This window comes from Triturus cristatus, chromosome 11 (assembly GCF_964204655.1).
Source record: "Triturus cristatus chromosome 11, aTriCri1.1, whole genome shotgun sequence".
Lineage (NCBI taxonomy): Eukaryota > Metazoa > Chordata > Amphibia > Caudata > Salamandridae > Triturus > Triturus cristatus.
The window spans coordinates 185053735-185630450 of NC_140594.1; the positions used below are offsets into that span (position 1 = coordinate 185053735).

General features: G+C 46.3%; 2 protein-coding genes across 6 annotated transcripts in view; one reads left to right on the plus strand and one right to left on the minus strand.

Annotated features, from left to right (window-relative positions):
* NAA25 (N-alpha-acetyltransferase 25, NatB auxiliary subunit) overlaps window positions 1-113473 on the minus strand; it is a 792299-nt gene extending 678826 nt beyond the window's left edge. Inside the window, exons 1-4 of the mRNA XM_085636118.1 lie at window positions 113340-113473; window positions 73008-73093; window positions 14685-14823; window positions 4141-4259 (exon numbers count right to left, since the gene is read on the minus strand). Coding sequence (XP_085492244.1) covers window positions 4141-4259; window positions 14685-14823; window positions 73008-73093; window positions 113340-113397 — 402 coding nt within the window. The 5' untranslated portion in view covers window positions 113398-113473. The remainder of the gene's footprint in view (window positions 1-4140; window positions 4260-14684; window positions 14824-73007; window positions 73094-113339) is intronic.
* An 83693-nt stretch (window positions 113474-197166) lies between these two features.
* On the plus strand, window positions 197167-479500 carry TRAFD1 (TRAF-type zinc finger domain containing 1). Of its 5 annotated transcripts, none has more exons than XM_085633468.1 (12): window positions 197167-197648; window positions 251221-251276; window positions 257704-257839; window positions 257930-257983; window positions 277852-278263; window positions 294960-295226; window positions 352524-352594; window positions 356597-356833; window positions 360457-360583; window positions 373631-373919; window positions 434538-434607; window positions 478953-479500. In XM_085633468.1, exons 2-12 carry the CDS (start codon window positions 251230-251232, stop codon window positions 478998-479000), a joined length of 1758 nt encoding a protein of 585 aa, XP_085489594.1. In that variant the 5' UTR covers window positions 197167-197648; window positions 251221-251229; the 3' UTR covers window positions 479001-479500. The 5 variants fall into 5 exon arrangements, 3 of the variants coding, with proteins under 3 accessions (XP_085489594.1, XP_085489596.1, XP_085489595.1); XR_014970449.1 differs by lacking the exon at window positions 478953-479500 and adding an exon at window positions 442022-442055 and having other exon boundaries at window positions 197511-197648; window positions 434538-434884; XM_085633469.1 differs by having other exon boundaries at window positions 197587-197661.
* The last annotated feature ends 97216 nt before the right edge of the window (window positions 479501-576716 follow it).

The following is a 576716-nucleotide window of genomic DNA, read 5'->3' on the forward strand; positions in this document are numbered from 1 at the left end:
GTGTTCAAGGAGCCACTGATTCACCCCTCATGTATACGTGTATTTAGCGAGTATATGTCTGCTTCTAGGGGCTGCACCAGCACAGCATAAAACAAGCATTTGCAATGCAATAGGTATCGCATTAGGAAAGTTTGAGCTTTTTGTATTGTAAATTGACTAATTTTTATTTATGTGTTGGTATTGAAAATATTGAAATTACTAGCTTTCTCATGTACAATGTCAATAGTTTTAACTGTTGCAAATGTGACACCTATAGCATTTGTAATGCAATATGTGTTGTATTTACGTGACTTAGATGTACTGATATTACAAATAACAATGGCTTCTAATTTTTGCAAATAATTAATACTTAAATAAAAGTTAATGTAAATTATAATGGCAATCGTTAAGTTTGTATGCGCAGAAAGCGTGCAGGGTAAACTTATTATTTTGGTTGTTTGAGACTCAGATCTGGGCAAAGCTGCAAGAAAACACGGCGGGGGGAGGGCGGTTGAGAGATAGCCGAGAGGCAGGTGTGTGTGGAAAACACTGTTGGGGCGCGTGACATATAGATCTGGGCAAAGCTGCAAAAAAACATATGGTAACTTAAATCCTTAGACGCAGAATGAATGGAGCTCATGTTATCGACCTTAGAAGGTTGAAAAGGGAATGAGCGCGGCCTATGTTAAGTTTGTAAACGCAGAAAGCGTGTAGGGTAAACTATTTTTTGGGGTTGTTTGAGACGCAGGGGTGCGTGTGATCAGTGCCTGTGTGTGAGCAGTGGGGCTGTGTGTGTGTGTGAAGTGCCTAAAGTTGCAAGAAAACATATGGTTATTTAAATCCTTAGACGCAGAATTAATGGAGCTAATGTTATCGACCTTAGAAGGATGAAAACGGAATGAGCGCGGCATATGTTAACTTTGTAAGCGCAGAAAGCGTGCAGGGCAAACTTATTATTTTGGTTGTTTGAGACTCAGATCTGGGCAAAGCTGCAAGAAAACACGGAGAGGGGAGGGCGGGCTGTGTGCTGAAAGGCAAAGAGAACACGGGCATGAAAGTGAAATCGATGGATGGCAATGCGTCCATGAGACTAGCCCTGTGGTGGGGGAGGGACAGTTGTGAGAGGCGCCATGAGGAAACAATCTCTCAGCATGCTGTGGTGGGGAAGCGCATTCCAGGAGGGGGAGCGGACCCTTTGAAGTAGGATGCCGAGGCTGTGGCTACACGTGCACGCGCCAGTGGGCTGAAGCGCTTCCCCAAACGGATTGCATGGTGGCACGATGCACGCGATTGTGCGCATGCTCGCTATGCAATCCACTTTTGGGAGCACTTTGAAATGCCCCTCTTACTAGAGTCTTGCATAGCGATTGCGTAAACGCAATAGCTAGGCGAGACCTAAAAACGTTAAACGTTTAGCGGTTGTTTGTGAACTCAGTCTCTTGAGAGGGTTGGCTGGGCGGGGCTATCACTGGTGAAACAACAACAGATACTGCCAGAGGAGGTTTGTCATCTGGGGGGTCATGAATGTACCTTTATGGGGGCACCACATAAAGCAAGACCCTCAACTGTAATCCAACAATGCTCAGAAATTGATATTTTGTTGTTAACAGACAAATTTAGAATATGTCAGTAAACGCCCCATGACAAACCAACTTCTGCACAGCAAAAACTAAATCAGCTTCATGTGTGAACCGACCGCACTCGTGACAACAGAAAAGTGAAGGTTAGAGGTGCTTATCACACATTTTAGTTATACTAATGCCGGCCAGACAACCATGGGTGTTAGTTGCCTAAGCTGTTAGAGAGGGCTGCAGGCTACATGGCCTCTTTCGCTTCTCATGCATGGACACTGGAGACCCAGAACTTGCTAGCTCTGCTCACAACACGTTTTCATCCCAGCCAAACTTTGTATAACTTGGTTAGTGAAATGTTATTAATGAAAGTGGAAGAAAGGTATGCTATATTTTAGGACTTCCCTCTTCTGGACATGAATATAGGAGGACTTCGAGGTGCGATAGGTGAGTAGTAGCTCTTAATTGCCTGGTTTCAAACATGTTAACACATTGCTATTGAAGAATAATAGAGTGAATAAGTGTTCCCCAGTGTGGGCATATGGAGCGGGGTTCTTTCTTGTTAGGTGTCATGTGGCTACTGTCTCCACTTCAATGACCGGTAACCCTCGCTGTCCACGGGGCAGAGGTGGGAGGGGCCAACTGGGCCCTTGCTTGTCAGAACTGACATTTATAGAGATTTGTACCTTCAGCAGATGATCAAAGGCTGTGCAGACAAATGAACCGTGCCTGCATGCCCCTTTCTAGAAATAGTCATATGATGTATTTTCTAGCAAACTGCGACCAGAAAAAAAGATAGCAACATGGAAACCTCCACCACAACGAAGTAGAAATACTTTGCACAATAAAAAGGGCATTGAAGGAGGTGATTAAATCCCTGCTAGTGCCAGGTTCTGGCTGGGTCGTTCATCGAAACGTCCAAGCACCTCTGACCCAGCTTACGATATGCAGCTCTTGTTACACACATTATTATGGAGTAGGACCGCAAATCTTTAAATCCAGATGTCCTTCTGTAGTTATTACAAATTAAAGTTCTGAGAGTAATGACGTATTAAATACCTGCGACTCGTAGAATGTAAAGTGACGTCAGAGGAAGCTGCTTATCACAATATTGCATTTTCGATAAGGATAAATACATATACTTTTGGGCGGCTGCAGAGGTAAAAACACAGCTACGGCATCACAGGCCTTTGCCACCATCCTACCTTCTGCAACCCCCAAAAAACTACTTTTGTAACAAATGTTCGTACTTAGTCTAAGTTTGAATAACAGTGACATCACATTGCAAAAGAGTTAGAACGTGTAGCAACCATGTAGCCAACTTTCTTTATTCGTTTAAAAAATACCAGATTCAGTGGATTGAACATATCCCACTTTGCATTTCAAGACTGGGTGTTAAAATGTTCCTGTGTTTGGCATTTGTGTACTCCGATGGGGTCCCACGATAATGAGATGCAGAATGTTGAGGTCTTGAGGCGCGTCCACGCACACGCACCTAGCCTCTGTGGACAAGCTATTTGATACCATATTACATTGAAAATGTAAATATGGTAAACGCGTGTTACAGCCTTTAAATAACCACACAATGCATTACATCAACAGATATCGCGAGGATTAAGGATTAGTCTAGAATTCTAAATATGTGCACAATGTATTAAGAAATGCGTTTTACATTGTTATTGGTAAATTGTTTGCAGCATCTGAAACATCTTGGCTGGTTTTTACGTTATTTTCATGGTTTGTTTTCTTCCCACCTAAGATAAATACTTGTGATTCTTCTGAGGCTCAAAAAGAGCTCCGGCGTACACTTTAGCATGAAGTGGGACAGCAACTTTGCCCACGGACATGCACTGAATGCTTCTTCGGCGGTTTCCCCGTACAATAAATGTACACGAAGCAGGTGTAGATATATATGTGCCTACCAATGGACGGTGTGTTTTCTCCTTCAATTAGTTCTACCAACTTAAACAAGCACTGATTTGCGGTGGTGAGACATGACGCAAGCCTCTCAGAGGCTCGAGCGTGAGGCAAAGACATAACGTGCCAACCTCAAGTGCCAACACGCCCACCGAGGGGAGAAGTGAAGAGATGCTGCGCGCATGACGAGCGATCATTGTCCCGGTGGGCGGGGCCTAAGGGAGACAGGGCGGTCACCAACCCCACTTCCAAAAGAAGAGCGACAACAATAGATCAAGCAAGCAGCGCATTCGCTGCGTCGCAAGGCGAGACCTAAAAATGACTTAAATGTTGCATATTAAGTTAGTGGACACTTATTTAAATATTTCATGTAACTGAAGGGCGTGTAATGCGTATGATGGTGTACCATACACTAAATGAGCTACAATCACAGCTAAACCACTGGAGAGAACAGTTTTCTTTGTAATTCTCCCAATTTCACAAAATCGGTGGCATTATATAGTATTAAAGTTCCAAAAGGATTTTTAAAAAAAACACAGAAAAGCGTAATTGCATATCTCAGGTGAGGAATGTAAATCTTTTAAACTCTGCCTGATGTGCTATACCGTCAACATTTTCTATGTAAGATCCACATTGCCTCAGCAGAGTTAGAAATACAAAACATACATCATACCTGTTGCATTTTCTTGTATTCTCCCACCCTGGCATAGGCCATGAAAAGGTGTGAATGATAATCTTCACTGCTTGGCACCTTCTTGACAGCTGCCTCGTACAACTTGGTGACCAATTCCGCTAAAGGCAAAATAAAGAAATAAATAAGGCAACATTTAAAAAAACAAAAAAAAAAAAAAAACAATCACTAACAATTTGTTGTTACGGATCTACAAATCAACTATGAAATATCTAAATGGGAGCTATCAATTGATTAAACTGCTACAAGTAAACATTGCACAGTAAAGATTCCTTAAGATTGCACTTGTATGGTCTAGTGAAACAATTTTTTCTATAAAGTGAGCAAGTCCTGCAGAGTTTCTATTATCTAATATAAAGGGTATTGTGTCAACTTGGCCACTTTGAGAAAGTGTCCAAGCATTAATAGTGTGAAGATTTCCTTTCGCTTCACTCCTGTCCAGCAGACAGCCTTCTGCAGGATTGTTCACCAGTAGATCGTGACACCACCCTTCTCCCAGATGGCTGCCCTCAAGTCTGTATCGGGATGTCAAGTCTTTGCTTCAACACTCCTCTCTGATGCTACTCCCAATGGCACCAAAAGGGTCCAGCGCAAAGGAAGAGTATCCAGTAACTTAGAAATTAAGAAGGGGAACCAGTGATCTCTAGAGGTCTGCACTGGTATATGGTGGAGATTTTTAACTGTGTTGCCAACACTGTCTGGGATGGTTCCTTTCCTCTTCTCCCAGTGATGTTGTCAATTGTTTTAAATGGCTAGGGAGTTCAGAGCTTTGGGAATCTCTGTAGGAGAAGATTACCAGACTGGGAGGGATTATTCACAGTTTTTGCCCTACACAACCTTCATATAAAGTTAGATTTAAGTTATGACTTCACGTAAGTCAAGGTTGCCCGACACGATTGAAAGTGTTGTCTAATCAATCCCATTTACTGTACACAATGACTTGGGGAAAGCCTTGGCATGCATACCTACCTCGAAACTGCAATACCCACTCCCTAGTCAAACCCAAGTTAAGAGTATGATTTAGGGATGTCATTGGGTTCAACAAGAGATTGCAGATGCTGGGGCCCTTAGTGGTAGTAGGCCCTATGAACAATACAAAGGACCTTAAACTGCACCCACTGTTCAATCAGGAGCCAGTAAAGGTCTACCAGCGAGCGCCCTTTTTACTGACTGATAGCTGGGGATGTTTAAAAGGAGGAAGGCTGCCACATTTCGTATGACCTATAATCTTTTTACTATGTAGCAAGTTGAGCCAGAATACAATCTAGACGATAGATTACTAGTACATGCATAATAAGCCTTCTGGAAAGGAGAGGAAGACGATCTAGCACTTTACTGAGCATTCCAAGTATGCCATAGCAACTCACTGCGAGATTCTTGGCTTGGAATTCCATAGGGAGAGTGTCTCCTAGCCAGACACCCAAGCTCTTTATAGGACTACTGGGGCTAGGTGTACTCCCTAAACAGTCCAGCCATGGAATCAGCGACTGGATATTAAGGTTGTTACCCAGTAGCATGATCTCAGTCTTGTACCCGTCGAGTCGGAGGCTACAACTAACCATCCAGTTAGTTACCTCCTTTAAACAGGGTGCAAGTAGTTGAGAGTTTCAACAATGTTCTGGCAAGATGCACATGACTATTTGGGCGTACTTTGTGTACAAGACTATTGACAACCCAAAAGCTCGTACGATCTCAGCGAGGGGACAAATATAGATATTGGACAGGGTAGGGCTTAGAGCCGAGCCCTGAGGGTACTCCACATTTCAAGGAAAAAGTATTTGAATAGCACCTTTGATCAAGCACTTGAAAATTCCTACCCTCGAGAAAATAAGTTAGCCATTTTAACGCGCGGTCTTTTATGCCCACATGTGCAATTCTCTGGGTGAGAACTGCATGGTCTACAGCAGGCTTCTCCCACGAGTAGCTTGTGAGCTACTGGCAGCTCTCCAGCTACCTGCAAGTAGCTATCCTAAGTGCAGCCCAGACAGCCAAGTGATAAGCTTTTGCTGCGTTAAATGAATACATTTAGTGTATTGGTGATGAAAATGTGCATTGTTTCAGAATTCATAAGCTGATGTTTTGAGCAAAATCACTGACTTTGTAAAATATATTTGAAGACTATTTACGAGTGAAATCATGCAACATCAGGGAGACTTATTACTCGTATTACTTGTGCACCAGGGGTATTACAGCTATGGCTATTATGTATTAACCATGTAGACACATTTTAAAATCGATAAAGCCTTTTTAAGTCGAGCTTCGATCGACGGGTTATATCTGTTCTGTGGGGTTTAGCAAATCCACTGATTGCCAATTGTTAAGATCTGTGGCATTCAGAAATGATGGCTTCTTATTGGTGCATTTCTGTCAAAGTCCCTCCTTTGTGTGTTTAGTTCTCTTTCCTGCGATTTCACTCTGAGAACATTTTAGTTGGCATTACACAGTACAGCGTTTGATGGCCTCTCTTCCCTCCTCCCATCTGGCTATTGCAGGTCAGGCATTTTTTTGTAGTTTTATATAGCGTGAACTGAGTTAATCACTGCTGATAATCTTGCATTGGTGGTAGCTAATGTAATCTTGTCTGATATCTCCATTGTACTATTGATAGTAACAGTAGCTCTGGATTATATTCATTGAACAGAAGTAGCTTTTATTACAGAAAAGGTTGGAGATCCCTGGTCTACAGTGTCAAATATGACACAGATTCAAAAGGATAACTGCATCAGAGCCACGTTGAACTAGGAGCAGTCTGAGTTCTTCCACCACAGCTAAATGTGTTGTTTCAGTACTATGTTGCAGTCTAACCCCAATTTGGGTGAGATGCTTGAACTCACTATGAGGAAACGAGAAAAATCCATTCTCTTTGCAAGAATGGTGTCACCCTGTGGGTTGTCTACTAGAAACAAAAAACATGCAGAGACACTAGAAAGGTTTCAGTGGTTCACTATAGAAAATACAAAGAAAATGTGCATGCTTAGGGGGGAAGAGACCAGCAAACCGGTACTAGAAATAATTAGAAACGAAGCAGACAGGTCTCTGGCGTGACAATAAGCAGTAAAATTGGGGCTATTTGTTCTACGCAAACTGCAGTTAATTATGTCGGTAGGGACAATTTTAAGCAGTTACATGCTGCGAACCCACACAATCGATGCAGGAAACAGGGGACTTCATCACAGAGGCCCAGCTACCATATCTTCATCCTGAGGATATAGACTAGCTGGATGCCTCGCTCATTGGGCGGACATATTTTCCTGGAAGTTTTCTGCAATGGCTCAAATTGCTGTACACTGACCCCCACAGTAAGAGTGTGGACAGGTGTGATAATTTCAAACAGCTGATAATTTTGTAGGAGCACCAAACAGGGCTTTCCTTTATAACCCTTGATCTTTGCGCTAGCAAATAAACATCTGGCATGGCAGGTTCTGAGGGACTGGAGATGCAGATGGTGGCCGGTGTATGGGGAGATGCAAAAACTATACCTGTATGCCAACGACATACTTTTATAGCTCTTGGAACCACAAGATGGAATGGAAGAAATATTATTGCTGTCTGGCCACTTTAGCCACTTGAGTCCACAGAAGTGGTGCAGTGGCCAAAGAATGATGGATTGGAATGTTACCCAGAGTGATTGCTAGACGTTTAGGCTATTTACATTCCGCCCATCACCTTTTGAGGGCTTCACATGATGCTGCACAATGCCATAGTTGGGGGGATGTTAAATATACCCCAGACAGCTTCAAATACCTTGGTGTTAAAATCTACAGAGACTTCCAAAATATAATGGACAGTAATTGCACGCTATCGGCAGTGTCAATGTTCTTGTGGTCTCCCAATTTGAATGCATACACTTTAATAACCAAAATCAACCATACTTACTCCATTATACTGAATCGCAACACCACCAACACAAGGAGACCACATAATTTGTCCATGTGGTGTGGAGGGGACCCAAACTAGTTTATTATTGAGTAGATATTACAACACCGTTATTGGATTTGATTGACAGGTATAAGTTATATGGCCCGATGATCTGATTGCTAGGAGATATGCAGAGACTCAAAAAATAATTTGAAAGCAAATCTTTTTATCCATCACCATTGTTGGCTGAACAGGTTTTGGAAGTTGCCTATGCCTCCAAATGTAGCAGCATGGCCACTGAAACAATGGGTGAAGCTGCCCACATTTGAAATTTCAGTAGAAGAACTGGTGTTTCAGACACAGCAAAGGCGTGGGGTGCTCTACGGTTTCAATTTTCCAGGGAGGACTTCCTAATTCCATGAAGTGTCATTGGGGACTGGGAATCACACAATGTTACCGAGCACCACAATACTATGTTGAGCTACAGGTATGAAGTCTATTTGGCAACAGTTTGGGACCTCATGTTGGGAGGGGTGGCCTTCAAGCTCTGCCGGTTTGAACAACACATCTGGTACAAGGAGTGTCCAGGGACATTTGTTGCTCAATATTTCCATTTATTGTAGGAAATTATATCTTTATTGTAGGTGTCAGAGAAGTTAACATCACTCTATGCTGAACATTTGTAGCAATCATGGGCCTACAAGCTGGTTTCTAAATGTCAATTAAGATCATTTAAAAAAATATTAGAACTAAAAAGCCCTGTTAAGTATGTACCAAGATGGTAGTTAGTACATCAACAGTGCAGGCAATTGTTTAATGCACTGCAGACCCAATGCATACAGCTCTGCGTGATGTACATATATTTTTTCATACTAGTATGCCAAAAACTATAATAATTAAAATGGAACACTCAGAGGTGAAACATTGACAATATTGTCATGGTTATTGCTTGCTTTCAAGTGCGCTTGAGAAATTTGCATTGGTTATAATGACGTAGGTGCCTGCACACAACATAAGTGTTACTATCCACTCAATGCACCCGATATGCCGCTCTACACCCTTTGCGCCCCGGCTCAATTTCTCAACTTCTGGCTTTACCCCATGTGCCTTAGGCCCCACACGGCTGTGGAGGTGTAGATGGACGCACAAGACCCATGTCCGCTTTCCACAGCGCATTACCAGCCTTTCAGGTCCACGTGAACAGAAATAAACAGTGGAGTGGGTCTGATGGGCCTATGATGGACTGCAAGCTCGTGCTCAACTGCCATGCCTCTACGCCCCCCCCCCCCCCATTCCCATTATGCAGAACCCTCAGCTGCTGGCGCTTCAAGACGATGGTGCTAGAACGGGTGCACACAGACGAAGCCTCCTCAAATTCGCTGACCCCTACCTAGATGGGCAATTCATACCCCATTTGGGGCTACAGACATCGCCCAACATACAGCATTAGACGTCTTGCTTTATCACCCGATACATGCTACTTGCAGTGTGATGCACACTACGTTCCCTCTGTACCCACCCACGCTTTATGCACTTTAACACTTGTTAACAAACGTGTCATCTCAAACTAATTACCCACTAATCCACGCCCATGCAGGACAAAGCGCCAGTGTGTACCTCGGCTGCTTACGCAGCCTGGGACCTAGATATCAAGCCCCCTATCACAGATGGTCAATGGACATACTGCTGTGGATAGACTGGGGCGCTAGCACCTAATTACAGGCTGAGCCTTACTCACTTCAAATTCTTGCATAAGCTATAGCGCACCGACTACAATTATTACGGATGGGGCTGGTGGACGAGGCAGGTTGCCTGCGCTGCTCGATTCCATAGGTCTGTCTCCATCTCGCATGGGAATGCCCGTGGGTGGAGAGTTACTGGTATGAGGTGTACTCCACTTTATCCCAGATAACAGGCCATCCGCTCCCACAGACCCCACTCGTTAACTCCTGGATTATGTCAAAGATGTCCCCCTCTGGGCTCCAACGCCTCACAGCTAAGCTCCTACTATTGGCCAAACGACGAGTTGCTATCCACTAGAGCAGAGGTCCTGCATCTATGGCCGACGCCTGGCTGCCAGACGCGTCCTATTACACAGTACAGTTTCACACATTCTGGGCTCCGATGCCTCCCAAATCACTCCCAAAAGGAATCTGGGAGTCATTGCTGGCTTACCTCAGACAAAAAGACAGGCAACCTCCAACTTGCGTCAACTAGTAGCTCACCCGCTGTGAACCCCCATACTGACACTGCTAATAAGCCAGGCGACCCAGTTGGCCCATTCCCCGGTCCTCAGAATGTCTGAATATCCAGACACAAGTACACCCTGCATATGGTGCAATCCCTCCATCTTAGCCACCTACTAGATGGAACGTCCCTGTATACTTTCCCTATATGCTTTGCTTCAATACTTGTAGTCCTGGTCCAGCAGCGATGTAACAAAATAATGTCATGATGATGTTATAATGTATTGCCTTTACCATTCTGTCTCTTCCCCCTGACCTTGTCCCTCCCCCCCCCCCCCCCGCAAATATCCTTCTGTTTCCTTGTTACTTTGAGGCTTTTGCCTCACTGTTGTACCTATTAAGAAATGCCAATAAAAATATTTTATGGAAAAAAGCGTTACTAGCCACTAAGTCTATAGAGCAATAGAAATACAAATAAATAATAAAAGCATGATCTGTGCAAATTTCACATAAAATACAAGTCTGGGAGCAGAAAGTATATGGATACTAAATGGACTGTTTGCTCTGAAAAAGACTTGGCAGTTACACTGTTTTTTTTTTTTTTTAAATGACCCTTACACAGGCATGTACAGGTGAATTCCCTGGAAGCATCCAGATATACTTGAAGCAATGCAGCTTTGCAAACATATTCCTTGACGTTCAGCAAGTCACATCATCTTAACAGTCCCATAGCACTGTGCAAAGAATAAGGTCAGATCTGAATTAATGAGCTACAAGTGACATCATCCAAACTGGTCAACTATGTTCACCACATCCAACACACATAGAATAACTAACATGTACAAGGCGCTGCATGCAGGCACTGTGCCAGCACCACCTACCCTCCGGCTCTGCTGAAGCCAGGACTAGCAAATCGAACTGATCAATCAGGACTGGTTTCAACATTCTGAGCAGCAAAGCTTTCAGCATTGCAAGACTGAAACTACTCCAATTCAACTATGTACATACCACACTGCAACCCTATTGCACAGACTGTTCCCTACTGTTTGGAACAAATGACTTAAGTGTGGCCCTTCCATTTGACCTGCCAGTGCCACATGCTGAGGCCTTATTGGGCACAGATTTGCACATTCCTCACCCACCTCACGGGTAGACAGCACAAACTTTCTGAAGACATGCCTGCTGGGCTGAAATCCATGTCCAAGAATGGGTAAGGAGGAGTATAAGTTAATCAATTGGGTGTTCGAGAGACTGCAATGAACTGGCAGGCAGCAGAGCCCCATCCATCCAGTCATCGAAACTTGAACTGACTGAATATTATGTAACCAGGCACCTAGAACTCAGGGCAGGCATGCCCCACCAATCACAGGGTGGGGCACCATATTGCTGGCTCTGGAACAGAGCCGTCCATACTTCTGCTGCCTCTAGAACACAATACTTCAGACATGGTAACATGGACAGCATTATTACATAAACCTCCTTCTGGCTGCATTTATTTGCGCATGGCTGTCCACAGTCACACTGTCAATCCTAAGCAAAAGTCTAATCTCCACTTTCATGACACTCTCTGTGGAGGAGATTCCAATACGGAGTGAAACTATTTTGCCACATCTTATCCAATTGCTCAGGGCATAATTGGAACCAACATCAATATTCATTTTCCATTAGCACTTCCAAGAAGGGTATCAACAGGTTAAATAAAATACAGACTTCTGCCACAGCAGGGCAACCAGTTCACCTCAGTTCTATGGACGCCAGTGCAAGCCGGTTGCCCATTCAATCCTCTAGTACCAAAGAGTAGGTAATAAGGCCCCAAAATATTTTTCCAATAAACTATGCAAGCATATTCCCTTCAAGATTGTCCCCTGCTATAAGCAGACAACAGATGACAAAAATAGTATACAAATGAGGCAAATCTTTTTAACTTTTTGGGCACAACCCAACACTATATCATCCAAGCAACTTCTGGGTCAAGCCAACTCCAAGATGTTCAAGTAAAAACAAAGCAAACCGGAACCTCGCATTATATGTTTCAACTAAACCGGTATCACCCCCTTGTAAACAACCAACAAAGCATTATGTAAAGAGATTAGAAGCCTTGTTTGGCCCAAGTAAGGATATTGGAGCCACCTAAAGACTGGGTATGCTTTTTCGGGACATGAATTTTAGATTCCCATCCTTCGACTTGGCCAGCTGCACGAAAGAGGCATCCTATGCAGATTGTGTTAAATACCTTGAGAAGAAATACACTTTCCAAGGTTAACACTGCTCTTTGCTAGGGCCTCCTATGGAGAATACATATTCCTGCTTTCAATTGTCCTGTGACCTGTATAGTTTGGCACTGTAGAGCTCATTTATACCGCCCTTCTGTCCAATAACAGTGTTATAATTTTTTTTATTAAAAACTTGTTTGTGAAGAAGGATGTGTAGTGTTAAAACACTTTGTCCTTTTACTAATTTCACTGCAGGCTCATGCCAGTTAGTCTGCAATGTTATGTAATGGATTTACGCTTGTTATGGGTCCACGGTTCTGTGCTCCTTCTCCATGGTTTCCAGCTCCAGATACTTCAGTTGGAGTTGGGAACTGCTGGAGGGAGGAACTACAGGATGTGGACTCCATTGCTTGAATAAAAAAGAATCAACATTTTATAAGAGTAAGCTGTACCAGACTCATCCTTTCATCGGCACCACTTCATTTAGCAACAAGTTATTCTAATAAAATTCTACTGCATGTAAAAACCTACTTTCAAAATGTTTTGTAATACAAGAAATGAAAAAAGAAACGTACATTCTTTTGTGATAACAAGCGGTCACAAAGTTCATATTACTCCTGGCACGAAACAACCCCTACGATATAGTGCTAATAGAGAGAGTACGCCTCACATCCCAACACACAACAGACTGCCTTGCATGAATGCGGATACTGCCTCACCACTCGCTCCTTAAAAATATCACCAATTCAGGGACTGTACGGGAGGCTATAGACCACGATGTTGTTCGGCCTCATGTCAAGGTGTAAAATGAATGTGATATATCCTTTTATGTCAATGCCACCAATACTGATGTGATGTACTTTATTAAAGACACTGCCAATAAAAATGATTTCATAATGGAAAAAAAAAAGAAAAAAAAAACAGTCACAAAGACAAAATAATTTATAAGCCAAAGCAGATTTTGAGATCATGTGTGTCACATAACATGGTTGAGATTACATTTGAGCACACCATGAAACTTCAGAGTTGGATGAACTTAAAGTAAAGGATTACAGTTACTCTACAGGTCTCACCTTTTGAAACCTTACAGGTGCAGTGGTAAAGCAACTTCCCAAAGCAACGCACACGTAAAAAATGCTTTACAAAAACCAACAACATTTCAGCAGTGCATTAAACATTAGATGGATTACATAAAAAGTCATGAGTGAAGCTGGTGTGGGACAGCAGCACCACTGAATGCTGGCAACAGTAAGACAAAGATAAACATAATAAACTACAATGTATAGCACATACATCAGTTACTACTGCATCCTTTAAATAAACATATGTGCAAGATATTGCAAGTAAATCAGGAGGCCCTCAAGAAATCTATCATATCAAATTGTCAAACAATAAAGTGTAGTTTGATTATTTAAATTTTCTTTATTCAACTCATTTCTTTAAAAAGCAAAAAACACCCACAACCACAGTGTTCCATTGCAAGAACATCTTCAGGCAGTGCAATTGATTAGCCTGAACTAGCTTAACATATTGCAAGAACTTCTTTAGATCATCTATACATATGCTAGCCTCAAATACAATCCACTAAAGGCCAAGTTTGCAAAAGAAATTAAATTTCTCCAGGTACTTGCTGAAGTGATTATTTGATTAACTGTAATAAGGCAGATGTGGACACCAGGATCAGTAACCCACACTGCAACTGAAAAGTTGGTGCTTTCTGTAACCAACATTTCAATTGGTCGTGGCTGTATTGCTTTTCAAATAAATGAATTGAATAAAGACTTAAGGAATGAAACTACAAGTGTCATTGTGAGACAATTTCACATGATAGAAATATTGAGTGCCTCCTGATTTATTTTCATTATACTTCAGCAGCAGCACCTTTAGATGCTTGTGCAGCTCAGGTTGTGTACCTATTCACTAATATACGACAGATTTGGATGTGCTAGATTTTGCCTTAGCTGCAATGTAAATTGTTTGGTATATATACACACACACACACTGCATGATTAATGCCACGAGACGGTTATCCTTTTATAGTCTATCATCAGAAGGTTATTTTATTTTTAGAGAAGGTTTGAAATCCTATGGGTAAAGGCTTGCCCTAAAGGCGAAGGGATGTGGGCCCTGTGTAGGTGCACTAGTAGGAGCAGGGACCAGAGGTGTGCCTTACTTGCTGCAAATTTATGCCATGCTGAACAGAACCTTATTTGGAGGGTAAAGTCGATATACAACCACATATAATTGATGAAACATAACTGAAACTTACGCCTGTGCATCTCACGATAAAGAATCGTTAATGCCTGCAGTGAGTTGTCATCCGTGGGTTCCATCGTAGCAACTTCCTGTGCCAAAACAAAAGCCTCATCCTGCTTCCCAGTTCTCTGCAAACCAATTGCCTTCAAAACCTATTAAATATAAAACATAACTATACTCAAATATACAGAAAGATATTTTTTCAAATAAAGCTAAAATCAGGGTAGTCTGACAAATTACTTAAAATGAACTTAATGCAGGACAGTGCTTTAAAGCAAAGTGGCAAACAAATAAAATGCCAAGTTTGAAAAAACTAGAACTTGCAGTTCTAAACTGTACATTCAACCCCTATCATCAGTGTAAAGTCTTGTCAGGGTGCACCAGGACATTCAGATATTACTGGCTAATAACCGAGGGTTTCCTTTGTGTGTGTGTGTGTATATATATATATATATATATATATATATATATATTATATATATATATATATCTATCTCATCTTTATTCGGCAGGGAGGACATCTATCTATCTATCTATATCATCTTTATTCGGCAGGGAGGACCAACCATAAAAAGTAGTTCAAAATACTTACAGAAAAAAAAAAAATGATCAGAGGCGACCAGCATGTATCACATGGAATAGGAGTACAAGAATGGCATACATAGACATTGAAGAGCAAAAAAAAGTACATTAAGTTAGTCAAAGTGCATAGTATTTACTGAACATATATATGGGTGCCTTGAGAAACAAACTTAAACAACAACAGATGTGAGTGTCAGTTAATTCTTGCAAACACTTAAATGCTTGTTGGCATTTACGAGCCGTAAAAAAAAAGGTGTCAATACATTCTCATAAATAATTGGCAATACCCACAGTAAAGTGAATCATAATTTGCTTGGATATATTACACCAGCAAACTCGTGAGCTCAAGTTGTGCTGGAAACCTCACGAGAAGCAAAAGGAAGTATTTCACAGACCCTGCTTCAAATCGGAAAAGAAGCAAGCGCACCCAACGCTCAGATGTGTTCATCAGGTAATCAGTTGGCAGAACATAAAAATGTGTAAGTAAGTAATCCCCGATACTGGGTTTCTGTTATTCTTCATGCAACCTGATAAAGTGCAGTTTTTCTAACAGGGCATGTGCTTGCTTTCTACTGGGTAGCACAACCGACAGATGATTTAGAAACAGCAAACCTTACACCGATCCCTTGCAGTGACCTTTTTTCTGCAAGGCTTCTTGTGTCTACTCCGTGTGGGTCTGACTCCTCCCACACACTGGATTGGCTTTTGCGTGTGTCTTTCAATAATGAAACCACGCAAATGGCTAAAGGCGGGTGCATGTCCCATCTCTTTTGTATTGTTCACTCCCACAGCGTTTTGTTCTCGGGGGCGAGCATCGGCACCCAGGGTGGCAACAGCATTCCTCATGGGTCAGGTTACTATTTACAGACAACACGCTGTGCTTTCGCTTGTTTTGTTTGTTTACTAAATGGCCCACATTCCATTATTTTTGATTTTTAGTTGGCTAAGTTGCAGTATTCTACACCTTTTGTAAACCCACTTGTTTATGTGCCGTGATATTCTATCCGTCCACAATTCTGGCTCTGCTCTGAAAACTGTCGTTACACATTGCCCCCATCTTGAGATTTTGTAGCGTTGCCTCATCACGCTACTTCTATAAACTGAACACCATTATGACCCATGAGGTTTTTTTCACACATTAAATATGACCCCTTTATTGTCAGTTCTTTGATGCGAGTGCTACACGGGCCAACTACTTTAATAACATTCTATGTAGGAATGTAGCATAAGCTGTAAAATACTTGTTTTCTTGATTCTGGAGTTGGTGGTTAACTTGGCAGAGTTCTCAGATAAATTAAATAACTCCTGGTGCTAGAAATATTTCCGTGCTAGTTCACAAAAATAAAGTTTCTATAATTTATGGCCGACTGGGGTTTGTCTTGTGTGAAAGACGTGCTCCGTTGGCTCAGTTGCTGGCGTGTGGCATGTCCATCGATGTACCTGACTTTCTAACTGCATTGTGGTACCTCATCCATATTTTACAAAGTTCTGCAGATTGCATTCTTGTGACGAGTGAATGGAATCGGGGTGTAACCCGAGTTGCATCAACCTGTGTATACGAGTATACGTTTTTTTTGAGGAAATTGAATAAACTACTTGTTCGCCCTCCGAGTCAACCTCTTAATGCCTTTAATTGATTTCTTTGAGCTCATTAGCTGCACCCGTTTTTAATGCTACTCCCCGGCAGCAGTTCATTTAAGGTTCGAGTCGGATGGAACAATAAGCACTGTACTAGAGTGCTTGTGTTTTCCAGATGTGTCCCTCGTTTACTGCTGTTGGTCTCGCCCGTGTGCTTGTCTCCCCCACTCATTCGTTATTGTGTTCGCCCACGTGTGCTTCTCATAAAAGCTCCTCATTCCTCTTCATCGCCCATGTTGCTTCTTACCTGCCCTCCATATTGCTTCCCCCACCTGTGCCTTCTGCGTTGCTTCTACCCCGCGTCCTCCATGTTACTCCCACCCGTTATGCTTCATTCCCCACCTGCAGCCTTCGTGTTGGTTCCCCCCACGAGTCCTCTGTTTTACTACCTCCTAAAAATGCTGTTGTGTTACATTTTTTAATTCACCAATCCAACTCGGATTTGTAAATAAAAAGGAAAAACATCAAACCCATTGCGAGACCTATTGGCTTTGCCAATGCTGGTTTTACTTAGGACAGCAAAGGAATAGAGAGCCATTTGTCACAGGCCAGGCAGTCAAAAAGTATCTTCGTAGTGAGTGAGGCATCCACATAACAGAGAGCAACACCAGCACAGAATGGATACGTATTTGGTCACATAAATAACTTAATGCGAACTCATTATGGCAAATAAAATGTGAGATTGATTCAGGCACCATTAAAAGCTGGCTGCAGAAACAATCTCCATCCACTTGCAGGGGCTGCTGGTCACTAATGCCCCATATTCCTGCCCCATAGGTAGCAACAGGTACACACTGAGTTGAATATATTTGTAGCAGAGGGACAAGGGCACTCCCTCCTGGTGGTTACAGTAAGCTAAGGAGGGAGCCCACTGCTTTCAACTTCTTCATGCTATTTTAGACGCCCATGAACTACAGTCGCTAATTAAAATCCCTAGATATGTAAAAGTGCTGGTGCGCAATAACTTATTTGGCCCTACCATGATGGATGAAGATCATATACACTTCGGCCACAGGACATTGTAAATGATTTTTGGAAAAATTGGTCCTTACATCCAATTTCTCCTTAAAATCCACAAAAGAATGCATTACAAATACACATACCAAGGCAGATAAATGTATATCTTCACATCGCAATTGCAAATCAAGTAGAAATTGCTACAAGAACACATACTGGTGAATTACAGCACTACTGCTGTCCCGCTAAGCATTACAGTGTGCATAGCTCTGTAACACAGCCGATGTAAAGATATAAATGTAGCTACCTTGGTATGTGTATTTGTAATGCGCACAATCACCCGCGAGGGTTACCTGGCACCTGGTTATGGTAAAAGGCAGAGCTGGCTTGCTGGTCAGACACAGTTGAACAAGTAATGGCTTAAACCACTGAGCATTCTTACTTGTTCCAATGTAAACTTGTAATGAGACCAGAAAGAAAACATTCTCATTGAGAAATTCTCTAAAATCACTTGTATTTTGCTATGCAAAAGGTAAGAATTCTTCCCAAGAGTGACTGGAACGTGTTAATCTCACAAGTTTAATGAGCGGGACATACATGTAACTATCCAGAAGTTACCCCAGAAAGTGGACTACGCACACTGAGTAAAAGGAAACTTTTCACCTTTCAATTGAATACATAACTAGAATTGTGACAGTTATCGGTGAACTTTCTCTTTCAGATTGTTTGAGATAGTACAACGGTAAAAGTTACCTTTTTGCTGTGGGTGTTTACCCCGGTAAGCAGGCATTTGAATAGAGGTACACTGGACCGTTTCATGATGCCATGAAATTAGCTATTCGACTTCTGATATTTCAGGCGATTTGAATAAGTATGGAGGAACTTGTGAGAGAAGTGTAACTAAAGATACGGTATAGTTTGTGCAGGAGTCCAAAAGCCCAGGAGCGACTGAAAGTAATTATAGGCGGAAAATTGTCATACATACCAACATTTTAGAAACCGGGAGATGTTAAAAATAACCTAGAGAAAGTATTTCTCCAATTGACATATTGAAGCAGAGGAGATTACAGGCTGGAGATAGCCAAAATACTGCATTTATTTGCTTTATAAACCGAGTCTTCCCTTGAATCGGGTCTATTGGCACGTATGTATTCTTAAATCCACCTCATCTACCCTGCTGCATTTTTTCCCCAACTAACCTGCTGGTCCCTTGTTTATTTATTTGTGATGCTGGTCTGGAAATAGCCCGGCTTGGGTTAAAATGGCGTCCTGGTCGCGCATGAATCTTTGGGACTTCTAGTATTTTCGTTCTCTGTTAGCCATTGGCTTACTAGAAGGGGAGGGGTTTGTATACTACAAGTCCCAGGGGGCACGACAGGTTCCCTGCTTGAATGTACCGGCGGGAAGCCTCTGGAGGATGATGAAGCAGGGAGGTTAGGAGCGGAGAGATTCAGATCCCCGAAAAATTGTTGGTTTCTGTTCCGTATTAAGTAAACCACAACGGCCCTGAGGCCCCGTCCCGAGCCTCCCTGTACCCCGCTCACTACTTCCGATGCCTCGCCTAGGGCTGCAACTGCAGCTGGAGGACAACTGGAGAGCCACAGTGAGTAAAGTCTATAACCGGAGGTGCATCTCTGTTGCCTGGCACGGGGTGGCCAACTCTGCATCCCTGCCTCGCTCAATACGTGTACCTCTGTTTCTGCATCCTGGTTCTCGACACCGAACTTATCCACCACCCTTCATGTGGTACTTTAAGTGCTTCGGTGAACTGGAGTGAAGCCCGGCCGCCTGCTTCCTTGATACAGCCGTTCTCCTGCTGCTAGGGTCTGTTTAATGGATCCGTGGCAGTGTCATCATGCTTATTTTCCCATTAATGTACCGGGCCAATGCCTCAATGCTAGTTTTCTTTTTACAAAGGGGTGGAGATAGGTTACTTGTGGAACAGTAGATTCTCAGTAGTGATAGTGAAGGGTCCAAAATAACGGGTTTCAGGCTTTCTACGTACCGGTTAGCCCCGTCCTCCTGTTTAATCGAGATATTTGTATGATTAAAGGTACATAACGTTGATAACACAGCTTGGACGCAATATTTCAGTGGTATTACAGTGTTTGCGTACTCTAAGGGAGAAAGTTGCCGCGTAGCCGATGCTTCACAGTCCTTTTAATTATGCAGTTCAGTGGTATAAGTGACATTGGCACTGTACTTGGCATCCGGTAAATGTCTCGGGTGTTTGCGGTGGGCAGAGTTAGAACTCACAGTACAAATGTTGGGTATTTCCTGCCTTTGGAAGAAAGTCCCTCCTTGGTAGTTAAATGCTTGGGAATAGAGGGTGTAAATCCAGGGTACTTACGTCGGTGTTTCCGTCAAATATTTTCAATTTTTTGTATGTGTGCTTAGTGCTCATCTGGAGGTTTATCCCAATTTTCTGCCATTTCTTTGGGCCGCAGTTCTCGGTCGTCGACGTGGTCACCAGAAGCGCCTTTAGCTGCCTCTCCCCCAACACAAGCTGGAGGTGGGTCGGAGATGGCTGGGATCCTGCCACCCCCACCAGGAGAATAAGGAACGCTCACGTACATTACTCCGCCCTTCGTCTCAGGCGAAGGGTGGAAAAATGCAGAACCTCCGTTGTGATACTAATCGTATTAAGCGTTGTGACACTTTATACAGCAATTGCCAAATTGCATATTTTTAATATTGCTTAATGATTAGGTTTGGGCCTCGTCGATGCATGTCTATACAGACAGCAGCAGAAGAAATTTGCTTTATGCAAAACTAGACATTACGTTAAACAGGCGCTCCTCAGGCACCCGCTGTTTATTTTTGCATCGCGCTTTCACTTTAAAGTGAAAGCGCGATGCAAAAATAAACAAGCGGCGCTCGGTCTGCTTTTTTGTCCGGCCCAATAAAAGAGCCGGACTGGCGCGTGCAAGGCAGCGTGACGAAGCTTCTGATAAGAAACTTCGTCACCACAGCGGTAATGAAGGCGAGCCAGTCCGGGTGGGCAGGTCAAAAAAGGGAAAAGGAGGCACCCTGCAAAGCTTATTCCCAATGGCGGCGCACCGTTTAACATAAATGGTGACGCAAGCCAATGGGAATAAGGGGCGGGGCTTCAAGCCCTTTTCAGAAAGTACTCCTATGCATTAAATCTCGAAGAGCGAGCTGCGCATGTGCGCAGCAACACTAGGCGAGACCTAAAAATAGGCACTATAATTGAAAAAGCCCAGGATTTAGGAATCGTGTGATGGCTCATGGAATTAAAGACGTTTGTCAATAAAGGAGTTTGAGGTGAGAGGGGGTCCTGGGCGTACTCATACATGCTATTTTATTTCATTGTAAGACAGCAAGCATCAGGGGTATTATACATCCGTGTCTTCAGAGCCTTCCTGAATTGAATTTCTGTTGTTTGTAGTCTTAATTTGACTGGGAGGGCATTCCAGGCCTTAGTCCCTAGCGCGGCAACAGTTTTCCCACCTTTTGTTATCAGTTTAAAGGTGGGAGGTTTAAGGAGGTTAGCTGTCGAAGATCTAAGAGTCCTAGTAGTAATATAAGGGGAGAAACGTGCTGAGATACACTTAGGTCCTGATTTAATCGTGGCTCTATATGTGATTAGGAGGATTTTGAAAAGGATTCTCTTGTGAATCGGAAGCCAGTGTAAGGCTTTGAGAGCAGCAGATGCTGAAGCTCTACGTGGGAGCCTCAGGACAAGCCGTGCCGCTGCGTTTTGGACCACCGGCAATTTTATTTACTGTGGCTTTGTTGGCTCCTGCGAAGAGGCTATTGCAGTAGTCTAGACGCGATAGAATCAGGGCCACTGCAATCGTTTTCTTTGCGTGGAGTGGAATCAGATCAAAGATTTTTTTTAGTGATCGGATAAGGCAGGACCTAGCGATTGCCGAAGCGTGCGGGAGGAAGGAGCGTGCAGTGTCGAACTGTACCCCTAAATTCTTAGCTACCTTAACCATATCTGGAGGGGAAGTAGTTCCCTCTGGCCACCACATATCTGGCTGGAATGTTACATCTTTCCCAATGGGAAGGATTTCAGTCTTATCTGTGTCACATCTAAGGTGATTATCCCTCATCCACTGGACGACTTTAGAAAGGCAGCATTTGAAGTTCCATTCGGCGTCCGTATTGTTGTTATCGAGAGATTCTATCATTTGAGTATCATCTGCATAGGACGCTACTTCAATTCCGAAGGAGCTTATGAGGGAGATGAGCGGGGTCATGTAAATGTTGAACAACAGTGGGCTCAATGAAGAACCTTGTGGAACTCCTGTTATACTTTTCTCCGTTGAAAGGAAGGTGCCAAGAGTCACTGCTTGTCTGCGGTTAGTAAGAAATGACTTAATCCATTCCAGCGCAGTCCCGAAGATTCCGGCACTTTTGAGCCTCTTTAGAAGAATGTCATGCGAAATGGTATCGAACGCGGCCGACAAATCGAGTAAAATAAGGACTGCTTTCTTGCCTTTGTCTGCCAGCATTTTTAAAGCGTCCGTGACTTCCAGAAGGGCTGATTCTGTTGAGTGCTTTGGGCGTAAACCTGATTGTTGTGGGTGCAGGATATTAGCAGTTTAAATTAACTTAGTAAGTTCCCTATGTACAAATTTTTCTGTAATTTTACCTAATAAAGGGAGCAATTAAATGGGCCGGAGACTAGAGAGCACGGAGGGCTCAATGTTTTGTTTCTTTTAAAGAGGTTTTACCAGTTTCCACTCGTCTGGTTCTATTACCGTGCTTAATGAAGAATGAACTATTTGATTGATACCCGGGTTGACTATATCAATGATTTTATGAAAAATTATGGGTGGGGCAGGCATCCAATGGAGAAACAGATTTGCAGGATATGATAGCCTCATAGGTCAGTTCTAAAGGTACCAGCTCGAAGGTTTTAATGCAGTGAGCAGTGTCAAAGGCAGCTGATTAGGTGATATCATCCCAGTCTTGACTGGGAATGGTCAAAAAGTTCTTTCGGATATTAAGAATCTTTTCTTCAAAATAAGTTGAGATGTCATCGCACAAGGTTTGTGATGGGAGCAAATTATTGTGCAGCGCTTCCGGGTTGGTAAAAGATTTTATGATTGAGAAAATAACTTTTTGATCTGAATTGGCCTCCATTATTCTCTTTGAGTAATACTCTTGTTTGGCAGTTCTGATCTGGAGGTGGTAGAGTTTTCTGCTCTTCTTATAGGCTGTTCAATCTGCACGGTTATAGGATCTTCTCCATTTCCGCTCCTGTTTCTTACAATTGAGATGATTTAATGCTAATTCGGGCGTGAACCAGGGGGCCTTCTGAGTTTTTGATTTCTTAATCTTATCGTGTTTCTCTGGTGTCATTAGATCATTACAAACCATTGTAAGCCAGGAGTGTAGGAGGCAAGAGTCGCCCCCCCCCCCCCTGCTCACCCCCCCCCCCCCCCCCCGGATTTCCTATCAGTGCGGGCGCAAGTGCTTGTGCGTGGGCTGCCAGGAAAGTGGAGTCATCAATTTCGACAACGTCAGTGCTGGTTTAATTACTCGCAGCATAGATTGCTTTAAAATGTGTCTCTCAAACAGAATGGCCAAAATCAAGTACTCCCTTTAGACCTCAACTCCGAGTAGCGAGGTTGAGCAGCCAAGGCTCACTTCAGGAGACAGTGTGAGATTAGAAACTCAGGAACTGCATACGAATACAGACAATTTAATATCTGGAGTGTCCAGATGGTTCTTAAAGCAAAAAAAAAAAAAGTATTTTTACAGGTTAGTAAAATAAAGCATAAACTAAAAACACAGACCTGCCTAGCACCTTCAGAGCCAGAGACAAACCAAGAATTCTGTCTCGCACTAGATGCGGAAAATTATTAAACATTGAGGCTTACAACCAGTATTACTCTAGGGGTGATGCTTCCTTACCTTTCAGAAGCACCCAAGTCTCATCTAAAGAAATAGAGGCCTGAGTGGATCACTGGTATCAAAGATTTACCTTGATGTAGTTGCCTGTGGCATCCAAGATGTTCTATATTTAAAAAGAGGTAATCCTCCCCAAAAGAGGGTAATCCTAGATTATAGCTTTTAAAAATGCCATTTCGGAAACATCACTACTTCATCAAAAGGGGGACCAGCCTTGAGAATTTTTGATACTTACTGGCCCTGGGAATCTCAGAAGGCCAGTCTTTAGTGACCACTGACATCATAGTTCCCAACCACAGGAGTCTGAAGTCAAAGTAAACTTAGCTGGGGACAGTTGGCAAACCAGTAGGCCAGGTCACACTATTTTCTAAAAACATTGTTAAATACAAGCTCTTGCAAAATAAAAATCTACTGGTCTCATTACAGTTTCAGTGGATATGCCCTCGCTGGGACCAGGTGCCAAAGTGGTAACGATAACCATCAGTCACCAGCCTAGTTGGTTGTGGGTGGGAGAGTCTTTAACCAACAATATCTACAACAAAATAATGGCTGGGAAGATGTTTCAAACTGTTGTCGATTCATGGTGATGAATATGTGGGTTCTGGAATTTACAAAAGGATATAAACCAACACTGCTCAATTGGGACTATCATCTTGTGCAGCACCCACAAAGTTTCAGAGCACAGCTCTGCTGTGCAACTCAAGTAAATGATAGAATCCTAAGTAAGGGCACATGACTGTCTAGCACAATGGGGGAGAAAAAGCAGGGATATCCAGACATTTATAAGGGGATGGCAGCACACCTTTACAAAAGCTGTACAAAATGTATTTCACTCCAACAATATGCAGAACAAATGCAGTGTTATAAACGGTTTTTCTATGCAAATTACTGTGGCAAAACAAGTAAATATAAGAATACAGAAATGGACCATCCTCACACAGAGTATGCGAGTGGAGAAGACAGCATGGGTAATGACCTACTCATCCCCCTTCCCTATAATTTCATCTGAAGTAGTGTCAGGTGTAGGTTAGGTCAATTTCGCCCTCCAGGAGCACTTCAACACCTTGTGCAGGCATGTAGTGTTTTCAGTCTCTGGAGAAGGCAAGCAAGTAGACTCCTCAGGCAAGTCCAGTTCCCACGGAATGTGGAGACGGGGCAGCTGTCCCATTACTGGTTTTGTGTATTGTTCTGTCCTACTCTGGTGCACAGTATCTCCTTGGTGGAAAGACGAAATTTGAAAAAAAGTTACTGTGTGACACTTCTAGTTTTCTGGTGATTAAGACAGCATGCCTTCAGCCAACTAGGGAGCATGCATCTTTTGGAATTTGCATGCTACTTCAGCTTTGGGGAACATCTTCCTGCTGTTGCTAGCCAAAATTAGATGGGGGTGCTGGTGGACAATTCTACTTCGGTCTTCACTCCAGTAGGGTATACAGGTTTTGGCAAAGTAAACAGATCTCGGCCATGAGACTATTGGCTCTGCCATTGACATTTGCTCATGTTGTACAGCATGGGCATTGCTGAACTTAGCAGTGATTTGTAGGCATGCTGTATAGCACTGTGGCTGCACTGCAGCACCGCTACAAATAATTAAAAAAGGACTATGATGCATCCAGTGCTAAAGCACTTTTAAAGAAAGCGCATGATCTCTGGCTGCCTCACGGTGCTTTTTAGTTCAAGCCTAGCGTTACAGCGCATGAGCTGCTCGCTGTCAGAGGCATGCTGTAGTAGGGTATGTTGTGCAAGTTGCTTGAAAGCCCCGCCCATATTTTTCATTGGCTGGTGTCATTGTCTTTGGTAAACGCTGGCTTTGTTAGACGGGAAAAATGTATCATGTTAACTTAGCCTATGCTGCTATCCATTTTATCCACAAACATCTATTTTGTGTTTCTTGTGGGGGACATTGCGAGGATGGGGAGTTACGTGTTTCCCTGAGAGCTGGGTGCACTGATAAGATAATACTTGCGTGCAAACAATAAAGGCTTGGCCCTGTTGATATGTCATGAGCACGCAGATGTTCCTATCTACATATCCTCCTGCGCCTGGAACCACCCTTATCTTTCTACGAAAACAGCAGGGGGGAGGAGGAGGGGGGGGGGGGGGGGGAGGGTTTATCAAGGATCAACAGTTGGCGTTTCAGTGGGTGTCGTGCTGAACCAAGACTTGAAGAATTTGTATAAAATGCTGTACTGAGACTTATGCTGTTAGTTCCCTCTCAGACACTAGCAAGGTCTGTAAGACTGAGCCTGCTCATGAGCGTAATAAACTTGTATTTTTTTCTACTCCAGTGTCGATCCTCATTATTGAACCCGTAGACTGAGGGTGTCCCTGCACCAGGGGGATACATAAAATTCCTGGACCAGAGGGAGGTCATTTCGAAAGGACAGAAACACCAAGGGGCGCCCCGCAAGAGGAGACTTGTTCTTGCGGCAGAGGTGATTTTTCAGCTAATCGACCCGACCTTTGTGGCGGCTGCGGGTCTCAACTGGGGCTCTTCGGTTGGCATCTGATGGTGATCTATTTATCAGAGAATCGGCAGGTGGGAGTTAATGAATTACGATCAGGTAGGATCGGAATGGTTGTCTTTTTGACTTGGTCTTGATAAAACATTTGCAAATGTTTTAGGCAGGTAATGTGAGGAATTTTTCCTCGCTCTTAGTTTAGGTTTACATTTTCTTGACAACATTGTTAAGAAAGGATTGACAAAAATGCCTGCCTTTAGTAAAATTCGTACATTATGTTGTTGTTGTGGTGACAAAAATAGAATATTGGAGGAAAGACAGCCGGCGCCTATAGAGGGTACTCCAAATGATGAAATGTACATTAAACAGGTTATTTCTTCCATATTGTTCAGTACATTATGGAATAATTACATGAAGGCAGATACCAATTTGCAATTGCCACTTAACGGTACCTTTTGACTTGAATAAATTACAATATGTAGAGGAACAACTCTGAAAGAAAACGTAGACAGAGTATGTTTGACGCCCTAGGATTGTGGAAAAAACTAATTAAACAAACAAATTAAGGAAGAAAAGGATAGGAAGAATTCTGAAGAACAAACAATTTTGCAGAAAAATAGAGAATTGAAACTAAAAGAGCAAGAAGAAAATATAGAGTGAGGATAGACAATTTAAACTTCAAATTCAAAAGGTATATGTGGCAAGAAATGGAAAGTTCAATCAGGGCCTAGATGAAGATTCGGAATTTGAAGAATTACTCGGTCAACCGTCTCCACCCCCTTATGCGCCGAATCACACCAGGAAAATTGCGGCCCCAACAGCACCTTTTCCTCCGAATATAATACAACCAATGTATCCCCCATTACCTGCTACTTCTGCCGCGGCTCCTATGTCAGACAGTAAGATTACCAACCCCCGTACTTAACCCCACCAATCACAGACTAAGTCATAGGTCTGCCCTTACAGAGAACCAAAAAATGGAAACCGGCGACTCGGGGCCTATGACTGGGACCGAGATGATGATATAGTCTGGACGAGGTCCTCACTTCCTTGACACAACACCCAAAAATGACTCAGCAATATATTGTAGGAGAAATTGCCAAAGCGATAATAGGAGACTGGTGGGCCACTACCGGTGAAGAGGCCCCTAAAGTTTTGAGTAAAATATGGAGAATGTCAAATGAGGGCACATTGACTGCCGTTCCGTTAAACCAAGCAGTGGAGAAAATTTTTACCCATAAAAAGAGACTAAAGAATATAATGTCGGGTACAACCAGAGTCCTCCCTATGCGGGAAGTGTCCCCTGTGTTTCAGCCAGACAGAGGAGATGGCCAGGGTGTTAATGGGGCCCAGTTTCTGTTCCAATTGATATACTCCCCTTGGAAAAACATCTGACATATTAACACTAAAAGCTTCTCTGCCATACCCTAGGAAAACCGGAGCGCATTCTATGAAGAAATGAGTGCTGCATTGACCTCGTGCCATGACCCTGGCAGACAGTGATATGTTTTTCAGACTGACATTGCCCCCCTGACCGCTTGTGAATGGTCCGTAGACACGCCCACGCAGATTTTGGAGTTATCTGGACACAATTAGAAGCCGCTGATGACCAGGATAGGAAACCAGGGGAGAAACCACCCCAGGTTATATTAGATCTACCAGATAACAATTACCAATATGAAAACAGTGGTACCACCGAATAAGATATCATGAGCAAAATTAGCGGCTTGTATGCAAAGGAGAGATGAGTCGGTCCCACAGCTTCTGACACAGGCAGACACCTATTTGTAAACAAATTTGTAGCTAATCTATTACCCGATATTTCGCAAAAATTACGAGTGGCTGAGAGTAGATGGGCAACTTCCACACCAACTAGAATTCTGGACATGTCCCAGTATTACGAAAACCAAATAAATGTGTGAGACGAAAAAGATGGTAAAAATAAGGAATTAACAACTAAAATATTGTTCCAGCAAGTATATGGTTCACAGAGAGGTAGGGGCCGAGGGGCTTTTAAGGCTGATCTAAGGAGGTTCCTGCAAGATTCCCTGCCATCTGACCCACTAGGGCCTAATTAATGCGCATACTGTAAAAAAGAAGGACACTGGCGATCTGAATGTCCCTTACTCCGCCGACAAGGTAGGGGATTGGGAAGAGGAATGACGAGAAGCTCATTACAACCACCTTTTGTTAGTGATAGACTGAATCACTTCAATAATACTGGCCCAACAAAGACTTATTACACAGATGATTTAAGCGAATCAGACGCCACAGGCATGTATTTTAATTAGGACAGCGTAGGATATGAGAAGGGATCAGTTTCTTTACCGGTAGATCAGATAGGCCCATATGTACTGCTGAAATATTGGGGACCCTGCCACAACTTCTGGTAGATACTGGGGCTACACGAAGTGCGATTTCCCAACAACTGATCCATGGGACTCCCTTGTCTAGCTAGAATAACTTGTCTGTAGGTTTTGCTGGAAAACCAATTTTCAGTCCAGTGTCCAAGCCCTTAGATCTTACTATTGGTCCTTTCACTACCAATACACCATTCCTCCTTGCACCAAATTGCCCTGACAATCTGTTGGGATTAGACTTACTCAAGCATTTCCATGCACGTATTTATTGTTCTCCGGATGGTGTCTATATCACGTTTGGTAAACCTGGCTGCGATAAGCAGTACGTTAACTATGAGTTACCCCATGAACTGGCCACCCAGCAGCAGTCTGTGTGGGCGGATAGTGATACAGATGTTGGCCTATTATCCATTGACCCAGTACATTTACAAGTTAAACAAAATGCCATTTTGCCTCAAATACCGCAAACAAGATATCACAGGAAGGGGAGTGCATTAGTACAAATAATAGAGGAGCTCATTGACGGAGGGGTGATAGAAGAAACAGACGACAATATTTGTAATAGTGCTATTTTATCGGTTTTAAAGCGTTCCACTTCCGATACCATGAAGGATAAGATTAATAGATTTGTTATTGACCTGCAAGAGATTAATAAAATAGTAGTGCCACAGTTCCTGTAGTCCCAGACATTACTACATAATTAACTATGATCCCACCAACAGCGTGCGTTTTTTCTGTTGTGGGCCTCAAAAACACATTTTTCTCCATCGCACCTTCCAGCAGGTATTTGTTTGGGTTCTCCCTACAAGGACGGTCCTTTCGCTTCTATCGCGCTCCCCAAGGCTACACAGAGAGCCCAAGCATCTACAGTCAAGCCCTAAAATGGCAATTGGATACCTTGCAGTTACCACCAGGAGCTGCCTTGCTGCAATACATTGATGATTTACTCTTAGCAGCTGACAACACTGAAATTTGTACCAAGGATACGGTGATGTTATTACATCACATTGCCAAATTGGGCCACAAAGTATCAAATAACAAGTTACAGTTTAGTCGACCAGAGGTCGCCTATTTAGATCACCTCTTGTCGAAGGAGGGGAGAACAGTGACCAAAGATAGAATCAAAGCTATTATACACACACCCAATCCTCAAACACAAAAAGAAGTTAGGGCAATGATTGGCATAACATCTTATTGTCGGCAATGGATTCCAAATTTTTGCCTCATTATCAAACCTCTTCTTGCCCTCACGACTAAGAATAACCCATCCCCTTTGCCTTGGTCCCCAAAGTGTCAAAGTGCATACCAACAACTTCGAGCAGCACTATATTCTGCCCCTGTACTAGGAACACCTGATTATACGAAACCATTTTTTCTCTATGTACACAAACGCAAAGGCTGAGCATTGTCTGTCCTAACACAGCCACATGGGGATAAACAATGCCCATGCGCATACTTTTCTGCACTTTTGGACACCGTGGCCAAGGCGCTCCCTGGTTGCCTGAAGGCTGTAGCAGCAACTGCCATTTCAATCCGGCAATGAGCAGGACTTGTACTGGACCACAAACTGACAGTTCTGGTCCCCCACTCGGTTGATGTGTTGCTGAATCAGACTAAGACACAACATTTGACAAGTGCTCGTCTAACTGGGTACGAACTCACATTGCTAGCACCACATATCACACTTAAACGCTTCCTGACTTTGAATCCACCTACCCTGTTGCCATTACCCTTCAAACAACCTAGTGATGTACATGATTGCATTTTTACCACTGAGGAACAAAGAAAGGGTCGAGTGGACCTTACTGATACCCCTCTGCCTAATGCCCAAGGCGAATTATAGGTAGACGGATCTTGCTTTAAGCTACCTCATGGCACCACTACAGCGGTCTATGCTATTACTACATTGCAAACAATTGTGGAAACAGCTCGTATACCCTACAAATCTGCGCAAGCAGCAGAACTCACTGCAATCTTGAGGGCTTGTGAGCTAAGTCAAGGTTTAATTGTCAACATCTACACGGATAGCCAGTGTGCTTTTGGGGTAGCACACAATTTCGGACGCCTATGGAAGGAGAGGGGGTTTTTGACTTCACATGGCAACAAGATACAACATGGGGAATTAGTTAAAAATGTTAATTGCATTAACAATGCCACAACAAGTTGCCGTTATTAAGTGTAGTACACATCAGAAAATAGTAAATGATGTGGGCCAAGGCAATGCCTTTGCAGACAGTACAGCAAAAGAAACAGCATGTAGCCAACAGGGCAAAATGTATGTGATGCACTCTGTTGCAGATAAAATTACAAATGTAAATCAAGAAGTCAGGAGATGCAACAGATGGCAAAAAAAGAAATGGAACAGTGGAAGACGACAGGAATATTGGATAGTGAAAATTGCTGGAAAAAAGGATCACGTGAGGACAGGTGGAAAATACCTAGCTCCTATGTATTGCCATTTGTAACTATGGCGTTCGTGCCAAAATCATAGCCACACAATTGGAGCGAGTATGTGAACACTCAGACATCAAAAAGACAGCTGAACATAATGTTAAACATTTTATGATCTGTTTGCAACTCAATCCGGGAAAAGGAGTAGCCACCCCAAAAGGTGGATTCTCCCCACCCAGTGCACCATTTGAGGTCCTACGAATGGATTTCATTGAACTTGAAAGATGTAATAATTTGAAATACGTTTTAGTAATAGTATGCGCTTTTAGTAAATGGGTCGAGGCTTATCCTACAAAAGATAAACGCTGCACTTACCACTGGCAAAATACTCTTGAAAGAATACTTCCCACGATTTGAAATCTGTAGAATTTTATGGAGTGATAATGGACCTCATTTCATTGGACAGGTTATCAAATTGATTACTGAGAGCTTAGGCGTACGTCAGACGTTTCACGCTGCTAATATCCACAATTTGCAGGACTGGTGGAGAGACATACCAAAACATTGACACTCAAACTGGCCAATGTGCAGGCATCAACGGGACTCAAATGGCCTGATGCCCTGCCATTAGCGCTTATGTCTACTGGTGCAGTTGCACACAGCAGAACGGGCCTTACGCCCTATGAAATAGTTTTTGGGAGACCAATGAATGTATGGGGTCTTTCACGTCACAAGAAAATAAGAGCTTGAGTATCCTATTTTTGCTAGATTACATGAAGGAACTGACAGACAATCTTTCTCTGATTCACCAACAGGTACATGATTCACTGCCTGACAATTCTGAAGGTCCTGGGCACCCGTTGCAGCCCGGTGACCGGGTTTCGACCAAGAACTTTTAGCGCCCAAAGAACCTGCAACCTCGTTGGAAGGGGCCTGAACAGGTCCTATTGGCCACACACAGACGGCAGTTCGGGTCACTAACCGAAGGAATTGGATCCACGCTTCGCACTGCAAAAAGGTGCCAACAGATCTGGCTCAGACAACGGAAACTGAGAACACAGGAGTCGCACAGAACATTCTCAGCAACGAAGAAAAGACGGACCACTATTTTGCTACACCGGAAGAACTTCTCTTTGCGGATCCAACAACAGCTGGAAGAGACCGGTATGTCCTGAGAACTCGTAACACCACCTGATCAGAGACATTGGGAACAAGCATTGGCATAGCCAATATGTCTCGCTTTTGGGACCTTAAGTATTAAGTTATGCAGCACAATATCATTGGTGCAACAACATTAACTGTTGCATGGTTAAACACTTAGAAGGTCCCAAAGGCGAGACCTATTGGCTATGCCAATGCTGGTTAAAACTATGAAGAATACATAATATCTTTTGAAGTAAGCAGCTCGTTTCGATCATGGCCAGTGGTGCTGAAAAACCAGGTACAGTGTGCTGTTTTAAAGTCCGGTGGGAAGTGCGGGCCCGAAAATGCATTAAAAAATTATCTGTACAAAGTTCGAGAATGTTGAGCCAGCGCCGCAACCTGTACCTGCGCTTTAAATGCTTATTTTGAGGCACTGATCAATGCCATTTGCTGAAGTAAAGTAAAAGGTTGACATAAGAAGAAAAGGAGTAGAGCGGTGGAGGAAGGAGAGATGGTGGAGAGGGGTCAAATGAAGGGCGGGTGGAAGAGGAAGGAAGGCAGGGCTAGAAACTAGAGAAAAATGAACACGGGGTGGGTACAGGAAGAAGGCGGTATGGACAGCTGAATAAGAGGCAGTGAGAGAAAAGAGGAGACACAAAAAGGAGAGAGAAGCAAAAGGGGGAAGTAGAGAGGGAGTGAGCGGCGGATAGGGGAGGGGTGGAAAGCAGGGTTGTGGCGAAGAAGACAAGATGAAGAGGGGTGTGGATACAGTAAATGTGAGAGTCAAGATGAGAGGAAGGTGGACAGTCGGGAGAGGTGGCATGATCGCGGAAGGGAGAGGGCAAAGCAGACGAGAGTAGATAGGTGTAGAAGAGAGGGGGGGCTAGTCGGAACAAGCTAACATCCGGGAAGATTTAAATAACCTCATAACCGACGTGCACCCTAAGGAATGTGTGGTGATGTCAGAATAGGCATTCCTGAAACTGATGCGCTGGTGGCAACCTCAAACACGGAAACACGATTTCAAAAAGGCTGGGTGTAAGGCAACCCTGGGAGATTCTAGGATAGTGGCTCACTAGCTATATGGCCATAGGAGGGGAAATTCCCAGTACCTTAAAAGTACTCTCCACAGCAAAGAGCATTCCTCGAAATCATGCATTTCTATGTGTGTAAAAAAAGCACCATTTGCGTTCCAAAACACCACATGTGGGGAATTGCCATAAGATGACATGTCACAGATTTGGAGTAACACCCTTAACCAGAGTGCGGCTCAGAGCCCGCCCCTATTACCCAGCCACCGGCTCCTGACAAGCAAACATCCGGGAAGATTTAAATAACCTCGTAACCGACGTGCACGCTAAGGAATGCGTGGTGATGTCAGAAAAGGCATTCCGGAAACTGACGCGCTGGTGGCAACCTCAAACACGGAAACACGATTTCAACAAGCATTGGCCGCGCTGCAGTAAAAGTAACACTGCGCGGCCGTAAAAGCGAACGTCATCGCGATCGCGATCACTATGAAAGCGAAAGTGATCGCGATGATGCGCTAAAAGCATGCTAGGGATGTGCGCGCAGTAGCGGGGGGAGGGGCGGAGATGGTGCAGAAGGCTGGCGCAGGAAAGGCAGATGGCTGGGCGAGAAGGGAAGGGGGGAATGCGGGGAACAGCTGTGCGCGTGCACGCCATCGTGCACTCAAGCTTGTAGCCAGCACAAAAATGTGGGTAGCACTTTCAAAACCCACCTACTAAATGTCTTGCCAGACCAGCGCATGCGCTGGGTCAGGCGAGACCTAAAAAGGGGTCCGGCGAGTCCTGGCTCAGTTAGAGGGCCTACTTGGTGGGAGAATCTACGTCACGGAAGCAACTGAACTAGGTTCGGTTTGTGGCCTGAGCATTCTGAATCCGAGAAATACCCAGATTCTTAACATCATTACTCATAGATTTGTGGAATAAGTCTTGCAGTACCAGAGTGGAAAAAATAAAAGGATTTACAGTGCAGAAAATTACACCATCCGTGTTTTCATGTTTAATGCTCTGTCCTGGACTAGAAATAAAATCTATGATTTCCACTGTTAGGCCACGAAATACAGTCCAGTGAAAGGTAAAATAGCCTTGGACCGCAGCTTCGGTTCCCCGACTGGTACGGGGCCCGAACTGCATCCTCTGAAGAGTGCAATATACTTTGCTGTCCTTTAGACTGTTGGAGATGAACTTGTGGACGGCCTTTCTTGAATAACTGCTAAGTGGACATTGGATACCCATCTACCTTACCAAGGTTACCCTTGGGTCGCAAGTTCGACGACTTTGTTTAGCTCCTGGCCTTGAAGACTGCTACAAAACAAAAGTGCGTCTGTCAGTTTCCATGTTTATTTTTCTTTTCCTCATCTATTCTCACTGTGTAGTATATGTATTGGGCATGGGCTGAAAAAGGCTGAGGCAGGACATTTACTGAATTGATTTTACAAAAAGTGGGTAATGAACTGGTTAGAGACTGTTTCAACCTCAATATTGTGATTGCCACCATGGATGAAGATCACTCAATTATCCGACGCCCTGCCTCTACATGGTCCAAGCATAAACAAAATTATTTGTTTAATAACATCTCTCCTTTGTGTTATGTCTTTTTGTAATAGCCTGGTTTTTACAGGCAAAATTTCCTATGCATCTACTTGTACCGCCGACACCAACACCCCAAGATCACTACTTCACCCTTTCGCCACTAGAGAAAGGCATAGGCCCTCTTATAAGAACTCATTCATTCGAACGTTGCACTATACCCACAGCATTGCTATAATTTCCAATTGTTGGGTATGTGGATTGCTACCTGCACACCAGGAGGAAGGGGGAACGCCTCTTATACCACTCCCATGCTCCAACAATTGTTCTTGCACGGCTTGGTACGGAGTAATTTGGGCAGCGTATGTCAACAATATTCTTAGTTTTGATATAGGGAGCCTTAATAAACTGTTACATTCGCATTGTTACCCAGATGACTATGGCAACCCACAGGCTAAAGGATCGGACTTAGAGGTCGATGAATACACTGGCTATGATTCTGCCACTAAGTAGGTTTTCACACCACGGAAAATACTAACAAAATTGGAAAAAGGGTCCCCCTCTGTGTAAGAAGTGTTGGTATCATTACCGTAGGAAACAGCAACTGTAGCACTATCCTGATGTTGACGAGTCCCAATCATAGTAGTTTAGCGTCCCATAATACATATTTTATCTGTGGGAATAAGCGTTATTTTTATTTATCACAAGGTTGGTCGGGGACGTGTTACATGTCCTTCCTCCTCCCTCTAATCTATCTGGTCCCTACTTCCTATCACAAGACCAAATTACTGGCTCAGGCCTTCCCTAGCCAGGTCCAATATGTTGATAGATGTCGTTGCAGTAGACCAGACCGACACCTCATTGCAAGAGTATGTGGATGTGAATTTAGGTATCTTTTTCTTTGTTGGCCCGCCTCTTAAGTAGGAACATCCGGAGACTCACTAGGGTAGTGGAAGCAGTAGTGAATCAGACTACAATAGCTCTCGGCAACATTACTGAGGAGCTTCAAGCTACTAGACTTGTGGCTTTGAAGAACTGTATTGTTTTAGATGTTATCCTTGCGGAGCGGGGAGGTGTATGTCGCATTATAGGCGCCAGTTGTTACATTTATATGCCCGATAATGCACCTTCCGTTTATCAGGCTATCTCCACATTACATAAAATAGAAGTCGAAATACACCAAGATACCGGAACCTGGACATGGTCTGGTTGGCTATTGAGTATCATTACGCCGTGGGAGTGGAAATTACTCATTATGGCAGCCTGCGTTATTGGTAGTATTTTGGGCTGTTGCCTTTGTATTCAGTGCATGACTATCATATGCTCCCTTTGCATCATTTTGCACGACCAGCATCCCTAAAAAATAAACGACGCAAACAAACTGCTCATGTTTCAACAACAAGTAGATGATTTCATGAATATAGATATAGGAAATAAGAATAATGACACGGTCAGTGAAACGTCCCACACTAATGGCAGTACAACCACACACTCCGACCTTGCTCGCCAACCCTATTGACATTGGGCACATGAAAACACATAAGCATAGACAATGTGATCATCCTACTACCTCGCCGCCTGATCAGACAAAATGTGTTTAGCATAGGCTAAATGGAGGGACTGTTAGACGGTAAAAATGTATCATGTTAACTTAGCCTATGTTACCATCCGTTTTGTCCACAAACATCCATTTTGTGTTTCTTGTGGGGGACATTGCGAGGATGGGGAGTTACAGGTTTCCCCGAGAGCTGGGTGCACCGTTAAGATAATACTTGCATGCAAAAAATAAAGGCTTGGCTCTGTTGATATGTCCTGAGCACGCAGATGTTCCTATCTACATATCCTCCTGAGCCTTGAACCACCCATATCTTTCTATGAAAACAGCATGGGGGAGGGGTTTATCAAGGATCAACAGTTGGAGTTTAAAGTGGGTGTCGTGCTGTACCTAGACTTGAAGAATTTGTATAAAATGCTGTACTGAGACTTATGCGGTTAGTTCCCTTTCAGACACTTGCAGTGTCTGTAAGACAGAGCCCGCTCATGAGCATAATAAACTTGTATTTTGTTTCCACTCCAGTGTCGATCCTCATTATTGAACCCATAGACGGAGGGTGTCCCTGCACCAGTGGGATACATAAAATTCCCATTTCTTCAGCTTCCGATTCAAAGAGGCTTCTTAGTCCGGCCTTGTTACCGCCCTGTCTCCTTTTGTGGTCACCCATCAGGACTGGATCTTTTACTTGCGACGTTACACTGTCTCCATTAGTCGGTAAGCACTATTTTGGCAATGGCAGTTCGTGTTTATTTTTGCATCGCGCTTTCACCGTGCTGTGTGGGGCGGCAGCTATTGTAAAGTGAAAGCGCGATGCAAATCTAAACAAGCAACTGCCTTTGCGCAACAGCGACAAGACTGCGCACGGTTTATTTTATTATTGTATTTTGTTATTTGTTGTGTAGATTCGTCAATTATATAGGCTGTGCTTTTTTGTACTTCGGTGCAGATAGCCACAGAAGCTTTGAAACATGAGCCCTCCCTCCCTTCCTACCTCCCTGTCACAGGGAGGGGCTGGCCCGCCTTCTGACCCGAGGAAAGGGAAGTAACTTTGTTCGGTGAGCGATCAGTATGTGTGAAACCATCCCAGACACTAGCCATGTGGAGGGAGGCGACACCCTTCGAGCAGCTCCCGGTGATGGCTGCCTTGTGGAAACACATTAAATCACTGTTGAGTGGCCAGAAACGAGGCTGTGTTTGAGCGCCGGGACACCGTCAGGGGCGGGTCCACTTGGATCCGGACCTGCTTTTACGGCTCTCTCCTGCCTCACCGGTTCTGCTTCAGAGCAGACAATAGTAGGGCCGGCGGGACAGGCAGGGCTTGTTCCCAGCACTGCAGAAATTTCTTGACACTTTATTTTACTTCGCCGGGGTGTTCATGGATGTGGAGTTTCCGGTTATTCTTAGATTTCTGTAATTATTCTGGCAGCGTTTCTCGCCTCCACGAGGCCATTCTAGTCTGCAAACACCCACTTCTGTTCTGTGGCCTGGGATGCCTAGTTGGGTGGGTGGGTGTTGCTGTATGGTACAATATTGTTTGTGGCTGACAACGCAGCACACCCAATCTGGTGTGTCCTCTTCTCGGCAGCTGTGAAATCTCTGCGCAGAAAGAAGCGCTAAAACGAAACCTGCAGCAAGCGGGGAACCCGAGCGGGATCTTTGGTATTGGAAGGTGTTGAACAGACAGCTCTCTATCTGTTGATTTTTGGAAGAACAACATACCAATGCATCTTCACTCACGATGTAAAGAATTAGGGTTTCTTTGCAGGCAAGCGCAAAGGGTGCAATTATTTTTACGAACGACTGTGTGACTAGTTTCTACCTCTAAATATTGGATTATTTGACAGGTTACTCAAGTGATGTAAATGATGAAAATATGTCACTTGCTTGATCGCCCTAATTTCCTGTGCCTTCTTAACCCATTTACGTGGGCCCCATCTCGGATATGATGGGGTAGGCAGATCAGAATTCCCAAGGCAGGGACAGATTGACAAGTCTGACTCCTCTCCTCGTCATCCTTAGTCTCCAGTAGTGGCATTTTATACAGGGACCTCTTTATATGGCAAGCGGAGGCTTCGTAGATTTTCATACTAATCTTTGCTCTCCCACGTTTGAAACCTTCGCTCAGGGGTTATTGGTGGTGTTGAGAAATGAAAGGGTGCTGGGTAAATATTATAATTTGCAACCTAATAGTATATTTAATACTACAGCTGTGTGAAAATCCTCTTAAGCCTTGGCTGTATCTTATCTGCTTAGCAGCTATTTTACCCAGCAACAGTTAAAAGTAAATGTAATGGATTGTTTTTTTTGTGTTTTTTTTTTTCTCCAAAAGGTTTTAGTTGGGTGGGTTGAAGCCACTACAAGCCACTATGGTTAATGGGACATGCAAAACAAACCACTGTCAAGGAGATGACAGTTATAAATGAATCAGAAAATGATTACTTTCTTGTATAATCTTTGTAGTCAAACTGTTTTTGGATTTGAAAAAATTAGTTTTAACTGTAACAAGATAAAACTTAGGAAGAAGCCATTCTGTGGTAAACACACTTTTGGGAACCATGTCGCTTTCTGTAATATTTCTTGAACAGTGAGACAATTTTTAGGTCTCACGCCTAGCGTTGCACTGCGTAGCAGTGCTCGCGCAGCGCAAGACATTTAGTAGGTGAAAAACAGGGATTTGAAGCTGACCTAGGAATGGCACACGCACGGGCGTGTGCCTTTCCTTCTGTGGCACGTTATTGGCCTTTGCGTGCGTGTTTTTTTTTTTTTTAAGCCAGCACGCAATAGGCCTAAGGCGGGCGCATTGCTCCGCCCATGGCCTATTGGGGTCTATTACACGCTTGGTGCGCGTAATAGACACCAATAAGCCATGTGCTTTCAATTATCGTGCCCAGACACGGGCGCGATAATTGAAAGCACATGCTTCGCTGTGGCGCGTGCACCACTCGTTTGGATAAGTACTGGTTTGCCAGATTACGAATGTCGGAAAAAAATGGGAGCACTTGGTGCTAGAACTACAGCTTTAATGGAGTAAAAAGCTGTTTCAGGAACGAATTCCAAGTTTCTTCATTACCTCAGCAAGTCCTTTTGTCTGAAAACCATTCAGCAGAGATTCCGATGTATAGGCTACATACATTTTGGCCGTCATAGCCGAGTTAAAACCAGACTTTATATTTAAGAGGCCGGTCCATCCTTTTGCCAGCAGTGCTGGAAGGTAAACCTGCTGACTAAAAACCACGGGGGCTCAGGAACAAAGAACCCACCTATAGAAAAGTGAGATTATGGCTCCGGCGCCCATCGGTTCAAGACTTTACAGGAGGCCCCGCCCAGGGCAGATTATCAGACTGGCACCCAAAGTATCCTCTGGCCCCAACAGCTGCTGGTGCTGCAGGGGCAGTGGGGTGGACGAGCCTGCAGGACAGCCAGGGTCTCGCGCAGCTCAGTCGTCATTCAGTGCCTTGGACATCCGTGCCATGTCCTGCTCGTCCTCAGCTAGCGTCGCTACTCAGGCGTGTCTTGCAGGTCAGGGAATCAGACAGTCTCCACAGTGACCCTGGCACACGAGGAGGGGAGAGGTGACCCCTTTGAGGACCACCCACTCTGATGTCCTACCGCCTTCTGCACTTGCTGGGCGGGAAGGTGCACTGCAGGATAGGGAGATGAACCTTTTTTATGGCCTGAATATTGTGAACTATGAGTCTAACATGGCATGCAGCTGGAGACACCAGTGTGACCAGCGCGCGGACACACGGGCCGCGGCCACCTCACCTCAGCCCTGTCAGCCAGTGTCTCTAGATGAAGCAACCCCGCAGAGGAGTCCTTCTGGGGACCTCAGCTCACTTTGTCTCTAAGTGACCGAACCCCACAGAGGAGCCCTTCTGAGGACAAGGGTTTTTATAAAGGGGGGATTTTTGCGAAAAGAAGAATGCCAATCCCGGCGGTACCACGGAAGAAAGGACGAGAACGTTTCTATGGAGTGATTGCAAATATGTGGTGTTTGCAGATTTGTGATTCCCGGTTTCACTCTGAGAAGCGGGCACACTTGTAGTGGCGGCCAAGCACACTCAGGCACATTTGGAGGCGTTGTCAGACAGCTTCCTTTCGTGCCAAGTACCAGTTCCCACTTCCCAACGGTCCACGCACTGACGTCACCTGGCGCATTCCAGCTGCAGTGAGTCACCTGCCTGCTCGGGGCGGGGGTAGGGTGTGAGAGCATTCATATCTGCCAGTTCAAGGGTGTGCTAGAGCTTCATTTGTAAAAAATAAATGTCAGGGCTCTCATCTGCAGCTTGCACCTCACATTGCCCTGCCCAGCGCTGCAGATATAATAGTAACACAACTACTAACCATAACATTCCTAGAAGTGACACAATTCAGACTATTTCAGGGCCCCAAAGCTATAAGAATGGCTTAGGTGGCAGGCCATAGTCATTTTTTATGTGTATATTGAATTTAAAAATGAACTGTTGTGGTCATCTCTAAATTAACTAGACAGCGCCACCTTGTGGCAGACTGTCGCAAGCCCTGGTGTTGAAAATTTAGTTTGAAGCACATGGAACCACCTGCTCGATTTAAGCACTACTCCCCACACGTTTCCACAAGATCTTTGAAGCTCCTGTGGCACACCTGTAGATCTAGCTCTTTGAGACTGGAAGAGGCTAAGGATGTGCAGGCTTAGACGTACACTCATTTGACAGTCCCCTCTCTCACCCAGCTGCACCTTTTGCTCACCTGGCAGAGTTAAGAGCACAGGGACACGCCGTGTGAGTAGCTGAAGAGCTTGTGTAAAGAGGGAAGCATCGGGGATGTACACAGACTTGAGGATGCGTTGGGCACTTGTACAGAACACATGAGGAGCTTAGATTAAGACCGTGTGAAGAGCTTATGGTGTATGGGTTGAATGTTGGAAGATCTTGGTTCCAAAGAAGAAGATGTTTCAAGTCCTTGTGTTTTACTGAGCAGCGGGTATGAAGAGCTTGGAGCACAAACAGACCACCATTGGGTGCCTTTAGCCTCCAACACCTTCAATTCATAACCTTTTACTAGCACAGCGCCTTGACGCAGTCAGCTCAGTTTACACTAAAGCATATCTCTACCCGTTTATATTGGGTAGTGTGGCTATGCTAGATTGACATCAGTTCATCCAGGTGACTTCTGGTCTTCTCTGTAGGCCTGAACTGCACAGTCCATCTCACTCAGCATGTCCTCACTCTTAACAGCCCTTGGTCTAATTCAGCGAGTCAGGCTGAATTATGAGGGACGAGACCCTGGAACAAGTAACACCACCGGAACCAGCCCGGTTGGGCCCCAGCCCTATCTCTTCAGTTCAGGCTGGAGTTGTTGTTCAAGCTTTTAAAGGCATTTCAGAACAACGACAAAGCTGGACCATATCCTCACTCGCCTCCCCAATAACTCCATGGATAAACAGCCCTTAGCCTTTTATAAACATATTTATTTATATAAACCTGTACTAGCTTTCTGTTACACCCTGCCCTCCTTACCCCCCCCACCCACCCCAAGCAATGCTCACCCCTCGAACTACAACCAATATGCAGAGTTAACGAAGGCCACCGTACATTTTTGCTAGACTACAAGCTCCGCCTTACCGCAGACTCTTGAGCCCTGTGGCCCTGTCATGGAGATATCATAGAGAACTGGTATGTCAGGTTTCTTTGTTGGTGCTGTGTTTACTACCAGATCCAGTTACTGTCCCCTTTCTGGAACAATAAGGCCCTCCCTCCATTGCAGGCCATTTAAGGTCCTATTTACCTGAAACTCGCCTGTAGACACAGGACTCGCCACTCGCCTGTAGGTACAGGACTCACCACTCGCCTGTAGGTACAGGACTCACCACTCGCCTGTAGGTACAGGACTCACCACTCGCCTGTAGGTACAGGACTCACCACTCGCCTGTAGACACAGGGCCCAAAACTCGCCTGTATAGGACCCACCCACCACTCGCCTGTAGGCACAGAGCCCACCATCGCCTGCTCCGAGGACCCCGCACTTCGGCCCTTTCAAGCGGTCCTCGCCAGCAGTGGGAGACCTAATCGGATCCGTGATCCAGGAACAAGCGCCCACCTGGATCCGAGGGGCCCGCCCGCCGCACAGGTATGGAAAACTTGGCTTTTTATGGGGGGAGCTGGAAGCGCTATAGGGGTGGGTGGGGGGGTCGTGGATTGCTACAGGGGTCTCATGAACCTATATTTGGAATATCTGTCTCCTGGGAGTCGTGTAATATGACGGGGAAGGGGAGAGAATGTTCTGTGCTTGTGGGTTTGGTGACAGAGCTGGCTGGTGTGCTGGAGCAGAGTTTTCTGTTGAAAATTTATCGGGTTTTGAAGCTCCAGTTTGTTTATATGTTGTGAATTAAAAATATTAATTTGTAACTATTAATTATTTGTTTTGTGTGAAATTCTGATTAACCAATATGAACTAACAGGAGAAAACTACACGTGGGAATGCATTCATGTTGCTTAATAATAATGTGCAGGTTTTATTAAATGGATGTTGCTAAGTGTTGTTTGTTTTAAAGTACAAAACGCTTTTGAAATAATGTGTACTAATGCTTTACTGTGTTGCAAAGGCTAGATAATTTATTTTATTTATTTTATTTTAGCGATTTATATAGCGCCTGGTGACCCAAGGGCATCCCCGCGCTGTGACAAGGTTGTTATCCATTGAGGGAAGGGAGGAAGTAAGGACAATTATTTCGGGAAAAGGTGCGTTTTCAGTTTTTTGCGAAAAGCCAGGTAACTGGATTCCAGTCTCAGGGTGCGTGGGAGGGAGTTCCATCCCGTGGCCGCTTGAACCAAGAATCGTCGTCCTCCTGTACGTGTCCTTTTGAATTTGGGGATGTTGGCTAAGTGCTCATTCTCCGATCGGAGGGATCTGGATGCTTTATAGGGGGTAACCAAGCTGCTGAGGATCGCAGGGCCAGATCCGTTGATCAGTTTGTGTGTCGTGCACATGGCTTTGAATTCCACCCTTTGGCGCACAGGGAGCCAGTGCAGGGCCTTGAGGGCTGGTTTAGCTGACACCCTCGAAGGAAGGTTCATGAGCAGACGTGCCGCAGCGTTCTGTGTCCGCTGCAGTCTCGTCAAGGTGGCCTCTGGGGCTCCCAGGTAGACCATATTGCTATAGTCCAGACGGGACAATACTAGTCCCTGGATAAGGAGTTTCCTGGAGGCGGGTGGTAGTAAGGGGAGAATCTTACGGGTAGTGCGCATGAGCCCAAAACAGATGCCCGCAGTTTTGGCCGCTTGCGTCTTCATGGTGAGTTCAGGTTCGAGCCATACTCCAAGAGTCTTGATTTCACGCTTCGGGGAGGGGATTTCTCCGAACACGTCAGGCCAGACTGATGGGGGGATGGTCGCCCATTGTTTTCCCAGGAGCATCACTTCAGTCTTAGACCCATTTAATTTTAATGATGAATCACTCATCCAGCTGTGGATTTGTGTGAGACAATTAGCCAGGTTCTCTGGGTGGTCGACTAGTTGGGATAAAGAGACGACCAGTTGAGTGTCATCAGCGTAGCTTACCATTTTTATGTCAAATGGTGTCACCACGTCTTCAAGAGGGGCCATGTATGCATTAAAGAGCGTCGGGCTCAGGGAAGATCCCTGAGGGACCCCGCTTGTAAGGGGGGGGGGTGGATGAGTGGTAATTGCCGTCCCATACCTGGAACGTGCGTCCGGTGAGGAAGGATTCTATCCAGCTAAGTGCCGTCCCGGTGATCCCTGCTGCCGCGAGTCGATGGAGAAGGACACGATGGTTAACTGTGTCGAAGGCTGCGCTGAGATCCAGGAGGATCACTGCCACTGATCCTCCTGAATCCAGTATGCGCCTTGCCTCCTCGATAACGGCGAGGAGGGCAGTATCTGTGCCATGACCCGGGCGAAATCCAGTTTGGGATTCCTGTAGGACGTTGTTTGTTTCAAAGAACTGGGACAATTGTCCGTTGACCAGTTTCTCAGCTACCTTGCTGATTGCCGGGAGGAGTGATATTGGTCGGTAATTTGCCATATCTGCTGGATCGAGCTGGGGTTTTTTAAGGAGTGCTTTTACCACCACGCTCTTCCAGCTGGAAGGAACAGATCCCTGGGCAAGTGAGCTGTTAATGAGCTCCATGACCGTGGGGACGATGACAGGGGCCACGGTTTTGAGAAATCTAATGGGGGCCGGATCCAGAGGTGATCCGCTTCTCATTTTGGTCATGGTTCGTTCTACCTCTACGCATGTAACTGGCCTGAATGTCGCAAGTTGAGGGCGGGGATTACTTTCGGACCGGCTGGGAGATGGAGGATTGTCCCATTGGCTGGCGGGACCAGTGTGGTAAATAATTTAATTACCGGGACTTAATTTGGTACAGAAACATAATAAAACAGCTCAGTAAATAAGAGGCAGAATCCGTGGTATTAGAGGTTCGGAATGGGCTTTATTCCAATGATCGATTATAATCGGTTGCTCCAAGTTCCGTCACCACGAAGGTTCAGGAAGTGAAGTACATACTTTATTGACACGAAGTGATTTTTATAGAACATACATTAAAATGAAACGAATGCAGTAGGCGTAACAATTGATAAGGAAAATGACGATTCATATGCGTAACCGAAAATGGGTGTAATAAGGAGTAAAAAGGAACATAATTGGTTATGATGTCATATATAGGTGGATCTATAAGATAATACTTGGCATAGATGCGCGCGCAGCAGCATGACGTGTGATTGACGTGCAACTAGGGGGTGAAGGGGACTTGACGTTTAGCTCTACATGTGGAGACGAAAAGTCTGGGGGGTCAAGTCAACCTAATCCCAAATCATATCTAACATCCTATGTTTAAAGAACTATGTTATCCACAAAAGAAGGACTCTCGGACAGAATCTATTCTATACTGACTGTGCGTGCGTGTACAAGCGTCTAAGTGTCTACACTAAATGCGAGGGGGTAGGAATATTCCATGGTAACAGGACTATGAATTACTTGCATAAAGACAGAGAAGCCGGGCCTTTTGCTCGGTAGCTGGAAGAATGTTTACTTAAACTACTAGACAGGAATGCATCGGCTGAGGGGCGAAGCAGATAACTCGAAGGTGAAATACAGTTCTTGGCAGAGAATAGGCTGATGTCAGGCTTCGTGAGCCGCGCAGAGAATGAGACAAAGTTCATGGTCACGGATGCAGGCTCAGACTGGAGCTTTCAGAGGCAGAAGGCAAGAAGAGTTTGACGACAGAATCAGGGCCTACTTGCCTGGACTGTAAAATGTCATAAGTGAACCATATAAAGCCGGTGGCCTTTCATACTTAAGAATGGAATATCCGGCCTATTCATGGCGGATCTGACAGAGGACATGTTGATGGTGGACGCACATGTGTTTGCGTCTTCATAACTGGAACTGGAGGGAACATACATGTACTTGTAACATGCACATGGAACCGTTGGGGTCCAAGATAGGGGACATAACTGACCAGAAAAATCCATATTTCCACACCAGGAGAGGGGAGGGAAGCTAGAATACGGGCGATTTTGTCGTTGAAATAGGTGGCTAGTTCGTGACTTCGGTCCACAGGGGGGGAACTGGAGGAAGAAGAGTTAGGTACTTTAAGCAGCTCCTTTACAATTAGGAAGGATTCCCTGGCCGAATTGGAGGATTCTGTTATCCGCGTGTCATAATGGGAAGCTTTGGCGTGCCTGATGGCATCTTTGTAGCGTCGGACTGTATTATGGTATGCTTCCTTGCTGGTGTGCTGCCAGTCTTTCCTCCAAAGCCGTTCGGCTATTTTACATTGTTTACTGAGTAGACGGAGGTCCGAGGTATACCACGGGGCAGACCCGGGTTTTCCGTTTTTGTCCTCCCTAGTTCTTAGTGGGAGTACGGAGTCCAGGGTGTTGGTGATCCACTCTCTGAAGTCGCTGTCGGCGACAGCCGGTTCTTCTGCATATACAGGGATGGTGTTTTTGAGATTCCTGGCCCATTCTTCGGTGGGAAGTCTGGACCAGGTCCTGTCCCTGATGTAAGTAGGCGGTTTATGAGGTTTCCTGAAAGATCCTAGTAATAGGAAGGAGACTAAGAAATGGTCTGTCCAGGGTAGGGGAGAGGCCTCCTTCATTTGCATCGAAGGGGTGCTAGTAAACACCGGGTCCAGCAGGTGACCCTTAGTATGAGTGGCTCCAGAATTAAGGAGGTGGATGTCAAGTGCTGCCAGATCGGAGATCAGGTCAGCTGCTGCCGGGTCGGTGGGGTCATCAAGATGGATGTTTAGATCCCCTATGATCAGTAAATTTGATATGGAGTGGGCCTGGGTTGCTACAGTGTCCAGGAGAGAGCTGGCGAAAGGTCCTGGATGCCCGGGAGGGCGGTAAACAAGGACTCCCGTCAGTGTGTTGGTCGGGTCTAGCTTGATTGTGAATTGCAGGCTTTCGGAGTCAGGGATCTGCGCATCACCGGATTTGCAGTGAAGGTAGTCTCGGTGAATGATGGCAACACCACCACCTCGGCCTACGGGGCGGGGTAGGGACTGAATGAGGAAGCCCGGTGGGGTAGCTAGCACCATGTCTGACTCTGAATGTGGGGCGAGCCAGGTTTCCGTGAGGAAGAGGATGTCAATCTCCTGATCTTCTATAAGGTGGTTAATCTGCGTCGCGTGTTTAGGGAGAGATCGGCAGTTTAACAATGCCAGTTTAAGGGCAACAGGCTTGTGAGGTTTTGTAGGTAGTTTGAGCTGGACTGGCTTGCAGAGAGAACAGCAAATGAAAGGTCCATTAAGGTCATGAATGTATTCACACGGGGGGGTGGGGGGTCTAAGGCTTAGTAGGTCCCGACGGGAGTAGCTTACCTTAGAGGCAGCTGTATCCGGCAGGGATTGTGGCCCACGGCCCGGTCGTGCGCGGACGGGCGCAGACGGGCTTGGCTTTGGCGCGGCTTCGGCGCGCATAAGGCGCTCCCGCTGCGCTCGTCCGCTGCGCTGGTATGACCGGCACATTTGTAATTTGTGATGAGGGCGTGGCCTCGCAGTGGGCGTGGCTTCCGCGTTCTGACTGCGCTGGCGGTGTGGGCGTTTCCCAGCAACAGCGCTGGGGTCGCTGTGTCAGGGGAGGGCTAGGAGGGCTGTGAGAGCGCTCGTCACTCAGCGCTTCAGTGCAGGTGAGCTCCGTGATATTTTAAGAACAACACACGAAAGAAATACAATTTTTAAAATCAGATGTGGGCACAGTCCTCCGGCTTCCGCCTCAGAGGATATCAAGCAAACAATAGTGCGACGCGCTTGGTTTCAGCGTTTTGTAGTCAGGGGGGCGTGGCCTCGCAGTGGGCGTGGCTTCCGCGTTCTGACCGCGCTGGCGGTGTGGGCGTTTCCCAGCAACAGCGCTGGGGTCGCTGTGTCAGGGGAGGGCTAGGGGGGCTGTGAGAGCGCTCGTCACTCAGCGCTTCAGTGCAGGTGAGCTCCGTGATATTTTAAGAACACACGAAAGAAATACAATTTTTAAAATTACATACACATAAGGGTATTAGTGGGGTTAACATTGTTTTAATCACTATGCTGTGGTAACGTTGTTTTTGTCTCTTTTAATTAAGATGGTCTGTTTTGGCCTATTGAAAAATGGCTGCCGTTTAAAGCCTACATTCGAGTGATGAAATTTTGATGAGAAGGCCTTGCTGAACCTGGTCGAGAGTCATCTGACCACAGTCATCGCCTGGTTTAAAAGTTTTCCGTGAGGACAGCAGCTCTGGGCGAGAGTCCAAGTGTCCTTGGAGGACAAGGGAGCCACAATGAACTTTGTGATTATAGTGGTGGCTTCATGATGATTCCGAGGAAGAACATTTTAAAAGATACATTTGCAAATTCGAGTTTCCTTCTTCCGTTTTTTTATTTTTGTGTTTTTTCTGAGCGGAGATTTTTCCAAATGTAGCGATGCTACATCCTTTCCTACTCGCTCTGCTCAGCGGTTCAGCGGATATCTATAACATTTTATGTTGCTATTATTTTGTAGTTTTTGCTATAAGTATTGTTAGCCTAGAGAGGGTCATTGCATTCGGGATTTTTGTGGCCACTTCTTCCCAAACTTGCGTTGGTGAGGATCGATGCTGTGAGGACGGCGACTTGGGAGACTTTTACTGAGAGACCTGTCCTGACCCATTTATGACATTTAGCTAGAATGGGTAATTATGAGAATAATGATTTTGCTTTTGAATTGATTTTTCTTTGAACTAATTTTAGATAAATAACCATAATTTTAAATACAGTGTTGGTGGTTATTTCTTGTCAATTATTGAGTACTCCATTTTGATTATTGTTGTTTAAATCATGACTCAAGACAGTGTCAATTTGGTCTTATCGACCTTAGTGCAGATGCAGGGTGTTTAGAAGGTTTTCTGCCCACAGGTACAGTGACAATAGGGTAATCGAGTGTATGTTAGTGAAATGGGCCCAAGTGTATGGTGAGTATATGTGCGTGTAACTGTGAATTTACTCTATTCGTGGAAGTAGGGAGAATTTATATACTCTGATCTGGAGCAATTTCCTGGTAGCAGAGTTTGATGGTTTTGATGATTGTCTTGATCTGATTAGATTGCTTGTATATTGGCTTTTGAATTATTGATTATTGATTGATGTTGGTATATGTACTAATACTATATGTTGGAGTCGTCGTGTTGAGTTTTATGTAGTGCTTCTGGAACTTGGGAGCTGGTAGCAGTTCCGTAGTAGGGCAGAGGGAAGTATATACTGCTCTCGGGAAAAACGGGATTGTTGGTCCTGTATGTATGCAGGAAAAACGTGTGACAATTGAAGTTGCGCGTCACATTGTCTGGGTTCGGAATCAGTGACATCGTTGTGTGTTACTATTAGGGATATATTTCTGGTATAAAAGGCGTGTGTATGGTAGCGAAGGTTATCTATGAAACTCTGGTCTTAAGTCCCAGGGATCCGTAAGGTTCACCGTTAAAGCTTATTGCGGGAGAAGTAATAGGTATTCTCTGAGCTTGTCTGAAGGACTGGGCAGAGGTAAACGCCGCTTGGTTAATGTGTGTTATAATTCTGTAGTGGGACAGACTGTTCGCTGTTCTCGGGAAAAGCAGGATTCTGTGTGTATGTACTATATTTTCTTGTATGAAAGTGCGTGAATGTATGAGCATTTAGTTGATTGTAAGACTCTTTGGAGCAGTCCTAGAGGAAACAGTTAATGGATGCATGTTAGAAGGGCAGAGTAGAGGGATGTCCTACTGTGTCAACGAGAGTATTAATTCCGTAGTGGAGCAGGAGTAAGTGCTGTTACAGGGAAAAGACGGGATTCTTGTGAAAAAGATTTTCTTTACTATTCTTTGGTTAGCGAAGCAGACAATGGAGATGTTTATATGTTGTAACTAATAGATTTTGTAGAATTGACACGAAGTCTACTGAGAAGTTTTGTAAAGGAGGGGTAGACGAGTGACAGGAGACAGGAGCAGAAGTGACTGCAGCGACTGCCGACGTCATTGAGACCGCGCTCTGATTGGATATTGGATCAGAACAGTGCTCGCGCTGAGATTGGTGCGTTGGTGTGAGCCGCGCAAGGATTGGAAGGAGTCACCCTATACTCTTGTGACGTAGACGCTCCAGGATTGGTGCGTTGGTGTGAGTCGCGCTGTTATTGGATGAAATATCGTATTGTACAGGTTGTATTACGGAAGGGATTAGAAAGTTTGGTAAAAGCTAAAATGTATTACCAAGAAGAGAAAAAGAAAAAATCTTTGTTCGGAAAGATTAAAAATTGGTTTGACAAGGATAAAGATGTTAAAACAAGAGAAGGTGAATTGTTACCTCCATCGAAAACGCCTGCATCCTTCATGGCTGCGAGATATGGGTATCATACCTGTATATGGTTGGAGAATTGGGTTAGGTATACTAAGGAAGATGGTGTCCTAGCATTCCCAGAACATGGTTCATTTAATTTGGCCGTGTTGAGAAATTTACGGGAAAAGATGTTGTGTCTTGACCCAAGACCAAGGCCGACACAGTTTGAGGCTTTAGTGGAATGGGAAGAGGAAGTACATGAGAGAGAAAAGCAGAGGTCTGGAGGTAATTACAGATACATGTTTGGGAGAAAACATGATCGTGAAACTCATCATGATCGAATGAAGAGATGGCGAGATGCTAGTAAGTCAGAGGGATTATATCCTATGAGAACAGTTGACGAAAGGGAAGAAAGGAAAGGTACAGAAAGGGTTCCTGAGGCAGAAGTGAAAAGATATGGAGTTAATGAGTATGAGGATGAGGTCTTGAATGACATGATTTACAAAAGACCACCTCCATATAGACCAGAACCAGAAGAGAGCACACCAGTTGTTTCTCCGATAAGAGATACATTGCGTATCATTGAGACAGAAATTGTGACACCTGAGTTAAGAAGTAGTAATCCTTTCAGAGAAAGAGAGAGAGAGAGAGAGAATAGAAGTGGTGACGAGAATACGAGAGAATTAGCCAGAACTACATCGGAGCTGACTGAAAAGATTAGAGAGCTGACAAAGAATCTAGAAGCTGTTACGGTGCCTGTAACCATAGGTCCGTTATGCCTATTTTTGATAAGCAGAGGACGAGTGAGAATGGTTTGGTGGTTCCATATGTTGGGAATAGATTGACAAGTTTGGCTGGTCCCTCAGGAGACTCAGGGAAAAGGACAGAAAATGATGATTTGAGACAATCCAGACATGACACATGCAGTGGAGGATTAGAGGAACAGTCTAATTTGAGATTGGATGCTAGTGATGCTAGTTGTTCAGGGATGCCAATTTTAGAACCACAGAAGAAAGTGGTTCCAGTGAGAAAATCTACTGAAATAACAGCTGAAGATTTGAATGAATGGATGAGAGTTCTTCAAAAGAGGGATAAAGATTCACAGGCAATTGATGTGGCCAAGTTACGCGTAGAATTAGAGGAGCTTGTTGCAAGGACAATTCCTACAGAAATTCTCAAAAATCATCATGGAGAATGGTTATTTATGTGCAAAAACATCACCTGGAGAGCTAAAACTACACATGACAGGTTAAGAGCAATAGCGAATGAACAGGGAGTAGACATTGATAAGGTGAAAGCCTTGCAGAGGTCTTACAGGATGGATTTTACGGACAAGGATATTGAGAATCTGAATGGTGCTGGTAGAACAGGACAGATTAAAGAGATGATCGCTTTATTGCGAAAATGGGGTGATGTAGAAAAGTGGAAGGATAGGTGGTACAAGAAAAGGGAAGAATCAGTGGACAGGACTTATTCAGTATTTCCTGTGAGAGAAAAAGAGAAAACAGTGGATGCTTATCCTATGAGAGAAATACCTGGAGGAGGATATGTACATGTTCCATGGACCAGACAAGATATTTTGTCATTTACGAATGATTTCCCTCAACTGAGAGAAAAGCCCGTCGAGTGGTATAGGCAGGTAGACAGGTTTGTGAAATTGTCAAAAGTGCTGTGGATTGACCTGAATAGTCTGTTTGATATAATTGTTCCAGCAGACTTGTGGGCTGAGTGTAAAATAGTTGTAAGTTGGCCTACTGAGGAATATCGAAGAGACCAGAGAACAGGAGCACCAGATCCAGAGGTAATGAGGAAGTATGATCAGGTGATTGTATACCTGAAAAGTAAAGTCCCTCCAAAAGAGACAGACTGGGTTAAGATAGATCGAACACACCAGGAAGCAAAAGAATCAGTTCATGCTTTTTATGAGAGGCTGATACTGGCTTTTAAACAATTCAGTGGGGATGAGCACCTGGGTGACAAGGATTTAAGTCATTTTGTATACAGATTTGTATATGGCCTGAGACCTGAGAATAGTGAGAGAATTCGTGAGCATACAGTGGACTGGCAGAGTAAGAAAATAGATGAGATTCTGAGACATGCAAAATACTTCAGTGATGAAATTGAAGCAAAACAGAGAAAGCTGAAAGAAAAGGCAATGTGGGCACAAGTGAAGGTTGCGGAGAGACAAGAAGCACAGTTGACGGAACAGGCAAATAATACAGGGAATAGGCCCAGATATGCAGGGAAAGGAAAGGGGAATCTTGAGGAAGCCAAGAAAAAGTTCCCGTGTCACAACTGTGGCCAACTGGGACATTGGAGATCTGAATGTACCAATCCACCATTAGCGAATAATGAGAGTAAAACCTTAAATCAACAGGTGCAGAACGAGGGGAATAATCAACAGCAGCAACAACAGAAGGTTGTGAGACAGCAGAGTCAAGAGCCAAAACCGCCCTTGCCGCAGAATAGAGGGTCACAAAAGTACAATCAGGATTCAGGATTCTACAATGATTAGCAGGTAAACAAACCAAGGCGTTCTAACCAGGTACAACAGTACTTGTTAAAGAATGAAGGGAGTGAGTCTGAAGGTGACTATTGACGGTGCCGAGGAGAGGAGGAAGAGTGCATACTTGGTGCAACTCTAGAAATAGACCAGGCAGGACCATTTGTAGATGGGAAAATAAATGAAGAAAGGGTTACTTTTTTAGTAGACACAGGTGCGACAAGATCAACTGTCAGGTCAGCAGATATTAGAAATCTTCCTCTCTCGGATGAAGCAATCCAAGTAGTTGGTGTAGCCAATACACAAATCAAGACACGTCTTACTGAACCAGTAAGGGTACAAATAGGGAAATTTTCGGACATGCACAGATTCGTAGTCTGTGACACTAGTCCGGTGAACTTGTTAGGCAGGGACCTGCTATGCAAAATGAACTGTACAATTTTTTGTACGCCGGATGGAATAGCTTTTGAAACACCAGATGAGGATGTTTTGTACCGAATTACTCTAGAAAATAGAGAGAGAGAGTTGGTTGGTGCATATGCTGTGTTTGATCCGGAGGATTTGCCTCAAGAGCTGAGAGAGACAGTGAAAAGGACAGTTTGGGATTTTACTGGAGAGGATGTGGGATTGATGAATAATGTAGATCCTGTGAAAATTTCAGTGAAAGAGGGAATTACTTATCCTAACATTCCTCAGTACAAAATGACACCAGAAATAATTGAAGGAATAACTCCTATTATTGAGAAAATGATCCAGCAAGGAGTTTTGAGAGAACTACTGAGTAGCCCGTGTAATTCACCGATAATGGGGCTAAAGAAACCCAATGGGAAGTTCAGGATTGTACAGGATTTGAGGAAAGTTAAAAAAATTGTGGTGGCATGTTGTCCTATTGTGCCAAATCCGTCAGTAATTTTGTATCAGATTCCACATGATGCTGAGTGGTACACAGTGATTGATTTGTGTCATGCTTTCTTTTCAATTCCATTGCATCATGACAGCCAGCCAATTTTTGCATTTAGGTTTGGCCAGCGTATTTTAGCATGGTGTCGAATCCCACAGGGAGAGTCCATATATATTCAATCAGTTATTGAAAAAGTCATTGGAGAGTTTGATCATGCCTGAAAACTCAGTACTAGTGCAGTATATTGATGACCTACTCGTGGCATCAAAGACACGTGAAGCTTGTGAAGTAGATACCATAGCTTTACTGAATCATCTGGCAGATGGAGGGTTAAAGGTATCTCCAGCCAAATTGCAATTTTGCAAGAAAGAGGTGCATTATCTTGGACACAATATTGAGAAAGGTCTGAGAAAGGTGACTGATGACAGGATCAAAATCATCAGGGAAATGAAGGCCCCAAAGACTCAGGAGGGAAGTGAGAATGTTCCTGGGGATGGTGGGTTATTGTCGTCAGTGGATTAGTAACTTTTCTCTGATAGCAAGACCACTGATTAAGCTGACAAAGAGTGAGGTAAAAGACCCATTGGAACTGGATGGAGAACAGATGGCAGCATTTGAGGAATTGAAAAGCAGAATGTGTGAAGCCCCTGCTTTGGGTATGCCAGACTATGAAAAATAGTTTGAATTGTACTGCAGTGAGAGAAATGGATGTGCACTTTCAGTGTTAATCCAGAAGCATGGACTACTGAGAAGGCCTATTGCGTACTTCTCATCGACACTTGACCCTGTAGCTGTGGGTTTACCAGGTTGTCTGAAATCTGTAGCTGCAACATGTAGAAGTCTGGAACAGAGTGAGGGAATCATAATGGGATATCCTGTAAGGGTATTCGTACCTCATAATGTGGCAATTCTTTTGACAAGAAGTAGAACTCAGTACATGTCACATAGTCGGCTGACTAAATATGAGAAAGTCATTCTGGGAGCATCAAATGTGACTCTTGAGAGATGTGTGAATGTGAATCCAGCGACATTATTGCCGGATATTGAAAATGTGGGTGTGAAGACAGAAGATGATCACAATTGTTTGGATGTGCTGGATTACTGTACAAAACCGAGACCAGACACAAGGGATCTTCCATTACTTGAGAGTGATCATGTGCTGTTTGTGGATGGATCATGTCTGAGGAATGATGAGGGTGTGCTGAGTGCAGCATATGCAGTGTGCAAGGTTTCAGAAGCGATGGAAGCTTCACCATTGAAAGGAGTGAAATCTGCACAAGTTGCTGAATTGGTGGCATTGACGAAAGCTTGTGAAATTGGGAAAGATTTGAGAGTGACTGTGATGACTGATAGTCAGTATGGATTTGGAGTTGTGCATGATTTTGGCCAACTTTGGCTACAGAGGTTTCTTGACGTCGAGTGGGACTCCAATAAAGAATGCTGAAGTGATTGGAAAATTGCTTGAGGCGATACAGCTGCCTAAAGAATTAGAAGTTGTGAAATGTGCTGCTCATGGACAAGGAGATTATTTTGTAACACTTGGAAACAGATTTGCCAATGACATTGCACAGTATTGTGCTAAAAATAATCACTCGATTAACAGGGAACGAGAAGGGGAAATGTCTTTTTGTTCTGTGATGTTTACTAATGTCCTAGAAACGTGGGATGAGGTGAAACAGTTGCAGGATGAGGCAGGAAAGGAAGAAAAGAAAGGCTGGATCAAGGCAGGTTGTGCCCCAAGAGAAACAGACCATGTTTGGGTCTATAGAGATGGTAGACCAGTCATGCCCAATTCTATGTTGTCGACAATGGCAAGGATGTATCATGGCCAGGGACATTTGGGAAGGGATGCGATGATCAGGTCTTTTAAACAGACTTGGTACAATGCAAAGTTCAGGACGATTGCAGAGAGCATTTGTCAAAGATGTTTGATTTGCCAGCAATTTAACACTGGGAAAAATACAGTGGTGAGTCTGGGAACGATAGGCAGAGAAGGTGGTCCTTTCACAAGAATGCAGATTGATTTCATTGAAATGCCTCAAGTGAACAGATTGAGGTATGTTCTAGTGGTAGTCTGTTTGTTCTCAAGATGGGTGGAGGCCTATCCGACTAGGAGAAATGATGGAATAACAGTGGCGAAGTTATTGTTAAGAGAGTTGATTCCTAGGTACGGATTTCCAGTAACGATTGAGTCTGATAGAGGTGGACACTTCTATAATGAGCTCATGAGTTTGATTTGTGAAGCATTGAGCATACAGCAGAAGCTACATTGTGCATACAGGCCAGAGGCTTCTGGCGTGGTTGAGCAGATAAATGGCACGATCAAGAACAGGATTGGTAAGATGTGTTTAGCCACTGGAATGAAATGGCCTGATGTCTTGCCTCTAGTGCTAATGACAATTAGATCTACTCCAGATAGAACTACTGGTTTGAGTCCACATGAAATCTTGATGGGACGTGCAATGCGTCATGCATTTGTACCTGTCAATAAGTTGATGACAATAACTGATGACATGATTTTGGATTACTGTAAAGGCCTGGCTGACGCAGTTCATTCTGTGTTTCACCAGGTTGGAGAAGACGCTACCACACTTGAGAAGAAGCAAGCTCATGATCTGAATCCAGGGGACTGGGTGAGGATTAAAGTGCACAGAAGAAGAAATTGCTTGGTTCCAAGGTGGGGAAGGCCAAGACAAGTCATTCTGACTACGACAACTGCAGTGAAGTGTGCTGGTGTGAAAAACTGGGTACATGCAAGTCATACTCTGAGAGTTCCAAACCCAAAAGATGGGACTGGTAAAGAGTATTTTGAAGAGTCAGATTGCAGTGATGATGAAGAAACAGAACCAGTAAGGAGAAATCAAAATTCTGGAAGAGCTGAAGGAGAAAGAGAGTCAGGTGATTCTTTCTTTCCAGGAGAAACTTCAAGAGAAACATTGAGAGTTTCAAAAGGGAGATCAGATTCTGTGAGAGAGCCTGAAGTTTTAATAAGCAGTGGAGAAGAAAGAAAAGAAAAGAGCAATTCCACAGAGACTACTCCTGAATCAGATGAGGAGGTTGAAAATCCACTTGAGATTATACCTGAAGACGTAGGGTCAGAAGAAGATAGAGAGGGACAGATTGCGGAAGACCCCCGAGGAGGTGTAGGGAACATTTCTGATAAGCTAGGTGAAGGGACAAGTAGACAGCAAGAAGATTGCGTGTCGGAGACCCGAGGAGGGACAGAAATAGGGAAGTCTCAAACAGTGGTGAAAAAGACTGTGGAGCGAAAGAAAACTGCTGAAGAACAAGAGGCATTTGAAACAGAATCGGATGAAAGTGAGAATGAAAAATCAGAGGGTCGAGTTCTGAGAAAGAGAACTTGGATTGGAGAAAGAAATAATAAAGAAACAAGACCGAAAAAGGTTATAAGAGGAGATCTTTGGCCTAACTAGACTGATAAGAGCAAATACCTCGAAAGCTGAACAAGTGAATGAGGTATCGAGTCAGAATCCAGCAAAAGGTGAAAAGCGAAAAGAGTCAAAAGAACCAGAGGAGATCAAAAGAATAAGAAAACCTAACCAGAAGTATAGGTCGCCGGAATGGACGTACGTGGCACTGTCTGAAGGTGAAGAGGCAGAAAGTCAAGGAAATCCAGAGGAGACCTTACGTGAAGTGGTTGAGGAAGATACAGGTGAAATCCTGAAAGTAATCTTGACAGACATTGGAGAAAAGTCGGATACTGAGGATGATGTTGGAGATCTAATACAATTTGATGTTGAAGAAGTTGAAGTGAAGAATGACAAGTATCCAAATTGAATGAACAGAAGAAATCACTTGGGAGAAAGTGAAAAGAAGAAAGTCTGAAAATTAATTGTTTGAAAAAATCCAGAGTTCAAGAAATTTCAGTAGTGGAGTAGTAGAGGCTAAGTCAAAAGACAAGGTCAAAGTAGTAAAATGGCTAACAGAGAATAATCAAAGTAGATGTGCCTTTTTGAGAAGATGGTGTAGAATGTGCTGCTGCTGTACTGGATTATTAATGCTACTATGGGGTGTTTTAGCTTTATTAGTTACATTTAGAGTTACAATAGGTACATTTGAACTTACTGAGAATGAGACTAATGTAGAGAAAAATTCACAAAAAGTAGTTCCAACTAGAATTAGTAATACTTACATACATAAAGATAGGTCAATTAATGATTGTTCTAGTAATGTTTTTTCAAAATTGTTGTATGAATATGTGAAGACAATGGAAGTAAGGGATTGCTACGTATGTACGCAGTTACCTGCATCCGTTTCAGAGGGTGTTACTTATCACCATTTACCAGCTACGTATGGAATTTCATGTAGTGTGTTAAGTAGTGTTTTTTATTTGTTAGGGAAAATAGATTATGTGATGTCTAACAAAGATAACATTTTTGGGCAATTGCCTATGAACAAAAAGCTGAATCCAGCTAAAGAAGCTAATATTTTTGGTGAGATTTTTATTGAAAAAGAAGAATTAACATTAGATTACATTTTTAAGAACAATTTAACTTGCAGTTTGAAAGAAGAGGAGAAGGCTTTCCTAAACATGGTAGAGGAAAGGAGAATGAGCATGCATGAAAAGGCAGGGAAATACAAAGTGAGTGAGACAATTTGGGACATTGAAATGGGGAAAGAGTTGAGAAATGGGGCTAGTCCAACTTTAGCTCTAGATGCACCACAGAAGGGTAAGCTATGCATTACAAGGAGGAAATCCCAATATGATACATATTTTGTTGGGACTAGTGAGTGTCATGATACATACTTCATTGCAACAGGATGGGGATTTAGAGGAGGAGAGGATCCAGTTTTCCCCAGGAGTGTATTATGTTTGTGGGAACAAGGCTTATCACAAGTTGCCTGACCATTGGTATGGCACGTGTTATGTGGGCCTGGTCTTTCCAAAGATCTTTCATATAGATAGAATAGAAGATGTAGAACATATTAATTTACTAACACGATTTAAGAGAGAAAGTTGGTCAGAAATAGTTGGTGATATATTTGGAGCCTTAATTCCAGCAGTGGGAATTTCTTTCAATGCTTATGGAATTCGGAAACTGTCAACAGTGGTGGATCGCTTATCGACAAATACCGCTGGAGGGTTTGTTTTGGTGAATACGGAATTGATTGCCGTACGTGCCATGTCTATGCAAAATCGACTTGCCCTTGATATTCTATTAGCCAAGGAGGGTGGGGTCTGTGGAATGCTGAAAGTTCAACATTGTTGCACTTACATTCCAGATGAAAGCAAAGACCTGAAGGTCTATATCAAAAATATTACTGATTTGCATGAAGAATTAGTACCACTGGAAGCTGAGAGTATCTGGACTAAAATAGCTAATAAAATAGTTGCTGTTAAGAGTTTTATTGCAAAAATAGGTAGTACTATTATAGGTAAGATATTGTTTCCTTTGACCTGTGTAATTGTTGCTTTATTGATACTAAGATTGGGGTGTTTGTGTTGTAAAAACAGGGGAGGGAAAAAGAAATTAATTAAAAGAAATATTGAAAAGAGAAATAAAAGGTCAAAAAGAGATCCACAAGAAATAGAATTAGAAGAATTGAGGGAGAGTGTTTATTTGGAAACAAAGAGGGATGATGAAAGGGAGTCTGGTGTCTAGTGTTGTGAAAAAGAAAAAGACATTTCCAATTTCTCCTAAAATGGGACTACATTTTTACTAAATTTTTTTTTGTTGGGTTGTTTATTTGGTGATAATATCACCAAAGGGGGGATTGCTGGAGCAGAGTTTTCTGTTGAAAATTTATCGGGTTTTGAAGCTCCAGTTTGTTTATATGTTGTGAATTAAAAATATTAATTTGTAACTATTAATTATTTGTTTTGTGTGAAATTCTGATTAACCAATATGAACTAACAGGAGAAAACTACACGTGGGAATGCATTCATGTTGCTTAATAATAATGTGCAGGTTTTATTAAATGGATGTTGCTAAGTGTTGTTTGTTTTAAAGTACAAAACGCTTTTGAAATAATGTGTACTAATGCTTTACTGTGTTGCAAAGGCTAGATAATTACATACACATAAGGGTATTAGTGGGGTTAACATTGTTTTAATCACTATGCTGTGGTAACGTTGTTTTTGTCTCTTTTAATTAAGATGGTCTGTTTTGGCCTATTGAAAAATGGCTGCCGTTTGAAGCCTACATTCGAGTGATGAAATTTTGATGAGAAGGCCTTGCTGAACCTGGTCGAGAGTCATCTGACCACAGTCATCGCCTGGTTTAAAAGTTTTCCGTGAGGACAGCAGCTCTGGGCGAGAGTCCAAGTGTCCTTGGAGAACAAGGGAGCCACAATGAACTTTGTGATTATAGTGGTAGCTTCGTGATGATTCCGAGGAAGAACATTTTAAAAGATACATTTGCAAATTAGAGTTTCCTTCTTCCATTTTTTTATTTTTGTGTTTTTTCTGAGCGGAGATTTTTCCAAATGTAGCGATGCTACATCCTTTCCTACTCGATCTGCTCAGCGGTTCAGCGGATATCTAAAACATTTTATGTTGCTATTATTTTGTAATTTTTGCTATAAGTATTGTTAGCCTAGAGAGGGTCATTGCATTCGGGATTTTTGTGGCCACTTCTTCCCAAACTTGCGTTGGTGAGGATCGATGCTGTGAGGACGGCGACTTGGGAGACTTCTACTGAGAGACCTGTCCTGACCCATTTATGACATTTAGCTAGAATGGGTAATTATGAGAATAATGATTTTGCTTTTGAATTGATTTTTCTTTGAACTAATTTTAGATAAATTACCATTATTTTTAAATACAGTGTTGGTGGTTATTTCTTGTCAATTATTGAGTACTCCATTTTGATTATTGTTGATTATTGTTGTTTAAATCATGACTCAAGACAGTGTCAATTTGGTCTTATCGACCTTAGTGCAGATGCAGGGTGTTTAGAAGGTTTTCTTCCCACAGGTACAGTGACAATAGGGTAATCGAGTGTATGTTAGTGAAATGGGCCCAAGTGTATGGTGAGTATATGTGCGTGTAACTGTGAATTTACTCTATTCGTGGAAGTAGGGAGAATTTATATACTCTGATCTGGAGCAGGTGCACACAGCACAGTAATGAGCGGCTTATTGCACCCCCTCCCCCACCAGTGTTCATTGTATCAACAGTTCCAGAATCGCTTCTGGTCTTGAGACTTTGATTTCATGTGCTTTCTCCCAGTGTTGTTCTTCCATCATTCTCCTGTAAGAGAATCTTGCTTTCCTATAGTTCCGGTGTATTGATGAAACCTTTGCTTGTACTGATCTATATCCAAAAGAATTGTTGGTGTTTTTACGCATGATGCGGTTTAATTTCAGTTACGTTAGCGCCATTAATTCTTTTTGTTTGGTTAGGCGATTGTCTTTTAGGGATAATTAGTTTGATCTTGGCTTTATCCCAGTGGTAAGTTTCTCTTATTTCTTCCAATAGGGATTCCCAAGATTTTGTGTTGGACAGTTCGCCATTTTCCTGGTTCACGTATTTTTAGAGAGATTCCACTTCTTTGTAAAATTTTCCTTGATGTTCTGTCGATCATCTTTTTTTTTTGTTAGTTCCAAATTTTTCTCCTCACCAATCAAGTTTAGCTTTTGGCCGGAAAAATTGTGGGAATAGAATTTCGCAGGTGATCATTGCGTGGCCGCTTACCACTGATGAGGTTACAACAAATTCTTGTATTTGTGTGAAAGTGGGCAATCGAGACCCAGATGTAGTCCAGTGTGGCCAGTCTGGAGTATGAGAAGTGGGAGTAGGCTGCTGGCGAGTCAGTGGTTAATCTTTCATTTAGGATTCGAAGCCCCAGTTGGTTAAAGTAGGCGATGGTTGTTTTTGCGTTGGTACTGACTGCTAATGTCTGGGATGGACCAGGTGAAGTCGTCCAGTGCAACCAGAGAGGAGTTTAGGTCTGGTTCTATTAGATTAGCATTGAAATCTGCCATTATTATCCATAGTTCGGCTGGGTGGCGAGAGTAGAGGTCGCTTATTGCTAGTAGCATTTTACTTAACGCTGCTTCTCATTTGGACCTAGACGGATGAAGGTAGATACAACCTAAGGTCATAAAACGCTGATCCTGGTTGGATATATCTGCTTTTAAAAACCTTGCCCTGAGGAATATATAGTCTCTGTTTCCCTCACAAAGCATTGATGTCTGTACTGTCAGCTTATTTTTAAAATAAATTGCCACCCCTCCCGAGGCATGGCCTTCAGCTTGGGAGTCAGTTGCATGTGATTCAAAGGCGCCATAGTCCTGCCATGGTGCTGAAAGCAGGGCCCAAGTTTCTTGCACTGTAATGATATCGTAACTCGTCAAGAGTTGTATTGTGTCTCTTTTGTCTTCGTCGTCAGTAAGGCCTCGAATATTCCAAGAGCAGATTTTTAACTTTGAGGTTGTTCTCGTCAGGAGTGTGCCCCAGGATGCTAGGGACAAGAGTTTAGGGTCCACGGTAACCATGATCAGTCGTTGGGGTTCTTACCCTTTGCCCAGCATTGGCATTTACCCCCTTTTATGTCTATTGTGATCTGTATTGAGCCTTCACTCCCCTGCCTTGTGCACAGTCCTTCTCTAGTACCATGCAGAATAGAGCTGCCTTCGCAGAAGTATGTTCTCTTCTGAGCGCAGCATCTGCAGATGTTGATTGGATGGTTTTGGTGGGATATTTGGCCGGAGGCTGGTAAACCTGTGACAATACCCATTCTGTACAATTTCCAGAACCCAGGCGTCTTTCATGATGGATTGTAACTCGGTCAGGAAATGAGAGATACCTCCCATTAACAGAGTGTGTAATAGAAGAGGGGGGGAGGGGAGGGGGGGGGAGAAATTTATTGTTTGGAGCCCGTTGGAGGTTTTCCTGCTGGAGCATGCTGGTGGCTAGCTCATCCGCTGGGTAGATAGCATTGATGTTGCTGAAAAGGTCTTTGATGCTACTGTTGGTGGTGACTCAAACAATAGAAGGGTTTGAACCTTCTGCTGATGGAACCATCATTCATAAGGCCTGTAGGTGTGTTTAAGTTGTTCTTTACGTTTCTCTAGACCTACTGCCTTCAAGGTCTCGATCTCGGAATTCAGAGCCATCTCATCATCAACATGACTGCGGAATATGGGGATAGCCAAGAAGGGAAGCTTAAGATACGTTGTTGGGATACTTGTTATAGGGCTGTTAGACTAAGCCGAGAGTGCCTTCTTAGGGCTAAGCCATGACAGTATGCGCGGGCTGCCAGTAATGAAGAGCCGGCAGCAGCACTAATAACTTGATTGGAGACTAATTTACCAACTCAAGGAAGTCCTACCATCTGTCTCTCAGGAGGTCTTCTGCAAACCTTTGCAAGGAATCCCACTAGGCTGTCATATCTGCCCATCAGGGCCGAAGCACTTGCTGCTTTCATGGTAGTGGAAGCTGTACCACAAACTGTGCGCTCCACTGATCCAGCTTCTTACTCTTGGTCTGTTGGGACTGTAGACGGAGTAGTGGAATGTAGTTTCCTTACCATAGAATTAGGGGGAGGGTCAGAGCGAAAAAACAGCGGGTCTTGCTCCGGAGGTCTGTACTTTTTCTGTTGCCTGGACGGAGCTGATTTGGTTGAAGCCGGTGTAAGGAACAGCTCCATGACCGGTTCCAATAAACACAGAACCTGTGGTAGCAGGGGTCTAGACGCTGCTCGTTGGTGCTGGGTTTTACATGATTACCAAAGTTGATGAAGTGGGAGCCAGCATTGGAATGTTCAATTGTGATGCGCCTCGCACAAGCACCTCTTGAAAGGAGTTAATACCTTTCACTAGAGACCCTTGGTTGGGGGGGAGAATCAGACAGCCAATCTTGGAGAATATCTCCCAGTGCTGGAGGAAGAAGAATAGGAGTCATTAATGTGTTCTAGACCTGGAACCGGAAGCACAATGACAATGCATACATCAAGAAGATGGTCATGATGAGAACGTCGGGACCTATGGTGATGTCTCCAATGACTCGAAAGATGATGAGATTTGGAATGTGATCTTCGAGGAGGAGGTAGAGGCCTCTGGAGAGGGGCTTCCACAGGTTGTGGAAGCGGCGCTGGCAAAGTGGATGGAAGAGTTGCCAGAGGAGGAGGAAGCATAGTAGAGTCTCGAGACAGTATAGTCAACAATGGAGAATATGCCCTGAAGTATTCAGCGTCAGAAGTGAATGGTAGATGTCCTGATTTTCTGACTTTCCACAGGTCTGGATTGTCTCTACGTCAACAGACTACTCTACCTCGAACTTCTCCTGCGCCTCGAAGTAGTGCTATCCTTCGATGTCTACCTCCTGTATCGCAATGTCGAACAAAGGTTCTTCTTGATCATCGACCCAGCCCTCGACGGGGAACCTGTAGGGACTGTACGTCCACCTGGAACAATGCTGTTTATGATGTTGGATTCTATTTATGGGTCTCCCTCGCCTGTAGTCCTCAGATGTAGATGGAAGAGCCCTGGTAGATGACTGACCCTCTCCTTACTCCCTTGACTTCCCACCTTCTGTTTGCGCCTGCTTGTTGCGTCGCTCCTCTGTACCATGGAGGCAAATCTTCTCCTTTGCCCTCAGCGTGTGCCATGGAAAACTTCCTGCAGAGTGGACACCGGTCAGGAAAGTGACTCTCAGGAGGACAGATGATGCAGACATCATGAGGGTCTTCTTTCTTCCACAGGTAGGACACTTGTCAAATAAGATGGCATTTTATTTTACCAAGGAAAAAAGGAAATTGTCGGAAAAAGACAGAAAAACATTGTAAGAGTTGAAATTCCTTGAGTGACAGTTGTCAAACATTTCCTAGTGATATTTGAGGAGAAAAAAAAAAAGCCAAAAGGACCCAACTCATTGCTCCAAGATCCTGTCACCAGGAGCTGGAAAAACACAAACTAAAACAACTGCCACCTGCCGGGCATGATGGTATACGCCTTCATTAGTAGTTCTTGTCATGAACTATCATTAAATCCCTTGTGCCATAATACTTAGTATTGATGGATTCCCAAAGGTGAAAAAACCAACCATGTGAAAAGTCACTCAACCAACTTCTATGGGTAACAAACAGAAAAAGAAAAAGTGTGAAGAAATGAGAAAGTATCTCACGTGCGCAACACCAGAGGAGCTGCTGGCAGGTTCTCACCAGTTTGCTCACGATTGTATCATCATCGATATCTTTCTCATGAAAATAATTATGTGTCGCATTAAAGAAAGTGAAAAAAAGGGAGGTGATTAAAGGATTTGTAAGCAGCCCAAAACCAAAAAAAAAAAAAAGGACCCGTGAAGTCTTTAAAATAAAATTAGGTCTGGCTCACGTATATAATTCCAATTGCTTTATTCCATTCCGTGAGTCATCCCAAGGTTAAAAACACGGTCATGTCATGTAACCACATTCAGGAATGGCCAACATGTTTCATTGCCTTATCAAATTTGCGGCAAATTCATCAGGGCATCAAGGGTCTGCAATCACTTCCCTGAACCTTTTCTATTTGAGAAAAGTTGGACTGCAAATATGCAAAAGACATAAAAAACACATGGCTGGTAAGTTCATGAAAGACAACACCTGTACCCCACTTCAACCCACAGAGATACGTGTTCTAGCATAAGAACACCGAATAAAAAATCCTCGATGTCAATTACCTAATGAGAGCCACGGGCCCGCATACCAGCTCTCAATTAGTTTAGGGAATCAGTGCTAGTTACACTTCTTTATCCCAATTATAAGTACTTCCGTTGCTTGCACCTTTATCTGGAGAAACAAATACATCAAATGAGTGAATTCACACACTTCTAATAAAAATCGTCTACCTAAATCAACCATAAATCAAACGGGCTATTTAACACTTGTTCTCATAACAAGCACCCGCAAAATTAGCAGTGCTCATTGCCTACCCCTTGACAATACCACCTTATCGCTCTCTTAGTATCCGGCAGTATACAAGAGTTCCAATGAGTTTCATAGAGTCCTTTATACAAGAAACACTCGCCATTACCTTAATGCCGACAATGTTCACATTAGTCTACTCTCACCGTAGGAATTCCTAGTCTGCACTGTCACTCATTCCAGGATCAAGGCAACACGATACGCGGCCGTCATTTAAACCGGCAGCGCGTACCACAGTCTTCCGAGTTTGAATCGAAAACGAGGCTGTGCACCTGAATCAACCAAACACCACTTTCAGCGGACCACCAAGGCTGCCATCTTGGAATGGCAAAACTTGTATCGAGCATTAATAAGGTTATTCTGCACGTTGTCTAGAATGCACTCATACTGCCATATATTGAACGTTTATGAAAACGTCTCCATTCGGACATCAATACCATTCATTTCAGATCGGTCTATTCAATTTAGAGGACATATTATAAATGCGTTGTAAAAAGCATATTGTCAGACTCAAAAAAGTAATATCATTTTTATTACAATTTACTTCTTCATTTCGCAAGCAGATGAAAATAATTTCTCAGGGATGTCATACCTTAACAAAATTGCATACATATAAGGGGAAATGAAAATAGAGTAAGGACAGCCAGAAAACACTTAGCTGTCTTAATGTAAATAAAAAGATGATCAAAACATGAAAAAGAGCATTGTAACAAAATCTCATTCTTTACTTAGAGATCTTATTCCATTCAATCTGATCATTTAGACCGATTTGATCCACTTTTTCTGAGTAAATCCAACGTGCTTCTTTTAATGCGAGTGTTCTCTCAATTTGATTCGTATCGCCCAACACTTTTTCCAACACCACCCATCTCACTGCCTTACAATTATGTTGGCTATCTTTATAGTGTTGGACCAACCTCGTAGTCAGTTTCCCATTCTTGATGGTACTAAGATGCTCTTGTATCCTCACTTTAATTTTTCTTGTTGTGAGGCCGATGTAATGAAGCCCACACGGACAAGTTAATCTGTAGATAATATTGGTCGAGTTGCAGTTACTGAACTTATTCAAGTACCAAGTTCGTCCATTCTGCAACTGGACACTTGTTGTCTTCTCAGTGAGTTCACAAACTGAGCATCCACCACATGGTTAGTGCCCAGAAGGAATAGAGGTACTTGCTACCTGTAATGAGGGTCGCGTATGAACAAGCCTGTCTTTGAGGTTCTGAGCTCTTTTAAACGCAAAACGGGGTGCAGGCATCTGAAACTCATTAGTAGAAAGCAACGACCAATGCTTCCAAAAAGCCTGGCGGATTTTCGTTGCCAGAGGATCAAAAGTCAGCACTATAGGTAAACAATCATCTCCCTCTTTTGTGTTCCTTTCCAGTAATGCTTCCCGAGGGGTATTGTGAGCTCTCTTTCGAGCTCTATTGACAATTTTTCTCGGATATGCCCGCTTAACCAATTTCTCAGTGAGGCTCTCAGACTGTTGCAAAAAGTCGGCAGTCGAAGAACAGTTCCTACGATAGCGCAGAAACTGTCCTACAGGGAGATTATCCCTCAATGCTCTAGGATGAAACGATTGATAGTGTAAAAGAGAATTTTTGTTTGTAGGTTTCTGATGCACACTAGAACTTAGCCTGTTATCAGTAACACGGAAATCCAAATCCAAATAAGTCACCATTTCGGTACTCATACTCCACGTGAATTTTAAGCAGTCGTCACAGTTGTTTAACCATTCCAAGAATTCACATAGATGACTCCGAGTACCTGTCCATATACAGAGGATATCATCAATATACCGCTTCCAGAGACGGATATGCCTCTGGAAGGGATTTGATGGATGGTATAAATAATGTTCTTCAAATTGGCCCACATAAATGCAGGCCAGACTCGGTGCAAAGGTAGCACCCATTGAAGTAACGGATATTTGTAAGAACAGGTCATTCTTGTAGGAAAAATAATTGCGGGTTAATGCAATCTCAATGCACTGCATCACAAAGGATTGGGGTGTGTCATAAAACCAATCCTGTCCCCCAAGAGCGCGTGCTGCTGCCACCAGCGTAGCGTCTTGGGGGATGCTTGTGTACAGGGATTCAATATCAATAGTCACAAGTATCTGTTGTGACGCATCAAATTCCAAATCTTGAATAATATTCAAGATATCCGTGGTGTCTTGGACATAAGACTGCTGCTTAAGTACTGACTCTCTGAGAAAGAAGTCAGCAAACTGGGATAATTGTTCCAGCCCCGAGGAAATCCCCGAAACTATGGGGCGCCCAGGTGGAGGACGTTGTACCTTGTGAATTTTTGGCCAAATATAAAATGTCGGAGTCCTAGGTTTTGTATTGACTAGAAACTCAGCCTCCTTGCTTGTAATCCAGGTCTTCTCTCTGGCTTGTCCTACCATAGTTGTGATAATCCCTAAAAGCTCAATCGTGGGATCTCTGACTAAGGGTTGATAGTTCTTTTTATCATCTAGTAACCTCAAAACCTCTCTCTCTCATAGTCCCACCCTTGTCAGCCGATTTTATTGTGAGAGGTGTTTTCTTGTAAAGATATCATTGCATGCCAATCATCCTTACTCATGTTACTGAATGTTTTTCTCTGCTGTGTTTCTTCAAGCAACTTAATCTCTTCCAAGACCTTCCTTTCAAAAACAACAACCTCTGGACCAACTGCATTGTTAGGCGGACAAAAGTGAGAGGGCCGGTGAAGGTTGGTTGAAAAAACTGAAGGGGGAATCAGAGTCTATATGGGCAAAGAATTTATTTCTTGAGTTTTATTTTTCTCATAGCCTCTTGCAACTCCATTCTACATTTAAATGAGTCATGTCGAGGAGTAGGAACGTATCCCAGCCCCTTGTTAAGCACTCTCAGTTCTTCTGACGTTAACTGGTAATCTGATAAGTTGACTACAATGTTATTTACGTCAGCATCCTGCCCCTGCTCCTGGTTACACAAGGGGAGAATGATTACCATGTCTGTGGCTGATTCTGACGTGCTCGACCTCTGCCCCTCGAACCTCCCCCTCCGTTTCCTCTCTGGGTTTGGACTAAAAAAAAGAAAGCAGTAAACCTCCCAAGTCCTGATTTGACTGCACCTGAAGATTGAATCTTACCCTCCCTTGTTCAGGTGCCTGTGCCCCCTCTTCCTCCTCACTGGAAGTGTTGTCAAATGTCCAGTTTTGGGGGGGTATGTCTAGCTTGTGCTCGACCTCCCCTCTGATACCTATTCTGTGGTACCTGTTCGCTACCTTGCTGATAGTATTTATCTTCAGTATAGGGGGAACGCCCACTCGTGTGAATATCTTTCTAGATTTCTCCTTAACTCTTTGATTTTTTGATTAACCATATAGTTCTTGTATTCATTCAGATCTTCTTGAATCCTCTGGAGCTGCTCTTTTGCGTCTACAATGCTAGAGTCTGCTTTAATACTATCTTCTAATTCCAGAATCTCCTTTAGAAGTTCCTCACTCAGTCTTTTTGCTGTCTGAATGATTAAGATCAACCAATCTCTTGTGCATTTATTCGCAATAAAGCTCCAATCAATTCTAAACTGCTTATCCTCCAAAAAGATCCTAGGTTCGATCCTCACCAAAAGACTAGAAGGGGCTGCACCAGCTCGATAATATTCAGTCATTAATGCCCCATGTAATACCACTCTCACTTGCTTCTTTTTAATAAAGCTCAATTTCTCCCATTCTTCTCTTACGGAACCAGTATTGGAGAGGCCAGAATCAGGAAAAAGTGAGGGACCAGAGAGAATCGCAGCGATCTGATCATCCGTAAAAGCTAGACAGTTCCTATCCATCTCAAAAAATCAAAAAAAATTCTAAGGTTACATTAAGACAGCTAAGTGTTTTTTGGCTGTCCTTACTCCATTTTCATTTCCCCTTATGTATGCAATTTTTTTAAGGTATGACATCCCTGAGAAATTATTTTCATCTGCTTGCGAAATGAAGAAGTAAATTGTAATAAAAATGATATTACTTTTTTGAGTCTGACAATATGCTTTTTACAACGCATTTATAATATCTCCTCTAAATTGAATAGACCGATCTGAAATGAATGGTATTGTTGTCCGAATGGAGACGTTTTCATAAACGTTCAATATATGGCAGTATGAGTGCATTCTAGACAACGTGCAGAATAACCTTATTAATGCTCGATACAAGTTTTGCCATTCCAAGATGGCCGCCTTGGTGGTCCGCTGAAAGTGGTGTTTGGTTGATTCAGGTGCACAGCCTCGTTTTCGATTCAAACTCGGAAGACTGTGGTACGCGCTGCCGGTTTAAAATGACGGCCGCGTATCGTGTTGCCTTGATCCTGGAATGAGTGACAGTGCAGACTAGGAATTCCTACGGTGAGAGTAGACTAATGTGAACATTGTCGGCATTAAGGTAATGGCGAGTGTTTCTTGTATAAAGGACTCTATGAAATTCATTGGAACTCTTGTATACTGCCGGATACTAAGACAGCGATAAGGTGGTATTGTCAAGGGGTAGGCAATGAGCACTGCTAATTTTGCGGGTGCTTGTTATGAGAACAAGTGTTAAATAGCCCGTTTGCTTCATGGTTGATTTAGGTAGACGATTTTTATTAGAAGTGTGTGAATTCACTCATTTGATGTATTTGTTTCTCCAGATAAAGGTGCAAGCAACGAAAGTGCTTATAATTGGGATAAAGAAGTGTAACTAGCACTGATTCCCTAAACTAATTGAGAGCTGGTATGCGGGCCCGTGGCTCTCATTAGGTAATTGACAGAGGATTTTTTGGTCGGTGTTCTTATGCTAGAACACGTATCTCTGAGGGTTGAAGTGGGGTACAGGTGTTGTCTTTCATGAACTTACCAGCCATGTGTTAATGTCTTTTGCATATTTGCAGTCCCTCTTTTCTCAAATAGAAAAAGTTCAGGGAAGTGATTGCAGACCCTTGATGCCCTGATGAATTTGCCGCAAATTAGATAAGGCAATGAAACATGTTGGCCATTCCTGAATGTGGTTACATGACATGACCGTGTTTTTAACCTTGGGGTGACTCACGGAATGGAATAAAGCAATTGGAATTATATACGTGAGCCAGACCTAATTTTATTTTAAAGACTACACGGGTCCTTTATTTGGGGGGTTTTGGGCTGCTTACAAATCCTTTAATCACCTCCCTTTTTTTCACTTTCTTTAATGCGACACATAATTATTTTCATGAGAAAGATATCGATGATGATAAAATCGTGAGCAAACTGGTGAGAACCTGCCAGCAGCTCCTCTGGTGTTGCGCACGTGAGATACTTTCTCATTTCTTCACACTTTTTCTTTTTCTGTTTGTTACCCATAGAAGTTGGTTGAGTGACTTTTCACATGGTTGGTTGTTTTTTCACCTTTGGGAATCCATAAATACTAAGTTTTATGGCACCAGGGATTTAATGATAGTTCATGACAAGAACTACCAATGAAGGCGTAATAGTTTTTTACATTACCCTACTAGTAATCCTATGTAAGTAATTGGTCTAAAAAAGTGCCTTGATGTTACCAGGTTTGTTTTTTCGCATTATAGCCTATAGAACTACACTTTCCTCTCTTCCTTCATGTTTTTCTTTTTTTTTTTTAAAGGGTTTGTGAAAGAGTTAAACAGTCAACTCTTTTCCAATTAATTTGCCTGAAATGTTATATACACACGTATATTTTATTACACTTTTTATTTTTTTTAGTTGCAATCCGAAGAAATTGGCCAAAGTAGATTTTCTTATTGGCTGCAAAACATTCATGTTTTAAGTGTTTCTCCAGGTCTTCCTGATTAAAGGTGAACATCTACACGCAAGAAGACATGGTATAAGAAGTGCTCCGGGATCCCCGCACGTGGGCGTGACTATTCAGTACTTATGATCATCAATGGATATCCCAGACAGAGAACAACTCTACTGCATGGGTGCAGTGGAAATGGCTGGTAAAGCCTGTAATCTAGGAGAACGGCCATGAGAACGGTGATCCTGCATGGGAAGGTCATCTTTCAAATTATTCACACTTCTGCCTTCTTGTTCTGCGGTGTCATATCTCCTTCTGCTAATGCCCATTTCAGCAGAACATGGATCCACTGACATGGCACGAGCTTTCATGATCAATACTATTTGCCTCTGTGTAAATGCAATATCCAGGCACAGAAATTCAGCGATTATTGTTGCCTCACTTCATAGCTGGGACTAGGCCTAATAGGCAAACTTTAGGTGCTAGAATCTAGCCTCACAAATGAGATCATTTTGGACTGCAGTCCTCCAAAAGTTACTAGTCACTGCGCAGGGCCACTACACGTTAAAGACTAACCAAATATCAAGACTTCGTATTTATTTCTGGGTTCACTGTATAAAGTAGTTGTGGCAATAGATGCACCTTATGCATGCATTTTAAGTGCATTCATTTTAAATATTCTTTCCCGGAACTAGTCCTGCACTTTAGTGACCTTGCCAGAGCGTGTACTCTCTGCGCTTCACAATGTCACTCCTGCTTGGTTCTCAATCTTACTATGGATTAATTTGTTACAGGGATAAGACTCATATAGAGATTTAGCATTTCTAATAGCCATTTATATCCAAACAGACCACCAGTAAAACGTTTTTTTGATGTTAAATGCTGTTTAGGATTTTTTTATAGCAATGTTTGCTAAACGCATAGATCATTTCAGACTGACAAGCATAGACAGTGTGCAACCATATCTGTACAACTGAAGTTCAATAAACCGATATGTGAATGATTAACGGAATGAAAAAAGCGACTGCTCACCGTATATAGTATTAGTTATACATGAAGCCATGAATATATAACTTCACCTTTTTTCATCAACTGGGAAGCAGTGTATGATGCGACAAACAGGACCATTAGATGTTTGCTGTCAACATTAAAGTACAAAATTTGCTGCAATCAATCAATAAATTCAATGCCAAGATCACTGGTATAATGATGTATCATGTACAATAATGCGGACGTAGAAAAATCAACTGTTCTGGACTGTAGCTAATAATTTACCCTGGAGGCAAAACATGTGGCGGCAACCAATTTATTCAACGGAACGAAGTCCAGTAAGAACACACTACACAGGCAATAAAAAAAATAACATGCAGCCAGACAATAAGAAGATCCAATAAACACAGATTGTGCATGTTTGATTCCACCTTAGGATTTCTCGATTACGAATGTCGCTTTAATGTTTTCCCATTACTACTACACTGTACCACCTGACCAAGTATAAGCACACAGATTAAATGTTCTATATTCAAAGGCAATTATAAACATGAGATCATACATACATACATACATACACACAGACACGTTCAATCGAAGCGGACACATGCACTATGGAGAATTTGCAAAGTGTATTCATATATAGCTGTGCAAAAAACAGGTGCATTTTGGCTTGAAGTCTTGCTCATTTTGCGGGCCAATGTCAGCTTCCTTGGAGTATTTACAATAGATTTCATGGAATCCCACTCCCATACACAGGGACACCCACCTCACTGGAAGGTTAGTCAAAGGAGTGGGAAAGATTGACTTAATATAGAAAATACACACACACACACACACACGTATATATCATACACGTACGTTTGCAAACATTAAGAGGAGATTCTTCTCCAAAGATGCAACCCATAAATCTAGTTTTTATTGAACACACAAATAATATAAAGTATTGTTTACAGTTTGGCAGTTACAGTACTAAAAAACTAACCATTGTTGTTAAGTTGGAATACATCACAAGTCACTGAACGAAAAATGGATAATCTACCTTGGCGCAGTGAAGATCCTTGTGTTTTTTCAGGAGTTTGTCTGCCTGCTGGATTGCCATTTTATTATTCCCATTGTCAAGATAGTCTGAAAATGCAAAAGTAAAGGAGGATGAAAGACTACACATAAAATGTTATGCATGGATTCATCGTTTACCCAAGACCAAACTACAGGTTGCTGAGCTCCCCAAAACAAGACAGTTGCTTCAGGTTCATCACTGTAAAAATGCAGGATGCCTAGTAGTCAGCATTTGTTTTCACTGCAAAGATAGGAAAAAGCAAGGCAGACTATAAAAACTAAATATTTAGCATCACACTACATATACACGCCATCAGATATATGAAACCTAAACATCTTCCTAGGTAAATTGTAGGTCTTCTTCCTCCCCCTTTCAACTAAACACAAAGATAATTCGACTTCCTCAGCACTATAGACTGTTTCAAACAGGTAAAAAAAAAAAATCTGCCCCTCTGAGGTCCTATTCTCGAAATCAGTTGGTTGCATTATGGACCGAAAACTAAGAACCCCCATATCTTAATAATTGACAAAACCATCTTCTACCAACTCCTTCTGCTTTAATGTTTCGTCCCCTTACCAAACTGTTTTTTATTAAGCCCAGGTGCTACCCCATGTGGGAGATCGAGAAGCGTTATAGCCTGGCCTACATAAACTGACTAGAATTCCGCTTAAGGGCATGCTTTCCACAGCAGTTCGCCTTGCGTCAAGAAATCTAATCAAGGGGGAGGAGCCAAGATGGCGACCGGAGCAGACGCTTGAGCGCCCGGCTCCGTCGGTCCGTGGCCTCGGACTACTATCCTGATGCCCATCCTCGCCGATTTTCGAGGTGAAACGTGTGCGAAGACGCGCTGACCGTGCTGCCGCTTTCCCGGAGTCTCAGCCCGCCCGGATGCCCGAGTTCTGGGTGCTTTTGTCTTCGGCACTGAAATCCTGCGCCATTACGGCCTTTGCTGGCCCCCTGGAAGCTCCGCAGTTACCGGACCAGCGAGCGCTAACCTGAGCCCCGCGGTCCCGATCTCCCCTCGCACCACGGATCGCTGCCGGATGAGCCCGGAGAGGGACGGCCGGACACCTTCTGCACCCTGTGCCGGCCGGGCTGGAGCTGTGGGGTGGGCCCCGGTGCGGCGTGACTCCGGCCCCGCTCTGATGACCGCGCTGTGGGATGCTGCTGCCCCCTTCGCCTATTGCCTAGCCAGCGGCGAGGGGAACCTGCGAGAAGAGAAGCGATTGTCGGCCGTTCCCGTTGCGGCGTAGACCTGAGGGGAATTGACTCCTTGCCACGACTCCCCCCCCCCCCTCGGCCATTGTAACGTATAGCGGCAAAACATGGCGCTGAGTGCCTGCTCGAGGCTGGGGGGTGCTACTCTGGTCTCGCCCGCTGCCCACTTCGCCCTCCCTCTTACGGACACCAGCCCCACGGTGCCGTCCCGGATTGCTGCCGCTGTGGGGGCCCAGCCTCTGCCGACATGCGGCTCCGTTCTGGCTGCCCTGCGGGACTTCCAACTACAGATGTGCGCTGGCCTGCAAGCGCTGAGTGAGCGGCTTGACCCCATACTGTCGGCTGCGGGTCGTGAGCGCACTGTTTGTCATCTACAGGGCGTGGATCTCCCGGTGCTTTTGTCCACTTGCGGGGACGCAACGGCGGTGTATGACTGTGCTACACTGATGCCTTCACCTGGCGCTCCCGGCGCTCAGGGTACACCGCTCTACACCTCAACTGCGGACACTTTGTCCCCCTGGTCATGGCTGCCTGCCTCATTGTTGCCTGCCTCGCCGCGTCCGCTGGACTATCCTGTTGAGCGATACCTAACGGCGTCGAGGAACCGTCCGCGGTGGTCCACGGCTTACTTTTTGTGGAACCCCTGTACCTTAATTGCCAGGTTTGGATTTTATGTGGTGCAAAGAGGGACCTCAACCGATGGTTGGCGGCCATTTCGTGATCCTACTTCACCATCCTTTCACGAGCGGCCATCTTGTCTTTGTCTGCTCGGGACACGGGGCCTTCATGCAGGGGCTGGTTTAATCCCACGCCCGCGATCGGGCCAGGGCTAGACTGACTTCTATTGCCAGGGTTTATGGACGGGCTGGCCTGGGACTGGAACTGTATGTCTGTTTTGCGCGCACTCATCGCGACTTGTGTCCATTCGCTTACACTGTGGTGCCATGGTGTCTTCGCATGCCGTTTTTTGGAGTAGTGGGCTCTCAGTGTGTGGGGGCCAGGACTGGCTGATGGTTCGGGGCGCTCTGGTGTCCCGTGGGCTCCTCCCCACCTTCTTTTCTGTTTTCTTATTTTCTTTACTCTATTCCCACTTTCTCTCTTCTCTATATTTCGGGTTCATTGGGCGACAGGCACTATGTCGGGGGGGGGGTAGGCCGTAGCCTCCGCATTGGTGTAGGGTGGGGGGATAATACTCTGTTCTTAATTAGTTCTATGGGCCTTTTTTCTTCTATGTCTCTGCGCTCTACTTTCTTCGATTCGGGGTCCGGGTGTGGGGTGGATCAAGTGGGGGCGGCTCCGGAGGGGTGCGTACTTGTTCATGTGACTATCCTGTTATATTTCGGCACCGCCTCACTGTCTGAGTTTTTTACTTCCATTGTTGTTCTTACTGATGTTGCTGCTCTCCCGTGTGGTGAGGCTATCTTGCGGACTCGAATCTCCTTTGTTCTTATCCTTCATTGACTTTTTTCTTTGATAAAATAATCTAAAAACTTAAAATTAACCTTCACTTCTCCTTCCCCGGGTGTCAGAGATATCTCCAGTATGTGACTCATAACTCGTTGTTAATCCTGACCATTGACGCACGGGGGGTGTAATGTGGGTATCAGTGCTTCATTGTATCGTGGCCGGCCTGACGGTTGTAGGCCCGTATTTGTTCTTTTAAGATGCACAAATAAAGGTTTTTAAAAAAAAAAAAAAAAAAAAAAAAAAGAAATCTAATCAAATTGTGCCTTTTCTGAAATATGTCAGCAGGCTAGAAAGAGTTAGAATCCTTTCACATGGCTTACCCAATTCACAAAGCCATATTTTTCGGCCTCAACAGCTATGTTAAAGGTAAGCCACATGTCACAAGAGAATAAAGACTTTAGAAGTTGATCTTGTCTTCTGGGAATTCAGAAAACAGACACATACAAGATGATAAACTCCTCCTTTTCCTAGCAAGTACAAATGCACGGAACAGCCCAATTGTTGAACTAAGACTCAACATTAATTTGAAATTGTTCCTGAAAAAGTAAAAAAAAAACCATGTATTCAAAATATAGCTTAATGCACATTCTCAACCATCAGGTTTGATTTCCTTACTTTCTGCATATTTATTTTTAACATCGTTGTGCATGTTTATGTCCCCTTTCACCATCCCCATCCAGGTTAACGCTTGCTGCAATGCACTATTTCCAAGTGGTGCTTTGCTTGTGACTAGTTCAGCAGTACAAATGTTGCAAATAAATCACTACATCTAGCATCACAATCATACACTGTAACCCACTTGGCCTAGCTCTGCTCCATCACATTATGTGAATTCAACCTTTGCTCTTGTAACTTAATATCAATGTGTATTAGAACGTTATTTTAAACTATAACTCAGTGGATAGTTCATGCTGTCATGTATCAAGGATTAGTTTAGGAAAATAAAAAGCGAGGAATTCAGTACCCAGTCACCGAAGAAATGCAATGAGTGGGCAGAAGAGCAGCACTCAAGGCATGTAGTATGAAATATGAAAAGGATTTTGAGAGTAGTTCTCTGGAAGATGCAGAATAACTCGAACTGAATGATCAGCTTCCTGGGAGACAATGCATTTGCGCCTGGATCATGGCAAAACATGTATTGCCATACCTCATTAACAGCCTGTTTAAGCCACAAATGTTCCAGTTTTCTGTAAATAGGCTAGCAACAGAGACTGAACGTGAACACAAATTTCTTTCCAAACGCGGAGGAAAATCTGAAGGTAAGAGCAAAAGAGGCCTTTTGCTTCAGACTCAACCCCTCAGGGACCTTACATAGCGTCACCAACATCTGCTCGTGAATGGGCTACTTTTAGGCAATGTACTATTTGATTGTACAACCATTTACTTAACACCTGAAAAATGTTTTTGTAGCCCTTAAGAATTTACCCTTCAGAATGCTGCTTCATAACCCACTGGAGGCCTTTACTTAAAACATCTACCTCCCAGTAAGCCAAACTAATTTTTTTAATTGGTAACAAAGGATAGCAGTTGTCAATGAAATGGTCCTGTAAGGTATGCGTAACATGAGTGATTCCTCTTATCAGTAACCAAAGTACAGCTTTGCGGTACAATAACAAACTGAAAAAGAAGTAGCTTAAGAGATAGCTCTGCTTTTCAAAGCAGAAGACTTGCTGCCTGTATAGATTAATGTTTCTTCTGTCTGAAACTTGAACCTGCCAGATAATTCTATATTGAAGGGTTACATTTGATTACGAAGCCAGAACTTGTTCAATCTGTGCATGTTTGAGAGACTTATTGCTGAGGGCTAAGGTTGGACAATTCCTTTCCTGTCAAATGGCTTCCTGCTCATGGAATCTGTAACTTAAAGGATAGTTCTTCTTGATTAAGAATGATACTGCAAGATCTGGGCAACCTGTGGGACAACCCTTGTATAAGATACAGGGACCTTTAATAGCTCATTAACCAGATATGAGCATCTAAGATTTTTGCAGCATGGGAAAATAGCTTTGCTCTGTTCAATTCCTGCGCCTGTAAGTTCTCTGTAACCAAAATAACTTGTCAAAGCATGGAGCCTCCAAGATCTCTCTGAATTGAGGGGCATTTTTGCTGCCACATGGCTGAGCCTTTAAGCAGTTATATATGCTGAATGTGCCCTCAAATTTCATAAATCAGAGTCTGTAAGAACTGTATGCTCAGAAGAATAGCTTTCAGTTGTTTGAGCTGGAATGTACTCAACTTGAGCTACTGAGATGTGTGATCTAACAATTATCTCTTCTGTACAGGACCTTCGCATGAAACATTTATGGAATCTGAACAGTTGTGCTCTCTGGAGCAAGAGAAACGGATATTGTTAATTAGCTGCAATCTTAAATCAAAGTCTATGCCATTTTTGTAACATAAGGAACTGCTTTCAGGCCGGAGGGTACACGATCCACAAGCTGTAAAAATAGCTGTCAAAGGCTGTAAGATGTTTAGGTTAAGGGATATGGTTGCGGGCATTAGCCGGAGGATGACGACCGGTGTATTCTGAAGGGCAACAAGCCTGCCAGAATTGTTATCAGCTCTAATCAGAGGCATGAAATTGCAGTCCAAAACAAAGCCATCTGTTTCTATTATTATGGTCTGCCAACCCGGACCTCAACAATATCTCCATAAAACGAGACATTATGTCTGGAGTTCTCATGGCATGTAACTCGAAGAAAAGCTTTCCTGTATGATGTTTGGGTTGATACATTTCTTGTAACAAGTAGCATTTCATGTTTGGGAACAGATTCCAACAACAAGCACATGAGAACTTTGTAGACAAACAATAGACTGTTGCCTTTACCCATGAGTGTGGTACCGAGATTTTGTTCTTATGTTCATTGGAGACTTTTATGAGGTTACATTTTAAAAGCCATGTGCAACTATATGAACTTTTGAAACAAATACAATGGATTGCTATTGATGAAGTACCTAATGGGGAGTTGACAACGTACTTCCTGGACTGCAATTTACATATTTCCCTGGATGAGGGAACAGATGACTTCGGACTTCTTACCAGACCGCATGCTGAATTTCCCGGTTGAACTCGCTCTGCAAGGTTCTTTAAGGGCCTTCCTTTGGGCCCGGATCTCAACCAATTTTCCAATTTCCCAAAACCCTGGCAGTTTGAATGGACTTTTAGAGCCATTTCCCATGTCACGTTAATTTCCTAAGTGTGGTTTAGGCCCACACTTCCCGTCCCTTGGACGAGCTTTTGCAATACTGTGGCTAATACTTCTTGTACTCGTTTGCATAATTTCTATTGTCTTTTGTGGGGTTGTACTAGGAGCAGTCATGTGCCTTAGTCTGTCAATGAAGGGGATTTAATTGCTAATGCCTAGGAAGGATCAGGCTAGATTGCATTTCGAGTATCAAATCTTAATATTGTTGTTTAGTATTATGCCCATAGAACTGCTTGTTTGCCCAATTCTTATATGCTTACATTTCTTATGGGGGCTAGGCCTCCCAGTTGTAATACTACATCTATACAGCTTGATTTTGCGAGTGAGCTATTTAAACCTAATCTTGAATTTGTAATAAATCCTTTTGAAATTGGTCACCGATTCCTGGTCCTCATTGTATGGCCAACTGGTTGCACTGTTAATAAAACTGTTCAGACATGAAATGCAAACTCTTTCCCCTCAGTTCGATGCAAAAAGGGGCATCGGAGGACCAACTTAGCAAGTAAGTAAAGGGGAGGTAAACGAACCAGCCCAAGGAATACCTTCTCACCAAGAAGCTGGACCCAGTATTAGGAGACTGAATCGGTTGGATCAACATCCAACTTAAAAGTGACCACTCGTAAGATGTAAATGAGGATCAGCCCAATAAAGGCCACAACAAACAACCTTCACTGTTAACATCAGACTGCATGCCTACCATGAAATCACTTTACAAACTGCAAATCAATCAGTAGAATTATACATGAAGTATTTTAAATTATATTAAAACACATACAAATCAATGTAATTAGACCCAGCTGCAACATCATTGCAACCAAGATGGTTCTTGCATAATGCCAAGAAGAAAATGTGTTAGGACGTCTGGGAAAGAGCCCACATGAAGCGGTCTGCAACTTTACAGTAATAGTATGAGCTGCAGAAGTCTTGATTCACAAAACATATAAAGTTGAGGCAAGCCAACAAGGTCCACTGAGCAGAAGCAGCAGCCTTTCTAGAGTATAACCCTCTAAAGGCTAAGCTGACCATATGGGTAATAAAGGAGCTTTGAGACTTCATCTCTCCCTAGTATCCAATAACCCTGACATTTTCACTATGGTGAGGACCAATTGTGCCCACTGAAGGGGAGGGATTGAAGAGAGGCATGTACAAAACCTCGGAACTAGCCTAATCATTGAGGATGTGTCTGATCCATCTCAATCTGCTACACAGGACCTTCTTAATGGCTGACATGCTACTAAGAATGAGCAAGATCGCAACACCAGACTGCCCTAGAAATATATATCCCTCTGAAAATAAAGATCGATTAAATACAGATTGAAAATGTCCTCAGATACAAGTCCACTGGTTTGACATACTTGGGAGTGATTTCCAAGTTCCCCAGCATGGCCCTTCTAAAGTGATGCTCCTAGGGGTGATGGAGATGAGTGGCACTTGGGAAAGTGCACCTCAACAGGTATGGGTGCCCTTCTTGCCAAAAGAGATGCAGCTAAGCATTGTTGGTCAGCTCCCCCAATATTGTTGCAATAAAGGGCATGTTAGAAGAACCCATCTACCAAGTCAAAGACTGCCAACACAAACAAAAGAAAATCTGGGGCTATGGTGGTAATATTTCCTTGTCTCTGTTACACGATTGCACTTTTGTACAGAAATTCACAAAGATATCAACTGCTGTGGCTGTGTTGTACCATACAAAACAATCTTCTACTACGGAATCTAAGTTAGGTCATAAGCTATCTGACATTGAGTTACAGATTGCTTAGGATCACTGAGGAGCTCTCAAGTGAATTTCGTCAAGTAATGGCTGTCGCCCATGAAAAAGAATTTTACACCAAGCTGCTAATTTTTAACAGCAGTCCTGAAGCAGGCAAGGGGATCAGATGGCTTACTCTATTTAACAAGGAACCAGTGACCAGAATGTGGAAGGGCAGACTGATCTTACCATTTGACAAGACAAAAGTGCCTACTTTCGCCCATGCTTTTCACTCGTCACAGAGTTATATTCTAGGATTATCAGAACAGACAGAGGGAGGAGAGGGAATAAAACTATTAGATGAAACACATACCAGATCCCGGTCTATGGAAAAGACGAGTTTCTGTATTTTATGAAGCAAAATACTGAGGCTTGGGACGACTCATGAGGAATGTTTAATAAAGCTAACTGTATTGATACTTGATTGGTGGATATGCATGGCTGCAATACTATTCTGACTGCAACAGACTTCTTTGTCTACTTGTTAAAATAAAAAAAAGATTTTTTAAAATACAAAAATAATAATGAGGCTTGCCAGGCAGTACAACATTTAGTGGTGTTTGGGAGATTATCTTATCTGAAACTATAGACTCAACGATAGCTGTAGAATCACAGCAACTACAGACGTAGATTATTAAATGGAAGCAACATATGTCAAGATGTCTTGCAGAAAGTGTATCCCATCAGGAAAAGGACTTTAACAGGTGGGATATAGAGGATGTGTTTGATGAAAATATTATATATCAGTAAATAAACTAAAAAAAACACAACAACGAACTAAATACTCAGGGTGAGAAAAGACAACTGTTTTTGGTACGAACAAATGATGCACTTAAAATGCGAGTTTAATATAGATCCTTTAACAAAACAGGCATTTGCAATGCAATAGGTCTCGCATTTACGCAAGTTTAAGCTATTGGCATCGTAAATGACACTGCCTTCTATTTAGGTTTAAAAAAAAAAAAAAAAAAAAAAAACATAAATAAAAGGCATGGTCATTTACAATGCCAATAGCTCAAAGTTGCGTAAACGTGAAACCTATTGCACTGCAAATTCTGGTCTTTAAAGAGGAATTAACAGCACAGTCTAGTTTATCATTCTGGCCAACAGTAGCCACCACTGAAATGCATGATTTTCAACTGTGTGTGGCATGAAATGTTGACCTAACCATGCAGCTGTTTTTAGCTGCCATTCAAAGTACATGGGGCTTACTATACCTGCTTATATCATACATCCAACATTTTTCTTGTGGGTTATTCACAAGAAAAATACTTATTTCACGTATCGTTAAATCATTTTTTACAAGCAAAAGTATTTTGTTGCAGAGAATATAAATTTAAATCAGAATAAAGATGTACTGCGTCTATTCTAGCCTTGGTTAAATTGATCTATTTGCTTAACTCAATTTTAATAAGCACCATCTTTGCCTCAGTTGTGCTCTACTTTAGTCAGTTTTTATTACTCAGATTCCAATTTTAATTCATGTCAGGCCTCAATGTTGCACTAACAAACTTATAGCTCCTGACCCCACAGGGGCAGGTTATTCGGGACACAGTAGTATGCACCCAGTAAAGTATAATGGGTGTATGAATAGGCACGCCCTGCCTGAAAAAGGGCTGCTGAAGCCAAAGAGATAGACACAAGCTCTTATCACTCGAGCAAGGTCCACAATCTCCAAAAACAGAAAGCTATGGGAGGCTGCTTTTAAGTTAAATACTCCTATATACAAAAGGCAGGGCATCTAAAAAGAAGCAATGCCAAAGACAACCATGTTGGCGCTTTTATAGCGGTTGTTGTCTCTTTAACGAAAGCAGTATAACATCTAGTCAAGTGATAAAAACATTCAAGTGGAGGTGAGCAGTGTGATAAATCATAAAGTAGGTATCGGAATGAGATGTAAAGAAAGTAAACATGAGGCAGGGATGATCACTCATGACATGGAAAACAAGCAAGGATAGAGGCAACGTAGACTATCAGGTGGTGGAGGCGGGCTTTAGGTCTGGTTGGTGGGAGGGGGGATAAAGACACTAGGACGATGAAGCGAGAGTAAGCAGCGACTTGGTGGGTGGGGGGATTGAGATGATGCTGGGTTTTTAAAAGCAGCTGGCCATACGGAATACTGCTAGCAAAGTAGAAATAGTGGGGTGCAGGAGCATGTGAAAGCAGGCACCCGCGGTACAGTGAAAGCGGGAGCCCGCCTGCCTCTAGGCTCGACCTAGGAAGGACACACACAAATGGTATTCACTACATGCTTGGATATGCCTTCAACTAGTGGAACTCAAATACCAGTGTGGTTTCATCTCGCGCACAGAAAAATCAGTCCCTTTCACAGTAAAATACCTCTTTTTTTTGTCTTTATGAAAGTGCTTTTTTAGGTCTGGCTTGACACTGCAGCTGTCACAAACCTATTGTTACCAGTTTTTAAAATGTAAAGTATGCTTTGGCACAGTCTAGAGAATTAGTTCCTTCTAATCTCAAGCTACGCAATCAAGTTTGGTGTACGATTCCGCCTCCCGTGCAATGCAGAAGGGACTATTTGACACAAACTTATACTGAATCACGACATTGCTGAACCATTTTTTTTTTTTACTTCAGCAGGCTTAGTTAAATATTTTTAGTACAAGATAGAAAAGCAAGCCAAACTTATTGACGTTGCCATTTTTTTTTTGTATGTATTTTTGTAACTGAAATAGTTTGTAATTGTTTTCAATACTACTTTATATAGTTACATTCTGCCTTTGCAACTTCAGACTTAAATTTCTGAAAACAATTGATGAGATAAAACTTGAAATATCAGGTATTATACTTTCCATTTACAAATTGGCACACACCAGGTCCAAAATATGTTGTATACACACCTACTACTCACAAAACTGTCTTTGCACATACCCAAGTGTATCAAGTACGTGACAGCAACCTAGATGGACTCAAATATTTTGGCTTTTCTGCAGGAAAAAGATTCTACCAAGTTTCACCAACATGCAAAGCACTGGTATGGGCAGACAATTTAAGCTTCCATCAAAGTGGCAGAAAAAGTATAGCAACAGCAGTAGTACAAGCTACGACAACAGCCTAATCCTTATGTCTGTTCACAATGTTTCCATACAAAGAGACAGGAGTAGTATATGTATATGTATATATATATATATATATATATATATATATATATATATATATATATATATATATATATATATATATATATTGGGACCCCCCTTTTTTCTCAGCCCCCGCTTGACGAATCCCCCCGAGACTTTCAGGGTAGGAGCGGAGCATAGCGCCCCATTAGTTTTGAAAATTTCACGAGGATTCGTCGACTGGCGCCAAAGTTATTCAAAATAGAATGTTGCGGTTTTCCTATGGAAACAGGGTCCTAACTATAACTACCTACTGGCGACCGCCAGTAGGTAATATATATATATATATATATACACACACACACAAATATTTCCATCTGATTGCACAAGTTAGCCAAGCTGGGAGACGCAAATATTTCACTACTTCAGAGAAACATCTTCCTAAACAGACCATCAGAGCTTTTCTTTTATATGGATAATCCTGACATAAGTCACATGTGGAAACGTAAGGTAATACCACAGTCCTGATGCAATTGGTTAGTACCCGCGTCGCAGCAAAATAGAGATCATCCATTACCTGGGTCTCAGCCAAGTTACCTCACCCAAAAATAATTTGACGAAGGGAACAGTGAAGTGTTCGCCACAGAAAAGCAAAGGCCCACTTACTGACCGAGCCTCCACAGATACCAAAACGGACTACAAATGTCAGAGACATGAACAGAATTTATTATTCTTTATAATGTAGTAACCTCTCACTTGCACATGGATTATGAAAATCAGATAGTGTCTCTTCTGCCAGTTTCCCAAACTTCAACCTCTATCAAATATGTTTTAATATGCCCAAAGCTCTTCTACCTTTTGGCAAGGCTAGTGATATGAAAATACTAAATAGATTCATTTTATGTAGAATATGAGGAGACGTGACTTCCAACACCAGCTTCTGTACTTGTTTAAATCTTGAAATGTTCAGCTCTCGTCAAAAGCATTTTATGCACAAAGTTTAACTTTGGCATGGTACAGGCTCTATTTGTGCACATAAGTTTCTAATCTTGATTCACAGAACCTCATCCGGTGTCTTTAGTTTTGTGAATTTAATGTTGGGGCAGACTTATTGACATCTCATTGTCCTACCTGTAAACTGAAAAATCTGTACGTTTCTTGATTTTGTATGTTTTAACCAACCTGGAAACACGTACATATTTACTCCCGTCAAATGACAGGTGTTGCTTTATGAATACATGACAGTTGAAAATTTGATCTAAACATATGAGTAGTCTTACAGCAGAACATATTTTTGACTTTCAAAATCTTGCCCTTTCTAAATCGGTCAACTGATCTCTTGCTTCTTTTGCGTTTCTCTGCTGAAATTAGGGTCATTTGGAGCTAGGCTTTGCACCGCCAAGTATAGTGTGATGAAAGGATAAGATTACCCACTGATGAAACACAAGTGACTGTCCTACAGTGACATTTCAGCAGAAATTAAATGACAAGGTTGTGAGGCAAAGTATGATCCTCAAACTAATAACACTCCTGGATCATCTTAATGCCCCAACCTGAATGTTACTTGCTTTTCTAGCTGGTCCTAAGGCAGATTATGTGTCATTGGCACTGCACTGCATGGAAGAGGGCTAGCTTGCCTGAACCTGGGCCACGCGATGTTGATTCACATGCGAGTGCCCAGAGAACCCTCCAAGTTACCAGCACAGTACTGGCTGTCATACTTACGTGTGCCTCCACTTGGTATTCTGACCAAAAACAAATAGACTTGCACTTTACTGTTTTGGTGTCTTGCTCACCACTTTAATAAAGCCTGTTCCGGATACAGAAGGGCCAAATAGCGAGTCTCACTGGCTAGAGAGAACACACACTTTTACTAATAGATAAGTCAAAGCCATATGAAAAACGTAGTCAAGAAACATCTGTGACCAATTGGAAAAATAATGTAAAAATGTCTGATACATATGGTGGCTGATTAAGATATAAAGTTTGAATATGCCCACAAACTAACTTGCATTGTGCTTCAATATTTCCCTATGACCGCAGGGACAAATAATTGATCACCCAGTGTTCTAGTAAGGCATGTGAGAAAACTGAATGTGACAATTGGGGAATCGACCAGAACACCAACTTTCTCAAAGGGATGTATGTCTATGGTATTAGGATAGCTTGAATCTGAAAGGAACACAGTGGAGCGCTGTATAGTCTCAAAGATAATGATACAATCAATCATGGACTGAAGAGGAAGCTGGGTTCCGAGAGGGGACGCATAGGGTGTACACTGTTGTGACTATTTATTAGAAGTCATAAAATTGCCCCTTTACATACATTAACCTGATATTCCAAGTCCATTCGGAGTTCCATGGTGTTATAAAGGAACCTGGCTTTTGGCCTCATGCCTCTATTAGCTTACACAACTCATCAGGCAATATTCTTATAATAAATGAATAGATTTATTATTTTAGATTACTTAAAAATCAGAACAGTGTATGAAACACTTCATAATTTCACATCATCTAAAAATCGGGCTTCTCAAAAGCATATTAAAAAAAATCTAATATCACAAAAACCGTATTCTTCAAATGTCATCCTATGTACTCCAATTCATCTTTTTTTTTAGCTAATAAAAAACATGCAACAAAAATGTAAATGATTACTAATAATGTAGAGTAAGACGTTTCTTTATCCCAGGTGTTACACAGACACAGCTATTTCTCATTAATAAGGTTTTCCAATATCCATAAAATCCTCTCTTCTGGGGACATTGGATCATGTTCTGTATATTTGCAGTAGCACCTGCAAGGGTATTCTTGAGCTCTTATAAAAATATAAAATAAAAACAGAGAATAGAGCAATCAGCCATCTACATGACAATCTTCCATTTTGAGATGCATATTTTGTTCCTATAAATACAAATCCTGATGTAGTCACCAATGGTTACAAGTCATGCTACTGTTTGGGTTTGTTCCTGAACTCCCTACACAGCCAAGCTTGCTCACCCGAATGTAGTCCTGTTAGCATGCTCATGTTGGGAATATAGGTTGGCAACTTGTCACCAATGTTAATTCTCCTCTTCAATACTCGAGAGGGCATTAAGTCAGTAATCGGGGAAGGAGGATGGAGATAGACAGACTCACTGCTGGCGATCGCCAGTAGGTAGTTATAGTTAGAACCTAGTTTCCAAAGGAAAATAATTTTGGGACATTGTTCCGTGCAGCGGGGACCGAGGAATAGGGTTGCGAAAAAAGGGTGAGTTTGTAATGTTAATTCCCATAGAAACGCATTCTCAAACCTACAGCCCGAACCGCTGTACGGACTTACACCAAATTTGGCAGGTTAGATGTTGTTACACAGGAAACCATCCTCTCCCAGCCAGTTGCAGATCCCCAACCCCCCTCCCCCCCGTCTCCAATTTCACAGCGGGGGGAGCGAAGGCAGCAAGCGCCGCGGAACGCTGAGCCCCGGGTACGCGGAATGCAGTGAGTGCTGTGAGTGGGTGCTGCGAGCGGCTCTTCGGACAGTTTCCAACAGCCCACAGCAGCACCCAGTACTAGGTACTCGTCATCCCGGAGAAAAAAAGAAGAAAAAAAAAAAAAGGAACAGAGGCCGGTATTGTTGGAACTTTGCAGGTATTCTGCAGCTCCCACGGCTACACCGCACTCCCTACTTCTTCCCGCTGCCCCCCCCCCCCTCTGCTTGCCGAGGGGGGGGGGGGGGGCTATTCTGGGCTAAAGCTGTTACAGGTAGTCAGGAAAAGCGCCCGGGGACTTTAATCCCGTAATTCCTGCTGGCGCTACTGTTCGCTACTGTTTGCTACTGTTTGCTTCTGCTTCGGGCTCATGCTTCTTCTGACACTGAGCACACGAATCTTCATACCCTGGTGGGACTTGCTGTCCCAGGGTACATCGTGCCACAACGCCCGCATTGGTTGCAACTGCCGCTGGGGGAGCCGTGGTGAGGCGTGGTGATCGCGCTATATAGCGCTGCTTTAACCCCCGCAGCGAGTCTGTGCCCGCCGGAGGAGGCCGGGCCCCCTCTCTGTCTTGCGGGACTGGAGCTCCTAAATACTTGGTAACCAGCTTTTATTTGCTGGCATTGAACATGGTCGTGGGTAATTTCCAAGTCAAAATTTAAAGGATTACCAAGTATAATCCTGGGTCATCCATTACATGTGCCTGTTGTTTATGCAGACCACCCATTTTTTATTTTATTTATGACTAACCCGTTGTGGTGGCGTTTTCTTTGTTAATTGATAATTTGTTTTCTTAACTTCCCACTCCTTAACGGATTTTTCATTTTTTTATAATTATGGGCAGGCGTAAGGTTGCACCTGTTCCCACTAAGACAGCAAAGGGGAAGCCGGTTGCGTCCGTACCGGTTTCTACTCTGGACGCGTTTTTGCAAAGGGACGCCTCCGTGTTGGACAAGGAAAAAGAGCTGGTAAATAGGAGATTTTCGAGGTCCCCAAATAACATCCAGCGCCCATGTGTTCCAGAATCTGAACTGTTGGAGGCGACCATTGACTCTGCCACTCACTAAGACACAAGCATGGACTCCGAGTATGACGTTGGGACTTCCAAATTGTCGCCTATTGACACTGGTGAGCCCATTTTGGTGGCTCCTTTATCACCTGTCATTGTAATAAGTAACGAGGGAGGTGGGGGGGGAAGGGACCCTTTGGGAGCTGATGCCAGTTTACCTAGTATTACAGAGAAATTACCCTTTGCTCTACCGAGAGAAAAAGCAGCCCAGATAATGAAAAGGACTCTGCAGTCGGGGGGGGGGGGGGGGGGGGCACCAAAAGAAAAACTCAATCTATGAGGGGGGGGGGGGGGGGGGTCAATAATAAAAAATTTTTTTTTTAAAAATCTGCCCTGGGTGTTAAATCTCCCAGACTTAAAATAGCTCCCCCTACTAACCTCCCAACCCTGGAGCTTTCCGGGGTGCTAGCGTCACTGGAGGCTTCTCTGTCTAATATACTGGATGCAAAATTAGGCCCCATCATGGAGAGGCTGACCAGGATTGAGGATTCCATATCTCTGCTTACTAGTAAGGTTACACCATCCCTCTCAGGGGATTTAAGTGTTGACCCTGGACAGAATAACGCAAGGGTATCTGGGCTCTGGTGCTCCCAATCGATTAGCGAGCCAACCCCTGTGGTTCCCCCTCCAATTCATCCGTCAAAGCCATCTGAAGCCTCTGTGGGGTATGATGACAGGACTGCCACAGCTGGTTTTAGTAGGGACATACCAGTCTGTAGCAGTGGTAGCGGTACTGGTAGTGCCTCTGGCAAACGCCATCAAGCAAGGGACGGGAAACCTGAGAATAGTGAAGTGCAGTTAAAGAGCTTACCAGTGAGATCTTCCACCTGAATCTACCCCCTACGTAGTGGTTTTGGGGAATCTTCCATCTCTCCCCGGGGGTGGGGGGGGCAGTGAGGACTATGGTCAGCTTAAAAATAAAACAACTCACTGGCTCTCAAATAACACCGTCCTGGGGGCTAGAGTGGCTAAAAATATCATCATGGTCCGCAGGGTTAGCTGGATTGGGAGCGTTAGCAAAACAGGCACGGGTGATTGCATTATTATTAATTTTGACAATCCTCATATAGCGGATAGGATATTGTTTGGGGACGCACATCGAACCTCCAGTAAGCCAGAATCAGTAATGAGGGTACTCCCGCTAGGTTACTTCTATAAACTCGATCAATCTAGAGCAAGACCCCGTAATGTTATAACGCCAGATGCCCAAGGAGGGTGGTCACATGGTTCGATCCCTGGGCACATGCAACAATTGACATCTGCGGTCCCTCCTCCAGCTCTATTTGTTGGACAGCAAGGTGTAGGTCCTATGATAAATCTGTGTAATAGAGTTTCACCACTAATAGGGATGGAGGGCTGTGACTGACTAGGAAATAACATGAGAAATGATCTGAGAGAGGGCCACAACCTTTTTATAAATATCAAGTATTTACAAGAGGCAGAGAACGACCCCCCCTGGCGCACCTGTAGTAAAAAACAAACTTTTTATCCTGGAATATTGCAGGCTTAGCGAACAAACTCAAGGACCCGCGTTGGCTCAAATTTGTGAGGCAATTCCTTGTTATTAACCTCCAAGAAACTTCGTTGGTGGAATGCGATTTATTCCTGGAGGGCTACAGGGCTTTTTTGTGCCAGCTATCCCCTCAGCTGGGGGTAGACCCATGGGAGGATTGGTAACCTATATCTCCCTGAGAGTTGATTGTCAGATTCAGGTCATCTCATCCCCTAGCCCAGGTATATTGCCATTGATTTTAAATAGGGGAGACGAAAGTTGGGGAATAATTAATTTCTATAACTCCGCGACTTGCCCACCTGGTGTGAGTAATATAGCTACCTTGAGCACCCTTATTTATCAATCTTACGGTTCCATTCTTCACAACTTAACGGTTTCTGGAGATTTTAATATTCACCCGTGCGGAAACCCCATGCTCACTAGAGTCTCCGAGCTGGGTTGTCCACGTCTCAAGGGGTTCCACTTCGAACATTCTATACAAGGGGAGGCATTAAATAATTTGATGTGTGATCTGGACATGATGCGTACCATGACCATTTCTGACCCACTTCGCACTTTCCCTGTACCCACCTTTCACGGAAGAAAGGGGGTCATTAATCGATTATATTTTAATTTCCTCCTCTTCACATGCATTATTTAGTGGGTTTCATAATGAGGATAGTGTATTTAGTGATCACAACCCTCTATATGTGTATCTGCAGGGACCACTGTCAGTCCAGATCAGTGGAGCTGTATCAACAGGAGTGCTTAAAGCAACGGATGGCTTACGCCGACTTAAATGGTCCCAGATTACTCCAGATGATTTTTACCGGAAGGTAAGAGAATTGTGCACAGTTGAGGTAGGGCTGTGTCTGGATGAAGGCTCTACGCCAGGCGAGGTTATTAATGCCTATGCGTCTATTGTAAAAAAAGTTGGAAAGATCTTCAGTGTCCCGGGTGGCAGACGGGTGCACCATGGACCGAGTTGGTTTGATTCTTCTTGCTCTAAGGCCGCTAAAAAACGAAGGGAATCTTTGTCAGCAAATCCTCGAGATCCTGTATTGGTGCGAGTCTGCCGGAAGGTGTACAAGGATTGCTTGGCAAAAAGGAAAGGTGACCTGAAGGAAGAGGTCTGGAAGGAGTTAACTCTAGTACCCTACAGAGTAGGTCCAGGTTCTGGAGCATTGTGAATGGGCCTCTTTTTGCTCAGGAAAGGGTGACGGCCCTTGACTCCCATATAACGGAGGAGGAATGGGTGCTACATTTTAAATCAATGTTTGAGAGTCCTACAGAGCCCCTCCCACAGGTTGGTCGTGATATGAATGCCCCTGTAGTGAATTTTAAAAATTGGGTGAGGTGGTGGAAGGCATTTTAGGCTTAACAAGCAATAAAACCCAGGCCCGGACGGTATCCCCCCCCGGACTTAAGTCTGACCCTTCTTTCTGGGCACCAATACTCTTGGCAGTGTTTAACGCAGCCGCAAAAAATGAGCGACCTCGACCATTGTCCCGGTTTTCAAGAAGGAGGACAGGAATAGCACTTATTGCTATAGGCCAATCTCCCTTCTTGATTCAGTGGTCAAGGTCGTGGGACGTGTACTCTTGGACAGGTTGTCTAGCTGGGCGGAGGAGCAAAAAAATCTTATCAGATGTCCAGTTTGGCTTTCGCCCCGGGCATTCTACTGTGGCTCAATGCCTTAATCTCTCTTTGATATTGAGTAAATACACAGTAAATACACAGTTGCGCACCCAGGTACTGTATACCTTGCCTTCATGGACCTGTCCTCAGCTTTTGACTGTGTCAATAGGGTCAAGCTGTGGCAAGCCATGACGGCAATGGGGGTAGAGAACAGTTTAGTGGACTTCTTGGAAGATCTGCATAGGTCATCCAAGGCCAATGTAAGGTTCTCCCAGGACCTCAGGGTCACCAGGGATTTGGGTATTAAAAGGGGAGTAAGACAGGGGTGTATAATGGTTCCATTTTTATATAAATTATCTGGACAAAGTATTAAGCAGTTTGGAGGTAGATTTCCCATACGTAGGGCGGCGTGGACTCCCTGTCCTACTGTACGCGGACGATGCCGTCCTCCTAGTGAGGACAAAAGGGGGTGGTGATGGACGGAGTATCAGAACCAATCAAACACTCACACCCAGTCAACAGATCCAGGTTTGATCCATCACAGTTCTTTAGCCCACTCTGCCACCCCAGTTCAGTCATGGCCATATGCATATCAGTCTGACCCTGTGCCTCATGGGAACAGTCCAGCCCGAACTGCCAAGCCATGCCTTCCCTGGACCGGAAACAAGCTTCCTAGGACCGGTTTCTGGCATTTCAGCCGTCTTCAGCCAGGCTTGCTTGAATCCAGTGGCAAAGTGAGGACGGCATTAGGCCTTCAATCTCTACTTGAGGCTTTCTCCAGCTTTATGTCGGATCAGGATCTGGCCATTAATAATACGAAATCTTATGTCATGCAAGTGGGATTGCACCCCAAAAAAACCATTCCAATTTAGGGATGGCTCTTCCCCCATCCCCCGTACAAATGTTCTCATATTTAGGGGTTCTCCTGGATGATCAGTAACAATGGGGGCCCCAAATGACCAAGAACAGGGGGGCTATGTCCAGGGCAAATGCGGCAATTTTTAATTTCGCCACAAAGATAGGGAGGAGACCAATAGGTGCCATGCTAAAAGCCTGGCTATAGCCAGTTATGGGAGTGAAATTTGGGGTCACACTATAGTGAACTCGTTACAGGTGGCAGAGAACAAATTTCTTAAGCGCCTGTTGTGTGCCCCCGAAAGCCTCTCTAATTTGGCGGCCCATGAAGAATTGGGGGTCCCGTACCCGAGTGACACCTTGGCCTCGCGCCCTCTTGTATTCTGGTTAAAATGCTGGTTGAATCAGGAGTTAAACCTCACCCACACGATAATGAGAGGGTGCTTGACACTTGATAAAGCACTCCAAATTCCATGGCTTAATTATATTAAAAGAAGCCTGGAAGAGGTAGGTCGCGTAGAGCTATTCTATAAGCCTGAAACTATCACTAAGAAGGATGTGGAACTAGTTAAGGTAGCCTACCTATCATTAAAGGAACTGGATAGGGACGAGCAGGAACTCAAGAAAGTAAGTGTCCGTAGGTTTTTAATGCTCAAAACAACTCCACTTACTGAGCCTTACCTCCTAGGGTCCCTGTCTACACATAAGAAGTTTCTTTTAACCAGGTTCCGGACAAACCTCTCATCTTCTGGTGGCTAGACCCAAGGGCTGTCACAGAGGACAAGTGTTAGCATCCTGTGGCTGCGACGACCAGTCTCCACAGGATTTGCTGCACTTTATGTTCTTCTGCAAATTTTATTTAGTTCCACGGAAACATTTCCTGGTCCCTATTGTAAAGAAACTGAATTTTATACAAGCTCGCCCAGCCCTCTTGTATTTACAACTACTGAACGGGGATTGTATATTTTTTGTCGTGGGTTATTTAAAATCGATAATGAAATCAAGGGCTTGTATGGATGTATAACGTGGGAGTTGCTGTTTCTTTGGGTAGATAATAGCATGTTGGCCTAAGTCCCTTTTTCGTTCTTTTTTTTTTTGCAAAAACAATTTTTTTTGCAGTACTCTGTTACAATTGCCATCCGCAATATCCATCATAGCAGTGGTCGTCTCCCGCAGATAGAAACTATTGCATAGTACAGCGTAGACCACTTCCAGCTACCAATGCACTGATGTTGGCCTAAGTCCCCTTTAGGGAGTAAAATGAAAAGCAGCCCTAATTTATTCTTTCTACGATGTTTTATGGAACGTTTGTTCCTCATGAATTAGTAGTTTTGCATATTCCGATCTTTCTGGCCCATTTCTTTTATTAACGTGAAATATCCTGGAGTGGGTTTGTTTTTTATGTCATGTTTAAACATGCCTGATTTTATGTATATGTTGATTTGTAACTTTTATGGTTGCCCTTGAGTAACCGAATAATGTTTAATTTGATTGTTACACAGATTGTGCTTTTTGTTATATGGTGCAAATCTGTCCAGTAGCTTTTGAGAAATTTAAGCCGACAATTACAGATATATCTCTGGTCATGAAAATTGTTTTGCAATGAATCACGAATGCGCGTGCCAATGGGAATGCTCTGATTCACTGGACATAACCTGAACAGAAAGTTGCAGCTGCCATTTTATCTTCCTGGAGCGGTTCCTGGGGCTGAAATATTGTGTGAAAGCCAACATAAGGGGTCAGGGTGGAGATACTATGACCCAATGGTTGAGAAATGAGTGTTTTAGTGACACAAGTAATGTGCCCAAAATGTTTTTTCTTCATTGCATGCAATAGTTACGGCGATGCCGCGACCAACAGCAGGGCACCCCGTGTACCGCCGCGAATATCACAGCAACATTGCAAATATTGGTGCAAATTTAAAAAATATATATTTGTACAACCTCGCCAGTCACTGTCGCACACTCATTTACGCACACTCATTTACACACACTCAAACTCACTCAAACACTTATATACCTATTCGCATATCCACTTGCACACTTATACATACAGTCACATACCAACTCAGATACTGATGCACAAACTTACAATCTCAAGTGGAGATTCAAGCACCCATGTGCAGACTAGGCCTGGGCTAAAATTCCGTTCTGCTCGCAGAAATTGCGATAATTTGACATTTTCGCGTTCCGCGGAGAGCGCGAAAATGTCAAAATTTCAGCAATCTGCATTTTACCGGAAATTTTTTGCTTGCTCGCGCTGTAAAAGAATACATTCTCGCGTTCGCGCGATCGACTTACCCGAATCCCCGCATTCGCCGACAAGTTTTTCCGATCCGGTCGCGTTCTCCACGAGTTGTTGGATTGTTAGTAGCCATTTGCGCTGTCTCGCGACAGTTCGCGCCCGCAGTAACATCATTCGTCGCGCGATCACGTCTTTCTTCTCGCGATCATGCACCACGAGACAAATGAAAACAAGATGGCCGCGAGCAACCGCATGGGTAAATTGGCGAGCCGCGACCACGCAGAAAATACAGCAAACGGGCGGGGAAAAAACTTCCACATCTTCGCGATATTTCCGCGTGTTTGCAGAGATTTTTAACATTTTCGCGATAATTTGCGAAAGTGAATTTCGCAAATTCCGCCCACCCCTAGTGCAGACCCACTCAAAGACTCATACACCTACTTAGAGACTAAGACTCATGCATACAGTCTCATACCTACTTAGAGACTCTTGCACCAACTCACAGATCTATACAGTAACTCACACTCAGTCACAGACCCTCTCAGACTTATCAACTCAGTCACTCACTCATACACTCTAACTCAGACACCCACTCACAAACTCACTCAGATATACATGCACCCACTCACTCACCCAGTCAAGGCTTATGCTTCCACTCACAGACCCACCCAGACACTCGCACTCCCAGTCACAGACCCACTCAGACACTAATGCATGCATACATTCACTCACCTACTCAGAGACTTATCCTCATTCACAGACCCATTGAGACACCAAAACACCCACTCACAGATCCACTCACGCACCCATACAGCCCCTCACACAGCCACTCATAGACCCACTCAGAGAATTATGGACCCAGTTAGTTATACACTCAGACTCATGTACCTAGGCAGTCACACTCACAGATCCACCCAGACACTCATGCACCCACTCACTCACCCATTCAGAGATCCCCTTAGACACTCATGTATGCACTCACAGACCCAGACAGACAGTCATATACTTAGTTACAAATGCATTCATGCACCTACTCACAGGCTGAGTGAGAGACTTACGAAACCAATCACAAACCCATTGCGACACTGAGGCAGTCATGCATTCCATTACAGAAGTATCGATACGCTGATGCATTGTCTCACAGAACCCTCCAAATACTCATACAGTGGATGAAAGACTTCTTGTTACAGTGATGCATGCAGTCATAGATTACACGGAAAAAGTTATGCACAGTTATAGCGATATTAAGGGAGTTACACATGTTATTATATAGTCGTTTAGATAGTAATGTAATGTGTTTAGTGTGTTGGTTTTAATTCAGTTCACAGTTATAAGTTTTGAATGTGGTGATGGCTATTGAATGCCTGCATTTGTTTTGTCACTTTGTGACGTATTCGCAGCTACCGATATCATCGCGACGCCAGGGGTCACCACGAAAACGGAAAATCAGGTTAAACGGTTATTTTTATACAAGCTCCCTCCAAAAATATAACTTTAAACAATGCTGTAACAAATCCCTAGTGTTTAAAATACTGTAAAATGTGTGCATATATGTGTTTTGAACACCCTAAAACAAGGCGCAACCGTTGTGGTTAGCAGAGCCATCGCGACTTTCGGCATGCTCGCGAAAAAGAGAAGTAGGGTTCAAACTGTTTTTTTTTTTAAATTACTACAAATATTTGTGTAAAAACATGTTCAAGTTAATGTGTGTATTTTTTTTTTAACACTTTATTGGTTTTCTTGGTTTCTCAAGTCATACATTCTGTTAGGTACTTCGTAAACACGATTGTAATAGTATACTATGTATAATGTCATGTACAAACATCCGCATTGAACCATTGGCAGGCAGGCAGTTCATACCACAAGTAATGTATGTATTGCAATAGTTAGAATGAATTTTTTAAGTTCAAAATGTTGCATGTGGTGGTGGTCGTTGAATGACAGCTTTTGTTTTGCTATTTCCTGACGTGACCTACGTGCATTCGCCACAAACTCATATTGGAGTAGAAAATGAACAAATTTTGGCCTCGAGTGGTTCCGATTTAAAAAATGTCTTTAAGTGTATTTTTCAGTATGTGAAACACATTTGCTGATCTCCGATTCGCCACAGGAAATGCGACAATGTTGTGCTGACTCAAAGTTTTCAAAATAAAACGTTATTAATGTACTTTGATAAACACAACAAATCACATAAATCAAAAAATTTGTGGTATATAATATAAATATAATTGACAAGAAAATACGAAAATCTTAGAGGCTCACCTACAAAAAAAAAAAATATGGACGTTACAATTAAGAAATTGAATAAACAACTTTAGAAATTCACTGAAAAAAACAAAAGGTTAAAGGGACGTTATTGTAAGGAATTTGCATTTAAAAAAAACTATAGAAATTCACACACAAAAACACAAATTACAGGGATGTTATAGTTAGGTTGACATTTCGATCGTACAAAACCAGTGCATTGCGAAGGCGCAAGTTATAGTTAGCTCAGCTAACTATAGCTTCGGAATTTCTCTGGTTTTGTATGAGTGAAATATCAGCCCGACTAGAACGTCCCTCTAATACTATATATATATATATATATATATATACACACACACACACACACACACACACCCCCCACACATTCAAAAATACTTTATTTAGATAATGAAGTCTGTCAAAGTGCATTAATTTCAGATAAAATCGGAATACTATCTATTGTCACAATGTTTAAGTTTCAATAATTTAACAGGTAATTCATCCTCATGTTTCCTCACTCGTAAAAACTATTAAAATACAATTCATAAAAAGCTAATGACTTAAAATGAGTGCCTTTGGTTAAAAAGAAAAGCACTACTGTGTCTATGAGGCTTTTTTTATACTACTAAGGTTCAGACTTCCTCCCCTTGTTCATTTTGTGGTTCAGAGATTATTTTTAGTTGCTTTTCCACACGCCCCAAATATTTTACCAGTTTTGTGATCACTTGTGCCTGCTCATTGTTCAATAGGAAGCGGATGGCAGTGTCGGTGTACCCTCCTTAGCTCATAGAGACATATATATATATAAATAAATAAATTCACTAAAAAAAAAATGGGTTTCAGTGACGTTATAGTTAGTTGGACATTTGACTCCTATGAAACCAGAGAAATTCGCCCGTTATAGTTAGTTGAGCCAACTATAGCTCGCGCGCCCGCAATGCACTGGTGATGACGTCACATATTACATCACTCATGACATGGTCACTGACATTAGATGTCATCAGTGATGTAATATGTGACGTCCTCACCAGTGCATTGCGGGCGCGCGAGTTATAGTTAGCGCAACGAACTATAACGGGTGAATTTCTCTGGTTTTATATGAGACAAATGTCCAACTAACTATAACATCCCTGAAACCTATGGTTTTTTAGTGAATTTCAAAGGTTTTTTAAATGCTTATTCCCAACTATAACGTCTGTAAAACCTATGGTTTTTTCAGTGAATTTCGAAGGTTTTCTAAATGTTAAATTTCATATTTTAATATTTAGAAAACCAATATTTTCTCTTGTAATATTTTGGAACTCTATTATCTTTTTATTTTTTATTGTAAAGTTTAAGTAATTTTTTTTATCTTCAAAAAATAGTATGCATATCTTTATCTTTTTAGAACACTGGAGTTCCGTACCGGTAGTGTACCAAGCTCCATCAGCACGCGAATCCTATCCGCCATTTTGCTAAACTCGTAAAGGATGTGCATTTCGTATCGGACGGGTTCGTGGCACCGCGTCCCGCCTAATTTCAAATACGTATGATGTTGCGCCAGCTGCTAGTTTGGTATGCGACGGGTGCGCGGTACCAATGCGTGTGCTACGTCATATACGTATGGGGTCCACCAGCTGCGCGTTACGTATGCGACAAGTGCACACTGCCAGGCCCTGTGTTACGTCATAGACATGTGGCGTCGCGCCGGGTACGCCATTCCCTCATTTTTAGGTTTCGCCTAGACAGCGCATGCTCTGTCCAGGCGAGAGATGGTGTATACAGTATTGTGGGGGACGCTCCACCCACTTTCTGCCCATGCTTTTGATTGGCTCAAATCTGAAATGCTGCATACTCATTGGCTTCCGGCATATTAGTCCCGCCTCCTTACTGCCATGACGTTATTTTTATCCTTCCATGGCTATCAGACCCTTTACTTCAGCAACTTTTGTTCCCCTGCCTCCCCCTGTTCCCTCACAAAGTCCGTGACTTCTGACCACCACCACCCCCCCCACCCACTCCCGATCCTGCCTTCTTCAGCGCCCGCATTTTTTGTTTACAATGCAATAGGACTCGCATAAATACGAGTCCTATTGCATTTGTAAATGCTTTTTTTTCCATACGATTAGCTGCCTGCACTCGCACTTTCTTTTGCCTGACCTGTCCAGACTCTTGCATGCGCGCGATGTTTTACATCGTGCGCATGCACGTCAAAAGTGTTGCTCTGCAGTGCAGCGGCTGCCTCTGGCTCGGCACGCAGTGACTCGAACCACGCTCGGCTGGCTGGATGCAGGCGTGTTTGCCTCACTTCTTTTCAAAGCGGGTGCCTAGGCCCTGTGAACGAGCCCCTGTATAACCCGCCGTCCTTTGACCCCAGACACACGGCCTGACTGTGCAGAGGTTTAACGTCTCTCGCATGGGCGGAGGCCGCTGGTGATGGATATGAGATCTGAAAAGGTTGCTGGATGGGTTAGTTTGGGGACAGCGGCGCCCGGCTCCTGTGATAAGAGAGGTAAATAGGTCCAGTGAAAGGGGTCGCCTCTTCAAACAAATGTTAGCTGCCATCTCTTATTGGGACCCCCACCTCTGAACAGAATAACGAAGTTAACAGCCCCCTTATATTTATGTAATATCTTGTGTAGCATCGACTCCACCCAGCGGAGCTTCATAGCGCAGTATGACGTACTCTTAAGCACGGGCGGTCAACCATTTATTAATTGCTGTAAAAACGCTCCTAATGCAGTTGAAATCAGTTTTGCCTTTCTTTTAAGAAATACGTCCTAAACGCTGACAGTGTGCTAGTTTCTTTATGTCTCAAAACTGTATCTAAATAACTTTAAAGTGTATATGAGAGCAAGCGATAATCTAAAATATTTTAAACATTTATATATTTCTAACGGTAATAAAATTATATTATGGTAAATATATTTTCTCAAAATCGCGTCGTGCGGTCTCCTTGCGTGCTGGGTGCGCGATTCCCATGTGCCTTAAAAAAAGCATTTGATTAGTTCATAACATTTTCCATTGTAGCAGTTGGAGAACGCCACCCATTTTAGTCATTCTCTCTACAGCATTAGAGGAGTCACACCTCTTCTGCTTAGCCCCTTCAGTGCCACGCCCTTTCCCCCTCCTGTGTCGGGCGTTGCACTAGTGGGTGGGGTTCATGACGAGATAAGTCTCGTCATGGGCACAGCGCAACCGTGCTCCATGACGAGACTATCTCGTCATGGGCACTGAAGAGGTTAGAGAGCTTTTTTGAAAACGTTTTGCTATGTACACATATCTTACACTACACACAACATGCAACCATCATCTTCATCAATATTCATGGTCTGTAAAGTAGCCTTCCACCTGTGATAGCCATGCACCTAAAAGTTACATAACCGAAGTTTTCCCCACTGCCAGAGGTAACATTGTTGCGTACGCTGTTCACAGCACAATGTAATGTGGTACGGCCCAGGGGCAGTATCATGCATAGATAATGAACACACGGACACAGATAGACAGTGGAAGTGGGTACGGGCACGTGCCCTCGACTCCTTTTTATTACCAGGGTCACATATCCAGTGACGTCTGTGCTGAATGCGTGTGGGGTGAGTGTAAACCAGCCCTCAAGGAATGGTTACTGCTAGCATCAACTACAACAGTAATCATTGGATCACACAGAGATTCAATAATAAAAGGGTCAATAGTTTGTGCTGCAGTAAGGTAGGGACAGTAGATGTGAAATAATACACAAAAGATTCTATCGTAAAAGAACCATAACTTGTGGTATACCGAGATACAGGCAGTAGATCTGAAATAATACACAAAAAGATTGTATCATAAAAGGTCCATCAGTTCTAATGCACTCAGATAGCCACATCTAAAGCATTCAGCATGTGCACAGCCAGCGATGATCTGTGCTGCGGACGGGCCGTACTAGGAGCAATGTCTGTTGCCTACAGGACTGCATCATCTGCAATAGCAACTCAATCTGAATTGTGAACACTGTCTACAGTGTAGGCCAGAGAGAGCAGTCAGCAAGGGCCTACAGCCACGTGGCATTGACTTGAGCTGTCCTGTTTGCAGTACACGAAGCAACAAAACCTGTATGTGGAGCCTGCCTTGATGCGTATCGTAGTGTGGACAGATCGCACTGGAGCAATGTCTTTTGCCTACAGGACTGCGTCATCTACAATAGCGACTCGATCTGAATTGTGAACACTGCTGTCTGCAGTGTAAATTGAAGGCAGTAGTCAGCACAGACATCCATGAATACTTTCTCACTTCCTCTTCACAAAATACAACATAACTTACAAAAAACTCTGCAAAAAAATAAATCAAAACAATTCGAATTGCGATCTCTGCTGTCCACAGTGTAGACTGTTATTCAGTGTTCTTTTCCACTACCAAAAAGAATTTGGTCATTGTACTAAACCTATACCTAAAAAACGTTCAAGCAAGTATACTAAAAGGATACTGTGTATATTTCAATAGACGTTGTAGTTAGTTGCCTACTGGATTCCGTAATTTAACAATCACAAATCGGTCTGAATTGCGAGCCCTGCTGACCGCAGTGTAGGCCAGAGGCAGTGGTCATTAATGCCTCACAGCCACGTGCTGTTGGATTCGGAAGCACGGAGTTGGTTGCATCTGATCGGAGGGAGTACACGGAAATCATCACAGACTTTAACTTCTGACATCCTCAATCATAGAATCAAGACCCCGTTTCACTGTTCAGACCTGCTGTACCGCGGTGTACTTTAGCGACTGCAGTCAACCAAGCTCAATAATCATGTGCAGCAGTTAACTGCGAAAGCACAGAGTGTGATGCATCTCAATTGAGGGAGTTCTGTGAAAACCAAGCAGCAGGTTTTATCGTCCATTGTGGGATCAAGACACCGTTCCACTGTTGGGACCTAAAGTTGGTTGCACCTGGTCAAAGACAGTACCTTCATCTCCACTCTCAGATGCAGTTGTAACATCGTCCATTGTGGGATCAGGACACCGTTCCACTGTTGGTACCCGTTGGACTACTGTGTTAGTACTATACAGAGCACTCCACGGTGCTGGGCCTCAGGCTGGGCGCTGTGTGCATGTGTCGCGGTAGCCAGCGTTGATCTCAGAAGCCTTCCCAGCTCGCAGACCACGGCCCAGGAACTTTCGCCGGCACATGGTGGGCCCTCTTTCACATACAACGGTGTCGAAAGGTTAACTGTGGGGCATATGTGCGTCGCTGTGGCCATGACGGTTTCTGAGTACCAGCAGGCTGAGAGCATCATTCTCACACCTACTTTCGCTTACGGCGTGCCTTGTGGCAGTGTAAGCTGCGCAGACCTGGCAGACACGTTCGCCATTCCGGAAGACAACCACACCCAGAGAAACAAGCCTCTTTTATTCATACCCCTATGCTAGCCTTGCGTACGCCGAGCCAGCCCACTACGCTAAAGATTGTGGGGGGGGGGAGGGGGGGGGGAGGGGGGAACACAACACACTACTGACTGTACTATCATGGTTGCATCCACTGTCCACTTCACTCAATAGACCATCAGTGTATGTTGACATGTACATGTCTGTGCTCTGCATACTCAAATCTCACCGGCACATCCCCTCAACACTTTGCATTGTATACTTTTATACCAGAGAATCACTTGCCACCTTCGCACATACTTAGCTCCCATCTCTCCCCGCATTCTGCATTGTGTGGCAGAGGTGCCATGCCCTGTTTGGTTTGTGTACATGGCTAGCCACAGTTCCCACAGTACGTGGTGTCATTGTGTCTGCTAGGTGTACATGTTGTATGTGATTATATAAGGTAGCGCGTTTATTCACAAGCAGTGGTTTCTCCCATTTACATATCGCGGTCTTAAAGAGGATACATACGTTTTTCTCACAGGTGAAAAGTGCGACCACAATGGCAGTCATTCATTACTATGCAAGAATGTCCAACTGCACGGCGCTTCTAAGCTTACAGCCCCCAATCTTGCGTTCTTTCTTAAAAGCACGCCAACTCCCACAATCAGAACAACATTCACACAGTTTTCTAACAGCAGTTATCTGGTTCTTAATAACATGGACTGCTCCGGAATGCATGCTGGCATACCACATGTCCTTACTGTTTTCAAACCGAGTAATTTCCCGTGGCAATGTCTATTCCCACCCACACAAAGTAACTCCCACAGTTCAACTTGGCCTTCAATACCTACTCTGAAAACAGATTTCATTCAACAGAGCAAACTGAAAGCGCTTGTTTCAAACAGAAGTGTCCCTCACTTCTGCAAAATAAATTTATCGACTGCAGATACCACGGAATAACAGGAGCAGTGCCCATAATGCTCGCTCTTTTTGAGGCCATCCTACTACTATTTTTGCTTGTAAAAAATGGCTGCGCTCCCTGTGGTAACAATCATGTCCGACAATACGCCTCTACGCGAAGCTACATCAATACCGTAAAAAATGGAACAACTTTTCGGCTGCCTGCCTCCATCTATTATCGGAGCCAGCTACAACATGACATTTATTTACACATATGCAATCTGCGTGCAACCATCTTTTTATTGCAAAACTTGCCCATTCGACTGACGAATGGATCTATGCCTTGCCAACATCCCAACAATCGCTCCCAATATCCAGCAGGTAATGAGTATCTTGAAAACCATTAACTTCATTGTCAGGCAGTGGAGCAATGGCGGATGCAACGCAAAAAGGTATCCTGGCAGAATGGGATTTCTGCGCAGCCGCGAAAGATCTCCTGCAACGTGCGACCTTTGACAACATCGCAGATTGCCTGCCAATTCAAATTGCTGCGCCAACATTCGAGGAACATTACTGTCCCTTCGAGGATATGAATTGGATCGATTCGCTTTTCTCACACAATGGCAACAATTGCCTCTTGGAACATTACAAATCTCAAGCCGCTGAAGAACTTCCGGACTGCAATGTCCAAGACTTGTAAGAAATTCACGTTATTCTTGGATTGATTTTTTCAAACTTTTTTGACTTTTTCCTAGAAAATGTTTTAATACACTTCAATTGAACTACTTTCATATAATAATTTTCTAAGTATACTCAGGAATTTGAACTCTGTTTTCAATATTGCCCCTTACGTCTCCAGCCTAACCAGGGATGGGTGATATATGGTCTATGAAAATACGCTATTTACTTGCTAAATTAGCCTAAACCCGACATCCATTTTGAAACCATGTCTATTCTTTGTGCACACGTCTCTCTGCCTGCCTGTTATCCACAAAGCCCTTTCACACAAATTAGCTCATCCTCAGCCTCTGCTAACATGTAATGTGCAATTCACTGATGCAGCAGCTTAGGTTTGAACACAGCAGAAGCGGTTGGAGTTTGCCTCAGCTCGATGCCTTAGCTCTTGCACAAGAATGTTTTTTGAAAGGGCTGAAGACAATAATGTATGGTTTGACGAGAAGGGTACCGAATGTGCTTCTGAGAAGCACAACGTTTGTGTTCCTCCTCAAAGTTCCGATGTGAGTCTTCACACCGGTAGGGGTGAGTAGTTCGCTTCCCACTCTCTGTATAGTATAAACGCATACTAACACAGGTATGATACAGCAGCCAGTATGCTACAGCGCCCAGAGCACATCAGTTTACAGCAATCAGCTCACGGTTTAGACGCACGGTTTCATCCCAGAGTGTACCGGCACCTCACCTCAGCACCATCTCAAAACAGCACTTTCACACCGGTAGAGGTGAATACTTCGCTTCACACTGCCTGTATAGCACACCCTAACCACCCCACAGAGCTCACAGCGCTCCTACCCTCCTCTTTCCTACTTTTTTTGCCCTTTTTCCCCCCTTACTCGCTTCAACAGAATCACAAAATGGCTGCCAACACTGCCTAGTTGCAACCGTTCGCAGCCAATAACCAAAAAGCTCGTGCACGCAACGCCTCAGCCAATCAGATGGCAGAATCCCCAAATATCGATATCTGTAAATGTCGATATTTCTCCAAAACTACTGAACAGATTTACACCAAATAAACAAAAGCGTGCTTTCTAGACCAAGACCCTTCTCCCTGCCAAATTTGGGGTAATTCCGTTCACCCGTTCGACCTGTAGCCTTGTCTAAAGTTTCCTATGGAAATTGCATGGAGAAAACACGGTTTAGGGACACCCCTTTTTTTCTCAGCCCCCCCCTTGATGAACCACCCCCAAACTTTCAACATAGGAGCTGATGTCAACAAAGAACTCGTTTTCAAAATTTCATTAAGATTAATCAAACGACGCCAAAGTTATAAGCAAAACAAAAAATGCTCTTCCTATGGAAACTGGGACCTAACTATACCTACTGGCGACTGCCAGTAGGTAATATATATATATATATATGTGCGCGCACGGAACGAACTGCGTTAAGTGGGCGCGCACGCCACGAATGGCGTAAAGTAACTTAGCATTTAAAAAAACGTACAAATTCACTGAAAAAACCATAGGTTTCACACGTTATAGTTAGCGGAAATTTTACTGATAAAAAACCAATGAAATTCCCCCGTTATAGTTAGTGCAGGCAACTATAACTCACGCGACCGCAATCTTCTGCTGATGACATATGTGTCTTTATGAAAAAAAAATATTTGTAATATATGTATAGCTAAAAATGTATGGAAGAAGACATGGGTAAATAAGTGTCTAAATACAGTATTAGCATCAGCAGAGGATTGCGGTCGCGTGAGTTATAGTTGCCTGCACTAACTATAACGGGGGAATTTCATTGGCTTTTTATCAGTAAAATTTCCGCTAACTATAACATGTGTGAAACCTATGGTTTTTTCAGTGAATATATATATACATACATACACAAACATACATACACACAGGGTTATTCAAAAATCATATAATATAATATATATATATACATATATACACACACACACACACCACTTCAGAGCAATAAATCTATCCCTAATGTATTCAGAATTATTCTAAGGATATACAATATATTTTATTTTTTAACTGAGTCAAGCATCATAATATTTTTTTTCTGAACTTTAAATGATATACAACAGTGTTTCATGCTGGACTCTAATACAAGCAAAATCTATTGCTACACTGACACCGAGATATGACTAGTAAGGCAAGAGAGAGAAACAGGTCTTAATAGTCTTCCAAGAATGAAAGCAATCGCTAGTTAAGTTAGAGGCTACCAAAGATGTCCTTCTTCAAAGGGGGCACCCAAATAAGTAAAGCACAGAGATTTCATTCTCAGGTATTGCAGCTAGGTTTGATTGATTGCATTATGGGTAATATTCACAGACAGACTGAAAAGGTTTCCAAGTCAGTAGATGAGACATCACTAGACCTTCTCAACTTAAATGGTTTCTGGGGCATTCCACAACACTGCCTTCAGTATTGCAGTCATAGTGGCCTTTTCTATAATGCCACGCTTGTCTCTAAGACAAGGTTGCAAATGGTTCGAGTGTGGCATTCTTGTTCTTTAACCAGGAGGATGCCTGCAGTACAAACTAGTTGAGACGAGCATGAGTGCAGGAGCACAGGTGAAAATGTACACGAGTGTCTGTAAGTTAGATGTTCAAGTGTTTATGTCTGAATGAGTTATGTACCAATAGGAGTTCCACTGAGTTACTGCACTCAAGCCACACGACATCCATGGAATGAGGGCATGACACAGAGTCATTCTTGCCAGAGCGTCCTTGCCCGGGACGTATCCTGAAGGAAAGACTGACACGACTCTCGGGGATCCATGAGCTGGACGGGTCAGCATTTAGCTAGTTTTTGCCGGGGATGATGCAAAGACCCACAAATCTGTATCCAAAGAGGCATGACATGAGAAATGTGCGACAAATCACCATTTACCAATCCAGTGTTTGGAACTGGCATAGTCAAGTCCTCACTTTAACAGCTTGGGAAGGATTCGGATTATAACAGCACACTGTGGGATGGTTATGCACAATTATTCCATTCAGGGGGTTTGGGTTTGTCCTATTTATAAGTGTGCACGCAATGTATGGTTTGTCAGATGGCCAAGACATCTACCTCACTGGTATCAAAGATCCTACTGAAGAGGCCAACTTGGGAAAACAAATGTGCCAATCGCAAACAATAGCTGGAATAAAACAAGTGGTTTCTATCCCGGCCGAATCCCATATGTAACCTTAAAACAAGTTGAGGAAACAGGAACTAAGAGGATATACAGGAGCTTAGAGGACAGTATTAAGTGTCAAAGGTCACTAACAGGTTCAAAGATATCAACCCTCAACCTGAGGCCATCTAGGATGCAGAGCAAACTAAACACACTTAACAGTGCAGAATCCAGGCTAAGCTAGGTCAAATAGATCTTTATCGAAAAAGAGTCTCTCCATCACTACCAACTAACAACGTAAATATTGATCTATAAATACTGCACTGTTGTATGTCTCAGTGTAGGCCACTGGACGTACTACATAATTAATATAACCTCTAAGTGCATAGCAAATTCTGCTCAACCACACTTAGACGAGTCAAAATATCAGGTAGTAGAACACAAAATTCACAAACTGCAACTGTGTGTGTATTCTACTGAGTTTTGCTTACATACTGAGACTAATGAAGTTTCAGAACATGTTTAATTTAAAAAACACACTGAATGAAGATCAATCATGTCCATGCCGGGCCATCAAAAGTCTTGTCATATCCATTCTTCCATCTCCACCATGCCTAAGTGTCCTGTCTGATTCAGAGTCAACAGTTTCTCTCTCAAACTGTGCAGAGGGATGAGTTTATTACCTTGCACAGAGAAATTGTTGTGCTCAATCATACCGAAGAATGTCAATAGCATATCCTTGGTCTTGGGAGACTGCAACCTATTAATAGTTTAGATAAATTCCCTTATTTGGGTGCAACCACTCGGCACTAATGTCATGTCCCAAATAAACAATTTCAGTCTCACCAAATTTATACTTGTTTGCACGTAAATTTAGGCCATTCTCTTGACATCTACCCAAAAGCTCTCAGAGTCTCACATCATGCTTTTTCTAATCTTTGCCAAAAAACAAAACATCACAACGGACTCCCTCCAAACCAACCAGCAGGGACTCCACAACCCTCTGAAAAACTGAAGAGGCTGACACTAAGCCAAAAAGTATGCATAACACTTTGAACACCTCATCAAGGGTGGTGTAAAAGAGATGAGATCCTGTGATCTTTTGTGTAATCGAACCTGGTGCTACGAGGCTTTCAAATCCAGTGTGCTGTAAACCTTTGTGTCCTTAAGAGTAGATAATATTATCAGAATTATTTGGTATGAGATATCTGTCCAAAATTATTTTCCGTCGGAGGGCTCTCTGGTCTATGCAGAGATGTACCTCACCTCTGTTTTCTTTTGGCCACAACTATGGGGTCTGCTCTGTGACTCCCACCGGCATGATTATCCCTAAAGTGTTATGTTTCAGAAGTTCCTACTTCACCTGCTTCTGCACTAGCAATGGCAATCTCCATATTTAAGATACCCCAGGAGCAGCACCCTCTTTCAACCTAATGCGGTGAGAGTAGGGCATTAGACACCCTAGACCTTCACAGGAAGCAGATGGAAAATCAGTTACCACATCCAGATGACAACTGATCACCACATGTACCAGAACCAGCAGTCATGCATTCAGGTCAAAACATACACCCAAGTACTTTTATTGGGCCCATCCATTTATAATACCATCTACTACAAGACGCTCCTTAATGGGGGCTGCCGAACAGCAACATTTAATTAAATTATCTCTTTTGCCACATTTATTGCATACTGCCTTCTGAGCCAGGCAATCCTTAAAGCGCACTAGGTGACCAGTTTGCCCACACCTATAACACAACCCTTTGAACTTATTTATCAAGCCGTGTCACCCGCACCTGGTCCACCATTACCACTTGGATTCTGTTTGCCTCTTTTTTACAAATCTCTCCCACACAGGCATTCACCTACTCTGCTTGTTTGACAATGGGTAGCACTTCAACAAAAGGTGGTTTGTCCTAATGCAATAATAAAATATGAGGCATTCTGACCACTCTCTTGAACCGAAGAGATGCCTTATTTGTCCCTTATTTTAATGTACTGCTTTTGGCTGTCTAACATAATTTTCCAGGGTTCAGGATATAACAACTAAGACACTGTCACTAAAAATTTACAAAAAGCATCAAGCACGTTAGCCCTCATGGACCTAGAAAGCAAGAGGGTGATAATGTAGAACTAAGTGCAAGCTGGGCGGGGTCTAGAGCGATCTGCCTTTGGTGTTCAGAAAGCAAGTGTCACTTTAAAGTGGACAGTGGGGCATGTCCTGCTGCTCAGAATCAAGCCAACTCTACAACGCTGTCAAACGGCCAACAAGTGTACCACTATCAGGCACTCGAACTAACTCTACAAAGCTGCCAAACAGCCAAGTGTACCACTATCATGCACTTGCGCTTTTCAGACAACAGAATTTAGCAGAAAAGTAATCTAAAAGTCTCAGAATGCACGGTCAAGTATATATAACCTCAAACAACTCTGCAATAAACCAACTCACTTCAAAGGTGCAACACTGGATGCGATCATTACCAACAATGATCTGGTCTCTGAGAGCGATTTCTCCCATTGACTGGTCCGACCACCACCTCATTCTGTTCAAGATTGATGCACTTGTCTTCCACCAACCTATTCGTGATGACAAACCTAAACACCGGACCAGAAATATCAAAGCAATCCCTTTATCCGAACTTGAATCCAGGATTCATGCCCATCTTCAACTCCAACCCTCATCATCGACGGCCGATTACCTCACTACACACTTTAACTCAAAAATGACAGAGGTTCTAGACCAAGTAGCTCCTCTCAAACACAAACAATTGAGGCGAACCAAATTTAAACCCTGGTTTAACGTTGATCTGAATGAGGAAATGCGTCAACTCAGACAAACAGAAAGGTCTTGGAGACTCAAGCCCTCGACCTTACACATAGCGCAACTTAGATCTGCTCGGCAACCATACAAAAAACATATTTTCGGTGAAAAGGCGTCTTTCTTCCGCAGCCAACTAGATCTGGCGAAAAACAGACCGAGAGAACTCTTCAACATTGTCAAAAGCCGCAATTGCATTCGAAGGCCATATCCTTGACGTACAAAAAGCTATGTAACAACCTCCCTGATACGTTTGAGGCACTTCGGGAGAAGTGGCAACACGACATAGGTCCCATTGAAGAAGAAGACTGGAGGGAGGCTTTGATGTCTCCCAGGGGGGCGGCGATCACCCTCCGATATCGACTAATCCAACTAAAAGTCCTGCATAGGGCCTATATTACGGGTGTGGTTCTTGCGCGTATAGGGGCTAGGGAGGACTCACTCTGTATTCGAGGGTGTCACCAAGATGCCACTTTCTACCACACAATATGGGATTGTCCCGCGATCCGACCGATATGGGAGGGGGCTGCGACCAAACTCCAAACCACACTGGGGAAAACTCTGACCCTCACGCCTCGGGTGGGCCTACTGAACATATGGGAGGCTACAGACCTCACGGAAATAGCAACAGATGGTGACGCTAGCTCACCCTGGTTAAGCGGGAAATAGCGCGCCATTGGGGGGCTGTAGGGGTGCCATCCATACGCACATGGATACAGGAATTGGACAAATGTATGATAGCTGAAAAGGAAGTCTTCATTATTCGGGGGTGCCCTAGGAAGTGGATTTGGCAATGAGACGGAAGGAACTTAAGGAAATGTTGAACCACGTCATGTAATTTATTGTATGCTATTCAGTAAAGTGTTTTATGTTGCTGCTGCTTTAGTATAACCCTGTATGTGCAACGAATAAATCAATAAAATGTTAATTTTAAACATTGTCAAAAGCCAAACTAACTGCACTCCCTCTCAAGAAATCAAAGCCACCAATGAGCGTTGTGAAGAAATTGCCACCTTCTTCACTAATAAAGTCTCGAAAATTGATCAATCATTCACCCAAATCTCTAACCCTCCTTCCCTCTTAACCTGCCCCACTCTAACCACCACTGATCATTCAGAAAGAGTTCTTACCAAGGACATTCAGGTCTGCCTCCAGCTAAAAAACAACGCGCATTGGTCCGACTTTGAGCTAATGTCGGAAAATGAGGTTCAGTATAATTTCTAACCTAAAACCTTCCTCCCACACTATGGACCCCATCCCATCCACAATCATAAAAGAACTTAACCACACCATTTCCCCTTTCTGGACAAAAATCATCAACGCCTCTCTCACCTCAGGCTGTGTCCCAGACTCCCTTCAACTTGGACAAATTACACCCATTCTCAAAAAAACAGGGGCCGACCCTAATGATCTCAATAACCTCAGACCTATCTCCAACCTCCCATTCCTTGCAAAAACATTGGAGAAACGCGTTCTCTACCAACTCAATCACATTGATGAGTTCAACCTCCTCAACACTTTTCAATCAGGATTCAGGAAAGGCTGTAGCACGGAAACAGCCATGCTCAACGTCTGACGATATTCACAAGGCTTTAGATAAAGGTGATGCATGCCTACTCATCCTTATTGACCTATCTGCGGCATTCGACACAGTAAATCATCCAGCGCTTCTGTAGACCTTGTCGAAGCGCTCCGGCATCAATGGCACAGTACTAAAATGGTTCACCTCCTTCCTTCAACACCGCTCGCAACAAATTAAAATCAACTCCTGTCTCTCGAAGCCAACAAAAGTCACACTTGGGGTCCCGCAAGGCTCGATCCTCTCCCCGGCCCTCTTCAATCTTTTCATGGAGCCCCTCACAATTATCTTGAAAAAAGCTGGTGTGAATTACCACCTTTACGCTGATGACAAATCTATTTCAAAATCAAGTCTCCCAGCGACATCCAACACCTCAATGCCACTCTGACCGAGATCCAAACTTGGTTCAACGCTAACCACCTAAAGCTCAACCCAGATAAAACAGAACTAATCCTATTCTCTCCAAAAAGCAACCATCGTCCAATCCAAGAGTGGCTCAAGAATCTGGTCGCCCTAAACTGCCCCATCATCCTATCCTACTCAGTTAAGTCTCTAGGCATCACCCTTGACAAGAACTTATCTTTGGAGGCCCACATCAAAAACTCTGCAAAAAGTGCTCTTTTCTCTCTAAAACACCTCAAGAAATTGAAACATTTTCTTACCCATGATGACCTCAAGACAGTAGTCCAATCCCCAGTTCTCTAAAATCGACTACGGGAACGCCATCCTAACAGGGACTCCAAAAGCTCACCTAGCCCCTCTAAGGGCAGTGTTGAACATAGCCGCTAGACTCGTATCTGGAGTCAAAAGATTTGATCATATCACTCCAGCTCTCAACTGGCTTCCCATGGAAGGGAGGTGTATTTACAAACTGGTCTGCATCACACGCAAAACCCTTAGCTCTCCGGCCCTTAACTACCTGAACAACAAACTAGTAAAATCAGGTGAATCCAGAACGCTAAGAAGTTCCAACTCACTCCTTATTCCTCCGAAACTGAAAAAGAAAACCACACAAAACCGATCCTTCTCTGGCAACGCTCCCCCAGGATGTGGAACGCTCTCCCTAGAGTCCTCAGATGCAACCCCTCCTTCTCCTGTTTCAAAAGGGACCCGAAAATCCATCTCCTTAACAAATACTTTCCTGACCAATGACAACCTAGACTTCAATATCCGAGTTTACTCCTCTTGATATTCAATGATTGTTGGTGACCGGACAGTGTTATCCACCTTATCTTCCGTGCTGTGTTTTTTTATCCCTTGTTTTGCTTCCTTAATGACTGTCTACTATGTAATGCAATTTCCATCTGTTTTACTTTACAGTATGTTATGTAAAGCGCTCTGATACCTACGGGTCAAGCTAGCGCTATATAAAACTTTTAAAATAAAAAAATAAGTATGTCACACACGGCCTTTGACAGCAGTGAAATAGTATCTACACACCCTCTCCCCAAAAGCTGTACATGAAGAAACTGCAAATACGAAAGGTGCAGCCTAGGTCAGCCTTTCAATACGGGACTGTTAACCAGCTCCCCGCAGCAGCAGAGAGATAATGGAAAGGCTGACCAGCGTATGAGGTCTTACGGTAGAGGGCATGTAGCCCGTGTGCGCGGTAAGATTAGGCTCTACAGCGACGAGATCGGATCAGGCTATAAAGCCCCGTCCACAACTAAGCTAGCGAAACGAGCAACAAACCTGGTGGTAGGAGTCACGACACACCAGTAGACACCGACTCCGCTCCCGTTTCCAAACGGCCACGGAGATAAAGAAGGCAGGCGGAAATCTCACTGCAGTCAAGACCGGGTGGGTGCAGGGGATGCCCCACTGACCGGCATGGTGCGCCCCATACCCAGAAGTAGAGTTCCGAGCAGCCTCACCGCTCGTGTCAATCCTTTGGTAATGAGGGGACAGAAAAGCCCTGCTTCCCACCAACCCGCCTTCCAAACGCGAGCGCTCTGTCTACTTCCCAGACTCCAGCACTACAAGCGGCGCAGCCTTCTCCCACTCCCGGCCACTTCCTGTACTCCAACCCGAGGTCCTGCCGAGGCCTAGCACGGGCTTCTCCAATGCTCCTCTATGCAGCCGCCACGCGCCCTGCTACCCCAGTCGTTGTCCGGTCCCAGGCAAGGGTCACAACAAGTCAGGGGCCATGCCAGCGCCACGAGACCTACCGTAGATGGGACGGAGCCGCCTGTCGTTAGGGTCCTGCACATGGCCCCGCGTCGCCATGATGAGCAGCGCACCGCCGCAGTGCGCCTGCGCAGGAGGCGGGCGGCGTTAAAGCGTGTAGTGTCTGCCGGTTCAGTGCGAGCAGGTGACAGTCCCAGGGCCGAAGAGGCCCCGCCCCCTCTGTCAGGTGCAGGCCCCGCCTCCCGCATGGCTCCCCAGCACTACCGGGAGCTGGTTCTCTATGCAAAGAGGGAGGGAGGGTGAGGAAGAAGATGTGAAGTAAGCTCTGAGCCAAAGCTGTGCAATGGGGTCTGGCTGGCTTGAAGATGCAATGCCCTGATCCCAATACTTGGGGACATATAACAGAGAGGGCTTTTGGCCCGCCCCTACTGGGCGTTTGTTGTATCGTGGAAGCTGACTGATCCGAGACAGGAGACCGTAGTTATGTTTCCAAGTTTTATTGTATTAAATCTAAGTAATAGGACCCACTGCTAAGAATCCAGTTACTCAGGAGAAGGATCAGAGTAAACTGGCCGTTCTCCTGGCGACCAGAAATAGGTTCCAAGTAGAACATAGATACACTACATGACACAGTAACAATCTACGAATATTATAAAGCATACAATAAAGCACAAGCTCATACATATACATACAGTCGAAAATATATGTTAAGAAGACTACATCACCCCCCCCCCCCCATTAAAAGGAAAATATTAAGATACATCATAATCCATATAGGGCACTGGTAACTTAGAAATCCTTCTAGTACAAGAAACTACTGGATTAGAAGTGGGCTCTGAAACACCTGGGCACAGCAAGCAGGTGCAACAGATACACGTGGGGAACTTTCATTAGAAAGCAAGCTCTGTGGAGTTCCTGCACCAGCCCTGGAAGGACGTGACTCATACAGGATAGAATCCTCATCAAGAGGGGTATGAGTTTTCTGGTAAATCTCCACTTGAACATCAGAGATGGGTACTAAACTGCTTTTATTCCACCAACCTTTCACCTGCAGAAGAACAACCTGTTTACATGCACATTCAACTCTACAAGGAGAGTAAGTAAGTAGATTTATTTGTATAAGTTAATGAAAACATTTACATTATTCACTTAAACGACATGACGGACCAAAAATCCATATTTACAAGTTCAAAAGCATAATTTAAAAACAGCTGGTTCCTGATCAATGTCAAACATTAAAAATCTGGAATTTCGCTTCTGCGATCGCCTTAAAATTTTCCATTCTTTGCTAATTAAGTATGCAAAACTTCAGCGGCGTGACAGTTCATTCAGTGTGCAATACAAGGTACTTGCCTCTAAACTATTAGACTGAGGTCCTGGTGCGTTATTAGCTTAAGATTGCAAACAGAGTTCAGTTTGCATTTTGCGTGCTCTTGAATGCCTAGTGCATTGTAGATGCAAAACAAATACATTTAGGAATCTGAAATTTTCCACATAAAGACAAAAATACAGCAAGATCCATAATTACAGGATCGAAGAGCATAACTTAAAACAACTGATTCCTAGTTGATGTCAGACAATAAAAGAGCCAAAGCTTTGGATTTATGATCAAGCATCAAAAATACCACTCAAACTAAATAAGTCTGCAAAATTTCAATGACGTGGGAGTTGCAAATGTATTGCTTAGTTTCGAAGACTTGAATCCCGAATGCTTTCTTGGATTAAGTTGTTGGTTAGAATTGTTGACCTTGAGCGGGTTTTGACAGGTCAGCATATTGCGATCTCATAAAGTGCCTGGTGCATTGTGCATGAGAATAAATAACTTTAGGTCTCTTGAATTTGTAAGGCAGCCGTACCGATGAATTTTAAAAGTTTAGCTTGTGCATATGCCGTGTCATTTTTTGAACTTTCACAGGTTTTTGGCAAGTTTGCAAATTGCAGTCTCAAAAAGTGCCTGGTGCCATCAACAAGGAGAGAAAAAAACAAACTCCCCTTTCCTGACCGTAACAGGTTTCTTGAAGAGAACCCAGGAACACACCACAAATTCCCCTTCAGAGACATGTTTAGTGGTATCAAAATAGAGTTTCTGGGGGCTTGGATAAGCCAGCCAAGATGGCGGACATGTTCGCCTAGCGCTCCGCATCCTGGCCAGAACATCGGCGGCAATCCGAACGGGTGGGAACCCCAAACAACACCATTGGAGCATGCAACCTCATTAGCGTCCACACCTGACCACTGCTTCACCCGGAGAATGGGGAAAATGGCGCTGGACACCCTACCAACAGCGTTTCCTGCCAGTTGCAACATGGTAGCCGACAACGACATGGGGGAGGCCTAGCGCGCGCGCTAGTACTTGGGCAATGATTTAGGCCTAGAGAGAGGTCTGTGCCTAATAATCAGTAGTGATATTTCGGATAATAATTCCCAAAGTCCCTTTTAAAGCATAATATGCCGTTTTAACTCTCATTCCAGAAGTGCAGTAAAACACAAAAGAACAGCCGACACGTGTTTCGCCCATGTGGCTAACAGGCCAAGTGCTTTTTCAAGGATGACATTTATAGTGAAAACATAATGTTAAGTGAAACAAAAAACAAAAACCATGACCACAGCAGAGCTACAGTGTTCTCCAGGAACCGATCAAGCTGACCCCAGAGGCCAGCACCTCGTAGTGAGTGACCCCATTACCAGCAGCACACAGCGGGAAGAGAGGGCCTAACTCAGCGCAAAAGTATCCTGAAGGCAGGCAACTCCATAGACACAAAGAGTCGTCCAACACTTGCCTACTCGCCACCACAGCACCAGCAGGGAGGACCCAGCATCCAAACAACGGGAGGCAACTACAGAGTACATACTGGAACAAGACTAAAATACCATCAGGAACAGCAAGTGCCAGGCCCAAAGCAGGTGCTACCACAGAGGCTCTCTCACTGTGTGTTCCTCCCACCAGCACGGACACAGCAGTCATACCGGCTAAGGCAGATAAAGCAGTACCTAAGACACTAAAGGCATCTCAGCAACACGCTCGCTCTATTGCGCCCAGTTGCATGCACTCCAGCGACATCATGGGCCGGCTCCGATCCAACACCGGACCATCAGGCCCAGCCCAACGCAAAGTCACTCCACAGCCACCAAATCACAAGAAGAGGAGTCAGCATCGCCATCAACCCTCTCCATGTCTGACAAGTTAGATAAAGTACCAGCAGCCATTGAAAACTCTAGAATCCTCATGGAGAACAGATTTTGAACCCTAGCCACAGACCTCAACCTCCTCTGTGATGACAAACGCAAATTAGCCAAGAAAATTACGGAAGGAGAAAAGACACTTGCCACCCTACAGGCTGTAGCAAAGTCTCAGCAAGAAGCCTGCGCGAACTGCGGGAACGAGTGATGACATTGGAGGAATGGACTGACGATTTGGAAGGATGATCCTGCAGAAGTAACATCCGTGCCCTAGACCTACCTGAACAAATTGAAGGCACTAATCCCATCAGCTATGTGAAGGCATGGCTACGGTCCTTTACACCCAACACGGAACCTACTGCTTATTTATCTGTAGAATGAGCACGCAGGGTCCCGGCCCAACATTCCCCACCAGGTTCATTGCTCTTGAAACTCCTTCTCTTCTGTGACAGAGAAATAGTGTTCAGTGCAGCCCGACAACACAGCCCCATAAGAATAGAAGACAAACACGTTGTTAAGGTCACTGGAATATCCTCAGGGTCGGGCCGATGCTCAAAGGGGTCCACCTCTCGACAGCCTCAAGTCCGGATAGAATAGATCAACTCAGACTGTTGGGATGGTCAAGCAGGGGAAGGAAAGGGTAGGAACTGCAGGGAAGGAGACCTGAGAATGACAAGGAAAAGAACTTAATACTTCATCCCTTTATACATGTGACACTATCATCTATACATTGTAGAAAAGGTGTTCATGAGATACCTGTAAAGAAAAAAGATGTGGCCATACACCAGGAGAGATGAGAGGGTGAATTCAGGGTATCAGCACATTACTATCCTAGAGAAAGAACAGTGTACCGTAAGAAAAAACATATAGCCTCTAATATCAAATAATCATGAACAGCAGAAGAGTGAGGTATCTCTAAACTAGACCACCTACCCAAGAAACGAGAGGATGCTACTTGACAGTATATGACTGTTCTTTCCTGGACACCCCCTACTGACTTCTCCTGTAAGAAACGAACAAAATAGAAATGCCACTGTTAATGGTAAGGATCATACATGGGATATGTTCCTCTTTAAGAATTCGTATACCAAAAGTTCAGAGATAATACCCTTCCCCAAACTTGGAGGAATGAACAAAGGCTCCACGTTTTGAGACACCAATAATAACTTAATGCAGAGCGAGAGCACTTTCAATAGTCAAGAGAAAGAGATCCTCCCTTTCCTTTAGAGAACATACAATTGCGGTGGAAATGTAAAGTAATTCACAGGAAATATCACAGGGCAAAAAGGACAGTCTAGCCCAGCAATTGCAAAACAAATATTCCCACTCTTACTTCAAAGTGGGCGTGCACAATCCCTGATCGGTATTAGTTATGCGCGGGATACGTAATTACCCCAACAGTAATGCAAGCAGCTCAAAATACCTCCTCCGCATGAGCCTATCCAACACAACGTAGACTCGCCAACGGAGGAGGTTAGAACAGACACTATTAGCCAGATGTAGCAAGCGAAATAGCGATCGCAAACGCTGAAATTCGCTAAATATCAGCCTTTGCGATCGCAATTGAGCTCTGTGCTATGTAGGTAGGCAAATACCTACTTGCAAAATAAGGAATCGCAAAAATTGCGACTCCTTAATTTGCACAAGCATGTAGGAAATTGCAATTTGTGATTCCCTAAATGCTATGCTAGTAGGCATCACAAATTGCGATAATGCCTTAAGGTATCGCAAATTACCACCAACTTCAAGTTGGTGGTAAGTTGCGATTTCCTTTGAAAAAGCACTTTTTTGCTTTTTTTAAAGTGCCATGTGGCACACATACATGCCTTTTGGGCATGTATGTGCGCCACATGTGCACACATGCACAATTCAGGGGTGCAACAGGGTGTCCTTCTGGAACTCTTGCACCCTTGAAATTGCGCGCGCAATTTGCGAGTACCTACTGGGTATTCTCAAATTGCGCGCGCTATTCCCATTCATTCCTATGGGCCTTTTGGCCCATAGGAATGAATTAGAAGCCATTCCTTATTTGCAACTCGCAATTTGCGACTCGCAAATAAGGAATGTGTAGGAATCGCAAAAATTATTGCGATTCCTACCTACATAGCATTTTGCGAGTCCTTAATAGCGATTCCCTAAAAATCGCTATTAAGGACTCACTAAACTGCTTTTACCTACATCTGACCCTATAACCCTTAGGGTCAGGGTTCAAAGAGATCAACAGTGGTGATTTCTACCACATGAGACTGTAAAATGAAACGCCTCTCGCCAACGGGAGAAATCCAACGTACTTGCTTTGGAAGCCTCCAAAGCAAATCAGTTACAAATGAACACATGATTGGTGCGAGAAGCACTCTTACCGGACCACTTCCTCAACTGGGACAGCCAGATTCCACAAAATAATCGGCATTTTCATGAAGGTGTCTTCCGTCTATATCCTGGTTTCGCTGACGGCTCAACCCTGCGTGCGTCGTCAGGGACGTAAGGATCGAAGGGAAACTGAGTTCTTCGTCCCACTGCAGCTTTGTACTAGCTGTCAGTATATTCTATCACGATGCGCCCTGACACACATAATGCTCTTCCCTGACTACACACGGGCCGTGCAACGCTAATGCTCCACATTCCTGGAAGTCAAATGTCGCCTACGCCAACATGGCCTCCAATACTCATTGCTGATCCCAGCGCGACTCAATATAATTCACAATGGGACCACCAGGTTCTTCACCAACCCAAATGAGGCCTGCGAATAGCTGGAGCGACATCACCATGGCCCCCAGCGATCAGCCCCGAAGCACATAAACTCTCTACAAGAGCGCGGAGGCAAAGCCAACCTGGCAGGAAAAACAAACTGCACTCCAACCCCCTACACCACAGCTCTTTAATGGGATCTCCCGACTTGGAACAAATCATCGCAGAACGTAGAAAGGCTCTACAAGCAGCAGTGGACATTGGGCCAACCTCGGTGGACACAGATGATGAAAAAGGCCCGCACATTTTCACCTCAGAGGAGGAAAGCACTGACACAAACAATTCGCAAGCAGTCTCAGTGACTCCCCCCATCGTGAGCCCACAAACAGCGGACATACTCATTTCAACTTTTACAAAGTAAAAATGGATACACATACTGCATTCCACTCCCAGAGTTGACCGCTCTCTAATTTAACTGACAGCAGCTTCAATGGTAGCACAAGCATATACAGGACCCCACCTACCACACAAATCCTACACAGGCCGTTGCAACTGCAGCCCACATACCACTAGAGAATTGGTAACATACACAGTTTGGACGTACCACTTGTTGCAGCAGGTCCTTTGTATTGGGGAGTTCCTTTCCCCTACCCCAGTTTACATTCCTATACCCCCCTCTACACATACAGTGTGCACGCACCCGGAGATGGTCATGAGCTACGGGGTGACGCAACTAGGGAGCAGACAGGAAAGGATCAGTACTATTCACACCACTACCCCTCCTAATGGCACACCCAAACCGCAATATACACCATACCAATGACCTCAACATCCTTACCCTAAACATATGGGGTATACACACTGCCCGCAAAAGATATGCAGTCTACTCATACATATAAAGCCAATAAGCGCAGATAGCAGTACTACAAGAAATGCACATGACAGCAGGGGAACTAGATGTACTAAGCAAACGATGGCAAGGTACCTTCTGCACTACCACGTCCTCTGCATCTGCACAGGGGCATTGATCTGGCTCCGACCAGGAGTTCCCTTTCAAGAAATACATAGAGTAACCGATCCGGAGGGGCGATTTGCCCTGTTAGAGGGGCTCCTGGATGAACAGCCAATCCTCATAGGCAATATTTACACCCCAAACTCAGAACAAGGACAGTTCTGGGACACTCTCTCAACCGTATTAGCCTAATTGACCACAACGCCTTGAATACTAGGGGGGACTATAATTGTGTCATAGACCATTCTTTAGACAGTTCACATGCCCCACACCCAACCTCCCTGGCAGCAGCACAGGCAAAATGATTTAACATATGGACACATTATTGGTCCCTAATAGATGCCTTGTGCTGCAGACACTCGACAACAAACTCTACTCTTTTCATTCAATCCTCCATGATCTCAGGGTCCGCCTAGGACTATTCTTCTGCTCACCTGCCATTGTCCCTAAAATTCTAAATGCAGACTATCTGGGGCCCACTGTTTCCGATCACGACGCACATAAGCTCACCCTTGCGTGGCAACCTCCTCCTCCTCCTCCAATCCCTACCTGGCGACTGCCACGCGAATGATTAGAAGACCCAGTATTATTGCACAGAAAAGGTAATTCAATCAACAATTACTTTGTTGACAATACTAATAAAACAACCACGAGAATGCTCGAATGGGATGCATTTAAATTAGTCACAAGGGGAGCATGCATACGGCAAATATCAGGGACATGTGCAACGCTAGATCGACGCATACAAGAGGCAGAGCGCAAGTTAGCAATACGTACTCAAGCGGCCGACAAAAGTGAGGTACCGCTGACACACATTACAGATGCCAAAACCGCGTCCGCTACAGTCCTCACTGACCTGCGACAGTACAATTTCAGGGTGCACGCTGCCTGAGTGCACAGAGAGGGCGACAGAGCAGGAACATTGCCTGCATGGCTCATTCAACAACCCATTAGCACATGCCCGATAACTGAAATAATCACCCCCACAGGCATAATAGTCCGCCCCTTAGCAGATATTACTCAATCTTTCTTTAATTACTACAACGAAGTCTACAAAGCCCCCACACAAGTAGACCCTATACTAATACAACTATTTCTCACCACCCTCCCTTTGCCGCATAGCTCCTCACTCGATAGAACATCTCTTGATGCCACCATTACAGCCACAGACATGAAACAGGCAATACGAGACCTAGCAAAAAACAAAGCCCCAGGCCAAGATGGCCTACAGATGGAATATTATCACACCTTCTCCACACCCCTAGCACCAAGGCTCGCAGACATGTACAAAGCAGCGCTATAAGGCAAAGAACTGCCAAAGTCATTAGGCAAATCCGTAATAGTCTCCTTCCTAAAACCAGACCGGAGACCACAACTCCTAGGATACTACAGACCAATTGCACTGCTCAAAGCAATTTACAAAATCTTCGGTATTAGCTTACTGATACGCCACGGTTCTCCCAGCATTAATACACCCAGATCAGTCTGGATTTGTCCCTCGCAGGAGCCTGTCCAGAAACATTCGCCGGCTGTTCCATTTTCAGGATCAGGTACAGGATCATTCCCCCTGCTGCGTGCTTGGTCCTGGAAAAAGACTTTGAGACCTTATCTTGGTCATATCTCTATGCTGTGCTCCGATACATGAGAGTGGGCCCAACATTACTGGCATATACGCAGCTCATACACACAAACCCTACCTTGAGAGTCAGAATCGGACGCCATATCTCCCCCTCCTTTCGAATATTCAACAAAACTCAGCAGGGCTGTCCTCTCACCTTTTCGCCCTAGCCATGGAGCCACTGGTGAGTCGCTTCGCAGGGAGGGTTTAGACTGGGGTATCCCATTATCAGGTGCCACCCATAGCATATCCCTTTACGCCGACGACCCACTACTATACGTACGAGACATTACAATGGACCTCACACCCATTTTCACCACCCTCACAGATTTTGCAACAGTAGCAGGCCTTAAAGTTAGCTGGGTGAAGTCTTCTATATGCCCACTTAATGCCGACCTCCCCCCACAATCGATACGCATAGGAAACGTCAACCTTGCCTGGAATATGTGCGCACCCCGATATCTAGGCATCCGATTATATCACACCCCGCAGGATATATACCGCGGCAATCACCGTAAAACACTGGCAGGCATCCAAACATTCATAGGGTTCTGGCACACCCTCCTATTGTCCTCATTTGGGAAGATTTTACTAGCCATAATGGTTCTAGTTCCCCGTCTTCTACACTTTTTTGCGAACCTCCCAGTTATCCCCCGCTCGTTTTTTCAGGAACTGAATACCCAACTATGGACACTCATATGGGAGAAGGGGCGCCAACAGCAAAACGCAGCTACCAATAGACAAAGGACGGATTAAGGGTCCCATTGTTCAAAGCATATGTACTTTCGCCGCATTTGGCACATAGTGGACAATGAACAGGGGACACACATGGTCATACACGCTATCTTGCAAATGGGACCCGGACCTCATATCATTACATGGCTATAAAAAGCCATATGCGAGCTAACAGGTGCCCCCCTCACCCACCTACACCATTAATGGGAGAAAGAATTCCAAAGACCCCTACATGATAAGGAATGGGAACAAGCATTGGAGTTCCCAAAAAAGGCATCCCGTAACGCCTGTTTTAAAAATATGAAATTCTATGTACTACACCACGCCTACCTCATGCCTGACCGCCTCCAACACTACTACCCGAACACACAATTTGCATGCCCCAGATGTCATACCCCCAATGCGACATTCTTACACATATTCTGGAGCTGTCCAATGATACAATCATATTGGGGCACCATTCCTACCACGATACGCGACGTAACAGGACTCAGAAATATGAACACATGCGCCCTATATATAATCCGACGCCTTAAACACCATACAGTTTGGATGAGATTTGCATTCTTAATTCTCCTCGTGGCCAAACGCGGGATAGCTATGCATTGGCGGGCACGAGCAGCCCCCCCACAGTTAGCCTGGATTGGAAAAGTCACTAAATGGGGAACCTCTGAGGAAGACACCCTCCGTTATGAAGAGGCTAGGGGGATCCCCAAACAACCTAGTTCTATGCAATGGGCGATGCTACTTCATGAATTCAAACACACTACCAGTAGTACCACACCACCGCACACACCTCCAGAACCAACGGACACCTCCCTCCCTCCACTGCCACGTCCTATGCTATCCCCGCCAGACACTGGTCCTACCGTAACTCCCTGCACTCTAATGTCTCAGTGCCATACCATCGCCCAAGCCGGAAATAAAGAGCCTAGGCTTTTGGCTTGATAACGTCTTATCCTTTGAAACTCAAGCCAGAAAGACTTCTGCAGTTTGCCATGGGATACTGAAATCCCTGCGCAAAATCCTGCCTCAACTTCCAGAAAAAGCAAGGAAGACTGTAGTTCAGTCGCTGGTTCTATCACGAATTGACTACGGGAATGCTATATATCTTGGGGCCCCAACTTCCACTTTTAAAACTTTGCAAGTGGCCCAGAACTATGCTGCCAGGATTTTAACTGGCACTAGTCGTTATACGTCGGCGAAGCCAGCCTTAAGATCGCTCCATTGGCTTCCGGTGAAGGAGCGGGTGCGATTCAAATCTCTCTGCATCACACACAAGATCTTACATGGAGAAGGTCCTTCCATACTGGAAAATATGATAAGTTCTTATAGGCCCCAACGCAATCTCCGCTCGAGCGAACATAACCTGGCAATTATCCCTAGGATAAAACGAGCCCGCTCGGGCGGCCGATTCTTCTCTTTGCAAGCAGCAAGAGAATGGAATGCCCTCCCGGGTTATTTGAGGCAGGAACATACCTTCCTTCAGTTTAGGAAGAAACTTAAAACCTTTTTATTCCCCAGAATTTAGTGTGTTAAAATAATGTAATGCGAACTAGCCCTGGGCTCACTTTTTGCCAAAAGCGCTGGGATGCCTACGGGTAGCCATGCGCTATACAAGTGATTTTTACAATTACAATTACAATTACACCCAGCTCCACCATCTATGCCACTTCCATGGGTATTTCCTACACAGTGTACCCCCGGTTCATACCCGTCTACCCATGTTTGATGAAAGTTAACCCCCACACAGTTCTGCACTGACAGTGCGCCGTCATTCAGTAGTTCACTACAAGGATTCAGACGAGGGCACACAACATACGCATGATAAACCTGACACAAAGCACCCGGAGCCGCAGCACTTATAGATAATATAACACTGGGAATGCTACCATCATGATACCTACTGTATGTACTAATGTCTGATACTACTTTATATGATGATACTGTACCATTTATCTCTCCTGACTACAACCTATATGTATGTGATTAAAATCAAATAAAACGTTTTACAAGAAAAAAAAATCAAAATAGTTTCTGTTTTTGTTGCTTCAAAAGAACATTTTTCTGCAAAGAAGGCACAGTAGTGATGTTTTGCTTTTTCAAATCAGTTTGAGCATCTAACCAACCAGATAGAATCTTAGACCTGCTCTTGCAACACCTTAACAATTCAAAGTGAGTGAAACCAGTGGAGTGGTGTGATAGGCATTGACTTTACCTCTCTAAAAATATTTAACATCAAGATCTGAGGATATGGCAGATTGAATACCCTCCTTAATGAAACGGTTAGTCCTTTCCACCAAACTATTTGCTGAACGGCTATACAGAGCAACCTGAAGATATTTTACATCAAAGTCTAAAACATTTTTTTTATTAAGGATGAGAAAAAATGGGTGCCATTGTTTGTTACAAAATCTTGTTGTAGGAAGGTAGGAGGGTGAAAGGACCAGCAAAATGTGGGGCTACCTTCAACCAAGGACCATCAGGTAGGGATATAGGATGCAAAGGTTTTTGTGCAGTTTTCTAATGCTTATTGGACAGAATGAACTGGGGACGAAAGTCCACAAATGTAGATACATTCACATTCATGGTAGGCCATCAATAATTCTGCCTCAATTGGGGGGGGTGGAGCTTGCCGAAGATGGCCGCGCACTGGGCGAGCTCTGTGTGCCATCTCTACTGTCCTTCATTTATCCTGCGTCCATGCCCGATAAGTAACCTGTGAATCATGACAGGGGACGGCTTGTGGCAACGGCAACTTCTGGGGTGACTTTCATCGAGATCGAGGCACTGAGGACACCGGGACTTGCTGGGGCCTACATATGGGCTCTGCGCGCTGTTCCGACTCGCTGCCTCTCCCGCCTTCACCAATCTGGGAACCGCTGGATCTGGGCCGTGTTGCGCCCCAGACCGCGCTGTGGCACCCAGTGGGTCTTCTGCCTACGGATTTGCCTTTGCTCCCCTGGGAGGCCTGTGCTGGGATGGGGCCTTACCCAGAAGTAATTCTACCCCAGTGCAGGGCCAGGCGCGTCCGGGAGTGTGGAGCGGCGCAGAGGCCATTGAAAACCAAGCTGCGGGCCTGATCGGAGGCTGAGTACAGCGCTGCGGGACTGCGAGGCCCAGCCCTGTGGAGCACTGTACGGGCTGTGCTTCCGGCCGAAGAGTGTGTGGAATCTCCCGATCATAGCGGAGGCTTAGAGGTGAGGTGCGGTGGTGGCTTTGGGGGGCGTGCGGCGGGGCTGGCTCTTCTGCTGTTGTCCTTCGAAGCCCCGCGGCCGCCCCTCGGTGCTTGCTGTGTACTAGACCCTGCAACGCGGCGACAAGCTGAGGTAGAGCCCGCTGCACGACGTACATTAGCAATTGGAGGAGGGGCCCCATAGACTTTCTCTGGACTGTAGCGCCCCGAGCTGGTGCCCATTTGGTGGTGGGTGGACTCCTGGCACGCATGCGAGTGACACAGCCACAGTTTTGGTCACCCACTTGCCACATTTTAGACGGATTGGAGCGGAGAGTTCCCCGATAGTGTGCAGGAGACTAAATTACAAAGGAAAGGAGACACAATCCCCCTCCTAGTACCTGCAACCTTTCTTCGCTGACGCTGGTGGGGAAAGGGGCTGAGATCTTACAGCGCTCACTCCCAAACGAGAAAATAAGGAATATATTATTCCTACGTCTACCAGTTAACAAAGGCAGCTAAAATCAACTAGGACAGTTGAGATAACACCCAGGTCTGCCTGAGGGTCCACACAAAGGATTTACTGCAGGCTTAACTAAGGCCTCCATACATAGGAAAACCCCAAAAGGTTACCTGTGCCTTTACAGTAAAGCACAACACTCTCCTTGCTCACTCTACCTGCTCTGGCACTGCTGCCTGCAGTGCGTTACCATCACCCGCTGGGGCACAGAGACTCCTGACTCATTGGACCTTACCTGCCAGATGTCGCCACCAATGAAATGCTTCCTCCATCGGCTCTGGTGCGTGACCCCCGATCTGCGTCCTAACATTGATGCCCGCGCGGCCCATTCTTCACCTACTGTCAGCCCTTGTGTCTTGGGCGCCTAGTCCGCACTACCTCGAGTATACAGAGTGGGGCCCCAGTGGACCCTACACTTCAGGCACATTGAAGCCTGGTAACCCGGACACCCCACCGTGTTAGTGGCCCATAATTAGCGCTGAGGTGAAGGTTGAATTACATCCAGTCCTGGTGGCCCGTGGTGGAGTGCAGCTGATCTTCTAGAGCACAATCAACACTGACCCAACAACACACTTTGGGCAGGGTAGACAAGATGCAGACGAAGCTTCAATTTGGGTAGCGCAAGTCGAGGTCTAAGGACGCAGAGGATGCCCCTCCCACCAACGACCGGGAGGATATGTCAGAGGAGACAGCGCGTGATCCAAAACAGATCCTCGCGGCAATGCAGAAAAGTCTACAGAAAAGTCTCTCCACCATCGACGGCAAGATTGACACTCTCGCATACCGGATAGATGGAATGTCCGAACGCCTCGACAAACATGGCAAAAAAATTGATATGACTGAAAGGAGAGTCACCGAAGTCGAGGAGGCGCAGACGGAGGTCTGCACAACACAAAAACAGCTTGCTAAGACGATAGCTTCCCTGCAGGGGAAGGCAGAGGATTTAGAGGCGAGGTCCAGGAGGAGTAATTTACGCATCACGGGGCTGCTGGAAATGACTTCTACTGGCAATATGGAGGTGTTTACTGAAAAATTGCTGGTCACACTCATGGGTCGTGAGATATTCTCGGATATGTTCGTTGTAGAATGAGCACACCGATCGTTGGGCCCTAGGCCTCCCCTGGGGGCACCGCCACAACCAGTAATCGCTAAGCTCCTAAATTACAGGGACAGGGACGCTGCCCTGAAGCAAGCAAGAACGAAAGGTACCCTCCAATTCGAAGGCTCTGCGATATCCCGGACTTCACATTGAAGGTGCAGGAGGCCAGGCGTCAATTTGCTCCTCCAAAAAGGCGACTAAGTGACCAAAACATTGAGTATGCAGTGCTCTACCCTGCTAGACTGGGAGTCAACTTAAATGGACATTTCAGAATCTTACTAGATCCCAAATCACTCCAGAAGGCACTAAAAGACCTTCCCAAAAGAGCTGGACGCAGTCAGGACTCCGAGGGGCTGGGTGAGGCGTCCGGTTGTGCTGCCGTAAACGAGGATTGAGGTGTCACCTGCCGCCCTCCGCTGGAATGAGACTCATCGCGAGGCTTGGACTAGCACTGCCCTCTCTTCTCCCCCCTCGTTTGACCAGGTTGATCCGTGACTTTGTGCCTGAATCCCTGTTCCTGCTCTATATTAATCACGTATTCAGTGTACCGCAAGTATTGCTTAGCCTCTCTTGTCATTATGCGAGATTGGGATTGGTTTAACCTTTTTGTTCCTATGCACCAAGGTTATCTCTACACCCTGAATGTAAGGGTGGGGGGTGACATGCTGTCGCAGCCGAATGACCTGCTTTGTTATTGTTCCGCATGGAGGCTACGGAATTGCTTTTGTTGGCAGAATTATGATTTCTACTTTGCATTTTATTTTGTTTCATTTTCCTTTGATTTGTGCGGTAGAAGGTAATATCCGCCCCTGTGTGTTACACACCGAAATAGTCTAACCGAAGTATGGGTTTTGTTGGGGAGGGTGGCGGGTGGGAGGGTATCGTCATCGCTCAGTTGGGGTTTGCATGGCGTGGGTGGTGGGGGGCGGGTTTTGGAGAGAAATGTGGGTTTTTCTGTTGTTTCTTTGACAAGCAATGTTTGTCCATTGTTCGTTCGTTTAGTAATGCAGTAAGAGGGTTTCTGCTTAAAAGAGTGATTCGATGGTCTTCTTGTCCTACACGTGTCAGGAGGGCTTATGCCGTCACAATTTTACATGTGGTTTCTAAGGAGATGGTTTGAAACTATTAACTTGGAACATTAGGGGTCTCAATGATTTTCGGAAAACAAGGAAAGTGATTGCCTACCTCAACAGACATAACATAGATGTAGCGCTTTTGCAAGAGACCCATCTGCCTACTGACTCACAGATGCTCACCCACAGGCGTCTTCATTGTGTCTTTCACGCTGCTGTCTTTTCCACTCACGCCTGCGGGGTGCTGACATGGGTCAACACCAAAGGTGTCATTTCTCTGGAAGCTCTAGTAACCGACAGGGAAGGGCGGTTTGTTATTTCTAAAGTCAAAGGGAGGGGGTTGTAGTTTATAACTATCAATGTGTACGGTCCGAATTATGATAACCCGCAATTCTTCAGAGACTTGCTGATACACCTGTGGCGCTGGCCATCTCTTCCACTGGTTTAGGGTGGGGTTCTTAATTGTGTCCTCAATCCGGCACTGGATTGCTCTGGGGGTCCGGCGTGGACACAGTCAATATGTTTGATGCCTGGCGCTCTAGAAATAGAGGATCAGGGGGATTTACACACTACTCTGCCCCACATAACCTATATACTAGGATAGATTACTGGTTCATCTCCTTACTGCAGCTATCCGCAGTTGCGAACTTCACCACGCTCCTACTCAGACCACTCCCCGGTACAATTATGGCTTGAAACGCCGTCGAAACAACCAGCACCCTTTACCTGGCGATTCCTGCCGTACACCTTGCTCGATAACGTGTTCAAGGCAAAATTAGCAGAATCCATCGAGGTTTTCTTTGACACTAATCTAGGCTCAGTTTCGCTATTCTCCATGACATGGGAAGCCTTCAAAGTGTACATAAGGAGGATTGCTATGTCTAAGCACTCAGGAGTGCTCCGGTCTATCAGGAATCAACTGATAACCCTGGAAAAGAAACTTGCTTCCCTTGAACAAGAGGTTTAGGAGGGTGATGCTGAGCGGGCAACAGCAGAATTAAAAGACACATTAGCACAGTATCACGAAACTGTGGACAGAGAGGTCACATTTCTTGCCAAATACGCTGTTGGCAAAACGTACGGTGAGGGGGAGTGCCAGGGTGCCACACTTGCGGCAATCCTGAAGGATAAACGGAAGACAACTGGAATTACAGAAATTCATACTGACACTGGCGAACTCATACACGATCCCGAGGCCATCGCTAATAGGTTTAGGGATTATAATTCTGAGCTATACCTGTCCCGCCTATTGGGAGGAGGTGACGGAATGGTTGACTACCTGGAATATATCAAGCTCCCTTGGCTGGAAGAAGGACACAGGGAATACTTGATGAGACCACTTGAGGCCTGGGAAATCCGCAAGGCGCTTAAATCTATGAGCGCAGGGAGTGCTCCCGGGCAAGATGGCCTCACTGTAGCCTTTTATAAGGAGTTTATGGATCTCCTGGTCCCCCACTTGATATCCTTATTTGAGGAGATGGGAGAGAGTGGGATGATGTCGCCATCGATGCAGGAGGCTCTGCTGGTCACCCTTCCAAAACCAACCAAGCCTCCGGGTGAGTGCTCGTCGTATAGACCGCTCTCTTTATTGAATGTGGACACTAAACATTTTGCTAAAGTACTCGCAAATCGTTTGGCTCCGTTAATACCAACTCTGGTCAGTTCCGAACAAGCTATCTTTGTTCCGGGTCGCACACTCACCCTCAATCTGCTCACAGTTTTTGGGGCCATCCAGCATACTAAACCTGAAGTCAAAGCAGCTGCAATATTCTTAGACGCCGAGAAGGCTTTCAACTGGGTCGAGTGGGATTTTACGATGTTAGTCCTAAGGCGAATAGAAGTGGGAGACCTTTTTTCCAACTTAGCGTCCGTCCTGTATATCTCCCCTTCTGCCAGGTTCATGGTGGGTAACTTAGTCACACACCATTTAGGATATCCAGGGGCACTCGTCAGGGGTGTCCACTGTCGCCGCTCCTTTATGCGATCTTGGCTGAGCACTTGGCGTGTGCTCTACCGGAGTATCATAGCCACCGCGGGATTCGTTTTCCTGGGTACAATCTGATCATCTCCAATTATGCAGATGACACCCTGCTATACATCAGAGACCCTGAGTCTAACCTCTCCCAAGTTTTGAGAGAGGTGGTGCTTTATGGCGAGTTCTCTTGTCTCCGTGTTAACTGAGCTAAGTCCGTTATCTTCCCTCCCACACCGGCTTTGGATCCCATTGAGTTAGATTTTCCGTTACAGTGGACCACTGACTCAGGCCGTTACCTTGGTATACAGGTTCACACTGACTCCGAAGTGGTGTTCAGTGATAACTATGGTAGGGCTGTGGCCAGACTTGAGGACGACGTCTGCTGATGGATACGCTTGCCTTTTTTCCTCATGGGCCGAGTCTCTTTAATAAAAATGGTAGCCCTTCCTCAGTTTCTATTCCTGTTCTGCAACATACCGATGATACTTCCCTCCCCCTTTTTTAAGCGTATTAAGTCACTCCTGATTCAACTTGCCTGGGCCGGTAAACACCCACGGGTCCGTTGGGAGATTTTAACGATACCTTACTCTATGGTAGGTCTGGGTGCCTCGGATTTAGAACTTTATTACTATGCAGCTCAATGTATGCCTGCCTTTTATTGGCTGCATCAGCAAGCTCCCCCGCCTCATTTGCATATAGAGAGCGCTGCGGCTGCACCCTCTTCACTGGCTTCATTCCTGTTCGGCGCCCCTCACAAACGCTCGGGTATGTTGGATGCTATTAACACTACTACACATGCATGGTCTAACATCTTGAAGAAGTAGGCTGCAACCCTATTATATTCACCTTTAGCCCCTACTGAGTTGTGTGCTTGGCTGCCGGTCCTTATTGAACCGGATGTGCAACGCACACTTACAGCACTCGACATTACTCGTATTGACAACTTCTTTGTGGATGGTACTAGGCGGGAGTGAGAGGACTTTGTCTCGGATGGGTGAGAGGTCACCCCTCTGACGATATTTCACTATTAAAGGGTGAGGCATGCTCTTCGCAGTATGTTGGGTGACGAACTGTCTGAGCCTCCGGAAGTTGCGCCTTTTACTCTTTTGCTAAGAGTAGAATCCCCCTGTAAGGTGGTTTCAAACATTTATTCTCTAATTCAGGACTATTGGAGGCACCACTTCACTAAAGCCAGACTTGACCGGCAGACTGATTTAGATAGAGCACTAGATGATGCCACATGGCGCTACTGTTGCGCGGCCACACAGCGTATCTCCCTGAATGCCCGGCACCGCTTTATACATTTTACATTTATCAATAGAGTATATTACACACCGCTCCGGCTTCATGAATATGGGCTTCATGACTCTGCGAGGTATGTGAGGTGTAGTCTTGACCCTGTAGGGTTCTTTCACATGGCTTAGTTGTGCCCAGAGGTAGCTGATTACTGGTTGGTCATCTTCCGGAAACTTAGTGATATTGCGGGAGAGATCCTAGACCTGGAACCGATGCTGGCGCTGCTTGGCTATTCCAACCACATTCGCAAAAACATTAGCCATTTAGTTGATATGGGGCTACTGTTGGCCAAGCGGGTGGTGGCGATGCATTGGGCCAGAGGCCACCCCCCACTATAGTGCAATAGTCCCAAGATATATATATTGCAATACACAAACTGAATTATAAGATGTATGATGCTACATCGCAAGCGTTAAGATCGCATACCTTTTCATCGGCGTCTACATCGCATGCGCATTCACAACGCACGCTTTCACCACACAAACCATTACTTTGCTTCCGTATCCAAATGCATGCAAAACACATTCACAACGCACACAAACACCCCGCATGCTTTATAATCGCGATTTGTTTCCGAATACCCCCCTACATAACATGCACTACCCTAAAGCTTAAAAAAGTATCACAAGTTCCCTAAACCCTAAGCCCTAATACACTACGCCTAACACACTGCCCTACAGTACGACCACCAGGCACTGCGCTAAACCCTAAACCTTACACTATAAGCACAATCTCCAGACACTGCCCTAAACACTACACTCTAAGCATAATCCCCCTTACCTCTTTCTCCTCGCGTTGTCCCGGTGCTCCTCCGCTTCTCTCCCGGTGCTCGTACGTGCCGCCCGCCTCGCGTCCATTACACCACATACGATTTAAAAGCGTATGCGTTTTAAATGCGCATGCGAAGTAATGGTGTGCGGGGTAGTGGTCCGAGTCGTATCGTCGCTTGCGTTGTAACGCTTGCGACGTAAATGCATGCGACGTAACACATGCATTATAATGGATGTTTACCGAATTATATAGTGAACTGCTCCCTCCCCGGAACCGTCCTAAGAATTTCTGGAGTCTATATCAAGATTATCTGGCTAATAAGACATAATTGGTTTTCACGTAGCTCCTTCCTCTCTTTTCCCGAATGGGCCTGGTGGGGGGGGGGAGCGGTGGCGATACGCTCTTGGTTTTCCTAGTGGGCATTGCTTCTGTGCTGTGGTTCGGGGTATTGCACCAAAGAACAGTTTTCGTGGTGCCCTCTGAGGACTTGTCTATACACATTGTTTCCCTACGATGTTATCAATATATATTAATGACGATTGTGATTGTCTCCGAGTATTGGTTATTACCTCTTACTGTAAGGTCCTTTGATACTGTACATTCCACATAGAAGGTCTCTGGATCAAGCATGTATGTATACTGTGATTGTTTTATTTTCATGTTTTCTTTTCTTAAGTCAAAATTGATTTTATTTGTATTGTCTCATTCAATTGCAAAATGTAATGAAGAAATTAATACAAAAATAAAAAAATTCTCTCCCAATTTTTTACAAGTGGCTGTGATTCCCAAGTGCCCTTCAGGATCAATTTTAATCAAGCATGGTCTCAGCAAGTAAGGAGGAATACATTTGCCATTTCTAGTGCAGATTTGGTTTTCAATAGAAAGTTCAGGAGAGACTTAAGCAAAAGGTCTTACATCTCTGAATGGGAGGCCAACCCTTCCTTATGTATTCTGCAACCTTTTTTAACACCTCATCTTGAGAAGCAGCTTCCAACCAGTCCTTTTCAGAAATGCTTTTATTACAAGCAGATACAGCATCCAAAGCGGAAACCACACATTCACAGTCCTCCTTGATGTCATCATTAGTAGGCAAAGGTAAACGTGAAAGGCAATCTGCCCTCAAATTCTCCCCATCTTGTATATACTTGATGGTAAAATCGTCTTCTTGCAGTTTGGAAATCAAAAATACAAGGCGGGACAATGATTTACCTAACCATAGCCTTGTAGAATAAAAACAAGTGGCTTGTGCTCAGTATAGATTTCGAATGAACAGCCCCACATACATTTCAAATTTCTGGACAGCCCAGACACAAGCTAACACCTCCCGTTCTATGGTGCTGTAGTGTGTCTCTACTTAAAGAAAGACTCTGGACGCAATGCTATGGTGATCTATTTTCCTTTAATTCTTTGCCCAAACACCGCACCAATGCCTTTCATGCTGGCATCAACAGCAATAGAACACTGTTTCATTCACAACAAGTTGTTTGACATTGGTGAAAGCCTCACTAGTTTTGTCAGTCCATTTGAATTTGACCCCTTTCTTAAGCAAGTCCCTCAAGGGCTGAACAGCAGAGGCATATGATGCAACAAAGCGTGCATAATATTCACAGACACCTACAAATGAACTCAAAGCATCTTTGTCAACTGGAGGTGCTTTTAGAATAGCCTCGACTGATGCCATTAGGGGTTATGGTGTCTCCAGAGGACTGAACTGTAATACATCTGGAACTAAAAATTCTAAGTCATTTGTTTATAATCAAAAAATCTTCTTCTCCTGACTGGGTAAAGACACGAATGTCATTTTGGAAGGCTTGGACATTCTTGAGATGTCCATAACCTTCTGAAAAATGCTAGCCGCTGAGACAAGACCAAAAGGATGTCTCTAATACTTATAAGCCCCAAAATGTGTTGAGAATGTGGTAAGCTCTTGGGACTTAGTGCTCAAAGCTATTAGGTGATAGGCAGAGTGTAGATCTATTGTGGAAAAATACTTAGCTTGACCTATGTTAGATAACATTTATTGAATGTGAGGGAGCAGGTGACAATCAACTATTATATTGCGGTTCAAAGATCTTAAGTCCACACAGAGATGAAGGTCTCCACTTATTTTTTTTCGCTAGAACAATGGGGGATACCCATTCCAAAGAATCAGTGGGCATAATAATTCCTTCTTTTGGTCAGTTTATTCAGGTCAGCAAGCTTTCCAAATAAAGTCTGAACACTGATCGGAACAGGTCTGACTTTGTGGACAATAGGCACTTCATTTTTCTTCAATCTTATCTTGTGCTCAAAAGTATTAAGTAGTCCCATCACATCTTTGAAAATATTCAGAAATTTTCATATTAACCCAACTAGAACATCAACATTGCAACCATCAGTAAGGGAAAGTAAAGGCATTTCCCCAAGAACAATGGCGTTCTTATTACCAGGTGTCAGATGTATGCCCAACTTTGCTAGATCCATCCAGCAGGGCCGGACTGGCCGTAGTGGGCACTGGCATTTTCCCAGTGGTTCAGAAGGTTGGGGGCTAGTTTTTGACCTGTTTTGTTATTTGGGGCCGGTTTTGTAGCAGCACTGAAATATCGGCCCCTTGTAACAAAAGCAGCAGCAGTGCTTGACACTGGCACCCCCCAACCCCAGGGCTGGAGCTTCCCAGTAGCACCGTTCCTGAAAGACAAGTGGTTATTTTTCTGACGTATTTAAGGGGGAAGGGCATTCCACAGCCTAGCCGCATTATAGGAGAAAGAGTGCCCGCCGCTTCTTGCTCTCTTTGTTTTTGGAAAGTTGCGAGCAACGTGTTCGCCGAGCAGAGGCTTCTGTTAGAGTGGTATGGGGTGATCACCGGAAAGACTTATGAGTAATACAGAGTGCCTTGAATTTGATTCTTTCTAATATTGGTAGCCAGTGTAGAGTTTTCAAAGCAGGTTTGACCGATTGCCAATAAGAGAGAGCCTGAAGCAAACGGGCTGCACAATTCTGAATGATCTGTAATCTGGTCATCGTGGCTTTAGGAGCTCCCAGATAAAGTGCATTTTCGTAGTCCATAGGTGAGAGAATCAGCGCCTGGACCATTATCCTTCTTGCCAGAAACGGGAGGAGAGGAAGAACTTTCTGAAGCATCCTCTTGATGCCATAGCATGTCACAGACAGTTTGGCTGTTTGGTATCCAAATGCCAGGGAGCGATCCAGACACATTTCCAGACTTTTAATCTGATTCTTTAGTGGTGGGGCAGTTTGAAGGAAGCAGACCATAGCTAGTAGAAAGTGCTGTCTGCCAGAACTGTAATAGGGGCACCTGAGTCAGCCATGACTTGGAGGGACTTGCCCCCAATGATAACTTGACAAAAGGGACTTTCCACTTTGACAATGTTCTGAGCATTTTCAATGGTCAAGACTACATTGGACAAACTGTAGGCACAGTCACAAACCTCATTATCAGACACATCCTTACTAGATAATTATTGAACATCAACATTATGTATTTTGGTTTTGCCCATAGTATTCTGAGATCTACAAACTGATTGAAAATGTCCAAATTTCTTGCATTTGACACATTTCTTCCAGATAGCAGGACATGAGGGATTGTTGCCTATGCGACTCTTTGAGTCACAACGATAACACACAGCTTGCTTACTTCTATCTTTACCTGACCTGATGGCGTAGATGGCATTATCATCAGTTATAAGAGAAACTGAAGAACACCCTTCGTGACCATCTAAAGAATGAGTAAATACAATGGAGCGCTCAATACTCTTGGCTATGCCAATTACTCCAGACAGAGATGGATTACGACAAGTAAGTGCCCTTTCCTGCATTTACTTTGAAAAGCAGTTAGAAACAAATTGATCCCTTATATATGTGTCAAGTAAGTTTTAAAACTCAAAAGGTGCAGCTAAAACACGCAACACAGCAATGTATTCTTCAACTAATTCGTCAATAGCCCATTTGCGCATAACAAAACTGTCCCTCTAGTAACACACTAGGTTCTTGAGAAAATTGTTTTTTAAGCCTTTCTTTTGGTTATATGCACACATTCCACACAGAATCGTCTCCAGCGGAAGGTATAACAGGAAGGTTGTCAAACACATTCTGGCCTGCAATTTCTAAATGATTATAAAGAAGTGCGAGCCTTCTAGGAGGTGCATCAGCGAGCCCTTCTATTGCAACCAAATAATCTTTAGAAACTGCACATCCACTGTTTCCATTTGATCTCTGGTTTGCCAGGTTTTTTGCAAAAATGGAGGTGGACGTACAATATTCTGTGAAGTAGCCATGCTTGAAAAGCAAGTAGTTAGTGTAAAAGTAAAAACACCAAGATAAAGTAACTGTGGGAGAAAATACAAAATAAGCACAAAAATTACAGAACAGTATCCCAATTAAAAATGGCTGCCACGAAGAAAATTGCTTTCTTGAGCAGAATGATCGAGAAAATCCAAAGCAGCAGCCAATTAATCAGCAATTAGTAATAAATAGGGCCGCAGCAAAACAAGTGCAACTGATGGCCCATAAAAAGAAATGTCAAGGATCATTGATGCAAGATGGCCACCATGTGTGTGATGCGAGTATGCTGCAAATGGAATCTTTGAAGATAGCACAATGTGAGAAGCGCGCCACGCCGCAGATTCAATTCTTGATGGCAGCATAATGTCAGGAGAGCTTCACGCTGCAGTTAGAATTCTTTGGGCAGTGTAAAACACAAAGCGCATCACCACCCGTCAGGCTGGAGCGAAAATGCCATAGTGACAAGTAGACCGGAGTTCCCACAGCCTAACGGAACCAAAGCGGGAGCGCAGGGAACAGCAGTCTCAGCTCCCACAGACCACACTGAGGAGCGAAGCCAGGGAAAAAAGCTGGAGTGAGTACGCTGTTGCAGGAGACATCAGTAGAGCTCTGGCAGACTGAGGTTCCAATAAAAGAAGAGGAGAGAAGTGCATGAAGGCAAAGTCAAATAATGCAATAGGTGTGGAAGTGAGGCCTTAGGGTAAAGCACTGAAGGCAAAGATCAAAGCAGAGAAATTCAAGATAAGGCAGTGCAAGTGCAGTAATGCACCCTGAAGCACGAGTAGCAAAAAAAATCCTGAAATAGCTCCTAAGAGATTCCTTTGTTAGGTTCAGCCTGTGGGTCTAGAATTAGCCGAAATGGCCTGTAAGTCAGTGAAATGTTTTCATCCCACTCCTGGTACCAGATGTTGTAAGAGGGAAGCTGACAGATCCAAGATAGGAGACCGGAGACATGTTCCCAAGTTTTATTTTCTTAAATCCAAGTAATAGGATCCATGGCTAAGAATCCAGCTGCTCAGGAGAAGGCTCAGAGTAAACTGACTGTAGAGTAAGACACTGGATACAGGAATGAAGCAAAATCTTTTATTGCTGAGGAGTGCAATTTTTGGTAATGGAAACCTGTCCACAACGATGTAATTGGGCATTTGCTTGAATTGGTAGCAGCCAAAGGGCGTTATAAAGGAAGTGTATTTCCTTGATTAAGGTGATAAGGAAATTTGGTGGAAAGCAGATGAGAGTTCGATGGTGGAGAACCACTTTGCAACCTTCAAGCATGTGACCATTTTATTATTTTTGGTAATGGAAACCTGTCCTCAATCATGTTATTGTTTAAGTGGCGCAGGTCCACACAGAGCCTAATTTTTCCATTGCTCCGTCTAGCGATAACCACTGGTGAAATCCAGTCAGAAGCTTCAATGGTCTCAATTTCATCAGAATTAACCAATTTGTTAAGTTCTTTCTCCACTTCACCTCTTATTAGCAAAGGAACATTCCTACACTTATGGATCTTGGAAATGGCATTATCCTTAAGGCGAATTAAGTATTCGAACCCTAAAAGATTCCACAATTTCTCATTAAACACACTAGAAAACTGTTCTTGCATCCTTTTCCCCAAGATGCTACTTTCATCCACAATGAGTACCTGCTCCATACTGTTAGAATCCAGTATGATTTGCAATTCCTTTTGATCCAACCAACCTAAAACAGGTGGGCCAGTTTTTGCCACATAAAGTTTCCCTCGATTGTGCCTGTTCTTGAATTCGAAGGTGAACCACCTATAACTGAGTAAGTCTATTTTTCCCCACTGTACCCCTCAGGATGTATATCTGGCTCAATTAAGTGATGGCTAACCTTTGGTATGAATCAGGATTTCCACAAGTCCTCATTAATGATTGTGAAAGGGGAACCAGAATCTGCGTACATTTTGAGTTTAACACCACTAATTCTCATCCAGCATTCCGGCTTATTCCTACAAAGTGTATCATTAATGTTAAGCACTAAATTGCTTCTAACATTCATAACCAAGTCTTTAACAGGAATGTCTTCCTCACATCTATCCTGTAGACTAGAATCCTCGTTAGTTTCATTTACAAATTTTACCTTAGTACCTCTGCGTTTGCAAACTTTAGCATAGTGGCCGATAATGCCACAATTACTACATTTTTGTTTAGCCGCCGGGCAGAGTTTGCCATGAGCCCTATAACACCTTCTTTGCTCCCTAGGTCTAGCTCTCCCACAACCAAATCTATATGGACCTTGTCTGTCAAACTTAGCAGAATCAAACTTTTTCAGATCTTTCGTTAGCACTATAATTAACTTTACTCACTATGGAGTCTTGTGCGTCATCTTTGAGAACAAAAGCACACCTACTAGATATCTCCGCCTTGCGAACCAAGGCAAGGATTTCAAGAGGTGCATCCTCGTCGCCAGTGTATAGTAAGACACTGGATACAGGAATGAAGCAAAATGCTTTATTGCTGAAGAGCGCAGGAAGGCACCACCAGCTCCATCGGTGTCCTTCCAACTGCTACTCCACTAACACCTGTAACTTGAATACTAACATTCCAGGAATGCTTGACAGTCAAGCATTCCTGGTACCTTAGCAACACACAACACTGACTGTTCTCGTGACAACCAGAGATGGGTTCCAAATAGAACATAGATACACTACATGACATGGAAACAATCTAAGAATGTTACAGAACATACAGTAAATGCACAGATGGCATGGGCCATGCATCAATGACGGACACCATAACAGGATTCAGGTGAACCAGTGCTTGAAATGGAAGTATAAAAGAGCAGGTACTCCTTGGCCCAGAGTACCTGTTTGCTGCTGAGAAGTGCCGGTAATCTCCCATTAAAAGCATTGAAGCAGTACCGAGAAGTGCAGGTTCTATCCCTTCTAAGTAAAATAAGTGGAGGTACTAAGTACCTGATTGTACCTGCCCATTTTAAGCTCATGAGGTGAACAATTCTTTATTGGTGGCTTACATTATTTAAAAGCCCCTTACTCAATATACCAGCCTCCTATTAGACCCCAGCCAACGTCATAGGTAGGTAGCAAGTTACACAGGTCCATGTGTGTTGTGCTGCGCCAGTGTAGTTTTTTCCATTGAATTCTGGGACGTGTAATCTTGTTTTTGTAACAGAATAAACAAGACTATAAGTCCCAGAATTCAAAGAAAATAACCTGGACTGGAGCAGCACATCACACATGAACCTGGGAAATTTGGAATGGCTGGCCATACCATTCCCCTCCAGCCTCTCTTCGGGGTGAACCTCGACTTCCCCCACAGCCTAAAACCTACTGGAGTAGTAGAAAGTTTTTTAAGTTTATATTTTTTCAGCTCCAATAATAATGTGTATTTAGTTCCACACATGATCGTACATGTATAGACTGAATTACCATAATTGCAATTAAAACAAATTTCTTGAGATGAATGGAAGTAAGGTTAGTAATGCGTTTTAGTTAGGCCACATTTCGGTATAAACCTCCATTTTGAACAAGTTGGATGCTATTTCTGACACTCACTCCTGCTTCCCCACTGCATACATCCTCTCTCTAAAGGCTTCGCACAGCACAGTCAAACTGCTGACATAATGGTTTATTTCCATTACAGTAGTTGCCCTGTTAATGCTTAATCTACCATGATGCAAATGTAGAAATTATATATGTATCCATTCTTTCCGTTCCTTCACTGTTCTTATTCATTCAGAGAAAGTCTTGTTGGTAAATGTTTCATATTTGTTTGAATATCTCCGAATGCTTAACATAGAGGGCGTTGAATAATTTTCGAAGGAATTGGGATGGTGCTTTCGTGTTAAGGTAATGACGTTTATTTTTCTTGTGTTCTTATTTGCTAAGGAAATAGTACTTTTTCTCGCACCATGATAAAACAGTAAAAACTGCTCGTATTCTATGCAAGAATTGTTTATAAAATACCCTCAATATTGGGGTAAGACAGAAGATATCCCTCTTCTGTTAGAGATGCCTCCCGACTATTCACTGGTTTTGCTTCCCAATGTGGACTTACATTGTCTCTGATTCATACTCTGTATAACTGTGCTCCAGAAAGCCTTTGCAGCATTTATTCGGTATGACTTATTTTCGATTTTGTAATAAAACCCCTTTTTTATTAGGTCTTGCTGAGTCAGCGCGCATGCGCTGCTCGGAGAGACATTTTTAGGTCTCGCCTGAGACAGCGCTTTAGCGCTGCTCTGGCGAGACTTATAGTAAGCACTTTTGGAAGTGCAAACGAGTGCTTTCAGGCCGCCAACTACTGTGCATGTGTGCCGGGCGCGCGCACCATTTGGCAGCCTGAAAGCACTCGTAGTCTTTCACTTTCGCGGCCGCTCGGCCGCTTTGATGTTTTATCGCGATTGCGATCACTTTCAGTTTCGCGCCGCTTGTTCTTGTTCTGACTTTGTCTATCTCTTCCTGTATTTTTCCTTGTCTTGCTGTCTATCTCACTCGCTGTCTCTCACCATCGCTCCATGTCCCTCTTTGACTTTGTGTTTTCCTATATTTTTCCTTCTCTTGCTGTCTCTCACACGCTTTAATTTTGGTTCACACTTGGAATTCACAGCACCATATCGCCACAAAGTGGTTGGATGTGAAGCTAAACAAAAACCCTTTATAATTTGATTTAATAATGTTTGAAGTACAAAACGAACACACAACTATGGACTCCTAAATATATTACACACTCTGAGAACACATTATACTGTATTTGTTTTTTATTTTTATATTAAGTCTTTAATTCATGCATTAACGTAGTGCATTGTCAAATTGCACTGCTTGATTTATTATTTGTGGTTTATATAAAATGACAATCTCATGTCCTTTGGCATTTTAGCGTATTCAGTAGTGCGGGAACATCTTTCCAAATAGTACAGAGGTTTCCAACAGAACGGACACTGATTTAATGACTAGAGACTGCTGCTCCCTTGTGGAAAATGTTAATACTTGTTTTCTGATAGATAACCTCTATGTAGGATCTAGGTTGTCACTAATAAGGAAGAGTCCGTTAATTGTAAACATTCAAACGTTTATTTCCAGCGCGACGTGTTGACAGCGGTAAGTCCAAGACAGTAATAACAACAGCTGTCATTACCACCATATATATATATCTTACCCCCCAATACAAATGAAGCTCCACGTGCCCCACCGTTAACACCAACCTCCAATGCATTATGTGGCGGATGACGACATTCTATGAAAATGGACACGAGCCTGAAGCAAGGTTTACGCTCAAGACTACATCAAACACGAGCACGACAACAGCATGCCGTGCTTGTGTGTACAACAATCTATATCCCACCGGGCAAAATGTATGATTATCTAGTAAGCTCAATCTTCATGTTTATCCGTGACATTAGTAATTCGGAGGATTCCCCTAAGGTAATAATTGTAGGTGACCTAAATGCAAAAATGTCCAACTCTGCATGTTCGTCGTTTGTAACTTTGGAAAAGGAAAATGCCTGTGCGATCCCTGAGGTAGTGTTTCCCAGAGGCGCCTGCTTCACGAGGGCGTAAGGGGGCGTTGATAGGGAAGGAGAAGAAGGAAATTCCAGCAGCTTAGCAAACAAGCCTTTGCAATGCAATAGGTGTTGCATTTATGCAAGTTTAAGCTATTGGCATCGGAAATGGCAATGCCTTTTATTTATGTTTTAAAAAGCAAATCATAAAAAAAGGCATTGTCATTTACAGTGCCAATAGCTCAAACTTACGTAAATGCGAGACCTATTGCTTTGCAAATGCTTGTTTTACATGAGTTTTCAAAGTGCTGCTGGCTGGCCTAGCGCTTGCGTATACGCGAGCGTGCACGCGCACAGCCGGCCGCCAGCAGTCTTTCACGGGTCATTAGTCCGGCAGCCCCGTCCCCTTGGAACCGTGAGATCAAAGTGGCCGCATCACGCCTCCCTCCTTACCCTGAAGCAGAGCGATAAAGAACTCGTCACGTCTTCTGCTGTGACATCCTTCACAGGATGCCCCCTTTAACTATGCATTAGTTTAGAGCTGGGCGCATCAGCAGGAAAGGCTGCCTGCTCAAGGCGAGCTGCAGGCAGGGAAGCAGCAGGTTCTTTAGCATGCTAATGTGTTTCTTCCAACCCAGCCATCACATACGGCTCTAACAAACTATTTCTACGACAAGGGGAGCGTAATTACACTCACAAAGGCACCTCTGTGCTGGGCTGGGCGCGAGGAGCCAGCAGGTCTGGGAGACACAGGCTTAACCTTGTCTCCTGCTATCAATGCACATTGTCCCTTCTGCTCCCTCTCACACCAGTGGTTCTAAAGAGCTAATTTAACTCTACACGGGGGCATTTTTTCTGCCATTTTTTTTGCTATGTTGTTCTTTCACGTGCACTAGCTATAAAATACAAGCATTAGCATAGCCAATAGGTCTCGCCTTTGGGACCTTATAAGGGTTTAGTTATGCAGCACAATATCCTTGGTGCAACAACTTCAACTGTTGCTTGGCTAAGCACTTATAAGGTCCCAAAGGCGAGACCTATTGGCTATGCCAATGCTTGTTAATCTAGAAATCAGTTATTGAGTGGGGGTCTATTATTTTTCAAAAATATTTTACTGTGCTAATTTGATGTTCGAGGAGGTACTTGAATGCGGGGAGACATTGCCTCCTGAAATTGAGGTTTAACACCATCTCCAACCAAGTAACCTGTGGGAGAACTGAATTATGGGGTCTAAAATTTGCAGTACAGTTTTACTCCCATACAGCTCAACTGAACTCATACTCAAAATTTCTCCACACAATACCAAACAACAACAAAAAAACAAGTAACCTGCGGGCCTGTAGAGCCTTGGCCAAATACATGATGAAACTCACCTGCTTTTGTCAGCCTCGAGGCCACATACAGCTTGATTTATATATTGGCAGTAAGCATATTCCATTGGAACTGCAACAGAGTATATTTATGGCAAATATAATGATCCGCCCACTGAATTCATAAGCGGGCAGACCATACTTTGGGAACATACTCAATAAAAAATATGGTTAAAAAGGAGATTTTGAAAAAGAATCAGTTGAATTGAATTTTCCCCTCAACTTGTATTAAAATTACGGGTTTTTAAATGGGAGAAAGCTAAATTAATCAGATTTTATGCCTAGCAATAGGCAGTCGCCTGTATAAGCATGTCTTTGAGTACACGTCAGTGTACAAACTGAGATATCGAAGAACTACCATATGAGTTGTGCAACAGATGGCATGTAGAGATAGGACAAGATTCTTTAAAATTCAAAAGTAATAATGGCATAATACTGAGTGTAGCGCTTAGTGTAAAATTGGACCTAAGCCTGTTAGTGCTTTGTTTGACATTTGGCACACACAGGCCTACCACTCTTGGATGGATTGTCCTTCTGTGATCCAATAGAGCAGATGAGTAGGGGCCTTGTAGGCTTTAGGAAGGGAACAGATGGGTATTTGGGGCACCAACAGCACCTGTATAACTCCCAGATGTAAAAAATAAAGCCACCTGAGACAGCATCCCATGTCCCAGTGTGATTGCAAAACACACATTAGACTATAACAGTCCTCAGCCTCAGTATATGAACTGGAAAGCAACTGTATGTAAGAGATTCCAGTTCACCTTTGCATACACAACTACACTCTCCTTTAGAGGGGAGATTTATGATTTGTAATTGTCAATTTTTTTACTCATTTATGATTTTTATCTATGATTTATATTGTGAATTGTGCCCTAAGAAATTTTGTTTTAGCATACTTTTCCTGTAAAATCTTCTCCATCCTAATACAAGTTAACAAGAAAATTAATTTCCTCCAATGTTTTGCTCTAAATCGCTCTCTTATTAATTCCTAAATGTTGGCATGTAGGCCTATGTGCTCATTATGTCAACAAGTCTCTTCTTTGGATGGCTGTCTGAAGTGTGAAAATACCATGCAAAAGGAAACAGTATGTTAGTTGGCAACTCTGCACACATCATTTGAGCTCAGTCCCTGGGTTTTTGCGATTGTAGTTTTCTCCAGGTCCTACTTGGAGGAAATTGCACCAATAAAACAGTGAGGTTAAGGGAAATACCCTGCTCCTAAATGTTTGCACAGAGTCTTTTCACACATTATTCCACAATATTTGAAACTGGGTGCAAAACAACTAAATACACACCCTAATACTATGTAGCAAATCTAGTTTTGCATCCCTTTGTAACATGGCGTTTGGAATGAGGCATGTTTTATTTAATACATAAAATTAATGATTTGAATTCACCTCAGAATCTCATTCTGAAACAACCCGAGGCAGCTCTTTATGCTTCTGGGCTATAATAATAGCAGACTATGTGCTATACAAGTTCCTACTATATATTATACTATTTAGCCCTCCATTAGGGCGGAGGAGCGTAGCCTCCACTGCCTACAAAGCTGCAAAGTTAAAAAATAAAATGGTAATAAAATTAATGTATTACCATTTTATTTTTTACTGCTCCCAGTCCGAGCCGAGAGGTCACTGGGAGCAGTTCAGAACAAAACCTGAACTGAGAAGAGAGAAAGACTTCACTATTTGTATTGTATTGTATGCGATATTTATAAAGCGCGATTATCACCCAACGGGTACCTTCGCGCTATAGTAGATGGCTCATCATCAGACGGTAGGGGGAAAGACGGAAATAGGTCAAATCAAGTGGGACTGTTCCAGAGCTGTCAAGCTATGGGAAACAGCCATGTTTTTATCTTCTTTCTAAACTGCATAAGATCATGAGACTGTCTGAATTCTAAAGGAAGGCTGTTCCAGAGCTTGACTGTAGCAACGCTAAAGGCCCTGCCCCCAGACTTGGCACTTCGAATCTTCGGAACTTTCACCAAACAAGCAGTGGCAGAACGGAGACACCTTGTTGGTGTATACCACGTAAAGGTCTCTTGAAGGGGTATGGGTCCAAGGCCATGCAGGGCATTAAAAGCCAAGCATAAGCACTTAAACTGGACCCTCTGCATTAGAGGCAACCAATGAAGCTCTGCAAGGGCCAGCGAGCCTGATGAACGTCGTGGTTTCATCAGAGCCAGTTTAGCCACCACAGTTTGAACTCTTTGAAGACGTTCAATCAGAAATTTAGGGGCCTCCAGCAGTAAAGCATTACAGTAGTCTAATCTACTGAGGATGATACTACCAACAACCAGTGCTCTGGCCGTCTTTGGTAGTACCGGGAGAACCTTCTTCAGGGCTCTGATCAGAGAGAAACAATTCCCCACCACCTTGTTTACGTGCACTTCCAAAGTTAAGTTAGCATCAAGCATAACTCCCAGATTACGAACAGCTTTGGCCGGAGCCAGAGTAGACGTGAGTGAAGAGGACCAAAGATTTCCAGGAAAAGGGGGAGGAACCCTCCCTGTAGTACAATATAAAACTTCAGTCTTATCTGAGTTAAATTGAAGTGAGTTAGCCCTTAGCCAATGGGCAGTATCCTGCATGCAGTCATGAAAGGCTGTCAAAGGAATCAACTGATTTCCCTCTAGAGAAAAAAAGATTTGGGTGTCATCGGCGTAGTTCACCAATTTCACACCATGCGCCTTTATGATTTTAATCAAGGGTCCCATATAGACATTGAAGAGAATAGGACTTATCGCCGATCCCTGTGGGACGCCGTGGTGGATATTGGAGAACTTAGATTGATATGGCGGGAGAGAGACCGCCTGACACCTATCAGAAAGATAAGAACGAGACCACTCCAGGGCAATCCCAGAAAACCCAAGTTCTTCCAGCCTGGTCAGCAAAATATCATGGTTGACCGTGTCGAAAGCGGCAAACAGGTCAAGCAAAACAAGAATGTCCGATTGTCCCCTGTCTGCCCGCAATCGAAGATCGTCTAACACGGTCACTAGAGCAGTCTCAGTTCCATGGCCAGGTCGAAAGCCGAACTGAACATTATCTAGCCTGGAGTTAGATTCCAGGAACTGAGACAAACTTTTGCTGACCAGTCGTTCAATGATCTTGATCGGGTATGGTAGCAGAGAGATCGGTCTATAGTTAGCAGCGCAGGTCGGGTCCAAAGTCGTTTTTTTCAAAAGTGGAGTAACCACTGCCCATTTCCAACACGCTGGTTGTCAAGAATTCCTGTCATACGAGGGGAGGAAAACGGTAACCAGCGAAAACGGACTACATCTCCCAGGATGCTTAGCGGTTGAGAGGTTATGTAAACAGGAGAGCTGTTACATAACTCAAGGGAAACACGCCCTTATGTAAACAGGAGAGCTGTTACATAACTCAAGGGAAACACGCCCTTATGTAAACAGGAGAGCTGTTACATAACTCAAGGAAAACACGCCCTTATGTAAACAGGAGAGCTGTTACATAACTCAAGGAAAACACGCCCTATAAAGGGAGGAACCGGGAGGCACAACGCTGTCGGATATTGTGTTTACACCGACGTACCTGCTTCGTGAAGAGCAGTGTTCCGGAGTGGGCGTCCCGGTGCAGTCTGAGGAAGAGGTTGAGCGGCTGCTCCCTTCAGGTAGAGACCCCGGCTGGGTGTTTCCCTGACTCCTCGATTCTCCCCAACACTCTTCGTGCCCCTCACAGCCTACCGATTGGCATTGTCGGCCATTTCATTTCTGCCCTCTGTTGGCATACGCCGGGATCGGCGTATATGCAGAGGACGGTTAGGACCATCCGTGCTGTGGGCTGGTAACGTACTTAGCCTGGAGGATTCCAGTGACTATAACTTTTGTTTATTCCTTGTATTATATTTGCCTTCATTAAAATAACTAACCCTTCACAAGTGGTTGCGTCCTCATTGTCGTGTCTGTTAAACGATCCTGAGACGTTCAGGGCGTTACAAAATATCCGACCATAATAACACTAACTGTCTCCCGGTCGATAACAGACATGGCAACACTTGATGATGTGCTGGCTGCTTTAGCGGCCATGCAAGTTGAAGTGGCTGCCTCTAGGCAAGAAACAGCCGATGTAAAAGCCAGACTGGATGCTATCCAATTGGACCCGCTCACGCCCAGCACCTCCCTCACGAACCAGACCCCTGCGGTAGTAGTGGAAATGCCGGTAGCCATCCCCTTGGCGACACCAGAGAGGTACAGTGGGGATCCTAACACAGTGCAGGTATTCCTCACACAAGTGGCGCTACATTTATCGTGCAAACCAAAGGCGTTCCCCACGAGTCAGGCTCGTGTGGCTTTCCTTATATCCTATTTGGCTGGAAACGCGGCACAATGGGCCGTACCTCTGGTGAGCAGGGACGACCCCATCTTATGTGATTGGGGTGCTTTTCGCGAGGAATTCCTGAAGGTATTCGACAGAAGGGCTGACTCGTACACGGCGGACCGTGAAATGCTTGAGTTGAGACAGGGATCCAACGACCTGGTGCAGTATCTCAACGCGTTCCGAAGGCTGGTTGCGGAAACCAAGTGGCCTGTTGCTAAACAGACGGCGCTCTTCCATCATGGGCTGTGCGATGAGCTCAAGGATGCCGTGGCTCATATTGACCCTCAACCCAAGACATGTGAGGGCCTTATCAACCTGGTATTACGGCTGGAACATAGGCTAAGTGGAAGAAAGGGGGATCATGGGAGAAAAGGAAAATCCCTTCCATCCTATGTGACGGTGGGAAGTCCTGAAACTTCCACCGCATCCAAGGGAGAACCCATGGACATCGGCGCAATACGAGCGAGCCTCACAGCCACGGAGAAAGAGTCACGCCGTAAACAAGGATTGTGCCTATATTGTGGCAAAAAAGGCCACTACGTACGTGAATGCCCTGCCAAACCGAAGACGTCACGTTATCGGGCCAACCGGTCGGTAACAGCCGTGGTGGACATACCGGCGGAAAACTAGAGGGCTCCCAGACCAAAGAAGGGGCATCTCGGAGTCACTCATCCATCCCTTCACTTTCCAACTCGGTCACTAAGGGACAACGACACCTGTTTCTCACGGTGCACATGGGAGTGCATGACCAGTGGATACCCGTTGTGGCCATGGTGGATTCAGGGGCCACTCTTCTTCATCCCGAAGGCTAATGGGGAGCTGAGAGCCTGTGTGGACTTTAGGGCATTGAATGCGATAACCATAAAAAATCGGTACCCCTTGCCTCTCATCAGTGTACTTCTGGAACAGGTCAAGAAAGCTCGTATCTACACCAAGTTGGATTTGAAAGGGGCATACCATCTGGTGCGCATGAGGGACGGAGACGAGTGGAAGACCGCCTTTAAGACCAGGTTCGGCCTTTTTGAGTACCTCGTCATGCCGTTCGGTCTGTGCAACACCCCGGCAGCCTTTCAGTACTTTGAATGAGGTATTCAGAGAGGAGTTGGATATCTACGTGGTCGTATATATCGACGACATCCTCATCTATTCGTCCAGTGTGGAGGAGCACGTACACCACGTCAAAGCTGTGCTCCAAAAGCTGAGGGAAAACATGCTGTTTTGTAAACTCAGCAAGTGTGACTTCCACGTCACATCCGTGGAATTCCTCGGAGTGATGCTGAGTCCAGAGGGACAGGAGATGGCAGAACGAAAGATCAAGGCGGTGAAAGAATGGCCGGTGCCCCAAAGCGTGAAGGACGTCCAAAGTTTCATTGGCTTCGCCAACTTTTACAGGCGGTTTATAGATGGATTTTCAGGATTGGTGGCCCCAATCACACAGCTACTGAGGAAGTCCAAGGAGTTTGTCTGGTCCCCTGAAGCGAACAAAGCCTTTGAGGCCCTGAAAAGCGCCTTTGGTAAGGCGCCGGTGTTGGCTCACCCCGATCCGGATCTCCCCTACGTGGTGGAAGCGGACGCGTCGGATGTGGCGCTGGGGGCTATCTTGTCCCAACGCAACCACGACACAGGGGTGCTTCATCCCGTTGCGTACATGTCCCGCAAACTCAACGACGCCGAACGCAACTACCATATTGCGGAGAAGGAGCTTCTCGCAATCAAGGACGCCTTCACCGAATGGAGGCATTGGTTGATGGGGGCAAGACATGTGGTATCGGTGTACACGGACCATCGGAACCTACAGTTCATGACGGCCACTAGACACCTTTCTCCCAGGCAGCTGCGGTGGATGATCTTCTTTGCGGGGTTCAACTTCCGCATCACATATCGGCCGGGGACGGAAAACCGGAAGGCGGACGCCCTGTCCCGTCAATCTGCAGTTAAGGAACCATTGCCTGCGACCGAGCGTTCCATCATTTCCCCGAGGATGGTATTGGGGGTTATCCAACCGGATACTTTCCTGAGGGGAATAAAGAGAGGGATCAGGTCATTCGCATGGCGGAGGTGGCTCCTCAGTCACAGAGAATGGCAGCTGAAGGACGGGATACCCCTGAAGGGCAGGTGCCTATTGATACCCACGCCTAGGCTAAGGAAACAAGCATTCATCTGGTGCCATGACTCTCCATGCGCAGGTCATTTGGGCTTTGAAAAAACGGTGGCTAGCATGGGACGGCATTTCTGGTGGCCAACCATGAGAGTGGATGTCAGGAGGTGGGGACAGGAGTGTCCTACGTGTGCTACCATGAAGGCCGACCATGGCCGAACCCAAGGGCTCTTACATCCACTTCCGACCCCGGATAGACCATGGGATAGCATATCACTGGACTTCGTGGTGGGCCTACCGGTAGACCAGGGGATGACGGCAATACTGGTGGTGGTGGATTACTTGACGAAAATGGGGCACTTCATCCCCTGCAAGAGAGTCCCTACGGCCGGGGAATTGGCGTCACTAATCCTAAAGAATGTGGTACGACTGCATGGATTACCTGGGGTGATCGTGTCGGACCGGGGGTCGCAGTTTACGGCGCAATTCTGGAAGACTTGGTGCACTGCGCTGCATGTTAAGACCGCCCTGTCCACCAGCTACCACCCTCAAACGGACGGCCAAACCGAGCGCCTGAACCAAACGCTCAAACAGTATCTGCGATGTTTTGTGGACCAGGGCAGGGAAGAATGGGTCGACTTGCTATGGGTTGCAGAGATAGCCTATAACAACGCCACTCACAGCTCCACACAGTCATCGCCGTTCTATAGCAACTATGGCCAACATCCCAGGTTCTTGCCATTTCTACATCCGTTCAGAGAGGACAGGATTCCCGCCACAGCGGACAGGGTGGCACACATAAAAGACACGTTGATGCGCTCAAGGGCTGTCCTAATAGAGGCCAAGAGAAGATACAAGGCTGCGGCAGATAGGAAGAGAAGGCCCGGGCCACTGTACCGCACTGGAGACTACGTCTGGATATCCACAAGAAACATGAGGTTTCGAAAGAACAGTGTGTTCCATCCCAAGTACATGGGCCCCTATCGAATTACCAAGTGTATGGGTCCCGTGAACGTGAAGGTGTGCTTGCCCCAGTCATTGCGGATACACCCTGTCTTTCATGTATCATTGCTCAAACCAGCACCCTCCAAGCCGTCTGGGACACCTAGGCCGGTATGCGTGGAGTCGGAGGTGGAGTATGAAGTGTCGGGCATACGGGCGTCCAAATGGCGCAGGGGGAAGCTGTGGTACCTGGTTGCGTGGAAAGGCTATGGCCCGGAGGAGCATTCATGGGAACCGGCTGAAGGGGTTCATGCTCCGCGCTTGGTCTCCTTGTTCCATCGGCGTTTTCCTGCCAGCGCTGGACCCGTGGGGAGCCGCTGAGAGGGAGGATGTACTGTCAAGAATTCCTGTCATACGAGGGAAGGAAAACGGTAACCAGCGAAAACGGACTACATCTCCCAGGATGCTTAGCGGTTGAGAGGTTATGTAAACAGGAGAGCTGTTACATAACTCAAGGGAAACACGCCCTTATGTAAACAGGAGAGCTGTTACATAACTCAAGGGAAACACGCCCTTATGTAAACAGGAGAGCTGTTACATAACTCAAGGAAAACACGCCCTTATGTAAACAGGAGAGCTGTTACATAACTCAAGGAAAACACGCCCTATAAAGGGAGGAACCGGGAGGCACAACGCTGTCGGATATTGTGTTTACACCGACGTACCTGCTTCGTGAAGAGCAGTGTTCCGGAGTGGTGCTCCAGTAAGGCAAGAACGGAGGTAGGTCGAGTCGTTACTCCCTGGGCCGTGTCTTGCCCCATCGTCACCTGTGAAGGACCCGGAAGCTCTACCGGTCAACCATTGAGCTTCGCTTTTTGACTCGGCTGAGTCCAAGCGCAGTGGCGCTTTTGCTGGTTGGAGTCGTAACTCCCAGCCCGACCAGAGACACAGGGACTGCCAGCTGTAACGCACACCAGGAGGTGTTTGCTGCGTTACAGACTCGGAAGTCCACAGGATCGATCGAGCGGCTGCTCTCGGTTCAGTCTTCTTGCTTTTGATTGGGGTATCGGTGACGCATCACCAGGAGGTGACTCCGCGTCCCGGTGCAGTCTGAGGAAGAGGTTGAGTGGCTGCTCCCTTCAGGTAGAGACCCCGGCTGGGTGTTTCCCTGACTCCTCGATTCTCCCCAACACTCTTCGTGCCCCTCACAGCCTACCGATTGGCATTGTCGGCCATTTCATTTCTGCCCTCTGTTGGCATACGCCGGGATCGGCGTATATGCAGAGGACGGTTAGGACCATCCGTGCTGTGGGCTGGTAACGTACTTAGCCTGGAGGATTCCAGTGACTATAACTTTTGTTTATTCCTTGTATTATATTTGCCTTCATTAAAATAACTAACCCTTCACAAGTGGTTGCGTCCTCATTGTCGTGACTGTTAAACGATCCTGAGACGTTCAGGGCGTTACACTGGTACTGATCCAGAGGTTAAAGAGCTATTACAGATCTGACGCAGAATAGGAAAGAGCTCAGAGCCCAACTCCTTCCAGATTTTATGTGGAAGAGGATCCAAAGGGGATCCCGAAGACACACTTGCAGCAGTTCTATGAAAAGTCTCCTCCGAAAATGGCTCAAAGTGGTTCATAAAGGCCGTTTGGCCTATCTCTGTCCTTTTTGCCTTTCCCAGCTCTCTTACCTCATTGATTTTAACAATGAAGCTCTCTTTCCTAGGAGGATCATTCATCTTTAATCCATCAATGATATTGCTTATTTTCTCCATGAAAAAAGTTGCTAAGCCATCACACAAGGCTTGGGTTGGCATGATGTTAGACTGTGTGCACTAAGGGACAGTCATATATTTCACTATTTTAAAAATTGTTCGAGAGTTATTTTTAGAATTTGAAATAATGTTAGCAAAGTATTTGCTTCTGAGAATACTCTCAACATTTTCCTGTAAATACCAGGAGAGCTGTCCATACATTCCAGAATGAATATCTGCTATCCAAACATTGCTCAAACCGTGGGCTACGACAACCTCCTGAATTGACTTGAGATGTATTTCTGGGCCTAGGTCTCCTGGCTGCAGCCTGCTTTAGAACATAACTCATAGAGGCACAAGTGTTGAGAAGTTGAGAAATTACTGATCCATAGGTAGCTACTTATGAGTTGGAAGAATTCTATTCAGTTGGTGTGCTACTGTGGAGATGTTTAAGTCTTGTGTTAGTTGTGGAGGTGGGGGGCTCCTACAACGTATTGCTAGAGGACTGAGCTCTCTGGGACAAGTCCAGAAGAAACCAGCAACATAAACTGCTCGCATAAGCTAATTTGGATAAAAATGTAATGTGTTTGGGATTTTTGGTTGGACAAGAGAGGCATATTTGCAGGTTTTTAAAGATGGCAGTGTCTCAGGTGCATATTTCCAAAATAACCCTTCTTTGTCAAACAAGTGCATCTTCCCACTCTGAGCTTCTTTGAACTCTGCAAAATGTCTAACAGGACCAAAGACCACAGGCTGAAACTGTGTAACTTTCTTTAGAAACTGGCCTCTGGCAGGACCTACTGGAGCAGACACATTTCCAGATACTCTGCAAAACAGAATATTCAAAGTGAACTTATCATTTCCTGCCTATCATTAGGCGTGGGTCACTGTGAAGGTGCTCACCATTTTGCACATGCATCCATGGAATGCGTTAAGATATTCGCCATCTTTTTGCTGGAACTGTTACAGCTGGATTTGCTCATAGTCCATGTTGACTAGAGTATTGAAAAATGCATATGGCACCATCATCCTCCACTGCTGTGTTCAGTAGTGTCAAGATCAGCTTATAAAACCCCCATTCTAATGTATTGAGGCAACATGAACTTCTTAGTGGCATTGTCTGTGATCTACTTTGGCATTGTAGAATTAGTTGAGCAGGACAGCTTGAGCTTCCGTTTGGAACACTGGCGGATGCTGAGGGATCGAGCCAGGAAAATGAACATGTATTTACAGATAGGCTTGGCACATGCTGCATCATTCTCTTCTGGAATGCCGGCATTAATCGGGGGCAGAACCAAGGACCATGTGGCTATTTCCCATCTCCCTGTGCTGCTCTAGACAGCCAATGTGATGCACTTGCAACAGCTCTAATAAAAACCCTATCACATATTTGTGTTTGCCTTGGTAGGCCTGGCCAGGAGGAGAGAAGCAGCAATGACTGTACATTAGGACAGGATATGGCCATCTGCGATACCCTGCATCCTATCATCATGGCCCCAAAAGCTGCTGGGGACAGCCTTTGTCTCTGGTTGTACACAGAAAACACAGGGCAGAAGTTCTGTGGTGCCTTCTACTACGTCCTGCCCCCGGTGCCCATTCCTCAAGAGCCTGCTAGGTACAGCCTTTGCTCTGACTGTTCCCAGCAGATTCTTTGCCTAGTGCACAGGGGGGTGGGGGTTGTCATCCATGCCGTGAACCCAGTCGCCATGTTCCCAGAGCCCACATGGCAGGCTTCATCCTGGGCTAAATGTAGTACAGATTATTGCTCACCTCTGTTAAAGAAATGTCCTACCCATCAGCATGTTAGTGGTAGCAGTATTTCCCAAGTTGGAAATACATCTTGGCAACACATGGCATTCGATTGGAGGCCCTTCAGAGATACAGCACCAATCTGATTATCAAGCATTGCTGAGCAACCTCAATCTCACCTACAGCAAGTGGAGAGGTTTAAATACTCTGTGTCACCTTAGAAAAGAGGGCTGGAGTGCTGCGTGCTTCTTTATATTCCTGTGGGAATATCAGGCCAGCCCCCATGTGTCCACTGGTGTTCTACCTGACCTGAAGGCTCGGATCCTCCAGGGCATCACACCGGTAGCCCTCACCAGTGTACCCAAGACCCCTCTCCCGATGCTTGTCAGTCTGCTTCTGACCAGCTACACTATGAATATCCGAAGAGGGGAAACCCCCTTTGATATTCAAATGTTGGACCATGTGTTGATAGGGGCCTGACTCCTTTACTCTGAACTGCTTTTGAGAAAAAGCTTACTTGGGTATTTCGCCAAAATATCATTAAAAAAACTATTGTGAAACATAAATCTTATGTCAAAAATATCCTGATGGCAAAAATATTGTGGATCAGAATATAGAAGGCAGGAATATTATGTTTGTCTTTTATATAATTTCTTTTAAATATAGTTGTAAATAATATAGATTTAGTGGTATACTGTGCCTTGAGGGCGGCACTCTAAGCCTAAACCACTGGCGTAACGAACATTGAGGGGGCCACCCTGCAAGGTGTTTGGAGGGGCCCCCTCCGAGCTCATACAGGAGCTCTCTGGCCAGAGTGCTGTGCTGAGGAGCATGTGGGCTGCCCGCACCACGGGGGCCTGTGTTACGCCCCTGGCCTAAACTTATACTGTTTTGACTTATACTGGGTGCTACCTTGTGTCTGGACAAAGCTCAGCTTCGACAAAGAGCTATAATGATAGCAAAACACATCCGGAGTTGCTTTTATTTATTCCCTTGGCTTGGATGGTATTTTACCAATCCAAACATGTAATACTGTGCCTGGAGTGGTAAAAGACTTTAGTAATTTTACAGCTCAGCGTGGATGGCTCTGTGATTATGTTATGCTCAAAGACTTTCCTGTAGAAATGGCAAAAGACTTGTGTCTTTCTAGGTCAGCGTGGATGGCACTGTGCTACTCCTATGTTTAAAAGCTTTGTGTCAGGACCCGGAATACCCGCGCGGCGCGAGGGAGCGCGCGCAGGGTGTAAGACTACATCTCCCAGCATGCCGAGTGGAAGGCGCGATCACGGGACCTATATAGGCCCTGCCTTCCTTCGCCCCGGCGCTTGTCAACCATTGAGGAATCAGAACGAGCCCGGAACGCTGCTCACGTTCCTCGTTAACCTGCGAACCAACAGCTACCTAGTTTTGAACTAGGAACCTCCCGCTTCATCGTCTTCGTTATCGGCCGAGCACAGCCAGGGGAGAAGAGCGTGCTCCGTCGAGTCCCGCCACGGCAACGGACGCTTCAGGGCGCCCCCGAAGCCCTGCGGCTTTGATGCTTTGCCTACACCCCCCTACCTACACAGACTAGAACGCAGGGACGCCTTCTCCGGACGCCGCGTTAGCCTGTAGGAGGTGGGAAACGATTTCCATAATCCCCTGTCTTCCAGAGTTCATCCTCGTTGGGCAGCCCGCCTATTTTCCGGCTGCACCTTCACAGTGCCCCAGACTTACGGAATCCTCCTCCTTCCCGCTTGGAGCCGCATGAAAGGCTCGGAGAGCGTCCCGGACAGCAACCTCTATGCGCTTGGAGCCGCTTGAAAGGCTCGGAGAGCGGCATAGACCCCAGACTCCGCCCTGTGCTACCGCGCTGAACCCGGTCGCTAAGGAGGTGCGCAGGAGTGAGGTTACCTTCAGACGTGCTACCCCCTTCGAGAGTCCTTCCCTTACCCCTATCCAGGGATTCCATCCGTTCCCTCTCCCCCTGGGGGTGGTGTCCCTCGCTCGACGTCCTACTAAGGAGTTGGCGGCTACACCACACAGGAGGGGAGGGTTCTTAGCATCGCTCCCGCTGTATCCGGCTTATGAGGTGAGTGGCCCTCGACCTTCTATCTCACAGAACCTGACACTTTAGTAGAAAACCGAAATTTAAGGTGAGAAAATTCAGAATGTGGTAGGGTTCTCTGTTAAGGAGCTGCTCTCCACCTAAACTTGGGAACTAGCCCTAGTTCTCTGCTTATTTTTTGCATTATTAATGCAGCATTCTAAGCCTGAAAGGGTATTGTTCTAATATATATATATATATATATATATATATATATATATATATATATATATATATATATATATTCACTGAAAAAACCATAGGTTTCACACACGTTATAGTTAGGAATTAGCATTTAAAAAACCTTGCAAATTCACTGAAAAAACCATAGGTTTCACACATGTTATAGTTAGCTGGACATTTTACTGATAAAAAACCAATGAAATTCCCCCGTTATAGTTAGTGCAGGCAACTATAACTCACGCGACCGCAATCCTCTGCTGATGCTAATACTGTATTTAGACAATTATTTGCCCATGTCTTCTTCCATTAAATTTTAGCTATACATATATTACAAATATTTTTTTTTCATAAAGACACATATGTCATCAGCAGAGGATTGCGGTCGCGTGAGTTATAGTTGCCTGCACTAACTATAACGGGGGAATTTCATTGGTTTTTTATCAGCAAAATGTCCAGCTAACTATAACATGTGTGAAACCTATGGTTTTTTCAGTGAATTTGCAAGGTTTTTTAAATGCTAATTCCTAACTATAACGTGTGTGAAACCTATGGTTTTTTCAGTGAATTTGTACGGTTTTTTAAATGCTAAGTTACTTTACGCCATTCGTGGCGTGCGCGCCCAGTTAACTCAGTTCGTTCCGTGCGCGCACGGTGCGCCTCGCGCACCGTGCGCGCACAATGAGCACGCGGTGCGCTTCGCGCACCGCGCGCCCACTTTACGCAGTTAGTGCCGTGCACACACGGTGGTCACGCGGTGCGCTGCGCGCACCGCGTGCCCACGTTACGCTGGATGGGCCATGTACACACGATGCGCTTCGCGCACCGTTCGCACATGGAGGACATATTACGCACTTCATTGTGAAAGGTAGTCTTGCATATTTTAATTGAACAGGGATATGACATGCACAAATGGTGCCCTGCGGGCACCATTTGCACACGGGGTGGGGACAGTGGGGATAATTTTTTTTTTATAACTAATTTTTACCGTACGCGTACGGTAAGCGTAATCGGCGATTTTTCGAAAAAATTTAAATTTGAATTTTTGGCCTTGGGGGATGTTTGGGGACACCTTCATCAATGCTAGGTGGTTGGGAACTTAATAAACAGTCCCTTTAGGTGTTTTTTGCCTTTGTTTTGGCTGCCCCACTCAGAGTGCGAGAGAGAAAATGGCGGCCGCCGCTTCCTGGTTTCGACCGATTCGAATGTTTACTTAGATCTAACAGCCAATCAGAATCGCGCTCGCGCACGGCACCGTACGCGTACGGTAAGCTTACCGTAAGCGCACGGTAAGCGCACCGTAAGCTGCCACAGATATATATATTGATTTAAATGCTATTTTCTCAGGATCTACTGAACAGATTTACACCAAACCTACAAAAGGCACTTCCTTGACCTGAAGACTACCTCTCTGTCAAATTTCATGTAATTCTGTTCAGCCGTTCGGGCTGTAGCTATGTCTAAAGGTCCTATGGAAAAATGCATGGGAAAAACGCCTTTTGGGACCCCCCTTTTATCTCAGCCCCCGCTTGACGAATCCCCCCGAGACTTTCAGGGTCGGAGCGTAGCGCCCCACCTATTTTGAAAATTTCGCGAGGATTCGTCGACCGGCGCCAAAGTTATTCCAAATAGAATGTTGCGGATTTCCTATGGAAACAGGGTCCTAACTATAACTACCTACTTGTGACCGCCAGTAGGTAATATATATATATATATATATATATATATATATATATAGTTAACACGCACCACACAGCTATATTCAACTTAACGGAGGTTACTTCTACTCCCCACAACATGAACCCGAACAACCCACTTCTGCTTTGCGCAGGTGTGGGTTTAACTGACCTGAGTACCACCCACCTTGCGGCTGTCCGCACCACTGTTCCACCTTTACCTTGCCTTCCCTCTTATCCTCAGTCCCCTGTGTCACACACTGCTCGCTCCAATAACGGGAGTGATGGACACCCTACCAACTCCAAAAGTCATGTATGATCAGATATTCCTCCCTTAGGCCCTGGATCGTCCAATTGCAGGGCCCGGAACATAGTTGCTTTCTCCTGTCCGCTGACCAATAACAGACACTCACTCTCACTATGTGCTTCACCACCTTCTACCTCTCCTAATTCCACTCTGCCGTTCCCTATTCCCACTCTAGGCTCTGATTCCTGTCTCGAGTATGACTCTATCTCCCTCTGTAACTGGGCCATTGGTCCTGAACAAACCTCTATTACCCCTCTCACAGCTGAACCAGACCTACCTTCACTAGCTAATCCTGCGAATAAGTGCATGAACAATCCCTGCCTTAAAGAGAAGATTGCGGACCTCAGGCATGATATCTCGATTGTCAAAGAGATGAAACAAAACATTCTTCAGTTCTCCTTGAAGATGGAGAAGCGTTGGGGCTCACCCTCTGCTCAGAGGAATGATATCTACAAAGCACAGCATCTGTTCTACTCAGCTAACGTCCATTCCGTTTCCTGCTCCTATCTTAGTTCCAGCTGGAGCTCTAGGCCTTTACCTAATCATCACTCTAGGCCCCACAGACCCTTACCTCAGCTATCTGAAGAAGACATTCTTGCCCTTCTTGTGTCCTACACTGACTCAAGAACGGTCTCCTCCTCTAACTCTACTCTCAACATCCCCTCAATCATTGCGGACCCTGACAGGGAACCGAGCCTTACGCTCAGAAAGGTGAACAATGAAAACCTACTTTACACAACCACCTCTCTTCAAGAAGTGGTCTCTTCCAATCTGCACGTCAATTCGATGCTACTCAATTGTAGATCAGCTGTGAAACATGCAGCAGATATTTCAGAACTCATCATTGCGCAAAACCTGGACCTTCTGATCATCACTGAAACCTGGCTAAATGATACTTCTTCCCCAATTCTTGACATCCTAATACCCCCTGACTATTCCATTCTCAGAAGTGATCGACTTGGAAAAACAGGAGGGGGCATTGCCTGCATTTATCGCTCCAACCTCACAGTAAAACAATCTTCATGTGGTGTTTTATCTTCCTGTGAACAGCTAGTCACTGAAATCTGGAACAAAGGCAAGAAGATGTGGCTGCTGCACTCAATCTATCACCCTCCTGGTGACAATCTGGTCTTCATAGAGCAAATCAACTCTGCCACATATTCCTTGGAAACTTCAACCTTCATTGGAATGACACAAATGATCCAAGTGTCTGCTCCTTTAAGACGTTTCTCTCTGACCTTAAGCTCTCACAGCTCTGTAAAGGCCCTACACACAATAAAGGCGCCACTCTCGACCTCATCATTGCCAAAGACAACATCATACAAATAGGGGACATCTTACCCTGTGACTGGTCTGATCATTCCCTTCCTCATCTTAGATAAGGGCTTGGGTAAGCAGGGTCAACCCGTGAAAGCGAAACAACTGCCTCGCAATATGAGAGACATCAACATGCTAACTTCAATCACCAAAATAAACTACAGGCCCCCCCCTAATATGACCAACCTTGTTCATATTTCTGATCATTACATTAACACGTCTAACATTCTGGACTCTATTGCTCCGAAACAGCTCAAAAGGATACCAGCCAAACGTTCTAAACCATAGTTTAATGGTTCCCTAAATGATGATCGGCGCAATCTTAGACTCTCTGAGAGACTCTGGAGAAATACGCCTTCCATCACAAATCTCACTCAACTGAGAAAAATGAGAAGCACTGACAACAAACACATCCGCTTAGTGAAAACCGACCACTTCAGAACTCAATTGGATGGAGCCAAAAATAGACCCAAAAAACTCTTTGAAATCATTAAGGAACAATCTAACCAGTCTAACCAGAATGCTACTCCCATATCCCTTCTCCCTAATGGTGAGGACTTTACAGCTCACTTCTCTGAAAAAACAAGGAAAATAGAGTTGGCGCTATTACCTGCCACCCTAACTTTGTTACCTAAGAAACCTCCAGCAGGATCAGTGGCAGAATCCTCGACAATATACTCGCCTTTGGACTGCTCTCTCAAAAACAATGCCTCTTGGAGCTGTTTTCTTCTACCAGATTGCACTGAGTTCCTTCACATCATGCATCCCTCAAACCCTCCTTCCATTTTGGTGATCCTTTACCCCCCGAGCTCTATAAAGATTTAAACTCAGCCATTCTCCGTCTTTGATACAGGATCATTCAAGAATCCCTCTTACAGGGAAAGATTCCGGACTTTCTAAAAGGTGGGCAAGTTACTCCCATTCCTAAGAAGCCCAACGCGGAACTCTCACATCCAAACAACTTTCGACCTATTACCAGCAGTATGACTCTAGCTAAATTGCTTGAAAAATGCGTCCATTCGCAGCTCTGCAACCACATTGAGAAATATCAACTTATCGACCCTCATCAGTCAGGATTCAGATCTGGGCACAGTACTGAATCGGCACTAACGCACATTGTTGATGACGCCGTGAGAGCCCTTGAACAAAATGCCCCTCGTCTCCTGATCTTTCTGGACCTGTCTTCAGCCTTCGATATCATCAAATATGTAAACCTGATTGACCTTCTTTAACACAGGATGGGTTTCTTGGGCCCGGTCCTAAATTGGTTTGCTTCCTTCCTGTACAACTGCACGCAAAGGATAAAAGTTAATCATGCCCTCACTTCCAGTACCCCTGTCATGATTGGAGATCCCCAAGGTTCTACGCTCTCACCCACTCTTTTCAACCTATTTATAGAACCACTTGCTGTCATTCTGAACCAAGCGAACATTCAATACCACATGTAAGCGGATGACACGCAACTGTACCTGAAGATCTCCTCTCAAGAGGACATAAAAACATTAAATACTGCACTTGCACAAACTCAACAATGGTGAGCTCAGAACCATCTCCTACTAAACACTCTCAAAACAGAATTACTTTTGATCGCTCCACCCAGTCACTCGGCTCCTACGCTTGACTGGATTAAACACCTAACTGCTCTGAACTGCACACTTCATGTTGTAGACTCTGCCAAATCTTTAGGTATCACCTTGGATAAACACTTAAACATGCAAGCTCACATCAGTGCTACTACTAGGGGAGCTAATTTCCAACTTAACAAACTGAAGAAAATCAAACCTTTCCTACCCCTGAAGATCTCAGACTGGCGGTTCAATCCTTGATTATCCCTAGATTTGGGTTGGTGAACCTTGCTGGACTTCCCAAAGCTAGCTTGGCCCCACTCAGAGCTACCCTGAACACATCGGCTAGACTTATAATGGGCTCAAGAAAATATGATCACATTTCTCCGACCTTCTGCAACTAATTTGGTAACCTATTGAAGCCATAATCCGACTCATGATAGCTTGCCTGGCTCATAAAGCCATACACTACAACACCCCGTACTACCTAGCAAATAAGCTTGAGCTATCAAGATCAAGATCCGGCCGGAACCTAAGAAGTACGTCCACCCTTGTCTTGAAACCTCTAAGATTCAAAAAGAAAAGATCTTACAACCGTGCTTTCACCAGTCTTGCTCCGAAAATCTGGAACTCCTTGCCATCTGAGATCAGATCCAATTCTTCCACTACTTCCTTTAAAAAACTGGTCAAACGACTACTACTGAACAAACATTAATTCCCTCCTCTTGTGATCATGCTCTTATGTTTGTTAAATAACCTAATTCTTGTGGCATTACACTGATGCCTTTTTTTAATGTTTTTACCTTATTTTGATCTAATCCTTGATGGCTCCTTAACTGCATTAACTGATCATTTCGCTCTTGTTTTTGTTAAAATTCCTTGATTCATATTGCATTGGTGCGTTCTATTTTATGGTGTTTTACTCTGCATGTTCTAAGGCACCGTTGATACCCCATACTCTTTAACTTGAATGTTTTCCCTCATGTTATAACTTCACTTACTTTCATTATGTTTGTACCCTTGCTGGCGCCAACTTTGTATAGCGCTCTGATACCCCCGTGGGTCTTGTTCGCGCTTTATAAAACTATTCAAATAAAATAAATAAATAAATAATATATATATATATGTTATACATATAGTTAGAGAGATAGATAGATAGAAAGATAGATAGATAGATAGATAGATAGATAGATAGATAGATAGATAGATAGATAGATAGATAGATAGATAGATAGATAGATAGATAGATAGATAGATAGATAGATAGATAGTGTCAAGAATTCCTGTCATACAAGGGAAACACGCCCTTATGTAAACAGGAGAGCTGTTACATAACTCAAGGAAAACACGCCCTTATGTAAACAGGAGAGCTGTTACATAACTCAAGGGAAACACGCCCTTATGTAAACAGGAGAGCTGTTACATAACTCAAGGAAAACACGCCCTTATGTAAACAGGAGAGCTGTTACATAACTCAAGGGAAACACGCCCTTATGTAAACAGGAGAGCTGTTACATAACTCAAGGGAAACACGCCCTTATGTAAACAGGAGAGCTGTTACATAACTCAAGGAAACACGCCCTTATGTAAACAGGAGAGCTGTTACATAACTCAAGGAAAACACGCCCTATAAAGGGAGGAACCGGGAGGTACAACGCTGTCGGATATTGTGTTCACACCGACGTACCTGCTTCGTGAAGAGCAGTGTTCCGGAGTGGTGCTCCAGTAAGGCAAGAACGGAGGTAGGTCGAGTCGTTACTCCCTGGGCCGTGTCTTGCCCCATCGTCACCTGTGAAGGACCCGGAAGCTCTACCGGTCAACCATTGAGCTTCGCTTTTTGACTCGGCTGAGTCCAAGCGCAGTGGCGCTTTTGCTGGTTGGAGTCGTAACTCCCAGCCCGACCAGAGACACAGGGACTGCCAGCTGTAACGCACACCAGGAGGTGTTTGCCGCGTTACAGACTCGGAAGTCCACAGGATCGATCGAGCGGCTGCTCTCGGTTCAGTCTTCTTGCTTGTGATTGGGGTATCGGTGACGCATCACCAGGAGGTGACTCCGCGTCCCGGTGCAGTCTGAGGAAGAGGTTGAGCGGCTGCTCCCTTCAGGTAGAGACCCCGGCTGGGTGTTTCCCTGACTCCTCGATTCTCCCCAACACTCTTCGTGCCCCTCACAGCCTACCGATTGGCATTGTCGGCCATTTCATTTCTGCCCTCTGTTGGCATACGCCGGGACCGGCGTATATGCAGAGGACGGTTAGGACCATCCGTGCTGTGGGCTGGTAACGTACTTAGCCTGGAGGATTCCAGTGACTATAACTTGTTTATTCTTTGTATTATATTTGCCTTCATTAAAACAACTAACCCTTCACTAGTGGTTGCGTCCTCATTGTCGTGTCTGTTAAACGATCCTGAGACGTTCAGGGCGTTACAGATAGATAGATAGATAGATAGATAGATAGATAGATAGATAGATAGATAGATAGATAGATAGATAGATAGATAGATATATTAAAAGTTAGTTTGATGTCAATACATTTTCCAGTAAAAAAATGTTGTATAAATGATTTTGTTTTTAAATTTCTAGTGTTTTCATTTTCATTATTATTTGTATCTTTATTATTTATGCTTAAACAATAATTTATTTTTAAACTATTATGTTAATATTTTTTTTTATTATTATAATGTATATATTTTTATTTTAGGTTTGTGAATGACACAATTTGAGTATATTTTTTATATTATAATTTTTATATTTAACATATATTAATTTTAATGATGATATAAGTTGACCGTTGGCAGCACCCGCGCAACGGTATCTCACAGAGCATGGGAATACCAGCCCAAAAGGCATGTAGTGTTCACGGACTACAATGCCAGGCTGGTGGAAGAAAACATCTTCTTCCCTAAAGTGTCCAGCATCTTGGATTACCAATCCGGTTGTGCGGTAGGGAATGTGCCAGGATTTACGTGGAAAGTGGAGACTTGGACCATCAAGCTCTCCGGGGTAGGATGATGTGTGATGATATTGGGGTCCCTTAGGGTAGGGCGGTTGCGGTGAGCAATCGTCCTGTTCACAAGAGCCTCTGTGCTGGGCCCGTACCAGGTCTTAAGCAGAACGTCGGTAAGGGCCTCATTAAATGGGAGTAGCGCTTCTGAAAGTGACAATTTCGGCTGAAGCACCTCTGTCAGGATGTTTATATTGACTTCCACAGAGTGTAGTCTAAGGTCCAGGACTTCGACTGCCCTCCTCACCACCACTGCAAATGACGCTCCCTCCTCCGTAGCCATGGTAGGGGGAGAAAGCATGCCAGTATCTGGAAGAAGCCAGTCCGCTGGCTTCTGCCATCTCTTCACACTATTCCACATTGGTTTCAAAAGGCTGGTATTCTTCAGGGTCCAGTGACCCCTTTCAATTCTTTCTGAGTCCTAACACATAGTGCTTAGGCTCCAGCCTGGAAAGCATGACTCCAGTTGGCGCCAGGGTCGGCATCGGACGACACCCCTTCGGCTCCTTGCAGAGTCGGGATCAGAGTGGGAATGGTGCCACCATCTTCTTCAAGGAAGAAGAACTTGGAATGGGCGTTCCCTCTCAACCACAATATGGAGCACTGAAGAAAGGAAACTGATGCTGCTGCCTTGAAGATGACCGCACAGGCCAAACTCCCTCAAGCCTTGAAGAACTGGTGACAGGAGAGCGAGGAGAGGAGGAGGAGACCAGGGAGGACCTTGATGAATGAAGTGAGGACTTTGGAGACTTCGCCTGCTAGCCACCACAACTCAAGAGAGTTGTAGCTTCTTTGGTGAGTGACTCAAGTGAAGCCTCCTGGGGCATTACAATACCTGGGCCCTATTTTGTTCACCTATTTCTCTTTTCTAGCTATAGATTCTTTCTTCATAGTGAATATAATATATATGTTTGCCTTACTAAATTCATCTGCACTTAGTGGGTTTCTAATTCTCGTTGTGATATTCATGAGTGTCCCAATAGAGAGAAAAGAGTGATTGACACTCCACCCTTATTGCCTGCCATTTGGGTTTAAGAAAAGAGAGCCTTATAGACCTAGGAGCTTTACGTTGGTCTCCCTTTGAGCTGCGAGCCCTTTCCCTTGTTTTCTCATGGATGACTGGCGATGGGTTCTCCTTCCTGATTAGTTTAAAGAAAAGATATACAATCATTACTCATACTTACCCAAACCTTTACCCATACTGGATTTACTAACAATTTGCATTGGTTTGCATCACAAAAGTAACGCAAAATAGAGCAAAGTTTTGTTTTGGAATTTAATTTCCAGTGCAAAAGATGTTTTGCACTGTAAAGTAGCTGTAAAGTAACACTATTACGCAACTTAGCGTTATTTGCATTAAGGTGGTGTTCCATTGCCGTTCCCATGACACCACCTATAGGTTTTGATGCAAATCCCTATCCACTAATATTGGAAGGCAGGTATTTGAAATAAAAACTATATATACTGGCAGGCTTAATATTCGGGAAAATAATTATTTTCTCCAAACCTTTCCAGGTTTGTACGTGTGCTGTACCGACAGTACACATACAAACTTGGAAAAATATTTAACTATGTCTAAGCATATTAATTTGCACTGGAATGGTACAAAAATAAAACCCATGCAAGACGTCATGCACACAAACTTGCACTGTGGTGCAAGGAGCCCAAAGATTACCACTGCAGTGAGAGAAACAGCACCATATCCCAGCAGATAAGACGCTGTTCTGCTCTCTTTGATGCAACTCAGCACACCAATGCATCACTTCTTTGTGAAATTGCCCCAATTTTATGGCAACCTATATTAAACTGTATGAAATGCAATTTTAAAATAGTAACTTAAATAGCCACAGTGCTTTCTGTGACAGACAGGCATTGTAACACTATAAATAAATAAATCACTATTCTACACTGCCCCAAATAGGTTTTTTTGTGGAAGTTTTATTATAGTGCAAATTTTACCTGAAAGTATTGAAGTGCTTTACCTGAGCACAAGTTACATTACACAAGGTTACATTGATTTATTATTATTTTTACACTTTTTTGTGAGGATTCAATCCTGTAAGCTTGTCAAATTGATCCCACCTACAAATCGTATTAACCGAATAAGGTTTCATGGAGAGCTATTTACCACAGATTAGTTTACTTTGAATTTATTTTTCGTTTAAGGTGTGTGCGTTACCCGAAAGTGAACAAGCAATGGCAAAGCCAATCGGTTTCGCCAATGCAAGAACTATTGGCTTTGCCAATGTGTTTTAGCCATGTTCAGCATGGCTAAAACTTAGTGACATAGAGGAGTGTGGTGTGGAGTGTTGTAGACTAGAAATGCAAAGATTGGAGTAAAGGGTTGTAGAATAGAGATGCATAGAGCATTGTATATTGGAGTGGCATAGAGTAGAGTGGTCTAGAGTGGCATGCAGTACAGTGGTGTAGATTGTAGTGGACTGGTGTAGAGTGCATTGGCGTAGAGTGTTGCAGAGTACAGTGGCGTAGAGTGCAGCAGTATAGAAGTCAGCGGCCTACAATGCAGCATTGTTGAATGCAGTGGCGTAGAATGCAGTGGTGCAGAGTAGAGTACAGTGGCATAGAGTGCAGTGATGCAGAGTAGGTTGGTAGTGCAGTGGAGTAGAGTGGTGCAGAGTAGAATATTGTAGAGTGGTGCAGAGTAGAGTGTTGCAGAGTACAGTATAGTGAAGTGGCATAGAATGCATTGGCGTAGAATGGAGTGATGCAGGGAAGAGTGGTGTAGAGTGCATTGGCATAGAATGCAGTAGTGCAGAGGAGAGTTGGATAGAGTTCAGTGGCGCAGAATGTAGTGTTACAGAGTAGTGTTGTAGAATGCAGTGGTGTAGAGTAGCATAGAGTGCATTGGTGTAGAGTGCGGTGGCGAAGAGTGGTGCAGAGTAGAGTGGCACTGAGTACACTAGTGCATAGTAGAGTGCAGTGGCATACAGTGGCATAGATTGCAGTTGCATAGAGTAGAGTAGAGTAGTGCAGTAACACAGAGGAGAGTGGTGCACAGTAGGGTAGAGTGGAGTGGACTAGAGTAGAGTGCATTGGTGTAGAGTGTTGCAGAGTCTAGCGGCGTAAAGGGATGTTGCGGCTGGAATTGGGTTTAACAAAACAAAAGTTGGCAAAGCAAGGGGCATTTATCAAATGTTGTTTTATGCTACAAAATGCTAATACAGAGACCTTAAACCATCATTTGTGGCAGGAAATTAGCATAAGAGATCACTCTCTGGCAAAAGCCTATCTGGTATCCTCACTCACAAATCTTGGCCTAAAGTCACTATGGGACACACAGATCGGCCTTTGCCAGTCACGTCACGGTGAATAAAGTAGTCAAACAAATCTCAATGCTGGTGGATAAAGAAGCTTTTTCCTAGGTACAACACCCCTGGATGACAATAGCCAGCAACACTTCATTGAAACCCCAACGATATCTTGATCCTAGATTTAACACCTATATCAAAGGGTGGTTTTTGAATTACTGTTTGTGATGCCTCCCCTCACTCTTACATCTACCGCCATGTCAACGAACAGAGGGTAGGGAGCTTTGCCGAATATGTGGTCAAGGATCCAAAACAATGCCCCACATAATCTGTCTATGCAAAGCTACACTTGAGGCTCGTAAGACCATACTAAGAGGGATGTTCAATAGCAGGTGACCACATCACTGCAGACAGGCCGTCATAGCCTGCTTCAAACCAACGGACATGCAGCCGGATTGTAGGCTGGTGAAATACCTCACCAGAGATGAGCGAAAACTTGAAAAGATAGCTCTCGAAAATCAATCCATATGAGCACCTCCGTCTGTATCGTTGTCTGCTAATGGCGCAGCAGGTTGAAGAAATCGGTTCCCGGAATAAAATTGATTCAATCTGCTAAGGCATTCGGCTTGGACAGATTTGAAGAGACTATAACCAGTTTGAATTACTTGCTCAAGAGTAAAGAATAATCAAAAGGAAAAGTGTGCACCCATAAAAAGGCCATCTAAATAGGTTTGGTACAGCTATGTTAGTAGACGAGAATGGTCACTTTATTAAATCTTGCATAACCACGAAATAATATCTAATCAGAACATGTCAATTCTGCCCTACTGACTAATCGTTGTCAGGCAACTGACAGTGGCAACAAACTTATGGCCGAGCACTGCCACCTTGATGTCAGGTTTCCATCCTTTCATTGACAACGGAGGCTGACAGCTGTGCCGTACCTTGCATAAGCTGTATTGGCTAAACTCAGCCACTCCAACAAGATTGTACAGCCATGACTGCGGCCGATCGCTGAGTCTTTGAGACATCTTCCACAGCTAAACCTAAGTCTTATTATTTATTGAAAATATGTTAGATTTTAAACCATAGTTTATGCTTCTTCCACTTTAATGAACTAGTGAGTATATTACTATGGTTCTTTTGTATTATTTTGTATTATTTAATTTTTACAATTGTCCTATTGTTGGATGGTGCAATGTTTTTAATTAACTGTGCACTTTATAAATAAACTTAAACTAGTGGCATAGAGTGCAGAGGCATAGAGTACAGCAGTGTAGAATTCTGCGGCGCACAATGCATTGGCGTAGAATGCAGTGGTGTAGATTAGAGTGGTGTATAGTAGAGTCCAGTGACCTAGAATGCAGTGGTGCAGAGTGGGGTGGTGCAGAGTAGAGTGTCATAGAGTGCAGTGCAATATAATACAGTGGCTTAGAGTGCAGAGATGCAGAGTAGAGTGGCTTAGGGTAGAGTGGCATAGAGTGCAGTGGTGTGGAGTGGTGCAGAGTAGAGTACAGTGGTGTAGAGTGCAGTAGCGTAGAGTAGAGTGCTGCTGAGTGCACTGACGTAGAGTGCAATAGTGTAGATTAGAGTGGCGGAGAGTTCAGTGGCGGGGAGTGCATTGGTGTGGAGTGGCCCATAGAGTTCAGTGGCGGAGAGGGCAGTGCTGCAGATTAGAGTGTTGTAGAGTGCAATAGTGTTGAGTGGTGTAGAGTGCATTGGAACAGAGTGCAGTGGAGTAGAGTGGCACAGACTATAGTGATGCAGAGTAGAGTGCATTGTCATAGAGTGCACTGGTGTAGAATGCAGTGGTTTAGAGTAGAGTGGCGTAGGGTGCAGTGGCGTAAAGTAGATTGTTTCAGAGTAGAGTGAAGTGGCATAGAGTGGAGTGGTGCTGGGTAAAGTGAAGTGGCGTAGAGTGGAGCGGTGCAGAATAAAGTGCAGTGGCACATAGCATAGTGGTGTAGAGTAATGGCATAAAGCGTGGTAGAATGCTATGGCATAGAGTGCAGTGGTGCAGAGTAGATTAGAGTGGCGTACAGTGGATTGGCATAGAGTGCAGCCTGGGGCGTAGAGTGCAGTGGTAAAGAGTAGAGTACATTGGCATAGAATACATTGGCATAGAGTGCAGTGGCATAGAGTGCAGTGTTTCATAGTGGCACAGAGTGGAGTGCAGTAGAGTGGAGTGGTGTAGAGTAGAGTGGTGTAGAGTGCATTGGCATAAAGTAGAGTGGTGCAGAGTAGAATGAAGTGGCGTAGCGTTCAGAGGTGCAGAGTGGAGTAGAATGCAGTGGCACAAAGTGCAGTGGTGTGGTGTAAAGTAGAGTGCAGTAGCGTGGAGTAGTGCAGAGTAGAATGGAGTGGGATAGAGTGGAGTATGCATGGTGTGGTAGCACACTACCATTCGAGACATCACATTTTCAATTGAAATGACCATTACATTTGCACAGACATACAGTTTTACTAATAAAACTATAAAGCGCACAAACGATAATGTGTGTAAAATTGCCTCACCTAGTGTATTGATTTGTTTTGATCACATTATTATTAGAATGATCTGACCTGGCAGCCACAGAGAACATGATTCACCCATCCCAAGATCTCCAACCAGGGCACACCAGCCGAACAATTACCAACTGGTCCTCGATCACCACTCAGACCACCTCAGCCATCATGTCATCCATCGACTCCGGGGGACCCACCGACCCCTGCTCCCACCGCTTCTTCAACCTTGGATCCAACCCAATCAGCCCAAAACTAAACAGCATCATCAATACCTCCATCTCCGCAGCAGTCTGAGAGGGGGCACTTTGGGTGTCAGTACTCTCTTGGGAGGTATTTTCACTCTACCCTTGCATTTGCAGATTATCTAAACGGAGCCATACTGCACTTAAACTGTATTGTATTGAATTTGAATGCATTGACTGTTTTAAAATCGCCGTCTTCTTTTAAAAAGTTGTAGGTAGATCAAAGTACAAAGCTCTTGCCTTGCCTAATTTGTGGGTTGCTCGCTCTATGATAGAGAGGAGCGAGACACTCCAAGTGACTATAGAGAGGAACGCTCAGGTTAGCACTCCAGTTGATCGGGCTCGCCTATTAATGGCGGCAGCAGTGCGGACGCGCAGCTGAGAGGGGGCATTTTGGGAGTCAGTACTCTCTTGGGCGGTATTTTCACTCTACCCTTGCATTTGCATTTTATCTAAACAGAGCCATACTTTACTTAAACTGTATTGTATTGAATTTGAATGCATTACCTGTTTTAAAATCGCCGTTGTCTTTTTAAAAGTTGTTGGTAAATCAAAGTACAAAGCTCTTGCCTTGTCTAATTTGTGGGTTGTTCACTCTATGATAGAGGAGCAAGACACTCCAAGTCACCAAAGAGAGGAACGCTCAGGTTAGAGCTCCAGTTGATCGGGCTTGCCTATTAATGGTGGCAGCAGCGCGGATGCGTGCAGTGAGTGCACCACTGGGGCGCAGGAGGCGCGCCTATGGCAAGCTCATCTGTGCCCGTCTGCACCTGTCCACGCCAGAACGAGGCCAGGTAGCAGGAACCCTGCCCAAATATCCACAGACCCCACAAGCTATATAAAATGCACTGCTGAGGAACTTTGACTGCTCAGTCCCACCGTGTCTCCACTCTGCGCACACGCCCTAGAGCAAGCTAATTATTTAGAAAATGGAATGCTGTACCAACACTGCAATTTTACTATAGACAGGAGCCTGTATAACCATAACAGTACACGAGGTACCCAAGACAATAACACCCTTTTAAAAATGGGGTTAATAAACTGCAGATCCATACCAGGCCAAAAGATAGAAATCGCCCCCCCCCCATGGAGTTCCTCAGGGCTCTGCGCTGAGTCCGACCCTTTTCACCGTTTACCTGACCCCTTTAGCACAAATTGTACAGGAGTTCGGACTAACAATTGTTTACGCTGATGACACACAATTGGTAGTCTCTGTGTCAGAAGGGATGAACTCTAATCATCTTCAGCTGGTACCATGCTTGGAAAAGATAGCCAAATGGATGACCGATTCCAATCTAAAACTGAATGGCAACAAAACAGACCTGATGTTCCTGGGCAACTGCCCAGGGCCCTGGGCTAAAATCAGCTGGCCAGAGGACAGGGGCGCCCCTCCTACCCCAAAGCCATCCATAAGAAATCTGGGTATGTGGCTTGACCACAACTTGTCCATGGAAACTCAAGCTATAAAACTTTCAGCAGTTTGTTTCAGCATATTGCGCATGATCTGTAAGATCATGGACCTCATCCCTGAACAGGAACGGTGGTCCAGGCCCTAGTGACCTCATGATTAGACTATGGCAACTCCTTGTACTTAGGTTCTCCCAAGTACGTTGTTGATAGGCTACAAGTTGTCCAGAACGCTGCGGCCAGGATGCTCCTAAAAATTCCTTGACAGGGGTCAGTTAGATCCTTGCTAAAAAACTACACTGGCTCCCCATCCAGTCCAGGGTGATGTTCTAAACCATTTGCCTAGCTCATAGAGCCATGTATGATAGGGGTTCAGCCCTGTTAAAAACTATTGTCACCCCTACGTCCCTAATAGCTCTCTCAGGTCCTCCTCTGACTATCTAATGATCACTCAAAGGATAAAGAGATCGAGATGGGGAGGGAGATCATTCACACACCTTGCCCCAAATCTCTGGAACTCATTGACCAAGGAGCTGATACTGACCAGAGATGAAGGAAGTTTCAGGAAAACACTTAAGACGTGGCTGTTCCCTTAATGTTCTTCCCCACACTCTGCTTTCTCTCGGCAGTGCTGGGAAGTCTCTGGGCAGCCATGCACTTTATAAATCCCATAAACATAAACAGTCTTCCCAGACAGTTGGAAACATGCAGAGGTCAGATCCCTCCTAAAGAAACCCTCTGCTGATCCCAGCAAACTCAAAATGTACTCGAGAGGGGGCGCGTGGCCAAGATGGCGAGCGGGTAATATGCAGCTCGCTCGTCTCCCGGCTCCTGTCTGCCAGCCTGGGCGCTTCCCGGCACCGTTCCTGTGCTGTGGACCCCCGGCGGTGTATGGCACAGCGGCTGGAACATATGCACATGCTTTTCAGCCGACCCCAGGCGCGGAACGCATCAGAAACGGCGTCTTAAATGCTTTGCGTGCCGGGATCCAAGATGGCGGCCCGGACTCCATAACGGATCTAGAGAGATGACTAGCACACTGGGGGTGCCTCACAAGCCTGCCCGGGGGGGGGCCTGACGCTCCGCTTACTGCGGACTGACCTCCCTGGGGCAGATTTGCGGACGCTTTCCTTAGGCTTGAGGTGCGAGGCAGAAACTACGGAGGCGAAGCAGACGAGCCAGCGACCTGGAGGGCAGCCTTCCCATTGCCGTCCATGAGAAACATGGACGGCAACAATGGAGGCTCACGAACAATCCCGTGACGAGGAAGTGGAGCAACTGCAGCAAGAAGTGATCCGCCTGCAGGCACAACAAATAGACCTCCAGGCTCATGCTGAAGACTTGGAAAATCGCTCACGCAGGAACAACATACCGGTGAAGCGTGTCCCTCCCAACGAAGAAGGCACGGACATTACAGGGTTTCTCCAAGGCCTCTTTCGTCATGGGCTGCAGGAAGCTCAGGACTTTGCTATCAAAATTGATAGGGCTCACAGAGTTGGCTTGCAGCGGAGAGCCCCAGCACCTCCCCCTGACATCCTGGCCTTCTTGCTAGATTTCCAGCTTAAGGAGCTAATCCTGCGGTGACCGAGGGATGCGCACCCATTAACATACCAGGGGCACGCCATAGCCTTATATCAGGACTTAGTGGCCATCACGCGTCAGAAACTGAGAGATTTTCGGGCGGTCACGACCCACCTCCGCATCATTTTCAAATGGGATGGCAAACTACTGCAAATTCGCTCACTGAAGGAAGCGTGGCAAGTCCTGGGCATCGAGCAGCCCTCACCACCAGAGTCTCCGAGCAAAGACAGGAAAAGTCAACTAGAGAAGTGGCAACGAGTCGGAGGCAGTCAGGAACCCCATCGAAACCGAATCCAGAGACGATGGCGCAGGAGCGCCGAGCTGTGCTTGCCTGCCTGACTGCTTGATCCGGACACAGAGCTGGTGATTGAACTGAGCCGGGGGTCAGATAAGTGGACCATAGCAATCCCGGGGGGCAGCGGGCTTGCGGGTGTGGGGGGGCACCGTCGGCCACAGATGCGCCCTACAAACTGTTTCACTGAGGAGGCGCGGTCAAGCACTGCGACTTCTGGACACTTTGTGGAATATTTACTGTTGGGTTGGTTGGGGTAGGGGGGGCAGGGTCCGATATCCGTATTCCACTGTTGCAAGATCCGCTGGGGGTCCCTGGCATCTTCACCGAAGTGTTCCTTTATCAGCACACGCAGTCTCCATCTATTCATAGTCGCCCACCAGACCGGGAGCCATGCCATCATCTAGGGGCCAGCTTAGATTGTCCCGCAAACCCCTAATTTAGCTATGGAAACTGTGAAAATACTTACGATTAATGTAAAGGGGCTCAACAACACGGTGAAGAGGCGCGCAATCCTATCTACTTAGAGAGCGCGGAGGCCGATGTGTCTCCTACAAGAGACGCACCTCCTCCCCAAAGATAGCCATCGCATGCGCTCGAGGGCCTTTCCTCATCAATATTTCTCTTCACTGGGGGAAAAAAAGGCGGGGTGGCTATTCTCATATCTAGGCACTGTAAGGGGGAGGTAAAGGAGAAAGTGGCAGAACTTAAGGGGAGGTTATTGGCCTAACACTTCAATTTGGCAACCAACTCTTAGTGGTCGGCTATGTATACACCCCTAACTCGGGTCAGGAGAAATTCCTCCAAGCTGCCCTAGCGGACGTAATGGCTCCACAGAATCGCATGACACTGATAGGGGGGGACCTAAACATAGTCATGGACTCCAACATGGACAGATTGCATGCATCCTACTTCCACGGGGGAGCTCTCGAGGGATGGGAAGGAATGGCTGAGGGAGATGGGTTTGATAGACATCTGGAGGGCAGCCCACCCCACTTCGAAACAATACACATTCTACTCCCATGCGCACAAGTCTTATGCTCGCTTGGACTACTTCCTGGGAACTGGGGAGGTAAACAGCATGGTTAGGGCGACGTGCAGTGAACCTATGGCCTTGTCCGATCATGACGCATTGACGGTACAGGTACTAATGACCCCGCAAGCCCACCGACCCAGGAGCTGGAGACTTAAAGAGAATATGCTCCATAACAAGGTGGAGGAACAGCAACTTTTTAAATGCATAAAGGACTACTCCACACTTAATGACACCCCAGACATAGCAGTTACGACATTATGGGAGGCGATGAAAGCTGTGGTACGGGGGAGCTTATAGCGATTGCGGCGGCCCACAATAGAGAGCGCAAGGAGGTGAGATCCAATTTGTCGGCACAGGTGCAGGAACTTGAACGGGTGCATAGCAGGACTGGGGCTCCTAGGGTCTGGCGACAATTGAAGGTGGCCAGGGCGCAGCTTGCCGCCCTAGACTTGGATAGAGCGGAATACGCAGCAGTACGTCTAAAGCATTCTTACTATATTGGGGGGGGCCGTATGGGCTGGCTACTGGCAAACCGGTTACGTGCCCAAAGACAACGATCACTGGTTTCCTCGCTACAGAGGAATGGCTGGGGGGAAATTAGAGGGGATGAAGAGATAGCTCACACGTTCCGTGACTTCTATGAGAAGCTTTACACAACGGACACCCCGCCCGACCGCGACACTGCAGCCTACCTACAATCCGTCACTATACCCACACTGCCTCCCAACCAGGCGGCGTCATTGGACGCCCCCATTTGCATAGAGGAAGTCGTCACAGCGATCTCACACCTGAAAGTGCTTAAATCACCGGGCTCGGATGGGTTCCCTTTCCTCTTCTATAAAAAATTCTGCCCCATCATAGCACCGATTTTAACCAGGCTGTTTAACGCCTTTGGAGGTGCTAACCCGATCCCGGACACCATTCTTGCGGCGGCAATAGTGGTCTTGTACAAACCAGGGAAAGATAAGCAACAATGCGGCTCGTACCGCCCGATCTTTCTACTTAATGTAGATTTTAAGATCTTTACGGGAATCCTCGCGGAGCGTTTGAGCCCCCATATGCCAAACCTGATAGAACCCGATCAAGCAGGGTTCATCCAATCCTGACAATGCAGCGACAACACAAAGAGGATACTCCACCTCATAGATAAGGCTCACCAAACGCAAATGGACGCCCTCCTGTTGATGATAGACGCTGAAAAAGCGTTTGATCGGGTGGACTGGAGGTTCCTGAGACACACGATGGCAAAGTTTGGCCTGGGGAGAGATTCCGTGATTGGGTGGGCTGTTCTACGCCAAACCCACGGCCTGCATCAGGGTCAACGGCATTTCTTCTCTACCATTTGCTATCCAAAGGGGGACCAGGCAGAGGTGCCCGCTGTGCCCGTTACTGTTTGCTCTGTACATAGAGCCTCTGGCGCAAAGCGTTAGAGATAACCCTAGAATCAAGGGGATCCCATTTGGGGGGGAAACACACCCCATTAGCCTACATGCAGATGACGTGCTAGCGGCATTTACGGAACCCAAACTTTCCCTTTCTGCCTTTCTTGAGGAGTTAGACGCATTTAGCCCGGTCTCTGGCTTCCGGGTTAATGTGGGTAAATCATTGGCACTGAACCTAAGCCTGGTAACGCCCTCATCGGCCCTCACGGGCGACTGGCTGGCCAGCATAAAGGTTGCAGACACTATCCCCTATCTAGGGCTAGACTTAGCAGCTACGGTCCAACGAACGGCTCGGTTGAATTATGCTAGGCTGGTGCAACAAGCTGTGAAGGACTTGGACGCTTGGAGCAAGCATCATCTTTCCCTACTCGGGCGGGTAGCGGTGGTCAAAATGTCCCTACTTCCTAGGGCGCTTTACCTGTTCCAGACCCTGCCGGTTTTGCCTCCCGTGGGAGTGATCGCCTCACTGCAACGCAGCATCAATCAGTTTGTGTGGGCAGGGGCAAGACCAAGGATGAGTAAGGCCCTAGGGTACATGCTCCCCGAAAATGGAGGCCATGGAATTCCGGACCTCCTTAGCTACTATAAAGCAGCCCAGCTGAGGTATCTGGTGGAATGGGCATGGCCAGAGTCCGAAAAATGGTGGCTCTTTTAGGACAGAGCACTGTGGAAAGTCCCCTTCTTAAGGAGGACACAGCGGCTGTGGGGCCTGATGGGTTCGCCGGTCACTAAATCAGTACTGGAAGTCTGGGACGGGGTGGCGACAGCCAAGAAACTTATGACCTTTCCATCTCCGCTGATCCCCTGTTTGGTAATAACGAATTCACCCTGGGAACAAATCATTTGGGGAGTGGCGGGACACCTCGTGTCGATCGGTGTTGGGTCATTTATTTGATCTCTCAGGGGTGCTTTTGTTTCCCCAATTGAAGCTAGAGTACGGGATCCCCGAATCTGAGAGATTGAGGTATTTGCAGCTGAGACATTGGGTCCTTCAACCGGGGATGAGGGAACAAGGGGGCCGTAACTGACCAAGTATGAAAAATGGTTCATTACTAAGCTCACCGACAAAGGGTTGATATCTGAAATGTACGACATGATTAGAAATGGCCCGCACTCACAAGCAACTCCGAGTCAGAAGCGTTGGGGGAAAGAACTGGGAGGAGATCCTTTCACAGAAGGACTGGGACAGAATTTACTATAGAGCAAAGCACACTGCCCGAAACGTAGCCAGTATTGAAACCGCTATGAAAATAGCGACCTATTGGTATATAACGCCTGCGCGTCTCCACAGAGGCAACCCACATAGGAGCCCCACCTGCTGGAGGGGTTGTGACAATGAAGGAACCCTGCTACATATACTGAGGGATTGCCCAATACTGTCTTCCTATTGGTCTAAAATTCTAGACAAGATAGATGAACTCTTTGATACTAAAATTCTTAGGCTTCCGGTATATGTGATTCTGGGCCTCCCTAATCCCATTACAATTCCCCTGAAGAGCATGAGAGGGCGCCAGATGGGGCTAGCATTGGGTGCAGCTTTACAGAACATCTTGATGCATTGGGGGACAACCACTCCTCCTACATATGTGGGGTGGCTCCATAGACTATGGCATATCATTGGGATGGAACGCATTTCTGCCACCCTGAGCGGCTCGGTTGCCACCTTCCAGAAAATATGGAGCCCATTTTTAAAGCTGCTCTTAGCCGAATTCAATGAAGTTACCCAGCCCAAATATTTGAGGGTGTTGAGACTTTCGGACCTGGGGGCAGAACAGCAACCTTCCTCAACTGCGTAAAGGGCGATGCTTATGTGGCGAGACAAGGTCTGGACTGCCAGGGACTCTGGGATATCGGACGGGGTATGGGTGTTTAAGTTTCTGGTTTCTAGCAAAAGGTGGTATCTTTTACAATGCAATGCTTTAATTGCTTCAACAGTGTTTAATTTGCACAATTTTATTTAAGAGCAATACGCTCTTATTGCCATGCAAACTTGTACGTATGGTATGCTATTTTGCATTTCACCGCCTGTGCCATTGAATTTTTTTCTGATATCGAAAATGCCAATAAACACATTTAAACATAAAATGTACTCGAGAAGGTCATCAACCAACAGCTCACCGAATACCTGGAACAAAGCCACCTACTTGATGCCCCCTAATCAGGATTTTGTTCCAGCCACAGCACAAGACTGCTCTGATCACCGCCATAGACAACATCAGAACCCTCCTTGACCGCAGAGAGACTGTGGCCATGATCCTCCTTGATCCCTCAGCAGCATTGGACACAGCCTCCCACCGCACCCTCATCAACAGACTCCTTAACATTGGCATACAACAAAATGCCCTCAAGTGGATCACCTTCTTTACAAGTCGCTCATAGAGAATCTGGCTGCCTCCCTTGCCCTGAAAACCCAAGGACATCATATGCGGCGAACCCCAAGGATCATCCCACAGACCTACCCTGTTCAATACCTACATGACTCCCCTCGCAGATATCACCAGATCCCACTTTGCAGACTTTAGAGTCAAGGAAAGAATATTAAGTACAGCAATTGTCAAGAGATCCTTCTCTACTACAAAAATTCCGCAGTTTAAGATATTTTCAGATAAGTCAGCAGCCACAGTGCAGCGATGAAAAGAATTTGTCAAGATGATTGACCTGTTCAAGGAAAGGGGGGCTCAGGCCTCGATTGTACAACAATCAAAGCTTAAAGTGTTAGCTAAAGGGCAATTTCATATATTTGTACATATTCAGGAATCTCAATTGATGCTATAAAAATTGGCTGGAGAGGATAAGTGAGGCTTAGCCTGAAGGGGGACATAAATCACTCAGTTAGTCTCACACTGAAAGGTTTAGGTCTTTTCAGGGCGGGAAGAGAGATGTTTATAGCACTAGTCCTTTAGGGGGAGAGCCGGAGCGAGCAAAGGTTGCAATACAATGCCTCCAGCGACAAGGGGGGGGGAGAGGGACTAGTGGGCAATCCCACTTTCCACGGAGGGGGTGTAGAGTTTGAGGTGGTGGGGGTGAGGCAAAATATAAAAGGAGAGTTCAATTATAATTGCTTAAATATTCTTTGGGATGAAACGAAACAGGACACATAGGTCGTACTATGAGTTGACACACGGAACTGAGAATGGAAAATTCAGGGAGGGGAGTAAAAAGAAGACATATGTCACTTTATTCGAATAGAGCACTCGATACACTTTACTTTTGTTAAATGCTTGTGTCACTTTATGTATATTGGATGCACTTTAGACCAATATAGGTCATACTTAGCTGCTATTACATCTGATCAGATGACATATATCCAAATATGAAGATACGCACAAAGCACTTTCTCCGAGGCTTTGGAGGTTTTTTGTTTACAATAGCACGAGTCACTTTAGTTCAGTTACTGTTAAGCAATAGGTAAAGAGGTACTTAAAGTAATTTCCTTTAATACCAATGGTTTGAACAATAAACGTAAGACCCATGCAATAGAAAGCTGGCTTAGAATCCTTAACCAGGATGTCATACTCCAGCAGGAAACCCATTTTAAGAACACAAATAGTACGAGCAGGATTTTGCAACAGTTGGGCAAGTTTTTTTGCTTGTCCAATGCCAGCTGTGCACAAAAGGGTGTGGGGATTACGTAGGCAAGCATTACCATTCCAAGCGAGATCCATGCAGACAGACCCAGGTGGAAGATGGGCCTTTGTAAATTGGAGATTTAATCAATTACATTTTATTATAGCAACGATCTATGCACCGGTTTTAGACAATCCGCTCCCTTTGCTTCAGCTCAAACAGGCCTTAACTAACTTCCCCAGCTCTATTGTTTTGGCTGGCGATTTTAATTTCCTTCAAGATCCATTAATTGATTCTTCTACTAAAACTCGAAAACAAAATAAGCCGCAGGTGGCCATTGCTGTAGCTAATTGCAAAAAGGAGCTAGACCTGGTAGACCGATGGCACTCTCTGAACCCTGGGAAACAAGTGTTTTCATGCTTTTCGGCAAAATACAATACTGCTTCTAAAATAGACTACTTTTTGATCTCACAGGGTCTGAAAATGATTACTCATGAATATATTCAAAATGCCTTTTCAGATCATGCATTAATCAAAATGGAAGTAGCTGGGGTAGGGCTTGAAAGAGCACCGAGAAGATGGTATTTTAGGTTTAAATCTTTTTATTATTTATAGGACAAAACAAGATGCAAGTCAACATGTAGCCCAAATTGTGGGCCAAAAATATTAGCCTCATCCCGAATTCTCCATCTCCCCCCTCACCTGGTCGGCCTCAAAAGAAAAAAAAAACTCTTATGGCTTGGGATGTATCAACGTGTAGAGAGTAGGGCCTGGGCTTGTTGCAGCGCCGGGAGTCGAAGTAGTCGCAGGTATTTGGGGCAGGTTAGCTAGCGGAATTCCGAGCATAGCAGGGCTACAAAGGGATGCCACAACTCAGCAAAGGAGGCCCCGTCTCCCTGGAGCGAGAGAGAAATCGCTCCATACCAAGCACATACCACAGCCTGTGCAGCCATCCTTGTAATGTGGGAGTTCTGTTTGTACCCCAGTGGGATAATATATTATGTAGTGCCGCCCCCAGAGCTATTCCCATCTGCCTACCCTTACGAGATTTAAGGGGAAATGTAAGCCTGTCAGAAGTGCCCAGGATAACATATACCGGGAAGCGTAATATTGTAGTGTCGAAATGTTTGTCAATCTCATCTAGGATCTGTTCCCAGTACTGTGTGAGAGCAGGGCAGTCCCATAACAGGTGTAGCAATGTACCCTCCTCCCCGCAACCCCTCCAACATCCCGGGGAATGGCTAGGGTCACTCCTATGAAGTCTGGGGGGGTGAGATTCCAGTATAGGAGATGGTATTTTAACAAAATTAATTTAGAGAGAGAGGAATTGTGCACATAGGTAACAAATGAAATTAAAAGTTTTTTCCTGAACAACACAGATACTGCCAGGGTAAGCATTGTGTGGGACGCCTTTAAGGCTGTGTTACAGGGCATTATTACATCCAAAGAAATCCTTAAACAGAGGGCAAAAAGGGAAAAAAGATCTGAGCTCGAGTCTAGGCTTGAGCAAGCACGTAGAAAGCACACCAAAAATAGGAATCTAGTTACAAAACAAGAGCTTTCCCAGGCAAAGTTAGAAACGCAGGAATATTATTATCTACAAGACAATATTGCTAACACGGCCCACCTCCAGAAGGTATATGAGGAGAGCAAATACACAGGGAGATTACTTGTGTGGCAGGCAAAGGAAAGACAGGTTCAGAATAGGATTAGATTGTTGGTAAATGTGGACTCTAAAGCACAGATAACTAGTCGTTTGGAGATTGGGAAGGCCTTTTTTAACACTATGAGAGAGTTTATGAGACGGATCAACCAATAATGTCTGTTTGCATTATAAGGTTTTTGGATAAACGACTGATTCCGTCCGTAACTAAAGAGTAAAGCGATATGGTAACGGCTGAGTTTTCTTTTGACGAAATAGATACAGTTGTGAGTTCAATGGCTAATAGTAAAGCGGCGGGGGAGGATGGACTACCAGTAGAAATGTATAAGAGGTTCTCCCCAATTTTAAATACACAATTGGTAAATCTTGCTAACCACATACTAAAAGGTGGACAACCTCCGGCCTCTTTTCACACAGCTGTGGTAGTTAGGATTTTGAAGAAGGACAAAATAGGTAAAATATCAATTCCTATAGGCCAATAAACCTTCTTAATGCCGATTATAAAAAAAATTACAAAGCTTCTCACCAATAGGCTCAATAAGTTGATAGGATCAATATTACACAGGGATCAATGAGGTTTTGTAGCAGGTAGACAGCTCTCCTCGAATACAAAGTTTTTGATAGAAGATTTGGACTATTTTACCCGGAACAAAATAGCGGCACAGGTGTGGGTTTTAAACGCTGAGAAAGCTTTTGATCAAGTGTCTTGGGATTGTCTTTTTTTAATTCTCGCTAGATTTGGTTTTTCTGAAAAATGTACACGTATAGTGAATTCTCTATATAAGGACTCTACGGCACAAATAGTTAATTTTAGAAATGTCGGTAGCTATAGGATAGGTAGGGGCACACAGCAGGGGTGTCCCTAATCTCCAATTCTCTTTGCCTTATTTATTGAACCCCTGGCAATAGCGATTAGACAAAAAGCACTAGAAACTGCACCTTTGCAAGGTAGGTCCAATATAAAACTCTATGCCGATGATATTGTCCTATTTCTTAAACTGGGAGAGAGCATACAAAAGGACATTTTTATGATTTTTCCAGAATTACAAGTACTGGTTGGGTATAAAATGAATAATGCTAAGACGGAAATTTTACTCTGCAATTGTTTAGGCCACACACTAGTATCTAATCTTCAGTTACTATATAACCAGAAGCCCATGAGGTATCTACGTATGTATGTGTCGGAAAATGTGGATGAATTATATGCATTAAATTATGTCCCCCTAGAGCCAAAAGTGAATCATTTATTTGCGAAATGGAATCAACTTCCAATTTTAATAATAGGACGGGTGGCACTTATACGAATGTCAATTTTACCATTATTTAATTTCTTATTTGCAGCAATCCCATGTGCACTACAAATGCCTTTTTTAAAGAAATAAATGGTCTATTCTCAGCTTTCATATGGGGCAAAAATGTACCAAGATTAGCACTAGCCACTTTAAGTAATCCAAACGGGGAAAGAGGGTTAGCCCTTTCAAATTTGAGGGAATACTATTATGCAAATTTTGCACATAACACACATAGATTTTTTAATTATCTTATTCCGTTAGGCATGGATAATTTTTTTATGTTAAGGTTATTGAACAAATACAAAATTACAGATCCAATGAGGCTGGTGAAGAATCCCCAAAAAGTACGCTATAAGGTCTTCCAGTGGTTCTTAAAATAAAACGTCCAACTGTTCAAGTACTATGAATACCTTGGATAAATGGCTCCACATGTTTGGCCGACATGTATGCCGGGGAATATATGTTGATTCGACCCGGCATATTAAAGAAATGGGAGGAGAATGGGTATAGACACATGGGAGATTTTCTTATTTCAGACATTTGGAAAAGATGGACATAGATAGAGCACAGTCTGTGTCACTCTATAGAAATGCTTAAATGGTCTTTTATTCAAATAAGGTATGTTTTAGAAAATATTGATCCATCTGCACTAAGTGCAAAACTAGAACTTAGTGAGGCTTTGCTAGAAACTACGAGACAGAGATCAATAAGTAGCTGGGTAAAGGTTTTTAATGAACATAAGACCTCCAAGGTGTATGAAAAAAGCCTGAGACAAATGGCAAGAGAAAGAAGGCCTTCAAATCCCAAGGGTGGTGTGGATCAGAGTTAATAAATATAACTCTACATTAATAAGAGGTGCCTATTTTAGGAGAATGCAATTTTATACAAAATGGTTATTATACAGGACTCCCTCTTTTCTGCACAACATATATCCTCAGATAGAGGATAGATGTTTTCAATGCTCTGCAGAAGACGGAGGCGCTTGGACTCATATTGTATGGGATTGCCCAAAGATCTAGCAATTCTGCAATGAAATTGAGAAATACTGCAGAATGAAGATAGGACACATTAATTATCAATAGATATATTGTAAACCATGGGTGTTCCTCAAACATAATGGTGAACAAATCACTAGAGGAAGGTCTATATATGCTGGCCTTAGTGGCAAGATCACTAATTCTCCAGAATTGGCTAAGTGAAAATATCCCTACTTTCCATGGCTGTCAGGCAAAACTGCATAGAGTTAGAGAGCTGGAGAGACGCTACGCACTAAGGTCGGGTGCTGGAGCAGAGTTTTCTGTTGAAAATTTATAGGGTTTTTAAGCTCCGGTTTTGTCTATATGTGTTGACTTAAAATACTAATTCGTAATCAGTAATTATTTGTTTTGTGTGAGAATTCTAATTAACCAACATGATTAACAAGAGAAATTATACGTGGGAATGCATACATGTTGCTTAATAATAATGTGCAGGTTTTATTAAATGAATGTTGCTAGGTGCTGTTTGTTTTAAAGCACGAAACGCTTTTGAAATAACGTGTACTAATGCTTAAATATGTTGCAGATGGCTAGTTAATTACATACACATAAGGGTATTAGTGGGAATTAACACTGTTTAATCATTGCGATGATGTAGTAACGTTGTTTGTATTTCTTTCGATTAAGATGGTTCGTTTTGGCCTAAGAGAAAATGGCTGCCGTTTACAGCCTGTATTCGAGTGATCGAATTTTGATGAGAGGGCCTTGCTGAACATGGTCGAGAGTCACCTGACCACAGCCTTCGCCTGGTTTAAAAGTTTTTCGTGAGGACAGCAGCTCTGGGAGTAAGTCCAAGTGCCTTGGACAAGGATAAGGCCACAATGAACAATGACAATGCTGCGGTGGCTCTGCTAGAGATATCAAGGAAGAGCGGCTTCGAAAGAAACATTTGTAAACTCGAGTTTCCTTCTTCCGTCTTTTTATTTTTGTGATTTTTCTGAGCGGAGATTTTCCAAATGTAGCGATGCTACATCCTTTCCTGCTCGCTCTGCTCAGCGGCTCAAAGGAAATTCAGAACATTTTATGTTACTATTATTTTGTAATTTTTATTATAAATATACTAGACTAGAGAGGGTCCGTGGTCATTGCATTCGGGATTTTTTGAGGCCACTTCTTCCCAAACTTGCGTTGGTGAGGATCGATGCTGTGAGGACGGCGACTTGGAAGACTTCTACTAAGAGACCTGTCCTGACCCATTTATGACATTTAGCTAGAATAGGTAACTATGAGAATAATGATTTTATTTTGATTGCCTTTCCATTTGAACTAATTTTAGATAAGGTACCATAATTTTAAATACAGTGTTGGTGGTTATTTCTTGTCAATTATTGAGTACTCTATTGTGATTATTGTTGTTTAAATCATGACTCAAGACAGTATCAATTTGGTCTCATTGACCTCGTTGTAGATGCAGGGTGTTTAGGAGGTTTCCTCTCCCATGGTTGGTACTGATAGAGTAATCTGAGTGTATATTAGTGAAATGGGCCCAAGCGTATGGTGAGTGTATGTGCGTGTATCTGTGAAATTACTCTATCCGTGGAAGTAGGGAGAATTTATATGCCCTGATCTGCACCAATTTCCTGGTAGCAGAATTTGATGGTTTTGATTATTGTCTTGATCTGATTAGATTGCTTGTACATTGGCTTTTGATTTATTGATTATTGATTGATGTTGGTATATGTACTAATACTATATGTTGGAGTCGTCGTGTTGAGTTTTATGTAGTGCTTCTGGAATTTGGGAGCTGGTAGCAGTTCCGTAGTAGGGCAGAGGGAAGTATATACTGCTCTCGGGAAAGACGGGATTGTTGGTCCTGTACGTATGCAGGAAAAACGTGTGACAATTGAAGTTGCGCGTCACATTGTCTGGGTTCGGAATAAGTGACATCGTCGTGTGTTACTATTAGGGATATATTTCTAGTATAAAAGGAGTGTGTATGATAGCGAAGGTTATCTGTGAAACTCTGGTCTTAAGTCCCAGGGATCCGTAAGGTTCGCCGTTAAAGTTTATCGCGGGAGAAGTAATAGGTATTCTCTGAGCTTGTCTGAAAGACTGGGCAGAGGAAAACACTGCTTGGTTAATGCGTGTTATAATTTTGTAGTAGGACAGACTGTTCGCTGTTCTCGGGAAGGCAGGATTCTGTGTGTATGTATTATATTTTCTTGTATGAAAGTGCGTGAATGTATGAGCATTTAGTTGATTGTAAGACTCTTTGGAGCAGTCCTAGAGGAAACAGTTAATGGATGCATGTTAGAAGGGCAGAGTAGAGGAATGTGCTACTGTGTCAACGAGAGTAATAATTCCGTAGTGGAACAGAAGTGAGTGCTGTTTCAGGGAAAAGACGGGATTCTTGTGAAAAAGATTTTCTTTACTATTCTATGGTTAGCGAAGCAGACAATGGAGATGTTTATATGTTGTAATTAATAGATATTGTAAAATTTGACACGAAGTCTATTGAGAAGATTTTGTAAAGGAGGGGTAGACGAGTGACAGGAGCAGGAGCGACTGCAGCGACTGCTGACGTAATACAGACCGCGCTCTGATTGGATAGTAGATCAGAACAGTGCTCGCGCTGGGATTGGTGCGTTGGTGTGAGCCGCGCAAGGATTGGAAGGGGTACAAGGTGACGTAGACGCTCCAGGATTGGTGCGTTGGTGTGAGTCGCGCTGTTATTGGATAAAATATCGTACTGTACAGTTGTATTACAGAAGGGATTAGAAAGTTTTGGTAAACATAGAAATGTATTACCAAGAAGAGAAAAAGAAGAAATCATTGTTTGGAAAAATTAAAGGATGGTTTGACAAGGATAAAGATGTTAAAACAAGAGAAGGTGAATTGTTACCTCCAACGAAAACGCCTGCATCCTTTATGGTTGCGAGATATGGGTATCATACCTGTATATGGTTGGAGAATTGGGCTAGATATACTAAGGAAGATGGTGTCTTAGCATTCCCAGAACATGGTTCATTTAATCTGGCCGTGTTGAGAAATTTGCGAGAGAAAATGATGGGTCTAGAGCCTAGACCAAGGCCGACACAGTTTGAGGCTTTGGTGGAATGGGAAGAGGAAGTACATGAGCGAGAGAAACAGAGGTCTGGAGGCAACTATAGATACATGTTTGGGAGGAAACATGATCCTGAAACTCATCATGACCGAATGAGGAGATGGCGAGATGCTAGTATGTCAGAGGGATTATATCCTATGAGAACAGTTGACGAGAAGGAAGAAAGGAAGGGTATGGAGAGGGTTCCTGAGGCAGAAGTGAGAAGATATGGAGTTAGCGATTATGAGGATGAGGTCTTGAATGACATGATTTACAAGAGACCACCTCCATATAGACCAGAACCAGAAGAGAGCACACCAGTTGTTTCTCCGATAAGAGATACATTGCGTATCATTGAGACAGAAGTTGTGACACCTGAATTAAGAAGTGGTAACCCTTTCAGAAAAAAAGAGGGAGAGAAAAGATGTGGTGATGAGAATACGAGAGAATTAGCGAGAACTACATCAGAACTGACTGAAAAGATTAGAGAACTGACGAAGAATCTAGAAGCTGTTACGGTGCCTGTAACCATAGGTCCGGTTATGCCTGTTTTTGATAAACAGAGGATGGGTGAAAAAGGTTTGGTGGTTCCATATGTTGGGAATAAGATAACAAGTTTGGCTGGTCCCTCAGGAGATTCAGGAAAAAGGACAGAAAGTAATGATGATTTGAGACAATTCAGACGTGACACATGCAGTGGAGGATTAGAGGTACAGTCTAATTCGAGATTGGATACTAGTGATGCTAGTTGTTCAGGGATGCCAATGTTAGAACCACAGAGGATGCCAGAAAAGGTGGTTCCAGTGAAAAGAACTACTGAAATAACAGCTTAAGATTTGAATGATTGGATGAGAGTCCTTCAAAAGAGGGATAAAGATTCCCAGGCAATTGATGTGGCCAAGTTACGCATAGAATTAGAGGAGCTTGTTGTAGGGACAGTTCCTACAGACATTCTAAAAAATCATCATGATGGAGAATTGTTATTCATGTGTAAAAACATTACCTGGAGAGCTAAAAATACGCATGATAGGTTAAGAGCAATAGCGAGTGAGCAAGGAGTTGACATTGATAAGGTGAAAGCATTGCAGAGGTCTTACAGGATGGATTTTACAGACAAGGATATTGAAAATTTGAATGGTAATGGTAGAACAGGACAGATTAAAGAGATGATCGCCTTATTGCGAAAATGGGGTGACGTAGAAAAATGGAAGGATAGGTGGTATAAGAAAAGGGAAAAATCAGTGGACAGGACTTATTCAGCATTTCCTGTGCGAGAAAAAGAGAAAACAGTGGATGCTTATCCTATGAGAGAAATACCTGGAGGAGGATATGTACATGTTCCATGGACCAGACAGGATATTCTATCATTTACGAATGATTTCCCTCGACTGAGAGAAAAGCCCGTCGAGTGGTATAGGCAGGTAGACAGGTTTGTGAAATTGTCAAAAGTACTGTGGATTGACCTGAATAGTCTGTTTGATATAATTGTTCCAGCAGACTTGTGGGCTGAGTGTAAAATAGTTGTAAGTTGGCCTACTGAGGAATATCCAAGAGATCAGAGAACAGGAGCACCAGATCCAGAGGTAATGAGGAAGTATGATCAGGTGATTGTATACCTGAAAAGTAAAGTACCTCCAAAAGAGACAGACTGGGTTAAGATAGATCGAACACATCAGGAAGCAAAAGAATCAGTTCATGCTTTTTATGAGAGGCTGATACTGGCTTTTAAACAATTCAGTGGGGATGAGCACCTGGGTGACAAAGATTTGAGTCATTTTGTATACAGATTTGTATATGGCCTGAGACCTGAGATTAGTGAGAGAATTCGTGAGCATACAGTGGATTGGCAGAGTAAGAAAATAGATGAAATTCTGAGACATGCAAAGTACTTCAGTGATGAAATTGAAGCAAAACAGAGAAAGCTGAAAGAGAAAGCAATGTGGGCACAAGTGAAGGTTGCGGAGAGACAAGAAGCACAGTTGGTGGAACAGGCAAATAATCCAGGGAATAGGCCCAGATATGCAGGGAAAGGAAAGGGGAATCTTGAGGAAGCGAAGAAGAAGTTCCCTTGTCACAACTGTGGCCAACTGGGACATTGGAGATCTGAATGTACCAATCCACCATTAGTGAATAACGAGAGTAAACCCTTAAATCAACAGGTGCAGAACGAGGGGAATAATCAACAGCAGCAACAACAGAAGGTTGTGAGACAGCAGAGCCAAGAGCCAAAACCGCCCTTGTCGCAGAGTAGAGGGTCACAAAAGTACAATCAGGATTCGGGATTCTACAATGAGGAGCAGGTAAACAAACCAAGGCGTTCTAACCAGGTACAACAGTATTTGTTAAAGAATGAAGGGAGTGAGTCTGAAGGTGATTATTGACAGTGCCGAGGAGAGGAGGAAGAGTGCATACTTGGTGCAACTCTAGAAATAGACCAGGCAGGACCATTTGTAGATGGAAAAATAAATGAAGAAAGTGTTACTTTTTTAGTAGACACAGGTGCGACAAGATCAACTGTCAGGTCAGCAGATATTAGAAATCTTCCTCTCTCGGATGAAGCAATCCAAGTAGTTGGTGTAGCAAATACACAAATCAAGACACGTCTTACTGAACCAGTAAGGGTACAAATAGGGAAATGTTCAGAAATGCACAGATTTGTAGTCTGTGACACTAGTCCAGTGAACTTGTTGGGCAGGGATCTGCTATGTAAAATGAACTGTACAATGTTTTGTACTCCGGATGGAATAGCTTTTGAAACACAAGATGAAGATGTTTTGTACCGAATGACTCTAGATAATAGAGAAAGTGAGATGGTTGGTACATATGCTGTGTTTAATCCAGAGGATTTGCCTCAAGAGCTGAGAGACACAGTGAAAAAGACAGTTTGGGATTTTACTGGAGAGGATGTGGGATTGATGAATAATGTAGATCCTGATATCCCATTATGATTCCCTCACTCTGTTCCAGACTTTTACATGTTGCAGCTACAGATTTCAGACAACCTGGTAAACCCACAGCTACAGGGTCAAGTGTCGATGAGAAGTACGCAATAGGCCTTCTCAGTAATCCATGTTTCTGAATTAACACTGAAAGTACACATCCATTCCTCTCACTGCAGTACAACTCAAACTCTTTTTCATAGTCTGGCATACCTAAAGCAGGGGCTTCACACATTCTGCTCTTCAACTCCTCAAATGCTGCCATTTGTTCTCCATCTAGTTCCAATGGGTCTTTCATCTCACTTTTTGTCAGCTTAATCAGTGGCTTTGCTATCAAGGAGAAATTAATTATCCACTGACGACAATAACCCACCATCCCCAGAAACATCCTCACTTCTCTCTGGGTCTTTGGGGCTTTCATTTCTCTGATAATTCTGATCCTGTCATCAGTCACTTTTCTCAGACCCTTTTCAATATTGTGTCCAAGATAATGCACCTCTTTCTTGCAAAATTGCAATTTGGCTGGATATACCTTTAACCCTCCATCTGCCAGATGATTCAGTAAAGCTATGGTATCTACTTCACAAGCTTCACGTGTCTTTGATGCCACGAGTAGGTCATCAATATATTGCACTAGTACTGAGTTTTCAGGCATGATCAAACTCTCCAATGACTTTTTCAATAACTGAATGAGCTCATGAATTTGATTTGTGAAGCATTGAGCATACAGCAGAAGCTACAGTGTGCTTACAGACCAGAGGCTTCTGGTGTTGTGGAGCAGATAAATGGCACAATCAAGAACAGGATTGGTAAGATGTGTTTAGCCACTGGAATGAAATGGTCTGATGTCTTGCCTCTAGTGCTAATGACTATTAGATCTACTCCAGATAGAACTACTGGTTTGAGTCCACATGAGATTTTGATGGGACGTGCAATGCGTCATGCATTTGTGCCTGTCAATAAGTTGATGACAATAACTGATGACATGATTTTGGATTACTGTAAAGGCCTGGCTGACGCAGTTCATTCTGTGTTTCACCAGGTTGGAGAAGACGCTACTACACTTGAGAAGAAGCAAGCTCATGATCTGAGTCCAGGGGACTGGGTGAGGATTAAAGTGCACAGAAGAAGAAATTGCTTGGTTCCAAGGTGGGGAAGGCCAAGACAAGTCATTCTGACTACGACAACTGCAGTGAAGTGTGCTGGTGTGAAAAACTGGGTACATGCAAGTCATACTCTGAGAGTTCCAAACCCAAAAGATGGGACTGGTAAAGAGTATTTTGAAGAGTCAGATTGCAGTGATGATGAAGAAACAGAACCAGTAAGGAGAAATCAAAATTCTGGAAGAGCTGAAGGAGAAAGAGAGTCAGGTGATTCTTTCTTTCCAGGAGAAGCTTCAAGAGAAACATTGAGAGTTTCAAAAGGGAGATCAGATTCTGTGAGAGAGCCTGAAGTTCCAACAAGCAGTGGAGAAGAAAGAAGAGAAAAGAGCAGTTCCACAGAGACTACTCCTGAATCAGATGAGGAGGTTGAAAATCCACTTGAGATTACATCTGAAGAAGTAGGGTCAGAAGAAGATAGAGAGGGACAGATTGCGGAAGACCCCCGAGGAGGTGTAGGGAATATTCCTGATGAGCTAGGTGAAGGGACAAGTAGACAGCAAGAAGATTGCGTGTCGGAGACCCGAGGAGGGAAAGAAATAGGGAAGTCTCAAACAGTGGTGATAAAGAGTGTGGAGCAAAAGAAAACTGCTGAAGAACAAGAGGCATTTGAAACAGAATCGGATGAAAGTGAGAATGAAAAATCAGAAGGTCGAGTTCTGAGAAAGAGAACTTGGATTGGAGAAAGAAATAATAAAGAAACAAGACCAAAAAAGGTTGTAAGAGGAGATCTTTGGCCTAACAACAGAGTAAAGAAGCTGAGATACAGACTGATAAGAGCAAATACATCGAAAGCTGAACAAGTGAATGAGGTGTCGAGTCAAAATGAAGTGAAGAAAAAGGAGCAAAAGAAGTCAAAAGAACCCGAGGAGATAAAGAGAATTAGAAGACCCAACCAAAAGTACAGATCACCGGAATGGTCTTATGTGGCACTGTCTGAAGGAGAAGAAGAAGAAACAGTGAATCGAGACAATCCGGAGGGGATCTTGAGAAAAGTGGTTGAGGAAAAGGAAAAATCTGTTGGAATCTTAAAAGTTATCCTGACTGACATTGGAGAAGAGTCGGATGCACAGGATGTTGTTGATGATCTGATACAATTTGATATTGCTGAAGAAGAAGTGAAAAGTGATGAATATCCAAATTGAGTGAACTGAAGAAATCACTTGGTGAAAAGTGAAAAGGAGAAAGTCTGAAATGTAGCTGTCTGAAGTAATCCAGAAATAAAGAATAGCAGTAGTGGAGTAGTAGAGGCTAAGTCAAAAGACACGGTCAAAGTAGTAAAATGGCTAACATAGAAAATAATCAAAGTAGATGTGCCTTTTTGAAAAGATGGTGTAGAATGTGCTGTTGCTGTACTGGATTAATAATGCTACTATGGGGTGTTTTAGCTTTATTAGTTACATTTAGAGTTACAATAGGTACATTTGAGATACATACTGAGAATGAGACTAATGTAGAGAAGAATTCACAAAAAGTAGTCCCAACTAGAATTAGTAATACTTACATGCATAAAGATAGGTCAATTAATGATTTTTCTAGTAATGTTTTTTCAAAATTGCTATATGAATATGTGAAGACAATGGAAGTAAGGGGTTGCTACGTATGTATGCAATTACCTGCATCCGTTTCAGAGGGTGTTACTTATCACCATTTACCAGCTACGTATGGAATTTCATGTAGTGTGTTGAGTAGTGTTTTCTATTTGTTAGGGAAAATAGATTATGTGATGTCTAACAAAGATAATATTTTTGGGCAATTGCCTATGAACAAAAGGCTGAATCCAGCTAAAGAAGCTAACGTTTTTGATGAGATTTTTATTGAGAAAGAAGAATTAACATTAGATTACATTTTTAAGAACAATTTAACTTGCAGCTTGAAAGAAGAGGAGAAGGCTTTTCTAAACATGGTAGAGGAAAGGAGAATGAGCATGCATGAAAAGGCAGGGAAATACAAAGTGAGTGAGACAATTTGGGACATTGAGATGGGGAAAGAATTGAGAAATGGGGCTAGTCCAACGTTAGCTCTAGATGCACCACAGAAGGGTAAACTATGCATTACAAGGAAGAAATCCCAATATGATACATATTTTGTTGGGACTAGTGAGTGTCATGATACATACTTCATTGCGACAGGATGGGGTTTCAAGGGAGGAGAGGATCCAGTTTTCCCAGGAGTGTATTATGTTTGTGGGAACAAGGCTTATTACAGGTTGCCTGACCATTGGTATGGCACGTGTTATGTGGGCCTGGTCTTTCCAAAGATCTTTCATATAGATAGAATAGAAGATGTAGAACATATTAATTTACTAACACGATTTAAGAGAGAAACTTGGTCAGAAATAGTTGGTGATATCTTTGGAGCTTTAATTCCAGCAGTGGGAATTTCTTTAAATGCATATGGAATTCGGAAATTGTCAACAGTGGTGGATCGCTTATCGACAAGTACCGCTGGAGGGTTTCTTTTGGTAAATACGGAGATGATTGCCGTACGTGCCATGTCTATGCAAAATCGACTTGCCCTTGATATTTTATTGGCCAAGGAGGGTGGGGTTTGTGGAATGCTGAAAGTTCAACATTGTTGTACTTACATTCCTGATGAAAGCAAGGACCTGAAGGTCTATATCAAAAATATTACTGATTTGCATAAAGAATTAGTACCACTGGAAGCTGAAAGTATCTGGACCAAAATAGCTAATAAGATAGTTGCTGTTAAGAGTTTTATTGCAAAAATAGGTAGTACTATTATAGGTAAGATATTGTTTCCTTTGACCTGTGTAATTGTTGCTTTATTGATACTAAGATTGGGGTGTTTGTGTTGTAAAAACAGGGGAGGGAAAAAGAAATTAATCAAAAGAAATATTGAAAAGGGAAATAAGAGGTCAAAAAGAGATCCACAAGAAATAGAATTAGAAGAATTGAGGGAGAGTGTTTACTTGGAGATGAAGAGGGATGATGAAAGGGAGTCTGGTGTGTAGTGTTGTGAAAAAGAAAAAGACATTTCCAATTTCTCCTAAAATGGGACTAAATTTGACTAAAATTTTTTTTTTTGGGTTGTTTATTTGGTGATAATATCACCAAAGGGGGGATTGCTGGAGCAGAGTTTTCTGTTGAAAATTTATCGGGTTTTTAAGCTCCGGTTTTGTCTATATGTGTTGACTTAAAATACTAATTCGTAATCAGTAATTATTTGTTTTGTGTGAGAATTCTAATTAACCAACATGATTAACAAGAGAAATTATACGTGGGAATGCATACATGTTGCTTAATAATAATGTGCAGGTTTTATTAAATGAATGTTGCTAGGTGCTGTTTGTTTTAAAGCACAAAACGCTTTTGAAATAACGTGTACTAATGCTTAAATATGTTGCAGATGGCTAGTTAATTACATACACATAAGGGTATTAGTGGGAATTAACACTGTTTAATCATTGCGATGATGTAGTAACGTTGTTTGTATTTCTTTCGATTAAGATGGTTCGTTTTGGCCTAAGAGAAAATGGCTGCCGTTTACAGCCTGTATTCGAGTGATCGAATTTTGAGGAGAGGGCCTTGCTGAACATGGTCGAGAGTCACCTGACCACAGCCTTCGCCTGGTTTAAAAGTTTTCCGTGAGGACAGCAGCTCTGGGCGTAAGTCCAAGTGCCTTGGACAAGGATAAGGCCACAATGAACAATGACAATGCTGCGGTGGCTCTGCTAGAGATATCAAGGAAGAGCGGCTTCGAAAGAAACATTTGTAAACTCGAGTTTCCTTCTTCCGTCTTTTTATTTTTGTGATTTTTCTGAGCGGAGATTTTCCAAATGTAGCGATGCTACATCCTTTCCTGCTCGCTCTGCTCAGCGGCTCAACGGAAATTCAGAACATTTTATGTTACTATTATTTTGTAATTTTTATTATAAATATACTAGACTAGAGAGGGTCCGTGGTCATTGCATTCGGGATTTTTTGAGGCCACTTCTTCCCAAACTTGCGTTGGTGAGGATCGATGCTGTGAGGACGGCGACTTGGGAGACTTCTACTAAGAGACCTGTCCTGACCCATTTATGACATTTAGCTAGAATAGGTAACTATGAGAATAATGATTTTATTTTGATTGCCTTTCCATTTGAACTAATTTTAGATAAAGTACCATAATTTTAAATACAGTGTTGGTGGTTATTTCTTGTCAATTATTGAGTACTCTATTGTGATTATTGTTGTTTAAATCATGACTCAAGACAGTATCAATTTGGTCTCATTGACCTCGTTGTAGATGCAGGGTGTTTAGGAGGTTTCCTCTCCCATGGTTGGTACTGATAGAGTAATCTGAGTGTATATTAGTGAAATGGGCCCAAGCGTATGGTGAGTGTATGTGCGTGTATCTGTGAAATTACTCTATCCGTGGAAGTAGGGAGAATTTATATGCCCTGATCTGCACCACGGGCACGTACACAAAATTTGAGAAATGCTGGAAGTCCATATGAAGCTAGCCAGCGATATAGATAAGTTGAGATATAAAAGGGAAATCGTGCAATATGTGGTTTTTCTATGTGCTTCTCTCTTAGTATTACCCACAATGATATCGGTTATATGAGATGTTTTACTGATTGATTACGCAATATGTGGTTTTTCTATGTGCTTTTGTGTGCGTCTTTTTTTTAGTATTACCCACAGAAATATGTTTTATATGACACGTTTTACTGATTGATTACGTCTGGATGAAATGTGTCAACCAAAACTGAACATTGTATGCACTTTATTTTTGCTTATGAGCAATTGTGTAATAAACTCTCAATAATAATAAAAATATATATTTAAAAAAAATCCCACTGCCTCAACATAATTGCATACGCAGACAACACTCAACTTATCCTCTCATTCTCCGAAGAATTCCACCGCCAGAACCAACTTCTGCGACTCCATGACCAAAGTAGCCAACTGGATGAGGGACAACTGTCTTAAACTCAATTCCAACAAGAGAGAATTACTGATCTTTGGGAAGAACACTACCATCTGGGGGGACAGCTGGTGGCCAGCAGAACTCAGACCAACACCCACACCGAAAGACCATGAGCACAATCCTCGACAGTGAACTGACCATGAAACGGCAAGTCAACATAGTTGCTTCTTCCTGCTTCCAAACACTTCACACGCTCCGCAGAATCTTCCAATGGATTCGAACCAGCATCAGGAAAACAGTCACCCAGGCTCTCGTCACCAGCCGCCTCGACTATGGCAACGCTCGCTACGCTGGCATCTCCGCCCAGCTCCTCAACCGACTTCAGACCATACAGAATGCAGCAGCCAGACTCAACCTGGACCCAAGAGATGCCAGTTTAAGATCCTCATCCATGCCTACAAAGCTCTAGACTATCAAGGACCGGCCTACATCAACCATCGACTGAATTTCCATCAACCCGCAAGACACCTGTGCTCCTCCTTACTTACCCGTGCGCGCCCCCTCCCCGTCGCAGTGGGAGGGGGCGCTCCTTCTCCTACATTGCCGCCAAGCCCTGGAACGACCTGCCCCTCCATCTTTGAACATCACCCTCTCTGGCTCACTTCAGAAAGAATCTCAAGACTTGGCTCGTCGACTGAGACATTGCATCCTATGCGCCCAGATACCCCTATGGGTGACAGTGTTGCGCTATACAAATGCTGATTGATTGATTAAAAGTATTTTTTTCCAACACACTTCAGAATTAACAAAAAATTTGCTTCACTTAAGCTTTGTTATTTCTGATTTAGTTTGAAAAACTTTCATAGTTAATTTAAGTGCTGTTGTGTGGTAGAAAAAAAACTTTCCTCTACCCAGAGTACCCAGCAAGATTGTCACATAAATCCTCTCACTTTGAAGTACGAGAAAGAAAAGTAAGCACCAAGCTCCCTCAGAAGACAGAGCCTGATATTTGACTTCTGTCTTTGAAAGTACAGCAAATGTAACAAGATAAAAACAAGATTTACAGGCCTTTTTACAGAAAGGCGCAATCAGTGGAAGACTACAAGGGGAGGTGTTGTGAAAAGGCTTTGCTCCTTGGGAGGGAGGAACTGAACCTGGACAATCTAAAACAAATAAAGCCAGCAAATAGAAAGCCAGAACATGTGAGTTACAAATCACAAAGCCTACAGAAAGCAACTGGCAGAATGCATTCAAATGGAAGATTCGGAATGTCCCCAATACTATTTGCCAAACCAGACAGCGCAAAAACTGACAGAAAATGTTGTTCTGGTTAGCCACCTCTTTAACCCTGCCACTGCACTCACTGGCAGTTATTGTCAGAGCGCGAATACTTTTTCAAATGCACTTCCAGTGCTGATTAAGAATTACCATGCCATCATTTTTTAAGAGACCTTCCGCTTCGGCCACTCTACCCTACTAAATATTAGTTCCAAGATGGCCGCCCTGTTAAGTGAGTCTAGGCGTGGCCTACACAAATGTCCTCTCTCCATGCCCACACAACAGTGACTTGTAGGAAGCGGACCATGGGTGGGAGGTGTTAACTAAGATCCGTAAGGCGTCTCCGAGTTCCCTGCTTGATTTGCTGTGAGGTTCAGGAAGGTAGTGCTGGCAGCCACTGTTGTCGCGGAGCTCGGACAGGTACAGTTCACTGGTATTTCCGATTTTATTCTAATAGTAGGTGACGGGAGCGATAAGGTCTTCGTATCGTGAAAGGCTGAAAAGCTAGTCGCGCAATAAATTCTTGACTATACACATAAACGAAACTGAAATAGAATAGCGTTTCTAATTGTTTTTTTGGTTAACGCACCGGCCATTTTAGATTAACGCCAGCTGCGTTGAAGGAAGTGGGAACTGTTAATAAATATTCTATTATAGTGGCTTACATATGGGCAAGTACGTTGCTTTTGTTTTTATGTTGAGTACTAATATGAATGACCTGTATTCCGTAAAAAGGTATGTAATTGATATCTGTTATTATGTATTGATGCACAATTATTTTATTATACTCGCTATTATCATGAACCTTGTTTCTCTTAGCGTAGTGATATAAAGAAATTATAAATTTTTACGGGGAATGTCGACGCTGCATGTACTTCGTATTGAACTTTAAATATGGCCTGGGAGTTGGGGTAAGCACTTGCTGAGGTAGCCTTAGCCCAAGTCATCTGAGTTGCTGACTGTCTGGAGACAAACCGTCTTCCTAGCAACAGCCCGAGCTGTGAGCGCTGGAGGGCGTCTCATCCTGACGCGGCGGCAGGCAAAACAGGCCACCTTCAAAGATAGAAGACCGTGTCCTATTGGCAGGAAGCCCGCGTCTGTAATCCTAGGATTGTTTACCGGGTAGCCTGCTCATGACTTTATCATGAGTGCCAAGGTACAGATGTCAGTGTCTGTGTTTTTATCACGAGCATCCTATGACTTAATGAGAATTTTGATTTGAGTTAGTCCGGAGTCGATTCAATTCAGCTTTATTCGGAGCAAGTTAATGTCCATAAAAGCAAACACAGTCATAATCACAAATACAAACATGAACACCTATAGCAGACATAATCACAATTCATATACAATATTAATCATTAAAAACATAATACATCTTAAAATTACATATCTACATCTAAAAAACACATACTTTTCCTCAGGTTAATGCATTTGTTTAAAAAGGAAGCTGTATAAAAGCAGATATCAGCAGATTGTAAGTTAAAAATCAATTTCATAGCCTGCTCAACCGTCCGTGTACCATATTTTACAAACATGGGCTTTAACAGAATAACACGGTAGTTGGAGTACAGTTTACAAAATAATATAAAGTGCATTGTGCTCTGCTTGGAAAAACCGTCACATCTACAAGGGCCTATAGGGTATTTTCTCATTACAGGATGTGCCACCAGGTGATGCACTATTCCAAATCTCAGTCTTGTTAGTACAAATTTGTGTGTAGGTCTGGTGACTAAAGTTAGATAGACGGGGAATCCATCCATGGACAAATATCTGTTATAGAACATAACAGTGGACAGAGAACCTGCAATTACTCTTCTTTTCCTCTCGGCAAAGGCTAGAAAAGTCACTTTCATCTCAGTCTTGGGGATTAATAAGACAGCTTTTGAATCAGTTACAATATTCAGGTTAAAAATATCCGAAAAGCACATAATAATGTATTTAATCCAGGGAATTGCCTTTACTTTATCTAATCGCATACAGTCCTGGATTATAGACCTAGTGAAAGATTTTTCTTCATTCAAATATATTGATCTCCACAACATTAAAGGTCTCAGTGACAAAAGATCGGATAAATAATTGACATTTAGTTCATAGTGACATAATGCATTAGAGGTCGAGGTGGGTAAACACAACACCTTTTTTAGGAAAGAATTCTGTTCCAGTTGCACCTCGTGTGTGCTACTGTAACCCCAAATTCCAGCCCCATATAATGCAATCGAAACACATCTAGCCTGATAAATTTTTACCATGTCTCTGGTCCTACGATCCCCAATTTTCTGTGCAAATCTAAAAATTCCATGTGCATTTCTAGCCATTTTATTGCGAATATTATTGAATTCATGTGTCCACTTTTTATCTTCAGCGAAGGTTATACCCAAGTAGCAGAATTTGTCCACCTGCTGCACTTTTATTTTATCTATAAAAAACCCTTTCGCTGCATGTTTAATTTTCTTTGGGCCACAGATCATTGTATAAGTTTTGCTTTTATTGATAACTAATTTTTTATCTTTAATAAAAGATACAAAACTATCCATTAATCGTTGTAACCCTATCGGAGTTCTTGACAATAATACAGCATCATCGGCGTATAATAACACCGGAACGGGGGTACCGTTAATCACTGGAACATCTGCTGGTACTTTTTTTAAAATAGCATCAACATTATTTATAAATAAAATGAATAAAAGAGGAGCTAAAACACAACCCTGCCTTATACCGCGTTTAACGCTAAAGTTCCTAGTGCATTCACCCTTCCTACCGAAACGTACACATGTTTTTAATCTCTCGTACATTCTGGCAAGAAAATAAATTATGGCTTTTGGCGCCCCTAATTCTAACAGGGTCCTCCACAGAATAGAGTGGTCGACCATGTCGAAGGCGCTGCTTAGATCAGCAAAGCACATGTAAATATGGCCATGTTTGGCTTCGCTGTATTTCCCGATCAGTAATTCTAAATTAATGCATTGATCGAGTGTACCCCTACCTTTCCTAAAGCCATATTGGCTATCTGTCAGAATATGGTCCTGTTCTACCCATTCTTCCAGTCTAACCAACATAATCCTACTCATTACTTTTACTGAGGCGTCCAATAGTGAGACTGGTCGATAATTTTTCGCATCGGACCTAGATCCCTTCTTGTATATAGGTACAATTATAGACTCCTCCCAAGTTTGTGGAGGGCCTATACATACCGCGGCATTAAAAACAACAGCCAACAACGGGCCCCATACTTCCGGAGTCTCCTTATATACATCACTTGGGACCCCATCCGGGCCTTGGGCCTTTCCTCCCTTACTTGCTCTTATCCCATTTTCCACTTCTTCCACAGTAATATCAAGTGGTATGATAGGCCATCTTTCTGGCCCAACATTACTATTTTTATTTGAATCAAAGATACTAGAAAAATGGGTAATCCATCCTTCACAGGAGACATTTGCTGTTAACTCCGGGGTATTTGTTTCCTTGAGGAACGGAGAATTAATTGTTGACCAAAATAAAACAGAATTCGATAATTCTGCGGCCTGGTTAAGAGATTCCCACGCCTGTAGCTGCAAATCCTTCTTCCTACCTTTAATAGCCTTTTTGTATTCTAGCCTCAGAGTAGTTATTAATTTTTTATCCCTAGGTCTTATTGCTAGGGCTTGCTTAAGGTCGGTCAGGGCATCCGAACAAATTTTATCAAACCAAACGAAGCCAGGCTTCTTACTGCCCCTACTACCACTTGTGAACTTGTCGTTAATGGCGTTGTTGATATCTTTAAAACTAGACAAGACCCGCTCATGATCTAATCTATTATCTAAAATAAAGACAATGTCTGCTAAATTCTTCACGATAATAGACTTAGTTAATTCAGATGCTTTAGCACCTATCCACCTCAGCCTTACCCCATTAACCCTGTGTGCTTCAATGTTTCCAACTGTAACCCCTACCTCTACATCATTCTCCTCCCACAAAGTCATGGGGACAATAATACAGTTGTGATCACTAGTATCCATTATTTCAATTTCAAGTGGGCCAAAACAATCGGCAATACTGGACGAAACCAACACATGATCAATTACAGAATTCGCACGCCAATTCCTAAATGTGGGGATAGGTGCACCATTACTATCCCTGCAACAGTCCAAAATTTCCAGGTCAAGGCCCCCCATTAGTGCATTCACTTTTTCCCCATACATATCATGGGCAAAATGTGGAGCCTCCCATCCAGCATTATTTGTAACCCCACAAGCTGTAGTGGATAGTAATTCACATAATGAAACATTGAAATCCCCACACCAAATGATATCAAATACTTCATGAGAAATCGAACTTAAGTTCTCAATAGCATTGTTCAGATCAGTAACAATTCTGCCCCTGCTACTATCAAAAATGTTATTATAATAATTGATCAGAAGGATATTACGATTTTTACCTTCTCGGATCCAAATCATCTGTATTAAATTTCCTACCGGCACATATTTTATCACCGTCATCTGTCGATGAACCGATACAAGGGTGAGTAGACCTCCCTTGGCTCTACCTGGTCCATCTCCATATGCTGGCAGGTTATATGAAATGAATCCCTCATAATCAATATTATCTTTACACCAGGTTTCCTGAAAGCATAGGATATCAAACCTGTTAATAAAGGAGTTCCAACCCGGGTCCCTACTTTTGGGTTTCAGACCAGCTACGTTCCAGCACACCAACCTGGAACATATACCTGCTCTGACCATATTCCCTCTAGGGACACCTTGTATAACATCCTCCATAATGGCAACCTCAGCAATTTGGCCCAAATCGCCAGAATTCATACAACCATCTGGTGTGGTCTCAACTTCATCCTGCTCAGGCGTCTGTCTGGGGGTCAGTGTTGTTATACCAGAACTTACAGATATGCAGTCAACTCTGTGATCCTCCAAGTACGCTTCCTCTTCCCTTCCCGCACATATCTCCGTCTCCTTTGTACGTCAATCATTAGAGTCCAGAGTACTAAGTGCAAGAAATCTATTCTGGGTTGGGATATCAGAATAGGGTTTGCAAACAGGTGGGAAAGTAACATTTCTATTGTTGGCCCTCCCATTAGCATTGAGGTGATTATAAAAGTATCCTAGCGCTCTTGCGCATACATTGCCATCTAAGATTGGGAGAGATGCCGCTCTTAGGAGGACGGTAGAGACGTGCTGCGGATATTTAAAGTTAATAATTACACAGTCCCCTTTTAACCTTTTCTTATCACTCCCAATCCAATTGGCTCTTCTGGTTGTCAGAATACAGTCAGAAAGATTCAGTGGGAAACCACATTGCCTATTTAACCACGACAAACATTTGTTTTTTAAAGAATCGTGAGTCTCTTGGGGAGCCTTGTTATCTAGCGGTGGCACATTTGTAAGCACCACCACATAGGGAGCACACTCAGGTGGTAGGTTAACAGCACCCTTCATTTTATTTCCCTCCCAGCTGTTTGTATTATCTAAAACAGGCAAATTACTTCCTGATTGGTTTGTGCCTATTTGTGGTACTACTGGAGTAGCACTACCATTTACTTTGGTCCCTGTGGCTTCCTTAGTAGGGTCTCCCTGTCCTTGATTCTTACTTTGGGTATTAGTAGTGGTGTCGGCTACCACCTCCGTAACCGGGGTAGCAGCAGACACTTCTCCCAGTTTGCCCAATGCCTGATTTAGCAGACCGCTCAATCTGGCAACTTCTTCCGTTAGCTCCTTTATTTTGAAAACCAGCGGATCTATTGTGTCCCTAATCTTTGTACTAATAATCTCCTTGATGTTACTAGCAATATTATCCTCTTTTCCCGTATTATTCACTGATCTCAAGGCGGAATTCTCAATATCTTTATATGACTGATCTGCAGATTTCTTCCCATTATATGATGTCCCCTTTTTAGACTGGGTTTTCCTGCATGTTCTTACTGAACGTTTTTTTAGGGGAGGTGAACATTGTTCCACCCTGTCATGGCAGTCATCTGTTATTAACTCATTGGGACTATCTTGTACAGGATCAAGGTGCCCCAGCTCCATTAACTCAACCACCTCCGGGGTGGTAATATCAAAAAGATTGTTTACATCCTCCATACTGGAGGTTAATAAACCTCGTGAGGGACTGGCTCCGAGAGAGGTACCAGCTTTCCCTAATGACTGTCGTCTTTCACAATTTATCTTATTAACCTTCTGAACCAAATAATTATCCATTGTACGTGGCCCTGAAGAGGCTTTAGATCTAGACATATTATGAACAGACTCACCCTCGTTACAAGCCTGAATTGATAGTACGTTATGTCTGTTAGTAATTATTAAAATGACGATTTTTAAAACACACTAGCAATGATTGGCAAATCCTCAGTGTCACCCCCCGCTGCTTCATCCAGTTCTTGTGACCGGGACCAGCGACCCTGGCCCAGTCCAGTCTCCTCAGGCCTCTGAGGGCCACAGAGGGCCCGCCCTTTGCCCGGGCTTAGCCCGGCGCCGCCCGCGCGCGTCCCGCGACGCGGAGGGAGCCTCGCAGCTTTAAGCGCCTCCGGGCGCGCAGGGGATCGAAAACAGGAAGTGCCGCTAGGGCTTCTGGGGGCTGTAGTCCCCACGCGTCGTCCAGCAAGGTCTGTGGCGGCAAAAATGAGAAGCAGAACACCACCGGGCCCCCCGGGCTATGCAGAGAGCGCAGCGGAGCGTCCACCAGCCAGGTAAGCTCTTTGTTGTGCCCCCGCTCCACCGAGGGAGCCTCGCAGCTTTAAGCGCCTCCGGGCGCGCAGGGGATCGAAAACAGGAAGTGCCGCTAGGGCTTCTGGGGGCTGTAGTCCCCACGCGTCGTCCAGCAAGGTCTGTGGCGGCAAAAATGAGAAGCAGAACACCACCGGGCCCCCCGGGCTATGCAGAGAGCGCAGCGGAGCGTCCACCAGCCAGGTAAGCTCTTTGTTGTGCCCCCGCTCCACCGAGGGAGCCTCGCAGCTTTAAGCGCCTCCGGGCGCGCAGGGGATCGAAAACAGGAAGTGCCGCTAGGGCTTCTGGGGGCTGTAGTCCCCACGCGTCGTCCAGCAAGGTCTGTGGCGGCAAAAATGAGAAGCAGAACACCACCGGGCCCCCCGGGCTATGCAGAGAGCGCAGCGGAGCGTCCACCAGCCAGGTAAGCTCTTTGTTGTGCCCCCGCTCCACCGAGGGAGCCTCGCAGCTTTAAGCGCCTCCGGGCGCGCAGGGGATCGAAAACAGGAAGTGCCGCTAGGGCTTCTGGGGGCTGTAGTCCCCACGCGTCGTCCAGCAAGGTCTGTGGCGGCAAAAATGAGAAGCAGAACACCACCGGGCCCCCCGGCTATGCAGAGAGCGCAGCGGAGCGTCCACCAGCCAGGTAAGCTCTTTGTTGTGCCCCCGCTCCACCGAGGGAGCCTCGCAGCTTTAAGCGCCTCCGGGCGCGCAGGGGATCGAAAACAGGAAGTGCCGCTAGGGCTTCTGGGGGCTGTAGTCCCCACGCGTCGTCCAGCAAGGTCTGTGGCGGCAAAAATGAGAAGCAGAACACCACCGGGCCCCCCGGCTATGCAGAGAGCGCAGCGGAGCGTCCACCAGCCAGGTAAGCTCTTTGTTGGAGTCGTCTGCTGTTTGGGTTACTGTCTGAAATGTCTGTCAACCACATTTAAAAACCAAGTTAATTATTTTGTAGAGACATTTATACTTTTGGATTTTTTTTTTTTTGAGAGAATTCCTATTGCACTTTCTGCTAATATGCAGCACGGGGAGAGATCCACAAACGATTTTTTTTTCCTCTGGGCATAATCCCAAAGGCATGTCCTACATTAATTAGCAAGCATTACCAAAGTCAATAGTTTCAAGTTTATTTATGCTCGTCTAATAAAAGCCATTGCAAATTTATAAAACATATAGAAATGGGAAAAACCACTTAGGCTTTGTGCCCAAGCTGTAACATAGCATTCAGTTCGGTAATGAAGGGCATGTTGTAAATGGGTATCATGATATACGATTGCTTGATAGTATAAAGAAGGTGGCGGATACTGCTGTGGCATTAGTTATAAAAGCATTAACAAAAAACGATTTCATTGGGTTCGGCAGGACCAGTCTATTCGGGGACTACGGTGGACCGCGGGATGGGAAGACAAGATCTCCCTATACGCGGACGACGTCCTGTTCTATCTTGCCTCTCCGGGGGGGTCGCTGATTTGCTTGTTGGGACGTCTTGGCAATCTTTGGCAGATATTCCGGATACACGGTTAATTGGTCTAAGTCGGTCATTTACGTGCTGGCAGGTGGTCCGCCGGCGATACCGCCGGGCTGCCCAATTACGATCGCTGCGGAGGGCTTCCGTTACCTCGGGATTTATGTGTCCCTGGAGCCGGGGCGGCGTTTTGCTTCCAATCTGGACCCGCCCCTGCAGCGACTCAGGGCGGATGTCGCACGTTGGAGGTTCCTTCCTCTCTCTATGCTGGGGAGGGCAGTCCTCTTAAGGATGATGGCACTTCTGCGTTTCTTGTACGTGCTCCACAACCCGATGGACCCGGTCCCAGGGTCCTACTTTAAGGAGGTTGAGGGCCTCCAGCGGAAACTTCTTTGGGATGGTAGACCGCGGATTGCATTCACCAAACTGACCCTGAACTGGTATGACGTGGGGATTAGTCTCCCTGACATGCGGAAGTACTACTGGGCGGCCCAGCTGGCTGCGATTAATCGTGGGATGCATGGCAGCCTGGTGATCCCGGGTACGCCATGGATAGGTGGCAGATGCCGGGAGGAGACTATACTAGGGCGCTGTACGCTAGGCCGGGTAGATTTTCGTTGACGGGCCCTACTGCCCACGCAGTCCAAGTGTGGCATACGGTTAACAAGCATTTGGGATGGGACGGTAAGCTAACACAGGCCACGCCTCTGTGGAGTTCCGAAAAGCTGGGCAGTCTTTGGAAATCCAAGGGCTTTGACAAGTGGGATCTTATAGGGATCGCGCAGATCAAGGACATGTGGGGTCAGGGTGCGGTTCTATCGTTCTCAGCCCTCAAGGAGCAATATGGCATGGCGGACACCGAGCATTTCCGGTATCTGCAGATTAGGCATGCGTTATTGGCAGAGATCCCAGAGGGTGGGTCGCTACCAGAGGCGTCACCATTGGAGGCTAGAGTCCTAGACGGACACATCCCGGAGAAGACCATCTCCCTTATCTATAAGAAGCTAATCAATAACATGGAAGATCCGCTGGTGCGCCTTAGGGAAAGATGGAACGCCGAAGGCCTTGAACTAGACGACGAAGACTGGCAGGAGGCCGTCTCCTCCCCCAGGGTGGTTGCTACACAGGCCCGACTTAGGCTGGTCCAGCTCAATATTTTGCACATGACGTACATAACGGGTCCAGGGCTGGTTCGTATGGGAAGGGCGGAAAGCGGGGAGTGTAGACGGGGGTGCGGGAAATTGGGGACCTTTTTCCATACCCTTTGGGAGTGCCGGCGGATAGCGGATTATTGGAGAGGTGTGCACCGCATATTGCGGGCCATGCTAGGGGTTGACATCCACCCAGAGGCACGTAGGTGCCTGCTCAATGTCTGGGAGCCGACGGACCTCAACGTGTGCACTACGCAGTGGGCTACGCTGGCGTTCATGATCGCGAAGCGGAACATTGCGCAATTGTGGGGGGCGGCACAGTCACCCGGTCTGGGGAAATGGAAGGAGGATTTGGACTGGTGCATGTGGAGGGAGAAGGCGGTGTACGTGGCTAGAGGTTGTCCCGGAAAGTGGAGTAAAGTGTGAGGAGCTTGGAACCACTACAGAGGAGATGTGTGTCCCCCACCAAGCAGACTAGCTGCGGAAGAGGCTCATGTAACCCCTTAATTGACAGGAAATTCCGTTGGAAACATGTATTGGGATGTATAGTTTGTGCCGATTGTAACTGACTACGCCTGCCGATGAATATATGCTGTTTGACTGCCGAATTGGTTTAATAAAAAGAATATGAAAAAAAAAAAAATTTCATCATTCTTAAAAGAAATTCATTCAGGGTTCAGTCAATATGTAGCCCTAATGTTTTATAAAAAGCAGCCATTTCTCCCATTATAGTGAGACTTAAAGTGCCGGTGCATCCAGACGTGAGCTCGTTCCATGTTATGACAATTTTGCCCTGTTCTTTCTTAAGTTTTTAGCATGAAGCCCTGAAATCAAATTAATAGCCTTTAGATGGCAGAGTGCGCTTTTAGCGAGCGCTCGTCTTTGTTGCATGTGGAGCGGAACTTCGTGCATTTATACGTAATCAAAGTGCAGATGAAACTAGTGAATAGTATTTTAGGTTGCAGAAGTAACCGATGGAGTGAGGGCTCTTGGCATTTGGTCGGCTTTGTTCAGAAATTTGACCAGGCCGTAGATGGCTTGAGGGTAAGGGTCGTTGAGCAGAAAATCTACAGCTGCTTGAATTGTACTGGTCCCTTGCTTGATCCATGGTTGACGGAGGAGCTTCTGGTGATTGTCAATTAAGCTGGGCAGATGCAGAGAAGGTGAGCCAAATTCTTCCCTGGTTGACCATATAGGCTACACTCATTGGATGCTGTGACCAAAGCGGAGAAAGATCCAGGGATGAGAAATTTACCATCCTGATGTGGCAATACTTGATTTTGAAATGTGCTGCAAACGTTTGTGAGATTTTTTCATCTTGTTTTTGTTATAACTTCTCTGTATGAGACGGGTGTGCTTTCTGGCCATCCGGATCCGGCAGTCTTGCAGAAATGCTTTTTCAGTTTCTCTATTTAACGCCTTCTTAAAATTTTGGTGTGGAAGGTTTTGGATCGAGAGAGCGGTGGCTGTTTTCAGAATTAGTGCATCGTGCAGGGTTTTTGAGGGACTGGATGCCTCTTGCCAAATTAGAGTTTTCATGGTTCCTACCTTGGCAGCATGCATGGCATGTAGATATTTGAGGGTGCAGACCTTTTGTGCCAAAACTTGATCATGTAACATGAAATTCATTAGAATTTGCGTGGCTGCTGAGTGGTTTGGGAGTTTGAGTAATGCCCTAATCACCTGACTCTGAGATTTGTTCAGGAAAGAGACCACCTTGAGGGGGAAGGCTTCTGAGCACGTAGGCTAGCGTGGGAATTAGTGTAGCTTTTACTATCTTCAGCAAGGATTCTAAAGTGGGAGCCTTTGTGTGTTTCAAGATGGTTTAAAATTCGAATTGTAGTGCTGCTACCTTTTTGGTTTGAGTGAATTCTCATGGGTTAAATGCCCTTTCCTATCATCGAGCCAACAGCGAAGATACTTGTATCTGGGGGCTCTGGACAGTCTGTTTGTTTGAAGTACCATGTTCTGGGTTTTTTCCTTTACCGACCAAAGATCACAACGTTGGTCTTCTTGAAATTCACTGTCGTGCCATTCGTGGTGTTATTTACGAAAAAGACGTCGAGCAGCCTTTGTATCCCCCTCGCTGTTTGGCTCAAGAGAACAACTTCAGCGTAAAGAAGGGAGGTGATATGGCGATGTCCCAGATTTGGCGCGTAACTGAGGATCGCATCAAGGGCAGGGACCAAGTTGCTCATAAGTATGTTAAAAAGGGCTGGCGCCAAAACATCCTTGTTTTAACCACTTGTTCTATCCTTATGTTGTTGGAGACTGTTGATTCCTCGGAGCAGTGGTTCAAGGATGCCACAGTGATTTAATTTTAGCCAGAGAAGTTTGCATCGGGCGTGGTCGAAGGCCTTGCTGAAATCTACAAAACAGCTGTAGAGAAGTTGTTTTTTCCTTATCTGTTTTGACACTATCATCCTGATTGCCGCTAGATTATCAGTGGTGCCCAAAATGGGCTTGAATCCAGTTTGGTTTAGTGAGAGTAGGTGAATTGAGGTTACCCATGCTTCTAGGTCCTCCAGTAAAAAGGAAGCAAATTATTTAGCCTCGACATCTAGGAGGGTGATGAGGCGGTAGCTTTCAGGGTTCACCTCTGAGCCTTCTTTAGGTCGAGCCTAGCGCAGCGCGCATAAAGTTCGAGCCTAGCGCAGCGCGCATACGCTGCTCTAGGAAATCGGCCTCTTGGAATCACTTTTCTACAAGCTCATGCGTGTGGTGCTCACGCTATTGGCCTTTGTGTCTGGCTTTAGCACACAATTGGCCAAAGGCGTGTGGATGTCCCAGCTTTTCGGTAAACGTTTATTACTAGAGCGTTTTGCTCTCGGGTGCCAGCAGCGGCGCGCAGTTGCCATCTGTTTTGGGTCCGGTTTCCTTGCCGCTTTCATTAGAAGGCGCGTCCCCTCCACCCCGAGCAAGGGACACACCCCACCTCCACAAGAGTGCGTTTTCACGGACGTGCTTGTTTTCCTTCGCATGTCCGTTACTTCACAAGTAAGGTATTCCAGTTCCGTGATCCTGTTTGAGCCTCTTGGTATATGCAGAGAACACACAGCTGTTCACGTGCACTGACAGTCTTGAAGTCTCTGTGAGAGAGGGGTGCTGTAATTCAGCAATGAACTGGATTTCAGTGGTTCAGCATGAATTGCTTCGGGACTGAGGGAGGTGTTTGGAGGTCAGGAACACGTCCCCAACAGTACCTCTTTAGGATGCTTGGCACAGATACTCTGCTGGCCAGGAATGGTATACATTCCAAGAACTGTCTGCAGGGCTTTTAGCAGGCTGGTTCTGATCCACAGGGAAGGCTTCACATATTTTTCTTTTTTGCAAAATCAAGAGTTGCTACAGATGAGTCACTATTGGCAGAGCTGTGAAGGTTTTGGGGAGTGGCATACGAAGACTACTACGTGGGATGTCATATAGCATTTACATAGCGCAAAGGGGTAACCTGCTTGGCGAACGTGTACCACATGTACTGAATGTTCTCACGGCATGCGGTCCTCGGCCGTACTGGCCTGACCCTGCAACCCGGGTACCTCGGTCTAGCCAGTACTTGACCGCCTCGCACCCAGCAGAACCCCCAGCTGTCAGTCCTCATTACTCTAATGCTACAGAGTGCCTCACAGCAGCGGATTACGTGACTCATCTGTTCACTGCGGTCCTGGCAGCAATGTTGCCGTTGCAAGGTGAGCACTGCCGGTTCAGGCTCCCAGGAAAACCCTCTCGTCAGCAGGTACCTGGTAGCGCGTCCATTCCGAACGCGTGCAGAGATTCTGACTGGCTGTGGTAACCCGAGGCATAATCAGGAAGGACACGTGGCAGGAGTCCCTTAGTAAATTCCTATTTTTTTTTTTTCAAATTGTCATCACCAAGTTGAAAACAGTATATAAAGTACCCCCAAAATTATAATGCAAACAACCTTCCATTATGCTTTGTGTTTCCAGGTGACATACGGTATCTGTCACTGGGAACATCCCTATGACGTACATTTAAAGATGCGTCATCTCAAATGTTACTCTCACATCCGTGAGGGGCAGTCTGATTGGCCACGAAAGCACTGCCATGTGCTATGCAAGGGAACTGTTGGAATCAGTAGCTGGAGGTTTATCACCTCCCATAATACATGGTATTGAATAAGTGTCAGGAGAAACCAGGGGATAGGTGGACGTATTGTTTTCTCAAAATATAAAACATTTTCTCAAAAAAACAAGCAAAATGAGTTGCATTGTGATAAATGTACTTGGCTGGTATCTCGCAAGATATGTTAGATACTGGTAGTAGTGTGGCTCTCAAAGTAAATGTCTCTAGGCCTCAGTTTTAGTGTTCCTGTGAGGGTTTTTGCTTTTTTTACACGAACCACTCTCACTGGGATGCAAATTACGCATAACTGCAAAATTGTGAAACAACTGGCAATGTACGGTAATTCTGTGAGATTGCACTTCATAATAATTTCACCCAGGACTAGCCTCAATCCCTTGTGTTTCTTACCCATTGCCAGCTTTTCCTTCTTTTTCTGAAGAGATCCTTGGTGTTCGCCTTTATGCAGACACATTTCAGACAGCAGTGGTGAGACCATTTATATTTGAGTGCCAGAAAACACCTATTTCGTGCCAACGCTGTCCTGTGAAATATGGTAGTGCCTACTCACATCTTTGGTACTTTAGAGCTTTACAAATGTTACCTGATGGGAGTAGAAGTGCTGACCAGTGGCATCGGCTCATTCACAAAAATTTAGGGCACTTTGAAAAATCCCTGTTTCTGAATAATTGTAGCAAATAAGCTACAAATAAAAGTGTTGGAGGAAGGTATCACCTGACATTTCTGCAAAATTGCCCCCAGTGCTGCATTTTGAAGCATTTATTCCAGCCAGATTGGTCCTCCGCATCCCCCGCCGTAGCCACATCACCGAAAAACTTCGACAACTCCACTGGCTCCCTCCCAGTCAACAAGAGAATCACCTTCAAGCTCCTCATACATGCCTACAGAGCTCTCCACAACGTAGGACCAGCATATCTGAACCAACGCCTCTCATTTTATGTACCTGCCAGACAACTTTACTCCACCCATCTTGCCCTGGCCACTGTCCCACAGATCCACAAGACCAGAACAGGAGGAATATCCTTCTCCTACCTCCCCGCCAAGACCAGGAACACCCTGCCTCTCCACCTCAGGCAATACCTGTCGTTGACTGAACCTCCACGCCCAGACGGATCAGCAGCTCCCCCCCCCTCCCCCCACCTCAGCGCCTTGAGACCCCCACGGGTGAGTAGCCGTGCTATACAAACCCCATACTGATTAATGTGTAGGCAAACTATGGTATTCATGGGGTAAGACGGTGTTCGCTCATTCATGTGAAGCACATTTTGCACATGCGGAGTGTTTCAAAATGCGCATATTTATCCACGGGATGAGAAAATAATCTAGTGTGTGACAAATCACACATCACATAAGGTGCAATCATTTAATAAGAGTGACTGCCAGTTTGTCAGCCATTCACCAAGAGAGTCAAACGCAGTCTCTATAACACGCAAATTCATCTTGAAACAAAAGCATACTTTTAAACAAAACATGGACTTACAGACCAACTTTCACGTAGCGCAATCGTAGGTCCAAATGCAAGTCTGACTGAATAGCCTCAAGAAGGCAACGCTGAAAAAAAATCCTATAGTTTCACTGACAATTTGTCGCTGGACTGCAGGCAGAATGAGTGCAGGATATCGGACATGCAACAGTTGATTCCGCACTGTATAGGTCTAAGGCACCGAACTCAAAATACAACAAGCATTGGCATAGCAAATAGGTCTCGATTTTGGTACCTTATAAGGATTTAGTTATGCAGCACAATATCCTTGGAGCAACAACCTCAGTTGTTGCATGGCTAAACACTTATAAGGTCCCAAAGGCGAGACCTTTTGGCCATGTCAATGCCTGTTGTAAATAGATAGCAGGATTGAACCTTGCCCAGAAGGCGGGACGGTGTCTGTAATGAGGCAGGTTCTGAATAGCCTTTCCAGCAGTTGTGACCAGAATTCGATATCCTGTTTGTGAATCGAAGCAGGGATACCATTTGGTCCAGGGACACCATTCGCATGTACTACCGCCTTCTGGATTTTTTTTTAAACAAAGTTTTATTTGTCAAGTTGCACATATGTTGCAGGGCTCTGCACTCCAGAGGCAACTGCACAATCCAACTATACAGTTATGATGACTTTGACATTTACCCAAAAGATCCAAACACATACCAACAACAATAAGAAGGGGGGAAAAAAATAAAGGGGGGGATGCCCCATTTCCCTCCCGCCCCCCCCTGATCGCACAAGATCCGCATAGTCCTGTCCACCACATAGAAGTGTAACAGGAAGGGTAAGCCCCTTCGGGGCCCACCCTGCATTACGCCCCACCAGGCTGAAGATCTGTATATGAGTTATCCCATCGGATGGATCTCTGTCAATGGTGGTGGGTCTAACAGTCCCTGATGATCCGCCCACCGTTTCCAAATCTTGTAGTATTTGCGTGGGCACCCCTTGGCAACAAAAATAGGTTGTTCTAGCCCCATACAGAAGTCAAGCCCATTCTTCCATGCGGCCACTGATGGGGCCCTTGGCGCCTTCCACGCCTTACAAATATCTATTTTCGCCAGTGTAAAGCCCAATTGCATAAGGTGTCGCTTATAAATGTTGCCTCCATAACATAAAGTAAGGCCAGCTGCGGCATACGGGGGAGCTCCCACCCCAGAACCTCCGAAAGGCAGGCAAATACCCCTCCAAAAGCGATCAAGAGAAGGACAGCGCCAAACTGTGTGAATGAATGTACCCTCCTCTCGGCAATAGCAAAGGCACATAGGGGAGGCGATCAGCCCTGCCCTCCACAAGCGCACTCGGGTAAAATAGACCCTAAGTAAATACTTGAACTGAATCAGGCGAAGTCTCATCGCTATGGCAGCCCCTTGCGGGGCTCCTAAGGCCTCGGTCCAGCGCGACCACATCCTTCTCCCAGGACCTCTGAAGCCTCAGAAGTGTAGGGGAGCAATGAGTGACCAGGGATTGATAAATCCTGGGAAATTTTCCGGTCATTTAGATCTCCCATGAAAACCTTCGCCTCCAGCGGGCTGAATTCCGGTAGCGACTCCAGACCCTCTAAACTAGGGGATAGGGCATGCTGAAATTGAAGGTAGCTGTAAAACTGGGATCGTGGCTTAAGGAATTCTTTCTGTAGGTCTTGCAAGGATTTGAGCGTCCGGCCCCTCATAACATCAGCAAGGACCGAGATACCTTTTGCGTCCCATCCCCGGAATCCTTGTAGGGCCGCCAGCTGACGCAGGCGCCTGTTACCCCAGAGGGGGGTTTCCAGAGTCAAAGTGTTCCACCACCCCATTCGTCGCAATGCCTGCCTCCAGATCGGGAACACCACCCGCGTAACCGATGGCAGCAACCCCCGCAGCGGCGCTGAATATAGTATTGTATGTAGGGAATGGTGTCCCATGAGCTGTCGCTCAACTGCGTACGCCGGGTCTCCTCTTGTCACCGTGCCACCACTCATTAAGAACCAGCTGGTGTGAGGCTTAATAGTACGAGAGAACATCAAAGGCGCTAGCCCCCCGCAGTAGGTGGACAGGAAGCATGTGTGCAAAGCCACCCGCACCTTTCCCCCCTCCAGTGCTTAATTTGTGCCAGTGCTTTCCGGTGCTCAGCACCGGCACTTTATTGTCAGGGCCGGGGCTATAAATTCTTTTCAGGAGGCAGTGGTGGTAAACGTGATTTTTCAAACAAAATGCAAAGTGACACAGCCTTACTTTTCCCACATCGCCTGTGCTGCTCATCCGCTCACTCTCGCCCATTAATCAACACATGCACTCCTGGCAGGCTGGCGACTGAATTACAACTTCTTAAGCTTTCGGTAATAAAAAAAAAAAAAAGCAAACGGGCTCTCCAAGAGCTGTCTTTATTTCTGCCCTTATCATGCCTTGCCCTTTCCCCTCCCTCAGAGCAAGTTAGAGTGCCCCTGGAAGAGCGGAAGAAGGCTGGAATTTTCATGTCCGTTACCGCTCACGTAGGCCTTCACCAGCAGCTCCCTATTGGTTACTGAAGGTCAATGGAGTTCTTAGCAGAATGCTTCTGGAAGTAACGATTCTCTAATCGAATACGTTTTCTTTAGTTCCAAAAGTCAACACATTCAGTCTCTTTTGCGACTTTGCCTTGATTTTTATTAAGAAATACTTTCTAAGGAGCTTGAAAACCTACAAATATCAAGTCAACCATCATATTACCAAGGAAGGAATTCAGATCAGGTGTGTATTACATGTGGCTTTCAGTTGTGCCAGTTGAGGACGTGGGTGGAGCCAATAGAGTAAGTGGGTGGAGTCAGTGAGGGAAGTGGGTGGGGCCAGTTGGAGTAGGTGTGGCCTCCTTCAAAAACTTGAGCACCTGGACTTCATATTTTACAAATTAGGCACTACCCCCCTTCCACAAGAACTGCTCAAGTGCTGCATTCACCTGTCTGAACCATGTAGCTGGTAGAGGAGCCGGGGAAGCGCCACCATCTTGAATATCACCGATCTGCCGTATAATGACAGAGGCATACGGGACCAGGACTTAAGATCTTCACGAATCCGTTCCCACACAGGGACCAGGTTGCATTCCCAGGAGACTGCAGGTACATCCGATAAAAACACGCCCAGATATTTCAGTCCCCCCCCCCCTCCCCCCCCCCCACCGCCAACTAAACCGAGGGAGCCCACTCTCCTAACCCCGTCCGATTCCCCCAGAACCCGTAATGTTGACTTATGAGCGTTCATATTGAGTCCCAAAGGTTCCCCGAAAATTTGCATAATGCGCAATAGCCGCGGCGCCGTCCTGTCTATATCTGTAAGAAAGAAGAGAACATCATCCGCATATAATGCGATCCTATCAGACACGGCGCCCATTCAAAACCCCGGATCTGTGCCCGCCTTCTGGATTTTATCTTGCTTTTTGTTTTGTTTTCTTAGACATTTTCTTTTTCGTTTAGTTAGTTGATCGGAAAGGCGACTTGGGTCACAGCTGTTTGCGGGTCCCGCCCCGAATGATGATTTAAATGCTGGGATTGCTTGAAGATGTTATCTGAGATCGCATGAACATTTGATGTATCGTCGTTAATTTAGAGGATTGGGCTCTGTGTAGAGGATTAATTTCAACTTCGATATCTTTAGTGTTCTTCACAGGCCGTCTTGATTTGTGAAGTGAAGTAGGTGTCTGCGTTTGCCTCGATGGAGGTAGGCATGTTTCATTTCTTTGTGTCATGGGCAGTTTAGGGCTAGGTTGAACAGCCTTGTGCTTGTCGATCAGTTTGACTTTCTGGAGTAGATCGCAGACTATCGCTGGCAAGGAAAATAGGGGTGGAACTTCTGTGAGGGTGATAGCCGGAGCTACAGTGTTGTTGTAGGCCTTTTGTCTTGACCAGAAAGCAGTCGGATAGCGGACGGATCCCCATGCCGAGGAACAGGCTGGCAAAACGAGCTCATAGCTATAGGAGTGAACGGGGTTCTCCGAGATGCCCCCACAAGCCGCACCCAGTCCTAGCTGGGCTGCTTCTGTGGGGAAGATTTGGGGCACACACTCTGAGGTGACCAACCTACCGGTCACTGTGCTTGCTCTGTATTGTGGGGGGTAGAGTTTTGGCTGTGGAGTTTGTGGTATTAAGTTGAGCTTGTTTTCGTCAGGCTGTGCTGTTGGAGATGCTGCTTTAGGCTGTGTAAGGTGGCATGGGTGCTGCCAAAAGATCAAAAGCCCGAGAAAGCCTGATGATCCTAAATAACAGTTTCAGAGAGTTTGAAAGCAAATGAATGGGCAGACTGTAAAATATTTATGGGGCGAGCCAGGGAGCTGGAGGCATGAGATGTGTGCGAGGACAGAGGGGCGATCTTCTTGTTGGGGCAAGCCGCATCGACCTAACGGCCTCTACCTCTGTTCTGAAGCAAAACGCCGCAGGCCTTACCTTACCTCTGCGCTGGCTTTCAGGGTCCAGTAGGTCTCGTCCTCTCCCCTTGATGTTATGACCACTAATCTGTGATCCTCCCGCAGTTCTGCGATCGGAACCGGAAAGGTTGGCTTCCATCAATAGTGCACCAATCCGAGATCCATCGAGTGTATCCATTTCTTTTTTTTAGCCATGTTGTAGAGCAGCAAAAGGGAAATAACAAGCAACACTTTTTTTTTTTTTTTTGTTTTGTTACGGCCAACACAGACCGAGGGAGGGGGCAAGCAATACAAGTGACAGCAGGAGGGGCTAGGAACACGACTGACAGTGAAAGGGGGCAGCAAGATGGGGGACAGTGGGAGGTGGGCGAGTGCAAGCAAGGCGCAGGGGGGTTGCTAGCACTCCATAAGGGTGCAAACTTATGGAGTACTGCTGCTGAAAGAAAAATGTAGCTCCGAAAGCATAGCACTTGGGCCCTCCAAAGAAGGACAGACACAAGAAAATAGGAATTGAAGCTGGTACGCACTGACCAAAGTGAAGTAAAGAAATGAGTTACGATGAAGCCAACCATTGGTAAGCAGTGGGTGGACTCTAAGCCCCCTGTAAATAAATAAAATGTCCCGCTAGCAACAGCGCATGTACTGTCTCTAGCAAGACCTAAAAAAAAGTTGTTCTCAAACACTAACAAGGAAAATGTATTGTTTGTAGTTGATTTGCGAGAGGGTCCCTGAACATCTGTGAAGTGCCTGTAGCTGGGACATGTTCTTGTTTGTTGCATATATTTAGATTTTTTCATGGGGTTATGTTCAACATTTTGAGAGTGTGGCTTGTTCTCTTATACTGTCTCAATTTGGGAACATTATTATTGATACATTGACACCACTAGTCTTCAAATATTCGTCTACAGTCAAATGTAATCGTATTTCAGAGTGGCAAATTCTGCTCTGAAACCACTTTACGTTGTCCTATTCTGTGGAACTAAGGTTAAGTATATTTTTGCTGTAATATAATTAGGGCTCCCAGTTTTATGGAATTTAATTTTTCAATACTTATTTTTTGCTAATTCTTCCTGCATTTACCAATTTCTATTGTGTTTTCGTTTTCTGTATAAATTAACCTGCAATGGGTATTTTCCACATTTATTTAACTGATAAATGTACACTCGCATTTGAATGTCCAAAAGGCTTCAGCGGTAAACAGTGCAATAGTTACCTGAAAACATTTACTTTGTAGAATAGCATAAATAACTGATCTGCACTTAATTAAGCCTACTTAGGAAATCTATTGTCTTTTTACATCCCTCCTGCCTCTCTATCTGTACTCCTACTGACTTGACACTTACGATCGACTGTAGAACAAATCATCCAAAGAAGGTCTATGTTCTGTATTTTTCTACAATTAAAAATAAATAGACTGGAAAATATATAGTTTTGTCTGTATTTATCTGTAAAAACTGAAACCTGGGAGCCCTAATTATAATCTGTGGTTCACCATATATTGTGTAATGTTTATGTAGTCGATGTGAATGAATGGAACATGTACCGTACTCGTGCCAACTTGCTGCGAATGTATTTGCACGCGAATGTTTTTTTTTCACTCCAATGCATTTGTGGATGTTGGTGTGCTGTTGGCGCCTGATGTTGCTCGTTTTAAAAATCCAATTAAAACATATTTTTTAATACAGTATATTTGTACTGCATGGTTTTATGATTTTTCTTTTTTTTATGGCACTTAAACGTTATTTTATTTATTTATTTTTTCTCCAAATGCTTCCTTTTTTACTTTGATTTTTAAAGCCTTCCTGGCTTTTAATGTGTCCCGTTATCCGGATGTGACTTCTTGATACTTGCTTGCACGTTGTGCTCTCGAACATTTTGATGTATGCTGTATGTGGGCAAGCTAAAAGCCTGTGGTATATTTTCTGAAGATAGCTCAACAGCTACGTCTTTGCTATCCGTGTCTTATTTTGCTCACTTTTTTCGAAGTTAAAAGAGCAATCTTAATTATTTTTTTCCTTCAAGATAGAGTCCAAAATGTATTAGAACATTGTAAACAGTTTTTTAACATAATGACATTTTACATGGTCGTCTACGTTCTCGAGTTTTGATTGAAGAATGCTGGTTGGACTCTTATTTACCACCCAATTTAAATAGTTCTGTTTTATTTGTTCATTTAGCATTATCAAGTGGCCTAAAAGACATTTAGCACGAAAAAACTATTAGTTTAATACTTTGTTCACAATGGTTTATTACCGTTATTCTTCTGAACAAGCAGGTGTTAAGTCTAGAACTTTACTTCTGTGTTAATATCTTTTCCACTTGGTATGTTGGTGAAATGTTTGTTGTCTTTTTTTGTTATCCCTTTTGTTCATCACTGAAAGGAAAATAAGTATTGTGCTCCATCGTGAAAGTAACACTCAAAGCTGCAGACGGCTATACCCTAATAAAATATAGACTACAGGAATGTGCATCTTTCCAAGGAAATAATTATGCTAACAAATCTGCAGAACAGCTTAGTTGGAAGGCCATTCCATCACAGTAATTCGGTCTTTCTGTGGTGAAGCCAGTTGTTTTAAAGTGACTATTGAGGTAAGGCATCCAGGTCTGAAACCTATCATCTGATATAGGAAGTCACAGTAAGTTTATCACCTATGTAGTCTGTTGATGAGTCCACACATACCATGATGACTCCACCTCATGCTTGATTAAGTACAGATAAAATGTTGATGTTCAGAAAGGTTCCTTTCCACTTAGGACCTATAGGCATAAAAAATATGCATACAAAAGATGCTCACATTTCACACGGTAGACTTTCATCTCCATAATTTTAATTTGAGTCCAAGTCTGTTCTTGATATTTTCCCCAGCTTGCTAAAGAGAAAGCATGTTGGCTTTAAATATACATTACATCGAATATTGGAGAAAGATGCATCTTTGCATTAATCAATTTTCAAGTGAAATGTGTGCATTCAGAGCCCTGTTTCCAGACAAACTGAGTCCATGCATTGGAATTTAGTAAGAATGTTATTTTACTGGTTTCCAGCGGATTTAGATTTGTTCTGAAGTTGATTGGCAGCATTAGGGAGTGAGCACAGACAAAAAGGTATAAAAATGAATGTTGCAGTTAAAAGTGATGCTTTCTTTTCTGTAACATCCATTTTTGACAAGCTTTTATCAGCGTTTGCTTCCCTGTTCAGATCTACAGTAGTCCCTCATGCACTGCTGTGGCGGAACAAAGAAAAACCCAATAAAAACATTGTGAGACTAAAATACTCATCTGGGCTGACCCAAGAAGTGATTGACAGTGTTGAAAGCCAATGGCTAAATGTTTCCAAGCAATAGAAGGAAATACATGAATGTGCCTGACCAAAAGCCCATTAAAAATGATGGCCATAAAAGAGAAGGGTTCCCGGGAAGGAGCAAGGAGGACAGGAAAGTCCTCAAATAAGAAGCAAGCAAACGAAATTGACAAGAAAACCAACCAATAATGGGCCTTGAGCTGACCCAAAGCTGACTTTAAGTATTTGTATGTTACACATAAGCCTTTGGGAAAAGGAACCAAAATGGAACCCCGAGGAGAGTAAAACAGATTTAAAAGCTTTCAAATTGAAATTACACAGCAAGTCCGAAAGGCTGGATTTTCAGATGTTTCTTGAATGCAGTAAGAGTGGGGATGGCATTCAGAGATGTCTATGTGTTCCAGATGCAATGTTAATGTAATCTGGATTCTTTCTCCTGTTAATTTTAAACATTTGACACAAAACAATGTTTACGTTGTTTTCCAAGTGTAGATTGTTATAAAGGAATTGTGTTCTCCCTGCGAGTCTGATTCCATGGCTTAGTGGAAATGCAAGGAGAAATTACATTGGGAAAGAAAAGATTAGAATGAACAAACCTGCTTCTTTGCTTCTACTTGCAATGGTTTACTAATATTTTTAGCAATGAGTTTGGAATACTGAACAAATTTAAACCGTGAGAAACCAATGGTGTTGGAATGTTCAAGCAGAAACATCCAGAACTCAAGGCTAAGACACTTTCTTTGAAACCTTCTCCCTGTTTTGCCCTCCGTAAACATGGGGACTGCAATCGCACAACCCTCTGTAAAGTTTATTTTCTGCTGTCAATATGCTATCTTTAAAGAGCCATCAAAACAGATGGTCATTTATTCAATTAATTTAAGGTGTGACCAGCTTATGGGTGTAGACTTTTTAATTGTTTCACAATACAAAAGGTGAAACTGTTGGCTTTTGATATACTTGTTATGTTTGTACCCTGTTAGTGGTTGTCCGGTTTGTCCATTTTATCCTTTTGGCCATGTATTTTCATGGCAGGCCTTCACAGTTGTATTTTTGTAGTCGTGATCTACATGTACTTCATCGGAAGGTGAGGTTAACATTATAGAACTTTCAAATATTACTACTTGCTTGATCTCATATATTTTAATTTAGGACTCCCAACTAAACCAGAAAAAATGCTCTGTAAATTCTGCTTCTTCCAACGTATGTAATATTTCTATCTTAAGCAGCAGAATTATCTTCAGGCTTCAGAAAAGTATAACGGCTCTAGGAAATGCTATTCCTGTAGAGGAAAAATAAACTGGAACGTATGTACTGAACATCAGAAAATGTATTTACTTTGCTGATAATTAAAGGGCTCCCTTTGATACTCAGCATACAGACTCTACTTGCAAACAGCCTTTTAACAAGATCATTCTTGTTACCGTACAAAGATTTGCACGTCAAGTTGTGGTACTTGAACATTTACTTGAATTTCCAGCACTATGCCTGTCATTAAGTTGTGTAAGTTCAGTTTGTTCAGTTATGAAAATAGTGTAGCTCGGCAGAAAATTGCATATGTATAAATGTGTTAACTAATTTTGTTGTAGTAATTTATGTTCTACATCGAGTAACCGTAGATTAAATGTTATTACCACTGAAACTTTACATTAAAATGCTTTGGCTTGGCTAGATACACATTTAATAAGGCAGTGGTCATTTTTGTAAGTAAAAAGTGAATATACGAAGCTCTGACCCTTAATGAGCAATTACTTGAGGATTGTGAATGAGTCGCCTATCACTGCTGACTAGTTTCAGCGATTCAAGCCTCTTTGGCACAGGTGGCTTGGCACAGGCAAGGACTCTTTGATGTGCTCCCCCTGGCTACTACTGTTCCTAGCAGCCGAGTGGCACAGACAGCCAGCGACTGGTGGAAGCTGTCGGAGTAAAGTTCAGGATTAGAAGTTGCCATTAGCGTAACAGTTTTTTTTTTTTTTACTAAATCGCAGCATTTATACATTTTCGGGTGTTATGAACTAGTGGTATTCTCTAAGATCCTCATCCAGTTTATCATCTCAATGGCTTAATTTCATATAGGCCCCTTCCGCCAGTGTCCACTGATGCAGCGCAAAGGGCAAAATTTACATATTCTCCCTATGTCACTGATTCGTAATCACAACAACTCATCCATACACTCATTCATTGGTGGGGCCCATAACACCAACACGCACTCATCTCATTTGAATCCGTGCATAGGAGAAAAAGCGCTGGACATGTGGGTACCTTATTACCTATCTGGATTAATTTTCTTTACATTCTATACATTTTATACACTTACAGAATCCTGACCTTAACATCAAGGCACTCCACTACTTGGTCGATGGACCAATTAGTTGGACTGGTTGATGGTGAATTAGAACCAGCTAAAACCCAATTAAAGCCTAGGAAACATTTATTTTCTCTAATCAATTAAAGTACCGCAAACTAATTTCTTAATCAATTTTTGTTTATCTAATAATATTGTTTTCTGCATTAGCATTTATGCACTACAGTTCATGATATAAATTCAGTTTATTTTCAAAGAGAAATCGGACATTTGGCAAATAAGCATGAATTTAGAAAGCGCATTTAATTAATTACCAATTTGAAAGCGTCGGCAACTTTCTGAATAAACAGAGTTATCCGCTTTCTCTGGTACAATATCCGGGATAAGCTATCTGACCCACAGCAAAGATCAAACAGTCAGACAAAATAACTTCCCGAAAATCAAAGAAACCCAAGGCAAACCATGGAAATCTTTACCAGCTCAATGCAGACTCAACATTATGAAAGATCAGCCCGATGACCACCCCCTCTTTGGCGGATGAAGACCTTATATACCCTTTTTCCCTATTACTTCATGCTAATGTGCAACAATTTAGGGGTAGAGAAATGTTTGATTGGACAGTTCGGGGTTATCTGTAATTTTTCTAAAGTTTCCCAGGGTAAACTGGTTCTCCATGAGACTTGGCATAGGAAGGCACAATTTGTATAATTTCCTTTTTCTCCCAGGCGAAAGTTGCAAATCTAACATTTAGAAGACATTTCTCCACAGGTTCTGTATTGTCCCTTCCACTGTTCTCACAGCATTGTCAGTTGGCAGACAAACACATTCATCCTTGACAAGGAACACTGTTGGACTTGGCCCTTCTGGCAGGTTCACCCCTGAACTTTTTGCTTTTTACTGGTGACTTGGTGTGGTGATTTTTTTGGCTTCTGCGCACTTTCCCTGTGTCCCAGGGTAAAGTGCGTGCGTGCTCTGAGTGCATGTGGTGAGATAGGCCTGCCCTCCCATAGGAATGCATGGGGAATGTATGTGTCCCTAGTAGTTCCTGATGCGTGGGGTGTGCAGGCCCGAGTTTGGTATGTGCGGACTCGTGGGAGTGAATGCTGCGCGATGATGTGTGCGGCGTGCATGTACCTAGTGTGGAAGTGCCACTTCTAGAGGTGGGCACTTCTGTGTGCAGTGTGTCTGTCGCGTGATTGGCTGGTCATGTCATGTGACGGGCTAGGGATTCCCCAGAGTCAGGATGAGTCACCCAGTGGTGAATGGGGAGACCAGCAGCTAGATGGGTGGGAGGAGTACACCTGGGTCCTGAATAGGACAGGGTTTTCCACACACAATGCTGGCCCCGCCCCCTGCGGTGCGACTGACGACCCTAGCCCTGCCAATGAATAGTGAGGGGCTGAGCACATCAAGGGTGCTCCCCAACCAGCTGCGACTGGTTTTCCCCCTCACCCTGAACCCAGAACAAAGGGGTTTGCTGTATAAAAATGGGGCTGTGTCCCCACAGAAACTGTTCTCTGCCAGGATCTTACCTGAGGGGGGCTGCTGCTGCTGCTGGACCAGAGGACCGCCACTTGGACTACCTCCCTGCCTGGAGGCCCAGTGAGCTGGCTCTGGGTCCAGCCTTGCCCCCCACCCCTGCCCTGCTGCATGCAGGGAAGAACTTTGCTGGACTTGGCTTGGATCCTACTCTAGGCGCTGGGAGCGCTTTATTTTCCCCCTAGGGCGCCTGGAAGCGCCTTTCATTCACTTATAGCGCCAAAAGCGCTTTAATTGGGGCCGGCAGCGCAACGCTGCAATTATCAGCAAGGGAACCCCGACGTAGGGATTCCCTGCTATTGTGCTATATTCGAAGCGGGTGCCCACCCCGCATTGTGTGCTTGTTGGCGGGTGCCCACCCCGCTTATTGAAGTATTCCTACGGCGGGTGCCCACCCCGCCGTGTACTGCATATCGAGGGAGCCCACCCCTCTTATCCCCGGAGAAATCACCGCGGCGGCCCGGTTCTCAAACCGGAAGTCAGGCAACGGCTCGTAGGACGGGGGCGGAGCCTCGGCCTGCAACGGAAGTCCAGGCGGGAGCCCACTCCGCACTGGACGGCTTCCTGGAGGAGCGAGAGGAGGCTGCCAGGGAAGAGAGAGAGAGCCCCCGAGGAGCGGGAGCTCTCTAGTGCCGGCCGCCCTGACCCCGACGCGTCCAGTGAGCCTGGAGCCTCGGAGGCTCCACGAGAAGCGTCGCCGGAGTCCCGGTGAGTGAGGCTCCGAGGTGGGGGGGGTCCGGACCGCATTTCGCTCCCGCCCCAGCGGGGGCCTGTCTATGCTCGAGTCCCAGAGTGGGACTCCAACCTTCTGGGGGCAGTATTCTGTAGCAGGCCAGAGCGCGAGTGGCGCTCCAACTACGGGGGCATTTCTCCTGCAGTCAGAGCGGCCCCGGAAGGCAGCGGGCCGCTCCAACGAAGGGGCCCGCGTTATTTTCTCGAGCACTGGTGTGCTCCAACGGCCTGCATTGGTTTGCCCTGAGCCCCGAGAAGGCTCCAACGTTACGGGGCATTCTTGTCCTCAGAGCCCACGAGGCTCCAACCAGGCGCATTCTTCAGGAGCCTAGGAGGCTCCCAGGGGGCATTTCTATTGGTCATTTCGAGCCCCAGAGGCTCCAACGAAGGGGCATATTATTATTTAGAGCCTGCGAGGCTCAAGGGGCACAGTATTGATTCAGAGCCCAGTCAGGCTCCAACGACTCCCATAAGTGTTCTAAGGGCCCCGAGGTGCCCAGGCCCCAGTCCCTACAGCTGCCCAGCACTTAGTGGGCAGCTGCAACGTTTAGGTTGTGCAGGGTGCGCCTGGCTTGCGCAGTCGCGCCCTGACATTATTGGATTGGTCATTTCTGCACCCCTGAGAGGCCAGTTGGCCTGGGGGACAGTTTTTCTGTATGGTGCCCTCCCCTAGGGTACCTGGTGATTTTTATATATGTACTTTTGCGCCTGCGCAAGGTCTTTATGATATTCTCCTTCCTAAACTGTGTTTATGCATTGGAGATTGTTTTACTAGTAGTAATTATACTAGTGAGTTCTTGTTTCCTTTCCTGCACCTCTGAATGTTATGCATCATGTGTTTATGTGCTTAGACCCCTACAGGTATTGTGATACTTAGGTGGTTGTTTTCTCCCTAGTACAGGTGGTGCTAGTGAGGTCCTGATTCCCTGCGCAATATTTTCCTAAGGTGGTTAGGGTTGCGTAGGTGGTACTTACCTGATACCAGTAGTTACTGGTTGTGTGCTACATATGTTATTTTGTACTACAGTATTCTTCCTATGTTCTAAAAAGTGCTAATTCCTGACAGTGGTCCAGGTGGCCCTGTCCCCTGTATATATAATCCCTTGTAAATTCTGCCCGTGCCTGTTGGCACATTGTAGAGTGTGTGCTTTTATCTAATGTGTTGTGTATAATACAAAGGCTATTTTTATAGAATACCTTGTGTGGAGTTTCCTTTGTGGTGGGCCTTGGGTGTTGTTGCTGGGTGCGCGCGCAACCGCTTTACACATCGCCTCAGGGATAAGCCTGACTGCTCGTGCCAAGCTACCAAGGGGGTGAGCAGGGGTTATCTTTGGCGTGTAACTCCCCAGCCCTGACTAGAGTGGTGGTTTCTGTCTGGCTTTGGCGCAAGCCCTAGCCAACCAGAAATCCCATTTCTAACATTGGTGATCAGCGGTGGGATTTGGACTTGCGTTTGCGCTGTACCGCAGCGGCAACTGGCCGCACTACAAAACTCTGCATTTAGATAAATCACATGGTATAGGGATTATTGTTCTAAGGTTGTTTTTAATTGTCATTTCTTTTGAAATGTGGTTTTGTGCACTGTGAGTTAGGTGTCCCTAGCTCGGGAGGGTAGATCATCCCCCTTAGTGCATTGTGTTTCTGGATTCACCAGAGGGTGGGATCCAGTGGTGGCAGCGTAATAGTGTCCAGTACATTTGTCCCCCGCCCTGCGCCCAGAGTTGGTACCTGTGTCACGTGGTGGTCAGGTTGAGGAATCAGGGGTGGTAGAAACTGCCTTACCAGTCCGAGGGGAGGGTTGGGTGTGGATGAGTGGTGTGTGGCACTAGGCAAGTGAGTGTGAGTTCTCTGGGATAGAGAGCTTGCTGAATCCTTTGCGAATTGTGTGCTCCTGTGTGAAACTCAGACCCCTAGGTCCCCTGTATAATCTTTTTACCATAACGTCCGCCAGAATGGAGCCTGCTTGTGATCCCTATGAGCTAGCTTGGCGCCAGAGGCAGGAGTTAGAAAGGTCCTGTACAGGGGGAGAATCCGACACTCTGTACAAACTTCAGGACCACCTGGTCCTATGGCAAAAGGGTCCATGGGATCTTGAGCACAGTATGGAAAGGGCCCGGGCCTCACACCTGGAGGGTGGTGGGTCTGTGGGGAGCCCTGAAGATTCAGAAGAGGAGGAAGAGGATGACAATACCTGGACGCCAGTAGAGAGTGAGGACAACATAGGTAGGGAGTCCCTTGCTGGGTCCAGAGTAGGAGGCAGCGCCTCATCCCTTTCCCTGTCCCCAGAGGAGTGGGAAGATAGGAGGAAAGAAAGGGAGCACCAGCTGACGTTAGAAAAGCTCAGGTTGCAGCATGCCCAGGCTATGGCGCAGCTGGAGGTCAAAAGACAGATGGCGGAGGCTGAGAAGGCCTTTGCCAGAGAGAAACTAGCTCTGGAGGGTAGGTTATCCCCTGAGCGCAGCTGTGGTTTTCTGGACTCACCAGGGAGGGTTGAGTCCAGTGGTAGCAGCCAGATAGATTCCAGTGTAGGAAATCCCAGTCCCAGTTCCCCCAGTCTGGTACCTGTTTCCCAGGAGGAGGAGTTAAGGTTGAAATTCAGGGGCAGTAGGAAACTGTCTCACCAGTCTTGGGAGGAGTTTGTGGATAAATGTGAGGATGCACTGGCTGATTGGATAAGGATTCCCGCAGAAACTGATTTTGATAAACTGTTTGATCTGGTTCTCAAAGAACACCTGCTCAGTTGTTGTGTGCCGGGGTTGCGCCAACACCTGTTGGGGTGTGAATTGTCTGAGCCATTTGACCTTGCGGATGAAGCAGAGCGCTGGGAAAGGGCTAGAGGTTCTCTAGAGTCATTAGGGAGTGACTCCAACAATAGTGGGTCAGAGATCCTCCAGCCCAGCGTGGTGGAGGAGGCTCAGTGTAGCCCAGCTAGGTCCCAGGATAGCGAGGAGGCTGTAGGGGCTCACTGCCTGGCTCAGTGGAGCAGGAGTGAGAGGGTGACCGAGGGTCCCCGGACGTACGAAACCCTGCCTCAGGACTTGGATGGTTTCATGAGGGAACACCAAGTTGGGGGCCTAGGCTGTCCTGTTAGCCCATTTGAGGAAGATCTCCTGGTGAGCAGAGGACCTAGAGCACCTGTAACCAGGGCTCCTGTGGTTCTGGAGTCTGGCAGTACCGCTCCGGTAGGGAGGGTACAGGAGTCCAGCGTGAGTGATTGGGGGATGAGTTCCCCAGTGGAAGAGCCTGTGGGTCAGGCACTACCCAGTTGGGCTAGGATCCCGTGTAGTGGCCAGGGTGGCACCACTTCTGTTAATCCCATTTCTAACAAACACTGTATCACAGATCTGAGGTCATTTGGAGAGCTCCATAGCCATCCGATTCTGCGCAGAAACCATCGCGCTCACATGGTGGCGTTCGCAGTAGAGACTCCATCTTTGGTACTGCCACCTAGTAGGCCCGAATACCAACTTAAGCCAAAACAGACGTAACAGTAATTAAAATATAGAAATGGAGATTCTAATGTTTAGTCCCACTCTAATCCCAATATATATTAGTATTTCCCTAGCTGAAGCAACATTTCAAGCGATAATACTCACCATTTTGTAATCCTGAAAGCACAAACCATCACAAAGCAACATAAATCATACAATTTTTCTATTTCACGACAATCTGAGGTTAGGACGCGTACCATAGTTAATTATTTATTCTACCATGCAATTAGCATTTTAGTCCCACGTGTATCTTGTGTTTATCAAGGTGTAAAAGTTGATTAGTAAAGTTCACTGCAAACCAGTTAGTGCAAGTTAGATTTAGAATGGTTACGTAATTAATTTCCTGCAATTTAGAGGAGGTGTACAACATTTTGTTTTACCTGCTCCATCACCACTCAAGCACGTCCCTGTACCATGCGTCCACATCTGGGGTAAGATAAGGGAGCTGCTCGGGGCCGGACTGGCGGTAGCGGGCACGGGGTGCTTCCCTGGTAGGCCGCCAGGGTGGGGGCTGGTTTTGGGCCCGGGGTGGGGTGGGGGTCGTTTTTAGGTCTCGTCTGACCCAGCGCATGCGATGGTCTGGTGAGACTTTTTGAGAGGGCTCCAAAAAGTGCTACCAGGCCAGCCTAGAGCTACAGTGCATGTGCGCGGGCGCGCGCGCCGAGCTTGAGCGTGATTACTTTCACTTTTGCGGCCGCTTTGATGTGTGGCCGCTTGCTTGTTTTTATTTCCGCTGAAAGCCCCAAACTAGTTGGAGGTCCTTAAAGTGGCAGCACAATTATGCTGGCTATCCTTGTTCTAATGTATTCCAGTTTGCAACAACACCTTCACCCCATTATTCAAAGGGAAGGAGTAAAAAGTAGCATTATATGTGGGCTGCTGTAAATAACAAGGCCATTTGCCTCTGAGGCGCGTCGGGCGATGACGTACTTTGCAAGATGCCGCTGCGGCGGGCGTTGCCTCTACCCTTTAAAAGCCCTCTTGCTAGCACAATGTAGTCAGTTTTGGGCGCTTCTCACGCCTCCCTTGGAGTGTTTTATCATAAGCTGTATTATTCATGAGCGGGTAATGTGTTCTGATTTTCCCGGAGCACGCTTGAATTCACAGGCACCTTTTCTGCTCAGACGCCTGCAAATTCACGATCAAGAGCAGACACTTTCCCTTCTGCCAGTTATTAGCACTTGAACTCTGTGTGCTCGTCTGCGAATTACTTTGACGATGAGACGATGCCTATTTTTCCAGTGTTCCTCTATATTCGGTTGTCCATCGAACTGCCACTCTCCATCACTGCCCGGTCTATTATTTTGAGCATCTCTTAAAAACAAGTAATGCCAACAGGTCTCACTTTTAGGCCCGTGCTTAATTTGAGCGGGTGGTTGCTGGTGGTGCCCAACTGCACTCATTTTTGGGACTTTCACTTATTTTTCCTCATCAGACATTGACCAAGTGCATGAGAGAAAAAAAAAACTAACATGGGAAAGAAAAAGGAAGAGAAGGACGGAAAAAAATCCTCATAAAGGGAGAAAGCAGAGACCTACTAGAGAGAGATACATGGGTGGGGCAGTGGTGGATTAAAGAGACAAAGGGTAGAATCAAGACCACGCGTTTGCCGTGCCAACATTTAATAGCAGAGGCCATGGACTGAACAGAGCTTTGGGCACCGCCACTCATTCTGTTACAAATTAAGCACTGTTGCAAACTATTGTCTTAGCCAACGCTTTTTGACAAAGCAGTACGGCAATGACAAACAAGCATTGGCATAGCCAATAGGTCTCGCTTTTGGGACCTTATAAGTATTTAGTTATAAACACTTATAAGGTCCCAAAGGCGAGACCTATTGGCTATGCCAATGCTTGTTGTTACTGGGAGCCGGCAATATCGGCCCCCTGTAGCAAAATCGTCCAAAACCGGCCCTAGCAAACAGCTCGGCCCACCCCACTTCCCCACAGTGAGGCCCACCAAGCAGTTTGCCAGGGCCGACTTCGGTTCCCAGTCTGGCCCTGGAGGTGCTCCTAGGGCAGAGTGGCCATACGAGCCAGAGGAAAAAGCAAGGATTTATGCCGATTGAGAGAGAGACCAGAGTAGTCCCCAAAGACCTCCAGGAGTTGCAACAGCCTAGGCAACGCCACGCGGGGTGAGACTATATAGAAAAGGGCATCATCTGTGTACAGTGATATCACATACGGTGTTCCGCCTATCTGGATGCCCCATTGCTCAAGGCCTCTCTGCATTCAGACCGCCAGGGGTTCAATAACAAGGGCACAAAGCAGTGGCAAAAGCAGGCACCCCCGACTCGTTTCTCACTCAAACGACCACACTCCTGTTTGACCCGGGCCCGCGCGTTTGGTGTGGTATATAGTAGTTTGACCCAGCGAGACAACTGTGGCCCAAATCCTACTGCCCTCAGCTCTTCCAGTAGGTATCCCCAATCTACGGTGTGAGGCTTTTTCAAGGTCTATCCTCGCCAATTCCTCATCTGTGTGCCGCTTTGATTTCCTCCAGTGATAACTGGGCATCCAGTTCCTTCAGTCTCTATAGAGGGTGATGCTTCCGGGGCAGACTCTGCAGAAACGGTATGTAGCAGTCCGCCTGAACTGCTGGGTCCACTGTGTACACTTTCGTTAGGTGCTGCTGGAACACCCACAGTATTTCAGCTTTGGTGTGTACCACTTCAGCCACCGAGGTGAGCAAACTGGTCATCGAGGGTGGAGTCTGTTCCTTCTGTAAAATCCAGGACAAAAGGCGCTTGGATTTGTCCCCCTCTGTGTGGTCGTTGTCGATACTGGCGGAGTTTGTACTTATCCAACCTGTTGCATGTCGCTGATATGTTTGCGCACCGCCTGCTCACTGTCGACAGCTGCCTGAACCACCGCTAGAACATCCTCCTCTACCCTGAGGTCCTGCTGCAATTGCCGGTGGACCCTGCATGTCAGCCCCATATAGACACCCCTCAGTACTGCCTTCATTGCCTCCCATTCTGTGGCTCTAGTGGACATCCCCTCCCAATTAAATGTCATGTATTCAGTTAGATTCTGGGACAGGGTTTCTCTCCCTACCGGGTCCTCTAGAATATCCTCAGACATTCTCCACTTTCTAGGCCCCTGTGTGGGGGCATTCCATTTTACCACGCAGCTAACCAGGGCATGATCGGACTGGAAACATGCAGATGCGTCTCTTCAACCTCTGGGATGGTGGACATCCCGCCACTAATACCCTTTCCAGTCTGCTATGCATGTTGTTCATAAGCGAGTGACCTGTGAACAGCTTCTGTATCCGGTGCCCCTCCCGCCATGTGTCCTGTATGTCAGCCTGAACGGTGAACTCTGTACTGTTCATGGAGTTTTTCGCACTCCGCAGGACTCAGCTGAGTTTCAAAAAACTCCGCTCAGGGCAGCGGAGTTTTTTTCCTTGAGCACGCTCGCCAATGGCAAGTTGGCAAGCGAGGAAATTCCAATGCCAGACCACTTCTCTGTGAGGTGGCCACTACTGCTCTCGTTGATAGACCTTCTCTTCGCGTTGAGGAAGCTGCCGTTCAAGTCGAATTTCTACTTGAGCGGCAGAAAGAAGCAGCGCCCTCTTGCACTGTGGGAAATGCCGTTCGCACTGACTTTACAGCACGGCACAATCACCCGGCCCTAAAAATCATTGCGTACTGCGCCAGGTATCCCACTCTGACGCTCACGGAACTCTGCATAGCTTGCCGTCGTTTTTTTTGTCACTTCACGGAGTTCCACTTAGCGAAACTCAACCCAGGCTTTCTCGGATGCCCATGCCCCGCATCACCTCACGGAGCCTTTTAGTCATCTCTAGTTTAGTTCCCTGTCTGGGCGGGTGTCTATCCATGTTAGGGTCCAAGACACAGTTAAAATCCCCCATCCACAGAAGAGGCACGTTAAGTTCTTCGGATATCCGATCCTAAATGGACTGGTAAAACGGTAAAACGCAGGATAATCCACTATTGGGGCATACGTGTTTAGTATGGTGATGGTACGACTGTCTAGTGTCACCCTTAGCAGCACATATCGGCCGTTCACATCTGCCTCCATATACGTCTGAGTGAACGGCATCATGGTAGCCACCCATATCAGCACACCCCTAACATAAGTTGAATAGGAGTGGAATATCTGATCCAGCCACTTCTTTGCCAACCTAGTGGCACCTGTGTTATCTAGGTGTGTTTGTTGTGGGCATGCTCAGCTATATGATGCCATTGAAGGAAGCGATACCAAAGGGGATGATGTACGGAGCGTTTGAGCAAATCAAACACTCACCCCCAGTCAACTGATCTGGGTTTAATCCATCATCATTCTTTAGCTCACTCCACCACCCCAGTTAAGACATGACGATATGCAAATCAGTCATGACCCTGTGCCTCATGGGAACAGTCCAGCCCGAACTGCCAAGCCATGTCTTCCCTGGACCGGAAACATGCATCCTGGGACCGGTTTCGGGTTCATAACCCTCATCAGCCAGGCTATCTTGAATCCAGTGGCAAAGTGAGCAAGGGACCCACGTCTGGGCATACCCTGTCAACTTGGGGCGAACAAAGCGATACCAAAGGGGGTGCGACAGAGCGTTTGAGCAAATGCTTGTTTCTGGTCCAGGGAAGACATGGCTTGGCAGTTCAGGCTGGGGCCCTATGTGCAATTTCCATGACAAAGAGTCCCAGTAGTCCTCTTGGGCATAAATGAATACATATCCACTGTTCCAGGAGCTGTTCCGTCGGTCCCTCCTACACGGGTTCTGGGAACCCCAGGACCCGAATATTACTGCACCAAGCGTGACCTTCTGCATCTTCAGCCTGACTGTCTAGGGCACTTGTGGCCGTGGCCATCTGGGCCACCTCCTGTTTAAGGGCCGCCGCCTCTACTTTTAACTCTAGAATGTTGCCCTCAGCCATAGACACTTTATCTGCTACTTTCCGCAAGTACGCCCTCAGAGGTTCATGTCACTCGACACTTTATCAATTTGATTTCCCAGGGCCTTCCTTGAACCCTGTATAGCTGCCAGAGGGTTCTTCTCTTTCGCCATTCTCTTCCCCGGTCGCCTGTTCCTGTTCATCTCGTTATGCACTGTGGAGAGTGGTGTGGTGTACTGTGTGCTGCTTTATCCTTTCACGTCCTAAGGGCGCAGAGGGTCCCCCCTCACTAAGTGCGATCTTGACTGCGCTGCCCAAATCTGAGCCAGTGTGGTTCCTGGCCGAAGCCTCTCCGGGGCTCTCCCAGCACCAGTCTCACTTATACTTGTAAGGAGTGCCACTGACTAATGGGACAGTGCATACAGCGGAAGCCCCTCTATGTGTTGGCCTGACTGGTCAGTGCTTCATGTTCCTTTCAGACCTCCTGCCGCCCAACTGCAGAGAAGAGTTGAGGTCCTTGGACAGGTTGCATCAGTGTTGAGGCAGATACTTTTCCTCTGCTGCTGTAGACTAGGTATGTAATGGTCCTGTGATGTGGCCTGTTTGACACCTGCCCTGTATGTCGAGTGCAAGATCTTTCGTTCTTTCTCTTTCTTCATTTAAGAAAAGTTACTTTACGTACCCATGTTCACACTCTCTTCCCCTCTCTCTCTCGACCACAAATGACAGAATAAGAAATTGTATCTCTTTCTTGCTTCTGTTTCACTGTCAACATTTCTCCTCTTTCTGGGTATAGTTCATTCTATTCTATTGCTCTCCTCAAATACTAACATGCTGTCTTTGTTGCTTATTTATTTCTTTGCCCCTACACAGACTTACCTCACTGTTTCATTCTCGATTTCGGACGTGTGTGTGTGTATTTCATTATACTGATTTCGCACTCTATCCATCACCGTTTATAACATACCCCATTACCCCAAATGCAGTCTGGCCTCTGAATATAGCATCTCTCTTCATTCTCCCCTACATCCCGTCTCAAAGTACTATAATAATTCAAATACTATTTCCCAACGTCCACCCTCCTGTCATTAGGTCTCGCGCCTAGCGGTGCAGTGCGTAGCATTGCTCGCGCAGCGCGAGACATTTAGTAGGGGGTTTCAGAAACTGAGCTAGGAATCGCACACGCACGAGCGTGTGCTTTTCCTTTTGGGGCACGCTATTGGCCTTTGCGTGCATATGTTTTGCAAAGACCGCATGCAATAGGCCAAAGGCGGGTGCATTGCTCGGCCTATTGGTGTCTGTTACGCGCATCAGCGGCATCGGTTTTGCATTATCGTACCCGATAATGCAAAACAGATGTCTCGCTGTGACGCGCGCGTGCACCACTCGCGTGCTTGCTGCCGTCGCCACTCCCGACCCCCTTGTCTAAAGAAGGCGAGGGCAGCTCATCTGTCTTCCCCGGCCCTGCAGCCTTCCTCGCGCCTCAGAGTATCCGCCCTTGCACAGCTACGGCTTTTCTACCAGCGCCGCAGTTAGGTCAGTTGTCTCCGCAACAACCACCAATAATAGTTCGTTGTTGCTGACGTACAAACAAACCCTGGCTGAATCACGCACCACGCCTCTAATAGGCAGCTGCGCAATTTTCCTTACCTGAAGGATTCGTGAGGCGATAAGAGCGCGGCCTATCCGTGGCTCGATAAAGGTGCTAGACTCTGGCCCATCCCTCCCGCTCGGCTGCAGGAGCCCAACCCTGGGGAAGCACCGTCCTGAAAAAAGGACAGGCCCGCGGCTGGGCCTGGCTCTGCTGGGATCAGTATTACAAAGGGGCGGGCCCAACCTCGAGTGAACTGGAAGGGGAGGGTGTGAGCGTGCAGAGCGAAGTCCACATCTGAACAGCATTTTCACACTTGCCAAACCATGGTACTCAGCTGCAATGTGGTCGTCCTGGGAGTGCATGGGCTGCTTTCCCACCATCCCTCTGCGTCCGAGGGAGCCATGCTGCTGAGTTTACACTTCCCACCGGCTGCTTGAAACAACAACACGCAGCATGCCACACAATAATTGTCCATCAGGCTTATCTATTTACGCTCCAGCCGTTGGAATATTGCTTCTTTGTTGACACATAGGACCAACTGAAGGCTCCCAAAAGATGCACAGAACAAATGCATTCATATTAAAACATCACAAGCATGGCCGCTAAAAGAATATTACCCATTCAATGTCAGGATGTTTATGCATTCTTGGGTCAGAATTTTTTTTTACAAAATTCCAATACAACACACTCCTTTTTTTAATTGAATTTGGCACTAACAAATATACTCTTCTGTGTAAACGCCCGCACAAATCATATATTTAACATTTTTGACATAACTAAAGTAAATTATTGGGGAACCCTCCTGTAGACGTGTTGACATATTAAAGACACAAGTGAGAAATGAGAAACGTTGGGACGGGAATGTTCCAGCTGTGTTCCCTGACTAGAGTGCCCAATGACAGGTTTCTGATATCCTGTATTTTTGGTCTTGGCCTCATGCTAATATAGCGCGGGACGCAAAGTCCTTGAACTGTTTCTTGACGCTAGTGCTGTTCTGGACCCAGAGTGCCGCACCATGCATGCTCTCTCGACAGCACAAGAGCATCTAGAGTTACGTTTGTACTGCACGAAACAATATTTTATTGCGTCAATATCATAATTCGTGCAAAGTGGATGTAATGGCGGAAACGATGCAAATTAAATTAACCATTAACACACACTGGAATCTACCTACTCAGTGCAGTGTAGGGCTTCTTCGCACATGCATAAATACTGTGAAAGCTTTGTGCAAAACAAAAACAGGCGCAAATAAGGTGGTAACAATCAGAGCCATATACAAAGCACGTAGAAATCTCCCTGCACCTCCCCTCTCAATGAATTACAATGTAAGTTGTTATACACATACAAAGGTTGCTACAAGTGTCAAGAAATTAACCCTGGAGAAGGCTGCGTATGGATACAACATACAGAGGGCCATGCATTGTGGGTAGCAGAGGACATCATTAAGCTAAGGTGTGTCCTGAACAAAGCAATTGTAGAGATTGCCTTGAACAAATTGCACTATTCCTTGGGATAGTTTACTTTTATTTATTTTTTTTTTAAAATGTGTTTATTGACTGCATACAAGGAACAGTGATATACAGATCCGAGTGCCATCAACCCAAGGCCCGCCATTTTGTCTCATCTCGCAATCGATTACATCGGCTATCCCACATCCCGGAGGCCGGGCATCACCGTGCTAAACTGAATAAACACCTAATGCTTCCCGAGTGTCCCTCCAGCTCAGCGCTTGCATGCGGGGCAGACCCCCTGTCTGCGGTCAGGCTTTAACGCGCTCCTTTCCCCAAAGCTTAGGGGACAGTCACTCTTTTTTATGGCCATAAAACTCCAAACCCCCTCCCTCCCCTCACGCTTCCCCCAACTCCCCTAACCCACCCTCCCCAACCAAACCCCTGAGGTCCTAAGTTAGTCGCAGTATCGCTCGCATCCCGCACTCAGCCGCCACTCATCCTCATCTAGTGTCACCCGCCCGAACACCTCCTACGGGAGCTCCCTCTTCTGCAACATCCGTGTCAGGGCCCCCATCCGGGCTTCCTGCTGCAGCCCCCCGCCCGCTCAGGTATTCCTCATACAATTCCCAGAAGTTTTTAGGCCTGCTACGCGGCGGCAGCAACTCGCTGAACCTCTCCGCTTGGGTGCAGCAGTACAGCACATCGCGTTTCCACTGCTCCACTGTGGGCACGGGGCCACGCATCCAGCTCATCGCCACTCGTCGTTTCGCCACTAGCATCCCCATATCAACCAGGCGTCTGGCAGCCCTCGGCACACCTCTTGAATGCCCCAATAGCGCCACCGCCGGGTCCGGAGCCAGCTCCACCCCCGTCACCCCCACTATCTGGTGGCATACCGCCACCCAAAAGTTGTATATGCCCGGGCATTGCCACGCCAGGTGGAGGAAGTCAGCCGTCGGGTGTCTGCAACGTTCGCATACAGGGTCGTCACGCAGCCCATATCTATGCAAGCGCTCCGGCGTGTAGTAGTACCTGTTGAGGAATTTGAAATGGACCAGCCGGTGTCTGCCATGCAGAGAGATGCGTCTAATCCCCGTGCAGCAGTACGCCCACATTGCATCGTCAATGGTAATCCCTAAGTCCCTTTGCCAGTCCAGTCTGCATTTTGCGAACTCGTGCACTCTATGCGATTGCGCCATTCTGTACAACTTAGAGATCAACCCGCGGGGGCTATCATTCTTAATTATGTATGTCAGTTCCTGAACCTCCGCCGGCTCCTCCATATCTCTCCCCAACAACTGTCTCCAGGCCTGCCTGACTCTGTAATACTGAAAACGCTGCAATTGTGTGCACTCCGCGCCCGAGACTGCCACCGCCGCCCACATTTTGACATGGCCGTCAGCAAACATGTCACCCATTGTGTGCACTCCCAGCTCCTTAAGCGCTCGCCGCACTCCCTCCTCCTTGCAAGGGGTCAGCCACACCGCCCAGGCAGTGGGCATTGCCGGTGAATACAGCTGCGCCCCAGAGTCGCACTGTAGTATACAGTTCCAGGCATGCCTAGTGGAGTTCAAGGAATCAAGAAATCCCGTGCGGCGGTCCGGATGCTCAAAAATTACCGCTGGGAGCGGCAACGGCGCCGCAAACAATGTCTCCAGTCTAAGATACGGGACAGCCTCGCCCCCGTGTATCCAGCTATGCGCCTGAGCTCCCTGCGCCACTCGGTAGTACAGCTCCATGTCGGGTGCCCCCAGGCCACCCATCTGGTAAGGTAGCGTCAGTACTTTCCAGCTGGTCCGCGCCTGCTTGCCAGCCCACGCCAGCCTTAGCAATGATGCCTGTAGCCGCGCGAAGAAAGCACGCGAGAGCACCATGGGGATGTTCGTAAAAAGAAACAGGAACCGAGGGAGCACCACCATCTTCATAATGGATATGCGTCCCAATAACGAAAGGGGCAGCTTGATCCAGGTCTCCACGTCGTCTTCCAGTTTACTTATGGCCCGTCCGTAATTCTCAGATAGCACCACCTCTGAGTCCCTATGGAGCTGGATCCCCAGGTACCGAACCGGTTCCTCAGACCAGTGCAACGGGTACTCCATAGCAAAGGGGGTCGTGACTGGCGTCAGCGGGAACACAATAGATTTATCCCAGTTCACCGTCAGCCCGGAGAGCGCTCCAAAGTGGACTACCTCCCTCAACACTGGGGCTAGGTTATTTTCCGGGTCCCTGACATATAGCAGGGTGTCGTCTGCATACGTGGAGATCGTTATTCTGTAAGTAGGGAAATTGATGCCTCGAAGGCTGTGGTATTCACGCATAGCGCACGCCAGCGGTTCTGCCACCAGGGCATACAACAAAGGTGACAGGGGGCACCCCTGCCTCGTGCCCCTCGTAATTGTTATCGGGTCCGTGACTCTGTCGCCCAAGCGTATTCGCGCCGTGGGGCCATTATATAGTACTCCTATCATTTGTAGGAAGATCGGACCGAGCCCCATGCGCGTCAGGACCTGCCGCATAAATGGCCACTCGACAGAGTCAAATGCCTTTTCCATGTCGAGAAACACCGCGAGCGCGCGCGCTTCGGGGCGAACGTGTTGCATGACGCCAAACACCGTCCGCAAATTATATGTGAGGTTCCTGCCCGGCATGAATCCCGCCTGCTCTGGGGCGACCAGTTCGGGAGCGAGAAGGGCCAGCCGCGTGGCCAGGATCTTGGCATATAATTTCGTATCCACGTTGAGTAGCGACAGCGGTCGATAGGAGCTGCACTCCTCGGGCGGTTTGCCTGGCTTCGGTATAGCAACTAAGAGCGCTTCGCGCATGGACGGTGGCATATGCCCCCTCGTGCACATATCGTCAAACAGCGTCGACACGTGTGGTAAGAGCTGGTCTATGAAAGCTCGGTAGAACGCGACGGTGAGGCCGTCAGCTCCGGGGGCGCTCTGCGCCTTCATGCTCGCAAGGGCCTCTAGAATTTCATCCCTCTCAATAGGTAGGGAGAGAAACTCCCTGTGTTCGTTCGGGAGGAACGGCAACTTTATATGGTCCAGATAGTCCCCTATGCCGTCCTCCATGCCGGTTTGTTTAGAAGCATAGAGTCCAGCGTAGTACGACCGAAATCGCTCCACCACGTCCTCCTCCTCTGTGAGCAGTGAGCTATCCGCTGCCTTGACCTGCGTGACGGCGGTCCTGCGCCTGCGAGCCTTGAGCAGGTTAGCTAACACCGACCCCGGTCTGTCCCCCTCACCATACACCCTGGCCGTAGCGTACTTCCCCAGGTGTAACACCTCTGCATCAGCCGTTTCGTGATACTCTGCTAGTAGAGCCTTTATCTCCTCAGTAGTGTCATCTCCGCCCTCTTCTAGCAGTCTTGTCTCCAACGCTGCCAGATTACGCTCCTGCGCCGCAAGGCGGCGCCGGATACTCCGGAGTACCCCCGAGTGTTTAGCCATCGCCACTCCGCGAATGTGGACCTTGAAGGTCTCCCAGACAGTCTGGAAATCTTCCACAGAGCCCAAATTAGTGGCAAAGAATTGCTCGATCGCAGCCAGTAGCTCCTCCTTGAACAGAGGATCCAGCAGCGAGTAAGGGGGGAATCGCCAAAGGAACGGCGGGGGGGCCCTTCTGGGCGTCGCCAGGGAGAGCAGTATCGGCGAGTGGTCAGAAAGCGTTCGTGGGAGTACCGCACACTCGCGAATCTGCGAAGCGAGGGGCGCAGATAGTAGCCAGTAGTCTATCCGCGTATGCAGGTTATGGTATGCCGAGTAATGCGTGTAGCCTCCCTTTGCCGGGTTACGAGTGCGCCACAAATCCACCAAATCCAAACATAGCATAGCCCGAGTGATCGCCCCTGCTGCCGCAGGTCGCGCTCGGTTCGGGCCTCCTGACCTATCAAGCTCCGGGTCTAGCACCACATTGAAGTCGCCTCCCCACAGCACCTGCCGCGCGCCTGTATCCCCCACCGCTCCCGCCAGCGCTGTGAAAAACTCGGGGCAGTCCTAGTTCGGCCCATAACAATTAACCAGCAGTAAATCCATGCCCTTTCCCTGAAAGCGCGTGAGCGCATACCTGCCCGCATTGTCTGTGGCAATGCACTGCAACCTGTGCTCCACCCGCGCGCTGACCCATGTAAGCACCCCTCTAGAGTGTGTAGTGAACCCCGCTGCATGTGCCTCCCTCAGGTCCCTGGTGCGCAGGATAGGGCTGTTAGTGGGAAGGTGCGTCTCCTGCAGGAGTGCAATATCTATCTCATGCCTCTTAAGGTAGTGCAGCACTTTACGGGCTTTTCGGTAATCATTCAGTCCCCGTACATTCCAAGAGAGGATTCTTAGTGCGTCGCGCTTCTCAGGCATGGCCGCTCCGGTGTTCGCCATAGCTTTCTATTGGGTGCAAATCCCTCAATTGAGCGCGCCTCCAAGCGCAGGAGCATACTAGTAGTGCCAAACTCGCACCCCAACCTAGTGACCTCAAACCCCCAGAACTCAAACCCCCCCTTCCCCCCCGCCCACAGCAGACCCTCCCCAACTCGGCCTTGCAGATTCCCAAACTTGGGCACCCCATACCTCCCGCCTCCCCACCCTTAACTGTCGAACTCTCAACGGAGTGGAACGCACACGCGGGCGGAGGTCGCTCTGCGCTCACACGTTAGTGTGGAAGCACCTAGCACCCAACAGCCGCCGCCCGGTCCAGCGAACCACTATGGTGTCTCTCGACCCCTCCCAGCACTTTGATACAACCTCTTAACAGCGTTCCCAGGTGTTTGTCCCCAGCAGCATACTCTATAATGCTATAAAGGAGTTAAGCAACAGGGGGATAAGTCGCTGTCCACTGGCCTCCCTGTTGCGACTAGTCCGGTGGGGAGTGCATCTCACGTTGTACAGTACCCCATAACCATATCGTCTAACCGCTCCCCACCCGTGCCCCTCAAATCCTACCTCCCTGCTGCCACGCATGCCACGACAAAATACCAACTAGATGAGTCCTGCCCTCTTGGTCAGTCCTGTGCGTCCAGGGCGCCATCTCTCTCGTCCCCTCGTGGTGACGTCGCCGGGCTCCGACGCTGCTCCTTCGCCCAGTCCTTCAGCGCCTTTTGGAGTGCTTTCGGGTCCTGGAATATGTGCGACTTGCCCTGTCGGTGGACTCGTAGCTTAGCCGGGTACAGCATGGCATAGTCCACCCCGAGCTCCCGGAGCTGTTTTTTGGCTGGGGCAAACTGTCGTCTGGCCTCCTGCACCCGGGCTGTGAAGTCCGGGTAGAGCGAGATAGGCGACCCTTCGTAGGACAGCGTCTTCTTTTCCCGGGCTACTCTCAGCGCCGCATCCCGGTCTCTATAGTTCAGAAGTTTAGCTATGACCGGTCGGGGCGGTGCTCCTGGCGGGGGCCTTGGGCCCAGGGACCTGTGCGCTCTCTCCACCACGAACATCCCGGAGAACACTTCCTTCCCCAGCAATGTAACCAACAATGTCTCCACGAAGGTCTCCATGCGGCCTGTGGCGGTGGACTCCGGCAGGCCAGTGATGCGCAAGTTACAGCGCCGAGAACGGGCCTCTAAGTCCTCTGTCTTGTCCTGCAGCATCTGCATTTGGCGCTCGAGCTTCTTGTGGTCGCTGTCCAGTGCCGTCTGCGCGCCCTCCACCTCCGATATGCGGCTGTCAGCCTGGTCTAGGCGCTCCGAATGCCTGTCCAGGCGCTCTCCCATGCGGTCCATTCGGTAGGAGAGCGCGTCGATTTTGGCGCCCAGGGCAGTGATGCCGCTCTGTAGTCCCTTCTCCATGGACAACAAGAGGCCCCTCAAGTCCCGGTCGTCTTCCGCGGGGTCAGGCCCGCCTCCCGTAGCACCCTCCATGGGCGGCTGCGGCTGGGGGCGCCGCTGCTCGAACTTTAGTTTCGACTGAGTTTTATCCGCCTTGCCCATCTTGTGCCCCCACTCCGCTCAGCGCGCCGCCGTTCGGCTTGGCAAGTCCCCCGGCACCACCCAGCCGTGGCACAGTCGCAGGCAGCCCACCGCAGGCGTCTCGGCAGGTCAATTAGCTCCTTCCGTCTTCACCCGGCGCACCAGTCCGCCAACGGCCACTCCAGGCGTCCAGCAGGCCGTCCGCCCCGTCCCAGCAGCAAGGCTACCAAGCTCGTGGCGTCCTCGCTCAGCTCAGCCTCGGAGGCGTCTCACCAGTGGTGACTCCCGATCTGCTGCCTTCTACGCACCTCCGCTGCAGGGCTCACCAGCGCCCCTCTTCCCGGCTGCCGCCGTAACCATGCCCAGGAGCGCCACAAACGCGCCTCGCCCCCAGTCTCTCTGTCGTAGGGCGCGCAGGGGGTATCGCAGATCCTCCACGCTGCGGGCGCCGTGTGATGCAACCCGGGTCTCTCTTACTTGCCGTAGATCAGCGTCTGTGCTGTCCGCTGCCTCTGTGTGCACCGGCGGACCCTGCCTCTGGTCGCCGCTGTCCTCCGCCGCGCACCTCAGGTCCGCTGGCCGCACGTCTCCTTACGTCGTCGGCTGTCTCCTCCACTCAAGGCCGGGGATCCGCGGCCTAGGACGCCGCTCGAGCCGCCGGCTCCGGGGGTCGCCCGGTCGCTCGATCGGGCCGGAAATCGCGGCGTTCAGCTGCCCGGCACCCTGGGACGTTCCGCCGAGGCCGACCGTTGCGCTGGGACTCGTCGGGGTCAGGATTATTTATGGATATTGGACGTGGCTCGCCGGAGCTCCGAGCTCAAGCGGCCATCTTCTTTGCGAGCCAAGCTCCGCCCCCCTCGTTTACTTTTATTTATAGTGCAAGTCAACAGGTAAACCACAGAACTTTTTCCTGATGCAAAGGCTTCCGACTTGATATGATTGCAGGCGCAGAACGCCCACTCAGTACAAAGGGCTTCAGTCTCCCCCCCCCCCCCCCCCCCCCAGTGTCAGCCCAGGCTGAGACAGCTTCCCAGGCACACACACACCGCTTTCCTGATGCTGATGTTAATCGACCTTTGCCTTGAGAAAGATTTGGAATTTCAATATTTGTGTGACTGAAGTTAGTCTAAACATGCTATAACTTTTCACTTAATGAACTGTAAATACGTGAACATTCATAAAGCAGCTCCAACAAGAATACATAAAAAAGCTATTGGCATCGTAAATGACCATGCCTTTTGTTTGCGTTTTAAAAACCTGCACGCAGCACTGCGTAAACACGTACTTTGAGGGTTTGCTTAACACATAAATAAAAGGCATTGACATTTATATTGACAATAGCTCAAACTCTGGCAAATGCGAGACCTATTGTATTGCAAATACTTGTTTATAGCCCGCCCAAAAAATAATATATATATTACAAAGAAGCAATGCAACAGGCAGAAAAAGGTTACCAGCATTACAAACACAAAAAACAACCAAACACATTTTTTATGATTTCTTTTTTTTTTTTTAATTGATCGTTCAGTAGCACAGAATATCTTCTTGGTTACATATAAATAAGCAGGAATGCTTATTACAGTTACCTATTATAACTTTTCACAAGCTACACAGCAGCCACGCTACTCTAAAACTTAACTTTAACAATTAGCAGAGCCAAAAACTAAGCTAAACACTTACCTAGTCTCAAAGGAAGGACCTGTTGGTTATGCCAATGCTTGGCTTTCTGGAAGTGTTCTGTAGTTTAGGGTTGAGGTGAATGATGGCCCCACTTCCTGTTGCCCCCACAGCTGCCATCCCAACCTTCCTGAATCATTAGTGACCCTGACATACTCTCAGATTATTGCTGTTACAAATAGTTCTTAGGTTGCACTGCTCCTCCTTCTCTGCTTTTTTCCCAAAGCATTACCTTCATCTGGGATAAATATTAGAGTTTGACATAGTTAAAATAATTTTCGTCAATGGCGCAGATCTGTAACCCTTTAAATGTCAATGCAGTCCTAATACAAATGTTGTTCGGAATTTCTATTGCAAAACTGCAACTTGAAACACCTTTTGGTATTCCCTTTTTTTCTGAAATATGCTAGGTATTAAATAAAAATAATATTAAAATATTGATAATGTAGGTATGTGACATATATATTCCGTAGCATTTTGATTGTCGGAGCCTGTAGTTTCACTTTTCCTGTTGGGTAAAGCATCAGAACTGGCTGAAGGTGTCGCCCGATACCTCAACACACACATCCATGCCACATAGATCCAGTACACACAACACATTATAACATCTCATAATAACATGCTACACACACTTCCGCACCATATCATTCCACTCCATGCCACATAATTACAAACCAATAAAATAAACTACACATAATTTAGCTGTGCTACAGGCCCCAAAATTCCAAATCGCACAATACCACTCTGCTACATAATTCCACTCCAAACCATATAATTGCAACACAATTCAACTCCAAATAATTCCACTACACATGATTACACTCCAATCTACCTTTCACGCAACATATTTTAACTGCACGTATATCCACTCAATTCCAAAACGCATAATTACACTCCACACAAAAAATTCAATTTCGCAACATGCCCCTTGAAACGACATTGTATAATACTACTCCACACCATGCCACATACCATTACAATTCATGCAACATAATTCCACACACCACCACCGATTCTGCACCACACATTACACTCCACATAATACCACTCAACGCCACATAATTACACAACAATTAATTACACTATACTCAATACAACATAAATACACCCCACATAAATGTACCCAATGCCACATGCCAGCAATCCACATAAATGCACTCCACACCTTATCGCATAATTCCAATAAGCATTATTTCACTCAACGCCACACAGTTTGACGCCACTCATTTCAAATACACACCACATAATTCCATACCAAGAAGCCACATATTTCAAATGTGCAATGCAATTCCACAACACACCATATACCTCCAGTACAGACCACAGATTATCACATCATACCACAACTAACCATTCCAATAAAACCCACATAATTCGACACCACATACATCCACTACACTCCAAACCAAAACGCAAAGGGAAAAAACATTGTCATTTACAACGCTGATAGCTCTCTTGCAAATGCGAGACCTATTTCATTCCAAATGCTAGTTGCTGTTGATTTCTCCTATAAGCCATATCACCTACAACACCTATGCCCCCTTCAGCCTGCTCTTCAACCACTTAGACTCTATGTGGGGGGGTTAAAAATGTGGGTTGATGGGTCTGGAACAGGTTAAGTATCCTTGTTGGAAAAAGAGTAAGAACTGGAAGCTTAAATTTAAAGGACCTGACTGATGTGAGATTTCATTTGACTAATTTGTGCTGAATTTGAATCCATTTTTAGGTCTCGTCTACGCAGCGCGCATGTATTGCATAGGGGGGACCTCTTGGAATTGATCCACTTTTGTCAGCAAAAACGTGCACGCGTTGCATTGCTTTCAATGGCAACGCGTGCACGTTTGGCGTTTCCCTTGCGGGAGTGAGCTTTGGTGCCATGTGTTAGCAATTATCGCTCCCGGCGCTGCTCGTTCCCGCAAGGGAAAGGCTGTCCATGGACTTCCGGCCGAGCTCCACGTAAACCTCATGCCACTTCTATCACTGTCGCTGCCCTATTTTTATTGTGCCTATGTTTGTTTTCTTTGTCTCTTTGCCATTCGACACTCTCACGCTGTCTGCCTCAACTTTGTTTTCTCACAGAGCCCCATATTTTCTTTGTTTTCCTGCCTCTCTAAGTATCGTGTCTCCCTGAGTGATGTCTCTGAGACGTTTAACTTATTTACCTTCCTGTTGTATTTTACTTTGCTGTCGCACCCCTCCCACTGTCCGCATTCCCTTTTGCTCAAGCCCCCATCTCGTTGTCAGTGTTATCTTACTTCCTGCCCCCCCCCCCCCCGCCCTACTTTCCGTGGTACTTTTTCCGAGTTGTTGATCATAGCCCACGGAGAGCCAGTCACTAGCAGGTGGTCCACATGTGCCACAACCTGCTCGGAGCAGGCACCCGGTCTGCTGCTCTCGCCCTCTCTCTTGCTGTGGCCCGTGAGTGCCCCCCACACCCCTGCAGAACGCCTCTGTTTATATTTATCTAAGGTGGGCCGTGCGCTGCCCTCCCCCAGCCATCAGTTCCTGCGGCATGCCACTGTTCATGTTTATGGCAGCCAGTAGTGGTTTTTAATTGGACTGTACCACCACTTTTCATCAGTATATTTAGCGGAGACGCATAGAGCTCTCTCAGCTGTTGGCATTGTGGGTGGCGATAGAGGGGAAATAAACCACAGGTTGAATGAACCCACGTTGCAGGGCGGACAGTGCTGTGTTTAGTTTTCACAGGATACACAGATCTTCACTTGTCAGAGTGCCACTTTTAGAAGGAGTAATTAGGGTTGTATGTCGAAAGCAGTGGTCTCCTGTGAGACTGGCGCATCTGTGCTGCCTGGTATTAAAACTTCCAAGAGCAGTTTTAGGTTATTTGGTACCCTTGGCACTAGACCAAACTCCACCCACCTCCGACCCCCACCCAGACCCCAAATCCCCTGTTTGCGCTGACTAAAGTTAAGGCACGTTCTAATTTTCTGTCTCTTCCCCCTGGTATTTTCTTCGGCATTCATGTAGCTGAACCCTATTAAATACTTGTATCCTGCCAGAAAATGCTCCCAAACGGGCCCCTTTTGTGGATAGTTCCTAGACATTACCCTGCCAGGGAGCTGCAGAATTCTCCATCGTAAGGTCTAGGTGTCGTGTCGTGCACCGAATATACGACTTTTAATAGTTAAATGACAAAATCCTGCTCCATTCAACGTCGAGACTGCTGGTCTCTTTGGCCTTATTGTTTGTACAGGCACGTTGAAGACCTCTACGAACCAAAATGTTTTTAGGAGTAGTTGTGTTAACTTGTTAAGCCTGTTGAAAGAAGGTCAGAATTTCCACAATCCCTCAAAAAAGAGCAGCTTTCCTTTTTAGGTCGAGCCTAGAGCAGCGCATGCGCTGTGCTCTGGCGAGACTTTTAGTAAGGGCTTCAGAAAATGCTACCACTATGGCCTAGAGCTTGAGTGCATGTGGGGCACACTTACCAGCAGAGGTGCCATATGGCTTTCCTCTCTTGTCATGGGTCATAGGCCCTGGCTGTTCTCTCCGCCTTCTGCATTCCGCAGACCTTCTCCAGCCTGCTCTTTCCCCTCTCGACCCCTCCCTTTGGACAGGGAGGAGGGAAACTGCTCCTGTTTGCAAGCCTCACCACTATTCATGCCATGGAAGTTTGTCAATAGGGCATGAACAGTGCATTTCATCTCTTGAAAACAAGTGTTCTTGTCTCCCTTTCTACTCTGGGCTGCTCGCTCCTCTGGCCCCCACCTCTAGGCTTCAAGGTCTGAGTCTGCCAGCTGCTCTTCTCTCCTCCTTCCCCCCCCCCCCCCCCCCCTTTTTCAGAGGGGAGGGGAAGGGAGGCTGGGTCCATTGCAAGCTTCTCAACCAGCAGCTTTAGGTATGTCATAGAAGCAGCCACTTTACCCTTAATACGTAGTGCTTACCCCCTCTGCCCCCCCCGCTCTGTCCTAACACATATCCGGTTCAAAGCTCGCCGTGCTTACCCCCTTGCCCCCCGCTCTGTCCTAAAATGTATCATCGGGTTCAAAGCTCGCCGAGCTTACCCCCCCGCCCCCCCCCCGCTCTGTCCTAAAACAGATCATCAGGTTCAAAGCTCGCCGTGCTTACCCCCCTGCTCTGTCCTAGCACTTATCAGATTCAAAGCGCGCCGTGCTTGGCCTCCACTCTGTTGTAACACTTATCAGGTTAAAAGCTCGCCGTGCTTATCCCCCTGCCCCCCGCTCTGTCCTAAAACTTATCATCCGGTTCAAAGCTGACCGTGCTTACCTCCCTGCCCCACGCACTGTCCTAACACTTTCAGGTTCACAGCTCGCCGTTATGCAGCACAATATCCTTGGTGCAACAACATCAACTGTTGCATGGCTAAACACTTACAAGGTCCCAAAAGCGAGACCTATTGGCTATGCCAATGCTTGTTGTAACTGGCATCCAGCACTGCCTTTTTGCTCTATTGTGGGTAACCGTTTGGGCAAGCTGGGTGCTATGATGCCGCTTGAGGCGATGACTAATGCATGTCGACGACTGTCAGAATTCTTGTGCAACTGCGCCTAAAAACATGGGCAGTAAATAATGGAGAGTGTTGCTTTGGCTCCACTTCGTCTCATCTATCTGTGCTGGTTTGCTGGTCTCGGACCCATCAAAGTATATGTGATATGACATTTGGTACTGCTCTCATGTGTAAATTGTACTTTGTTTTGAAGTTATTGCGTTATAGGTAGAGCTTTCTCATTCGGTCTATAAAGATGACCATTATGGAGTGCTTGTTCTATACATGATGCTCTGAAGCTGCCTTTGGCGTCTGCATGGTCCAGTGACTAAAACTGATATGTGCAAATTGGAGTTTTCTGTATCCTTTATTTGCCCAGGAGTGGAGATGTGGTGTATTTGGCAGAGTTGGCCTTTACCGAGACAGCAGATATCTTTTATAATCTCGGCTTCAGACCTGGGTTTGCTTTGTGGTCTTGGACATATTTATCTTACTTTGCTTTCTCAAAATAGAAGGATCCTAAAAACAAGTACTCATTTTTATAGTGTTCTATTATGAGGTAGGTGGTTTTCAGACTCAAACTAATAACCATTTGGCTTCAAACTCGCAATATGAAACAATTACTTTTTCCCTGTTCTTTCAGTTATTGTTTTGCTTCAGTGTGTCCTTGCATTCTCCTGTCGTTTGAGTTTGATCAGCTTTTCTTACTACTATGGCTGACCCAAAATAAATAAATACGTTTTAGTTTTCTTGCTTCCCCCTCAGCCTCTACTGAGACTGACCAATGCAGCTGTTGCCTCATTTAAGCTGAAAATCTGTACTTGGCATATTGCGCAGCCCTTGCATTTTGCTGCTTCTATCTATACATTACACCTACAACAAGCCAGGACTATTGGTTTTGTCCATGGTTGTAAGTTGCATAGCAGAAATAAGCCACATCTATGGCTTCGTTGTATATAATATTGATAATGCTTTCTTCTTGTGGGCGAGGTTGTGGTGTAAGGCTAAAGCTGCTGACTTTTGAGCTGAGAGAGCAGGTTCGAGCCTGACATCGGCACAAGAGCCTATGAATAAAACCATTAATATATCATTGTGTATTGTAACTGGTGCTTATGTAAAGCGCACCAATATCTTCGGCCGAGTTTGCGTTACATAATGCTGAAAAAGTGTCTCTTTGACGTTACATAAAAAGCAATGAAGGGTGGTACTGCTGCAGGTAAGTTATCTATTTTTTTTCATCCTGAAGGTGAAGGCAAAAATGGAGAGCCAGATAGGGACCAGTCTCCGCACCTACTTTTAAAAACTGCCTGCCCACTTAAAACCTTGGCCAGGAGTATCAGGAACGCTGTGTTTGATCAATTAAACAGACCTGTTGTCCAACTGGTTCTTCCGCTTCCCGTTGAACGAAATTGCAAAGTAGAACAAAAACTTTTAATTATAAATTTCAAATAAACAGACGCACTCTATCCTTCGTAGTTTGAGAGAAAATCTCATGTGTATTTTCCCTTAAAACTCGGCTTGTGGCAGGTTTTCTGCTGACTCCTATGCATGGCCTCACTTGGCTGCACCATACGCGTCTCACTAATGAACTGGCTTTTTAGGTCGAGCCTAGAATCAACACAGTTCTAGGTAAACACTTATAAGGCCTAAAGCGAGACCTATTGGCTATGCCAATGCTTGTTTAATATTGATTAAACCTTCTTGAGAAAACCTATAAAAGTGCTAAAAATAGAAGTCCACAGGACATACTTAATTCATGCAGTAACTGCTAAATACCAGTGTTGCGTAGAGAGTACCCTTAAAAGAGATTCTGCTGTGTGGATATTTCCTTTTCTATTCCAAGCTGGAGAAAAAAAGTTTGTTTCTCTAGATTCACCTTTCCTGTCCCCTGCAGCTGCTTATCAGATCGGGCTGTGATGAGGAACCGAGCAGGTGAGCGAATGCCTGGCTATTGGTTCTTCTTTTTAAAATCCTAAGGGAAGACCCAGAAAGACACATACTTCCTGTATGCTTTATTTAAACAGTTTTTATCATTATCAAGGCCTCTCTGCCACAGATGTAAGACAATGAAATGCATATGAGAGTGGCTACAGAGAGATGAGGGGCACTGGAGGAGGGTGGTAGTGAGGGAGTCCATGAAGAAGCTCAATGGGTGGGGGGCTACGGAGAGGTGAGGGGCGCTGGTGCAGGGTGGCAGTGAGGGGGTCGAGGATGATGTCAGCAGGGGGAGGGTCTACGGAGGGTTGAGGGGCACTGGAGGGGGGTCGTAGTGCCGGAGTTCGAGAAGGGTGGCAGTAAGGGTATCCAAGGAGGTGGTCAATGGGGGGGGGGCTACGGAGAGATGAGGGGCGCTGGTGGAGGGTGGCAGTGAGTTAATCCGAGGAGGAGGTCATGAGGGAGAGCCAGAGAAGTGTCACTTGCCTGATACTCCCACCTCAAACTTCGTTTTCCCATCAAAGGGACATTACATGGAAAAAACACTTTTTGAGAGTGATAACATCTAGAAAGAGATTTGGAAAGAAAATGTGTTTTACTGGGCTCTTGTAAGACTAAGGAGAGATAAACGAGGGCCCTGAAGCAGGCCCGGTTAGACATATAAGGGACAAATCGGGCCTGCAGTGGCCCACCAAAATGCATCCTTGGCCCACCCAACTAAAAATTCCTGGAGCCGGGCCTGCTGTGAAGCCAGTAGGCTTCATTGTTCTGTGTGCACTCTTGGTCCATGGCCTGTGTATACCTGAAGTGGCCTACACGATTGTGCGTTGATTCTGTTGAGCAAATGCACCAATTTTCGAAGTCCCAGAGTTAAGTTTTACTGAGGGGGCCCTGTAATTGATTACTGATAGTCCCTTCTATTTAGATCTCGCCTACAGTTTGTCTGTTGTCGACAAACCCTATTTTTCTATACACTAACGGTAAGATTTGGTCCAGCCCACTACAACCATTTATTTGGGGCTGCTTTTAGGAAGCCCTGCCTGAAAAAAGTAGCCGAACAGAACTCTTCCGGTGTGCTCAGCAGCAAAGGAAGACGTTATCGGCTGCGGTGACGTCACTTGGGTGTACACTTGACTTTGGCCGTGCAGCGAGTATCCGGTTTCACGTTCGGAATGTTGCTGCTCAGCTTTGTGATAGGAACATGCGTGTAAAGATCAGTCAAAGCCTGAGCTAGTGAGGTCTGTTACAAACAGCAGTTGTGTTGATTTCTGCTTTGTCTGGGTCTTGGGCAGGGCCCGGCGTCCACAAACTGGAATAAATCCTTTGGCTAACCTGCGCCTGGTGGTTGATGTAATCGGAGTTGTTTGTTTGAGAAGCTCAGGGCGAGTCATCGCTGCATCATTTCTGCGTAATAAGTAGGCAAACAACTGCTGAGTCATGTCGAAAGACGTTTTTTATAGAACCCTGACTGAAATTCTTTTGTTGTTTTTCAGGATATCTTCATGATGGCGTCTGCAACAGAATCAGAAACCCGGTTGTGTGGAAATTGGTAAATTACTTTTCTTTTTTTCCTCTATAGGCGGGCCACTGGATGTATGTGATTGTGCAGCCGCAGCGTTTTCGCATAAGTATAGATCTGGGATATTTGCCACATAATCCCTCATTTTCTGCATAATTTGTAGATTAAAAAAAAAAAAACTTTGTCGACGTTATTGACATAAAATAAATTCGACCGATGACTCTAAATTGCAGTTCCCTTAGCTGGCTCCCTGTTAGCAGCAATAAATACTTCCTGGCATATTATGTCAATAAAGTCGACATAGAAAAATCTATGTATGTTTTTTGACCTAATTACTAAATTGTATCTCTGCCAATATGCACAGTGCCCCAGTTTGGTTACTCAATTTTTCGTTGCAAACTGCCCACTTGAATGTCTTTGTGTATTTTTCAAAATAAATCATAATATCTATCTGGATAGATGAACATAGACATCCCTGTTATGTTATGGGGAATTTGTAAAGCGCACGGCTACTCAAGAGTGTCCCGGCGCTAAGGAGGTACTCCTTGAGAAGAAAGATCCTGAAAACTTCCGGTCCTGCCCAACATAAATTATTGATGGATCAGCCAGGCGTTGGCGTCTAAAACGAAGAAGTTCTAGTTCAAGTCTGAGGGACAAAGACAGTGAATTCCATAATCTACCTACAGCCACCTGAAAGGAACGTCCTCCCTTCCTAGTTCGAAGAAATTTTGGCACCACTAACAGATGTTGGGCCAAAGATCTGTGTCCTAGCCGGACAGTAAGGTGTAATTCTCTTTCTGAGATACTGGGCCCCGCTATCATGAAAAGCCTTAAAGGCCAGCACCAGTGCCTTAAAGTCAATTCTATTTTTCACTGTTAACCAGTGTAAAGTTTTCAGATGAGTTGCCAAATGGGTCCTGGGCCCAACCATCAAGATGGCTCTAGCAGCCACATTTTGCACTATCTGAAGGCAACCTAATAAGTATTTCGGAATGCCCAAGTGCAAAACATTGGCATAATCCAGCCTTGAGGTGATCAAGGCTTGTACTACCGTCTGCCTATGAGACAGAGGCAGTAATGAGAGAAAGTTCCTCATCATTTTTAGGAACCTAAAACACATGCCAGTCACGGATTGAACCTGCGAATTCATAGAGAGATCTGAATCTAGTAGGACTCCAAGATTTTTCACAGTGGTGACAGGGCTAGGGGGGAGAGGAAGGTTGGTCCTGAGGCCACCAATTCCGCCATTCATCGCCAGGTGTATGTCCAAAAAAGATAATTTCGGTTTTGGTGGAATTGCAAGAGTTGGTTCTGTCGAAACTAATCAAAAACATTGGTCAGGCATTGATAGATTTCCTTTTCGTTAAATGGTTCGTCCTTTCCGTATGTAAACAGAAGTTGAGAATCATCGGCATAGGTTATAATCTTAGCCCCAAATTTTTCCGCCAGAGGAGCCATATAGATATTAAAAAGAGTAGGACTCAAAACTGAGCCCTGAGGCACTCCGACATTCAGCGAAGGGATGTCAGCTGAGAACGGTGGGGACCAGACAGATTGCTGACAGTCATTCAAGAAGGAGGAGAGCCAGCCAAGAACCGTACCCCAAGACCCTGTATTTCTGTGTTAATGCAGTTAGAATTCCATGTTGTGAGGAACCGCCGTTCCTTGGTGTTGGAAAACGAGGCAGCATCTGTGAGGCCTGCACAAATAACATGACTACATTTGTCCTTCACTGGGAACCAAACACCCAATTGTAGCGCCTGACTCGCAGAGGGTAGCGTTGCAGAGCAGTCTGAGGCTTACTCAAGGAAGGTGGTGTGGGCTAGTAATCACCATTTGCAGGTGCGCAGAAATAACACTCAATAATTGATTGTCCAGTCTGTACTTTGCTTTATAAAAGTAAGAGTACATTTATTAAACACACACACTACTCAATACTATGCACCAATTTACAAATATACATAAGCTGTTGGAATTACTTTGTGACATTGCATAACATCTCCACCCCTCCCGCAGGGGGGGTGGGGTCTATTACGACCACTCCCATGTATGCACATCATCTTGCCCCCAATGCAGTTAGTTGGACATAGCCTGGAGCGAGGGCCCTGCGCACTGGCACCATCCCAGTGGCGACCCACCCCCCAGTATCTCAACAAGCATTTAAATTAGGTAACACTGTCTTGGTGAGACACAACCCTGACTGCGCATTTCCTGCTGACCATGAAGTATTCCCCCTACATCTTAAGGGCTAGCAGTCTGGGTTCTTCACCTAAGCACAGCAGCAAGAATACATGTTTAAGCACCACTTTTGAATGATGCATATATAGCCAGACACCCTAGCAGGAATGTCTGGCAACATAACCCCACTTTGCTTATGACAATACCTTACACCAGCACTTCACATTACACATGTGACCTTCAGTCCCTCTAAAAGAAATAACCAAAGTAAAAGCATTTCTGATGCAATTACACCTCTTCACCTCCAGGGATGCTCTCTTCCAGACATTCCCCAACTCAGCCCTTCACTCTGTGAGGCACTTCACCACACACCCTCAGCTGTAGAACAAAAGTTCCAGCCTAGAAGGTGTTTAAATGTTGACTGAGCCCTTGAGGGGTTGGTTCTTTTAAATCCCCAAGACAGGGTGGGACTTTTCTCTTCATGCTGGGGGGAGACTGCGCTTCTCCAGCAACTCCCCCAGCACCTTTGCACAAATTTGGCGGTAACCCCGTTCTCCTGGGGCCACCACAAGCACCAAAACTATGTTTTCCCCATGCCTTGCAAGGCATTATGGGGCGCTTCAGCTCCTTTCCGTGCATATTTAATGAGCGACGCTCCTGCTGTGCTGGGGAGAGCCGCGCTGGTGGTTCTCCACTGCGTTGTCGCCTCTTTGTGGGGGGGAGGGGGTGGACGGTCCCACCCGTATCCCCAGGTGAGTTGTCCCTGCGGATCGGGGAGCCCACCCCGACCGCTCTCATTTTTGCGGGGCCCGAGCCCCCGCATTGCCAGCTCTTCTCTTCGGGGCCTTCGGTCCCATCCGGGACCCCCGCATTGCCACCACGTTGAAGGGCAGCCCGGGGAGTCAACCACGGCTGCCCCCGCCACCTCCCCGTGCGGCCAGCACCCTTGTGTGCTGACGCGGGAGCCGGCCGATCACTCCTCGTCTGCCCGCTTCTGCGGGCAGACGCGTCCTCGGTTCCAGTCCGGCTGGACCGTCTGGGAGTGCGGCCTCTTCCCATTCTTCGGGGCCTGGGAATAGGGTCCCAGGCCCCCGGACCTCTTCCTCGCGCGCCTGCGCTCCCCGTCCTTTGCGGTTTCGGTGGGCGCCAGGGTGGGCTCCTGGCGCCCTGCTTGGGGCATCTTTACAGGGAGTGCGACGGTGCTCCCCGCCTTGGCTTCAGGCCCCGGGATGGGGTCCCGGGCCCCTCCAGATCTCTTCGCGGGGGGACGTGACGGTTCTCCCCCGCCTCCATCTTCGGTGGGGGCCAGGGTGGGCTCCTGGCCCCCCTGCAGGGCACCTTCCCTTCTCCTTGGGGGCAGCCCCCAGGACCTGACCCACCCCGGGGGCCTCCCTGAGACTGGCGGCGGAGGCCCACGCACATCGTCGTCTGTCTTCTTAGGGGGTCAAAGGTCGCCTACATTCCGGGGGCCATATCTCCGCCCCAGGGGGTCCGATCTGCCCCATTTTCGTGTCTTCTTGCTCCTGGTGAGGCCCCCCCAGCCACGGAGAGCACTCTCCTTCGCCCTCCGGGTCTCCAAGAGGGTGCATTCTGCAGGGAGTGGTCTTCACTGGCTTCCTGGGTCATCCTTTCGCCTGACTCTCCTCCTGGGCCTCTCTTCTCCCTGCACAGAGGCCCCTGCTTCTGTGCAGCGGTACTGTGCTCTTCTGGCGCTGTTAGGGCCCTGGGGGGCAGTCAGGGGGTCTCTCATTCCAACTGCCCATTGCCAGGCTCCAGCACCTTCCGCCTCAGCAGACCACACCCCAGAGAGAGCTTTTCTTCCTGCGCAAGCACTTTTTAAAAGTTGAGTAGGGGGCTGGCTGGAAGTCTGTTTGTCCTATCAAACAGGGACGCATCACTTCACTGCCCATGCTCCCTCCTTCCTGCCTAGCCTCTGTTCAAAATAGTGTCGTCCAGGGTCTCTGGCCACTTGGTCTCTGAAAAAGCTTCCCCCCTCGCTGCCTTCCCTCCTTGGTACAGCCTGGTGCCTGGCACCCAGTGATAGCTGCTGATGGATGAGCCTGTAGCCCCACCCATCTACTCTTCGTGGAGAGGAGTCCTTAGCTTGTGGAAGAAAGGTTAGCAATCCATCCAGCTGAGGTCAACCCTCAGCCAGACCCTGGTTATGACTGACTCAGAGAAATGTGACATTTCTGGATGACCCAAAAGCAGTACAAATATGACTTTGGACTCTGCAGAATACTCCCTTTCACCTCTGTTACAGTGGACTTTAGTGCATGTCTGGAATCTGTAGGCCTTAGGAAAGTTACTCTAGCCAATAGGCTCCACACCCCCATAAGGGAATAATGAAGTGAAAAACAGTAAAACACACTGACTTTCCCTGGTATGTTCCTTCCCAGTGTATAAAGCCTATTCCATGTCACCACCCAATTCTGCATAAGTCCTGTCACACCATTCCCTCTGTAGCTGCTCCTGGACTACACATGCTAGGCATCTTCCCTGCGCAGCCCCTACAAGTGTGCACACGCATGTACACCTGTGACTGCATGTAACCAGCGCGGTGTCCCTTACTCCAGCTGCTGCGCAGTGGCCTGGTCAAGCCAGGGGGACACAAGTAAAATCCCCATGCAGTCTCTTTCATCCTGAGTTCACTGTGGGTGAATCTCAACTTATGAGGCTCCCCCACAGTAAAAGCTTACCAATTAGGTCCTCAAAAAGCCAAAACTCCGGGGGCTTATAGTGTCAGAACCACCTTCTAACACTTGGCAAAACAAATGGTGGCATCTTTACCCAGAGATTGATCTCTTCATTGCTCTTTAAAATTATTGTGTTACCCTGAAAGGATCTCCCCACTCAGTAGTGGGTTTCCATGCAGCAGTAGGCAGTCAACTTTCAGCTGTATCTGTGTGTCGTTGAGGCAATGTCCTCCTGGTCTATCCTTTCCATGTGCAGACATCTTAAAGCCTTTTACTGTGCTGGCAGTCTCGGTACTGAGGCCAGCATTGATGCCATCACATCAGTTCTCACCACCCGGCACTGATGGCCCCTTCAGTCTCAAGTGTTTTAAGACATGCTGTATTGTGTACAGGGAGCCTTACTTCTTGGCTAGACAGAATACATTCATTAAAAACTCCTGGAGGTCAGGGCTCAGTTTGTAGCTTCTGTGCTCCCTACCTTGGAAAGCTGTTAGCAGAAATGCTAAAACCTTCTACACTAAGGACGTGACGATTTGGAATTCTCAGCTCTTGCAGAAGTGATACGGTTTCATCAGTACTACAGTGGAGTCCTGGCATTGTGATTAGGATGAGTAGAGGCAGGGTGGTTTGTGTTCTTTCGGCTGTGTCTTTTCTACAGTTCCTAAGGAATGGAAACCACCTGTAGCCACAGATGTTGCATCTCTATCCTGCCGTCTCCGGCTTCTCATCCTTCGCACATGCTCTGGAACTTATTCTTTCTTGTATGCATTGCTCTGCTGCATCTCGGCTAAATCAGAATGTTATTATTCAAGCAAAATAATTATAGGTTGGTTTTAATCTTTAAAGTGTAGATTTTCGAATATAGGATCTTAGTGTGGATCTATGGTCCTCCCTGCAGCACTTACTTGCCACCTCATCTTTAAGTGTCTTTTTTTTTTTTTTAATTCGATGGCCAACTTTGTGCTTTTTTGCTAAATGGACTTGATTTGCGTGCTTTTATTCTCCTTATCCATTATCTTTTGAAGGAGCCTTTTGGTGCTAATTTTTAAAGGTGGTCATAAAACATTGTCCGGTTCTGTGGTCACCATTATCTTTGCCTGCCCTGAAAGGAGTTCTAAACTGTTGATTCCCTAGAATTAATTTGAGATCCTAGTTATCGATCTACTTCAAGAAAAACTGTTTTATGCCCACAAGTGACCTGAAGCGCTTTGCAAATGGGTATATCACGACTTGTTGAGGGTGCCTTGGATAAGAGTATGTTTGTCATATGGTTTATGTGTGTAGTATAGATGTTGTCCTTGATGACCGGAGTTATGCTTTTGTATCTTAATTTTGTTGCTGCACCTGTGCATGAGGTTGAAGTGCAAAGGAGCATGGACGCTTATACATAATATTTGCCTAATTACTGACTTTTGTACATGAAGTAGCAATTGCAGCCTTGTTTTGAATTCTTGCTCCCCATTTCTCTCTAAACATATACACACATATATGCGTGTGCGTGTATATATATATATGCAGCCTTACAAATTGATTTCAACGATACTGCTTATATTCCGTTAAATGTGGTTATTTATCATTTGTAGCAAAAAAGATATTCCGGAAGGCAATTTCACCATTCATGAAATACACTGCAAAAGAAATATTGATGTATGTACGTTTTGCGGAGAGACGTTCCCGAAGTCTGAAATGAAGAACCACATTGACTCAGACCATGCTCAGGTAGTACTTAGAATAATTTCTAAGCAAAATCTGAAAGTAGAGCATAATTTATGTTGTAGATTGATCTGACATGCCTTAATTTCTGCACAGGTGCTCTGTAAATGTAATATGAAGATGGAAAAACGTCATCTTGAGGCTCACAAGGTCTGTATTTGCGTTGGTACTTTTATACTTGAGTATCGTATGGAGATAGGCCATGAATTACTGTCTGTCTTTTGATCTATTTAACAGTTTGAGGAAGTTCAGTTTCACATGCAACAAGAGGTTTTTTCGTGGCAGACAATCGGTTATTAGCTTAAGATAGAGGACACTGTCTGGACATTGATGTGTGTTACTACCCCTTGAAACCAAAGGAGCACTTAAACCTCCAGAAACATTAGCTGGAGCCGAGACTCAAGCTGAGGCCTTGAAGTGGAAGTGTCTATATTACATATACTGTCACACACACTCAAGTGTTCTACTACACTTGATAGAGATCAGGGTGTGTACAATATTCCCACTACCACGGATAGAGTAATCTCACAGTTACACGCACATGCATACATCATACGCTAGGGCCCATTTCACTAACATACGCTCAAATACTCTACCAGCAATAAACCTGTGGAAGGAAAACACTCCTAAACACCCTGCATCTATATCGAGGTCGATAAGACCTGGTTTTTGTGACTGTCCCTAAGCATAGTCTATACAATATATACAACAATAATCATTAATGCAAACTTAATAATTGACAAGAGAGAATATCCAACACCATGTTTAGAATTATATTGCTTTATCTAAAATTAGTCAAGAAAATCAATCAGAGTAAATCATTTCTCATAGTTAACTATTCTAGCTAAATGTCAGAACGGGTCAGGACAAGTCTCTCGGTAAATGTCTCTCAAGACGAAGTCCCTTCAGCATTAATCCTCAGCAACGCAGGTTCGATACGCGGCAAAGGCAAAATGGCAAGTGGCAAATGGGGTGGGGGGAACCCTCTCTAAGCTAACAGTTTTTATAATAAATTGAACAAAGGAAAGATACATAAAAAAGTTGTAATGTCCGCTGGACCGCTGAGCAGAGCGAGAAGGAAAGGATGTAACATTGCTACATTTGAGAATCTCCGCTCAGGAAAAATACACATAGCGAAAACTACGGAACAGGAACCAAGAAAATAAAACATGTATCACAATTATCCTGCTTCTCCTCGGCCATCGAGCCACAGTTCAGAGCTTCTTTCTAAGGCTCCTTTGTTTCCCAAGGCTGCCAAGGACACTTTCACTTCTCTTGGAGAACTCCCAAAAACTGCTGCTGTCCTCATGGAAAGTTTTCGACAAGGACCATGGTCAGTTAGCTTCAAGACCATTTCCAGCAGGGGTCTCCCTCGTCTCAGTTTTCAAATTATAATCACAGCCAGGCTCACTATTCAGCCTTCATTCTCAGGCCGACATAGGCCTTAATAGACCATCTTAATTAAAAGAGACAAAAACAACGTTACTACAGCATAGTAATTAAACAGTGTTAACCCCACTAATACCCTTATGTGTATGCATTTATCTAGCACTTGCAACATGGAAAAGCATTAATTCGAAAAGCGTTTTGTGCTCAAAAATAAACAGCACATAGCAACGTTTAAACATGAAAACACATTTAACTCGCGTGTTATTATCAATCAGCACATTTAAGCACACTCACGTGTAACTCTCTCTTGTTTAAACAAACGGATTGATTAATATAAACGCACTTGCACAAGAAAAATAATTAATTATTAATTATTAATAAATTAATACAACGAATAGACATGCCAGAGCTTCAAAAGCCCCAGAATTTTCAAACTGAAAACTCTGCTCCAGCAATCCCCCCTTTGGTGATTTTATCACCAAATAAACCCAAAAAAAAATTAGTGAAAATTTAGTCCCATTTTAGGAGAAATCGGAAATGTCTTTTCCCCTTTACACAACATTAAACACCAGTCACTCTTTCATCATCCCTTTTTGTCTCTAAATAAACACTCTCCCTCAATTCTTCTAGTTCAATTTCTTGAGGTTCTCTCTTCAACCTCTTGTTTTTCTTTTCCTTATTCAATTTCTTCCTCCCTCCCCTGTTTTTACAACACACACACACACCAATCTTATTATTAATAAAGCCACAATTATACAAGACAAGGGAAACAATATTCTACCTATAATAGTACTACCTATCTTTGCAATAAAATCCTTAACAGCTATCATTTTATTAGCTATTTTAGTCCACAAACTCTCAGCTTCAAGTGGTACTAATTCTTCATGCAAATCAGTAATATTTTTGATATAGACCTTTAGGTCTCTGCTTTCGTCTGGAATGTAAGTGCAACAATGTTGAACTTTCAGCATTCCACAGACTCCACCCTCCTTGGCCAATAGAATATCAAGGGCAAGTCGATTTTGCATAGACATGGCACGTACGGCACTTAATTCCGTATTCACCAAAAGAAACCCTCCAGCGGTATTTGTCGATAAGCGATCAACCACTGTAGACAGCTTCCGAATTCCATAAGCATTCAAAGAAATTCCCACTGCTGGAATCAAAACCCCAAAAATATCACCCACTATTTCAGACCAAGTTTCTCTCTTAAAACGCATTAGTAAGTTAACATCTTCTACATCTGTTACTTTATCTATATGAAAAATCTTTGGAAAAACTAGGCCCACATAACACGTGCCATACCAATGGTCAGGCAACTTGTAATAAGCCTTATTCCCACAAACATAATATACTCCTGGAAAAATCGTATCTTCTCCACCTCTGAAACCCCAACCTGTTGCAATGAAGTATGTATCATGGCACTCACTAGTCCCAACAAAATATGTATCATATTGGGATTTCCTTCTTGTAATACAAAGTTTACCTTTCTGCGGTGCATCTAGAGCTAAAGTTGGACTAGCCCCATTCTTCAACTCTTTTCCCATCTCAATGTCCCAAATTGTCTCACTCACTTTATATTTCCCTGCTTTCTCATGCCTGTTCAATCTCCTTTCTTCTACCATATCCAGGAAAGCTTTCTCCTCTCCTTTCAAACTGCAAGTTAAATTATTCTTAAAAATGTAATCTAATGTTAATCCTTTTTCTTCAATAAAAATCTCACTAAAAGTGTTAGCTTCTTTAGCTGGATTCAGCTCTTTGTTCATTGGCAAGTGCCCAAAAATACTATCTCTGTTAGACATCTTATAATCTACTTTCCCTAACAAATAAAAAACACTACTTAAAATACTACAGGAAATACCATATGTAGCTGGTAAATGATGATAAGTAACACCCTCTGAGACGGATGCAGGTAATTGCATACAGACGTAGCAATCCCTTACTTCCATTGTCTTTACATATTCATATAACAGTTTCGAAAAAACATTACTAGAAAAGTTATTAATTGACCTATCTTTGTGTGTGTAAGCATTATTAATTCTAATTGGAACTACTTTTTGTGAATTTTTCTCTACATTTGTCACATTCTCTGTATGCATCTTAAACTCTACTTTAAAAGTCACTAATAAAACTAAAACACCCCATAGAAGCATTAATAATCCAGTACAGCAGCAGCACATCCTACACCACCTCTTAAAGAAGGCACATCTATTTCTATTATCCTCTGTTAGCCATTTTAGTTTAGCCTCTACTACTCCACTACTGTTTGAACTTCTCAATTTCAATCCTCCGCAATTCTTCAGCTTTCAGTTTATCCAAATGATCTCTTCGTTCACTTGATCCAAGTGAATCCTTCTTTCACTCAGTTTGGATACTTGTCATTCTTCACTTCAATTTCTTCAACATCAAATTGTATCAGATCTCCAACATCAAAATCCTCAGTACTCGACTCTTCTCCAATGTCAGTCAAGAGTACTTTCAGAATTTCATCAGTGTCTTCCTCAACCACTTCTCTCAAGATCTCTTCCGGATTATCTCGAGTCACTGCTTCTTCTTTTCCTCCTTCAGACAGTGCCACATAAGACCATTCCGGTGATCCGTACTTTTGGTTGGGTCTTCTTACTCTTTTTATTTCCACTGGTTCGTTTGACTCCTTTGATTCTTCTCCTTCAGCTTTTGAACTTTGACTCGAAACTTCATTCACTTGTTAAGCTTTCGATGTATTTGCTCTTATTATTTTGTATCTCAGCCTCTTAACTCTGTTGTTAGGCCAACGATCTCCTCTTAACACCTTTTTCGGCTTTATTTCTTTATTATTTCTTTCTCCGATCCAAGTTCTCTTTCTCAGAACTCGACCCTCTGTTTGTTCATCCTCATCATCTGTTTCAAGTGCCTCTTGTTTCCGTTTTCCAGCAGCTCTCTTATTCTCCACAGATTTTTTCACCACTGTTTGAGACTTCCCTACTCTTGTCCCTCCTCGGGTCTCCGACACGCAATCTTCTTGCTGTCTACTTGTCCCTTCACCTAGCTCATCAAGAATGTTCCCTACACCTCCTCGGGGGTCTTCCGCAATCTGTCCCTCTCTATCTTTTTCTGACCCTACTTCTTCAAGTATAATCTCAAGTGGTTCTTCAATCTCCTCCTCTTCTGATTCAGGAGTAGTCTCTGTGTGATTTCTCTTTTCTTTTCTTTTTCCTTCACTGCTGTTTGAAACTTCAGGCTCTCTTACAGAATTTGATCTCTTTTCTGATACTCGCAGTGGTTCATTCGAAGCTCTTCCTACTTCTTTCCCCACTGATTCTGTATCTTCATCATCACTGGAATCTGACTCTTCAAAATACTCTTTACCAGTCCCTTCTTTTGGGTTTGGAACTCTCAGAGTATGACTTGCATGTACCCAGTGCTTCACTCCAGCACACTTTACTGCAGTCGTCGTAGTCAGAATAACTTGTCTTGGCCTTCCCCACCTTGGAATCAAGCAATTTCTTCTTCTGTGAACTTTTATCCTCACCCAGTCTCCTGGACTCAGATCATGGGCTTGCTTCTTCTCAAGTGTGGTAGCTTCTTCTCCAACCTGGTGAAACACAGAATGAACTGCGTCAGCCAGGCCTTTACAGTAATCCAAAATCATGTCATCAGTTATTGTCACCAACTTATTGACAGGCACGAATGCATGGCGCATAGCACGTCCCATGATTATCTCGTGCGGACTCAAACCAGTAGTTTTATCTGGAGTAGATCTCATAGTCATCAGAACTAGAGGCAAAACATCTGGCCATTTCATGCCAGTGGCTAAGCACATTTTTCCAATCCTATTCTTGATCGTGCCATTAATCTGCTCAACCACACCAGAAGCCTCTGGTCGGTATGCACAATGTAGCTTCTGCTGTATTTTCAATGCTTCACAAATCAAACCCATCAGCTCATTTTGAAAATGTCCACCTCTATCAGACTCAACTGTTACTGGAAACCCGTACCTAGGAATCAACTCCCTTAACAGTAACTTTGCCACTGTTAATCCATCATTTCTTCTAGTCGGGTAAGCTTCCACCCACCTTGAAAACAAACAGACTACCACTAGAACATACCTTAGTCTGTTTACTTGGGGCATCTCAATGAAATCAATCTGCATTCTTGTAAAAGGACCTCCTTCTCTGCCTATTGTTCCCAGACTCACCACTGTCTTTTTCCCAGTGTTTTTTTTTGATAAACAATTTTTATTGGAGATTTTGAAAAACACAGTATTAAAACCTTGCGCCTGACAACCACCACTGTACATTCACACAGGTTGAAAACATGCCCCCCCTCGTCCCCACCCGAGCCCTGCCCCCCACCCCTACCCCCAAAGCGCCCAATCACAGTATATCGCCCAACCACTTCCCCCATACCCTACGGTATTTCTTAGGACAGCCCCTCGCCTGATAGAGAGTACGTTCCTGGGCCGCGCACCAGTCCACACCAGCACTCCATTTAGCCAAAGTAGGCGGCCGTGGGTGTTTCCATGCCGCTGCAATGTCTCTCTTTGCCACCATGAAGGCCGTCATAAGGAACAGTTTCTCTGCACGAGTGCCTTGTAGACCGTCCGTGATGCCCAGCAGGGTGTGCCTAGGGTTATGTGGTACCTCCCAACCCAACACCTCCGTGAGGTCGGCCTCTATGCCCCTCCAGTAATCTCTTAGGTCCGGACAGGACCACACCATATGGAGAAAGTCGGCCGGGTCAAAGCCACAGCGGGGGCAAGATGCGGTGACAGAGAGGCCCGCTCGGTGTAGACGTGCCGGTGTGAGATATGCAGTATGGAGGTAGTATATCTGAATCAGCCGCAACTTGGCAGAGGCCGTCACCAGCCGGGGGGCCATAAGGGCGTCCCTCCAGTCCACCTCGTCCAAGGGCCCCACCCAACCCTCCCATCTCTCTCTCAAGCCATCCTGAACCGCGGGGGTATTGTTAATAAGTGAGCGGTGTATACGGGAGATACCCCCCCTCCCCAGGTTACCCAGCAAGACCTGAGCTTCAGGGGGACTGTGGTCTGGCAGTCGAACATCTAAAGGAGTATAAGTGCGTATGGCATGGCGCAGCTGGAGGTACCTATAAAACTGTGACGAGTGAAGGGAGAAGCGTTCCTGTAGCTCTGCGTATGAGCACATGCGCCCCCCCCGCCAGACGTCCCCCAACTGGGAGATGCCGAGCAGGTCCCATGACCTAAAGCCCTCCAGGGCAGTAACGTCCCGCAACAGCACCCCATGCCAAAGGGGAGTGGCGCGAGTCAGCCGCCCAGTCCACCGGGTATGGCGAAGCGCCGCTCGCCAGGCCAGGAAAACCGCCCTAGTGATTCCGGGGCAAGAAGAGGGGATGGGAGCTCCGTACAGGCGATCTAAAATGCAGGGAAAACCCAAATCGGCTAGTTCCAACCTATAGGCCGGGTCGGACCATCCCCCTCCGAACCAATCGTGAATGACGAGAAGGCGAGTGGCCAAATAGTAGAGGTATAGATTGGTCATACCCAACCCTCCATCAAAGGTGGGTAGACGACACGTCGACAAGGCCAGCCGCGGCCGTCCACCGCCCCAGAGGAATCGAGTCGCCAGCCCGTCCAGCTCGCGGAACCAAGGCCGCGGAAAGGACACGGGGGTGTTTTGTAAGATGTACAGGAACCGGGGAAGGATCATCATTTTGTAGAGTGCCACCCTCCCCAGCGGATTGAGCGGGAGCGGTTGCCAGCGCGTCAGGTCAGCCTTGGCCTTTTTGACCAGGGGAGCCACATTGAGGGCCCAGCTCAGTTCCGGGAGCAGAGAGACCCAAATGCCCAGGTATTTAAAGGACAGCCGGCGAAGGGGAATCCTGTCCTGCCAGTCAAAGCATTCCCGAGAGGGGTGCAGAGGCACAAGGACCGATTTGTGCGAGTTTAAGAAGAGGCCAGACACGCGGCCAAAAAGGCCCAAGAGATGGAGGGCACGGGGACCAGATCGCGCCGGGTCGCTGAGATACAATAACACGTCGTCCGCATAAAGGGCTATTCTGTCGGGCGCAAGACCCGGCCACTCCCAGCCCCGAAGAACAGGGTCTGTGCGGACCAGGGCAGCAAGGGGTTCCATAGCGAGGGCAAAGAGGAGAGGCGACAGTGGGCATCCCTGCCGCGTCCCCCGACCGATCCGAAACGGCGTCGACAACGCCCCGTTAACTAGCACTCGAGCACGAGGGCGCGCGTAGAGGACCCGCACCATTCCGACAAATTTGGGGCCGAAACCCATATGAGTCAGGACCTCAAATAGGTAGGACCACCCAACCGAATCAAACGCCTTCTCAAAGTCGGCAAGTAGGAGGGTGAGATATGGGGATATGCGGTGGCGATGAGCCAGGGCCACGTGAAGTCGACGGAGGCAATGGCGAGTACCGCGGTCCGGCATGAAGCCACATTGGTCCGGGTGCACCAGGTGGGGCAGAAAGGGCCGAAGCCTCTGTGTTAGGACCGCCGCGTAGAGTTTGATGTCCGTGTTGATGAGAGAGATCGGTCGGTACGCTGACCTGTCGCAGGAGGGCGGCGCGGACTTGGGCAGGACCACAATCGTGGCCATATCGGCCTCTGGGCGGAAGGAACCGCGTTCAATCGCGTCAGCATAAAGGGCGCTCAACCGAGGGATCAGGAGGTCCTTGTAGGCGGCGTAAAGTTCTTGCGGGAATCCGTCCGGTCCCGGGGTCTTCCCCGCCGACGTGCGCCCAATTGCCTCCCCAATCTCCTCCAGAGAGATGGGCACCTCCAGACTCTCCCAGTCACTGGACCGAAGACATGGCAGTTTGAAATTGTGAGTTGCCAGCAGCGAAGCTAGAGACAAATCCGACGCCCGGGCCCGGTATAGCTGAGCATAGTATTGAGCGAAGGCGTTGGCCATGGCCACGGAGGTGGACTGAAGCTGGCCTTCTGAATCAGTGACCGCCGGTATGATGCGCGACGCCCCGGGGTAGGTAACCAGCCGGTGCAGCAGAGCCCCATTCTTGTCCCCCCACCCGTAGACCCTCGCCACCGAGGACCGCCAGAGAAGCTTGGCCGCATCCATGGACCGTTGGTGAATCTCGTCCCGCAGAAGCCGCAGTTGACGATCTACGGTCGGATCCCCATCCGCGGACAGAGATTGTTCCAAACGTAACGCCCGGGCCTCGCAAGCAGTAAGTTGCTGAAGCTGCGTCTGGCGGTGCCGCACCACCAACGCCTTGGCGGCCCCCCTGATGGTGGCTTTACCCGCCTCCCAGAGGGTGCCCGCCGAGGAGACAGACCCGTCGTTGTCATTAAAGTACTGCACCAGCGCGGACCCTACCTCCTTGCAGAGTCTCTTATCTCGGAGAAACCAGGCGTTGAAGCGCCACATTTGACGGGCCCCGTGGGGCGGGGACCCCAGACCCAGGAGGACAGGGGAGTGATCAGATATCCCTCTAGGAAGAATGCGGACATCTTGGATGCCCGCACACTCGGTGGACGGGACAAAGATTGCGTCAATCCGCGCATGAGTGTGGTGGGCGGCCGAGGTGTGGGTGTATTGCCGCGCGCGCGGATGCCAGATACGCCAGGCGTCGCACAAGCCCTGAGCCTCCGCCCACCCCACCAGCTGTTTAGCCCGCGCGGCGCGGGGCGTCGAGACCGGTCCAGAAGAGTCAAGCAATGGGGCAGAGACAGCGTTGAAGTCCCCACCCAGAACCACAGCACCCGGCGGTAGAGCGGCCAGCAGGGACGCGGCATGGGATAATGCTTGGGCCAACCCGGTGGGTGGCGCGTAGAGCGAAAGAAAAGTAAGCGGCCGACCTTCCAGTGTGCCACAGACTGCGATCCCCATCCCCTGGGGGTCACGGGCCACCCGGGTAAAGACAAAGGGAACAGAACGGCGCAGCAGGACGGCGACCCCCCGAGACCCGCGGGAGAACCCAGAGTGCCACACCCGATCGTACCCGTATCTGGCCAAGAAGGGACACCTCTCGCCTAGCAAATGGGTCTCCTGAAGAAGGAGCACGTCGATCTCATTACGGTGAGCATATTTAAGGACTGCAGTGCGTTTGAGTCTGTCTAATAGGCCATTCACGTTCCATGACAGGATGCGCATAAGCGCTTTGGAGGGGAGGTCATCCATGGGAGCGAGGGGAACAGAGCATGCCAGAAAGGAAGCGGCCAGAAGAAGCCAGGACCACGGGTCCTCCACCAGGGAGGGGCAACGGACCACGCGTGAAGGCAAGCGGCAGCAAGGCGCGCATGAATGAATGCAAGGTGAGGCGCAGCAGTGTGTCGAGTGTGGTGTAGTAACAGACGCCCAAAGAAAACCAAAACCAAAACCAACCCAAACAAAACAGTCCCTTAAGAAGAAACAGCCAACAAACCCCCAACCCCAGACCCCCACCCCCCACCCTACACTTCAAAAACGGAAGCATCTGTCGCCCGAACAACCCAACAGGTACGAGACCCCAAGCCTAGATGCTCGGGTGTGGAGAACGTAGTGGACCCCTCCAGAAGAACGGATTTCAATGATACGTCCCAGGTAGTTGTAAGAAAGCGTAGGAGTGGAAACCCCCTCCACCCCTCCATCAAATAAGGCAATCACCCCTCCCCGTAGAGATGTGGCTCAGTCAGCAAGTTACATGGCGGGACTACGGGAGAGGTCAGACAAGTCAGACTGTGTGGTGAGGGGGGCGGGAGATCCCCCCGGTCCGGGCGACAGGCGGCGCCGGGGACCCCCAGCCACGTGAGATGATGCGCCAGAGGAGGCCGAAGAGTCCCTCACACGCCTCTCAGAAGCATTGGCAGACCTGGTTCGGGCCACTGCCCCTCCGCGGCGCAGCCGGGACTGCGTGCGTTTCCTGCGCCGAGGTCGTCGGGTTCCAAGCACCTCCTTGCCCCGGGCCCCCGTAGCGGGCGACATCGCCGCGGCCTGGCGCAGAGGCTTCTCCTCCGTGAGCCAGGTCCAGGCTGCCCGAGGGGTATCAAAGAAGAGAGTCTTGTCCTGGAAAACAACACGGAGGCGGGCCGGGAATTGGAGCTGGTACTGAAGACCCAGGGAGCGCAGCTTTTGCTTCACCTCTGTGTAGGAGCGGCGCTGCTCCTGGACCTCCCGGGTGTAGTCCGGAAAAATCATGATGGTGTGATTGTCAAAGGTCAAGGGGCCACGCACTCGCGCCTCCCGCAAGATAGCGTCTCTGTCTCTGAAATTGAGGATTCGGAGGATAAACGGGCGCGGGGGAGCCCCCACAGGAGGTTTGGCCGCCAGAGACCGGTGCGCCCTCTCCACCACAAACCAGGTCGACAGCCCGGTCTCCGGCATCCAGGACTTGAACCATTGCTCGAGGAAATCGTCGGCGCGGCCAGATTCCACTCCTTCCGGAAAGCCCACCAGGCGAAGGTTGTTACGACGGGCACGATTTTCGGCGTCCTCTGCCCGCCGGTGTAGTTCTTTAGAGTGGGTGGTGAGTTCTCTGACCTGGTCTTGCAGCAGGTGAATGTCGTCTTCCGCTGTGGAAATCCGGGATTCTGCCTCCGTAATGCGGGCCGTGGCGTTGCGGAGGTCCTGCCGTAGGAGCGCAACGTCGACCTTCACCTCGCCAACCATCCCCTCCAGGGAGGTGCGGGAGGCGGCGATGGCCTGAAGGATGACGGCCAAGTCTTTATTCGGGGCCGAAGCCCCCCCCCCACCCGGAGGGTCCGAGCTGGCAAACTGGTCGATCCTCGTCTGGTGGGACGTACCCGGCAACTTGGATCCCCTCTCCTTGCCCATGGCGGACCGAAGAAGTAGGGGCCCGATCCGTGAGGAGGCCCAGAGGACAGCAGGCGACTCCTGCTCCACAAACGCGGCACCGCTCCACACAGGCCAGCGAGGGAGGAGGTCGGGGGCAAGGAGGAAGGGCACGGGCACCCCCCAACCGCTTCGTCAGGGTCCGACCAGGCCGCCGTCACCGCGGCGCGCGCCACGAGCCAAAGCGGTCACCCGCTATCCAACGGTGGGTTGCTGGGGGCCACCGAGGCGTCGTCCGGTCAGGGCAACAGGAGACTCCAGGGCCGAGAGTCCAGCCCCCCCTAAATCCTGGGGCAGGAGGGGGCTCGGAGGGGGGGGCCCCCCCCGCCAGCAGTGGTCCCGGGGCAGCGATTCGGGGGCGCAGGGGGTCACCACCCCATCCAGCACAGGTTGGCGCCAACAAGAAACGATTAGTCCAAGTGCTGCACCCCACCGGGAGTCCGCCAGGGGAAAGCAGCAGGAAGGGGCCCCCTCAAGCCGCCACAACGCGACAGTTCCGATCCCCCCAACCTGGGTCTCTCTCTCTGCGCGGGCCGACCTGCCCGCCGATGAGGGCTACGCCACCCCCAAGAAGCGCCCCTCCAGCTTCTCCCGTCCCGGCTCACCTCAAAGTCACCGCCAACCGGGGCCCAGATCACAGCTCCTCCGGGCGTGAGGCTGCCAACAACGAGTCTGCGCTCCTGTAGGGCTCTCCCGGATTCCAGCAGCCAGAGACCCACCAGGGGGGGCACAGCGGGGCGGCCAAGGAGATCCACCTCCCAAGAGGCATCAGCGGCAGTCCAGACCTCCAGGCGGCCCAGCGCCGCCAAGGCGAATGCGGGTCGATCTCCCCGCCGACTAGGGCCCCTTTTCCGCCAGGCGAGCGCCGGTGATCATCGGCAGGGGCAGGTCAGCCAGTGGCAAGCGTGGGGCCTGTGCCCCTCGTGGCGCGCCGGGGCCTCGCGTAGCGGGCAGCGCCGCACAGAGAACCAGAAGGACGCAGCCAGGTGCCGGCGCGGCTCGCGGGTCGTCCAGCTCCACCGCGGGGGTGTCGGATGTCTCGAAACTCGGGCCGGGGGTAGTGCGTCAGTTCCTTCACCCGCGCCGGTCTGCAGCCAGGACCTGGGACGGCATCAGTGGAGGAGGATCGGCGCTGAGGGGTCCGGCAGCCGGGAGCCTCACTCCGTTGCGGCCATCTTGGCCAGCGCCGGAACCAGTGTTAAATTGCTGACAAACTAAACGCCTCTGACAGATGCTTTCTGCAATTGTCCTGAACTTTGCATTGTACCAGGTCTGCTTGAACGACCTAACCATCGCGTCCCTTCCCAAATGTCCCTGGCCATGATACATCCTTGCCATTGACGACAAGATGGAGTTGGGCATCACTGGTCTGCCATCTCTGTAGACCCAAACATGGTCTGTTTCTCTTGGAGCACATCCTGCCTTAATCCAATCTTTTTTCTCTTCCTCTCCTGCCTCATCTTGCAACTGTTTCACTTCATCCCAGGTCTCTAGGACATTAGTAAACATCACAGAGAGAAAAGACATTTCCCCTTCTCTGTCCCTGTTGATGGACTGATTCGTCTTGGCACAGTATTGCGCAACATCGTTGGCATATCTGTTTACAACCGTTATAAAATCCTCCCCTGGACCATGGGCAGCACATTTTACAACTGCTAACTCCTTAGGCAGCTGTATCGCCTCAAGCAATTTACCAATCATTTCAGCATTCTTTATTGGAGTTCCACTCGATGTCAAGAAACCTCTTTGTAGCCAAAGTTGGCCAAAATCATGCACCACTCCAAATCCATACTGACTTATCAGTCAACACAGTCATCCTCAAATCTTTCCCAATTTCGCAAGCTTTTGTCAATGCTATCAATTCAGCAACTTGCGCAGATTTCACTCCTTTCAATGGTGATGCTTCCATGACCTCTGAAACTTTGCATACCGCATATGCTGCACATAGCACACCATCATTTCTCAGGCATGATCCATCCACAAACAACACATGATCACTCTCATTCAAGGGTAGATCTCTTATGTCTGGTCTTGGTTTTGTACAGTACTCAAGCACATCCAAACAATCATGATCATCTTCCATTTTCACACCCACATTTTCAATGTCTGGCAAAAGCGTCGCTGGATTCACATTCACACATCTCTCGAGAGTCACATTTGATGCTCCTAGAATCACTTTTTCATATTTGGTCAATCGACTATGTGACATGTACTGAGTTCTGCTTCTTGTCAAAAGAATTGCCACATTGTGAGGTACAAATACCCTTACAGGATATCCCATTATGATTCCTTCACTTTGTTCCAGACTCCTGCATGTTGCAGCCACAGATTTCAGACAACCTGGTAAACCCACAGCTACAGGGTCAAGTGTCGATGAGAAGTACGCAATAGGCCTTCTCAGTAATCCATGTTTCTTAATCAACACTGAAAGTGCACATCCATTTCTCTCACTACAGTACAGCTCAAATTCTTTCTCATAGTCAGGCATACCCAAAGCTGGAGCATCACACATTTTACTTTTGAGCTCTTCAAATGCTGCCATTTGTTCTGCATCTAGATCCAATGGATCCGTCATCTCACTTTTTGTCAGTTTAATCAGTGGCTTTGCTATCAGGGAAAAATTAATTATCCACTGACGACAATAACCCACCATACCCAGGAACATTCTCACTTCTCTCTGTGTCTTTGGAGCAGAGCGAGAAGGAAAGGATGTAACATTGCTACATTTGAGAATCTCCGCTTAGGAAAAATACACATAGCGAAAACTACGGAACAGGAACCAAGAAAATAAAACATGTATCACAATTATCCTGCTTCTCCTCGGCCATCGGGCCACAGTTCAGAGCTTCTTTCTAAGGCTCCTTTGTTTCCCAAGGCTGCCAAGGACACTTTCACTTCTCTTGGAGAACTCCCAAAAACTGCTGCTGTCCTCATGGAAAGTTTTCGACAAGGACCATGGTCAGTTAGCTTCAAGACCATTTCCAGCAGGGGTCTCCCTCGTCTCAGTTTTCAAATTATAATCACAGCCAGGCTCACTATTCAGCCTTCTTTCTCAGGCCGACATAGGCCTTAATAGACCATCTTAATTAAAAGAGACAAAAACAACGTTACTACAGCATAGTAATCTAGCACTTGCAACATGGAAAAGCATTAATTCGAAAAGCGTTTTGTGCTCAAAAATAAACCGCACATAGCAACGTTTAAACATGAAAACACATTTAACTCGCGTGTTATTATCAATCAGCACATTTAAGCACACTCACGTGTAACTCTCTCTTGTTAAAACAAACGGATTGATTAATATAAACGCACTTGCACAAGAAAAATTATTAATTATTAATAAATTAATACAACGAATAGACATGCCAGAGCTTCAAAAGCCCCAGAATTTTCAAACTGAAAACTCTGCTCCAGCACACTCACTACAGTGTAGACTTGGAGCCGCATGGAAAAGTGAAATAAGAGGGCATATTTTAATGCCTACTTGACAAAATGGGATGTCGATATCCGAAGGAAACCTGGACTGAAAGAAGATGCAAAGATTGGCAGCATCCAAAATGCAGCAGCCAGTCTTGCCCTCAGCCTCCGACACAGAGCCCACATCACACCACACTTTAGGGAACTCCACTGGCTACCGATATGCAAGTGCACACTTTAAATTCTTCCCTCACACCTTCAAAGATGCACAACACTGGAAATGCTTACCTAAACAGCTGTATTCACTTCCACCAACCTTCCAGACACCAGTGCTCTGGCGGTCTCTCATGAGTAAACACCTCTCTATACATACAGAAAAGCAGAACAGATGGTGCACCCTCTCATACCTGCCCTTAAAGCCTGGAACGACCTCCTGCAAGACATAAGAGGCGCCTCCTTCTCTTCCTGACTTTCACAGAAAACTGAAGACATGGCTTTTCGAGGAAGCTCCCCCCTGTGTTGACATCCCACATGTTCTACAGAGTGCCGAAAGGCTCTCACAGATGATTAGCGTGCTATAAAAACCTAGATAATATTTAGTGAACGCAGCTTTTAATTGGGGGGGGAAAAACACTTTGTGAAGAAAGTAATTAAGACAGTGAAGGGAGTTTACTGTCTTGCTGTGTGGATCATGTAGGACAACAGTGAATGCTGATTCTGAATAAAATGTACTGGTAGAAGGATGCCTTCAAGGGATTTTTTTTTAGAGTACTCTGTTGTATACTTATTCAATATAGGATACATGTATCCCTATAGATCAAATCTCACATGGAGTTCAAGCATTGTAAGCTGTACACTATGCTTTTGTCATATATATGTGTATCACCTCAAAGTGGTCAAATCAAATAATCAAATAATCATAAGAAGCAAAAGGTGTGTAGAAAGTCAAATTTATATCAAATGTTATTTAGGGTACCTAAAATGTGGACAGCTATACATAAATTCGGAAGGAAAGGAGTACATTCAATAGTTCCTTCACTAAAGATAGATCAAACACTTTTTCTCAACAATATTCAAAAATTATGTAGAAAACAGTGTGAAAAGTCGACTTTTCAGTCTTTTAAATTTCAATGCGTAAGACCATCTTCAGGACAAAGTGGATTTAAAAGTTGACCCCTGGAAGTATGCTCTTGTATAAATCAAGAGTAGAAGTTTACAATCTCCGCTTTCAACAGTCAATATTAGAATGATACCTTCTTGTAGTCACCCGACCTCATGCCGCTCGAACGACTGCTGAACTACTGTCAGTAACATTCGAAGGAAGATATCTATACTCTACGAAGAGATCTGTTCGGAACCTCGCTTCGAACCTTAAGCCTCCCGACTAATAAAGTAGTCGAAATGTCCGTGCACAACAAGTAATACTTCAAACTAAATTTGTGCGCTTTGAAGGCTGATTAACAAACGACTAGCATCCTGTTAATCATAAAGACACGCGTTTGTCTGCTGTGTTTCAATAAGATTGACTACACGAAGGTATCATTCTACTATTGACTGTTGAAAGCGGAGATTGTAAACTTCTACTCTTGATTTATACAAGAGCATACTTCCAGGGGTCAACTTTTAAATCCACTTTGTCCTGAAGATGGTCTTACGCATTGAAATTTAAGACTGAAAAGTCGACTTTTCACACTGTTTTCTACATAATATTTGAATATTGTTGAGAAAAAGTGTTTGATCTATCTTTAGTGAAGGAACTATTGAATGTACTCCTTTCCTTCCGAATTTATGTATAGCTGTCCACATTTTAGGTACCCTAAATAACATTTATTGATATACATTTGACTTTTTCTACACACCTTTTGCTTCTTATGATTATTTGATTATTTGATTTGACCACTTTGAGGTGATACACTGTTGGAAACCGGGCAACCGGGTTAGCAGTCACCAGGTTCCCAGCACAGTGGTAGCTTGGCTCGAGCGGTTGGGGGTCAGGCACAGTGTTAAGCGTACGTCACACCCTCACAATAACCATGCGTTCATCTGTTCCAAAAACGACACTACACCGTAAAAATTATGGAAGTCAAGATGAAAATATATATGTCTTTATCTTATTTTCTCTTAGTTGCAGGTTTCATAACATAAATACAATACAATAGGATTTTCCTTTAAAAGAGCAGGTCAAATAAACAATGCTACTTTGGGATTTCAATAAATAGGTTCAGGTCCTCATTAAGCAAAGAATAAATAGATGTGCAAGAAATACAGACGGCAAATAAATACAGTCAGACAATAAATACAGTGCAAGAATAAATTAGTGGAAGACAATAAATAAAGCACCCTCAATAAATAAAGTAAAGCAATCAATGACAGTTACAGATCCGATCACTTTCATGAGGTAACTTGGTCTTACTTTGCCCATATACAGCTTGTGGTCATTTGGATGGCATGGGGGTGTCCCACCTAGATTGGTCAAGGCTGGGGCCTAAGCTGAGGCAGAATGAGGATAACCTAATGATCTGGCCCTCCAAACTACACAGCCCCACACAGATGTCACTGCACCAGTCTTAGTTCACCCCTGGCACTCCCAGGCTGGTTCTAACACCCCTCTAGCCCCTAGTATGGTCTTTTAGGGCTCCACGGGGCCTCAGACGCCCCCTCTACCACTTACTGCCCTTTTCACGATGATCGGCTCCGCTCGGCACCGTGTCGACGCCGTGAGGCGGCTCCGGATCGATGTCGCTGGGCGGCCTCGACTCGATGTCGCTGGGCGGTCGCGACTCGATGTCGCTGGACGGTCTCGACTCGATGTCTCCTTCCGGCGTCGCAGGGACACGGTCTCCCCGCTTCCGGGTGTCTCCGGAGTGCGATCTCCACTCCCGAGCTCCGGCGCGCTTCACCTCAGTTTCCGGCGACTCCGGTGGGCGGACTTCACTCCCCCGTCGACGCCTCACCTCGACCTCAGGTGACTCCCTACTCGACCTCCGGCGCCTCTCCACGACCTCCGTCGGCGCCCTCACTCGACCTCCGGTGACTCCCTACTCGACCTCCGGTGCCTCTCCACGACCTCCGTCGGCGCCCTCACTCGACCTCTGACGGCTCCGGGTATGACGTCTGCTTTCTGTCAGCGCCGCTTCTCTACCTCAGGCCCCAGGTCTCCAGGCTTCTCGACGTCGGGACTTCAGGAGGACACTGCTGAACAGGTCAGGAGCTTGCTGTTCTTCCTCTTTAAGGCCTGTTCCAAATATTCAGGTCCTTAAGATGGTTCTTCTGGACTTGGTCCCCCACAGGGCTTTAGGCTGGGCTTGGTCAATAGGGACTAGCATCAAGGGTGGGTTTCTGGACCCCACTCCAAGCACTGGTTTCCACCCCTGCTGCCTTACTCCGACCTCCTTCTATATCTGTCCTCTCTCCTCTCCAGTCAGATGCCAACTGCCACTCTGAGATGGCCTCCCAACATTCTAAACTGCCTCCCACTATCCCAGGGTTCTAGAATGTTACAGAAGGTTCTAGAAACCTCCAGTGGGTTCTGGTGATATCACAGGTGACAATGGGTGGCCACCATTTTGTGTCTCAGGCCCTCAGACTGAAGTTCCAGGGGTAGGGAAAATGGCTCCCTGACCCTGCATCAACACTAAAAAGTCTGGTGGTTCCCAAAAAGGAAAAATTATAACCGGGTTTGAGGCAAAAGTGGGACAAAATAAATAATGATGAGGAGGGACCACCCAAAGGGCTGACAGGTCTAACATACACATATATATGACAAAAGCATAGTGTACAGCCTACAATACTTGAACTCCATGTGAGATTTGATCTATAGGGATACATTTATCCTATATTGAATACGTATACAACAGAGTACTCTAAAACAATCCCTTGAAGGCATCCTTCTACCAGTACATTTGCATTTACCCAAGCCCTCAAGGGTATATTGGGTTGTCCACTTTATATATCGATTCTGAATAAAAGCAAAACAAATCTCGACATAGACTGCAACATTTATCAAGGTAATGACGAATGAAGTTGGAGATTAGGACAAAATTGTACCTTAAAAACTGGAGTTACATGAATTCCTCACCTAGCTTGGTGATTACTTTGTGGCTAAAATTGAGAATTATAGAGATGGCTTGGAAAGCAAATGTGTGATAAAGTAGCATGATTGTTAGTTTGTCTAGAAGAGGTCAAATTAAATAGGCAAGGTGAAACATCCCAATATTCCAATACAATGTCGGTCCTTTTGGGTGACCGTCCCTCATGAACCTCTGTGGATCTTCCTGAGCTACAAGATTGTGTGTTACAGGATGAGATGGTAAGATCTCTTCTATATTGCTAATTCAAGAACTGGCTGATATCTAATTCTTTTTTGGAAATTCTGTACTCGCTGGTCTTTGTTTCATACGTTGTCTGTTGCCCTCCTGAATCGGAGGCCAGCATTGTAGAGAAAAGCGGGCAGAATTTTGGAAGGGCATTTTGAGCAATCCTAGCAGCAATGCCCCTGGAACCATAAACATTTCTTCAGAGTACATTGTAGGGGTGGGTTGTCAAGTCTCCTTTCTTATGAAAGGGAGTAGGAACTGGACCAGTGATCTATCATTCTGCTTATTGCAGGTTTTTTTTTTACCATCATTAGTCCTGCATGGACTGCTACAGTGTGCAGGTAAATAGAAATGAAGATCACAATTACGTTATCCGATTGCTTTGGATATTTTTTCCTCTATCTTTTTGTGTAACAGTCATTTGCATTCATGTTTCTTGAAGGTCTGTAATTGCAATGACAATAAATGTCCTAAGTAATACATGCTGAGTGAGTATAGTTCATATTGCAAATAACAGTATATTTTAGGATGCAAAAATGTTGCCTTTCACATAAATCAAAATAAAGTAAATTTAATTGTTTTACTGCTTTTTGGTCTATTGGAATCAAAGCAGAAATGGGAAGGAGCTTAACTTTAAAGTGACAATCCTAGATAATTACAAACTCCCACTTCATTGTCTTTGCTTACTCTCAGCTTGCTCATTTGTAGGAGGGGAGTGATCGAGTGAGTGTATGGCTTAGAATTTACTGCTCTAGGAACTTAGGTGGCATTGATAGTTTAGGCCCTATACTTACCAAACAGTAGCAAGCATATCTTTACTTCCCCGAAGAGTCCCTTCTTTTCTAAGAGAAACAGATAGGGTGCGAGAGAATTTTGACTAAACAGCACTTTCTTCATTCCAACAGTTAAAATAAACTAAGATCTATGCCAGGACAATTTATTTCAATCTGTTTAGATTTTTACACAATCCCATGTTCTCAAACGAACCTATATCAAGTACATTTGTTTATAAAATGTAAATGTAGAACTGATGCTTTTGGTTTTGTAACTGTAAATGGTGACTTGTGTGTATATTTGTGATTTATTAATTACTCTAGAGATTTGATCTGCCATTTCATCTGTGTTTTAGGTGTCAAAGTGTCCTTTGCGCCCCGCACAGTGCCAATACTGTGAACTTGAGTTGTCGCACAACAAAGTAAGTGACCATGAAAATTACTGCGGCACGCGGACAGAATGTTGCAACAGTTGTGGTCGCAATGTTATGGTGAAAGATTTACCAGCACATCCTACAGTTTGTGGAAAAGTGACCGAAGACCAGAAAATAAACAGTGAAAGACTTCTTTCCCGTTATAACCATAGGGATAATGGTGAAACCTGGTTTGATTCGCAAACAACCCGAAATTATCTGGGAGAAGATCACATAAGAACTCAGCCAAGGATACCCAGACAACTTCAAAGCCGGTTTTATAAAAATGTTTACCAGTCATTGGAAGGGGACGATGGAAGGCATGCACAAACCATGCATGTTGACCAGAATCTAGGTAAAAGTTTAAATTGTGACTTTGGTTTACTAAAGTGAGAAATGTTGAGCTCAGGTGTGCGTGGTTTTTGTTGTTGTTTTTTTGCACACGTTTTAGTCTGTTATATTTGTTATTTTGAATAGTGTTTGTACTCCCTCAATTTCAAGAGTTTCTTCTAAATATACTATATTCGTCCTTTTTTTTAAATATATCGCCAAAACTGAATGTATTTTAACATTTGTGTTGACTTTGGTTCGTATAGTTTGATCCTAATGTTTCTAAATGGCAGAACCAGTCTTGTTAAATCTTCAAAATGTTGACCGGACAAAAACATATTGAACTGTAGTTTGCAGCAATGAGAAATATCTCTTCAGATCAAAAGCATTTGAAATGTCATCCTTAACAGATGATAAAATTACTTAAATCATATTTGTGTAGGTTTGTATGCAACCAGTATATTTTGCATGAGTGAACCTGTTTATAAATTGAAGACATAATGAGCAATGGCTTAAACTCTATACCAATCACATTTAATCCTTAACTTAAAAAAGCCTGCCATTTCTGAACAGTTATGTAGCCCACATCCCCTGTTACTTTAGTCAGAAGAACCTTAAAATTCTCGATATTTCCGTGTAAATCATTTTAGCATAAGTGACATAGAAGAAAGTAAACATTTTGGTGTCTTGCATAATCATAGGTATGTAGGTTAGCATATTTAGATCGAAGATGGTGGTTAACTTTGTGCTATGTTTCAACTAGTTTCAAACTTCTTGCCCAGACCGTACCGTTTATATGAACTGCCTCTTGTTGAACTTTGAGCCCTCTTGATGCCATGCATGGAAGTGAGTTTGAATTAAGAAAACACCAGTACAAATTATTCCCGGCTTTAATTTGCAGAAGATATTAAACTGTATGTAATCCTCATTTATTATTTTTGTTGGCCCAGGTGTTTTGACATAACCCCTCCAATAAAGGAAGTAATCAAACTAATTAGTGTATGCTGGAATGTGCCCAGAGTTGTGACTGCTCATGTAGGCCTGAATGTGAGCAGTTTTCTCCTGTGTTGTCACTACACTGTGCCAAAGACCGATGAAGTCTTACTTAAAGGAACTTTGTAACTTTTCAAAGTAATACGTCTTTATCACCTTTTGATTGAGGAATGTGTCTAGGTTCCTGATCACTTGGCATCTTTCCGAAAGGACTTAGAATTGCTGGATAGAAGAAGAGGTGCAGCCTTATTTTATTAGGCTTGTTTACATTAAACTCAAGATGTTGATCCATTTCCTGACTTCGAGGTTTAGATTGTGAAGAGGAGGTTGAGGAGTAGTTTGCGCTCTCCCCCTCCCCAGTTTTCTTCATTCGTCAGCTGCTGTTATATATATATATATATATATATATGAACCTGAGTTGGGAAGGAGGTCTTGCCACTAGATCAAACTAGCCCAAGTAAGAGACTGGATTAAAGGCCAAATGAGTTAGGATGACCATGAGGGCTACAAGTAGCATATAGAATAATTGCGACACTATTTAACTCTGCTGCTTGCTATTTCTACTTGAGCTTCTACAGGATAGCTCAGACAGGGTCAAAGAGAAACCCTGTGCTTTTCTTGTAAGACATGGCCCGCGATAAAACCTACAATTCCCTTATGCTCCCACAGTCAAAGACAAACCAAGACTTCAACTACAGTTGGCTGTAAAACAGGTATCTCATAGATGCATTCAAGCAAGAGCACTGTACACCCCCACAGCATGGACACATTTGGTCTTGTGCTGCTGAGCCTATGTCTTCGGCCATGGCTACCTCGTTGTCCCTGGTTCCTCTCACTAAACTGACAGTCTCACAACATCACCTGCTTCTGGTGCATTCAGTATTCATCAGAAGAGGTGCTGAAGCAAATGAAAAGTACATAGCACAGCTGCCCTCCTGTCACTTCCTTGTCTGGCAGTGTTTAAGTGTTCACTTTTATTGTTTTGTTAATAAGACCCTCGCGTAGGCCATTCAAGTATTTTAAACATACACAGGCTTAAACCTGCCTAGAGATAATCTGGCTTTCAACTGTTTAGATTTGTATTCTAAAATGCAAAAAAATAGGTAAATATTGTAGGGTTTTATGTACAGGCTCATATGCCGCGTTACTCATGACCATGCCATAAAAGCCCTTTGGTGCATTTAAAACCTTTTCATGGCAGTTAACCACATCAGTTTCCCGTCCTTTAAACCCACTACGTAAACATCTGATGTGAAACGAGCGGTGAATACAATTATACCGGACAATCCCCAGGAGCACATTTCGGAAGGAGATGGCAAGGCTTGACATGCCTTGAGTTGTGATGCTGTTATATTATCAGATTTATTTACAGCACAATATTGGCTTAGTTTGTTTTGCATCCTGTTTCACCATATCCAAATTTGCAGAAGCATTGACAGATCACGGTCTCGTACCAGTGAACCAATCTTGCTGATCCAGGTTGTAACTAGGACTCTATTCCCTTTGGTTTTATTACAGACCTATCCGTTGTAGATTCTCGCTGCTAATTGAGCTGGAGAAATTGGATATTCTCATGTGCCACAGATTGTAATACTTTTCCTTATTCTAGATCCAGTGGCTAAATACAGACCCACACATAGCATTCCTTCACTATCCGAGGCAGGGAGTCTCTAATCCGCATGGTTTCAATGCAAGTATTAACCTCAAATGATATTGTTGTCTCTGGAAAGATGTTCATGTAATTTATTGTGGTCAAAGCTTGACATGTCTCACGGGTTTTCTGTGTTCCGTTACACTGTGAGCCATGGCAGAATAGAAGTTGGATTTAAAGAGACACAAAGTTGAATGGACGTTGTTCCACTCTTCTACTTCAGATTTAAAGTAGATCAAGCCTTTACGATAGGCTCTTGTTAATGGGATGAAGGCTGTCCATAAATGGATAAACCTTGTGACCACATGTAACCTGGTGTATGTAGTGGTGGTTCACCCTTATGGGAGTTGGAGTGCAGCCTTCATTTTCTGTTTATTATACCAACAGTGAATTATGTCTATTCTTAGTCATTATGTATGTATGTATTTTCATTTATAGAGCGCACTGTAACCCTACGGGTATCCTGGCGCTAAAGACACAGTGAAGAAACTTAACAACAGCTATCAGTGGACAAAAACCCATGAATTTATGCTCTGGGAAAGAGCCAGGTCTTAATATGCTTAAGGAACAGTGGCAAATCCTGAACCGGTCTTAACTCTAAAGGGAGACTATTCCACAGACTGGCGGCTGCAACGCTGAACGCTCGTCCCCCCCATAGTAGATCTTTGTCTTTGGGATCCTGGCTAGCCTGGCTGCCGCGGAGCGCAGGCTGCGCGCGGGGACATACCAGCTAAATCGACGTTGCAGCGGTCCAGGTCCAAGCCCATGAAGAGCTTTAAAGACTGTGCACAAAGACTTAAACAAGATTCTTTGTTGCACGGGGAGCCAATGTAGCTCTGTTAATGCCTTAGTAGTTGATGCGTTGCGCGGTCTCATTAAGGCAAGCTTTGCAGCTGCTGCCTGGATAAGCTGGAGTCGCAGAATCAAGTAGCCAGGGGACTCAAGCAACAGGGCATTACAGTAGTCCAGACGAGTAAGAATAGTACATCGGACCACTGTGCCTCTAACTTTAGAGGGAAGAAGTGGTAACACCTTGCGTAGGCCTCTGATGATCATATGGCAGTTCGAGGCCACTTTATTCACATGTGACTCCAGACTCCGCTTCTTATTGAAGCTGACCCCCAAGTTACGCACTGTCTTCACAGGGACCAGAGCTGTGTCCAGGGGAAGAAACCAAAAATTAGGAGGCAAAGCCTGCAGCACTTTACCCGCTGCACAGTGCAGAATCTCAGTTTTGGCATTATTAAATTGCAAAGCATTATTTTTCAACCAAGACACCATTTCGGTCATACATTTGTGGAAAATTGTTAAGGAGTCCGCATGATCCCCCTCCAGGGAAACAATCAGTTGCGTGTCATCAGCATAGTTGACCGCCCTGATGTTGTTGGTTTTAATAATTTCAACCAGTGGTCGCATATGTACATTGAACAAGACCGGTCTGATTGAAGATCCCTGAGGGACACCATGTTTGTTAGGCAGAAAAACTGATTGATACGGAGCCAGAAATACTGCCTGCCGTCTGTCCGACAGATAGGAACGAAGCCACTTCAAGGCCAGATTTGTAACTCCCACCTCCTCAAGCCTTTGCAAGAGAATGTCATGATTAACCGTATCGAATGCGGCGGATAGGTCTAGCAATATCAATGTTGCAGAATGACCCTTGTCCGCACGCATCCGAAGATCGTCTAAAACGGTAACCAGTGCGGTCTCCGTTCCGTGCCCGGGGCAGAAGCCAAACTGATTTTCCTCCAGCTTGTTGTTGCCCTCCAGGAAACCAGAGAGCTCCTGACTGACCAGGCGCTCCACTATCTTAACCGGGAAAGGTAACAGGGAGATGGGTGTCTAGTTCCCATAGCAAGAGGGGTCCAAAGAAGGTTTCTTCAGAAGGGGTGAGACCAACGCATCCTTCCAGCAAGATGGAACCACTCCGCTACTGAGTGATTGAATAGCAATCTGGTAGAGATGCGGAAAAGTCTCAAAACCCAGTTCCTTCCAAAATTTCTGAGGGATAGGATCCAGCGGTGAACCAGAACACACTTCTTGGCCAACCTAATGAACTCCTCCTCAGTGGGGCAGGCCCAGTGACCATGAAAAGGCCCTGCCATAGACAGTTTTTCCCCAAGGTCCGTCCAACCGGGTGGGTTAACTATCAATGGCTCCACCCCAACCCTAGTGCTTAACAAGGGGTCAGGTTGCAGACCCTCAATAATTCCTTTGATTTTATCGTGGAAGAAGGCTGCCAGCCAATCACATAACTCCTGTGAGGGAGTGATCTTGTTGCAAATACACTCTGGGTTGGTAATGTCTCTCAAAATGTTAAAAACACATTTCACACTGTTAGGTGCCTTTAGTATAAGGTCCACAAAATACGTCGCCTTAGTGGTCACTATAGCGTTTTTGTATCTGGCTAAAAGATCCATCCATATAATTTTATCATTATCCGAGTAGTGACTACGCCACTGTCTCTCTGCGTGTTTACACTGGATCTTAAAACTCCTTAATTCCTCCGAAAACCCTGGGGAAGAGGGAGAACCCCGTTTCCTGACCCGCTTCAGGGGAGCAAGCAGATTAATGGTGTCCACCAGATGCCTGCACAGCGCCCCATAGTTCTCATCGACCGACTTCCCCAGGTCAAAGGGGGGGGCCAAACCAAAAAGTGGCGCTGATTGGGCTTTCCTCAATAGGGCCTTCCAATCCCTACCCAGGACACACCTTTCCTCCCGGGCAGGGGGTCTACTTCTTAGGACCGGTAGCATTCGGAATTTGACCAAAGGATGGTCGGACCAATCCACTGGTAAAATACTGTCCATGGCCACCACGTTATCCCCAGCAAATATCAGGTCAAGCACATGGCCTGCAGTATGGGTAGCCTCCAACACCAGTTGTGGCAAATTTAAATTGGCACATGATTGAATAATATTGTTGGAGGCTGTTGTCAACTTTACATTGGGCCAGAGGTTAAAATCTCCCAATATTAACAGTCTGTGGTGAGTAAGTGCCAGATTACTGATCACATCAAGTAATTGCTGTTGTGACTGGTCACTTATGGCCCCTGGGGGTCTATAGTAGACTATACCAGTCAGAAAATGGCCGGACCTATCTTTTAACGAGAAGCCCAAAGTTTCCATATGCATAATCTCATCTATATCCAGTGGCGAGAAGTCCCACGAATCTTTATATATGATCCCGGTTCCACCCCCCCCTACCGCTGGATCTCGGTTTATGAAAGGCTTTAAATCCTGAGGGGCACACTGACCCCAATTCAAGATCCAGCCCTGGCTCTAGCCAAGTTTCAGTCATGAACAAGGCATCCAAATTGTGCTCCTCAATTAGCAATTGAATTTCAGTTTATTATAATGGAATGTCAATCTTCCGGTGAAGCAGCAACCTGAGGCAGTGGCATCTGTGTTATGGCTGGCACATCTGAGAGATTGTTTAGGACTGATGAAGTCCTAGCCCTGTATTCAGTGGTTTTGCACTCCTCCGTGACTGCCCATATATGATGTGCTGAAGCATCACTGTTGAAGTTAGGCCTGTGACCTCTAGCCTTAACCTCTGCAGTAATCACCCTGACTCCACACTGCAAAATCAGAGGTAGACTGGTTCAGCACTAATCACCCTAGTCCCACAGACCACCTCGACAAGGGCATCAACAACTTCAACCACTGGATCAAGAACTGCGCGGACTCCCTCGCACCCGTCAAACTTACCAAGCATAGTAGATCAAACAAGCAGGCCAGCTGGTAAAAGAAGCCCTCGAACACCAAACGACACTGTAAACCACTAGGGAAAAAAAGAAGAGCCATTCACAACACCACCAACAGAACTACCTACAAGGCTGCACTCAGATGCTATTACCAACAAATTAGAGACACCTAAAATAAATCACTAGTGGACCGCATCAAAGGAAGCTCCAACAGCTGCAAGGAGATCTTCTCGATCGTCAAGAATATCACCTCGTCCTCAGCCACTTTCAACAACATTACTGCCTCCAAACAACTCTGCAACAACCTATGTAACGTATTCCACAGCAAAATCATAAACCTCTACAGCAACTTTGTACACCAATCCAAACCCAGAGAACTCCTTGCCAAGCTACTCACCGCCAACCAAGACCTCTACCTGACAGAATGGACAATCCTCACCAGAAACATCACAACGGCAATTGTGCAGACCATCCACTCAGGGGGCCCAACGGACCCTTGCCCCGACCACATCTACAACCTGAAATTTATCACCAATCGGCACCACCCTGATCCACATCATCAACACGTCCGCCACTTTCTCTGGTGACTGGAAACTTGCAGAAATCAATGCCCGCCTCAAGAAGCCCACGGCCGACCCTAATCAACTGAGCAACATCCCGCCCATCTCCCTACTCCCCTATCCAGCCAAAGTGAATGAGAAGGCCATTAACGGGCAACTCACAACACACCTTGAAATTCACCATCTTCTAGACCACACACAATTGGGATTCGGAAAGAACCACAGAACCAAAACACATCGCGGCCACCGACTATATTTTAAACGTCCTGTACCGAGGATAAAAAGCAGCCCACACCCTACTCAACCTCTCCACGGTTTTCAACACGGTCTCCCACAACACCCTCATCATAATACTCAGCAAGATTGGCATACAAGGATCCGCTCTCAAATGAATTTGTTCCTTGTTCATATGAAGAACCCAAAAGGTCAGACTGCTACTCAACATCAGAGACCAAGAAAGTGATATGCAGTGTCCCACAGGGATCGTCCTAAGCCCCACTGTTTTCAACATATACATGACACTGCTCGCCTACATCCTTCAATACAAGACCTCACCGTCGACTCCTATGCCGATTACACCCAACTCATCCTCTCCCTATCGGACAAGACAAATGCCACCAGAACCAACTTTACCAACTGCATGGCCATGGTAGCAGACTGCATGCAAACAAACTGTCTGCATCTCCACTCTGACCAGTTGGAAGTACTCGTCTTCAGCAAAAAGACCTCCCCATGGTATTCCACCTGGTGGCCATCGGAGCTAAGACCTACACCCTCAGACAACACAAACTTAGGGATCATCCTAGTTGACCAGCTCAACTCCATACAGTGCGCACCTCGTGCTTCCACAACCTACGTATGCTGCAAAAGATCGTCAAATGGTTGCCTGAACACCGGACAGACCATCACGCAAGCACTCCTAACCAGCAGGCTGGACTACAGCAACACTCTACTCTGGAATCTCCACACAACTCCTACAGACGCCAGACCATCAGGAACGCAGCCGCAAGACTTTTACTCTACCTCGCATGCCACACCCACATCACAACGCACATCAGGAAGCTTCACTGGCTCCCCATTCACAAGTGTAGCTAATTCAAACTTTTCACGCATATATACAAAGCACTACACAACACAGTACCAGAATATCCGAACAGCCCACCAGACACCTACACTCTGCCCCCTCTTACACACTGCAAAACTGGAGGTCTTCTATTATCCTACATCGCACCTAAGACATGGAACAACCTCCCTCAACACATCAGAGCCTCCTCCGTTCCGCAAGACTGTGATGGCCTCGCTCTTCGAATAAGCACTTTGGGACCACACAGCTTGCCCAAACACCTGGATAAGCTCTTGAGTGATTAGTGTGCTATACAAATCAACATAACATAACACTCTTTCTAAACTGGTCACAAAGTTAGGAAAGTGTGGGGTGAAAAGGAAAGAGATTGAAACCTTGAACTTTCAACTGTGCAGGTTCTGTTTCTCAATTACTTACTCCATTGCTGATTGTGTCTGCCCTAATGGTAAATCAGCCAGCAGGAGCTCAAATAGGAAATGTGCAAGCAGCGAGCTAAGTGAGACTGATGGCAAGTAAGTGACAGTGAAGAAGTGCGAATGAGGAATATTAGTGAGTGAATATAAGTTAGAATGTGATCTCCTTGTGTGACTGCTGTTGTCCTTACCATACTGAAAGTAATTCATTAAATAAGTACAGATCCACCTATTGTTAAATACTGGTGCTGACATACTGGAGCTAATGCAGACACTGGCATACTACAGATGATTAGATGCCCATAGCAAAATGCAGGGGCAGGCATAATGGAGGAAATTCTTGGCATAACTGGAATCTGTGGCAAAATAGGGACACTAGCATAATAGAAGTAATTCTTGGCAGATTAGGCTTCCAAGGAAAGGTGTTGGCCTTGACATACTGGAGGCAGCTCTTAGTATATGGGGCACCATTGGCAAACTGCTGCCGCTGTCGCTTTGGAGGTAGTCCTTGGCATATGGGAGGACAACCATTGTATATGGGAGGGAAGCATCCTTAACAAAATGCTGGGCCTGATATACCAGAGGTGCTTTTTGACATAATGGTCATCCATGGTATGTATATGCCATTAATAGCAAAACTCTGGCACTGGCATATTGTATGTTATTTTTGGTTTTAGGAAAAACCCATTGTATAAGGGCCCACTCTGAATAAAATGTTGGCCTTGTCATAATGGAGTCAATTTTTTGACACATCTGTGCACCATATTATCTTTTGAAAAAGACAAATGGGATCGACTCCTGGGGAATGTCAGCCTTCATTGGTTTGCCACTTCATGCAAGCACTTTAAGCGAGGTCCCTTTCTGAAAGAAAGATGCAGGCAAAACCAGCTCCTTTGATATCTCTGGAAGGCTTTGTCTGTGATTACAAGCATTCCTGAAGCTGTTGGCTTTTAGCCTCTTTGCTTTGGGATGAGCATGTATTTGCGAAGAGCATTATTAATAGCCACAAACTGTTATGTTTTGCAAATGTGTGCATGTTTTTATTTAGAGCCATTGATGCAAGCTGAGCTTAAATCTCAATGTATGTCCTTAGCGTGCTTGCCCGAATAGTGAAAGCTTTGTGTTATTGAGCTGTAGATACAGTTTTGCAGCGTGAATCTTTCTGGATTCACTATGCTGTGCATTATTCCGCGATCTTGTGGTTGGGTCCAGATTCGTAGTCTTTTCTTTGTTTTTTTTTTTTTTGTAGCCCAGGTGGGCGTCGACGTCCACCATTTGGTGCACCTCCCGTGACGTCGTCGTGCTTCCTGCGGAAGTCCCACCTTTGGGGCGCCATCTTCAGATTCTTTTTTCCGCCGTTGGGTCTGGATCGTTATCGGGAAGCTCCAGAAGTTCACTCGGAGGAAGAAGGAAGAAAAGCGAGTTTCATCGATAGAATCAAGAGAAGACATCAGGAAAGAACAGATTTCGACAGGAACGCGAAGAAAGAAGACCAGCGAGCCTTTTTCTTCGACAACCTTGGAGAATGCACGCTCAGAGACCCTGAGCGAAATGGACAAGACGCCATTCAAGTTCTGCCCAAACTGCCACCACAAGTTCGCGCAGAAAGACCTGCATCCGGTCTGCAACCTCTGCCTACCGGTGGATCATCAGAGTATCGACTGCAACGCCTGCTCAGTCTTCGCGCCGAAGACACTCAGGGTGAGAGAGAGGCAGAGGAGAGCCAACGCCAACATGGAGGGCCAAGGAAAACCCCCGACACTCTACGCGCTGGGCCTCGACACGGACGACGAGGACAACGTCGCCGAGGCAGCCGAAAACTTCACGGTCGTAGAGACCGACAAGAAGAAAGAAGACGAGGTAAGAGAATCGTCGAGCGCAAATCAAAAAACACCTCGAAAACACGAGGGTGACTCGAGAAAAACTGAGTCAAGGTCCACGAAGGGAGCCCCGGCGCCGAAAACTTCGACGTCCAAAGGGGGAACTTCGGACAAAAGGCCCAGCGGATCCTTACAAAAGGACTCCCTGGCGCAGAAAGACGCCGAAAGGCAAGGGTCGTCGAAATCATCCCATGAAACGGGCCGATCGACGCAGAAAGAACGTTCGACGTCGACGCAAGTTTCATCGAAAAGGCCCGCGGTCGACGCCGAAAGCATCTCCGAAATGGAGAAAAAGAAGAGGCGGCTCGAGGCCGAAATGGAGAACATCCTTCAAAGGAAGAAGGAGTTCGACGCCAGGATGAAGGAATTCAAGATTCCAACGGTTTCATCGGCGGACGTCGTCGAAGTCGAGGAGGAGTTCGACGCCGAAGGGCTGACAAGGGACCTCGAAGAGGAAGAGGAGCCCTATTATGAGGAAGAAGCCGAGGAAGAAGACCAACAATCGTTCTTCGAATCGGCGACATCTACCGGCAACGACGTCGAATGGCAAGATCTCGACACCGAAAACCCGGAGGAGGCCGTGGACACGTACCCCTCGAGGCCTTCGCCACCAGACGACATCGGGGTGTACAATATGGTGGTGAAGAGCGCAGCAATGGCCTTCGGCGTCAAGCTCGACGAGGAGAGGCCGAAAGCAGATTTTCTCGTCGAAACACTGCTCCCCATCCAGACTAGGAGCCAGTTCCTCCCCATGCTACAAAGCGTGATGAACCAGGGGAGAGAAGCCTTCAAGGAGCCTGCCACCTGTCGGTCGATCACGCCCAGGACAGAGAAAAAGTATAAACACTCCTCCCTGGACCCACCTTACATCAAGGGTAGCGTCACCGCAGACTCCATCATTGCCTCCACGGCCAGGAGAAGGGCCAACGTGCCAGCAACCTCGGGCCCACCTCCAGATAAAGAGAGCAGGAGAATCGACCTCACAGGCAGAAAGGTCGAGAGGAACGCCGCAATGCACTGGCGCATGGCGAATTCAAATGCACTCCTAAATAGACACCAGTACCAACACTGGGATGAAATGGGGGAGCTAGTAAAGCACCTCCCCGAAGAATACCGCCAGAGAGCCTCTCACCTGGTAGATGAAGGCAAGGACATCGCCAACTCCTGTATAAAGACGGCGTTGGATGGGGCAGAGACTTCAGCAAGACTCATGGCCATAGGGGTCACAGAAAGGAGGCATGCATGGCTAAGAATCTCGGGATTCAAACCGGAAGTGCAGAACAACATCCTGGGCACTCCCTTCAACGGAGAGACACTGTTCGGAGCAACGGTGGACGAGAAGCTCACCCAGCTCAAGAAGGAGAACGAGACAGCGAGGTACATGGGGGCCCTGCAGCTGAGGGGAATGAGACGAGGAAATCCCTCGAGGAGACCCTACGGTAGGGGTGGAAGCCAACAGGGGACGTCGCACCAGGCGTTCCAACAAGGTCAGCAGGGCGAAGGTCACGGACAAAGTCAGCAGAAGCAAAGCTGGCAATATCAACCTCGGGGCCAGTCCTTTCGAGGGAGAGGGAACGGACGTGGCCAAAGGAGGAGAGGGGGCGATCAGCCCTCCTCGAAGTGACTCAGCACGCAAGAAGACGCCCACCCTCGTCAGGCCCCCAAGGGTGAGGCGCAAAAAGGTGTCATCAGGGGGAAGAGAAGATCCAAGAGCCTACGAGCATACGTCACCGGTAGGCGGAAGGCTGAGGTTCTACCTTCAGGAGTGGCGGCGCATAACCACAGACAAGTGGATACGGAACATCGTGCAGTACGGATACTGCGTAGACTTGGAGAAAAGACCTCCAAACAGAAAGCCGAAGGAAAGACAGAGATCGGCCCAAGAACTGGCAATACTCAGAGAAGAAACACGGAAACTCCTGCAAAAGGGAGCCATAGAGACAGTGCCGTTCAGGGAACGCAACAAAGGGGTCTACTCAAACTACTTCGTGGTTCCGAAGGTAGACGGAGACCTCAGACCCATACTGGACCTCCGGTACCTAAACAAGTTCGTCAAAACACAAAGGTTCAAAATGACTTCACTGCAGGAGGTACTGCCACAGATAAGAGAAGGGGACTTCATGGTCACCGTGGACCTCAAGGATGCCTACCTTCACATCCCAATAAACAGAAGGCACAAGGGCCTTCTAAGATTCAACATCGAACAGGAACACTACCAGTTCACAACCCTGGCCTTCGGATTAAAATCAGCGCCAAGGGTCTTTACAAAATGCCTGTCGGCGGTAGCGGCACACCTACGAAAGCAGGGCATACACGTATACCCCTACTTGGACGACTGGCTGGTCAAGGCAAACTCACGCGAGAAGTGCGAGAGGCACGCAAAACGCGTAACGGACACCCTCACAAATCTGGGATTTTCCATCCACTGGGGAAAATCATCGCTGGAACCGGAGCAGGTAAAGATTTTCCTGGGGGCACAGATCAACTCCCTCAACAGTACAGTAGTGCCCAGCGACAGGAGGACAGATGCCCTACTGAAGGAGACGCAGCTCTACCAGAAGGGGCGAGCTCTGACAGTGAGGGCGGTGAGCAAGATGATGGGGATGATGGCGTCCTGTATCCAGCTGGTGCCGAATGTACGCCTGCACATGAGACCATTCCAGGAATGGCTGCAACAGCAATGGTCACAAGCAAACGGAAGTTGGGAGGATCTAGTGGTTGTTACGCACGCAGTGCAGGAGGAGATAACTTGGTGGAACAGAGACAACATAACAACAGGGAGAAGCCTGACACCACCAAGCCCAACAGTGACCATTACCACGGACGCATCGCAGATGGGATGGGGAGCGCACATGGACAACCTCAGAGTGAGGGGTCTATGGGCTCCGGCAGACGCGGTCCGCCACATCAACTACCTCGAGTTGAAAACAATACTGCTAGCCCTGAAGGCATTCCAGAGACACCTGTGCGGGCAGAGGGTGTTGGTGCAGACAGACAACACCACGGCGATGTTCTACATCAACAAACAAGGGGGGGACACAGTCGTTTCCCCTCTCATCCCTAGCTCAGGAGATTTGGAGATGGGCCATACCTCTCAGGATAGATCTACTGGCAATTCACCTACCGGGGAAGGACAATGTGGAGGCAGACTGGCTGAGCAGGCAGACCTCAGCATCGCACGAGTGGGAGCTCAATGGCCAGGAAACGGAGAAACTCTTCCGGAGATGGGGGACTCCCACAATAGACCTTTTTGCAACACGCCACAATGCAAAATGCCAAAGCTTCGCGTCCAGGCTACCAGATCAGCAATCCAAGGGAAATGCCCTATGGATAAGCTGGTCGAGGACATTTGCCTACGCCTTTCCACCGATACCCCTGTTGCACAGAGTGCTCGACAAGTGCAGAACCAGCAACATGACTCTGATCCTGGTGGCCCCACAGTGGGCGAGGCAGACATGGTTCTCACAGATTCAAGAAATGGCGCAAGGCAATCCGTACAGGTTCGAGCGAAGAAAAGACCTGCTCTCAATGCAAAACGGGGAGGTCCTGCACCCAGAGCCAGAGACCCTCAACCTAGCAGCATGGCTCCTGAAGACCTAGAGTTCGCACACCTAAGGTTACCTCAGAGCACTATGCGAGTGCTACGGGAGGCAAGGAAACCTACTACAAGAAAGTGCTACAGCGCAAAGTGGAAGAGATTCACGGTGTGGTGCAGGAAGAAGGGCCTGCACAACAGAATGACAAGAGACTCAACTGTGCTGAGGTACCTCACACACCTTCTAAAGAGTAACCTCTGCTCGAGCTCCCTAAGGGTGCACCTAGCAGCGATCGTTGCCTACACCAGAGGTGAGAAGGGTGGAAGTTTCTTCAGCTCGCAGGTGGTGAAGAGATTCATGGAGGGAGCCAAAAGAATGGCACCCCCGAAAAGGTTGCCGCCGCCGGCATGGAATTTAAACGTGGTTCTGACGGAGCTCATGAAGGCGCCGTTTGAACCCATTCACAAGGCCAATCTACAAATGTTGACGATGAAGACTGCCTTTCTAGTGGCCATAACCTCACTACGCAGAGTGAGCGAGCTTCAAGCACTAACGCTACAGGAGCCCTACATTCAAATTCACAAGGACAGGGTAGTCCTGAGGACGGACCCACACTTCATGCCCAAGGTAGTGTCGGCGTTTCACATGAATCAGAGTATACAGATACCGAGTTTCTTCCAAAACCCGACTACAAATGCAGAAAAGGCCCTGCACACCCTCGATGCCAGAAGAGCGGTGATGCACTACATTGAAAGAACCAAAGAACTCAGGAAGTCGAAGCAGCTGTTTGTGTCCTTTGCTACTAGCTTCATGGGTAGACCAGTGACCAAGGGCACCATCGCTAGGTGGATTGCCCTCACTATCCAATTCTGTCACAAACAGGCTGGACAGGAGCTAACGGAGGGGCCACAAGCTCACTCCACAAGGAAGAAGGGGGCCACAGTTGCCTTCCTGGCAAACACGCCCATCCAAGACATTTGTCTCGCAGCAACTTGGGCATCTGTGCACACGTTCACAAAGCACTACTGCGTGGACATTCAAATGAATAAGGAAGCACAGGTCGGACAGAAGGTGCTACAACACATTTTCAACGACCAGCGATCATCTTCCACCCAGCCACCACAAAAATAGGAAAACCGCTACAAAATCTATGCACAGCATAGTGAATCCAGAAAGATTCACGCTGCAAAACGAAAAGTTTCTTACCTGTCGGTGTAGTTTTGCAGCTTGAAGATCTTTCTGGATTCACTAGCGAACCCACCCACCTCCGCCAGGAAGATGAGGCTGGAGGAAGAGGGGGTGAAATGGATAGGATCAAAAAAGTGGATACGTACAGAAATATGGACAAAAGGATTAATCAATCGCCTAGGGTTAAAAAAAAAAAAAAAAAAAAAAAAAAAAAAACAGGGAAAAAAGAACCCGAAGATGGCGCCCCAAAGGTGGGACTTCCGCAGGAAGCACGACGACGTCACGGGAGGTGCACCAAATGGTGGACGTCGACGCCCACCTGGGCTTCAAAAAAAAAAAAAAAAAAACAAAGAAAAGACTACGAATCCGGACCCAACCACAAGATCGCGGAATAATGCACAGCATAGTGAATCCAGAAAGATCTTCAAGCTGCAAAACTACACCGACAGGTAAGAAACTTTTCGTTTTGAACATCCTATATACTATATGGGTGCATATTCTGATTTGGCAGAAGACAGTACTCTATTCTCACAACCATACAGTAGCACTGTAAAGTGGTGTCCTTGACCCAAAACAATGTTGTGGGCCTCGGGTGATGAGAATTTCACACCCTCTCCTAATTGTTGTGTTGCACCAGTCAACAATTTCTTCGGCTTCCTGTGGCGCTCTGTCAAACATAATAAAAATTAAAATTTGCATTTGTTCTCATTTATTATTTTTTCACTTTTTTGCTTACTTTTCAGGCAGCTGGTACACCTGAGCTATAATGATGCCTATTTCAGCGTTCAGCAATTATGAGTTATGTGGATGGTGTTATTCCAACAAATGTATTCATATTTTTGTCAGTGCAGTGCCCAGATGAAATGCATACTGGTTGCAACCAGAGGCATCTGCATCAAACACAATACACTCAGATAGATAATGCATGATTTGCATGATACAAAATACCTCTATAAAGCAATAGGGCTTAAGAAAACTAAATGGTTGCCTGGAACACAATAGTTTGATTTCTGTACCCTGACAAATGAGTGTTATGGGGGAATTAATGAATGAAAGGAAGGAAGAAAAGCTCTGGCATGTCAAGTTCCATGCAGTCATGCCGGTGCAGTTGTTGCTTCTCCTGGTAATTTGTCCATGTGTGTTGCACGTGGTGGGTATTTAAGGTATTTGAAACCTTACTGTTATGGCTCACTGTTATTTAATTGCAATGCAGCTTCTACTGCTGCCTTTGGTAACGGATATTGATCCTATACTATACGTAGGCTATAGATCCTAGGAGTCGCTAGACTGTAAACTCTTGACTAAAGTCCAGCACCTACAGCTGGAGCGACATTCCCTGCTAATAACTGTCTTAGAGGAGGATGTGCTGAGTCTCGACTATTAAGCACTTGGCTACAGCAAGAGAGGCCTAGATGGAACCTCATTCCATTCTAATAGGTTTATGCCAGTTGATTGTCAATAGCCCAAGGGTTCTGACTGGGGTCTGCTCCTAGTCTGTCACCAGCGAGATGTGGGGGAGGGTGGCGGACAGAGATGGGGGGTATTTAGCAGGTTGCAAGGGAAGAAGAGGGACTGTATGCTACAGTTGCTCCTCATAGGTGTGGAGGAGGACAAACCAAGTTGGATTCCTGTTCATTCATAATTGTCCTATTCATCATAACATGTACTATCGCTATGTTCTATAAAGTGTTTGTTTTTGTCCTTTTCAAGTTGGTGAACAAGAAAATGTGCAAAGGAATCTGGTCCCGGGATTGCCTTCTCCTGGATGGGAAAGTTCAAATTCTGATTATCTGTTGGCACTTAGTCTCCAAAATGAGTTTCCGTCCAGTAATAATGTGGACCAAAAGACAGACCGCTGGAAAGAATTCTATTCTAAAGATCGAAGTCCATCCAAAAAATACCTTCACGAACACACCACCAATGACCCTTTCTCACGCAATTTTTCCATTCCAGTAAATAATATAACTGAACCGAAATGTAAGTAACTCTTTTATTCATTCATAATGGCCATTTTTAATTAATGTTTAATTTCGTACTGTTTTTTTCCTAGAGCTGATTACATGTGGATTCAAATATTCTTCTAGTGTTCAGGTAACCATGGCCGCCTGGCTGCCTTTCCTTAAAGTACCGATAGGCAAGGATTTTGAATTGAGGTTCCTATTCATTTCAGACTGACAGTAACTGCAGTGTGACCGTTTTGCATCATAAGATCTTAACCTATTCTTAACTTCGTTATAAATGTTCCCACAATTATTTGACACCAATGCTTACTTTCACCTTCCGAACATGTCAATAATTGGTTCTAAGGATAAGAAAAGACAATGTAATGTCAGTGACCAGCATGACTTATACTTTAGTGTGCTGGGTAATCTCCCCTTGGTCTCTAGCAGGTGTCGTGCTTTTTCTGTAGTGAGAGCTACTTCTGATCAGTGACTATTCTTGTGAGCTACTGAAGGCTGAGCAACTCTGCATTGTTACCGGACGTCCCTACGCCCAGCTTAATTAACTTTAAGCCTAATGTCCGTTAAGCCAGATGCTATTGTTTGAACAGAATAGTTTGACTAGGAGCACTATGACAGGGCTGCCATATGTGTCAGTGAGAGCGTGGTCTTTTGGGGATGTATAAACATGTGTGCGTATGAGTGTGATGTGTATAGGTGACTGAAAGACTGACACAGGACATACCTTTCGCCATATGTGGCCCCGTTACATGTATAACCCAAATGGGAGAAATTTAAAGTGCAGAAAATGTTCTTCAAACATGTTCAGAATATGCAGAATATGGAACATTTTAATGTACTTTAAGAATGTTAAAGTAAAGGCTGTATTTTTCACTTATAGATATGGCACTGTATTGAGAAAATTAAGCTGAAAAGTTAGCTTTGTTTATATAGAATCCATAAAATTAATCATTTACATCTTCTCTCATTTTTAAGTGTCACATTTATAAACACAAAGCATCTTGCTCTCAGTGGCCTATAGACATGGTGCCGTATTTCTAACAGAAATTTGTTTAAAAGGGATTTAAATTTTAATTAAATAAACATGCTCCATAAAACATTGACATATTTGGCTTGATTGAAAGTGGAGAAAGACATTAAAACCTTAATGTTTCATAGAAAATTTGATTTTTACTTTAAATTTCTCACATTTAAAAAAAAAAAAGGCTATTTTTAGTTATAAATCTGGTACAGTGTCAACTGGCCACAGGAAGCCATGGGCCTGCTGCTTGTAAATGCGACACTTTGAAATTGGAGAAATTTAAAAGGAAAAGTTAATCATTAAGGTAACTTTTTATCTTAGTTACCTCCTGTTAGACCTGTCAGCCCTTTGGGTGGTCCCTCCTCATCATTATTTATTTTGTCCCACTTTTGCCTCAAACCCTGTTAGTATTTTTTCCTTTTTGGGAACCACCAGACTTTTTAGTATTGATGCAGATTCAGGGAGCCATTTTATCTACCCCTGGAACTTCTGTCTGAGGGCCTGAAACACAAAATGGTGGCCACCCATTGTCACCTGTGACATCACTGGAACCTACCAGCACCTTCCAGAACATTCCAGAACCCTGTGACAGTTGGAGGCGGTTTGGAATGTTGGGAAGCTAAGCCAGAGTTGACAGTTGGAGCGGGCAGTTGGCACCTGACTGGTGAAGAGAGAGCAGCAGAAACCTGAAGGAGGAAGGAGTGAGGCAGCAGGGGTGGAAACTTGTGCCTGGAGTGGGGTCCATAAACCCACCCTTGATACTAGTCCCTACTGACTGAGCCCAGCCTGGAGCCCTGTGTGGGAGAAAGCAAGAAAAACCATCTTGAGGACCTGGACAGCAGGAACAGGCCTTAAAAATAAAGAACAGCAAGTACCTGACCTGGTTACTGGTAACTACCTGAAGTCCGACGTCGAGAAGCCTAGAGACCTGGAGCCCGAGGTGGGGAAGCGGCGCTGACTGGAAAGCAGACGTCGTACCCGGAGCCGCCAGAGGTCGAGAGAGGGCGCCGACGGAGGTTGTGGAGAGTACCAGAGGTCGAGGAGGAAGTCACCCGAGGTCGAGTGAGCGGCGTCGACGGGGGAGTGAAGTCCGCCCTCCGGAGTCGCCGGAGACCGAGGTGAAGCGTGCCGGAGGTCGGGAGTGGAGATTGCACTCCGGAGTCGCCGGAACCTGAAGAGAATCGTGCCGGAGGTCGGGAGTGGAGGTCGCACTCCGGAGTCGCCGGAACCTGAGGAAAGGAGCACCGGAGGTCGGGAGTGGAGATCGCACTCCGGAGCCGTCGGAAGTCGACATCGAGCCAAGGCCGCCCGACGTCATCGAACCGGAGCCGGCGGAAGTCGACATCGAGCCAAGACTGCCCGACGTCATCGAACCGGAGGTCGACATCGAGCCGAGGCCGCCGACATCGAACCGGAACCGCCTCACGGCGTCGACACGACTCCAGCGGCGTCGGAGCTTCTTCATAAAAAGGGCAGTAAGTGGAATAGAGGGCGCCTAAGGCCCTGTGGAGCCCTGAGAGACTATCCTAGGGGCTAGAGAGGTGCTGGAACCAGCTTGATTGTGCCAGGGGTGAGCTGAGACTAATACAGAGGGGTTGTGTAGTGTGGGAGAGCCAGATCTCTAGATTCCCCCTTGACCTACCTCAGTTTAGGCCTCAGCCTTGTCCAAGCCAGGGAGTATACCCCTCAGGCCATCCATCTAACCACAAGCTGTGACTGGGCCAAATCAGCCCATAGTATTTTAAATGTGATCTGATTTTACAAATGTCATTGTTGGCTGATATTATTTATTGAGGGTACTGTATTTATTGTATTTATCTAAGTTATTCCTGTGATGTATTTATTGTCCTGAGCTAACTTATTCCTGCACAGTATTTATTGCTTCACATTATTTATTTGACCTGATCCTATTTATCGCACCTGTAAAGTGTTACTATTTATTTGACCTGCACTTTTTAAGAAGAAGCCTTGTGTACTGTGATTGTATTATTTATTTAATCAGCAACTAAGAGAAAAGAAGATAGAGATATATTTTCAGTATAATTTTTAAGGTGTAGTGTCGTTTTTGGAACGGATGCACGCATGGTTATTGTGTGGGTATGACGTATGCTTAACACGGTGCCTGACCCCTGACCACTCGAGCCAAGCTACCACAGTGTATGTCTGGAAGACCCACCACCACCCTTCCGGTGTGGGAGTGTGGTTTTCTAACACCTCCCATTCAAAAGCATTCATTAACATCATTTTGATGTCACCCTCAGCTACTGGGTCAAAAAGGACTTTTATTTAGGAGTTAAATACTTCAGTGCTTCCGTTCTTCCCCTCTGTGACCCAGCCTGGCCTATAAATCTGACTGAGTACTGTTCATTATCAGGCTCTGCTATCTTCAGCCTGCTGATAATAATGTAAAGTAAACACAGCCTTCCCTTAACCTTAAGTCTGCTTACTTAAAAATGAACTCAAGGTTGCGAGCTACTTTGGAGGTGCCTGGGAGCTATTAGGAGCTCTTGATTGACTGGTTGTAGACGCCTGGTCTCTAGCATCGAAAAAAGTAGTTCTGAGGAGGCAGAGTTGTGGTGAGGGGAATATTTATTTATTTGGATTTGGGTGTTCTGCTTTAGGAACTGCTTTTCACCATGTGGCCTAGATATGGTGGTAAGTGTGCATTTAAAATATTTGTTTGTTTGACAAAGAGCTGGGACATTTAGAGCTTTACACATTGTAACACGGTAAAAAATGGTTTTGTGTAGTTCTTCATAATGCCCTTATGGCATTTCTAAGAATTGTATACAACAGGTATTACTATTACCCTATGGTACTGAGTTTATCAGGATGGATGAAGTCTCAATCAGCCTTGCCAGTAACCAAAATGGTGACGTGGGGATCGTAGCAGATGGTGGCACTGATCCAGTGTGCCATCCGAACGTTTCACGCTCTCAGTGCTAGGAAAATCAGGATGTTCTAATGTAGCAATTGGTAGAGGAAGGTTTGCTAGGTTTTGCAGCGTGAATCTTTCTGGATTCACTATGCTGTGCATTATTCCGCGATCTTGTGGTTGGGTCCGGATTCGTAGTCTTTTCTTTTTTTTTTTTTTTTTTTTTGTAGCCCAGGTGGGCGTCGACGTCCACCATTTGGTGCACCTCCCGTGACGTCGTCGTGCTTCCTGCGGAAGTCCCACCTTTGGGGCGCCATCTTCAGATTCTTTTTTCCGCCGTTGGGTCTGGATCGTCATCGGGAAGCTCCAGAAATTCACTCGGAGGAAGAAGGAAGAAAAGCGAGTTTCATCGATAGAATCAAGAGAAGACATCAGGAATAGAACAGATTTCATCAGGAGCGCGAAGAAAGAGGACCAGCGAACCTTTTTTCTTCGACAGCCTTGGAGAATGCACGCTCAGAGACCCTGAGCGAAATGGACAAGACGCCATTCAAGTTCTGCCCAAACTGCCACCACAAGTTCGCGCAGAAACACCAGCATCCGGTTTGCAACCTCTGCCTACCGGTGGATCACCTGAGTATCGACTGCAACGCCTGCTCAGCCTTCGCGCCGAAGACACTCGGAGTGAGAGAGAGGCAGAGAAGAGCCAACGCCAACATGGATGGCAAAGGGAAACCCCCGACACTCTACGAGCTGGGCCTCGACACGGACGACGAGGACAACGTCGCCGAGACAGCCGAAAACTTCACGGTCGTAGAGACCGACAAGAAAAAAGAAGACGAGGTAAGAGAATCGTCGAGCGCAAATCAAAAGACACCTCGAAAACACGAGGGTGACTCGAGAAAAACTGAGTCAAGGTCCACGAAGGGAGCCCCGGCGCCGAAAACTTCGACGTCCAAAGGGGGAACTTCGGACAAAAGGCCCAGCGGATCCTTACAAAAGGACTCCCTGGCGCAGAAAGACGCCGAAAGGCAAGGGTCGTCGAAATCGTCCCATGAAACTGGCCGATCGACGCAGAAAGAACGTTCGACGTCGACGCAAGTTTCATCGAAGAGACCCGCGGTCGACGCCGAAAGCATCTCCGAAATGGAGAAAAAGAAGAGGCGGCTCGAGGCCGAAATGGAGAACATCCTTCAAAGGAAGAAGGAGTTCGACGCCAGGATGAAGGAATTCAAGATTCCAACGAATTCATCGGCGGACGTCGTCGAGGTCGAAGGCGAGTTCGACGCCGAAGGGCTGACAAGGGATCTCGAGGAAGAAGAGGAGCCCTATTATGAGGAGGAAGCCGAGGAAGAAGACCAACAGTCGTTCTACGAATCGGCGGCATCTACCAGCAACGACGTCGAATGGCACGATCTCGACACCGAAAACCCGGAGGAGGCCGTGGACACGTACCCCTCGAGGCCTTCGCCACCCGACGACATCGGGGTATACAATATGGTGGTGAAGAGCGCAGCAATGGCCTTCGGCGTCAAACTCGACGAGGAGAGGCCGAAAGCCGATTTTCTCGTCGAAACACTGCTCCCCATCCAGACTAGGAGTCAGTTCCTCCCCATGCTACAAAGCGTGATGAACCAGGGGAGAGAAGCCTTCAAGGAGCCTGCCACCTGCCGGTCGATCACGCCCAGGACAGAGAAGAAATATAAGCACTCCTCCCTGGACCCACCTTACATCAAGGGTAGCGTCACCGCAGACTCCATCATAGCCTCCACGGCCAGGAGAAGGGCCAACGTTCCAGCAACTTCGGGGCCACCTCCGGATAAGGAGAGCAGGAGGATCGACCTCACAGGCAGAAAGGTCGAGAGGAACGCCGCAATGCACTGGCGCATGGCGAATTCGAATGCACTCCTCAATAGACACCAATACCAACACTGGGATGAGATGGGGGAGCTAGTAAAGCACCTCCCCGAAGAATACCGCCAGAGAGCCTCTCACCTGGTGGATGAAGGCAAGAACATCGCCAACTCCTGTATAAAGACGGCGTTGGATGGGGCAGAGACTTCAGCAAGACTCATGGCCATAGGGGTCACAGAGAGGAGGCATGCATGGCTAAGAATCTCGGGATTCAAACCGGAAGTGCAGAACAACATCCTTGGCACCCCCTTCAACGGAGAGACACTGTTCGGAGCAACGGTGGACGAAAAGCTCACCCAGCTCAAGAAGGAAAACGAGACAGCGAGGTCCATGGGGGCCCTACAGCTGAGGGGAATGAGACAAGGAAATCCCTCGAGGAGACCCTACGGTAGGGGTGGAAGCCAACAGGGGACGTCGCACCAGGCGTTCCAGCAAGGTCAGCAGGGCGAAGGTCACGGACAAAGTCAGCAGAAGCAAAACTGGCAATATCAACCTCGGGGCCAGTCCTTTCGCGGGAGAGGGAACGGACGTGGCCAAAGGAGGAGAGGGGGCGATCAGCCCTCCTCGAAGTGACTCAGCACGCAAGAAGACGCCTACCCTCGTAAGGTCCCCAAGGGTGAGGCGCAAAAAAGTGTCATCAGGGGGAAGAGAAAATTCAAGAGCCTACGAGCATACGTCACCGGTAGGCGGAAGGCTGAGGTTCTACCTTCAGGAGTGGCGGCGTATAACCACAGACAAGTGGATACGGAACATCGTGCAGTACGGATACTGCATAGACTTGGAAAAAAGACCTCCAAACAGGAAGCCGAAGGGAAGGCAGAGATCGGCCCAAGAACTGGCAATACTCAGAGAAGAAACGCGGAAACTCCTACAAAAGGGAGCCATAGAGACGGTGCCGTTCAGGGAACGCAACATAGGGGTCTACTCAAACTACTTCGTGGTGCCGAAGGTAGACGGAGACCTCAGACCCATACTGGACCTCCGTTACCTAAACAAGTTCATCAGAACGCAAAGGTTCAAAATGACTTCACTGCAGGAGGTACTGCCACAGATAAGAGAAGGGGACTTCATGGTCACCGTGGACCTCAAGGATGCCTACCTTCACATCCCAATAAACAGAAGGCACAAGGGCCTTCTAAGATTCAACATCGAACAGGAACACTACCAGTTCACAACCCTGGCCTTCGGATTAAAATCTGCGCCAAGGGTCTTTACGAAATGCCTGTCGGCGGTAGCGGCACACCTACGAAAGCAGGGAATACACGTATACCCCTACTTGGACGACTGGCTGGTCAAGGCAAGCTCACGCGAGAAGTGCGAGAGGCACGCAAAACGCGTAACGGACACCCTCACAAATCTGGGATTTTCCATCCACTGGGGAAAATCATCGCTGGAACCGGAACAGGTAAAGATTTTCCTGGGGGCAAAGATCAACTCCCTCAACAGTACAGTAGTGCCCAGCGACAGGAGGACAGATGCTCTACTGAAGGAGACGCAGCTCTACCAGAAGGGGCGAGCTCTGACAGTGAGGGCGGTGAGCAAGATGATGGGGATGATGGCGTCCTGTATCCAGCTGGTGCCGAATGTACGCCTGCACATGAGACCATTCCAGGAATGGCTGCAACAGCAATGGTCACAAGCAAACGGAAGTTGGGAGGATCTAGTGGTTGTTACGCACGCAGTGCAGGAGGAGATAACTTGGTGGAACAGAGACAACATAACAACGGGGAGAAGCCTGACACCACCAAGCCCAACAATGACCATTACCACGGACGCATCGCAAAAGGGATGGGGAGCGCACATGGACAACCTCAGAGTGAGGGGTCTATGGGCTCCAGCAGACGCGGTCCGCCACATCAACTACCTCGAGTTGAAAACGATACTGTTAGCCCTGAAGGCATTCCAGAGACACCTGTTCGGCCACAGGGTGTTGGTACAGACAGACAACACCACGGCGATGTTCTACATCAACAAACGAGGGGGGACACAGTCGTTTCCCCTCTCATCCCTAGCTCAGGAGATTTGGAGATGGGCCATACCTCTCAAGATAGATCTACTGGCAATTCACCTACCAGGGAAGGACAATGTGGAGGCAGACTGGCTGAGCAGACAGACCTCAGCATCGCACGAGTGGGAGCTCAATGGCCAGGAAACGGAGAAAATCTTCCAGAGATGGGGGACTCTCACAATAGACCTATTTGCAACACGCCACAATGCAAAATGCCAAAGCTTCGCGTCCAGGCAACCAGATCAGCAATCCAAGGGAAATGCCCTATGGATAAGCTGGTGGAGGACATTTGCCTACGCCTTTCCACCGATACCCCTGTTGCACAGAGTGCTCGACAAGTGCAGAACCAGCAACATGACTCTGATCCTGGTGGCTCCACAGTGGGCGAGGCAGACATGGTTCTCACAGATTCAAGAAATGGCGCAAGGCAATCCGTACAGGTTCGAGAGGAGAAAAGACCTGCTCTCAATGCAAAACGGGGAGGTCCTGCACCCAGAGCCAGAGACCCTCAACCTAGCAGCATGGCTCCTGAAGACCTAGAGTTCGCACACCTAAGGTTACCTCAGAGCACTATGCGAGTGCTACGGGAGGCAAGGAAACCTACTACAAGAAAGTGCTACAGCGCAAAGTGGAAGAGATTCACGGTGTGGTGCAGGAAAAAGGGCCTGCAAAACAGAATGACAAGAGACTCAACTGTGCTGAGGTACCTCACACACCTTCTAAAGAGTAACCTCTGCTCGAGCTCCCTAAGGGTACACCTAGCAGCGATCGTTGCCTACACCAGAGGTGAGAAGGGTGGAAGTTTCTTCACCTCGCAGGTGGTGAAGAGATTCATGGAGGGAGCCAAAAGAATGGCACCCCCGAAAAGGTTGCCGCCGCCGGCATGGAATTTAAACGTGGTTCTGACGGAGCTCATGAAGGCGCCGTTTGAACCCATTCACAAGGCTACTCTACAAATGTTGACGATGAAGACTGCCTTTCTAGTGGCCATAACCTCACTACGCAGGGTGAGCGAGCTTCAAGCACTAACGCTACAGGAGCCCTACATTCAAATTCACAAAGACAGGGTAGTCCTGAGGACGGACCCACACTTCATGCCCAAGGTAGTGTCGGCGTTCCACATGAATCAGAGTATCCAGATACCGAGTTTCTTCCAAAACCCGACTACAAACGCAGAAAAGGCCCTGCACACCCTCGATGCCAGAAGAGCGGTGATGCACTACATTGAAAGAACCAAGGAACTCAGGAAGTCGAAGCAGCTGTTTGTGTCCTTTGCTACTAGCTTCATGGGTAGACCAGTGACCAAGGGCACCATCGCTAGGTGGATTGCCCTCACTATTCAATTCTGTCACAAACAGGCTGGACAGGAGCTAACGGAGGGGCCCCAAGCTCACTCCACAAGGAAGAAGGGGGCCACAGTTGCCTTCCTGGCAAACACGCCCATCCAAGACATTTGTCTCGCAGCAACTTGGGCATCTGTGCACACGTTCACAAAGCACTACTGCGTGGACATTCAAATGAATAAGGAAGCACAGGTCGGACAGAAGGTGCTACAACACATTTTCAACGACCAGCGATCATCTTCCACCCAGCCACCACAAAAATAGGAAAACCGCTACAAAGTCTATGCACAGCATAGTGAATCCAGAAAGATTCACGCTGCAAAACGAAAAGTTTCTTACCTGTCGGTGTAGTTTTGCAGCTTGAAGATCTTTCTGGATTCACTAGCGAACCCACCCACCTCCGCCAGGAAGATGAGGCTGGAGGAAGAGGGGGTGAAATGGATAGGATCAAAGAAGTGGAAACGTACAGAAATATGGACAAAAGGATTAATCAATCGCCTAGGGTTAAAAAAAAAAAAAAAAAACAGGGAAAAAAGAACCCGAAGATGGCGCCCCAAAGGTGGGACTTCCGCAGGAAGCACGACGACGTCACGGGAGGTGCACCAAATGGTGGACGTCGACGCCCACCTGGGCTACAAAAAAAAAAAAAAAAACAAAGAAAAGACTACGAATCCGGACCCAACCACAAGATCGCGGAATAATGCACAGCATAGTGAATCCAGAAAGATCTTCAAGCTGCAAAACTACACCGACAGGTAAGAAACTTTTCGTTTTTGTTTGTGCAGTATTGGTAGGCCTCATCATATATCAGGCCAACTTCTCACAAGGGGTGTCTTTTGGAATCTGGTTTTTCTTACCAGCTCCGATTTGGGGGGGGATCATCCAGAAAGGGGCTGCAGGCGTCGGTTGGAGTCATGAGGCAGGTCAGAAATTACCAGATTCCAGGTCAGGATTTCCAGGGGGGAGTCCTCATGGTGTTTGACCACTCTAACTCGGGCCGTCGACGTCGGGTGCAGAGTGGGGCAGACTCACAGATTTGTCCAGAGCCAGAGTCTGTTGGTGAGCTAATCCGGTGCTCACGGGAGACCGTCTGGTTTGGGAAGGCAGGACAGGTCCTCCGGGTTCTTGGGGGCTTCTGGCTGCAGGACACATCAGGATTTTGCTGTAGTCGGTCGAGGTCAGGACAAGCCAGTCGGGCTGGGGCCATGTCAGTTGTCGTCCTCCTTCAGCACGGTTCTACGGTTCTTTTTAGGTCTCGCCTGGCGTTCGGCAGCACGCATGCGCTGCGCTCGCCATGCGAGGGCCTTTTGGAATCCATACGGATTCCAAAGCGTGCACGTGGATGGACAGACTGTATGCACGCGAGGACTGGATGCTTCACTGGCGGCGTGACACACTGGGGACTTTTTTGGGGGATCGGCATGCAGCGACGGTATTTTGAGGACGAATGTGACATTCTCGTTTTTTTGTGTTTCAAATTGTGTTTTAAAATGAATGACAGAATATGCAACATAATTCTGTGTAGCACTTCGTAACACACTTAATCAAAAATAAGCGCTCTAACTTACAGGACTGTTACTTTTACTAATGCGTTGCACGCATTTACCAGCCTCAGAAGGGTTAATCATTGAAGCCTGAATTAGTCTTAACAAACTTCAAATTTTTAATCTCCAAATCTACCATGCATCAAAGGTGAGCATTTAACTCTCCACGTCTTCCTACCAGCATTAGCCTAAGTTCTTTATGAATGGTCAGTATGTGTATCGCAAATGTTGTATGTCCTCTACATTCTCTAGCCATCCCAATTTATTTCGGCAGTATTTGCACACCACAACCTCCGCTGTGGCTAGTGTTTCGAATAATGAAAGGGTTTTTTGCAATTTTCAGATGTCTTTAGCCGGGTCGTAACACTGTTTAAATAAGTATAGCCATTCTACTGCCCCGGTGTTGTATAAATAAAAGTGGTATGCCTTGCTCCTGATTTGCAAGGCCCTCATTTTCAAACACGTGGGTTAGGCTGGGTTCCCTACACCCAGTCAGCCACGGCACCATTAGCAGCCCAGTTTGCGATGTGTGGCGTTTATTCACTGTGACAGTAGTCAAGGGAAGAGGTGTGGCGCAGCGGCCAGGGCAACGGACGCTGGGGATCAAGGTTCGATCCCCGGCACCGGCGGCAGGTCAGTCCAGCACCATGTGACTCTGGGCAATAACTCGCTTAATCTTCCCGATGGCCCCCAGCGCTGGGATGCCTACAGGTAGCTGTGCGCTTTACAAATACTGGATTTAAATGTTTTTACGTTTAGTGCACCACTAGGAACCCAGGGCTGAAATTGCACATCCCAGACAGTCTTCTATATGATCGATCCTTCGTTAACTTTATAAAGCTGCATGCACAGGCGTTACGCAAGGGTGGCGTGAGGAAAGGAAACTCCCAATAAAAGATACCTGGGGCAGGTGAAAACCAAATGGACAGCAGGGGATGTGGGAAGCAAAACAGATGGGACTTTGGGAGGGAGGGGGGTGGACGACAGTAGGGCACAAGTCTGAAAACAAGACCTCTCAAAAGATATTTGAATACACTAACATCCGTACTCCATCCCCACCGATTTGCTCTTCTCACCCTCAAAGAAGGGACTCCCTGAGTTGGAGGCTCGCTGCTCCCACTGGGCGGCTGCAGCACTTAGGGCAGTCTGGGAGAGACAGCGGCCACCATGCACTCAGAAAGAAGCCTGTTGTCGAATGCTCCTCTCGAAACTCGCAGGTTGAGACCGCTAAAATAAAGTGATCGCTAAAATAAAGCAATTTTTGGCTAAAGCCGGGTTTGCCAAAGTCTGACCGGGGGAGTCTTGATCCATGCCAGATTTAAGGTAACTACATATATGAGGATATGGTAAAAATCGCACATGGATCCAGCCTTCAGGGCCGACTTTGGTGAACCCTTGCTTAAAGTATTGGGAGTCTCCAGCCTGAATTTGGGTGTATTGGCACAGATGCGTATAAATCGTAATGTATGAACTAAATATAATCAACAATGCAATTCAGATAATCTTATTTGCAGGTATGCATGCAGTCTTCGCCAGGTGCCCTGCTTTTATTTAATATAATATCTCTTTCCCCAACACAGAATAAATCCTCCTTATTTTAGCAAAACATAATTTTTAGAAGTTAAAATGTGAATCCATTTTGTGGCACATAAAATAAGTTTCTAACCCATAAACAAATCCAATCTTTTATATCATATAAAAAAAAAAGTCAACACTATTCCTGGTTTGGCTCGAACCACCAACCTTTTGGTTAAGATCCGAATGTGCTAACCAATTGCACCACAGAAACAGTTATGTCACGTTTCTCTTGGAACGTGTACAACAATGCGGAGAGGCTTATTGTGGTCACAATTAATTGAAGGGGTATTGTGAACACAATTCATGTTAGAAATATGAAGCATGCATGTGGCCTGCTTGACTTCCTACTCAAAGGGTATATCGACCGTTCCTACTGTGGAAGATATTGCTGTTACTGTGCTTGAATAAACGTAGCACAACTGCACAAGTACGTTGGTTAGTCGTACTCATGGACCGGTTCGGTTCTTAATGCGGTCACGGTCTAGGGGTGAGGAGGGCCACAGGAGAGGAATGAAAGGATGGGTATACCTTGTGGACCGCAGACCTGTTAACTAAATTGACATGAACAAGAGTTTGTAAAAACAATCCCACAATAAGCTCAGCCCAGGACAAGAAACCCAAAAGAAGCCGATCCCCAAAACTACGTTATTATGGCATTAAACACAATCTTTCATTAAAACAAAACATGGTTACTTTTCAAGTTAGCGGTCTGAGAGGATGTGGCATAACATACAGAGCTGCTGAACTGAGGGCTGGGTAACCAGGTTCCAGTAGAGACGTGCCTACAAAAAAATGCTGAATGTAACCATAAAATTACATAATGGACTTGAAATACAGATGTAAGCCGGCAATGGTAAACTCCTTTTAAATACTAAACGAAATGATCGCATAGTGAATGCGATCGTAATAATAAAAAAAAAAAATGGCAGACTCGAAATGGGGATGGAAGCTGGCAATGGTTCAACTCCCTTATACAATTTTAAAAGCGCCACAAAGAAAAAATTATAATTGTGAATGGAGTTTATAATGCAAATGGGTAAATCATTGGACTGTGATAAATTACTAACTTTACATTCAAACTCTTAACTAATGCTTGAAATCTGTTTGTGGTGCATTCTGGTCAATTGAGGACCCTGGGACTACGATCAGCGTGAGCCCATCACTAACAGCTGCAGCGCTTCTCAATGATTAAGACATTTTGTCAAAACGCGTCAGAGAATGAAGAAATAGTTGCTGCCCTGTGACAAAGCACGTTGAAATTCTAGCTGTGCTTCATCAGATTTACCTTTGTGATTGCAAGTTGTCAGGATGCTCTGTTCCTGCTGTAGCTGCCCTGCAGGGTTGGTGGCTCCCTACACGAGGTGTTGTGTGGATTCATTTTTGGGAGCATGACCCACTCTCCCTGAAGGATCTTACCTGGAAACTAATTGAACAAGGATTGGCATAGCCAATAGGTCTCACCTTTGGGACCTTGTAAGGGTTTAGCCATGCAACAGTTGATGTGGTTGCACCAAGGATATTGTACTGCATAACTAAATACTTACAAGGTTCCGAAGGCGAGACCTATTTGGTATGCCAATGCTTGTTCTTGTCTGCGGAGGCAAGATTCGGGGTTGCCCCTAAATACTAGATTTAGGGGTGTTACAGGTAGGTCCAGGTCTGGACCAATGGGTGTCTTCCTTGGTGTGTGTACACCCCCTATTATGCCACCCTCCACTGGGAGCAGGGGTGCTGGGTCCCCCATCTGCAAGATAGCGGGGACTGAAAGTTGTGCTTCACCACGCCTCCCCCCCACCTGAGGGGTGGGGTTGGCAAAGGTGGACATGCCTCTCTTCCTCACTTGGTTTTCCCGCCGATTTTTCCCGCCCAGATTGAGGGTCAGAACTGGTGGAGTCCAGTTGCTGAGAGCAGAAAATGGCTGGGGCAGCTCACAAAGGTGGCAAGCCTTTGAAGATTCCCCTTCGTAGACCCTGCCGATCCTGGGGAAGGAGGCTTGGCACCTCGTCTCAGGATGTGTTTTGTTTCAGGACCCCGAGAGCGCCAGGCTCTCGACCCAGAAACAAGTCTGGTAGTGGCAGCTGGCGAGCAGCCGCTCAGCCAGGACACTAGAGTTTTTAATTTATTTTTTAGCAATTTATTTGCATTTTCTCAAAATATGGCACTTAAAGGATAGCTCATTTATGCATAGTGTACATAACATCTATTCGCTTACATAAACTTAACAGTTAAAAAACCTTGAGAAAGTCGAATCGATCATTCAAGAGAAACCACGATATGCATTCCATCACTATAATAGCAGGTCTAATCTTACGAACATCCATAGCATGTAGCTTACCACAATTTTAAATACATTTGTTACAGCATACATGTCAATTTATTTATACAAGTTGGGGGGCTTGTGCTGATAGTACCTGTAGCAAGTGAGACTGTATCTGGGTCGTCAGATTGGTTTATTTGTAACCACTACACTATAGGGCTCCAAATGTTTTTGGGTCTGGATGTTGTGGGCATGAGTTCGCAAAATAGCGAGAGCTGAGTTTGACAATACATAACGTCGCGTAGCCATACCTTAGCTGAGGGGGCTCTTGGTTTTCTCCGATGAATGGCTACTCTGCGTTTAGTTAATAACAATAGCATAGCATGGCATGTAATTTCCGAAGGTTTGCAGGAGTTCCCTTTACAAATCTCAAAAATCCTTTCAAGGGATTGGGTGTCGTTAGTGTATTCAGGACTTCCCCGATCATGTGAAATATGTCTGCCCAATGCTTTGCAATAGGACATTACCAAGCAACATGTAAGAAGGTTGCTGATTCCGCCCTACATCTCCGGCAGTTAACAGTTGGCCTCAGACCCTTGCAGTGCAGCTGTGAGGGGGGTACGATAAAATCTATGCAAATATTTAAAATGGCTCAAACGCAATTTGTAATTAGGGGATAACATCTTTAATTGGCCACAGCAATATTTCCAGTGCTCTACTGAGATTTGGGTATTTAATTGCGTGTTCCAGAGCAGTAGTACTTTGGGCTCTACCACTGCAGCTGAAGTTTGCATATAACTATACAGCATCGTGATCAGTCTGTGTGGTGACTGGTTAGTCAGCAATTGCTCTAAGGCATGCAGTGTAGGTGGCTGATTGTCGGAAGAAGCGTGCAGTTGGCAGCAGGTTGCCCTTACTCGGTAATACAAAAACAACCCAGAGAAAGTAAATGACACACCGTGTTCTTCGTCAGGGGGAAGGTTGGAATGTTCCTTCTGGGTAGAGGTCTGCGAATTTGTTCATACTCAACGTAGTGGCCAACATTACATTCCCTTTATCTTCCATTGGTGGCATCTGGGGGTTCTGCACCATCAAAATCGAAGGGGCGTATAGGACCGCCAAATTTGCTCTTTTTCGCAGCCCTTCCCAACTCCACCTTAGCGTCTCAACCGGGTCAATTTTGTCCCGGGGACACTTGTATGGCTGAAATAGCGCAACCTGGAGTGGAATTGGAGATGTTCTATCTGTCTCGACCGCCACATGCGGTTGAAAGGGTGTGGGATGAATACAGTGATGTAAGAATTGGGCTTGTGCACAGTATGCATATAGCAGGATGTCTGGCTCTCCCAGTCCGCCTTGAGCTAAGGGGAAGATCAGGAGTTCCTCATAATACCCTGGCTTGTTTGCCTGCCCACACCAGGAATACCATCAAATATCGCATAGTTTTATAGAAGGCTTTCATGAGTGGGAGGGGGAGATTTATGAATAAATATAGAAACTTGGAAAGGACAAGCATTTTAGCAATTGCTATACGCCCAGCCAGAGATAGTGGGAGACTGGACCAGATCTTAATTTTGTTCTCTAGCCAAGTCACTGCTCTGCAATAGTTCTCATTCCAGAGTTCCTGTGTAGTCTAGCAAAGCCAAATCCCTTAATAGCGGACCCGACCGGTAGCCCTTTGGAGAGGATAATCTAATGGATAGGGCAAGGTACTTGCAGTTAATGGAAACGTAACAGATTAAGACCAATTGATCTGAATGCCGGACAACCCCCCAAATTTTAGGATCTCACATATGACTGGATTGAGATTTTCCGCAAGGTTAATATATAGGGTCATCCGCATATAGCGAGATGATGCAGTGAGTGGTAAATCCTAGACCTCTTGCCTCATGATGTTGTCGTAGCTCCGCAGCTAGCAGTTTCATGGCAATCGCGAAAAGTAAAGGGGATAGGGGACAGCCCTGTCTCGTACCTCGGACAATGGGGGTGAGATCAGACAGTTTAACCAAAGTCTTGCAGTAGGTGAGGAATAGAATAGTTTTATCGGACTTCTGAAAGTTGGGCAGAATCCCAGTCTTGTAAGTATAGTGAATAAATACTCCCATTCGAGTGAATCGAAGGCCTTCGTGGTGTCAAGGAGCGCCGCTAATGAGGGTTTAAATAATGGTGTATTGTGAAAAATGTACGTATAAGTGATGTCGACCTGCCCGAAATAAAGCCGGATAGGTCTGGCCTAGCAATAAATGGCAACAATGGTTGTAAGCGGTTGGCCAACAGTTGAGCATACATTTTTGTGTCAATATTTAACAATGAGAGGGGACAATATGAATCTGTCATTGGTGGGTTTTCCCTGTTTTAGCAGTGACAATAGTATAGCTTCTCTCATTGTAGGCGGAAAAATCCCTAGCCCCTGTACCTCCTCGTATAATGTCAAAAGATGAGGCGCCATCAAGTCGGCGTATGTCTTATAGAATGCTGCTTTTCGACTGTCTGAACCCGGTGCCTTGCCTGAGGGAAGGCTGTTTATTACCTGGGTAATATCCTCCACCGTGAAGGGTTCTGTGGCCTCTGGCCAACCACAGCAGTCCAAGGGAATCTAAATATGACTGAAACTGCTCAGGAGTAGTCTGTGAGGAGGATTTGTAGAGTGCGGAGTAATGTTTTGTAAATTGTTCCGCTATACCCTGGGGACCTCTAACCAACTCAAGATTATCATCTAGGATATCTGTGATAAACAGTTCAGAGATGTGTGCGCGTAGGGTATTGGCTAGCATACAGCCTGGTCTATCGCCCTCACCGTATCTGCGTGCTTGAGCATATTTCCCTAGGAATTTAACTTGTCTATTGGCTTCCTCTTCGTATTCTGATATTTTGGCTCTCATGTCTCCCAAACTTTGTATATCCCCAGTGCTATAGTATTGTGACTCCAGATCTCTAATATTTGTCTCCTGCTTGCTAAGTGTTTGTCTGATGGAACTTCGCACCCCTGCCTGCCTCGAGAGGCATTTCCCATGGGATCACGGCTTTAAATGCTTCCCATAGTGGGGCTTGTGCCTGTAGTGAGCCAGCGATAATGGAAAGATATTCTATTATGTCTCCTCTGATCTCTTCTGTAAATATGGTGTCTGTGTAGGCATGTGGTAGAAGTCTCCAACAGGCTGATTTTGGCGGGTTGTCAGGTATAGTCAGTGTTAGCAGGACTGGGGCATGGTCTGATAGTGTCCTAGGTAGATGGTGTATTGTTGTGCTCCAAGGTGCACCAACACCTCCGCGCCGCACGAAAAACAGCCTACCGGAACAGACTTGACAACAACGCCCACAACAGCAAGGAACTATTTGGTATCGTCAAAGAGCTCTCCAACCCGGACTCAGAAAACCCCATCCCTCCCTCAAAAGACCTCTGCGACTCCCTCGCAACCTTCTTCCACCACAAGATCACCGATATATACAACAGCTTCACGACCACCAACGCGAACCCCCCGCCCCCCCCCCCCCCCCCGGAACCCGCCACCGACATCACCACCATCCTCACCTGGAGCCCAACCACCACAGAGGAGACCACCCGCGTCATGAACTCGATCCACTCCGGATCCCCATCGGACCCCTGCCCGCACCACATCTACAACAAGGCCGACAACATCATCGCACCGCACCTCCGAGACGTCATCCACGCCTCCCTCACCACCGCCACCTTCCCGGAGAGCTGGAAACACGCAGAGCTCAACGCCCTCTTGAAGAAACCCACAGCAGACCCCGCCGAACTTAAACTTCCGTCCCATCTCTCTCCTACCGTTCCCCGCCAAAGTGATTGAGAAAATCGTCAACGCTCAACTCACCAGTGCCCTGGACACCAACGACTCCCTCGACCCCACACGGTTCGGTTTCAGGGCCAACCACAGCACCGAAACCGCCCTCATCGCAGCCACGGACGACATCAGAGCCCTGACCGACAAGGGAGAAACCGTGGCCCTCATACTCCTGGACCTCTGCAGCCTTCGACACGGTCTGCCACCGCACCCTGATACGCCGCCTCAGCAACGCCGGCATCAGAGGCAAGGCCCTGAAATGGATCGTCTCCCTCCTCTCCGGAAGGACTCAGTCCGCCTGCCCCCCTTCAGATCCACAGCCACGGAGATCATCTGCGGCGTACCTCAAGGATCCTCCCTCAGCCCCACTCTCTTCAACGTCTACATGACCCCCCCCCCTGGCGAACATCGCACGCAAACACAGACTCGACCTCATATCCTACGCCGACGACACCCAGCTCATCTTATCCCTCACCGACAACCCCACCTCAGCAAGGACCAGACTACTTGACGGCATGAAGGAAGTAGCGAACTGGATGACAGACAGCCGGCTGAAACTGAACACAGATCAGACGGAGGTCCTCATCCTCGGCCCTACTCCCACCGCATGGGACGACTCCTGGTGGCCCCCCCGCCCTAGGCAGCACTCCCCAACCCACCGACCACGCATGCAACCTCGGCTTCATCCTGGACTCATCCCTCTCCATGACCAGACAGGTTAACTCGGGGACCTCGGCATGCTTCAACACCCTCCGCATGCTCCGCAAAATCTTCCACTGGATCCCCACCGACACCAGGAAGACCGTCACCCACGCCCTCGTCACCAGCCGCTTGGACTACGGGAACACTCTGTATGCCGGCATCACCACCAAGCTGCAGAGGAAACTTCAGCGGATCCAGAACGCTGCCGCACGACTCATCCTGGACATACCCCGCCACCACCACATCTCCGGACACCTGAAGAGACTCCATTGGCTCCCAGTCAACAAGAGGATCACCTTCAGACTCCTCACCCACGCACACAAAGCCCTTCACAACCTCGGACCCAAACTCATCAACAACCGCGTCTCCTTCTACACTCCTCCGCACACTCTACGCTCTACCGGACAGGCCCTGGCAGCCGTACCCCGCATCCGCAAAGCCACCGCCGGAGGAAGATCCTTCTCTTTCCTGGCAGCGAAGACCTGGAACTCTCTGCCCAGCCACCTTCGCGCTATACCTGATCACCTCTCCTTCAGAAGACAGCTCAAGTCCTGGCTCTTCGAGCACTGACCCCCCCCCCCCCCCCCCCCCCCCCAGCGCCTTGTGGTAAATATTTCATTACCGGTACTATTTTTTATGCGGTAAAGTCTATTAAGAATAACTCAGTAAATATAAGAGGCAGAATCCGTGGTATTAGAGGTTTTAAAAGGCTTTATTCCTATACAAAGGAATACAATTCGAATTGTAGGCATTCTATTCCATCACCACGAAAGTTCAGGAAGGAAGGGCATACATTATTGACAGATAAGCAGTTTTATAGAAAATACATTACAGTGAAACAGATGCAAGAGGCGTAACAGCTGATAGGGTAGATAAAAGGTGCATACGTAGCTAATAGAGGCGGTCATATGGGCGTAATTTAATAAACGTCATCATACATGATGTCACAAGTGGGTGGATCCATAAGAGAATCCTGCAATGTCAGCAGAAATATTTGGCAGAGATGCGCGCGCAGCCGCATGACGTGTGATTGACGTGCAACTAGAGGGTGAAGGGGACTTGACATTTAGCTCTACATGTGGAGACAGAAGTCTGGGGGTAGTGTCAACCTAATCCCAAATCATATCTAATATCCTATGTTTAAAGAACTGTGTTATCCAAAAGGAGAGGTCTCTAGGATAGAATCTATTCTATACTGACTGTTAGTGCGTGTACAAGCGTCTAAGTGTCTACACTAGATGCGAGGGGGTAGGAATATTCCATGGTAACGGGACTATGAATTACTTGCATGAGGACAGCGAGGCCTGGCCCTGTGCACGGTAGCTGGAGGAATGTTTACCTAAACTACTAGACAGGAATGCATCGGATGAGGAGCGGAGGAGATAATCTTGAAGGTGAAATACAGTTTTTGGCAGGCGACAGGCTGGATCAGGCACCGTTAGCCGCGCAGGGAGTAGGACAAAGTTCATGGATACAGATGCAGGCTCAGACTGGAGCTTTCAGAGGCAGAAGGCAGAAAGAGGCTTGATGACAGAATTCGGGCCTACTCGCCTGAATCTGTAAAATGTGGAAAGTGAACCACATAAAGTCGGTGGCCTTTCATACTTAGGAATGGAATATCTGACCCATTCATGGTGGTTCTGAAAGAGGACATGTTGACGGTGGACGCACATATATTTGCGTCTTCAAAACTGGAGCAGGAGGGAACATACATGTACTTATAGCATGCACATGGAGCCGTTGGGGTCTACGATAGGGGACATAACTGATCACAAAATTCATATTTCCTCATTCCCTCCTTGTCCCCTACGGACCCTCAGGAGATATCGATCTTCATCAATCCATCGATCTGTTCATATAGCATCATTTGTTCTTCTTTCTTCTTCCGGGATCTCGAACGAAAACTTGGATGTGGGATACACGAGGTGGCACACAGACCACAAATCGCTGGCCCACATTGTAGACATAAGCAGCAACTGAATAGTATGAGAAAGCCAATACCTAGGAAGGATAGGATTCTCCATCCCCAGGCTGACAACACGCCCCAGAACCAACCGGACCAAGTCCAGGTGCCTGGACTCTGGTGTATCTGGCTTACAATCTTATGAAGGCGAGTTATGGCTTTATATACTGACGGCGAATTTTCTGGTATGAAAATGCAGCAACTTGATCCGATGACCCTACAAGCTCCGCCCCTATCGGCCAGGATGACGTCAAGGACAAGACGATTTTGAAGCACAACAATCCGCATAGCAGACTGCTCTTCTGTTAAATTGCCTAAGGCGGAAATAGTTTCGTTCACTACTGCTTCAAGGGTTCTGGTTAATCTACGTATCAGCTTACTATTAGTGACTGTACCTATATAGGGAAAGAAACCTTTATTGAAATCTGTGTATTTTTCCCATGCTGTTTCAGTGTAATGGACAATTGGGAGATCTCTCTGCTGTCTATTGTGTACTAAATGGGTATTTCTATGATAATCAGGAGGAGCTAGGAAAACAGGTGGCAGAAGGAATGCTATGTAACAGGTACCATCCCAATCTAGAGGTAGACGTATATATGCGGTCTGGCCACATATAAAGTAGGAATGGCGAGAAGCTCTGAATGTAGACTTGCCTTGATCACTGAATTTTATTATAGTGGTGCATTTACTATGGCCCATGTGTATGGAACCATTCTTTCTTACACATAATTCCCCTTTTACTGGGAATACTGACATGGCGGGCAAGATTGGTGTAGCTTCAGATTCAACGTTCAGGATCACGAGGTTAAGTGTAAAATTACCTAATCCATATACTTCATTTTCTAGATCAGTTCCTGTTCTTTTGGGAAGTCCCTCCTTGTTAGGGTAGCAGACTTTAAGCAAAACTAAGTTCAGGTTTCCCCATACCCAGTTGTCTTGATAAACTGCGGAATTTGAATCTAGGGAATTAATCAAACTAAACCATGCTCCACAGGAGCCATTGTGTGTGAACGGATAGGGAAAGAGGGGCAAAACTCCCTTATAGTTCTGATAGGGAGGGAGTCGGCCACATATCCAACAATTTGTGGCATTGCTGGTTTGATGGGAATGATGTAACATACTAATGAATGTGTTGTTGCGCATCGCAAATCTATAGGACAACTCATGCGGAGGTAATTCACTAAAAGAATGTTCTGCAGTTATATTGTAAGCACGCTTAGGAATAGGGCAATACATGTGCAATAGTATGCTGACAATGATGATCAGAAGACTTAGAAAAACAAAATTAATAATGTTACTGTGCAGTGACTACGAAATGATTTACAATACGCATGCTTCTTGAGCTGCATCTGATGATTTCTTTCTCTATTCCGGTCTAGAGGATACATGTCAGAGACAAATTCAACCGATTCACCTTGGAGAGGACTTAAACAATCAAATTGTCTGACTTACTAGACCTCAATTTTAGTTTGTAAAGTTCTGGTTTTGTTAATTCAGCCAAGGGGAGCTTTGAGTCTGTCTGTGAGGGAATACAGGGTTGAGTATTCACACTGGATGGTAGTCCATAAAATTTCTTGATATGACTCGAGTGCAACCACCCTTTCCGTCCCTCGATTTTCACGGCTGTCCTTGTAGTGAGTAGAACCAACTTCGGTGACTTCCGCCTAGGATCCAGTTGGGTCTTCCGGTCAAAATTCCTGACCAGAACCAGGTCCCCAGGAACCACGTCATGGGGCTTCACCTCAGTATTGTCGGGAAAAGCTGCGGATACCTGTGAACGACAAGATTGTAGTGCAGACATCAAGGAAGCCAGGTAATCTGTCAGCATATTACAGTCAACATCAGTGATTTTGCGAGGTATAGGCGTCCCCCACATATTTGGTGGTCTACCGAAGATCACCTCGTACGGGGATAGCCCTGTTCGAGAATGTGCTACCATTCTCATGTAAAAGAGCGCAACTGGTAAGGCTACTATCCAATCGACTCCTTTTTCTCTACATATTTTGGACAATCTAATTTTCAGAGTTTGATTATGACGTTCCACGAGACCTGCCGCCTCGGGATGTCGGACACAGTGGAATTTCCATTGGTAGCCTAATAAAAGGGAAACGTGTTTCATTAGTTCGAATGAGAACGGCTGGCCATTATCTGAGTAGATAACACGTGGTAAACCGTACCGTGGGAAGAATTCTCGAACTAACTGTTTGGCAGTAGTCGGGGCAGTGTAATCTGAAACCGGGTATGCTTCTGTCCAACGGGAAAGAGCACAGACAACTACGAGAACATATTTGAATCCTCGACATCGTTCCATCTGGATATAATCCATCTGGAGGACTTCAAAAGCATGATCGGGAGTTTGAAATCCACCCTGCTCTACGGGGATGCTTTTACCTGGATTAAACTGACAACATATCATACAGGTACGAACTTTTTGTTTAGCTGCGGCTCGTAAATGTTTGTTGAACCAAATGTGTTGAATGCTGTCTAGCATAGCTTTTTCTCCTAGGTGCGCTGGACTATGTATAGTGTTAATGATGACTTGAACCATTGAGTCGGGAAGAAACCATATAGATTTTTCCTTCGTCATCCATCCTTGATCTGTTTGGATCCCTCCTAATTTAGTCCATTTCTTTATTTCTTCTGGTGTAGCATGTGTCTGTATGTCAATTACATCAAGGGCGGGATCCTTAACTGTCATGCAATGTGTTGGTGTCGGAACTATTGTCTTTGTCGTGTCAGTTGTGTGAGTCTGATTCTGAGCAGTCTGTTTAGCTGTTCTGTCAGCTAGGTCATTACCCTGAGAAATGATATCGGTAACTTTTGTGTGGGCTATGCATTTCATAATCGATATTGCAGTAGGTAGATGAATCGCGTCTAATAGGGCTTGAATGAGGGGTCCGTGTTGGATGTGGGCACCGTGAGAAGTTAAGTAACCTCTCTGCGCCACAGTACGCCGAAGTCATGGACGACTCCGAATGCATAACGGGAATCTGTGTATATATTGACTTTCTTATTTTTGGCTTGAATACAGGCTTGTGTTAGAGCGATGAGCTCTGCTGCTTGAGCTGACAAAGTATTAATACAATTTGTTTCAATGACTTCAGTGTCTGTTGTGACTGCGTAAGCGGCCACTAACTCTCCTGTACTTGTTCTCATACATGACCCATCTACATACAATGTCAAGTCTGGATCTGACAAAGGGATATCTGTCAAGTCTTGTCTGGGTTTCGTCGTGATAGTAATGACTTCGACACAATCATGTGCCAATGGATCTGTTCCGCCTACTGGTAACAGTGTGGCAGGATTTAACGTATTACAAAGTCTGATTTCTATGTGTGGCTGAAACAATGTCAATTCGTAACCAGTGAGTCTCGCTATAGTCAAGTGTTGTGTTTGTGTGCGGTTCAAGAGAACCTCTACTGCGTGTGGTACTTGTACTGTCAATTGATGTCCTAGCACTATGGCATCGCTTTGTCTGATTGCTAAAGCTGTTGCTGCCACCGATTTCAGGCACGCTGGAAGTGCCTGAGCTACTGGATCTAATGTACTAGAGAAATAAGCACATGGTTTATGTGATCCTGCTTGTTCCTGAGTGAGTACTGACAAGGCCGTACCTTCGCGTTCTGTAACAAAGAGTGTAAACTGTTTACTGTAACATGGTGTTGCTAGGACAGGTGCTTGGCATAAAGCTTTCTTTAAGCTTTCAAAAGCGTGTGTATGTTCTGGAGTCCAAGGGAGGACAGTCGATGTGGCTGCCTCCTGTGTTGTCAACTGGATGAGTGGTTTTGCTAGAAATGCATATTGAGGGATCCACTGCCTACAGTATGAAGTGAGGCCTATAAAAGCCCGCACCTCCTTTTGTGTCTTGGGTGGTGGCATGTTAGCAATTAACTGGATGCGGTCGGATGTAAGCTGCCTTCCCTCCTTGGACAGCGAGTGCCCAAGGTAAACAACTCGCTGGACACAGAATTGCAGCTTAGAAGGGGACACCTTGTGCCCCTTGTCAGCCAGAAATTTCAAAACCGTCTGACGCTGTCTCACATTCAGGTTCGCTTCGGGCGGTGATCAGCAGATCATCGACATATTGAAGCAAGGCAGTGTTAACTGGCATGTGGATACTGTCAAGTTCTCGTTTCAGTGCTTGGCTATAGATGCTGGGGCTTTCTGTAAATCCCTGAGGTGCGCGTGTGAATTTAAAACTTCGTCCATTCAAACTAAAACCGAACAGATATTGACTTTCCGGATCGATTGGGACACTAAAGAAAGCATTCTTGAGATCAATTACAGTGAAAAACGTTGCTTCTGAGTCAATAGCTGTGAGTAATGAAGAGATATCTGGGACCACAGGGTATTGTGGTACAATACATTTATTTAATTCGCGCAGATCAATAACTAATCGATATACTGGTGGTGCTTTTGGATCCGTTCTTTTAAGAATCGGAATTATCGGGGAATTACATACATTGGAGTCGGTTTCGACAACCACTCCTTGTGCAATGAGCTCGTCAATGATTTGCAGTAAAGCCACTACAGCATCTGGTGGTAACTTGTATTGTCGCATTCGTGGTAGTACTATTCCTGTTTTCAGTGTAACTCGATATGGTGTAATGTTCATGCAACCAACATCAGTGGGGCCTTGTGCCCATAAATGTGTAGGTAAATTCTGCAGTCGGTGATCCATGTCTCTGGACACGTAGTGACCTTTAAAGTCACGTAAAAATAGTCGTACTCCTTCCGGAGAACAACATATTATGGCTCCTAGAGCTTTCAATGTTTTTATGCCTAACAAGTTTTCTGGACATGATTTAGTAAGCAATAAATCTGTAGTACGTGTCAATGGACCGACTGTAAGTGGAAGAGGTTGTGTTACCTCATTGATTATAGGTTTTCCTGAGAATCCAAGGGAAATATTCTGTGAGCCTGAGAGGGGTGCCCCTGGAACTTCACTGCGTCTTATAGTTGTTCTGCTTGCCCCTGTATCAAGTAAAAACTTTCTGTCTTCCCCTGATAGTTCACTATGTACATAAGGTCCCTCTTGGTCTACAGGAACCTCAATAAGGGGTAAGCCAACTTCCCTCTCTAGGCTATCTCATGAGTATCGCTGATAATCGGGATAATCTGTTTGTGCATACTGATACATCTGTTGTGTTGTTGCTTGGGTTGCAGCAATAGGCTGCGCTTGTGGTGGTGCTACGATCTGTTGTGGAGCTGCCTGTTGCGGAGCTAGTTGTTGCGGAGCTAACCTAGGTTGTGCATGCTGAGGGATTTGTTGTTGATTCTGATCCTGTCTAGGTGGACGTGGTCTCTCCTGGGTTCTACCTGTGGCTATATTATGTTTCAGGACTGGACAATCGTGTATATAATGACCTGGTTGTTTACAATAGTTGCATGTCCCTTTCGCAGGACCTGCGGAATCACCCTTTTGATGACTATCGGCTGGAACTGACTGTGCAACAAGCATTTTCATTTTTGTATCTTTCATACGTCTTTGTTCGTGTTCTTGTTCTTCTCTAATTCTATTGTGGTGATATTGTAACATCTGTAGCATCTGTGATGGGGTATTAGCTTGCCAGGTACTTTCGAACTTCAATACTCTATTCTTGACTTGTAGCAGAGAATTTTCAACTAATTTTGTCACAAACAGATGTGGATATGACTCACTACTGGCTTTTATGCCACTATTTATACTAAAACATTTTTCAAATCGGGAATAGAAATCACTAGTGTCTTCATCTGGTTTTTGTTTACAGGCTGAGATTGCACCCCAGTCTTCCTTTTTCGTAGTTAATAAACGTGGCAGTACCTGTATTAGTAATCCTGCTAGTGCTGTAGTCTTTTCCCCAAGCCCTGCTCCTGCAGCTCTGGCCTTTTCTTCGTTTTCTAATGCTGTCCAATCTATCTTTTGGTCTCCCACCTCCCATTCCTTTTCTTTGAGTTTTTCGTAAACACCGGCGGGTAATAGGACTTTTAATATTTTCATAATATCGGGGTAGGTATACTCTCCCATGAGTAACATGTCTTTTATCTCACGGTGGAAACCTGCTGGGTCCTTGTCATGGCTGGGTACTACTTTCTTCATTTCTAATAATTCCAATTTAGTTATAGGCGTGTACACAAACACGCGTGTAAAATTATCACCGGCACCTCTTATTGGGTGCACTTCGCGTAACGGGTTCTGTCTATCTATGTGATACATTTTTCTTCCCATGATGGGAACTGAGACGTGTTCTGGGCATACGAAATTTAAATATTGGTTTCGGGATTCTAGAATTTCCTTAATCAAATCAGTACCTGACCCTCTCCATATGTTCGTGAGTAGTTCTGTCAATATGTCAGGTAAGGGTCCTGGATCGGAGTGTTGGCTTTTATATAATATAAGGAGGTGTTGAATCCTGTATATACTAGCTAAACGCTGTTCATATGGGTCTAGATTCAGAAACGTGTGTGCAAGTACATCATCATTGTATTCGCCGGGACCGTCAGCCCATTGTACTGCTGACCTGGCTAATTCTTGTTCGTCCATGGAATCGAGCATGTGGTACCCCCTTCGATCTCGGAGTAATTTATCAGCAGCTTGGAATAGGTGTTCAGGGGATTTCGTATTTAGCATAGGGTTTGGAAAATGTCTATTATATTCTGGACGTATTGGACGTATCGGGTCGTTAAAACCTCTGGTATTATTATGGGATCTTCCTCTACCTACATAAGCTATCGTTTCTAATTGCTCTGATTCTTGCTCCTCCTCCTCTTCTGATTCTACTCTGTCTGTTTCTCGTCTTTCTTTATGTATTCGTTCTACTTCCTTGCGGATCTTTCGACACATGGCGATTATACATGCCTGTTTGTCATGTTTCTCTTCTGATATGTTCTGACCCCATTTGGCAAGTCTTTGCATGGTTTCGTGATCTGCCCCAGGCCTGTCTTGATTCCTAATTACACAATTTATGAAAAAACGTAGTAGTTGTCTTTGGACATCCACTTTCTGGTATTCCATAGCTTCGTTAATACTTTCTGGACCTTGCCCTGTTTGGACAAAGCGATATATTTCGTCTAGGTGTTCACCCATTCCTGGTATTGTCATTAAATATAATGTAGCTCGTCTTATACGTAGTGATGATATGAGCAATTTATCCTGTCTACCTGGTACTGGGTCGTATCTACAATCCACAAGCTGTTCTTTAAACATGTCGGATGTCGCTAGCTGGGGTGTACGCTGGAGTGCTAAATCTCTAAGGGTCTGTTTATTTCGCGGCGGTGTGGCAAACATGTCTGTCGTACCTCCTGTAGCACCATCTGAGGTGCTAGGCACGAAAGGATTCGTTGGGCGTAGGATAGAGATTGTAGATGCGGGAAAAACTGTAGAAACGGACGGGCCTGTTGGAACTTGTGTAGGAGTTTGTAGTTGCGGGGATACAGACGGATGCTCTTGGTGTTGAACACCATCGGCAAGCGGTGTGGGTGGTATGGCATTAGCATACTCGGGAGCTGCGTCATCTAAATAGGAGGAAAGGAAAACGTCCTTTGCTGTTTTGGGATGTGTTTTGGGATGTGCTTTTATCGGGAGCAATGGAGGAGTTAAGTCTTTTGGTATTTCCGGAGTGGCCTTAGGTAACCCTTCGGCCAGAAGAGGATACATACCATTCATAAGAGCGTTTCTTTGTCTATCTACTTGTTCTGATTTTACTCGGGTACCTTCCTCAAGTAATAGATTTTCTCGGGTTTTATTTGAATTCTCTCTACCTTTCTCTTCCTGTCTGAGTGCTTTTTCTGTACGTCTATATGATTCTTTACGCCATAATTCAATGGCATCTTTCTGTGACTGTCTGGCTTTCTTTTTCCATAATTCTTCTTCTACTCTCATGATGCAATCTGCATCCCAGGTCCCCGCTGCGGGCCATCTCTGACTCTCTGGTAATTCTTTGGTGTAGTCCACCCATAAATCAAGAAATAATACGGCATCTAGGCCATGCTTATGATACATAAAGTACCCTGGAGTGTCCCTAGGTGGGATGGGAACAGCTTCTTCGAGTACACCTTTTCTAGTTTTGATCTGTCTTAGTTTCGAAAAGAGCGGCATTTTTAGACCTTATTACTAGAACACACTTTATACAAAAAACACAATAATGAACAGTCATTCACACCACAGTATATAGAACGTATTTTAAAACATTTAACACTTAACAGTTTTACGAACAATGATAACTAATAGAAAACTAGTTACTGACATAATACTGACACTAGATAGTACTTATTTATATGCAAGACATACTATATATACTGCTAAACAGTACAGATACACTGCTAAAACAGTGCAGACCGGATTTGTGTACCCAAACCCGTCTTGACTGGCACAGACTATGTGCACGTTAAATGCCTCCCCGGTAATGGTACTCACCGGGTAGCTCGGAACGGAAGGCCTCGGAACGGAACTGAAACTGGACCGGACTGGACTCGACTCGACTCGACTGGACTCGGAACTTCGGAACCTGGTGGGCCTCTGTATACCTCGGATCTTGCTCTCTCAGCTAGGCTCTGGTCGGGATACTTCGCACTTCTCACCGCCTCGTCTGGGTGTTGATCGCAGCCTCAGTCGTCCCCGTTTGGCCGGAGGGAGATACAGGAAATCCTGCAGGTACGCGTTTTTGTCCGTTCAGCTGTGGCAGGAGACCGGGCCTGCAACGCACCGCCGGCGCGTGAGATGAGAAAGTGTCCCTGTTCGGGCGCCAATTTATGTGGTAAATATTTCATTACCGGTACTATTTTTTATGCGGTAAAGTCTATTAAGAATAACTCAGTAAATATAAGAGGCAGAATCCGTGGTATTAGAGGTTTTAAAAGGCTTTATTCCTATACAAAGGAATACAATTCGAATTGTAGGCATTCTATTCCATCACCACGAAAGTTCAGGAAGGAAGTGCATACATTATTGACAGATAAGCAGTTTTATAGAAAATACATTACAGTGAAACAGATGCAAGAGGCGTAACAGCTGATAGGGTAGATAAAAGGTGCATACGTAGCTAATAGAGGCGGTCATATGGGCGTAATTTAATAAACGTCATCATACATGATGTCACAAGTGGGTGGATCCATAAGAGAATCCTGCAATGTCAGCAGAAATATTTGGCAGAGATGCGCGCGCAGCCGCATGACGTGTGATTGACGTGCAACTAGAGGGTGAAGGGGACTTGACATTTAGCTCTACATGTGGAGACAGAAGTCTGGGGGTCGTGTCAACCTAATCCCAAATCATATCTAATATCCTATGTTTAAAGAACTGTGTTATCCAAAAGGAGAGGTCTCTAGGATAGAATCTATTCTATACTGACTGTTAGTGCGTGTACAAGCGTCTAAGTGTCTACACTAGATGCGAGGGGGTAGGAATATTCCATGGTAACGGGACTATGAATTATTTGCATGAGGACAGCGAGGCCTGGCCCTGTGCACGGTAGCTGGAGGAATGTTTACCTAAACTACTAGACAGGAATGCATCGGATGAGGAGCGGAGGAGATAATCTTGAAGGTGAAATACAGTTTTTGGCAGGCGACAGGCTGGATCAGGCACCGTTAGCCGCGCAGGGAGTAGGACAAAGTTCATGGATACAGATGCAGGCTCAGACTGGAGCTTTCAGAGGCAGAAGGCAGAAAGAGGCTTGATGACAGAATTCGGGCCTACTCGCCTGAATCTGTAAAATGTGGAAAGTGAACCACATAAAGTCGGTGGCCTTTCATACTTAGGAATGGAATATCTGACCCATTCATGGTGGTTCTGAAAGAGGACATGTTGACGGTGGACGCACATATATTTGCGTCTTCAAAACTGGAGCAGGAGGGAACATACATGTACTTATAGCATGCACATGGAGCCGTTGGGGTCTACGATAGGGGACATAACTGATCACAAAATTCATATTTCCTCAGCCTTGAGACCCTTTATGGGTGAGTAGCGCGCTTTATAAATGCGAATGATTGATTGATTGATTGAAGGTGCTGTGACTGGGGAGATCAGCCAGAAGTCTAGTCGAGACCAACAGTTGTATTGAGCTGTGATGCAAGTTCTCTTGTGTAGTGTAGGATATAATTTCCTCCATATATCCATCAACTCCAACCCCCCCCCCCCCCCCCCCCCCCCCATCAGTGATGCAATTTATAACTGCACTGGATCTTGGATGCAGTTTGCGGGATCCTCCCTTCCTATCCATGGATTTGTCTGCTATTGCGTTAGTCACCTCCCCATATTGGGGTATTGTAGCCTACCGTTTGTATTTTGGCCCAGACTTATTGGAAAAACTCTGGCTTGTCCATATTTGGACCATATATCGCCGCCAGGGTGACATGCACCTCGCCAAGTTTCCCGTCCTAGGACCACCTATCTACCTTCCGGGTCAACATGTGGCGTAGTCTTCTTCCAGTTGACACCACGCCTAATCAGTATGGATACCCCTCTGGCATAATTTAGATTTTTCACAGCCTGCGGCCAGAAAATCTGGATTTTATTAGTGACACGGAGGCTAATATTATGTAAATCTCCTTTATTGCCACAGCTCAGCAGCAACAATTGAAGAACATAGAACTTCAGTGAACATTCTAAAGAAGTATAAAGTCCCTTGGAGACCAGCCATCTTCCTTCTTTGTTGAACTGTGAAGAAAGATCAACGAGCAGAAGAAATGGGAATAAAACTGAAGATAATTTTCCACAATGTGGTCCGGAGAAAGAGGTTCTTATTCTGAAAGAAAAAGAATAACATCTCATATCTTATTGTAATATCACATACACAATAGGGAGGGTTTAAGTTCAATAGAGGAGGGAGAATATTAGCCTCCATGTCATTAATAAAATCCAGATTTTCTGCCCAGCAGGCTGTGAAAAATCTAAATTTTATGGTACGACACGGAGGCCATATTATGCAAGTTTAAAGTGCATTAAGAACATTATCAATCGCATTAGGGATTGGTCTGAAATAACAAGCCTTAAACATACTATCATTCGACCAGTCTGCTGCCCTAAGGATATCTTGCAGTCCACCTTCCAGAAAAAAGGCCTTTGAAGCCGAGGCACCTCTGAGGGAGTGAGCACCAAAAATGTCTACACCGCTTTCATGCATGACATTCTTTACCCATCTTGCTAAGGTTGGAGAAGAGACTCCTTTATGAGGAGATCTGTAGGAAATTAGTAGTTGACATTTATTCATTCTTAAAGTTTTTTAGTTCTTTTCTCGTACTCTTTCAAACACTTAACCACGCAAAGTCTTTCATTCTGAGGAAAAACGGGGTAAAAGATAGAGGAAGACATCGTCTTGGTTCTTTTCTTAAGGTAAAAACAAACACCTTTGGGTTGGAAGGCCATGCTAGAAACATCTAAAGCCTCGACATCTGAAGTTCTTCTAAAGGATACTCGACATAACAAAACGGTAAGTTTTAATGAGATGCGTTTAAGGGAAAGAGAAGCATGTTCTCCCCAAGATGGAGTTCGAAGAATGAGGGTAACGTCCTAGAGTGCGGTATATTTAGCAAAAGGAGGGTTCAGAACTCTCATGCTTCTCATTATCTTTTTAGTTAATAGAGACTGGCCAACGGAGACTCCGTTAATTAGGGAATGGCCAGCTGAAATAGCAGATCTATAAACATTAACAGTTCTATAAGATAAACCTGATGTAAATAAATCTGAAAGGTAGTTAACAACGTGGACTAAATCAGTTGAAATGGGATCATAACATCGTTGAAAGCACCAGTGAACCCATTTTATTCCATGCTAATCGATCAGCTTTCCTGGTACCAAATGCCCATGACTCAGGAATGAGTCTGAAAGCATTTGACGAAAGCCCAGGGATTCGCCATTGTCTGCTGAAATCTTCCATGCCGTCAGTACCAGAAGACCCTGCTCTACAAGAGGATGGATGTCCCCCTCTGGACCTAGGAGTATTTCCTTGAATGAAGGGATCAGAATAGGAAAGTCTAGGCTCATTTCTAGAATGGAGATGTCAGGCTTGGTTCCCAATCAAAGAGGGGTTATTTAGACCTAGGTAACATCGAGCATGAAGTAGCAGGCGAGGAAGCATTGCAAAAGGTGGGAAAGCATAAGGTGCTAAGCCCATCCAATCTTGAAGGAAAGCATCTACCTTCTGAGCTTGAGGGTCCGGTCTCCAACTGAAGAAATTCTTCAGGTGAGTGTTCAGTCGGTCTGCAAATAGGTCTGTCTTGAAGGGACCCCATTTGGATTGGATGGTTAAGAATATCGGTCTGTTCAGTCTCCAGTTGCTGGAGTCCTTTAAACTTCTTGAGTACCAATCTGCCACCCCATTCTTCAACCCAGGAATATGTTCCAGTATAACTGAAATTCCTTTGCTCAAACAATAGTGCCATAAGCCTTTCGCTAGGTCTGTTAGGCCCTTGGAATGAGGACCCCCCTTGTTTGCTGACATAACGTACTGCGGACACATTGTCCATTCGTAACCTTACACAGCATTTCATTGATTTCTAGGTGAAACAACTAATCGCAAGTGAACCTGCTAGTAATTCTAAGCAGTTGATATGCAACGTCTTCTCTTGAGAAGTCCAACGTCCCCCTGTTGAGTTCCCACATCTGGCTCCCCATCCTCCCAAACTCGCATCTGACTGTATTACTAGGTCCGGTTCCTCCCCAAAAATGGCTCTGCCATTCCATGCTTCTACATTCTTCAACCACCAAAGGAGTTCGGTTCTCGAATCCTGATCTAGACAGATCAGTTGGGAGTATGATTGACTCTATCTCGGCCCTCAATCTCTGAAGCGCTCGGTAGTGTAATGGACCTGGGAAGATTGCCTGAATTGTGGACGAAAGGAGGCCCAGTATCCTTGTTAGTTCTCTTAAGGGAAAGGTCTCTAGGGTGAGAATCTTTCTGAGTTCTTTCCTTACTTTGTCGCTGGGTGGTCTAAGCTCTGCTTTTACGGTGTCTACCAAGAAACCTAGAAACTGAGTTTGTTGACTTGGAACTACGCAGTACTTTTTCATGTTCATGATGAAGCCTAGGTGTTCTAATAGATGTATTGTAAGCTCCGTGTGAAGTGAAACGGACTGTTTTGATTGGGCCATTATAAGGATATCGTCTAGGTAAATGATTAGCCTGACTCCCCTCTGTCTGAGCCAAACAGTTTGAGTACCTTGGTGAAGCACCAAGGTGCGGACGATAGACCGAAAGGGAGGCTGCAAAACTGGTATAGTTTTCCCTCCCAAGTGAATTGGAGAAACTTTTGATGAGGTTCCCAGATAGGGATTGTCAGATAGGCATCTTTGAGGTCCAATCTCGTTAACCAGTCCCCTTTTCTTACAATGTCTCTTAAGAGGTGAATCCCTTCCATTTTGAAGTGTTGATACACAACCCACTGATTTAAGTCTTTTAAGTTTATGACTGGCCTCTGTTCCTTGTTTTTCTTTTCTACCAGAAAGATATTGCTGAGGAAACCTAAGTGAATGCCCTCGACAATCTCACCTTTCTTTAAGTCCCGTACCTCCTGAGAGACCAAAAGTTTGTCTTTGGCAGAGAAGATAATCTCTCGAGGACGTCTTGATTGGAAGGGGATATCGATGAAGCCTATTGTACCCTTTCAGAACCCAAATGTCTCTGGTTACCAAATTCCAATTCCCAGTGAATTGATGTAGTCTCCCTCCAACTTTTGAAAGGGTATCTGAAAGGTCTCTCCAAGTTCCTACCTGATGAAAAGGAATGTTGTCTCCGTTCTCCTCTGAAGGGACGTCCGTGGTTCCTCTGCCTCTGTGGGTAGAATTGTTGAGATACGTCATAGTTATTAAATCTGCCACCACGGGCCATGAAGGGTCTTGAAGTGGAGTTTCCTCGGCCAGGGAAACGACCCCGTATTCTCCCGGCCCGGGTAAAAACCCGATCTTGAAATACTTTTTTGATTTCCTTTTGGGATTTTTGTATTGAACTGAAAGCACCAACGTACTTGGCCATGTCTTTAATAAAATCCTCACCAAAGAGAAAACCCTGTGAATTAGGGCCTCCATCATTCTTGGCTAGTTCGATTAGTTTGGGGTCGATCTTTAATAACACCCCTTTTCTCCTCTCCGTAGAGATGATAGTGTTAGCATTGCCGATAGGGCATATAGCCCTCTGGACCCACTCCCTGAGTTCTTTAGGGTCAACTGGGCAGTCTCCCAGATAGGCTGATGCATCCATTTCAAAAATTTCAGTAAGGGGGCCTATGGTGTCAGAAGGCGGTCCTGACAGGATTTTAAGCCTTTATCCATACTCTTCCTTGGATCTCTGGAGGTTTTTGATATGAAGGCTACCACCTTGGGGTCCAATTCTGGGGTTGCAGCTACTCTATTTGGAAGGGAGGGTCTCGGGCATTCAGAACGGAGTCTGGATCTAACCTCCTTTGGGATCTCTTTCCTCAACCAGAAGGAGAGATAGTCCGCCACGTGTTGGGAAGGGGTCCATTCTTGGGATAAGGGGTGCTTTATCAAACATTAGGTCAAACATTGGGTCTCCGAAAGGGTCCAAGAGTCCCATGTTAGGATCTGAGCCCTTAGAAGCCTCTTCAGAGCTTCCGGTTCCCCTTGCTTGTGTCTCTTCCACATCTGTATTAAAGCCGGAAGAGCAAGAAAGCGGAATTTCTGGGTCAAAGCTGTCATCGCTATTAATATCAATTGTGAGCTCAGGGCCTTGTTCCTGCCCATATGGGGTGCCCAAGGCACCAATCTTGTCACTACCTTGAGAGCGTGATGAGGGGATGGAAGTCTTTGCTTTTTTTGAGTCCTTTCGCACTTTGCCTCCAGAAGCCCTCTTCTTTGGAGCCTTAGTTGCTCCTGCTTGTTTGCTAGTAGAGGAGTGTGGGGACACGTTTGTGATGGACTCTAGTTTTTTATTTATTGTTTCATCAATTGAGGTGAACGCCTTTTCCTAGGGCCTTATTCACTAATTCCTCCAATTTATCTTCAATATTTAGAAGAGGTGGAGGTGCAGATGTTGTCGTGTAATTAATTAATTTTATTTTTAAGTAATAAACAATAAATTATTATTGTAGGCTCTTAATATTATGAACTTGTGTGACCCTTTTTAAATGTTTTCTTTTTAAAAAGGATTGGGCAGTGAATTCCTACCTAATAGCCTAACGAGAGGAAGCGACAATCGATGGGAGAGTCAGACAGCTAGTCGGGAGAAAAACTGGCAGTCATTTTAACTGCCGGTAGGGGAAGGAGGTCAGAACAGCTGACTGTTTTAATGCGGAGGTGGTATCGATTGTAGGAGAGAGAGGGCAGAGTCCCAAAGTCTTAAAATGGCCCCCACGCACGTAACGTGCGTGCGTGCCTCCCGAGGTACTTTCCTCGAAGTTCCTGGCCGGCGCTCCTCGGTGCGAAGGATCGCATCGAGGGTGTCGGAATGTGTTTGAAAGTCACTAATCAATGGGGGCATGAATCTCAAATGGCACACCGGTCATGCCGATTAAGGAAACCTGAGATAGCAGGAGTAGTGAAGCAGGCGTGTGATCGTGAAGAAACGCGGGGACCGGTAGGGGAAATTCAAAAGTAAATAAGTCTAAATAAAAGCCTAATCCGATTCGAAATAGAACCGGGATGAAGGGGATGAGTTGGAGAATAGGGAGAAGGGTGTCAGTCCGTCAAACAGTCCGAATGATCAAAACAAATCAGAAAGAGTGACACACAAGCAAGGCAAGAGCGCCACAGAGTGTAAATAACTATACATGATATGTTGGCCTCAGAGCACAAATCATACACGAGACACTACAATAGGTAAAAATAGCAGGCAGGCACTCAAATTAGTCATGGAATATATTAGATGATTAGAAAAAATATATAAGCTTTAGCTAAAGAAGGTGTACTTAACTTTCTAAGCAGCAGCAACAAAGCAGGAAGATGGCTGGTCTCCAAGGGATTTTATACTTCTTTACAATGTTCATTGAAGTTCTATGTTCTTCAATTGTTGCTGCTGAGCTGTGGCAATAAAGGAGATTTGTATATTATGGCTTCCGTGTCGTGCCATAAAATTGGAATAAATGGAGGAATAAATAGCTCCCCATCATCTGTTTTGTAACTTGGTGTGCGACGTGTTGTGCAAATGCGTTTCTTGCATAAAACAAATATCAATGCTGTGCCTGACTAAATATGATTGAATAAGTCGGGCTTTACGAAAGATAGTCACCCCCATGATGTTCCATGTGAGGAAATTGTAGTCCGTCATCTCAGATTGCTGTTAATTTTACCTATATTAGATAGGTGGCTTGGTTTGTGTCTTTCTCTGGACACGTGCAAATTGTGTGCGCTTGCTAACCTGACCACATATGGATGGCTTTGGCTATGTCGCAGTTTGCTACTTCTACTGTTTAGATGAAATGCAAAAGAACTGTCCTGTCTAAACTTAAATAACTTCCCATTCCCTCCCCCTGCCCACTCCAACCCCCCCCCCCCCCCCCCCAATGAGGTTGAGTATAGAAGCCCACCCTAACATGCAAACTGTAAATTGAGTCCCAGACTTGTGGCAAGGTACTAGTACTGGGAGATCTCCCTGAGGGCATGGTTTAGCCTGCATACAGCCCGGCAGGGTGGCCGCACTTAACAGGCGGGAGCGGCACAGACTCCCTTCTAAGTATTGTTTAAGAGGAGGAGTCAGTCATCAACAACAATATTACCTTAAGATCGATTCAAACGCTAGACTTTGCAACACAGTTAAGTTAAATAATACCTGGCAGTACAACTCATATCAAATCCGTGATTATCACAGAATCTAGCTTCAAGGGTATCTTTGGAGAGCGACTTAGCTGTTTTTTTTGAATTTCCAATGTGTTTGGCGAACTTCAACGCAGGTTTGGCTTCCTTGAAGTGGTGGACTGACCCCTCATGATTAACCTTTAATTTGGCCGGGTATAACAGAGCATATGGTATTTCTGCCTGACGTAACATCCTTTTAACTGGCACAAATTCACGCCTGGCTGCTTGGAATGCTGGGGTAAAATCTGGGTAGATGAAAATGTTGTTGCCCTTATGATTTCCTCTCACTCTGGCCAGCCTGAGAATAGTAATGCGGTCCCGATAATTCAGTATGCGTGCTAATATTGGTCTCTCCGTGGATCCCACCGGGGGTTTGGAACCCAGGGTACGGTGGGCTGTTTCAACTATGAAGAGTGCGGATAGGTCAGGATCGAATAATTCGTGCATCAGATAATCCACGTATGTTTCCATCTTCACGGTCGCTGTTGTTTCTGGGATGCCTGTGATTTGTAGATAACGGCGAGAGCGGGCCTCTAAATCTTCATTCTTGGCCTTGATAATATTAAGCAGTTAGTTTCTGCCTGATATTCATGGAGCTCAGTAGTACGATTATCCAGTACACCTAGGCGTTCCTCGTGTGAGTCCACTTGCCTCTTAACCTGGTCCAGCCTAGTGTTCAGCATGTCTAATTTGTGATCGATAGACTTTAGGCTGGCTTTCATATCAAGTAGTAGGGCGCGAAAGTCATCCCCACCCTACTCAGCACCGTCTTTAGTGCTAGATTCGTTATCAGTGTTCGCCTCATTATCTTTGTGCCAGGTGAGTCTTTTGTGCTCCAAAGTAAGTTTGGCTTGTTGGGCGTCGTGCTTACCCACACTGATGACTAATGCCGTGCCAGACTCAAGATATGCACCGCCGAGGAGCGCGGGTACAGCCCGGTCCCACTCTGAAGCAGCCCATGCACCAGTTTAGGAATAGCTCACAATATACCCACTGGATCTCAACCAAGGCTCAGGTTACCAGGTAGATACCCAAGCGCGTGAGTCGCTGAGATCAATAATGAATATCTGTTCTTGCAGAATATTGCCTTCAGTAGTTTCCTATTCGGCACTGCCTGCGCGGACGGGCCCTGAGCCAGATGAACCAGGTGACACTGATATATGTACCCTCAAATTGGGCAAGGCCTGAGACTGGACGGAGCGTCTTTCAGTTTATCTGCCTGTCGTAGAGTCGCAGCCTCAGGCCCGGGCCAATAAACCCAACACAGAGCTATCAGCTGCTGCCCTAAGTAAATACCTTATTGACGTTTCCGTATGTAGACACAAACCCTGGGCCTTCCCGCTAGACTTGAGGCATGACGGCAGCCCTGGCGCTCTTTGCTCGGGGCCTAAACAGCACACAGTCTATGTAGCTCCGTAAAATTACTCCTGCTCCGCTTCTCACCTCCGGCTTCGTTGGCGGTTCCCTCGACTCGAGCCATGCCGCCCTCCGATCTGCACGTCCTGTGTGGGAACGCGCAACAAACTCAGGTGGACCCCGGCACACTCGCGATGGGTACCCGGAGACCGCTGCCGCCCGCGGCCAACTGCGTTATTCCAGCAGCGTGAATACAGCTCATCTGCTCCTGACTGCCGCGCCCAGTGGTCTCGGCCGCGGACAGGGATCTTCGCTGCGTAGATCGCTACGTGAGTCCCAGCAGCCACCGCAGGCCTCGCGTCAGGGCCTGCCGCATCACCACTTTCACCTTCGAATTTTCCGGCCTTGGAAGCCGCTAGGCGTATATACTTTCCGCCGCTTTAAGTCTGCATTTAGTATTTTGATGCGTTTTGCATTCATACATTATGATAAAAGCCATGTACTATTTGTTACCACAGAGTTCCCATGAAGAAGGGATTCCCGAAATGCATTGGGAACACTGCGACGCAAGACCTCATATGGAATTTACATTGTTTTGAGTGCATGATTAAGAATTGTAAAACATAACGGACACGTGGAAAGTGTCAAATGAATCTGCATACTATTGTTTTCTTCTTTTGCTTGGAATTATGTTTGCTCACATTGAAGAAATTGGTTTATAGCTATTTGTTGGATAAATGGTTGAATCGGGATATTAATGTAAGAATTTTGAAAAATGTGTACTGCACCATACGGGCAAGAGGAGTGCACCTTGACACGTGACAGTCTGAACACATTAGATTGTTGATTATATAACCTGACAGGAGCAGGTCAGGAGTCCGGGTAGCACACAATAGATACAACTTTTCAACAGTTTATATATTGGACACAGAGTGGAAAGTAAGATGTGCAGGCTATACCAATAGTTGATTACACAGGGATGTGTGCCATGTCGACTCTTCACTTTGTTCTGCACCAAAACACACAGCCTGCAGTGTGTGGGTGTAAGGGTACAGGGCCTCTAAGGGTGGCACAATAAGTGCTGCTGTCCTTAGAGGCCTTCCCTTATCATGGTGCCATTGGTACCTATGGTACCCTTTTACAAGGGATTTACATGTGGCCAGAGTTGCCAATTGGGTTTTGCAACAGTACAGTTTAGGGAAAGAACATAGGCCTTGGGTGCAACCATGCAAAAATTGACTCTTTCCTAAATCATGCCATTAATGCAGTCAGTCAGTCAGTCACTCTCTGGTTGAAAGTATTGATGCCCAAATGAGAGTATCTATCTGACGTCCTGTAGATAGGTTTCTTCTATCCAGATCTTCATGCCCTAATTATCTTTTCTTGAGCATGTGCAGAAAACAGCTAATCCGTTTCATGTTCTTGTTACACCAGCACCTTTCATTTCTCCTTCACGCCACTGTGTATATTATTGCCCAGGGACTGGTGAGTTTTTTTTATCCTGCCTTTGAGTTCTGCTCTGTTCATTCTTTCAGATTGATCTTGTCCTCCATGCCAGAGAGGAAATGTAGTTATTATATCTAGACTCTGTGTATAAGGCTACTGGCTAACGAGCATGGATACCATGCCAGTAATTACATACGGTTTTTCATTTCATGGAGTCATGTCAGAGGTGGTGGTTGGGGTTGGTTTGGGATATAAACAATATTGATTTTGCAGGGAAGGTGGGGAGTGGTATAGTGGCCTTCACACCGCACGACTCCAATTGTCTAGCCAGTTTGGGACGATACATATGTTTAATAGTGATTCAGTTGGTGATCTAATTCAGTTATTGATACAAAATAGAATGAGGCAGCGTGGAAGGAGATGGTTGGGAAACAAAAGCTAAGATAACTCAAGTCTGTTGTTTTCCCCAGCACATATATCTGCTTTGACATTTGGTATGGCATTTAGAAAGAAGACATTGTTGAGGCTGTCTGTGTCTGTGTGAGGCCTGACGTGCAGCAGGTGGTTTTGAATCTGACATTTTTATGGTCTTTCTGCCTCACGTCTGGTATTGTGATTAAGCATAATTAAGGGTCACTGTTCTTAAAAAGGCCCTTCCCTGGCATTTTTAAGAATGCCGACAGGCTTATTGTGGGGGGTATGGTTTGACACCAACAAAGATGGCCACAGTGTAGATTGTGCCAATTTAAAAATCCCCTGAATATTAGAATAAAAATCCGACCCATACAGCTGGAAACAAGCAATCTGTCAGCCAGGAGAGAAGGTACACCTACCAGACAAGTAGTTTGAAGATTGGGTAGATTATGCCACTAAACTAGGAGCCTGTGAGAATTTGGGCCTACCAACCCGCAACCCTAATTTAGTAGTGCAGAGGTGATTTGCAATTTGAGGGCCTGAGAGTGGAATAGGACCAACTCCTGTCAGCGAGTGCCCAGTAGACAAAGGCTCACACCAGCAGAGGCAAAATCCTGGAGCCGACGGTGAGCCTCGGATAGGCCCTCAGAAGATGGGTGGAAGCGCACAGGTAGGCCACAGAACAGGGTGGGTGAGAGCGGAGCCCAAAGGGAAACTGAGCCTGGTGGCTTCTGTGAGGCGCTTAGACCGAAGATCCATAGATAGGTAAGTGAGGCCCATGGATGCTCGGTAGTCTGAGCCCAGCACAGACAAAAGAGGATGGAGACACGGGGTCTGGGCCAAAGACCGACGAGAAGGCAACAGGCGGCGGAGAAACACAAATTGACTGGAGGAAATGGAAGCAGGCAAAAGAGAAATAGTAAAATTTAGAACCCACAGGGTATCCTAGGGAACAGCACATAATAAGGCTTAAGGTGAAACAAGCATTTGCACGGAAGATCGGCTCAAAGGACCTCCCCTTAAAAAAAAAACAGTAAACAAACCAGAACTCTCCCTTTCTTTTGTGAAAAATTCAGAGGGGTAGAGAGGTTAAGACACTGAAAATCAAGCACAGGAGTCTACCCTGACAAAACCCAACCACCCTACTACCTCTTATAAAGGCACACCTAACTTGAGATCATGAAGCAAGGGAAATGCCCCATTACCGAAATAGATGCCATTCTAGAATGCAACACCACAAACAGTATGAAAGCATAAACTTTAGAGTCTTCTCGAACTTCACCTTAAAGGTCCAAAGACCGAGATGTAGCTTTGATGAAGTCAAGAAGATCCTAAGGGAAAGGGAGATGATGTTTTTGGTGGTGATCTCGGCAAGGCTGCAGATCATAGAGGGAAGAGCCTGGAACTTTCTGACGCTGGAAAGGGCCTGGGACTAGATGGAGGTTGGCAGCCATTAAGAACAAGCATTGAAAATGCAATAGGTCTCGTCTTTGTATTAAGTTAAAGCCATTTGCTTTGCTAATGGTATTTTATAGCAAAGCTAATGGCTTTTAACTTAATAAAAGGCCAGACCTATTGCATTTTTTATGCTTGTTATTAGATGACAGGGTCCCCACGAAGAACATAACAGCTCCTGTAAAGCATGGCAAAGAATCTTCCCTAGAGAGACACCCGCACCCCGTGATGTTCCAGAGCCATTTATTAGACAACTGTTAACTAGGCGTCGAAGTCCCAAATAAGCAAACTACTGGCTTTTGAGAGACTTGGCGCTACAGCGCAGCTTTTTGTCCCAGTTCAGCGCTACACAAATCAGAGAAACAAACGCATGCTTAATTAAAGAAACTGAATGTTTTCACACTGTGGTAATCTCTGACTTCCTACTTGAAATATACTTTGATTGCATATCTATTTGCTACGTCCGAATGCAGACTCTGCCAGCCTTAAACACCTCTCTCCTCACTTCTCCCAGCACAATATCAAAAAAGAGTTATTCCCCAGCAGATCACGTGCTCTAAGCGCACCTCAGGTAAGCCCTTCTCCAATTGGCTCCAAATTCCGGCCCGTACTGCGCTTTCATACCCAATTAAATGTACCTGCCATATTTTATCACCCTACTACAATAGATATCTCAATTACACATTCGGTCATCTACATTACAATGAAGTGATTGGGAGAATGACCTCTCTGAAATTCAAACCAGATTCGGCCCAGTAGGAGAACTGAATGTGTGCTAATAGCAACGAGGACATCACCCGTTGACTCTACTGAGCAACACTCGCCTCTATCTATTGTCCTTGTAATGGCCGATCATCCTGTGATACTTGAATTAATGGGCTCGAAGGCACTGTGCACTGGACCGACTCCTGCATGACTGGTAGATCTCTCATTCGACCTCTAGCAGCCTGCACTCTGACCTTTATCCCATGAACCCTGGGAGTATCACAAGGATGCACCACCAACCTGCTCCACCTTAAGGTGCATCTCAGGACACTGCTGGTGCTGAACGCCTGCTTCAAAATGAATTGCTACAACTATCTGGATGATATACAAATGAATCTAAAACTTCAAAGGTCATGAAAGCTGGACTCCTGTGAAGTCCGAGATAAAGACCAACAGATGCCCCTATCACCCATCGACCACTGGCCAAAGTAATGAAGTCCTGTACCTAAACCATCACCCCAGGTAAGGAGCACAGGTGTGAACTTGGATTCAAACCTCTGCCTGATGCTTCAAGTGAACCAAGACACTAAGCGAGCATCTTGCGTGATGAGATGCTTAGGCCAAACCTCCCTTACCTAGGATTCCCCCTCAAGGTACCACCCACCATCAGTCCGCCACTCTGCCGACGACACTATAATTTACTCCTCGGAGCATGCCATAAAGATTTATAAACTATAGAATTTAAAGTGCAATTGCAAAATTATTTTTTACCTTAATGTCAGGTCACTCGTTCCGACAATTCAGTCTATAAACGGCTGCCATTGGCTTGAAGTATCACCTTCAAAGCAATTTGCACAGGACATTGTGGCACTGAAGCCTCAGGAAGCCACGTTCTTCAGCTGTACCCCACCATACCTACCAACAAGCCAGCGCACTTTATTCCAGCACGAAAGAAGAGAAGGCAAGACCTAAAGAAAGACACGAAGAAAAAAGGAAATAAGAGAAAGAAGACAAGCTACCAGAATAAAATAGTTAGAAAAATGAGGAATGAAAGGAGAAAGATTTGAGAAAGACAGGGAAGAAACTGAAAAAAGAAAGAAAAGATAAAACAGAAGAGAATGAAAGAAAGAAACAGGAACAAGAGAACAATAGAAAGAAAGGGAAGAAGCAAAAAGGAAAGAAAAACACATGACAGAAGAAAGAAATATGAGAAGAGAAAGTAAACAAAGACAAAGTAAGAAGACGGAAAAGGCAAAGTGACCCAGCACTGAAATTTCTGGTTTATGTGGAGTGTTGCGTGTAGCCCCTTACCTGCCACGCTGTGCGCCCACAATGCCCACCCAGCAGCACTATCCAGGGTATCTTCTTGGACTGCATAGTGGAAGCTCCAGGACAGCACACTGCTGGGTCCTACAGCCAGGGCAGACCCCGGAGCACCGTCCATGGCACCCTCTGCTTCAGGGCAGTGGGGAAAGGGCACTCCGGGGCAGGCAGCATCCCAGGGCAGTTCATGGAGGATGGCACCCCTGCCACAGATCCCAGACCCCTTGGCACTGCTTCGGCTGAGGGCTGTTCACCACCTCGTGGGCAGCAGGGCACAGACACTCTCACTGGTGCTCTAAAGCTGGGACAGTCCTCGGGGCAGTGTGTCCAGCGGCTGCGCTATTCCAGTCCCTCCGGTGTCTGGACACGCTGCAGCTCCTCCGCAGCGGTTGTCTGCTCTGCTCCAAGATCGAGGGACTCCGATGCGGCTGATATGGAGGTGGCACCAAGTCCTGCCTCATGCCTGGTGCCACATGATGCAGCCCGGGGGAGGACGGTTACGGCCCTCTGATGCTGCTGTCCCGAGGGTCTCATCCTGGTGCCTTCCTGGCGTGTGGGCAGCATACCTGCAGGCTCGTATATCTCGGAGAGGGAGGGGCCGGAGAGGGAGGGAGGGAGGGGTAGAGGGAGGAAGGAAGGAACTGACCATGCAAGAAGGAAAGCAAGAAAGAGAAAAGAGAGGCAAGGGGGGGGGGGGAGGGAAAAAGAGGAAGGAAGAAAAAGTTAGTCAGACAAAGAAGGGAAGGGATGAATGTAGGAATGTCATGCGATGTTTGAGAGTCGAAGAAAAGAGGGATACATTGGGAGGGCAGTGAAAAAGAAAGATAACAAGGACTCTGTTAAGAGGCAAGAATGAATTACAAAGGAGTAGCGTAATTAATTTAGAAGTAAATAAGAAATGAAGGAATGAGACTACGGAGGGAATGTACGAGAAAGGCGAAACTGATGCACGCGTATAAAGTTGGAGACGGGAAGAAAACAAGCACGGTCCGCTTTCACTTTCGTCCGTCGTTAAAGCTTTCTTGTCTTTATGGGGCCATGTGTTTGAAACACATGGCCCCATAAAGTTAAGAAACCTTTCACGGCAGAAGGAAGTCAGATGAGCCCGTCCAAGTGGGCCGTCTGAAAAATGGAAAAGTCTACGTAACAAAGTGCTCTTTACCAATGGCTGCCAGCCAATGGGAAAGAGGGGCGGGGCTTGAAGCCCTTTACAGAATAAACACACCCATAAAGATAAGAAACCTTTCACAGCAGAAGGAAGGCAGACAAGCCCGTCCAAATGGGCAGTCTGAAAAATGGAAAAGTCTACGTCACAAAGTGCTCTTTCCCAATGGCTGGCCACCGTTTAGCATAATCGGTGACTCCAGCCAATGGGAAAGAGGGGCGGGGCTTGAAACCCTTTACAGAATTCACTCTAAATCATTAAATCTCGCCAGCGAGACTGCGCATGTGCGCCGCCCACGGCAGCCGAGACCTAAAAAAGTTGAGTAGAGACTGGACGAGAGTGGAAAAAATGCCACGTGGGGTGACAGACCAGAACGTTAGGACGCAGATAATGGAAGTCATTAGAGGGGAAATAAGAGGTGCTTATGACAAACGACAAAAAGATTCTATGGGCCAACAGAGTAAGAAGAGTCATGAACACAGGATCTGTTCTCAGCTGATCCGTTGGGGGACATGGGCAGATGGGAAGCATGAGAGCGTCAGCCATACCTGAAACTGCAAGGTTGCATACCAAAAGAGAAACGGGTAGAATGGGTACTACAGCTTAACAGTTGTACATGCACACGTACAAAATGATGTGAATGGGGGTACGTGATACTGGGAAGACTGCCTCAGAATTCAACTAATAAGTATATATATATATTTGGGTGACAGTCACTTCGCTAGTTGGGGATACAGATAGTTCAGAGCCTGAGATAGGAAATTGGAGAGTTTGAAAGGTGGGTTAGAGGGTTGAGGTACATGTTTAAGTCAAATACGTCCCCTCAGGTGCACTAGTTAAGATGCAGTATGGATGACAAAGCAGTGCATTGCAAGTAGACTGGAAACAGCCTACGCTAAGTCCAGGGCAGGTGCCACATATATACCAACCTTAATAGCACAAATGCACACACGTAGATACTATCCTGGAATATCGATGGACTGGGCAGTAAAGTAAAAAGAGGAGTTGTAATGCAGTACCTAAAGAGACACAGTCAAGATATAGTTATGATGCAGGAAACTCCTTAAAGGAAGAAATTGTAGAGCACTTGAGAGGAATGGCTATAAATCGTTGTCCCACTCTGGCTATGCATCCGACTAGAGAGAAGGAATATTGCCACGGAAGGTAATACCATATGTGCCTAGTCAGACCTGGGTAGACACACAGGGAACATATATAGCACAAGCAGGGCAGTAGGATAGAATACTGATTAACATATGCTCAGTGTACATACTGCTCAAAATGCACTCCAATACACTACAAGAACTATGAAGCCATGATACTGAAGTTGCCGTCTGGAGTGCTTATAATGGGAGGTGACCCTAACTTGGTGGTCAATGACGAAATGGACCACTCTGAGGACATCTCAGTAGCTAGTTTCCCACCGTGAACGTTGACTGTGTAATTACAACTGTTGTAACAGCTGCTTGTTTGTTTGGTTGAGGATGGAGTGGAGTTCTCTGATATTTTCCTCCTGGTGTTGCTAACATTACGACTTTTAATGAAGGCCGCAAAAGTCTGGCAAGTTTGTGAGACAAAACCAAACTTAAATGCTCGCAGAAAATGATTTTCAAGGTTGGCCGTGCCAGATTTCAACACGACAATTTGTTACGAATTTCATAATTCCAAGATTTAGGATTCAGACTTCTGAAGTATTTTTTAAATGAGAACGTTTCTTCAGCAATACTACAAATAGGTGCGTGTTTCTTTTACTTTCAGGAGCGCATTTGTTTTCTTGACCTCTCTCCCTGTCCCCCAAGTACTCCTTTGTGGGAAGTGCGAAATGTATTTACTATTGCAGTTCCCATTGGCACTCCTGCTATGGTGCAGTTTGTTGTGTGCCTCCTCCATGTCTAGTGGTGAGCATTGCTTAATGCTCTTGGTGTATGCCACGATAGCTACCTCTGTCCCTTTCCAGTGCAAGAGCTCATGGACATCTGGAGGAGCTATGAGAAGAGCTTCTGTGCCATGGACATGAGGCGCACTCCCAGAGCGCCAAGGTCTTTCTTCCCTGCTTTTTACTGCATGTTCAGATACTTCGCACGTTCGTCCCTCAGCTCTTTTAAGCATTTTCGAATTGCTAATGTCAAAATTATAAATAAAATCACTGGGTGCATTTACCAAATGCAATTCAATTTTTTATTTGTTATGGAACTCCAACGGAAGTCCATAAAAATACACCAATACAGTATAAAAGACCTATTTTAAATACAATAATTTTTTTTTTTTTAAATACACCAGTAACGTAAAGAGGAAAGAAAGAGACCTACTTAGTATACAGTGCAAAATTCTTCAATGTCCAACCATCAAACGATACAACCTACACACTAAACTTTAAAAATGTCCTAATAGCCAAAAAAGTAAAAAAAAATTGAAATATCCTATGGCAAACCATTTCATTTGGTGGTGACAGGACAAATGTTCGGGCCTCCTGAGCAGAGTGAATGTCAAATTTAATAAATGATTATCTTGAAAACGTACGCCTAGCCCCTTTTAGTTCCGGGCTTACAAATAGCACATGATTGAGATCCTGAATTTGTAAATAAAACAATTCACATATTCTCTCTTCTCTTGGAATTTGATCCCATATACCAGTAACTTCTCTTAAAGGCAAAAGGTTAGTTCTCAAAATAAGTATCCGCCTTCTAATCCCATGTGGAATATTCCATGTTAAATATGGCTGTGGTCTATTCCCCACAGCACTCCCACAGACCACCTCATTGCAGGATTTAGATTGACTTAAAGCTGTATCTCTTGCTATGCTAATCGAACTTGCGGACTTCTTTAAAAATAACTTCAGTGCAGGCTTTGGAATAGGTGAATCACTATTTAAACTCAGTCCAAATAAATCATTTGCGTAAGCAAATGTTCTAAAGAATGCTGATTGAACCTTTAATTTGTCAAAAATTTCCCTGCTCAAGGCGGCCCTAAGGGAGCCCTCGTTCTCTTTCTTCTCCCCCCCCCCCCCCCCTAAAAAGAGGGAATTTCCCCACCTCAGGACCGCTTACAGAGATTGAATATATGAAGAGACTAGACTGAATTCCAATCGTAAAATGTGTGGGGCAGCCAGAGAGTTTAAATTGCAAATTTGGCGGAAGAACCGGCCTTCAGCCTTATCAAAAGCGAGCCAATAGTTCATATCCAATACTTTTGCAGCATAAGTTAATGAATGAGGAATTTTAACCTTGAATACTGACAGAACATGAGTAAAATGGCCTCTCCCACAGGTTTTATAGAATCTGTTTAAAGCTCCAGCCTGGGATGCAGCCTTACCAACACACAGTTTAATATGCCCTGAATCTCGCCTGTTTTTTGAAAAAACCTTCCCCAAATACAAATACGAGTCAACCAATTCTATTTCTTCATGCCCCAAACACCACTTATAACCCTTTCTTTATTCTAAGACCTTTCTTGCGGAAGACTGAGATTTAGCTTTTGGAAATATTGATTTTCAAAAAATGGTCCTCCGCATATTTAGTTAGGGCATCCAGACGACGTTGCAAGCCAGTAGGAGATAAATCGAAAATTGCAACGTCCTCTGCATATAATAAGGAACCGATGGACATTGTATCTATTCTAGGGGCATCCCACCTCACGAAGTTTAACGTGCCGGGGAGATCATATATATAAAAAGAAAACCAGAGTGGCCAACCGGCAACCCTGCTTAAGCCCATTAGCAGTCTTAATCCTATGAGATAAACCCTGCAAGCCTCCCATCATCACTTGGCACCAGGTGTCAGTATGTAATTCTATTAAGAGGCCCAAGAGATGGTGTGGCATACCGAGATGGGAGAACTTTCGCCACCGCGTTTGACGATCCACTTTATCAAACGCCGTGGAGAAGTCAATGAATGCCGTATAGACTGGCATGCTTTGTGAGAAAGCATATTTCTCTACGATAGTCTGGACAGCCGCAATATTGTCCAGGGTACCATGATTCTTTCTAAAACCAGCCTGTTCTGGTGGTAAGATGTTCTGGTCATGGGCCCATTGCTGCAGGTGACAGAGTATACTTTTTGCAAATAATTTGCCCGAAGCGTGCAACAGTGCAATCTGTCTGAAACTAGTAGGTAGACTTTTTGGGCCTTTCTTATACAAAGGAACTATAATACTCCCCTTCCAAGAAGAGGGAATATTAATCGTTTGAAAGCAGAAAATAAACAATGGCGCCAAAAGGGCTCCCCATGCAGATGACTCATTTTTGATTAACACAATTGGGATTCCATCCGGCCCTTGTGCACCAGAGGTTCTAGCATTGTTTGTGACCCACTACTTCATCCTTTAACGGAGGTCCATATTCCAGAAAAGAAGACTCCTCTATGGTGGACATCAAAAAAGGTTCTGAAACGTTGTTTTCATATAATCGTGATATATAATCCACCCACTCCCTTTCTGGGATCGGAATAGGGAGAGCCCTCTGTCTTGAATCACAGTATTGTGCAATCAGGTGCCAGTACTTTAAATCTTTGGCTCTTGCAGCGTCCCTCTACCCAATCCATTTGGCATCAGACTCCCTTCTCTTTTCTCTAAGTTTATAATGTCTTCTTACTCTCTTAAGGCGATTAATTTCCTGCAGTTTACCAATAGAGAATTGTAAATATTGTTTTTGGACTAAACGGTTAACTTCTTGATTTAATACTTTCAACAAGGGCAAACCCTGGTTTGCCATGCGAGGGCTAGTGGATTCAGAACTTACAATTTTGATCTCCTTCATTTGGCTTCAAAGAACTGTATAATATTTGCATAAGCTTGGCCCTGCTGTTCTACGTATATTTTCTTCACTATCACACCTACCTCGGTGGTATTTTTTGGCGTCCAAAAAGAACGTCCATTTGCTTTATTAAAAACCACCAAGCCCTGGCCCAAGTTCCCTTGATTCAGTGTGGGTAAATTAAAGGCTATTGTCAATCCTATTAGTCTGTGGTCACTCCATACTGACAAAATGCGACTAAGTTTTCACCTGCTCCAAACATTTGATAGGAGACTACCACATAGCCCAATAGGCTTTGTGTATGATGGGAGTCAAAAATAAATTGTACTATTTTGTCGACCGGCACCCTCCCATTTAAAATGATCAATTCCATGCTTCTGGTGCTATCAAGCAGGAGAAATCCCTGTTTGTCTGTTTTTATTTTATCTGGAAGTAAAGAATCTGAAATATGCCAAATTTCCTCTTTATCTGGATTGGCATAAATCTCCAGTGCAGAATTGGAGAATTTCGCATTCAGATCTCCCTACTAATACCACTAAGTGGCATTCTTCCATGGTAGCTATCTCATGAATATATAAAAAGAGTGTGCTCAGCAAATGGTCGAAGATTCTCCCAGGAGGGATATATAGATTTGCCACCAGGAGGAAGGAAGGACTGCCAGATTCTCCCAAACGTCCGCTGTAGGCAAATGCAAAGATTTGATTGATGTCGAAAGACTTTCTGATTCCAACGAATCAAATTCTAAAGCAAAACGGAACACTAAAATCCCCCCCCACCCCTGCAAAAAGCCATCACAATTAAAGTCTTTGCCCGACCAGGTTTCTTGTAAGCATATAATCGAAGAATTCAAGGATTTTACGAAATTAAATTGTTCTTCATGACCCAAACCAGCCATATTCCTGGACCGAAGTACCCCCCCGGCCCCACCCACACCTTTGCTACCTCAAAGGTACGCATCTTTCTACTACCGGAGAGTTGGTATTCAGGGCTTTTGCAACCCATCTTCACTGAGCCAAATCGTCTGTCTGTGTCCTGACGGGCACCTACGGCATCTGACATCCGACTTATTGAGCGACCCCTTTTATTTATTGAGACCGTAATATTTTTAGCATTACTCAATGGGTACTCTTAAGTCAGGGCCCATAGCGTCTAACACCACAGAATTACCGGCCCTCTGTACTTTTGGACACTGAGTTGTAGGACATAGTGGGATATTCCTTGAATTCTAATACAGGTATTATATCTAGCCCTCGTTTTAGGAAATGCTCACAATTCTATATATATATATATATATTCCCTTAAACCATAGGTTTCACACATGTTATAGTTAGCTGGACATTTCCCTCGTAAAAAACCAATGAAATTCCCCCGTTATAGTTAGTGCAGGCAACTATAACTCACGCGACCGCAATCCTCTGCTGATGATGTCAGATATTACATCACTGTATTTAGACACCTAGTTACCCATGTCTTCTTCCACTAATCTTTAGCTATACATATATTCCAAATATTTATTTTTCAGAAAGACACATATGTAATCAGTGATGTAATATCTGACGTCATCAGCAGAGGATTGCGGTAGCGTGAGTTATAGTTGCCTGCACTAACTATAACGGGGGAATTTCATTGGTTTGAAACCTATGGTTTTTTTAAGTGAATTTGCAAGGTTTTTTATATGCTAATTCCTAACTAGAACGTGTGTGAAACCTATGTTTTTTTTAAGTGAATTTGTACGGTTTTTTAAATGCTAAGTTATGTATTATTTTTTTTTTCAGGTTCTTCACCGTGCGCGCCTATAGATATGTATGTACTTTTAACTGCAATTTTCTCAGGAACTAATGAATAGATTGACTCCAGATATGCAAAAGGCACATCCCTGACCTGAGGACTACCTCTTTGCCAAATTTAAAGTAATTCTGTTCAGCCGTTTGGGCTGTACCTTGGACTAAAGATCCCTATGGAAAATTGCATGGGAAAACGCGTTTTGGGACCCCCCTTTTTTCTCAGCCCCCGCTTGACGAATCCCCCCGAGACTTTCAGGGTAGGAGCGGAGCGGAGCGCCCCACCTATTTTCAAAATTTCGCGAGGATTCATCAATCGGCGCCAAAGTTATTCCAAATAGAATGTTGCGGATTTCCTATGGAAACACGGTCCTAACTAGAACTATCTACTGGCGACCGCCAGTAGATAGTTATAGTTAGGACCATGTTACCATAGGAAATCTGAAAATTCTATTTTGAATAACTTTGGCGCCGGTTGACGCATCCTCGTGAAATTTTCAAAACTAATGGGGCGCTCCGCTCGGCTCCTACCCTGGAAGTCTCGGGGTGAGTCGTCAAGCGGGGGCTGAGAAAAAAGGGGGGTCCCAAAACGCGTTTTCCCCATGCATTTTCCCATAGGACCTTTAGTCGAAGGTACAGCCCGAACGGCTGAACAGAATTACTTGAAATTTGGCAAAGAGGTAGTCCTCAGGTCAGGGATGTGCCTTTTGCATATATGGTGTCAATCTGTTCAGTAGTTCCTGAGAAAATTGTACAAAAGTACATAAAGATCTATAAGCTCGCACCGTGCGCGCACCTTAGCGTGCGCGAGCGTAATTGTGATTGGTGGTTACATGTCAGTCAACATTCAAATCGGTCGAAATCAGGAAGTGTTGTCCGCCATTTTGTGTGTGACAGTGAAAAAGAGAGGTGGAGAACGTGAAAAGGGGGCAGGGTACAGAGGTGAAAAAAACATTTTTTTAAACATCGCGTGGTGCGCGCACCATCGCGATGTGCGCTTACGGTGCGCGCACGGCGGAAAAAAATCATTAAAAAAATAGAATTAAAAATCTAATTTAAGTGTTTAGATGTTAGGTGGCTCTAAAAAGAGCCGTTGTGTTAATTGAGGAACAGAGGAACAAAAAAATGAAAATAATTATGGGGTGTGCTGCTGTATCTTGCTCTCTATTAGGGGAATGCTGGTGTCCCCATAAGAGAGAAGAGCATTGCACGCATTGCACCGTATCCATAGGAACAGAAGCAGGTGAAGCTGCCGCTGCCGCAGGTGAAGTGCTTGGCTGAACTGCCGATGATGTGCTCTGCTGAGCTGCTGCGGATGTGCTCGGCTGAGCTGCTGGGGGTTGTCTAGCACCTCTAGCAAAAGCCACAGGATGTACTCCTTTAACGTGCCTGATCATAGTGAAGATACTAAGAGTATTTCTTTTTAGGATCTCCTCTTGATAAGACAACACCACAAATAGTGCAGGTGACTTTTGGAGTATTCACCTTCTTCTGCCCCTCTGGAAATCTAAAAAATTGCCATATAAAAGTCTTTCTGTTTCCTCTGTCTCACAAGGGTCTCCTGCTCACTCCCAGAAGATGACTGCTGCTCTGCCATTCTCAAGTACTGGAGTACTGGAAAAGCTGCTCAGCTCCTTCTCCCAGGGACCAGAAGAAATAATGAGGGGAGTGGGTGTGGTGTTGGAAGTTTCTGGAACTGAAACTACTATAAACCAATGAAAAGTGTTTCTCAATCACATGACTTGCCGTGCGCGCACGGAGCGCACGCGCGTACGGAGCACGCGCGACGTACGCATGCGCACGAGGAGCACGTACGCATGCGCACACTGAGCACGTACGCACGGTGCGCGCACGGTCAAAAACCCGTAAAAAAAAGTGTTTATAAGTTTATAGAAGATATTAACTATGCTGTTCAACTTTATCCAAATTAAAAAAAAAAAAAAAAAAGTGCTGAGCCATTCCATATTACAGGATAAAGTCCATCTATAACTATATACATAGGTAGCTTATTGTAAAATAAATATTTAAAAAATATAATACATTCATAAATTAGCATTTAAAAAAACCTTGCAAATTCACTTAAAAAACCATAGGTTTCACACACGTTATAGTTAGGAATTAGCATTTAAAAAACCTTGCAAATTCACTGAAAAAAACCATAGGTTTCACACACGTTATAGTTGGGAATTAGCATTTAAAAAACCTTGCAAATTCACTGAAAAAACCATAGGTTTCACACATGTTACAGTTAGCTGGACATTTCACTCGTACAAAACCATTGAAATTCCCCCGTTATAGTTAGCTGAACTAACTATAACTCGCGCCACCGCAATCCACTGCTGATGATGTCACATATCACATCACTCATGACATGGTCAGTGACATCACTCATGACCTCTCAAATGACATCACTGATGACATCACTGATGACATCATCCAGTGAATGTGTCTTTCTGAAAAATATTTTTTTTTTATATATATATACCTAAAGGTTTATGGAAGAATAAATGGGTAAATAAGTGTCTAAATGGATGTTCTTTTTTGTAAAAAATAATTGTATAACTGACTTATTAACAGTATCTTAGTGAATACAAGTATTAGTGAGTAATGTTTAAATATTTAAATATCTGTATCAGTGTCTTACTTTGTGTATACGTGGCTGCATGGGTTGGTGAGTAGCTACATGAGTGTGTATATGGGTTATTAGTTCGTTTTTAGAGTATCACTATGAGTGTCTGTATGTTTCAGTGGGGGATGTTACTTAGCGTATAGATGCATGAATGAGTGACTCACTATTTGTATGTGTTTTGAAGACAGTATGTGAGCAGGACAGTATGGGTGAATGAGTGTGTGTATGGGTGAGTAAGAGAGTGAATGACTGTCTCAATAGTGTCTTTATGAGTAAGTGTATGTTTTAAACTAGTATGTGTGAGTATTGATGTATATAAGCAAGGATATATGAGAGTGAGATTGGAAGAGTTTCTGTATAAATAAGTATGTGTTTCTATAAGTGATTATTTAAGAGTAAGTAATTTTAGTGGTGTGTGTATAGCTGTATATGCAAGTAAGTTGATGATTATTTGCATGTGAGTATGTGTGTGAGTAACTATGTATGAGTGTAGGTGTGTAACAGGATGTACAGGTGTATGAGTAGATATGATGACTGAGTACATGTATGAGTGACTATATATAAGTGTTGATGAATGAGTGGATGCGTATGTAGATTTTTGAATTACTGAATAGGTTGTTCTAACTGGTATTTGTATCTCTATAGATTTCAAAACTTTAGTTTGTATTTTTCAATGTGTGTATCAAAGTTTATATTAGGATAAGAGGAGGTCTGCCACTCTCACACAAGGATGATGTCATCAGTGATGTCATTTGAGATGTCATCAGTGATGTCATGAGTGATGTAATATGTGACGTCATCAGCAGTGGATTGCGGGCGCGCGAGTTATAGTTGGCTGAACTAACTATAACGGGGGAATTTCAATGGTTTTGTACGGGTGAAATGTCCAGCTAACTATATCGTGTGAAACCTATGGATTTTTCAGTGTGTATATATATATATATATATATATATATATATATATATATATATATATATATATATATATAATATTAATATTCTGTATCCTTAGCTCATAGTGACGATGGCCACAGTAGGTCAGCAGCAGAAACATGCGTTTTGTTTTTAGCGTGAAACTACACAGAAGCATAATTTGTTTTTGGAAAAGCCCAAATGTAATTGGCTTATGTTTAAGGTAAAATGCATCATCATAAGATTATAAAATGCAGCAAATATGGTTACATAAAAACTACTCTAGCTAAGCTTCCCTATTTTTTTTAAAACTACATGGAACTAAAAGTATAGAGTGAGTAAAATAATATTGTTTGTGTTCTCAATTAATGCTGCAATGTATAACTTCAAGATCTCATTATGGGTATTTTTGTCTTAACTTATTTTAAATAAACGTTTTTACAATTAATAATGTGATTTTTCACACTCGTTTTACCTGCAAACACTAGTAGCCAAAAAAAAACAGTCTAACAAAGTATCAGTCACCCTGTTTCGAGACTTCCCACTTCTTTCTAATGTAAATGTTTTCCCTGAAGTATAACAGAATGTTTCAGAAGAACTTGCTTCAATGATACTAAATGGAGGTGAAGGCAAAAATGCATATTTAAAAAAAAAAAATGTCTACTGATTTGTAAAACTATACTAATATGCCAAAGGATCTCATGTAAATGATGAGGACAGAACCCTAGATCCAAAATGTTTGATAGTTCATAAAAGCAAGCCATAAGAAGTGAATTAAGGGCACATTCCATTCCTCTAGTCACTTTCCATTTTACTAGGAATGATGACAACATGACTACTTCACAACTGCACCTTACTCCTATTTAATTTAATCTTCTCCAAAGAAACTAGAGCAATTGCATGGAATGATTTCCCCTAGCAGCGCAAGACTAATATCAGTAACCAACAATAATCAAAACCCACTGGATTAACCAACCACTAGAAATGCATGCGTACATTTTGACACACAAATCTATATGTACAGTATAAGACAAGTACATACTGAACCACTCTATTAATATTGCATCACAAACAAACCGTGCCAAAGCCAAATCTCAGCCTTTTTAAAGGCAAGACCCATTGGCTTTGCCAATGCGTGTTGTTCCACCCATCACAGTACAGAATGGAAGCACAGGGTTAGCCCACATCATCCATTTGGCTTCGCTTGCAAATTGACAGCTTTATAAGTAAATATATTTGTTTATATACAAAGCTTATAGGTCTAAATCTGTGCAGTGACGGTCTCTTTAACTAGGCTTTGTGAATCTAGTCTCTGTATTTTTTGGGGGGTATTTATTTTGTTAATTAATTCTAGAATGTAATATTCGAGGCATCCAGAATAGTTTTATTGAGTTAGTTAAGATCTACTGTGGTAATAAAATGATTTTGACCTGTAGTATCCATGTATGAATCTTTGGTGTAGTACACATGTTCAAGATAACATATGAAGCCATATTTATTTTCAATACAGTGGCATAAATAGATTTAATTTATATTTGTATCTGTAACACGTAATGGTGCCTAATGTGTGACACAAGATACATACGTGAATTTTGATTAATACACTGAAACTGCCCATATACCTCATATCTTTACAGCCAATGATTTTCTGCTGCCTTGTGAATTCTGCGAAGAACTCATTCCAGAGGATGATCTCATTTTGCACCAGGTATATTTCAGTTTTATGTTAGCTGTATTCTAGCCTTTTCCCCCCAAGCCATGAATGAGGGGCAGGTCTCAATAGTGTATGTGAATTTGAAAAGCCCACTTCAGGGCAGGCTGATTCCTTCAGTCTTAATCTTGGCAGGTGTCTCAAGGTTGTAGAGTTTGTATGTTCTTCTTTGAGTCATTTGTCTTTATGGGGCCAATGCACAAAATGGCTTGTGGACCTAGTTGGTATTTTGGTGAATTTACAGTGGCATATTGTTTTTATGTTCACTTTACCGATTTACAGATTGAGAAGTAATGGAATTTTATTAATACAAAGTGCATATATAGCTGTGACTTGCCATTTTACTCTTCTTTATGTGGTTGCTTGTTACTGTTACTACATTTTGTTAACAATGTAATTATTTTTTTAACTTAAAAATCATTAAAAAAATTTAAGAATTCTCAGCCTCCAAATATTTTAATGAAGACTTGCTCTGGAGTGATTTCCACGGTGAAGTGTGCATTAAGAAATTAGGATAACCAGTGTTCTTAGTTGGTCATGAACAGTTAGTAACAACGCTTTGTCCATGAACATATACATAGGGCATATCACAGTACAGCAGCCCTAATTAATGTAATTTTGTTGCACCATTCATTCTGAAATGCCGATGTTGGAAAGTAGATCCCCCGAAGGCACCACAACCCTCTTTTCTTGAGATCCACAATTGAAACAAGATGCTATATGGACTAAATTGCACAGTAGATTTTGCCTTCCGGACTGCTTCATTATCACAGTGACCTGAGAGATGTCTGTTCAGAATCTTCAAGTGATACTCCATTTTTTCCAGTCTCATAAGTTTTTGTACATTTCAAAGAAACATGGAACAGGCAGACGTCTGAAGACTTTGCTACACACATTTTAGTGATAGCATTTAAATAGAAATTGCCTTTTCCCCATTTTTCCAGTAAAAATATGGTAGGAGCTTGAATTCATTTTTAAACTTCTATTTTGGTTTGATCTTTTCCAAGCATTTCACTGAAGGAAGCATTGTTAATCTTCACAAAAGCAATTCATTCAAAAGATAAACTGGTATCTTTCAGAGCGCGTGAATGTTCGAACAGGTCCAAGTCAAGTAATAATTCCACCTCTCCCAAATTGCATTTAGTCAATCATTTAATGCAACTCTACATCTGTAATCTATTGCTAGACGTTTCAACGTTTGAGTTTCTGGCCGCAGTTGTTACAAGGTTGAATATATTACTGTAAAATTGATCCCTTCTTTGTACAATGCCATCAACGTCAAATATTGGATTGTATCTCTTTATTTCAGGTCTATCTAGAACTTTATGTTCTGAAAAATAAAACACAGAGGTGGAAGGAAGACATAGCAGCTGCTTTTACATTTAGAGTGCAGTAAAGTATTATTCAAAACCACAAAGATTATTGTCAAGGAATAAATTGTAGTGTGAAGCAAGAGTTGCTGGATAACCAGAGGCCTCAAAGGTAGCAGGCATGCTTATGCGCTGATCCACAGTGAATGAGTAACAGACCTGAAGTACGCACAAGGACAAAGGACTTCGCTGAAGCTGCCAGCAGTAAATCTTTGCCTTTTTGGAAAGTCTATACAAATAAGCTCTGTCCTGGAGGGAAGGCTAAAGCACATGGATTGCAGATCCATGCAACAGTGATTTCACAAACCGAATGCAATACATGAAGTGATGAACTGATCTGAGAAATCCTAGAGAAAATGTACTTGCTGGAGAACCTTGTTGTGCAATCTGAGGACAAACACCAGGAGCAACCTAGGCTTGAAATTTTCAAAATTGAAATCTGAAGAAAAGGCACTCAATCACCAGTGCAGTTGCCAGCTGAACTTCACCTGCTCAGTTGACCCCAGGATTAGAGGTGCCACTGAGATCCGGGATGTAAAAATCTTCAGCAAAGAAGATGGGTGAAACTTAGTAAATGAAAATTCAGGAAGAGAAAGGCTGGAATCTTGGCAGCTTACTGGAAAGACTAATTAAAAGAAGGAACTGGCCACAAAATTAAAGATGAAGCCACACCTGGACCTAGGATTGGTTTATTTAAATGTGTAGTAGAGATACCTAGGCTTCTCGGTAGGGTTGGGTTTCATTCTTCATTGAAGAACCCAGAACAGATGAGCGATTGAAAATATATGTTGTCTAAGTTTGCATAAAACAACCATTTGCAGTCAAAGTAACCAAGTCCACCATGCTTTTATTTATCTGAATAAGGTAAAGATGGGAGAAAGCCATAGTATTGTTCTAGTCAATGCTAGTTATACTAATCAGTACATTCCGCTTGTCTTTTCTTTTTTCTGAAGTACCATCATTAACATTTCTACGGGCTGCTTGCTCTTTTACTATCATGAATGTACAGGGTTGTTCCCTTCCAGAACCTCATGGTGTTAATCTTTCAGGGCCCAGTTCTTCCACCTTGCCGTATTTTGGGAGTGTGTGCACCCAGACCTAGTATATCAGGGGTCTTGTTCGACAGAGGGTCCCCTGCCTCTTAAAGGTTCTCTATCACTCCAGTTCTCACCAGCACTCTCACAAAACCCACTGCAGCAATTGCTGTCAACAACACTTCTCTGAGAACCACTCCAGGATGAGCCTCACTGTTCCACCACAGAAACCTGCTGGAAAGTCAGTGGAATAGTGCAGAGGTTATAATAGTTTTACTTCTAGAATGTCCTAACCTAGATAAAGGCAGTATGAAACTTGCTCATTAATGTGTGCATCATCCTCCTTCTCAAATCACCACTGTGAGACTAGTGAACACAAAAATATTTATCTGACAGACGAAATAAATGCAGTCCTGCAGCAAGGTAATACATGTTGGTTTAGTAGGAAACCACACATTAAGTAATTCCTTTAGGGGCCACTGTTGTCTGGTCTGTAAGAGATAATAGAGAGATGAAAGGAAATTAGAAGGTGACCAGTTATAAGAAACTTGAGGGAAGTTTAGGCAGTAGAGAATATATTGGATGATATTTGGCATAAGTAAAGGTGAGTGAAAGAAGGCTCCCTGGAGAAGACTAGGTGGCAAGAGAGCAATGGAAACGGAACAGGACCGTAAGAAAGGGAAACATTGGTAGGGAGAGAGCAGAGATTGTGGACTGAAGAAAACTAGGCATAGTGAGGCATGGCAGGACACTGAGCTGAAAAGAGGCATTCGAGAATATTGCTTTTTGTGTGTGGATAGTACTTGGCGGGATTGGGCACAGAAAGATCAATAGGGTGAAGACTACTTGGGGCGGCTTAGGAAAGGTGACTGCTGAGGAGGGTTCTTGGAAGATTGGTGAAGGGTGACATGTAGAAACTACTGAAAGGGAGGCATTGGGTTATTTGGCTTGAAGAGAGAATGGGAGGATATTGGGTAGAAATGTATACTGGGTAAAAGAAGCATTGGTTGAATTGTGAATTTTGAATGGGTTTATGTCTGGTCTTGGAGGGAGTTTTATTGAAGAAGATTGTTAGATGAGAGGCAGAGAATTTACAGGGGGCAAATGGATCAGTAAGAGGAGTATGGACTTGAATATAGTAATATGGGCACTGGAGTCTGGAAGTGAGGCATGGAAATGGAAAAAGAGAACAATACTATACTGTCTTGTGATTCCTCTTCTGCTTGATACAGAAGACAGTTTGACAGTAATGAAGACTCTGAAGAGACAGGGGATGAGTATATTCTAGATGGAACTTTTCCTTGAGATAGTCTCAAACTCCTTCTGTATCTGTTAATCAAATGCATTGCTGTGGTTCACTCATTTCATGCATCCTGCTTTCCAGGGAAGGAGTCAGTATGTACAAATCTATTTACATTTTTAAAAAATTTTTTTTATCCAAGGCCACCTGCTGAAATTGGTCGAAACCATAATTTGTTTGTTTAAATTTTGTCTTGATCTATGTAAAAAAAAATGTTGGCACCGTTTAAATTACTGCGTAGCTCTGATAGTCTGAGGTTACCTTTTACAGCCATGTGTTCGCTTTGTCTTTACAGACTGGCTGTAACCCTGGAAGTGTCTTGAATTCATTCAGCAAGAGAAGCAATTCTCCAATTCACCAGCTGGAATATGATGGACGATTGAGAACATTCCTTGACCAGACATCAGACCCATTGAACAATCGATTCGCACTTCTGTCGGATCCATTACCTGATCAATCTGAAGGAAATATCATCATTCCTTGTGAATTTTGTGGAATTCAGCTAGAAAATGATGATCTTTTTTACCACCAGGTATGCATTTCTGCCACTCAAGATGGTCTGGAACGTTATCACTGCAAACTCTTTTATGCTTGGTGAGCTTGAAAATGTAGTTATGCAGAAAAACCCTCATAATCAGACTTTATGAATTATTTAGCATCGGACTCCATTCTCTCATGACCTATACAATAAATGAAGTTGAGGAATTGTGTGTGGGTGTGGGTGTGGAGGTTGGTTTGTTTCCCAGTCAGTGATGCCTATTGACCTTGAAATGTAGAAGCACGCACCCCTTTACCTTTTAGGTCTTCTGCGAAAGCCAACTAGTTGTCTGTTATAAGTCGTCCTTGTATATGCCATAACACCAATTATAATATATAAAATATTAAAAACCACCCTTCCAACATTGTGATTACAGAAAGTTAACATTTTGTTAGTCACAAACCAGATTGAGTACAAATTTCAGCATGGTTTGATTATTTTGTACATTAAACTCCAGACCTGGAGATAATATTTAAGGATTTATATTATGCGAAGCACATTCCAAGGTATTTCCCATTCATTACATTTTGGTAAGTCCCTAAAATGCAACTCTTTATGAAAGCCTTAGGAAAGATGGCACAAGGGTCAGAAATTCAGGAATGTCCGTCTTGATGCCTGTCAGACCCAATTGGGCTCTAATAACCTAGTTAGTATTCCCGTTTTAGTGCATATGTATACATCCACTTTCCTTAGTGATCACTAATGCCTGCACTTCAAGGTTATCCTAGGATGACAATAGGCACCTTTTAAACCCCCTAATTAAATCTATATTTAATTTGCTAATACATTTGTTTTCAGTATGCGTTGCATATTAATAAATATTGTTGCTATTATTGAAAAATCTGGAAGACTAGGCCATTTCTCTCCAGCTTGTCACATTCAACCACGCAGGAGTCCAGCTCACCATGTGCTCATTAGACAACATTATTCTAATAATAAAAATCCATATTTGTAAAGCGCGAACATATCACGCCTTAAGGTTTCACGGTGCTGGGGGCTGTTGAGGAGAATAAGTGAGCTATTACTGAGTCACATGATGCTGAACTGCTGCCGCCAGCGATCGAGCCATGCGCCCCATGCTCTGGAGTCAGCCGCTCTGGCCGGTGCGCCACACTTCTCCCGCTTAGCTATAATTGCTGGAGAAACAAAAAACTACAGGCACCTCGATTTTTAGATGAGATGAGATTGTTTTTTTATTTTAAATGAGCCTTTGATAAAGTTTGCAGGAACTGCTTATGGCTTAAACTCAGCCAGGGGGGTATCCGTCTTAATCTCTTATAGTTAGCTCACATGCTAAATATGGACACACTGATAAAAGTAAAAGTGAGTTTTATGAGTTCTATTTCCTCAAAAATGTTCACAAAGGATCATCCCAAGCAGGGATATGTTATCATCTCTTCTATTAAATCTGCTTATTGCAGATGCAGATAACACTATTGATAGTTTGACGTCTCACCTTCTGAAAATTTGTGGTCAGTTTATTTTGTTCCTGCATTATTCTGATGATAATAGAACTGTTACATAAAAGCGCGATCACCCTACAGAGTGATTTCTGCAGCTAAACTATTGCAAGAATATTTTTATGGAGGTGAATCTTGGCAAAATCAAAGTGGTTGCCATAGGACACACAATAAGACAGCCATGTAAGTGGTATGTAAATTGAAAAACTTGAAAAAGAAAAAAAAACGATAAGGGTAAGTATCTTTGGATTTTATTTGATGATCGAGGTAGTTTTTGTCATCACATCTAAAAGATCAGGCCTGACCTTAGTGATGGGATTTTCTTTGAATACCATGGCAATAAAACTTAATACCGTTATTAGAACCTTTGTTGCAAGTGGTTGAAAGCAAACATTAACGTTGTTAACCTTTGGGGCTGAAGCCACCTTAAAGAAATTTACTAAATCCCTAGATAAAGTCTGATGCAATGCCTATAACTATTATTTGGTTGATCACATTGACTCACAAGGCCAGATACAGTTGGAATTTGGTCCGATCAGACAAGTCCTTGAACAACAAGCAGCAGATGCTAAAACGTGCTACAATTGCAAAAAATCACTATCTGTAAAAAGAGGAGAGTTAACCCTTGGAATTATTACTTACAGTCTACCTTAAACCTCTTAAATATCAAAGAGCAATAGCATACACCAGTAAGTACCTTATTATTTAAAATTATTGTTAAAAATTTCACAAGGCCATTTCCTTTTAAGAGGACCAACTGTTTTTAATAAATGTGCTTATGTGATGACTGATAAATTCCTTTGTTTATCGCACCACACAACCCTATTTAGGAGTGGGATTCCCACTATGGTTCAACCTAAAGCTGATGAAATACAGATGCAGCTTGTTTTCAACTGATTTTTATGCTGTTGTGGATAGAGAAACATTTGGTAAAAAGCAGTAGACTGTGCTGTTGTAAGAGGGTATCATTCCTGCACGTATTATTTGTTTATATCTCTTTCCAGTGAAAGCAAGCGATTGCTTCAGGATCTCATGAGTCATCTGTGATCACACCTGCCGAAAGGCTCCGATTTATTGCCTCCTAGGTCATCATCCTCCGTTGATAGTTAGATTTATTAATTACATCAAGGGTGCAGAGAAACTATTGTCTACTGCAAAAAAAAAAAAAGTCTTAGCAACCAATTAATTTATTGAATTATTGCATTTGGAAGGCATATTTTAATGAGTTGTGCTTGGATTTGCTTCTGTTAGGGGCCAGGGTTTTTAAAGATTTCATTATTTTATTTTTAGTCTTTCGGTTATATTACGGTCATATTATATTTTTAGAAAGTTATAATTATCTGACATTTTAATCTATATTACTGGTTTTTAACTTTTGAAATGAATTAAATTACTATACAGATACAATCATTCATTCACAAACCTGTTCCAAAATGTCATTCAGAGAGAGAAATATAGTGCACAAAGCAGGGTGGAAAAAAAAAGATGGCTCTGACCTTCTCCAGCTATGCTTGGCCTGCCAAAGTTTTATTATATGAATAAACTACTTCTTTTAAATCTAGCCAAGGGTATCTTCTGATTGCATACACAGAATAGTTGCTTTGGGCTTGAATTCTAAGAAGCTGTTACTTCAGTCTTCATCTTAACTCTCCTCCTCTTGAAAATGGAATGAGTCTTCCCTTGCATAATATGTTTGAATTAAAATCAACTGTTTGCAAAAGCTTTTGCCACATGGACCAGAAAACTTCCTTGATCTTTCTGGACTTTAATACTGAAAAAAAGACTAAGGATATTTGTGGAAAATATCAGGTAAAAGTAACATTCACTGAAAAGAAAAATCTGGTTCTCTTTACCAAGTTCTGCTTCACAATGTTTTGTAGTTGGTTGGGGTTGGAAACAGTTGTGATATAATTCACTGTTTGGTCCACTTTGAATTAGAATAGCTCACCCTAAGCAAGCATATGAAGCTCGGTGTGTACCAAGCCAGAGATATTTGAGGTATTATGCCTTATATTGCTGATGTTATACAAGTAGTTCTGAAAACAATTGGGAGGTGAATAGTTCACTCAAACAAGTGAGAAATGTCAAATATTGATAACTTGCGGATGTAGAAGTATGTTTCATAAATCGCCTTTGAACTGTTTTCCTCTTTCAAAGGACCAGTGTGATTTACGCCCATGCACTACAGAGCCCACAGTGCGATCATGGGAACCTCCAGCGTTGCTGCCTAAAAAGGATAATCTGGAAAAAAACAAATCCCCTCAGCGACGGATGCGGCATCAAGGTATTGGATATCTTACTTACATGTATTGTGGTTTTACATTTTTCTGTAGTGAAATATTTTCAACGCTGTGGAGAAGCGGTTTTCCTTCAGTTGTGGCCTTCTAATATGGCCTCCAAAATTGGACAAAAAGAGCTTGGTGATGAACCAGTAATATGATACCACTTTTTATTTTTTTTAAAATTCTTTACAGTTTATCATAAGTATTTCTCTGGCCCCCATCATCTCTTTTGCTTTCTCCACAGCCTCCTGTTGTGGACCAGTCTTGTAAATTTGCTTCTGAAATAAAACCCTTAGATTGGATATTTATGAATATCCCTTCTGTCCTACTTTTGGTGTTTTGAACACAATTCCCAAAAGTGCTGTATAGCAAAAGACATTACATTTCAAACTTGCAAAGAGCAGTGAAATTTGGTAGGTATCCGTGGCAAAGGTTGGGTGGCAAATTAACCTTGATATAGTAAATTGAACTACCCAACCACTCCGATGTGGAGTGGGTGCATGTTAGTTTAGTATAGGCTTTCTCCATGGAGTTAAAAAAATAAATAAAATAAAAATAGTATATGGTGGGACTAGAGAGGGTGGCACATAGATGCGTGGCCATGGAAACTTCCATCTCTTTAGTAGAGGTGGTCAGGAGGGCCCAGGCATTGACAACTATTGGATGACCGTGAGCATGGGGTGGTAAGATGGGTTCAAAGAGGTGAAGATAGAGGAAATTTGAGCGGCAAGCCACTATTTAGGCAGAATTTGCTGCAGGGGTTGCCATTTTAGCCCATTGTGGACAAACTGGATAGTGCCAAATCCATTCCCCATAGTAAAACGTATTAGTGGTGGTTGGCAGCAGGATGTGAAAGCAAACTGGCTCACACTAGAAGACACCTTCTACTCACCAAATTACATTTTATTCCTAGTTCAGAGTCCAAGTGAAATTCAAGTGTGAGTGCCTCATCGCCACTTTAAACTAAATCCTGTCTAGAATTAATTGTTCCTCCAAGTTATTCAGTTCCCCAACAAACTGTTCCAACAATCCTTTTGTACTAGAACACACTCTGCAGTTTGTACAATGCACAAAATACCTAAATCTCCAATCCTTCATAAATGCATTAGCTAAAAGGGCTCAGTACCAGTTGAGGCTAATTTGAAGTATTGAACACCTCAATTGAGTCTACTTTGAAGTGTTAAACGCCTCATTTCGAAAAAGACTTTAGACTAGCAACTCAACTCCTTGAGCTATTGATAGTGGATATTGATCTCATGCCCTTCTCTGTGTAGCAGGCATACAGGATGGCTTAGTGATGTGAGCATTTGCTACTGAAACTTGCAGTGAACAGCAGGTTATGAATTTGTATGCAGTAAAAACCAGCTCATCCTTTCACCATGCTGAGGTCTGTAAAATCAGTACCATTATATTGGGTAATTGTAATATCTGCTATTTGCAGCACTTAAACAGGAGCAGAAATCAATGGAGCTCCTCATAGAATAGCAGACTGTAATATTGTAGATTACATGCACTCTGAGACCCAGTACCATGGCAAATTGGTAGACGAAAAAAAACTAGCATCAGTCACTCTCAAAGTTGTTGGGGTCCGAAATACCATGGGCTTCCAGGGGGCCCTGTTTCCATATGAGGATTCGGGTCTGATGTGGCACTAATGTAGTCTCCTGAATAGGGCGACCATCAGCTGGCATCTCAGAGTACGTAAGGGTGGTTGACATCCAGAAAGGGTGTTTTTTCACATACTGAATACGGAAACCCCTCGCGGAGCTTAGGCAAACACTGTGGTCCTGAGGAACTGATGCTGTAGAGGGCTATATGAGGCAAGAAACGTGTTGACCGTTGTTTCAGACCTTTGGGAACATTAATACCCCTTGAGGTTGAGAGTGTTTTTAATCTCAAAGATTCCCTATCATTAAGGAAAGGTTCTTCTATGTGTCTTTAGTTAATTTTAATTCGCTCCATCTCCCTATAACTTTTTGGCCAGTCTACTTTACATACCTTTTGAGTCGGAAAATTGGTCTCCTCAGCTACTCTGAAAAACATCTCTGCAGAGAGCCCCTTGTGGAACCAGTCGGGCAGTGCAGCACTGGCCTGACTGCTAAAGTACCCCAGAGTCCTAAAGCCAACAAAAGCGGGTCAGAAAAAATGAGAGCATGAAAAACCCTGCAAAAATGACCAGGTCCAACAGGGCACCTCACCAATCATTTAAGTTCTAACCTGCATCCTGAACAACTCCTTTACCACCGCAACAATTCCCGGATGCCTGGAAGAGTGTGATGATCAACGCACTGCTAAAGAAATCCCCGGCAGACCCCACCCAGCTAGCAAACTACTGCTGTTTTACCCTCCCCAGCGAAGGTTATCAAGAAAGCCATCCACAATAACTCTCCCACTGCCTCAACACACACCATCTCCTAGATACCACGCAGTCAGGTTTTCGGTCCAGCCACAGTACTGAGACTGCCCTTCTGGCAGCAACGAACATCAAGATGATCCTCCACTGTGGAGAAACAGTGGCCCTCATACTGCTCAACCTCTTGGCGGCTTTCAACACTGTCTCCCTCTCTACCCTAGTCAGATGACTACATGAAACAGGTATCCAAGGATCCACAGTCAATTGGATCTTCCCCTTCCTCACATGAAGAACACAAAGTTAACTTGCCACCATACATGTCAGAAGCCTTGAACCTTATCTGTGGAGTCCCCATAGGATCATCTTTCAGTCCGACCTTATTCAACATCTACCATGACCTCACTGGCAGACCTCATTCGACCACATAACATCAACATACATTTTACGCAGACTTTATCCAATTGATATGCTTCCTGTTGGACAAGACAACCATGACAGAAAGCAACTTTGCCACCTACATGAACAGGGTTGCCAACTGTATGAGAGCCAACTGCCTCAAGCTCCACACAGACAAAACAGAAGTGGTGACTTCAGAAGAAAATCCTCTGCTTGGGATTCCACCTACTGGCGGGCAGACCTCTGCTCTTCACCTTCACCCACCACCCTTGCCAGAAACTTAGGAATCATCCTGGACGACAAGTTCAACGTGACAGCCTAAGTAAACTGGGTGCGCTCCACCTGCTTCTACACCCTGAGGGTGCTGCTAAAAAATCTTCAAAAGGCTACCGAAGAACACTAGGAAAGTTGATCATACAGGCTCTGATAACCAGCAGATTTGACTACGACAACACACTCTACGCAGTAACCTCTAAACGGCTCCTGAACAGGATCCAAACCATCCGAAACCCCACAATTAGACTCTACTCTACCGCGACACACCTACATCACCCCACACTTCAAGGAACTTCACTGGCTCCCCATGCACAAATGTCATCCATGCAGCCTACTCACACACACTTACAAAGCACTGCACAACAGCTACATACACTTCTACCGACCTCCCAGGCACCTTCGTTCAATCGGACTCCCACTAGCACATATACTTCACATGCACAAAAATGTGCTGTAGGCTACGCTTACATTGTCCCAATACATTGAATGACCTACTTCATCCCATCAGAGCCTCTTCACCGCTTCTCGAGTTCTGGTAGAAGTTGAAGACTTGGCTCTTCGACTTACTGCTCTTAAGAGACAGCAGACTTGCCACCTGCAAAAGCGCCTGGATATCCGAACAGTTGATTAGTGCACTATACAAGTTATTATAACATAACACTTGAAAATGGTGAACTTACTAAGATCGTTGGGGTTCATTTCCAATGTGCCAACGCAACACCTGACTCCTTTGCAGATACTCCTGTTCATCTGAGTCATTCTGGATAAGGTGTGATTTCCTGCCTTTCCCCTGAAGGGGAGCGTTCAGGACCTCCGAGAATTGATCCCAGTGTTTTAGCCTCTGTCCTGGATCTAATCGAAAATTACTGTTCGGTTCTTGGGACTATTCAGCTACTGCATCCTGCTGGTCGAAAATGCCAGATGGCACATGCAGACTTTGCAGTGGGATTTGAAGTACCAGTGGGCACCGCACCTAGTGAACCGGTTTGATTCTCTTCAGGTTTCAGGAGAGACTGCAAAAGATCTGAGTGGTAGCTGCTTGTTCGTGATGAGGCCTGTGGCAGGCCCCTCTTCTTACCTCACCCAGGGCTCATGGAGACGACGGATATCTCACTGCTCCGTTGGGGTGGCTATCCAGGGGAAGTGGGTATTGGAGGACAATGGACTTTAGTGGAAACACTCCTCATCAGTCTGTAAGAGTTATAGGTGATTGACTTGATATTGAAAGCCTTCTTGCCAACCATCAAAACAAAGTCTAAATGCCACTGTGGTTAAATGCATCCTCCAACGTTTAGTGAATCACAAATGGCAGTTAAATCCAAAGGTGTAGCAGGGTGTCGTTAAATCAATGAAGAGAACCCTGGCTCAATCTCTTCACCTCGCTGAGAGTGCACATTGTCAACACATTTGCAAAAGAAGGCTCTGTCTCGGGGACTCATTCCACCTGGGTTGAAGCTTGGGACTCCTGTATGCCTTTTAGCCCCTGCCTTCTATACCTTGAATTCTGAAAAAGGTCAGGAATATCTGGGCACAAGTCATTAACTGGAATTCCTGGGCATGAGCATCTGTCCTCTGGTCATGCTGCTGCTTCAGGAGGATCTTCTGTTGGAGAAGCAGGGCAGGGTCTTGCACCTGGGTCTGCGCAGCCTGCACTTCCATGTGTGGAGATTACACAGTGGCGGTTGATTCCATTTGATGATCCTTCCGAGGTTGTTGATGTTAACTTGTCATCGAGGTGCTCTTCCGCAAAGTCTGTGTACGTCTGGCACTGGGACAAGTTTTTGGCTTGGTGCAGCAAACTCCAGATGGACCTATTGCAGGCAGATTAACAGAAGTTTTGTTTGTTTGATCTTTGGACCAGTTAAGACTTGCTTGGGGCACTGTTAAAGGCTACTTGTTGGATCCTCAGTTTTTTGTGGTTGCCTGGTCAGCCTCCTGTGTTCAAATAACCTCTTGTGATGAGGTTTCTTAAAGCTTTACAACCGGATTCCACCAAAGACCTTTGTGATGCCACAGCAAGACTTTAATCATGCTTTCACTTTTTTGAGATGAACCTCTTTTGAGCAAATACACAGTTACCAGCTGCACCTTTTGACCATAAAATCTGTCTTTTTGGTTGCAATAATGTCAGCTCCTCGCATAAGTGAGATATAGGCACTTTAAGTTCAGGCACCTTTTATGCAACCTTTTTCTAGACAAACTAGTGTTAAGGACTCAAGCTGCATTCCTATAGAAAGTAGTGCCACCTTTTCATGTTGGTCAGGATGTCACCTTTCTGACATTCTTTGCACCGCCAGCCCCTCTAAAGAGTAGGAGGAGAGACAGATAGTTTTGATCTCAGACCATCGAGTGAATGCACCACTCTTTGTGGTCTTTTCGAGAGCAATGAAAAAGGAAGCAGTGCAGAAAAGAAGCAACTCTAGGTGGATAGTCCTCTTTGTTAAAATCTGCTATGCATTCGTGAATAGGCGGCCACCTGAAAGATGCAGAGCCTCTGCTGGATATCGATAAACTATGGTCCCCTAGGACTAGATTTAAAAGGTAACTGTTCTGTTTGAATCATCTGTAACCTTGTTCAGTTTGGACTTTCCTAAATCGATAAATAGTTATACTTAAAACAACTGGGCCTCTCATTAATTTGAGTGTATATATTTTCTTTTAAACAACTACTTTATGTAGGTACATAATACAATTAACATTCTTTGTGACAATAGTGCATACAAGGCTGTGAGTAAACAAAACGTGACGGTGATTTATATACAGATGCAAACCACTTTTGTTCCTAAGGGACCATTGTTTCTTACAGTATGTTTACCCTGGTGGGTGTAATAGGTTGGTCTTTGTGTTAAACATATAGTCTTGGATATCTGTCCGGCTGCTACATGGGCATCAATGCACATATTCATGAAGCACTATTGCCTTGACCGTTGCGTCAGTAGAGATGGGTATTTCGCCTGATCGCTTCTGTATGTTCAAACTACATTTTCCAAGCTTTAACACATTTGCAAAACTTCTGCCTGAATCCTCAAAGCAGACAGATAGTGGGCGTATACACGTACATGATTTTAGGTTTTATGAAATGTAAGCAGTCTGATCGAACTAAACTTTATTGACGCTTGCTTGCCCTCAAAATGCTGTTCCAGAGGGTCAATTTTCTTTAAAACTCTATTGGAGGCCTTTTAACTCTGCTTCTATTGGAATGCTGTTTGTTCTCCATGGTTTTTCCTGTTAGAGGACAAGTTCGGTTTGTGTTTTTCATTCACTCAAAATGACTGCATGTTTGGCTGTTTGAAATGTATTATACGAGTTGTGTTGGTGAGTTTTCCAAGTTGCACACCAGCTTTTATATTCTTACTTATGTTGGGGATTTCGGTTGAGAAAGTACCAATTGTACTTCAGGTGAGCAAAAAAAGAAAGCAGTAGCTGTGTGGTAAAGTCCACACCAAGCATCTAGGTTGTCTTATTTTCAATGTGAAAATTAGTCCGATCTGAATACCTTGTCCAAATAAGAGTCTTTGTAGACCCTTATTGTGAAAGGGAACATAATAGGTAACTTGAGACAAACGCCTAAGTAGATAAGATTGTTCCTTTTAGTACTTTAAATGGCAGCACTGATATGAGACCGCTTTAGAAGGCAGTAGAAGAGTGATGAGGTCTGTGATGATCTGCCTTCTGATCGGTCATCATAAACATTAGTTTTGCAGCGTGAATCTTTCTGGATTCACTATGCTGTGCATTATTCCGTGATCTGGTGGTTGGGTCCGGATTCGTAGTCTTTCTTTTGTTTTTATTTTTTGTTTATTTTTTTGTAGCCCAGGTGGCCGTCGACGTCCCACCATTTGGTGCACCTCTCGTGACGTCGTCGTGCTTCCTGCGGAAGTCCCACCTTCGGGGCGCCATCTTCAGATTCTTATTTCCGCCGTTGGGTCTGGATCGTCATCGAGAAGCTCCAGAGTTTTAGACGAAGGGAGAAGGAAAATACGCGAGTTTCATTGAAGGAGAGCTTTTAGAAGACTACAGAGAAAGTTATTACAGCCGGGACGACGAAGGAGGGGATCCTCGAAATTCTTCGACGCACATAGGAAAATGCGCACTCAGAGGCTCTGAGCGCAATGGACAAGACACCATTTAAGTTCTGCCCTAACTGCCACCACAAGTACGCGCAGAAGGACCAACATCCGGTCTGCAACCTTTGCCTGCCGTTCGACCACGAGAGCAAGGACTGCAACGCCTGTTCCGCTTTCGCGCCGAAGACTCTCCGGGTGAGAGAACGTCAGAGGAGAGCCAACTTCAGCATGGAAGGCAAGGGTAAGGCCCCGTCACTGTACGATCTGGGCCTCTCCACTGACGATGAAGACATCGCCGAGGGACCTGATGTCTTCACGGTCGCAGAGACCGATAAGAAAACACCTGACTAGGTAAGAGACACGTCGAGTACAAAACCACCAAAAGGGCCCCGAAAATCGGATGGCGACTCTCGAAAAAATGAGTCAGTCCTCGAAGGAAACACCGGCGCCGAAAATTTCGACGTCCGCCAGTGGTTCAAAGGACAAAAGGCCGAGCGGATCCTTCGAGAAGGACTCCCAGGTGCCGAAGACCGCCGAGAGACAGAGTTCGTCGAAACAGACCCACGAGGTGGGACGTTTGGCAACGAAAGACAAGGCTGCGTCGACGCAAGCTCCGTCGAAGAGACCTGCAGTCGATGCCGAGCACATCTCAAGCATGGAAAAGAAAAAGAGAAGGCTCGAGGCGGAGATGGAGAGCATCCTTCAGAGGAAGAAGGAGTTCGACGAAAGAATGAAACAATTCAAAATCCCAACGGTCCCGTCGACGGATGTCATTGAGATCGAGGAACAGGGAGATTTCGACGCCGAAGAGCAGTCGAGAGGTCCTGAAGAGGAGGAAGAAGGCCCCTACTATGAGGGAGAAGATGATGAAGAGGATCAGCAGTCGTTCTACGGCTCGGCGCCGTCGACGACTCAGGAGCTGGAATGGCAGGACATCGACACCGAAAACCCTGAAGAGCCCGTGGAGTCGTATCCTTCGAGGCCTTCGCCGCCTGACGACATCGGGGCTTACAACATGGTCGTCAAGAGAGCTGCAGCAGCCTTTGGTGTGAAATTGGACGAGGAGAAGCCGAAAGCAGACTTTCTACTCGCAACTCTGCTCCCCATCCAGACGAGGAGCCATTTCCTCCCCATGCTCCAAAGCGTGATGAACCAAGGGAAGGAGGCGTTTAAGGACCCGGGAACATGCCGGTCCATCACACCCAGAACGGAAAAGAAGTACAAGCACTCCTCGCAGGATCCTCCTTACATCAAGGGATCGGTCACTGCCGATTCCATCATTGCTTCCACGGCCAGGAAAAGAGCCAATGTGCCGGCGACCTCGGACCCACCTCCTGATAAGGAGAGCAGAAGGCTGGACCTCACTGGAAGGAAGGTAGAAAGAAACGCCGCAATGCACTGGCGCATGGCAAACTCAAACGCGCTACTGAACAGACACCAGTACCAGCACTGGGATGAGATGGGGGAACTAGTCAAGCATATCCCAGAAGAGTACCGTCAAAGGGCTTCCCATCTAGTGGAGGAAGGGAAGAATATCGCCAAGTCATGCTTCAAGACAGCATTGGACGGGGCAGAATCTTCGAGCAGACTGATGGCCATAGGGATCACTGAAAGGAGACAGGCTTGGCTCAGAATTTCTGGATTCAAGCAGGAAGTCCAGAACACCCCTTTCAACGGTGAAACGCTGTTCGGGGAAACTGTGGACGAGAAGCTCACCCAACTGAAAAAGGAAAATGAGACCGCAAGATCCATGGGGGCCCTGCAATTCAGAGGGATGCGAAGAGGCACCCCAAATCGGAGACCCTACGGAAGGGGAGGAAGCCAGCAGGGTACGTCGCACCAGACATTCCAGCAATGGCAGCAGGGTGACAGTCACAGCCAGCAGGGACAGCAGAAGCAGAAATGGCAGTACCGGCCCCGAGGCCAGTCCTTTCGAGGGAGAGGAAACTGACGTGGCCAAAGGAGGAGAGGGGGAAACCAACCCTCATCTAAGTGACTACACACAGAAAAGGACGCTCACCCCAGCATACCCCGGAGGGTGAAGCGCAATTTAAGAACACCAAGGGGGTGACACAAAACAAGCGCCTGTGAACATGCAACACCGGTGGGCGGAAGACTGGGCCTCTACCTACAACAATGGCAACAAATAACCTCAGACAAATGGGTTCTCAACGTCATACAGCACGGATACTGCATAGAGTTAGAGAAAAGGCCTCCAAACAAGAAACCAAAGAGAAGACAGTGCTCGGGTCAAGAGCTCGCTCAAGTCAGGGAGGAGACACTTCAACTACTGAAAGAGGGCCATAGAACCAGTGCCATGCAGAGAAAGGAACAAGGGAGTGTACTCAAACTACTTCCTTGTACCAAAGGTGGACGAATCACTAAGACCCATCCTGGACCTAAGATTCCTAAACAAATTCATAAAGACCCAAAAATTCAAGATGACATCACTACAAGAAGTGCTACCCCAAATGCGAGGCGGAGACTTCATGTCCACCGTGGATCTCAAGAACGCCTACCTGCACATCCCAATGAACAGACGGCACAAAAACCTGTTAATGTTCAACGTCAACCAGGATCATTATCAGTTTACCACCCTGGCATTCGGTCTAAAGTCCGCCCCAAGGGTTTTCACAAAATGCCTTGCAGCAGTAGCAGCGTACCTACGAAGGGAAGGGATTCATGTGTATCCTTACCTAGACGACTGGCTAGTCAAAGCAAGCACTCGCGACAAGTGCGAGGAGCACGCAGAACGGGTGACAAGAACACCAACATACCTGGGGTTCTCGATACACTGGGGGAAGTCATCGATAGAACCAGAACAGGTGAAGGTCTTCCTGGGGGCGAAGTTCAACACCATAGACGGAACGGTGATGCCCAGCGACAGAAGAACAATAGCCCTGCTGAACGAGACGCGTGTCTAGAAGGGGCGAGTTCTGACAGTGAGAACAGTGAGCAAGATCATGGGGATGATGGCATCATGCATCCACCTAGTCCCCAATGTACGGCTTCACATGAGACCATTCCAAGAATGGCTGCAACAGCAATGGTCACAAGCAAGCGGGAGTTGGGAGGATCTAGTGGTTGTTACGCACGCAGTGCAGGAGGAGATAACCTGGTGGAACAGGGAGAACTTAACTACAGGAAAGACCTTGAAACCACCAAACCCAACTGTGACAATCACCACGGACGCATCACAAATAGGATGGGGAGCACACATGAACAAACTCAGGGTGAGGGGTCTGTGGACTCCGGCAGATGCGGTCAGACACATCAATTACCTGGAATTGAAGACTGTCCTGCTAGCCCTGAAGGCCTTCCAGAAACAGCTATACAACCAGAAAGTGTTGATACAGACGGACAATACTACTACCATGTTCTATATCAACAAGCAGGGAGGGACACAATCGTTCCCCCCTTTCCACTCTGGCACAGGAGATTTGGAGATGGGCCATCCCACTCAAGATAGACCTGCTGGCCATATACCTACCAGGGAAGGACAATGTGGAGGCAGACTGGCTCAGTAGACAGACATCGGCATCCCACGAGTGGGAGCTCAATGGACAGGAAACTCAGAGGCTATTCCAAAGGTGGGGAACACCGACAATAGACCTGTTTGCAACACGCCTGAATGCAAAATGCCAAAACTTCGCATCCAGACAACAAGAACCGCAATCGCAAGGGAATGCCCTATGGATAAGTTGGTCAAAGACATTTGCCTACGCTTTTCCACCGATACCGCTGTCACACAGGGTGCTCGACAAGTGCAGGACCAGCAACATGACACTGATCCTAGTGGTACCACAGTGGGCAAGGCAGACCTGGTTCTCTCAAATAGTGGAAATGGCACAAGGCACTCCTCACAAATTCACAAGAAGAAAGGACCTGCTCTCCATGCAGAACGGAGAGGTCCTGCACCCAGAGCCAGAGAGCCTCAGCCTGGCGGCATGGCTCCTGAAGACTTAGTTTGCGCACCTGAACCTACCTCCAAGCACTATGCGAGTGCTGCGGGAGGCAAGGAGACCTACAACACGAAAATGCTATGGGGAGAAATGGAAAAGGTTCACAATATGGTGCAGCAGAAATAAACTACTGAATAAAATGACAACGGAGTCAACGGTGCTTGTATATCTCACACACCTACTAAAAAGTAATCTATGCTCATCCTCCCTAAGGGTACACCTAGCGGCAATCGTAGCTTACACACAAGGGGAGAGAGGAGGAAGCCTCTTTACGTCACAGGTAGTTAAGAGGTTCCTGGAGGGGGCGAAAAGAATTGCGCCACCAAAGAGGATGCCGCCGCCGGCATGGAACCTCAACGTGGTCCTAACCGAGCTTATGAAGGCGCCGTTTGAGCCCATCCACAAGGCCACGCTGCAAATGCTGACAATGAAAACAGCCTTTCTGGTAGCGATAACCTCGCTGCGCAGAGTGAGCGAGCTGCAAGCACTGACACTGCAAGAGCCCTACATCGGGATACACAAGGATAGGGTGGTTCTAAGAACGGACTCACACTTCATGCCTAAGGTGGTGTCGGCATTCCATATGAACCAGACAATTCAGATACCGAGTTTCTTTCAAAACCACACGACAAGCGCAGAAAGGGCACTGCACACACTAGATGCTAGAAGGGCAATGATGCACTACATTGAGAGGTCCAAAGAGCACAGGAAGACCAAGCAGCTCTTGGTCTCCTTTGCAAATAGTTTCCTGGGTAGACCCGTGACAAAAGCCACCATTGCACGATGGATTGCACTGACAATACAATTCTGCCACAAACAGGCAGGGCAGGAGCTATCGGATGGGCCACGAGCCCACTCCACAAGGAAGAAGTGAGCAACTATTTCCTTTCTGGCAAATACGCCCATTCAAGACATATGCCTGGCGGCAACGTGGGCTTCAGTGCACACGTTCACTAAGCACTATTGCGTGGACATTCACATGAACAAGGAAGCACAAGTAGGACAGAAGGTGCTTCAACACATATTCAACAGCCAACACTCATCTACCACCCACCGCCACAAAGATAACAAACCGCTACAAAGTCTATGCACAGCATAGTGAATCCAGAAAGATTCACGCTGCAAAACGCATAGTTTCTTACCTGTTGGTGTAGTTTTGCAGCTTGAAGATCTTTCTGGATTCACTAGCGAACCCACCCACCTCCGCCACGAAGATGAGGTTGGAGAAAGAGGTGGAAGGACAAGGAAGAACAGAATAATTGGAATACTAAAGGAAATTGGAAAAGGAAAATTAAGAGAACGCCTAAAAGGGAAAAAAGAACCCAAAGATGGCACCCCAAAGGTGGGACTTCCGCAGGAAGCACGACGACGTCACGAGAGGTGCACCGAATGGTGGGACATCGACGCCCAACTGGGCTACAAAAAAAAAAAAAGAAAGACTACGAATCCGGACCCAACCACCAGATCGTGGAATAATGCACAGCATAGTGAATCCAGAAAGATCTTCAAGCTGCAAAACTACACCGACAGGTAAACTATTCGTTTCTTTTTTTTTTCTCATCTGTACTAGACAATCGCAGGTAAGAAGACACCCCATTGTTAAGTCACCACTTCTAAATGCAATGCACTTAACACCCAGAAATCCTTGAACCTTACTTTAGTCTGGTGCCTATATCAGAAAGCAGTTTGTCCTTTTAGGTGAATGTCCGCAATTGTTTGCAGTTGGATGAGGTTGAACCAAGTCAGTGTGAGCCTAACATGGTTACTCCTTGAGTAAGCACCTTTGAGGTAGTTATAGGGTTAGCTTTATATGACTTTCATATAACTTTTGTTTACAGCTTCTTGTAAGCTTTATGTATGTTTCAGCCAGCGAAAGTTCGATTTTATTGGAGTAGATTGTCTAATTAGTAATGTTTTCTAAAGGACTGAAGCACCTGTTGAATGCTAATCAACTTGTAAGTTATGTGCTGCATTTTTATGTTGCCATATCTCTAGGGGATGTCACACACAGCATTCTAAATGATCCGGGCAGCCTATTCACCCATCCAGCAGATGAGTTTCCCACCACCAGGACAAGCAGTCACAGGCCTTCCAACACTTCAGGAGTTAGAGAACAGTCCAGAGCCCATGTGTTGAACAGGATCCATGTCAATAGAGATGTACCCATAAGTAATGTACGCAAGTCATCCACAACACAGACCACAGCGACTCGTTCTTCTAAAAACAACCAGTGTGAAAACTTCATACAAGAATTTTCAGGACGATCTCCACCTAGGAGGACAAGGTTTGTTTTGAATTTTAAGTGTAATTTCCTTAAGTAAGCATCTTAACGGTTCCTGATCGATTGGCTTAGTCCAAGAGATTTCAACATAAAATGGGGCAAATCTGAAACCATGCCCATCTCATAGGAGTATCGTCTTGTTACCCCTGTACATAGCAGCTTCTATTAATAGTCTGCCAGTATTGTCCATGTTACAAGTGTTATTCTTGGGCGCTTCTGCTTTTCAGGCCTCCAGCCATTCTAATTAAAAGGGCTTCATTATAAGCCATGCCAATATTATGTAGCAACCTGGACTTGATGGAGCCTCTGATAAAGTATTAGTTGGAAGAGGAGGATTACGTGGAAGGTGAAGTAATGAAGGTGGCAGTGTGCTTTGGCAAAAGAAAGCTTTGTAAGATTCCGTCGGCTTGCAACTCTAGGAGGGTGCGGGTGGTGGGGACAAGAGTTGAGAGAGAAGTAGTGTATGGAATGATTAGTTCCAGGCAGTGGATAGAATGGCGTTTGCTCTGCTGTCCCTCATAATTCATTGTTCAGTGTTTTCTGTGCTGATCTCTTTACCACATGTCCTGTGCCTCCATGTACACTAGATCTCGGTGTAAGGATCTTTTCTCCTCATGGGAATAGAGTAAACCTCCATGTACACTAGATCAGTGTAAGTGTCTTTTCTCTTCATGGCAGAGGAGTTGGCCTAACGGCTAGGGCGGTCAACCTCGAAGCTGGTGAACCGGGTACGAGTCTCCGCAAGAACGCTAAACATCCTGTGATTCTCTGCAAATCACTTAATCTCCCCATACCTAACAAAAATGAATGTCCTCGTGTTGCGCAACTGGTGCTTGTGTAAAGAGCTCTGATGCCCAATACCCTCGGGTCAAGTTCATGCTATATAAAACTCTGTATAAAGAAAAGAAAATGGGGATAGAGTAAATGTGAATGGGCCACAGGCACCAATTTGTTATCTTCTGAAGTTTCCTTTACTAAGGTTTCATCCAGTGACAGTTGCCTGGTCCCCACCAGGTCTCTTAAACCGGTTCCACAGTCTGTCATATTGTGACATGGTGTGTCTTTTGCAACCATGCGGACTACTCCTGTGCCAGTGCCTTGTCCACTGCCATCAGCGGAGAACCCACAAACACAGGTTCCTCCTTCTCCAGGTAGAGCGCCAAGAAGAAAATTGCACTCTTCATTCAAGAATCACAGATCATTTTAGTCCTCCAATCTTAGACCTGCATCACACTTCCATCACAGGCTTCAGAGGCATCAGGCTCTAAAGTCCATCACCTCCAAGTCTTCTATTTCTTAGTCTTCCAGAAAATACTATCCATCTCTGATTGACTCGCCTTGTTCTAGGATCTGACCTGTCATGACATAAATGCATTCAATGAAGTCCAGATAGGCAGCAAAGCAGAATATTCCGGTAACCACCGCTTAAGCAACATCTTGTCATAATTGGGATCATTCGCCACCGATCCACTGCAATCATTGTTAATCATTGTTTTATTTTCAATTCAATTCAATAGATCTTTATTCGATTCACAGAATCATAAAAGCATCATACATACCAACAAGAAATATATAAGATCTATTCACAAATATAAAACTGATCCCTCGTAAAAATACACATTACAACATTTAAAACCTAATGGTAGCAATAAGTGCAACGTAGTAGTTACCCTGACACTCATGGTATGTCATACCTATACATTTTTGACAGCTTTAGCATATAAGGTACTCCTTGCTTACTTAGTCAAGGTAGTCATATATAACCAGGATTGATTTTCCATAAAGTGCAAAGTGCTTCATCTTAAAATACTATGATTTTTATATAAAAACGTGTGAACGTGACTTCCCTAAAAGTATTTACAGTCAAACATAAACTTTAAATACAGTATGATTACATATGTTGAAATTTCCCGTAATTGACAATTAAAATAGATTTAAAATTTAAGTCCCTTTTTAATCCTAATATAATTAGCTGCCAATAAGAATCTGCTGGTACCAAATACAATGAGTTTTGAAGAGTCGGTTTTTAGGATACGCAACATTTCAAGATATTTTCCAACACATAACTTCCTACCCAGAGGTTTTATCCACTTATTTCTAGGTGCTCTATAGGCAGGCCAAAAAAATAAAACATGTGCTACATCCTCTTTCGTTCCTATATTGCATTGGGAACACCTATCGTCAATTTCCCCACTCTCTCTCTGGGCAGACCCCCATTTAGATGTAAAAGACTTAATCTGGAGAGTGCCGTACCTAAATTTAAGGTACAGTACTTTGGCGAGTTGAGGCTCGATCTCGTCCAGAAATTGTTCAAAACTGGGGTATATTTTAAACGTCAGAAATTGAGAGGTAAGAGGGCCGGCGTCACAATTTAAAACAACATTGTGCATGATGAAGTTCCAATAGATAGTTTTTATTATTTCCTGTTTTGAGTCAGGAGTGAGCAGGTTCGGGTTTACCCAGAATCTGCTCAGACCCAAGTCCAGCAGCCATTTACGAATATGGGTCAACCACGGAAAACTAAGGTTAGTATCTAAGGCCAAAAGTTCACTTAGTGATTGTCTATACATATGAAGTTCCTCTGTCGTCCAGATTCTTATCCAGTAAGACAGGGACATCCATACAGCCCTGTGGCCCAAACCTTTTATGCCTAAATCCATCATGAGGGGGGTCAATGGTGTATTTTGTGGGAGTGCAACAAATCTCCTCAAGATCTTCTTTTCCCCCTTGGTTAAAATCACGAGGGAACCCCCCCTCCCCCCCCATAGCTCTGAGCCGTACAGCGCAGCAGATTGTGCCCTTGCCTTATAGACTTCCAGGGATAGGGGTGATGGCCTTTGACGTGGTTGCATGCAGTTTTTTTAAAATTGGGACTGAATTTTGCATTAAAATTGTTCTTGATTTTGTAATCTGCGGGTTTCATAAAAGTTTGGAGTCAATATTCACACCAAGGTAAATGAAATTAGGGACACACTCTAGACTCATTCCGTTCAACTTAATGTTGTGGTTAAAACATTTGTGGGGTCTAATTGACATATATTTGTTCTTTGCGGGATTGATTTCCAAACCCTTTGAATTGCAATATTCATTAAGTGCATTCAAAAGGTTTTGCAAGCCCTTTGGTGTTTGTGACAATTAGTATTGTGTCGTCGGCAAAGGTAAGAGCACAGACATGATTCCCCCCCAGCTTCGGGGAATCATGGTTAGATCTTTGCAGGAACTCAACCATGTCATTGACACATAGGAGAAAGAGGGTTGGCGCCAGGACGCATCCCTGGCGCACACCTCTGTTAACTTGTATTTCTTCGGTGAGTTCTCCCGCCTGGCCCCAACGTACTCTTGCGAAGTTCTTCTCATGTAGCCTAACCAACTGTATTAGGATATTTTTGGGTACTCCCTGTTGCAGTAAGTTTGACCACAATAGATCTCTGGGGATTGAATCAAAAGCGGCCTTTAGGTCTATAAAGGCCACATATAAATGGCCAGCTGTTAGCCAGGCTATTACTATCAGACGAAACACCTGGTCTATGGTGCTTGTCCGTTCCCTAAAACCTGCTTGGTAGGGGGAGAGTATGTTATTTACAAACATCCAATCTTTTAGCTTTTCCAGGATTTGTTTCGCGTAAACCTTTTGTAGTATGTCCAACAAGCTGATAGGTCTGTAGTTAGCGGGATCGTCCCTGCCACCCTTTTTGTATATTGGGACGATCTCCGCTCCCTTCCAGGATTCAGGGATTGGCTGCCCTCCTGCGATTGCGTTGCTCAACAGGTTAATGTATGGTACCCACACGTCTGGTGTGTGTTTAAAAAGATCGCCTGGTATTCTATCAGGACCAGGTGCTTTTGAGGGCTTAATAGTTTCCAAAGCCAATCTAGTGTCTTCAATACTAAAGGACAACGGAACAATCGTGGTTGATGACATGAGGTTTCCGATGTCGCTATTGTGGCCACTCGTCGTAGGGACTAGGGAAGCATACAAGTGGGCGAAATGCCTGTGCCAGGTACCTGGATCCAAATTATGATCGAGGGCTTGGATACCTGGTTTCTTACCATTTGCGATAATCCGCCAAAATGAGGATTGGTCGCCCACTTTTGCTGCCATTAGCAGTTCTCCCCAACTTGTGTCTTCCCAACTCCTGTGAGCTGCGTTCAGGGTTCTATTATATAGTGTCCTCGCTTCTCTAATGGCCAGAGGGTCCTTTGCATAGAGTGCCTTCATTAGGAGTTGTTTTTTTTCAACACAATCTTTACTAAACCAAGGGTTTGATTTCACAGCCTTGGCGGTGTGTTTTGTCTTAACAAGCCCAGGTTTTGTCAAGTATGGTTTAATTCTCTTTACCAGTTTTAAGTGAGTCTGTGTTATCAGTGAGGTCCCTGGAGGTTCGTCTAAATACGACGACACTAGGTCACTAAAACTGTTATATATGTGAGTAAGTGATTCAATGTTCCCCATAATAGAAGGCCATTTTACTGCCCTTCTGTTATTGCTCACTATGGGCTGGATCACTTCATTCCCAGATCCCAAATGGATCGTTGGATGTTTCTGGAACGATTCTTCTGCAAGGTATAGGCAGAGTGGGAAGTGGTCACTTTCTCTTCTAACGTCGATTTTAAAATCTTTTACGTAAGCCCAATAAGCCGAGCTTACCATAATATAATCAATCCTGGATGTCGCGGACCCCCTCGAAAAAGTGTTGGATCCCAGGGGGTCCGAAAAAGTTCTACCATTGCATGATCTCAAACCATTTGCTATGGTAAAGTTCAATAGCTGTAAAGCAGATGGAGAGCTTCTAGAGGATTTGACAATTCCTAGGGGGGGTATACCCAGGGCAGTGTCTTCATCCTCAAAAATTTCTTTCAGGCCTGACAGCGGTTCGTAACAGCAATTAAAATCTCCGCCAATTAAGATAGGCCCAGTGGGGAGTAGGGGTCTATGACTTCTTCCAACAGCTGTAATATCATTGATTCTTTGGAGTCATCTCTAGGCCTAACGTATACGTTAAATAAAAATAGCCTCACGTTATTTTTAAATTTAAAACTTAGGCCCAGGACATCCTCTGTGTCTGATGGTATTATTCCTATTGTAGCATTAATGCTATTTATAACCCAGATAAGGATTCCTCCTGCTGGTCTACCTCTGGGTGATTGCCGCGCCTCTACACTAAATGTTCTATAGCCCGCCTTGTACAACGGTTCCCTGGCCCACGTTTCTTGAAATAAACAAAGATCAAAAGTATCTATGTATTCGTGCCAGTCAGGTTCCTGGAGCTTTCTGGTAAGGCCGGCTATATTCCAACTTACCATCTTCACACAATTTGAAGTAGTATGGCTGGAGTGATTGCGACCTACTACTAGTTGTGTTGGGTGGGTGTAGCACAGGGATGTCTCATTGATCTTATCCAGTCTTCCCACTTCCTCTGGGGTAGTGCCTAATCCTCCCTCAGAATGTGGTTTATCATGATGTATGTCATTCTCGAGTGCAGGGGGAGATACGGGTACAGTTTGTGATGCCGAGACTATAGAAGATATTACTCTTTCCGATGGGCTACGAAACCACTCCTGAGTCAGTCAGTCTGGGTCTTCAAGGTTCGAAAGCCCCTCATTAGTGGGAGGTTCGATGTCCCTGCTAGCTAGGCAAGTTCTTTTCTGCCTAATGCCAATACTGGAGTTAAAAAAGGAGTGGGATCTTAAATTCATAGTTATTAAATTATCAGCGGTATTTTTAGAGTGAAACGTTAACTTAATATCATCCAGATTACCGTTGTCTTGTTGGATCCTTTCCGCAATTTTTAAATCTGATCTTATTATAGATAGACACTGCCTTTCCTTTCTGATCCAGTGAACTGCTTTAAGTAGGGAGTCCTTATCTTCCCTGCTACCCGCCTTCAATCTTGGGACGTTTGTAAGAAATACACAACATGACTCCAGGTCCTCCCTGGTTGCAGGATAATTGGCCTGGTCTAAATATCGATTGTGCTCTTGCTCAAGGCCCCTTGCCCCCCTCCAGGGGTCCTGGGTAGATCGTGTGGGTCTGTCTGTGTGAGGAGTTCTCAGGTTTGCGTGAGTGTGTCTGGCCTGTTGTTGGGAATTAGGCTTTTTGAGGTATTCATTATTATTATCCTGTACTCTACCGTGCTTGGTCGGGGGAGGTATGTGTGTGCTTTGAATTTTGCACTGCATTAAGTTCTGGTACTCAGGGTGGCTATTGGATACTCGAGACGGTAGATTGGTCATTTGGCTTCCCCTAGTCGTACCTGCTAGTTTTATTTCAGGTTCAACGGGTTCTCCCGAGGTAGGAATTAAACCCCCCTCGTAGTTCGGTAATTGAGACGTTAGGGCCTCAAGCATTTTTTTTTTTTTAATTGTCCTAACCTCCTCTTGGAGTACATAAAGTTTGGGGTTTAAGGTTGTCACTGGGCTGTAAGTGTCCAGTGTTACCAAATTGGTTTGTGACTGTGCCTGAGAATGGTCCCCTATCTCGTCAGGGTGTTTTGAAGTTGTTCCATCATTGCTACTCGCGAGGTTCATGATATCAAGCTCTAGGTTGTCACCCAGAGGTGCAAATCTATTAGAGCACTCGACATTAGTCACCTCTCTACATGTAGAACTATCTGAGTGCCTGGCTACATTTTCAGTGTTATCAATGTTATCAATGTTATCAGGGCCGGAGGAGGACCTGATAATTGGCCCCCTACTTTGCTTTGGGAGTCGAGGAATTGAGGGTTGAGATTGAGTTTGTGTTGAGGGGTAGGGTCTATGTACTGTGACGATGGGGTCAGGGGACTTTGCTCGTGTCACCTTCTCTCTTTTGCCAAAGTAGGATGAGATTTTATTTCCCTTATTGTTAACCCCCTTGTCACTAGACAACATAATCTCCACTTCTTCTATTAAGTTGTCAATCTCAGCCAGTGTGCAATTGTTTGCAGCTGTTTTTGCGTTTTAGCTAATTTCTTCTTCCCGATCATGGGTTCAGTGGCTTTCCGCTTTCCCATCACAGCCCCGAAAATAAATCAACACTATATACCCCACAACCAAAATAGCTCCTTTACCAGTTTCCAAACAGCAAGTGAAACAGAGAGTGTTAAAAAGGACCGACTGTCAATAAGTCGGAGATATCGGCCTAGAGCAATGTCCCGAGCAAATATTGGAGACACAATCAGTGTATCAGAACTAAATGCTACGCGAGCACCCTAGGAAATAATTGCTGTCTTGAATTACAAATCAGAGCACAAAGAACAATGAAGCCTCAGGCAAATGGCTAGTACAAGTGTAGAAACATGCTTAGACACATGGAAATGGCAGGATCCTACATTCGGGTTACCGGAAAAGTCTTACTTGAAAGGTAAAGAGGGTGGCCCAGTCCAGTCTTGTCCGGTCTTCGGGCAAGGACGGGCCCGCCCTTGGCCCGGGCTTCACCCTGCGGGAGGTGTGCAGCGTAGATGTAGGCAGGTGACGCCTGCCACTGACGTCACCTGCGAGCGCCGACAGGGGAACCTGGAAGTTGAAGTTTCTTGATGGAGCCGTTGCCCTCACGGCGTACCTGGGGGTCTGTTGTCAGGTATGTGCTCCCTGCTTGGAGCCCTTCTGGGATCAAATACGAAGCTGCCGTTGCCCTCACGGCGCTAGAGGTATCCGGTCTCGAGCCCCCTTCAAACGCGTTTTATTTTCTGATGTCTTACCTGTTTTTTTTTTTGATAAACTTCTTTTTATTGTGTTTTGCGGCATAAAGAACAATATCAGGAATAATATACAGCAGTGCAGTGAACAAGGCATCAGTATCTGCAATCAGGAAAGCATCAACAGGCAAGTGCAAAAACCCTCCCGCCCCCTCCCATCCCCCGTCCCCCCCCCCCCCCCCCTGCGCACCCACCCTTCAAAGCAGGCCCCCCAACCATTTCCCCCATATCTTGCGAAATTTTTTTGGGCAGCCCCGTGCAGCGTATAGCGACCGCTCCTGAGCTGCACACCAATCCACCCCTCTACTCCAGGTAGCCACTCTGGGCGGGTCTGGCTGTGACCACACCACCGCTATGTCTCTTTTAGCCACCATAAGGGCAGTGGTGAGGAAGTACTTCTCATTGCGGGACCCGTCCATCCCGTCCATGATGCCCAGCAGGGCCATTCTAGGCTCGTGGGGGGACCTCCCAACCCAGGACCTCCGCTAGATCGGCCTCGATCGCTGCCCAGTAGTCCCCCAGACGAGGGCAAGACCACACCATGTGGAAAAAATCTGCCGGAACCTCCCCGCAGCGAGTGCAAGAGGCGTCCGCGCGGAGGCCCGCACGATACAGGCGGGCCGGGGTCAAATAGGCAGTGTGGAGGTAATAAAGTTGGATAAGCCGCAGCCTCGCGGAGGTGGTAAGCGACCGAGGGCCCATAAGGGCGTCCCTCCAGTCCGCCTCATCCAGGGGTCCCACCCAAGCCTCCCATCGCTGCTTTAGCCCGCTCCAATCCACCGGTGTATTGTTAATTAGGGATTTATAAATGCGGGATATGCCCCCCCTCCCAAGATACCCCAACATCACCTGGGCCTCAGGCGGACTATGGGAAGGCAGTCTGGAATCTAGAGGGACGTGAGCCCGAACCGCGTGGCGCAATTGAAGGTAGCGGTAGAATTGAGAAGGCTGCAGCGAGAAGCGGGTCCGAAGCTCCTGGAAAGAACACATGCGGCTTCCACGCCATATATCGCCCAGACAGGAGATACCGAGAAGATCCCACTGCCGAAAGCCCGTGAGTCCCACCACCTCCTGCAGCCACGTCCCGTGCCAAAGCGGAGTGAGTTGCGTGGACGTCCCCGACCATCTGGTGTGTCGCAAGGCCGCGCGCCACGCGAGAAAGGGAGCCCGCACGACGCCGGGGAGCGACAGGGGGATCGTTGTGCCGTAGAGCATGTTTTGGATGGAGGTGAACCCGAGGCAGTTCACCTCGAGTCGATAAGCCGGGTCGCCCCAGCCCCCTGAGAACCAATCGTGGACCACCAGTAGTTGGGTGGCCAGATAGTAGAGGTAGAGGTTGGTCATGCTTAGGCCGCCGTCGTAGGAGGGGACCCTGCAGCGGTCCAAGGCCAGCCGAGGTCGACCACCGCCCCAAAGGAATTTGGTCACCATCTTATCCAGGTCCCGGAACCACGGGCGCGGAAAGGGGCAAGGAGTGTTCTGCAGCATGTAAAGAAACTTGGGGAGGATCATCATCTTATATAAGGCGACTCTCCCTAGCGGATTCAAAGGGAGGGCCTGCCACCGGAGCATATCTGATCTGGCTTTGTTTACTACTGGAGCCACATTGAGTGCCCAGCAGAGTTCCGGGAGGAGGGTGACCCAGATCCCCAGGTACTTAAAGGAGAGTCTCCGGAGGGGAATATCCGATTGCCAGTCGAAACATTCCCGCGACGGGTGTAGCGGGACTAGAACAGATTTTTTGGGGTTCAGATGGAGACCCGACGCCTGGCCAAACCGATGGAGGATCCGGCGGACCCGGGGCCCCGAGGTCGCTGGGTCGGAAAGATAGAGGAGGACATCGTCCGCGTATAGGGCAATCTTATCTGGGGCCACAGCTGGCCATTCCCATCCGCGAAGAACGGGATCCGCGCGAATCAGCATTGCCAGGGGTTCCATGGCCAACGCAAAAAGGAGGGGCGAGAGCGGACAACCCTGGCGCGTCCCCCGACCTATGGGAAACGGGCGAGAGAGAGCCCCGTTGACCAACACCCGGGCCCGCGGGTGCGCGTACAGGACCGCTACCATGGCACGGAACCGGGGGCCGAAACCCATGCGTTCCAGGACGTCGGCCAAGTACGCCCATCCCACGGAGTCGAAGGCCTTTTCAAAGTCAACCAGAAGGAGGGCCAGGTAGGGAGAAAGGCGGCCGCGGTGCGCCATCGCAAGATGCAGGCGCCGCAGGCAGTGTCTGGTCCCCCGCTCCGGCATAAAGCCGCATTGATCCGGATGGACCAAGGAGGCAAGCGACTGGCGCAACCGCTGTGCTAGGACCGTAGCATAGATTTTGAGTTCGGTGTTGATAAGGGATATCGGCCGATAGTCAGAGCAGGACCGCGAGGGAGGCTGAGTCTTGGGGAGGGCAACTATGGTTGCCGTGTCCGTCTCGGGCCGGAACGAGCCCGTGTCCACCACGGCTGCAAACAGGTCCCGAAGCCTCGGGGCTAGCATCTCCCGATAGTGAGCGTAGTACTCCTGGGGGAACCCGTCGGGTCCCGGGGTCTTCCCAGGTGCTAAGCGGCCTATGGCCTCCTCGATCTCTTGCAGCTCGATTGGTGAATCAAGGGTCTCGGAAACCTCGGGCTGCAACCGCGTAAGTGTCACCGCGGTCGTCCCCAGCAATTCCTCAAGGGAGAGCGTGGACGGCCTGCGGCGGTATAGCTGGGAGTAATAGTCAGCGAACGCCTGGGCTATCGCCACCGAGGCTGTGTGAGTACCACCCGCTGGGTCCGCGATGGCCGGAATGATCCGTCCCGCCCGGGCATAGGTCGCCAGCCGGTGGAGAAGAGTGCCGTTTTTGTCTCCCCACCCGTAGACCCGGGCCACCGAGGAGCGCCATAGAATCTTCGCCGCCTCCAGGGAATGGAGGCGAATCTCTTCCCGGAGGAAGGCCAATCGACGAGATCGGGCGGCATCGTCCAACTCCCCCAGACCGCGCTCTAATTCCACGGCTTGGGCTTCGCATTCCGCGAGCTTCTGGGATTGGGCCCGCCGTTGGCGCTGCAGATGCCCCTTAGCGGCGCCCCGGACAGTCGCCTTGCCGGCCTCCCACAAGACGGCAGGGGAGGTGACAGAGCCCTCGTTATGGGAGTAGTAGTCGGCGATCTCGCCCCCGACCGCCCTCCGGAAAGCCTTGTCGTGGAGGAACCAGGCGTTCAGACGCCACATTGGACGGGCAGAGAGGGGTGGGGGACCAAGAGCGAGGAGCACAGGCGAGTGGTCCGAAAGGCCCCTCGGAAGAATGCGTACATCTCGCACCCCCGCGCAGTCGGTGGATGGTACAAAGATGAGGTCGATCCGGGCATGGGAGTGATGGGCCGCCGATGTGTGGGTGTATTGGCGTGCCTGTGGGTGCCAGATCCGCCAGACATCGCAGAGGCCCTGCGCTTCAGCCCAGGATGAGAGCTGTTTTGCGCGGGCGACGCGGGACAGGGAGACCGGGCCCGTCGAGTCCAGGGGAGGCGAGTAGACGGCGTTGAAATCTCCGCCGAGAATGAGGGAGCCCGCCGGAAGTGTCGGGAGGAGACCCGCCGCGTGGGAGAGGGCCGACTGCAAGAGGGATGGCGCCGCATAGAGGGACATCAGGGTAAGGGGTCGCCCCTCCAGATTGCCAGAAACCACCACTACCATACCTTGGGGGTCCAAATGCACCCGGGACAGGACAAAGGGGAAGGACTTGCGGAGCAAAATGGCCACCCCTCGGGATCCCCGCACAAAACCGGAATGCCATACCCTGTCATAACCGTAGCGGCCAAGGAAGGGGCAGTTGTTACCCAACAGGTGAGTCTCCTGGAGGAGGAGTACATCGATCTCAGCGCGTTGCGCGTATTTGAGGACCGGCATACGTTTAAAACGGTCCAGAAGACCGTTGACGTTCCAGGATAGTATGCGCATGGCGGCCCTAGGGACAGGCGGGTCAGCCATGGTCTAGGACAGGAGAGGGGGCCAGTAGGGGCGCGGCTGAGCAGGCCCCCAGAGAGGAAGGACAACGGGACATCGGGCAGGAGAGCAAGCCAGACAGCACATGATGCCTTAGTACAACAATTAAGAGGGAGTCATCCCCCACCAACAAAGTCTTCCCAACGGGGAAGAAACAACCCCAAACCAACCCCAACCCCTCCCCCCCCCCCCCCCCCACCCTACACTTCGAAAACGGAAGCATCTGTCGCCCGAACCAAATGGAAGAACCACCAAGCTAAAACGCTTGGGCTTGAGCGCTAGTGGACCCCTGAGACCGATAAATTCAGACCTGAGTTACCTGCCCTGGCCAAGAGCAACACTGATAACGGGGCATCCCATCCCCGTCCAGGCATCCCCAGCCCCCCTCCCCCCAAAGGAAACAAAGAGTCAAATGTTGGGGCTGCGAGAGAGGTCCGAAGAGTCCACCAATTCGACCGGCTGAGTTGCAGGGCCCGTGGGCCGGGGCGGCACGGTCCGCCGTCCATCTGCCCCGGGACTGGCATGTGCGGCCGAGGAGGCAGAGGAGGCTCTCGACCCTCGGCGTGACCCTCTCCCAGAGCGCGTGGTGATCACCTCCTCCGCTGTGCGCTCCCGGGTTAACGTGCGGTGCCGCCGACGGGTCCTCTATGTCCGGGGTCTTCCTCGTCCCCTCCGCATACCCGCAGGCGAGCCGCGTCCAGAGCACTGCAGGGGGTGCTCCTCCGTCAACCAGGCCCAGGCCGCCCGCGGGGTATCGAAGAACAAAGTCTTGTGCTGGAAGACGACCCGGAGGCGGGCCGGGAACTGGAGCTGATACTGAAGTCCCAGAGAGCGCATCTTTTGTTTCACTTCCGTGTAGGAGCGGCGTTGCTCTTGGACTTCGCGGGTGTAGTCTGGAAATATCATGATTTTGTGGTTCTGGTAATGGAGGGCGCCCTGGCAGCGGGCCTCGCGGAGGATGGCGTCCCGGTCGCGGAAGTTCAAAAGTTTGAGGATGAACGGCCGGGGAGGCGCACCTGGGGGCCAGGGAGCGGTGGGCTCTCTCCACCACGAACGAGGGAGATAGGCTGTCCGCCGGCATCCAGGACCGGAACCATCGCTCCATGAAGTCGTCCGCTCGGCCCGATTCAACTCCCTCCGGAAATCCCACTAAGCGCAGGTTGTTGCGCCGGGCGCGATTTTCTGCATCCTCGACCCGGCGGTGTAGTTCCTTAGAGTGGGTGGTCAACTCCCGAACCTGGTCCTGTAGGTGGCGGATGTCGTCCTCGGCGGTGGAGATCCGGGATTCGGCCTCGGAAATGCGGGCGGTGGCATTCCGCAGATCCTGTCGGAGAAGAGCAACGTCCACTTTGACCTCTCCCACCATGCCCTCGAGGGAGGCGCGGGAGGAGTTGATGGCCTGCAGGATGGCAGCAAGGTCCGTGGCAGGGGCCGGGGCCGGCGCGGCCGTGGAGCCGGGCCCCTTGTCGGTAGTAGTAAATTTGTCCATCCTGGTTTGGGTGGCCCCAGGCGCTGGCTTGCTGGCCCTGTCTTTGCCCATATCTGTGGCGGCCGTCCGTGAATCAGGGCAGCGAGCGAACGTCACACCCGCAGAGCGTCAAGGGGTGCTCGAGCGGACAGGGGCCCAGCACGGGGGCGGCGGGGGGAGCCCGCGGCCGGACAGGGCCCGACACGGCCGGCCCCAGTGGTCAGCCTCCGGCGGGGTCCCCAGCAGGGCAACGAGTCCGATCCCTCGCCTCGGCCGTGGCCGCGGGCCTCTCTCAGCGAAGCAGGGTCCAGCTGCGCAGCCCACAGTCCCCGGGCGGCGGGTCGTTCCTCAAGGGCACCGCCGCCGAGAATCGCCAGGGCCAGCCCTCCGGGGCATAGCCCACCTCTCCAGGGGGGACACCTCGCCCGAGCGGTCCCTCCGCCACCCCCAGGGGGGGGGCACGGTGTCGCCTGTCGACTCGCTGGATCCGGGGCCCCAAACGACGATGAGGGGGGGGAGGGGAGAGAGGGGGGAAACAGCAGCGACACCCCCCGACCGCCGATGTGCGGCCAGAAGCAGCGAGGACCCCTCCACCCCCGGGACCGGAGGCCAGTCTCTGAGCCGCGGGGCCGGGGCGGCGCCGCAGCCAGGAGGAGAGGCTGTAGAGAGGGAGGGGGGGGAGCGGGGGTACGGGTCTCCCCGGCCGCCGACGCACGGCCCGATGAGGGGGTCTCCCCTCCGCCCCCGACCCCCGCAGCCGCCCCGGTGAAGCGATCCTCCGCCGCCGCACTCACCGCCAATTCCTGCTCTCAGGCTCCGTTCGGGGGGGGGGTCCCAGCACAGCACGCCAGGGGCCTCGGGCTGCAGCCGCGAGGTAGGACAGCACCCAGCCGGTGCACCAGCTCTCCGCCGCAGGCCTCGGGACACCAGGGCAGGTCCAGCAGCGTTGGTGGGGGAGAGTGGGGGGAGACTGGGCCCCGGCCGTCGACACCCGGCCCGAAGGGGAGGGCCCCCACCACCTCCAGCCCCACAGCAGCTCAGGTCGTCCCACCAGGGAGTGCCCCACTCACCGCCCGGCCTTCCGTCTGGCACCACAGCCCGGAATGGGCCCCACAGCACCTCGCCGCCGGCCACAGGATCCCAGGTCGGGGCCCCACCGAGGGGGGGGCCGCCACTGCTGCAGCGACGATCTCACCGGGCCGCCAGGATTCTCAGGCCCAGCACCCTCGTGGGCGCCGCGGTCTCGAGTAGCCACGCGCCCGCACCCAGCGTCAGGGATCAAAGCCGCCTCCCGCCGGGCGCCGACAGCAGGCAGCAATCACAGCTCCGGGGGGGCGGTCGCGCCCCAAACTCGCACCAGGGACAGCCAGGCGGGCCCGGGCCCCAAAACTGCTGAAATCAGCCGGCCAGGGCAGGATCAGGCGAGGAAGAAAGGATCGGCGGGGTCTTACGGCCGGAGCCTCACGGCAGAGCAGCCATGTCGGTCAGGCGCCACCTAGCGCTCTCCCAAATTACACTTGCGTTGGTCTTACCTGTTTTAATGTGCCCTAAATGCTTTTAGCTTATTCTTTGGAACCGGCGCTACTCGGTCCACCACAGCTATTGTGCTGATTGTTGTGGAAGGGGCTAGTCCGGGCTGAGAGTAGACCACGCGTATTTCCTCACTTCCTGCATCACATTTGCGAGCGGCATCTTGGGTCGGGTTACGCTCTAGTCTCTCGAGACTTCTTTACGAGCTGTCTATTTCTGGGGCTGATGGCGCTGACGCACAGCGGACGAGCCGGCGGCGCGCCAAACGCAAGCCCGTCTGGGCCGGTCCGCGCCTGGACGACGCCAGTCGCCAGAGATACTGCCGGTGGCGCTAGGGCTGTGCGCACATGTTCGTGGGAAAATCTATATTGGGGTAAGCCCTTGCCGTCAGCAGTTAACCTCTCTAGAAGGACCTTTCTGTTGTATTTGCTGTGGTTTTAATTCATCTATTAAACCGTCCCCATCCACTTCTGCGCCGTTACCCAAGAATTCCTTTAAAATCTTGTGTCTCAACTGCCGGTCCCTGGCCAAACACTATCTGAATGTATATGATCTAATGCAGGATGAGGCGCCTGATGTCTTCTTATGGACAGAAACCTGTCTCTCCGACTAAATGGTTGCGGAACCAGGCTTGGCGCTTCCACCTGGTTATAGTATTGTGACCTTAAACAGGATATCAAGAGGAGAGGGCTTTGCGGTCATTTTAAAATCTTGTTATGGCTGCACGTTTGTTAAAGAGCCTGTGGCTGGCTGTGAATGTGTACGTTTTGCGATCTCCTTTAGTGCGAATTACACCGGATCTGGGCTGCTGATTTACCGCACCCCTGAATCCTCCAAGGAGTTTAAATCTGCACTTATTGAGGTCACCAGTGCTATGGCAATGAGATCTGCTAACTTTACTATTTTTGGGGCCCTGAATCTACATTTTGATGATCCTACAGAGATTGAAATAATCAGCTTCCTTGCAGCATGTCAACTAAATCAACTAGTCTCTGGTCCCACTCACGCTGCAGGTCACTTACTAGACCCTGTTTTTTCTAACATTCCATCCCTGACTGTTAGTCCTCCTTTCCCAGTCTGTTGGTCCGATCATTTTTTGATCTCGGCGTCCCTCTTTGTTCCTATTGCCCCAACCATGTCTACCCTGAAATCCTCATATAAGCACCCATGGCGTAAATTGAACCTTGTGCAATTTCATGCTCTTCTCTCCCTAAAACTGCCCTCGCTACCTACGCATCCAGATGCGGCTTATAAAACCTTTTGTGACTGGATTCTCCAAGCAGTGGACTCCCTTATTCCAGCTAACTGGTCTAAGTGCTGTACCTCTCATGCCAATCCTTAGTTTTCCGATAGACTGGCTGCTATGCGTAAAGCATGTAAAAAGCTGGAACAGGCGTGGAGAAGGGACTATGATCTGCCATCTAAGAGATGTTATCAGACGGCCATTAAAAGGTATCATCGGGTCATTCAGGCTGAACGGGCTGCTTACTTTGCCAAGGCGATTCAATCTAGTAGTAATCCCTACAAATGCATTTTTAAAATACTTAATGATTTTAAACTCCGGAAAACTCCTGCGGCCTCTGTGATCACGTCTAACCAGCACTGTGAGGACCATGCCACCTTTTTTGTAAACCTAGTGGAGACTATATACAAGTCCTTTCCTCTGGCCCCGGTCTGTCCAAGTCTTGTATTCAGACCCCTTACCGTCCACACTCTTACGGCCTTTCCTCATGTCGACCAGGATGATCTTCGTTTGCTCTGCAGCAAAATTCAATCTGGCTCTCCTGTAGACCCTCTTAAACCGGACCAGTTTTTAAAATCTCTGCCTGTGGTCTTGGCTCCTTTGTGCCAGTTGATTAATATCTCTCACTCCACAGCAACGGTTCAGAGGCAATGGAAACAGGCTATGGTAATTCCCCTTCTTAAAAAGCCGTCATGGATCCAGCAAAACTAGAAAACCTTCGCCCAATCTCTCTTCTACCTTGGGCAGCTAAGATCACTGAGGCACACATTAACACCAGCCTTACAGCTTTTCTGAACACCAACGGCATCCTGGATCCCACGCATAACAGTTTCCGCCCAGGGCACAGTACGGAGACTGCGCTCCTTGCTGTGACAAAACATCTGCAGACTGTCCTGGATGCGGGTAAAACCGCGGCACTGATTCTGCTAGATCTCAGTGCTGCGTTCGACACTGTATCCCACCAGATCCTTTTAAATCGTCTGGAGGAGGCAGGAATCGGGGGCTCTGCCTTGGAATGGTTTAGATCCTTCCTCTCTGAAAGAACTTTTCAGGTGTCTGCTCCGCCTTTTCTTTCCCGTGTCCAGTCTGTCGGCCAGGGTGTGCCTCCGGGCTCTGCCCTGAGTCCCGTACTCTTTAACCTGTACGTACAACCTTTGGCAGGGATAACTAGGGACAGGGGCCTCCATTGTTCCTTATGCCGACGACATGCAGTTAGTGGTGGTTCTCTCTGACGATTCTACGCAGGATGCCCCTAGATTTAGGAGTGGTCTGGCTGTGGATGACCGCTAAATGCCTTCAGCTCAATGCTAATAAATCGGAGGTGGTGTTGGTGGGTAAAAACATCAAACTTTGGACTGAGAACTGGTGGCCCAACTCCCTTGGGAGCACTCCTTCACCTAAGACGGTGGTGAAAAACCTGGCGGTATGGATGGATTCAACCCTTGGTTTTCAGGATCATACTAAGAAAATAGCAGGCACATGCTTCGGTTTATTACGAGGACTGAACCCCCTTCTGGGTTATTTTGACCCGTCCACTAGGCAACTGAGTGTCCAGGAGGCCATACTGTCTAGGCTTGACTATGCCAACTCTCTGTTTTTGGGGGCGAATAAAGCTGAGGTCATGCGCCTACAAAGGGTCCAAAATGCGGCTGCCAGAGCTGTTTTAGGACTTCCGAGAAGACGCCCCATTTCGGGTGCAATCCGGCGACTACACTGGCTGCCTGTGGCCAAGCGCATAGAGTTTAACGCTCTTTGCTTGGCTTTTAAGATCTTGAAACTCTCCTCCCCATGTATCCTGACCAATGTACTGGTACCATACACACCCACGCACCATCTACGATCTATGGGGTCCTGCCTGGCTCTTGTCCCGCGGGTAAAACGCTTACGTGCTGGGGGACGATCTTTCCGCTGTCTAGCGGCCAAACTCTGGAACTCCCTCACCCTTCACATTCGCAGCCTGGAGAACTACCTGACGTTTAAGAAGGCAATAAAAACCCATCCCTTCCCTGCAGTCTAGGCCCTAGTTTTTCAGTCTGCCTGTAGTAAGCGCCGGGACGCCTCTTCGCTGAGACAGCTGTTGCGCTATACAAGTTGGACTAACATAACATAACAAACCCTTAGCTTCCTCTGGTTTCTGGGCTTTGGTGACCTTCCATGAAACGTTTTGACACCAGCTTCCACCAAGGCAGCTCCTGAAAGGCAACTGAAGAAGACCATTGCTCCAGATCAGGATCCTTTTATGTTTTGACAGCAGACCCCCTACCAGATTTGATTATCAGAAACAGAAAAATACGATTATTGCACTGACTTAATCCGCTCCTCCTGAAAAGAAAAGTTTTGTCTGGCCTTGCCAGGGAATTTTCTGTGTGCCTTTCAGTTAATACCCTTCAGTCCATTCAGTAATCATCAAACTGACCTAATACAGAGCAATAATGTTAGTCTGAGCACTGGAGTGGCTACACAAGTGTTTGTTTGCAGACCTTCATGTGCCAAAGCTACCAAACATAAAATGTCTGTACAAGATTGTATCGCCTCGAATTTCTGAGCTAGATTCTGTACCCAATCTTAACATCTTTGAATTTGGCTGCATTGCTTCAGAACTCATTCAGTACAATCATTTTAATCTTCCACGGATTGTACGGATATTTTAAAGGCAGCCAAACTATCTTCTATTAGCGATTCAAGACCTGGCTGCTTGAATTTGCCTCCAGGGCCTGCAAACGCCTGGATACGCTATCTGGTGATAAGCCGCACTTGATAAACCCAGATGGTTTGAATGCTTGATTCTCTTTTGAGTGGTAGAGATTCTGCATCTTGCGTATTGAGAAGATCAATCCTATCAAATTCAGGAATAAGTAAGTACTTTCTTACCTCCTCTATTTAGCTAGGTCAGGCTTGCAGTTCTCTTTATTAAAGGGACATGTTGCTGCTATTCCAGCATGCAGTAAATATCTTACACAAACCTTTAATCAGAGACCCTGTTACTAAAGACTTCCTGGGAGGCATTAAAAAGGTATTCATACTTGCTAGGAGACCATTTCATCTTTGGGAGCTCAATGCGGGTCTTTTTTTTTATCCTATTTATAGGGCATCTTTGCAACACATTTTATGGAAAGCAGCAATAATTACTAAAATCACATTAGATGTACAAAAAAATTATAATTAAGGGAGAATGTTCTGCTCAGTCACGTTGTCAGCAAACAGTAGTTTCAGGTTTTTCCATATTGCTACTCTGGCCTTGTGTTTACCCATCGTGGAAGGTCCTTTAAACGTTCTTGTAAATTGAATACAAGACATTTAGGAGCTTTTATGTTCATTCTTTACTCCGAATTTACTCTTACTAAAGTTCTTGAAAACGTATATTCTAGGGTTAGAGTTTTCAAAATGTGCCTAACGTACTGTGCCAAAACCTAGCCTTGAATCATTGAAACCTAGGACACTGCTTTTCAAGAATTATACTTTCAGCAATTTAAGCAATGAATGTCTTCAGCTTTGAATGGCTTTGAAAATTGTGATGTAGTCAACGGACTTGCATTGACATGGTGTCCCGTGGTGAGAGACTTTATCCTGGATACTTGTTTTACTATGTTTTTCCTTTCATGGAAGGCAGAAAATTTGGGGTGGGGGTAGACTTCGCTGCATCTTTTAGTTTGAAGAGTTGTTTGAATACATGTCTGGTCTAGGCTCCCTATATACCCTTGCAGGCCGCATTGCTATCGCGAAGATGATTGTGCTTCCTACATTTTTCTACCTTTTAAACAACAGATCTCTACAGCTTACACAATCATTCTTGAAAGCATTACGCTCCTTGATGACTTCCCTGGTCTGGGCCGGAAGCAACCCCTCATAGCGTGGGAAATTCATACATTGCCACTGACGCAGGACGGGCTTGGGGCCCCAGATCTGGAGCTTTACTCTTACTGCGCGCAGGCACAATTCCTGCATCACTGGATGTTTCCCACCCCATTTCAACCACACATAGCTGTGGAAACCAATATAGTTGCCGCAGTACCGCTAACAGTGGCCCTATATCAACCCTACAAACAAAACCATACTATTATCCACACACCAGACACGCTCCGATTGGCCTGGGATCGTATCCGAACGTGAGCACATCAGGAAACTATATGCTCCATCAATCATGCTGGCACAAAATCCACAGATTCCCATACTGGTGGATAGGGGCAGCTCGGCACATGCACGGGCCCTGGGGTGGGAGACGTTTTGAGACCTGTATCCAGGAGACTCTTTCCTGACTCCTCCTGCCTCCTTACCAGGTGAAACAACTAGCTTCTCCAGTTTACTGCTATACTACTGAATCAGAAGTACGTGCCGGAAATTGCATGTCACATTCCCAGCTCCACCCCCCTCGCTCCCAGCACTGGAACAGCTATTAACGAACACATCCCCAGACAAACTGATTACCAAACTTTACAGAAGCATACAACGTTCCTCCCCGATTGTACATCCGCAGGCCATGGCACGGTGGAACGACGTTTTACTTGACCCACTAACAGAGGCTCAATGGCAATTTTGCTGCAGTCAATTGGAGTTGCTATCTCCCAAGTCTAAACTTCGCCTCATACATTTTAAATACTTAGACCGCGTGTATCGGACACCCATGCAACTTAAGCGTATGGGTCTCCACCCGAGGCGAGCTGCTGGAGATGTACTGCGCCAGATGCCTCCTTCTTACACATGGCCTGGGGCTGTCCCGGGGTAGAGCGATACTGGGCCAAGATCCTTAAGTACATAGGCGAAATCCTCGATATGCAGCTATCCCAGACTCCCGAACTCTGCCTTCTGGGCCATGTGCAGGATGTCACGCCAGGGCGGCGTAGACTTTTGGCCATCTTGCTCCTACTGGCCCAACGCCAGATTGCCATACACTGGGGTAAAAGGAGCCCACCTACTGCCAAACTCTGGAATCTTGATGTCCCCTTCTGTCAAGAACAACTTAATGCATATTGGGAACTCCTACCTCGGGCATCTCGGCCCAAAGACATCTGGAGTCCCTTCCTGGTTTGGCTGTCCGCACGCAGCACAGACACTGCGCAAAAACTGGAAACCTCCGTCGCCACCCACTGACAGTATCCCACTACATTTCTTCCTGCCGACCACTGTTGGAAACCGGGCAACCGGGTTAGCAGTCACCAGGTTCCCAGCACAATGGTAGCTTGGCTCGAGCGGTTGGGGGTCAGGCACCGTGTAAAGCGTACGTCACACCCTCACAATAACCATGCGTTCATCCGTTCCAAAAACGACACTACACCGTAAAAATAATGCAAGTCAAATTGAAAATATATATGTCTTTATCTTATTTTCTCTTAGTTGCAGGTTTCATAAAATAAATACAATACAATAAGATTTTCCTCAAAAGAGCAGGTCAAATAAATAATACTACATTGGAATTTCAATAAATAGGTTCAGGTCATAAATAAGCAAGGAATAAATAGGGTGCAATAAATACAGATGGCAAATAAATACAGTCAGACAATAAATATAGTGCAGGAATAAATAGTGAATGACAATAAATAAAGCACCTCAATAAATAGGGTAAAACAATCAATGACAGTTACAGTTCAAATCATTTACATGAGGTCACTTGGTCTTACTTTGCCCATACACAACTTAAGGACACTTTGGATGGCATGGGGGTGGCCCACCTAGATTTGGTCAAGGCTGGGGCCTAAGCTGAGGTAGAACAAGAGTAATCTACAGATCTGACCCTCCAAACTACACCGCTCTTTATGTAGGTCACTGTATTAGTCTCAGTTCACCCCTGGCACTCTCAGGCTGGTTCTAACACCCCTTTAGCCCCTAGAATGGTCTTTTAGGGCTCCACAGGGCCTCAGATGCCCCCTCTACCACTTACTGCCCTTTTTAGGATGATCGGCTCCGCTCTGCTCCGTGTCAACGCCGTGAGGCGGTTCCGGTTCGATGTCGCTGGACGGTCTCGACTCGGTGTCGCTGGGCGGTCTCGACTCGGTGTCGCTGGGCGGCCTCGGCTCGGTGTCGCTGGGCGGCCTCGGCTCGGTGTCGCTGGGCGGTCTCGACTCGGTGTCGCTGGGCGGCCTCGGCTCGATGTCGCTGGACGGCCTCGTCTCGATGTCGCCTTCCGGTGTCACAGGGACTTGGACTCCCCACTTCCTGGTGTCTCCGGAGTGCGATCTCCACTCCCGACCTCCGGCGCGCTTCACCTCGGTTTCCGGCGACTCCGGTGGGCGGACTTCACTCCCCCGTCGACGCCTCACCTCGACCTCAGGTGACTCCCGACTCGACCTCCGGCGCCTCTCCACGACCTCCGTCGGCGCCCTCACTCGACCTCGGGTGATTCTCCACTCGACCTCCGGCGCCTCTCCACGACCTCCGTCGGCGCCCTCACCCGATCTCGGGTGACTCCTTACTCGACCTCCGGTGTCTCTCCACGACCTCCGTCGGCACCCTCACTCGACCTCTGGCGGCTCCGGGTACGACGTCTGCTTTCTGTCAGCGCCGCTTCTCGACCTCAGGCCCCAGGTCTCCAGGCTTCTCGACGTCAGGACTCCAGGAGGACACTGCTGAACAGGTCAGGAACTTGCTGTTCTTCTTCTTTAAGGCCTGTTTCAACTTTTCAGTCCTTTAAGATGGTTCTTCTGATCTTGATCCCACACAGGGCTTTAGGCTGGGCTTGGTCAGTAGAGACTAGCATCAAGGGTGGGTTTCTGGACCCCACTCCAAGCACTGGTTTCCACCTCTGCTGCCTTACTCCGACCTCCTTCTATCTCTGTCCTCTCTCTTCTCCAGTCAGTTGCCAACTGCCACTCTGAGATGGCCTCCCAACATTCTAAACTGCCTCTCACTGTCACAGGGTTCCAGATTGTTACGGAAGGTTCTAGAAATCTCCAGTGGGTTCTGATGATGTCACAGGTGACAATGGGTGGCCACCATTTTGTGTCTCAGGCCCTCAGACAGAAGTTCCAGGGGTAGGGAAAATGGCTCCCTGACCCTGCATCAACACTAAAAAGTCTGGTGGTTCCCAAAAAGGAAAAATTATAACAGGGTTTGAGGCAAAAGTGGGACAAAATAAATAATGATGAGGAGGGACCACCCAAAGGGCTGACGGGTCTAACAACCACACACCACCAACTCTTCCTATGTCACGCTACTGCACCACTGGTTGATTTTCCGCTTTCAGTACTTAGTCATGTCTACAAATATCCACTGCATAGAACCTCTTTGTAATGCCGGCTCCTAATGCTTTTTTGTGCCCGATTAGATGCCTCTGTTTTGGATTATGTTAATCCAGTGTAATTGTTGGTTATATATCTAAGCAATGCTGATCTATATGGTGTATTGCCTATTCTAAAAGGCCAATAAACAAATTACGAAAAATATATATATGTGCAAAAGAAGCCAAAGAATGAAACTATATAATAATTCAGATGTTTTTTGCATTGCTACACCCTCTCATTTGGCTTTTTTTCTTTTTTTAAAGTCTAGATGCAGACCGCTTTAGCTGTTTGATTAGGTATGGGTTGATACAATTTAGATACCTGGATAGACCAATATTTAATGTTTTAAAATGCACATCTGCTTTAGTGAAGTATTTGTCTCACCATTTGCTATTGGCTGTTTGTGGTGCCACTTTCTAATGAATGCTCTCAATGCAATGAGAAGATGTGGCCTAATGGCTAGATCTGCAGACTTTGGAACTGGGAAACCAGGTTGGACTCCAGGCGTCTGCTCCACATCCTGTGATTATGGGCACATCACTTAATCTTCTTGTACCCACATAAATGAGGGGAAAAAATGCATCGGACCTTGTGTATTGTAATCTGATGCTCATGTAAAGTGCTCGAGTGACCTGGCCTGTTTTTCACTGTATAAAACTGCAAACAAAGGCATAGGAATTGTTTCACATCTCCAAAGTACAAGGAATCCTAACACTTTTTGGGATATTCAATCCTTTGTCATGCATGGATTCTATACACAAAGCAATTCTTTATTAAAGCACATTTGCATTTGTTCTTTTAATTGTCTGGCTCCAGTACAAACCTCACCCTAACACGGCCTACTAATTTTTAGGTCTCGCCTGGCGTTAGTAGCGCGCATGCGCTGCTCTCGCCATGCAAGGGCTTCTTGGAATCAATACGATTTCAGAAGCTCGCTTTCTGCTCCGCCCGTGTTTTCCATTGGTGTGCGTCATTTTGTGTCCCCAATTATGCTAAACGGGGTGTTGTGATTGTCCAGGAGGCTTTTTAGTCCCTCCTGGTTACCACCCTGTCCACTTTTTTTTTTTCCCCGCCCACGTGGACTGCATCTTTTACTGGTGGCTTTACACGCTGTCCTTTAAAAGACAGTAAGCACTCTTTTCTTTACATTGTCCGCGCCGTCCGCTTTGGCTGCACTGGTTTGTTTACGGCACTGACATGCACCGGAGCATGGGCTCTCCACGGCGCACGAGAGAAAGGGGGTATTCTTCGGCAGCACTTCATTCTCTTTTCGTTTTTCACGGTGCGGCTTGCCCAACTTCATTTTTTTTATCGCAGCGCCCGTTTCATTTAAACTATTCAGCGCGGCGCCCATTTTATGAGCGCCGTGCTTTCATCTTCAAAACTCGATCTCCCTATTCAGCGCAGCGCCCATTTCATGAGCGCTGTGCTTTAATCTTCAAATCTCACCACAAAAAAACAGGCTGCCTGTTTAATTTTCCACCCATCACCGCTGCCTGTTAATGAGATGACCTCGGGTGGCCTCTGTAAGCACTCCGTGTATTTTCGCACTCCCCTCCGCCCGCACTCCGCTGTCCGTGCATTGCGGCGCTGCTGCTAATGATGCTGTGCCCGGTGGCGGCCGCCGCAGGGACAGCACAAGCGGCAGTCCAGGCATGCGAACCCGATATTCCTACAGCAGACGCTTGCAGCTCCGAAGAAGCTGGTCGGGAGGCGCCTTTGGAGACCCTCACTCTACCTCTTGGGTATGTCCCATGTAAATTACCTGTATTTAACATATTTCGAATTGCCCCTACCTTTGACAAGTGTATTCAAACTCTAGGTGATTACACCGTGTTCCCAGGATCACACTCTTCGGAGGAGGAGCTGGGATTAGAATTCTGGTCTCTTGGCTCTACCTCTGATGCAGTTGTTAATAACAATCTTATTGGTTCTGTCCCATTTAGAGCAAGGCCCCTGGCACGTCTGGGCTATTTAAACAGGGATAAAGATCTTTCCGTTTCTAACTTCAAGTGTGTGGGGGCGATTTGTCTGTGTGGAAGCTGTTGTCGACAGTTGTAGAAACGTGTCTGTGTATGACTAGTGTTTGTGTTTTGTGAATAGTCCCGAAAGTATTCCTCCCTCTGGTTTAATTGTGCTGCTTGGGGGTGGGGGGGTGGTACTTCTTATCTGTGTGTGCTTCAGCCCACGTACACATGCTTTCCAGCCTGATGCAGTATCTGTGTTGTGAGTTTGTGTTGACGTAGGTTCAAGCACTGGTGTTTATGGCTGCTGGAAACCCCGAGTGTGTGTTTGTGGGGCTGTGAGTGCTGCTGCATAAGGATTTGTGGTGGTCTCTAGGGTGTCTGAAGATGTATATTTGTGTAGTGGTAGGGACACGGTAGCCACCTGCGTTCATGCCTTCAAGACGTCGTGTTTTCTCTCCCGAGCTGGTAACCTACTGCATTCTGGGAGTTGCAGTCCTGGTTTCCATCCATTCCCCACACTTGATGTCCATGTTTTGTAACATGGGGGTCTTGGAATAGAAGCCTGGTCTCTGGGTGTCATGGGGCGAGGCTGGACCCCAAGTTCCTGGGTCCTGTAGGGATGGTGTAGGGTTGTGTTGAACAGAGTAGCTAGCACTCATTATGAGGTAGTATACGGTGCTGGAAGCCTGGTTTGTCTGTGATGTTAGTGTTTGCATTATGACACAAGTACTGCTTGAAGGAAGACCACAAACCAGTTGTGTATGGTTGCTTGTATTTGCACACAGTATTGTTTGCTTGTGCTGATCCGTTCAAGTCTCCATGTGACTGCAGGACTGAGTGACTGTGTAAGTCTGTGTGTGGGTTGTACACATGCCTTTCGGGTTGCCTACAGGTTGTGTTGCCCAGTTTGTGTTTTTGCCTACCAGCATGGGAGGTTTCCACGTGGATATAATTCTGTTGTAGGACTTTGTGTGGGTTACACAAGACACTCGGTTGTTGGGTAGAGGTTGTGCAGATCGTTGTGTTCTCTGTAAGCATATGGAGGTGTCCATGTGGCTGTAATGCCCTTGTAGGTCTGTGAGTTACACAAGGCACTCTTGTGTTGGGCAGAGGTTGTTTTTGTTCTTCCATACACAAATGGAGGGCTCAAGGTGACTGACATGCTGGTTTAACTGCAGGTCTGTGTGTGCATTACACAAGGCTTTAAGGGATTGTATTGAGGTTGTGTGAGGTGGTTTGTGTGTTCTTTCACAGGCCTATGAAGGGTGGCGGCCTGTGTGTCCGATATGTGGCCTCATGAGCTTCTGTAGAGTTTGTGTTTTGTATTCTGTGCGTTCTTGTTTAGCACTGTGGGGGTCTGTATGTGGCTGTGTTAGTTTTTAGCTGGTCTGAGAGAATTGTGTTGTCCTGAATGCTTTGTGTGTGTGCTGGAGTGTGGTGGGTATCTGAGACTTTGAGCTTCTGTGGTGTGTTGGGGGATCTGTGTGGCGACCTGTGTGTGGCTGCATCGATGTATGGTTCTGTGAGACGCCGAGCTTCTCTAGAGGTTGTGTGTAAGGGTGGCTTGTGTGCAGCGCATTCAATGTGTATACTTGTTGTTTTCCTATAGTGCTGCATGCCATCTGTTGGAAGCTTCTTGGCTCTCTGTTGCTGAGATAAGACACCTCTACTGGAACAGTTTATTTTAGTGTGGGGAATACCGGAGAGAAAAGCTGCAGGGAGAGAGAGCCAGGGCACGAGGAACCAAAATATCTGTAAAAATAAGCATTGGCATAGCCAATAGGTCTCGCCTTTGGGACCTTATAAGTGTTTAGTTATCCAGCACAATATCCTTGGTGCAACAACCTTAACTGTTGCATGGCTAAACACAATGTCCCAAAGGCGAGACCTATTGGCTATGCCAATGCTTGTTCTTTATTACACTTCAGGACGATGAATGATGTTGGATAGGTAACATTGCAGGTGTTTCTTTTTGTTTTTTTTCTCCTGGCGGATTCTCTTCACTACTTCAGGAGCGAAGTATTCTCCTAGCAGAACAGAGTATTTTTCCCCTCCTGATAGCTTCTCTGCATTGCAGCCAGGCAGAGTATTTTTTTTATCACCCAAAAGAAAGCAAGCTTTCATAATTGCCCTGCTTTAGTTTGTATGACACAAGAATGGAAGTAGGACTATAAGAAATTCTTCCTTTTACCCTACCTTCATTTTGTTTCTATGAGAAAAAGATTACAATTAAAGCTACTTTGCTGCCTGACTTCGCTGGGTCAGATAGAAAGAGAACATTCATTATAGACCTGTTTTTCTTTATACGCGAAACGAACATTGGACAGCAAGGAAGTCTTTGTTGGTGATGTCAGAAGCAAGGGCTACTAAAAAATAAAAATAAAGTTTTTCCATTGATTGATTTTCATTTTATAGGTAGAAGAGAAAGGGGCATGTCCTGGGTGTGTTAAATCTGGGCTTGGTACAACATTCCAGTGTAACCCAGACTTAACTATCACATATGATTTAGCTTGCTTAGTTCATGTACTGTTGCAAATACTGACTAAATTATCATGCTATTTCCATGTGGTAAAGTAGAAGACAGACTGCTGCATGGGTCAGTGAGGTGGGTTAGTCTACTCATACTTACTACTTAGCTGTACCTATTCCTTCTACTATTTATTCCTACTCTAGCAACTGAATCCTACCTGCACTTGTTGGGCTCCTAATCCTACTTGCTCTTACTCCTGTGTCTGCGGTTTCTTGTGCTTGAGCCAACTTCCTCTTCCTCTTTTTTACTCCCATTTACACTTACTCTTGCCCTACATACTTTTACTTACTTACTCCTGCTCTTAGTCCTACCTACTTCCTTTACTCCTACTTTACTTTTGCTTTGCACTATTAGTTCTACAGCTACGTTGTTCTTTTCATATATCCCTGCCTGTTTGTGTGATTTCGGTTAGTGCATCCAAACATGGAAATGGCAACATTACTGAACATATAGAATATTGGTAAACGAATGTCCCATTCAATCGTGTGTGGGGAATGCAGGAAGTGGTGGAAGTGTGTGTCCGCTCATTACTGTTTTTTTATGTATAAAATACATTGTACTAAATCGTTTTTTGAAGAATCAGTCAGTGAAGATGTGTTCCCACCACATTTTGCATCCTTTTTAAACATTGCCTTCTTGACATCATCCAAAAACGATACATACTTAAATTGAAGTAAGAACATAAACCTTAACTCTTGCCCAGCTCATCAGTGTTTGGTTCTGTATTGCATTGGGTTTCAAGGAAATGGCGCTCACCAGTGGTTGTTATTAATTTGTCCCGGTTCACTGCAATCTAATCATGGAAGAGTGTGCAATCAATCTAGTTCGTGACAACCTCCGCACAACTTATCTGACCTAGTGTTATTGTGAGATTATAGTGTCCTCAAATGATCCTGCTATTTCCTTCCAGGTATCGGTCTTTTCTCGGTCTGGAGGACAGTGCTCTAAGGTCTTTGTACATCTTTAGACTTTTTGTCCTCCAGCGACAATGGCGTAATCCCCCGGGTGATCTCCAGTGTATTGCTATGGTACGATGAGCCATGACTGGTGCTGGGTCGACAAATCTACTCTGCACTTTGAGGTGGAGAGCCCCGCCCTCCTCACCCCCAGCCCCCTCCGCCACCCCATCACCCTCTTTAGGTCTGTCACAATCTCCCACCAGAATCTAGCTATGGATGGGCACGTCCACATCATTTGTATAACGTCCACATCTGTCACACTACATCAGGGGCATTGTTTGCCTGCTGATAAGGCAATAACATTTAGTCGGTGTGGTGTGAGGTATGTGGTGTTTAAATAACTGAACTGCATGTAGCAGAATCTAGTATTACTGGACACCCTACGAGGATGACCCAATTTTACTGCTCCATGTCTTAGAATGCCCTCCCAGTATGTCCTCTGTTTCATCAGTGGGGCAGCTGTCCTCGCTGATGCAATTTATAAAGTCAGGGTGTATGTTTGTGGCCGCTCCCAAAAGTGAGTAAGATCTGTGCGACTTCATGTTTTTGGGGTTCTCTTTGGGCGACCTCCCACAATGTCTCCAATAAGCGCATCAACATCTTGTATACCAGGAAATGTGACTCTGGGAGTGCATCCTGGTCAGTCAAGGAGCGCAGATCTTTCGCCCCTCTGTATAGCAATCTCCCACAGCGGTGAATTCCGCAGCTGTCCACTCCTGCTTACATTGGGCAGTTAAGCAATCTCTCTTGCTGTGGGAAGGCCCACTAAGGGTATCGCCAGGGCATATACCGGGTGTGGTGCAGTCCGTTTCAGCACTCCCCACCAGCCTCAGAGGGCAATGGCCATCAGTTTAGCGGGCTTAGTTTCTCTCATCTTAACTCCCAGTAGCAATTGGTGTGCTCTCCAGTTGTCCATCGGTCCCAGTTGAGCCAGGTCATGCCCATCCAGCCACCTGGCTAACCACTATAGTTGGTTTGCAAGATAGTATAGCTCAAAGTCAGGTGTCCTAAGGCCACCCCTCTGTCTCGGGCGATAGTCTGTGTCTGCCTTCATTCCAAATCCGATCCCTCTGCAGTATGTCTCCCATGCTGAACCAAGTGAGCGGGATCCAAATGGAGAGATTTGGAAAATGGTAGAGCATGCGCAGAAATATTACCATTTTGGATAAGGCTATCCTCGCCATTATCTGCAACTGCAAGGACGCTAAAAGTCTACATTACTCCTGAGGCCCTCTGTGTGTTTCCCAGGTTCCCTTCTCAGGCGTCTGCCTATCTGCTGTATATTTGTACCCCAAGATATTTGAAAGTGACTGGTTCCCATTTGAGACTCGCTCAGGAACGTGCTGATGGCGAGGGGTTAGCAGGAATACACTAGACTTGACCCAGTTTGGGCATATGCCCGATACCCTGCTAAGTTCATTCAAGAGTCGCAAGCACCTAGACTTGACCACCTTTTTGCCCCGGCAGGAGAGGTAGGGGCGGTTCAGAAGGCAGAGTACCTGGCGAGGGGGCTGTCTGACCACTCGTCCCTATGACTCTCAGTAGAAGGACAACCACATGGACCGCGATCGGGATGGAGACCAAACGCGTAGGAACTGCTAGATGAGACGGTAGCACGCAAGACTAGGGTAGACTCTGAGCTATATTTTCTTAAAAACGAAGGTACAGTATCCTCCACAGTGGTTCTGTGGGAGGCATACAAAACAGTACTCCAAAACCAGGCACAAAACACCATAGCACACAAGGGGAAACTAGAGAGAAGCACTAGAATGCAAGCTTCTAGAACTGGAGGGACGTCTTAACCCGGGCAACGACCCACACATTATGTGCCAGATCACCATTACCCGTAAAGAATACTGTGCACTAGCCCAAAAAGAAGTTAAGTCCCAGCTTGTAGCAATGCACCACTGCCTCTACGAAGCAGGTGATAGAGCAGGAAGTCTACTCGCATGTCTAGGTAGGAAAGAAAGAGTAGCGAGGTGGATAGAATACAGCTGCTCGTACATTACCTAACATGCCTAAATTCAACCATATTTTCAGGGCCATTTGGAGTCTTCATTGGCTTCCGGTTAAGCAGCGCATTGAATTTAAGGCTCTTTGCTTAGTCCTCGACCTTGAATGCGGCGGTCCTATAGAGTACAGTTCATTCCAATTATACTGTCCTGGACGTTCATTACGGTCTGCCAATCAGGCCTTGGTTAAAAGACCGAAATGGAGGAAGGACAGATCGGGTGGGAGATGTCTCTCATACTTGGCTCCCAAACTCTGGAATAGCCTGCCTTTGGATATCAGATCTCAACTAGTTCTTTCGAAATTTCGTGGCCTATTAAAAACCTGGCTTTTCCAGGTATAGCAGTGGATCGTGTACCCGTGGACTTGCCTTTCCTTCTGTTTCTCCAGCGCCTAGACGCCTCGGCAATCGAGCGCTATATAAAACCCCTACTTACTTACTTATTTAGCCATACAGAGAGACTGGGTTACATATACGACTGCCCAAGACATAGCAGAGGTCTTTACACAATACTATGGGGAATTTTCCAAAGTTAGACCACTGGCAGCAGATCCCCAAATTAGAGAATATCTTCGTGCAGTTACCACACCCACTTTATCTGCAGAAGACACAGCAACCCTCAAATGAAATATCTCTGGAAGAAGTTGTCGACGCCATCACCAAACAGAAGTCGGGAAACGTTCCGGGCCACAACGTATTACCGGCAGAACTTTTTAAAACTAATGCGGCCCTGTTGGGCCCACATCTCCCAAAAATGTACCTGACAGCCCAGACAGATGATACTCTCCCACTAGATCTCTGTAGCGCCACAATGGTGGCAATCCATAAACCATAGAAACCAGTACTAGAGTGTGGGTCCTACTGGCCCATGTCACTTCTGAATTTTGAGACAAAAATACTTGTCTCAACGATTCTAGCAACAAGACTGTTACTGGTAGTTACATCCCTAATTCACTGCAATCAGACTGGAATTATGCCCTAAAGGGCCACAAGGTTTAATCTGCGCAGGCTGGCCAACTGGCTGCACACAGTGCAAACAGACCTGACCCGCACATATTCGTATCTTTAGACGCAGAAAAGGCATTTGACGCTGTCAACTGGCCATTCATGCGCCGAGTGCTACAGAAATTTGGGTTCGGCCTAACCTTCATAGTCTGGATAGACCTACAATACACAAACCCAAGGGCATGCGTGCGGATAAACGGAGTAACCAACAGATTTCCCAGTGAGCCGAGGCACTAGGCATGGGTGCCCTCACTCGCCCCTACTATTCACCATGGTGCTAGAATCACTAGCATACTTGATCAGGAACCACCCAGACATTAGGGGCTTCAGCGACAACTTGGAACAGTTGAAAGATGAGCATATTTTACTCTACGGGGATGACCTCCTCCTATATGACGCAAACCCAAATGCGTCACTTCCCATCGTACTGCAGGTATTCGAGATTTATGGGTGGCACGCTGGCTACTGCATAAACTGGGACAAATCTAACTTGTATCCGGTGGGGGGGATCCTGGATGTGCAAGGTCTCCCCAGCCAACTACAGGTAATTAAGGGTTCAGATATCTAGGACTATATATAACTACCAGCATATCCATAAGTCTTAACAACATTAAAAGGGTGGTGAAGGAATTCCATGAAGATGTGCTATGATGGAGAAATCTCCACTGACGCTACTAGGTAGGGCGACCATGTATAAGATGATTATACTTCGCAAGCTGCTCTGTCCTCCAAAATACATACAACAAAATTCCTGAGGAGATTTTTACAGACGCGCACAGTCCTCTGGAATGGGACAAACCCACAAGTAAGCCTACAGGCACTTCAATGTAGTCAATACAATGGGGGGATAGCACACCCAGACGTCTGATCATACTACTGAGCAGCACACCTGATGGCCATAAATGAATGGGGACACTTGCCGGGAGAACACCCAACATATGCCCCTTGAGAGGCTTCAATTCTACCCTCACTCACTCCTTCACTACATATACGGGGGCAAAGGAATGCAGCAGGTACTCCCAGCAACCCAAAGGGCAATAGAAGCATGAAAAACGGCAGAACACTAAATGAAATGGGATAAGAAATGCGCAAGAGACACTGTTATGGGTGGGAACACGCCTACCAGGAATAGGCATACTAAAGGGGCTCCAAACTTACGATACGATAGGGATATCTAGATTGGGAGATATAATAGAGAAGGGCGCCTTGATCCATTTTAGCTCAATCCAGCACGAATATTAGCTGAAAGACACTCAAATATACAATTACTTAAAACTACAACATGTCTGGAGAGCAGAGAAGCTGGACGCATCAGAACTCCCAGAATTCGCACCGTTAGAGGGCAGATTATTGCAGGGATAAATCGCAGACAAAGCAGTCTCATGGACATATAAATTAGTTATAAACAATCTGCCAGATAACCTAAAATCTCTCCGAAAGAAATGGGAGGGCACCACTGGCGAGCTGGAAGAATTAGATTGGGAGGCGGCGTTAATGCACCCAAGGGAAGTTGCCATAAAACTACGACTGAGGTTGATACAATTCAAGATTCTGCACAGGGCATACTTTGATAGGCTGCACCAACATAAAATCAGGATATCTGCAACACCAGAATGTCTCCGCTGTAAGTTGGAACAAGGGACGTACATACACACTATGGGAATGCAATTGCATAAAACTAAACTGGTCCCAAATAATAGAAGAACTGGGTAAGATAGTGTAGGCACAGATGCCCATAGATCCCAAATACGTTCTTCTAGGTATTCCCTCTGAGGTAGAACTCCCCTGCCACAAACTCATTATGTAATCTGGGGCAGATTGTGGCCAAAAGAGACATTTCTAGACACTGGGGTGCCCCAGTTCTCTCCACATTGACAGAATGGAGGAAGGGAATGGACCTCTACATGGGAGCAGAAAGGGTTACGTACCAGGCAAGAGGGTGCCCGAAGAAATCCACTTGGACCTGGGGCCTGTGGGTGAGATACGATAGACTGGAAACAGAGGGCGAGGGGTTAGAGGCCTGACCAAGACAGAGGACACCATAACTAAGACGAAACCGAGTAACCTATACACCTCACCTAGACGTATCGTAAGTCAATGCTACTGGGCAAACAAAGCTTAATGACACTCATGCTGTCAAAAGTTTGTATCTGTATCAATGCCCACTGTGTTCAAGGAAGTAATCTCTCGGAGTGCTTTTTGTCTACTGTTTAGAAGTTCTCTTTTTCTTATTGCTGTGTACTGTATTTACCTCTGTAAGATGCAAAATAAAAATGTTTTTTAGAGATTCCCAAACACCATGTTATGCTTGTGGCTGCCTTCCGCATGTACAGTAACTTGTCATTTCTGCAGAGGGATAGGCAATGTTTGCCATCTCACAATCTGATTTACCTGCCACACACTCTCCACTATACTAGCAAATGGTTTCAGTGCCAACGCAAATAACAAAGGATATAACAGGCCCTCCTGTCTTGTTCCCCTGTAAACTCTTAAGGAAGTTGAAATGCAGGTGTTCGTCTGTACTCTGGCTTGTGCTTCCACGTAGAGGAGCAAACCCAATTTTCCCATCCTGCACCCAGTGCCATTTTTTTTTTTTTTTTAACGTGTTTTTATTGCAGAATTAAGAATGAGAACTCCGTGACGTCAACCTAAGTACACATGATACCTCAGAGCCCACCCCTCGTCTCAGCACTATACACAGCCATGTAGCCCACATCCCGGAGGCTGGGCGGCACAATAATGCAAAGATTCTGAATGTCATGTCGATCATTGCACAGATGGACAGGTCAACAGCTCAGTATACCATCTGCTTTTTTACCCCTTCGCCTCAATCCCCTGTAAACCATCATCACCCCCCTACAACATCCCAGAAACTCCCCACCCCCCAACTACTGCTGGCATGGGCCCCGACCATGAAATGTAGCACACTGGTTTCACTGCTGTCTGCTTTGCATGTATCTCACTGGCCTCATGGAACCCCGCCCTCCGGGCCATCCCGCTCCGCACTCTCCAGCCGGTAATCCTTCACAGCCTGTACTATCAGCTCCCATGCCCTCACCCATTCCAATCCCTTCTCATTTCCTGCCCTGGTCGCCTGTCGCCTTCTAATCACGCTCTCACAGCCAGCCCACTTCAGCAGCTCAGCCAGCCATCTCCCATACGACGGACCCCCCCGGGATTTCCAGTGCCATGTGATTTCTCTCTGGGCCAGCATGAGACCTAAGTCTATAAATGTACTCGTCACTTTCGTCTTCGCCGTGTGAGGGAACCAGAGCAGTAAACAGGCCGCCATGTCAAACTCCACCTCCCGGTCGGTGACTGCATTCAAAAGCTCTCCTACCTCCGCCCAGTATGTCCCCAGTCTGGGGCACCCCCATAAGAGGTGGTCGAACTCCGCTCCAATCACTAGACATCTCGGGCATGCCGCGTCCTGCACCTTAAAATGCCTCCGAATCCTTCCCGGGGTCAAATAGGCCCTATGCATCACGAAGAAGTGTACCTGCTGAAAGCGGGCATTCCTACTCCCTTTCCACGTCCTCCGTATGATATGACTCCACACTGTGTCCGGAATGTGTTTGCCTATGCTGCCCTCCCATTTCTCCTTAAGAGCTGTAAGCGGCTCTATACCTTCTCGCAGCAGTCGGGAGTGGAGGCAGGTCACCGCCTTCACTCTTCCCGCTGCCATCACCACATACTGACAGGTCAGGGCCACGGCTGGTTCCGCCAGTCCCTTCTTCCAGTGCTTTTGTATCGCTGCGCTCACCGCCGCGTGTAGGAGGTAACTCCCTTCGGGGAGACCAAACTGTTCCTGTAATACCTCAAAGGGGGCGAGCGCCCCGTCGACAAATAGGTCTCCCACCATCTGCAGCCCCAGCTCCTCCCATCCTGCACCCAGTGCCATGCGCTGCATCACTGCTGGTAAGTAATCCCATTACTCTATATCAAACACTTTCCTCAAGTTGACCTCCAAGAAAACTGATTCAGGATAGCGCTCATGGTCTGCTGCACGCAGGAGTCTAAACAGTCTTCTGATATTGTTAGACCTGTTTCTTGTATTAATGAACCCAATTTGGTTGGAGTGGACTAAAGTCTACAAATGGGGGCCCTAATGTTGGGCTAAGAACCTGCAATTAATTTTATAGTCTAGGTTTAACATAGACCGGGATCTGTAGGAGGATACATATAGCGCCTCCCTCCTTGGCTTTAGGATAGACACTATTAGTGCCTCTCTATTGGTTGGCGGAGGGTGCCACTTGCATATACTTCCTGACACAGGTCAGCTTCATGCGACGCTAGGATAAGATCATACAGTTGATAAAATTCAGCCAGTATACTGTCGGTACCCTACAACCTATTAACTGTCAAAGCCTTCAGCACCGCCATAATTTCATTTTCAGTGATTGGGCCACATAGTCTCTCCATGGCGGGCCCAGATATCGTAGGTAATTACAAACTCTCCAGAAAGGAGATATCATAGTTCAAGGTCTGTGCCTGTGAAGCTTTTAAGGCTACATAGTAAACCAATTTCTCCTGTGCCTCGAGTTGGGCCCATACCATGGCTCCTCTCTGGGTTCTGATATTAGTAATGGGGGAGTGTTTATTCTCCTCATGGATGAGCCAGGCCAGTAACCTGCAGGCCAGTAACCCGCCCGCCATATGACCATCCACGTGGGTCAGCGCTGTGTAGTCTCAGTAGGAATAAGCATGGAGGCACTTGTGCACTGCTGCATGTAGTCCCCTCTCTGTCCGAAGATCTCTCCAGTGGATTTCCACATCTCTGTCCTTTCCTCTAGCGTGTGGACAATTCCCTCTAGTGGTAAGCTGACTCCAGTGATTTACACACACCCTTTGTCTGGCCAATATAATGGCCTCAGACCATCACATTGAAGGCCTCCCATTCCATGCCCCGCACAAACAGTAGCAGGTTATGGCCTGTCAGGTTGCAGCAGAGACATTCCTTGTCCATAATTGTATCAGTAATTTGTCTTGAACACAGTATTTATCCAGCCGAACATGCAAGTTGTGTTCAGGGGTATAGAAAGAGTAGTCACTGCGGTCCCCGTTGTGCGCACTAATGGTTTCTCACAGCCCTCAATGTGCAGTCCAGGCCTCAGTCATGTACCAGTCGATTCATAGGTGAGTCAGGAAGTGGCTGGGTGGTGCAGTCAGTGTCCACTCTCACCACAAAATTGTAGTATCCCCCAAGTATCCATGTGTGTTGAGCCATATCCGATAGAAATGGTGCCAAAGAGGTGAGGAATGGGATCTGCGCCGTGTTTGGTGCGCAGATGCTGCCTGCCTAATAATATAGAGACCCCGGCACGTTTTCTCTGAACGAACACATAATGGCCCTTGTAGTCTATATGTGTGGTGGTCTGTTAAAATGGTATCCCGGCCTACATCCAAATTAGGGAGCCCCTTGCATACAAGGAAAAACCTGTTGCATAGACCTATCCTCTCAGTTTCCTTTGTAGTTTGGCAATTTCGTGATGCACTAGGTGTGCTTCCCGCAAGAAGGCCACCCTCACCTACACCTCTTGAGGTATGCTAGGCTTTTGTGTCCTTTGGACAGTGTATTTATGCCACGCACGTTCCAAGTCAGAAACAAGTAGTTATTTGTATATTATTCAATGGTGTACTCTGTCCCTTAATATGGTCAGAAGGTGATCCTGTGCCTCCCTAGTGCCATGCATTGCATGTTAGTATCCAGTCAGACCTTGCCTAGTGAGGTGTAATGGTTATAGGGTCACAGATGCTCAGGCCAGGCAGAAACAAAACAGTGGCCTCCAGTTCCCTCTTCCCCGCATAGAAAGGCAACGGCCATAGATCTAACATCTGTAACTGGAATAAATGGTATTGTCTTTTCTACCATAGCATATACGAACATTGAAGAAATGGAGGAGAAGCTAATGCCACCCTTGATAAAGAACTCCCTTCACCTAACGGCCAGATTTATACACGTGTCACTGGGTCTTCACCCTGCCTGAGCCGAGTGCATATCATATTAGTACTTGCTCACTAGTACTGCAGGTGATCTAAGCACCCGATTCTCTGCTGGGCAACCCATCTGTAATAGGTCAGCTGATGCTCTGTGAATCAGCTGTGGGCCTCTGTGGTCCACATCCAGTTGAGGGTCAGATTCAAAGTCACTTCTAAGTCACTTTCCGAGGTCTCAGAGGAGTGCATACTCCAATCTTGTGTCTCTGATGTTCTAAAGGGATTCACGGTTTCCACTGTTGCAGCCCTTTAATGTTCTGCCTGCTGCTCTGTGAGGCACCTCGTAGTGCGCTGTCGTGACTGCCAACTCTTTGGTGGTGGTCGGGTCTCAGTTGCCCTGTTCTGTGAGTTCCTAGCCAGTCCAAGGTAGCCTCTGGGTTGTTTAAGACCAAATGTGCTGCCGTCTACCATCACTTTCAGCCTGGCCCTGGATAGTAGTAGATACTATACATCAGAATCCCAAAGCTTTTTTGACGGCCAAGAATGATGTTCTCTTGTGCTGCACCTCCAGTGTACAGTCCAGAAAGATTGCCATCAAGGAATTATGTACCTGTAAATGTTGTTGGCTATGGGCCTGCTGCTGGATCAGATGGCAGTCTCTATAATGGAGCAAACGAGCCATCACCAGACTGGCCAGTCCTTCTGACGGGGGGAAGCGAGCTGGCACTCTGTGGGCATTTTCCAGGGCAAAGAATCGAGATAGCCCTTGTGGCGCCACCTCAGGAGAAACCCATTTGTTCAAGGGTTCAATCATCTTCGTCCCCTATAGGTTTAAGATTCTGGTATTATTTCTCCTGCTGTGGCCTTCCACATCTTCGACTCTTATTTGTATCTATCATACACACTAGAGTCTCCATCTGATGTAGCAGAGTGACCACCTCAGGGTGCTTTTCTTCCGAGGCTACTTCATGTCGTTTGACCTTTTCTGACAATTTCTTATGGTCTTCTTGTAGTAGTCAGAGGTCTACTGATGTCTTGTACATTTTTGTCTCCAATGTGTTTTTAGTAGAATTGACCGCCACCAAAATTTGGTCACACTTGGAGTCCAGGAGCGTTTGTTGTGCACCCTTCTCTAATATCTAGGGTCCTGGGGTCCTCACCGTATGGAGGGGTGCTATCCGCCTCTGGTCTGTCCAGCTGGCCTTTCTTTATTGGTCGAATCCGTCCCATGTTTCTTTGCCCAAGAGGGTCCACTACTCAGCCCTTGGATCTCCTCCATGTCTGTAAGGGCCACTGACCCAGGTAGAGTCCATTCCCCTTCCCAAACGAAACAAAGGTCCCTGTAAAGAGAGGGTGGGGGAAGTTTGGCACTCTAAGGAGATACTAAAGCACAGTCTGATGACTGTGTAAATGGACCCCCACTGCAGCAGGCCTGCAGAGTGCTCTCAGAACTCCCTCTAGGGTGAGCCCGCATAGTTCTCTCAAGGAGGGAGTCTGCACAACGATGCTATCTTCACGTCAATTTTTTTTTTTTTTATTGTATTGAAAGCGGTGTTATGGCTGCCTAGCAGGCCCAGTCCCACTTCACTGGTCTGTCTAGCTTCAGGTTTCTCCACTACAGTGGGATTGGCACTTCCTGGGCGTTCTTCCACCCATCAGGCGATGTTGGGTAATTCCTCTTTGTGCCCTCCACCTCCGTGTCCCTCACTGTCCGGGTGAGACCCGGGCCAGCAGTTCCATCTGGTTCAGTGCAGGCCTGGACAAGCGGGGGGGGGGGTCCCTCTGTGCAGTTGCAGGCTTTCCTCGCTACAATCGTGGCACCTGGATCTTCAGCACACCTCTCAAGAGAGCACCTTTCACCACAGGGGCACTTCTCAGGGCTCTGACATTCCCAGAACTCTCCGTCCCACAGCAGACGAGGGCACACCAGTCCAAGTCCGACTGTGGTAGGCTTTCTGGGCAGACAAGGGCTCTCTGCTCCACCGGCAATACTGAAGTTGTAGGCAGTAAGCAAATCAATCGGGGGAGCCCCGGTAAGAAAGGATGGCAGTGGATCGCAGACATTAGCCGTCTTGCGCACTGTTGCCCATGTCCTTCAAATCTGGTTTTAGCAGTGATATGCAACAAAGACACTCAAATGTGTTGCAGCCTGAAAAAGGGTCCAGATAAATACCTTCATTTATTTGAATTGCTAACTTTCTTCATTCCCGTAAGATTATTCCCTTTAGGAATGAGATATATTTTTGCTCACTAAGAAATAATAAACGCTCAAATATAGGTAGTAAAATCTAGCTCCGGTCTTTATTTGGAGTCTTGCCTCTTAACAGATTGAAAACTCAGATTGGCAATTATTTGTTCGACAAATATTGTATGCATCAAATAAGCATTTGAGTAATTGGGTTGGGTTGTTGGTTGAGTGGGTTGTTAACCCTGCCCACGCAACAGCCACAATCCCTGTCAAAGTAAGCCACAAAAGTCACTAAATTAACCGGCGTACCACCCTCTGGTTGCTGAGCCAAAAGCAGTCAGGCTGTGCAATTATAAAGTATTTATGCAGCACACGAACAGTAATACATTGAAAAGAACAACACAAGAAAAATCCCACACCAATTTAGAAAACTTAAATAAATAATTTGACAGCAAAATGACTAAATTCCAATCATTAGAACAAGTTATGAATTTTTTAATTTTATGGTAATCTAGTGTATAAGAGATCAAACCGCCAATTGCAGGCATCCGGTTGTGCGAGGTCAGGTCAAAGACTAAAAATATGGCCAACCGTGATGTAGCCCTGGTCAAAGTTGACAAATATGGCCTACCGCATTGGAGCCCGGGTCGGATATAAAAAGTGGATTGGGTCCAGTTGGCTCTTAACTTCGGACTTAAAAGAAATTTTTAAGAAAAATGTTTGAGAAGGTAAAGTTCAGCGGGGCAAAGTTGCAGGCCGTGTCCAAGGAGGAGGTGTTGTCGTTGGGTAGCCACTGGCGAAGCCACAGTTAAGATTTCCACATTTGCAATTAGTCTTTTTTTGGAAGTCGAAAACCTCCAGCTGGATGAAGCTGCAAGCTGTAGTGGGCACGCGTTTTATGGCGAAGGACAGGATTTGCTGCTGTGGAGATGAACATAGTTGGAGCTGCCCTGAAATCAGGCCAATTGCCAATGCACCTTGGATGGATCAACAAGCCAGGTAGGTCCCGGTCCCCGCTCTGTTCTCAGAGCACTTTTTAGCCCAAAATTTTCAGAGTTCCAAGTTTGGGATTTTGGCTTTCTGGATACCTTTAGCACTGCTTCCAAGGTCCAGGACTGGAGAGCCACTACTTGGAGGGTTGGAAGTCACTTAGCCTGCGTCCAGGTGCGGGTTCAACATGGTTGGAACAGTTTCTATACCCAAGGGTCTGATCGAAGGCCAGTCAACGAGCCCTTGGAGTCACTATGGTAGTCAATAAGTGGAACAGGATTCAAGCAGCAGGGCATGTCTGAGGGTTCAAGGCAAGCTTCAGGCAGCAAAGCAGCCTTCCGAAGTATGCAGTAGGGCACAGCAGCAGGCAGTCCTCCGAGCCCTGCTATAGGCACAGAAAGGGAACTGACGAGTGTCTCAGAGTCCTATTTTTATACCTGTTGCCTTCTTTGAAATAGATGACATTTCTAGAGATTCCCTTTGAAGTGCTTGGAATTTCCTGCCTCCGCTGCCCAGACTCCAGCCAGACTACTGGTGTTGTGAGGTAGTGTGAAGTCCTTTGTGAAAAGGCAGGGCACAGCCTATTAATTTTTAAGTGGGGCTTTTCCCTGCTCCGCCCTCTGTCTTCCAGTGATAGCTCATCCAGGCACACCTAATCCCTCTATTGTGTGGCTGTCTGGGAGGTATGTACAAAGTCTAATTGCCAACTATACCCAATCATGTAACCCAGGAACATAATGCAGGCACAAAATAGCTAGATTAGGAAAACGCCAAGTTTCTAAAAGTGACCTTTTCAAAATTGTGACTTGGAAAAGGACTTTAAAATACAATTTCTTAGATGCCAAACATGAATGTCCTACTTTCTCCCAATCAATCGTTAGAGCTTATTAAATATAATAAGGCAACCCAATGTTATCCTGTGGAATAGGGAGGCTTTACAGTAGTGAAACTAATTTAGGAGTTTTTCACTACCTGGACATGTAAAACTTGAAAGTACATGTCCAAACTTTTAATTACAAATTACCCTGCCCTGTGGGCTACCTAGTGTCTACCTTAGGGTTTACGTACATGCAATAAAAGGGGAGTTTAAGGCCTGTCAAGGGGGGTTATTTTACCAAGTGAAATTTGCATTTTAAAACTAACAGGCTGCAGTGGCAGGCTTGGGACATTTTTTATAGGGCTACTTAGGTGGGCCTCACAATAGGTGCTGAAGTCCTGTAGCATTTATGGGTATATGTTATACCACTTTACTAGGAACTGTTTAAGAGACTGAACACAAACGCTTTAGCACTGGTAAGCAGTGGTAGAGTGCAGAGAGTCATAAAACCTGCAAAAACAAATTCAGAAAAACAGGAGGGTAAAGGCAAAAGGTTTGGGGTGGTCCTGCAGAGAGGGCCAACTCCAACAATATTCCTTTTGTATTTAGTCCACCCTTTCATGCTCCACCTTTAAGGCCAGTGCAGGATAGTGTTGTACTCAAACTGTAGAAGTCCATTCTGCTTATTACTGTTTGGCAATCATGACCATGTCTGCACGTAAAACCTGTTCATTTTAAAATGTTGGTTTCCCCTTTCTATTGGCACCTGACAGTTTCCTTTTTAGGTCTCGCCTAGGCAGTGCATGCACTGTCTCTTAAAAACATGCTGTATCTTTTCTGTGGGCTTCACATCGTTTCATTCGTTCTTCTCGTTTCCCTTCTAAAAACTTTGCTTTTCATTGGTGCAGTGGCTGTATTTGTCACACCTTTTGGTGTTTGGTTACCTCCCATGGCTACTGGCACAATTAGATGTACTACTCCCCTCCTGTCCATTTGGGTCAGTTTTGACATGCAATTTTTTCTTCTACCTGTTTCGTGGCATGGGTAGGCTGTCCTTAGCACGAGCACAAGTGAAAACAGGCCTGTTAATCTTGTCACGGCGCCCACATTCAAGTTTCACCATCACACGCCTTTTATTTGATCAGCCAGGTGCCCCACAGCTGCTCCTGATTGCCATGGGGCTTGGCGACCCCGGTGATTTTATTGTTTTTTGATTTCCTTTCTTCCAATCCAAACACTTTACAGTGCCCCTGGGGCACAAGCACAGACCCAGTAGAGTGCTCCTGTATCAGTACGCACTCTATGGTTCCCCTGGGGCACAAGGAGGCACACACTCCAGTGTGCCTGCTGATATCCGTGTAACGGGAGTCATAGGTTCAACTCCCAGCAGGAGGCAGGCATCCAGTAAAACATCCGAAAGGTATTCTCTGCTCCAATGCCTCATTAGCTTTTCTAGGTCAGCCCTTCTAGTGTTTCTAGAGCCTTGTCGGCGTCTAACCTGAACAGAGTGCATTGCAACTAATGTTCAAGACTTGTCTGAGCCGCATGGTAACTGTCCACAGACAGTGTCTGCAGCATCAGGTGAAGCCTTAGCATGGGAATGTGAAATGCCCTTCCATTGGTTCACAGCAGCACCTGTTTTGCGTCTCTTCCCCTGGTAGATAACTGTGAGAAAGTGGGTTTCTGTTGCAGTGACCCCCCCCCCCCCCTTTTTTTGCCTAATAGCTGATGCACTTTTCCTTGTTGTGCCCTGGGCTCCTGCCAATCAGGTGCCCAGGGCCTATGTTCCTTCCTTAAAACACACAAACTCCCAATTGGCAAACCCTGGCCACATGTCAGCCCCTGGTAAATGGTACCCTAGGTACCCAGGGCCTTGTGACCAGGGAAGGCCTCTAAGGGCTGCAGCACTCATTGTGCCACCCTTAGAGGCCCTGTACCCTTACACACACACACTGCCTTTGCAGGCTGAGTGTCTGGGTGCAGGACAAAACAAAGAGTCGACATGGCACACATCTCTGTGTGCCATGCCCATCACCTACACTGCCAAGGCATATGTCAGCCACCCCTCTGGCTGGGTGCCTTATGCCTATGGTGTGGGCACAGGAGCAGGAGCCCTGTGCCCCTACAGTACCCAGGTCCATTCCTGGGCACTGTAAGTACAGTGCTGCCTCTTACAAGTACATGGTGCTGAGAGCTCGTCAAACACGAGCTCCACAGCACCATAATGGCAACACTGAAGACTGGGAAGTTTGGTATCAAACTTCTCAGCACATTAAACCCACACTGATGCCAGTGTGGGATTTAATGTACTAAGCACCCCAGAGGGCATCTTAGAGATGCCCCCTAACAGCTAACCTACAATCCACGTCTGCTCTGAGGCTGCCCAGGCTGCCACACAGCAGACACGTTGCTGGACCCCTGGGTGGGAGAGCCCCTGCTCTCCCGGGCCTGCAACAATGCACATCCTGGGTGAGGTGAGAAATCTCCTCCCCCAGGATGAGCAAAGGGAAGCTTCAAAGGCATGCCGCCAGTTGGAGTTTCCCCAGGCCACTGCAACCCCCCACTCTGGCAGGAAGCTTGGCCGGAAACCCCATACAAGGACAGGGGATGTGCCAGCCTGCCCACCCCACCCCTCTGGTGGGGGAGGCGAGGTGAAGCACATCTCCGGGCTCCCGCCATCTTGAAGATGGGAGGCCCTACCCTATCAGGATTAGGCTACTGCCCCCCTCCCACAGGAGAGAGGCAGGATAGGGGGTGTACCCACCCCAGGACAAGGACCCATTGGTCCCTGGCCTTCACCTACCTGTAAGCCCCTAAATCTAGTATTTAGGGGCCCCCTGAACCTTCCTTCCCCAGATCCCAGATTCGAAACTACAAGAAGAGCAAGAAGAACAAAGACCTGCCCTGCAGCTGCTAAAAAGAGGAAGACACCAACTGCTTTGGCCCCAGCCCTACCGGCCTGTCGACCCTCGAACCTGCTCCTGCTCCAGCGCGGCATCTCTTGTGGCCAGCAACCTCAAATACCCCGGAGGACCTGGCTACCTTTGAACTCTAAAGCCCCTGGGACTCCCATGAGTAGAGGCTCTACTCAGAAACCTATCTCTAACCCCTGGCAGCAGCCCGGAACCGCGAACCCAGCACACTCTGCACCAGCCAAGCCTGGCCAGTGCCGGAGTGAACAAAGACCCTGAGGACGACCCCACGGCGACTGTGACCCCGAGTCCGGCACCCAAGGACCCCCCTCGACATTCCGGAAGAAGCCTGCAGCCTCAGAACAGAGTGCCACCCCAACCGCGATCAACAAGAGGGTAAGATTCCCGACCTCAAAAGGCACCCCTGCACCCGGCGCCCTGCGGCCCCCTGTGCCCAATCCCGGGGTACCCACCTAACCTACAACTACCCAACTTACCTCTCGAAGTGGTGGTGGCATCTGAAGCATCCTCGTCCCCGAGCTTGCAGCCTTTTTCCAAACCGGAACATTCCCATTGACTTCCATTGAGCGCCCGAAGGCTCAAAAGCACCCTGCACCCAGCCGCCCGAGTGGCCCTGGCAGTGCACTCTCTACACTAACCTACGTCCCCACTTGCCCTGAGTAAGTGACCAGGAGCCCAGCTCCCACAGCCGCGTGGCTTGCCAGACAGCAGCCACCAACCAAGGCCCCCCTATCCCTCATAGGATAACATTGGGCCTAACTCTCTCTCTGCACCCGGCCGTCCTGAAACCGCTGAGGGTGAACCAACTGTACCTACCTGACACTGGGGGACCCCTGAGTCTATGCCCGGAATTTTAACTCTGCCAGTCGGGTACTTACCCTTAAACCGCTAACTTCATTTTCCTCATAGGGTAACATTGACTGGCTTTTTCTTGAAAAATCTTCTAAGTGTGAACTTTTCAAAACTGCAAATATTCACTAAAAATCAGCCAAGTGACAAAAACGAATTTACTCACCTGCTCTTAGGTGAGCTCCCAGTGCTGGATCTTGGTGCCCAGCCCTGACTCTGAAAAGTGTCCACAACTGTACTTACCTCTAACTCATTTTTCTTCCATAGGAAACCATTGTCTGCTTTTCTGTGAAATTTCTTCTGTCTATTTTTGCAAAATTGAAATATTCTTTTAAAATCGTACCATTTCTGCAAACGAAATTACTTACCTGTTTCTGATAAGGACCCCAGTCCTGGGTCTAGGTACCCAGTCCTGGATTACTAAAGTAACGATAAAGTACTCTACCTGCAATTTGAATTTCTTGCCATAGAGATCCATTGAATGTTTTCTTTGAAATATTTTCTAAGTGCTAACTTTTGAAATAGCTAAATATAATTTAAAAATCATTACAGTTATTAAGTCGACTTTCATCACTTGATTCTGAGTACTGACCCAGAGCTGGATCTAGGAGCCAGACCTGGAATTTCAAAAGTAATCTGAAAAGTAATTTATTACAAGATAACCTGAACTTACCATTGAGCTCAATGCATTGTTATGTTTAGGAAATAGGATTGTTTATTGCAACCAACTGTGACTGTTTACAAAAATCCATTGCTTATTGCAAAAGTATTTATATTCAATCTCTCATTCTGAGAAAAGTATATTTTTATTACCTTTGTGGTTCTAAAAATAAAACAAGCATATATTTTATATATATAAACCATTGGCCTAGAGTTCAGTTATTGAGTGTGTGAAACCATTTGCTGACTGAGTGTGTACAATAAATGCTTTACACTGTCCTCAGGTACTGCCTTACTGCTCGACCAAGCTACCACTTTTGAGAGTAAGGTCATACCTAACTTTGACCTCTATCAGCCTCTGGGGGACTGTGGACTCTGTACACCCTGTACCCATTAGGGAACAGTATATACAGAGCCACTTTCTCACAATAACTAATGTATCTGATAGAGACGTCTAGCCGCAGATTCCTTAACTTCGAATATCCCCAGGTGTCAGACTGTATCCGGAAAATTTTCCGCAGCAGCACCTCTGCGTGCTGGGGGATCCGCCCTGACATCGTCCACGGGCATGTCAGCGGCGCCATATATGCCCCTCCTGGCACGCTGACGTCAGTTTTCTTCTTTTCCGAGTCCGAGCGCGGTTCCTGGAAAACAGCAGTTCCTTGGCCTAGTTTTTGGGCCTTCTCGACACTTTCAGGGGTCGTGGGAACAGTGTGCAATGCCTTCCGGCTTTAAGGCTTGTAAAGCATGTGCACGTCGGTTGTCTGGCACTGACCCGCGCCTCATCTGTATGTGGTGCCTCAGCGTGCACCACGACTCCAAGCACTGTGATGCCTGACAGAGGATCAAGCCGAAGTCCTTGAGGGAGTGTCGCATGAAATTGCAGGCCGCACGGATGTCCGGTCCGGCTCCCTCCCGTCGCCGCTCTTCCTCTCGGGTTCGGGCTCGTTCCTGAGGTCGCTCCCGCGACTGTTGTGCGACAACAGGTAAGTGTAAGCACAGGCGTTGCTTACGGAGATCCTCCTCTGATGTCCGTGCCGCCGCCGCCCATTCCTCTCGCGCTGTGCCAGGTAAGGCCGCACAGCAGCCTCATCCTCCGCATCCACCCTTTCCGGTGTTGGGGCAACGCGTGCCCAAATGGAGGCTTATTCAAAGGCACTACAGGCTTGTTTTGAGTCGCGTGACGCCACCAGGCTATGACCCAGAGCACAGCCCTCGCAGTCTGTCAGCGCATAGCCCTGTGTGGCTTCCTGCGCCGACGTCTGAGGCGGCGCCGGCGATGCCGGAGTCGACACCGGGTACTATCCCAGACTCAGCTCCGGCACCTCGTGCTTCCTACAGACCGGTTGCGCTAGAATCTACGTCGGTTGGCGTCCCAGTCTCCTCCTCTGTGGAGGTCATCGGCATCCAGGCGACTCCGATGCGGCATCGGTACCGACGTCTATTCCGCTTCCCTTGATGGTTGCTCCCCCTAACTCCTCGGGCGGGATAGGTCTCCAACGCGGAGTCCGTCAACGCCGGTATTAACACCACCTCATTTGGAACCTGATGCTTCCCTGGACTCCCCAGATCAAGGAGCCAGGGTGCAAGTGCCCTGTGTTGCCTGGCCTTCGGGTCAGTCTCCGACTCCTCCACTCCTAATGTCTAGTGGCAGGATTAGCCTTCAACCGTCTCCGACGGGTTGCATTCTCCTACACGGATGAAAACTGAATCTAGTGCTGCCTTTGCGCGCGCTATTAAGGTGGCGGCTGCTGTACTCTGCTTTCAGCCTCCTATGGTGCCTCTACTTTCTGATCCTTTATTGGATCTGCTCCATTTGGAGCCTATTGAAGTAGAACCTTAGCTGCCCTTTGGGAACTCTCTACTTGACATCCTGCGTGGCACATGGTCAAGACCCTCTTCTGGTGACCCAGTTGATCGGGCTATTGCTCGTAGGCACCGCGCTGCTCCAGGTGATCCTTTTTGTCTGTCTCTTCACCCAGCGGCTCAGGGCCGAGTTGTTCAGGCGGCTTTTGATTTACATTCTTCACCGTCTTTGCCATTGTTACCTCCCACCAGGGAGTCTAGGTGGCTGGATGATTGTGGTTGCCGGCTTTTCTCCTCTGCCAGCGCAAGCGTCCGGACTTTAAATACGGCCTGTGTGTTTGCGCGCACATCCTCCGCTCTTTGGGACTCAGTAGCTCGCCTTCTCCCTTCCATTCCAGAAGTGCCACGGACAGAATTGCTTCTTCTTCTGCTGCATGGCACAATTCTCCCTTAGGTCTTCACTCGATGCAACTGACTCTACAGGACGGGTCCTTGCTCGCGCTGTGACTTTACGCCGCCATGCTTGGCTACGCTCTCTTCCCTGATAATGTTCGGGATGCCTTCAGAGATCTGTCATTCAATGGGGTGGATCTTTTTTACCGCCACGCAGATTCGGCGGTCTCCAGTCTCTTGTCAGGGCTGCAGTAAACCTTGGTGTCCTTTTACGGCACCCTTCCTAATCTACTGGTTAGTTTTATTGACGGTTACTGTTCCTGGCTGGTTAGCCATTTCTGTTTGTTCAGTACAGCCGTTTCGGCTGCTTCTCTCGTTTTTCAGTCCTCTGACTGTGCTTAGCCCAAAAGGACACTCCTACCGGGGATTAGCCTTACCCTATGTGGGGAATTTGCTGGCATTAGGTTCTGCCTTTGCCTTGGTACGCTCCTATGGAGCCTCCCCATGGACATCCTGCTGGATGCCACTTGTTTGTTCCTACGGTGATCCTTGGACTGCGTTGTTGGTCTGTCTGTGGTGCATCGGAACCTGGCATAGGTTCCATACCGTGCGGTGTCTCTCTCACGCCTGGCGGGATACCTTGTTGTCTCAGTTTTTCACAACTGACACCCTTTTTGCCGCTGTGCGGCTTGCTTATTGGTGTAATTTGGATGACCAGCTCCTTCTGGGTTTGTCTTCCAAGGTAGTGGATTAGCAGATGTTCTCTGCTGTGCGTGGTCATGGCCTCCTTCTGGCCACTTATTCTGCAGCAGTTTCCATACACCCTTCTGTTTCCGTACAGGGGTTTACACGCTTTTGCTTGGGTTCATGCTGTGCACTCTGTGGGGGGGGGGGGGGGGGGGGAGAGAGTGTTCTCCTTGGGATACTCGCTTCTTGGGGTCCGGGACCTTTACATTGTCCTCACTTTTTGCAATGTTGTGACTAGTTTTTCCCCCCTACTCTGACTTGCAGGGTACTGTTCTTCTCGGGAAAGGGGCATGGGTTACTTACTGATTTCGACATTGTCCTACTCAGTTTCCACATGGCCGCGTGTCATTTCAGCATACTCTAGACTCTTGTGGGGTCACGTTTTCATGGTTTTAACGTTTTTCCTCCTGCTCTATATCTGCTCTGTGTTCTTACCAGGCGGATCCGTGCAGGCTCTTTTATTCCTGTGGTGTCCGTGGTTCTTGGCCCGGTTTGCTTGTTCCGCCGGCTCTTATGTAGTGCCCGGCTTGTTTGGTGCCCCTTTTTTGGGCAGTTGCTGTCCTGGGCTGCTCACGCTCTGCTTCCAGAGGTCCTTGCTTACTTTGTCTGGTTCCAGTATACACCCGGTATGCCTAGCTACCTTCTGGTAGGCTTAGGTGCCTTCCGGCCTTCGCTCTTGTTCGTAAAAGCTTGACTGCTTGTCATCTGCCCTTTTAACGAGTTGTGACATAACTCCTAAGTCCTGGCATGTCTGGACCTTTGTACTACCGGCACCTTATGGCCACGGATTGACATCCTACCACTGCTGTCACTTGTGTCTTGCTGGTGCAGGTTTCAACAGGGCTCCTTTTCGCAGTTGTACATATTAGACCGGTGTGCGATATCTGTCGTACCGGTGCCCGTCACAAGGTGTTGCTGACGGCGACACGTTGCTTCAGCAGCTCTCCCCCTCGGGTCAGCTCCACTTCTTGGGAAGTCATGACCTTCCTTTTTCCTCCAGCATATCTAGCATATGTTTCTTCCATGCTGGCACTGTCGGATAAGGGTCAGCCTCTTGCCACTGCTGCCCCACGTGTCTTTGCAGGTGCAGGCTCTATAGTGCCCTTTTTTCCACTGTTCTGCTTGGTCGACCGGTAATTACTTTTGCTTTTGCTTTCTGTCGCCACCTCGGGTCCTGTGGATCCCTCGAACCCTTTTTCAAAGTTATATCCATCTCACCTTGCCGCGGGCATCCTGGCTCGGTGCTTTCCTTCCTTCAACCCAGGAATACACAAAGGGGTTTGTGTGCTGTTCTTAACGGCTTCTGGTGCCTTTGCCTCTCAGTGTTTTTCGTTTTCTTTAGAGCTTTATGGTCTGGTGGTTACCTGCGCTACATTACTGTCCTCACTATGGTTCGTCCCAAAGTTTGACCGTGCTGTTTTACTCACCTTATGGACGACTAAGTTCTCTTGGGAACTTGGTGGGGTTCAGTTGCAGACCCCACTCCTCCATGGGTATGGCTTTGGTATCTATTCTAAGTTAAGGACTCAGTGGCTAGACGTCTCTATCAGATCGACGAGTTACTTACCTTCGGTAACGATGTATCTGGTAGAGACATAGTCTAGCCGCAGATTCCTCAACGACCACCCGTCCTCCCCGTTCTGCGAGGACCTTTTCAGGTTGAGGCTTTCTATACTCCTCCCTTTGGGTGGCTTGCCCTTTTGCAAAGTGATATTCTCTCACTCCAACACAGACTGCTTCGTTCTGTTTCTCTGCTCCATTTCGCACATTCTCAAGATTAGGTGGAATGTTGATGGCTTTTGTGTTCTTTCCAGCCCTCGGCCTGGATTGTACGGTGTGGCATCTATTCACGCTTTTTCCCACCGTCCCGCTCTCCCCTTCTCCATTGCCTTGTGGTCTTTGCCACCCCTGCGGCCTTTTCCTTCAGATTTATTGGCTCTATGGGTCTTGTATTGGGATTGCAACTTCTCTTTCTGGTGGAGTCTTGTGGTGACCTCTCCTTAATCTTGTGTTCCTGACTTGCTCTCCTTCAGTTTTCCTGTCTGGATGCGGACTTTCTATCCTCTGCAGGCTGTTTCTCCACATCCTTGTCTCCGTTTACCGTTGATTGAGCCTTCGCTCTTGCGGGGTGGCTCTTCAGAGCACTGCTCTATCTCACCTGTCAATTATTTCTATTTGTGTCATCATTTTTTAACACTGTTCCCATATTCTCACAGTTTTTTAGTGATGGCTCCGCGTTCTGACACGCAAAATTTTCTCTGACGAAAACTGACGTCAGGGCGCCGGTCGGGGCATATATGGCTCCGCTGATGTCATGTCCGTGGATGACGTCAGGGCGGAGCCGGTCGGCACCGACCCTGGCGCGTAGAGGTGCTGCTGCGGAAAATATTCCGGATTCAGTCTGATGCCTGGGGATATTCTAAGTTGAGGAATCTGCAGCTAGACTATGTCTCTACCAGATACATCGTTACCGAAGGTAAATAACTTGTACGATTCACCACCTCCTCCTACTGTTGTCTATCATACCTATAGAGCAATTCAGTGGAGTTTGGAACTCTAGAATAATGGATCAGAAACCAAAAACACAGTGTTTGAAAAAATAAATATAAATTTCGTCCGCTTGATTAAAAATCTTCAGTTTACTAATTTATTTTCAATGATATGGGTCCAAGCTGAATCTCTTCCCCCGGTTGTGTTGTGTGTCGTAGAAGGGCAGCTGGGCTCTGCCAGTATTTCCATTTAATCTGAGGCAGCCGGCATTCCAACAAGAGTTTATTATTGCAGCAAGGTGGGGCGTGCTGCTGCTCCGACTAGTTAACCTCGCACTTTTTGAATGCAAAAGTAATTGAGGGGTACATCGATGACGTGCAGTGGCTTTCAGCTGATTGTGCTATTTCTCTGCTTTGCTCTCCGAGCTGATGTGGGTGTTGCTCTGAAAAGATGAAGTTGGCCTAAATGTTGACAGTCGGTGTGGTCATTTTAGTTTTAACAACTGAACACATTTTTTGAAAGTTATCAGAAACACTTCAGTGCAGACTTTTGTTTGGGCTCTCTGCGTTCTGTTTATCTGCCTTGGTGCGGTCTTTTTGTGGTAAAGTAGCTCTAATTTTAGAACATGATGTTCTGGCCTTGTAAGCTTGTTACTCTCAAAGTTAATTTTATTTGCAGTACTTTCCTTTTTAGTTTTAAAAATATTTGCAAGTTACCTTTATGGTATTTTCATAGCTAGGAACTGACGCATAGTCACAGGCAACTTCCATAAAGATAATTCTGCCCCCAATCACAAGAACAGAGCCCCACAGACACACACCTTCTGCACAGCGATTGATCTGGCTTACACCATGCTGAAGCACCAGAGTGGGCCCAAGGTTTCCTTAGAGAGTTCCTAGCTTGGAGTTGTGGGTCCTGCCTTGGCGCTATACACCTTTGCGAAGCCAAAATGTTGGAGTGGAATAGTAGAGTGGGTAATATCCTCTTTAATTTTACGATTAGAGAGCAGCGACTGTTATTCTAGAAAATGAGACTTTACGGGGAGTCTCTCTTTTCAAGAATATGAACGTAAAACAATAACTGGTTGTTTTACCAGATTTCAAGGTTAACCATCCATGTTGGCAACCATACTGTTGCATCTGGACATAATCTGCACATTGAAATTGTATTTATAATTTTCAATGCTTCAGGCTTTCGTTTAACAATAGCGTCTATTAACATGTGTGCCAGATAGTTCCAAAATTAACGTTTCTTTTCGTGACACATTTATAGCCAATTCTAGAGAACGTGACCTTTCTAGGGAACATTGTGCATAGGGTAAAGTTGCCCTCTTTATTGAAATGCAGCATTATCTTTATCACATCAGTTCTCAAGCCAAAGGGTGCTCCAGAAACACAAAACACATTTTTTTTTTTTTTACATCGGGATTATCTTTACAGTGTTGCAGCATGAGGGATTTAAGGGCAGCCCTATGGGTAATGCACCTCTTGCAGAAATCTGTGCGCTAAAGGTCCGTCTCAAACGCAAGCAGCTTTTCATCTTGCAGAGATTGATAAAACCAGTGCTGTTGAATTGGGCAGTGGGGTGGGGAGGGGGGTGCACTGTTTACAGCAGTAATTTAACTCCTGATCTAGACAGTAAAGGCTGTGTGAAACAAGGTAATATTTCTCTCATGCCTCTACAGCAGGTAATGACTTTACTGCATGAGAGACCACATATCTGTGTTGAATATGTATGTGTCTGTCTTTCCATGAGCTACGCTGCTTTTCTTCATGGCTAGCTCTTTTGTTTCTTTTGACTAGTGAACACCTGTGTCCTTACCGAGTTCTCCGTTCTCACCATCACAGCGCTTATCCCAGGTTGGGAGAAAGTGAATGGAGTAGCCTGTTGATGTGCCCCACTCACAACCTCCTTTGCCTCCCACAACCTTCCTCTGTCACCCATTGCTTCTACACCATGCCTCCTCCCTCTGTGTTCCTTTCATCATACTCCCAGAAACACAGCTCTAGAACTTAGCGCCTACCTGGTTTTTTTTCCCCCATCACCAGAAAGTCAAAGCGATCCACACAATTCCACGCTACACAATTCAGCTCCACACATTTCCAATCCACACCACATAATTCAACACTAAACCACAAATTCTAACTCCACAGAATTCCACAACACTATACTTCCAATCCACTCCACAAAATTCCACATCATGCCACAAAATTCAACAGCACACCACATAATTAAATTTTTGCAGCGTGAATCTTTCTGGATTCACTATGCTGTGCATTATTCCGCGATCTTGTGGTTGGGTCCGGATTCGTAGTCTTTTCTTTGTTTTTTTTTTTTTATTTGTTTTTTTTGTAGCCCAGGTGGGCGGCGACGACCCACCATTTTGTGCACCTCCCGTGACGTCGTCTTGCTTCCTGCGGAAGTCCCACCTTTAAGGCGCCATCTTCAGATTCTTTTTTCCGCCGTTGGGTCTGGATCGTCATCGGGAAGCTCCAGGATTTCAATCGAAGGAAGAAGAAGGAAAAGCGAGTTTCGTCGATAAATAACTACGAAGAGACCACAGGAGAGGAATATATTGCATCCGGAGAGCGAAGAAGGAAGAGTTCCGCCTTTTTCTTCGCCCTTGGAGAATGCGCACTCAGAGGCCCTGAGCGCAAAGGACAAGACGCCATTCAAGTTCTGCCCAAACTGCCACCACAAGTTCGCGCAGAAGGACCAGCATCCGGTCTGCAATCTCTGCCTACCGGTCGACCACCTGAGCAAGGACTGCAACGCCTGCTCAGCCTTCGCGCCGAAGACGCTCCGGGTGAGAGAACGTCAGAAGATCCAACGCCAGCATGGAAGGCAAGGGTAAGGCCCCGTCGCTCTACGATATGGGCCTCTCCACAGACGATGAGGACAACGTCGCCGAGGGACCCGAAATCTTCACGGTCGTAGAGACCGACAAGAAAACTCAAGACAAGGTAAGAGTCGTCTAATTCAAAACACCCGAAAATGCCTCAAACCTGAGGGTGACTCGAGAAAATCTGAGTCAAAGTCCACAAAGGGAGCCCCGGTGCCGAAAACTTCGACCAAGGGTGGAGCCATGGACAAGAGGCCGAGCGGATCCTTCGAAAAGGACTCCCTGGTGCCGAAAGACGCCGAAAGGCTCGGTTCGTCGAAGACAACCCATGAAACGGGGCGCTCGACGCAGAAGGACAAGCCGGCGTCGACGCAAGTTCCGTCGAAGAGGCCCGCGGTCGACGCCGAAAGCATCTCCGAGATGGAGAAAAACAAGAGGCGGCTCGAGGCCGAAATGGAGAGCATCCTTCAGAGGAAGAAGGAGTTCGACGCCAAGATGAAGGAATTCAAAATTCCAACGGCTCCGCCGACGGACGTCATCGAAATCGAGGAGCAGAACGATTTCGACACCGAGGGGCTGCAGAGAGATCTCGAAGAGGAAGATGAGACCTATTATGAGGGCGAAGCAGAGGAAGACGACCAGCAGTCGTTCTACACCTCGGCGCCATCAACCAGCCACGAGATAGAATGGCAGCATCTCGACACCGAAAACCCCGAGGAGGCCGTGGACACGTACCCTTCAAGGCCTTCGCCGCCCGACGACATCGGGGTGTGCAATATGATGGTCAGGAGCGCAGCAACAGCCTTCGGCGTGAAACTGGACGAGGAGAGGCCGAAAGCCGATTTCCTCCTCGAGACCCTGCTCCCCATCCAGACGAGGAGCCAATTCCTTCCCATGCTACAAAGTGTGATGAATCAGGGAAGAGAGGCCTTTAAGGAACCAGCGACTTGCCGTTCGATCACGCCCAGGACGGAGAAGAAGTACAAGCACTCTTATCTGGACCCCCCTTACATCAAGGGTAGTATCACGGCCGACTCCATCATAGCTTCCACGGCCAGGAGAAGGGCCAACGTGCCAGCGACTTCGGGGCCACCACCCGATAAAGAAAGCAGGAGGATGGACCTCACAGGAAGAAAGGTCGAGAGGAACGCCGCAATGCACTGACGCATGGCGAATTCCAATGCACTTCTCAATAGACACCAGTACCAGCACTGGGACGAGATGGGGGAACTAGTAAAACACCTCCCCGAAGAATACCGCCAAAGAGCCTCCCACCTGGTGGAAGAAGGTAAAAACATCGCCAACTCTTGCATTAAGACTGCGTTGGACGGGGCCGAGACTAACGCCAGACTAATGGCCATAGGGGTCACCGAGCGAAGACATGCATGGCTAAGAATCTCGGGATTCAAACAGGAGGTGCAGAACAACATTCTTAGCACCCCCTTCAACGGGGAAACACTGTTCGGAGCAACAGTAGACGAGAAACTCACCCAGCTGAAAAAAGAAAACGAGACGGCGAGGTCCATGGGGGCCCTACAGCTCAGGGGGATGAGAGGCAATCCCTCTAGGAGACCCTACGGTCGGGGAGGAAGCCAGCAGGGAGTGTCGCACCAGACGTTCCAGCAGGGTCAGCAGGGTGATAGTCACGGACAACAAGGTCAACAGAAGCAAAACTGGCAGTACCAACCTCGGGGCCAGTCCTTTCACGGGAGAGGGAACGGACGTGGCCAGAGGAGAAGAGGGGGTGACCAACCCTCATCCAAGTGACTCAGCACGCAGGAGGACGCCTACCCACGACATACCCCCAGGGGTGAGGCGCAATGCAGTAACATCAGGGGGGAGAGGAAAAGCAAAAGCCTACGAGCATCCAACACCAGTAGGCGGAAGACTGAGTCTCTACCTTCAGGAGTGACGACGTATAACCACAGACAAGTGAATACTGAACGTCATGCAATACGGATACTGCGTGGATTTGGAGAAAAGACCTCCAAACAGAAAACCAAAAAGAAGGCAGAGATCGGGTCAAGAGCTTGCCCTACTCAGAGAAGAAACGCTGAAACTACTAGAAAAAAGAGCCATAGAGGCAGTGCCGTTCAGAGAACGGAACAAGGGGGTCTACTCTAACTACTTCGTGGTACCGAAAGTAGACAGAAACCTCAGACCCATCCTGGACCTGCGATACCTAAACAAATTAATCAGAACGCAGAAGTTCAAAATGACTTCGCTGCAGGAGGTGCTGCCCCAAATAAGGGACGGGGACTTCATGGTCACCGTGGACCTCAAGGATGCCTACCTGCACATTCCAATAAACAGAAGACACAAGGATCTTCTAAGGTTCAACATCAACCAGGAGCATTACCAGTTCACAACCCTGGCCTTCGGGCTAAAATCAGCGCCAAGGGTTTTTACGAAATGCCTGTCGGCGGTCGCAGCCCACCTACGAAGGGAGGGGATCCATGTCTACCCCTACCTAGACGACTGGCTGGTCAAGGCAGACACACGCGAGAAGTGCGAGAGACACGCAGCACACGTGACAGACACTCTGATGAACCTGGGGTTCTCGATACACTGGGGGAAGTCATCGCTGGAACCAGAGCAGGTGAAGATTTTCCTGGGAGCAAAAATCAACACCCTAAACAGCACAGTGGTGCCCAGCGACAGGAGAACAGATGCCCTACTGAAGGAGACGCGTCTCGACCAGAAGGGGCGAGCTCTGACAGTGAGGTCAGTGAGCAAGATCATGGGGATGATGGCGTCGTGTATCCAGCTGGTGCCGAATGTACGCCTGTACATGAGACCATTCCAAGAATGGCTACAACAGCAATGGTCACAAGCAAGCGGAAGTTGGGAGGATCTAGTGGTTGTTACGCACGCAGTGCAGGAGGAGATGACTTGGTGGATCAGAGACATGACAGCAGGGAAGAGCCTGACACCACCAAACCCAACAATGACCATTACCATGGCCGCATCTCAAAAGGGATGGGGAGCGCACATGGACAATCTGAGTGAGGGGTCTGTGGGCTCCAGCAGATGCGGTACGCCATATCAATTACCTCAAATTGAAAACCATCCTGCTAGCCCTGAAGGCATTCCAGAGACACCTTTACAACCAGAGGGTGTTGGTTCAAACAGACAACACCACGGCAATGTTCTATATCAACAAGCAGGGGGGGACTCAGTCGTTTCCCCTCTCCTCTCTGGCACAGGAGATTTGGAGATGGGCCATACCTCTCAGGATAGATCTACTGGCAATTCACCTTCCAGGGAAGGACAATGTGGAGGCAGACTGGCTAAGCAGGCAGACCTTTGCATCGCACGAGTGGGAGCTCAATGGCCAGGAAGCGCAGAAGCTTTTCCAGAGATGGGGAACTCACACAATAGACCTGTTTGCGACATGCCAAAATGCAAAATGCCAAAGCTTCGCGTCCAGGCAACCAGAACAGCAGTCCCTGGGGAATGCCCTATGGATAAGCTGGTCAAGGACATTTGCCTACGCCTTTCCACCGTTACCCCTGTTACACAGAGTGCTCGACAAGTGCAGAACCAGCAACATGACACTGATCCTAGTGGCTCCGCAGTGGGCAAGGCAGACATGGTTCTCCCAAATTCAGGAAATGGCGCAAGGCAATCCCCACAAGTTCACGAGAAGAAGGGACCTGCTCTCCATGCAAAACGGAGAGGTCCTACATCCGGAGCCAGAGAGCCTCAGCCTGGCGGCATGGCTCCTGAAGACCTAGAGTTCGCTCACCTTAGATTGCCTCCAAGCACTATGCGGGTGCTGCGGGAGGCAAGAAAACCAACTACACGCAAATGCTACAGCGCGAAATGGCAGAGATTTACTATGTGGTGCAGGAAGAATGGGCTGCAAAATACAATGACAAGAGACTCAACAGTACTGAGGTACCTCACACACCTTCTAAAGAGTACCTTCTGCTCGACCTCCCTAAGGGTACACCTAGCGGCGATCGTAGCCTACACCAGAGGAGAGAAGGGTGGAAGTTTCTTCACATCGCAGGTTGTAAAGAGATTCATGGAAGGAGCCAAAAGAATTGCTCCTCCTAAAAGGTTGCCGCCGCCAGCATGGAATCTCAACGTGGTTCTGACGGAGCTCACGAAGGCACCGTTTGAACCCATTCACAAGGCCTCACTGCAAATGTTGACTAAGAAAACGGCCTTTTTGGTAGCCATAACCTGGCTACGCAGGGTGAGCGAGCTTCAAGCGCTAACGCTACAGGAACCCTACATTCAGATTCACAAGGACAGGGGTGTACTGAGAACAGACCCACACTTCATGCCCAAGGTGGTGTCGGCGTTCCACATGAACCAGAGTATTCAGATACCGAGTTTCTTCCAAAACCCGACTTCAAACGCAGAAAGGGCTCTTCACACTCTTGACGCTAGAAGAGCGGTGATGCACTACATTGAGAGGACCAAGGAACTCAGAAAATCAAAGCAGTTGTTTGTGTCCTTTGCTACTAGCTTCATGGGTAGACCAGTGACTAAAGGCACCATCGCTAGATGGATTGCCCTCACTATTCAATTCTGCCACAAACAGGCTGGACAGGAACTAGCGGAGGGGCCTCAGGCTCACTCCACAAGGAAGAAGGGGGCAACCATTGCCTTCCTGGCAAACACGCCCATCCAAGACATTTGTCTGGCTGCAACTTGGGCATCTGTGCACACGTTCACAAAACACTACTGCGTGGACATTCAGATGAACAAGGAAGCACAAGTTGGACAGAAGGTGCTTCAACACATTTTCAACGACCAACGCTCATCTACCACCCAGCCGCCACAAAATTAGGAAAACCGCTACAAAGTCTATGCACAGCATAGTGAATCCAGAAAGATTCACGCTGCAAAACGAATAGTTTCTTACCTGTCGGTGTAGTTTTGCAGCTTGAAGATCTTTCTGGATTCACTAGCGAACCCACCCACCTCCGCCAGGAAGATGAGGCTGGAGGAAGAGGGGGTAAAATAAAGAAGATCAGAAGGAATGAAATAGTACAGAAAAATGGACATAAAGGATTAATCAATCGCCTAGGGTTAAAAAAAAAAACAAAAGAAAAAGAGAGAGGAAAAAAGAACCCGAAGATGGCGCCCCAAAGGTGGGACTTCCGCAGGAAGCACGACGACGTCACGGGAGGTGCACCAAATGGTGGGTCGTCGCCGCCCACCTGGGCTACAAAAAAACAAAAAAAAAAAACAAAGAAAAGACTACGAATCCGGACCCAACCACAAGATCGCGGAATAATGCACAGCATAGTGAATCCAGAAAGATCTTCAAGCTGCAAAACTACACTGACAGGTAAGAAACTATTCGTCATACCACATACATACTACTCCACAACACAAAATACAGTTCCACATAATTACTCATAAAACAATCTCACGCCACATAATTCCAGTACACTCAATATCACATAATTACTATTCACATAATTCGACTTCACACCATGCCATTTAATTCCACTACACAAATCCACGCAATTCCACTACTAACCATTCCAATCCAACCCACATAATTCCAATGTACACCACATACATTCATAACACATGGGTACGACATTGTCATTTGCAACACAAATAGCTATAAATTAAGCAAATGTGAGATCAATTTCCAATGCTTGTTTCTTTGTGCTGCAGGAATAAAGGGTTATTTTCCTTCCAGTCCCTAATCCGAACTGTTTTCGCCCCGGTTATTTCTAAATATGGTTACACCACTGACCCTGCACTCATGCAGCCGATGCTGTAAATGGTTACGGTGTAGAATAGGAAGAATACAAAAGGGGGTTTATTTCCATGGAATGTTCTCATCAAGAAAATCATGGTTCTTTTCCTCACCTGTCATTTAATGTCCTTTTAACCGCTTTCGGAGGCCACTTAAGAGCACAGCCCAGCCTCTTTCTTAATCCAGTTGGTACTTCACTGACACAACTCTGCTCCTTCAGTGATTGATCTGGTGGGACTTCCAGCTATAGCTTTCAAGCTTAGATTCTTCATTTACCAGAATGATGGCAGGGTCTTTGTTGGTGGACATACCTCGCTACCCTCCTCTTTTCTTTGAGAGAGGCACTGTGCTTTTGCCCTCAAACTCTGGGATTTTAAACGGGAATGTTGCTTCAGGGGCATATGTATATGCTACCAAACCTAAACTGTTCCTTCTGTTGACTAGCACTGATTGCCTCCATACACCTACCTAATGGGAGTTCTTCAGTCACTCCCCTTACCCCTTTGACCCTTCTAAGGTTACTTCATTCGATTAGGAGACTTCCCTGTACTGTAAACCCATAAGATAATTACAGACTTGCTTTTGTTTTTGCAGAGCGTATGAAATAGCTGTGCATCAATTTTTGTTTTTTAAATGTATTATATTTTTTTTTTATAGTTGGAAGGATGATCTATCCTCACATTCTACAACTCGAAACAATGTTGTCCATGCTGACAGGAACACCAAGGTAATTTGTGTATATAATCTTATTTGTATTTATAGTCTGCAAGTATGCCACTATAAGTAAGTAAAATGGCACTTTTAGAATGTAGCCTTAATCCTTTTTCATATCCTGATGGTTAGCAGGCTAGCATATGTGACCAGTTAAAAGGCCTCTAACAGACAAGAGTGCAGCTGCACATAAAGGGGCTGCATTATGTAAATATAACATGTTTGTTCGCTCTCTATAATAACAAAATGTTTCTTGGCGGGATTGAATGTGTCCAAGTTTCTCCAGTATTGGGGTGTCTTTCATATATTTACATGCTTGAATATTCCCCGTCGTTGAAGTGGGAGTCCCACGGTACATAACAAAGCAATGTAGTAATAACATAAGCCTATTAGGCCTACAGGAAAGAAAAAACCATAGAGTTTTCATGGCTAGACAACTTGTCACTTCTATAACATAACCCTGTCGTTTTGTTCTAGGTCAAATCCAGCCAATCAGGTGTCCGCACCCTCTAGAACCCTCTCCCCAGAGACTCAGGCTCTCAGATTTTCTACCGCACGTCGTGTGAAGGGAGTCTCCCTGAGCTTGCTCAGTTTTTTTCATCTCATATTTCACAGAAGATTGAGTCTAGGATGTCTTAAACCAAGAAATCCCTCTTCAGACCTTGTGGGAGCTGTTGTAAACTGAGACTTCATTCTGAAGATCCTCACAAAAAATGTATTTGTTTGTATCCTGAACATTTGGTAAAGGACTGTAAAATTTGTAGAACCTTCTCACAGAAAACTTTGAAGGACAGAGAAGGGCGTCTCCTTCTGTGGCTACAGAAGCTGAAGACTTCAGAAAATCCTGTTTCTGATGTGGAAAGTGTGTCTTCCATCCAAACTGCTCCCTCTTTGAAGAGGTCTTCTGACTCTCAAAAAGTTTCTCCTCGACCTAAGATGGTGAAGAAACATCATGGAGAACCTTCAACTTCAAGAGGGGTGATTTCCCCCCACAGGAGTCTGTTTCCTTGACGCCCCCGAGATCTGATTCTCAGGCGTCTAAGACTCCGTCTGCGCAGTTTTTACCTCACAAACTGCCTCTCTCGTCGACGAGTTCATCAAGCCTTCCTCCGTCGACGAGAGCTGCCGTCGTCGCACCTACATCGACGACATCGGCATCTATGTCTCTGAAGCCAGCAATGATCATGTCGTCGGCGTCCTCACCGTCGACGCTGGTATCTGTGAGAGTGAGACCCAACTCGTCGACGTTGCCTTTAACTTCGTCGTCGACGAGTATCCAGCATAAGAAGAAGCAGACGTCGTCGACGGGTGCTTCGTCGTCGACGGGTGCTTCGTCGTCGACTGGTGCTTCGTCGTCGACTGGTGCTTCGTCGTCGACGGGTGCTTCGTCGTCGACGGGTGCTTCGTCGTCGATGGCAGTTCAACGGCGAATTTCAGCACCGGCAACGACGGCTACAGCTCCAATTCTGGATTTGCTACCCTTAGACACTTCAACCTCTCTACTTCAACGCCGGCAATCGTCTCTGGAGACCCTAATGCCACTCAAACCACCTGTGCAACCTCCTGAGTTACTGTTCTCATCTGACAATGATGAATATGAGGATGACAGATTTCGGGCTGCTCGCAGTCCTTCCGAGCTCTTAATTAAATGTCAGGACACAGATGATGATGAGGAGGATTTGCAACAAGATGATTTCTCGTCTTATGACACGCATCCACTTCCGCAACCTTCTATGGTACAATTGCCTTTAAGTCTGATTTTCCAATTTGCAATATATGCTCGATGATTATAATCGCCGTTTTCACGGTCTGGGCATACCACTCCAACACCGCAGACACCTCAACAATCTGTGTTTCATAGAGAACCAGGAGTCACACCGACGCCGGTGACAGTGAACAATGTCTTGGGGTTCCTCTTATCACGCATGAAGATGTTATCGAGGAACAGGATGATGACGCGGACAAAGAGGAAGGTGAGCTAGATGATGCTTCCCTCCTTTCCGACTGGGACAACTATCAGATCCAAACTCCTTCTCCTGCTGATCCTGCTCCTTTGGATTCTACCCCAGTTGACATTGGTGGTTTCCATTTGCTCATGGAGAGAGCAGCTAAGAGATTTCACCTCCCTATGACAACTAGAGAGGAGGATTGTTTCTTATGACTTTAAGGACCAACCTCAAAAGCAGGCCCGCTGCATTCCAATCATTGATTTCATATGGCAAGAGGGCCTTAAATTAATGCAAACCCCTAATTCGATTCCAGCCATCCTTCCTAGAATCGACAAAGTACAAGGCTCCTCCAAATTCTCCTGCCTGTTTGACTTCGCAAACAAAGCCTGATTCCATCATCACTCAGGCAGCCCAACGCCGATCCAGAAATCCTTCATCTCCTTTGTCAGGACCTCCAGATCGCGAAGGTCGAAGGCTGGATGGTATAGGGAAAAAAATTTCCGCTATGGCGGCGGCAACGGTACGAGCAGCCAATTCTTTGGCGATCTTAGGCCGCTACGATCGCCAAATGTGGTCGGACATTTCATCTCTGATCAATCTTATTCCCGAATCATCCAGACAAGAGGCTTTGAAGATTCTCCAAGAGGGAGAAAGAATTTCTTCGGAAATTATAGATTGCGCCATTGATGTGTCCTCTTCTGGCTTCCGTCTTTTGGCTGGCGCTGCAGTCCTCCGGCGTCAGGGCTGGTTACGGGCTACGTCCTTTCGTCAAAAGGTGCAAACGAAGATCCTGGACATGCCTTACGACGGCGAATCCCTTTTCGGCCAGCATATAGATGATGCCCTTCAAGCAATCAAGAAGGACACTGACACAGCTTGTGCTCTAGGGTCTTTACAATTCAAAAAACAGCCATTTCGGGGCGCAAGAGGTCGTGGTTCCTCTTCTTCCTTTCGAGGCAATTCCAACCAGTACAGGCAAGGACAAGGCCGCTATTCCTCGCAAAACCAACAATCTTATCGGCAGCAAAATTCCTCCAATTAGACAATACAGAGGCAAATCTTCCTACAGAGGAAAGGATTCCTCAAAGAAACAATGACTCTCCTTACCCTCACTCACGGACTCCTCCAAAACTTCGAGGTCGAATCTCTCGCTTCTTCTTCAAATGGTCGCAAATCACCACAGATCAATGGGTTCTCGATCTTGTGCGCAGGGGAAACGCTTAGGAATTTATAAAGATTCCTCCAAATACTCCACCAAGAGGTCCCCCTCCTGCACATTTGAAAGACCTTTTGATTCAGCTAAACATATTATTGAGAAAGGGCGTGATCGAAGTGGTGCCAAAACTACAGAAAGGCAGGGGGTTCTACTCAAGGTTCTTCCTTATTCAGAAGAAGTCGGGAGAATGGCGTCCCATTTTGGATTTGAGCCCTGAACAAATATATAAAGAGACAAACTTTTCGTATGTTGTCCCTACAAGAGGTCCTTCCTTTTCTCTCTCACGGAGAATTCATGACAACGCTAGATCTCCAAGATGCTTACTTTCATCTTCCTATATTGCCAAGACACAAAGTTCCTCCGATTCAGGGTTGCCGGACGGGATTTTCAATTCAAAGTCCTGCCATTCGGCCTTCGTTCTGCTCCCCGAGTGTTCACAAAAGTCCTTGCACCGGTGGCAGCTTACCTTCGCCTTCAGGGAATTCAAATCTTTCCCTACCTAGACGACTGCCTTCTAAAGGCAAAGTCCTTCGAACTGGCGTCAACGCAAACTCTGGTCTGCAGCTCCCTTTTCCAATCTCTGGGCCTCATGCTCAACTTAGACAAATCTCAGTTGCACCCAGCTCAAAGCAGAGTGTTCTTGGGAGCCATTCTGGATACAACTCTAGGGAAAGCTTTTGTGTCGCACGAACGACGACAACGTCTTCGCAATCTAGCGGCCTCTATCCATCTAAAAGAGTTCATTTCTGTCCGACAGTTGAAGTGTTTCCTAGGGATGTTGTCGTTCTGCATTCCTCTAGTCCCTCACTGAGACCTGTCCAAGAAGAACTGGACAAGCAATGGGCTCAGGTCTCAGGCAATTTCAACGACCTAGTCAGAGTTACTCATCGCCTCAAAAAGGCTCTTTTATGGTGGACTCACGAAGAACATGTCTCCTCGGGGCGTCCTTTTCTGGCGGACTCTCCACAATTCACCCTTACCACCGACGCCTCTCTCGTAGGTTGGGGCGCTCACCTGCAGGGTCTTACTGTGAAAGGCAGGTGGTCTGTTCATAAAAAGACAAGACACATCAACCTGTTAGAATTACAGGCCATCTTTCTGGCTCTGAAAGCTTTCCGAAGCATCGTTTACGGAAGCGCGGTATTGATCAGGACGGACAACACAATGTGCATGCACTATATCAACAAGCAAGGAGGCACGAGGTCCGTTCTGTTGTCCCTTCAGGCCCAAAAGATTTGGAAGTGGGCGATTCAACACCACATCGCCCTCACTGCAGTCCATGTTCAGGGAGCGTCCAACGTCCTTGCGGATTCCCTAAGCAGATCCTCCACGACCAATCACGAATGGGAATTGCACCAACCCATTCTGGATCGTATATTCCAGCTATGGGGTCCCCCGAATCTGGATCTCTTCGCAACCTATCTGAACCGGAAATGCCAGTTCTACGCAAGTTGGCTTCCCCAACCAAAGTCATGCGGGAATGCCTTTTTGATGAACTGGTCCAAAATGTATGCTTGCGCCTTTCCACCGATACCTCTAGTCCCCAAGGTCCTACGGAAAATGAGGAGAGAACCCTGTCTGCTCATCCTAATAGCCCCCCGAATACCTCGACAAATATGGTTCACGGAGCTGCTGCTACTGTCTCAGTGCGAATCAATCATGCTTCGTCCTCTTCCGAATCTCTTGACCATGGAACACGGTCAAATTTGCCATCCCGATCCTGCGTCTCAACACTTATCAGCTTGGAACCTGAGCACTTTGAATTTATGAATATGGACATCCCTTTGGAGTGCAGAGAAGTATTGGCAAAGGCTAGAGCTTCCTCTACTGTAAAAACTTACAGACTCCAATGGAAACGCTTTTGTTCATGGTGCAGTGATGCCAAAATTCATCCTATCCATTCTAAACCTGAACAACTACTACCTTTCTTTTTGCACCTAGCAAAATCAGGCCTGTCATATACTACCCTTAAAGTCTTTCTAGCGGCAATCTCACGATTCCGCCAAGATGGCTCGAACTCCCTTTACTCGTCAAGAGTAATGAAACAATTCTTCAAAGGACTTTTTCGTATGTTTCCTCCGATACGTTGGCCTCCTCCTCCTTGGCATCTAAACATGGTATTGGCGCAGCTCATGAAATCGCCATTCGAGCTAATACATAAGGTCCGCCTCAAACATGTCACCTGGAAGACTTCTCTTCTCCTGGCGCTTACATCCTCACGCCGGGTCAGTGACTTGCAAGCATTTACCATTAACCCACCTTTTCTTCAATTTACTAAAGACTCTGTTCTGCGTCGCACCAATCCGGCCTATATCCCTAAGGTGCCATCTGATTTCCACCTCAATCAGCCGGTTGTTTTAAAAACATTTTTTCCTAATCCTCAAACTTTTGCAGAAAAGTCACTTCATTCTTTGGATGTCAAGAGATGTCTCAAATTTTATCTTCAAAGAACTGCTGCCATTCGTAAAACTGACCAACTCTTTGTCGCCTACGGGCGAATGCGGCAAGGTCATCCTGTCACCAAACAATCTATAGCACGTTGGATATCCTCTGCTATTGCCTTTTGCCATCAACAAGCAGGAAAACCTCTCGCTGCTGCTGTGAAAGCGCACTCCACGAGGAAGGTTTCTTCTTCCACTGCGCTTTTTGCTGGAGTCCCTCTTCAATCCATCTGTAGAGCGGCGACATGGTCCAGCAGACACACCTTTACGAGACACTACTGTCTGGATGCTGCAGACAACACGGATACAGCTGTAGGACAGGCAGTCCTGCGTAATCTTTTTAAATAAGGTGAGCCTCTGTTGCTTCCCTCCTCCTGCATACAAGGTACTTTTATTTCGTGTTATATTTACGTATAAGATGTGTGTGTGTGTATATATATAACATAAATCATTGGAGTTGAAATGCCTGTCCTTTTGAAATAAAAGTTTTGTTATTCACTGGCTGGAGGAGTGCGTCTCTGTATGCATGGACAATGCTTTGGAGGAGATTTGTACACGGTTGGTCCAGCCGTGAGAGTTCGCACCACCCTTTGGAAAAATCGTAAAGGGCTCATCTTACCTGAAATCATTCGGGTTGGAACAGATGGCGCAGCTGGCTTCATGATTATGGGACAGGCTGGAGACTCTGAGGCCCACTGGAGGGCTTTCTATCAGTCCGTGAAATGTATTGCAGTACATGGAAACCACTAGAGGTAAAATAATTTGAAAACGAAAACCACAAGTTCCGGCATGCAACATAATTAACTTTACTAAGAGGGGCACACCGGAGGCCTTTAAAATTGATTGAATGTGCAGGGAACTATGGGAGTTAATTATTTGCATTGTGCACGCAATACTGCCTCTGAAGAAAGAGCGTGAATGCTCTGAAACGCGTCAGGCAAACGGACATAAATCATTGGAGTTGAAATGCCTGTCCTTTTGAAATAAAAGTTTTGTTATTCACTGGCTGGAGGAGTGCGTCTCTGTATGCATGGACAATGCTTTGGAGGAGATTTGTACACGGTTGGTCCAGCCGTGAGAGTTCGCACCACCCTTTGGAAAAATCGTAAAGGGCTCATCTTACCTGAAATCATTCGGGTTGGAACAGATGGCGCAGCTGGCTTCATGATTATGGGACAGGCTGGAGACTCTGAGGCCCACTGGAGGGCTTTCTATCAGTCCGTGAAATGTATTGCAGTACATGGAAACCACTAGAGGTAAAATAATTTGAAAACGAAAACCACAAGTTCCGGCATGCAACATAATTAACTCTACTAAGAGGGGCACACCGGAGGCCTTTAAAATTGATTGAATGTGCAGGGAACTATGGGAGTTAATTATTTGCATTGTGCACGCAATACTGCCTCTGAAGAAAGAGCGTGAATGCTCTGAAACGCGTCAGGCAAACGGACATAAATCATTGGAGTTGAAATGCCTGTCCTTTTGAAATAAAAGTTTTGTTATTCACTGGCTGGAGGAGTGCGTCTCTGTATGCATGGACAATGCTTTGGAGGATATATATATATATATATATATATATATATATATATATATATATATATATATATATATATATATATATATATAATATATATTATATATAGTTAGACGTCTATTTTTTATGCATATAATCTTTGCACTGTCTATACTACTATCTGGCTTCTTATGTACCTTGTATTATTCTGCTACCACTGCTCACTACTCTTATTCAAGCATGTGAATCTATGAACGACACCCCAATACTGGAGAACAAAAGTTACTTACCTGTAAACTGTGGTTCTCCAGTATTGGTGTCTTTCATAGATTCACATGCGACCCACCCACCTCCCCTCAGAGGCTCTTCCTTGTATTTGACTTTGTCACTCTTGTGCTACGAAAATCTGAGAGCCTGAGTCTCTGGGGAGAGGGTTCTAGAGGGTGCGGACACCTGATTGGCTGGATTTGACCTAGAACAAAACGACAGGGATATGTTATAGAAGTGACAAGTTGTCTATCCATAAACTCTATGGTTTTTTCTTTCCTGTAGGCCGAATAGGCTTATGTTATTACTACATTGCTTTGTTATGTACCGTGGTACTCCCACTTCGACGACGGGGAATATTCAAGCATGTGAATCTATGAAAGACACCAATACTGGAGAACCACAGTTTACAGGTAAGTAACTTTTGTTCCTCTCTATGTAATATAGCATTATAGCGATTGCTTAGTCCAGTATCATATAAAGTCCTCTGCCCTAGTTTCCAGCTGAAGATAACCGGATAATTTCCTTCCCTAAAGGCATTTTGGTCAATGTGATCATCGTAATAGGTTGCTGATGATGCTGGTTTCAATGTGAGTGTCACATAACGACTTTCAAGTCTTTGGACTTGAGTAACTTTCCAAGAATTGAGAACAATTATGATGCTTAAAACGTGTCATTTACCTGCATTTTTATTTTCAGAAATGGCATATGAGAAATGGGGGAACAAATTTAAAATACTGAGCTAAAGATGCATTGGCAACGCCAGTAGTCCAGTTTAATTGTCATAATGCTTGCAAGGACAATAGGCATCTTGACTATATTTCCAATTATCCTTATTTTACAACACCATCTGACAGCAAACTTTCCTGAAGTCAGTTTTACAATAAAAGAAAATGTGAGTCCTGTTATGAGTCCATCAGCACTTTAGTGGTTACTGTTTTGTGCCCTTGCATAAAGCTTATAAAAAAAATAGCAATGTCAATCTCATCTTAAATGCAGCTTTTCAATCTGGTTTCCAGTAATTGGTTTGCCCATTGACAATTCAGGAGATTCTCATGGACACTGACCGTGTGAAAGACTTTTGCCAGTCACACTACCGCTGTTAACTTCTTCAAATGTAGATTACATCGGAGAATTGTCAACTTCAACTTACTTGTCAAGTGACCAAAAACCGTGACTTTGTATTCTACATAATATGCAATATACCCTTCATTATATGCACAAATTGGACCATAATCTCACATGAGGCTACTACATCGCTTATTTTTGTAAATCTGTTGATGAAATATTGCCAACAAAGCAAAGAAAAAGGCCCTCTACACTTGTCTTAAGTCTGAGGTTCAGGTGAGGGCCTATGAGGGCGAGCACATTTAGCAACTCTTATAGCTTGAAGCAGAAAGGCTGTAATGCTATTAGGACATTTTGCTTGCTGAGGGTGGAATATTGCAAATTAAACCAAGTGCAACAGAAACTAACAAGAATGTTGAAGCAAAAGGTTTAAAGCAGCCATTATTGAACCCATGCCATACATTTTTCTACACTAGAGCTCCCTGCATTCTAGTCCCAATAAGATTTTTGATGATCATTCGTTGATTTCTTATAATTTCTTATACAGTACTCCATCTGTGTTCACTTTTCGATTTATTACACAGAGTAACATCTTGTGGGATCAGATTAGACTCCCTCTTCTGACTAGTTTGAAGTGGTGACAGTGTTTTCGTATATTTCACTGCATGCAACATGTCACTAATGAGAATTAATGTATGTTTGCTGTGGAGACTGCAGGCCTGTTTGGTTATACAGGTTTCAAATCTCCACCGGCCTCTTTTTCTGGAGGTACGTATGGCACTGTTTTTACAGGACGTTCACAGCCAAGTATGAGTGATTCAGCAGTACAGCTGCATACCATGATGGGATGGATGAGTTTAGCAGTTCCCTGTGACTGTGTCTGAAGAGGTGAAAATGTGATTTAACATGTCGTCAAAGATTTTAGCTGAGTGAACAACAACCTAAGGCTGGTCCTTGTCTACTATAGAGCTCAACAAGATGTCTGATTTTTCCGATTGGTAGTTGAAGCTTCCCCTGACAAAAAATAATCTATTGGGGTCTCTTTGAAGGCGCCACCATTATCTCGTAGTCTTTTTACAATGATAGAAAATCCAGTGATTAAGTTAATAATTCAGACATTTCACTGCTTTGCTGTCAGCGGAGAGGGACAAACAAGCCAGGATCACTGTGGATGAGGGCCACCCTCCATGGCGGAACGCAAACTTTTGAGGCATTCCATCAGAACGTGTCTTCCCATTTCTCACAGACATACATTATACTTTGGGCTGAATAGGGGCCCCCTTAAAGTTTCGGAGACTCTTGAACAGTTGGGATTCCGCCTGAGTTGCAGGGGTTTACGTTACCCCCCTGGTCACCCCACATTGTCTTGCAATATTGTTTGTAATACTCAAAGTTTTGCAGCGTAAATCTTTCTGGATTCACTATGCTGTGCATTATTCCGCGATCTGGTGGTTGGGTCCGGATTCGTAGTCTTTTCTTTTTTTTTTTTTTTTTTTTTTTGTAGCCCAGGTGGGCGTCGACGTCCCACCATTTGGTGCACCTCTCGTGACGTCGTCGTGCTTGCTGCGGAAGTCCCACCTTTGGGGCGCCATCTTCAGATTCTTTTTTCCGCCGTTGGGTCTGGATCGTCATCGAGAAGCTCCAGGATTTCAATCGAAGGAAGAAGGAGAAAACGCGAGTTTCGTCGAGGAAAAAACAGCTGAGATAACAGAGAGGAATAAATTACATCCGGGACGCGAAGAAGGAAGAATTCCCAGGAATTTTCTTCGAAGCCCTTCGAGGATGCGCACTCAGAGGCTCTGAGCGCAATGGACAAGACACCATTCAAATTCTGCCCTAACTGCCACCACAAGTTCGCGCAGAAGGACCAGCATCCGGTCTGCAACCTTTGCCTACCGATCGACCACCCGAGCAAGGACTGCAACGCCTGTTCAGCTTTCGCGCCGAAGACGCTCCGAGTGAGAGAACGCCAGAGAAGAGCTAACTTCAGCATGGAAGGCAAAGGTAAGGCCCCGTCGCTTTACGATCTGGGCCTCTCCACCGACGAGGACAACCTCGCCGAAGGACCTGACGTCTTCACGGTCGCAGAGACCGATACGAAAACGCCTGATGAGGTAAGAGAATCGTCGAGTTCAAAACCCCCGAAAGGGCCTCAAACCCGAGACAGACTCTCGAAAATCTGAGTCAAAGTCCTCAAAAGGAGCACCGGCGCCGAAAATTTCAGATCCATGGACAAAAGGCCGAGCGGATCCTGCGAGAAGAACTCCCTGGTGCCGAAGGACGCCGAAAGGCTGTGTACGTCGAAAGCAGCCCACGAAGCAGGGCGTTCGACGCAGAAAGACAAGCCAGCGTCGACGCAAGCTCCGTCGAAAAGAGCCGCGGTCGACGTCGAAAGCATCTCCGAAATGGAGAAGAAGAAGAGAAGGCTCGAAGCGGAGATGGAGAGCATCCTTCAGAGGAAGAAGGAGTTCAACGCCAAATTGAAAGAATTCAGAATTCCAACGACTCCGTCGACGGACGTCGTCGAGATCGAGGAGCAGGACGAATTCTACGCCGAAGGGCTGCCGAGAGATCCTGAGGAGGAGGAAGAAGGCACCTACTATGAAGGCGAAGACGAGGAGGCCGACCAGCAGTCGTTCTACGGCTCGGCGCCATCAACCACTCACGAACTGGATTGGCAAGATATCGACGCCGAAAATCCCAAAGAGCCCGTGGACACGTATCCTTCGAGGCCTTCGCCGCCAGACGACATCGGGGTGTATAATATGGTCGTCAGGAGTGCTGCAGCAGCCTTTGGGGTAAAACTGGACGAGGAGAAGCCGAAAGCTGATTTCCTTCTCGAGACCCTGCTCCCCATTCAGACGAGGAGCCAGTTCCTTCCCATGCTCCAAAGCGTAATGAACCAGGGGAAGGAAGCCTTTAAGGAGCCAGCAACATGCCGGTCCATCACGCCCAGGACGAAGAAGAAATACAAGCACTCCTCCCTGGACCCGCCTTACATCAAGGGAGCGGTCACTGCCGACTCCATCATCGCTTCCACGGCCAGGAGAAGGGCCAACGTGCCAGCGACCTCGGGGCCACCCCCGATAAGGAAAGCAGGAGAATGGACCTCACTGGAAGGAAGGTCGAAAGGAACGCGGCGATGCACTGGCGCATGGCGAACTCCAAGGCGCTTCTCAATCGACACCAGTACCAGCACTGGGACGAGATGGGGGGAGTTAGTCAAACACCTCCCTGAAGAGTACCGCCAAAGAGCATCCCACCTGGTAGAAGAAGGTACAAACATAGCCAACTCATGCATTAAAACTGCATTGGACGGGGCGGAAACTTCCAGCAGACTAATGGCCATTGGGATCACCGAACGGAGACAGGCCTGGCTGAGAATCTCTGGATTCAAACAGGAGGTGCAGAGCAACATATTAAGCACCCCTTTCAATGGTGAAACACTGTTCGGGGCGACAGTGGACGAAAAACTCACCCAGCTGAAGAAAGAGAACGAGACAGCAAGGTCCATGGGGGCCCTACAGTTCAGGGGGATGAGAAGAGGCACTACAACTAGAAGACCCTACGGTAGAGGGGGTAACCAGCAGGGAACATCGCACCAGACGTTCCAGCAGGGACAGCAGGGTGAAAGTCACGGCCAGCAAGGTCAGCAAAAGCAAAACTGGCAGTACCAGCCAAGGGGCCAGTCCTTTCGCGGGAGAGGAAACGGACGTGGCCAAAGGAGAAGAGGGAGTGACCAACCCTCATCGAAGTGACTCGGCACGCATGGGGACGCTCACCCCCAACATACCCCCAGGGGTGAGGCGCAATGCAAAGACAACAAGGGGGAGAAGAGACCCAATCGCTTACGAACATCCAACACCCGTAGGCGGAAGGCTGGGACTCTACCTACAGGAATGGCAACGTATAACCACGGACAAGTGGATACTGAACGTCATACAACACGGTTACTGCGTGGACGCCTCCAGACAGAAAACCAAGACGAAGGCAACGCTCAGGTCAGGAGCTTGCTCAACTCAGAGAGGAAACACTGAAGCTGCTCGAAAAGAGAGCCATCGAGCCAGTGCCTTACAAGGAAAGGAACAAAGGGGTCTACTCGAACTACTTCGTGGTACCAAAAGTAGACGGAAATCTCAGGCCCATCCTGGATCTGCGATACCTAAACAAATACATCAGAACACAAAAGTTCAAAATGACTTCACTACAGGAGGTGCTGCCCCAAATAAGGGACGGAGACTTCATGTCCACCGTGGACCTCAAGGATGCCTACCTGCACATCCCAATAAACAGAAGGCACAAAAGACTTTTAAGATTCAGCATCAACCAGGACAATTACCAATTCACGACCCTGGCCTTCGGGCTAAAATCAGCACCAAGGGTATTCACGAAATGCCTGTCGGCAGTCGCAGCATACCTACGAAGGAAGGGGATTCATGTGTACCCTTACCTAGACGACTGGCTGATCAAAGCAAACGCCCACGAAAAGTGCGAGAAACGCGCAGTGCAGGCGAAAAGACACTGACGAACCTGGGGTTCTCCATACACTGGGGGAAGTCATCAATGAAGCCAGAACAGGTGAAGATTTTCCTGGGAGCAAAAATCAACACCATAGACAAGACGGTCGTGCCCAGCGACAGGAGAGCAGAAGCCCTACTGAGAGAGAAGAGCCTCTACCAGAAGGGGCGAGTTCTGACAGTGAGAACAGTGAGCAAGATCATGGGGATGATGGCGTCATGTATCCACCTGGTCCCGAATGTAAGACTTCACATGAGACCATTCCAAGAATGGCTACAACAGCAATGGTCACAGGCAAGCGGAAGTTGGGAAGATCTAGTGGTTGTTACGTACGCAGTGCAGGAAGAGATAACTTGGTGGAACAGGGACAACATAACTACAGGGAAAAGCCTGGCTCCACCAAGCCCAACTGTGACCATCACCACGGACGCATCTCAAAGGGGATGGGGAGCACACATGGACCAACTCAGAGTGAGGGGTCTGTGGGCTCCGGCAGATGCGGTCAGGCATATCAATTACCTGAAATTGAAGACTGTCCTGCTAGCCCTGAAGGCATTCCAGAAGCACCTGTACAACCAGAGAGTGTCGATTCAAACGGACAACACCACAACCATGTTTTACATCAACAAACCGGGTGGGACACAGTCGTTCCCCCTTTCCACTCTGGCACAGGAGATTTGGAGATGGGCCATACCTCTCAAGATAGACCTGCTAGCGATTCACCTACCGGGGAAGGACAATGTGGAGGCAGACTGGCTAAGCAGGCAGACCTCGGCTTCACACGAGTGGGAGCTCAATGAGCACGAAACGCAGAAGCTTTTCTGGAAATGGGGAACTCCCACAATAGACCTGTTTGCGACACGCCAGAATGCAAAATGCCGAAGCTTCGCGTCCAGGCAACCAGATCAGCAATCCCAAGGGAATGCCCTATGGGTAAGCTGGTCAAGGACATTTGCCTACGCTTTTCCGCCGATACCACTGTTACACAGGGTGCTCGAGAAATGCAGAACCAGCAACATGACACTGATCCTGGTGGCACCACAGTGGGCAAGGCAGACTTGGTTCTCCCAAATTCTGGAAATGGCTCAAGGGAATCCCCACAGATTCACAAGGAGAAAGGATCTGCTCACCATGCAGAACGGAGAGGTTCTACATCCAGAGCCAGAAAGCCTCCGCCTGGCGGCATGGCTCCTGAAGAGTTAGTTTGCGGACCTTAGATTGCCTGCAAGCACTATGCGAGTGCTGCGAGAGGCAAGGAGACCAACTACACGCAAATGCTATAGTGCAAAATGGAAAAGATTTACAATATGGTGTGGCAAAAAAGGCCTGCAGAATAAAATGACAAAGGACTCAACAGTGCTAAGATACCTCACGCACCTTCTGAAAAGTAACCTATGCTCCACCTCCCTAAGGGTACACCTAGCAGGCGATAGTAGCCTACACAAGAGGGGAGAAGGGTGGAAGTTTCTTTACGTCGCAGGTAGTAAAGAGATTCATGGAAGGAGCGAAACGAATCGCACCACCTAAAAGGTTGCCGCCGCCGGCATGGAACCTTAACGTGGTCCTGACGGAACTGATGAAAGCACCATTTGAGCCCATACACAAGGCATCAATGCAAATGTTGACTATGAAAACGGCATTTCTGGTAGCCATAACCTCGCTACGCAGGGTGAGCGAACTGCAAGCACTAATGCTACAAGAGCCCTACATACAGATACACAAGGACAGGGTTGTCCTGAGAACGGACCCACACTTCATGCCTAAGGTCGTGTTGGTATTCCATCTGAACCAGAGTATTCAGATACCGAGTTTCTTTAAAAACCCAACTACGAACGCAGAAAAGGCTCTACACACTCTAGACGCTAGGAGAGCGGTGATGCACTACATTGAGAGGACCAAGGAGCACAGAAAAACTCAGCAGCTCTTTGTGTCCTTTGCATCAAGCTTCATGGGGAGACCAGTGACAAAGGGCACCATTGCGAGATGGATTGCACTGACTATACAGTTTTGCCACAATCCGGCAGGACTGGAGCTAACGGAGGGGCCTCAAGCTCACTCCACAAGGAAGAAAGGGGCAACCATTGCCTTTCTGGCAAACACGCCCATTCAGGACATATGCCTGGCGGCAACATGGGTTTCGGTGCACACGTTCACCAAGCACTACTGCGTGGACATACAGATGAACAAGGAAGCACAAGTAGCACAGAAGGTGGTTCAACACATATTCAACGACCAACGCTCATCTACCACCCAGCCGCCACAAAGATAACAAACCGCTACAAAGTCTATGCACAGCATAGTGAATCCAGAAAGATTCACGCTGCAAAACGAATAGTTTCTTACCTGTCGGTGTAGTTTTGCAGCTTGAAGATCTTTCTGGATTCACTAGCGAACCCACCCACCTCCGCCAGGAAGATGAGGCTGGAGGAAGAGGGGGGAAAAACAGAGAAGTACAGAAGGAATGAAATACTACAGGAAATTGGACATACAAGTTAATCATTCGCCTAGGGTTAAAAAAAAAAAAGACGAGAGGAAAAAAGAACCCGAAGATGGCGCCCCAAAGGTGGGACTTACGCAGGAAGCACGACGACGTCACGAGAGGTGCACCAAATGGTGGGACCTCCAACGCCCACCTGGGCTACAAAAAACATAAAAAAAACAAAGAAAGACTACGAATCCGGACCCAACCACCAGATCGCGGAATAATGCACAGCATAGTGAATCCAGAAAGATCTTCAAGCTGCAAAACTACACCGACAGGTAAGAAACTATTTGTTCACCTTTATTATCTATTTGCGGATAACCTCTACTTGCATGGTCATCAGTTAATTTTACTGGCCTGCAGTCCTTAAGTAATGCTAGGGGGTGTTAACCTTTTATGCACATTTCTTACCTCTACGGATAGTATAGGCTGGGTGGAATTCAAATTGCATCATTTGGCAGTCTAATAAGCACACGAGTTTCACTGTGTTTTTAAAATGACTTTGCCTTTTATGGTATGGACAAGTTGCCTCTGCTACATTATCTAGTATTATCCTGGTTAGGGTTTAATAAACACCTGGTATAGAATGTAAAAGTAATGGCTTACATTTAAATATATCAGTGTTGTAGTTAAAAACCTTCAACTCTTAATGGAAACTGCCAAGTTGTTTTGCGTGAGAGGAAGGAAGAGATTATAGGGATTGGTTGGGGATGGAAATGATGCGAAGTATGGCTTGGGAGGGGATGCTTCTTGCTTGTCATATTTGGCCTCCATGTGCACAATTATGCATGTATGCTGAGTGCCTATCGTGACAAGGAATTTGGCCCTCAACTTAGCTCTGTAGTCTGGAGGGCCACACCATGTAAACTCCCATTATTAAGTAGGACTGTGGTAACATCACTGATGTATGGAAGACAAGAAGTGGTGGCAGCAACTGATTCTTCCTGAGGCGTTTTTTAACCTGTTGCTTGTACAGAGAGGGTTGCCCCCCTGGTCTCTACTGTTTTAGATTTCAAACATTTTATTAGTGTCAAGGTTTTATTCCAAACTCCCAGGATCGGTGTGTTGCTCAAATGGGTCCACCTCTTAATCGCTCCACCCTCTGATGCTATAACAGCGCAGAGGGTAGGAATGATTAAGCGAGGGAAGGAAAGGATGGGGACAGCGGGGAGGGATACCTAAAATGCAAAAACCCAATTAAAGGCCTGTTCCACTTCCTGTAGCAATGTCTTAAAATACTAAACATATACTAAGTGGTAACTAGCTGTAAAGAAAAAAACGTGCATTCTTGCGAATCACTCTTTGATGTAGGTATCGTATCAGAGGAAGGCTCTTTATATGCAAAAGGAGAAAAGACACCATTACATAAGTATCAAACACACCCTGGGCATACACAACTCACACACTACTCTCACGTCATACATTACCCACCACAATGATTGTTGGAACTTGCGTCACAGGGGGGGGTTGATACCCAGCGCACACCATATGCCCCTGCTAGGAAGACAGATCACAAGAGCCACTTAAAGTCTTCAGTAATACACATCACCATAAACTGTACCAGCATTAACCTCTCCTGCCCAGCACTCTTTGACTGTTTACTCCCAACAAATGTCGTCAGTGGAGATTCCGATAATGAATCACTTCTTCTGCTTAGTTAACATGAACTGATATTACACATACTGTAAACGTTGGAGGTATTTAGGGTCCCCCCCCCCCCCCAACCTTATTGTCATAGTCAAAAATAGTGAGCAAAGTGGTCCCAGATCACATCCACGTGAATTATTAATACATGCTCATGAGCGGTGACAACGCCACCCTTACCGCCCTAAAAGCGAGCGTCCGAATGCCAAGGATTACTTCCAGCGTGGCTCTCACTCTCTCCGGCGTCTTGCAATGTCAGAATTCGCAGCACCGCATCGCCGCCCACATTAAGAGGCTTCTGGGTAGGCGAGTCATCATTGCACGCTCGTGCCTACCCGGAAGCAGGACTCATGGTAGTTGTAGTTTGTGGGGCGTGAAACGAGACTCTTCAACCGCGCTCGCCTCACGCCCAAGGTTCAAGTGGCGGTTCGGTGTCTAGTAGGTGTGACAATTAGTTGCATCCGATGCATCGTACTATAGACAGTGCAATAGACCGACATAAATATTCAGTTGCCATCTATAGTTATGCTATTGGCTTTGTATCTCATCGGCATAAGTTTCTTCTTACATAAAGTATAACCGAGTCGACACCCTAAACAAAGCTTCCCTCCCCAGCATCCCATCGGCAAAGTTCATTTCGCATTGTTAGCTAGATTCTCTTCTTGATTTTGTTGCAGGTTTCTGCTGAAAGAGCATCATGGCTAATCGAAGTTCAAGAATCTGACGTACTTGGTTGATCATTGTTGCCTAATGTTATAAAATAGTTGGGGGATGTCAGATCTTCCGGAAGTGCTTATCTTGACTTTTCAAATGATAGAAGATCTTTCCCATTGCTAGCACACTTCATAATTAAAATACCAATTGAGTAGTATAAGGGGCTCAGAATGTTTCCAGTTGATCGTTGTTAATGTTTCCACAGCCAGTAATGGATTGCTGAATAAGGCTCTCCTGTTTTAAATTGTCTGCCAGTTCCCTACATCCGAGCCCTTCTTTGTAGTGTGTGTGTGTGTGTGTGTTCTCGTGTGTGTGTGTGTTCTCGTGTGTGTTCTCGTGTGTGTGTGTGTTCTCGTGTCTGTTCTCGTGTGTGTGTGTGTGTTCTCGTGTGTGTTCTCGTGTGTGTGTTGTGTGTGTGTGTTCTCGTGTGTGTGTGTTCTCGTGTGTGTGTGTTCTCGTGTGTGTGTGTGTGTGTGTGTGTGTGTGTGTTCTCGTTTGTGTTCGTGTGTGTGTGTGTGTGTGTGTGTGTGTGTGTTCTCGTGTTCTCCCAGGAATCCATTTCGGATCTTGTGTGAGAGTGGTACATATGATGGAGGTTGGAGAGCGCCTGCCAGGCAGTATTGTGAATTGCAGGGTTTACTCCCAAAGCACTCCTGAAATAATGTGATGGGACAAGACCCTGACTTGGGTGTCTGAAAACAAGAGATAGAGTGCCTCTGTGAATAATACTAAGAAAAAGGGGGGGGTGTCCTAGCCGTCACATTCAAATGCTGGTAAACCAATTTAACAGACTAAAGGCCATAGATGCAATTGATATGGGCTTGAAGCTTATTTGCTACTTCGTTCTGTACACTTTACTCCACATTTAATCATGGGTCAGGTAAGTGCGGATACGTTTCAGTCCAGAGTAAATTATACATATTAAGGCAACAAATAAAACAAAGACACAGACTTTGTGATAAAGTAATGTGATGTTACAAACAATACATGGTGTGATACATAACAATTATCTAAACATTATATCACTTGCGAATGTATTTCTCTATTCAATCCGATAAACCAGTCGACGCCTTGGAGAGAATCCCACAACAACCTTGGGAATCGAAACGTGTCGGCATTACACAATGCGGGGACTTTCGCTTTCAATTAGGTTTTCCCCAGTAGAAATGTTGTTTGAATTGTCTCACTACTAGGCCTAATGTCTCTTTTCCCCGTGGGTAGCAGCTTCTTGAATTTGTTAGTGTGGATGCTAAAAATTGTCCTAGTAGCTGCTCCGTTTGTGAACTAAGACTAGTGATACAACGTTTAGATAATTATGTATCGCGCTACATACATACCCCCGGCACCGCACAGCCTCCTGCGGTACAGGCTCCCAGGGCAGGGGATCTCCCCCCCCCGACTCTCCGCGCCACCCCTAGACCCGTCGGGTCCGCCCTCGCTCGCCTGACATACTAAACTGCCCCCCACACCCGCCCGCGCACCCACCCCCTCCTGCGCACCCACCCCCTCCTAAGCGAGAGGCAGCTGCACTATCGAGTAGGCATTAGCGGACTCACAGCATACGCCTGGCCCAACCACTAAGAACCCCATGGCACTTCCCAGTTTAGTTCTCCCCCCCCCCCCCCAGTTTTTCTTACTGGCGAAGACCTGCTACAACACAGGCCGCATCTACACAGAATAAGACTCAAACGTACTCTCTATATTGATGCTGGTCCACTCTGCTACTTATGTATCACAGTCATCTATACGGAATGTGATGTATGTACGCTTATATTAACAAATGCCAATAAAAAGAATTTTCAAAAAAAAAAACAATTATGTATCGTGCTTAATATATTGTTTGTTACTCCAGTATTGGAACTTGCATAGATTCCCATGCTTGTATCATTCCCCGTCGTTAGAATGGGAGTCCCCGGTATACATAAAATACCAATAGAAACAATTACCAAAACAGAAACTAGGCCTTGGCCTATTCTTGTTTTGCAACCTATCCACCTCTTTTTGTAAACGAGACCAAATAAAGTGAACAACCAATCAGATTAGCCTCACCCCTTAGAACCCTCCTGAGAGCAGCCCAGAACCTCAGATTTTCTACCGCACATTGTGCAAGGGAGTCTGCACTGAGCTCTGCTCAGTTTTTTTCCTGTTAACCTGAATTCTAGAGTTTTTTTTCATCTGTTTTTTCTTCAAAACCTGCTTGGGCTTCGTGTCAAGATGACTGATACGGAGAAGAAAGCCCTCTTTAAAGCCTGTGCCACCTGTGCTAAGAAGAGGTTATATATAGAGGACAAACACAAAGATTGTATTTACTGTCTGTACCCAGACCATAAGGCAGCAGACTGTAAAATATGCCACACTTTTTCCACGAAGACTCTGCGAGACCGTGAAGGGTGTCTGCTGACCTGGCTTCAGAAACTCAATCAAGAAAAGAGCCAGTATCCAGTGAGAGTGAGGAGGGATCTTCTGCTTCAACTTCCAGAAGGTCTTTATAAAGGGGTAGAGTGTCTCCTTCACCTTCTGAAGAACGTCCCTGGTAAGGCCTCAAAAAAGACCTCTCATAGGTCTGAAAGGTATAGTCCTGGCGAATCTCCTTACCGAGTTGTAAAGGAGAGGGAAGGACTATCGAAAGGAGTGATGTCTCAGAGGAAATCCAGCTCTGTTCCTCCATCTTCTCCTGCGGCTCCAAAGACTTTCAAAAAGCCCTCCTCACTGTCTTCTGAGGTAAAAACTGTGAAGAAAGTCCCATCGTCGACGACGACTCAGTCGACGAAATCTTCAAAGGTACAGTCTTCTCCTTCTACTTGGCTCGTCGACGGTGATTTCATTGTCTCAGACGCTGGCACTTCAGGGTTCCTAGTCTTCGACGCCGGTGGTGGCTATGTCGTCGATGAGCATGTCTACGACTGACGACGATGGCTTGCACGTCGACGGCTGTGATGACAACCGTCTCGACAACTGCGCCAACGACATCCATTTCTTCGACGATTCTCATGTCGTCGACGGCCCTGTCGATGACCTCGTCGGCGATGGGCGGGAAAAAAATTATTTTTCGGTCAAGAAGCGCCAGATTACACCTGTGATGAATTTCCCCCAAATCCTTGAAGAAGAGGGTTCTGAGGAGGATGTTGGTCTGTTTGGCTATGCGGACAGCCCTTCTCAGTTGCATGTCAAGTGTCAGGACACAGATTCTGACGTGGAATACGTGGAGGAACAGCACTATGATCCTTCCTCAGACTATCAGGAGGACTACCAACAGGAGATGGTTTCTATGCCTTCCTCCCTACTAGCGGACTTGCAGTCTATGCTTCTAGACTATAGGAAAAGATATGCAACGCAGCCTCCGTCTTCAGGTGCAGAGCCACTTCCTTCTGTTCCTCCTTCTCAGCCTGCTACTCCTTAATTGCCGCAGCCTCAGCCGATACCTATGGCCCAGGATGCACCACCTATCATGCCGCTTGTTCAGGATGACACCTCTGATGAGGACCAGGGCAACGTTGACATGCCGGATCCAGAGATAGAATGGGATGACTATGTAATTCCTGATCCGGCTTCTCCTTCGCTAGCACCTGTTGATTCCCCTCCTGCAGACATAGGGGGGTTTCCGTAATTTGATGGAGCGAGCGGCTAGGAGATTGCAACTGCCCATGTCCACGGTGTAGTCGGAGTGTTTCCTTCATGACTTTAAGGAGCCTTACAAGAAGTCGGTCCAATCAGTACCTATTGTTGGTCACGTCTGGGATGAAGGATTAAAAGTGATGCAAAATCCAGCCACGGTCATTCCGGTACTACCTCGGCTGGAGAAAAAAATATAAGGCTCCAGATGATAGCCCGGCTTGTTTGGTCAGCCAGCCTAAACCGGACTCTGTTATCTCTCAAGCTGCCCAGAGGAAGTCCAGGAATCCTTCTGCTCCCCTCACGACTCCTCCGGATAAAGAGGGCAGACGCCTTGATAATGCGGGCAAGAGATTTTCCTCCATGTCCAGCCTGTTGATCAGGGCTGCGAACGCCTTAGCTATACTTGGTCACTACGATCGCCAAATGTGGTGCGACTTTTCCCCCTATCTGGACCAGTTGCCTGAAGATGAGAAGGAGGCTTTAAAGATTCTTCAAGAGGGCGAGATAATATCTGTGGAAGTCATTGACTGTGCAATGGACATTGCAATGACTGGTTTCCGCTCCCTGGCTGACGCTGCTGTACTTCGTTGGCAAGGCTGGTTGCGGGCTACGTGGTTCTGTCCTGAGGTCCAAAACAAGATCTTGGATCTTTCCTTTGATGGGGAAGCACTCTTTGGGAAGCATGTCAATGATGCGCTCCAGGGTATTAAAAAGGACACCGAAACCGCAAAATCCTTAGGGACCCTGCAGTACCACAAGGTTCCCTTCCGAGGAGCCAGAGAAAGAGGTAACGCCACATACAGAGGAGGATACCAACAGCAGCGGTATTCCTCGTATGGTTCGCAGTCACAATCCTACCGTCCGAACTACAACCAGCGGCAAAATCTATCCTCCTCTTTCTCTCGATCGAACAACAGAGGAAGACCAGGACGCCAGGGGAGGGATAATACCGGTTTGCTGGCTCTGACTACTGTCCCTTCTACTGTGAAATCAGTGGGAGGCAGAATTTCAGATTACCTCCACAACTGGCAGCAAATAACATCGGACCGTTGGGTGCTGGAGATCATTCTATGCGGCCATAGTTTGGAATTTGTCCAAACACCACCTTCCAAGCCCCCCCGCGCCACTGCATCAAAACATCTATGTCTTCTACGGTTGGAAGTCCATCAAATGCTCCTCAAATGAGCGATCGAACCGGTCCCTATTTCTCAGCGGGGAGAAGGTTTCTACTCCCAGTTCTTCCTGGCCCGGTAGACTATAGAAAAGTGGCGCCCTATTCTAGATCTGATCTATCTCGTCAAACAATCATTTCAAATGGTTTCTCTGCAGGACATCCTTCGTCTTCTCAACTCTGGGGATTACATGGCCACATTGGATCTCGAGGATGCTTACTTTCACATACCCATTCATCCTGCCCACAGGAGGTTCCTTCGCTTCACAGTAGCCAAGAGCCACTTTCAGTTCAAGGTCCTACCTTTTGGACTCCGGTCTGCTCCGCGGATCTTTACAAAGGTATTCGCTCCGGTGGCAGCTTTTCTATGAAAACATCATCAGGTCTTCCCTTATCTGGACGACTGGTTGCTGAAAGCTTCTACAAAACAAGCAGCAGAACAATCAGTCGTGGCATGTACACGCCTTTTCGACAATCTTGGGCTGACTCAACTTGGAAAAGTCGACTGTCTGTCCAGAACTGCCAGATTTCTGGGAGCCATTCTGGACCTGTCCATCAACAAAGCTTTTCCCACCCGGGAGAGGCAGGAAAAGCTGATGGCTATGGCCTGTTTGGTGTTAAAAAGACAGTTACTTTCAGTTCGCCTCTACAAATCTCTCCTAGGGTCCATTTCCTCCTGCATTCCTCAGATTCCTCACTGCAGGTTGTGGATGCGTTCTCTCCAGGAGGAGTTGGACTTGAAGTGGCGCCAAGTCGACGCATCTTTCGAAGACAGTCTTCGTTACCGTGCCCATGAGAAATGCCGTGTCATGGTGGACAAACGAGGAAAACATTTCTCAGGGTCACTTCTTCAGGATCACTCCTGCTCCTCAGAAAATTACTACAGACGCCTCACTAGAGGGCTGGGAAGCAGTCTTGCAAGACCTTCATGTGAGCGGCAGTTGGCTGCCCCAACATAGTCTTCTACATATCAGTCTGCTGGAATTTTGAGCGATTCGCTTAGCCTTGCAGGCTTTTCTTCCGCGAATACAACAGTCTGCAGTTCTAATAAGAACAGACAACTTGACGGCTATGCATTATATAAACGAGGAAGGTGGCACCAGATCTCGTCTGTTGTCACAAGAGGCTTAGACAATTTGGGAATGGGCTATCCAGCAGGGGATATGGCTCAAAGCGGAGCACCTTCCAGGCGTTCTCAACAAGACAGCAGACACGCTGAGCAGACTGAAATCTGTCAACCACGAATGGAAACTGGACCAGTCCACGCTGGAAGAGGTTTTTCGCCTATGGGGCAGGCCTTCCATAGATCTCTTTGCAACGCCAGAGAACAAGTAATGCGGATATTGCGCAAGCAGGCTTCACCATCGGGGATCATTGGGGAATGCGCTTTCGATGACCTGGTCCCCCTGAGCCCCAGGCTTCTCAGGAAGCTCAGAGCGGAGCCGTGCAAGATGATTTTGATAGCTCCTGCGTGGTTCCGACAGTTTTGGTTCACAGAGCTGCATCTCCTTTCCCTGGACCTTCCACTTCTGCTGCAGCCGATTCCTTTGCTACTGACCATGTTTCCGGGCCAAGTCTGGCATCCGGATCTGCAATCACTGCAGTTGTCAGCATGGCTCCTGAGCAGCGGGAATTTCTTGGTTTGACCCTTTCAACAGAATGTAGAGAGGTGCTCTCTCGGGCACGAGCCCCAAGTACCAACAAGACCTACAAGTTGAAGTGGAAGCGTTTGTGAATTTGGTGCCAGCAAAAGAGTATCCATCCTTTTTCTTCTGAGCCGCATTAAGTTCTTCCTTGCATTCTTTCATTAGCAAAATCTGGGCTGGCTCACTCTTCCATCAAGGTGCATCTTACCGCAATCTCTCGCTTCAGACGCGCATCCTCAGGTTCTTCTCTCTGGTTGGCAAGAATAATTAAACAGTTTCTCCAGAGACTTTTCAGAGTCTTCCCGCCTGTCATGCCTCCGCTTCCTCTTTAGCACCTTCACTTGGTTCTTACCCAGCTTATGAAGGATCCCTTCGAACCTATTCACCGGGTGGATTTGAAATTTCTCTCCTGGAAGGTAGCTCTTCTACTGGCCTTGACTTCGGCTAGAAGAGTGGGTGAATTGCAGGCTCTCACCATTCAGGAACCTATTTCTCCAGTTTAAAAAGGGTACAGTGATACTTCGTACCAACCCAAAATTCATACCGAAAGTGCCTTCAGACTTTCATTTGAATGAGCCGGTCCTGCTTAAGACTTTTTCCCTCATCCTACTACTCCGGCAGAAAAGGCACTCCACTCACTGGACATTGAGGTGCTTTAAATTCTATCTCCAGCGTACTAAGGACTTCAGGAAGTCTCCTCAGCTGTTTGTGTCCTTTAATGGTCCTCGTAAGGGGTTTCCCCTTTCCAAGCAGGGGATTGCTCGTTTGATTACCAGCGCTATCCAGTATTGTCACAGAGCAGTGAGTAAGCCCCTGGAAGGGTGGATCCGTGCTCACTCCATGAGTGAGATTTCTTCTTCGGCAGCCCTCTTTGCTGGAATTCCTATCCGGGAGATCTGCAGGGCGGCGACCTGGAGCAGTACTCCTACTTTTACAAGGCATTACTGCCTGGATTCTGCAATGAAGAGTGACACGGCAGTGGGCCAGGCAGTCCCGAGGAACCTCTTTCAGTAGCGGTGAGCTTTCCCTTTCATCCCTCCTTCCATGTTACTGTTTTTTCCGCCTTGCACATTTTTTGTACCTCATGTCTCTATTTTCTTTGGTTTCTAAGAATGTTGATTGACCATTGAAATTGTCATTATGATGCATGTGCTCTTTGCTTTGTTCTTGATTTTATAATGGTCATGGTCCAGAAATGCCTCTGGTTCCTTCAGTGGTGGGGTTACACAACGGCTATGAAAATCTGAGGTTCTGAGCTTCTCTAAGGAGGGTCCTAAGGGGTGAGGCTAATCTGATTGGTTGTCACTTTTTTTGGTCTCTTTTACAAAAAGAGGTGGATAGATTGCAAAGCAAGAATGGGCCTAAGCCTAGTTTCTGTTTTGGCAATGGTTTCTATTGCTATTTTATGTATACCGGGGACTCCCATTCCGACAACAGGCAAGCATGGTAATCTATGACAGTTTCCAATACTGGAGAACCAAAGTTACAGGTAAGTAACTTGTTTTCTTACTTTTACCTATCAAAAGGAGCAGTTGAGCCAGTTCCATGCCAACACCAGGGCAAAGGCATCTACTCACTGTAATTCCTCAATCCCAAAAAGGACTGATTCCTCAGACCAATCCTCGACCTCGATCCTCTCAACAGAGGCCTCCTGTCATAACACTTCCACATGGTCACTATAAGAAAATAGGGTTCTGTTGCAGTATTCCCCCCCCTACTTTTCTGCCTGGCTTTTGATGCAACTTTGACTGTAGAGTACTAGGTTCCTGCTGTTCAGGTTTCCAGTACCAGTGTTCTTTCCCTCAAACTGTACCACAATTTGCTTTTCAGGCCCTCTGTATGTCCCTAGTATATGGTACCTAGGGCATGGGGACTGAAGAAGGTCCCCTAGGTACCCGAAGAAGGTCCCCTAGGGCCCCCTCGCCTAGGCCATGCACACTGACACTTAAGCATGCATGGCCTAGTGCAGACAAAACAACAAAGTTGACATGGCACACTGCGTTTGTGCAGTGCCCGCTAGCACTGGCCAAGATATAGTTGTCACCCCTCTAGCAGGCCATACCAGCCCTAAGGCAGGGTGTCCTATAATCACAGGTGTGGCCATATCTGCATTAACAGATATGCGCCTACAGAATTAGGGTATATTACTTAATATTGTAAGTGGATGGGAAGCCAAAGAGGGTACATGGCCTGTGAACTTGACAACTCTAGTGCCACAGCACTATGATAGCTTCACTGAACCCAGGAGTGCCAAATAACTCCTTGTAATAAATCCGCACTGCTGCCAGTGTGAGATTAACTAAAACCTGTACTCCAACCATGGTGTGGACGCTGACTGGTTTTAGGCAGCCTGCCACACACCGACCTGTTTCTGGACCCCTGGGCAGAGACCCTCTGCTCTCTGAGACCAGAAACAATGCACATCCCTGACAGAGGTGTCTCACCACCTTCCCCAGGATGGGCCAGTGCTGGAAGGAGAAGCTTCAAAGTGGCTGGAAAACTTGAAGGCTAGGAGGTGTGCCCACCATTGCAATTTCTACCCCTCTGGTAGAGGAGGCGAAGTTAAGCCTCAGGTAGAGGAGGCAAAGTTGAGCACACCTTTCAGTCCCCTCCCATCTTGAACAGGAGGAGACTCCTCCAATCAGGGCTAGGATTATGCCTCCCTCCCATAGGAGGGTGGCATTATAGTGGGTGTAGTCACCCCAGGGAAAGTGCCCATTGATCCTACCTACTACTAAGGCTGGGCAGAGCTGGCGGAGTGGCACTACGCGGAGGTCCACGGAGTTGGGGACCAACTCCATGGAGCTCTGCTCCACCATCCGCCTCCTCCACCCCACATATAAAATTTTTATTAAGAGTACAATAAGGAGTAAATAAAAAAGACTTACCTTCACTGAGGCGTCCCCGGGCTGCCGTCCTCCTCGTGTCTCAGGGTGATCTGTGCATACGCGCGCTCCCGTGCATACGCATTTTTCGCAAGGAATGCGCTTGCATGCGCAGATCACCCTGAGACGCAACGAAGAGGAGGACGGCAGCTCCTGGACGCCGCAGTGAAGGCAAGTCTTTTTTATTTACTCCTTAATATGCTTTTAATTAATTTTTAATAGGGGGTGGAGGCAGGCGGCGGGCCAACTCTGCTCCGCCGCAGAGTGTGCAGAGTTTTGCCTGCTCTGCGGAACACAGAGTGGCCAAAACTCCGCAAGCAGAGTTCTCCGCCCACGGTTACCTACTATGCCCCTAAAATGCCACTAAATGTAGTATTTAGAGGGCTCCCCCCCCAGACCTAGAAATCAGATCTGCGATGATCTAATAAGAGAGAAGATATCCCTGCAAAGAAGACTGAAAACGACAACTTCTTGGAGTCTGTTTCTTCTGGACAGGTCCACTGTCCTCTGGAAATTGGAGTCTTTATTGAAGGCAACAGTCCTCCCCAGGGTTTTGGGGGTCGTTGTTGCAAGACAGGTCGCAAGGTTCTCGAAGCTGGAGACAGGCCGGTAGGGCTGTGGCCAATGCCGTTGTCATCTTCGGGCTTCTGCTGCAGGGTGGCTTCTTTCTTCTTAGTTTGTTGCAGATCTGGGGTCCAGTTCTGGGGAAGCCACCTAAATATTAAATTTAGGAGCCTTTTAGGGGATAAGCAGATGGGGCCAATGGGCACCTCACCTGGGGTGACTACAACCTCTATTATGAGGGGGACATAGCCCTGATTGGAGGGTTCCCCCCATCCTCAAGATGGCTGGGATTGAAAAGTGTGCTTACCTCGCTAATTCCCCTCCTGCGGACTCTCCTCATCTTAGAGGTGGGTTTGGCAGAGTTGGATACACCTATCATTTTTAATTTGAACACTGGTTTTCATGCCCAAACTGAGGGTATAAACCATGGGCAGCCATCCACTGCTAGAAGCAGAGGCTGGGGCTCGTTTTACAAAGGTGGCAGGCCTAAGAAGCTTCCTTTCTTTGAGCACTGGCCAGTCCTGGGGGAGGAGGCATGCCACCTCTGCCCAAGATGTGCATTGTTTCTGGTCCCAGAGAGCAGGGGCTCTCTAACCAGGGGTCCAGAAACATGTATGGTGGCAGCTAGCTGCCTACAGCCAGTCTGAGACCACACCAGGGTTGGTAGGAATTCAGGGGACACCCCTGAGGAGCCCTCTGGGTACATGGCACAGTAATTCTCACACTGGCTTCAGTGTGGGTTTATTGAAAGGATTAGTTTGGTACCAATTCCTCCTGTATTCAGTGAATCATGATGCTGTTCAACTTGAGTTGTCGAGTTCTCAGCCCATGTACTATCTGTGGCTTACCTGGCACTTATAATATTAGCATATGGTACCCAATATTGTAGGGGCATATCTGCTCATGCAGGTATGCCTTAGCCTGAAGCATAGTGCAACTTGCCCTAGGGCTGCGAGGCCTAATAGAGAGCGGACTTACATATGCTGCCAGGCAGTGTTGGCTGGCATGGCACCAAGACAGGGTGCCATGTCGACTTTGTCATTTTCTCCCTCACAGGTGCATGCAGGCTTCAAGGGCAGTGGCATTGTCCTAGTGAGGGGGTTCCCAAGGGACACTTCAGCTCTCAGGCCCTAGATACCCAGTGTACCAGTTACTAGGGACTTACATGGGGGTAGAAGTACCAATAGGGAGTTTGTTTTAGGAAGGGAGCACTGGCACAGGGCACCTGGTTGCCAGGGACCCTGTACGCTACATTTTAAACCATATCAAAACCAGGCAAAAAGTGGTGGGCCAACCATGCCAAAGAGGCACTTTCTCACAAACCCAATGGGCTGAACAATGGTTTTGACCTCTAGACCCTGCCGCCCCTGATGGTGCAACTTATGTACTGGCCTGACCCTTGACTGGAATTTTAATTGTTACATACCTGTTTAACTGCGATATTGTATTCCCCATAGGATAACTGTTCTGAAAATATTTTAAGTGTCTATTTTTAAAAGTGAAAATCATTTTTTTTTTTTAAACTTACCTTATTGCGAAGAGCGCAGTTTTAAAATAAAATTCAAACAAGTATATTTTTCTAAAATTGGTGTGGATCTCCATTTTGAGTTGTGTCCATTATTGGTCAATGTTGTGCATGTCTTGCACTCCTAAGCCTACTCGCCCACACAACCACTGATGGAGCACTGTGGGTTTCACATGAAGCCCTGCATACTTTTGGGGAACCTCTGGACTCTGTGCAAGATATAAACACCTAGTGGCAATACCAAATACAGAGCCAGCTTCTTACAGTCACCCTACAGGATGTTATTCCCCTGCTGCAGCAAGGCAACTTCATGGCCACCCTCTTCCTGAATGACGCCAACTTCCACATCCTGATTCATCCAGCTCATTTACACTACCCCACTTCATGGTAAGTAGTCAACACTACTCGTTCAAAGTGCTGCCCTTCAAAGTCTCCATGTCTCCCAAGAGTTTTCACCTAGTGTCTAGCGTTGGTGACTTCCCAACTTAGAAGGAAGAAGATCCATGTTTTCTCCTACCGCAATGACTAGCTGATCAAGAGTGCAGGCAGACAAGAATGCCTGGCTTACATCCAGGCCACGGTCTTCCTCCTTCACAGCTTAGGAATCACAGTAAATGTTATAGAGTCCTATTTGGAACCACTTGAGATCTAGCCATTTATAGGGGCCGTCCTCAGTTCTGCCATGGGCAAAGCCTACTCCAGCCCTCGGAGGGTGCAGGCATTCCAGTAGCTGCCGCCACCTCTTTTTCATCCATTCACTCAGATGTCAGTCCACACTGTGATGTGCTTGCTAGGAATGAGGGCCTCATGCATTACTATAGTACCCTATGCCAGGCTTCCTAGGAGTCAGTGTAATGGGTGCCCCTCTCAGCCAATGGTCTGGTCCCATGGAAATCAAGCATTGGTAAGGACCAGTATCCATCACTTTCTGCAGTGGTGGAACAGCAACAACCTGTTGCAGGGCAGACCCAGTCCTTTGGTTGACCATCACCATGGATGCATCTCTAACCAGTTAGGAAGTCCAACTAAACATGACCGTTCAGAGTCTGTGGCCACCTCATCTACAGGGTCTCCACATAAACAGCTTGTAGCTATTAGCCATTTAACTAGCTCTCAAAGCATTTCTCCGGCAGATTCAAGGCATTGTGGTCATATTGCAGGTATGCACCAGGACTACTATGTTCCACCTACAGAAGCAGAGGGGCACCCACTCATGTTCCCTGTCAGCCCTAATGCAACAAATTTGGAGCTGGGTCATCCATCACCAGGTCCGTCTCCTGGCCGAGTATAACAAATTTGGCGCAGGGTCATCCATCACCAGGTTCGTCTCCTGGCCGAGTACCTACCTGGAGTGGACTACTACTTCGCTGTTTAGTGGGAACTCCACCAAGAAGTCCTGCTTCCTTAATTCCACAAGCTGGAAACCCTAGACCTAAACCTTTTTGCCAAAGCAGAAAACGCAAAATCCCTAAAACTTTGCCTCCAGGGTTCTGCACCCCAATTCCATGAGCAATGCCCTGTGGATGAATTGGTCATGGATCCTTGCCTACCCCTTTCCTCCTCACCCACCGATTCTGTACTTGGTCTGGAAGCTGAGGCAAACATCCCTCACCCTCATCCTGGTAGCTCCAACATGGCCCAGACAACCATGGCTCTCAACCCTGCTTGAGATGTTCATTGTCCCACATGAGAAGCTCCCAAACAGGCTGTGCCTTCTCACTCCATACCTCAGCAAGGTCGGACCCCAGGCAGCTCAGCCTAGCAATTTCACTCCTGAAGTCAGAATTTGGGTACCCGGGGCCTGCTCCAGGAGGGCATGGATATACTGTGGGAAGCCTGTAGGCCCTCCACACACACCTGCTAGGCTAAGTAGAAACGTTTGGTGCACTACTGCACTCCAAACATCATCAATCCACTTACCCCTACAGTACAGGACATTGTTGCTTCTTACACCTTCAAAGGTCAGGATTGTTTTTTGCGTCAATCAAGCTACACCTAACTGCTGTTGCTACAAACATGCAGAAGAGAGAACACTTTTCTCTTTAAAATCCACTGTTATCAAAGCCTGCATAAAGGGCCTTACATGAGTAATCCCACCTAGGGTATTTCCTGCCCAAGTCTGGAACTTAACATTGTCCTCGTCAGACTAATGGGGCCACCCTTCGAGCACCTGCATACGTACCCCTTGCAGTTCCTCTCTTGCAAAGTTGCTTTCATCACAATTATCTCACTCAGGCGCATCAGGGAATTGGAGAATTCTCAGAACAAATCTTACGTTTTTGCCCAAGGTTGTCTCTCCTTTCCACCTTAAACAATCCATTGAGCTCCCTGTCTTCTTCCCATGACATTACTCAGTAGCACTGCACATGCTTGACGTTAAGCATGCACAAACGGGGCGCTACTGTGGCTTTCACCTGGAACATACCTATAAGAGACTTATATAGAGTTGCCACTTGGTCCACTCAAAACACACTTTTACCAAATATCTTTTGGAGGTCCTATCAAGAGAACAGGCCAGAGTAGATCAAGCTGTTGTCTGGACTTTGTTTTAGACCTCTGCAGCCACCAACTGGTTAGCCACCTCTTAGGAGTGTACTGTTTTTCAGTCTGTGCACAGCATGTGTATCTACAGCCACCCGCTATAAACAGAATGTTTGTTACCCTGTTAGCATGTGTTTGTTGCATGCAAATCTGTAGATTGACATCTTTCCAACCTCCTCCCTGGAAGCCAGTGGCTGTTACTGCTATCTTTTCCTTCACGCTGATGTTTTCTCCTTTCATCATTACCATTCTTCATGTACTCACTACTCCATACTTTCTCTCACCCTCTGGGAGAAAAACAGTAACAATGGAGTCTGACCATGCACATCTACATCCAGAGGAGGAGTCCCGGAGACCTTGTGACTCAAAAGACTGCTTCGAAGGAAAATAACTTGCATCATCTAAGCCCAACACTAGAGGGTTGGAGTATACACAGCATATGAATCTACAGCACTACATGCAACAAACAGATGCTTACACTCTCACACACACTCACACTCCCTCCCCCACCTGTAATAAGCTTTGGACTGGTCGACTGTGCTACCCGAAGAGTCAAGGGGTAAAGGAGTTTACTTTGCCATCAGTTATGGGTCAAAGATGAGATCGACCACAAGAGCTAAAAGCCCAATCCTGAGTCCAGTACCACAATTGCCCTTGGTCGTAGATGCATATGCTTGGCATTATCGTGCCATCTAGTGTTGGGCTTAGACCGTTACAAGATGTTTTTCTTCAAAAGACGTTTTCAAGTCACGAGGTATAGTGACGACTCCTCCGTTGTGCATTGCACATGTTTCTTGGCTCCTTTGTTCGATTGTTTTTGACTCATCGGGTGAGCATTCGAAAAGGAGCAATAAAGTGACAGAATAAAGAAACATGTGTATGATTGTGAATGTGTAAAGTACAGTATTAAATATATCCAGAATTATTGCAACCAAAGGCTTCCGGGGTGGTGGGCTTATGAATCTAAGACACTACACTCTACAAATAGATACTTACAGGGTAAGTAGCATATTCCAATGGTAGCATGTTTGCCATATATACATATGCTTAGCATCCAATGTAAAGCAGTGCTCCCCTTTTTAGTGTCTAGTGACTGGTTGAAATACTTGTTTGAAATAGTGTTTTAAAGTACAGCTTGACCGTATCTTGTTTGTTGATGTGTGAATAAATCAACACAGTACAGTTTCGTAAATATATATGGGGGCTATTTCATGTCGCTGCTTTACAAATATCTTCTTAGAAGATATTTCCTAGAAAAGTCATAGTGGCTCCTTGTTTACGTGTGGAATGAGCTTGTGGTGGTACCACAAGTACCCTTTTGACTTTTTGCTAACCTGTGTGAACGCATCTAACTGTCCATTTTGCAATTCCTGCTTTGGATACAGATGCCACTTGGTGAGGTTTGTTAAAAGCAAAAAATATCTGTTGTGTTTTTCTAAAAGATTTTGTTTTATCAATGTAGAACCTGATGGCTCCTTTAACATCTAATGTAGGACTTTTCTCTTCTAATGTGTCTGGGTTAGGAAAGAGCACTGGTAGCTCTGAGGTCTAACTTGCATGAAAGGCTGATACAGAAATGTTGTGTTTGTCCACAGAACTAATTTGTTTGAAACTATTTTAAAGAGAGGTTCTTGGAGTTTGTGCCTGCAATTCACTTATCCTTCAGAGAGCAGCGATTGCCACTAAAAAGGCAATTTTCCATTTTAAAAGTTGGAGTTGACATGAATGAAGTGGTTTGAATAGTAGCCCCATAAGCCTGGTAAGGACAATGTTTAGGTTCCAGGCAGGGCTGGTGGAGTGGAAGGAGGGATAACGTTTTTTAGTCCTATGAATGATTTGATTACTGGTATGTTAAACAGGAACATATGTTGCCTGTTTTGCATGTAGGCAGATAGTGCTGCTAAATGTATTCTGACGGAAGTCTAAGTGAGCGTTGTTTGCTGCAGATTAAAAAGATATCCTTTAATGTGTTGTACTGAAGGTGCTAAAGGCTGAATGTGCTTACATGTACATTAATGTACAAACAGTTTCTATTTTGCAGTGTAACATGCACTAGTTGTCGGCCTACAAGTTTGTTTAAGGATGTCGGTACATTCAATTAATTTTAAATGCCCAAAGACTAGGATTTCAGGAGCCAAATCGCTAGATTTAGTTGCTTGAGATTGTGATGCATTACTGTTCCTTGATCCGGAGTTAGTAGATGTGGCCAAAGAGGTAGTTTCTCATGTGGCACTAAAGATATTTGCAGTAGGGTTGTGAACCATGCCTGCCGTGCCCATGTTGGGGCTATTAGTATTTATGTTGGAGACGTTTGTGTTAACTTCTGAACCACATATGGAATTAGTGGGAGAGGGGGAAAAGCGAAGGCAAATACTCCTGACCAATTCACCCATAGGGCATTGACCTTGGATAGAGGATGGGGGAACCTGGAGGTGAAGCTTTGGCATTTGCCATGGAGGTGAGTGGCAAACAAGTCTATGTCCGGTGTTTCCCATCTTTTGAAATAAGAGTAGAGTAGTGGTAAGTTAATCTCCCCACTCATGTACCTGCTGATGTGCCCTGCTGAGCAGATCTGCAAAGTCGTTGTCCACCCTAGGTATTCTTCTAGGGGGTGGATTTTGTGATAGACTGCCCAGATGCACTCTGGTATAAGGGTTGCTGTGAGGAATCTTCCCCCCCCCCCCCCCCACCCCCCTACCCCCTGTTTTTAAATATAATGCAGCATGGCAGTAAGTGTCTGGTGGTATTAGTATGACTTTTTGGTGTACGTGATTGTGAAAAGCTTTGAGTGCTATCTGAATTGCTAGAAGCTCTAGATGAATGATGTGTAGATGTGTCTGAGCTATTGTCCATATACTGTGAACCGTGAGATCTTACATATGTGCTCCCTAACCCTGAATGGATGCATCTTTGATAATGGTGACTTGCTGAATTGGGGCTGTGAAGAGCCGGCCTTGCAACAAGTTGTTGCTGTTCCACCACTGGAGAGCGCAATGAGTTTTTGGCCCTAATAGCACTAGATCTTGGAGATGCCCCTCCCCTTGAGACCATTGAGATTGGATAGTGTGCTGAAGGGGACGCCAATGTAGACGAGCATGTGGTACTATGGCTATGCAGGAAGACATCATGACTTAAAACCACATTACTACTTGGACTGTGAGAAAAAGAGATAATGTTTATGTAAACGTTTGCACTCTTTCTGAACTGGGATGTGCTTTGGCTGTAGCAGAACTGAGTTGCACTGTGGAAAGGGTGAATTTGCAATGGTTGCAATTGAGTTGCATTAAGTTAAATTGGCTTTGCCTTGCTGACGAGCATTAATGTGCACACTAATGCACACAAAAAAGCTGGTTAAGCTGTTGCTGGCTTTTGGGGTCTACTTTCCAGGGCAGTCTAATGTTGAGTGCTAGAGAACATAGGATGCCTATGCACACGTTATTAAATAATACTGTCTCAATACAGAAAGTAGTGGAAAGAACAACAGTGTAGACACAATTACAAAAGTCCAACAGGTTTTGTCTTTCTTGGTTTAATATGATTCCGTTGCCCAGCCAACACGTGTTTCGTCCGGGTGTAAACCCACGACCTCTTCAGGGCTACAAAAACACATAAGGATACATTGTAGACACATAAGTTACAATATATCTTACATAATAAGTAGCGTGATAGGTGTCAAACACCGTGATTGACAGCAAGCACCCAACAAAAACGTAAATTCAGAAAAATCCAGATTAAATCTCATGAAAGTGCAAATCTGTGACATGAAGGATAAAGCATAAAGGTTTCTAAATGTGCCAGTAAAGTCAAGACAGTGACAGATGAAAAGAGTGCAAAAGCAAAGTCTCAAAACTGCTAATTCTCAATGGAGACCTATAAATAGGAACACCTGAAAATTGTATTCACATAGTGCAGGGAGAAACAAATCTAAATATAGGAAGGATCATGACTTGCCAAAAAATTCTTAGGCTCTTATTAAAACATGAACACCGATAACATTCAGAAACCGTAAATTACTAACGTCTCATTAAGAGGTAAGTTCTAGACAGTGCATATGGTTCACGTGTGATCAACTAAGTAGATGAAATGAGAGAAAGGAGGACGAGGGAAAAACCATAGAGTAGGAGTAGATGGGCAAACTAAAATGTGAGCACAATTCGATCATATTGAGGGGAACTTCAAATGTGGAAAACTGAGGCTTACCATCAGGCGAAACGTGAACAAGCAAAGGATCTAGAGTCACAAAAGAAAGGTATAGACCTCAGTAAAATACATGAATACACATATTCGCAGTCTATAAAACCACAGTAATGATGTGAAAACTACCGGCTCACCTCTCCGCCGGTTGTAATTCCGTCCCGGCTGCGCGGGACAAGTGCAAGTGTCACTACTCGAAATAGGTATACGAGGGTAAGTAATCCAATGAATCGGGACCTATAAGAAGGATACCGGTGCACGTCATTACTAGGGGCAAATTATAATTACCACAAGTAATATCTGACCCGTAATCCTAGTATCAAAACCGCAAATTATACGAAAAACCTTAAAGGTTAATGTGTTTAAAGGTGCTCGTTGATAAATATATAAAGACCCACGTAAACTACGAAGGGTCAAGGTTAATGCAGCAAGTTCATATCACGTAATCAAGGAATGCGTCTGAAGTGCGCATAATCAACAAGAGAGTGGCGTCGTTAAAGCCAGCAAACCTATCATAACTACTGCTAAGAAGCAAAACAGAGTATAGCTATCATTTACACAGCCGCACATTACCTTAATGACGAGTACGTCTCGGAGTGTAGTTGGTATCAGGTTCGTCAGCAGGCCGGAAGCGATTGCCGTGCACGTTATAACGTGATAAACGAGTTGACAACTAAACCGTATATGGCAGTCAGCCGAAAAAGCACCGGAAGTGAGGAACAAGTGCAATGCTAACCCTGCTTTCACCACATACCCCCGTCACAGCGTAAAGACGGGAGGGATTTATAAATAGCGAGGTTACTAAGTATCAAAATATATGTATCATGCGTGGGAAACAATTTAAAATGATTGTGGTAAAGATTACCATCCAAACAGTTATAGACCGCATAAAGAGAAAAGTGTTTCTATGTGGTCAATACTTTAAAACAGCCAGCGTTCCCTACAGAATATGAACGGATTGATCACCCGGTGGTAAATACCAGCGGGGAAAGAGGGAAAATGGCATGTAGGCCATGGTGAGACTTGGTGGAAGAGGAGAGCATAGACTGAAAAGGGACAATAGAAAGAAGTTAGGCACAGAGGCAATTAAGGGGCCTGTTAGACTCGAAGAGAAATACAGCAGCAGTACAACATGGCTGAATAAAGAAATATGCAAAAAACGGTGTGAGAATCCGTGCATCTAAAATGTATCACAATTCACAAAATTCTGTACGTATTTAGAGATTGTTTAAGTCTGATCAAACACAGATTCCTCAAACGTGCAAGTTAGAAAAAAAAGTCACTAGTTAAGAGAAATATAGATGTCTCGAGTAATCTAGCGTGCGTAAAGAATAATTACTGCCATAGCCATGGTACACGAAACATGGATATTATGCATTAACAAATGGCATTCATTTTTTTTTTTTTGTTGAGAAAATTTTATTGTGCAGAGAAAAGGTTACAAGCACGGGCCTACAACCGCCAGGGCCGGCCGCTAGTAGTTAAAGTGGTCAAGCAGTTCAAAAACAATGACTGGCCCACAGGGGCTCCGCTATATTACAGTAGCTCAGACTGCACGTAAGGGAAGTCAGGATACACACTTTTAATATAAATAACAACAAAAATAAAGAAAAACAAAAAGCAAGGCGAAACGACTTGAAATGGGCGTCGAACCACAGCCGGGGGACTCCACACCCGACCACCCGAGGGCGGTCAATAAAAGGAGGCCTGAGAGGGAGGGGGGGGCCACGGGAGAACCAAATCTGTACTCCGAAGTACGAGATAAGCAAGGAACCCTCAAGGATCAGGGGGACGAGGCAACCCCAGACGTATCCACCAGGGGGGGAGCACAGATAGACCCGCGATACACGTTCCACTGCCCCCAAATTCTACCCCATGCCCCCGGTTTACCACGAGCCACATACAGCTTTCTCCCTGAACATGCACCAGTCCATGTTCTCCTTCCATACAGACACGGTGGGAGGCCGTTGGGAACCCCAAAGCTGCGCTATATCTCTCTTTGCGATCATGTTCCCCAAGGCCGCCCACCGAGCCTGAGCCGCATTATAGTCATTGGGCTCCCATACATTCAGAACACAGCGACGCACCTCCGGCAGCAGAGCGACCCCGGTGACTAGTCTCATAACATCATGCACCTGGCGCCAATATTCCGCCACCTCGCGGCATTCCCATAGGATGTGGAGAAAGGTGGCACTGAGCCCGCAGCCACGCTTACAGAGCCCGTCGTCAGAGAACCCCATCGAGACCAAGCGGGGGCCCGTCACATAAACACGATGGAGAATCTTAAGCTGGACCAGACGGAGACGGGCCGGGGTGGCCACCTCCTTAGGGGATGACAGTGCAGTCTGCCAGTCCTCGTCGTCCAACTCCACCCCATCTCCCGTCCATGCCTCCCGAAGACGCACCAAGAGGTCAGCCCGATTATTTATCAGTTTTTTGTAAATCAAGGAGATAGTACTGTCGGGGACGTGACCGTCGAGTATGCGGTCCTCGAGAGGCGAAGAAGCAGGGACCGTGGTCCCCTCCCCAAAGACCGAGAGCAGGGCATGCCGAACCTGTGCATAACGGAAGAACTCTCTTTCACTAAACTCGTGCTCGCTCTGGAGCGCCGCGAAGGATTTAACCGCACCTTTAACCCATAGGTCCCCCACTCTGCTGATGCCGATCGTGTCCCAGTGCTCGAAGCCTTTCGTTGTCCAGAGGCTTCCCAAGCGTTCTGAGGCGAATAAAGGAGTGGCACACGTTAAACGCTCACTCCAGCCCATCGCTACGTTCGCCGCCTTCCACACACGTACCGCAATCCTAGTAGGGCCCGTGAGGGTCCTACCAGCGGATCGAGAGTAAAGCGCTCTGTTATAGTTACCGCCGGGAAGCAGGAATTTATCCATCTCATATGCCGGGTTCAAACCAGGAGCGTACGTAGCATGGTTAATGGCAGACAGCTGGGAGGCCCAATAGTACCGTCTAATATCAGGAAGCGCGATGCCCCCATCATACCAGGGGAGAGTCAGCTTTGCCAAAGCGATACGCGCTCGCCCGTCCCAAACCAGTCTCCTCTGCAAACTCTCCACCTCCCTAAAGTAGGCCGCCGGAATGACATCGAAGGAGTTCTGGAGTGCATAAAGAAATCTGGGAAGGGACATCATTTTAAACAGCGCCGCGCGACCAAGTGGAGACAAGGGCAACTTACACCACCGAGCCGTATCCGCCCTCAAACGCCGGAGTGGAGACAGGAGATTCTGCTCATAGCGGACCGCCGGATCCAACGAAACGTACACCCCCAGGTATTTAAAGCCGGACTGAGATATTTGGAGCGGAAGCCGAGGCGGTAAGAGAGGAAGGCCACCAGAGATAGGATACACGCAAGATTTGGACCAATTAATTATCAGACCCGAATTTCTCCCGAAGGAAGTAAGGACATCAAAGAGAAACAAATGGCATTCTTACATCAAATTTAAAACAGTCGAGAATCAAGAAGAAACACTGGATGTGGCCTTACAGACACAAACCCCATAATTACAATGGAGCGCTTCAGCTAAACAGCACCATTAGTTACCCAAGAAGAATTGCAGCTCATGGTCTGTGTTAAGACCCCGTTCCACCGCATTAAGACGCATGATCCAAGTAGCCTCAGAACGCCGTAATGCTAGTTCTCTATCACCACCCCTGGGATGTGGCAGAGTATGTTCAATACCAAAAAACGTAAAGCATTTGTACTGGCCCTGGGCAGCACAGCTATTGGCATGAACCGCCAAAGGGTATCTGTTGTCATTCTGTTTAAGCGCCCTTGCATGTTCGCTAATGCGTTCTTTCAGCATCCTAATTGTGCTCCCTACATATTGTTTTTGACACACGCACGTAATTATGTATATAACAAAACGTGTGGAGCAACTGATATTCTGTCTAATTGTGTATTCCCTCCCATCTGGTCCAGAGAATGTTGTCTTGTGTTGAGCAGCCCACCTACACACCCCACAGCATCCACATTTATGAAAACAAAGTGTGCGCTTGGTGAGCCAATCACTCATCTCAGCCTTTCTAGGTATAGTCGGGCTAAGAATGGACCTCAAGGTAGTACCATTTCTGAAAGTAACTAGGGGTCTATTCGAAGTGAGTGTTTCAATGGTCTTGTCAGCTCTAAGTGTGTTCCAGTGTTTATTCATACTTTTGGTCAAACACTCAGATTTCAGATTGTAGTTAGTGATGATCCTGATAGGTTGATCTTGTTTGTTATCAGTTTTTCTAGTTGTTAGTGTATCTGTTCTAGGCAGATCCAAAATGCGTTTCTCTGCCCTCAATAAGGTGGTGTGTTGGTAACCTCGATACTTGAATCGGTTCATCATGGAGTCTAAACAGGAGTGGAATTATCTATCCTCGCTACAATTCCGTCTAGCTCTCGTAAATTCACCAAAAGGGATGGCCCTAATCTGGTGTTGTGGATGTGCACTGGTGGCATGTAATACCACATTGCATGCCGTGGGCTTACGGTGTGATTTACTATGGAGAACCCCATCTGTGATGTATAGCTCAATGTCTAAAAAGACCAGATTTGTTCTACTGTGTTGATGTGTGAATTGAACACCTAGGGTGTTGGAATCTAGGTAGCGATAGAAGTCGTGTAACATGGATTCAGTGCCAGACCAAAGTAACAGGCAATCATCAATATATCGCCCCCAGTAAACGTTATATTGGCTAAAATGACAGCCCTTGTCACCCCAGAGCCATTTGGATTCAAAGTACCCCATGAAGAGGTTAGCAAATGACGGTGAAAATTTGGAACCCATGGCAACTCCTCGTATTTGTTTATACCATTGGCCCTCAAATAAAAAACAGTTGTTGGTTAGAATGCGTTCAGTCATAGACAATAACATTGTAGTGTGTTGCCATTGTGTCGCTGGTAATTTACCAAAATGCCATTTTAAGGCTTCCATTCCTGTACTAGGGTCAATATTGGTGTAGAGGGAAACTACATCTAAAGACACTAGAATGATGTCATCTTGCCATGTTAGGTCAGCTAAGAGGCTGAGAATATGTTTGGTATCTTTTATGTAAGCAGGGAGATTCTGAACCATAGGTTGTAGAAATAGATCAACATATTCCGCAAGTTTTTCAGTCGGACCCCCTATTCTGGAGACAATTGGTCTGCCAGGGGTGGATGGTAGGTTCTTATGTATCTTAGGAAGAGTATACAGAACGGGGAATTTGGGTCTATTAACTTTCAGGTACAAATATTCTTCCTGGCTGAGAAGTCCTTCTCTAAGCCAAGCTTGAAGATGTTTATTGATTAGACAAGTGAGGGTACCCATAGGGTTGCTTGTGAGGGATTCGTAGCATGTAAAGTCAATAAGTTGGCCCTTTATTTCATTATCGTAGTCCTGTTTGTCCATGACCACGATGTTTCCTCCCTTATCAGCCTCCCTGATAATAATGGAGGTATTGGAAGAGAGGAGTGTCAGTGCCCTACGTTCCCCTGTGGTAAGATTAGTATGCGAGTAGACTCTGCCTGAATTACTCCTAGCCTCGTGTTTATCAATCTCTCGTGAAACAAGTTTGTGAAAGGTGTCAATAGTGTTGCCCCCTGGTAGGATTGGTGTCCATTTGGATTTAGATTTCAAACCACTAGCTATGGTATAGTCAGTATCCACATTGAGGTCTAATGGCAATTTGGTTAGGTCATCAGGTGACGCTTCCTGGTTAGTGATAGAAAGAAGTAACTGGGTATCATATAACTCCTGAATACTGAGAATATCAGATGCACCACAGACAGAAATGTTCTTAGTATGTTTATTAATACTAGGATTAGTAGCAAACATCTTTTTCAATTTCAAATTTCTTGTAAACTTAAAAGATCGACTTTAGTTTTGCACACATCACCCCTATCGGTGGGGCAGAAGTTTAAGCCCTTTTTAAGGAGGGAGATCATATCATCAGAGAGTGTAAGGGAAGAGAGATTGATAATATCCACCCCCCTCTCCTGTGTGTTACTTAGTTCCTCTTGTCCCCTGATCTCAGGTTCCTCCTGTACTCGTTTGTGCCCTGACCTCTTGCCTCTCCTGGTTTTCTTATATCTGTGAGGATGGGCTGTATCCTGTTGCCCCTCTTGATACGTTGTACTTCTTGTAAAAAAAGAGGAGGAGGAGGAAGCATTGCCAAGTTTGTCACTACTGGTACTGGCTGTAGGATTGTCTGATTCCCCATCACTTGAAGCGGGTACGCTCAGGGAGGGAGGTGGTACTCGAGGATACAGAACTGTTAAATTGGCCAATTGTTTTACCCTTCGTTTGGTCATTAGTAGATATGTCATCATATTTTTTGGCGAAGGTAAAGATTCTCCCTTCCCTATAGTCAATTTCATCACGTTTAAGTTTCCTAGCTTTGCGTTGTTTGATATCCTCTTGATGTTTAGCCAGGATATCAGCCAGGATGACATAATTTTTTTCGGTGGCTTCCACTAATCCTAGGTCTTTAATTTCATTTTCAAGAATGCAGATCTCCTTCTGCAGTGCTGTCACTTTCCGATCTGCATTGTCAATTAATATGCCCATTAAAGTTTTGGAGTTAGATGTCAGGGATTCTTCCCAAAGTTTCAAAAGATCTTCATCTAATTCGTCATATGTGGGGAAAATTGTGTCACGTAACCCCCTGGGTATTCGTTCCAATCTTAAATACTGTCTTAGGGTGATGCCATCCCACCACTTGCTATTCTCATTCTTTTTTAATCTTTCCAATTTCATGAATTTATCCCTTAATCCCTCCTTTTTGGTTAGATTCATGTTCTTCATACTTGCAGCCACGGTGTCTCCGTTGGCCAGATTTTGAAATAATTCTTGTGCTATTTGGTCACGGTTCATGGTTAAGTAGGTAAAATTCCTCGATAGGAATTCACCAGATACAAAATTCAGATATAAAAAACTTAGCAAACGTTGGGGCAGCCCCTACCGCTTGATTGTACAGAATTTATAATGCAGGGTTTTAAGTTTTGCGGTATGCGATGGCGCCCACAGTGTGTACGTAGAAGTATGGGGCTAAAGAGTGGAACGGTGCAGATAGGACGAGGGGAAAGCAAACCCTAAACCCCTCCAGTAGACCGGAGTCTAAACATAAGAGAACATAGGATGCCTAGGCACACGTTAGTAAATAATACTGTCTCAATACAGAAAGTAGTGGAAAGAACAGTGCAGACACAATTACAAAAGTCCAACAGGTTTTGTCTTTCTTGGTTTAATATGATTCCGTTGCCTAGCCAACACGTGCTTCGTCCGGGTGTAAACCCACGACTTCTTCAGGGCTACAAAAACACATAAGAATACATTGTAGACACATAACAGTTACAATATATCTTACATAATAAGTAGCGTGATAGGCGTCAAACACCGTGATTGACAGCAAGCACCCAACAAAAACGTAAATTCAGAAAAATCCAGATTAAATCTCATGAAAGTGCAAATCTGTGACATGAAGGATAAAGCATAAAGGTTTCTAACTGTGCCAGTAAAGTTAAGACAGTGACAGATGAAAAGAGTGCAAAAGCAAAGTCTCAAAACCGCTAATTCTCAATGGAGACCTATAAATAGGAACACCTGAAAATTGTATTCACATAGTGGAGGGAGAAACAAATCTAAATATAGGAAGGATCATGATTTGCCCAAAAATTCTTAGGCTCTTATTAAAAGATGAACACAGATAACATTCAGAAACCGTAAATTACTAACGTCTCATCATTTAAGAGGTAAGTTCTAGACAGTGCATATGGTTCACGTGTGATCAACTAAGTAGATGAAATGAGAGAAAGGAGGACGAGGGAAAAACCATAGAGTAGGAGTAGATAAGCAAACTAAAATGTGAGCACAATCCGATCATATTGAGGGGAACTTCAAATGTGGAAAACTGAGTCTTACCATCAGGCGAAACGTGAACAAGCAAAGGATCTAGAGTCACAAAAGAAAGGTATAGACCTCAGTAAAATACATGAATACACATATTCGCAGTCTATAAAACAACAGTAATGATGTGAAAACTACCGGCTCACCTCTCCGCCGGTTGTAATTCCGTCCTGGCTGTTGAGTGCTAACACCATGTCATAATTTTGCTCCTTGTAAATCTGACCACTCACTCCTAATACAGTTCAGGAACTACAACAGTAATTTGGCACAATTTTGTGGCATAGCATGGATTTACTGGCTGTCACCTAGTGGTCTAATAATTTTTATTTCCTTTCCATTCTTCTAGTCAATCCAATGCTTGTTTTATTTTTACAACTACTAAGATGATTTTTTTTCTTTTTTTTTTGTTTTTTGTTTTTTTTACTTCTGGTCGTATAATTGTGTATTGTTTTGTTTTTCAACTAGTTTGATGCATGTTTTTATGTGAAGGACATGAGCAAGATAATTGTCAATTTTTCTTCACAGATAAAAAACCAGAAAACCGGTGCTGGAGATGTCGAGAAGGAAGAATAATTCAATTTGACTTACAGGGACCTAAGAACATATCTAACACTAGATTGACATTGCAAAGTTTTTTTTTATACTGCTATGCTTGGTGCTCATTTATCACAACATGAACTTTTCGGCTGACTTTTCATTCTGAACAAAATGTACTTTCTACGTATTTAAAATCTTTTTTAAAGACAGTAGACATTTTTGTAAGTAAGTATTTTTACATGAGAATACAAGTTGGAGTACAAAATGATATTGCATTCTAATTAGTAATCCAAAAGCAATTTGTAAGTCTGCAGTAAATGTCTGGAATTGTCCTGTTGTGACACCTGTGTGTATTGATCATATGAAATTACCCTAGTGTGCCTGTGCCGTGTATTGTCCTTTTCCATGTTTGTGTTGTATTTCAAAAAAGAAAAGCCTGCATCATGGTCTCAAACTGCCCTTGATAATCTGCAGTCTCTTATTGTTTCATATTTCACTTAAAATGGCTTTTCATATTAAAATAAAATACACTTCCATATTTGACTCTTTTTTGGTTTGTTATAACATTTTTATAAATAAGCAAGTACGTAGTAAAGAATAATTGCTGAATGCAAGTGACTTACCTACAGACAATTCTGTGGCAGAAAGTAGTTGAGGTCCAGTAAGTTACATCTAAATTGAAGTTGTTTATGCAATAAATTGAACAGTGCTGCACTGAAATGTGGTGTCTTTCTCATCGCCCACAACAAATTAAGTTTTCCTCCACCCCAACCTGTTGAGCATTGTTAATTGCAAATGATCCTAAATCAGCCTGTCAACATATTCAACCAATCTATCACTTCTTGGGTGATCTAGAAATGGTCCGACCTGCTTTATTACTGTGGATTCTAAGTGCCATTTCATTTCTCTAGAAACTGTTTAATTATCTTTGACCAACTCATCTGGCTATCCTGCTCTACCAAAAACTTCCTGAAGAAGTCAGTCTTATTTTGTTTAAATTTTCTCCCACCCTAAGGACATTTGAACATATAATCAATTCTCACTATTTCAACTTTTGGAGGCTCGCCCAGCACCCCAAAGGCACCAAAAATGTTTATTGCTACCATGCTGCATTGGGCTAATGGCGCTTCCCCTGTAGCAGTAGAGTTAATGTAGTCACCCAGGTTTCGTCACTCCATATATATTCACTGCAAACTCTCACATAGCCCTCTATGGAATTATCAGCTCTCAGTCTCCAAGAATCCTTTCAAATCCTGCATTTTATGTCCCTTATGTCTATATGCCCCTCGTGCTAGTTAAGAACCGTGCGCTTTATCACTTGAAGTACTACCAACAGCCCCAATCTTAAAATCCGCCCTACACTTTATCACCTTCTTTCAGAATTGTACAAAATGCCATACTTCCTTATTTTAAAAAATTCTTTGTTTTTTAAAGAGTTTTATGTAATTCCTTATACTCTGCCACCCACTAGTATTGTGCTTTCGCATTTCCTTGGGCATAGTCCGCCTGCTTCCTTACTATTTGCATACTCCGGAAAATCTTTAAATGGCTCCCCATCAACAGACAAACTGTCATTCAAGCCTTAGTCAACAGCTGTTTGGACTACGGCAATGCACTCTATGCAGCAGTTGCCACTCACCTCCTGAAGAGATTGCAAACCACACAGAACTCCGTGGCCAGACTCCTACTGGACCTTCCCAAACAGACTCACGTCACCCCTCTCCTCAAACTTCACTGGCTCCCTATCCAGAAGAGATGTTAATTCAAGATTCTGATCCACACCTACTAAACCCTACACAACCAAGGGCCAGCATACATCAACCACCGCCTGAACTACCACCAACCCTCTAGACACATGCGCTCTGTCTCCCTGTTCCTCGCACACACAGCCAGCATCCGCCGCAGCAGCAGTGGATGCTCCTTCTCCTACCTCACTGCTAAATCCTGGAACGACCTCCAAGGGCGTGGCTTTTTGCAATGATCAGGTTACAATTGCCATTATCTCTTCTCTGCCATTGCTCCTTCTCTATGACAAAGCAGCTCCAATACCATAGTTCCTTGCAGCAGTAGAAGTAATGTTTACATGTTTTGTGTTAAAATATTTCTGATGGATACTGTACTAACTCTAAGCATGGCATCAGTTGGTCACTGTCCTGTAGAGCAGAAACATTCCTAATGGCCTCAGTTGGTTCCATCTTCGGTTCAGTTCCTTTTTGTGATGCACGGGGACACAAGTAATCCTTCAAAACAAGAGGGAACTGGGAGCAATCAAGGTCAGGCATATGTGCTCGCTGACATAGACCATTAAGAAAAGGTATGCAGTTTCTATAGAGCACCTCGTGAGAGAGCACACTTTGTGTCGTTCCACGAAAGAATAGGTCGAAGGTGTATAAATAATTGGGAGCAAGAGCCCTCGCCCACCCAAATGAGTCATGTTTCATCATCGGGCAGCTCCTTGTTAGGCCGGCACAGCAATGCCTAACTGCCCCCTCATGGGGGCGTTTTACTGAAGATCTTATCAGATCGAGTGCTGTGAAGAACTGAAAATAAAGGCGTCCTGTCCGTTTATAGGAAGAAAAGGGTAGAGGAGTTGAAAATGACTAAGGGACGTCTAAAATCAATTTATTCTGCTGGTGGACCTTGTCCTCGTTAACAGGGTGAAACAATGACGGAAGTGGTGTTCCTTCATATCTCGGAGGATTAAATTATGTGAGGGCGACTATGACAGGGCCACTATAATGATAAAGCATGCCACTCATTTGGGTGGGTGAAAGCTCTTGCTCCTGATTATTTATACTCCTTTGACCTGTTTGTAGGAGGCTGGCTTAGTATGCGGTGCACACTTATTTAAGTCAAGCACCTTACACTAATCCAGACGACCCATATGGTGATTTTAGAGGTCTTAAACAACGATTGAAAGCTCTCTAAGTGGTATCAGTGGAGAGCAGCCTTCAGGCTCAGTCCAAAATTAGTGTTAAGCAGCTTGTTTTACCGGAGCTAATCATATAGTGTAGGTTAAACAAAAAATCACTCAATGTGGTTATAAGTACATTTATTAAAAACACTAACACATTGGTGTATCTCCTACCCGGAGAGATCAACACAATACACACACTTCAATTGTAAACAGGCAAGTAATCACAAATACATAGTGGTCTCCAGGGGGGAGACCAAACCATTTACTAAAGAAGTGGAACTGTGACCGAAGTCAAGACTTGGACCAGGAGACTCAGAAGAGCTGGGGACACAAGAAACCACCTGAGGTAAGTACCCAGGAACCCCACGGAGGCAGTGTGCAGAGTGGAAACACAGCTACGTACTCAATGCAAGTCAATGGGAAAGTTGCAGTTTTAAAAAAGGACCCTTCCCAGTAGACCATGAAGAAATCCAGTGGAAGACAGAAGGATGGAGAGTCACCCCATCCATGGCTACCCCAGGAACCAGGATACCTACACCAGGGAAGCCGGGTGCATAGGTGCGAAGTGACGTCAGAAACTGCCATAGACCATAACTGAGGACTTCAGGAAAGATGCCGCTGGCGAAGGTGAAAGAGTCTGTCAACATCCAAAGGTGGATTTTTGAAGTGAAGAACCTGCAAGCAGAGAGGACAGAGTTTGCCACTCTGGGTGACCAGGAGGTACGAAAGAGCAATGACGGAAGATGCAGGAGTGATGACGGTGACCATGTTGCTGCAGCTGTGAGGTCCAGATGACGCTGTGGAAGACCAGGAGCTGTTCAAAAGCTGTCCCACTCCAGAAGTCGAGAACGCAGGGTCGGTTTCTGGCAGGAGCACCAACAAGCCTTGGCAGCAGACACAGACATGGTAAACGTTGGGACCAGCAAAGTCCAAGGGACTCACCAACTGCAAGCAAGTCAGAGCCGGCCTGAGCAAGCAGGGGAGCCCACTGAAGCCAAAGAATACCCTCAAGAGGACTCCGGCTGAAGGCACGGGAGTCGCAAGAGGACCTCTAGCAGCCCACCAAAGATGCAGGCCCACGGAGCAGTGGATGGGGTGAGGACGAAGATCTTGGCAGGAAGAGATGCTGGAGCTTCTTGTAGCCTGAAGATCCCTGTACAGAGCCAACAAGCCTTGACAAGGGCAAGTAGATGCGGTACACAGGGGTTCTGTTGCAGCAGTTCCGACTAGGCATACTGGCCTCAAACTTGCTGAGAGGACAGGTCTGGTCTCGAGAGGGTTGCAGACAACCAACTTTGTTGCTGAGCCTTTCAGAGTCCGTGGGATATCAGGAGCAGCACACAAGTCAGCGTTGTTGCGGTGCCTGCAGATGCAGGGGACTCCTTCACTTCAAGGGAGATTTCTTTGGGTGTCTTTGATGGCCACAGGCCTGGAGAGGGACCTGGAAGAAGCACAAACCACAAACATTTGCAGAACAGCGAGACTGGGAGCAGCAGGGGTCTTCCTTGGTGCAATCTCGGTTCCAGGCGAAGTCCAGTAAATCCAGGTGCCCAGATGGTTGAAGTGGTTTTGGATTTGAATCTTGTCCCACAACGAATCTGAAAAGCCACCCACAGGCTTAAGTACCCTAGGGAAAGGGTTGAAACAATTCAAGGGTCCCCCTCAGAGGAGGGGCTGCACAGAGGGGAGGATACTCCTATGTCCTTTGTCCAGTTACGCGCTAGAGCAGGAGCCAAGGGCTCTCTGAACTGGCTCAAACTGGAGTATGCAAGGAGGGCACAAAATGCCCTTCAAGGCAGTCTGGTGGCTCTGGCAAGTGCTCCTCTCCCCAGCCCAGTACACAAAGTCCTGTCTGGAAGGTGGTCACACCACCCTGTGAGAAAATATTGTTCTGCCTTCACCTGCTCGAGCTCAGCAGCAGTAGAGTGGAATCTTGCCAGGGGTCGGCAGCAGCACTAGCTTGCTGGCAGACCCTGGAAGACTGGTACCGGGAGTACTGGGGGCTTCCCGAGGAACCCCCCAGTGCATGTAATTATACATCCTACACTGGTAACCGTGTTGGAGGTATGATTCCAACATGTTTGATACCAAAGATTCCCAGGTTCGGCACAGCCAAAATATAGTTAGCCATTGCATAATATGCATGACCACTATACGTATCAAAATGGCTGATCGCACTTACAGAGCCTGGAGAATCGACTCCAGGGTTTGTAGGGGGTGCCCTGCTCATGCAAGGCACCCTCACATGTACAACGTAGCACCCTGCCTTCAGGATTGAAAGACCTGCCTTAGGGTTGATTTATAGGTTTTAAGTGCAGTGACCTCCGATATATGGAAACATAGATCTGTCGTAAGTGGTACTAGCACCAACTCACAAAGGCTCCAATGCCAGGCCTGTAGTCACAGTTTGATTGGTCTGTCATGGGTGGCATAATACATTCTGCAGTCCGTGGGACACCTATGGTGTACCTATGCCCTGGGTACCTTAGTACCATATTCTAGGAATTTACATGGCTACACCAGTAGCCACTTGGGAAGGTACCAAAGTACGTACCACTGTCAACTTTAGGGAAAGCACAGTGACTGAGGTCCTGATTAGCTGGATTATAGTCAGACTAATCATTAAACAGAATAACACAAGCAAAAAGTAGGGGTAACCATGACAGCAGATCCTACTTTCCAAAACTGTTTCATGGGACGACAGTGTGCTCTCCCACGAGGTGCTCTTTAGGAACTGCATACCCTTTCTTTAATGGACCAAGATAATTCACCTCCTCTTAAGCAAAACTGCTTGTGCCGCAAATTTTGCTATTGCGTCCACACCCTTGAACAAAATGCCCATTACTCTGAAAATCGGAGGATGCCCAAGCCAAACTACAGGGTATGTACTATATCGATCAAATCAGGTGGCATGTACAGCGCGACTACTCACATACAAGGGTCTCAGGATGCCGGTCATGAAATATGTTAGTTGTTCTGACTCTTGAGACAGCTCTGTTTGATGGTAGGCTGCCAACGTGTCCAACGAAGTGTACATTGCATCATCCTTCAAGGTGCATATCATTCCTGTTATTTGGAAGAGTTTGATGAATGACAGATATTAGTGTTCAAGTCACAAAAGTCTACACTGGCAAGAGTTTGTTTTATGGAGGCTGCTTGTGGGCCTACCCTTCAGCCTCAGTGCAGGTGCTTAGTTTTAAACCAGCCCTATGCAGAAGCCTCTGGGAGAGCCGCAGTTGCCGTCTGGTGAGGGACTATCTATGCTATAGAGACCCAGAGCAGGAGGAGGCGGTCTGTCAAGTTCGGCCTTACAAGCAATATTAAAGCGTGTTTTCAGCCCGCCAGTTCAACGGTGTAAGAAAGTGGCTCTGTATATACTGTTCACAAATAGGTACAGAGTCCACAGTCCCCAGAGGTTTGACAGAGGCTAAAGTTAGATATAACCTTACTCTCTAAAGTGGTAGCTTGGTCGCGCAGTAAGGCAGTATCAGAGAACAGTGTAAAGCATTTGTTGTACACACTCAGTCAGCAAATGGTCTCAAGAACTGAACTCTAGGCCAATTGTTTGTATATAAAAATATATGGTTGTTTTATTTTAGAACCAACAATAGGTATCAAAATGTACTTTCTCAGAATGAGATGCCTTAGTTAAATACTTTCAATAGGCAATATACTTTTGAATGCAATAGTTACAGTTGTTGCAATAGGCAACACAATTCAAACCTAATTATAACATTGAGCTCAATGGGAATTTCTTAATAAATGCAATTAATTACTTTTTGGATTACTTTTGTAACCACAGGACTGGATCCTAGATTCAGTCCTGGGACATCTCCTCTAAACAGTTTAAATAAATCGTTTTTGTTACACAGGCGATTTTTAAGGAATATTTGTAAGTTTCAAAAATCGACACTTAGAAGAATTTCTGGCAAAAACTAGGCAATGTTATCCTATGGAGGAAAATCAAGTTATTGGTAAGTACGGTTGTAATTACTCTTCAGGGTCAGTGCTGGGCACCATGATCCAGCACTGGGATCTCCTGATAATAGGTTAGTAATTTCGTTTTCGTTATGTGGCTGATTTTAGGTGAATATTTAAAAGTTTCAAAACTCGACACTTGGAAGAATTTCCAAGTGAAACTAGTCAATGTTACTGGGGTGGGGGGGCGGGGGGGTTGTCGCCCAGGGTCAGGTAGGTACAGTTGTTACACCCTCAGCGGCACAGGGGCTGCCGGGTGCAGAGATAGTTAGGCCCAATGTTAGCATATGACGGGCAGGGGGCCTTTGGTTGGTGGCTACTAGCAGGCAGGCCACGCGGCTGTGGGAGCTGGGCTCCTGGTCACTTGCTCAGGGCAAGTGGGGAAGAAAAAATAGGACAGAGGTTGCACTTCCAGGGGCACTCGGGCGGCTGGGTGCAGGGAGCTTTTGAGCCATCGGGCGCTCAATGGATTTCAATGGAGAAGCTCAGTGACGAATAAAGGCTGCAAGCTCGGGGACAAAGATTCTTCAGGTGCGACCACCACTTCGAGAGGTAAGTTGGAAAGCTGTAGGTTAGGCAGGCATCCAGGAGCTGGGCACAGGGGACCGCAGAGCGCAGGGGTGTCTTTTCGCGTCGGGAAATCTTACCCTCAGCTGGTCGCGGTTGGAGGGGTCCCTGGTTCTGAGGCTGCAGGCGTAGTCAGGAGCGTCGAGGTGGGTGCTGGATTCTGGGTCAGTCGCCAGGGGGGACGTCCTCGTGGTCTTTGTCCACTCCGGCACAGGCTAGGCTTGGTGGGTGCAGAGTGTGCAGGAGTCGCGGTTCCTGGTTGGCACCAGGGGTTTGTTACTTGCTTTGAGCACAACCACTGCTCATGGGAGTCCCAGTCTTTTTAGAGTCACAAGGCAGTCGGATCCTCTGGGGTTTTTGAGGTTGCTGACCACTGGAGACGCCGGGTTTTAGCAGGAGCAGGTTCGCAAGTCGACCAGCCTTTAGAGCTGTGGCCAAGTCATTTGGTGTCTTCCTCTTGTTAGCAGCTGCACGGCAGGTCTTCTTTCTTCTTGTTCTGGAATCGGGATCTGAGGAAGGAAGGTTCAGGGTGCCCCTAAATACTAAATTTAGGGGTGTTACAGGTAGGTAAAGGGCAGGGACCAATGGGTCCCTTCCCTGGGGTGGGTACACCCCCTATCCTGCCACTCTCCAGTGGGAGGGGGAAGTAGCCTAATCCTGATTGGGCAGGGCTCCCCTTCTTCAAGATGGCGAAAGCCCGGAGATGTGCTTCACCTCGCCTCCCCCTTCTGAGGGGTGGGGTTGGCAGAGGCTGGCACACCCCTTTCATCCCTTGTGGTTTCCTGCCAGTCTTCCCGCCAGAGTGGGGTTCAGAACCGGTGGGGGCCAGTTGCTGAGTACAGGAAGTGGCCTGGAGAAGCACACAAAGGCGGCATGCCTTTGAAGCTTCCCCTGCCCATCCTGGGGGAGGAGACCTAGCACCTCGCCCAGGATGTGCATTGTTGCGGGCCCAGGAGAGCGGATGGTTCTCTACCAGGGGTCCAGCAACATGTCTGCAGTGTGGTAGCCTAGGCAGCCTCTCAGACAGGACGTGGATTGTAGGTTAGGTTCAGGGGGCATCTCTAAGATGCCCTCTGTCGTGCATTGTACGTTAAATCCTACACTGGCATCAGTGTGGGTTTAATGTGCTGAGAAGTTTGATATCAAACTTCTCAGTCTTCAGTGTAGCCATGATGGTGCTGTGGAGTTCGTGATGACGACCTCCCAGCACCATATACTCTTAATGGCAGCACTGCACTTACAGTGCCCAGGAATGGACCTGGGTACTGTAGGGGTACAGGGCTCATGCACTTGTACCCACACCACTGGCATAGGGCACCCAGCTAGAGGGGTGACTGAGGTATGCCAGGCAGTGTGTGTTGTGGGCATGGCACACAGGGATGTGTACCATGTCTACTCTGTTTTGTTCTGCACCAAGACACTCAGCCTGCAAAGGCAGTGTGTGTGTGTCAGGGTACAGGGCCTCTAAGGGTGGCACAATAAGTGCTGCAGCCCTTAGGGGCCTTCTATGGTCACAGGGCCCTGGGTACCTAGTATACCATTTACCAGGGGCTGACATGTGGCCAGAGATGGCAATTGGGTTTAGGCTTCATTTAGTTTTAGGGAATGAACACAGGCCCTGGGTACCTGATTGGCAGGAGCCCAGGGCACACTCAGTCAAAGTACATCAGCAATTCAGCAAAAAGTGTGGGCATGCACTTTCTCACAAAGGGTGTGCCCGTATTGCGCCCATCCAGCACCTGACTGACTGGCCAGGGACTGGTCTCTAGCATCTGCCTTATTACTAATCTCATTTGTGGGCCATATGTCATGACATGGACTGTACTGCTTGGCCCCAAGTTAACCAGTCTGCTCAATGTGTCACTCAAGTCTAATCTAGGAAGGGGACACCCATTTGATTGCCCTGATAAAATCATGAAGGCAGTGCGAGGTTGGGTCAAAGATAACCTCTTAAAACTCCGACAATTAAGAGAATCTGTGGCTCTTCACAAGGTATCGGGCAGGATGTTTTTGTTATTAAAAACTCATCCCCTTACAGAACGCTACCTTACCATCATAGCCTCTGCTCATGTTGATTTTCTGCGCACTTGATTATGGTTTAATGTGTTGCCCCAACTAGTTAGCTTCCCTTGTGGTTTGCATGAGTTTTCAACCTTAGCAACCTGCGGCTGTGACCTGGTTACCTTGTTCTGCAAGTTTTATGAAATCCCTAGGAAGGCTTATTTGCGCCCCCTTTTCAAAGCCCCTGAGTTTAAGCAAGCGGGCCTGGCTCTCTTGTTTTACAAATGTTATCCGATATACATTTTATTTCATGTTTCCAGCTTTTCACAGGCTGTAGCGGGGTTTAGAAACTCAATGGGGGACTAACTGCTGTATGAAGTGATTTTATATTTTTATATCTTATTGTTTGTTCTTTAGCAGTTGCAGCAAGATTTGGAAACTTAATGAGGGACTAATTGTTGTATAAAATGTGAATTTGTGTAGTTTTACCTAATTTTTATCTTGGATGTATTTTATGTGGACTTTTATGGGTTTTATGATTACTGAATAAAGCACCTCTTGATGATGACTACTCTTGCGGAAACAAAAAAGGCAGGGAAGCGAGAAATACTGGGACGGACCTGCAGGCTTCAGGGAACAGTCACTCACTCTGTACTTGCACACCACTTATGGTGTGACACTGTAGGTATTCGATAATGTGATATGAGAAGTGTCAGAGAACTTAATATAGAGGGCTATTTCTGTAGTCGCCAGTGTAGGGTGCGGGCGAGGCGTCACCCACAGTGCGAGTAAACTCTTGTGGCAGACTTAGAAGAGAGCACGCTAAATACTAATGAGTACAAATGGTAAAGCCAGGTTGCTGATGTGTAGTTGAAGAAAGACAGGTCCTCACCAAGGGAACAATAAAACAAAGGTGCTTGTGGAGGGGAAGCTGGATGAGAACTGGTTAAAGAGTGGGGATTCTCACCAAAATGCAGTTTTCAGGCTAAGGGTTCTGGGCAGCCCATCTGAAGCTGGAAATACTACCCTCTGCCATCTTGGATTGCGAAAGAAAACTATGCCAGGTTAGCCACCAATACAATGATGGAATGGGATAGATGCTAACCCTCTGCTGGCACTTTTCATTGGCCTTTTCTATATTCTTTTGAATTTTAGTGACATGCTGTTTCTTTGATGAACACGGAGAATCCCTTATAACCCTGACATACACATAGTCTTATTAGTTGTGGATCACATACCAGATAAATTGCTGAGGCCAAACATTCAATCCCTTACAATATTCCCTCCCACACTCCACCCAATAATATGGGCAGATGGCAGGAAAGAAATGCATTTATGCTTTTTTTTTTTTTTTTTTGTCCTCATCTCACCTATAAACTGCTAGCAGGACATAACCGGTCAGTTTTAATAATGGGGCGCCCTCCGACCGCCTGCAATTGTTTAGGTTATCCAACCAATCCCCTTTTGTCGTCCGGGATTTAGGTGTTAATCATAGGACCATGGTATTTATCGACCCTTAGCAACTGCAGAATGGAATCAACAGAGTCTCAGTTCCTGGCCCAGACGAACAAAGGGTGCCCAGAGTGAAGGAAGGCTAGGGCTGGAACTCATAACTAACTGGGCCATAGCCAGTGCTGATTTTAACCAGTCTTCTACTTTCGGGGGGAGGGGATCTTTCCACCTGAAACATATCTCCCTTCGGGCCAGCAAAATCAAACATAATAACAGCCCTCTGAGTGGTTGAGCCAAACCGGCAGTGGACACCTGGTCGTTGGCAAAAAAGATCAGAGAGCCGTTCAACACGATATCTATTCCGAAGGTCATACATAAGTATCTGCACACCCCATCCCAGTATTTTCCTAATTCAGCGCATTCAAAAAAGATGTGTACATCGTTGGCTTTAGGGAGCGAGCACCTGGGGCATCTCGGCTCCGGGTCTGGGGCAAATTTCGAGATCTTCTCCGGAGTATAGTAAATTCGATTAGTAACAAAAAAGTGATTTCTCTTCAAACTGGCAGATTTTGTGTATTTATAAAGCAGGGTCATGGAGGGTTCCAGGAGGCTCCCAATATCCGGTTCAAAAGGAGAGTCATTCCAGGCTGAAACCTGATGAGGAATACCAACGTCATCTGCGTTGATCAGGAACCTGTACCAGATAGAGATTTCCTTCTTAAGATGTTGAATGTTTTTGAGAGCATCTTCCACCTCACCATTTCCCCTTAGATTCTCCTTCTCCATTTCAAACCATGATTTTAGTTGAATAAACTTGAACCTCGAGAACCCCGAGCCTATTCTTGCTTTCAATACCTCCCAAGGATGTATGCCATTTTCATCCCCCAACTCAGACCAAGTCGCGACCCCGGCTGTTTTAATTGGGAGTGCCATACTATCCTGGAGGCAGGGGGGGGGTCCCCGGAGAGTCCCAGATCGGTGCCTGATCGGAGTAGTAACCTATCCCACATCTGGAGCGGATGAAATACCAGACCTCCAAGGCATTTTTGATCACCTTCAACCTTACTCGTTTGAAGAATTTTGGGGAGCCAAACTTGTAAAGAAACCCTGCTTTATTCCCCCCGCCTTCACTGCTGACCGACTCCCCCAGCAGCTTACCCTAGGCACATGCAGTTGGTTCCCCTAAAAGCATCCTGATAGCCTTAAATTGAAAGGCAACCAGATAGCAGCGGATATCTGGAAGGGCCAATCCCCCTTTAGCTAGGCGGCGCCTCCATTTTTTCCAAGATAGCCTAACGCCCTTCTCACCCCAGATGAAACTCCCGATTTTACTTTGCGCCTTTGAGATAAAGTGTTTAGGGAAACCTAGAGGAACCGCGTTGAACAAGTACGTTAATTTCGGGAGGATAGTCATTTTAACTAAATTCACCTTCCCGAAGATGGTCAAGGGGAGGTTCCTCCACCTTGCAAACAGCTGGTCAATTTCTTTTACTATTTTTCCTATATTAATAGATGGAATTTTCCCCAGATCTTTCACTATAACTATACCAAGATATTTAAATGTATTGCTGGTGACCCCACTCCACTGATCTATGTTCCAACACATAACCTCCGTCTTCGTGGGGTTAGCCAGATATCCTGAGATTGCTCCAAAATCTTCCAACAGAGCCCCGACCTTTGGCAGTGTTATCTCGGGGTCATCTGTGTAGATGATTATGTCATCCGCATATAAAGCGATTTTAGAGCGATATTGCTGTGTCTTAAACGGAGGTATGGTCTCATTTAGCCTTATAGCCTGGGCAAGAGGCTCAATGTAGAGGTCGAACAGCAAAGGGGAAATAGGGCAACCCTGCCTGGTCCCTCTTTGGATAGTGAAACTGGGAGTAAGTACACCGTTGATAAGGATCTTAGCTGAAGCATCCTGATAGCACCCTCTCAGAGTGTGAATAAAGATTGGGCCCAATCCCATCTCCTCCAACACCTCCCAGAGGTAGACCCAGCACACCCTGTCAAAGGCCTTGGCGGCGTCTAGCGCGACCACTGCCAGGGGTTCGAGTCTAGAGATCGCCAAATCGATGTTTCCAATAAGTAGCTGTGTTTGTTCTTGGCTATGTCTCTCAGAAATGAACCCTTTTTGGTCTGTATTAACCAATCCAGGGGCTAGCTTGCCCAATCTCCCTGCCAAAATACCCATGAAGATTTTATAGTCTGCATTTAGCAGGGAGATTGGGCGGTAGGAATCCGCTTTAGCTGGGTCTTTCCCTGGCTTCAGGACCAGAACAATGATTGCCTCCCTCCACGAATTGGGAACTTGGCCTGTTGGGCTATAGATTGACTGAAAAAGGGATCCCAAAACAGGGATGACTTCCTCAGAGAGAGATTTGTACACCTCGTTTGGGAGGGCATCAATACCAGAGGCTTTGCCGTTTTTAGACTGCTTTATTTGAGTTCTTATCTCCTGCAGCGTAATTGGGGAATCGAAGTCTTTATTGGCCTGTGTCAGCGTGGAGAGGGATTTTGAGCTCAACCACCCGCGTATTTGTTGTTTAGAAGGAGATAAGTTCTCCCTGTATAGATCCGCAAATAGGGTGAGTATAGTATTTTGGATGTCGCCTATATCTGTGGATCTATCCCCTTGGTTATTTATCACCAACTCAGCTATGTCATTCTTCGAGCATTCCGATCTCGCTTTCCACGCCAAAAGAGCCCCAGCCCTCTCGCCATATTCATAGTTCTCCATCCTATTCCTATCCCATTGCTTCTTGCACTTCTCTTCTAAGATGCCTCTATAGCGTTGTCTTGCCTGTTCAAGATCAAGTTCTACACGCGACTTCCTTTGTCCATCTGGGGAGTTTGATAGCCTCAAAAACTCGGCTTCCAGCAATCTGATCTTTTCTTCGCCCAATTTCAATGCACATCCCTCGGAACGGTTTTTAAAACAAATGAGACTGTGCAGTCGGCCTCTTAGATTAGCCTTAAAGGCATCCCACACGACCTCAATGGCAGCTGAACCAATGTTGGTGTCAAACTCCGAAGATGATGTTTTAACTGCCTGAATCAAATCTGGATCGTCTAACCTTCCCCTGCTAAGTGTCCATCTCGATTGAGATTTTAAAGAATTTTTTTTGATGGAACAGAAAACGGGGGAATGGTCCGAAAGATGGCTAGGGAGAATGGATATATCGGAGTCCTTACCAAGTAGGAGCTTACTAGCTAAGAGGTAGTCCATCCTGGAGGAGTGATGGAATCTCTTGCTGTAAAATGTATATCCAGCCCTATCACCTTTCAAAAACCTCCACACGTCTACCAGGCCAAGGTCATGCATCATATTCTTCATTGCCCGTCTAACAAGAGGAGTCGGAATTGAACGAGCCTGATTTGACCTATCTAAATTGGGATCTAATAAGGCATTGAAATCTCCTCCAACAATTATTGGAGGAGCTAACAACATAAGCTTGGATTGCAGCTTAACAATGTAAGAAGGGTCGTCAATGTTAGGACCATAAAATGAAGCGCACGTTAAGACAGTGCCCCCAAAGTCCAACTGCGCTATCACCCATCTCCCTGATTTATCAGTCTGGATGGATTTAATTGTACAAGTTATCCCCCGTTTAACTAGAACAGCAACCCCACGGCTATTCATACCTTGGTCCGAGACGCCATATGCTTTTATCCAAGGGACTCCTGAAAACAATTTATCCGACTCCCCAGTGGTCAGATGGGTTTCCTGTAAGAGACAGACCCGGGCTTTCGCGAGTTCGAGATATTTCATAATCCGCCTTTGCCTCCTAATACATCGTAACCCATTTACGTTCCATGCAAGAAGGCCCAAACCGGTCTGGTCTATAGTTACATCAGCCATCGTATACATCGCCCCTCCACCTTGGTGTTGTTCCAAAGGTTAAATCGCTAAAGTAAGATGAGATTATTTTAGTTTTTTCATTTTTATTTTTATATTCTCCCCTTGCCCACCCCAGGTGACCCCCCCCCCCCCCAAAGATCCACCCCCCTCCCACATCCCCGTGCCTACCCCTACCCCTAAACCCATGAGGAACCCTCCCTTGAAGATGGGTGAACCCATTAGGTCACACTCACCTCTGGTTCAACTAAAAAAAAAATATATATATACTAGGGGAAAAGAGAAGAGGAGGGAGTAGGAGGAAAGAAGTGTAACAAGAGATATATAATGCCCAATAAAGAGACCCCTCACTAACCACTTGATGATCCTCACTTTCCCTGCTCTGCCCTCCTTAATCCTGCCATAAAAAGATCTACCTCTTCAACTGTATGTAGTAGGTGCATTTGATTATTATGCATGGCCCTCAGCTTAGCCGGAAATTTCAGTTGCACCTTTACACCCAGGGACCTCAATTCCTCCAGTCTATTGCCCATTTCCCACTGCCTTGTAGCCGTTATGTGAGAAATGTCCGATCTTATTTGAAAGGTAAATGGATCCGAACCATTGGGGGAAAAGGTCAAGGAGCCCTCCTTAAGACCGAGTGACAAAACTAGCTCTTTTACTGAGTAAGAGAGGAAATTGACCAGAATCTTCCGGGGTTTCTGTTTTTTCGGATTTATTCTGTAGGGATCTCGGTGAATTCTTTGAATCTCGGACATTAAATTAATGTCAGGCTGATCCTTCAAAACAGACCCCTTTAATATAGAAATAACAAACCCCTTTAAGTCCGAACCTTCCAAGTTCTCAGGAATATTAAGGAGTCTTAGATTGTTCTTCCTTGAGTGGTTTTCCAGCCTTTCGATATCGTCCTTCAGAGCCTTTTGTTGTAAGGTTAGCTTCCCTACTTCCTTAGTGGCCTCACTTATGTTGTCTTTAATGCCAGGTATTTCTGCTTCAAGAAGGCCCGTCCTAACCACCACCTCATCAAGCCTCTGAGATAGAATTTCACAGGAAGCCTTGATTGCTGCCTGATTGGCTTCAGAAACGGAAAACCTCCCCGCAAGTTCTGCTTGGTTAATTTCCGATACCTTAAACCCGCTTAACATCTCCTTCTTCATAGCAATCAATATGTCAGACAGGGATCGTGCTTCGGAGCCATCTCCTGTTTCCGTGCTTCCTGCCTCGGCGCGCCCAAGAGGGGCTCCCATTACGAGGTCTCTAGGGGGATCGTTGGTCGGCGCGGGCCCTTCCTCATCCCATGACCCAAGGCATTAAACCTATTTGAGAGGGTTAAACCTTGTTGCGGGGCCTTAGGTGCTGGAGAGTTAGTTGGAGGCCCAATAGGTCGCTTGGGATTTTGCTTGACCCCCCTCTGTTTGCATTGAGAAAACGGGGTCATGGGGGAGGAAGCCCCCCCATCGTTTACAGCAGGTTTCGGTTTAGACTTTGATTTCACTTTGGAAAAGAAACCCTCCGGGTCGTCAGGAGGCACTTCCGTAGATTGATTGGGCTCCGCTGTAGTGGCCATGACTCTATAGTAAGTCTTTAATGAGGGGGTGATTTTTGAATTAAATGTGGGTTTCTTTTTTACTCTGATTTTGGTTTTAGGGACACCTCTCTGTGTCAGTTCCTCCTCCTCTTCTTCACTCTCCCCAAATCTAGCTCCGGACCTTCTTAACTTTGCTTTGGTTAAATTTACAATAGATGTCTTCTTTTGGGTCACAGAGACATAAGTGGGCTCTAAATCATGCAACTAGTAGGCAGCTCTAGCTCTTAAGGTGTACCGGCCCACTCTAGGAGGAGAAACAGGAGGGGAAACAGTTCCTTTTAGAAAACCGCCTTCAGTCACCTCCATGCAGTTGCTGAGGGTGTTGAAGCAGCCACCCCACGACGCCGGGTCCAAACCAAACAAACTTAAAAATGTATTGCACCTTACCGGTGATTTAGCCCCCTCTGAGGCTTGATTGTCACCTCTGCCTCCGCCAGTGCCCTTCTCTGGGGGATGACATGCAGTTTGAGCATCTGGAGTCCCGGCTGCCTGCTCCCAATGTTCTTGATGCGGAGCCCACAACTGCTCCGGAAGGACTTGCTCAGCCGCTGCTAGTGCTGACACTGCCCCCGAGGCCCGGAACCAAAAGCAGGCAGAGACCCGGCGCCTGCGAAGCCTCGCTGCCTCCTCCCACCTCCAGCCGTGACACTCTCCACCGAAGCCCATCCAGCCCAGCAGGAGAGGCGGAGGCGAGCCCACCAGGCGCCGAGTGAGGAAAACCAGCGAAAAGAAAGAAAAGTCGGCTCAAAGGGCCCCCGAAATGAATGCATTTATGCTTATGATCCGTGAGTTGCCTCCTGGCAGGCAGTTAAGACACCTGTCCTCGCTGATGACACTCCTCTTTACCACTGTCAGGTCGTGGTATAACAGTGCTCTGATTGACAATGTTCAGATAGGATGACTATTCCACTAGCGATGGGGAGTGTAGGAAAACAGGGTTGTTGTTGCAGTACATCCACCCCTCCCCCCCCCTCCCCCTCCCAACCTTCCTCCCAACCTTCCTCCCAACTTTCTGCCTGGAATTTGATGCGCCTTGGAAGTTTACAGGACTCCTGCTAACCAGGTCCCCAGTATCGGTGTTCTTTCCCTAGAACTGTACACTTGTTTCCCCCCAATTGGCAATATCTCTAGCATGCTCTATAAGTCCTAGTAAATAATACTCTGGGCCTGAGGTACTAAAGAGGGTCCCCCAAGGGCTGCAGCATGAATTGTCACCATCGGAGACCTCTCACCAAACTCAGGCAGGGCTGTCCTCACAGGCTGCGTGTTTTGATGCAGACAAAAGTGAAAACACAATCTGACGCACATTCCTGTGTGCCATATTTCCTAAAACTGCATGCAGTATTTGTAAGTCACCCTGCCTTACAGCCCTAAAGCAGGGTGATTAATATTACATGTGAGGGCATACCTGCATGAGTAGTTTTGCAGCTTGAATCTTTCTGGATTCACTATGATGTGCATTATTCAGCCATCTAGTGGTTGGGTCCAGAATTATTATTATTTTTTTATTTTTCTTTGTGGCCCAGGTGGGTGTCGACATACCACCATTTGGTGCCTCTTGGTGACGTCGACACGCTTCCTCCCAAAGCTCCCACCTTTGGTTGCCATCTCCAGATTCTTTTTTTTCCACCGTTGGGTCTGGATCGTCGGTGAAGGAGTTCCAGAACTTTGGAGAGAAAAAACAGGAAAACGACGAAAATCACCTTTAAAACATACCGGACTACGAGTCAGGTAACTGGGATGACGAAAGAGGAGGAAAACATAACTTTGATGTTCTACGGAGAATGTGCACACAGGGGGCTCCCTGGGCGCAGTGATGGACAAAACACCCTTTAAATTCTGCACCAACTGCCACCACAGGTACGCGCAGAAGGACCAACACCCAGTTTGCAATCTCTGCCTGCCGTTCGACCATTGAGGCCAGGACTTCAACGCCTGCGCGGCATTCACACCGAAGACCCTCAGAGTTAGAGAGAGGCAAAGAAGGTCAAACTACAGCATGCAGGGGACACCTCCATCGCTCTGAGATTTGGGCCTCTCCAGTGGAAATGAGGACAACCTCACCGGTGGACACCAGTCGTCGAGGTCGAAAAGAAAACACCGAAGGAGGTAAGAGTCGTCAAAGCCCAGGCACTCCACTGATACTTGAAAGAGTGAGTCCAAGTCCTCCAAAGGAGCATTGCCGTCACAACACTTGACATCCGCAACTGCATCCAAGGACAAACAGCCCATTGGTTCCTTTGACAAGGACTCCCAGACGCCGAAAACCCAAGATAAGGCAAAGGCATCGAAGAGCGGTCGCGAAAGGGACTCTTTGACGTTGAAAAATGAAGCGTTTAAAGCTGCTACAACTTAGACGTCCATGAAGAGAAAGGCCTAAACTCTCGACGCCGACCACGCAGTCGAGATGGAGAAGAAGAAAAGGCTTGAGGCTGAAATGGTGAGCAAGAGGGACTTCGATGAGAAGATGAGGCAGTTCACTATTCCACTGAAGCCCACGGCCGAAGCCCAAAGGAGTGTCGAGGACCTTCAACCACTGACTACACCAGAACCAGTCGAGGAACAGGAGGAGAAAGACCTGAATTACGGCAATGCAATGAGGTGAGGAAGACGAGGCTCGACATCCTCTGAGGCGCAAGACTTGCAGTGGCAGGATCTCGACGCCAAATCCCTGGAAGAGGGATTGGAATCCTATCCTTCGAGGCCTTCGCTGCCGTACGACATGGGAATCTATAACCAAGTCATACAAAAGGCTGCAGACACATATGGAGTAAAGCTAGAGGAGGAGAAACCTCAATCTTGCTTCCTGTTGGAGACATTGTTACCATCCCAGACAAGAAACCAGCTCCTACCCATGCACTAAAGTGTGCTGAACCAGGGGAAGGAGGCCTTCTAGGAACCTGCTATGTGTAAAGCAGTAACTCCAAGGACTGAAAAGAAATACAAGCACTCATCTAAGGACCCTATGTATATTAGGGGATCAGTACCAGTGGATTCAATCATAACATCCATGGCTAGAAAAAGGACCAATATACCCACAAATACAGGACCACCTCCAGACAAGGAGAGCAGGAGAATGGACCTAATGGGGAGGAAAATGGAAAGGAGTACGGCGATCCAATGGCGCATCGCCAATTCTAATGCGCTCATCAACAGGCACGCATACCAGAACTGGGAGGAAGTGGGCGAATGCTTAAAACATCTGCCAGAGCAATACCAAAGAAGGGCGAGCCACCTGGTAGAGGAAGGAAAGAACATGGCTAATACATGTCTGAAGTCTGCCCTGGATGCATCGGAGACATCCAGCAGGCAGATGATGCTTGGGGTAACAAAGAGAAGGCATGCCTGGCTAAGAATGTCAGGCTTCAAGACAGCAGTGCAAAATAACATCCTTAACGCACCCTTCAACGGGGAACAGCTTTTCGGTGCTTCAGTTGACTAAAAACTCAATCAGCTCCAGAAGGACAATGAGACAGCTAGGTCCATGAGGGCACTACAGTTCAGAGGAATGAGAGGAGGAACACCTTCAAGAAGACCAGCAGGTAGGGGGAGCCACCAACCTGTGGCACCACACCAAACCGTCCAACAGGGTTATCAAGGAGGTAACCAGGGCCAACAGCAGGGACAGCAGCAGCAAAACTGGCAGTACCAGCCCCGGGGACAATCCTTTCAAAGGAGCGCACGAGGAAGAGTATCTCGACAGAGAGGGGGTCAACGACCCACATCCAAGTGACTTCGCTGTAAGACCAACGCACACCCCGTCAACATCTCTAGGGGTGCAGCAAAGGATAAGACAAAAACCAATTCAAAGCGAACAGTTCCTCCAGCATATAACACCAGTAGGAGGCAGGATAAAACGCTTCTTCCATGAGTGGAGGAAGATCACATCGGACAAATGGATACTAAACCTCATACAACATGGTTACAGTATAGAGCTAGAAATACAACCTCCAAACAAAGAGACCAAACAGCAGAGTATACTCAGAAAAGCAGCGTTCTCATTTGCTACAAGAAGCACAGGAACTTCTAAACAAAAGGGCGCAAGAAATAGTACCATACAAGGAACGGAACAAGGGTGTCTACTCCACCTACTTCCTCATACCAAAGGTGGACGAAACCTTACGACCAATTCTGGATCTAAGGTTCTTAAACAAGTTCATAAAAACTCAAAGATTCAGAATGACATCTCTTCAAGAAGTAATACCCCAGATACAGGAGGGGGATTACATGGCAACTATAGTCTTAAAAGATGCTTACTTGCACATCCCCATCAACAACAAACAGAAACATCTACTACGATTTTATGATCAACAAGACTCACTACCAGTTCACAGTGCTGGCATTCGGACTCAAATCCGCACCAAGGGTTTTCACCAAATGACTTCCAGTAGCAGCACACTTAAGGAGGCATGGGATACATGTATACCCATACCTCGAAGACTGGCTGGTTATAGCAAGCTCATACAACCAAAGCAAGCGGCACATGCAAGAGGTCATACAAACACTAGTCCAACTAGGGTTTTCAATCCACTGGGTAAAATCATCAATAGAACCAGAACAGGTGAAGATATTCTTTGGGGCGAAGATCAACACCATACAGGGAAAGGTGTTTCCGAGCACGAAAAGAACATTGGCAATATTGAAGGAGACACATCTGTACCACAAGGGGCAATCTCTGACGGTGAGGACAGTGGGCAAACTGATGGGAATGATGGAGTCATGCATACATTTGGTCCCAAATATCTGCCTCCAAATGTGACCATTCCAAGAATGGATCCAACAACAATGGTCACAGGCAACAGGGAGTTGGGAAGATTTAGTGGTGGTCACACAAGCAGTACATCAAAAAATAGCGTGGTGGAACAAGAAGAACATAACACAAGGGAAACCATTCATACAACCAACTCCTACAGTGACCATCACAACAGATGCCTCCCAGCTGGGGTGGGGAGCACACACAAACACCCGCAAGGTAAGGGGATTGTGGTCACAACAGGATGCGATAAAACACATCAACTACCTTGAGCTGAAGACAGTGTTCCTAGCCTTAAAAGCCTTTCATAAACAACTGTACGGACACGGGGTACTAATCCAAACGGACAATACAACCACCATGTTCTACATCAACAAACAAGGAGGAACACAATCGGTAACACTGTCAGTGCTAGCACAGGAAATATGGAGATGGGCAATTCCAAGGTAAATAGACTTGCTAGCAATACATCTACCAGGAAAAGACAATGTGGAAGCAGACCGGCTCAGCAGACGAACGTCAGAATCCCACAAATGGGAAATCAGTCAACAAGAAATCCAGAAGATATTCGACAAATCGGGAACTCTGCAAATAAAATCTATTTGCAACACACCAAAATGCCAAAACTTCACATCCAGACAACAGTGCAAACGGTCCCTAGGGAATGCGCTATGGATAAGCTGGTCAGGGACATTTGCCTACACTTTTCCACCGATACCACTGCTACACAGGGTACTAAACAAATGTACAACCCGCAACATGACTCTAATACGGATAACACCTCAGTGGGCCATTCAAACCTGGTTCTCACAGATGATGGAGATGGCACAAGCACCTGTACACAGGTTCCCCACAAGAAAGGACCTGTTAACAATGCAAAACGGAAGGGTGCTACATCCAGAGCCAGAGAGCCTCAGCCTAGCAGCATGGCTCCTGAAGACTTCGAGTTTGCACAGCTCACACGACCAGCAAGCATAATGGCGGTGCTAAGAGAGGCAAGGAGGCCTACCACAAGGGGGTGCTACGTAGCAAAGTGGAAAAGAATCTCCGAATGGTGCATTAAGGAGAAACTACAGAGAAGGATTACCAATGAATCAACAGTACTGAAGTACTTGACACATCTACTACAAAATAAACTAAACTACACATTACTAATAGTGCACTTAGCGGCAATAGTGGCTTACACAAGAGGAGAAACAGGGAAGAGTTTCTTTACTTCCCAAGTAGTAGAGAGGTTTCTAGAAGGGGCAAAAAGGATCGCACCGCCAAACAGAATGCCACTTCCAGCATGGAACCTCAATGTAGTGCTGACTCAATTGATGAAGACACCATTTGAACCCATTCATAAAGCAACACTGCATGTGCTCACTCTAAAGACAGCCATCCTAGTGGCTATCACATCACTACGAAGATTAAGCGGATTACAAGCGCTTACACTGCAAGAGCCCTACCTACAAATACACAACAGGATCGTAATGAGGACTGACCCACATTTCATGCCAAAGGTGGTGTCAAGGTTCCACGTAAACAAGACCATACAAATACCAAGTTTTTTTTCCAAAAACCAACCACAAGCACAGAAAAGGCGTTACACACGACGCCAGGAGGGCAGTATTGCACTATATAGAAAGAACAAAAGAAAGCAGGAAAACAAAGCAAGTCTTTGTGTCTTTTGCCAGCAGTTTGCTGGGAAGAACAGTTACCAATAATACCATTGCACGATGGATTGCACAAACCATACAATTCTGCCACAAACAGGCAGGGCAAGAATTACGAGGAGCAACATATGCTCACTCAACCAGGAAGAAAGGAGCAACAATTGTGTTTCTAGCAAATACGCCTATTCAAGACATTTGCCAAGCAGCAACATGGTCCTCAGTGCACACGTTAACTAAGCACTACTGCATAGATATTCAGATGAACAAGGAAGCACAAGTGGGACAGAAAGTCTTACCACACATATTCAGTAACCAACGCTCATCTCCCACCCAGCCACCACAAACCTAGCAAACCGCTACAAAGTCTATGCACAGCATAGTGAATCCAGAAAGATTCACGCTGCAAAACGTATAGTTTCTTACCTGTCGGTGTAGTTTTGCAGCTTGAAGACTTTCTGGATTCACTAGCGATCCCAGCCTCCTCTGCCAGAAAGATGAGACAGGAGGAAGACTATTAAAGGACCAGAACCAATAAAAAAAGAATCTGAAGATGGCAACGTCACGAAGAGGCACGAAATGGTGGTATGTCGACGCCCACCTGGGCCACGAACAAAAAAAAAAGAAATACGACAATTCCGGACCCAACCACTTGAATATTGCACAGCATAGTGAACCCAGAAAGTCTGCAAGCTGCAAAACTACACCGACAGGTAGATTATACGATATGCCCCTGTGCTGGCCAGTTCCATTACTGCCAGTGCAAGGTAACAGAGTAAAGCCCTTGTAGAACATGTGCCTGACACTGGTGCAAACGAGTTACCCAGCTTACATGATGGCCTCACTGAAAATAGGGATGTTTGATATCAAACCTCTCGTATTCACATACCCACCCTGATTCCAGTGGTGGATTTCTGAATACATGCACATAAAGGGAACCTTAGAGGTGCCCCCTGAAATCATACCATCCTCTGGTGTATTGCCTGACTGGTCTCTGCCAGCCTGCCACCGAGACAGGTTTCTGACCTCTCAGGGCAAGAGTCTTTGCTCTCAGAAGGTCAGAAACAGACTGCACAGGAAGAGTGTATTCACACACCCACCCTCAGGATTACCTACTGATTAGCTCTCCTAGGCCAGCGAGCTCCAAAGAAACTCCCATCTTTGAAATGCGAATATGGTTCCTCTCACAGGAGAGGAGGCTGACCACCCTTTTGTCCAGCGCTCTTTGGCACCTAGACAAGCGGGAAATTAGCTAGTCAGGTAGGCGTGCCCACCCCCAGGCTAGTACCACCCCTACGGTGGCCTAATCGGATGTGGGTACGACTTTTCATAAATGGCCATCTTTGTGTTGGCACACTTGAAACTGTAGGGCAGGGTTATGCCCACTTCCCACAGGAAGTGGTCATATAGAGGGCGTAGTGATCCCAAGAGTCAGTAGCCTATTGGCTACAAGCCTACACTCCCGTAATGCCCCTAAATTCAGTTTTTAGCAGAGCCCCTGGCACCAGGAAGTCCGATTCTGCCAACCTGAAAGACGAAAAACTTGAAGAGTTGCATCCTGCAAGAACTGAAGAACCAGCAATTGACCTGGTGCCGACCCTGTCCGCCTGCCTGCTGACTTCGACAATTGCAGCAAAAGTCCACTTGTCCTGCAGCTGCTCAGTCCCCAAAGACTGGGAGACCTAACAGCACTTTACCCAGGAACCAAGACCTCCAGAGAAGTAGCAGACCTGCTTCCCTGCAACCTGCAGGCATCCAAAGACCCCTGTGAGGACTTTGACCGCAGACAACTGATGCCTGAAGACACCACTGCATCCGTCACAGCCCGATTTGAAGTGGGTCAAAGGTGTCATCGCAGTTCCCCATCCCTCCAGAGACCAAGTCCATTGTGATTTCAGCCCTAGTAGCCTCTGCGCGCCGGTCTAAAGACACCGCTGTACCTGGCGCCCCTGGGCCTTGTAGAATAGGACCAAATGTGTGCTTATGTCTCTGAGCATTATGAGGCCTGAGCCCCCCCCTGTTGGTTCAATCCGGATGGCCTCCCAGTCCGACCCTGTAGCTTCTTGATGCGAAGACAGAGCCCTATAGAGTAACATTTGGCACCCAATGCTGTTTTGCGCCTCTGCACCCGGCCATCACAGTGCCGCTGATTTGTGTTCTGCTGGTCCTGCCTTGGACCTTGCCCACCACTCACCTTAACTCCTGGAGATTGGTCCTGTAAGCCACTGTACTGAACCTGAATGCTGCATTGACTTTTCCTCTTCTATGATAACATTGCAGCTTCTAAAAAATTGCACGAAGGGGCATAGTCTCAAGGAGTTGTCGCCGAGTTATCGGCACCTTAGCGCAGCCAAAGTCGGGATAACGTTATTGTCCCATTCACAAGCTGGCGCTAACATCCAATATCACCAGGTTTCCGGCGATAGCATCCTCAAAAAACATCGCCCCGGATGACCCCGGCAACTATCGCTAATGAGATGCAGAGTAGGCGTTCGTGAGCAAAAAGCCGCAACAACACCACTCTGCAACATTCTCAACAACCAGCCAGATTGGTGATAAGATCACAAAACAGGCGATAAGGCTTGTTAGCAGCAGGAAACTAACACCTGCTCTGACCTGGTGTAAAGTCAGATGACTACCGCAGCAGCCAAGGGAGCACAGCCCAGAGCCCAACATGAAGAACAAGCGATGCCTAGGAGCAACTGAACATGCAGCCCAGAGCCCCAATAGGTCAACAACACCCACTGCCACCGCCACCACCCCCCACCCCCCCTCCCCTCCCTTTGGACAAAGAGAATGCACATCAACACCACGAAACCATGAACCAAACAAATCGTCTGAAGTCGCACAATCCCAACACCTAACATACAGGTGCGGCCAGAAAAAGGGAAATCATACATTCATATCATATAATCCAAAGAAAAACTTTATTAAAGATTAAACAAAAAACAACAATCTTGAAGAGGCATGGCGGGTCTACTCTGGGCATTCTGTAAGTCACAGCCTGCAAGACCGAAATACAGATAGGAAGGTGTGTCATGCGCCCAGCGAAGTACAGAGAGAGCGAAAGAGGGAGTGAGAGGGAGATAGAAACAGAGAGAGAGGGAGAAAGAGAGGGAGAGAGAGTTCCTACACTGCAGACCAAAGCTTCACTGCTCACCTGCAGCCACCGGTGTGTCTCCAGCCATGTGCAGGTACACACTGCAGTCCCCCAGGTCCCTCATCTGAAAAAGTTGCCAGAGACATGAATGGCAGAGTCCATACAGTAGCACACGCCATCCGCGCTTGCCCTCCCCTGCGCACACATGCTGCTGCACCCCAGCCCCTCCCGCCGCTGAGGTGATTGCCCACCCCTGCGCAACCAGGCCTCACTGCTTACCTTCTGCCACCGGCGAGTCTCCAAGAGGGCCCACAAAGTGCCGGTGGGAGCTCCAAGCCTGGAGCCCGCGACCATGGCACCCTCCACATCATGCAGCCCTGCACCGCGGGCCACCAGGTCACACACTTGATTCTGGGTCTTGATTTCGCTATGGCAGAGAACATATTAGTGCACCCGGCTTCATCGCAGGCCACACATCCGCTCAGCATTAGAGGTGCCACTAACTCTGTGAACGGCGAGGCGACACCGCGTGGTGGTAGGCCCGCACCGCCCGCTGGCTCAGGCCTACACTGCGGTCCAGCAGGGCTCACACTAATGCCACCATTCCGGACCTCCTGGACGGTGCATCATCGCAGGCTGCACACCCGCTCAGCACTTTAGGTGCCCCTACCTCAGCGCACCCAAAGACACCGTCCCGTGGCGGTGTGCCTGTTCCTGCTGCAGTGTATCCGGTGCCACCAAGTCTGTGCCACGCAAGCCAGGGACCCTTTATGATTGAGTCCCGTGGTGCGGACGCCATCATGTCACCCCCGGCACCTGGCAATGTGAGGTGGCAGGGCCCTAGGCCCTCATGCATAAATGTGAACCACACGGGGACACCCAGTTGGAGAGTGGAAATGGCGTCCAACACGTGCGCCAGGCCCTTTTTATTGGCAGGGTCACATGTCCTGTGACGCCGGTGCTGAATGGGTGTGGTGTGGGTGTGAACCAGCCGTGAGGGAATGGCTGTGGCATGCTGACAACTAGACCTGTGAGCAGCAGATCCTCACAGGGAAGACCTGGGACATGTATCGTTGTTGCCCCGTCCCCCCTGTGAGCATAAGAGGAGTGGGCTGGCCTGGCGTATACCAGTCCAGGGTAAGGGTGTGAACAATAACCCCGGGGCTCTGGGCGTGCTTCCGTTCTGGGCTGGACAAGGAAGTGACTAATGTGTGTCTCCATTCTAGTGTCGGCGCCACCCAAAACGCAATCGGCAATGTGTCACCCTGTGACCCAAGTCCCACAACATGAGCAACAAGGACGTAAACGGGAATCATTGACCCTACATACATCCATACCTCCACACTTGAAAGATCATAGACATGACACATCGGTGTGACAAAGAATGTTTAAAGCACATTCAATGGAGTGTCGTAGCTGGAGCAGTACAGGGTCATGCAAACCCCACTTTACATTTATAGCCCGTGGAGGGCCAGCCAGAGTCCTTCAGGGAAGGACAAGTACATCAGAAGAGGAGGAGTTCAGTCCACAGTCTGATAGCTGTGTCATTGGTGACCAAACAGAATATGGCAGTCTATGTCGAGGTCCAAGGTGAGTGTCGCAGAATGCATCGGGGGACAGTGGAAGGTGATGATGCAGAAGGCAGAATCAAGCAGAAACAGGCCATATGGCGGAGATGAAGGATACCGCTTTCTTCTCACCACCATGGCAGATTCATCCGCATCTTCGTCCTCTGCTGTCTCATGTGCCTCACATGTGGGTGGTGGTGTTCAGTCTCTAGCACTGTGTGGCAATGACATCTCGGGGGCCGGAGGTGGAATGTGTGCAGCACTGTGTGGCACTGACAAATGAGGGGCCGGAGATGTGGATGGAGTGGTAGCAGCAGCATGCATCAGCACCAGGCCTCGTGGCAGCAATGCCATGAGGAGGGTCTTTATGCCATTGAGGGACCCAGCCACCTCTCGCTGGTGTGCAACCGTGTCAGCCGCTCTTCCTGCACGCGTCCGCTCCGTGTTCTCCATAAGCCTCCGCATAAGTCCCAACTCCCGGGTGAGCTCGCTGGAGCACTCCGACTAGACAGTCGTTCTTGTTGCACAGTCAGGACTCTGGCTATGTCAGCCATGGTTTATTGGAGGGCATGGAGCGGACTGTCTGTGTCAGTTAGGGACTGTGAGTGGTCTCTGATGGGACTTAGACACCCACATATGGCGTCCTGTTTGTCTGCCATGCGGTCGAACCCCACCTGCACCTGTTCAGCCAGCTTCTCCTGGCACCCCAACACACGGCGTTGGAAGGCCATGTGTTCGTCGTGGGGGTGCTGGGAGGCAGCTGTGGTGGTGGGTGCTGCCTGCTGTGTGTTCTGTGCAGGGGTGTGTTCTCGTAGCAGCTGGGCTGCCCTGCTCCTGAAAGTGGGCTGCGGAGGCTGTCCACGAGCTGTAGGAGGGCGTCTGAGTAGAAGGTGTGGTGGTCCTCTTCGTCATCAGAGAAGAGAGGTTGGGACTGCTCTGCAGGAGGGGTTGAATTTCCCTCTGCAATGTGAAGGGGAGATGCAGTTTAACATTGTGTTCACATGTATGTCGACGAATTGTACATTTTTACATTCTGACTGAATGACAGTGTGCATTGTGACTGCTTGTGGGGAGCTGCCTATATGATGCGGGACAGAGGACATTCCGACAACATCACGGATGTGTGTTTGTACTTGTTCATTGTCAACTCATATGTCCCTTCGATGCCGTATGTGATTAGCCATTTTCTGCACACAAGCGGCACCAGTTGTGTCCTCTGTTCTGTTGTGGATGTATTGAGGATTGTGCCACATCGTTGTCAATGTTAATGTGCTCTGCATGTGATGTGTGTTTGCGCTGCATTTTGGGTGTGTCTCCCATGCAGCTCTGATGTGGCTGCCCCTTATCCCTTACATGCAATGTGCCTATGACTTCTGTGCTTATACAGTGCTGGGATGTTGCATAGTTGGGTGCATTGGACTCTTGGTGGGAGTTGGGGGTCGGGGCTGGTTTGTCAGCAGATGTGCTATGCTTACTTGTTCATGTGTGCCATTGTGCCCATCTCCCTCCGTCCCCCAGTCCCTGGTTGTTACCCTGTTGCTGTTGTGTCCGGTCATGTTGAGCAGTGTCCGGGCCCCTGACTCCACCCACCGTCTCCCCACTAATGAATGTGGACACCATTTCCTCTATCTCGTCCAGCTCCTCCTGTGGCTCTGGACTCCCACCTCCAGTCTGCATCGCTGCCTTCCGGTTGTTTGCGAGTTTCTGCTTGGTTTTCCGCTTGACATCATTCCAGCACCTCTTGACCTCTTCCATTGTCCTCTTCAGCACTCCGACTGCATTCACCTTGTCCACGATGGTCTGCTATATTCAATTTTTGGTTCCCAGTGACACAGTGGAGGTGACAAACAGTAGTTGATGGTGTTCTATCACCTCTGTTATCAGGATCCTGTTTTCCTGCGGACTGAACCTTTTCTTCCTACTCTTCTTGTCTGTCCTTCCCTGACCCCGAGGTCCCAGGCTGGTCCTCCGGGGGGCTTGTGGGGTTCTGGTTGTCCTCTGAACTTGCTCCGACTGACATTGTATATGTTTTTTTTTCTACTTTTGTAGTGCTTTTTCCCACATGTCGCATGGGGATTGCAGGCCTATTGCTAGTTTTCGCTGATTTTTGTATCCCGATTTCCGTAATGCTGCTTTTTTCGCATTTTTGCGGTGGCGCGTTGATTTTAGCGCGTTCATTTGACATGCTGTGGTGGGTGTATCGCATGGTGCCGCCGTGTTGAGAATACCTCATTGACAGGGTGTCATTTTCCCGTGATAGACTGCGTTGTGAAGAGATGCGTTAAGCTACTTTTGCGGTAGTTATCACACGTTTTTGAGACTATCCCCCCCCCACCCAGATCCCCCCCACCCCCCCACCCCCCTTGTTGACTTTTTGAATTGAAAAGAATTGCTATTTAAAAACGTACATACCTGAACAGATTCCTTCTGGTGACTAAACCTATATAAAGATGCAGGTTATTTTTTATAAATTGATTGTTCTGGTTCTCCTTATTGAGTCTTGTGACTAGTGTGTGTATTTTCAGATGTCTTGCACTCTTCTGTAATAAGCCTATGGCTGCTCAAATACACTACCCCTTAGAAGAGCACTTTGGGATTGCCATAGCAAGCTTCCTGTCCACTCATAAGGGAACCCCTAGACTCTCTATATGATATATCAAAATGAGATCTATTGTATTAAGAGCCAGCTTGCTACAGGGAGTCATTTATTGTTGCTCATTGCCTCTGCACGATAAACTAATAAATACACGTTTTATTTATTAATATAGCACTACTAGCTCAATGCTCCAATAGAAAAGGTCTGCCCTGGAGGTTCCTCACCCTCATCACAAGGGGCCAGAGGAATAGTGCCCCCCCCCCCCACCCCCCCAACATCCCAGTGCTGATCTTAGCCCATCTGCCAGAAGCCTTTCCCCGAATCATGCTGTCGTATCTACTCAGCAGCCAGGTAGAGTGCGGCCTATGGAGGCAGAGTTTGCAAACGGCTGAGACATTCTGTATATTTATGGAGCCAATCAGGATGGCGTTCATTTAACCGGCATAACGACACTTATGTGCGTGAACAGGAAGTGCCCAGCCTCGGTAGTGGTAACTCACACAGTGGTTGGTCTATTTTCTCCACAGCCTATAAAAAAACTGTGTGTCAACACTCGGAACTACGCATCTGTCTTGAAACCCAGCTAGCTCTGCCAAGGGGAAAGGTATTCTAATCTCAATTTCTGTTTTCATTCTTTTTTTCTGCATAGTAAGAAAACAGCAAATAAAAAATAATCAACAGTAGGCATCAGGCTGTCATCGCCACATTCTTGAGTTTTCATTCTCTGTAGACTATATCTTCCCCCATTATCTGACCTATTCCTCCTTCGTTTCGAGTGTACCTCAAACATACCTACCTTCACCCAGTACTGTACTCTTGGTGTTGCTACACAAACCCATGGTACTTCATGTTCTCTTAATTTCTGAAGGCATCCTCTTCTTGAATATATACATTTTTCTGCTAATATACACCGGTCCATATTTGCACACCATTATTTCTGTGTAGGAGAGCTGCACTACTGCATCTTTCAGCGATGCCTCTGCTTGCAACCATGAGCCCAATATCATGCAAATATTGGTACATTTGTGTTGGTTCACCCCACTTACCAAATAAAGTTAGTTTCTAGATTTTCTAGAACATAAATATCTGTAGAGGGCTAGAACATTTTTCCCATAACATTTCAATGCTGGGACACTGCCATTTAATATAGTAGACACTGCCACTTTCACCCCTCCCTGTGGTAGAGATCATGGTGTACTTTCCCCAAACACATAACTTGTGTACAAATGTAAGATTTTTTTAATCCTGACATTTGTGCTGAACGGAGCAGTGAGAATGTGGGGTGAGGTTGAAAAGAACAACATCTTACTGACTAATGGAGGAGGAAAGCAAATGTGGTACTCCACTTCCTCATTGTGTAACTTTTTTTCCGGATCGAGGAAGTGGAAGCTGTTTTTTTGACCAATGAAACTGCGAGCAAAAATATGTTGATGACTTTTAAGCAATAAGCTTGCCTATAGATTTCAGAATAGTTGCTTTTCCTTGAATTGGATATTGCGTGTGTAACGGTTAGTCTTTTAACATGCTTAGAAGTAAGTGTATTTAAGTCTCCAGTTCCAGATGTGTACAATGAGGTTATTCTAGTCAGGCTGAATGTTTCCATGTGGGGTTCAGGAATGAAGAACTGGCCCATTCATAAGCTGCTACTGCAAGGCCTACCTCTCTCAGGATAATATTGAAGTTACCTTTATTACATTATAAGCTGTAACTTCCAATTGAGAACAGGCAGACAGGTCGTGTTAGGTGTATAAATAATTGTAATTAAATGCCTTCTTTAATGGTAAAGTTGGATTTTTAATCACAGTTCTGAAAATAACACTTTTTAAAAGTTGGCACATTCCTGTCCTAACCATTTGGCACCTACAGTCTGATCCTGAATCACATGACTAGGCGGTGTAGCTGGCTGTTGGTCTTTGTGTATTGCTCTCAAACAGTGAGACAAAGAGAAGACAGGAGTTGGCAGGATAGGTAACTGAGTTAACGGGGGAAGGAGCTGTCCCCTACCACATTTGCCCATTACGAAGGCTCTGTCTGAGGACTCTTACAAAGGGTTTGACACTAGTCTATAATGACCCGGGAGAAGCTGGGCCCAGGACATGAATGAAGGAGATGTAGGAGAGTAGGATCTGCACTTATGTTGCCCCCACTTTTTTTCTGATGTTAACACTGGTTCCTGACTATAGTCTGGTTGTGTTCCTGCTAATCAGGGCCCCAGTCTCTCTGTTCTCTCTAAACAACTTGGAGTGCATATTAGATGCACTAGTGATTGGATACTGTGGTACCTTATGAGCCCCTAGTATATGGTACGAAGGGCATAGGTACTTCACAGGCCTACCAGGGTCTGAAGCATGGATTATGCCACCCCCGGGCAGCAGACTAAATCTGACACCACAAGCCTGCTACTGCAGCCTGGGTGAGGTAGTGTTAGCACTCCTCACTGAGGTATAGGTTCCCTATATCTCACCATACACACACATATAAACCTATCTTTCACCCCTAAGGCAGGCCCTATCAATCCTGAGGGCAGGGTGCTTGGTTTACAATGTGAGGGGGTGCCTCTGCATGAGCAGGGCCCCTCTGCAGCTGGCAGAGTCTATTCTCTGTGGCTGTTTGTGGATGCGGTTAAACCATATACTCTTAAGTGCATTATAACCTCCCGGTAAATGCTAACTTTGGTATGACTGCATCAAAACATGTCGTGTTTGGTGTCAAACAACTTGGAATCATACCCCCACACCAGTAACTGGTGTGGCAGTATGATCCCACCCTTCTAGAGGGGACAACATGTACCCATTGTGGAAACACGGTAGAAATCTGAAAGAGCCCTGGCATCACAAAATGGATGCCACCAGCACAGACACTGGGCTGCCCTCCTGCTGCTGACTGAAACTCGCAGTGGAGGCGGCCCAACAATAGGCATCCTGTCACAGGGAGGTGTAACCACCTTCCAGACAGGATTTAGTGTATTGGGGCTGGGTGGGTGCACTCCTAGAGTGCTTTGAAGTCCTGCACTGGGGGAGCAGTAGGCATATGCCAGCTCAAACCGGTTCAGGGGCTACCTGCCCCTGCTCTGGCACGAAACTGGACAAAGGAAAATGGGTGTAACCACCCTCTCCCCTGACCCTCCCAGAGGAGTGGTCATAGAGCTAGTCCCTCCCTTTCCTTTAGTATAAGTTAGGGAACCCTTGCCATTGCAAGTTAGATATCCCTGGACGACGCTCTACAAGAAGAATCCTGGCCCTTTAATGTTCCACTGCCTTTGGAAGACTGAAGAATCTCCCTTGCAGTCAAGGAGTGACTCCCCTGCTTGGCAGGCACCAAAAACTTGAATCAACGATCACAAACTTTTCCGCTGGAGCCCGGAAGTGGATTTCCTGACTTCTCGACGGCCATTGTGAGTCCCCAGCAAAGCTGAGGCGAGTGGACCCCACGAGTGACGAGGAACAGCAATACCCGGGTACCGTGCACTATTGTCGAGTGCAACCCCTTCACGACATTCTACGAACTTGTGCATTGGACCACATGTGGTCCAAGCCTCCAGCAGCTTTTCCCTCGAACATCAGAGGCCTACCTCATCCCGAGTGAACGTGGGCTCCTGTGAAGCAAATCCTCACGAGGCGTCTTTGCGATCCCTTGCCGGCTGGCTTGTGGGTCCCCTGAAGACTTTCTCATCAAACCAAAGGGTTCCCCTGGTTGCTCCAGGCCTGCCCTGACTTACCCTTGCTGGGTGAGTCCCTCAGACCTTGCTGGTCTGCACCGCTGACTTTCTTCACTTTCCATGAGACTTGCTGTTGCCAAGGCTTGTTGGCTCCAATCCGGGTGCCGACACCTCAGTAGGCTGAAGACTTCGTGGGACACTCCGAATCCAGCTCCTGGTCGTCATCGACACCTCCTGGACCTCGTGGCTGAACAGTCAAAACACCCTTGATCACCTGAAATCACCCAACTTCTGTGGGCATCCATCTTCTTGGCCCCGGGTCACTGGCGAGTGACTGTGAACACTGTCCCTTCTGCTTTCAGGTCTTCTTCATCCTGAATCCAGCCTTGGATTCCACCGGACACTTCTCCAGTGTTCATAAGCAGCAAAACTTCTTCGGCTTCCATTGAAAACGACAACGCGATCCGACACCAAAAGACACCTATGCACCCAGCTTCCCTGGGCGAGGTAACTCGTGCACTCCGGTACTCCTGTGGGTGTTGGCCCTCGAACTACTTATCTTGTAAGTGGCTTGCTTGTAGACTCTCTAGAACAGGGGTACTCACAAACTTTCTCTTGGGGGCCAAATTTACAGTGTGGTTTGTGGCCGAGGGCCGCACCTTGGGGGTGGGGTCATTGGGGGAGGGGGCGGGGCTAAAGCAAAACAAAAAGATGTGACCATGAGGTGGAACACAGGTCCCTGCAGCGGACGCCTTCGTCCACTGAGCCACCGGACCCGGCATACACATATCTCTCTATCTCCTTCCCTCCCTCCTCCGTCTCCCTCCCTCCTCCGTCTCCCTCCGTCTCCCTCCGTCTCCCTCCTTCTCCCTCCTTCTCCCTCCCTCCTCCATCTCCCTCCCTCCTCTGTCTCCCTCCCTCTCTCCTTCTATCCGTCCCTCCCCCCTCTGTCTCCCTCCCCCCTCTGTCTCCCTCCCCCCTCTGTCTCCCTCCCCCTCTGTCTCCCTCCCTCTCTCTCTCCCTCTCTCCCTCCCTCTGTCTCCCCCCTCTCTGTCTCCCCCCTCTCTGTCTCCCCCTCTCTGTCTCCCTCCCTCTCTCCCCCTCTCTCTCTCTCCGTCTCCCTCCCTCTCCGTCTCCCTCCCTCCCTCCCCCTCTCCCCCTCTTCCCCTCTCTTCCTCCCTCTCCGTCTCCCTCCCTCTCCCTCCCTCTCAGTCATGGTTACCTTTTTCCTTTTACACTCATTATTCTGAAATTAGTGAGTGCTTTTGCATGAAAAGGTAAGGCCATGACTACAGGGCCCGGAAGGGACCCGTTTCAGTGCCCATTGCTTAAATTCTTTCAAAACATAGGCAGTATGGTATAAAAAGACCACATTCGTAAACACACAGTCACTGTACACATTTTGTTTTCCAATTCACCCATCAAGCAGGTATTTCAGTACCTCCAGGCAAAGTGCACTTTCCCACACAGGGAAAACTATGTTGTTCAAAGAGAGAGGAGTAAACAAAAGTATCACTTCACTGGCAAACACTGTAAAGTGGCACTAATGTGTTTAGGTGTAAATAAATCAATCTGGACATCTTGCAACCACTCTGTCTTGCTTTAATTAGTTATTTATTTTTCACATTGGGAATGTTTTATTTCTCTCCTCCCGGAGGCTGCACGTTTCCAGCAAAAGTGTTATTCTTTTTTGGATCCATTTCACAGGGGAGCAAATAAATAACAGGAGGAAAGAGAGGGTAATACCCGTTTCTTGAATTCTCCGTTTTCACTAACTGAGGAGCGAGACAGAATGAGAGGGAAGACTCTGAGGCTTAGATGCCGTCACCGTGGTGTGCGCGCACAGTTTAATTTATGGGGACTTGGGGAGGCTGAAGAGGATTGCTTCCAGGCGCAGCCATCTCCCTCGCTTAGAGTGTGGGGGCCCCCCGCACCGCGGGGGCTGCATTATGCCCCTGGCAGCTGAGGCAGCTTCCGTTCCAGGGCACACACACAGCCCCACCCGAGTAGTTCACAGGTCTTTAAGAGACCATTTGCATGATAACGAGGCTTTATTGTATTTCACCTCTTAGCGCCCCAGCACCTCCACGTGTTTGCTGACACTGTTAAACAAACACCGGTACGATGTTTGCAAGGTCCGCGGGCTGCCAAGAAAGGCTTGCTGGGCCGCTGGTGGCCCGCGGGCCGTACTATGAGTACCCCTGCTCTATAAGTACCCTTAAACTTTAAAAATCCAACCGCAACTTGCTCCATTGAAATCAATAGGGAACCCGCGGCTGTGTTCTCACACTGCACGCGTCTACCGTGGGTCATTTACTTACCTGCCTTGGGTGGATTAGTGAGGCCCCAGCGATTCTACAGGCCCTTGGCCTTGTCCCCTTGCAAGTCGACATTCCTAAACCTCTTTTTTAGTATATGGTCTGGTACGCCCCTAGGGCCCCAGCCATATTTGTGCTTAACTTATTGTGAAACGTTGATATTTGCATATGTTCCTGACTTCTAATCTCATAAAGACATTAGTACAGTGTGTCTAGTAATAAATACATATATATCTGATATATATACCTGTGTGGTGTCCTTTCAGTTGGTAATTCAAGAGATCAGGTAAAACAAGCTGCTTTACATTCCTCTGAGACTTAGCCTGAAGGCTGCTCTCCACAGCTACCACTAGGATAGCTTTCTTTAAAAGGTTGTCTTAAACCTATCTACCATAGGAGTCGAATTGGACTGGTGCAAGGTGGCCACTATAACTAGTGACCAGCATATGCCAGGCCAACTTCTCACACCGGACACTTGAGGGATGGAAACCTCTGAGTGTCCTCCCTTTCAAAGTGGGCACCAAGTATAAATATTGGGCCTCAGACCCCAACTCTTAAGTACATTTCTGGACCTGTGGGACTCTGCCGGGAAAAAAAACTGTTCTGGTGCTGAAAGGAGAGCCACTCTGCTGGACTGTTGCTCTGAAGGACTGTTGCCCTGCCCTTTCGTTTTGTGCTGAGCTACTGCCTGCTGTCCTCAGGCCTGGGTGAGAAGAACTGGACCTGCACCTGATGAACTCAGGACCCCAGAGTGACTCCAAGGGCTAGTTGGCTGCCCTCCTGACAAGAGCCCCAGGGACAGAAGGTTCCAACAACCTCGAACTCAGCACCTGGACTCTACCATCTGTGAGTCTACCCTATCAAGTGGTGCCACCACAGTCTAGGACCCTTGTAAGTGGGCCTGAAGGTACTCTGACTGCCCAGATGTGATCTGACATGTCTCCTCTGTGTGCGGCGCAACCCGGAACAGAACTAGAGCCTCCTCTGAACATCCGCTGCATGACATAACCTCAAGGCAGACCCTCGCAAAGCAAGCCTCTCATCAACAGTAGCCTCAACGACGCAGGACTTCATATCGCAAGCCCCTTCATCGATGATGCACCGCAGCTTTGAAGCTCCTCAGAATTGACGCAGCGCATCTCCGACCCAGCCCTGGCATCGCCTCGGCTGCGAGATGCATCCTGGACGCAGGACTCCGCAACGAGTATTTAAGTTACTTTTGTTCACCAGGCCTAACTGGGTACCAGTAGCCAACCTGTGCTCCATTGCGTTCAGCTTGAACTTGAGAATCTAGCGTGACCAAATATCCACATTCGACACTTTGGGCTTTTTGATACTACTGTCGCTGAAAGTTTTTGTTATTTTTTATCTTGATTTATTTATTAAAATGTACTCTATTTTTCTACTCTGTTTTTCTAAATTTGTGTGGAACCTTTCTTTTTTGTTTTTTAATTGTATTAGTTTGAAGTTCATCATAAATTGCACATTACTTCTAATTTAAGCCTGAATGCGCTGTGCCAAGCTACAAGAGGGTGGGGCACAGGGTAATTTAAGGTTTGCTTGTGCCTCTGCCTACCAAAGATTGTGGTTGCTGCTTGAGGTTATGATATATCTGTAAGAAACATAGGTTAGTTATAGATTACTTACCTTAGAATTACACCCAGACTGGATCCGGAAAGTTTTAAGTCAGCAGTACCCCTGTGCATCGGAAGGTGGCGTTGGTCGACTCCGCGTTCGGCGTGGTGGTTGCCGGGATGACGTCACGGTAGGTACATAGACAGCGCCCTCGTGCGCTGACGTCCGTTCTGTACACAACTTTCCACGCCAGAAGTGCAGAGCCATGCAATACACTGACTACTGGTGCACAAAACTAGGGCCCTGAAAGGATGACCTTAACCCAAGAAGTCAGTTCGCAGAACGGGGAGGATGGGTGAGGCAGTAAGGAATCTATAACTAACCTATGTTACTTACAGATATATCATTACCAAAGGTAAGTAACTTGTTCATCTGAAAGAAACAGTTAGTTATAGATTCCTTACCTTAGAATAGATACCCCATCAATACCAACTCCGGAGGTGGGTCTGCGAACCAAGTTCACATCCAGAAAGTCCTGGAGAACAGAACAGCCAAAGAAGCAATCTCTCCAGACTTGGCTGTCAATGCAGTAGTTTCGTAAACGTGTGCAGCGATGCTCACGTAGCTGCTTGACAGATGTCATTTAGGGGGACTCCTCATCCCAAAGCAGTAGTAGCTGCCGTCGCCCTGGTGGAATGGGCGTGCAGCCCCACTGGAGGCTTCTTCTTAGCCAAAGAATAGCCGGCTTTTTTGCAGAGAACGACCCACCTGGAGATGATCCGTTTGTGCACGGCCCGACCTTTCTTAGCGCCCACGTAACCAACAAAGAGCTGGTTGTCCACCCGGAATTGTTTTGTGCGATCCAAGTAGAAATAAAGCGCACATTTTGGAACCAGACGGTGGAGCCTCTCTTCCTCTTTCGAAGGAAGCGGAGGCGGAAAAAAGGTGGGCAAAGTGATGGTTTGGCCAATGTGGAAAGAAGTAACCACCTTGGGAAGAAAGGAAGGTCTAGTTCTAAGGACGACCTTGTCCGGATGGACAGCCAGAAAGGAAGGCTTGGAAGACCGAGCTTGTAGCTCACTCACCCTGCGCACAGAGGTGTTGGCCACCAGAAAAGCAGTTTTCAAAATGAGAAGTGTGGGAGCCGGCCTCGTGGTGTGGTCCTGGTTCCCCGCGCTAAGCCGCACGAGGTCCCATGCACCTCGGGGCTCCTCCATTTTGGATTATACGTCACTCCACGTGACCACCTGCGTGACCCCGCTTCACCCGGCCTCTGTCCCAGCGAGGCCCGACATCAAGGCGCCAACCCCTGGCCCGGGGGATACTACGGGAACCCTTCCCACTCCCGGCGGAGGGCAGTATCGATGGGACCCCAACCGTCCTTCCACACCTAGGTGCGATCGCCCCACAGCTCTCTGGGGCCTGGAGCCTCTCCTGCTGGGCGTCTGGCCGCTCCCTACTCGGCCTCTCCGCCCCCTCCGGGCGCTAGGGTCCGGACATCAAAGGGGCTCCAGTCCTATATCTGGGGCGACCCGACAACAGGATAGTAGTTGTATCCTGGAGTCAAGAGCCCTGCTGATCGGATCGCGGCTGACCCTACGGAAGAAGACTCACCTTGAACCCACCCTTGGGGCCCTGCTGACGACGTCGCGGCTCCACCGTGCTTAAAGACCTTCACGAACCTTTGGGGACCTGCTGACGCTGTCGCGGCCCGACCTTGTTGAACATTACCATCAGAGCCCAGCTGACCTCGTCGCGGCTCGACCGAAGCGGACCTACCACCGGAGCCCTGCTGACTGTGTCGCGGCTCAACCTAAGCGGAACTGCCACCCGAGCCCTGCAGACGCCGTCGCGGCTCCCCACGTCCGAGCCGCTCTGAGACCAGCACTCAAGGTCTGGCGCAGAGCCCTCCCGTACCTGGTTGGTACTAAGACTGTTCCGCTACCCTATCCCCTAACAGACATTGAGACTCTTATAGGATCCCTCGATCCCACTGTAAATATTGAACGTACTACTGCTGATAAAGAACCAAGTCACGCAACTGATATTGAGTCCTGTGTGGTGGTGTTACTGGGCCTAGTACGATCCTAGGAGAAAGACCTCCCCAAGGGGGCTTTTCAGCGGCGCTCGGCTATAACTTTGCGGTAGGAAGGTGCCCCGGAATAGTCCCTCCGACTACCCGGTGGTCCTCCCTCCAACAAGAAGTCTTAGAGGACAGTTATGTAGTGGCTCAAAGGGAGACACAAGATATGTCAGAACCAAGTTCAAGTCCCACTGGGGCATTATGAAGGGAACAGGAGGAAAAAGATGAGTAATGCCCTTAAGAAATCAATTTACAACAGGGGACTTGAAAAGAGAAGGCTGATCAGGGAGCCTGAGAAAGGCTGAAATGTCCAAGAGGCAGCCCTTAAGAGTGCCCTGAGCAGAGCCCTGCTAGGCCAAAGAAAGGAGGAACAAGAGAACCTCAGAAAGAGGGGCAGAAAGGGGATCCACAGCCTTTGCTGTGCACCATGCCACAAACTTATTCCATCTACAGGCGTATACCGTCTTAGTGGAGGGACGCCTGGCTGCCAAGATAATATCACAGACTTCGGGAGGCAGGTCAAAAGACGTCAACTGCCGCCGCTCAATCTCCACGCAAGGGGAGGTGGAGGCTAGACAGGTTCGGTGGAGGACTGTCCCCTGCTGCTGCGACAGAAGATCCTCCCAAAGAGGCAGTCTGATCGGAGGATCAATGGCCATGTTGAGCAGCTCGGGATACCAGTATCTTCGTGCCCAATCCGGAGGCACAAGGATGACTTGGGCCCGGTCGCGCCGAATCTTCTTCAGCACTCTGGGCAGAAGTGGTATAGGCGGAAAGGCGTACAACAGACCACAACTCAACTCGCGATGAAAAGCGGTGCCGAGCGAGTGCAGCCTTGGAAATTCCAACACGCAGAACTGATGACATTGCGCGTTCTCTTTGGTGGCGAATAGATCTAACTAAGGCTCTCCCCAATGCAGAAAGAGACCGTGCGCCATTCGTGATCCATCAAGCACTGGCGGCTGAGTTTTTCCGCCCTGGCGTTCAGAGAACCTGCCAGGTGTTGAACCACCAAGGTAATGCCTTGATGTTCTAGTCATGTCCAGAGACGCAGAACCTCCTGACATAGGGTCCAGGACCCCACCCCGCCCTGTTTGTTGCAATACCACATGGCGGTGGTGTTGTCCGTGAACACCTGCACCACACTTCCCCGGACAGAGGGAAGGATTGCCTTCAGTGCAAGTCGGATCGCCCGAAGCTCCAAAAGATTGATATGGAGCCGGAGACCAAAGGCTTCTGATCTCCGCCTCTCCCAAGTGGCCACCCCATCCCAGGAGGGACACATCCGTCACCACTGTGTGCTCCGGTTGGGGAAGGGAGAGAAATCTGCCATTTACCCAATCGCGATTCGTGAGCCACCACTGCAATTGTCGTGCCGTGACATCTGAGATCTGGACATAATCGGACAGGTTGCCCTAATGCTGTGCCCACTGGAACTTCAGGTCCCACTGCAGAGCCTGCATATGCCATCTGGCATGTTGCACGAGCAGGATGCAGGAGGACATCAGGCCCAGAAGCCAGAGAGTCATCCTGACTGAAACCTGGGATAGAGGCCGAAAGATCGTAATCATAGCCTGAATATCCCAGACTCGCTGCTCGGGAGGATAAACCCGAAACCGCGTTGAATCCAGAACCGCTCTGATGAAGGGGAGCTTCTGAGAGGGACTCAGGTGTGACTTCGGCACGTTGATGGAGAACCCCAGCAAATGCAGGAGGTAGGCCGTAGTCTGAAGGTGGGAAACGACTGCCTGGGTCAAGCCCGCCTTCAACAACCAGTCGCCGAGGTTGGGGAAGACTGACTCCCCTGACCTGCGCAGATGAGCTGCGACCACCGCCATCACTTTTGTGAATATCCGAGGGGTGCTGGTAAGGCTGAAGGGGAGCACGGCAAACTGAAAATGCTCCGGGCCTACCGTGAACCGCAGGTAACGCAGGTGGGCCGGCAGGACGGGGATGTGAAAATATACGTCCTGCAAGTCCAACGCTACCATCCAGGGTCGAGGGCAGCCAAGACCGGAGCCAGAGTCAGAATTTTGAACTTCTCCTTCCGGAGGAAGTGATTGACGTTCCGGAGGTCCAAGATGGGGCGCAGGCCCCCTTTGCCCTTCTTGGGGACCAGAAAGTAGTGGGAATAACAACCACTCCCTACTTCCGGCCCAGGAACGCACTCGATGGCCCCCTTGACCAAGAGGGCTGTGACTTCCTGCTGGAGAAGCACCAAGTGATCCCCTGACATGCGGTGGCACCGAGGTGGCATGGCTGGAGGGGAAGACAGATAGGGAAAGGAATAACCCCTGCGGATGATCTGCAACACCCACTCGTCCGAAGTGATATCGCGCCAGTGGGGGAGGTGGTGGCGGATCCTGCCACCCACCGGCGTGGGGTGGGCCACAAAGCTCGGATTAGGAAGGTTTGGAGGTCGAAGCAGCGGAGACGGAGGTGGACTGACCCCCACGCTGATTCCCAGACCCGCCCCTACGGAAGCCGAGTCCGCTCGGAGGCTGATTCTGCACAGGCTTGGTGAAGGATTGTGCCTGGGCGCCCCTGCCGTGGCCACGAAAGGAACGAAAAACAGGAGTGGCCGGGCTCTATGCAGAAAGGCCCAAGGACTTTAAAATGCTCCAGTGCACTGTCGGCCTTATCACCAAACAGGCGAGTACCATCAAAGGGCATGTCCATGAGCGAGCTCTGGACATCAGGCGAGAACTCGGTAGATCGAAACCAGGCGTGCCGACGCAGTGCCACAGTCATAGAAATCTCCCTACCCAGTGAGTCCGCGGTGTCCAAACCACACCGAATGGCGAACTTAGCCGCATCTTTACCCTCAGCAACAGCTTGGACAGCACAGCGTGGATCTCCTCAGGACACCGATGCAACACCTGCGCAAGTGTATCCCACACCGCACAGGAATAGCGGCCTAATAGGCAAGCAGTGTTCACTGACCTCAGCCCCTAGCTGGCCGAAGAGAACAACGGCTTACCGAACTGCTCCAGCTTCTTAGAGTCCTTATCCGGTGGGCTGTAGAAAAAGCACTCTGGGACGTCGATGCTTGGATGACCAGGCTCTCAGGCCTAGGATGAGTGGTCAGAAAAGCAGGGTCACCAGGCGCCGGACGGTGACCCCTGGCGACATTCTTATCCACATGGGCCCCCGTGGCTGGCCACGACCAAGTCCCCAACAAGACGTCAGTGAGGACGTCGTTAAAGGGGAGCAGGGGCTCCGATCAAGTGGGCGCCATCTGGAGCACCTAAGTGAGATTAGTTTCGAGGGCCACCGTAGGGAGATCAAGGTTGAGGACCTCCGCTGCCCGACGGAGCACCATCGTGTAGGAGGTGCCCTCCTCCATGGTAGGCGGGGGAGAGGCAAACCCCGGGTCACAAGAGATGTCGAGGTCGCCGGCGTCCTCCAAGTCGTCCACCCAGTCCTGCTTGGAGTCACACTGACGGGCAAGAGGGTCCTCGGACCCCTCCCAGTCGTCCTCCACCTCTGTTGCATGGGGAACAGGCCGCGGCGGCAGAGCCGTAGAAAGAACATACGGCGTCGGAAACGGCGCCGGGAACGAGCCGGCGCCGTGTCACAATGCGGATCCCAGGTAGGAACAAAATGGTCCTGGAACCGGGGCAAGGGTGGTACAAACTGCACCCACTGCGGCGCCAGAGGAGGAGCCATGGGTGGCGCCGGAGCCAACAGCGCAGGATCCTGTGGCGCAGAAGCTGGATCCGCCGGCGGCTCCACAGGATCGGGACACGGGACCGCGGGGCCTGAAGGCACACCTGCGGGAACCCGAGGCCTAAAGAGGCGATCCAAGGTAGCAAGAAATTCTTGCACCTGTTCGGAAGTCGCCGACGGACCCGGGTAAGGCAGGTAGGCCGCGGGACTCCCAGACTCCAAAGGAGCCGCAGGGGCAGAACCCCTGTCCCCCTCGTCTGCATCCGAGGACCAACGGGGGACGTCGAAGAGCGACTTTTTATGTCGTTGCTTACCCGAATCCGAGGGCGAAGACTTGGAGCCCGAGGAGCGATGACTGGGGCCCTGCGAGCGTTCGCTGGAACGGCCCCGGGACCTGGAACGAGTGCCGGGCCTCCAGCAACTTCCGGCGTCGCTCCCTCAAGGCCTTCGGGCCATGGCTCGACAGTCCCAGCAGGACCGGGAGTCGTGGTCGGGCTCCAGGCAGTAGAGGCAAACATCGTGGGGGTCCGCCACGGACATATTGCGACGGCAGGCCCCACAAGACTTAAATCCAGGCATCCCTACGTGCACCAAGGAGAAAAAGGAGACAAAAGTCTCAAAAAAGGGTAGTCAAAAAGTGACTAAGGTACGTGCTCTATCTAGATCTGCGCTTGCTGGCACGGAAAAAGAAAGAACTGATGTCAGCGCGCATGGGTGGAGCCCAAGTAGTCTCCGTGACGTCATCTCAGCGCTTACAACGCCAGCAACGGACACGGAGCTGTACGACGTCACCTACTGACACGCAGGGGTACTGCTACAAAACCTTTCCGGATCCAGTCTGACGCCTGGGGATATTCTAAGGTAAGAAATCTATCACTAACATGTCTCTTTCAGATACATATGATAATATACTATAATGCACTGCACAGTCACTGCAGTAGCCCATCCCTGTCCTTTTGTAAAAAAGAACCAAAGTTGAAACACAGCCAATCAGGCTCTAGCACCCTCTAGCACACTCCATGGAGAGGCAAGTCCCTCAGATTTTCGAGCACAAGTGACAAGAGTGATATATCAGTAACAAGGGAAGCCTCTTCGGGGAGGAGGGTGGGTCGCATGTGAATCTATGAAAGATACCAATACTGGATAACTGAAATTACAGGTAAGTAACTTGTTTTCTTATCCAGTATTTGATCTTTCATAGATTCACATGCTTAAATCAGAATAGCTAGCAGTTATACAATTTTAATCTTGGAGGATGGCGGTTATCATATAAATGGTAATGGATATCCCCATAAATAAATATACATATACATATCTATTTCATATGTATGACGATATAAAATAGAAGCATATATGCATAAAGATAACTTAACATAGAAATCACATGTGAAGCAAATACATTGAAATAACATAAATAGTAAATCACCTCCAAAACAAAGGCTTACCTTATTGGAAATGATTACGTAAGACTGCTTGTCGTACTGCTGCTTCTGCCTCCTTAGCCAAATCCAGGAAGTAATGCCATGTAAATGTATACACATTTTTCCATGTCGCGGCACAGCACATTTTATCCAATGGCACTCCAGCAAAAAAGCACCGCTGAGGACGACACTGCTCTTGTGGAATGAGCCTTAGGTTTGAAAGAAAGCGGTCTGCCTGCTTTAGCATGGCAAAAGTGAATAGCAGCTGCAATCCACCTTGTAATTGTTGCTTTAGTCAGTGCAGTACCTGGCTTCGCGGACTCTCCTGGCAGAAGTAAGAGCTAACAATAAAGCAACTTTCCAGGAAATGTATTTGAGCTCAGCTCTGTCTATAGGCTGAAAAGGTTGTTACATAAGTTGTGCCAGAACCAGATTAAGTCTCCATTCCGGAGGAGGCGCTCTTACAGGAGGGTACACTCTGAAAAGTCCTTTCATAAACTGTTTTACCAGTCGACATGAACAAAGAGATAAACCTCCAGAGGATTGCCTGTAAGTAGAGATGGCGGCCAGATGTAACTTAATATATGTGAACATAAGGCCGGATTTAGCCAGGGAGAGCAGATAAGGTAAAATGTTATCTGGAGACGACTCAAGAGGGTGCACACTGTTACAAAGGCACCATGAACAGAAACGTTTCCATTCTGATGGATACATCTGCCAGTGGATTCCTCACCTTGTGAATATCCCCTGCGCCAGCATTCCACGGAACTTTTCTTCCCCAGCATTCCACGTCGACGTGGGCGACGTCATAATACATCGGCTCCGCTCGCGACTCCGTATGACGTCACCGGAGCCATAAGAGGCCCACGTCGGCGTGATGACGTCAGTTCCCTTTTTTCCGCGCCGTCGACGCGCAACGGTTTTTTCCCAGTGCTCTCTAGCTACTTTGTAGTCTAGTGGTGTAACTTTGTTAAAATCGGTATGTCTTCGACGAGGAAGTCGGGCTTTAAGCCCTGCAGGGAATGCGGAGGCCTGATGTCCATGACGGATCCGCATCAGAACTGTTTATGGTGTCTTTCCTCTGATCATGACATGGAAGAGTGCGGGTGCTGTAGGAGCATGAATCCTAAAGCGCTGAAGGAGAGGAAGACCAAACTCTTCATGAAGAAGATCGGTGAGGAGAAGAGGGGGAGAAAAAAAGGAGAAATCCAGGCGAGAGTCATCGACTTCGAGGTCGTCGAAGTCGAAGAAGCACCACAAGAAGAGGAAGCATTCTTCTCGACGTCGGTCCTCGAAGTCTAGGAGGTCGAGGTCGGCTTCGCCCCGTCGACGTCGGAGCAAGGCCTTGTCCCCTTCGCCTTCTCCTGATAAGTCTCCGAAGTCTCCCTCGCTGAAGCGGGCTCCAGCTCGTTCCCCGACGCCGTCACCGTCACCGTCCAAGGCTTCGACTCCGGGTCGAGTGGAATCTGATGTTCATTTGGATGAGCAGGAGCAGGAGGAGGCTGTTCCGGTGCCTGATGACTCTGCGGCTCCGGTGGATGATTCTGAGGAGCCGACGCCGGTGACTCCACAAGGCGATACAGGGACGGTCCCTTATCCCCAATTCCCGGCTCCAGGTACGGATCCTTCGGGATTTCTGAATGCCATGTATGGTATTTTTCAGAAGGCATCCTTCCCATCCGGAGCACCAGCTGGTCCCGTGGGTCCGATGGCGTTTACACTGGGAGTGCCGCAGCAATAGGCTCAGGCTCCTTTTCTGCCCTTTATGCCGATGGCGCCTTCTTGGCAGTTTCCGGCGCCGGTTGGGGATCCAATTCGACCTCGGATGGACCGTCAATCTTCGGAGCCTTCTTCGACGCCGAGGCCGACTCCATCGGCGCCGCGTCCGGCGCCGCCGACTCCACCTATGGCGCCTCTGACGCCGGTGCCTTTGGCTCCACCGACGCCGCGTACGACGTCGACGACGCCGGCTCCCCGGATCCGGGCAGAGGTGGAAGAAGGTGAAGTCGACTCTTCTTCGGATGAGTTTGAAGGAATAGAGGAAGCAAGTGGTTTGGATACCACCCCAGAGTGGGAGCATGCTTCTGCAAGGTCTTCTCCTCCACAGGAATTGGCACCCTACCATGTCGTGATCAAGAAGGCCGCGGAGTTGTTAGATCTGCAGCTGCCCTCTGTGGAGTACAAATCCAACTTGCTTACAGAGGTGTTGCACTCTCCGACGTCGGCTTCGGAACCTTTGTTACCTTTCAATGAGGCTCTCTTGGAACCAGTGTTGGAGGTGTGGAAGAAGCCTCTATCAGCTCCAGCGGTTTGCAGGCAGGTGGCAAGGAGGTACAGGGTTGCACCAGGAGACCCGGATTTTTTATCCACGCATCCTTCTCCGGAGAGCCTAGTGGTGCAGGCTTCATGTTCTAAACATGCTTCGGGTGCTTTCCCCCAATCTCCTGCTGATAGGGAGTCAAAAAAAGTTGATCAGGCGGCCAAAAAGACTTTCTCCTCAGGAAGTATGGCGTTGAAGTCATCAAATGCCACATGCTTGCTGGGGCGTTATGTTCATGCCCTGATGGACTCTATAAAAACTTTGGCCCCTAAGTTACCTGAGGGGGATAAGTTGTCCTTCTTGGAGGTTGTTGCGGACACTCAGGCAGCTGCCAGGCAGGTGATCCAGTCTGGGCTGGATACGGCGGACTCTGTGGCGAGGATTATGGGGTCGTCCATTGCTGCAAGGAGACAGGCTTGGCTCCGTTCTTCAGGTTTTTCAGCAGATGTCCAGGCCACGCTGGTAGATCTGCCTTTTGACGGACAGAAGTTGTTTGGGGAGAAGGCAGATTCTGCCCTTCAACGTTTTAAGGACAGTATGTTGACGGCGAAGTCCTTGGGTCTGCAGGCTCCTGCTAAGGGTTCAACATTCCGAAAGGCTAGTGGATTCGGAAGATCATCTTTTCGTTCCTTCCGTCAACCCCAGCAGCAGCAGCAACAACAGCAGCAGAATCCCCTCTATCGCTCCTATAGAGGGAAGCAAAGGGGTCGGAGAGGTTCCGGTCGCAACCCTTCTTCTTCCTCCTCCTCCTCTGCTCCAAATGAGGCTTCAGGGAAGCAGCCCTAGATTCCCCCATCCCGGATCATGTAAGACCTGTGGGGGGTCGGGTGTCCTACTTTCTACGGGGTTGGAAATCTGTTACAACCGACCTTTGGGTTTTGAACCTCGTGGAGACTGGGTACGCCCTTCCCTTTTGGGAGTTTCCTCCCCCTTATCCTCCTTGCCAAGGTTATTGCTCGGAAGACCATCTGCTTCTCCTGCAGAAAGAAGTTCTAGCCTTGCTTCAAAAGGGTGCAATAGAGGTGGTTCCGGAGCAGGAAAGGGGTCAGGGATGCTACTCCCGGTATTTTCTGATCCCCAAAAAGGACGGCAGATTGCATCCGATTCTGGACCTCAGAATCTTGAACTTTTACCTGAAACAGGAGAAGTTCAAGATGCTGACCCTTGCGCAGGTTCTTCAAGCATTGCAGCAAGGAGACTGGATGGTGTCGCTCGACTTGCAGGACGCGTACTTTCATGTCCCAATCCTGAAGTCTCACATTATCAGTTTGCGGTCCTCCCGTTTGGTCTTACTACCGCACCTCGAGTCTTCACAAAGGTGATGGCAGTGGTGGCTGCTCATCTCAGGAGGTCGGGGATTCCAGTTTTCCCCTACTTGGACGACTGGCTTCTGAAGGCAGAGTCCCCAGAGATGGTGCAGCGCCATCTGCAGGTGACAACTCAGCTGTTGTTCGACTTGGGTTTTTCGATCAATGTGCCCAAATCTCACCTGGTGCCCTCTCAACGCAACCTGTTCATAGGGGCGGTACTGGACACTACTGTGTGTCGAGCATTCCCTCCTCCTCAAAGGATTCTCGACATTCAGGAAATGGTCCCTTTATTCCACAATGGAGCGGTTGTTCCAGTTCTGAAGGTTCTTCGCCTGCTCGGTCTGTTCGCCTCCTGCATTCTGTTGGTCAACCATGCACGCTGGCACATGAGGGCGCTCCAGTGGTGCCTCCGCAGGCAGTGGTATCAGCACAACGGGGATCTCGGGGAGTCGATCAGGATCTCCAGAGAAGCTGCAGCGGATCTATCTTGGTAGAGCGCGGAGGGCAATCTGTTCCAAGGAAAGCCCTTTAATCTTCCTCCATTGGTGGCCACAGTGATAACGGATGCATCCACGTTAGGGTGGGGTGCTCATCTGGGGGGTCTGGAGATCAAGGGTCTTTGGTCTCCAGAGGAAAGGTTGCTTCATATCAACCTTCTGGAATTGCGGGCGATTCGTTTGGCACTCAAGGCCTTCCTCCCTTCCCTTCGCGGTCAGTCGATTCAAGTCCTGACGGACAACACGACCGCGATGTGGTATGTCAACAAGCAGGGAGGAGTGGGGTCTCTTTGTCTGTGCAGAGAGGCCCTGCATTTATGGTCCTGGGCTCAGGACCATCGGATTTGTCTGATGGCAAATCATCTGGCCGGGGTACTGAACGTGCGTGCGGACAGTCTCAGTCGGCAGTTCTCCGCCGATCACGAGTGGAGGCTCCATCCGGAGGTGGTTCATCACGTCTTTCGGACGTGGGGAACCCCTCGAGTGGACCTGTTCGCCACCCGCGAGAACGCGCACTGCCCGTCATTCTGCAGTCTCCAGTTTCCGATGCAGGGGGCGCTGGGGGACGCGTTTCAGTTGAGTTGGGACTCACAGCTCCTTTACTCGTTTCCTCCCATACCCTTGATTCCTCGGGTTCTGAGGAAGATTCGCCAAGACCGGGCCCAAGTTATTTTGGTCGCCCCGGATTGGCCAAGAAGGGTGTGGTATACAGATCTTCTCCACCTCTCCTCGTGCTCTCCGCTCCGTCTCCCTCTGAGGGCAGACCTCCTCTCGCAGTCGGAGGGGCAGGTTCTACACCCCCACCTCCAGAGCTTACACCTTCATGCTTGGAGATTGAACGGGGCAACCTGCATTCTTTCTCTCTCCCGTCTGATGTGGTGGATGTTATTTTATCGGCCAGGCGACACTCCACCAAGTCCATTTACTCCTACAGGTGGTCCAAGATTGTTAAATGGTGTGGAGAGAGATCCATTGACCCTTTGAAAGCCCATCTTTCTGAGGTGCTCCAGTTTGCCCTTTCCTTGGCTCAGCATGGCTGTGCTGTGGCCACGGTCAAGGGCTATCTTTCGGCCTTGTCGGCTTTTCTATGCCTTCCGGATCAACCGTCGCTATTTAAATCTACGGTTGTACTGAGGTTCATTAAGGGCCTTACAAACATGTTTCCTCCCACTCCTTTTGTGATGCCACAGTGGGATCTTAATCTTGTTTTGACCTTTCTGATGGGGTCTCCTTTTGAGCCTCTACATAGCTGTCCGTTGAGGCTGTTGTCCTTTAAGGTGGTTTTTCTTGTAGCCATAACCTTGGCAAGGAGGGTGAGTGAGCTTCAAGCTCTTAGTTCCAAACCTCCTTTTCTTACCTTACATGCTGAACAGATGGTTCTCAGGACCAGGGCTGCCTTCCTGCCAAAAGTTGTTACTCCTTTCCATTTTGGGCAGTCTATTACCCTCCCTGTTTTCTATCCACCCCTCATCCTTCTAAAGAGGAGGAAAGACACCATCGTCTGGACCCAAAGAGAGCTGTCAGCTTTTACTTGGACAGGACTAAAGACTTTCGCCTTGATGATCAACTTTTCGTTGCCTACGTTGGTCATTCAAAGGGTAGAGCGGTGCACAAGCGCACTTTATCAAGGTGGATTGTCCTTACCATCAAGATCTGCTACGCCCTGGCTGGTAAGACTCCTCCTGAGGGTATTCGTGCTCACTCTACTAGAGCTAAGTCTTCAACATCTGCTCTGGCCCGGGGTGTTCCTGTGGCAGATATTTGTAAGGCCGCGACTTGGGCCTCCCTCCATACTTTCGCAAAGCATTATTGCTTGGACTCAGAGATGAGGAGGGAGGGCCACTTTGCGCGCTCTGTGTTACAAGACTTTCTGGTATAGGAAGGTGGACACCCTCCTCCGGGAGTGGGACTGCTGTGGGAATCTATTCACAAGGTGAGGAATCCACTGGCAGATGTATCCATCAGAAGAACAAGTTACTTACCTCCGGTAACGCTTTTTCTGGTGGATACAGTATCTGCCTGTGGATTCCTCACTGGCCCACCCGCCTCCCCGTTGTCCACCTTCGTATGCCATAGGATAAGTCTTGTTTGTGATGCTTGTACATTTGTTGGAAATGCTTGTTCATTTGGCATCTTTCTCCTTTATATACTGTGTATATGTGTTGGAGTGTTGTATACTGTGTATTCTTTGGGTTTGTCGTTGGTTCACCTGTTCGCCTCGAAGGCACGGAAAAAATGGGTGGAACTGACGTCATCACGCCGACGTGGGCCTCTTATGGCTCCGGTGACGTCATACGGAGTCGCGAGCGGAGCCGATGTATTATGACGTCGCCCACGTGGAATGCTGGGGAAGAAAAGTTCCGTGGAATGCTGGCGCAGGGGATATTCACAAGGTGAGGAATCCACAGGCAGATACTGTATCCACCAGAAAAAGCGTTACCGAAGGTAAGTAACTTGTTCTTTAAGAGTGCAAGTTTGAATCGTGGACGGTGCCCTTGCTTCAGAAAGGATGTCTCTACAGTCTTGTGGCAGGTCTAAGTCCTTGAACTCAGCAGGGTCAGTAACCACACATGTAGCTGCAGTGGGGCTGGATGTGGATGGAAAATTTGGACCCTGTTCTTTGTTAACAGTGTCGATGACACTGGAAGGCGATAAGAGCTGCATTCTGAGAGCAGGAGAAGCTCTGTGAACCAGTGCTGGCGTGGACAGCGTGGAGCAATGAGAATCATTTAGCACGGCTCTCTTTTCAGTTTCATCAGAAGCCTTTGAATTAACAGAAAAGGAGGAAACGCGTAGGCGCAGATCCCTGTCCACCTTATTAGAAAAGCGTTTCCCGATTAACCTTTTTCTGGCTCCCAGCTGTTAAAGAATTGACATTTCCGGTTCATTCTGGAAGCGAAGAGATCCAAGTTGGGCTTGCCCCACATCTGGTAGATGGACTTGAGAACCTTTTGATCTAGCTCTCATGCATGGCAAAGGTTGGCAGTCTTGCTCAAAGTATCCGCCAGACTGTTCTTCACTCCTGGGAAATGTTCCACCTTGATAGATACGTGGCTAGAGAGAACCCACTTCCAGATTTCCTGTGCTTCCTGCGTTAGGAAGTGGGAGCGTATGCCTGCTTGTTTGTTCAGGTAATGCATATATGTGGTATTGTCTGTCCTTATCAGAACTGAGGCCCCAGGAATCCTTGGAGGGAAAGCCTGTAAGGCTAGAGAAATGGCTTGGAGCTCCAGAGAGTTGATGTGCATTTTTGAGAGTGCTTTGGACCACTTGCCCCTTATCCGGAGGTCCTGAAGGTGGGCCCCCATCCTTCTAGAGAAGCTTCTGTAGTGAGGACGAAATCCAGCATCCGAGAAAGGAAAGTTAGCCCTATTGAAACAACCTGGAACGTTGCCACCAGAGCAGAGCTGTTTTCCTGACTGGAGTTATTCACACCAGGTCGTTGAACGATCTGGTCACCTGAAGCCATCGATTGTCTAGTTCCTCCTGTATTGATCTCATTCTGAGACAAGCACAAAGTACCATCAGAATTGCAGAGGACATCATGCCTAGTAGAGATATTATCAGCCTCACAGAAGTGATCGTTTTTCCCTTTAGCTTTGTTGCTAGAGAAATAAGGTGTGTTTGCCTTTCTTTGGACAAGAATGCCTTGTCTTGGATAATGTCTAGGACTGCTCCAAGAAAAAGCATCTTTTGAGATGGTTGCAGAACTGACTTCTGAAAATTGAGTGTTAGCCACAGGAAACAAAACATTTGTAGGCAGGTTGAAGTTGCTCTTGAGGCCTGTTGAAAAGACTGTGCTTTCACCAACCAGTCATCTAGGTAAGGAAACAACTGCAGGCCCTGAAGCCGGGGATGAGCAGCAACCGGAGCCAGACACTTGGTGAATACTCTTGGGGCTGACCGCAGACCAAAAGGGTACACTCTGAACTGAAAATGAGCACCTGCCACAGTGAAAAATAGAAACTTTCGATGTTTAGGATGAATAGGGAAGTGGAAATATGCATCCTGCAAATCTAGTGTTGTCCTAAAATCTGCATGATTGAGAAGCTGTAGTATCTCCTGGAGAGTGACCATGCGGAAGGACGACTTCTGCAGATATTTCTTTAATTTTCTGAGGTCTAGAATTGGCCTCCACTCTCCCGACTTCTTTATCAGAAAGAAACAAAAATAAAAACCTTTCCCCACCTGAGAGTGAGGCACTCTTTCTATAGATCCTTTCTGGAGCATAACCATGGCTTCTTTTCTGAGAAGTTTGAGATGAGGTGGAAGCCTCTTCAGAAGTGGATGAGACGGTGGGATCTTTACGAATTTTAGGGTATGACCATACTTTACTATGTCCAGGACCCACTTGTGTGAAGTGATTTTGCCCCATTGGTTGAAATGTAAGGAAATGCTTGCAGCATTGGGGTTGGTGCTTGGCCAAATTGTTGCAGGTGCTAGGGAGGTGTCACTGTGTTCTAGCATTGTCCCTGGCCTGGGGGGTTGCTTTCTACTATTTTGCTGTCTGGAGCAAGCGGCAGCTGGAAGGGCTCTATATGACTGCTGCTGTTGAAAGCCATATCTATATTGATAAGTCTGTGGCTGGAATTTCTGATAGTTCCCTTGAAAGGAATATGATCCTCTGCCACAGGCCCCCAAAAGGTTGTCTTCTTATACTGGAGTGTTCCTAAAGCTTTAGCTGTATCCGTGTCTTTCTTTCCTTATTTCCTGTAAAGCCTCGTCAATGTGCTTGCCAAACAGTGCGTCCCCATCAAACGGCATGTCTAAGATCTTACTTTGCACCTCAGGACGAAAGGTGGTAGACTTCAGCCATCCTTGGTGATGGAGAACTGCTGCTCCAGCTAGTTGCCTAAAACCTAGAGATGCCAAATCCATGAATATGTCTATAATTTCCGATACTGACCTTTTCCCTTCAAGCAGAATCTTTCTTGCTTCTTGCTTTTTCTGGTTTGTCAAAAATTCGAGGTATGGCGCAATATCAGACCACCTTTGGCTGTCATATCTCCCTAGAATTGATAGAGAATTTGCAGCAGGCACTGACGCACCAGCCATAGTGGTGAATCTCTTCCCAATATTGCCCAAGCGCCTTCCATCCTTATCAGGTGGCGCAGTAATGGGTACCAAAGGACACCATGATCTTCGCTGCGCAGTCGGGAAATTACTGAATCCGGCCTAGGTAGTCCTACCAGGCATGGAGGTGCATTGTCGGGGGCCTTGTATTTTTTGTAAATTCTAGGAAGGATTGCCCGCACTGAATAGGGATTTTTCATGATTTTTACACCTTCTTCTCAGGTATTATCTATGATAGGAATTGCGCAGACAGATTTTCTGTTTTGGTCCTTAAAATCATATAAGAAGCAGTCAGACTGCTTCACAGGCATGGGTAGGTGGAAACGAGTTGCCGCTTTCTTCATAATACCATGGAAGCCCCCAATATCCGCAGGAGGAGAATCAATTGCTTGAGGAGCTGGCGGAGAAGGAGTCGGAATTAGGTAGTCTTCCCACTCATCTATGGTAGTAGGCATCTTAGGAATTTCACCTTACTCAGCGACAGCATCATCCTGTGGCATCTGCTCTTGTGGCACAGGCACAGAATCCTGAGCCTCCATCATGGGTACCTAAGCTGCCGCTGAGTCTAAAGCAGGCGGAGAAGACCTTTGTTTCTTAAAAGAACCTGCTGCTGCAGGGAAGAGAGTTTGATAGTCTTGCAGCATAGATGTTAAATCCTGTACTAACGCCATAGGCATCTGAATCATAGGCTCTTCTCGAGGCATCAACACCTGTGACCTTTCCATAGATTGATGGTAGTGTGTGCCATAATATTAATCTTTATCATCCTCCTCTTTAAATTTTACGTGAAGTTGAGAGGTGGCTGTGGGCCAGACGGAACAACCCATCAACCTTAGATTCCACCTAAAATTGACTAGGAGGGACAGTAGAGATGTAACAAGGGTCCTGGTAGAAACCTCTGTCGACGGGATCGTTGACGAGAACCTGGATGACAAAACTGGAGTGAATTGCAATGAAGAGGGCCTTCTTTGTTGCGGCGTCGACAAGATGTTTGTGGACGGTTAAACGGATACTGTCGATGCTGAAATAACTGTTGTCAATGACGGTGTAGTAATCGTCGATGCAGTCGACAGCAGAACTATTGCCGCTGACATAGTCGTCGTCGATGAAGTGGTCATCGTCGACGTGGGGGGGGGGGGGGCGTCAGCGATGAAGGAATTGTGGAAAACGGGAGTGTCGTTGATGGAATAGATGTCGACAGACGCGTCAGAGGCCTCGTCGATGGTGTAGGTGCCTACGGCGCAGAGGTTATCGTCGGCGATTGCCCAGTCCTTGTTGAAGCTTCCGTCGACGATGCAAGCGCCGACAAGGAATGCTGGGGTGCCAAATGCACAGGTGGTTTCGTCGTCGGCGAAGTCTTTCGACGAGGAGGAGGTCTTAACAGACTCTGACTGATTCTTAGGCTGTTTGGAGGCAGTATTAGAGGGCGTTTTTTGAGGCAGCTTTTACCACAGATTTCTCCTCAGAAGGGAATGGTACTTCCGTTTTTTAGAGGCAGTATGAACAGACTCATGATGGGTCTTTTTTGAAGATTTGTGTCCTTCAGGGGATTCCTCAGATCTGTCCTTTTTCTTAGCCTGATGGACTGACATCTGGGAACTAATACTGCCTTCCTCAGCAGACACCATAGAGGTTTTTGATTTCAGCCTTTCCAGCCAAATGAGTAATCTGCCTTCCCTGTCTTTTAAGGTCTTGGAGGAAAAAGTCCTGCAGATCCTACAGTGCTTTACCTTATGAAGAGGGATCTTCAAAATGTAGCCTTTTCTTCCCACAAGGTGTGAATAATCATTTTTTTAGAAGAATCAGACATCATGTACTCACAAAAATCCAATTGAAGAGGAAAACTGAAAGAGCTTAGGGAGACTCCCTGTCACAACCACGTGTGGTAGAAAATCTGAGGGACTTGACTCTCTGTAGAGTGTTCTAGAGTCTGATTGGCTGTGTTTCAACTTTGGTTCTTTTTTTACAAAAGGACATGGATGGGCTACTGCAGTGACTGCACAGTGCAATATAGTATATTATTATATGTATTACTACTATTATATATATGTTTATTGTTACCGTGAGACTTCCACCTCGACGGCGGGACGATTCAAGTATGTGAATCTATGAAAGATCCAATACTAGATAACGTCTTCTGCTCAATCTCCATGCATGGTTGTGAAGATTGTGGAGATTCATAAGTGATATAGATTGTGGAAACCTATATGAAGGAACCCTGCGTTGTTGCTGAGACAGAAGGTCCTCCCGAGTTGGAAGCATAAGTGCAGATGCCCAGGCTCAAAAGCGTTGGGATCACGCTTGCATGGCCTTGACGTTTCTGGGGCAGTGAGGTGCCTTTGTAGAACTACATGGAGCTCTGCTATGAAGTTTTCTGAAAATAGTCTGACAAATACTCAAAAGGTGAGAAATGTGCAAATAGAAGTATCCATCAGAAAAAAGCCTTACAAAGTTCTGACCTACGAGTTGGGCTATTTGAAAGATACAAACCTGCATAGGAAATAGTACTCTTTGTGATAAACGTTCTCCCATCCAACAATGGCTGCTAGGGGGGATTTCATCTAAGATTAGGCAGTTACTCTTCATCTGCTATTTAAAAGTATAGCTCATTCATTGGTGTAGAAGTTTAAAATATCTCATATGTAGGTACTGTTAGGTGCCGGGGAGCAAATTGGAAAATTATCTATATGTGCCTTCTCTAGCTGAACCTGTTTTTGTTGGCTACAGGGCACTGTGAACTTTACTCCTGCTAACCAGTTGTGAAGTGGTTGAGCTCTCCTTTTTAAACATGATAACATTGGCATATACCTAGTTGGCACATCTGATTTCCTTGTAACTCCCTAGTATATGGTATAAGTGTCCGGGTCTGTAAATTAAATGCTACTGGTGGACTTCAGCACCCTGTGCCACCCACTAAAGTAGTGTTGTTCTACCAGTGTCCAGGTGTTTCCTGACCCTGTTGGCTCCTTGGAGTGAGATGTGTGTTGCTCTCATATGCTGGACATAGGGCCTGGGTTTTGGGAGGTGTGGGTCTCCCTAACAGGATGGCTGAGGAGGAGCTATACCCTTGCACGATTACACTTCAAAGAAGTACCCAACACCAGGTCTGTCCCATCCTTTGTTTCACTAGCTAGCTAGGCTGGGACTAAACCCAGAGAAGAGGGAGGAAGTGACCAGAACCAGTTTAGGAAGTAGACAAAGGATTGTCTCTCACCCAAAGTTGGCACTGGGCATAAAAAAGTGGCATCCCCAGAACCTGAAATTAGAACGCTACTAGACATGTGACGAATCAGGACTGTCCTGCTGTCTGAAAGAAGACAGAACCTGCTTGCCTTGAACCGAGGACCCCAGTAGTGACTCCAAGGGCCAGTTTTTATTCCTTTTGTGCGAACTACAGAGATATAACAAGTTTCCAGAGGCTTTTTCCTGCTTCCCAGCCCCAAATGGATCTGACCTTATCCCCTTTACTGGCCTCTTTGGAGTGAGCCCTGACCCCCAAATGCTTTGCTCAAGATCCTGGACCCTTGACGGGAGTCAGAATGCACTTCTGTCCGTCTAACTGAAAGTTTCACTGTATCTGACACAGAGCCGCACAGCTCCTAACTGAAGGCCCACTGGATTTGTCACCGAGTGACCCAGAACGCCAAAGAACTGCATTGAGTGATGCAGAGCTATGTGGACTGGTGCTGCGCAGCTGTCGTACAGAAGTCAGAAGGTAAAATCTCCAGCAGGAGTAACCAGGCCCAGTGTTCGGCCATCACAGTCATCCTGAACTTGTGACTTTGTCCAGTCCCATGTAACCAGATAACTGCGTGAGATATATGAAATGAAATGCAATTTTGTATAGCGCACTGCTGCCCCAGCGACGGGGCGTCCTGGCACTTGTACTCATACCGCTGTGGAACCCTTCCTGGCTTTCCCTGTGAAATGTCCACTCCTGGGCACACCCAAGGTGAAGCCAGGCATCCCCAGCACTGTTGGGGCCGTTGTGGAGATTAAGCAAGCTATTGCCCAGAGTTGCAGAGTGGGACCCATGATTAGAGTAGGCACCGAGGCGAGAATTGTTAGGTCCGAGGAAATTGAGCCCAAGACCCGCTGAGGTGGGAATTGAACCCTGGTCCCAGGCCAGATCTCTGCATCAGGGTCTGCCGCTCTAACCATTGAGCCACACTTCTCCATATAGAGACCGATATAAGTTTTTAATTGTTAGTCTTTGAGCCATCCCTCACTGAAATGCTACGGAGGTCATTACTGCTGCATGCCAACTGGTATGCAGGCCCATTACGAACAAGAAAATGAAGGAAACCCACAGGGGTTTATTTATGGCTTTAAAAGGTTTATCAAGTGAAGCAAGATCTTCAAAATTGATCATTGAATATTCATAGCAAATTTCAAAGCATGTCCGAGATGAATCATTCTTCATAATCATCATTAAGATACTTTATTTGGTTGTCAAAAACCATCAAAGTAGTACAAAGGTAAAACACAAATGCATAAATCACATCATTAAAACAGTGTATAAAACTTTACACAAAATTTGTGTAATAAAATCACATCATTAAAACAGTGTATAAAACATTTTCCATAAGATTATGTAATAAAATCAAATGATTAGTGCCATCAGGTAGTGCAAACGTACGAGAGAAAGATGCATGAATCACATCCTTAGATCAATTTATAAAACATCATAACGAGAAACTGTGTGATGGTATCATATCATTAGTCCCTGGGTATGAGACTTGTGCGACACACAGTGGATTAAAACAACACATTCAGAAAGGTATACAACTTAAAATTGAGCAAGAATGTAAGTAAGAACTAGAAATTTCCTGGTTATAATCCCAGAAAAACCATAAAAAAAGCTGCTTCAATCAGACCAATGTCATGTGTAGGTATCGGATATTCTAATCAGTCCGATTAATCGGGGGCATCCAGGGACACAAAACATTTGTCAGAAATCGGCGAATGGCAAACACAAATGAGAGGGAGGTATCGCTCTTCATTATCCTGAGAGCTGTTGAAAAGAGAGTTACCCCCATGTTTAAACATAACAGAGCAACCACTTCCATCAGTACCCTAAATCTTCCGAGCATATAAGCAGAACGTGTTCAAGCGTCTAAGAGACAGAGCCACAGATTGGTAGACAAATATTTGCTCCAATTGTTTGTAAAAGATCTCAATGGAAGACAAGTAAACCGGAGGCGTACATAAAGACTCTTTAAGATAGGGGCAGCTATACAGTCAAACAAGCATTTGCAATGCAATAGGTCTCGCAGTTACGAGAGTTTCACCTATTGGCATTGTAAATAACAATGCCTTTTATTTATGTTTTAAAACAAAAACAAATAATAAAAGGCATTATTTGCAATGCCAATAGCTCAAACTCGCGGAAATGCGAGACCTAGTGCATAAATGTAACGTTAATGAAATTGCAGGCATTATACAAAGCATATTTTGTTGCCATTTCAAATAAGTATATCTACGAGGTTAAACAAGATACCGACAGAGACAGGCTTGAAGAGAAAATATTCCAAGCCAGTCTCCCTCAGAGAACTTTTGCGTTGTGTCAATGGCAAAACTGTCGGACACTTGGCATAGCTTGAAATCTGGGACTAAGGCACCTCAGTTACGAATGATTTCTGACTGAGACTCGAGTTTATCTTGGGCGACCTTTCACTAAGGAATGTCAGGTTACAACCCTTTAGACTCTTACTGGAACAGATATTACATTGTAAACTAACCGATAGTCTGGTAAAACCGCACTTTCTTCCTACACGAAGCTGTCACACACATGTGCTTCTCTAAAATAAATAGCAAAGGTAAATCAAATTAGATGAAACACACTTCGCCAGTGCAGTGTCCTTGTGGACAATGGCGAGCACTTGAGGGTAAAACAGACAGTGTTTGTTAATCACTTGCTCGTGGTGAATGCTGTTGGAAGCGGCCAATAAGAACTTCACGGAAACCCCTGCAGGTGGACGGAGCTGCAAACAAACAGTGATTTTGGGGCAAAGGGGAATTACAGGCAGATTCCTTAATTTGTATTCCCGCCTTTTTGTCTCGGTAACTTTCTGCACACGAATAAGGCTGTTGTATAATCATTCTACAACCGAAATTTTCTACTTGTTTTTCTCGTCTCGAGTCCCTTCTGTATGCGGTTTGCAGAAGCACAAAGACGTGCCCTTCGAGTGGAAAAGAGAAGGGAACATCTGTCTCCCTAGTCTCTCTGATGGGTTTTGAAAGGCTGAACGAGAGAGAGTGTGTGTGTGGCACGGTAGAGTGTGTGTCACAGTGTGTATGTGTGATAGCGATGCGTATATGTTTGCGGTGCATTTGCACACGTGCTTGTGTCCATGTATGCACTCGCACGCATACACATACACAAGGGTATGTATTTGTGTGTGTGAGTAACGGGGGGTTGCAAAAGACTGGGCAATGCCAACTATTTCAGTTGGTCCAAGAAAGGGGTGGGTAGCGGCCTGAATGGGTGCCCCCTTTGGAGGTACAGCGGAAGCCAGCGCTGCCAAAGATCAAAGTCACGGGCTTGCTGAACAGCAAGCAACAGCGCCGTCTGCCTCCACGCCCAGGGGCGGCTGGTGACATTTTAAAGTGGTGGGCGTAAAATGATTGTTATACTTCACCGTTGCGAGCGAGCGTAGCGAGCGAGCCCGAACCTCTATAAGGAGGGTTCGGGGGGGTTCTCCCCCCGAGAAAATTTTGAAAAAAGAGAAGAGAAATGGTGCATTTTCAAGCAAATTTGAGAAAGCAGGAAGGTTGATAAAGCAATTGTGAAAGTGCAGTTATAACATTAATAAAGAGATGTCATATAACATAGGTAGCTGCTTATTCAGTGTATAACCACAGACCTTCATAACAGACTTCGAGATACAATGCATTTCTGAGTACCTCACTCACAGATGTTTTTTATTTAACAAACTAAACTGGTTGCAAAGTAGCAGCATTGAAAATTGTTTACTTTTTGTAAATGAAATCAGCACGTCTCTCTCTAAGAGCAGCAAACTTTTCAATAACTTTAGTGTTAAAGTCCGGGATTTTCTGAACTAGCTTGCTCTCTACAGAGAGCATTGCCAAAGCATTGAGTCTTTCCTCAAGCATGGTGTTTCTCAGGAATGTCTTAATCCTCTTTAAGGCTGAAAAACATCGTTCTGCCTCGACTGTTGTCATAGGGAGTGGTTATGACAATTTTAAGTAAAGCCACTGTCTCTCCAAGTGACTTTTCCATATTAAGTTTATGAATTAAAACCAGCAAAGACAAGGCACTTGTGGCCTTCCGGTACACAGGCATTGCGTACAGTACAGTCAACTCAGTTCTCAGCTCTTCTTTATTGAGCATAGGATAAGCTCCCACAGCCTCATTCAGAGCACGCTCCGGGAAGGATTCATCATATTTGGCAAACTGTTGACTTTGCAATAATGTGGCACTCACCAAATGTTTTGTGAAAGAAAAACGCTCTTTTGCCTGCACAATTACAATGTCACAGATCTCCTTTGCAATTCGGACCATAGTGGTGATGTTTTTCCTGCGGTTTGCGAAAATAGATTTCTCTGGCAGTTTGCTGTCTAAATTGTCAACCCCATCTCTCACTTTGCTTATGCTTTGTACAAACATAGTAGTATATACTTGCACTTTGACAGTATCTATCTCTCGTGCTTGTAACTGATTGTATAACAGGTCGACAGCTACCATTATATCATGAAATAAAAACAGTAAGAACTGAAACTCTCTGTCTTGTAGTGTTCTACCAAAGCCATGGGCTTCAATCTGACTTTTGTAATCAAACTCATCATTGGCTTCTATGGCTTCAAAACATTTCAGAAGGGGCTGCTCTTGGCTGTCTCAAAATGCCCACCGACATGAAAAAAACTTACTTTTCATAGGATGGCTTTGCTTTCCCATAAGTAAAGGCCATATTTGAAAAACATGGTAACTTTGGCAAAATAAAAAGAAAATGAAGTCATGCAACAAAAAAGATATTTTCCAAGTGCCGCAGTCTCATACTCTCAGGGAGCTTGACTATTCTAATATTTAAATAATAGGAGTGCACTGCAGCCGCCGCGGCAACTGGAGGCCCTTACCGCACACAATTTTGCAGAGTGCTGTGCAGAGTAGTAGACTAAGTAAAGTTCACACTTCGATTCGACATGAATCGCCAGAAAAGTAGTAGGCCTGTCACAAAGGTGAGCCGACTCGGCTCACCTTTTAAGTGAAATGAATCATCAGGAACACTTCTGCACGAGGCTCCCAAACTGTTGAGATATGTTGCTTTGTGTTTGATGTTAAAACCTTCGCAGGGTGTTTTTATTGTCCAGTGCGCCTTATTGTTTTTGGCACGTAATGTTTGCTTGCCTGTTTTGGGTTGGCCCTCCGCAATTCGTCCCACTACCTAGGTTGACATTAAGGTTGAACCCAGATTCTTGTTTAAAAAGTAGGGTAAACACAGAATGCTCACTAGTATCTAAACAGGCGCAGCCCCACGGTTCCAGAGCCCGAGGGGCAGAGGGTACACCCCCGAGAGGCCTACTTATAAAGGCGCGTGGTGAGGTTTCGCACGCGCGCCAGAGAGTGACCCTGCGCTCCTTACGTCACTGTGCAGAGTCCTTAAGCACAATCCCTTTGTTAACAAAAACCCACCCAAAACTCTGATTGCATTAAAAAATGTGGTTCTTGTGGTTTCGACATGGAAACAAAATACGCTTCCTAGACATAACTACTGTATAAACCCTATAGTAAAAGAAAAATACAGTACATTGCTTTATTGTGGTTCTCAGAATGTAATTAATTAAGAAATCGTTAAACGATCTACTTCATTGGCCTTAGTCTCCTTGATTAGTCATTTGACATCCTCAAAATATGTTACTCACATTCTGTGAGGGCATACCCCTGCATTCTGGGTCATTCATTGGCTGCTGAGTGCTGTTCAGTGCTTAATTTGTAAAAACAAAAAAAATACATAATTGCCAGGGCCCTCGTCCGGAGGCCACTGCAGCTTGCACTACGAACCGAAACCATGGTATACCCCCACAGGTTTATAAGCAACGCTGCGCATGAACACACCCTCTCTCGCAATCATTAAATAATTCCACCATTTAAGAATCCAAAATATATGTCTTCAATATTATGATTTTTTGCCTGATAATGGACTTGGTACAACGTTGCGCATGATTTTGAAACAGCCGTCATATAATAGGAATGTCCGTGAATGTCATTTGACAGTTTAATAGTTTTGCGGCCTTTTTCTGTGTTTTGGTTGGCTGGATTTAGTTTATTATTTTTTTTTTGCTGCAGATTTATATAGCGCGAACTCGACTCGAAGTCGGAGCACCGGTTACGTTACACAAGGCTACATATCATACATTCATTCGAAGGGCACAACAAGTCATGCAACAAAAAAATATATTTTCCAAATGCCGCAATGTCATACTCTCAGCCTCAGGGAGCTTGACTATTCTATTATAGGAGTGCACTGCAGCAACGGCGGCAACTGGAGGCCTTACCGCACACAATTTTGCAGAGTGCTGTCGACTCGGACTAAGTAGTTAAGTTAAGTTCACAATCACACACACGTCTTCGATTCGACATGAATCGCCACCCACCAGAAAAGTAGTAGGCCTGTGGCTGCGCCTGCACCGCACGAGGTCTCGTGGTCACAGCAGCAGTCAGTCTCCTCGTGGCACTGAGTAACGACGACGCGGTGACCGTGACGGAGCCTGCGCAAGCTCCGGTCACGTCACGAATGTATGCCTGCCAATCACAGTGCGGCAGGGCCACCCGACCCACGCGCGGCACCCAATGCGGCAAATGCCTGCCCTCAGGCTGCGCGGTGTCTCTGCCAATCCAGACGCTGCATTAGCAGCGCCCGGATTGGATTGGCTAGAGCACTGATGACGGCTCGCCCATTTGGAGACCGGGGGCTGCTGCATGAAGCAACCCTCGGCTCTGATTTCTCCCCCCCCCCCTCCTCAACTCGCTTCCCTGGTTGAGTGGCTACCTATGGGTAGTGCGCATGTTCGGGATGGTCAGCTCTCAAAATCGAGCATGCGCACTTACCCGCACTGGTATTAGTATTGCAGCACCTGCCAGCTACCTCTGCTGTCACTCAGCCTGGCCCTGCCCCCACCCATCAGCGCCGCGATTGAATCCGCGACCGCGAACACATAATGCGCAGCGTGCAGTCTCTCGAGGATTTCTCTTTTTTTGATTGAGTTGACTCTGTGATCATCATTGTGCTGGCTGGCAGGGTTAGTGGGGCATCGCCCCAATGGACGCACCGCCACTGTCCACGCCGCCCTCAGCGCCAGACGCCATTCACCAAGGGATCAAGAAGTGTCACAGGCTGCGTCCCACCACCAACGCCAGCAACATCACGGTTCACTTTCGTCCGTTGTTAAAGCTTTGTTGTCTTTATGGGGCCATGTGTTTGAAACACATGGCCCCATAAAGATAACAAAGCTTTCAGGCGGGGGAGCGGACCCTTTGAAGTAGTATGATGCCGAGGCTGTGGCCAGAGGGCTAGGTCTCGCTTTTGGGACCTTATAAGTGTTTAGCCATGCAACAGTTGCATAACTAAATACTTATAAGGTCCCAAAAGCGAGACCTATTGGCTATGCCAATGCTTGTTTACATTACAATTCCAAAGGAAATCACAAAAGAGGACGGCCTTACAGTGGTTAATGAGATTCGCCACCTAAAACACACTAATCTGGCCTAAAACTAAAAGAATGCTGATGAGGATATGAGCCCTCACACCGGGGAGAAGAGAGGTGCGCTGCGAAGATCAATTGTGGGTACCGGGCGGGATGTCGCCTTTAATGGCTTTTGCAAAAGACTATCTTTTAAAATGTATGTCTGAGACAAAAAACCTCTCCGAGGGCACAGGGGCTAAGAGCAGAATCAAAGAAGCGGCGCCAACCTCCTCAACTGCACCAATCACCATATATTAGCAGAAGTTTAACATCACTTTAAAAAGAAAGCGAGTGACCTACCGGGAAAGTACATGAGTAAATGTGTTGCAATACACCGATTTATACTGTCTCCCCTCAGGCAAATACCTCTCTCTTAAGCGCGTGCACTGGAACATTTGGTTTTAGGAGAGGTGTGGCTCACTGGTTAGAGGCGGCAGACCCGTAAGCAGAGAATCGGCCAGAGACCAGGGTTCAATTCCCGACGCGGCAGGGTCGTGGACCAGGGTCAAAATGGACTCGATAATTCTCGCCTCGGTACCTACTCTAACCAGGAACACACTCGGCAACTCTGGGCATTAAGCTTGCCTCATCTCTACAACGGCCCCCCACAGACGCCGGGGATGCCTGGTTTCACCTTGGAGATACCCAGAAAGGGACCATCTCACAGGGATAGCCAGGACGGGTTCCCCAGCGGTCTACAGCGCCGGGACGCCCCGTTGCTGGGGCAGCTGTGCGCTTTACAAGTCTACAACATTTACATTTACATTTATTACCTAGTGAGATAAGTGGGGAAAAAAGCCTTCGGTACCTGGGGAATTAAAATGTTCAGGCTTGTCATATCAGTGTCTGTTTTCAGTTTCATGCAGGGCGAATAATTATAACCGTGTTTAAATTGAGCGCAGAAGAAAGATGGGCTCAAGTGCAAATTAAATTCAGTAATAAGAAACGAAAGAGAAAGGTGAAGGGAAAGATAACAAGACAAGTCCGGCGGAGCGTGGCGCGCGCGCGCTTGGGGGCGGGGGGAGCGCATTCCAGGCGGGGGAGCGGACCCTTTGAAGTGCTCCCAAAAGGCGGATTGCATGGCGGCACAATGCGCATGATTGTGCGCGTGCTAGCAATGCAATCCGCTTTTTGGGATTTGATACACATGGCCTCATAAAGACTAGGTCTCGCCTTTAGGATATATAGGTATTTAGCCATTCAGCACATTATCCTAGGTTCTAAAGCATCTACTGTTACATCATGTGAAAAGCCACATGCATTGTACTATGCCTAGAAAGTTTGTATCCATGTGCCTGAGAGCTGTATATTAAAGTACCCACTCAGGCGTCAGATAAACTGTTGTGTGGCGTTTGTTTACTGCAAACAACCCTGCGCGACTGGGTGTTCTTTAGGAACGAATGTCCTGAAGTAGATGATTCTTGATGCAGAGGAAACTGGGTGAAGTTGGGGCATCTGGAAGTGCCAAGGCTGTTCTTGGTAGGATGAGTCTGTTTGTATTTCATTTGCTCTGCAGAGCAAACCTGGTAATACGTTCCACGGTGCTCAATACAAATACAGATGGATAGATTTTTTTAAACATAAATTACTGGGAAACAGACACATCATTTCTTGACACAAAACTGCACTTGTCAATTGCTAGCGTGATCGGAGCATCTGATTATCTTCAAGAATCCAGCACTTGAAATGACATGTCCTCTGTGCAAGTCCCCCCTCCGAAAGACAGAGTGCAAGACACGCCATACTGTTGAAGGTAGTGGTACCGGTAATAACAACTGCACAGTTAGAATTTACAATAATCATGTAGAGCTGCCGAAGAATCCTTAGATCAGTAACCTTTGAAAATGTTAAATATGACATACTCAATTGCACTGAAAACAAGCGGCCGCGAAAGTTAAAGTGATCGCGATCAAACATCAAAGCGGCCGTGCGGCCGCGAAAGTGAAAGCAAACGAGTGCTTTCAGGCTGCCAAATGGTGCGCGCGCCCGGCGCACATGCACTGTATTTGGAGGCCTGAAAGCACTCGTTTGCACTTCCAGATCCCCCATTTACAAAAGCTCTCGCGAGAGCAGCGCTAAAGCGCTGTCTCAGGCGAGACCTAAAAAGGGCTCAAAACAGGGACCGGACTTCATCTCAGCCAAGTTATTTAAAGACTCATTGGGGGTACTAACAACATACAGCTCGTAAACACACGCCCAGTATCGGGATTTTAGACCACTGTTTCAGCTTTGGAAAGGGATGTACACTCGCCCCAGAGTCTTAATAGCCCCAATCTTTTACACAAATCAAAAACAAATTTTAACCAAGGGGCTGATTTGGTGTTATATTCATTCCCATTAATTTGCTGAGCGAGTCTCTATAAACTTTTAACTCTGGTGTAGACCAGAGATGGACCCAATAAACTAAACGTTTCAAGGAGGCAGAGCCAGAGATCCACGGCATGCCCAAGTCAAAAACCAACTGGGACGTAGAGTAATGCTCTAGCAAAATCGCTCTCTGCAAAAGGAAGCTGGCGGGTATCGGTACAGCCCCATACTTCTGCACCATAAAAAAGTAGCATGTTGTAAAAGTCTAAGGCAGGAGTAACTGAACTGGAATGCAATCTCCTATGCAGGTGCAGGATAGCATTTGACCTAAGCTGGACTAGCAGCACGCTTTTAGTGAGTTGGCGTCCCCATTTGAATTTGTCAGAGATCCTAACCCTCAGGTAGTCAAAACTGTCAACTCTTTCCAGCAGTTTGTTCCCAACTTTGGCTATACAATTCTCTGTAGGGCAAACTCCGAGGACCATATACATAATTTTATTAGCATTTAGTTCTAGCTATCTAAAACTACAGAACCCCACAAATCTATTGATCAAAATCTGGAGCCTCACAGGGGTTTAGAAAATGAGCGAATCATCCGAAAAGAGTAGAATGGGCACCTTGCTACCACTTATTGCGGGGGAGTCGTTCCTACAGTCCAAAGATCTTAAACCACATCATTAATGTACAGGGAAAATAAAGTTGGGACAGGGGTCACCCCTGGCATACTCCTCTCAATTCTAAGATTTGCTCCGTCAGCTCTCCATTTCTGCCCCATTGTACTTGGGCATCATTTTTTATTGTGCAATCTCTTGATAAGTTGAATCAAGTTCTTAGGGGTGCCCATGTCTGCTAAGACCCTCCACATTTTCTCTAGAAGGATCAGATGAATTGCGGCTTTAAGATCTGCAAAGGCCATGTAGTTTAAGATGGCAAATCTGAGGACTGGGTCAGAAGTGCTAATCTTGGGAGGAAACCCCCGTTGGAAGGGGCACAAAATTTGCCTTTTCTCTACCCATCATACGAGTTTATCTAGAACTTGTTTGGCGAAGATTTTCTGTAAGTTATCAATGAGACTTATTGCACTGTAGTTGGATAAAATACATGCCTCACCCTTTTTGTGAATGGGGATTATTTCCACCCCCTCCATGAGTCAGGAATTTCCGCCCCAGCAGAGATTGCATTAGTTAGAAGGTTGATATACCATGCCCATACGTGGGGCTCAGTTTTATACATATCGCAAGGACTTTTATCTGGGCAGGGAGATTTTGTTGGTTTTAAGTAGCCAATATCAAGAGTAAACATTACTGGGTCGTCCGCCTCAATTTATTTCCGTCCAGCTGTGCAAGAGGGTATCTGCAAATCCGGGCACAAGAGGGGGTCAACAGGACACTCTCTAGCATACAAATTAGAAAAATAAGTGACCCAACAATCAGGCTGTTAGTGGTAGTTAAAAAATCTTGAAGTCTCAATATTGCCATCTGACATTAGGCGCCGGAAAGACCTATTGTCATTTATTCTAGCCGCATGGAGCAGTCCCTGCCATTATTTGTCTTCTCAGGTAGCTTTAGCTTGCTTTAAGGCAGCATTATAATTCCTTCTGGCCTCTATGTTCTCAGCCTATCACTTCATGATTGCTCTTCTTAATACTTGTTTGCTTGCTTGCAATCGGTGTTATCATATTTAGCCACTTTCTTGTTCACTGGTTGCCTAAAGGCAACTTCCCTATAAAAAATACCTTGCAGTTCAAGAAAAAACTGGCTGTGTATATTTAGGATATTCTCTCGCAGCAGGGGAGATTTTCATATTGTGGCAGGACACTCACAAGCAATAGATTTCAGTGTGAAGTTTCTGAAGATATAAGGCCAGGAGACTTGTCTGCGGTTGTTAGCAATATATGGTTCAAGTACTGGCAGCCTGTTGGAAATCCATTTAGGGATTCACCAAATAAGGTTGCAGACAATAAATTATGACCACTGGATGATTGGGGACCGACTCTCATATCCATTAAAAGTAGTTGAGTCTTATGTCTATAAAAAGGCAATCTATGCTACTAGAGTAGGAACCTCTTTTAAAGGTGGGCACCCTGTTCACATCTGAAAAAAGTGTGTCCATTGCAAGCTCTTAACCATGGCTTATAGAGATAGAAGCTAGTTTTAAAGCAGAGGCTGAGAAATTACGCTATTTCCCAAGTAAATGAGGGATTTCTCACTGTTCGTCTTCAGCTTCAGTCCACTAATTTATGAATGGCGAAGGCTGAAATGAGGTATTAAAATCGCCTTAGCATCATGCTGGCTGTGAGAAGTTGGCCTGATATATGATGTCACTAGTTCTAGTGTACACCTTGTATCAGTCCAAACAACCCTTATGTTGATTGGTTGTAAAGTCAACCTTATAGACCAGCTATCCTAGTGGTAGCATGGACAAGAGCAGTCTTAGGCTAAACTCTGTATGGCATGTGAAGCCAGCTGTTATACCATTATAATCCCTTGAATACCAAATGAAAGGACACCACACCAGATATATATAAAATTAGAATGTATTTATTCTAACATATACCCTCAGCACTCTTTATGAGTTCAGAGGTCTAAGCACAACAATTTCTTAGGTAGCATACGTTAAGTTACACAGGAAAAATACAGTTGGGCCCAGGGGCCACGCAAACCATATACTAAGAAAGTAGTATAAGTACCACGTCACGAACAGGGAGTAGGCCTAGGGCCTAGAGATTTGCTGGGGCTACCCTACCCTACCAATAGTTAGGAAGTGGGAGGCCCACGGGAAGCGTGTGCAGTGTGGAAACACACACGCGGGTTACATTAAAGTCAATGGGAATGTAGCAATTAGAAATAGGAAGAATAAGGACACTTCCGAAGTAACTAGGAGAAAGCAACTAGAGACTTAGACACTTGGATAGTCAATATCCACTGGAGCACCGGATTACTCGCGTTACCTCACCCAGAGGAGACGGGTGCATAGGTGTGAAGATGTGTCTGGTGTCATCGCTGGATCCTATGGATGCCTGAAGAACAGATGCTGGCAGGCGGCCAGGAGGAAGATGTCCGGTGGATCCAAGGATGGATCTTGAAGGAAGTACACGTGCAAGCAGAGGGGACAAAGTCTGGGTCACTAGCCAGTGACCGTGTGGAACCAGGAAGGAAACAGGCGATGTCGTGCAGAACACAGGTGATGTCTTGAAGCTTGTCTCTGCAACTGCGTGGACCAGGAGGTGTCGAGGATGACCAGAACCAGGGTACGAGCTGTCCCACGAAGGATCTTGCTGCTGGCGGAGTCGACGACCCGATTGGAGTCAACAAGCCTTGGCAAAGGCAACCCACGCGGAAAGGGAAATTCGCTTCAGGTGCAGACCAGGAAGGTCGGAGGTGCTTCTCTTTTACAGGGAAGCAAGGGCCAGTCTGTAGGAGCCAAACCAGCGGTGGAAAATCAAGGGTTCGTCGTCACTGAGGCTACTAGCCAACGGGCAAGCAACCGGACAGACACGTCGAGCAGGAAAATGCAGAAGGGCCCCACGCAGAACTCGTGGAGTGTGGAGGGCTGATCTTCGGTGCAGATGGTGCTCGGGGTTGGGGCTTCTCAATCCCCAGAGCACAACTTCGAGGATGCCTCAGAAGCTGCGCTGGAAGCTACTCGCCAATTTTCCCAGGTAGCTGGTCCCACGTCGCCTCCACGGATCTCAGCTTGGCTGTGGATGTGGATCAGGGTCAGAGAAGTCTGGAGGTCAAGGCGCTGGTCGGGCTCTGCAGTCGGTTTCTCGTAGAACTTGGGCAAAGCAAATGGCAGATCGCTTGTTGGTGCCTGTTTGCACAGGGTGGCCACTCCTTGGCCACAAGGGAGATTCTTCAGTCTTCTTGTCGTCGAAGGTCCAGAGTTTCGTGTCTAGTTTCAGTTCAGGATAATCCAAAGTCCTAGGGACTCAGCTCCCACTCTTATACTAATCTGGGGGGCTGGGTTACCTGCTAGGTCCCTCCTATGGGTGGGACCAGGGAGGGGGGTGGTTACACCCCCTTCCCTTTGTCTAGTTTTGCGCCAGGACTGGGGCTGGAGTGCCCCAGCACCGGTTTGAACCGGACTATGCATGGGACACCTTGTGTGCCCCAGGCAGCGTCTCGTTCCTTTCATCCCTCCCTGCCCCAATACACTAAGCCCTGTCTAGGGTGGTGCTAGCACCTCCCAAGGCAGGAAACCTGTTGTCCAAGCCTCCCTCGCTGAAAGGACTCCCAGCAGCAGGAGGTCAGACTTGTGTCTGTGGCAGGAGCATCCATTTTGTGACGCTGGGGCTCTGATTAACTTTAACCGGGTAGTAGGTCTTCAACATGTCTTCTCCCTCTAGAAGGGGGGGAACACTATCCTCATCGCCAGAAATGGGGTGGGGGTAGTATTCCAAAGTGTTAGACACCTTACACAACATGTTTTGATAAAGCCAAACCATAGTTACCATAACCGCGAGGATTATAAGGCACTTTATTTTTTTTATTTTTTTTTATTAATGTTCCACAAACCGACCATTACAATGTATCACAAACATAAAACAGATTAAATCACATATATCTCATTCTGTCATATCAACTGTATAAGTTAAACATCAAGATAATCTTTTAAAGGGCGCCAAATCGTAAGACCTAAAAGTCTTTTGCGAGGTTTTTTTAACAAATATATACTAGTTTCAATATTATACAAATTAAATAGCTTAGATCGCCATATATCAAAACTCGGGGCTTGAGGTTGCAGCCAGGCTGTTGCTATGGATAAGCGAATTGTAGCAGCAATAATGAAAAGAAAAAAACGAAACTCAAATAGAGGATGCCCCACAATAATTTCATCCCCTATACCCAGTAGGATTAGCTTTGGTGAAAATACTACAGGTTTCCTAAGCACACAGCCGAGAAAGTTTGAAGTTTGATTAAAAAAAGATGTTAAAGACAGACATGCATAAAAGACATGCACTAAGTCGGCTTCACCGGCTTTACAACGAAAACATTCACCAGAGTTAGAATATAAAGGTGAATTACCCCATTTCATCATCACAGCCGGAGTGTAATATAAATTAAAAATGGTTTTATATAATTGTGTTTTTAATGACGCGGAAAAGAAAATCATATGGGCCATCTTAATAGATTCTTGAATATTGATGGAGGCAGATGTTAGCTTGCCTAACCATTTCTCATTAGTTTTGTCAATGTCATCTGTACGATATGCTAGTAAATGTTTATAGATAGTTCCAATGGGTGGTTGTAGTCTGATAGCATCGATAACGTCATTTGAAGACAACGGCATGGTGCGTTTATATAGAAAATCCCGAATCTGTAAATATTTAAAGAATTGATTGTTATCTAAATCGAATTGTAATCTAAGTGTATTGAAAGAAAGAAGGAAACCTTCAGCAGAAACAAAGTCGCCAAGACATGTAATACCTTTGGAATACCAGTATCGTGCGACTGCGTCGCCAAAAATTGACGGCAATAAGTGTGAAGCCCTAAATGGAGTATATATTGTAAATTTAGGTATATTACACATTTTCCTGACACTTTTCCATGTGTTAAAGGCAGATATAATAGTTTTGAACCGTGTGTGTTTGTAATAGCTACTGTCAAAGTTAGAAATCAGACAGCTTTTTGCAAATGAACCAAGAGTGATATGGTAGATCGATGGGTTTTCTGCCATATTGGATATTTCCTCTCCGGTCAGGAGGGTACGCATTCTTAAAAGTAAACATGACATCTGATAGAGGGCAAAGTCCGGTACTCCCCAACCCCCGCGAACAAGGGGGAGCGTCATATAGCGTGAAGCTCTGAGGATTTTTCCTGGGGCCCATAAATATTTTTCACAAATTGATTGTAACTGGCGAATTTGGGACCTGGGGATTAATAAGGGGACAGCACGAAAAAAATAAAGTACTCTGGGTAATATAATCATTTTAAGTAAATGAACTCTGCCGACCAGAGTAAGATGTAAACTCTGCCAAGATTCCAATGCATGTTTCGATTTATCCAATATCTCAGTCCAGTTGGTATTAACGAGTTCCTCCAAGTTAGGCCTGATCTTAATACCCAAATAAACAACTTCTTCCATAATCCTATGATCAAGTGCAAGAGTTTGATCTGTAGACAAACATTGTGTTTTGGATTTGTTAAGTTTATACCCAGAATATTTCCCGAAAGATTCCGCTAACAATTCTATAGAGGGTAAAGCTGTAGGAAGGTGGATATCTGACTATGGTTACCCCCAACTTTTTGCCTAGTGTCTAGCTGGTTTTTTGACTTAGTTGGCCTGAGATCCTGCCATTCAGGGTCTCAGGCTGTCTGCTCTCTCTTTAAAATGGACTCTATGTACCCTAGGTACATTCCCAATTGGTAAGGATCACCTTATTGGACCCTGTACACTGTACCCTAGGTACCCAGGGCATAGGTGTACCCTAGGCCTCCCAGGGGCTGCAGCATGTATTATGCCACCCCTGGTCTGGCCTTCCAATCAGACACAACTGGCTGATCACTCAGCTGGGGCAAGGTCATGTAATCACCCCTTGCTTAGATATAGTATGCCTATATCTACCCTTATATATAGACACATGTGTACCTATCAGTCACTCCTATGGCAGGCCTTAACAATCCTGGAGGCAGAGTGCTTGGTAACATGTGAGATGGTGCTCTAGCATGAGCTGAGCCTGTCTGCAGCTTTCGGAACCATGTCCTTATAGCTGTTCTATGATATAGCCTACCATATACTCTTAAAGTGCCTTATAATCTTAAACGGTTATGGTAACTATGGTTTGGCTTTATCAAAACATGTCGTGTAAGGTGTCTAACACTTTGGAATAATACCCCCATACCATTTCTGGTGATGAGGATATTATTCCTCCCTTCTAGAGGGAGAGACATGTTAAAATCCTACTTTGCTGTTTAACTCTAACCAAAGCCTCAGCATCACAAAATGGATGCTGCTGCCACAGACACAAGTCTGACCTCCTGCTGCTGGGAGTGATCCCGGCAAGGGAGGCTTGGACAATAGGTTTCCTGCTTGGGGAGGTACTAGCACCTCCCCAGACAGACTTTAGTGTATTGGGGCAGGGAGGGCTGAAAGGAATGAGACATGCCTGGGGCACACAAGGTCTCCCATACATAGTCCAGTTCAAACCGGTGCTGGGGCACTCCAGCCCCAGTCCTGGCGCGAAATTGGACAAAGGGAAGGGGGTGTAACCACCCCCCTCCCAGGTCCCACCCATAAGGCGTGACCTAGCAGGTAACCCAGCCCCCCAGATTAGTATAAGAGTGGTAGCTGGGCCCCAGGAGATTAGATTATCCTGAACCTGCAACTTGAACAGAAACTCTGGACCTTCGACATTCGACGAAAGAAGAAGACTGAAGAATCTCCCTTGTGGCCAAGGAGTGGCTACCCTGTGCAAACAGGCACCATCAAGAGACTACCCTTTGCTAAAGTTCTACGAGGGACCGACTGCAGAGCCCGACCAGAGCCTTGACTTCCAGACTTCTCCGACCCTGATCCACATCCACAGCAGAGCTGAGATCCGTGGAGGCGACGAGAGACGTGGGACCGGCTACCTGGGAAAAGTGGCTAGTATCTTCAAGCGCAGCTTCTGAGGCACCCTCAAAGTTGTGCACCGGGGATTGAGAAGCCCCAACCCCAAGCACCATCTGCACCGAAGATCAGCCCCCCACACTCCACGAGTCCTGCGTGGGGCCCTTCTGCATTTTCCTGCTTGCCGCGTCTGTCCGGTTGCTTGCCCGCTGGCTAGTGGCCTTTGTGACGACGCATCCCGTAATCTTCAGCGCTGGTTTGGCTACTCCAGACTGGCTCCTGCTCCTTTGAAAAAGAGAAGCACCCCAGACCTTCCTGATCTGCACCAGAAGCAAGTCCTCCGTTCTTCGTGGGTTCCGCTTGCCAAGGCTTGGTGAGTCCTAGTCCAACTTCGACGCCGCCGACAGCAAGAGCCTTCGTGGGACAGCTCGCCTCCTGGTCCTGGTCGTCCTCGATGTTCCCTGGTCCTCGTGGCTGCAGCGACAAGCTTCACCTTCACCTGCAAACTTCACGACATCGCCTGGTTCCTTCCTGGTTCCACGTGGTCACTGGCTAGTGACCTTGACTCTGTCCCTTCTGCTTGCAGGTCTCCTCTCTTCTTGATCCCAGCCTTGGGATCCACCGGACACTCTTCACTGACTGCCTGTCAGCATCTTTCCTTCAGGCATCCATAGAAGTCCACGACGAAACCCGACGCAAGTTCACACCTATGCACCCGCAGCCCGTGGGCTAGGTAACTTGGGTACTTCGGTGCTCACAAGGGTAGTGACTATCCTAGGGTCTAGTTTCCGAGTCTCGACTCTCTAGCTGCCTCAGAAGTGTCCTTAAACTGTTTATATCTAAACTGTACTATTTCTATCGACTATACGCATTACGCGTGAGTGTTTCCACTCTGCACCTGAATCCCGTGGGCCTCCCACTTCCTAACTGTTGCTAGTGTAGTGTAGCCCCAGCGATTCCCTAGGCCTAGGCCTATTCTATTTCCGTGACAGTGGTCCTTATACCACTTACTTAGTATATGGTTTGCGTGGCCCTTAGGGCCTAACTGTATTACTTACCTGTGTGACTTAATGTATGCTTAAATAAGACTGTGTTGTACTTACCTCTAATCTCATAAAGAGTGCTGAGGGTTTGACTAGAATAAATACACTTTATTTTATATAAATATCTGTTGTGGTGTCCTTTCATTTGGTATTCAAGGGATTATATATGGTATCACAGCTGGCTTCACATGCCATTCAGAGTTTAGCCTAAGACTGCTCTTGTCCATGCTACCACTAGGATAGCTGGTCTATAAGGTTGACTTTACAACCAATCACCATAAGGGTATTTGGACTGATATAAGGTGTACACTAGAACTAGTGACATCATACATCAGGCCAACTTCTCACAAAAGCCATATTCAAATCAGATGTAATAACAGCAATATCGTCCGCATACGCGAGAACATTGTACTTCACGTCGTGAGCTATGAAAGGGGGAATCTGTAGGCTAAGCTCGAGCATTTTAACAAAGGGATTAATATAAAAAGCAAAAAGAATTGAAGAACAAGGACAGCCTTGTCGGGTCCCTCTACTGATCTGAACGTCCTCAGATTTAAAGCCCATGGCACAAATCCTTGCAGTTGGGGACTGATAAAATATCTGGAGAGCCCGGAGAAAGTTAGAACTAAATCCCAAGCGAGTCATGACCTCCCACAAAAACCTCCAGGAAACGCGGTCAAACGCCTTCTCGGCGTCGAGCAGGGCAAGACACAGAAATCTGGACTCAGCCTGCGCGGCGTCGAGAAGTGCGATGACCCTTTTAACATGATCTACCGTCCCACGCCCCGGCACAAAACCATGTTGTTGTAATGAAACCAGTCCCGCAACGAGAGGGGCCATGCGGTTTGCTAATAATTTCGCATAAAGTTTGCCATCACAGTTGAGCAATGATATCGGACGGTATGACCCAGGTTGATCAGGGGATTTCCCCTTCTTCGGGAATATGACTATATGAGCAGCGGCCCAAGATTCAGGTGGAGTACCCAACCTAGCTGCCTGAAAAGTGTTCAGCAAATCAGGACGAAGTTCCTGAAAAAAAGTCTTATAAATCTCTGATGGAAGGGAATCGGGGCCCGCTGCCTTACCAGAGGGTAGATTAAACACTGCACGCTCAATCTCATCATCAGAAAATGGAAGATCTAATCTTTCTGCGGCGGCAGGGTCAAGTCTGTCCCATTCTAGAATAGGACCCAACAAGCCTTGGCAAGCGGAACCCACGCAGGATGGAGGACTTGCTTCTGGTGCAGACCAGGAAGGTCTGGGGTGCTTCTCTTTCACAGAGGAGCGGGTGCCAGTCTGGAGGAGCCGGACCAGCAAGATGAAAACAAAGGTTCGTCGTCGCAGAGGTCACTAGCCAACGGGCCAGCAACCGGACAACACGTCGAGCAACTCAGGTGCAGAAGGGCCCCACGCAGAACACGTGAAGTTTGGGGAGCTGGTCTTCTTTGCAGATGGTGCTCGGGATGGGGGCTTCTCAATTCCCCAAGCACAGCCTCGAGGGAGCCTCGGAAGTCGCGCTAGTCAGGTACTAGCCACTTTTCCCAAGTCGCCGGTCCCACGTCCCTCGTCGCCTCCACGGGTCTCAGCTTCGCTGTAGATGTGGATCTGGGTCAGAGGTGTCTGGAAGTCTCGGCGCTGGTCAGTCTCTGCAGTCGTCCCTCGTAGGATCAGTCGCAAAGCAAGCAGCGGTCGCTGGATGGTGCCTGGTTGCCCAGGGTGGTCACTCCTTGGCCACAAGGGAGATTTCTTCAGTCTTCTTCCTGAGGTCGAATGTCGAAGGTCCAGAGTTTCTGTTCAAGTTGCAGATTCAGGTTAATCTAATCTAGCAGGGCTCAGCTACCTACTGATATACTGGGCTAGTGGGCTGGGCTACCTGCAAGGTCCCTCCTATGGGTGGGACCAGGAAGGGGGGTGGCTACACCCCCTTTCCTTTGTCCAGTTTCGCTCAAGAGCTGGGGCTGGAGTGCCCCCGTACCGGTTTGACTGGACTATGCATGGATCACCTTGTGTGCCCCAGGCATGTCTCATTCCTTTCAGCCCTCCCTGCCCCAATACACTAAAGTCTGTCTGGGGAGGTGCTAGCACCTCCCCAAGCAGGAAACCTATTGTCCAGGCTCCCAGCTTCAGGAGGTCAGACTCGTGTCTGTGGCAGCAGCATCCATTTTGTGATGCTGAGGCTTTGGTCAGAGTTAAACAGCAAAGTAGGATTTTAACATGTCTCTCCCTCTAGAAGGGAGGAATAATATCCTCATCACCAGAAATGGTATGGGGGTATTATTCCACAGTGTGAGACACCTTACACGACATGTTTTGATAAAGCCAAACCATAGTTACCATAACCGTCTAAGATTATAAGGCACTTTAAGAGTATATGGTAGGCGATATCATAGAACAGCTATAAGGACATGGTTCCGAAAGCTGCAGACAGGCTCAACTCATGCTAGAGCACCATCTCACATGTTACCAAGCACTCTGCCTTCAGGATTGTTAAGGCCTGCCATAGGAGTGACTGATAGGTTACCCATGTGTCTATATATAAGGTAGGTATAGGAATACTACACCTAAGCAAGGGGTGATAACACAACCTTGCCCCAGCTGAGTGATCAGCCAGTTGTGTCATGATGGGAGGCCAGCCAGGGGTGGCATAATACATGCTGCAGCCCCTGGTAGGCCTAGGGTACACCCATGCCCTGGGTACCTAAGGTACACTGTACAGGGCCCTATAAGGTGATCCTTACCAATTGGGTTATGTACCTAAAGTACATAGTATGAATTTAGAGAGAGAACAGCTGGGCTGTGGGTCTGATTAGCAGGCCCACAGCCACATCTAAGTCGAAAACCAGTGAAGCAAAATCACAAAGTGGGGGTGACCATAGGAAGCAGACCCTACTCTCCTACACAACCCCTCCCCCCCCCAAACTTGGGGACATTAAACTAACCTTGACCAGTTGAGTCTTCATGTTCTAAGTGGAAATATCTGGAGAGTTCATCTGCATTGGCACGGTCAGTCCCAGGTCTATGTTCCACTGTGAAATCCATCCCCTGTAGGGAAATGGACCACCTAAGAAGTTTGGGATTTTCACCCTTCATATGATTTAGCCACAAGAGGGGCTTATGGTCTGTCTGAATCTTGAAGTGAGTGCCAAACAGGTATGGCCTCAGCTTCTTCAGGGCCCAAACCACAGCAAAGGCCTCCCTCTCAATAGCTGACCAACGTTTCTCTCTAGGGGTCAGCCTTCTACTAATAAAAGCAATGGGCTGGTCTTGACCGTCTATATTCAGTTGTGAAAGAACAGCTCCCACACCCAACTCAGAAGCATCTGTCTGGACAATGAACTCTTTGGAGTAATCTGGACTTTTCAGAATAGGTGCAGTGCACATGGCCTGCTTCAGGTCATCAAATGCCTTCTGACAGCTTACTGTCCACTGAACTTTCTTTGGCATTTTCTTGGAGGTCAAGTCATTAAGTGGTGTCACAATGGACCCATAGTTCTTAACAAACTTTCTGTAGTACCCAGAAAGGCCCAAGAACGCTCTGACCTGTGTCTGGGTAATTGGAGGAGTCCAGTCCTTTATGGTCTGGATCTTGCTCTCCAGTGGTTGAACCTGACCCCCACCTACTAGGTGGCCCAGGTACACAACCTTGCTCTGCCTTATCTGGCACTTGGTGGCCTTGATAGTGAGGCCTGCCTTTTGCAGGGCCTCTAAAACATCCCTCAGGTGGACCAGGTGATCCTCTCAGGTGGAGCTAAAGACAGCATAATCATCAAGATAAGCTGCACAGTAGTCATCCAGGCCTGTAAGGACTTCATTCACCAACCTTTGGAAAGTGGCAAGTGCATTCTTCAAGCCAAAGGGCATTACCACAAATTGATAATGTCCTCCTGGGGTTGAGAAAGCAGTTTTGGCCTTTGCACTCTCAGCTAGTCTGATTTGCCAGTAGCCTGCTGTCAGGTCAAATGTACTCAAAAACTTGGCAGCTGCCAATCTGTCAATGTGCTCATCTGCCCTAGGTATTGGGTGGGCATCTGTCCTAGTGACAGCATTTAGACCTCTGTAATCCACGCAAAACCTCATCTCTCTCTTACCATCTTGGGTGTGAGGCTTTGGCACAAGAACTACAGGACTAGCCCGAGGGCTCTCTGAAGGTTCAATGACTCCCAGCTCCAACATCTTTTGTACCTCAACTTTTATGCAGTCCCTGACATGGTCAGGTTGCCTGTAGATTTTACTCTTCACAGGCAGACTGTCACCAGTGTCCACCTCATGGGTGCACCAGTTTGTCTGACTTGGGGTCAGAGAGAACATATGTCTATAGGCCTGTAGAACTTGTATGCAGTCCTGTTGCTGATGGTTAGTGAGGCTGTCAGAAAAGACCACACCATCAACTGAACCATCATCAGGGTTCTGAGTCAGCAGGTCTGGGAGAGGGTCACTATCTTCCTCCTGCCCCTCATCTGTAGCCATGAGTAATCCCATGTCTGCCCTGTCAACATATGCCTTTAACCTGTTGACATGAAGCACCCTATGGGGGCTTCTAGGAGTCCCAAGGTCCACGCAGTAGGTGACTTCTCCCTTTTGTGCAACAATAGTGTGGGGTCCAGACCATTTGTCGTGGAGTGCTGCTGGGGCCACTGGCTCCAACACCCACACTTTCTGTCCTGGCTGGTACACAGTCAGCACAGCCTTTTGGTCATGCCAAGCTTTTTGGAGTTCTTGGCTTGCCTCAAGGTTTTTAGAAGCCTTCTTCATGTACTCTGCCATCCTTGAGCAGAGGCCAAGCACATAATCCACTATATCAAGCTTGGGTTGTCTGAGAGGTCTTCTCCCATCCTTCCCTTACTAGACATAGGGGTCCCCTCACAGGATGCCCAAACAAAAGTTCTGTAGCCAACCCCCTTTTGTGGGACCTCTCTCTAAGCTTGTCTGGTAAACCTTTTATCATCCCTTTTAGGGTCTTGTTGAACCTTTCCACAAGCCCATTGCATTGTGGGTGATAGGGGGTAGTGAATTTGTAGTTAACACCACATTCCTTCCACATTGCAGTTAAATATCCTGACATGAAGTTGGCACCTCTGTCAGAGACAACCTCCTTTGGAAACCCCACTCTGGAGAACACTCCAAGTAGGGCCCTTGCCACAACAGGAGCTGTTGTGGTCCTCAGGGGTATAGCTTCTGGGTACCTGGTGGCATGGTCCACTATCACCAGTATGAATCTGTGCCCAGATGCTGTTTGGGGGTCCATTGGTCCAACAATGTCTATCCCCACTCTCTCAAAGGGAACCCCCACCACTGGTAGTGGTATCAGGGGGGCCTTTGTGGTGCCACCTGATTTGCCACTGGCTTGGCTGGTGACACAGGAGCGACAAAACTCCTTGGTATCTTCTGACATGTGAGGTCAGTGAAAGTGAGGGACAAGTCTGTCCCAAGTCTTATTCTGGCCTAAGTGTCCTGCAAGGGGAATATCATGGGCCAAGGTAAGAAGGAAGCCTCTGAAACTCAATGGTATGACCAACCTCCTGGACGCACCAGGCTTGGGGTCTCTAGCCTCTGAGTACAGCAGCCCTTCATCCCAATACACTTTATGGGTACCTTGAGCATTCCCTGCAGCCTCAGCAGCAGCCTGCTGTCTGAGGGGTTCAAGAGAAGGACAGTCTAATTGTGCCTGCCTCAGATCTGCCCTTGAAGGTCCCCCTGTCCCAAGAAACTCAACCTGGTCAGGTTCCAGTTCTTCTAGGACAGTTCCTTCAGGGTTCTCAGAATCATCCTCCTGTGAGGGCTGATTCTCTACCTGAGGCAGGGGGGAAGCCACAGCCTTAACCCTACTGCTCTTTCTCTTGGGTTGTGTCTGTTCCATTGTCCCAGGATCCAGCACTTGTTCAGTGTTGCATTTGTTTTGCCTGTGACCTGGTCACAGCAAGGACATGTGCATCTATTCCCAGCATTTCTGCATGGGTCCTATACTCCACTTCAGCCCAAACTGAAGTTTCAAGGTAATTTCCCAACAGACACTCTACAGGAAGGTCTGAACTTACCACAACTTTCTTGAGGCCAGTTACCCCTCTCCAGGAGAAGTTAACAATTGCCACACTATGGGAGGTAGTGGCATTGCTAGTGTTGGTCACTAGGTAATTTTCACCTAGCATGATCTGTCCAGGGTCCACAAGGGCACTAGCACCTGTGTCCCTGTAGGCATGAGCCATTCTCTGGTTGATTAAAGGAGTCTGTCTGTACTCAGCCAGTTGTGTCATGATGGGAGGCCAGCCAGGGGTGGCATAATACATGCTGCAGCCCCTGGTAGGCCTAGGGTACACCCATGCCCTGGGTACCTAAGGTACACTGTACAGGGCCCTATAAGGTGATCCTTACCAATTGGGTTATGTACCTAAAGTACATAGTATGAATTTAGAGAGAGAACAGCTGGGCTGTGGGTCTGATTAGCAGGCCCACAGCCACATCTAAGTCGAAAACCAGTGAAGCAAAAGCAAAAAGTGGGGGTGACCATAGGAAGCAGACCCTACTCTCCTACACTGGCAGGATCATTTTTGCAGTGGACATAGAGAAGGCCTTTGATGGCCTTGAATGGCCTTATCCGTTTCAGGTGATGAGAAAGTTTGGGCTAGGGTCTAAATTTGTGACATGGACTGCCCTGATGTATACGGACTCAACGGCCAGAGTTAGGGTGGGTAGGCTTATATCGGACTGCCACAGAGTGGAGCGGGGTACACGGCATGGGTGCCCTTCCCACCCCCTGCTGTTTGCTTTGGCCATGGAGCCTCTGGCAGCCAAGGCTAGGAGAGTATAACTGGAACCTCCTGAGGCGCAGCCGGGAGTAGTGGCAATTGATGTATTTTACTTTGTAATACTGTGTTTTAAAAAAAACTAAACTTACCAATACCCTGAGCACCTAACTCCTTCAGGCACATACATCCCCGCACAGCGGATTGATCGCTGTCGCGGGCGGGTGTTTTTCTCAGCCCTGCCGCCATTTGCCGGAACCACAAGACACGCCCACTTGTACTGGCCACGCCCCCTCTTTGCACTCTCCCCACTTCCATAAAGGATGTGCTTTCACCGGAAGCGCAGCGGACGAGCGCAGCGGGCGCGACGTTTGCGCGCCGAAGGCGCGCTTAAGGCAAGCTCGTCTGCGCCGAGACCGGGCCTAGGGCCACCCCCCTTGCCCGACTTATCCCGGATAGTGAGACTTATAGATATAGTAGGGATACCCTGATAATGCTGGATCCACTGGCCGGCAAAGCAACCTGCCCACGTTTAGCCTCTAACACAACATCCAAGGATAAGAATCCCTGCCCTAACTGCCTAGTTTGCCTGCCACATATCAACCCCCGCCCACTCGAACCATTATTTAAATCTGACCAGGCCTCAGGCAACTGGCACATCCCGCTAGACAAGACATCGTATACAGAACAAGGACATACACCTAAGGGAGAATTAAAAAGTGGGTTACTAAATGTTAGATCCCTCCCAAAACATGCCACTGAGATACAGCTACTGATCGAATCCAGCAACCTGGATATTCTGTATCCAACTGAAACATGGACGGTGGCTGGACTAGAATCAGAGCTGGGGCCGGCATGCCCAGTAGGGTATAAGAATGTTCACAAACCTAGGGACGAGGGGGAGGAACGGGAATCATTTTCAGGGAAGATTTGAACATTGCAACATTGGACATTGATACGGTCTCATGTGTTGAAGTTCTTGGGATATCGATCAAGCATGATTCAGGCCATTGTCTTACTGGCCTAATCTGCTACAGGCCACCGGGGTACATTAACGCTATGCAACAGCAGGAATTGATCGCTGTCATTAACAACCTGACAATCTCCCATAGCAGACTATTGATATTGGGAGATTTTAACCTGTGGACCAACGGCCAACTAGACACGGCCCTTTACAACATCACACAATCCTGTGCCAATTTAGGACTAAAACAATGGATAACCACCCCCACACATAGGGAAGGAAATATTCTGGACCTAATCTTCGCTGCAGAAGATCTTATAACCATGGGAATAATACAACCAGTAGGATGGTCAGATCACCATCTCTTAATATTCAATATCCACACTCTGGGTAATATAGGACTGGCAAATATGCAGATCAGGACCTTTATCAGTCGTGACTGGAAGGGACTATTAAAAAGAAAAAAGGAAGAGGGGACTGACCTCTTTCAAGTGGGGACCTTGTTTAACCGAGAGAACGATACTACCACGAACTATCGCCTACTATGCGATGAGGTAACCAGGAAACTTGATCATATCGCACCGATGAAAGTAATCAGAAAAAGAGGCAACCCTTCCGCGCCCTGGTACACGGAAACACTGAAAGAGCTGAAAAACGTATGTAAAAAGGCGGAAAGGCACTGGAGGAAAAACTATATAGAGCAGGATAGACTACTCTGGAGGCAGACAATAACTCAGTACAAGAAAGAGATTACCACAGCCAAAGCAAACTATTTTGCAGATCTAATCTTAAAAAGCTCCAACAAGTCATGTGACATCCTTAGGATAGTAAAATATCTGTCCCATCCTGAATGTGCTAATAGCAAAATCAAGCCCTCACTGGAACTATGTGACGGTTTGGCCTCCTTCTTCCAGGAAAAGATTACCAAAATAATTGAGGGCATGAAGGATGCCCCCACCTCAATGCTGTGTAATAGCAGCATGGAGAACGGGAAGAAGAGCGAAGGAAAAGAAGGACACCCCATGCCAAAGGCTATCTTGGATAAATTCGAGACTCCGACAGAACAAGAGTTTGCGCATACAGCCCTAAATATAACATCGGGATCCCCACTGGACCCCCTACCTCACAAAATAGTAAAGGAATTTGGGGCGGAACTCTTTCCAGTACTTCGTCAGCTATGCAATCAATCCCTCGACACAGGTATCGTACCGAAAGAATGGAAATTGGCAGTTGTCACCCCCCTACTGAAAAAAATCAAACTTGGACCCCAATTGCCATAAGAACTATCGACCTATATCGCTCCTGCCGTATCGAATTAAGATCATGGAACAGCTGGTCAGCAGATCTTTGTCCCTCTTCCTGGAAACTAACAACATCCTTGAAGAGGAGCAATTCGGTTTCAGACCAGCCCATGGGACCGAGTCAGCTCTGCTGATGGTCCTGGACAACCTGCGAATGAGGGCGGACAGGGGAGAATCAGCAATCTTAATTTTGCCCGATCTGCCCGCCGCATTCGATACGGTGAGTCATGACATCCTGCTGACAAGGATGAAAAGCTTTGGAGTTGAGGGAGTTGCGCTCGATTGGTTCCGCTCTTATCTGACGGACAGATGGCAGGCAGTAGCACTCCCTCCATACCAGTCTGAGTTTTCTACAGTTCCACACGGGGTCCCACAGGGGTCTGCGATCAGTCCGATCCTTTTTAATGTTTACATGCAACCCCTGATGGGCATCATCAAGGCTCACGGCATTAGCGTGATCAACTATGCGGATGACACGCAGCTGATGATTTCTTTTGATGGTGTTCATGCAGACTCACTCGAGACCTTCCACACCTGCATGCTGGAAATGGCATCCTGGCTAAATAGTAACTCACTACAGTTCAATAGTGGTAAAACCGAGATAATGCACTGCAAAGTAGGTAGAATTGCTAGAAGCCTGCCTGCTGACTTTTGGCCTCTGGAGTCAGGGGAGCTACTAACTCCAGTAAAATCAGTGCGGAACCTAGGGGTCAGCTTTAATGACAACCTGAGTCTAGAGACCAATGTCAACAAGCAGGTGAGCAGCTGCTTCGCCTTAATGCGAGGCCTTCGAAAGCTGCTGCCCCTCCTACCAGCACAGACTAGAGCCACCATAGTCAGGAGCATTATTCTCAGCCACCTGGACTATTGTAACGCTCTGTTACTGGAATCTCCTGCTTATTTGATTTCCAGACTTCAGAGCATCCAGGCGGCAGCAGCTAAAATGGCACTTTCCCGAGGACGAAGATCCTCCACCACTCTTGCACTGGCTGACCAACACTGGCTGCCCGTGCATCAGAGGATCCTCTTCAAATCTCTATGCACTGTCTTTAAGGCAGTGCATGGGGTGGGCCCCTTACCATTACAAAATAAATTTAAATGGTATGAACCCACTCGGACCCTTCGATCCTCCTCCACTAATCTCATCAGTATACCTAGGATCAGGAAAGCCACCCATGGTGGCAGAGCCTTTAGTATAGCGGCAGCCCATCTCTGGAATAGCCTCCCTATTGCTATTAGGAAAACAGGCGAACTGATGGCATTTCGAAAAAAGGTAAAGACATGGCTATTCCCCAAAGTTTAATTACCCTAGAAACAAACTGATCACTCATCCTACTCATGATGCACATCTGTCTCAGTTATACTCTCACAGCGCCAGGATGCCCGTAGGGTTGCAGAGCGCTTTATAAATACCATAAATAAATAAATAAGTATGCTCCTATCGTGGACTGGAGGTAGGACAAATATACCACATAGCATTATATGCAGATGACTTGTTATTATTCCTGTGAAATGCAAGGGAGGAACTTCAAGGTGCCAGGGAACTACTAGAGTGTTGTTTCAGACAACAATGATCCTCAGAAACGTAAAAATGATTCAAAGGTAAATATAGTTCAGAATCGATGCTATATTCCAGGAGTCCAGCCGGACAACCGATTTAATTTATGCAAATTAGAGAATACACACTTATAAGAACAATTGTACGTGGGACACAGTCCTGTGCCCAAGGTAGAACAAAGACATTAACAAAACAAACAAGGCATTTCAGGCAAGACAAAGTAGAGCTTGTTCAGAGATGCAATGTTAAAAGCTCATATGAAATAGCAATTGCACTTTTTAACACATTGGAGTAACGTGCATGCTATTTAGGGGGGTCGACGGCGTTTCGATCCTTTGTGCAGGGTGTCAGGATCATCATCAGGACTTAGATGTGTACGTGCCTGATTGTAATTGAAATTGCCTGTGGAAAAACCAAATAGCAGGGGAAAAGGAGGGATGAGAGAAGAAAAAGGAAGAATGAATAAAAGTATTATAGGCAAACCGCTCGAAAAGTTTGGCGCGAGAGTTGGTTGTTCAAGGTGACATGCGTGGCATATGAGCCGGAGTTGTACATGCGAAGCGTGGGTGAACGGATGAGTAAAGATAGAGGTCGCGTGAAGGCTTGGCATGCGATAAGGAATGCAGGGACCATTTAAACGATCAATGTCGAGCGCGTGGAGTGTGAAATTGACTGGAGTGGGGTGGTAAGGACAACGGGAGACGGATGCAGGCACGCGTGAAGTGAATACGTGCGTCTATTTGGATTTGAGTAGTGTGAACGCCGATATGAGGGGATAGCAGGTGGCGGGCTAAGTCGTGAGAGGGTGCCGTGGAGACTGGCTGCATAAATTATACTAATACTGTTCTCACCTTAATGAGCGAGAGACCGGAGAGCGTGTTGAATAGGCAACAACTGTGAATGGGGCTCACAGGGAGTACGCTCGAGGCGGAACCAAGTTAGGTAATGCCGATGGCAGAGAATTCCGCTGAAAAAGGATATGCGTGTTAGTGAGGCAGTGAGAAAATTGGGTCGGCGGAAAAAGGAACTGATAATTACCCAGTTGAGGATGAGGGAGATCCGAAGGAGGTTCTAGGGTAATTAAACCGATGTTTCAGAAGGAGACGGCGTGTCAATGCACTAAGGGGAGAAACAACGGTGTGAACATGGTGCTAAAACCATTGTTCAAAAAGGAACTGGAGGGAGTAAAGAGCTTACCAGTAGTCCGCCAGGTCCTGTTGGTTGCAGTGAACCGAGTGACGGAGTGCCGCGCGGGAAGTGACAGTAAATACTAAAAGGATGTGTGGGAAAACTAGACCGGAAACGAGCGGCGCCATCTTAGAAGGAGGCTTTTACATGGAGGTAGAAAAAAGACTCGACAGGTAGCTAGTAGAGGTGACCACGCAATACATATAATCCAACAACAATCATATTCTAATTAGTTTTCAACAACAACAAGTTTTCTCCTTCTGAAACATCGCATATCCTTTTTCAGCGGAATTCTCTGCCATCGGCATTACCTAACTTGGTTCCGCCTCGAGCGTACTCCCTGTGAGCCCCATTCACAGTTGTTGCCTATTCAACACGCTCTCCGGTCTCTCGCTCATTAAGGTGAGAACAGTATTAGTATAATTTATGCAGCCAGTCTCCACGGCACCCTCTCACGACTTAGCCCGCCACCTGCTATCCCCTCATATCGGCGTTCACACTACTCAAATCCAAATAGACGCACGTATTCACTTCACGCGTGCCTGCATCCGTCTCCCGTTGTCCTTACCACCCCACTCCAGTCAATTTCACACTCCACGCGCTCGACATTGATCGTTTAAATGGTCCCTGCATTCCTTATCGCATGCCAAGCCTTCACGCGACCTCTATCTTTACTCATCCGTTCACCCACGCTTCGCATGTACAACTCCGGCTCATATGCCACGCATGTCACCTTGAACAACCAACTCTCGCGCCAAACTTTTCGAGCGGTTTGCCTATAATACTTTTATTCATTCTTCCTTTTTCTTCTCTCATCCCTCCTTTTCCCCTGCTATTTGGTTTTTCCACAGGCAATTTCAATTACAATCAGGCACGTACACATCTAAGTCCTGATGATGATCCTGACACCCTGCACAAAGGATCGAAACGCGTCGACCCCCCTAAATAGCATGCACGTTACTCCAATGTGTTAAAAAGTGCAATTGCTATTTCATATGAGCTTTTAACATTGCATCTCTGAACAAGCTCTACTTTGTCTTGCCTGAAATGCCTTGTTTGTTTTGTTAATGTCTTTGTTCTACCTTGGGCACAGGACTGTGTCCCACGTACAATTGTTCTTATAAGTGTGTATTCTCTAATTTGCATAAATTAAATCGGTTGTCCGGCTGGACTCCTGGAATATAGCATCGATTCTGAACTATATTTACCTTTGAATCATTTTTACGTTTCTGAGGATCATTGTTGTCTGTAACAAACGATTACCCAAGGTCCTCAGCTACCTTTTTGGGTTCCCTTGTATTTATGAATATGTTAAGCGCAATCGCTGGATTGCAAGGTTAGGATACCTATCCCCCTTTTCCTTAAGTGGGCTCTCTCCTTGTTCCTCCTGTCTTACCCCACCCCTTGTTATGTCTGACCATGCTCCTCTTTATTCCGATGACTACATCAAAAAGTTATGTGAGGGGCCCTCGTTGTTCTCAGACTCTGTAGACGGCCCTTCTTCCTCTACAAGCATATCGTCCGCCGATCAACTAGAAAAGTGTAAGAAAAAACAAGTACGCCTCCAATTAATGATCCGTATGCTTACGGAATATTTAAAAGCAGAAACCATCCCCACTGGGTTACAAGTACGTAATATCCCTGGTATTTTTACCGATAATCCTAAGTATGTCCACAGCTTCAGTTACATAGGTACCACCTGCTCTAGACACTGGCTGGTATTAGGCATTGATACCGCAACAGAAACACTCAAGAAACTAGCAGAAGAAATCAACGAGATTGAAAAACAGATCAAGGAAACGTGCCCTATCACTGAGAGTAAGAAATTACTAGAACAAATACAAAAAACGGCCGACGAATTCCATAGGATAGAGCAGAACAAAAAAACAGTCAAAGTAAGAAAGGACATTAGATCATACAACATAGAGCGTACTTACCCATACCTGCAAAAAGATTTTTATACCAATAGGTCATACAACAACCCACATAACAACAGACCCTGGGGTCGTTTCAACAGACGTAATAATCTGGTTGGTTTTTCAGATACATCTGCTGAATCTTCAGATAACTCCGACGCAGGCGAAGGTACTAGCTCATCAACCCGCACCCCTGGCCCTAGCTCCGCAAATCCAAACAGTAATTTTTTAGGAAGAGGCCAGAACGAACCACCAAGACGTGGTCGTGTCAAACAACCCCAGAGATGGTACAATCCGCCGGGGGAGCGCCAAACCCGTCAAAAGTTCTACCAATGGTAACTGAGGACAATTTGAAACAAATACCCATCTTTAACCTGTCACAACACCAACTCTCAAACCCCGAGCTATCATTGCTTAGTAAAGGATTATCTTTTGTCCCAACCACTCACCCCAACTTCTTGGAACTCCATACAGAATTGCTTAGGTTTTTTAGACGCCTCCGTCTACACACATTTTTTCTTCTTAATCCATCCTCCCCTACCATCTCCAATACTCCGTTCAGACCCCCATCCACCTTTTCACCCTCCATTAGCATGCTCCCCAGTGAAATAACCACCTTCGAGAAACTGGTTCTCAACGATCTATCTATTCTGGAATCTAAGAAACGCTTCATTCCCTATAATATCTCCCTTCCTGAAAAGAAAGCCATCACTTCCCTCAAAAGTAACGACACCTTAGTCATCAAATCAGCCGACAAGGGTGGTGGCATTGTACTTCAAGAAAGAATAGCATACACAGAAGAAATACAACGCCAATTATCAAACACTGATCATTACTGCAAGTTACCGACGAACCCCACCAAAGAGTTACAAACACTCATCCTACAAATTACCACAAATGCTAAATTGGAAGGTTTCTTGAATCATAAAGAATTCCTATTCCTCAATGTGAAATCACCCCGTACACCTGTTATTTATACCTTACCTAAGGTTCACAAAAACCAAACCAACCCACCAGGCCGCCCCATAGTCTCTGGCTGTGGATCCATTTTGGAACCCCTGGGTCAATACATTGACCATTTTATCAAAGACTTCGTGCCACTCACCCAATGCTACATTCGTGACAGCATGGCGATGATAAACCTTATCGAACATCACCCCTTTGATCCCTCTCATGAAATACTCTGTACTATGGATGTAGAATCTCTCTACACGAATATCCCACAAACCCCGGCACTCCTCGTGATCCAAGGGATCTTGGACTCGAGACCACGTCCCCATCCTGTCCCCACACTTTTCATTATTCAGCTGCTAGAAATTTGTCTTACCCGAAATTTTTTTACTTTTGAGAATGACTATTACCAGCAAGTGAAGGGTACATCGATGGGTGCAATTTTCGCACCTAACCTAGCGATCCTTTATATGGATCACCTTGAAATGAACACCATCCTTGACATCACCAATCCATTTCTACCAGGCATTGTCATCTGGCGCCGTTACATAGATGATATTTTCTTGATATGGCGGCAAAATGAGACTGCACTCGCCCAATTCAATCATTGGCTCAACAATAATTGTTTAGGCCTAAACTTTACCAACACATACGACAGGTCTCAAATTCCTTTTCTTGATCTAACCATATACCATTTTGACGGTGAGCTACTAACCAAACTATACAGGAAAAGCACAGAGAGGAACACACTACTCAGATACGAAAGCCATCACCCCCGAGCACTCAGAGACTCTTTGCCATATTCCCAATTTCTCCGCATAAGACGGAATTGCTTTTCCAAGGAGGACTACTTTTCGGAGGCTCTCACTCTCACTAACAAACTGAAAGCTCGTGGTTACCCCAAAAGACTGATAAAAAATGCCAAAAAACGGGCTTGGTACTGCCCCAGAGAAATTCTACTCTCTCCTAAAATCAAAACTAATGCAAATCGTTTAGTCTGTGTGACCACCTTCTCCCCTGTATCTAACCAAATCCGTAAATCCATCTTACATCACTGGCCTGTGGTCAACGCAGGCAACCTATCAGTAGAGCGACCTATTTTTGCCTTCCGCAAGAATCGGAACCTAAAAGACCATCTGGTTAGGGCCGCTCTTCCCTCCCCTCGCCCAATGGTCACTCTTGATGCACACTGGGGACTAGACCCTCTCGTTGGCCATGCCAAATGCGGCAACTGTAATGTCTGTAGCACTACCATGGAAGGTAAGGATTTTATGTTTAATAATGTCTCCATCACTTTGAATTCTTTCTCTAACTGCAACACTAGCAATGTTATTTATCTTATCTCTTGCCCTTGCAACAAGATCTACATTGGCCAGACCACACAGAAGGTAAAATTAAGAATTGGCCAACACAGAAGCAGAGTGCGTTGTAAAACCCCAAATGCCCCCCTTGTGGAACATTTCATCGAAATGGGGCACAAAGATGTTGACATCAAATGGACAGTGTTGAAATGCATCAAACAACCGCCAAGAGGCGGAGACATTGCTAAAATCATGAATAGAGAAGAACTCAGAATGATCATCCGCACTGACAGCATCAGGCAAGGCCTGAATCGCAGCGAAGATTGGACCAACCTTCTCTAACATTTTTGAACCTCCTCTTACAACCTTTTACCTTCAGTGCATCTGTTACCGGTCTCTCACACTATGTAATTGATTGTTTATTCTCTGCGCTACCCCTTCTCTTGCTCTGACGACACACCTTGCAATTATTTTAACCCTGTGCCGTCCTAAAATTGAAACCATGTCTGTTTCCTTCCCTCCTCACAGGTTCATCCTACTTAAATTGTAATCCTTTATTTCGCAATAAGATCGTTGTTGAAAACTAATTAGAATATGATTGTTGTTGGATTATATGTATTGCGTGGTCACCTCTACTAGCTACCTGTCGAGTCTTTTTTCTACCTCCATGTAAAAGCCTCCTTCTAAGATGGCGCCGCTCGTTTCCGGTCTAGTTTTCCCACACATCCTTTTAGTATTTACTGTCACTTCCCGCGCGGCACTCCGTCACTCGGTTCACTGCAACCAACAGGACCTGGCGGACTACTGGTAAGCTCTTTACTCCCTCCAGTTCCTTTTTGAACAATGGTTTTAGCACCATGTTCACACCGTTGTTTCTCCCCTTAGTGCATTGACACGCCGTCTCCTTCTGAAACATCGGTTTAATTACCCTAGAACCTCCTTCGGATCTCCCTCATCCTCAACTGGGTAATTATCAGTTCCTTTTTCCGCCGACCCAATTTTCTCACTGCCTCACTAACACGCATATCCTTTTTCAGCGGAATTCTCTGCCATCGGCATTACCTAACTTGGTTCCGCCTCGAGCGTACTCCCTGTGAGCCCCATTCACAGTTGTTGCCTATTCAACACGCTCTCCGGTCTCTCGCTCATTAAGGTGAGAACAGTATTAGTATAATTTATGCAGCCAGTCTCCACGGCACCCTCTCACGACTTAGCCCGCCACCTGCTATCCCCTCATATCGGCGTTCACACTACTCAAATCCAAATAGACGCACGTATTCACTTCACGCGTGCCTGCATCCGTCTCCCGTTGTCCTTACCACCCCACTCCAGTCAATTTCACACTCCACGCGCTCGACATTGATCGTTTAAATGGTCCCTGCATTCCTTATCGCATGCCAAGCCTTCACGCGACCTCTATCTTTACTCATCCGTTCACCCACGCTTCGCATGTACAACTCCGGCTCATATGCCACGCATGTCACCTTGAACAACCAACTCTCGCGCCAAACTTTTCGAGCGGTTTGCCTATAATACTTTTATTCATTCTTCCTTTTTCTTCTCTCATCCCTCCTTTTCCCCTGCTATTTGGTTTTTCCACAGGCAATTTCAATTACAATCAGGCACGTACACATCTAAGTCCTGATGATGATCCTGACACCCTGCACAAAGGATCGAAACGCCGTCGACCCCCCTAAATAGCATGCACGTTACTCCAATGTGTTAAAAAGTGCAATTGCTATTTCATATGAGCTTTTAACATTGCATCTCTGAACAAGCTCTACTTTGTCTTGCCTGAAATGCCTTGTTTGTTTTGTTAATGTCTTTGTTCTACCTTGGGCACAGGACTGTGTCCCACGTACAATTGTTCTTATAAGTGTGTATTCTCTAATTTGCATAAATTAAATCGGTTGTCCGGCTGGACTCCTGGAATATAGCATCGATTCTGAACTATATTTACCTTTGAATCATTTTTACGTTTCTGAGGATCATTGTTGTCTGTAACAAACGATTACCCAAGGTCCTCAGCTACCTTTTTGGGTTCCCTTGTATTTATGAATATATAGGGAACTACTAGAAGCGCTAGAAAGAGTAGCAGGCCTTACAAAGAACTGGGCGAAGTCGTGCCTCTTCCCCGCCAAGTCTGTATCTAGGAGTCCTAATATACCACGACCAGGCCGACCTGCTAGAGGGCAATGTTGGGAGGGCACTGAGAGGGGTGAAAGCTAGTTTTGATTTCTGGGGGACCCTATCCTTATCAGTAGCAGGCAGAGTTGCCTTCCTCAAGATGGTGACTTTGCCGAGGCTATTATATTACTTCAGGGTGCTTTCGGTGTGGATCCCATTGGGGATGTTTCGCCAACTCCAAGCAATGATGACGGCATTCTTGTGGGGAACGGGAAGATACAGAGTAGCCTTTGCAACACTAATGAGGTCAAAAGCAGCAGTAGAGCTAGGAGTGCCGGACTTCGAGTACTACTATATAGCGGCGCAGCCGCAATGCCTCACGAAATGGGTGGCGAGCAGGGTGAGAGGGACAGCGCAACAAGGTGATGCGACGCCCAGCCTGCGCCTCTGATCATGGGTGGTGCTTCCCATACAGGAGAGAGAGATGACCACCGAATTGGGAGTAATCCGTAAATGCTGGAAGAGGAGTCTTCAGCGGATCAAGACCAAGTGCTCGTATGCCCCAGAGATTCCATTGACTATCTGTGACACCCTGTCACATGGGGTGGACTGGCAAGGACGGGAGGGAAGTGGGGGTATCCACAGTAGGGATGCTGTACGAAGCAGGAACCCTGCTGCCTTTCAATGACTTGAGAGACATACCTAGGGGAGACTTCCTATTACACACTGCCCTCACAGCAGCGATATGCAACCAATGCGAGTGCGGGGGGGGGACTGTCATAGTCGGCCACATCAGAACGGTGCCAATATGTAGTAACTGCGGAGGGAACATTCAAAGCGGTCACATGTCTATATAGACGGCTTAGCCATGCAACTCTTCCTGCCCTCAGTACATTACTCCAGAGATGGGAGATCTAGGAGAACCAATAGGCGAAAAAACATGGGGGGAATTGGTAGAACGAGCAAGCAAGGGCACCAGAAACACGGATTCCAACGTCTTCACTTTTATGTCCTCCACAGGGCTTACCTCATGCCAGGTCGTATTAACAGATACTTTGATATAAGAACCGCGATGTAACGAAGAGGGAGCGGTATTCCTCCACATGTTTTGGACTTGCCAGGGTATGGGGAACTTCTGGGATATAGTGACCACGGTACTAGCAGAGGTGACAGAAAGGGAGGTGACTGCAACCCTGGGGTATTGTCCTCTGCACTGGTTTACCCACACTGCTAAAAATAAGGTGACAAGCAAGTTCCAGGATTTGGGACTTATTTCAGCAAAAAGAGACATCACAAGCCACTGGAAAGCAAGGGAGGGTCCTAATCCCCGAAGATGGAAGAGGGAGTTTATAAAATGGGCAGAGTGCAAGGGAGCAGTGAGACTACAGACAGCCAAGAAGTCTGGTAGCGACAAGCCGTTGGAAGGGGTTCGAGCATGGATAGCACTGGTGGAACTATTAAAGAATCCAGAGGTTGAGGTGGAAGATGCGCCGCAAGGAACAGCCAAGGAGAGGGAAGCAGGAGATCACATCCCATGACTAAAGATGGGTGGGAATGGGAAGAATAAGAAGAGAAAGGGAAACCCCCGTACAGACACAGATGGTAAGACTAAGGAGTGGCATGCTACACTGAGAGCTTCAGAGCGCATAGTGCCTCTCTAATATGGATTGATTTTTGCTGCATAGGACACACCTGGCAGGGAAAGGGAGGGGAGAGAATTTTTGAGTTTTGTATGGATCGCTTGCAAGAGATGGACAAAAAGACGCACAAGGCTCAAACCTATCCCTCAGAGAGGGACAAAAAGGGTGGCGGGCAACTAACAGTAAGATAAAGGACACTGCAGAGAACAAGAACTGCAGCTACAGTGGCACCAAGGCAGTTGATCTGACAACAGAGGGGCCCAATGGAAATGTGCGTCCATTCATAGGATCTGAATGTAATACTGCCCGTATTGATAATTGTAAGATGTCAATGGGGAAGGTTTAACATGACTGTATAAAACATATCTGCATTGATAATTGCACAATGATAAGTGAAAATGCTCAATAAAATTTGTTTTAAAAAAATCATGCTGGCAGGATTCAATTAAATTGTCGTGGAGAAAAAGGACAGGCTGTTCCAGCTCGGACTGCTCTTTCATAGACGTTGATTATTGCCAAATTCAATCCAAGCGAGAGTTTGAGTATCACCCCCAAAATGTCAGGTGAGTCAACCGCTAAGACATTTTGAGCACATGAGACCATTTTTTACCAAAATTTACAGTCCACCAATAGCCCTTCCAAACTTCCTAGGTTGCTTGGCTTCTACACAATAGGATACAAAACCACTTATACACCCTTTAATAATAGCCCACGTCTCTTGCAATAAGCAAACATCAGAATAATTAATATACAACAACCAATCAGGGTCATTCAGTTTTGACATAATATGGGCCAGATTCCAGGAACTTATAGTAACATCATTACGGGGGACGTAACCACTACTGGAGCACTCAACAATAGATAAAAGTGAGTTATCAACCCAATTGCCAGCAGATGGAAAATCGCTTCAGATCCCCTTCTTTAGTCCTGGAGTTGCAACCTTAGTATTGGAGACAGTATTAAAGTTACTATAATGATTGTGAGTGGTGACAGATGTTGGGGTAGGCAGAAAACTCCTCTCCGCCAGCGTAGCGGATAAAGCCAGCCACCCTTGCTCCCCGGCCCGGTCCCTGCTTCTGAAAGCAGCCAGGCCGGGGAGAGTCTCCCCGGGCCCCGGTGGACCCCCGTCCCCAGCGCCCGGACCCTCGGCTGGCTTGCAGGATGGGGGGCTCCCGCACCCCGGGGCCCGCCGGACGGAGCACGAGCCCCGGGCCCGATCCCAGCTTCCGTACCCTAGCCAGGCCGGGGAGAGCCTTCTCGGGCCCCGGTGAACACCCTTCCCTAGCTCCCGGACTCTTGGCTGGCTTGCAGGACGGGGGACTCCCGCATCCTGGGGCCCGCCGGACGGAGCATGAGCCCCGGACCCGGTCCCAGCTTCCTAACTCTAGCCAGGCCGGGGAGAGCCTCCCCGGGCCCCAGTGGACCCCCATCTCCAGCGCCCGGACCCTTGGCTGGCTTGCAGGACGGGGGACTCCCACACCCTGGGGCCCGCAGGACGGAGCATGAGTCCCGGGGCCGGTCCTAGCTTCCGAACCCTAGCCAGGCTGGGGGATCCTCACCGGTGGACCCCCATCCCCAGCACTTAGACCCTCGGCTGGCTTGCAGAACGTGGGGCTCCCGCGACCTGGGACGGAGCACGAGCCCCGGGCCAGGTCACAGCTTCCAAACCCTAGCCAGGCCGGGGGGAGCCTGTAGGAAGGTGGATATCTGACTATGGTTACCCCCAAATTTTTGCCCAGTGTCTAGCTGGTTTTTCGACTTAGTTGGCCTGAGATCCTGCCATTCATGGTCTCAGGCTGTCTGCTCTCTCTTTAAAATGGACTCCATGTACCCTAGGTACATACCCAATTGGTAAGGGTCACCTTATTGGACCCTGTACAGTGTACCCTAGGTACCCAGGGCATAGGTGTACCCTAGGCCTCCCAGGGGCTGCAGCATGTATTATGCCACCCCTGGCCTGGCCTTCCAATCAGACACAACTGGCTGATCACTCAGCTGGGGCAAGGTCGTGTAATCACCCCTTGTTTAGATATAGTATACCTATATCTACCCTTAAAATAGACACATGTGTACCTGTGAGTCACTCCTATGGCAGGCCTTAACAATCCTGGAGGCAGAGTGCTTGCTTACATGTGAGATGGTGCTCTAGCATGAGTTGAGCCTGTCTGCAGCTTTCGGAACCATGTCCTTATAGCTGTTCTATGATATCGCCTACCATATACTCTTAAAGTGCCTTATAATCTTAGACGGTTATGGTAACTATGGTTTGGCTTTATCAAAACATGTCGTGTAAGGTGTCTCACACTGTGGAATAATACCCCCATACCATTTCTGGTGATGAGGATATTATTCCTCCCTTCTAGAGGGAGAGACATGTTAAAATCCTACTTTGCTGTTTAACTCTGACCAAAGCCTCAGCATCACAAAATGGATGCTGCTGCCACAGACACGAGTCTGACCTCCTGAAGCTGGGAGCCTGGACAATAGGTTTCCTGCTTGGGGA

Excerpts from the sequence above, each read along its gene's own strand:
- TRAFD1 (XM_085633468.1), top strand. The coding sequence starts at position 251,230 with ATGATGGCGTCTGCAACAGAATCAGAAACCCGGTTGTGTGGAAATTG. Across the intron at positions 356,834-360,456 it reads ATGATCTTTTTTACCACCAG|GACCAGTGTGATTTACGCCC; the intron begins GTATGCATTTCT and ends CCTCTTTCAAAG. Across the intron at positions 434,608-478,952 it reads ATGCTGACAGGAACACCAAG|ATAAAAAACCAGAAAACCGG; the intron begins GTAATTTGTGTA and ends TTTTCTTCACAG.